This window comes from Loxodonta africana, chromosome 16 (assembly GCF_030014295.1).
Source record: "Loxodonta africana isolate mLoxAfr1 chromosome 16, mLoxAfr1.hap2, whole genome shotgun sequence".
Classification (NCBI taxonomy): Eukaryota; Metazoa; Chordata; class Mammalia; order Proboscidea; family Elephantidae; genus Loxodonta; species Loxodonta africana.
Window position 1 is genome coordinate 12,932,512 of NC_087357.1, and position 571,483 is coordinate 13,503,994.

The 571,483-nt window shown below is 46.1% G+C and overlaps 5 protein-coding genes and 1 long non-coding RNA gene across 9 annotated transcripts; 1 reads left to right on the forward strand and 5 right to left on the reverse strand.

Moving 5' to 3' along the window:
* Positions 1-20,028: 20,028 nt before the first annotated feature.
* On the reverse strand, positions 20,029-77,750 carry HTRA1 (HtrA serine peptidase 1). Its single transcript, XM_003419712.3, has 9 exons — positions 77,249-77,750; positions 52,116-52,215; positions 51,635-51,839; positions 28,581-28,775; positions 27,270-27,302; positions 25,600-25,714; positions 24,339-24,396; positions 22,291-22,386; positions 20,029-20,740 (listed from the first exon to the last, which is right to left on the reverse strand). The coding sequence occupies exons 1-9, from the start codon at positions 77,733-77,735 to the stop codon at positions 20,572-20,574; spliced, it is 1,458 nt and encodes a 485-aa protein (XP_003419760.1). The 5' UTR covers positions 77,736-77,750; the 3' UTR covers positions 20,029-20,571.
* A 21,574-nt stretch (positions 77,751-99,324) lies between these two features.
* Positions 99,325-156,831, reverse strand: PLEKHA1 (pleckstrin homology domain containing A1). Of its 3 annotated transcripts, none has more exons than XM_010599216.3 (13): positions 156,737-156,831; positions 145,777-145,937; positions 141,329-141,385; positions 139,003-139,048; positions 127,696-127,793; positions 121,213-121,344; positions 117,554-117,697; positions 116,577-116,645; positions 110,032-110,096; positions 109,396-109,459; positions 104,517-104,606; positions 103,037-103,077; positions 99,325-101,769 (listed from the first exon to the last, which is right to left on the reverse strand). In XM_010599216.3, the coding sequence occupies exons 2-13, from the start codon at positions 145,915-145,917 to the stop codon at positions 101,559-101,561; spliced, it is 1,158 nt and encodes a 385-aa protein (XP_010597518.1). In that variant the 5' UTR covers positions 145,918-145,937; positions 156,737-156,831; the 3' UTR covers positions 99,325-101,558. The 3 variants fall into 3 exon arrangements, with proteins under 3 accessions (XP_010597518.1, XP_010597519.1, XP_023415563.1); XM_023559795.2 differs by having other exon boundaries at positions 101,678-101,769; positions 102,928-103,077; positions 156,737-156,830; XM_010599217.3 differs by lacking the exon at positions 103,037-103,077.
* On the reverse strand, positions 132,500-138,995 carry LOC135227888 (uncharacterized). Its single transcript, XR_010318048.1, has 2 exons — positions 134,974-138,995; positions 132,500-134,409 (listed from the first exon to the last, which is right to left on the reverse strand). It is a non-coding gene; the product is annotated as an uncharacterized LOC135227888 (long non-coding RNA).
* A 34,287-nt stretch (positions 156,832-191,118) lies between the features above and the next one.
* Positions 191,119-262,406, reverse strand: BTBD16 (BTB domain containing 16). The gene is made up of 15 exons (XM_010599215.3): positions 261,012-262,406; positions 258,336-258,484; positions 249,294-249,367; positions 246,757-246,900; positions 234,931-235,020; positions 233,386-233,500; positions 230,152-230,221; positions 227,631-227,761; positions 218,481-218,600; positions 199,202-199,293; positions 197,485-197,567; positions 195,836-195,913; positions 193,801-193,899; positions 192,122-192,310; positions 191,119-191,231 (listed from the first exon to the last, which is right to left on the reverse strand). The coding sequence occupies exons 1-15, from the start codon at positions 261,027-261,029 to the stop codon at positions 191,163-191,165; spliced, it is 1,521 nt and encodes a 506-aa protein (XP_010597517.1). The 5' UTR covers positions 261,030-262,406; the 3' UTR covers positions 191,119-191,162.
* Positions 262,407-268,374: 5,968 nt separating this feature from the next.
* TACC2 (transforming acidic coiled-coil containing protein 2) lies at positions 268,375-455,248 on the reverse strand. Its single transcript, XM_064269900.1, has 17 exons — positions 446,110-455,248; positions 445,431-445,555; positions 389,478-389,601; positions 322,743-322,879; positions 315,707-317,018; positions 311,953-312,013; positions 310,547-310,748; positions 294,515-294,576; positions 293,452-293,567; positions 292,743-292,914; positions 281,040-281,183; positions 280,512-280,588; positions 279,495-279,538; positions 272,502-272,662; positions 272,146-272,252; positions 271,310-271,430; positions 268,375-268,976 (listed from the first exon to the last, which is right to left on the reverse strand). The coding sequence occupies exons 1-17, from the start codon at positions 455,115-455,117 to the stop codon at positions 268,911-268,913; spliced, it is 12,039 nt and encodes a 4,012-aa protein (XP_064125970.1). The 5' UTR covers positions 455,118-455,248; the 3' UTR covers positions 268,375-268,910.
* A 90,650-nt stretch (positions 455,249-545,898) lies between these two features.
* On the forward strand, positions 545,899-568,257 carry NSMCE4A (NSE4 homolog A, SMC5-SMC6 complex component). 2 transcript variants are annotated; one of them, XM_003421864.4, is made up of 11 exons: positions 545,899-546,217; positions 546,937-547,014; positions 547,353-547,483; positions 549,781-549,932; positions 553,470-553,569; positions 554,474-554,564; positions 555,648-555,742; positions 556,994-557,042; positions 558,290-558,384; positions 558,472-558,557; positions 563,189-568,257. In XM_003421864.4, exons 1-10 carry the CDS (start codon positions 545,914-545,916, stop codon positions 558,544-558,546), a joined length of 1,170 nt encoding a protein of 389 aa, XP_003421912.1. In that variant the 5' UTR covers positions 545,899-545,913; the 3' UTR covers positions 558,547-558,557; positions 563,189-568,257. The 2 variants fall into 2 exon arrangements, with proteins under 2 accessions (XP_003421912.1, XP_010599506.1); XM_010601204.3 differs by lacking the exon at positions 563,189-568,257 and adding an exon at positions 559,295-562,885.
* Positions 568,258-571,483: the final 3,226 nt, after the last annotated feature.

Here is a 571,483-nt window from a genome sequence, read left to right on the forward strand (position 1 = left end):
CACAGCGAATCTGTGTTCTGCAGAGTTGTGGTCATCCACAGGAGGACATCCAAACAGATCTGGGGAGAGCCAGGTGACAATGAAAGCAATAAGCTTGCTTGGGCTTCATGCATTGTGCTGAGTGCCTTAGCTGCATTGTCTCATTTATCTTCCCCATAGCTTATCAGGCAAGTACTAATGTTACAGAGTGCAGTTCTACTCTGAAACACAACAACCATTTGCCATTGAGTCAGAATCAACTCAGTGGCAAATGTTATTAATATTATCATGCCCACTTTACAGATGAGGAAACTGAGGTTTGGAAAAGTTAAGTAACTAGCCTATTATCATAAATAAGAAATGACGGAGCTTGAATTCAAACCCAGATCTAACAGTTGCACTGTTGCTCATTTCTCCTTGTATTTTTTTATGGCCATAAGCACTTGCCGCGTTCTATGGGAACAAAAGAGTGCCATTATTACAAGGAGCCCACAGCTATACCCTTTGCTGTTAAAATCAAGTTGAAACCCTGGAACCAGAAGGCTCTAAAGGGGTCTCTGGCAAAATCTGATTTTAACAAAAGAGGAAATCTAGGCAGGTCCCCAAGATCTTACTGTGCTGGGGTCTTGGAGTACTGGGTGTGATATTTCAAAGAACCACTGTGCACCTTAATTGCAAGTAAATACCAAAAACCTGTTGCCGTCGATTCCAACTCTTTGTGACCCTATAGGACAGGGTAGAACTGCCCTATAGGATTTCCAAGGATTGCCTGGAGGATTTCAACTGCTGACTTTTTGGTTAGCAGCCGACCACCTAACCACTGTGCCACCAGGGCTCCTTGCAGGTAGATAGATGGACATAATCTTCTCTGTTGACTCTTTTCAATCCAACTATCTAATTGTGTTCTCCTCAAAGGTGAAAAACTCAGGTTCCCCACTTCTTGTCCAGATTGCTTGTCCAAGGCTTATAATTCAATTCAATTCAACCCTACTACCTACTACCCTCAAGGCAACAGGCCCCAGGCAAATGTGGGAGGGAGGATGGTCACAAAGATGAAGGAATCATTTCCTATATCCCTTCTGATAAGAATGAAGATGCAGGAAACATTTTATGCAACTGTACATGCAAGCTAGATGTGAATCATTATTTTAAATGTTTCCAAAGGGTCTGAATGAAGAAAGACAACAACAGCAAAGACCACCACAGCCACCTCCATTTCATGAGGTTCAACTCCAGGTCTGGCGTCTTATATGCAATGTCTCGAGAACCTAGCAATTCTGTAAGGCAGGCTGTATAAGGTACCTTGACCCATTTGACAAATGAAATGAAGTCAAGAAAACTGTCCAATGGCACAGAGCTAATAAGTAAGTGGCTGAGTAAGAGTTTGGGCCCAGATCTGTTGACTTCGAGGACCCCTGGTGGTACAGTGGTTAAAGCACTTGGCTGCTAACGAAAATATTTTTATCACCCCAAAAGAAAATCTAATACTCATTAGCAACCATTCCCTATTTCCTTCTTCCCCTCTGCCCCTGGCAACCACTAGTCTACTTCCTGTCTCTATGGATTTGCCTCTTTGGGATATTTCATTTAAATGGAATCATGTAATATTTGTCCTTCTGTGTCTGGCTTCTTTCACTTAGCATAATGTTTACCAGATTCATCCATTTCGTAGCATGTATCGTTTCTTCATTACCTTTTTATGGCTGAATAACATTCCGTTGTATGGGTATGAGGAGCCCTAGTAGCACAGTGGTTAAGCACTCGGCTGCTAACCGAAGGGTCAGCAGTTCAAATCCACCAGTGCTGCATGGAAGAAAGAAGTGGCAGTCTGCTGTCATAAAGATTACAGCCTTGGAAACCCTATGGGGCAGGTCTACTCTGTCCGATAGGGTCACTAGTAGTTGGATTTGACTTGACGGCAACAGGTTAAAAAACAAACAAACCCATGCCATCAATTGGAATCGACTCAATGGCACACAACAACTGTTGACTTTAGAGATCTTCCTCCCTCCCACTGCTCCTGCCGTGAAGCCTCTGCCGTTTATGTAATGTGAATGTACCCCGAGTTTATCTCTTATAAGCTTGGTCTTCCAAGAACCCTACTCAAAATAGTAATTTTTTAAAATAATTTTTTTGTGGTATAATGTTCATGGTATTGGTCAACCATTACCATCAACTATATCCCAAATCAAAAAAAAAAATTTTTTTAATACAACTTAATTAGAGATTTGAAAACCACACAATTTGGACCCGTATATAGGGTTGCTATGAGTCGAAATTGACACGACGGCAATGGGTTTGGTTTTTGGTTTGTTTGTTTGTTGTTTTTCAACTTGGAGGGGTTCCAGCCTGCATACTGATCTTGCTTTTCAATGTCATTTTATAAAAACCTACCATACAAGAAATGAATCCTTGATACATTTCACAACATGGGCAATCCTTGAAAACATCACGCTGAGTGAAGTAAGTCGGTCGCAAGGGACAAATACTGTATGATCTCATTTATATAAAATAAGAAAATGTATAGAAACCAAAGATTGTTAGTGGTTATCAGGAGTGGGAGGCAGGGGCAGACGGGAGTTTTTGCTTAGAAGCCACTGACTTTATATTGATGGTGGTGGAATGACTAGGAAAAGAAGAGCAAGGATGGTTGCACAGTTGGAAGAATGTAATCAATGTCACCGAATTGTACATACAGAAATTGTCGAGATGGCATATGTTCTGTTATGTATATTTTCACCGTGATAAAAAAGATCTACTATATATCATTTTCATTCTACTCATAACAATGTCAGCTCACATCTTCAGCCACAACACAGGCCCAGGGCTGGAGAAACCAACTCTTTGGGAGTGTCTAACATTGCAGATTAAGCTGATTTCCCTTGCCGGAAAATGAGCATGAGAAATCGCACCAGCCTCCCATAACCTGGTGCAGGGTCGTAATGGAATATGTCCATCGTTACCCTGCAGTTAATCATTGACAACATTCCTTCACAGCTGAGACAATGCCAGGAATATGCAGCTCAAAACTAATCTGCCAGAAAGATTATGCTGTAAAACATTATGCTCCATTATGTTATAAAACAACCCAGTTACTCACATTTAGTCATCCAGCACTTGGATTGTGGGAAAACACCTTGTTCCAAGAGTTGCTTAATTACGGTGGATAACTGATTCCCGGAAGTTTTCTAGGCAAAGTTCACCATCCACCATTTTTCATATATCAAGCTTCTAAGAGGCACAAGCTATCAAGAAGTATACTGAGTACCACACGAGATGTGACATGATGCGTTGAACAGGTTATGTTTACATTGGCTTAATTTTTATATGAAGGAGATGCCATAAAATGTCTACCATTGTTACTCTTAGCAATTGTATATAGAGGGAAATTATGAGAGCCTTTCTATGCAGACTGTGGCATGTTGTTGTTGTTAGGTGCTGTCGAGTCAGTTCTGACTCACAGCGACAGAATGAAACACTGCCCCTCCTCAAAATTGTTGCTATTTTTGAGCCCATTGTTGTAGGCACTGAGAGTCTTCCTCTTTTTTTGCTGACGCATGATGTCCTTCTCCAGGGACCGGTCCCTCCTGATATCACGTCCAAAGTATGTGAGATGAAGTCTTGCCATCCTTGCTTCTAAGGAACATTCTGGCTTTACTTCTTCCAAGGCAGATTTGTTCATTCTTCTGGAAGTAGTCATGGTATATTCAATATTCTTCACCAACACCATAATTCAAAACACAATTCGCCAACACCATAATTCAAAAGCATCAATTCTTCTTCAGTTTTCCTTATTCATTGTCCATCTCTCACATCCACATGAGACAATTGAAAATACCATGGTTTGGGTCAAGCGCACCTTAGTCCTCAAAGTGACACCTTTACTTTTTAACACTTTAAAGAGGTCTTTTGCAGAAGATCTGCCCAATGCAATACATTGATTTCTTGACTGCTGCTTCCACAGGCATTGATTGTGGATCCAAGTAAAATGAAATCCCTGACAACTTCAATATTTTCTCCATTTATCATGATGTTGCTTATTGATTCAGTTGTGAGGATTTTTGTTTTCTTTGTATTGGGGTGCAATCCATACTGGAGGCGTAGCCTTTGATCTTTTGTCAATAGGTGCTTCAAGTTCTCTTTGCTTTCAGCAAGCAAGGTTGTGTCATCTGCATATCACAGGATGTTAATGAGTCTTCCACCAATCCTGATGCACATTCTTCTTCATATAGTCCAGCTTCTCGGAGTATTTGCTCAGTGTACAGATTGAATAAGTATGGTGTAAGGATGCCATACTGACGCACGCCTTTCCTAACTTTCAATCACTCAGTATCACCTTGTTCTGGTCAAACAATTGCCTCTTGGTCTATGTACAAGCTCCTCATGAACACAATTAAGTGTTCTGAAATTACCGTTCTTTGCAATGTTATCCATAATTTGCTATGACCCATGCAACTGAATGCCTTTACATAGTCAATAAAACACAGATAAACATCTTTCTGGCATTCTCTGCTTTCAGCCAAGATCCATCTGAAATCAGCAATGATTCCTCATTCCACGTCCTCTTCTGAATCTGGCTTGAATTTCTGGTAGCTCTCTAGAGATGTACTGCTAAAACCACTTCTGAATGATCTTCAGCAAAATTTTACTTGCATGTGATATTAATTATATTATTTGATAATTTCTGCATTCTGTTGGATCACCTTTCTTTGGAATGGGCACAAATATGGATCTCTTCCAGTTGATTGGCCAGGTAGCTGTCTTCCAAATTTCTTGGCATAGACAAGTGTGCACTTCTAGAGCTGTATCCATTTGTTGAAACATCTCAACTGGTATTCCATCAATTCATGGAGCCTTGTTTTATGCCAATGCCTTCAGTGCATCTTGGATTTCTTCCTTCAGTACCATTGGTTCTTGATCTTATACTACCTCCTGAAATTGTGGAACATTAGGCCAAATCTTTTTGGCACAGTGACTCTGTGTATTCCTCCCATCTTCTTTTTATTCTTCCTGGGTCATTCAATATTTTGCCTATAGAATCCTTCAAAATTGCAACTCAAACAATACTCAATACATGGAAGGTCAGCTCAACTGGACTGGACCAAAAGCAAAGAAGTTTCCAGGATAAACTGAATGCTTCAAAGGTCAGCGGAGCAAGGGCGGGGGCTTGGGGACCATGGTTTAAGGGGACTTCTAAGTCAATTGGCAAAATAATTCTATTATGAAAACATTCTGCATCCCACTTTGAAATGTGGCATCTGGGGTCTTAAATGCTAACAAGCGGCCATCTAAGATGCATCACTTGGTCTCAACCCACCTGGATCAAAGAAGAATGAAGAACACCAAGGTTGCACGATAACTATGAGCCCAAGAGACAGAAAGGGCCACATGAACTAGAGACTTACATCATCCTGAGACCAGAAGAACTAGTTGGTGCCCGGCCACCACCGATGACTGCCCTGACAGGGAGCACAACAGAGAACCCCTGAGGGAGCAGGAGATCAGTGGGATGCAGACCCCAAATTCTCATAAAAAGACCATACTTAATGGTCTGACTGAGACTAGAGGAATCCGGTGGTCATGGTCCCCAAACCTTCTGTTGGCCCAGGACAGGAACCATTCCCGAAGACAACTCATCAGACATGGAAGGGACTGAACAGTGGGTAGGACAGAGATGCTGATGAAAAGTGAGTTATTTGTATCAGGTGGACACTTGAGACTGTGTTGGCATCTCCTGTCTGGAGGGGGGATGGGAGGGTAGAGAGGGTTGGAAGCTGGCAAAATGGTCACAAAAGGAGAGACTGGAAGGGCTGACTCATTAGGGGGAGAGAAAGTGGGAGTATGGAGTAAGGTGTATATAAACTTATACGTGACAGACTGACTTGATTTGTAAACATTCACTTGAAGCTCAATAAAAATTTTAAAAAAAAAGAATAAAAAAAAATTACAACTTAAAACTTGAATTTTTTCTTCAGTTCTTCCAGCTTGAGGAATACCGAGTGCATTCTTCCCTTTTAGTTTTCTAACCTTCTATTTTACCAAGCATGATGTCCTTCTCTAGGAATTGGTCCCTCCTGATAACATGCTCAAACTATGTGAGGCAAAGTCTCACCATCCTCCCTTCTAAGGAGCATTCTGGCTGTACTTCTTCCAAGACAGATTTGTTCATTCTTCTAGCAGTCCATGGTATGTTCAGTATTCTTCACCAACGCCATAATTCAGCGGCATCAATTCTTCTTTGGTCTTCCTTATTCATCGTGCAGCTCTTGCATGCATATAAGGTGATTGAAAATACCACGGCTAGGGTCAGGTACACCTTAATCGTCAACGTGACATCTTTGCTTTTGAACACTTCAAAGAGGTCTTTTGTAGCAGACTGGCCCAATGCAATACGCCATTTGATTTCTTGACTGCTGCTTCCGTGGGCATTGGTTTTGGATCCAAGTAAAATGAAATCCTTGACAACTTAAATCTTTTCTTCATTTATCATGATGTTGCTTATTGGTCCAGTTGGGAGAACTTTTGTTTTCTTTATGTCGAGGTGTAATCCATACTGAAGGCTATAGTGTTTGATCTTCATCAGTAAGTGCTTCAAGTCCTCTTCACTGTCTTACTGGTGTACCAAAAAACCCCAAACCCATTGCTGTTGAGTCAATTCAAACTCACAGCGACAGAGTAGAACTGCCCCATAGAGCTTCCAAGGAGTGCCTGGTGGATTCGAACTGCTGACCTTTTGGTTTGCAGCCATAGCTCTTAACCACTACAACAATAATTCCAGTAGTTCCTGTCTTTGCTCTCCACTCTGTTTTTCAGAGTTGAATGATAAAGATTGAAGGAGAAAGACCATTTTAATTGTGTTGAAGGTGGCTAGCGTTAGCAGTTCAGTGGCAGAGATAAGAGATTATAACTCTCAGAGGCAGGTATAATAAGACCATTTACCAAGCCCCTCCTCATCCTAGAGACTCTCAGTCTTTTGGCCTCTTCAGTCTTTACCTTAGTGCCTCCCTCCAGCCTCTCCACTACTCTCCCCCTTCCTCTCCTCCATGTCTCCTGGTCCCACTGGCTCCCTTACCCCTTGTTCTTTGTAATTTGGAATTCAATTAAGTGTGAAGAAATGTTTATCTTCACTACTGTTCATTTAAAAATCAAGGGGCCTCTATTTTTAGTTACGTTTATGGAAGCTTACTAAATTTATTTATGTTTTGTTTTGTAGCATCATATATATTTTTTTCCTTATGTGATGGAGACCCTTAGTCACTAGCTAATTATTGATTATCTTCTTTTGTGTAAGGTTTTGAGCTGGGGCCTCTAAAAATAAAAAATAATTAGACATGGTCTTCTTGAGGGTATAGATATGTTTGACTCGTGTCTCCATTGCCTTCCATGGAGGTAGTCTGCTCTGAAACATATTAAGTGCTCAAAATATGGCTTCTGAACTGAAATGAGTGGTCCAGACTTCAAGTTCTTAGGCCCTGGCTCAGGAGATAGATACAGGCATGGGGCGAGGAGGCCACAGTCCCCACTGAATTAGCTTTCTATTGCTGCTGTAACAAATTACTACAAACTGAGTTGCTCAAAATAACACAAATTCATTATCGTATACTCCAGGAGATCAGAAGTCCAAAATGGGTTTTACAGGCTAAAATCAAGGTACTGACAGAGCTTCATTCCTTCCGGAGGCTCTGGGGGAGAATCCATTTCCTTGCTTCTTCCAATACCTAGAGGCCTGTGCTTCTTAGTGAAGGAGCCCTGGTGGTACAGTGGTTAAGCACTCAGCTACTAACTGAAAGGTCAGCTGATCAAGCCCACCAAATGCTCCACAGGAGAAAGATGTGGCAGTCTGCTTCTGTAAAGATAACAGCCTCGAAAACCCTATGGGGCAGTTCTATTCTGCCTTACAGAGTCACTATGAGTTGAAATCAACTCAACGGCAATGGATTTGGTTTTTTTGTTTGTTTCGTTTCAGTGTTTCTTGGTTTATGGCTCTTTCCACCTCTTCAGAGCTCATCACTCCCACCTCTGTGTCCATAGTCACCATCTCTTCTCTCTCCTGACCCTCCTGTCTGCCTCTTGTGAGGACCTTGAGATTACACTGGGCCCACTCACATAATCCTGTGTAATCTCCTCCTCTCTAGATCCCTAACTTAATCACATCTGCAAAGACCCTTATACCATATAATGTAACATATTTATAGGTTCCAGGGATTAGAATGTGGACATCTGGGGGGGGGGGTGGGCAGGACATTATTCAGCCCACCTCACAGACAAGCACAGATCTTGGAATGTGGAAAATGGGGTTGAGGGGAGGAGAAGCCCCTTAGGTGGGATTGGGAATGGTAAGCATTCAGTCGGCATTTCTCTTAAAGCCACTCATTTTTTGTTCATTCCTACCACGTGCCCTGTACAGTATAGGGGGCTGGAGATGCCAAAGACAAAGTTAAATGTGTCTTATGTTAATATAAACCAATAACCAAACCCTTTGCCACTGAGTCAATTCTGGCTCAGAGCAACCCTATAGGATGGAGTAGAACTGCCCCACAAGGTTTCCAAGGCTGTCATCTTTATGGAAGCAGACTGTCACATCTGTCTCCACAGGAGTGCCTGGTGGGTTCAAACCACAGACCTTTCAGTTAGCAGCCGAGTGCTTAACCATTGGTCCACCAGGACTCCTTTATGGTAACAAACAGGGCTTATATTTTAGCAGGAGAGACAGCAAATAAACAAACAAACAAATAAGACGGGTGTGCACAAGTAGCACAAGGAGGCTCGTGTGGCTGGGGCACAGAAGGAAATGGGAAGGGGTTGATGGGCTTTGGAACCGCCCACCCTGGACCTGACAGCGTAATCCACAGCCTAGCTGGAGGAAGCTGCCATGTTCCTCCTTTCTCAAGTGATTCCTCCAAGTAGCATTCGCGTTCAAATTGTCCTCATCAAAATAGAGCAGGTTGGGAGACACTCCCTGCCTCCAAGCCCTGGGATTTCATGAGATCAATTCGCCCCCTAGTGGACGCCATCATCACAACCACAACTTCCTGCTTCTCTCCAGCCCCCATGCAACCAAACCAAACCTGTTGCTGCAAAGTCGTTTCCTACTCCTGAAGACCCAACCCAATAGTATTTTAAATGCCCTGAAGCTCAGATAGGTCCCTGGGTGGCACAAACAGTTTGTGCTCTGCTACAAACTGAAAGGTAGATGGTTCAAACTCACCCATCAGTTCTGTGGAAGAAAGGCCTGGAGATCTACTTCTTTAAAGACTAAAACAAACAACCAAAAATAAAACTCATTACCACTGAGTCCACTCCAACTCATGGCAACCCCGTGGGTTACAGAGTAGAGCTGCTCCATAGGGTCTTCTTGGCTGTAATCTTAACAGAAGCAGATCGCCAGGCCTTTCTTCCATAGTGCAGTCAGCTGGGTTTGAACTGCCAACCTTTAGGTCAGCAGCCAGTGGAGCTCAGTTCTGCTCTGTGACAAATGAGGTTGCCGTGAGTTGGAATCGATTCAACAGCAACTGATTTGGTTTTTTTGGTCTGGGGCTCAGTGGCAATATGCCTACATCTCAGATAAAGAGGAGGTAGCCTGGTTATGATGTGAGTCAGCAAGAAGCCAGGGCGCCTGTGTGAGCAGAGACCAGGTGGCAGAGGGCGTCGCAGGTTGACAGAGGGGAGGGAAGACAGGACATTAGCCAGGCAGGTACACCTGGGGTGAGTGTATGAGGCAGTGGGCAAAAGGCACCCCGGAGCCCAGGCGGGAGATGAGGTTGCTTCATGGCGTGAAGGCACCTCTGGTCACTGACTAACCGGCGCTGCTCAGGCTCTGAGGGATTTTTGTCAGGAGGACAGGTCACAGCTGCCCCCACACCCACAGGAGAGCGGAGTCCGGGTGCAGGAGCCGGCAGCTAGGCAGCTGCCTGGGCGCCTCAGCTCCCCCAGCCCAGGCGCAGTCTCACCCCGGCCTTGTTAGTCAAGAACAGACATTCTGTCCCCAGAACACGTGTTTCTGTCATGGGAACAGGATGGGGTCGGGAAGGCCCGGCAGGCCGGTTACAGGAATTCGCCTTGGAGCCACGTGGGAGCCATCTGCCACACATCCAGCGATTGCTACTGGGGTTTCATCTTTATTTAACCAGTAACTCTGCAGGCTTGGAACCCGCTGGAGGAACTTCTTCCTTTGGGAGGGTCTTCTGCTCAGCCTTTGCCCTGAACGCCTGTCTTTGATTTGTAAACTGAGCCAAAGGAAACAGAAGAGCCAGAGCTGAGAGGCCCTTCCAGGAGCCTTTCTCAGTGTGAGACAGGCGCCTCCTCTGCCTTCGGGCTTGACTGTGAGCCTCATGTGGTTCAGATGCTTGCGGGTGTGTGTGTTTTGTGTGTATGGTAACAAAATAGTGGCCATTGCAATAGTCCTCACATGTATAGCTCAGTGACATCATATGTGCTCATCGTGTTGTTCAACCATCACCGCTATTCCAGTATTTTTCCATCACCGTAACAGGAGCTCAGCACTCCCCAAGCAATGACTCCCTCCCTCTCTCTCCCTCCACCTCCTGGAAACCACTAAACTTTGATCTCTGTCCACTTGCCTATTCTAGATGTTTCCTATATGTGGGATCATAGAGTATTTGTCCTTTTGTGTCTGACTTATTTCACTCAGCACCACGTCTTCAGGGTTCACCCACAGCATAGTGTGCCGTCAGGACTTTATTTAAGTGCTTCCATGCTAGGTGGATTTTTAGCTTAATGTTCACAAAGTCAGTTTTACTGATGAGAAAACTGTGGATGACAAATGTGAGCTCCCCGCCCTCCCTACCCCACCTCCCCCCATCCAGGATAGAGGTCCAGGCTCTGTGGTGCCAGACCTCAGCCAGCCAGGACAAGACTCAGCTGCTACAAGTTGATGGGGTGCTCTTGTGGGACCTGGAGGCAGGCAGCCTGGGGGCTGTGTGCCACTGAACAAAGCAAGTCACCTCAGCTCCCAGCATCAGTTTCTTCCTCTGAAGTGAAGAGGTAACAACATTGACTAAGTGCCATTAGAATTAAATGAGATGTTGAACCGAAACTAGCCCCTGGATCACTTTGTAGCTAAATAACAAATTGGCTCAAAAAATCATGAATATCACCCATAAGTACTGTGCTCCTTAAAAAATTTCCCTGTATGAGACCAAATGGTCAGCAATGACTTTAAAGCAAAAATGAGCTGGCAGGGAAACGAGACTAATGGAAACAGAACAACCAGAATGGAAATAATGAGAATGTTCACACATTGTGAAGAATGTAATCAGTGTCACTGAACAATTTGTGTAAAAATTATCGATGAGGAACCTAAACTGCTGTGTAAACCTTCACCAAAATCACGATAAACTATTACTAAAAGAAAGAATTAAATAAGAGGATGCTGGAAAGCCCTTAGCACAGTACCAGATTCAAAACTAGAATCCCTGAAAGGTGAGAACGGTTAAATTCTCTGCTACTCACCAAACGAGTGGGAGTGTGAACTCGCCCAGTGGTGCCTCAGAAGAAGGACTTGGAGACCTGATTCCAAAAGGTCACAGTCATTGAGGACACTGTGAAGCACTGTTCTACTCTGACACACATGGGTCACCACGAATCTGAGTCTACTCGACGACAAATGGTTTGGTTTTTGGTGTGGGCACGAAACCAGCACTCAGTGAAAGTTCACACAAAGGGGTGCATGACCAAGACGAGAATAGAAACTGAACCGCCAAGCCCCCAAGTCGGTTACCGCATCTTGAGACAAGATTCACTTGAAGGCTTTCTTCTCTTTGATCAGCCTTCGTCAGGGCAAGAAAGCTGCTCATATTCAGATTGATTCCACCTTTCTCTCCACAATTTTAGTCATTAAACCATCAATGCAATTAATATATGAAGAAAAGGGCAAAAATATCAAACCAGAAAATAATTAAAGGTTACAGACTCTTGATTGCTGAGGTGCTGGGAAAGCTTGCATCCCACACAAATGCTTGGTGGGCCTTCTCTTCCTGAGGCATCTAGAGCACGTTCACGACGCTCAGAACTTGAGCCTCAGTACCAATGCAAGGCCTTCGACGACAAAGCATATTTTTACCCAGAGTGTTGTCTCAGACTTCAGTTCTAGCCCTAATGACTCGTCAGAAGAGAACACAATGGCAAAGTCACAGACAGACAGGACACCTGGGGGTAACAGGCCTGGGCAGGCTGTGAAACGGGAGAGAGGTGTCCCCATGGGCTTCCCCCTGCTGTCCACAGCTTTCACGACTTTCACGTGAGGTGATACCCTTAATGCATGTTTAAACTTTCCCGTCTTGCAAAAGCATTCTCAGAACCCACCACAGAGGTTGTCAGGCCCAGTTTTCTTTACTGCTGTTGGAAAAATCATACCAAGGTAGACACGTGGATCTTTGGTTTCAGGGTCAGTGGGCATCAAAGGGCATCCAGTGGTTAAGAGAGAAGCTCTGGAGCCAGACACCCTGGGTTCCAAGGCGTCAGCTCCACCTCCTCGTCACTGTGGGACTCCAGGCTGGTTACTTAACCGCTCTGGGCCTCCAATGTCCTCATCTGTGAAATGGGGATTCTAACAACACCTGGCTTCTGAGGCGGCTAGGAAATATTCAGCACATTCCCTCAGTGGTTGGTGTTGACAGGGGCGAGGAGAAGGGGGTGGTGAGGAGAACGAGGACATGAACAAAAGCGTACCTGACCCAGCCAGACACATTTAACAGAAAACTCTTTCACAGAGCCTGAGTCACTGTAATTTTTTGAAACAACACACGCATTCATTAGTACTTATTTCCTTTGATCTCTGCTGATTCTTGGCAGGGGGCACACACTGAGGCAGTGGCTTTTCAATGTTCTGAATAAAACAACCGCCCCATGGCAGGAAGGCTCTGCACTGGGTGCTCCACCCACAGGCTGATGGAAGCACCAGAAGGCCAGCGGGCTCCCCAGGGGGGAGTGGGCTGGCACGGTGGTAAGTTCAGCCAGCTGGGCCCCGCTGGCTCCCCGCGCCCTCAAAGGGCCAGGACCATTCTGATGTGTTTCCAACATGTGGGCATTATTTGACTCCAAGCACTGGCATCCTGGTTGGCAGCTAGATCCCTTTACGTGAGCCCTGACTACATGATGTCTCACTCTCCTGCCTCTCCCAAAATGAGAATGGGTCCTGCCTACCTGGGGCCCATTTGCACGGCTGAGAAATGGGGCGCCTGGGGAAGACCACCCACATCCGGACACACCGGCATGATCTCAGGAGCTTTTCAGGGACATCCCCGCTGGGAAATTTGCCTTACTGAAGCAGAGGTTGCTGTTAGTTTCACTGTGTCGATTCTGACTCAGCAGCTGAACCGCTCCATAATGTTTTCGAAGCCGTGACTTTTCGGAAGCAGATCACCAGGCCTGTCTTCCGAGGCATCCCTGGGTGTGTTTGAACCACCAACCTTTCGGCTAGTAGTCTAGCACTTAACTATTTGCACCACGCAGGGAGCAGACAGCCCTGTGAAGGCCCCTGGAGAACTAGAGGGAGTCAGTGTCATCAGTGTAGCCCTGGGGGCGTCCTCACCTCACAAATGCCCACGTCACACTCGATGTGATGCCACTGCCTTCAGGGGGTCTCGATGTTCATCACAAACCAGTAACATTTTAACCTCAAATGGCCATTACCAATACCTTCATTGCCTGGTGGAGAACGGGAGCGTGATATGAATTATAGGGGCTGGGAGCAGGCGGGTGAGCATGGGCGCTGGGGCCGTTTCGTAGCAGTGTAGTCCACCATTACCCAGTGAAACCTGTGAGAGCTGGAACTTGACAGGACTGCCTTGTTTTTCGGGGTCTCGCAAGTTTCCACCCTTGACAGGGTGCAGTCTTACCACTTTTCTATTGCTCCTTTTGGTGGAAAAAATTTGGGTTTTCCTTCTCTGACAGGAGAAACTGGTGGTGTAATGGCTAAGTGCTCTGGCTGCTAACCAAAATGTCGGCAGTTCGAATCCACCAGGCGCTCCTCGGAAACTCTATGGGGCAGCTCTGCTCTGTCCTATAGGGTCGCTATGAGTCAGAATCAACTCGACAGCAGTGGCTTTGCTTTGGTCTTCTCTGACGGGTTTCTGCCTTACACAGGTTCCGGCTTTTGCAGGCTTTACTGTAGTACATCACTAGCATTAATACTGCGTTCCTCCCCTGGGCCCAGCTGTGCAGATGTGACCCCACTGTCCCACTGCCCCTCCTTCATAGGGCCCAGAAGCTGGGGCATCTGTACATAGGCAGCCCCTCGGTCTTGGTCAGTGAAAAGGCCTGTCCCATTTTGATCCAGGGCAACCGCTGGCAGCTCAGGGTGATCCTAGCAGTAGGCTGCTGACTCCTCATACCCAGGGGAATCTCTGTTCTTTTCAGTGTTTTAATGTCACAGTGCACTCTGGGAGGAGGGGAAACCTGACCCCTCCATGGTGCTGCTGCTGCAGCTGGACCCAAGCCCTCAGAGTCTCATCTACACGGCGGGCGGCCACAGGACCCACGGGGCCTCCCTACCTTCTCTCACTACCTCCAGGACCCCCTAGACACAGCCCCAAGCCAGTAGCACACAACATAAATCTGAGCACACCATGCACTTGGTTATGGTCTTTGCTGCCTCCACTGCCGAGGGGAGGGTCCGGACTCTTCATTCTCACAGCTGTTGTAACCCCGCCGTTATAACAAGCATCACCCTCTGCTACAAGTGTCCGGCCTCAGGCCAGTTTCCCCCGTCCCGGAAGGAGCTCCCAGCAGCAGATAACATCTTCCTTTTTCTTGTACCGTTAGTGCTAGCAGAGGGCTGGCCCAGCAGAGGAGGGAAAGAGATGGTGGTGGGTCAGCTGAGGGGCCCAGGCCATTTACAGCACCAGGTTTCTCCACAGAGGCCTCAGTGAAAGCATCCCAGCCAGGCCAGGTCAGATATTGTCTATCCCGCACTGACCTCTGCAGTCCTTCTCAGCACAGTGCTCCAGGCAAACCAAAAGACCAAACCGATTCTGACTCATGGCCACTCTATGTGTTGCAGAGTAGAACTGTGCTCCACAGGGTTTTCAATGGCTGATTTTTCGGAAGCAGATAGCCAGGCCTTTTTCCAAGGTGCCTCTGGGTGGGCTCAAACCAGCTACCAGCCGAGCACCACCCAGGGCCTCCACACTCCAGGCAGTTCCCTCTAGCATATCGGCATTGGCAGGACAGCCAGGAATTAAACCACTCTGGCGGTGTCCTATCTCTGGCCTCATCTATAACCACCTTTGGAAGACAAGCCAGCTTTCATAGTCACCTTGAACTTGGACTGGCCCATTAACCCAGACATATGTTCCCTTCTGCACATCCTCAGCGAGGCTCAGCCTGGACTTCAGTGGCATTTGCCAAACATGGCCAAGCACTGTGCTGGGCCTTCACAGCATCCAACTCCAAGCTTGGCCAGTCTAAAGTGTTAACCGGGTGGAGACCAGCACGGTGCAAGTTCATCAGTGTTGGAATAAAAACATGCTGTTCTGCACCACACCCACCAGATAGGAGCATTCTGCAAATTTTCAGATGGAGAAATGGGGCCAGAAAAGAGCAGGATCCAACACAGAGCTGCCCCGCACAGCAACCCTAAGCTGGGCCTGGCAGGCAGGACAAGGAGCCCTGCACATGGCCACCCTTCTCACCCAGTATCTAGAGAAGCGCCAGGCAGGGCTGGGCAGAAATGGGTCAAGCATCGCAGATGCACTAGAAAAGCCCCGCCATTGCAGCTGGCGTTGCTCGCAGTGTCACAAACTCTGGAAGAAGAGATGTGGAGCAGAGGGTGCAGAGACTGGAAGAAGCATCAGGGGAGTTTCCGAGGAGACAGAGTAGGGGGCAGCTGGGACCTGCCAGCCAGCGGGGCTGTTAAAGTGATCACTGAGGGGCCTGAGAGGGCCAGGAGGACCCAGACACCAAGCTGGGTGGCCATAAGTCCTTGGGTCCCATACCACCTGCAGAGAAGTGGAGGCGAACCCAGGTGGGGGCAAGGGATGGAGGAGAGTCAGGGGTCTTTGTCCCAAGGTCAAGAGGGGACCCATGCACCATGGAGAAGCCATGGGCTCAGACTTCCTGGGCTTGAGTCCTGGCTCCCCACTTGTTACTAAAAACTTGAGCAAGATGCTTCATTTCTGAGTATCAATGTCTTCATTCATCAAAGGGGATAAATATATCATCATCCACCTCAGGACTGATCCGAGAATTAAAGGAGCTAATAGATGTAAGATGCTCAAGCTGGTGTCTGACGTGTAAGCACCCAACAGGTGTGAGGTAGTGTGACTGTCACTAAAGGCCAAACAATGGCAGGGCAGTAACAATAAAAACACAGCAGCTGGATCTGTGAGTGCCATCACTGCTAACTCTCGCAACCCCAGTTCAAGGGAGACATTGTTATTCCCCATTTTACAGAGGAGGAAATTGAGGCTCAACAGCATTAACACATACGCTGTTAATATTTATTGAGGCCTTACCATTTGCCATGTACTAACTCACTTAATCCCTAGGAAGTGTTGCTGTCGTTAGTTGCCATCTAGTCAGTTCTGACTCATAGTACAACAGAATGAAACACTGCCCAGTCCTGAGCCATCCTTACAATCGTTGTTATGCTTGCGCTCATTGTTGCAGCCACTATGTCAATCCACCTTGTTGAGGGTCTTCCTCTTTTCCGCTGACCCTGTCCTCTGCCAAGAGTGATGTCCTTCTCCAGGGACTGATCCCTCCTGACAACACGTCCAAAGTATGTAAGATGCAGTCTCGCCATCCTTGCTTCTAAGGATCATTCTGGTTGTACTTCTTCCAAGACAGATTTGTTCATTCTTTTGGCAGTCCGTGGTATATTCAATATTCTTCGCCAACACCATAATTCAAAGATGTCAACTCTTCTTCAGTCTTCCTTATTCATTGTCCAGCTTTCACATGCACATGATGCGATTGAAAATACCATGGCTTGGGTCAGGCACACCTTAGTCTTCAGGGTGACACCTTTGCTCTTCAACACCTTAAAGAGGTCCTTTGCAGCAGATTTGCCCAATGCCATGCGTCTTTTGATTTCTTGACTGCTGCTTCCGTGGCTGTTGATTGTGGATCCAAGTAAAATGAAATCCTTGACAACTTCAATCTTTTCTCCATTTATCATGATGTTGCTCATTGGTCCAGTTGTGAGGATTTTTGTTTTATGTTGAGGTGCAATCCATAGTAAAGGCTGTGGTCTTTGATCTTCATTAGTAAGTGCTTCAAGTCCTCTTCACTTTCAGCAAGCAAGGTTGTGTCATCTGCATAATGCAGGTTGTTAAAGAGTCTTCCTCCAATCCTGATGCCCCATTTTTCTTCATACAGTCCAGCTTCTCAGATTATTTCCTCAGCATACAGATTGAATAGGTATGGTGAAAGAATAGTACCTAGGAAGTAGGTACTATTATTATTACCATTTTACAGGTGGGAAAGAGGCACAGAGAGGGTAGGTTAACTTGTTCAAGGTCACACGGCCAGTAAGATGCAGATACTGGACTTGAACCCAAGTCCATCTCTCTCCAAAAGCCATGCTCTTTCAACTCAGGGCTCTGTTCCCCAGGTTTTAAGGTTGATCTATGTTGCAAAAACCTGGCTCAACACCCAAAGCAAGCAGAAGAAACAAGTCCGGACAGGTCCCAAGAAAACCTACATGTTTGTACGGGGGTACAGGGAGAAGCAGCCCCCACAGATCACAGGGTTCCCAGGTCAGGGAAGCCAAGCAACCGAGCATGTCATGTGCTAACAACATGACACGCCGCCAGTCTGTTGCCCTGCATGTGACCACACCTGCAGGCCAATCTCTGACCCGCCCGAGTCCTCCAGGCCCACGGGGAGATGGTGCCGAGTGTTCAGAGCACTTGGCTGGGCGGTCAGCAGCCAGGTTCCCCCGAACCTCTGACAGGATGAAGACAGAGGGTGTCTCTGACCTCGCCGCCACCCAGCCCATCCTGCCCTCCTGTGGCAGCACCTGGGGCAGCAGGCCCAGATGGCAAATACGTGAGGGTAGAGCCCCAAGCCACCCACCATGCACTGCATGATCACCTTCCACAGGGAGGAAGGGAATGCAAAACACACTCCAAGATCAAAAGGACTTCTGGCTTCACCTTTACTCTGCGAAGTCACCAAAGCAGAGAGCAAAGGGGAGTCTCAGAAGGCCACAGGCACTCAGCTGTCGAGAGTCAATGTGGATGAAGGCTTAGCTTGATCACCCCAATGCTTAACCTGACATCGATGGTTAGGAGACTCACGTGCAACTCCTGGCCAGTGTACTCCATGCGAGCCACCACCTGTCAATGGAGGCTTGTGTATGAAGATGCTGAGCAGGTTTCAAGGGAGCTTCCAGGCTAAGGGCTAGAAAGAAAGGCCTGGCAATCTCCCCAAAATCAGCCAGTGAAAACCCTGTGGATCACAATGGTCTGATCTGTGACCGATCATGGCAATGGCACAGGAGCAGGCAGTCTTTCGTTCCGCTGTCCGTGGGGTCGCCATGGGTCAGGGACCAACTCAGCAGCAGGTAACAACGCATTTAGCCTGGGCCTTTGACGGCCCAGAGTCTCTCCACTTAGGAACTGGGCCTTGGAAATCTATTGACAGAGGAGGGGTTAAGCTCAGTCTTGAGAATTAAACCTCCATCTTTTCCAAGGCCCTCTTCTTGACTGCTGACAATAAGAAACCTTTGAGGGAAACTGATTTGCGCTGAAAACTTTCACCAAAAGCACAATTAAGAAAAAAAAAAGAGGAACCCTTTGACTCTCCGCTCTTGGCTTAAACAACCTCCTCTCTCCAGGCCTGCGCAAACTTCTAAGCTGAAGTTTTCCAACAGTCTTCTTGGGCCCCGCTCCCCAAACTCCTGGAAAATATTTGTGGAGACAGAGGTGCTTACAGCTGCTTAAGGCTGCACCCGTTTGAGGACAGATTGAGGGGAGCCCTGCTCTAAATCCCCAAGGCAGAAGGACTTGCCCGCTTTAGAGCCCAGGGCAATTGAGATCACTGTGGCCTGTGCATTCTGGGGAATTAGAACAGGACATTCCTTGGATTGCATCCTGGTTGCCTGAACCATCTCCCTTTCAGAAAGAGGGCTGGCGTGTTGACTGAAGCTTGGTGTCCGTCCAGCTCTGCCTGGATCCCCTGACATTCGGTGTGGTACCTGGCTCAGCACAGGGGCCCAGGAACTCTTCGTTGACTGACTTCACGATGTGTAGGGTCAACCAACTGTCTTTAGTCTAAAAAGCTCCAGATGCAAGTGCCAAACCAGTTGCTGTGGAGTGGATTTCAATTCACGGCGACCCCATCCATGGATGTCAGAGCAGAACTGAGCTCCACAGGGGTTTCAACGGTTGATTTTGCAGGAGATCATCTGGCCTTTCTTCCAAGCCACCTCTGGGTGAACTAACTACAGCCTCCAACGTTTGGTTAGCAGCTGAGTGTGTTAACCGTTTATAACACCCAGGGACAGACTCAAGTGCAGCTGTCCCCAAATCCTATCTTATGAAGCCAGGGTGGCCAAGCACAGTTGTCAACGTTACCCGTAGGGTCCATGGGATGATTTTGAAATAACTGGTAAGACCGAGAGCTCAACCCTGCATAGACAATGTGGTTTAATGAGGGGATCATGGACATTAGAATCATTTCAAAAAGAATGCAACCAACCAAAGTTATCCCCGGAAGTCATCTTTTAGCTAAATAACAGATCGGCTCATAAAATAAAGAATATTACCAGTGAATACCGTGCACCTTTAAAAAAATCTCCTATACGAGGCCAAATGGTCAACAGTTCCTCTAAAGTCAAGATGAAAGGGTAATGGGGCAGGGAAGCAAGATTACTAGAAATGAAACATCCAGAAAAGAATTAATGAGAATGTCAACACATTGTGAAAAATGTAACCAATGTCACTGAACAATTTGTGTGGGTCACTGTTAATGGAAACCTAATTTGCTGTGTAAACTTTCACGGAAAACACAATAAAATACGATTTACAAAACCCGAAACCAGGTGTTCACTGTAAAGGAAATGAGGCAGGCCAGGAGACGATGTATGAAGAAGTATTTTAATAGCTCAAACTCATAGGTCATCGTGCTCCTCAATTCTGAAGAGATTCCTAAAAGACGAAACACTTTGGCCTCGTTGGAAGCCAGGGTTCACCCACCCAGGGTCTCCATGCATCAATCTCCTCTCAGTGCCGACTCTGGAGAAAGCAGAAACACGCCCAGTACCATTCTGGCTCCCACGGGCCCTTCCCACGTCTCATATCATTGCATTAGTTGGACTAAGACGATGCCTGGGTTAAAGGAGGAGACGAAGGTTGACCGTCTAAGCAGGAGCAGACCAAGCTGGCAGGAAAAGCACACTGCATACATAGGCTACAGAAGGAGAGGGTTCTGCCCGCGGAGCTGCGGCTTTACATTTGTTTCGCCCGCAAACTACCAAGAGGGATTCTGTTGGCCAGAACGTCTCCGGTGAACAAGCAAAATGGCGGTCAAAAGTCTTGGGTGTCCTGTGCCACCAGCCCAGAGTCTTCATGTGTCGTTCACTGGAGAGTCTTTGAGGGAAACATGAAATCCAGCTCATGCCTCTGCCTATGGGTCGATTTCTTCGGGAATCACTGTAATCATAATGTCTTCATTGCCCCTGCGGACCACCATGTTCAGAGTGCTTTCCTTTTTAATGACGTCACTGACGTCATTGGCGGAGACTACCGACTGTCCGTTGATGCTGATTATGACGTCGTTCTCCTGGAGACCACCACTGCAACACAAGGAGAAACACGATTGTAATGTTTCAATTCCTCCTGCCCCACCTGCCAGGAAAGATGATCAACTTTTATCAACAGAGGCTGTTGAGAACCTGGCAAGCCCAGAGCAGACAGGGTTGGGTGGTGCTGAAGGTACATGAGAATGGTTTCAACCAGCTCACAGTTGGTTGTGTTTCCTTTTGAGATATTTAGGTAAAAATCATTTGTGTCCACTGCGAAAATGCCTAGAGCACCCATATGGGTTAATGACAGATTCAACTTCAAGGAGGGCAAGGATGCACCAGGGTGGCATGGGTACGGCCAACTTGCTTGTCATGAATAAGTACTCAGAAAGCAGTTCCTACAGGAACGGGTGGAATGAGTCTATCATGAGACACTTCCTCCCTGTGGCTGCACTGGAACTTTCGCTCTTGTGTATGGCACCATCGGCAATGCTGCCCTGATGTTAATGGTCTAGGACAGGGGTCAGCAGCCTTTCAGTAAGGGGCCAGACAGTAAATAGCTGAGGCTTCGCAGGCCGTAAGGTCTCTGCCGCAACTACTCAGCTCTGCCGCTGTAGCATAAAAGCAGCCAGAGATGACATGCAAATAAAGGGGCGTGGCTGTGTGCCAATAAATATTTATGGGCGCTGAAATTTGAACTTCATAGCATTTGCATGTATCACAAAAACTTTTTCTTCTTCTTTTTCAGCCATTTAAAAATGTGAAAACCATTCTTAGCTTGTGAGCTGTGCAAAAGCAGGTGGTGGGCCGGATCCAGGCCCCAGGGAGCAACGTGTGCATCTCTGGTCTAGCACTAACGCGTTGACTAGTTGCCATTGAGTCGATTTCGACCCAGCAACCCCATGCGTGTCAGAGTAGAACTGTGCTCTATGGGGTTTTCAATGGCTGATTTTTTGAAAGTAGATCACCAGGCCTTTCTTCTGAGGTGCCTCCGGGCAGACTCAAACCTCTAACATTTTGGTTAGCAGCCAAGTGTGTTAACTGTGCCACCCAGGGACTCCCCAGTCTAGCACTACTCTCTGCATATTACCTCAGTGTGGGTTACAAACACTGACTGTTGGCCGAGCTACTTCTTTTGGTGTTACTTTGATGTTACCTGGGTTATTTTTCTAGGCATAGTGACAAGTATGGCCCAATAGCCACATAGTTAGCGAAGGTTTCAGGAGGTGCATCCTAAAGCTGGATCCAAACTCTTTAATGGGACCAGTTCCCCAAGGCTGCAGGGACCCTACTCGTCAAACCCTCTTAAACCCCAGCCAGCATGTCCCACAGACTCACGGTCAGTCTGATATTGCTCTTTCCATCTGGGCGACCCCAGTGAAGAAAGGGCTTTTGAAGACAGGAAGCATCCCTTTGTTGACAGGGCCTGAGCTGAACCAGGACGGAAGGCCTGGCCAGCAGGACTTGACCAAGGATGTCCCACCACTTTCGGCAAGGATCAATACGATCCCCTAAGCAGATATAAAATTAACGCTGCTCCCCAGCATCTACCCCCAGGGACCATAATGGTATTAGGAAAAGGGAAAATCATTCCAACTCACACTTCTGCTGGGGTATCAGGAATTACTTCAATGATGTACGCTCCTGAAATCACATCTGGGAAGTCTCGGTGGCGATCCTTCAGCTCTTTGGCTTTGCTGTTCGGGACAAATGGTGCCCAGGTTAATGTAAATTAGCACCGTGCCTTCCTCAGCTTGCCCTCGGGGAACTCTCAACCAGCTTCCCCCGCTTGCCCTTAATTCTAACGTAAAATTCCTCTAGGAGTTTTGATTCTGCTTTAAAATTGCCTGACTACTAGAGTCAAAGACTGACAGAGTAGCAACAAGAGAAATGCTTCACCATTCTTCTTCTTAATTAATTTCTTAATTAATTAATAGTAGCTACCACTTATGGGCAGCCCTGGTGGTGTAGTGGTTAAGAGCTCAGCTGCTAACTCCTTCGAAACCTTATGGGGCAGTTCTACTCTGTACAGTACAGTGGCTGGTCTTGTTAGGAGTCCGAGCTCTGCCCATTTCTAGCTGTGTAACCTTAGGTAACTGCTTAACCTCTATGCCTTAGTTTCCTCACTTGCAAAATGGGGACGATAGCATTACCCTACAACATGGGGTACACGTGAGGATTAATGCGGTGATCTAGGTGAGATGTCTGGCCCAGTGCTTGCTGCAGAGTAACCACGTGACAATTGGTGGCCATCAATCACTGCCACCACTCACTGATCCAAGCCTTGATTCTCGCGAACTCACCCGGTCCTCCCCACACACCAAAACGCCTGCCTCGTTATCCCCATCCTGGGTGGGGGAGGAAACTGAAACACTCAGAATTCAAGGGGTTCCCAAGGTCACAAACCAGGAAGTGGCAGAGCTGGGACAAGAACCCACGAAGCTAGAGCCCAAGCCTCTCCCTACATCTCCGTCTCTGTTATTCCCAAACACAAATAACAACATACTTTTTAGGCTTGCAAACCATAACCCCTCAGAAGCTACCACCATTCATGTATTGTATCTAAAATACATCAATACACATATTATACGATGTCCTTCTCTTTCTCTACCTTACCCGCAAGTTTCCACTATGCCCTTAGTTACCGGGACTCATGAGGTTACACCAGGTTTTTTCATCAAGGGGAAAACACCAGTATTTTATGACCCTGCCAAACACATGTTGCAACTTCCACCAACTCGGGAAAACAAATCATCCCTCCTCAGATGGAGCTGACCAGGCATTCCTAGCGCCACAGCCCACTTGCCGCAGGGCCCTCTGGGGCTGGGGTGGTGCTTGGAGCACTTCCATAGAACATGTGCTGAAAGGCAGGTGTGAGCTGGGGAAAACCACCCTCTGCAGTTCAGACCTGCCTTCATAGAGAAGGGCAGAATCTTCTCAGAAGGATCTGCTGTAAAATGGAATTCCAGCTCAAAACAAAACCAGTAACAGGACAAGCCGTCCCTCAAAAAGCTAAATATAGAATTATCCTATGACTCAGCAAGACCACTCCTAGATAAATGCCCAAAAGAACTGAGAGCTGGGACTCAAACAGAGACTTGTACACCAATGTTCGTAGCAGCACTATTCACCATAGCCAAAAGGTAGAAACCACCCAAATGCTCATCAAAGGAAAAACAGATAAAACATGGCACAGCCATACAATAGGATATTATTCAGCCATAAAAAGGAATGAAGTACTGATACACGCTACGATATGGGTGGATCTGGTAAACACTATGTAAGTGAAAGAAACCAGACACAGAAGGACAAACATTATATGATTCCATTTAAATATCCAGAAGAGGTCAATCCGTAGAGACAGGAAGAAGATTCGGGTTTGCCAGGGGCAGAGGAGAGAGGGGAATGGAGCGTGACTGCTAACGGGTATTGGGTTTTCTTCTGGGGTGAGGAGAACGTTTTGGAATTGCATAGTGGTGATGGTTGCGCAGCATTGAGAATACACTAAAGTGTACACTTTCAAATGGTAAAAAATGGTGAATTTTACGACTTCTCTTTCAGGGGTGCCAGTGAGAGCCTTCTGAAGTTCAAGTTTATTTAAATTTAAAAGCAGAGACAGGGACACAGACCCGCGCATCCTGTTACTCACCTGGACGTGAGCGACATCATGCGGATGCCGATGTACTTCTTCTTGGTGATGGCTTTACCTGGTGTGACAACAAAGGAACAAATGATAGCAGAGTTGGCAGGGGCAACAGGGACCCCTAACAGCCACAGTGTCCGACCCCCTCTAGTGTACAGTCAGAGCCGTAGGGGAAAACACAGGTTATGGTTCAAATCTTAGTCCTGACCTCAGCCACCGTGGGACCTTCAGCAAAGTCCCGTCACCTCAGTTGATGGCTCACATCCTAGCGATAGTCATTGATTCTTCCACACCTCACCTGACTTCCGATCCATCCCCATGCTGGCTCCATCCCAATGTAGCTGGAACATGACCCCTTCGCTCCACCTCCACGGCCACCACCCAGGTCTGAGCCACAGCCATCTCTCGTCTGGATGACTGGTAGAACCTCTTAACTGGTGTTCCACCCACCCCTCTGGTACCCCCTCCACTCGGGCCCAGAGTGACCTTTCAAAGACATCCACCAGATCTCACTGCAGTTAAAACGCAGCCCACAGCCCAGTCCACGGTGGCCCTCACTCCTCCAGCCCCGGCCAGCCTTCCCACTTCCACCTACATAACTGCACGCTCGCTGCTCCTGGCAGTGCCTACTTGGAGACTCTGACTGTGTGTCCCTCTGCCTGGAAAGCTCTCCCCCAATCCCAGCCTGCTGGCTCCATCCTCTCCAGGTCTCAGCTGGGGGGGTCTTCCCTGGCCACACTGTCTCCACCAGCCACCCCTCCCATCACTCCCTAGCCCACATCCTGCTTCACGGTCACTATCTGAAATGATCTCATTTGCTCACTTGTTTACTGTCTGCCCCTCAGGGTGGAACATAAATATCACATGTCCAAGGGACCCCATTGTCCTGCCTACTGCTGAACCCCCACCCGGCCCGGTATGGATGAATGAACCCTGGGAATGAATGGTTTCTCTGAATCTATTTCCTCATTGGTAAAATGGGACCAATAATTCCCCTGATAGGACAGACATGGATAATTAAGTGAAATAATCACCCAGGAATGTGTCTGGCACATATTAGATAAAAACTTCTATGGCTGTAGGTCAAAAACGGCCAAATATTTACAACCTACCACCAGGGGTTTAATAAGGCATGTCCTTTTCCCTTCTTCACAGGAAGCGGCTTGGCTGGTCTTAGGGTTTGTCATTTTTCCCTTCCCCACGTCTCTGAGGTGTGGCTGAGGCGCAGGCCTGAAGCCCTAGCACAGCTGTCTGGCCCCCGTTTTACCTTTGGCCTGTCTGTCATGGGACTCGGTGAGGAACTTTTTGATTTTATCAGATGGGATTGCAAAGGAGATCCCAGCAGTCACTTTCAGAGTGTTAATCCCGATCACTTCACCATCCTGAAAGGCAAGAGGAGACATGGCTTACTGAATCCACAGAGCCCTCCGGAAGATACGCACCAAAGGAGAAGGAAGAATCGGAGGGAGGTCTTTGCGCTGTGTCAGCGCAGGAGCCAGGAGCTGCAGGCAGACAGGCCAGACAGGTGGGACGGGGCAGCACTGGGACACCTGGGCCAGGAAAGCCGTGCTCCACCCCCGAACTGACACACCTTGCTGTAAGCACAGCATCCAGCTGGTATTTTAAGGACATTGACTATCCGCTCCTTTCGCAGGGAATGTTGGTATTAGGGGCCATTGAGCCAATTTTTGACTCATAGAGACCCCACAAGACAGAACAGAACTGCCCCATAGGGTTTTCTAGGCTGTAACCTTAATGGGAGCAGACCGCCAGGTCTTTCTTCAGTGGAGCTGTTGGGTGGGTTTGAACTGCCAACCTGTTGGCCAAGTGCTTAAACATTGGGCCACCAGGGCTCTGTATGTTCCTGAAATCTCTGTGAGGCCCCCAAACACAGTCCTTTAGGTGGCTATCCACTCACGCTTCCTGCTTCTTACATCTTTAATGATCTTAAGATTGTTCTGCTGATATTGGGGAGCAACAAACAGCCTTGGGGCTCAGGGCCAACGTGCTTCCTTTGCCAGGAAATGCAATCCCCTCTCAGCAGCAACCCCTGTAGGTGCTATAGGGGTCCTGGCCAGAGGTCACCAAGCAGGGCACCCACCAGGCTTTCTCTGCTTGTCACAGACTAGCTTTGAAATGGGAGGAAACCCATCTGCAGGGCGTCCTTTGATTCCACCCAAGTTCACAGTTGAGAGGTGGCTGCACTATAGGACCCGGCCCTGCACAGCTCACACCCCCTCACACCACCAGTCTGCATTCTGTTGTCACACTGTTTGTTCAGCTCGGGCTCAGAGACGGGCCGGCTGCCAAGAGGGTGTAAATTGCTCCTCACAGTTCCCAAAGGCACTGATTCCATCCTGGAATACCAGGGACATTCAAACCGAGGCTAGCATGGGCCTTGCTAAAGATGCCTGTTTCAGCCTCTGCAAATGAGACGGCGGAATGGGGAGCCCTGCACAGCCCTCCAGCTTGACCAGCTTCACATTTTCTGCTTAAATATTTAAGTGCAGACTCAAGTCCATTCCAGCCAGGCCTGCAGGGAGGTTCCTGGGCAAGAGAAAGAGCATAGCTGAGCCAACACAGCTTCTCAGGCTGCCTTTCTGTGACGGCCGGCAGCACAAAACGAAGGCCGGTTCCCTCCGCTACTCCTGGCTCTACCTGAGTCCTACTGTGCTGACCTGGAACTCTGAAACTCAAGCATGTCCGACGGCAAACAGCCTTTCCAGGCCTCTAGTCTTGCCGGCCTCACTAGGTCCAGAAAAATCCAGAAGGGTAATTTGCAAGGATACAGTACATTCACCAAGCTCACTCTAAAAGAATTCGAGCGCTTTGGCAAGCTCATGTTTGAAAAGAAGAAGCCAAGAAAGACACAGCCCCGGCATGCACACAGATGCAAAGGAACACAAAATCACGTGGGTGTTAAAAGGAAGGCCTTACCAGGTTTACCAATGGGCCTCCCGAGTTTCCATACTGAAACGAAGCAGAAATTAAAAGGTTATAGGGTTACATGCTTAACTTGGTCAAACGATCTATTCCCTGGCCCGGTGGTTTCCTGAGCACAATGCCTGGAGTATGGGGTAGATTCTTTCCCACCAACCTAACATTTTGCTGGAAAAAAAGGATCTTAACAATTTGCAGTAAGTTTTGAATATGCCATACGTGGGATTTTTTTTTTTTTTTTTGGCTACGAAACCCAGAGGCTGACTGTAGACTCTACAGAACCCATCACAGCTTCTTCCCTCTTGTTAAAAGGATGTTGGGAATAGGGATGGCTGCCCACTTACTCTGTTGTGGTTGTTAGCTACCATTGGGTTGACCCCAGACTCATGGTGACCCCATGCACAATGGGATTGTACCACTGTGATCCATAGGGTTTTCACTGGGTGACTTTCTAAAGTAGAACACCAGGCCTTTCTTCCTAGTCTGTCTTAATCTGGAAGCTCCACCGAAAGCTGTCCAGCATCATCAGGCAAGCCTTCACTGACAGATGGGTTGTGGCTATACATGAGATGCAATGACTGGGAACTGAACCTAGACCTCCCACTTGGAAGGCAAAAATCCTACGACTAAGCCACCCATGCCCCTCCCCCGACCCACACTTGCTCTAGTATCACAGTATTTCAAATCGGCTCCTATCTGTGTGAACCTGGCTTTGCTGCTGCGTTTGAATCCACGTGGTCAGTTCCATGTCCATTACTTCAGGGACCACCGGTGCAGCTCGCATGGAAGCACAAAACACACTGCATACCTTTTGTATTGAATAGATGTGGGGGGAAAACACTGCTATTTAAAAAGCATCTATTCTATAGGGAAACAGCTAAAGTGGAAAAATGTAATTCTGAATAGATTCTGTTTATGAAATTGCATGGAGCAATCCCTGGCTCATTAGACAGGTCGGATGGCTGAGGCCGACGCTGTGACTGTGTCTCTGGGGGCGGCTGGTCATTTGTTGGAAGGAAAAGCAGACAGGAGAAGGCTGGGCTCACACCTTCACAGGTCTGCTGAGCCCGTGCCAAGGTGAGCTTCCTTCTTCCAGAAAGCTGCAGAAGCAGCTCGGCAGGTGGCTCCAAAAGTCCTCAAACGTGCCCCAGGGGCTGTGGGCAGAGGGGCCGCTGACCCCCCTCAGGGTGGGGTAGGACTACCCTCAGTCTCATCTGCTTTGGAGGGTTCCCCTTGATGCCCTCTGACCGCACCATGGGGACTCTGCCTCCACCCCAGTTCCCAGCCGGCTGGGCGGCGGATGCTCACGTTGATGATGGCATCTGTCTGGATGTAGTCCATGTCTGAGTTCCGAAGTCCCAGCTCCTTGCCGCCTCGCTGGGTTGTGCTGACAATCCCAGTGGTGACCGTGTTTTGAAGGGAAAATGGGCTTCCAATGGCGACCACAAACTCTCCTGGTCGCAGCTCCGAGGAGCGGCCCAGCAGCAGGACCGGCAGCTTGCCCTGGGAAAAACAACGGTACCATTGCTGACTTTGGTTAACTTAACATGGATAAATACACAAAAATCATGGGACACCAAGCAGGTGACAGGCCACTCATAACACCAGGCCTCGTGCGAAACCGAGCTCAGGACTAACAGCCCCTCCCTGGGGACAAGGACCGCACTTCCTTTCCCACCCACGGTAATTAAAAAGGAGTCCTGGGTGGTGCCAAAGCATTTGGCTGCTAACCAAAGGATGGGGGTTTGAGTCCACCCAGAGGTGCCTCGGAAGAAAGGCCTGGCGAGCTACTTCAGAAAAGTCAGCCATTGAAAACCCTTTGGAGCACAGCTCTACTCTGACACACACGGGAACACCATGAGTTGGAGTCCGCCCATGGCAGCTGGTTTTCCTTGCTAATCAATACATCATAAGCTAAAACACCAAATCCAAACCCATCACTGTCTCATTGATTCCAACTCATAACGACCCTCTAAGACAGAGTAGAATTGCCCCAGAGGGTTTCCAAGGCTGTAATCTTTATGGAAGCCAACGGCCACATCTTTCTCCCGCGGAGCGGCTGGTGGGTTTGAACTGTCGACATTTTGGTTAGCAGCCCAGGGCTTACCCACTTCACCACCAGGGGCTCCTTCATAGGGAGTAAATTAACACTGATGCCCAGCATGCCAAAGAAAACCAGTGGCTGGAGGCCACCCCAGGGCCTGAGCACATCTCAAAGGCAGCAGCACACACTAGCTGTGAAACCTTCGGAACAGGAAACTGAGCGAGAGCAAGAGATGAATTTAGTGGGTTTTGGTAAGATGGCCTGGAGCAGTCTTGGAGCAGGTGCCTCAGAGAAGGAATCCTGAGCCTGCACCTTGGGGCAAGCAGTGGAAACTGCACCCACTTATCATACACCCCTGCATCCCGAGTCTGGGCTGTGCGTGGCGCTCTGCGGGAGTGGACTGCAGTGACTCAGTGTGGTGTACACTTGTGCCAAGTGCTTGGCAAATGTGCTAGGTACACAGCAAATCCATGGGGGCACACCTGTGCTAGGTGCATGACCGATCTGTGGGGCACACGCTTGCGCTAGCTGTGTGACAGATCTGTCGGGGACACACCTGTGCTAAGTACCTGAGAGATCCATGGGCAGCACACCTGTGCTAAGTGCATGACAGATCCATGAGGGGCACAGCTAGGGACACGGCAAACCTGTGGGGGGCACACTTGTGCTATATGCATGACAGCTTCTTGAGCAGCAGGAATGGGGGGTGGGAGCAAGGCATCCCAGGACCCCAAGACACAAGACCCAGCTGCCTCTCTTCCTGAAGAAGTCCTCAATCAACCAGCTCGGTCCCAGCCTGGGCAGCTGACTAACCAGGAAGCCCTGGCTTCTCGGTGCCCTGCAAAAGCCCCAGAGAGCAAGGAGCTGCAAACTACTCTTCAAAACAAAATGGGGCAAAATAAAGCCAGCTCCAGAACAACTCGGGCTGAGGAGAGCTGGGTGGCAACCAAGGGGCCTCCCTCATTCCACAAGGGACGGCTTTAGGCCCTCCTCCCTCTCCCCGCTAGCACTCTCCCGCCCTCCTGAGTTCCTTCGGCTGGCCGTTGTTCACTGGCTCAAAAGGAGCAGCTGCCCTGAACAATGCTGACAAGATCCAGAAACCCAAGTCTTAGCCCAGCCCTCTTGTAACTGCAACTCAAGAGTCCTATGTTTGCCCACCTCCAAAGAGAAAGACAAGAGGGGCCAGGAGTGTGGAATTTGGGTGGGTGGGAGCCAGTGGTTCCGTTAGCATCTCCTCTGCCGAGGATGGAGCCAAACACCAGTCCAATAATGTGTGGGGATCACTACACCCATTTAACAGGTGAGAAAACTGAGGCTGAAGGCAGAGGGTGACCCAAGACAGAGCCTGGATTTACACCTGGGACTGCTGGCCCTGAACTCAGACTCTTGTCTGCTGCACTGTGCCATGCTGCAAATTACCAGCCCACCTCTCCTCTCCCCCCACTCCCCCCAAAAAGTAAAAGCCAGGAAGATGCTAAGAAAACTCATGGAGGAAAAAAGGAATGCTAAAAAGGGGCTCAAGAACTAAAACCGACTTTCACAGGCTGTGTGCAGAAGATCACAGATAGGGAGAAGCCCCATAGGTACCATGGCCGAGAGCACAGACCCAGGGCCTGGCTGCTGGTTTCGAATATTGGCCTGAGATGGCAACCACTCTGAACCTCAGTTTCCTCATCCGTAAAATAGGAATAACACAGTACACTTATGTCATTGGCTTCTTGTGAGATTAAATGACTTAACATGTGATAAACCTATGACACACTCTATAAAAAGACACGAATAGAGTCTCGTTCATGTTGCATTTTATCAGTGTCGGATGTTAACATTAGTATTTTTTTAAAACCCAGTAACTGTTGAGTGGACTTTGACCTGTGGTAACCCCACGTGTGTAAGGAGTAGAACTCTGCTCCATAGGATTTCAATGGGTGATTTTTTGGAAGTTGATCACCAGGCCTTTCTTCTGAGGTGTCCCTGGGTAGACTCGAACCTCCAACCTTTTGCTTAGGATCGGAGGGCATTAACCTTTGCACCATCCAGGGACTCCAGTAATAGTATCTAAGCTTATGCAAACCCAAGGAGAAACCCACTAATTAATCCCCCACAAGGTAGTCCATGCCACCCAGCCCTGTACCCAGGAGAAGGCTGGGTGGAGCAGGTCTCCCTGGGTGATCCTTTTCCCTTGGGGCCACCTGAGGTCAGGGCGCAGTGCTGCTCCAGCCCACAGAACTCCCTGCATCCCCACCCCCCTACTCCCCAAGGTCACCCACATAGGTCATCCACATCCCTGGCACCAGCGGGCTCTTCACGTGGTGTGTTTACCCTGGACCCAAGCCAGCAGCCGCGCCAGGAATGACTTCATCCATCGAAGCTTACGGGAGGGGTGGAAGGCAGGGCTGGTATGCACCTCAGGCCACTCAGGGAGGAGCCCACCAAAAACACGACTGTCTTTCAGGGCCAGGACTGGCTAGAGGGCCGGGGATCGGCTGGAGCACCGTTCCACTGAGGGCTGCAGGGCTGGGCCTCAGAGTGGATGAGGGGACTGGTGGGGAAGGCTCCTGGGTTGGGCCAGCCTGGCTGCCCAAGCCAATAGGCTTGTTCTTCACCACCTTCAAGGCAAGAGATCAAGATCACACAGAGAGGTGGGTCCAGCCAACAACAGCTGCAGTCCCAACTGGCAACCACATCAGAAAATTACAGGCAGGACTCCCTCATTCCCCACTCCTTCCTCTACCACGCCATCACCCAGAAAGCAGCAGAGTCAGGCTCTAAGGCCTCAGGGTGTTCAGAAGGCAGAGGGGCCTGAAGACCACTCTCCCCCAGCCCTTCCCTCCAAAGCCAGCACAGGCCCAGATGTTGCTGGGAAGGGGGTAAATGCCATGGGGGCAGGAACTGTGAGGACAGAGCGGGGAGATCCCCTGCAAGGAGAAGAGAATATCGAGGGCCTGCCTGCTGCCCGTCCACACTCACTGGGGAGGCAGAACTCCCAGGGGATGCTGGGCCCAAAGAACCAGGAGACAAGCCTGTCATGAGGACAGCAGTGTCGCCCACACGCAGGTGACCACGCAGGCTTGGACAAGACGAACCAGCGACACGAACCCAGGGGTCTCCCCAAGACGCAAGCGGAAGAAATGTGGAGACTTCCGTGGGTGGCGCAAACAGCTAACACCTTGGCTGTTAACCAAAACGTTAGCAGTGCCAGTCTGCCAAAAAGCACCTCTGGACAAAGGCCTGGTGATCACTCCCCCCCAAAAAGTCAGCCATTGAAAATCCTATGGAACACAGTTCTACACTGACATGCGCAGGGTCCCCATGACACAAAAGCAACTGGTCTCCTGGTTTACATGGCCATTTAGTAAAACTGGCACCAATGGGCAGCGCCATTGATCAGGAGCATCTTGCTGAAGTTTTTATTCACTCAAACACATCAAAGATTCTGAAGAGCAATCCTAAGACAGAGCAAAGCAAGTGGACACATATCCTGGGAGCTCTTATCATGTGAAAAGTCCTCTACCTCTATGGGAAAGGGGTGGGCCTTTTACCTCCCAGATGACAAAGCACCTGCATGACAATCTGGTGAGTTTGGGCAAATGTTCCCATTTCACTGATGTGGAAACTGAGGCTCAGAGTAACTTCTCATAGCCAATGAGCAGCTGGCTAATGAGAGAACAGGCCTCCCAACTCTCAGACTTGCACTGCCAGTAGGAGTTAACCCGGAATTCTAACTACTGGTAGAAGCTCTGTGCAGGGCATGAGGTGGTGCAGAGATGTCGGTGGGGCCAGACTCATTGCTCACCTGAGGCTAAACTGCCTTTAATGGTGTGTGGCCTTGGCTCCCCCAAGGTGCCAGCTGGCCACGAAAGCCTCGAAAGCCTCAGGACCTTCAGCTTCGGTCTAGATCTGAGTAGGGCTGGAGTGTCCCCTCAGGCTGTCTGCTCTATGCTGTACCTCAGTGGCCACATTCCTGCTTGGTCATTGAGCATCTTATTCCATAGCTGTCTAGCTGCTGTCCCAGCGGCCTGGAGGGATGAAATGCTGCTGTGGCTGGAAATGAAAAGCCTTGCTCCAGCCTTGACCTGCAGATGGTGGGGGCCTTTTGGCTGCTCATTCCTCTAATGACTCCGATCCACTGTCCACCAGCCGGTCCCCTCACTCCCACATCAACCTGGCTCAGGCTTCCAGACTACGGACATGCTGAGCCAGCACCCGACACAGGCTGTCTTGAGGAGCTCACCAATGCCGACCCCCCCCCCCCAAACAGCCACTTCATACCTCTCTCCATCTTGCTGGAAGGCTGAGAGGCAAACAAGCAGGCCTCTACCCTCTACTTGACCTGGAAGAAAATCCAGGGGATGAGAGGGAGAAAGGGAGCCCATAGGTTCCATTCCTCATGGTCAGAGCCACAGACAGCTGGTGGGGAAGAAAAATGCTAGTCACATCGTGAGCACAAAATAGTGAAATAGGAGAATTTCCAAGTGACAAAAGCAAAGACTCAGACTCCACATCACAGAGCCAAGGAGAAGACCCCAGGCCCCACCAAGAGAGACTATAGCTCATATTTGGTCAAAGGCTTTCTGGGATGAGGGGAGTTCCCAAGGGATTTCATCAGGTTCCCAGTCAAGCTCATGCCAGAAAGGGGGGGGGGGTGGGCAGTAGAGAAGAGGGGACACCCAGGATGTAATGCACAAATGGTGTCTTTACAACACGGGGAGACACTCTAAAAAAATACCAACTCCCTGCAACATCTGGGTTATCACCCCTGCTACCCAGGACAATGGAGAAACAGCCCAGCTGAGGTGTCAGAAGCACTGGGTGTGACTCCAGGCTACCCCTCCAGGTTAAATTACTAAATACTAGCTGACCAGAACTCAGTCTTAAGGTTACCCGAAACCATTCTTTGGCGAGAGGAATCTGGCCCTCAGATCCTTCAGGATTTGCCTGAGTCATGACTGGGTGGGGGACAGCGGCGGACCTAAAACAGAAGCAGGGCTCTCTGCCAGCAAGGAAGAAGGGGGGTGGCTGCTGGGGCAACAACCTTTAGAGTCCACCACAGCATGGGAAATGGATTGGTTTCAAAATGGTGGCCCTCGTACAAGTACCTAACAAGGTTTAGAAAGGACTCTGATAAAGACATGCTTCTTCATACAAAGCTTTTGCTTGCTTGTTTGTTTGGTGGGGGGGTGGAGGGGAGCAAGAGGACATGTCTGCTTAAAAGGAAAGCAATGGTCACAGAACACCCTTGGCAGTCAAAGCGGGATGCAGGTGGTCCCAGCAGAGCCTGGCCAGTGTGGCCACCCCACTCCTCGGCCACGAGCTCCAGGCTCCCCAGCCCTTCCACCACCCTGCCTTCAGTCCGCTTTTACAGTCGACGGCTCCAAGGAACAGAGGGGACAGGCCTCATACCAGGTGAGGTGGTGGCAGATTGGAGACTAGAGCCCCCACCTCCTGACCCCCATTCCACAGGCTCTTCTCCCAGCCCACTCAGCCCACTGTTCCCAGACAAGCCCAGACACTCAATGCACATGGCTGGCCAGCGAGGAAAGAGCTGGGAGAGCCCAGATCTTTCCACAGAGCAGGTGACCAGGGCAGACAGAACACAGAACAGGGCAACTGGGGAGTTTTAGAAAGCTCAGAAGAGGCTGGACGATGGGAGCAGTGTCAGCATATTCTCATGTGAGGGTGTGGGCCATGTGTTTACTTGATGGTGTCTTTGTGGGGGATTGTTGGCTCCCTGGGCAAGCCCGGGCAAGGGGTGGCAGCAGGCCAGTGCAGAAGGTGGCCTCCCACCGGGACTGAATTGTAACTACTGAAATCCCCCAGAAAGAAAACTCTGGCCTGTGCTGAGGAAGTACCTGCTCGGCCGATGGCTGGCCTTGGCCTTAAGCTCCAGCAGCAACCAAGGTGGTGCACTAGTGAAGACACCAGCGAGTGCACGCGTGTGGGCACACACACCCACACGACCTCGGGCTCCACGTATGCCAGGGAACGCTGGACCAGGCGGCAAGACATCTGGCTTAGGTCTTGATCCTGTAGTGACTCACTGTGACTTCGGATCAGCTGACTGAGCTTTCTGGGCCTCATTTTGTTGTTGTTAGGTGCCATCCAGTCGAGTTGATTTAGACTCATAGCGACCTCATGTGACAGAGTGGAACCGCTGTATACAGTTTCCTAGGCTGTAATTGCAGTGGTTAAGAGCTCAGCAGCTAATCAAAAGGTCGGCAGTTCGAACTCACCATTCACAACTTGAAAACTCTCTAGGGCAGCTCTACTCTGTCCTATAGGGTTGCTATGAGTCCGAATTGACTGGACAGCAATGGATTTTTTAAAATCTTTACAGGAGTTGATTGCCAGGTGTCTCCCATGTTGCCACTGAGTAGGTTTGAACCGACAATCTTTCGGTTAGCAGCTGAGTGCTTACCAGTTGGGCCATCAGGGCTAAAGTGCCCCATAGGGTTTCCAAGGCTATAAATCCTTATGGAAGCAGGCTGCCACATCTTTCTCTCGAGGAGCGGCTGACGGAGTCGAATGGCCAACCTTTTGGTTAGCAGCTGAGCCCCTTAACCACTGAGGCACCAGGGCTCCTCCTGATCTCATATTAAAAAAAAAAAATCTCATATTACCACCCCTAAAATAAGGGAGTTGAGCCTGATGATATCCAAGATTATCCCAGCTCTGACTGGTTGACTGATTTTTTAAAAATCTATTAGCAGATGTGATGGTTAATTTTATGTGCCAACTTGACTAGGCTGTGGTGCCTAGTTGTTTGGTCAAACAAACACTATTCTAGATGTTGCTATGAAGGTTTTTACACGTGATTAACATTTCAATCAGCTGACCTTAAGTAAAGCAAATTACCCTCCAAAATGTCAGTGGGCCTCATGCAATCAGTTGAAGACCTTAAAAGCAAGAACGAAGGTTTTCCAGGTTAGAATTTGCCTCAAGATTACAAGTAGATATCTTGCCAGAGTTTCCAACCTACTGCCTGACCTATGGAATTTGGGCTTGCCAGCACCCACCATGGTGTGAGTCAATTCCTTTAAAAAAAGGATCTCTCTAGGTAGACAGATACAGATATATAGATTTTATTGATTGTGTCTCTGCAGAACCCTGGCTAAGAAAGCAGACAATGGTTAAATCAGTAAGACTAAAACAGGCACCAGAGTCCTTAATAAATTTCTTTTCCTACAACTCCCCAGTTGGGGTTAGCTGATCCCTGCAAACTCCCACAGCTTGGAATTCTCTGGCCGCTGACTCAGGCAAGTCATCCTCCGAGGGGATCACAAAAGGCAATGACCCATCAACATTTCAGCTCCTGGTCAGCCTGGGGGCTCACTTCATTACAATCTTCTTCCCCCAAAGTTTAAGGAATACAGAGCAATAAAACCAACCAATAAAACCAAAGCTGAACGAAAAACCAGCAACTTATTTCTCTTTTAACCTAATGAGGCAAGTTAATTACTTCTCTGCCTTGCAAAGTATAAAGTGTTCTTGAGTTTCAAAAATATTTTGGTTGCTGAGTCTGCAGGCGACACTCCATCCGCCAGCTGCCCAGCACACTCGTCTTCAAGGGGCTGGGGTTTCCAGTCTGGTCCTGTGTTGGTTGAAGTTTGCTTCAAAAGCTAATGCTGCGGCAACTGGCTGGGACTCAACAAGTGAGTCAACGTGCCTGCTGGAAGCAGTTATGCTAACCTTTCATTTTCTTTAAAAGCTATGCAATGGAGAAAATAGCATGTCCCCCACACCAAGCAAGAAGCAGTGCCACAGAACATGCATGCCGCCTACAGAAAAACAAATTGGGCTGCAGGAGGATCACTTAGGGGATATTCGTATCTAAAGACTTGCTTGAGAGACGAATGTCCCTGCAGGCCTGTGATGGTCACCATGGACCAGGGATGGACCAGGGATGGACCAGGGGGTGTAGGGAGCTGAGTACAGGAGGAAGGGGAGGGACAGTGGAGGGTAGGAAGGGTCAAGGATGGTGAACCTGGATGAACTGAAGATTTGTTGAAGCTGGGCTACTAGAGGACAAGACTGGCTACACTTGAGCCACAGCCCCCAGTGTCTACTACACTGACTGAAGACTAATGGGCTCCTCATTACCCAGGGCCACCTAGAGGTGGTACCAGGAAGTTGCCCACGATGAATCATTCTTTTCAAATTTATTGTTCAAATTTTTAAAAGATGTAACATCCTCTTTTATATAAATAAAAAAGCCTTGACATGGCCAATGATAAGGAGCGTATTATAATAAATATATACTCATGAACATAAAATGGAGGTACAGGAAATTTTCTAACCACAGGGCCAGTGGTTTCTGTGAGCTGCCTGGAAGACAAAGCAAAGAGGGAAATACTGAGCCACATGTTTTTATTTCCAGATTCTGTTCCCTTATTTAACAAAATTGACTTGTTAATTAGCACTTTAATAATAATAATCAGTTCTCAATTACCAGAATATCTGATTTTCCCTTGCCAAAGAAAATAATCTAGACAGTTTTAGAAAAGCTGTTTTGGGAAATGCCTTGATTGTGCCGTGAATGCAAGGGTGATCAAGCCATAGTGAGCCTTTTGCACTTTCAGACTCTCAGAAAATAAGGTACTGCCGCTTCCTCGAATATGAGCAGGAACCCCAAGGAACCAAGGCTAATAAGAAATGTAGACAGTGCACGGAGGAACCAGCTAAGCAGAAACCTGGCTTGTGCTCTGGAAGCCCTGATGAACTCCCTGGGAAGTAGCAGTGGTACCGGGTCCAAGGTACCGGTTATCCAGGATGGGGCCAAACAGGGGAACTAAGCAATTCAGCCTCCAACTCTGGCCTCCTCCCCGACCTGGTTCCCTTCCTGGCTCTGTCTGCCCTTCTCATCTCAGCCAGAGGCCATCTCCTTAGAAAAGTGTCCCTGCCTACTCTAAGAGGTCTCTTCTGCATCTTGTCCTGCTCGTGTCCTCATTGTACCAATCACCATGTTTATTCCAGTTTTCCTGGTTCCCACACTGGATCTTAAGCTCCACGTGGAGGAAGGCATTAACTGCTGCCAAATCCTCTGCACCTACTGCGGTGTTGGGCCAAGGGAAAAGAAACGGTTCCCATCAAGTCGATTCCGACTCATGGCAACCTTGTGCGTGTCAGGGTAGAACTGTGCTCCATAGGGTTTTCAACGGCTGATTTTTCAGAAGTACATCACCAAGCCTTTCTTCTGAGGCACCTCGGGGTGGTCTCTGGGTGGCCGACGAGCACGTTACAGGTTTGTACCACCCAGCTACTTCTCTGGCCAAGGTAGAGTCTCAATCAGCACTTAAACAATCGGTGAGTGAACACATAAATAACTGAAAGAATGAACAAATCCCATCTTAACAGAGCCCCTCAGCATCTTAAAATTGAATAACAATTTGCAAACATCTTGGAATTCATTGATACTACAGAGTAATGGATAGCAAAAAGGACTCTCTCTGATTAATCTTGCTCAAGTCCAAAGCTTCATCTTCAGCAAAAAGCACAGTCCCCCCCAAGAGAAAGGGCAAATTCAAACAGCCTCTTTGTTCGCTGTCCCCTTTGACCAGACAGTGTTTCGTCTCGCTTGATCGCTTGATTCTTACAAACGTATCTATCTCCCAGTGTGTTCAGCTACTCCATGATAAGGTGTTAATCATTTAACACTGCAGTTGGCAAACTTCCTCTGTAAAGAGCCAGAGTAAATATTTTCAGCTTTGTGGGCCAACTACTCAACTCTGCCGTTGTAGGAGTAAAGCAGCTATGGACACTTCGTAAAGAATGGGCATGGCTGTGTTCTCATAAAACTTTATTTGCAAAATAAAACAGACAGAGGGCTGGATTTGGCTGATTTGCCCATGGGCCATAATTTGCCAACCCTGGATGCTAGCATACTGCCGCATACTCCCTAAGCCGTCAAATGGAAGAAATTTGTGCTCCTCTCTCAGTGAAGGGGGACAGGAGAATTTGCTGATGGGGCTCTTACAAATTCAGTCCTAGCAACCCGGGAACTGATTTGTCAGAACCATAAATAATAGTCTTAACCCAATTCCCTAAAGAGAAACTGCCGAAGTGAAAAAAGGCATTACCATATTAAGAGAAAAAGATAGCCAAAGAATTTCCTTAACAATAATCTAAGTTCTTGACACCAGGCCAGTGAACACAAAAGGGCCCAGTTTTCATAGTTTGGGTAGCTGAGCATTTTCACATTCCAAAACAAAAACCAAACCCATTGCCATTGAGTCAATTCGGACTCATAGCGACCCCATAGGACAGAGAAGAACTGCCCCATAGGGTTTCCAAGGCTGGCATCTTTACGGAAGCTGACTGCTGCAACTTTCTCCTGCTTCACATCCCAAAAGGAACTGCAATCAGGACAGCGGGAGGCCACATCCCATGAGCCTCTGGACAAAGGCTTACGCAGAGAAATAAATGCCAGCACCACTCTGCTGCCTGGATCTACATCCTGAAATATTCATTCCCATCCCCTAAAAATGGTAAAAATCAATACAGTCATAGAATCCTTGCTCCATCAACAGGGCCTGTGGTATCTTTAGCAAATACAAGGGCAGCCCTCTGAGTCCTGGGAAAGAAAGAAGAGAGCCCACAAAAAGACCCGTACCGAGGGAGTGGGAACGAAGAACCCAAAATAGAAAAACACAAAAACAAAATAAAGAAGTAACTATGGCACTGTGAGCCGCACTCCAGGTTCCCAGTTGCTTTAGGGGAATGAGTGACAGACTCCAGAGCCAGGAAGCGATTGTACAGCTTGGTGTTATCTGATTCACTTTGGACAAGTTCATGTGGCCCAGTCAGCACCTTCCCACAATCAGGTTGCCTGAGGAGAGCTGGCTGAGGGCTGCGCCCGGCATGAGTCACACACAGGCACACCACACCCCTCCCTTCACGTGGTCCCTGGGGTGCTGTCTAGTCCCTCCTCCCTCAGATGACTCCGAGCAGATTCCCCAAGCCGGGCCAGATTCCAAGGGCAGGCCTGCAGAAAGGCAGAGGCTGCTCAGCGGCTCCAGAGACTTCCACACCAAAGTCCAGGCCCACTGGCCACAAGTGACCTAATTCTGAACTTCTCAAAGATCAGTGGTGTCGGCCTTTCCTGCCCCATCAGCAAGCTCAGCAGTAAAAGGACCCTACGAGCACAAACCATCCCCGCCACCCAGGTTTCACTCTTCAGCCACTTCAAACAGCAGGCCTGTTATGGCATCTGGCCCGAAGGTGGCATGGGACCGCAGAGGCACCAAGGTGAAGGAAGAAAACCACCTCATAAGCCTCAACCCAGCTGTTTGAAAATATTTACCTGGCTGTTGGCGTCAAGGAAAACCACTGGTGAGCCTGCTTGGGACTTTGAGTTTCCCAAGACCTCAGAGCTGCTACAGCCATGTCTCCATCCAAACTCCAGGCAGTTTATGGAAGGAGACAGGCACTGGGCGAGGGGTCTGGGGTTAGGAGGAGCCTGAAACCAGTCAACCCTCAACCTCATCATTTGAAAATGGGGGAGTAGCTCAGGTGCCTTAAGGCGCCTCGAGGTGCCTCCTGCCTCCCATGAAGCAGTTAGCCTTGCTGCCTTCTGAGCAGAGCAACTCTGAAATCCAACACATTTTTATTGAGCACCTTCTTATTTTTTGTTGTTGTTGTTAGTTGCCATTGACTCAGCTCCGACTCATGATGACCTTACATCGAGCACCCAAACAAAAAAATGTGTTGGCATGGAGTTGACCCCGACTCATGGTGAGCTCACGTGTGCAGAGCAAAACTGCTCCACAGGGTTTTCAGTGCCTGTGACCTTTCAGAAATAGATCACCAGGCCTTTCCTCTGAGACAATTCCAACCTCCAACCTTTCAGTAAGTAACAGAGCATTTAACTGTTTGCACGACACAGGAATTCATGTTGAGCACCTATTACCTGAAATATGGACAAGATGGATGTATCCGTCAAACTAACAGCAGAGGCAAGCTTAAATTGACAAATAAATAAGACCACTCCACATTATGTAAAAGAATGAGGAAAAACTGAACAGTGAAATGAGATTGTTGTTAGATACCGTCAAGTCAGTTCTGACTCACAGCGACACTGCGTACAACAGCAGGAAACTGCTCAGTCCTCCTCCATCCTCACAATCATTGCTATGTTTGAGCCCACTGTTGCAGCCACTGTGTCACTCCATCTCGTTGAGGGTCGTTCTCTTTTTCACTGACCTTCTGCTTTACCAAGCATGATATCCTACTCCAGGGACTGATCCCTCCTGATAACATGTCCAAAGTACATGAGTCTCGCCATCCTCGATTCTAAGGAGCGTTTTGGCTGTACTGCTTCCAAGACAGGTTCGTTCCTTCTTCCAGCAGTCCTCAGTATATTCAATATTTTTCGCCGACAACGTAATTCAAACGTAATTCAATTTTTCTTTGGTCTTCCTTATTCATTGTCCAGCTTTTGAATGCCTACGAGATGAATGAAAATATCATGGCTTGGGTGTGCACCTTAGTCCTCAGGGTGACATCTCTGCTTTTGAACACTTTAAAGAGGTCTTTTGCAGCAGATTTGCCCGTTGCAATACTATGTCACTCGATTTCTTGACTGCTGCTTCCGTGGGCATTGATTGTGGATACAAGTAAAACGAAATCCTTTACAACTTCAATATTTTTTCCATTTATCATGATGTTGCTTATTGGTCCAGTTGTGAGGATTTTTATTTTCTTTATGTTGAGGTGTAATCCATACTGAAGGCTGTAGACTTTGATCTTCATCAGTAAGTGCTTCAAGTCCTCTTCACTTTCAGCAAGCAAGGTTGTGTCATCTGCATCACACAGATTGTTAATGAGTCTTGCTTTCTTCATGTATGATGCCTGATGTCATCCTACAACTCATCTGGTCTTCAGTCATTAGATAGACTGGGGTTATGAGTCCCCAGAGTATTGGAGGTGGGGGTGGCGGTGGGGAGTACTTAGAACAGTGGGTCAGGGAAGGGCTGGCTGAGGGGGGCTTTATCAGGGGCCTGAGCATGGAGTCAGCCATCTAAAAAGCTGGAGGGAAGACACTCCAGGGGAGGGAATGGCCAAGGCCCCATGGAAGAGCGCTGGCATGTTTGAGGCAACGGAGGAAGGGTGTTTAAGCTGAATGAGTGAAGGTGGAGGGAGAGAAAGAGGTTGGGAGGAGGGAGGGGGCACTCCATCCAGCCAGCCTTCAAAGCCCTGGTCAGGAGTTACGATTTCTTTTGAAGAACAGCACAGAGTCTGTAAGGGTTTACACACGATGGGCCGTGATCTGAAAGAGGCCACCATCTGGGGCATATGCTTTTCTCCTTATGTTTGGAATCAGCACAGCTGAGAAAATATTTGTAATGAAAGTCACTGCGCCTTCGTCCCTCCTTCAGTCATCTCCAGTATTTCTACCCCCTACTCTGGGCTCCTTTGGGTGGACTCCGGCCTCCAGAAACCCAACTGCTCTCCTTTACATTTATCCCCCTGAACTGCTCAGGACAAAAACTGCAGGGACGCAACGCTGCTGTTGGATGAAAGTGAAAATGTTCTGCAAACATGGCGAGCGGCTCATGTCCAGCACATTTGGGAACAGTTTGCCTCAAGCTGATGGAGTTTGCCCTCAAAGCTGCTTTCTATTAAAAAGTTTACACGTACCCCGTTCCTACTCCCTGCAGCTGGCGGGCCTCTCCAGGCTGATGCTGGCCCGTCACAGGTCCCAGGAAAGAGGGGCTCGAATCCTGGGCCTGATCACAGAACGGGCCTTGAGGCCAGGGTCAGAGGGGATGGGCCTGCTGAGAGGCAGACTAGGCCAGAGGGCTCGCTCAGGGAGCCATCTCCCCAAATTCTCCCATGTCCAAGGCCAGCAGGGAAAGAGCACACGGGTCTACAGGCAGTGGGGCGGGTCCTTTGGTCACAAGCCCAGAAACATCTCTGGCAACTATGAGATAAGTTGGGGCGGGGGAACTTACTGGAGATGAGGGATAAGCTCCAAGAATACAAGGAGAAGCCCCAGAATGGGGCTCAGACAGGGCAGTAGGGCAGAGGCTTGGCAGCTGGGCCCAACGAGGCCAACCAGCATCACCCACGTTAGCCGCGGTGGTAGTAACATCCTGTTTCAAATCCCAGGGGAGCATCTGCTTGGTCTCATTGGACCACGTGACCAGCCTTGGCCACCGAGGGCTGGACTCTGTGGCGAAGAGTCCCATCAAGATTTCAATGGGCGAGAAGCAGATCCCCGGAGCCAATGTTGGCTGCTGTTCCCACAAGGGGGTAGGATATCCAACGGGCAATAACACCAGATGTCCTCAAGAATTCCCATTTAATTAAAAGTGTCAAGGATACCATGCTCAGGAAGCAAAATGGGTATGAGTAATGGTGAACCCTCTAAATGAAACCATGAGGCTGGGGAGGAACCTGGCCCAATGATGAGCCCCCAAGTTCGTCATGGACTCATCTACATGGTGGGGTCACACCAGCTTCAGAGGGTGAGTCGTGAACAGCCCTGGGCAGGCTGGGTGTGACCTCACAGCAAAGGCACCAATGGGAATAAGTTCTCCCCCTCATGCCCAATTTTTTTGGTGCTCTTCTGCCTTTTTTGAGTTTTCCTGATCTGTTTCTTTTCTCTCTCGCTCTCTTTTTTTTTTTTTTTTCTTGTTCCTAATATGACATAACGCAGCACAAGCTCATACCCTCTTCACTCCCTACAAACATTCATTATATCTCGGGCTAGGGCGGATGTGTGCACCTATTCACCTAAGTGGGAGGTTCCCTCCCAATAGGATGAGTCTCATTACAAGCCAACCTCTCCCCTCTGCCCAACAAATAATCTACCGTCAAAGCAAAGGAACAAAAGGGAAAGAGCTGGAAGAGACACCTTCACTCTCTCCCCTTCCAACTATTATCAGCAAAAAAAAAAGGATTTTAGTCAATGGAAACCCGTCCTTTGTGTGGGTGCCTGCAATTTAATATCCTTTCATTTCCAACTCCATTTTGAAAAGCTGCGTTATTTCAACCTGAAATTTGCAGGCTGGAGACACGTCAGATGGCTTGCTGCTACTGGGGCAGCCAGGCTCCATGGGCAGCGAGGGGCAGGGTAGAACCTTCTGCAAAGCTTGTCTCGGCATCCCTCCACATCCTGCCTGGACACGCCAATGATGGCACCAGGGTAGGCTCCACCTTGGCTCAAAATTGGAAAAGAGTAAGCCCCTGGCCAGAGGCAGCTGCGTGGATTGTGCCCGCGTGTTCCAAATGCAACATGACTGGGGCAGTGCGGGGGGTGGGGAGCGGCGCGTGTGCCCAGGCCAGCGTCCTGTCCCTGTGGAGTCCACAGCCCCTGACTGCTGGCCGCCCTCCCAGGGCTGAGTGGAGCCGAATGGCCCCGTGTGTGGCCACAGGATGTGCTATTCCGGCCAGCCTCCTTCCGGGAGGCTACCACATCCTGGACAGCTTTTCTAGCAGCATGTTCCCAGATGGGGATAAGCCGCCTTCCTGCATGCTATTTAAAGTCAAGCTGTCCCATCACACCAGCTTCACTCCTACAGGGTAATGGCATGGTCTTAGGCACTAGAAACAGTGCCTGGCTTAGGAGGCTGGGTCGTGAGGGGTAGCTCCTGGTCACGGCCCAGGGACTTGCATTCAGTCACCTGTGTCTGCCACCCACATCACTGAGGTGCTGTAAAATACCAACTCCTATCAAAGACCTAAACATAAAGACTAAAACGATAAAGATCATGGAAGAAAAAATAGGATCAACCCTAGGAGCCCTAATACAGGGCATAAACAGAATACAAAACATTACCAAAAATGATGAAGAGAAACCAGATAACTGGGAGCTCCTAAAAATCAAACACCTATGCTCATCTAAAGACTTCTCCAAAAGAGTAAAAAGACCACCTACAGACTGGGAAAGAATATTCAGCTATGACATCTCAGACGAGCGCCTGATCTCTAAAATCTACATGATTCTGTCAAAACTCAACCACAAAAAGACAAACAACCCAATCAAGAAGTGGGCAAAGGATATGAACACACATTTCACTAAAGAAGATATTCAGGCAGCCAACAGATACATGAGAAAATGCTCCCGATCATTAGCCATTAGAGAAATGCAAATTAAAACTGCGATGAGATTCCATCTCACACCAACTAGGCTGCAATTAATCCAAAAAACACAAAATAATAAATGTTGGAGAGGCTGCGGAGAGATTGGAACTCTCATACACTGCTGGTGGGATTGTAAAATGGTACAACCACTTTGGAAATCCATTTGGCATTATCTTAAACAGTTAGAAATAGAACTACCATACAACCCAGAAATCCCACTCCTCGGAATATACCCTAGAGAAATAAGAGCCTTCACACAAACAGATATATGCACACCCATGTTTATTGCAGCTCTGTTTACAATAGCAAAAAGCTGGAAGCAACCAAGATGTCCGTCAACGGATGAATAGGTAAATAAATTGTGGTATATTCACACAATGGAATACTACGCATCGATAAAGAACAGTGACGAATCTCTGAAACATTTCATAACGTGGAGGAACCTGGAAGGCATTATGCTGAGCGAAATGAGTCAGTTGCAAAAGGACAAATATTGTATAAGACCACTATTATAAGATCTTGAGAAATAGAAAAAAATGGAGAAGAACACATACTTTTGTGGTTACAAAGGGGGGAGGGAGGGAGGGAGGGAGAGGGCTTTTTATCGATCAATCTGTAGATAAGAACTGCTTTGGGTGAAGGGAAAGACAACACTCAATACAAGGAAGGTCAGCCTAATTGGACTGGACTAAAAGCAAAGAGGTTTCCGGGATAAAATGAAAGCTTCAAAGGTCAGCGGAGCAGGGGCTGGGGTCTGGGGAACTTGGTTTGAGGGGACTTCTAAGTCAATGGGCAAAATAATTCTATTATGAAAACATTCTGCATCCCACTTTGAAATGTGGCGTCTGGGGTCCTAAATGCCAACAAGCGGCCATCTAAGATACATCAATTGGTCTCAACCCACCTGGAGCAAAGGCAAAGGAAGAACACCAAGGTCACACGACAACTAAGAACCCAAGAGACAGAAAGGGCCACATGAACCAGAGACCTACATTATCCTGAGACCAGAAGAACTAGTTGGTGCCCGGCCACAATTGATGTCTGCCCTGACAGGGAGCACAACAGACAACTCCTGAGGGAGCAGGAGACCAATGGGTTACAGTCCCCAAATTCTCTTGAAAAGACCATACCTAATGGTATGACTGCGACTAGAGGAATCCCAGAGACAATGCTCCCCAGAACTTCTGATGGCACAGGACAGGAACCATCCCCGAAGACAAATCATCAGGCATGAAAAGGACTGGTCAGCGGGGTGGGGGGAGAGAGATGCTGATGAAGAGTGAGCTAATTAAATCAGGTGGACACTGGAGAGTGTGTTGGCAACTCTTGACTGGAGGGGGGATGGGAAGATAGAGAGAGAGGGAAGATGGCAAAATTGGCACAAAACGAGAGACTGAAAGGGCTGACTCAATAGGGGGAGAGCAAGTGGGAGAAGGGAGTGGGATGTCTGTAAACCTACATGTGACAGACTGATTGGAATGGTAAATGTTCACTTGAAGCTTAATAAAAATTAATTAAAAAAAAAAAATACCAACTCCTGACCCTGTGCCAAAGCCCATATTAACTTTCCCTGGCGGCTAGACATTGTGCTAACGCGGTCCGATGGTACTCAATCTTGATTTGATCCAACTAAGACACAAAGACACCACCTGTCAGCTCATCATAATTGGTGGCTTATGCGTTGCTGTGATACTGGAAGCTATGGCACCGGTATTTCAAATACCAGCAGGGTCACCCATGGTGGACAGGTTTCAGCAGAGCTTCCAGACTAAGACAGAAAGGCTTGGCAATCTAGTTCTGAAAGTTAGCCAATGAAAACATCATGGAGCACAACTAAATACTATTATCTGATACAGTGCTTTTAAAAGATAAGCCCAAACATACCAATGATCATGAAGATGGCACAGGACAGGCCAATGTTTCATTGTTATACACAGGGTCACCATGACTCCGAGCTAGCTGGACAGCAGCTAATAACAACGACAAGACAAAAAGGACCAAGCAAGTGGGCGAGCCTGTCTCAACCTACTCTCACGGGCCACAGAAACATGAGATGAAAACATCCATGAGACCAGCAATTCCACTCCTAAGTACGGACCCGAGAGTACAAGGCTGCCCAGAGGCTTTATTGTCAATAGCCAAGAGCTGGAAACAACCCTAAAATCCATTAACAGATAGATTAAAAAAAAGAAAAGAAAAGAAAAACCATGGCACATCCATCCAGTGGAATGCTACTCAGCAGTAAAAAGGAAGAGATTGCTGATGTACTGGAAAACAGGGATTAATCTGACATTTTGCTGAGCAAAAGAAGCCGGACACAAAAGGGTGCATACTCTAAGGTACCATTTATATGAACTTCTAGAACAGGCAAAACTAGCTTATGGTGACAGGTCACGGCAGTGGTTACCTCTGGAGAGAACATTCTGGGCTCTGTAAGTGTTCTACAACTTGAAACAGTGGTGGTTACTTAGGTGTACGTGTATTTCAAAACCCATGCAGATAGACACTTAAGATCACTGCGTTTTACTGTGTGTAAGATACACCTCACAAAAAAGTGGGAGAATAAAGGAAAGAAGGCAGGTTCGAAGAGAGAGAAGATAAACAAATCAAATGGGAAGGGAAAAGGGCGGGCTTTTTCTGCTGGAACCACCCCCACCTTGTCCCCAGGCCCCTCCCGAGGTATACTGCCACAGGTATTTAATACCTGTCAGAACTGAGGTCTCAAACATTCTAGAGGCATCTCTCAACCATGGGATAGTTTTACTATGTGTCCTCATACCAACCCATAACAAAAATGTTCCTTCTCAAGTGCCCAGAATAGTCTTAGCTGGAGGCTGCCATTCCCTTCCAGGGGCAGAGAGGCAGTCACGAGGACGAGCTGCCATTTCACAGATACAGCCTCATCTAGTCAGGACAACGCTTTCAGAGACCACAGCATGCCCACTTGTTGTTGTTGTTAGGTGCCATCAAGTCGGTTCCGACTCATAGCAACTCTATGCACGACAGAATGAAACACTGCCCAGTCCTGCGCCATCCCTGCAATCATTGTTATGCTTGAGCCCATTGCTACAGCCGCTGTGTCAATCCACCTCCAAGCTCAGAGGTTGAACAATTTATCATTTGTTCCTTTAACCACAGCACTCTGCTCAACAGCTTGGTACATACCACAAAAAGAAAACTCAATGAAGAGTCCAGAATAAATAAAATAAATACCACCCCACTAAAGACTAGATTTGATTCCCAGGTTGGCACAAACGCTCACTTGCTCGACTACTAGCTGAAAGGTTGGTGGGTTTGAACCCAACCGGAGGTGTCTTGGAAGAAAGGCCTGGTGATCTGTTTTTGAAAGGGCACAGCCTTGAAAACCCTAGAGAGCAGTTCTGCTCTGCATACATGGAAGCCTGCGTGAGCCAGAATCAGCTCGACGGCAACTAACATCAAAGATTAGTTTTAGGTCCCTAGGCAGCGCAAAAGGTTTGTGTTCAACCATAAACCTAAAGGTTGGTGGTTCGAACCTACCCAGTAATGCTGAAGAAATGCCTGGATATCAGCGTCTGGAAATATTCCAGTCAAGAACACCCTGGGGAGCAGCTCTACTCCATAACACACGGGCTTGACATGAGTCGGAATCAACTTAAGAACAACAGGCTTTTTTTTTTTTATTGTTGTTTTAAAAACTAGCTATAATAACCCAACAGAAAGAAAAAGGTTATCCATGCCTTTACTAGTCTTAGATGTTGGACGAGCCCTGGTTTATCACGTTCTGCTGTGGGGCCTCTGGCAGGTTACTTAAGCTCTCTGAGCCAGTTTCTTCCCCTATGTTGTCGTGGCCGTCGAGTCAATTTCGACTGATAGTGACCCTACAAGACAGAGTGGAAGTGCCCTATCCTAGGGTTTCTGAACGGGGGTAGTACAGCTATCTTGCACATCAGGCTAGCATTAGAGAGAAGGGCAGAGCCTGGCCCAGAGTGGAGCTTATCAAGTAGAAGTTATTATGATTATGTTCTGACTAATAAGGCAGAGCCCTGGTGGCGCAGTGGTTGAGAGCTCAGCTGCTAACCAAAAGGTCAGCAGTTCAAATCCACCAGCCACTCCTTGGAAACCCTATGGTGCAATTCTACTCTGTCCTATAGGGTCGCTATGAGTTGGAATTGACCCGACGGCAACGGGTTTGGGTTTTTTTTTTGGTGACTAATAAACACATTTTGGAAGACCGAGGGTGGTTGCTAGAAATTCCACAGTGGCCTAACAGAAATAACATACAACTGTGACCTCGCTCAAGGCCAGTTACCCACAGGAGGACCAAAGCCCGTCTAAGCGTGTGTGCGTCACCGGGCAGCCACCTAGAGGGTGTGTGGGCTGGTGAGCGGGGGGTGGGCGGGTAGCGTGTTGGCTGGTGGCTTTCTGAAAGGCTGGCTGTGAAGGGCCCAGGCTGGGGCAGCAACCTTGGAGCAGTGAAGATAAAAAAAAAAAAAAGATCCAATATCCAGAACCCTACGACCCAAATACACAGAGATGTTTCTAGAAGGATGTGTTTCCAGCAAACCAGTACTGAACATCACAGAGGCAAACAGCCTGTGCGACGCCACACTTTGTCTGACTCACAGCCAATATCCAGGTAAAGTTTACAGAGGCAGAGAGCTAGAAAAGAAGACACACACACACACACACGCACACACACACACACTGTCCTCAGTCTCTGATCTTTTTCTTGGCAGCCACAGGATTCTAAGCTACCCTGAGTCTTCATTTCATACGAGGGCTGGAAAATTACAAAGACGTAAAGAAACCAGAAAGTGCAATCTCTTTGCACAAACCACACAGCAACTAAAGTAAATCTCCTTCCATGAAGCGCTAAAATGGGGAATTTCTGATAATCCAGTAAGAGCTGGATTTAATTTCAGATACAACGTCTTTGCTAAGCAAATCAACAGAGGTAAATTGATCATAAAGAGAATATTTAAATAGAAAGCAAACCATTTTCAAATACATTTCCCAAACTGAGTTCACTTTTGCCCACCCCCCCAACACACACATACACAAAAGTCCTATACTCAGGTAATTTGGGTAAATATTGCATATTACACACCTCCTTTGTGGAGGAATCATGGCAAATTACCATATTAAAGACTCTGAGAAGTCCTGCGAGAAAGAAATTTGTTAGCTTTGTTTCAACACAAGCCTTCCAAAACTTTTAAAGTACAGGCCATTGTTTTAAAACATATCCAGTAATCCTGTAAAACATGTAATTTGTGAAATCTTTGTTTCAAAACAGCTGTTTCTGTGTTAATGATGGCTCTGCTTGTTATAAATCATCTCAGTCTAAAACCTGGTCAATTCTACACGCGTTGTGAATGTACAACATATCTCTGAAGGATGCACAAGACATCTGTAACAACAATTTTTTCTGGGATCAGAAATGGGAGGGAAAGTCAATTTTCACTACTTACCTACAAATTTCTTTCCAAGCCTATAGGGTCACTATGAGTTGAAATCAATTCCATGGCAACGGGGATTTTACCTTCTTTTATAAGAAATTTAAAATGCTATTTTAAAAACTCTATGACCGTATGGGCAGAGCCCTGGTGGCGCAGTGGTTAAGAGCTCAGCTGCCAACCAAAAGGCCAACAGTGCAAATCCAGCAGGTGCTCTTTGGAAACGCTATGGGGCAGTTCTACTTTGTCGTATAGGGTTGTTATGAGTCAGAATCAACTCGATGGCAGTGGGTTTGGTTTATGATCTTATAACCAGAAAAAATCAAACGAGTTGCCATCAGTTGACCCCGGCTCATGGCAACCCCGTGAGTGTCAGAGTAGAACTGTGCCTCCATAAGGTTTTCAGTGGCTGATGTCTTGGCAGTAGCTTGCCAGGCCTCTCTTTGGAGGCACCTCTGTGTGGACTTGAACCTCCAGCTTTTCGTTAGCAGTGGAATGCATTAACCATTTTCACCACCCGGGAACTGGTTTTGATCTTACAGCCTGTTAGTAAAGAAGCTTCCACGAGGCCCTTCCCCAGCCCCACCCTCAGGTCTCAGGAAGTACCTCCTCCATGTTCTCCTTTATCCGGGCTGGACTGGTTCACACCAGTTTCAGTGCCTTCTCTGAGACTATCCTAAATCAGAGCACACAGGTCCCTTTTGACAGCTCCAGATTTTGCCAGGTTTTAGCCAGGGTATCTGAGAACTCAGTGCTGCAGGCAGGGCAACCGCTTCTGTCGGCACAGTGAGAAGGCTGCTTACCTGGTAGTCTATTTTAATCAGTGCAATGTCCGCCTTCTCATCCACATCCTTAATTTTGGCTTCGTAGGTGGCGCCGTTCTTGAGCTCCACTTTGACCCGGTGCTTGTTGGTCACCACGTGGGCATTGGTCACTATCAGCCCATCTTCCGACACGATGAACCCAGACCCACTAGCCACAGGCACCTCCCTCTTAGAAAAAGGAAGCCTAAAATCCAAAGGAACACACAGGTAAGCCTGAAACACCTCTGCAACACACTGGCTCGTTGGCTCTGCAGCAGCAGCACACACCTTGCAATTACTACGCTATCCACATAAAATTTACATATTGGGTGTACTTAACATTTAAAAACTAAGCTTTACATCAATTTTCCACACTCATCAAAAATTTCCACTTGTTGTGTGCTGTCGTTTTGCTAAGGGCTGCATATACTTAGCAAAAACTTCAGAGGTTATTAAAATAAAAAAGGAAAGCCGTCTTTACTTGCGAAACAATTCAATGTGAACCACGGCCGGTGCTATCTTCTCCACCACGTCGGCGATGAAGTTGTATTTGTGGCGTAAGCTGTTGGGATCTTCCTGCCCTGGGAACAAAAGCAAAGAGAAGACACTTAAGACCTCTGCACTTTGTGCTGTGGTTGCGTGGAGAGAGAGATGGGTTAGAGGGAGCTGAAAAGACCTGCCTTGAAGCCTTTGGAATCCTAACGGAGGTGTGGGCCCTATCCCCCAGATCTGAGCTGAGTTGCAAAGGTCCTCCCAAGCTCTCAAGAAACAGCCCCTTTAGCTCAGGCAGCAAAATCTATTAAAGGTATCATCTTTATTCAGCTTCTTTCCTCACAATTGTTTCCCCACAAAAATGCTGGGCAAAAGCACCAGCAAGTACCACCTCCTTGACCTCCTACCAGCTGTTCCCCAAAGCACGCTGCCCAAGGGTCACTTGTCAGCACGCCGACAGCGTCCCTTCCCCAACTCCCCGGCACTGCAAAAAGCAACCTTCCTCAGCAAACGCCTGAACCCAAGGGAGGGCTGACGCTGCTTTGACCAGATGCCTATTGGATGTAAAGATTTAAAAGGCCATTAGGAAAACGCATTAAGGCAAAGTCATCTTTGTCCTGCCCTCCCCACTGATGCCACCAGGCAAGCCGAGGCCGCCATCTGTACCCAGAACTGTTTCTACCACCCCTGACCATTCATGCCAACCTTGATTGTCATATCCCAAGCCAAACAACACCAGAGGTGTCTTGCTACTCGTGAAAAAAATAGAAAGATTAAATGACCATAACTGACCAGAATTTTGTGTAGAGAGATACACACTGTTGAATAGGAAAATTAATAACAGACATCTTACTTTGACTTAAAGGTTTTACTTATACAGCAAACCGGTTGCTGTCGAATCGATTCTGACTCATAGCGACCCTATAGGACAGAGCAGAACTGTCCCCATAGTTTCCAAGGCTGTAAATCCTTGTGGAAGGAGACTGCCATTATCTTTCTCCTGAGAAACAGCTGGTGGGTTTGAACCATGGACCTTTCAGTTAGCAGCCAAGCTCTTTAGCCACTGGGCCAGCAGGGCTCCTCTTTGAAACCAAATATTAACCATAAAAAGCCTGACTCAAACTGCAAAAACCTGCCAAAAACTCCTCTGTAAAAAAAAAAAAAAGAATGATGTAAATTTGTCTTATCCTGCTAGGAAAGGATAGTTGTCAAACCAGGACCTCCTAATTTACACCTCAGCAAGTCTCCTGATTGCATGCAGGTGGCTGGAGGGCCGAATCATTAGCACCCAGGCCAGAAGTGACCAGGTATCAGTTGATCTCAGTAAAAAGGGGAACTAAAAACCAAACCCATTGCCTTCAAGTTGATTCCGACTCATAAGAGACCCTGTAGGCACAGTAGAACTGTCCCACAGGGTTTCCAAGGAGCGGCTGGTGGATTCAAGCTGCCAACCTTTGGGTTAACAGCCGAGCTCCTAACCAGTGCGCCATCAGGGCTTCAAAGGGGGAAAGGCAGGGTTCAGTCAATCAGGTTAAGATTAGTGGAAGACTGATCTATATTTCTCCCTCCTCTTCTCTTTATAAGCCTCACTGTATGTACCTAGCCACTTGATTTCCCTGTAATCAAATGGCCTCGCTATATGCATACACTTTGGACATGTTGTCAGGAGGGATCAGTCCCTGGAGAAGGACATCATGCTTGGTAAAGTAGAAGGTCAGCGAAAAAGAGGAAGACCCTCAACGAGATGGACTGACACAGTGGCTGCAACAATGGGCTCAAGGATAGCCACGATTGTGAGGATGGTGCAGGACTGGGCAGTGTTTCTTTCTGTCGCACACGGGGTCGCTATGAGTTGGAACCGACTCGATGACACCTAACAACAACAAGATGTATATAGAATAACTGCTCAGAATAAACCTTACGTTCAAACTTCGGTGAGTTCTGATTATTTTTAACAACACACTCGCTATAATCCAAGGACCCCGTGTAGTGGGCGTATTCAAAGCTACTTCAGACAAAGCTGTCCCACATCCTGGTATGGCACTCTCACCCACCGATCCCATGCACACACCCAAGGCATTCGAGTCAGAAATCAGCTACTAGAGACGCAGGGTCCTGGGGCATCCTTCTGACATTCTGTCACGAGTCTCCTTCTGTTGAAACAGGCTGCGGATATGGCAGCCTGGCCTGCAGCTGAGACCCACAGGCCCTTTCCTCTCCCTCTGCTCAGCTCCGCTGTGGCCCCAGCCTGTCTCAGAGCGACCCAGAGCATGGGCCACAGCCGAGCACTGCTCCAGGAGCTGCTTCCCGCCACGCAGGGATGAGATCTGAGCGCAGAAACTTGACAGAGGAATCTTGTGCCTGTTGCATCTAAAAATTAAAAAGTGGGATTTGTATCTTGCGTCATTTTTATTTCATTTTGGTAGTAACTCATTTTTATCATAGTTTATAAAAGTATGGATTCAAGATGGACAGGAAATAAAAGGTAAGAAAACCTATTCCTTCCCCATAGATGGTCTATCCCAACCTCGCCTTTCGCTCCCCTTACAGCCTACTCAGCCGGAATCCGCAACAAAAGCCTGCAATTTAAAAGGAAACCACTGACCTGGAAAATTGTTCTTCGTTTTCCATAAGGCCTAGGCACTGACCTCCAGCGGCTCCCAAACACACCCACGCACGCACACACACGAGTATACACACATGCACACATACACGCATGCACACACAGACACACGCACGCACGCACGCCTCCCTCCCTTTAGGGTAGGGGCAGTCCCATCTCCCAGACCCTCAGGCTGTGACCGAAAGCTGTCTGGAGCCTCTGCCTGCAGGGTCTGGGCTCTCTGGGGGCTAATCTAGACTCCCACACAGCAGCAAGGGTTCAGAGCAGCGGTGGAATTACAGTGAAGGGCCACAAAACTGAGCTTCAGGGCCTTCCACCTGGCCAGGGAGGGGCCCCAGCAAGGCTTTCAAAGGTCACAAGCTTTTGGATAATTTGCTGATGTGAGATAATTAAACTGCAATTGATCAAGGCCACTGTCTCTCTCCCTGTCACACTGAGTGGCTGCAGGCATTTTGGGATGTGGCTAATGGGATGGTAAACTGGGGAATCACTTCTTTTGGATCTAATGGGACGTATTTATGTGCTTTGAAATCACTTTCATGTCTGGTTAGGTTAATTTATCTACAGGGGTGTCCCAGGGCATCCAGGGACACTCCTACTGTCCACTGTGCCATGCCCACCGGTACAGGGCCATCTATACCAAACCAGACCCATTGCCATCGAGTCGATCCAACTCATAGCAACCGTATAGGACAGAGTAGAACCGCCCCACAGGGTTTCCAAGGCTGTGATCTTTACAGGAGCAGGCTGCCACATCTTTCTCCTGCAGAGCCACTGGTGGGTTCGAATGGCTGGCCCTTCAGTTAGCAGCCAACCACTTAACCACTGTGCAACCAGGGCTCTTACACAGCAGGGACAGGTGACTCAATAAGCAAGGTAAGCAAGAGCTTACTTGTGCTTACTTACTAATCTGTAGTGCACAATTTCACCTGTTTTTCACATCAAAAATGTAGTAAAACCCATGTGAAACTGTGCACTACAGATTGTTGTTGTTGTTGTTAGGTGCCATCAAGTTGGTTCTGACTCATAGCAACCCTATGTACAACAGAAGGAAACACTGCCCAGTCCTGCACCATCCTCACCATCGTTGTTATGCTTAAACCCACTGTTGCAGCCACTGTGTCAATCCATCTCACAGGGGGTCTTTCTCTTCTTCCCTGACCCTTTACTTTACCAAGCTTGATGTCCTTCTCCAGGGAACGATCCCTCCTGACAACATGTCCAAAGTATGGGAGACATAGTCTCACCATCCTTGCTTCTAAGGAGCATTCTGGTTGTACTTCCTCCAAGACAGATTTGTTAGTTCATTTATCAGTCCATGGTATATTCAATACTCTTCTCCAACACCACAATTCAAAGGCACCAATTCTTCGTCAGTCTTCTTTATTCCTTGTCCAGCTTTCACATGCATACGAGGCAACTGAAAACACCATGGCTTGGGTCAGGCACACCCTAGTTTGTAAGATTAGTAAGCACAATTAAGCCCGTGCGTACCTCGCTTACTGTAAACCTGTGTGTATCTTGCCTACTGGTTAATCTGCCCCTGGTACACAGTGATGTGGAATTACATGGGTAGTGGAGAAAAATGTCAGAGAAAAACTGAATTAATAATAATAAATAATTCTATTCTCTCTACAGGAAATATTACAAAATCATTGTCACGTGAAAAGGTGATCAAATATTACAAAATCATTGTCATGTCAAAAGTCTACAGCCAAATAAACTATAGGAAGGGAAAGAACTATAAAGGTGAAGGTGTAACCAGCAGTTAACAAAAATGCCCTGTTTCTGCATTTTTTTTAATGTTTATGGTATTTGTCAGCTTTTTTAAAGTTGCCGTTTGTGCCTGTTTCATTTTGCAATCTAAGTAATCATTTTTATACCAAATGTTGAATTTATAAATTAAATTCAAAGGTCCCTTGAATTATACAGTTTCAGGCCCCATAAAAGCTGGACCTGCAGCGAGTCCGGGGAAGCTGCCCAGGTAGCAGCCCCAGCTGTTGCTCCCTCTCTGTTCCAGGCCTCCAGCACACCTGGCCGGCTCAGTGTGGGGAGGGCCCCTGAGCCACACCTGTGGACACGCTGCCTCATCTGGCCAGCTTCGCAGACACGCCATGGCCAACACACAGGGGTCTGCTTTACAAGGGCTAAGGGAGTTGGCCAGACCCTCCCTGGCAGTGCTAGGAGACCCTGAGTGTCATCACCTCCCAGCTTTCAGCCCAGCTAAGACCCCCAAGTGCAGAACACCCCCAAGTAGCTCCTGCCACACCTCAAAAACATCTAAAAATGCCAACTTTCTATGACGATTCAGACAGGTCCGGCTGTTTTCAGTGTCTCCCCCTAACTGACATGGGGTGGACAAGCTTACTGCAGGACCCCATAGCCTCTGTGTCCGCCTGGTCCCTCAGGCCCTGGGTCACATGCTCTGACTCCTCGACTCCGTATCTAGGACTCTTTGGTGTATACTCTCCACCTCTGCCTGCAAACCTCCCCACTGGCCCCCAAAATACCACACTCCATACCACAGCCGGGCATCACATCTACTGTGTTCATAGCAACCGACAAAGGCAGAGATAACGCTTATACTCCGCACTTTCCCACTTCACCACCCTGACACCAGCCACCCACAGGGCACTTTCTCTCTCTGACCCTAACCACCCGTAGCTGGGCCTCCACAAGCTAGGACTCTGTCCTGCCAGCTCCTGCCAAGTAGGCAAACGCCAGCCTCTCTGTTGGTTCTCGCTGCCCCCAGTGGGTTCAATAAGTGGTTGGGATGACTCACAGAATTCACGGAGACCTGTACTTACAATTACCCATTTATTATAACCACACAGGCATCAGGCAAGGTCTAGGGGAGGTCAAGGTAAGAGATCTGCATTGTCCTCAGGGATGTGCTATGCTCTCCGGTGCCTGGGTGTTTTTGCCACTCCAGGAAGCCCACAAAAAAGAAGTTACGAGGTCCACGGTCCCTTAGTCAATGGGATCTCAATGAATACGCATAATTGGGGCCTTAATGCATAGTTATGAAAGATCCAATCAATGAATATCTGTGACTGCATCTTGACCCCTCCCTTTCTGAGGCCAGGTGATCAGTTGGGGGCTCCCAACCAGTTTGCACATGCTTAAGTGATTCCCGGCTATTTTAAAAAACAAAGACGTCTTGATTGCTGGGGAATTCCAATTATTTTCACAAACCAGGAATAAAAGGCCAACTCTAGTTCTTTGCTCTGTACCCACTTTCTTCCCGATTACTTCCTTCTCTCCGTCAGTCAGTCAAATTTCACCCTGCTTTCAAGATTGGGAATAAAATAGTAACACCAATAAGAATAAATGATGGTAGCTATCATTTATTGGGAACGATGGTGGCACAGTGGTTATGTGCTCAGCTGCTAGCCAAAAGGTCAGTGGTTGGAATCCACCAGTCTTTTCATAGAAAAGACTAGGCAGTCTGCTTCTCTAAAGATTACAACCTTGGAAACCTTATGGGGCAGTTCTACTCTGTCCTATAGGGAGGGTCGCTATGAGTGGAATCAGCTCAACAGTAACAAGTTGGTTTTTATTATTATCATTTATTGAACATCTATCATGCACGGAGCACAATGCCAGGCACTCAATAAATGTTTTCTGTAATTCAAGCCTGCAAGGTAGATATTATGCCCAGGCTATAGACGGATAAAAAGAGCTCTGGTGACCACAGTGGTTCAAGTGCTGGGTTGCTGACTGAAAGGACAGAGGTTCCAATCCACCAGCCACTCTGCGGGAGAAAGATGTGGCAGTCTGCGTACATGAAAATTTACAGCCTTGGAAACCCTATGGGGCAGTTCTACTCTGCCATATAGGATCACTATGAGTCGGAATTGACTCAATAGCAATGGATTTGGTTTGGTATAGATGGAAAAATTAAGGCTCAGAATAAAGGAAGTTCTTCAAATCCTCAGAGCTGTTGAGTGGCAGAGGTGAGAAGTTAACCCAGCTGTCCGGTCCCCAAGTGGAGGTTCTCTGCCCCTTCACCCAGCTTCCAGCCCAGTAGCCCATGCAGTGTGGGAACATGCTTCACACTTCCGGCCTGAGAGACCAGAGCCAGGACCCAGGATTAACCACACGACCTTCCTTCCAGCAAGAACAATCATGCCTTCCAATTTCTCCAGCATTGATAAGCTGAGCTAATTTGGAAAACAGAACGCAGTGTATTCTAGGGAGAAGAAATGAATCCTCCTTTATTCGCAGGGAACAACATGTTCCCAAATTCAGGCCCGCTGCAAGAGCTGAGTGATCAAATCATAGGCGTTTTACTGCCCTGTCCTACATTCAGGACCAGCTACATCGTTTGCAGCGCCTGGTGTGAAACAAAAATGCAGGGCCCATGTTTAAAGATGAGTAGAATTTCTAGAGGGCGGCAGCTGAGCTTTAAACCAAATGCGGGTCCTTCTAGGCACAGAGTGTGGGGGTACTGCACAGGTTGCTGGCCCATGAGGCCAGCTCTCCCTACATTTCCAATACCTTTGCTTCAAAGTACAAGTCTAGATCAAGTAATGAAAGGCATCGCACACTCAGGAAGTAACTGAAGTGCTGTCATAAACGTGATGGGAGCAGGACCCTAGGGTAGTCTGCAGGGGTTGATACAGCGTCCCTTGTGCTGAGAGGCAAGACCCCCGTCCTCAGCGACAGCTCACAACCCTGGGACGATGTAAGGACAAATGCAAATTGAAACATTGGATGGGGGTGAATCGATTTCATCTGATAGGGACCTCATGTGACAGAGGAGAACTGCTCCACAGGATTTTCCTGGCTATAATCTTTATGGCTGCTAACTATAAAGGCTGGCAGTTCAACCCACCAGGTGCTCCTTGGAAACTATAGGGCAGTTCCACTCTGTCCTATTGGGTCACTATGAGTCAGAATTGACTTGACAGCAACGGTTTTTTTCTTTTCTTTTAATCTTTACTGGAGCAGATTGCAAGGTTGTCTTCCTCAGAGCTGCTAGGTAGGTTCATACCGCCAACCTTTCAATGAGCAGCCAAGCACTTAACCATTGTGCCACCAGGGCTCCTTACAAATTGAAATAAAATGGTTTAAATCTCCCTGGTGAAACCAAGGGAAAAGGCTCCCACGTTTTCTGAGAACTCACTTTAGGTAATTGTCATTGTAAATGCTTTGTCTCTTTGAAAAATACGTAAATCTCAGATGTCTCCCTGAGAATCTGCCAGCCACCTCTTTGAAATGTAACTTCAGGTGAACCTCCTCCACCTTCCCATTGCCTGGAAAGAGATTAGCATAAACTCAGGTGCCCCAGCCCAGAACGATTAGAAAAATAACACTATTATCTTGAAAACATGAATGTAATGTGTAGTATCCGCTTAGCTAATAACTGTTAAGATTCCTTTCTCTCTTTGCAGTCTCTCTGATGGATTGCCTATGATACATCATGTTCTGGCTTAATGCTGTGAAGGGGTCCAAAAAAAAAAAAAAAAAAACCTAGGTGCTTGGCATGAGGAGAGGTTTCTGCCAAAGATGTGGGCTGGACTCCATTTTTGCTGTTTACTGCTCATTCTTAGCTGACTTTCAAAAGTCTGCTAGCCAGAATACCTCAGGAAGCTTGCAAGCTCCCCTCCCCTCCCTTCTTCTCACAGCATGCTCCCAGGAAGTGTACTCACTCAGGCTGTCCCCCAAAATATCTACAGATTAACAAGAAGTTAACTGACACAAACCCTATGATTAACTAAACAATGCTTAGGGAAGCCTGAAACTGTCTCCTGCCAGTTAAATCGTAATTTTGTAAAGGCCAACCAATCAGAATTTTTTCCCTGTAAATTCCTGGATTTTCTGTACTTAAACTCTGAAAAATTCTTTTGATGGAGCACTTCGGTGAGTCCTCATGAAGTGCTGCCCCATCCGGATCTTTTGTTCCTTCAATCAATATCTTTGCTTTAGTTTTAACAGAAGCTCCAGTTCGCTCTTTGACAATGCTTACTCAATAAAACCTTTCTCTCTCTTCTATTTTTGTGGAGAGGTTTTCTGGGTTGGGAGTTGAATTTGTTTGTCATAACTTCCCCAAGCAAAGTCCACCTCAGGCAAGCCCCCGCACTGAAGACTCCTCCACTTGAAAGAAAGGAGGCTCGACAAGATGGTTTCCAGGTTCCCTCCCAGCTTCCAGGGAGAAAAAGAAGACATCATGTGTGATTCACCTTATGGCTAAACTTCAAATGCCAGCAAAAGTAGTTATATTTTAAAGACTACCAATAATACCCATTAAAAAATCAAACCCTTGGTTTATTGGGTCAAAAGGCTTGGGACCATAGTTTCAGGGCACAACTTTGTCAAAAGACATAACATAGTTCACAAAGATAATTTTCTACTTCCCAGTTTGGTTAGTAGCATCTGGGGTGTTAAAAGTTGCGAGCGGCCATCTAAGATACAACAATTGTTCTCTACTCATATACAGGAAAAGAGAATGAAGAAAATCAAAGGCTCAAAGAAGAAACTAGTCCACAGCACTAACAGCCCACTGTGGTGTGATGGATTGCTTCTGTGTGGTCTTTCCCACCATGGTCTTGTAACTCCCACGCAAGTGACTGGGCAGGATTGTGTGATAGGGCAATTGTTGCCCACCAAAGGGATTGATCAGTTTTGCCATCCTGCTAGGCTTAAAATGAGCCATCCCAAAGGCGGAAAGAGAGGATTTTACTGCCACTAAGGAGAAGAGCCAGGAGCAGAGCATGTCCTTTGGACCCAGGATCCCCACACTTAGAAGCTCCTGGATCAGGAGACAAAGAGAAAGAGCTGTAACACTGAAGACAGCAAGAAGCGGTGGCAGAAAAACAGCAGCAGAACCAGGAGAGCAGCAGGAGACAATGCAGTGGGCTTCCTGGAGCAGTGGGGTGCCTCAGGGCAGAGTTGGAAGAGCTCTGACACACCTGTCTGAATAGGGCAGAGGCCTAGGGCCAAAGAGAGGCATGCCTGCAGGCACGGCTAAGAGGCTCTCCTCAACAAAGAACTGTATCTTGAGTGTTCCTGAACCTGAACTGCAACTTGTTACTTCCCTAATAAACCCCATAATTGTGAGTATTGTTTGTGAGTTCTGTGTGGCCATTGCAATGAATTATCCAACTCAACAGAGAGGTACAGAGTGTCACGGAAGAGAACGGTTTGTGTCAGAATTGGTAAAGATGACAGACAGGAAGCATGTCTGACTTCCACCTCATAGAAATCAGTCTTGGTCTATGGATCTTGATTCTCCTTCCCCCTTGTGAAGTTAGTGGAGGTCAGACGATGGCCCTGCTGCCATGCAATTTTTATACCCACACAAACCACAACCTCTTCTAATCTGAAACTAGAAGAATTAGATGGTGCCCACCTACCAGTACCAATCTTTCTGACCAGGTAGGTACACAATAGAAGGTTCCAGATAGAATGGGAGAAAAATGTAGAACAAAACTCAAATTCTTAAAAAAGGCCAGATCTACAGTAGGGTCACAATGAGTCAGAATCAACTTGAGGGCAATGGGTTTAGTTTTGTTTTGGTTTTTGGTTTTACTGGACCAATAGAGATTAGCAGAATCCCGGAGACTACTGCCCTAAGATACCCTTTGAACTTGGAATTGAAGCTGTTTCTGCAGGTCACCTTTCAGCCAAATAGATTGGCTTATAAAATAAACAGTACCACCCATAAGCAATGTGCTCCCTTAAACAATTAGCTATAGGAGACCAAACAGTCAACATTTACCCAAAGGCAAAGGTGAGAAGACAAGGAGGGAAAGGGAAGCTAAAAATCAATGGAAACAGAACAAACAGAATGGAAATAATGAGAATGCTGACACTATGTAAAAATTGTAACCAATGGCCTGGAACAATCCATATAAAAATCGTTAAAGGGGAACCTAATTTGCTATGTAAACTTTGACCTAAAACATTAAAAAAAACTAAACCCGTTGCTGTCAATTCAGACTCACAGCAACCCTAAAGGACAGAGTAGAACTGCCCCAGAGGGTTTCCAAATCTGTAACTCTTTACGGAAGCAGATTGCCACATCTTTCTCCCTTGGAGCAGCAGGTGGATTTGAACCGCTGACCTTTCGGTTAGTGACCAGAGCACCTTCTACAAATAAAATTACAGTCCAATTCCAAGAATGGGCAAGGCTTAGGAGAAAGGACAACTGTAAGGAAAGAAACTCTGATCTGCCAAAATGGGGCAGGCCTGTCAGGAACCACTTGGTCACCTCATGTTCCAGTCTCTGTAGTGCTTTTATTCACCCTCTCTTCCTCCACAGTCATGTGGGCCTGGGTTACAGAACAAAAGAAATACATGTTCTTTCAAAAGCAAGAGCATTCAGACGCATCCTGCAGAGGCTGGAAATGAAGGCCAACAGAAAACAAGTCCCCATTCTCACCAGAAGGGACAGGAGACCATCCTCTGACAGTCAGCCCTTGGCTGCTACAAGCTCAAGGCCCCGCCCAACAGCCTGGGGAGACGTCCCCTGGCCGCCAGCAGACACAGCCACTCTCCCACTGGCAAACCTGCAGGAAACTGTCAGAAACTGTGACTGAGAAAAGGCAAACACAGCAGGTCCCCCACGGGGTGTCAGGAAAATTGAGAAGCCCTTGGGAACGGTTTGGTTTATTAAGGAGTCTGTGACATGCCCCTCAGCTGCTGTCAGCCACCCTCCCAGCGCCCGAAGGAGAAGCACACCCGGATGGAGGTCCAGTCTTGGGAGCCCCACCTTCCAAGGGTCAGCAGCCTTCTTCAGGCCTAGAACACAGTGACACCCCAGAATTCACTGCCATGGTAGGGGCAGGGTATGCTGGAGGCTTCTCTCTTCATCTTTTGATGGTCCAAGGACCACAACTTACATTTCTCGGATATTCCTTTCGGTCCCTAGGATAGCTAGACTAAAAGTGGCTACAAAGGGGCAGGTTGCTGGATAAATAAATCCAGGGGGTCTCCAGGAGGAAATGAGACTCTAGGGACATCATCTGCCCGTGCCCAGTGCCTGATCTCATACATTCCGTCCACCTGCTCTGCAAAGAGGCTGAGTGGGGCCTGGCGAGGCCACGGGGAGCTTCAGTGCTGTCAGGCCTGGGTCCCAGGCTTCCCCTCTAGCACTGGTCCTATTCACTCAGCACCACACACTTCTGTGAGCCAAAAGGCCCCTCCCCCCGCTTCTGATGGGGTACATGGACAGTATCAGAGAGAAAAAGCAGAGATCATATAAAGAGCTTCAACCCAGGTCAGCTGGTCAGCCACGGGGATGGGAGGAAGAGGGGGCCTGGTGAATGGGCTGGATGCTGTCCGCTGGATCCCCACCACGCTGAATCCTGACGTCAGTGTTGGAATTCAGGCACCACCACTCCGGCAGAAAACCGGCACTTGAGGCCAAGTAGGACACCTGTCCCAGGGAGAAAGATATGATAGTCTGCTTCCATAAAGATTTACAGCCTTGGAAATCCTATGGAGCAGTTCTACTCTGTTCTACAGTTGCTATGAAGACTCAATGGCAATGGGTTTGGTTTGGCTTTAGGCCACATGCCCCAGGTGTGGGTGGGCAGTTGAGACAGGCCCAGGAGGCAGGTGGTTAACTAACTGATACTGTGCACCTGAGGAGAGCTGCTGGTCCACGTGGGGCGTGGGTGTGGCTTTTGCCTAAGGGGTTCCCTTTGTGGGGTTTCATGCTGAAACATGGCCAGGGCAGCTCAGTGGGTGGAACGGAGGCAGGCAAGCTGCACTTAAAATCAGTCATGAACTGCACAATTGCTGTTAGCGATCCCTGACTCATGGCGACCCCATGCACACAGAATGAAATGCTGCCTGGTCCTGCGCCACCCCCATGATTGGTCTGTTGTGATCCATAAGGTTTTCACTGGCTGATTTTCAGAGGCAGATCTCTTAGGCCTTTCCTCCTAGTCTGTCTCAGTCTGGAGGCTCTGCTGAAACGTGTTCAGCATCATGGCAACGTACACGCCTCCACTGACGGATGGGTGGTGGCTGTGCATGAGGCGCGTGGCTGGGAATCGAACCTGGTTCTCCCACATGGAAGGCAAGAATTTTACCACTGAACCACCACTACCATGGCATAGAAACATACACAAAACATATTTCTGGCCCAGAATGGCTCATCCCTTTCCAGTGGTCTTTGATTCCTATCCCCTGAGGGGCCAAAAGCCCTCTTGAGGGCCAAGACAGAAATCAATTTAACAGGCTCTTGACAGGTATGTATACCCTTTGCCGTGGTGTCAATTCCGATTCACAAGACCCTATAGGACAGAGTAGAACTGCCCCATAGGATTTGTGTGTGTGTGTGTGTGCTTTAGGTCAAAGTTTACAGCTCAAGTTCATTTCTCATTCAAAAATTTATGCACATATAGTTTTGTGACATTGGTTGCAATCCCCACAATGTGACCCTTTCAACCCTGGGTTCCTGTAGCCATTCATCCAGTTCTTGTCCCTTCCCACCTTCTCACCTTGCTTTTGGCCAGTAGTTGCCCATTTGGTCTCGTACATTTGATGGAACTAAGAAGCACGTTCCTCGTGTGTGTTATTTTTTGTTTTATAGGCCTGTCTAATCGTCTGAAAAGCGGACTTCGGGAGTGGTGGCAGCTCTGAGTTAGCAGAGTGTCCAGAGACCACAGTCTCGGGGGTTCTTCCAGTCTCTGTCAGACGAGTAAGTCTATCTTTTTTCATGAATTTGAATTTTGTTCTACATTTTCTCCTGTTCTGTCCTGGACTCTCTGTTGTGATCCTTGTCAGAGTAGTGGGTGGTGGTAGCCAGGCACCATCTAGTTCTTCTGGGCTGAGGGTGGTGGAGTCTCTGAGTCATGTGATCCTTTAGTCCTTCGCGCTAGTATTTTCCTCGTGTCTTTGGTTTTCTTCATTCTCCTTTCCTCTGCATGGGATGGAACCATTAGATGTATCATAGATGGCCCCATAGGGTTTCCAAGGTTGTAAATCTTTATGGAAGCAGGTTGCCACATTCCATCATAAAGCACAAAGGACGGGCCCCTGTTTGCAAGAGTGGCTGCCTTTGGCGGGGGGGGGTGGGGGTGGGGGGGTATAACCTAGTGAAGGCAACAAAGACACCCAGGACTTGTTTTCCCCATGTTTTCAGTTTGAGCGCTGTATTCCGTCTGCCACAGTGTTATAAATTCCAAGGAAACTTGTTAGCAACGGCTCCAACCCCAGAGTCTGGCCTAGCGCTGGTCTGGGGAAGGGAGGCCGCAGAAACAGAAGCCAGTTCTTGCACATTCCACAAAGCCAGACCCCCATTCTAATCAGTGCTGCTGCGGCAAATTCCAGGGCATGGGGGGCGCCAGCCACCGAGGGGCCATGCAGCTAGGCTGCTCTGAACCCTGCAGAGAAAACGCAAGGAATTGGCTGGGGGCGGGGGCAGCCACCTCCCCGAGGGAGCCTGGAAACCCTGGGCCAGGGGTATCAGCTGCAAATCTAAGGAAGAACAAAATAGAAAAGGCACGGTCTTTGGTCTCAAGATTCCCTCCACCTGGGGCCCTCAGATCAGCTTTGTTAAGATAAACAGAACCCACAGGATTATTTTTTTAAGGTTAGAAACTGAATGAAGATGACTATACTCTACTTAGCTTTTGCGCAGCCAGAAAAGAAATAAAATTCAGGAGAGTTTCGGGAGACCCCTTTCTTGCTTGTAATGAAAAAAGGAGGCGGAGCAGGAGGTGGAGGCTGGAATCTGGCCCCCATTCCAGCCACATTTGCACTTCCAAGCCCTGGCAGCCCATTCTTTCCGGTACAGTCTCCCAGACGGCTCAGAGTGGGAAAAGCTTGGAGGCCGCCAGACCACAGCCTCACTGCAAATCCTCCCCCCTCCACCCCCATCCTTGGTGCCCAGAGCAAGGAGCTGTCTGTAGTGCTGGCCCGGAGCCACAGCAAATGCTGCCTGAAGAAGACTCAGGCAGGTGAAGCCAAGGAAGAGGAAAACAGACCCAAACAAGTCTAAGACAGCCTCTCTCAAAATAGAGCAGATTAGGACCCAGCTTTCGGGGGCACCCCGCCAGCTGGCTAGAACCCCCATCTGTGCCACCGGTCAGAAGCACAGCCCAGTTCTGTAGCTTTGGCTCTCCTGGTAAAAGCCGCCTTTTCCAGGACAATGTGCCTATGTGTGAAGGTACCTGTCGTTGAAAATCCTTCCCAGTCTCGAGCACACCCGTAGTGAATGATGGGATTTGGTCAATCTTGCTGCATCTGCGTCTTTTCTGACCTATTTCATGTATCAGGGAAAAAAAGTTTCCAACCAATTTCACCACACAGCGCACTGAGTTTTTTTCAGAAATCTCCTGGGTGCCAAGCATGATGTGACTATTATTATCCTCAGGGAAACAGCAGACTGCTCAGTTCACAAAAACACTATTAACTTTCGTCTTGATAAGCATCTGGCTCCGGTCCTGGCCTTCCCAGATTTCTCAGCAGGGCCGGCTTCCTGCTCTGAGTCCTCCTTGTTGTTATGTCTGGAGGGCCAGAGACACGTGCAGCCTCCGGGGCCCCTCCACCTCGAGCAGAGCAGTCGCTGGGAGGTACCAACGTCGGGATTAACTCAACAGTGGGTTTGCTGGAGGAGGAAGAGCTTAGGGCTTGGGGAAAGAGAACACGATGGCAAAGGAAAACCCGAGAGAAGAAAGTGAAAGCAAACCATGTTCGTCCTGTGCAAGAATGGCAAATTACTAATGAACTACTATGCTCCAGCTTAAAAAAAAAAAAAATAGATACAAGAAAAAGGAGAATAAAGGGAACTAAACGCTAGAAGGAATCTAGCTCAAGTAAGGAGCTCCCAGGTGGTTCAAACAGTTGACCACGTTCCCTGCTAACCGAAAGATTAGAGGCTCCAGTTCACCCAGAGGTGCCTTGGAAGAAAGGCCTGGCGATACTTCTGAAAACTCAGCTATCAAAAACCCCATGAGAAGCGCAGTTCTACTCTGACATACATGGGGTGGCATGATTCTCAGCTGACTCGATGGCAACCGGTTGGTTTTAAGAAGGGAAAAGTAGGCAGTAGGCAAACTCAATTTCCTCATTTATAAAATAAGGGTGTAGGCTAGACCATTTCTGACATCCTTTCCAGCTCAAAAAAATACATATATGATGTAATAAGTCTGAAAAGTGCATTTGTGGAACTTTTCCTTCAATGCATAACTCCCATCTGTAAAGAGTATTCTTAAGGAGCCCTGGCAGCACAGTGGTTAAGTGCTTGGCTGCTAAACGAAAAGTCGGCAGTTTGAACCCACCAGCTGCTCCTCGGCACAAAGAGGTGGCAGTCTGCTTCTGGAAAGATCACAACCTTAGAAACCCTATGGGGCAGTTCAGTTCTGCCCTACAGGGTCTCTATGAGTTAGAATTGCCCCAACAGCAACAGGTGTGGGTTTACAGAATATCCTTATTTTTAACGTCAACTTCCTGCATCAATTGCTCTGATTCTTCTAATAGAACAAGTCAGTGCCACCGGGCAAGTGAGACTTTCAGAGCAGGGCTTCCAACTGGTTTGTCCTGGTTTGAACCCCTGCTGAGAACTTGCATTTCTAATAAGTTCCCAGGCGAAGCTAATGCTGCTGGTTAGGGACCAGTTCTGAGAACCACTGGTAGAGCAGAGGTTCTCAAAATTTATTATACAGAAGAATCGCCTGGGTGTCTTGTTAAAATCTAGATTCTGATTCAGTATATTTGGGGGAGGGGTGGAAATGCAAATTCTCAGCAGGGGTTCGAACTGGAATGAACGGATTTGAAGCCCTGTTTCAAAGTGACTTTCAGGGCTGGGATTGGGTTCCTCATCAAGGAGAGAAGGTAAAAGCCTGGCCTTCATCCATGCACACAACGAAATACGGAATCCCTGGCAATAAAAGGGAATGAAACAGTGGTGCACGCTACGCTGTGCTGAGTGAAAGAACCCAGTGACGAAGGATAACACATTCTATGATTCCACTCACAGGAAATGTCCCAAATAGGCAAATCTGCAGAGACAAAGTAAAGTAGCGGTTGCCTAGATCTGGGTGGAGCGGGGGTGGGCTGTGACTGCTAACAGATACAGAGTTTGTTTCTGAGGTGATGACACGTCCTAAAATTAGAGTGGCCAGGGTTGTTCAGCTCTGCGAATACACTAAAAAGCGCCAAACTGTACACTGTAAAAGGGTGAGTTTTATGACATACGAGTTCTCTCTCAATAAAGCTGTTACTTAAAAAAGGAAAAATTAATGTCACCTGTTTCTTTTTATTTTAACATGGTTACTAGAAAATTATAGGAGCCCTGGTGGCTCGGTGGCTCAGTGGGAAAAAGACCTGGCGATCTGCTCTCGTAAAGCTTACAGTCTAGGAAACCCTATGGGGCAGTTCTGCGCTGTCACATGGGGTCGCTAGGAGTCAAAAATTGACTCAATGGCACGTAACCACCAACAACTGGAAAACTGAAGTTTATACATGTGGCTTATGTTATACTCGAGTCTCTGCGTATAAAACATTTGAATAAACATATTCTTCACTTTTCAAAACAATTAAAAAACAGTCTGGCTCCTCCGGCATGCTACATCTGGGAGGCTTCAGCCCTGGGCTGGGCACCGAGGAACTCAGGTTCTCTCTCTGTCACAGACAGGCTGGGGCCTCCACGTCCCGCAGGCTCTTCATCCAAAGCTTGAGTGCTGGCCCTGAGGGCCCAACAACTACAAGATCCCTTCTGGCTCAGAAGGTCTGTGAGCTCACCCCAGCCCCAGGTAAAACTTAATGTTTTAGTCCTCACCCTACCCCAAAGCACTGGGATCTCTTCAAAAACAATCAACCTGAAAAAAAAGGTAACTTAGAAGACAGGCATCATGATTTACCAGCCAAGCAGAATTAGTGGTTTGCTACTGTCTTCTTCCACTTATCCTGAAGGATTTCTTTAGGGGAAATTTCATTTTGGCTGCCCCAGCTTTCAGTGACCTGAAAAGTCAATAATTCTATAGCTGACGGCAATGAATAATACATACATCCCTTCTGGAAAGTAATCTGGCAATATACACCAAGGGCCATAAAAAATTCAAATCCTTCAATCCAGTCATTGGATTGCTCAGTATCTATCCTGAGGAAATAACCCTAGATGAAGAAAGTACTATGAACATGAGAATGTTCATTTCAGCATTGATGACAATAGCCAACATGGCCCAAATGGACACAAACGGGAACAGTTCACAAAACTGTGCAATATCCTAGACAGAAATTATGAAGCTGTTTGATATGACGGAACTGTGGATTTTTTTTTTTATGTGATTATAAACTTTACAAACTGGTATCATTCAAATGCGTCATCAAATGAATGAGTGCATTTTTTCCACGATACCTAAACAATATGGAAAAAAGAAATTACAGAGTCTTTCTGCTAAGAGAGGAAAAACTTGGTATATTCATCCCAAAGAAAGTCTAACCACAACTCAAAGACTTCTGAATATCTTAGCCCTGATTCATCCGGCGTGTCCACCACGATATTTATACTGATTTTTTTTCCCTTCAGCAAAAGCTCTCTAATTACTTTTCAAGGGCATTTCTATGCGCTTATAACTCTTTAGTCATCATATGGATAGGTTTTGGGTCACCTTCCAACCCAAGATTATTTTGAGGGGGAAAAAGTGTTTTCTTCAGTATCGTTCTGAAAAGGGAGACTTAGTGAAAGCACCCAGTTTCTCAGTCTCATGGAAAAGCGAATGTGTGGACCCTGTTCTCTCCCCAACGCCTGTTCCATTAGGAAGGCAGGGAGGGGCTAAGGTGTCCCTCAAAAGATACGTTGAAGCATTGAAGTCCTAACCCCTGGTACCTGTGAATGTCACAATGTCACCTTGTTTGGAAACTGAGGCTTTGAAGATGTTCTCAGGTTAATATGAGGTCATACTGCAGTAGGAAAAACAAAAAAAAACCAAGTCCATTGCTGTCGAGTTGATTCCAACTCACTGCGATCCTAGAGGACAGAGCAGAACTGCCCCATGGGGTTTCCAAGCAGCAGCTGGTGGATTCAAACTGCCGACCTTTTGGTTAGCAGCCAAGCTCTCAACCACTGTGCCACCAGGGCTCCTACTGGAGTAGGGTGGGTCCTAATCCTGTATGACTACTGTCCTTATAAAAAAGGAGAAGAGAGACAGGGAGACAAAGGAAAGACACCATGTCACACTGCTGCTGCAAGCCAAGGAATGCTTGCAGATACACCAGAAGCTTGGTGAAAGGCATGGAACACATTATCCTGCAAAGCCTTAGAAGGAATCAACACGGCCAACACCTTGATCTACTGACACAGATTTACTGACACTGTGAGACAATAAATTTCTGTTCTTAGAAGCCACTTTGTGGCATTTTATCTAGGAAGCCGGTACAGAGGATTATATGGTTGGCCAGTAATGGCTATTCCAAAAGACTGAAACAGAGGGCCAGTGCTCAAGGGCAATGCAGTCACCGTGCCCAACAGCTACCATGTTTCAGTGGACAAAAACATACCCGGAGGAGACCCATGCCTCGACAGCAGTAAGCATTTCACTTGTCCCATCCTTCTAGTCCCACTGTCCTTGTGCAGGTTCTACCAGGACTCCAGCAGATTGTGGATTGTCAACTGGAGGCTCTAACCTCTTACAACTACAATGCTCCAGCACTTCCCAGTTTAACCAAAGCACCTTCACACCTACTATCTTACCCGACCCCCACAGTATCCTGAGGTCTCCTGGGCACCATCATTATCCCCCTGTTGTGGATTAGGAAATAGGCTAAAGGGTTAATAACTCATCCAAAGAGTCCAAGTGGGGCTAGAACCCAGGTTTCACAACACCGATAGTACATACAGGAGACAGTAGTTTAGGGCTTCAGAACAGACCCGAGAGACTTCAACACTCTCTTTCAGGAACTGATAGATCCAGCAGGCAGAAAATCAGTGTCTTAGTTTTCTACTGCTGCTTTAACAGAAATACCCCCAGTGGATGGCTTTAACAAAGAGAAATTTATTCTCTCACAGTCTAGAAGGCTGGAAGTTGAATTCAAGGTGCCAGCTCCAGAGGAAGGCTTTTTCTCTGTCTGCTCTGGGGGAAGGTCCTTGTCATCAATCTTCCCCTGGGTCTCGAAGCATCTCAGCGCAGAGACTCCAGGTCCAAAAGACACGCTCTGTTCCTGGCTCTACTTCTTGGTGGGAGGAGGGCCCCCTGTCTCTCTGCTGGCTTCTCTCTTTCATATCTCAAAAGAGATTCACTCAAGACATAACCTAATCTTGTAGTTTGAGTCCTGCTTCATTAGCATAACTGCCTCTAGTTCTGCCTCATTAACATCCTAGAGGTAGGATTTGCAACACGTAGGAAAATCATATCAGATGACTACATGGTAGACAATCACATAACACTGGGAATCATAGCCTAGCTCAGCTGACACACATTTTTGAGGGAAACAATTCAATGCATAACAATCAGTAAAGATACAGTTGACTGAACAGCACTATCAATCAACTTGACCTAATGGACATTTCTAGAACATTCCACCCTACAACAGCAGAATACACCGTTGTCTCAAGTTAGCATGGAACATTCTGCAAGATAGACCCCATTCTGTGCCATAAAACACACCTTTTAAATTTAAAAGGATAGAAACCATACAAAGTATGTTTTCGGACCACAATGAAATTAAACTAGAAATCAGTACCAGGGAAGTAGCTGGAAAATCCCCAAACATATGGAGATTAATAAATATGCTTCTAAACAATAATGAGTCAAAGAAGTCTCAAGGTCTCAAGTGTAGACTCAGAAGTGACGCAGATTTGAGTTCAAATCCAGGCTCCACCTCCTCCTACTGGGTGGTGTGTGAGCCTTAACTATTTTCTCAGCTATATAATGGAGATTATGCCCCCACTTTCCTGGGTGGGTACGAGGGAGAAATGAGGAAAGAGTTAAGACCCATACCAGTAGCACAGTGCCTAGCTCCCAGAAAGCAGTCAGTCATGCTAGCTCTTCAGGCCATTGTTATGCTTCAAGCTGTTTTCACCACCCTGGCTGTCCTGAAGAACTCATTCCCTGGGGAAGAACTCATTCCCTGGGGAAGAACTCATTCCCTGGGGAAGAACTCATTCCCTGGGGAAGAACTCATTCCCCGGGGCTAGCTCACTGCCTGAGAAAAGCAGATGTGATGGCTGAGTGCTGACTCTTCCCTCCTCTGTATCCAGTTGGCAGCTATCTCCCTGTGCAACCTCAACGGGCAGAGCTCTCCATATCCATCCATCCCACCAAGCGGTGCCCGCCACTTGGAACATTGGCACCCAACAGAGGGTTCTCCTAGTCAAAGGGAGCGAGATGACTCAAGTGTTGGATGATGGACTAACATCTTGCCCGAGACTACTTGAAAGGGAACTCTACTACAAACCTCACCTAACTTGGAGAAAAACCAGTTTCTCACACACGGGCCTCCCAGCACCGTCTTCTCTAGATTTGATTGCACAACTCACGAAAAAGATGTTGCTGAGGTTTGAAAAAACATTGCACAAGGCTCTGACTCATTAAGACAGTGTCTGCTCAAATTTGGAAATTATCAGGAATTCCATCCACAACAACGTGCCCCCAGAGACCCTTGTGTGTACCAGGAGACACGACTACCCTCTGCTAAGGTACAGCTGTTGCCACTCGAGGCTGTGGAAGAATGTTTTCGTAAAATGCGCTCACCCGACAACTTGTTCTAGGAATCAAACTAACAGGGTGTCTCTGTACTCCCAAACCATTTCCCCCCCACCTCAAGACATGGCCATCTTTCCTTGTAAAGAATTCCCAGATCATGCAAATTTAGCCAGGCATAGCTCAAGAAAGCCCAAATGCTTCTGAAAACAGCCATCTCCTGGGCCTTGAAAACCCCAGGGAGGGGTAAGGCGATAACATCTGTCAAATCCCAAGTGTTCAATACCGGAAGCTCTTAATTCGGGAAAAGTCATAACCTTCTCAGATGACACAGGCAACAGCTGGAGGTTTCAATGACAGGGTGACAGGCAAGGCTGGTTCTGAGAACCTTTTCTAACAAATTTACTGGGAAATTCCTCGTTAGCTTCCAGGACACCCATCTGCATCCCCTTCCTTCTCCGTGATGTCCTCCTAACTCACCCACCCGCTGTCTCCAGGGAGACAGGTTCGTCACAGTACTTCCCCACCGAGCTGATTCCTTGTTCAGACGCCTGGATGATAATGAGGATAATAATTATTATTGCTGATATTGACTGAACTCGAGTCATCCATCAGGCAGAGTGCTAAGCACTTCATATAATTAAATCCTTCCATCCCTCCAACAACCTTATGTGGGATGTATGTACAATTATGTTTATTGTTATTTTACTGATGAAGAAACTGAGGCTTAGAGAGATTAAGTAACATATGAGAAGTTACACACCTAGAAAGTGGCACTCTGTCATCAGAACCCCAGCCCTAACCAGTGGGCCGTAGGGTTTGCCATGAACTCCTTGAGATCATGAACGACCAAGCCTCAGTCGCCTAAGCCTCTATATCTGGCACACTTCCGAGTATACAGTAGGTGTTCAACAGTTGCTCTGAATGAATTTAGAGATAGACCTCATGTCACTCATTCCAAAAGCTGACCTCTGATGTCTCTAGCAGCAATATACGTGGATCTTCATTGCCACTCACTTCTGTCCTGAGGCCCACTGTCCTGGCTAGTGGTTCCCTGTGGTTCTAGACACACTGACCAACTTCCAGCGACTTCTGGAGCCTCTGGAAAAACATTCAGAAAGGCTACGTACACTTCTTTTCCTCTGTTGAGATCATTTTTCTTTCTTCTTTTTTTTTAATGGCATGGAAGGTGGTAAAGGAAAAGATGGACCAGCTCAGAAGGAATCTCAATCCAGAGGACCTGGAGGCAGGCCCAGCCTCGGGGCACCTGGGGAAGAGCAAGGTATGCCAAGTTCACCTGGGCTCAACTCCTGGAACCAAGCACGTTACTACCATGGTCATCTGGGAGCCTTCGGCAGCAGCATACATAAAGCTGAAGTACAAGGCAACCGGGCCCAGGATAGCTCGCATCCAGTCAGTGCTAAACCTGGCTGTGACTATAAGAAAAAGGAGTAACTCTTAAAGAAGCAAACCCAGCCTTTCAAACAAGGGCAAGGTGACCACGACCTCTTCAGACAGTGTTTTCTTTTAAGAATCAAACTGTTGCGTCTAGAAGGGACCTCAGAGACCCTTTGGTCAAATCCCCTCAGGTCTGAGACTCCCAGAGGTGAACAGGCCACAGTCACCTGGTCAGGTAACACCCCAGGAAGGGCCAGAGCCAGGTCTCCATCCCAGCTGGCCTCCCAAGAAACCCTCACCCGCTGCCAAGCTTGATTTCTTCTTAATATGAAGCCTGACCAGAGCTATTTGTTCACTTGAAGCATAAGCTCATGGAAAGTCTGATTTCTGAATCCAAGGCACAGAACCACATCCAGGAGACTGGAGCTCCAAACAGATGCCAGATCCAGTCCACTGTGTCGAGGTGTCCAGCACTATGACCACGGTGAGCTCATGGTCCCGCCATAATGCCTCACCGAATGCAGCTATTTTAGGCCCTAATCAACCTACTTACAGGTCTTCTGGAGGTTTCTGGGATGGCCAGTGACCCTCCCCAGCCAAAAATGAAAGACTCTGCCAGCTCTTAAGCTCCTTAAGTGACTGCCTCACTGGCAATAAATTAGGCGGCTCGCGTGGTGCCAGGAACCCTGTGCAGTGGGGGGCATACACGGAACAGCTGCTTTCGTTTTGACAAAATACGCAGGACGCTTTCTCAAAGCCTTCACCTCGTGCCCATATCGCAGCAGCCTTAACTCCCCACCGTGAATTATGTCCCCCCCCAAATACGTTGGCATCCTAACCCCTATACCTGTGGATATAATCCTATCCGGAAATAGGGTTTTCTTTGCTGTGTTAATGAGGGCATGTCAGGGTAGGGTGTGTCTTAAGCCTAATCACATTTGAGTGATGTGAGAAGGACAGACAAAGAGACAAGGAAGCACAAACAGGAAAAGAAAGGTGCCACGTGGAGATGCGGAGATGCTGGGGAACCAAGGATTGCTACCAGCCGCTGAAATAGACAGAGAAACTCCCCCTAGAACGACACTGAATTTGGACGTTTAGCCTCCTAAGCTGTGAGAAAATGAATTTCTGTTCTTCAAAGCCATCCGCTTGTGGTATGACTCGACTCCACGGCAAGGTATCGGGTACTTGTGGTATTTGTTACAGCGGTGCTAGGAAATGCAGACTCTCCTCACCAGGACGGTCTGTCTTCTCCTGCTGGGTTAGTCCCACCACCAGGCTTTCTTTGAGCCGCTGGAACCTAACACAGCACCTTCATTGCTCCCCAGGTTAACCCTCCTCCGCCCCTAAACTAGGCTGAGGCTGGTTCCTTGCTCCCGCGCTGTGACAGAATACACAATCTCCAATTTTTCCCCCGATGGCTCTGGCACCTTGCTCTCCTTGTGAGCGAAAATGCCGCGGGCCTTAGCTGGCCGTGCTGGACCACATTCCTGTAAAGAAACTCTGGGCCAGCCCCTCGGCACCGGGCTTCCCTTCCCCCTCCCCGCCCGCCCCGCCCCGCTGCGCCTGCGCTGGGGAGGCCGTGCTGGGCCCGGCGACAGCCCCTGGTTGCCGCCAAGCGCACGGCCAAGCACGGCTGGCCGGTGCCTGTGGACACAGCTGGCCTGGCCGCAGCTGAACTCTGGTTTTTCCACATGGTCTCTCCGCCTGAAGAGAAGAAGTATCTCTCCGGAAGGCCGTGAAAGAATTGGAAGATTTCTCCACGAACCTTCCTCACCCCATCCCCAGCACCTCGCCCGCGAGCCGAGTCCCGTAGATGCAGCGGGACAGAGAAGAACTGCCCCTCTCTCCTCCCAGCTCCCTGCTCTGCGGCGGCAGATTTCCTGATCCAAAGCCCCGTTCAGCTTATCCAAAAACAGCCACTTTCATTTCTGTCGGGTTGGGTCTCAACAAGCCAAGAAAGACAGGCGGCCAGCAACCGAGATGCCTGGCAGCTACCAAACCAGTCCCCAACATCTAGGAGGACTGGGACGTGGTTCGGGTAACGGAATCTGTTTCTTTAAAAAAAAAAAAAAAAAAGTAGTAGTAAATAAAGTTTTCACCGAGAGGGTCCATCATAAAATTAAAGCATGGTCATTAAAGGATATAGGGCCAGGGAGACAGTTAGAAGGAAGCGGAGCAACAGAAACGCGTCCTTGTGGTCCTAATGCCTCCGACTTGGTCTTTGCAGGCGCCGTCCCCAGTCGCGAACTTCTCTCCTCCCTTCATGCCCACATTCCTCCGTCTTATTTGTCCCGGGTCCCCGGCGCTATGTGCCTTCTGCGCGCCGGGCACCGGGCCGCGGAACCGGCCCAGGGCTGAGCACAAAGCTCGGTCCGAGGGAGCCCGCGCACCGCTGCCACAAGGGAGCCGCTGCGCGTCTGTCCCGGCAAGTAGGTGCTCAAAGCCCCCGCCAACCCTCGTCGCCCCTTAGCTGGCCCGCCTGTCCCGGCGAAGCGGTACCTTGGCCGCAGGCGCCGCGCTGCAGGACGATGACCGGCGGCTGGCGCTGCCTCTCGGCGCGGTGGCTGGCGGCACGCAGCTGGCACAGGTTGGCATAAGTGCTGCCGTCGCTGCCGCACACCGGGTCGCTGCTGGCGCACACGCAGAGGCCGGCCTGCGCGCGCCGTCGCACGGTGGCCGAGACGGGTACCCCGAAGGGCACCACGCACTGCAGCCCCTCGCCGCACGGACCCTCCTGCGGGCCGCACCCCTCGCCCTCGGCCGCGCCGCACACCTCGCAGCAGCCGCACGCGTCGCGGACACGGCCAGCCTCACAGTACACGGGTGGCGGGGCGCACCGCGCCGACTCGCAGCGCGCGGGGCAGCCGGTGGCCGGGCCCGCGGGTACGGGTGCAGAGCGGCCAAACCGGGGCAGCTGCGCCCGGGCGCACACGGCGAGCAGCAGCAGCAGCAGCGGCGGGAGCAGCGTGGCGCGTGGGGGCTGCATGGCGGCTCCGACGGCGGCGGTAGCTGGGCCGGGCCGGGAGCGGCGCCGGGGAGAACGCAGGAGGCGGTGCCGGGGGCCGGGCCGGGACTGGGGGAGCGGCGCGAGGGTGCTTTGCCGGCAGCCCAGCCTATTGGCCTCGTAGCAGTGACGAGCCGCCTTGGGGATGGGCACGGCGCCCGGGAGGGGGCCGGCCGGATGGCTGGAGCGGGGCCGCCCGCGGCGGGGGCAGGGCGGGCGCGCCCAAGCACCGCCAGTTGGTGGGCGGATCCGTCCCCCCTCCGGCCTCAGTTTCCCAGGTGTTCCCCCTCCCCCCAACATAGTCTCCCTTCTTTGGTACTGACGCTTCAACTCCGGACCAGAACTCTAAAAAGCAGATTGCAAAGGGGAAGCCGAGGTAACGTTCCGCAAATTGTGGAGCTGCGGACCACTGGCCTGGGGTCACGCGCTCCAGAGGAGGAGGGCAAGCGCCTCGCTGGAAGTGACCCTGGTGCCCAGCACGCGGAACCGTGGCCGTGGACCCCGTGCCCCTTTAACAAAAAAGACGGCCCTCGCAGGGCTGGCAGAAGGCCAGCACCGAGATGCAAGGTTAAGTGACAAAGTAAAGAGAAACATTTAGAATACTATCATTTGTGTCCGAGGAGTCTTTAAAAAGTTGTTCTGGGTGGGATGCGTGTTTTTACCTGCCCAGAATCTCTCCCGATGGAGACCTGGGAGGCTAGTGGTAACGGGGGTAGGGAGGGATCACAAGGGGCTGCTGGGGAGAAGAGCTTTGTCCTGTTACCGTTTTTCACCATGTGCTGGTATTATCGCAAAATCTTTTTGCTATTAAATAAGAGATCGCCTTTGAGCTCCCCTTACAGGCTTTGGTGCAACCTTTAAAAAAAAAAATTTTTTTTTTTTTTTTGGAAACAGATGCCAGTCCTCAAGAGGGGCAGGGGCCAGTCCAGAGGCAGGTCCTTCTGCCCAGGTGGCATCGGGCCCACGACCGGCAGTCTCCTCTTGGCCGGCCCCTAGGAGATGGGCAAAGCCTTTACCCAAGGCCAGGTGGGAGGTGGGTTCACTGCGTGCTGGGCCTTGCAGAGGCGCCCAAAGGCAGTGGGCAGACTGCCGATCCTGGGGCGGGGGCGCCTTAGGGATTTTCCACTTCTCTGTTTTTGGATTGTTTCCTTCTGCATTACTTTCCCAATAGTTTAAAAGATAGAACTCAAATATTTATAGCCCTCCTCAAAGCAACTCCAGAAAGTAAGCCTCGTTAGCCTCCAGGATCCAGAGGGACGCCTGGGACCATGGGGCAGAGACAGCAGGTCACGTGGCCTGGGGCAAGGGAAAGACTATGGGGTACCTAGCTGGCTCCGCAGACTGTGCCTCCTAAAGCTGGGACCTGATCCTTGTGGGAAGTGGGGCCTTGACCCAAAATTCACTCAGCCCCATCCTGAGAGAGCAGACACCTCCCGCTGATCAGAAGTTCTGAGTGTAGTGAGGAGGTAGCTGTGATTAACAAAAAAAAAACTTAAAAAAAGGAGGGGATAAGATAATTACTTAACAAAGTAGATCTGCAAACAAAAAGCTTCTCAAACTGTGTAGTCCAGTGGGGAGAGGAAATAAAAGGGGCCTGTAGTGAAACACAGAGGTCCTGGGTGGTGTAACCGAAATTCACCCAGAAGCACCTCAGAAGAAAGGCCTGGCAATCCACTTCTGAAAGATTGTAGCCCCTGAAATTCCTGTGGGTGGAAGTTCTACTCTGAAACACACGGGGCCGCAGGATTCTTCAGTGGGAAATGACTAGACTTGGCAACTGGTTCAGTTAGTTTTTGATAGTGGCGAAAACTTGCTTTTAATTCCCTCATTTTACAGATGAGAAAACTGAGGACCCAAGAGTAGAAGCGACTCCCCAGCAACACATCACAAATTAAGGGCGATGGAGCCAGAACACCTTCTAAAGCTGTCTGCAAGTCTGCCTCGTCTGCTCTGCAGCCACCCGGCCAGACGAGAGTCCGACCCACGTGGGACCACAGCTCACTGTTGCCTCCGGATGGGCCTCCAAGCACCTTCGTGTCAGAGAACAAGTCCCTGAGAGTCCCCACTCCGTCCTCATCACCCCCTGACCCCATTGTCTACCCCATCCCCCATCCCCCCCACCCCACACACACACACTTTCACACTTCGCCCCCCTCAGTACGTAGGAAACAACTTGCATTTTCTGGAGCATACCTTCCTGTGTAAATTCTCTGCCTGCGGGAACACTAGTCCCTAGAACACACTTTCTCCCCTCCAGGGCTAGGATGGCCTAGTGTAGTAGGCAGGAGCTGTGCTGTCTGGTGGGCTTGGGTTCGAATCCCGCTTCTGGCCCCTAACTCTCTGACTCTGGGCAGATTGTTTAGGAACCTCCAGACCCCACATCCACCACGGCCTCCACCAGACTGAATCCAGCACAACTAGCTGGTGCCCAGCTCCAACCACTGACTCCTCTGACAGGGTCGACAATACAGGGTCCTGGACAGAGCTGGAGAAAAATACACAACAAAATTCTGACTGAAAAAGGAAGACCAGACGTGCTGGCCTGACAGAGGTTGGAGAAACCCCAAAAGCATGGCCCCCGGACACCCTTTAGCTCAGTAATGAAGTCACTCCTGAGGTTCACCCTTCAGCCAAAGATTGGACAGGCGCATAAAACAAAACAAGACTGAAGGGGCACACCAGCCCAGGGGCAAGGACTAGAAGGGAGGAGGGGACAGGAAAGCTGGTGACAGGGAACCCGAGGTTGAGAAGGGAGAGTGTTGACATGTTGTGGGGTAGTTAACTAGTGTCACAAAACAGTATGTGTACTAACTGCTTAATGAAAAACTAGTTTGTTCTGTAAACCTTCATCTAAAATACAATTTAAAAAAAAGAACCTCCGGACCTTCACCAGGAGTACAGTGGCGACTGCACCTCCCAGGTTATAGGAAGACGGGTCTTCAATATGCTCACATCACAGACCATCTCACAGTTGTGAGCGGCTTCACCCGTCTGCTCTGCTGAGAACACGGATCACCAAGACGACAAGCCGCTCAGTGGAGGGCTCCCAGCAAGCTCCTTGAAGCTGCATTAGAAAAATCAACGTCCTCCTGGAAGGATTATAGGAGCCCTGAACCGCCCTGTGAGAGGGTGCTGTGTGTGTGCTCGCGTGTATACATGCATGTGTGCATATGGGAGGAAACAGCAAACCCGTAGACACCTGGAATCGTGGCCCTTTTTGATTTTCCCTTAGTTCTAAAGCCCCTGCATCCAGAAGCAATGCTTTTGATCTGAAAGTTTTGTTCTTCCTCTCGTTTAGATCCCTCCCTCTCTGATGCCATTTATAAAGACGGTTTCTGAAAAGACGTACTTTTTTGATGTTGTTGTGTGCCGTCGAGTCAATTTCGACTCATGGCGACCCTATAGGACAGGGTCCCATAGGATTTTCTGTATGGCTGTCATCTTTAGGGAGCAGATTGCCAGGTCTTTCCCCTGAGGAGCCACTGGGTGGATTCGAACCAGCCACCGTTCAGTCAGCAGCCCAGTGTTTAACTATTGAGCCACCAGTGCTCTTTATTAATTTTTTTTTTTTTTATTATAAAAACTAATTTTCCACTGACCAGGGTTTGGCATGAATTCTTCAGGAAGACTTTTCCAGAAAAGGGGCAGGTCTGAAGCCACACAGGCCAATTCCCAGACATCCTTTCAGTGGCCCTAATTTGTAGCGGTTAAGCTTTAATTCTGAACACAGTCAAGCCTATTCATGAACGATGAACAATGAAACACCGTGACTGCCAAAGCCTTACTCAGGAAATGAGGCTTCTAAATTGGAACAGAGCAGCCATGTTTGTGCAACTCAGTAGGGCAAAGACCTCCCATTTGGAGCTGGGCTGCCATTGTTCTCCAAAATGTACAAAAGACTCAACTTGCCCTTCTAGACAGGTGTCCTCCAGGGATAAGAAAACACATGCGGGGCGAAAGAAGGGACTAAAGTGGGGGAGAGGAATCAGGGAAGTTAAGCCCTGTACCTGTTGCTGCCCAATGGATTCTGACTCATAGCAACCCTACAGGACAGAGTAGAACTGCCCCATAGGGCTTCCAAGGCTGTAATCTACAGGAGCAGACTGCCACATCTTTCTCCCATGGAGCAGCTGGTGGGCTTAACCACTGTATCACCTGGGCTCCTTAGAGAAGTTAAGAGGAGGCGACAAGGATCATCATCCCCAGGGAGGGGAGGATTTCATCAGACGTACAGGAACAGGGGAAGCACACAGTTGGGGTATGTACTGCAAGCCCATACATTTGGCTTCAGCAGGAAAGTGGTCCTAAGGGCCGGAGAGACAGTTGGAGGGGAAGAAGCCTGGGCCAGATTGCTAGGGCTCTAACCCACCACCCTCGACTTGATTCTGACTCATAGCAACCCTATAGATGCCTCCTAAAATATTCAGACTCTGCACTGCTGCTGCTGAGAAAGTTCCCTCTGGCTTTTAAGGAGATCCGTTTTGGCAGAATGGCCTTGCTGCAGTATGGATTGAGAAAAATGGACTCAGCAACATGGATTTTTAAATAGACACACTATTATATTTTAGGTTAAGGAGCATTTTGAATTAAATCAAAGATGCAGTTAACGTAGCCTAATAGGATAAGAAGTAAAGAGAAGCCAGCAGCTTTGTAACAACTGATGTATTTCAGTATGACCCCTTCATACAAATCCCTTCTTGAAAAGTAGTCCACATGGGAACAAGTTTAGAATATTTTTGAGAACTCCTGAAGTGCCGTAGAAGTACTAGCATTTCTTTTTTTTTTTTTTTCCAATAACATTTGTGTTTTTGGTGAAAGTTTGCATAGCAAATTAGGTTACCATTCAACGATTTCTACACAATTTGTTCAGTGACATTGTTTACATTCTTTACAATGTGTCAACATTCTCATTATTTTCCTTCTGATTGTTCCATTTCCTGTAGTCTAGTTTCCCTGCCCCCTTACCTTCACATCTTTGCTTTACAGTAATTGCTGACATTTGGTCTCATATAGATAGTATTTCAAAGGGGCACTGTACTCACAGGTCATTTTCTTTACATTGTGAGCCAATCTGTTATTTAGCTAAATGGTGACCTCAGGGGATAGTTTCAGTTCAAGGTAGAAGTACTAGCATTACTAATAGCAAATCAGAAAATGTTTACGTTTATTAATTAAAGAAGGACCCTAAACACGAACTCAAGGCCTGACTGCTGCCCTGTTTCCCTTCACGCCCTCAAATCCTGTTTATTTGTCAGATCTGTTATTCAGAGCTTTCATTAATTTAGACCACATTTCCCCTAAATCAATGACATAAGGCAAACAGTCTGTGTTTACATTAATGGATTCCTTCCGAGAAATTTTGCTTTAGAAATTTAAAAGTGCATGACATGGAACCAAGTTTCTCCACTCTCGAAGACCAAACACCAGACAAGCACAAGTTCAATAGAACCACAGGCAACTACCGAAGGGTAATGAATGACAACTGGTCAATTTTCCGGGCCTCAGGAACAGCATGAAAAGCTGAGTACGGTCACACAGAAAACATGCTGCTATTTAGGCAAGATTCTTTCACTTTGATACAAAGAAATTATGCACCAGAATTTAAAATGTGCTGTTCAAAAAGAAAGGCAAAAAAGAGAGAAGGGTTTTAATCTTTGAGTTACTTTATTGTCTAATTAGGCAAGCACCAAAAAACCAACCCCCTTGCTGTCGAGTTGATTCGGACTCATGGCAACTATATAGGGCAGAGTAGAACCGTCCCACAGGGTTTTCAAGGCGGTAATCTTTACCAAAGCAGAGTGCCACATCTTTCTCCTGGGGAGCCACTGCGGGGCCCAAACCACTGACCATTTGGCTAGCAGCTGAGTGCTTAACCACTGTGCCGCCACGGCTCTTTTCTAGCTCTATTAGTCCCCCTTTTTTGTGCAAATTAGGGTGCTCGGCTTGGGGAGCAGAGTGTGGGTTGGTATTCTAACCCAGGCCCAGGTGCCATTGTGCAGGGCACAATTTGTACTACAGAGTAGAACTGCCCCGTAGGGTTTTCTAGTCTGTAATCTTTACAGGAGATGATTGCCAGGCCTTTCTCCCTCAGAGCTGCTTGGTAGGTTTGAACTGCCGAACTTGTGGTTAGCAACTGAGCTCAGCATCCACCTCCAGCCCCTCTTCTGCTCACAGGCACACACACTTTGTGTAGCATTCTGGCTGGTTTCGTGGGGGAAGGGGGAAGCAAGCCTTTGTTTTGGGGAGCAGATAACCAGCCCCAGAGGGGGCTTCCTGGAGGCTACTGATCCCAGAGCTAATTCTTAAAGGGTGAGTAAAAAAAAAAAAAGGAGTTGGGGGTGAATAGGGAGGGAGTGGGCAGAGCAGAGAAAGTGATCGCTCCCATTGACTGGGGAACAGCTTGGGCTTCACCTAGGTTCTGGGATGTAAAGCAAGAGAGGGCTGTAGTTAGATTCCTGTGTTGGAGAGGCCACCTGGGCCCAGGGATGAGGGATGGGGTGAGCAAGTAGAGGGACTCTAGAGGCAGATTCTAGCTGTCGATTTCGACTCATGGTGACCCTATAGGACAGAGTAGAACTGCCCCATAGGGATTCCAAGGAGCTGCTGGTGGATGTGAACTGTTGACCTTGTTGTTAGCAGCTGAGCACTTAACCACGATGCCACCCGGGCTCTAGCAAGAGAGAAGAAAACAAACCCATTGCCTCCAGTGGGTTCTGCCTCAGAGTGACCCTATAGGACATAGTAGAACTGCCCCACAAGGTTTCCAAGACTGTAATTGTTACAGAAGCGACTGCCACAGCTTTCTCCCGCAGAGCGGCTGGTGGGTTTGAACCGCTGACCTTTCGGTTCACAGCTGAGTGCTTAACCAGTGTATCACCAGGACTCCTTCAAGAAAGAGGGCCCTGTAAATATAGTCCAGCGCAGATTTTAGCAGCTGGGATCATGAAGTCAACAAATCAGTGGTTTACACTGACCAGGTCCTTCCCTTCCCCTGGGGACAACATTCTCTCTGGCTTTCACTCTCATCTGCCAAAGGAGGTGACAGGGGTCCCTGTGTCCATTAGAATCACCGCGGAGCTTTTCAAGAAGGCCGACACCAAAGACAATTGGGAAGCTTGATTAAATTCAGATTACGTTATAGTACTGAATCAATGTGAGTTTTCCCATTTGGATCCTTGAACTGTGGTTGCACTTGTTTTTAGGACATACACGCTTAAGTATTTAGCGATAAAAGGTCGTGGTGCCGACAACTAGTCTTCAACGTTTCGGCGGACAGGTGAGCGATGCAGTCCGCATGGTGGTAGTTCCATGTGGGGAGTCCGAGTTCAGGCTGAACGGCAGTTTTGGGCTGTTTGTGCAACCTTCTCTAAGCTAAAACTAATACGAACAAAACAAAAAGAAAAACTTTTATGGTTGAATCAAAAATCCTAGGGGCGAGATTGAATGCCTCTAATGTACCTAGTTTTAAGAGCTCCCCAGGGACTCCAGTGGGCGCAGGGCTGAGGCCCCCAGACAGGTCATCTTTATGTATTGATCCAAAAACCAAAACCAAACCCGTCGACGCGGAGTCGATTTCAACTCATAGCGACCCTCTAGGACAGTAAAACTGCCCCGTAGCGTTTTCAATGAGAAGCTGGTGGGTTCAAACTGCCCATCTTTGGGTTAAGCAGCCGAACCCTTAACACTGAGCAACGGCTGCCAACCAGAACGTTCTAATCCACCAGCCTCTCGTTGGAAACCCTATGCGGCAGTTCTACTCTGTCCTGTAGGGTCACTGTGAGTCGGAATGGACTCCAGGGCAGGGGGTATGTATTGGTACCATGTGAATATACATTTAAATCATCAGGGGATTCTACAGCCTGGTATGGGACAAAGCACTAGGATTGGCCTTTTGTCTCTGGCTTCTGAAAATAGTCTGAGCCATTAAGGTGCTTTTGTTTTCCAAAACAGCCAGACAAGTAGGGGCTGCACAGACCCCACAGAGCTAACTTCAGGAAGGGAGGGGCGCTGATGCAACCACGCGTGTTCATTGACCGGATCGATCATAACTATGCATTAAGGCTCCAAAGGCATATTCGTTGAGGTTCTAATGACTAAGGGATCCTGGACCTTGGAGCTCTTACTCTGGGGCTTCCTGGGTTGGTGAGACTGTCCATGCACGGCAGAGAGTGGTGGCATGTCCCTGGGAACACTCCCAGATCTTGCCTGGTGTGTCTTTCTGCTTGTATCCTTTCTGGTTATAATAAACAAGTAACTGTAAGTATAGGTAATAATCTCCATGAATTTTGTGAGCCATTACAGAGAATTAACGAACCTACAAAGAGAGATAGGATTCCGACTTGGCTTAAGGTGGCTAATTTAGAGGAGGGTTGTGCAGGCACTGTAAGGACAGGGTCCTAACTCAGGAGCAACCAGCTTTATAGAGAAAGGCTGCACAGGCAGCAGGTGAGTGACAGAGTCCTTCTAACAAGTGACCTTCCTCCGTGGACTAGAGAGTGAAGAGGGTCTGACTGGTCTAAAGTGCAGAGAGTTGTGCAGACTCCTGAGCCAATGGCTGGTGCCTGGTGACCTGGCCCTGGGTGGCCAGCATGCTTTGACCTAACTCTGGGTGGTTAGGGTGTGAGAGAAAGTGCCATAGAAGTTGCTGGCAATGAGGAGTGGAGGTGTGCGAAAGAGTAGCCTGGGTGCACTTCCAAGTGAATTGGATTTACGCTGATCCTTGCCACGTGGTTAGTGATATGTGGGGTTTGCGCACTTTGGCCCTTGTAGTGCTGTTGGTGACAGCTGCACACCAGGGTGATGTCTCTGTAGGGTTAAAATTCTGTGGCACTGGCAAACTTATTTGTCTAGTTCACAATCCTTACTTAACCAGTCAAGTTGTGTCCAAAGGGGTCACCAGATTGTCCTCCCCCAGCAGGCTGGGAGCTGCTTGGAAGTGAAGCCTGACTTGGCCACCACGCCTAGAGGGTGCCAGCCACAGAGTAGGGACAAGTTTCATGCTGGTCAAAGAGACAGATGCTTCCAGCAGAAACCAGGTATAACACTTATGTCGTATAGTCTGGTCTCCATTTTCATTTACTCCCCTCAAACTGGGTTCCCTTTTAGATGTGACCTTCAGCAGTCAGCCCTCTTGGACCACTGGCCATGGTGTGACACCAGCAGTACATTATCCCCGATGAATCACGGCCAAGGTACTTTTCCGCTAGGCCAGCGTCACAGCCCTGTCTCCATCCTTCTGCCACAGCCCTTGTCACTGTCTATTGTAGAGATTTGAGTGTGTGTCCCTCCCTGCACTGGACTCCAATTCATGGCCAGCCCAGGCCTGGCATTCATTTAACTCTATCCCTTCATAAAAGAATAAATCCCCACTTTCGGAAACCAGCCTGAAGGCTAGTCTCTGGCGTTTGCACCAACCTTGGAAGGAAGAAATAACCTGACGCTCTAAAAATCACGAAGACCAAGCCCAACTCTTGTGATAATTCAAAGGAAATTCAGGAAATCCTCACTCATGGCAGAACGTCCCTGGTTTGGGAGTAGAAAGGAAATGAAATAACAGCCCAGGGCAATGCTTACACATACGCAAGAAAAGCAGGATATAAAACCGCATGCTGTTTGCTCCTGATTGTTTAAGAAAATAATACTAAGACTCCAACCTGGAAGGAAGGAAGCCCGAGTGATTAATTCGTGTGGAAGAGTTATGGGTCACATTTTCTGCTTCTTTTAATTTTTTTTTTTTTTTTGTACTAGCATTAATACTGGGGTGGCAGGGAAATGGAAGGAAGAGAAGGTAAGAAAGCTAAAGGTTTTCTCCATCTGTGGACTTGCCAAAATCCCCACGTGGGCATGTTCTTGAAGCAGAGCTTCCCTTGCTGACGGCCCTCCCACCATCGGCCTTGCTCCTACCTGTGGTCACTCCTTGTCACTTGGGGACCTCAACCTGCCCAAGCCCTGAGCTCAGCGTCTGCCCCCTTGGCTTTTAAGTTCCATCCCTGAGGCCTGTGATTCAGGCAAATCTTTGAGCATCTACCAAGTGCTTAGCACTAACAATTATAAACAAACTTGTTCCAAACCTATTTCCTGACATTAAAAAATGAGAATAAACTATGTTTTCCCATGTGTTTTAATCCCCTAGTACATCTATACATATTTTAAAAAAGCTCTCTTGGTGTGTGGACATGGGTTATTCTCCCCCTTTGTTTTCCCATTCGCATCTGCCCACACCTAGTGGCCAGTGCTGCTTCTGTTTCCTCGCACAAGATAATGGCCTTGAGACCCCTCTGTGGATTGCTGGCAACTCCCAGTATATCTGTTCGAATGGTGTTTGGATATCGCATAATTTGAAAATAATCAAGACCATTTGGTACTGGCACATGGATAAACCAAAATATCAGTGGAATAGAAGGGAGTCCAGACTAGGCCTATATATGCGTAAAGTCACCCAGCTGTCACAAAAGATCTATAAAAACGTCTTTGGCCCACGGCCAGAAAGCTCGGAGTTCTTGGTTTATGTGCAGTAAGCGCCTTTCCTAGATTCCTGATAAAACTCTGTCGACTGAGGATCCCTGGTGGTGCAGATGGTTAAGCACTCCTCTGCTAACCAAAAGGTTGGCAGTTCGAACCCACCCATTGACTTCTAGGGAGAGACTTGCCGATGGGTTTCCATCAAGATTATAGCTAAGAAAACACTTTGGGGCAGTTCCACCCTGCCACATAATGTTGCTGAGTCAAAATTGACTGCACCTAACAACACATACACATAGATGACTATCAGATAAATTTTTTTATTCCAGCCTCGAGTTTAATCAGAGTCAGAGCAGATTTTCGCATGTGGCCTTTCTCACTGAGTTCCTCATCTGAACCACAGAACACACTGATATTGAGGGACTCTTCTCAGTTCTCCCAAGAATGGAATATAACTAGGCGCATAGGAAAAAAAAAAAAAACCCAATAGGAAAGAACTCATTAAATGCAACGGAGGCCTTAGCGTGTCCCCCCAAAAAATTTAGGGCAGAGGATCTCAAATTTTAATGGGCACTAGCTGGCCACCCAGAGGGCTTATTAAAATACAGCTTGCTGGCCCACCCTCAGAGATTCCGGTTCAGTACGACTGGGGTGGGGCCCGATAATTTGCATTTGAGCCCGAACCTACTCCAGGGCTACAGGTTTATTTTTTTTTTTTAGCCAATCCCCAGGATTGTTGCTGGCCACTGCCTTAGGGGACTAGGGCCTGATTTTGTCACTGCGGTTTACAGGAGCCAAGTGAACTCCCTGAAATTAACTGTAAAACTGAATGTTCATGAGTATGAAAGTGACTCCGGACTCTTCAACAGCTGTGAACACCTGCTGATCGTTCCTTCGTGTAGCACTGTTAGAGGGGCCATTACCTCCAGGATCTGTTTGAATTTTGCTTCAGATCTTATTTACTTCTCTTTTAAGCCAATCTAATCAACAAAAAGCTAAATTTGGGCTGTTTCCATTCTCTAATCTCTTCCAAATTTTAAAGTCATTGGCTTTTAAAAGGGACTGCAGTTGAAAGAAAAGCAATTTAATCAGCCCAGAGTTTAAGGACAAAAGGTTAAATGATTCAAGTTCCCATTTACTAAACTGAGTTCTGGCATTGGAAGGGAGAAGGGAATAGGGTATTTTGGGGTCATCACGACTTGTGCTGTGGCAAAGATGAGAAAGTGATTCCAACACCTCAAGGAGAAAGTTGCATGTTGATGAGAATTGAAGGATGGGTGGAACTAACAGGCAAAGATTATTAGGGAAGTGGAATTCCAGGCAGAAGGAACAGCAGGAATAATGGCAGGTAGGTGGGAAAATCAGGAAACAAAGAATGGTTTAGCTTAACTGGAGTGCATACATATAAGAACAGTGTGAGAAGGCTGGAGATGGGAGAGTCTTGGAGATAAGCCGAGACACTCGAAATCCATTTTTTCAAACTATTTCTCAAACAGGGAACTTAGCCATGGTCTCCAGGAATCATGGGTTCTTCATGAGGAAGTCTACATTTTACATTTGAATTTTTAAAGACTCATAAGATTATTATAAAATTGGTTATTAGATGGTCTCCTTATATCTGAATACTACCACTCTTCTGGTGGCCACGTTTGTGTTTGTAATCGCATTGATGCCAAGTAAAAATCAGCTATTACATCCTGCCGTATAAATAGTCTTCACAGTAGCTCATATATTTTGAGTTGAAGAGAAAGTGGGGTCTGCAAGAATGTGTTTCTCTTAAAAAGAAAAGAATTGCCATGAGTCAGCTCTGACTCATGGTGACCTCATGTATGGCAGAGTAGAAATGTGCTCCATGGGGTTTTCGGCAGCTGATTTTTTGGAAGTAGATTGCCAGGCCTGTCACCTGAAGTGCCTGGTGGATTTGAACTTCCAACCCTTTGGTTAGCAGCCAAGCACGTTATCTGTGCACCTCCCAAGAACACTTCTCTTTAAATAGGGTCTGTATATTTTGCTCAGCTACACGAAAATACGTTTGAAAACTTGGATAAAAATGTATAATTTTCTAGGAATATAACTGATTAAAACTGACCCCAGAAAAGATAGAAAATCTAAGCATACCATTTCACAGAGGAAATGAGAAAATTATCAGAGGCATCCCCTCAAAAGAGCACCAAGTCCTGAGGATTTGTCTTATAGGTAAAGCCCACCAACTCTTTAAAGAGTAGATAATTCCAATTCTTTTCAAGCTCTCCCAGAACAGTTTAAAAGGAGAAACATTCCAAGCTTTTTCTATGAAGTGAGTATAACACTGATAACAAAACCTACAAAAACTATATCTATACAAAGAAAAATACAGACTAATATCACCAGTGTCTATGTAAAAATCATTAAAAAAATTACTAGTAAAAAGAATCAAGCAGCATACTAAAAATAATACAAGCATACCAAATAGGGTTTATCCCAGAAATGTAAGGATAGTTAAATATTAGGAAATAGATTAATACTATTAACCAGATTAATTGATCTAAGGAGAAAAAAAAGGTTGTTTCTACAGATACTGAAGATATCTGGCAAAATTCAGACTCTGTTCTTTATTAAAAACAAAAACTCAATAAAGTAGGAATAGATCCTTTAACCTGATAAAATATTTCTATCTCAGCCAAAAACCCAGTGTAATACTTAATGGAGAACCACTAGACGCTTTTCAGCTGAATTCAGGAGCATGACAAAAGCAGCCAGGATGACCACTGTTACCTAACAATGCAATATATGACCACAGAGCTCAAGTGGGCCCTCAGTGCTGCCCAACAATATCCTGCATTTTCCATTGTAAAAACTGCATGGCAGGGGAGGCGGCTAACCTTCTCTAACTTCACAAGGGGGTAGGAGAATCAAGATCAGCATCAACAGCCCAAGGCTGATTCCTAGGACGACGAAGTCAGATATACTTCCTCTCTCTAAACTTTTTACCAATTCTGACACCAACTATCCCTCCCATGGCACTCTCTCCTCCTCTGCTGGGTTCAGTAATTTGTTGCAGTAAGCCACACAGAACTCACAGACCACACTGACCTGTGGGGTTTACTAGGGAAGTAACAGGCTACAATTTAGGTTCAGGAATGCTGAGGGTATAGTTCTTTGATCAGGAAAGCGTCTTCTCACCCTCTGCCACTGGCCCTGCTGGGGCCTTCTCGTACGTACAAGTGTTACAACTCTTAGCTTCGTGGGTTGGCAAGTCCCATCACGGCAGATTCACCCCGATCCCCCAGTTCCTGCCATCGTGCGCTGCTATCACTCTTGCTACTGCTGCACCGCCATCTCCTGCTGTCTTCCATGTTACAACATCTCCCTCTCCTGGTGTCTCCCTTTACGTCTAGCGGTCGCAAAACTGACCAATCCCCTCATTAGGGTTCCATACACCTAATTTGCCTGGTCCCATACCCACACGGGTGCCATACACCTTATTTACATCATCAGCGAACTATCCAATCTCCTTGGTGAGCCACAAGCACCTCATTTGCATAGTCCCACTCAGTCATTTGGTGGGAGTTACAAAGACTGTGGCTAGAAGGGCCATACTAATTCACCGTACCGCACCACACTCAGCCCTTTCCTTCTCCATTCTCTACACAATTTCATACTTCTACTGCCTCCTCAAACCTTTAACACCTCCTTCCCACCCTCACTCACAGTTGAGGATTGTTTCCTAATCCATTGAGATTAAGATAATCAGATTTTCAGATTTACTCCCTCCACATCTACCCTGTTAATCAGCAGCTACACCCATTATGAGCCTTCCTACCACAGGTGAACATCAGTGTTCCCGTAAGCCAAGCTCTCTTCTTGATCAGCAGATTCCACCTCATCACCTACTCAACGACGTGGTTCCAGTAAGTCTCCCCATCTCCTACATCATCAATCCTTCTTTTGCTACTGAGTCATTCCATAAATAAATGAGCATGTTGCTATTTCTTCCATTAAAAAAAAAACCCAACTCCACTTCTGCTACCAGTAACCCCCCCCCCATTTCTCTGCTCTTCTTGAAGTAAAATCCCTCAAAATAGTTGTATTTGTCTTCACCTCTCCACCAAAACTGTTCCTGTCAAGATCGCCAGTGGTCTTCCTGTTGCTAAACCCAATGGTTCTCAGTAGGCTTCTTACTTGATCTACTTGCAGCATTTGACACAGCTGATCACCCCCTCCTCCTTGATTCATTTTCTTCACCTAGCTTTCAAGGCATGGCACTCTCAATATTCCTTTTACTTTGGTAGCCACGTCTTCTCATTCTCCATTGTCTTCTCTGCCAGTTCCTCCTCTTTCAGAGCTCTTGAAGATGGAGTGCCCTACAGCTCATTCCTTGGTCCTCTTTTCATCTTCCCTCTCTCTAATGGTGGTCTCACCTAGCTCATGGCTTTCATTACCATTTCTATGTTGAAGACTCCCAGATTTCTATCTCCAATAAAGATTTCTCTCATTTCCAAAACTGCATATCCAACTGCCTGACATTTTACTTGGATGTCTGATAGACATCTCGAACCTAACACATTCAGTACTGCAATCCTCATCTTTTCCCTCAAAACCTGCTCCGCATGCAGTCTTTACCTTCTCCGTTGATGGCCTCTATCCTTTCAGATGTTGACACAGTGGCTGAATACACCACATACTGCCAAAAGAATGAACAAATCTGTCTCCGAAGAAATACAGCCAGAACGCTCTTTAGAAGCAAGGATGGTGAGACTACGTATCACATACTTTGAATATGTAATCAGGAGCAATCAGTCCCTGGAGAAGGACATCATGCTTGGTAGATGGTCAGTGAAAATGAGGAAGACCCTCAACGAGTTGGATTGACACAGTGGCTGCAACAACGGGCTCACACGTAACAATTCTAAGGACAGTGCAGGACCAGGCAGTGTTTCATTCTGTCGTACACAGGGTTGCTGTAAGTCAGAAACGACTCGATGGCACCTAATAACAATTCTTCTAGTTGTTCAGACCAAAAAACTTGCCATTACCTTTACTTAACATCTTTCTTGCGCTTGCCATATCTAATCCATCACAAAATCTTTCACCTTCAAAATATACAGACAAAAATGGTAAGGATAACCAAACCCACTGCTGTCGAGTGGATTCCAACTCAGAGCGACCCTATAGGACAGGGTAAAACTGCCCTATAGAGTTGGCAAGGAGTGCCTGGTGGATTCGAACTGCTGACCTTTTGGTTAGCAGCCATAGCTCTTAACCATTACACCACCAGGGTTTCTGGGAAGGATAACAGGAGTGGTAATATGAACTGATGACATACATGAGTCATCAAAATACAAATGTCATTGGGGCCCCTATTTGGAATTAGTAATAAATAAGGTTCCACAGGGAATAGGTTGAGTTTGTATTATGAAGGTACCATGGCCAGGCAGAAAAAAGTTAGGCTTTGATGTGGTAAGTTCCTGAATCATGGAAAGTTCCCAGCACCTTCCCTGTACCTCCTCAAAGGGTGCTTGCTACAAGTATCATAGTTTGGAAGAAACAAAGAGGCAATGAACCATTAAGAAAACAACTTAAATTTTATATATCAATTTGGACAGGCCCTTAAAATTCCAAATCAACATTTACAAACTTATCATCGCATAGTTTTTACTCAGAGGTACCTTTTTCTCTTCTAGGACCTTTTAAAGGCCCCTTCCACTGCTGTGCTTCTCTTGCCCTCTCCATGGCCTGCTGACCCCCTGTCCCTGATGGCGTTCTCTATGCCACCGTAGTGTTCCATGTTAGAGTATATCACATGGCATCTTATATTGCTTTGGGCAAATTCCTTGTGGGCTAAGAACATGTTTTCATGGTCTTCTGTAAGCTTCCTGTGCACTGCACGTATGTACACCAAGGCGAGTGATTGGACCCAGACTCCATAAGGTCAAAAGCTTCCTCCAACATGAAAAACACCTCACTCTAGCCTACTCCACGTGATTTTCTTTATAACCAGTCTCTACAGCTATTTTCACTGTAAGAACTTGGCTATTTTATGTATTTTGCAATCCTTAGTCTGGTAACCTTATTTATTTATGTAATGTCAAATGTCAGGACAGTTATCTATTATTTGTTCTCAAATGTGAAATGTAAATGTCCATGTAATCTGTTATTTGAAATACTGTGGATCTGGAAGACACTGAAAATAGATTGAGTGAAAATTCAACTCATTTAGTTGGGTATAACTAAATATAAGCAAAGAACAGTTTTCAAGAATTCTACTGAAGCAGTAACACTTTAGCGGTTGAGTCCAAACGCTGGTATTAGAAAGACCAGGTTTTAAACCTAATGTGACTTTAGGCAAGTGACAAGGTCTCTGTCTATACCTGTAAAATAGAAAGCGGATGTGACTATAAAAGGACAACCAACGAGGGAGCCTTGTGATGATGGAATGTTCGTATCTTGACTGCATAAACGTTGATATCTTGGTTGTGATACTGTAGTTGACTTTTCCAAGACGTTTCCATTGGGGGAAACTGGCTAAAGGGCACAAAAGATCTCTCTGTATTATTTCCTACAAACACACGTGAACCCACAATTATCTTCAAATAAAAACCTTAAAAGCCATTTGTAAATACTGACTTAAGTCTGCTATTAATTTTGAAACTATCCTAGACAATTGCTTATCTTCGCTAATTTTTTATGAGAAGTGAAATAGACTCCAAATTATTTTAAATTTAGCAATGACAGATATCCAGAAGGTGGCGCTATTACCACATGAAAATACCATAAACCAAAACCAAAACCACGGCCGTGGAGTCAACTCAGACTCACTGCAACCCTCCAAGGACAGAGCAGAGCTGCCCCCCAGTTCCCAAGGAGAGTCTGGTAGATTCAAACTGCTGCCCTTTTTGTGAGCAGCCACAGCACTTACCCACTGCACCACCAAGGTTCCCATAGTAAGGCACTACTCCTTTCAAAGCCATAAAAGTGGAATATCAAGATGTATTCAACAAAACTGTAAATTTTGTTTTTGTTGTTGTTAGGTGTCCCTGAGTTGGCTCCAACTCAGATCGGCCCTGTACAACAGGACGAAACACGGCCCCATCCCGTGCCATCCTCACGATGACCATGGTTGACATCGTGCAGCCACTGTGTCAATCCACCTCGTCGTGAGTCTTCTTCCTCTTTTTCACTTACCCTCTACTTTACCAAGCTGATGTTGTTCTCCAGGGACTGGTCCTTCCTGACAACATGTCCAAAGCAGACGAGACAAACTGTTGGCCACCCTTGTTTCCAAGGAGCACTCTGGCAGTCCAAGGAATAGTCAGTATTCTTCACCAACGCCATAACTCAAAGACATCAATTCTTCTTCAGTTTTCCTTATTCGTTGTTCAGTTTTTGCATGTATATGAGGCGGCTAAAAATATCAGAGCTTGGGCCCAGGGCACCCTGGTACTTAAAAGGGACATCTTTGCTTTTCAACACTTTAATGGGATCTTTTGCAGCAAATGTGCCCAACGCAATGCATATTTTGATTTCTTGATTGCTGCTTCTGTGCGTGTTGTGGATCCATGTACATTGAAATCCTTGACAACCTTCAATATTTTCTCCATTTATTGTGATGTTGTTATTGGCTCAGTTGTGAGGATTTTTGTTTTATGTTGAGGTGCGATCCATACTGAAGTCTTTGATCTTCATCAGTAAGTACTCCCAGTCCTCTTCACTTTCAGCAAGCAAGGCTGTGTCATCTGCACGTTGCAGGTTGTTAATGAGTCTTCCTCCAGTCCTGATTCTGTGTTCTTCATCACACAGTCCAGCTTCTTGGACCATCTGCTCAGCATACAGAGTAAGTATGGTGTAAGGATACAACCCTGACACACATCTTTCCTGATTTTAAACCACACAGTTACGCCTTTGTTCTGTTCAAACGACTGCCTCTTGGCCTAAGTACAGGCTACACATGAGCACAATTAAGTATTCTGGAACTCCCATTCTTTGCAATGTTATCCATAATTTGCTACGATCAACACAATCAAATGCTTTTGCATAATCAATAACACACAGGTAAACATCTTTCTGGTATTCTCTGCTTTTAGCCAAGATCCATCTGACACCAGCAATGATATCCCTTGATCCATGCCCTCTTTTGAATTTGGCTTAAATTTCTGGCTATCGAATATAAAGGTAGTTCTATAAAAAGTCCCAAAATAGAGCTAACACTCTGCTGCTTTGAAATATATCAAATTGCCAATACCAAAATATGCTAAAATGAACATGCAATAAGAAAACTGCAAATGCTAACCTCAATTCAGCAATGCTTTTACTAAGTATCTTACTTCAGGTTTGAAAAAAATTTTTCAATCATTTAAAAAACAAACAATGGAAGATACGCTGAAATTAAAAAATCATCGAAATGTACTTTTTATCATGTCTTGTATGGACTTTTAAACCCTCCCAAAGGCAAGGGAGAGTCTTACCAAGTCTGATATTAATCAGTTATGTCATTGTATTTTTTTTATTCAATTATTTCCTACCCTGCCAACTGTTAAGTTTCTGATAAAGGAACTAGTATCACTTAAAAAAAAAATTCCTAACCTGCATCTAGAAGTACAGGGAAAGGTGAAAAGGGGATCTTTCTGTTTGTTAAAGCAACGAAGTTTACAACTTTCTCATTTTGAGTTTCTTACTTTAACAAAAAAGTTTAAAATACTTCCAGGGGTAGAAGTTGTATCAGCTCACAATAAAAACTACCAAGACGACCATAACATTTTAGAGGCATCCTTTACCCAATTTCTTCATTTTACAGCATGTGCATAGTGAAGTCCTAAAACATTAAAAAAAATCTGCCTACAGTCAGGGATGGCAGAGACGGTTGACTACAGGCCCCAGCACTCTTAGTTTAACCTAGTCTAATATATATATGTATACACACACACACACAAATGAGAGGAATGAAGGCAGAAATTTAATGCAAAAGGCAGTGTTTTTGCTTTGACTATATTAGTCTAGTTTTAAGTCAAATTAGCCTTTTTTAAGTAGCACTTTTAAAAAATGGATCAAAATACACCCACTAACAAGCTTTAAATTATGACTACATATCCATAAGATACTGGTTAAGAACTCAGCTGCTAACCAAATGGTCGCGGTTTGAATCTACCAGGCGCTCCTTGGAAACGCTATGGGGCAATTCTATTCTGTCCTATAGAGTCGCTAGGAGTTGGAATCAACCCGACAGCAACAGGTTTTTTCGGTATGTAGACGAACATGAGAAGAACAAGTCCATCACAGTGTAGACAAACACAATGATAATAACAAGGCGTCCAAGACCCAATGGGAAAGAGAAGACTGGGAGGCTGGATTGTGGGTCAGTTCCAGCCAGGGAGGTTCCTGGCCTAATGTGATAGAAACTGTTACTCATAGCTGGTGTGAGTAAGGAAACATAGGTCACATATGCAATGCTATGTTTGATAAGAAAATCTTAGGATCTTTTTGACAAGTTGATAGGCAGGACCTGATAAGAAATTAAAATCTCATTTGCTAAACCTGGATGGATCTGGGTAATAATTAACTCCCTCACCAAAGAGTACTAACATTAAGCATTTCCCTTTTTGAAAATGTTGAACACACTACAGTACGCAGTGTCACACCGAAAATATTCATGGTGTGATAGAAACCATAGAAAACCTAGTAAGTGAAACACCCTGACCTAAAACCTCGAGGTATTCTAGGACAAATGTATTAGTGTGAGAGTGCTAAATTAGAAACACACACATACTTAGCAGTTAAGCTGCGTTTCATTGGGGGGACTTCCAGAAGTCTTCTGAATGAAGAAAGCATTTCAGAGAACAAGCAGACTAATGAGAGTGAACTGGGAGAGAAGAGCAGGACCCTAAGTGGGCATGTCTGGGATGGGAAGGGAAGACCTCCTGATGGAGATTAGGATGCTATCTGGTTAATGCGGCTGGGTTACACTACCCAAGGCCAGGATAACGATCTCCATCTCCAGTACAGTGAGAAACCAATGGCCCAGCTTTGCTGTTAACTTGCCCCATGGTCCTATTGAAGGCCCCTTCCTTACCGGGGTCTCAATTTCTTTTCGCTAGGACTGATGACAAGGGCTTGGACTGGCTGATCTTTAAGATGTCAATCAGCTTTTGTAAAACAAAAAAAAAGGGCAACAGATCATGAAGTCCACTTTGACGCCAGTCCTAAGCAATGGCAGAAATAAAGGGGTACCAGTGGATCCCCAACACGAAATGGTCTAGATGAGAGGCGACACTGGATCGATCAATCTTGGCTGTGTTTCAGAGCACAGGATGAAGATGCAAGTGGGAACACAGCAGGATCTCACAATGGGATAGACTTAAGGTGCAAAAGAAGACATCTAAAATCATCTGAGGTTTCTTTGCAGAGAAAACATTCCAGAATTTCAAAAGAATGATTTCAAGTAAACAGAGATATGCTTTTCTCCGAAGTGTAAAGTTCACACATCATGTATTGATGCCCTGTCCTCCCTCATTCAGGAAGTACTTCAGCTTTAACCGGGTACCAGGCACCGCGCTAGGCTCTGGTACACAGTGTTCACCAGCAGACAGGAAACATGGGTTACTAATAACAGGTTTGTAAGAAGCCTCTAACACTTGATGGGGAGTTTGTATGCGTGTATCTCAAGGGTCCACCTGGCCCCAAATGCCTTCTCCATCCAGCTTGACTTCCACCATGTCGCCAGTCTAACCAATAACCAAGCACACATTTTTTTAATTAAGCAAAATAAGAGGAAAAATCTAAATGTAACTTTAAAAGATACTGGCTTATGAATAAGAAAGTTGGGGAGTACACACTTCATGCATTTGAATTTCTCAACAGCTTCTAGGTAATTCTGGTATGACAGATTTTAAAACCTCTGGACCTCACCACTGTAGCAGGAAATTTCTCTCTTCCCCCAACAAGAAGTCAACTTAGAATTCACCTTTCCTTGTATACTTTTACATAATGCTGTGCCTAAGAATCCACACACGTGAAGCTTCTTATTCTAAGATCACCAAATAACTCGTCTCTCCTTATACCTGTAAATTCAAGTCAATTAACTAAACACATTCTGCACTAGTTCTATTTACTTGTTCCAAACCAAATGAGAAATATGTGAGATGAATTCTGACCAGTTTATTCTCCAGTCATTACAGTGTTCAACCAGTCTGACATATAAAGATCACAGATACAAAAGTAAACACTGGGAGGACACTTGGGATTCCCATCCTGAAAGAAGACATGTTATGTACAGACAAACAAATGCAGCAATTATTAAGGTATTCAAAGTAATTTTTTGGACAACTGAGATGTGACATATTTACAAGAATGTATAAGTTTTAAAATAATTAAATAATTTTCATAGAATGATAAAAGTATTGAGATAAATATTAGGAGACCCTGACAATCACAAGGATATTTTCCTATGCTGCTGACTATAAGGGTATTTCTATAAAAAGTCTCAAAATAGAGCTAATATTCTGCTGCCATGAAATATATCAAATTACCAATACCAAAATATGCCAAATGAACATGCAGTGGGAAAGCTGTACCAGAGAGAATGGCATTTGACTCTTGAATATTGCGAAGTGTCTACACAAGATTGCTTAGATGTGTTCCTGAAAGGTCTTTCAAAAGAGCATTACAGAGGTGTCGGCAAAAGTGATAACTATTTAGAATCTTTGGATTCTATTTATTTCAGGTGTAGCTGCAAAAGGGGAAAAATCTAAATATAACTTTGAAAGATATCAGCTTATGAATAAGAAAGTTGGGCGGTGCACACTTCATGCATTTGAATTTCTCAACGGCTGCTAGGTAATTCTGGTATGACAGATATTAAAACCTCTGGACCCCACCACTGTAGTAGGAAATTTCTCTCTCCCCCCAACAAGAAGTCAACTTAGAAAAAGGAGAAATGGTGATATGGACAAATCCAAAACAGAACAGTATTATAAAAATGGCAAAATATCATAAAAATAGCAGCACATGAAATTCAAGACAGTCTTCTTAAAGCAAATGTTTACGACTGAGCCGCAAAAACGGTACTTGCTCAAACTGCTCTATTACTCAACACCTGAAACCGAGGATCCTTTAGAGAGGTGTTTGTATTTATGACATCGCCACCATTAAATGTGCACGCAGATTTGTTTTTTTTAAAACATACATATTGCACAGGTAGAAGAATGCCAGCATCTGCTATCTCTAACATAAAATGCTATCTGATGTAACACACTAAACCGTTACTAAAAGTTAATTTTACCCCAATGTTCAAAACCCATCGTGTAGGACTTATGAGCACAGCAGTGTCAAAACATTCCTAAATGAGATGAGAACACGGGCACTTGAATATAGGTTATTAGTAACAAAACTCAGCCCATGATTACATGACTCAGGGTGGTTATCAGTTAGGTCTTTCAGTATCAACTTGAGGTCTTTCACTGATCCAAATACAGAAACAAGCACTAGTTACAAAACTTTGCTAAGAAAATCAGATCTCCCAACCATTTCAGACCAAGTGACAGTTTTCGTTACATAAAGCACTGACTGCCGCAATCCTGATTACGGGTCTTCAAATAAATGTCCCAGACATACTTGTTTGAATTCTAGCTTTCCCCTTTTGACCCACTATGGGTCCCCAATATGACCCACAGCCCCAACCGATGGTCCAATAACATCCTCTGTGCAAAACTGACCACTCACCTTGACATCCATCCAGGGCATCAACAATGGTTGCAATTTTCAAAACAGTCCACATTGTAGCATAAACCTTACAGCACCACAGACACTGTGACTCTGGATATCTTTGTCTGGCAATATTCCACTCAATACCATTCATCAGTAAGAATGTGTAAATATCGAACATTTAAAAGGAAGTCAGCGTAGCATTTTTAAAACGACCAAAATAATTAATAAGCATTTTTAATGTTTTAAGTTGTTAAACATTTAAACTGTCAAATTCACTAGGAAAAAATACCACGCACACACATTTTTATCACCCAAATGAGAATACACAAAGCTTTGGACAGCTGGTACTGAGTCACTTCGGTTTTTTTCTTTTTCTTAAATTACACTCAGTTTGGCCACTCCCTAGATTCTTCGCTTACCAGCTTATAAAGAGTGCTCTCAGAGGCAGTATAACATATACATTAAAAACCATTTCGCCCTTTATCATCTTTGGCGAGAAGCCTCATGAAAGGAAACAAAGGGACGGACGGAGGAGGCAGTCGGGCTCCGTAAGCTTCCATCTTCACACATCGCTGACAGGAAGGCTTGCGTCATCCAAGTCCACCGGGCCGCCATCTTTTTCCTGAGGGCCACTTTTACTTTGAGGTTTCAGGACAGCTTGCTCAGTCACTTTGGAAGCTGGTTCTCTTGGAGAGAGAGTCTGGATCTTGAAGCTCCCTGGCTTGACCTTGGCAAAAGATTCGTAAAATCCTCGCTTCTCCATGGTAAAGCTTGAGACCAGAGAGCTGCTGCGAGTGGCTGTGGAATGTGAGGGGGCTGCTGAGGCACCGGTGGGCCGGAGAGCATGCTGGGGTTCTGCAGGGCAGGTGGAGTGCTCCTGTAAAAAGGAGTGGTGGTCAGACACAGTCAACCATTAACGACAAGGTTAGTAATTCAGTGTGAGACTTTATTCTCTGAAAAACAAACAACAAGACACACGCACACAAAGCGAAAGCATGAGCTGTGGTAGCAGAAAGAAGCAAGTTCTTTCCCAAAGCAATGCAGTTTTAGGGGTGAGTTTAAAGCAATGACAGCCAACAACCATTTCCAGTAAGAAAGCAGTTCTGTCACCAAAGCCGAATTTGACAGTTTGTGACACTTTGAAGACTCAACCAACCTAAACTGGAACAGTGTTCCAATGGCAACTGAACTGCGTTGAAGAGGAAGCCTACCAGTTTGGTTATTTTATGTAAGCATATATTCTCAATCGATACTAGGCATTATCTCACATATTTTAGTATTTTTAGAAAAAAAATGTAGAATGTAAAAATGATGTTGTTGCCTTACTATGTAGGAATCGACATTTTTCAAAAATATTCTTTTGTCTGGTAGCCTGACAAACTTAGAAGTTCTTGCTTCCCTGAATTTCACTGTAACCAATAACAGCATAATCTTTTTACTTTTTGATTTATTTAATTTTGAATATGTCATGCACTCATATGGTACAAGATTTTAAAGGTACATAGTTAATCATTTTTAAAAACTGTGGTAAAGGCTTATTAGTTGAGAGTATCAATTTCAATATGCTTCTAACTAGAACAAATCTGAAGGTATCCTTAAATATGACCATTCTAAATGCACTGTCATAGAGTTCTAGTACATGGTGTTCATTTACGATACCAGGCGCTTTGGATACTAAATGCTGCAATTTACCAAAACTTTGTTGGTTCCCATTAGACGTCTGGATTTCACCTGAGATTTAAAACGCCACGCCAACCACAGCAATGCACCGCTTATCCTATGCACGTGCACGCGTGAGTTTGCATGTATTACTAGGACGAAAGTGCATTTCAAGGTTGTATATAAAAAACTTCAAAACACCTAAAACACAGAAATTGAAACTGTGGCTTAATGACTTTCAATTTGTAAAGTTTTAGTTTTCCTTATTTATTTTTTTTAATACACATATCCAACCTGATGACCGTAGCGAAAAAGACTGAGTTAGTGTTGACAAAGTCAGTTATGATAACTGCAAAAGGCAGTCTGGTTAACTCAACTTGGCGTGGTCAGTTGTGAGCAGTGAGTAAGTCCGGGCCCTCTAGTAAGAAGGCGCGTTTGCGTGCGCGCCCACACCCGTGCTGCAGTCACCAGCTCTGGAGGTATACCTCTGAATACAAGGGTTCGACAGCCTTCTGGCCTGCCGCATCTGGAACACAGTGCAAAGCTAAGATTAGAGTTTACCTATACTGGGGAGAGGGAGGAAAAGAGAAAGTTTGCTGACAGTCAGAGCTCGGTAGCCCAATCTGCCCCCACCACAAAGCACAAAACGCCAACGCCCTTCTCCAGCTTTTCCTCTTCCCAACAGACATTGTTTTTGCAGAGAGTCTCATACTTGACTGCTGAAAAGGTCACAAGAAACACAGGCAGTTACAAAATTAACACCTAGGAAAGAGACTTAGATATTCTGAAAAGAATAGGAGAATGACTGAAACAATTAAGAAATGAGAAAAATGGATTTCTATTTACTGATCGGTGGGTATCATTATCAGAAAACGATTAAAAGCTAGTATTTATACAACATTACTACCAGGAAAAATGTCAAAAGTACAGAATATCTAGCATTTATAATAAATTTAGATAATAACATCATGCTACATACTAGTCAGCATTCTGCAGACAAAAGTGCTGTATTTTAAGCAACCTCAAAAGTCTTCATTCCCCACTAGAACTCATATTTTCAGATCAGAGACCAGTGACCAAAGTACTCCAAAACTGAAAACCAAACCCATTGCCACTGAGTTGATTCCAACTCATAGCGACCCTATAGGACAGAGTAGAACTGCCCCACAGAGTTTCCAGGGAGCACCTGGTGGGTTCAAACTGCCAACCTTTTAGTTAGCAGCCGTAGCACTTAACCACTACGCCACGAGGGTTTCCAAGTACTCCAAGGCAAAACCTTATTCCTATGATGTACTTGAACACCGTAAATAAAAAATATTTTTCTTACCATTTCTGAGTAGAATGGTTGTTTCAATTTTATTATCATGCTAGCACAAAAATAACTGCGGCAGTGAAAAGAGGCCGACTTTTAAATTACCCTACTAAAAACCTGATATTTAAAACCTGAAATGGAAAATACTGACTCAGAGCACTAAAGTACACTTAAGAATCCAGCTGTTCAATGGGCTGACCCCACTATTAAGCCCTCTACCCGCCCCCCCGCCCCAAAACAAACTTCCTTGAAATGCGAAGAAGGGAAGAGGAAGTCAAGGTATTCACAACCTGTGTAATGCTTTAGGTACAGGTGCTTGACACAATCAGGCCACATACCACACTAAGAGTCTGTCGAGTTATATTAAACCTAAACCTACTGACTGGTAAGAGTCCCTAAAACAAAGCAAGGAAACATTCATTCTTTAGTTGCCTTGCTTGTGCATTTAAGACAATACAATGCACAGAAAGTTATGGATACAGAACACTAAAAGGAAGCATTAAATTAGAAATGCATTATTTTTGGCAAGTCCAATTGGTATGAAAAGTCAACATGCAAATACATCTCAACAGGATTAGGGGGGCAGGAAGGAAAATAACTCGACAGGATGAGGGGGCCCAAGGGAGTATCACCCCAGAGAGCAGGACACATACAGAAGACGTTGACCGGCCGGGTCCCCGCTGTGCGACAATGGCGCCAGAGACGGCTTTAATCCAGCTGTGCATCTCCTCAGGGCTATCAGCCTAAAGGAAAAAAAAGGGCTCAGCTGGTCAGTTTTTCCTCAAAGTCAGTGTCTACATTTATAAACCCAATGTAATTATTTTGGTAACTCACAGTGTTACCAATACAACCATTCTAAGGCAATGGTTTCCAAAATTTTTAGAAATCACTTCTGAAAACCAGGTCCTGCTAGGTAAGTTATCACACAGAGATATAGGCTGGCCACTTAATGTTTTAGTATCAGACACATCAGAAAGTGTCAATAATGAATACTCTGAGAGAGAAAACAAGGAAGGAGAAGTCCAAGGAAGGTCTCCTCATTTCACCCCACTGCTCTACTGTCTAAATCTGCTAAAGAATATTTATGTAATGGTGTAATTACAAAAACATTTTGACATCATTTTCCATCTTATTTTTCTAGAAATAATTTCTAGTAGCACCCTGAATCCTAAAAGGATTGGTATTCATATTCTGAAATATTATATTCCTTTGACAGGACCTGGCTTCCAAGGTGAATTTAAAACCTCACTTTAACATTAATCCAATTAGACAAGGCCCTAAGACAGGTGCAGGCATATTGCCACTTCTAAATTCTTGACTCCAGATGTTCAAAAATTTTAAAGACACAAGTTCATATCTTTTCACCAATGATATTAACAAAGGCTTTTTAACAAGAAAAACAATGCAGGCAAAGGCAGAGCATACTTTCATTCATTGTTAATAGGAGCACAATTCTAGAAAGCAATTTGGTGAAACAGAGAAATTTAAAAAGGTTCCTCTCTATCCAGAAATTTGTCCTAAAGAAATAAGAAATTCAGACAAATTTATGTACAAAGACAAATTTATCACCACATTATTTATCGTAGTAAATATCTGAAAACAGTGTACGTGAATGTTCAGTAACAGAGTAATGGAGAAACAGTTTAACTGTGGAACGTGCATACAATGAACTATGATGCAGTCCTAAAAGGTATTCAGAGAACTTTTAATGACATGGGAAAAATGACCAGAGTATATGAAACATATAACAGTATGCTTAGCATGACCCCACCTGTTATAATCAGATATGCTTTAACAAAAGCAGTAAAAAAAAGTAAGAGCGGTTGCCTGCATGTGTGATTATGTTGTTGTTGTTAGGCGCTATCGAGTTGGTTCCGACTCATAGCAACCCTATGCACAACAGACCGAAACACTGCCCAGTCCTGCGCCATCCTTACAATTGTTGTTATGCTTGAGCTCACTGTTGCAGCCACTGTGTCACTCCACCTCATTGAGGGTCTTCCTCTTTTCTGCTGACCCTGTACTCTGCCAAGCATGATGTCCTTCTCCAGGGACTGATCCCGCCTGACAACATGTCCAAAGTATGTAAGATGCAGTCTCGCCATCCTTGCTTCTAAGGAGCATTCTGGTTGTACTTCTTCCAAGACAGATTTGTTTGTTCTTTTGGCAGTCCATGGTATATTCGATATTCTTCACCAACACCACAATTCAAAGGCGTCAATTCTTCTTCGGTCTTCCTTATTCATTGTCCAGCTTTCACATGCATATGATGCAATTGAAAATACCATGGCTTGGGTCAGGCGCACCTTAGTCTTCAAGGTGACATCTTTGCTCTTCAACACTTTGAAGAGGTCCTTTGCAGCAGATTTACCCAATGCAATGTGTCTTTTGATTTCTTGACTGCTGCTTCCATGGCTGTTGATTGTGGATCCAAGTAAAATGAAATCCTTGACAACTTCAGTCTTTTCTCCACTTATCATGATGTTGCTCATTGGTCCAGTTGTGAGGATTTTTGTTTTCTTTATGCTGAGGTGCAGTCCATACTGAAGGCTGTGTGTGGTCTTTGACCTTCATTAGTAAGTGCTTCAAGCCCTCTTCACTTTCAGCAAGCAAGGTTGTGTCATCTGCATAACGCAGGTTGTTAATGAGTCTTCCTCCAATCCTGATGCCCCGTTCTTCTTCATATAGTCCAGGTACTCGGATTATTTGCTCAGCATACAGATTAAATAGGTATGGTGAAAGGATACAACCCTGACACACACCTTTCCTGACGTTAAACCAATAAGTATCCCCTTGTTCTGTCCCAACAACTTCCTCTTGGTCTACGTACAGGTTCCTCATGTGCATAATTAAGCATTCTGGGATTCCCATTCTTCTCAATGTTATCTATAATTTGTTACGATCCACACAGTCAAATGCCTTTGCATAGTCAACAGAACACAGGTAAACATCCTTCTGTTATTCTCTGCTTTCAGCCAGGATCCATCTGACATCAGCAATGATATCCCTGGTTCCATGTCCTCTTCCGAAACCAGCCTGAATTTCTAAGTTTCCTGTCGATATACTGCTGCAGCTGTTTTTGAATGATCTTCAGCAAAATTTTGCTTCTGTGTGATATTAACGATATTGTTCTATAATTTCCACATTTGGTTGGATCACCTTTCTTGGGAATAGGCAGAAATATGGATTTCTTCCAGTCAGTTGGCCAGGAAGCTGGCTTCCATATTTCTTGGCATAGACCAGCAAGCACCTCTAGCACTCCATCAGTTTGTTGAAACATCTCAATTGATAGTCCATCAATTCCTGGAGCCTTGTTTACCGCCAATGCCTTCAGAGCAGCTTGGACTTCTTCTTTCAGTACCATCGGTTCCTGATCATATAAAAAAAAAATGCCACCTCTTAAAATGGTCAAACCTCAACCAATTCTTTTTAGTATAATGACTCTGAGTATCCCTTCCATCTTCTTTTGATGGTTCCTGCGTCATTTGATATTTTCCCCATAGAATCCTTCACTATTGCAACTCAAGTCCTGAATTCTTTCTTCAGTTCTTTCAGCTTGAGAAACGCCAAGTGTGTTCCTCCTTTTTGGTTTTCTGTCTCCAGCTCTTTGCACATGTCATTATAATACTTTACCTTGTCTTCTTGAGTTAGCCTTTGAAATCTCCTGTTCAGTCCTTTTACTTTATCATTTCTTCCTTTTGCTTTAGCTGCTCGACGTTAGAGAGCAAGTTTGGGTCTCCTCTGACATCCATTTTGGTCTTTTCTTTCTTTCTTGTCTTTTCAATGGCCTCTTGCTTTCTTCATGTATGGTGTCCCTGATGTCATTCCACAACTCATCTGGTCCTCGGTCACTAGTATTCAATGCGTCAAATCTATTCTTGAAATGGCCTCTAAATTCAGGTGGGATATACTCAAGGTCATAATTTGGCTCTTGTGGACTTGCTCTGATTTTCTTCAGTTTCAGCTGGAACTTGCATATGAGCAACTGATGGTCTGTTCCACAGGCGACCCCTGGCCTCGTTCTGACTGATGATATTGAGCTTTTCAATCATCTCTTTCCACAGATATAGTCAATTTGATTCCTGTGTGTTCCATCTGGCGCGGTCCATGTGTGGAGTCGCCGCTTATGTTGGCAGGTTGTCTTGCAAAATTCTATCATTCGATCTCCAGCATTGTTTCTATCACCAAGGCCATATTTTCCAACTACCAATCCTTCTTCGTTTCCAACTTTTGCATTCCAATCACCAGTAATTATCAATGCATCCTGATTTTTGCATGTTCAATCAATTTCAGACTGCAGCAGCTGATAAAATTCTTCTATTTCTTCATCTTTAGCCTTAGTGGTTGATGCATAAATTTGAAGAATAGTTGTATTAACTGGTCTTCCTCGCAGGCGTATGGATATTATCCTATCACTGACAGCACTGTACTTCAGGATAGATCTTGAAATGTTCTTTTTGATGAACATTCCTCTTCAAGTTGTCATTCCCAGCATAGTAGACTATATGATTGTCCGATTCAAAATGGCCAATACCAATCCGTTTCAGCTCACTAATGCCTAGGATATCGATGTTTATGTGTTCCATTTCATTTTTAATGATTTCCAATTTTCCTAGATTCATACTTCATACATTCCAGGTTTTGATTATTAATGAATGTCTGCAGCTGTTTTTTCTCATTTTGAGTCATGCCACATCAGCAAATGAAGGTCCTGAAAGCTCTACTACATCCATGTCATTAAGGTCAACTCTACTTTGAGGAGGCAGCTCTTCCCCAGTCGTCTTTTGAGTGCCTTCCAACCTGGGGGGTTCATCTTCCAGCACTATATCGAACAATGTTCCGCTGCTATTTATAAGGTTTTCACTGGTTACTGCCTTTCAGAAGTAGACTGCCAGGTCCTTCTTCCTAGTCTGTCTTAGTCTGGAAGCTCAGCTGAAACCTGTCTTCTAGGGGTGACCCTGCTGGTATCTGAATACCGGGGGCATAGCTTCCAGCATCACACAAGACCCCACAGTAAGACAAACTGACAAACTGTGATTATAGGTGCTTTATAAATCATCTTTTTCTGTATTTTCCAAATGTTCTGTAACAGGCATATATAGCATTTAAAAACAAAAATAAACACTTAAAAAAAAAAAAAAAACTTTCAATCTAATTAGTTCAATGTGGTAACCAAAAAGTACATTTTAAACTTAAAATACAGGATGCTACTATTAGTGAAAGTGTAAGAGCTACTGCCTCTTCTACTATGGGTACCTGTGCCCGTTTCTTATAAAATCACAAAAAAAAATTATATATAAAAAGTAAAAATTGTAAAATATGTGCAAAAATAATCCAACTTGAAGGTACATACTTAGCATCTAACTGAAAAAGTATTTCCTTCTTCCAAATACTACTTAGTTCTATTTCACTAATTCACAGCAAAGAATAGCCTCATTTCCTAAACATCTGACCTGCCAATAACCCTACATGTAACAACTTCTTATTGATTTCTTGTTAGGAGGATCTATAATCTCCAAATAAGTACTTTACCTGCACATAGAAAGTTCGAGATGTAGTTACAATTTCAAAGAGGTTGTCCCTCATCATTATGTCACTGTAACAAAAAATTATCAAATGGTACTTGATTAGCAGTTGATTAAAAGTTTTACTTGTTTACCCAGTACACAATAAGAAAATAAATATCAAAGGTAAAATAGCAATTTAACAAAGCCAAATTTATATATGTTTCAATTTTGAATTTTTACATTAAATAGTTTTTAGAAAACGTTTATAAAGCAACTTTAAAATTCAAAGTTTTCAACCATGAAGAAATCAGTTTGTTCAAAGAAACACTGGCACAGCTAATGTTACAGCAACCTTGAAATACTAAAATTAATAACAGAATTTTGTATCTGATGGTACAATTATAAGCTATTTATATTAGATTTCTTCCTTTGCATTAGACTAAGCTAACTGCTCTGTTCCCTAATTTTTAGTTTTCAAATAAACAAAAAGTTTCAATTCTTTTAACTAAGGGTTTTGAAAAAATTCTAGCATATATAAGTATAAAAAGATAAAAATAAAAACAGAACTAATACTGAAAATATAATTTGTAAGCACATTAACCAAACTGAGGCCTATCAGATACTAACAGGCGGTGCCAGACACTGAGACGTCGCTCCTTACCTCTGCTTACACTCCTGAACTTTATGAACCTCTTTAAGTGGTATTACACGGAGAGGTTCCTTTTCCTGCCAAAAAAGCAAACAAACCAATACATGACATTTTGGGGCTGCCAGTCTCTTTAAGAGTTAGCTATGCTTTTAAGGATTAGCTGTCTTACGTGGAGATCTATGGGAAATAACGCTTCTTTCTTGCAGCACACCCTACATATAAATCTACCTTTTCAAACCACTCCACATCAGAAAAGCTCAAATACTATAAACCATAGATATACTTTCGTCTGAAACAAGGAAGGTGACATTTAACCTGTATCCCCATTACTTTTGGCCTTCATGACACTGTTGATCAAGTCGATTTTTGACTCGTAGTGACCCCATGCGACAGAGCAGAACTGCCTCGTAGGGTTTTCTAGGCTGTAATCTTTTTTTTTGTTTGTACTTTAGAGGAAGGTTTACAGAATGAACTAGTTTCTCATTAAACAGTTAGTACACATATTGTTTTATGACATTGGTTAACAACCCCACGACATGTCAACGCTCTCCCGTCTCGACTTTTGAGTTCCTATTACCAGCTTTCCTGTCCCCCCTGCCTTCTAGTCCTTGCCCCTGGGCTGGTGTGCCCCTTTAGTCTTGTTTTGGTTTATGGACCTGCCTAATCTTTGGCTGAAAGGTGAACCTCAGAAGTAACTTCATTACTGAGCTAATAGGGTGTCCAGGGGCCATTCTCTCAGGGTTTCTCAAGTCTCTGACAGACCAGTAAGTCTGGTCTTTTTTTGTGAGTTAGAATTTTGTTCTACGCTTTTCTCCAGCTCTGTCCGGGACCCTGTATTGTGATCCCTGTCAGAGCAGCCAGTGGTGGTAGCCGGGCACCATCTAGATGTACTGGACTCAGACTCGTGAGGCCATGGTAGTTGTGGTCCATTAGTCCTTTGGGCTAGTCTTTCCCTTGTATCTATTTTTTTGTTTTCTTCATTCTCCCTTGCTTCCGAAGGCGTGAAACCAGTGGAGTATCTTAGATGGCCACTGCACAGGCTTTTAAGACCCCATATGCTACTCACCAAAGTAGAATGTAGAATATTTTCTTTATAAACTATATTATGCCAATTGATCTAGGTGTTCCCCAAGACCATGGTCACCACACAGGCTGTAATTCTTATGAGAGCAGATTGCCAGGTCTTTCTCCCATGGAGCTGCTGGGTGAGTTCAAACCGCCAACCTTTCAGTTAGCAGTACAGGGCTTAACCATTGCACCACAAGGGCTCCTGTTCATGATACTACAGCTTATTAAAAACCATTAACCATCAAGATTTTTCTCTAGTAGGCTTCTGGGGGTGCAGTAAGTGCTGTACTTCGTCTTAGAATGGTACTTTGATATACAAGGCACCTGACTAGTGTACAGTCAGTCTCTTTCACTTAAATTTGTCCTTTTCAGAATATCGCTTTTATGTGACTTCAGTAATTATTTTAACAAACACCATTTATTGAACATTTATTTAGTGCTGGAACATCTGCCAGGTTTTAAATATCTCACTCAAACTTTCCACAATTCTACAGTACTTGTACTATTCTTCATCTAAGGAACAACTATAGACATAACCAGTTCCTGATAATACGTTTATATGGCATATTCCATGAAAATACTACATACGGTATTTCACTGAATATATGACACCACCAATTAGAACATACATTATTTTATGTGGCATGAAGAAGTAAACCATGTCAGCGCTTTTATTTTATTCATGTAAACCTTTTTTTAAAGTTTCTTAAAATTTTATTTTAGAATAATTTCAGACTATCGAAGAGTTACAGAAATAGTACAAAGAATTTCTATATACTTTGCAGCCTGTTTTCCAAAATGGTATTTTTATTAGCTGGAATTTTCCTCTAAGGAAAAGCTTTTCCTTCTCCATTTATACACTCATGACTCTTGCTTTATTCCATGGGCTATGATCTATTGCTATCATTACTTTTTTTTTTTTTGCTCAAATTGTCCCAGTTTTGGAGCCCCTTGAAGTTGGCGTCTGTCCTTCTGACATGTCCCCATCATTCTCTGAGCCATTTCCTTATTTCTGGCACAACTGGATGTCCCAGGCACAGTTTGTACTTTCCCTGCCCTGGCTCCCTTTGTTAGAGGACGGCATTTATAGTCGCTTTCAGGCAGAGAGTATCTGCCCAGCTCTTCACTCAACCAAAGCTGGAAGCTCTGCCCCCCTTCCTTCTTTCCTTCCTTCCTTCTTTACAGCTGCATAGAACTCCACTGTGAAGATAAACCTGAATTTAACCTCTCTTCTATATATGGACATTTTTGTTATTTCCAATTTTGCAACTGCAAATGATGCTGCAATGAATAACTTTATGCATAGATTATTTTCTTACTGGAAATGTATCTCAGAGTAAATTCCCAGATATGGATTGCTGAGTTGAAAAATAAGTGTGTACATAGCTTTGTTAGATATCAAATTCCCCTCCAAAAAGGTTCTATCAGTTTGTATTCCCACCAGCAAAATTTAGCCAATATGAGAGATGAGAATAATTCAGTGAACTTCTCATTTAATTTCTCTAAATATGAACTATGTTGAGCATATTTTTATATGTTTAGAAAAATGTTTAGGGGCCCTATTTATTTGTTTTAAAATAAACTGTCTATTCTTACCTGCTGCAAGTTTTTCTAACAGATATATTGCCCCTCAATGTTCTCTCTTTCAACTTTGAAACAATCATAAACTTACATGAAGGCTGAAAATACTGCTCAAAGAACTGATTTTTCTAAACCATTTCAGAGTGAGTTGCTGACCTAGGTCCCATTAGTCCTGAATGCTTTTGTATGTATTTTCTATAAAGATATTCTCTTATATAATCACAATATAACCATCAAAATCAGGAAATTGTCCCCAAAACGTCTCTTATCGAAGCAAAAGGATTCAGTTCAGAACCACAAACAGCATTTACTTGTCGTTATGTCTTTTCTTTCCTTCAGTAGGGAACAGGTCCTCATTCTTTCCTTGACTCTCATAATCTTGATACTTTTGGAGATTACAGGCCAGTTATTCTGCAGAATGTCTCTCAGTTTGGATATGGCCCAAGCGTCCTCAGGATTAGAGTCAGCTTGTGCAGCTTCAGCAGGAGCGTCACAGAAGCGATGCAACATTCTTTTCCTTCTATCCTGTCAGGTGGTACATGACTTCAATTTATCTCATCACCAATGATGTTCACTTTAATCACCTGATCACCTGATTAAAGTGAATCTGCCAGACTTCTTCACTGTGAAGTTACTCTTTTCCCCTTTGTAATTTGGGGGGAGGTACTTTGAAACTATACAAATATCTCATTCCTCATCAAACATTCATACATACATACATGTTGTTGTTGTTGTTAGGTGCCACTGAGTTGGTTCCGATTCATACCGACCTCATGTGCATCAGAACAGAACACTGCCTGGTCCTGCACCATCCTCACAATCATTGCTATGTTTGATCTCATTTTTGCAGCCACTGTGTCAATCCATCTCATGGACGGTCATCCTCTTTTTTTGCTGGCCCTCTACCTTACCAAGCATGGTGTTCTTCTCCAGGAACTGGTCCCTCCTGATAACATGTCCAAAGCACATGAGACGAAGTCTTGCCATCCTCACTTCTAAGGAGCATTCTGGCTATACTTCTTCTTCCAAGACAGGCTTGTTTGTTCTTCTGGCAGTCCACGGTATACTCAATATTCTTCGCCAACGCCATAATTCAAAGACATCAACTCTTTTTTGGTCTTCCTTATTCATTGTCCAGCCTTCACATGCATATGAGGCAACTGAAAATATCATGGCTATTTACGTATATCTGTAGAGGCTCATAGGAAACCCTGGTGACATAATGGTTAAGAGCTACAGCTGCTAACCAAAAACGTCAGCAGTTCAAATCCACCAGGCACTCCCTGGAAACCTTATGGGGGAAAGTTCTACTCTGTTCCATAGGGTTGCTACGAGTAGGAATCAATTCGACAGCAGTGGGTTTGGTTTTGTTTTCCGGTAGGGGCTCGTGGATTCCTATTTTATTAAACGGGTTACCCGTTACCACCACTATTCACTTTGATGCTCAAATTGTCCCAGATCTGGTCAGGAGGAATGTTTTCAAGTTGGCTTCTTTTGTGCCATCAGGGACTCCTAGTCTGTCTACTTTCTGTATGTTTAAATTTTTCCATAATAAAAGGGTTTTGCAATAGAGCGCTTTTCTACTGTAGACATCAATATTTATCACATCTCTCTCCTTAGCATATACAAAAAGGAAAAACATAAGCACAATCAATTGGTTAAGGCTTTTAAAAACTTCACATCCAGAATCGAACTTTTCCCAATCACTTTTTGATTCAGAGCCACTGACGCCAATGTTTTCCAGTCCACACCACACCATTCTCTGGGACGAGATCACTGGGGGTGCAGCATTTCGTAAGAGTATTCCACTGTGCCACCGAGATTTTCTTCCCAGCTGCCAGCACCCTATTCTGTAGGTCTTGATTGGTGCTGCTGTTTTCATCTCACCCAAAGATGCTGTGCATGTGTAAGCAAGGACAGGTAAGCCCAGCCTGTGGGCCACCACCCTGCGGTGACTCTGAGACACGCCCCCAAGATTCCAGAAATGTTGAAATGTGTGTGCGTGGGGGTGTGCACCTTAGTAATGATAAAGGGTTAACAATTACATTATCTGTGTTTTCTAAACACTGAACGTATTCCTAAATTTAGGTGGCATAGTTTACCTACCTCCCCTCTGATAGTTATTCTTTCCTCTCAGGTTTCATAGCATAATGTCTAGCATGCAGTAGGTTTTCAAAATTCTAAAAATATTTCTGTTAATAGTTCTTATCTCATTATACTAGAATTACTATGAAGAGCTCTGGTGGTGCAGTGGTTAAAACTCTCGGCTACTAACCGGAAGGTCAGTGGTTTGAACCCACCAGGTGCTGCATGGGAGAAAGATGTAGCAGTCTGCCTCTGTAAAGATTACAGCCTTGGAAACCCTATGGGCGCAGTTCTACTCTCCACCAGGTCGCTATGAGTCAGAATTGACTCAACAGCAATGGGTTTGGTTTTGGTTTGGGGTACGAGGAGCGGGGCACATGTCAGTGTGTCTGCAAAGCTAAACGCCTGAAGGCCAGCTCTGACTGCTCTCTTTATTTCCAGTTCCCAGAACTGCATCAGGGCTAGAGAGAGCTCGGCAAATGTCTGTTGCAAGAATGACTCTTGCCAAGAGCACTGGCATTAAGATCAATGAATCAACCTCCAACCAAGCACAAGCGTAGCCTTCTGAGACACCGAGGCTGGCACTTCTTGTCCAAGTAACTACTGTTTCCAGTTGAGGTTCTCAGAGTTTGAAGCCTGAGGAAGACCCTGTACCAAAATGGCTATTCTTGCTATGCTAGGTCATTTTTCATTCATTCAAAAGTTTTTACTGATTACTAGCAACTGCCAAGCCCTCATAAAAGGTACAAGAGAGTCTTTGCCTCAAGAAGCTCATTTAGTTTAGTGGCAAAGACAGGACTCAAACAACTACAAAACATAACCGGGACTATTATGATAGACATGTGAACAGGGTACCGTGGGCACACAGAAACAAGGTACTTAATCCAGAGTCCAAAAGCTTCCCAGAAGAGGTCACCCCTGAGGTGAATCTGAAGACATTCCCTTCTATTCTCTAGTGCTCTGCTGTTCAACATAGCAGCCATCAGCTATGGGTAGCTATTTAAATTGAAGTTAATTAAATAAATGGAATTAGCTGTAGTTTTAAAATTAAGTAAACTGAACTCCTCAGTCACAGGAGTCACATTTCCGGCGCTCAACAACCACATTTAGCCAGTAGCTATTGGACAGTGCAAGTACAGAACATTTCCATCAAACAGAAAGTTCTACGGGACAGGGTGTTCTGGAGCCTTCATTCAAATAAAGCATACAGTTTCCCTCTCAAAGGTCCCATAAAACAAGAAGAGATAGAACAAACACCTAAAGTACAGAATTGCAGTCAATTTATCCAACAACCTAGTGTAAGATTCAGGTCCCCTGACAACCATATTTTAAATAAGGGTATTACTCAAACAAGCGAAAAAAGGAATTTCTATCTTTGATTCCACCTTTGATAAAACATTTTATATGAAAAAAAAACTTGAGTCAGTCTCAAGTCGGAAAAGAAAATGTGAAGAGAAGGCAGAAATACAGACGGTTAAATGCTGACTCTGGGAGAGTTGGCTCTTTCCACCAGCTTCTCCATTGCTTCTGTAGGGCAATCTGCAGACTGGGAGGTTCTGATTTTTTTAAGTCTTTCAAGGTGGAATGTCTCTTTAAAGACATGAACTTTTTATTAAAGATGCAGTTCACAAAAATACCACTGACCAAAAGCATCACAGCAAAATAAACAGAACTGTCTCTACCTCTCAGTACCAGTACCAAATTCTCAAAGCCAGAATTTCATTATTCTAAAAATGAAGAAGAGAACAAGATATTACACAAGCAATCGCAACGTAAAACTTTTCAAACATTTTTAAACCAACGTTGATGACACAGCAACATACCAGTTCAGATTTGAAGTAGCCTATTGTGTTTTCATCCAACTGAAAATATCTTCTCTTCCAGTTTTTCATCTACCAGAGATGAACACATACAGAATGCCCCATGTTAATCACCACTCAATTATTCTGAAATGAACCCACAATCAGCAATGCCAAGCACTGAAAAACCTACGGGAATTAGAGTTGCCAGAGTTTGAAGAGTTTCATGTATCGTTTTGCTCAGAGGAATTTTTTTCTTTAAAATTTATTTTTCCATGAAACTCTAAAGATTTAGTTCACACAAGCAAGAATGGCTTTAATTTTAGAAAGGTACTTTGGAATCCTAGAAATATTGATAAATTTACTTGTTCTTCCTGGCAAGTCCCCATCATGCATCCAGCTGTGTGAGGGATCTGGGCCAACTGAGAGCTGCTCTTGTCAAGCGCCAGCCACTATGCTGGTACGCTTATTTATGCCTTTAACAAACTCTGGACACTAAGTCTTATGACTTTTCCTAAAAGAGAGCCTGAGAGGTTAAAGAAGCAAGGTCACAGAGCTCTCAATCAAGGGCAGTTCAACACCAAATCAAGTTTTTAGGTTTCCATACCTGCTACTCTCTGAGTGTTCCTTCCACGAGCCACTCCCCCCACCAACTGGACTGCCATCTCCCTAGTTGAGCTCTCTTTTCCTGGCCCACTCCCATGGGGCAGAAATCAAAGGAAAAACTTTCTGGAATAAACTGAAACTGCTAGGAAAGCTCATTTCCATTGAAGGTCACTGTGACAGGCATCGAGGACCCAGTTGCCCCCAGCCCGAGGAAATACCAGCAATGAATTATGACATGAAGAACCCTATCCTCTCTCCCGACTCCCCTTCTCTGCACGCCAGTCTCTCGCTTTGGGTCTTTCATAAAACAAAGCCAATAATTTCTTTGCTAGTTTGAGAGTTGGCTAATAACATGCTCATTTTTCATATTTCACATATTTGGTTAAGCTACTCACCACTGCTCCCTGTTTCACACAATAACCAGCTTTGATAACTGTACTATCTGCAGGTGGTTTAGGAGTAAAGTAAGGAAGATGGCTTTGGGACCGTTTCAAATTGTTTCTGTCGATGCTTTCGCCACATTCGTTGACTTCTTCTTTCTAAAATGAAACAAAATAATTAATAATTAATCCTGTTTCCTGCTTTCGTTTTTGGCTTACTTAGCTCCAAAGCTTACTTTTATTTCATGTTGTTATTCTAGCATAAATTCTTAAAATCTATTTTAGTTCAGTTAGGAACACAGATTTTCAAGTGAAGAGTAATTAATCTGAGACACTTAATTATAATTTTCATATCATTGATTAAACCATGAAAATCAATTTCTCTTGTTCTACAAATGTCCTGCCACCAGTGTTTTTTTTGGGGGGGGGAGGGGAGGGAAGGGGTGCTAACCTTTTATTTTGAAATAATTACATAGATCCACAGGAAGTTGTTAAAAAAAACTGTACAGGGAGGTCCCATATACCCTTCAACCAGTTTCCACCAACAGGGAAAACGCATAACTGTAGGACAATATCAAAACCAGGAAACAGACATTGGTACGATACATAAACCTTCCCAGAGTTCACTAGTTTCACACGCACTCATTGGTGTGTGTATACAGTTCTACACGATTTTATCAAGTGTGCACATCTGTCCCACCATCGAAAGGCTCCTATCCCTTTGTACCTCCAGCCCTAAGCCCTGGCAACCACTAATCTCTTTTCCATCTCCATAATTCTGACGTTTTGAGAATGTAATACAGATGGAATCATCCAGTAGGAAACCTTTTGAGACTGGCTTTTTTTCCCCACTCAGCATAATTCTCTAGAGCTGCATCCAGGTTGTTGCTCAGATCAGTAATTCATTCCTTTTTTACTGCTGCATAGTATTCCACAGCATGGAATGTTTACCCATTCACCCTCCAAGGAGCACATGAGTTGTTTCCAGTTTCGGGCTATTAGGAGTAAAGCTGCTACGATCACTCATGCACAGATTTTTGCGGGAACCTAAGTCTTCATTTCTCAGGAATAAGTGCCCAGGAATGCAAATTCTGAAAGAGCCTTGGTGGTACAGTCAGTAAGTGTTCAACTGCTAACTGAAAAGTCGGTGGTTTTAACCCACCAGCTGCTCCACGGGAGAAAGATGTGGCAGTCTGCTTCTACAAAGATTAGAGCCATGGAAACGCCACGGCACAGTCCTACCCTGCTCTGTAGGGCCACTACGAGTCGGATTTGACTTGACGGCAACCAGGTTTTAGTGCAAGCTCTTGGTTGCATGGTAACTGCACGTTTAGCTTTACAAGAAACTGCCACTGCTTTTCAAAGCGGCTGTATGCCATACCAGCAATGCATGAGTGATCCAATTTCTCCCTGTTCCTGCCAGAACTTATGTTATCACTCATTTTTATTCCAGCCGTTCTGATAGGTATGATACATAGTGATATCTCATTGGTTTTAATTTGCACTTCCCTGACTGGTTGCAAGTTTGAACCCACCAGCCGCTCTGCAGGAAAAAGATGTGGCAGTCTGCTTCTGTAAAGACTACAGCCTTGGAAACCCTATGGGACAGTTCTACTCTGTCCTACAGGGTCGCTATGAGTCAGAACTGAATTAACAGCACACAACAACAACAGTGGCTAATGATGGTGAACATCTTTTCATAAGCCTATTTGCCATCTTTAGTGAAATGCCTGTTCATGTCTTTTGCTCATTTTCTAACTGGATTCTTTGGTTTTTGACTGTTGAATTTTCAGAGTTCTTTATTGCTGGATATGTGGTTGCAAATAATTTCTCTCAGTCTTTAGCTTTTCTTTTTACCTTATTAACAGGGTCTTTCACAGGGCAAACATTTTAATTCTGATGCGGTCCAATTTATTATTTTCATCCTTTTATGAATTATGCTTTTATGTCAAGCCTAAAAACTCTTCACCTAGTCCTAGGCTCTTTTTTTCTAAAAGTTTTATAGTTTTACATGTATAGCTACAGCTTTTAAAATCCCATCTAAATATATACCCAGGCCTTCATGTTTGCCCAAGCGGTGGCTTCCTGTTTATTTATAACATACAACACATCTGATAATCTAGAATCCCACAAATAAGCCAAAGGTGTATTTTCAAGAACTCCTAAATTTCAAAAGAAGAACTAAGTACTCAAGTCATGTTTTGAGGAATATACAACCTGTTCTATATTTATAAAGGTCAACAGCGCTTTGTACTTGACTTTGTAACCCTAGTACTTACTTTACTGCTCACTCAACACTTACTCAATTCATTTATCATGCAGATGAGATTTACTTGACATTTGCTTCATAATATATAGTCTATATAGTCTAAGTACTTTTATAATGACTAAATATTAATTTATAATAAAAAACAACACTGCTAAGTGATAAAGCAATAAAATTCTGTTTTTTTTTAATGGCACCTGTCATAAATCCTAGAATCTACTGAAAAATCTGTACCAAAGTTAAAATGCAACATATGCAAACTATTACAATATCTTAATAAAACTACAAACAGTTTCGTTCCTTATGTAAAAGCAAGACACAACATTGGTGTAAAAAGCTTACTGTAGCTACACAGTAACCACAACTTTAAGGTGTTGGTCGCTCTTTGTAAAGACAATGCACACATACACGCATAATCCTGACTTATTTTTATCAACTTTGGTGAAAAACGTAAGCTCACACTAGAGCTGGGATTTTTGTTGACTCAATAAACACTTATTGAATTACTGAATGGTGTAAGTTGTCTTTCTACTAATCACCCTCTTCTGGCAAAAGACCTGAAAATACGGTATGTAATACAATTTGCTTTAAAAGGTTTATTAAGTGACAAGTCTTTTAAGTACAAAAGGCACCCAAGTAATGAAAATACCTATCAATGACAATACCAATTAATTATTTTAAAATTCTTGGTCTCTGAATTGTTAATAATTTAATTTGCACTACAAACCCATCCCCTCAACGGTGATACAAGAGTGTTAAGCTTAAACAAAAAAAAAAATTTTTTTTTAATCAAAAATTGTTTCTAAATTTATATTGCTTGTAAGAGCATATCAGTACGTTCTAGATAGGATTAAGTCAGAATCCTAGTTAACCTAGGCCACGTGTGGAAAAGGGTTAAAAACTTACATGCAAACTCTAGGAACTTATCCTTAAAAAAATTATAATCGATGTTCCTAAAGTTTTAACTATAAAAATGTTCATTGTAACACTGTTTATAAAAGGAAAAAGAACACCATTTGTCCAACAACAGAGATTTGTAAATTATGATAAATCCATGGTAGAACTACTATGCGGCCATTAAAAATGATATAATTTTTTATGACTTGGGAAATGTTTGCAACAAGTGAAAAAAGCTGTTTCCAAAGTCTAACATACAATTCTTATCTGTGTTTCTGGGGGGAAACAAAAAAAAGGGCTCAGAGTAGACATGAAAAGTGTTAAGTGCTGTTTATCGGATTTCAAAATTTTACACAATAAACACGTATTTTCGAAATAAGAAACAAAAGTATGGATTTTTGGTATTTAGTACTGTATTCATTCAGAAAAGGCGTACTGTTTTGGTTTTATTAACAAGATAAAAATCAAAATAGAGTAATGAAACTGTCACAGAATAGCATTAATTTATCACCTGAGTTGGAGTAATAATGGGGACACCGCCAACGATGTCCGTTCTATAAGACACTTGCTTCTTTGCACATGGATATTCCCCCTGGCGACTTAGGTTATCAGAGTGAGGCTGTGAGTCGGACTGCTTTGGTACCTGAAATAGTAAATCAAAAGAATCACCTTGCAATTATACATGCAACTCACTTTTATCACAGAATTTCCAACTAATCGCCATTAGATACAATTAACGACTCTCTATGCAATTATTTAAAAGGTAGGCATGTGTGCGTCACTCCTGTATATTCCCGTGCTACTTCTTCTACTTGACAGTCACACTTTATAAAGCCACCATCCTTTAGCTGAGTGCTCATTCAGGCAGGTACCATTTCAGACATTTTCTCACTTCATCCTCTTAACAACCCTATGTCACAGGAGTGGGACCCCCATTTTAGACGTAAGGAAACAGAGGCTCAGGGACGTTAGGGAATGGGGGTTTTGATCTTGGTTCTACCACTTTCTAGCTAAGTTTGTGTAGTTCTCTTCCAAACTCAGTCTATTTCCAGTTTATTAGAGCACTTAACATTGTATGCTTGGCCTTAGTTGCTCCCTTGCCCTTTCTTCCACTCCTATCCAGGATTCTGCAAGTTCCCAAGGGCAGGGATCATGGCCCCCAGACAGCCTACTACCAAGCACACAGTAAGTATTCAAGAAACGTTGAAAGACTGACTCAATGGATGAATGCAAAGAGCATTAGGAAAAAAGAATAACAACATACTTGATGGAAATCTGAAGTCAGAATGTTCGAAATACCTTAAAACTTATTAGGAATTTAAAAAAGGAATGCTAACACTTAAATCATCTTAACTAACTTGTATAAACAGACAATGATAGTGACAGCAGTAGACTCTCCTGTATTAATTCCTCTTTAAAGTGAAATCAAAGAATCAGAGGTATCGCAAACGTGTAACAGGTTTTAGCTTTCTCACAGAGTCTAATTAGAGGATAAGGTACATGGTTAATCAACTTTTTTTTGGTCTACAGACTGTGAACCATATAGTCTGTATTTTGATTATTTTTTAAGGCTCTGGATAATACATGCTTAGTGTCAATTATGATGCTGAACATGACTTAATCTCTCTGGTAATTTAAAGGGCATCTGAGGATCTTACAGTCTCTCAAAAACATTATGACAAACATTACTGACAAGCACAGAAATACTGGTGTACAAATATTTAATTTTAAATTAAATAATCTGCCTGATAACAGGGTACCGACAAAATGACAGGTGACACCTTTTATGGCGCATTCAAAGACCCGATCCGTATGTGTGGTAAATGCCAAAGCAGTGGTTTCTCAGTGTACATACGCCACCACCCAGGGACACTGGTAGAAACTTGGTATGACGCTGCCTGCACCAGGTCTGCAGAAAAGCCGGCACACAATGGTGTTTGCAGGCAAGGCTTTACAAAGAAGCTTTGCAAAATATCGGCAAATGACAGTGTGTAAACCCAGGCCTCTGCCTTTCTCATCACAGTCACACTGTAATGCCAGTCAACGGCAGAAAACAGAAGAGACAGAAACAGGGAGAGGAAGAGAAGAGAAAGGAAACCTGAGGTGAACTCTTGAGTTCTGAGAGTTTTTTCTAGGAGGCTGCACACTGCAGAGTGCTTTTAAGAGAAAAGACAATAATGAACAGAATTTACTTGACGAGATTCTTACAAATACACAAGACTGAAAGGATTTCAAAGGATATCATATCCTGAAACAACTTACTGAGGAAGACCATGGTATTTTCTAACGAATATTGTTGTCGGGTGCTGTGCAGTCGGTCCAACTCATAGTGACCCTAGAGTAGAACTGCCCCATAGGGTGTCTGAAGCGGTAAATCTTCACAGGAGCAGATCACTAGGTCTTTTCTCCCATGGAGCTGCTGGTGGGTTTGAACTGCCAACCTTTCGGTTAGCAGCCAAACACTTAACTGACGCACCACTGGGGCTCCTATTCTAATGAACAGCATCATGTATTTTAATTATTTCTTCCAGAAATGACAGTATATTAAAAATCTTTGCCAATACTATTAAGCTCATTGCTTCTAATTCGTCCTCATTATAAAACCAATGCTCAGTATAGCATAATTCCAACGTTCAAGTCCAATAATTAACTTAGAATTATATTTTATAATAAAAACTATCTAAATTGTAATCATCTTCTTCCCCAAGGACAAGAAAAACATAAGCAAAATACCCATGAAAGTACACAGCTCCCTTAGAAAGTCTGAATGAAAAGTTGGTGCAAATTCATCCATTAAAATATTTTAGGATGAAAAAGAAATCAGCCAACAGCTTAACGGGAATCAGAGAAGTGATGTGACTAGACAGACAGCAAGGGCCAAAGATACTACACTCTGGTTCTGCTGCCTAGTTTTTTTTCCGCTTTCCCTTCCTTTCTAACTTTTTTGGTGACTCTTGTTTTCTGAGAGCTGAATTAGCATTTTTGGCAGGTATGTGCAGATGATCCCTCGGGGTGTCACCTGCCTAACAGCAGGAAAACAAAAGGTAAAAATGGCCAGGGAGTGAAGAGATGGACAAAATGGATGCAAGGACTTAGGAGTGAAATGAACGAAAATGCTACAGGTTTCTCAAAAGTTAAAGGGAAGGCTGATGTTTGATTCACTGAGAACGACGACAGGGCCTTAGAACTGAAACCTCAAGTGTGCGAACGCTAACTCCTGGGTCTTATGACCTTTCGGAGGGCTCTATGCACAGCCAGCCGGATGAAAACCACTGGTCTAAGGTCAAAAAAGGCCTAACAATTTTTGTACATAGACCATTTGGTGAGGGATCAAGATCTTATATCCAGCTTACTCTAAGTGCTCCCACTTGCCAATTAAAAAAATAAATAAATAAACTTGTGGAGTTTTTGCCACAACTTCAAAAAGACTAATTCTTAGGTTAAAACTAATATTAACTTTTAAATTATAACCTATGGTTAAAAAAAAAGGCACTTATTATTAAATAAATAAATTAGTGCTTCCATTTAGAAAGAAACCATATACATCTTACATTCCTTCACAATCAATAAGGGACCAGAAACCACCATTTTTATATTGTTATTAATGTAAATGGCTAATTAGTTGAAGGCATACTTTACAATTTGATTTTTCAAACTCTAGTCATTGATATTGGTTCCTCTACTATTGCTCTCTTTCTTTTTTTAAATAATGGGAAAAGAATTTAAATGGTAGCTATCAACTCACGTCCACACAGACCTAAGGGAAGTGACTAAAGCCACAGACCACTGTGTTGAAGGACAGTGCATTAAGATGGCGAGTAGTTAAATAATCACCATTTCCTCGCCCACTACTCTGTAACCACCTCTATCCTTTAGCCACACACTTGGACCATCTAGTTTGGGATCTGTAAAAATTCCAGCTTTATGTACCATGTAGTACTCAGATCATCACTACATTACAGAGTTGACCAAAATGCCATTTGGAGCGATTCGATAGGAAGATAAAGTGTACCTATATTAAGAAAAGAAACCACATGTGAATTATCAACAACTTCTATGGGAAAGTATGAAATATTAGAAATTCCATATTCTACCACATTTAAATACTTGAAATGCATACAAAATTAAAATGGCTAAGACTGTCTCAAAGAATAAAATTAGCATAAAATACATCTTATGAAAGCATGGGAAATCCATTGCTATTCTAAGAATTAAATATGTGTCTCTACAAAGCTGATCTTTAGTTGTCAGCAGCTGCCGTGGAGCCGTCTCTGACTCCCGGTGACTATCGATTCTACATTCACTTTCACGTAGTTATTATTGCTTTGTGGACAAAGTGATTTCTATCTTATATGTGTTTATATTTTCTAAACATGAATTATAAAAATACAAAAATCATTTACCAACAAATTTATCTTTAAAAACTTTAAAAAAGCTGGAAGACCACAAAAGCTATTTAAAAGTCTCTACTTTTTTCTTTTTACTTTTACCCAGTCCCTCATCCGCTTCTCTGTCACGTTAGCAAGTTTAACAGAAGCAATTCGTTTGCGGATGTATCATTCCCTTAAGAAACCAGACATGGCAATTTAAGAACCCCCCCAAATGGTAAAAAGCCTCAGATCACTACTTTTTCTCTGAATGCACTAAGAAACCAGTCCTCTCTATTGCTGCAATTGGACACACACACAAAAAAAATCAGCGAAGTTACTAGAATCTGTATTTCTAAAGAAATTTTCCAAGTAGGGAGTGTTTGTTATAAGAGTTAAAAGTGATCAGTTAAAATCTTTTAAGAACACATACTTCTGAATCAGCTCAAAAATTGCCTTCCTGAAACTGCATAAACCTAAAATAACTTCTGCTTCATGCACAGATCAGAGACGTGCGTGGGAGTTTGCTGTCACGTGGTGACAAGCTGCTCTGGAGCAAGACAAGAAACTGCATTTAACTCTGAGAACAGCTTTACATCTGTGAGCTCTGTATTGTGTTGCGACCTAACTATGGAATCAGCCATTTCAAAGGAGAACTAACAAGACGGTAACGTGTACCAGCCTCCAGGGTACATGTCTCATGAGAATAAGGCACTTAGGGTCAGCACACAACTGCGTTTCAGTAAAAACCCATTTCAGTTTACACACAATTTATACTCTCTCAATGCAGGCCTACTGTGTGTCTCCCTGTAAGAGCATAAGGAGTAAAACGTGAGGTGGGTGTGATCAGGAAAGAGGGCCTATCTGCTGGTTCATCAGCATCAGTAGTAAAATCTCAGGAAGTTTGTTTTTGGCCTTAGGAACAGGAGAATAAGGAAAGGACTCCTTTTTCTGGAAGCCGTAAGGCACAGCGATTCTGCGTTCAGCCTCCAGAGTCAAGCAGACTGGGTTTGGATCACTACCCCCGAGCTTAGCAGCGATGAATCTGTACAAGTTGCTCAATCTTCCTAAGCCTCACTTTTCCAGATAATTTAGGTAAAAACCTTTAATACAAAGCTTGGCACATTGTAAATAATCAATAAATAACAACGTTCATCAAAAAGCCAAAAAGAAGAGAAGCCCAGGTTGGAGGTAAGAAGCTGTAGCGCTAGAAAGGAGTGCACGGCACCAAGGCCTGGAACTCCAGGAACAGAAGAGGTGAGAGAAGCAGGGTAAAGCCTAAGACAAACTCCCCAAGGTGACATGGGCAGGACGCTGCCAGGGCGGGATTAAGACATGTGAGGGCCCTAAGCACTGACGATCTGCGGTGCCCCCTCCTCTGTTCCCTCACGCATTACAGTGGGATACTCGGGTTAGACATGTACGTGTGTGTGTCTTAGCTATCCGTGATGTAACTTCCTTTTTAATTAAACTATAATATTAGCAATTGAATGCAAAAGTGGCACATGCCATTTTAGTGGAATGAGATGAACTGGATTATAAAATTTTTAGTGGACATGGGGTACTAAGATTTTTACTATATTCACGTTTTCTACAAAAAGAATATTCCCCACATTCTACAACAAAGAAAATGAGTCAGTGAACTTAGTTGTTTCAACAGTCGATGTAAAATTGACTTTCACCAATTTTGCTTTGAACGGCTCATACTTCAAGTCTGATGCTTTGTTTTGTAATAAATGCTATAATTATAAATGAAAAGATATCATAAAAACTTAATGATCAGAAAACAAACATTACAGTGAATTTCTATATTTTATTTTAGATAAAATATACTTTAAACATTTCTTTCATTTGCTCTTAGAAATTCTTCAGTGATTTCATCACAATTAAGCTGCTGAACACTATCTATTTCCATACACAATAAGGATAATGAATGAAGTCTTTCCTGAATCACTGCTGTGTGCTCACTTCTCCTTGTGTCCTGCTGCTTAGCATCTATGGGTCTTTGCTTTGGACAACTAGTGCCCTTGTTTTATTGATGCCCCAAGCACAAGCTTACCTTGCTTATTGGGTAATCCGTCCCTGACCTCTGCTGCCACAGCTTCTCAGATTCAATCCCTACCCCAGTACCTCATTTCTAAGCCCTTCACCTCTCCTTGTGCTGCTCTTGCCTTCAACTCCTGCCTTCTCTGACACCAGTCCTAGGCATGGCTTAGAAGACGGGACTGCCCACTCCTACTGCCTGGGGAGGTGGCAGGAAGCCTTTCATCCTACGCTGGAAGAAAACACATCCTCGAAGTAGAACTCTAAAACTGCGCTTTCCCCTAGAAACATTACTGTTAACAGTGGTTAGAATCTGTAGTTCTACATGTCATTACTAAGGTGCATAACAGGTTAAATGGGCATTCATGGGCTCATTTCAGGGCCAAGCGTCCTCATGACAAGAAAATCGATTCATATTCTAAGCACCCAACTTTTAAACAACTTTGTATATACAACCCATCCTGAGGTGGCCACATTTGCACATACAACCCATCCTAAGGTGGGCACATTCCCTCGGTGGTTTTCAAAATGTTAACGATTACTTCCAAGTATTAAAAACTTTTCAAAAAAATAAAAACACTTACTGTAATTTTTATAGCTTTGTTCAACACGTTTACCCATTCTACTAGGTCCTGCTGATCATTGGCTTGTAGGAAGTATTTCCTCATCCCTGCATTCATAACTGTTGAGAGAAAAAAATAAACTACAACACACGAAATTTTGTACTCGTTACATCTAAACTGATGTTCACAACAGCTAAAAAACCATGCTAGGTTTGAAAATTGTGGCTCTCTTGGATTTGAGGAAATGTTAAGATCAAACCATAATACTGCTTTTATCACCTGATAAATTGGTATACCTCTTATTTTTAACAGTCACATGATTTTTCACTAAATGGATATACTGCTATATATTTAAAGGCTATTTCCAATTTTTGAAATTACATAAAATGTCATAATGCAACATTATATATATATATACTTTTCCACACTTGGTATAGTATTTCTCTAAGATGAACTTCTTGACAGAGACTTAAACTAGGTCAAATGGAATTCACATTTGAAGTTTTTAGAGATATTAGCAATGTGCCTTTCCAAAAGGTTGAATCCATTTACATTCCTACCAACAGTGTATAAGAAGGCCTGTTTCATCTAGCATCGCTCACTAGTTCTGGTTATCAGCACTCGTGCTAGTTATGAATCTATCATATTCATCCCCAAGCCTCCGTGGCACTGGGGTTAGGAATCTGCAAAATCTATTTTTTAGACTTGTCAGCTCTAGACCTGCTTTGCCAGTGGGAGGTACTGATGGGAGACTGGAAGGTGGGAGGTGGGGAGAAGGAGACAGGAGCTCTCTTCGTGATTCCTGCTCTTGTTGGCCTCCCTCCAGCAGCAGCACACGCTAAGCTATTGCTCCAGGATCTTTTTATTTTTTAACATTTTATTGTGCTTTTTTTTTTTTTTTTTTATTGTGCTTTAGGTGAAAGTTTACACAGCAAACTGGCTTCCCATTCAACAATTCATTTACAAACTGTTTCATGACATCGGCTACAAACCTCCACGCTCCTCCCCCTCCCACCAATGTGTCAGCACTCTCCCCAATTCCACCCTGCCTTCCCCGTGTTTTTATCCCTCCAGTTTCCCTGCCCCTCCTTGCCTTCTCATCTTTGCTTTTGGGCAAATGTTGCCTGTTTGGTCCCATTTAGTGGATTGTTCCAAGGAGCACACTCCTCACAGGCATTATTATTTTACACGCCAATCTATTATCTGGTTGAAACGTGACCTCCAGGAGTGGCTTCAGTTCCAGGTTGAAAGAGTGTCTTTGGGGGTTCCTCCAGTCTCCATCATTTTATGAATCTGAGTTTTGTTCTAATTTTTCTTCTCTTCTAACTGGGATCTTCTATTGTGACCCTGGTCAGAGTAGTTGATAGTGGTAGCCAGGTACCATCTAGTTCTTCTGGTCTCAGGCTAGAGAAGGCTGTGGTTTGGGTAGGCTGTAAGTCTTTTGGACTAATTTCTTCCTTGACTTTTGGTTTCCTTCATTCTCCTTTGCTCTGAACAGGAAGAGACCAATTGTTTTATCTTAGATGGCCACTCGCAAGCTTTTAAGACCTCCGGTGCTACTCACCAAGCAGGTGGAACGTTGTCTTTATGAACTATGTTATGCCAACTGAGCTAGACGTTCCTACAGACTATGGTCCTCAGACTTCAAGCCCAGTCACTCAGTCCCACGAGGTGCTTGGATATGCCTAAGAAGTTCCCATTACTGTGCACCCTACGTGCTCTATTATAACATATGAATATACCTGCAGAACCTATGCTGTCATTAGGTGCCGTCAAGTCAGTTCTGACTCATACCAACTCTATGTACAACAGAACGAAACACTGCCAAGTCCTGCGCCATCCTCAAAATCACTATGTTTAAGCCCATCATTATAGCCTCTGTGTCAATCCATCTCACTGAGGGTCTTCCTCTTTTCCACTGACCCTGTTCTTTACCAAGCATGATATCATTTTCTACGGACTGGTCCCTCCTGATAACATGTCCAAAGTACATGAGATCAAGTCTCGCTATCCTTGCTTTTAAGGAGCATTCTGGCTATACTTCTTCCAAGACAGACTGGTTTGTTTTTCTGGTAGTCCATGGTATAGTCAATATTCTTCGCCAACTGAAAGAGATCAATTCTTCTTCGGTCTCCCTTATTCACTGTCCAGCTTTCACATGCTTGAGGCAAATGAAAATACCATGGCTTGGGTCAGATGCACTTCAGTCCTCAAAGTGACATCTTTGCTTTTTAAAAGATGTCTTTTGCAGATTTGCTCAATGCAATATGCCATTTGATTTCTTGACTGCTGCTTCCATAGGCATTGACTGCGGATCCAAGTAAAATGAAATCCTTGACAAGTTCAGTATATCTCTGCTTATCATGATATTGCTTATTGATCCAGCTTTAAGGATTTCTGTTTTATGTTGAGCTGTAATTCATACTGAAGGCTCTAGTCTTTGATCTTCATCAGTAAGTGCTTTAAGTCCTCTTCATTTTCAGCAAGGAAGGTTGTGTTAATGCATATCGCATTAACTCCTTCATGTATACTGGTATATGTAACTATCGCTCACATCTTCTGCCCCTGAAAGTTTATCAGCAGACATCTGAGCAGCTTTAGGACATTCTGGCATCTTGGCGGGTACTGGCGCAACTGAACATTTGAGTGTTGAGGGCCATTCCTATGAGGGGATGCTTCCCAGAGAAGTAACTGTGTGAAACTTTTGTGTCTTTTGGCTTCTATACAGCGAGATAAGGCTTGCAAGTATGTTTACTATTTCCTTTCTGTTACTGGTTATTGGGAAGTACAGTTTGTGATGCATGCTCTAAGCCATGAAACTGATATAAAGTGCTTGCCTCCCTGAAAACAGTCTGTGATGCACCTCCTGGGCCACCTCCTGGGCCACGGATATGTACTGCAATTGTGGTGTACTTCATGGAACATGGGACTGACATGGCCTGCTTGCAATTGGCATCTCCTTTTTTTCAAATAATAAACTATCAGCAAACAATGGTTTGGCATCCATTCCATTAGTGTAAAAATGTGGCTTTTGTCAAAATGAAAAAAAAAAAAAAATTTCCCTTTAAAGGATGATTGTAGTCCTCCTCCAATCCTGATGCTGTGTTCCTCTTCATCTAGTCCAGCTTCTCGGATTATTTGCTCAGCATAAAGACTGACTAAGTAAGGTGAAAGGATACAGCCCTGACGCATACCTTACCTGATTTTAAACCACGCAGTATATCCCCTAGCCTGCTTCAACAACTTCCTCTTGGCCTATGTACAGTTTCCTCATGAGCACAATAAAAAAAAAAAAAAAAAAAATTAAGCATTCTGGAATTCCCATTCTTCTCAATGTTATCCGTAATTTGTTATGATCCACACAGTCGAATGCCTTTGCATAGTCAAAACAACACAGGTAAACATCTTTCTGGTATTCTCTGCTTTCAGCCAAGATTTATCTGACATCAGCAATGATATCCCTCATTCCACGTCCTCTTCTGAATCCGGCCTGAATTTCTGACAGTTCCCTGTCCATATACTGCTGCTACCATTTTTATGTTATGCAGCATATACAAATATGTATACACAATTACCCATAACTATATCCATACAGGAGCCCTGGTGGTGCAGTGGTTAAGAGCTTGGCTGCAAACCAAAAGGTCGGCAGTTCAAATCCACCAGCTGCTCCTTGGAAACCCTATGGGGCAGTTCTACTCTGTCCTATAGGGCTGCTGTAAGTTGGAATTGACTTGACAGCATTTTTTTTTTTTTTTTTTTAAAACCCCTACAAGCGCGTGCATGCTCTCCCATATGCCCTTCCACCTGTATATAGCATACTTACCTACCTATGTAACCACTCACGGATTTTAAGGCTGTTATTACCTATTGTTGCTGAATTGCATATGGTAAAGTCATTATCATAAAAAAAAAATTGTCCTTTATCCTAGGGTACCTCTCAGTGTCTTCATTCGCCTTGGTCACGTTGTGCTGACTTCCCCCAGATTGTGTGCTGTCTCTCCCTTTGCCAGAAGTAACACGTGTCTACTATCTATTAAGTGATTCCTCCTTTTCTTCCTCCCTTGTCCCTGGAAACCATCAAAGAATGCTGCTTTCTGTGAGTAAACCTTTTCTCATTATATAATAAGTGGTATCATACAGTATTTGTCCTTTTGTGATTGGCTTATTTTACTCAGCATAATGTCCTGCAGATTCATCCATTTTATAGGATATTTTACAGGTTCACCATTATTCTTTATCATGGCGTAGTATTCCATTGTATGTATGTACCACATTTCGTTTATCCATTCATCTGTTGATGGACACTTGTTTCTTTTTACTACTATGAATAAGGTGCAATGAACATGGCAGTGCGTATGTCTTTTCGTGTCACTGCTTATTTCTCTAGGATAAATGGCTAGTAGTGGGGTTGCTGGATCATATGGTTATTTTTATTTCTAGCTTTTTGAGGAACCATCATACTGTTTTCCATAGTGGTTATACCATTTTACAGTCTCACAAGCAGTGTATAAGAATTCCAATCTTCCCAAGACCCTGCTAGCATTTGTTTTCTGTTTTTTTGATCAATGCCGTTTTTGTTGGGGTGAAGTGGTATCGCACTGTATTTCTGATTTGCATTTTAATGGCTAATGATCGCGAGCATCTCCTCATGTGTTTGTTGGCTGCCTGAATGTCTTCTTTGGTGAAGAGTCTATTCATGTTCTTTACCCATTTTTTGACTAGATTGTTTGTTTTTTTGTTGTTGAGGTGTTGAAGTTTTATATGTTTTAGAGATTAGACTCTTGTCATATGTGTCATTGCCAAAAATTTTTTCCCAGTCTGTAGGTTCCTTTTTTTTTTACTCTCTTAGTGAATTCTTTTGATGAATTAAGTATTTAATTTTTAGGAGGTCCCAGCTATCTAGCTTATCTTCTGTTGTTTGTACATTTTTAGTTACGTCGATAGTCAATTTATGCCATAAATTAGGAACCTTAGCTTTGTCATTATATCTTTTAGGAACTTTATTGTTTTAGGTTTGACATTCAAGTCTTTGATCCATTTTGGGTTAGTTTTTGTGACGTATGGATCCTATTTCATTTTTCTGCAAATAGATATCCAGTTTTGCCAGCACCATTTGTTAAACAAACCGTCTCTTCCCCACTGAATGGACTTCGACCCTTTGTCAAAGATCAGCTGTCCGTTGCTGGATGGACTGACTTCCGGGTTCTCAATTCTATTCCATTGGTCTATGTGTCTGTCATTGTACCAGTACCAGACTGTTTTGACTACCGTGGCTATATAGTAAGTTTTGAGATCGGGGAGTGTGAGGCCTCCTACTTTGCTCTTCTTCATGCTCCAGGGTTTTGATGCTCCAGACTCTCGCCCTGCAGAGTCCCCTTAGACACTTATCAGTAGTTCCATGATGGCTTCTCATTCAAAGTCCTGGGTTTTGGTAAACACCACCTCTTCCCTTTTGTCTCTCTAACCCTAGAGGTGGTAGCTGCTTCATGTAGTTTCTAATTTCTGGGTTACTTCAGCATTCCCTTTGTGCACTCCAGCCTTCCCACATGTAGGTAAACGATTCCCTATAACAAGTCCTGCGTCTGATGCCCCTAGAGAAATGTGATTTCCTGACTAGACCCTGACTGACACAGCATTCTTGGACAACCTAACCAATAAATTATTAGACCTTGTTTAAACTTCAGTTTTATTGAGACGATTTAGTTTTGTTATGTTTGTTGGCCACCTGTACTTCTTTTACCAACTTTATTTTCTTTACCCAAATTTCTTCTGAATTGTTTATTTTTTATTTACAGCTTTTATATTAACCCTTCCTGACTCGTTACAAGCATTTTTCCCAGTCTGTCATTTGTCTTTCTACTTTGTTAATGGTATCTTTGATCAAAAAGAAATATTCTATTGATCTTTTCCTTTAGCACCTCTAAATTTCATATTACTCAAGATTATAAAAATAAACACCTGTATCTAACTCTTATGAATTTTCTTTGTATTTAAATTTTTAATACAGTTAGGACTTTTATATAATTTAAACACATTCCTTTAAAGACTATTTACTTGTATAAAACAAAACAAACTTGCATATAGTTATCTACAAACTATTGGCATCAACTCTTGAACTAAAACTTATTATGTAACATCTGCGTTTTTTAAAAAAAATTATCCTAGGAGCTGAAGCATCTTAAAAGCTACAGTGTTGCAATTGTTGAAATATAAAAACAACTTCCAAAAATCTACATCGAAGTTTTCAATGATATACTAGCACCCAGTTGAACATTACTTAAGGGAAAGGGGAAACGAAAACCCTCAAGAGAAAATAAAGTTATTTCCCAAACACACAAAATTTTGTAATTCTGATTGAGACCAAAACTCTATAAACCAGAGCTTCCCTTGAATTGAGAGGAGGGTCTGAGAAAGGAAACCAACGCGTATCTTGTCAAGTGCCACAAAATAACTTGTCTGGAAACTATAAAAATTTAACACATAGTAATTTGGTTCTTTTATATCTTTCTAGAGACTAGGAGAGATTATAGATGCCATAACATACAAATTAACATAAATTAATAAGTCACTAAGACATTAAGCACGTCAACAAATAACTTTTGTTTTTAATTTCTAGCAATCGGTAAAGTATCCCTTTATAAGCCGCCTCCAGCTGAGACCGAAACTTAGCGCTTCTCACGATGGCCTCTTCCTTCTTTGTTTTTTGGATACCTGCTTAGAACATCTGAGGAGTTTCTGAAAAAATAAGCAGTTCTTAATACACAATACCTGGTGCAAAGTAAGTGCTCAATACACATACGGTTGAATGAATAGTATTTATATAAAGACCTCTTTTAAGGAAGGGAACAGAGAATATCTACCTCTAAAAAGACTTTTAGCACACCCTGCAGTCTGAATAAAATCTATCTGCTTTAGGCACTATTTCATGGTAAGAGGAGGCACTGTGATATGACGTGGAAAAAAGACGAGAGCGTGGCATCTGCCAGGCCTAACTAGCTCACACACTCACTAGCAACACTGTCTTGTAAAAATTATTTAATCTCTCTAAAAACCAACGATACCCACTGCTGTCGAGTCAATTCTGACTCACAGCAAGCACCCAGCTGCTACCGAAAGGTCAGTGGTTCAAGCCCCACCAGTCATTCCACGGGAGAAGGAAAGAGCAGTCTGTTTCTGAAAAGATTTACAGACTTGGAAGCTCTGTGGGCAGTTCTACTCTATCATACAGGGTCGCTATGGATATAAATTAATCTCTCTAGGCCCAGTTTTCTTCACCTATCACATGGGACAGCTACCCACCCTTTCCTTGAGGGATGGAGACGATGAAACTAGTACAGTACTTGGGACAGAATAAATGTAGTTCTTCTTCATCATCATCTCACCTGGAGGTTTCTGAGAAGTAAGAAAGTATTGTGAAAAACGTAAACCAAATTACTGAAAAGACATGTATTAGCAATAATTCAGGTTCTCAATGACCCTCTAATCTCCCACCTAAACCTGCTGCCCAATGCTCTGGGACTGAGGCAGGAAAAGGGTTGCTTTCATTGTGCAGGTTTCTTCCAGTCCTCCTATTTTCAGTTTCAAGCCTCATCCCTTCCTTGGGGACTATTGTCCCCAAGTAAAAAGCATCGCTGATTCTATTTCTGGAGCTACTCCACCTCCCATTTCCTGCTGGGGTGGGGGAAGGGTGGTTGCCTGACCGGAGCCAGATGGAGGTGGGGACCAGAGGTTGTTTCTGACGTAGACATTAAAACAAATTTCCTGTTTTCCGTCCCTCCTCACTGTTGCTTCTCAAGAAACTGTATTTCCAGTTGCTAACACTTCCTAGAGTTGGGGTGAGGGCAGCTTTTCATTGGTCTCTTCCTCTGCTAAGTTATTTACCATTCCTCCATCCACTTTCCATCTTCATACACTGCGGATCTGGGTTATAGGTATCTCCCACTTTCAACAAAGGCAGTCTGAATGTTTTTCTTTCTCGATGTTTTTAGGCAATATAAAATAGATAGTAAGTCTTTATGTTGCCATCTTTAATGGAAGTTGCGGTGCCATTTTAGAAGCCAATGCCTCTTTCTATGGAGGCAAGAATTTTAGGAATCTTTTCTCTACCACCACTAGCACTAAGGGACTAATAAACTATTGGCAGACCAATAAATGACTAATCTTAGATTCCTACTAAATTCACTCATTCTGAACAACTCAATCATTCTGAATGTTGAATCTATGACTGTATATTACTATTCCTTGAACTGGGAGATTTGAGATTTTACATTAAAAAGATTTGTTAAAAGTGTGAGCATTACTTGGTTTGGGTGGACACCTGAGACAATGTTGGCATCTCCTGCTTAGAGGGGAGATGTGAGGGTAGAGGGGCTTAGAAGCTGGCAAAATGGTCATGAAAAGAGAGAGTGGAAGGAGGTAGCGGACTGTCTCATGGAGAGGGGAAGTAATTGGGAGTATGTAGCAAGTTGTGTATGGGTTTTGGTGTGAGAGACTGACTTGATTTGTAAACTTTCACTTAAAGCACAATAAAAATTATTAAAAAAAAAAAAAAAGTATGAGCATTATACATCCTAAGATACAAAGCTGTTACCTGCCTTGCCCCCAAGGGCCTTCCATTCACAAGGCTCTGAGGCATTTTCCTATTTAATAAACAAAAACATAATTTATAATAAATATGTAACTGTTTCTTAGTGATAGTCAAAAAATTATAACGGTTTCCCTGAATAGCTATGTTTTATTCTATCCATTTTTTTTTTTTTTTTAAACTGGATACATGACTGTTATCAGATGCTGTCCTTACACCTACTGAAAAAACCTGCCTTTTCATGCAAAAGAGAACAAAGAACTTTATTATCAATTCCACTCCATGAAGCATCTTTTTATGTGAAATAATCCCTCGTGATGTCAGCTGGCCACCCCTCCTGATTTTTGTCCCTTCCATCACTAATGTCCACTACCACACTCTCTAAAAGCACAGCAATTCTACCAGCTTCGAGTATCACCAACAGATTCCAAATTTCCCCGTTCTTGATCTTTGAGGTCCATCCAGTCTTCAATTCCTGTCAGTTCACCAGAACATTTCCATTTGGAAGTTTCGTCATCATTTCAAAATCCTTACTTTTAAAATTAAGCATTTTATCCTACCTAATTGGTTCTCTTCATTTCCTTACATCTTTTGTTGAGCAAAACCCTGGTGGCACAGTAGTTAAAGCATTCGGCTGCCGACTGAAAGCTCGGTGGTTCAAACCCACCAGCAGCTCCACCATTGATATTAAGATGATCTTCCTTTCATACCTTTCTCCATGTTGGGACACAAGTCCCAGCAGTTGCCTGGCATTTCCACTCTTTTGGGAAGGGATGTCCCCCAGTCTGAATTCCATGCCTTTTCCCCACTCTCCCACCTGGCTAGTATCCTAATATGGAGCTTACCCTACTGCACTGTAATCTCCCGTTTACTGATCAAACTACACTGTAAGCTCCCTAAAGACGGAGACTACCTCCTCTGTAGTCACAGAATAACTACATTGCCTGCTACACAGAGGTTACTCAGTAAATGTCTGATGAATTAATAAATAAATGTAAGGTCTTTCAAAATCTGGCTCTAGCCTACATTTCTCCATTGTATTAGTCCATACATCACTTCTATTTCCCAATTTGAAAATTCTGATTCTGCCATTCAGTACAACACAGGCTCATGAATATCTAGAACCAGCCATGAAAACTAAGTTAAATCACATCAAGGTACCATCTAAACTCTTCAACTTCTCTAATCAATGTTTACAAGAAATTATTTACAAATACCCAACAGAATACTTAAATGTCTAAACCCACTATCTTAATGACATACTTCAATAATTATGAACCAAAATTATATATAATCTCAAGGGAAAAGAAAATCTCTTCTAAAATAACCTAAGCAGTAGACTTTCACTTCTAAAACCCTCGCTGAAAACTGAAAATATGAGATTTAGCTGGTAATATATGAAGATAATCATAGTTGGAAGGGACTTTAAGGCTTATCTACTGTAACCACTCACCGTAAGCTTGAGCCCCTTCCATGATACTCAAGTGGCAGGTCAATACATGTTTGAGTATCTCGAGTGACAAGGGACTCAGGAAGAATAATCATGCAGAGGAGAAAAGCAGTTCAAGTGATATCCTTGACCTTCAATTTTCCAGCACAAAGAGCCTTTTAAAATTGGCCATTATGTGAATCACACAATTATTCTTCATTTATACCTCTCTTCTGATAGAAATTTGACTAATAAGTAGTTGGGGTAAAGCATGGGAAGACTGATTGTTAGCTTGGGGCACTACTTTCTTGTACTCAGGGTTTTAATAGATTCACACATATACAATGCTTATTTGTAAAAATCCGTTTAAAAGATACCCAAGGTCTTGTGATACTCACTACACATAATATTATGGTGAATGCATACTGAACATTACAGAGAATATTTTCTAGCATTTGATGCTGTTCTTGATTCTTTTCCTTTTTTCTCATGTTATCAAAAGTTGGTCACCAAAGGCACTCAGGGCATGGCAGCTTAAAGTGCTTACTTCCAGAAGACACCCACTCTGTAAGTGCTAATAAACTACCATTTCTATACCATTGTTGTACCTAATACGTGGCAAATCAGCTAAGCCCTCATTTGTGGAGTTATCAAGTTTCCTCAACAAATAAAAGGAAAAATAACATGAGGGAGAAATGTAAAAATACTGTATTTAACTGTCTTAGGAAAATAAACTCTTAGTCATCAGAGCCGGGGTACGAGGAGGAATAAGGAGACCATTTGACACATTTACAGAAACTATCAGAAACATCAGATTATACAAATCTATACCAAAAAAAAAAGAAATATTTTTCTTATCAGCAGGTGTACTGTCTTTTATCATAGTGCGTTAACCCCAAGGAAAATATTTCTAACAGAATTTATTCATTAGTTATCAGTTGCTTTAAAATCAAATCTTAAAACAATGCAAGAAAATTTCTACACAGGAATCCCAATGTCTCCAACGGTAGATAGAGCTCCACCTATTTAGGGTCAGAAACAAGGAGTGAGGCTCCATGGAAACAGCCGGCATATTTGTTAGTTTTAAGTTTTTAGACTTCAAAACTGCCAAGGGGATTGCCACGTACCAGTTCTCTCTATGCATATATATAGCGGGAGCTATAAAGTGAGCAAAACACAGGGCCCAGTACAGTGAAACACACATCAAATACAAATAAAATTCATAGACATAAAGAAGAGCTGTAACAGCTAACAGTATTATGTAAGAATACTAACTTAAAATAACGAAACATACGTATACAACGTGGTTACTTACCAAAACAAAACTCTGCCTTTGGCCTTAGCTTAGTTGCATCGCTAACCTGACAGGAACAAGAGGGATGAGTCACTTCCTTATTCATATGCGAACTACAACAGACCTTCAGTATCAGCTAAGCTTCCACATGTATGATTTCCCAACAATCATTCACAGATAGCACATACATCTAAAGTTAAACTTTAAAGGCAACTGAAAAAGGGCTATGAATTAAATACAGGATCCAAGTGCCAATGGTAAGATGTTTAAATCAAATGATATCTCCACATCTTCTCTACACAAACTTGATTTTTCTTCAAATAAGAAGAAATTGAGAGCATACCATTAGGCTTTATGTCACACATACGAAGATTTTATGTTTAACATAAATGTCCTCAATAAACACAGACACTGCAAATTCTTCCCAAGTTGCGTATTTCTAAATTAATTGCGAGCTATAAAACTGGTGGTGGGAGACAGGGAGATCATGTATTTAAAGCCCCCAAATCTAAAAGACACTCATCTGCTTTGAGGAAATCACATGGCACTCAATTCCCTCTTGTAACGGAATACCCAGGATGATGGGGTCACTTCCTTAAACGCAGTGCATGCTTCATTCTGGAAGGTGAAGCACCTTGCCATCCCTGTTTGCTGCTACTCACTCCTTTAAGCGAGCTAGCTCTCTTGGAAGCCCACTCATGACCGCTGCCCTGCTGCTGCCTAGTGATAAAATTCCTAATTGTAGCACCCGTTTTGTACCTTGAGAAGGGATTCTAAGTCTGGGGTTCCTGACTGTTCCTAACGACAAATTCACAGGTCTGAGTCACAATGAAGTTTGTTCCAGGAATAAACTCTGGAAAAAAAGTGGCATGTCTAGAGTAGAGTACAAACTGTACAACCACTCAAACTTCAGACAACTGCAGGACAGAAAGAGAAATGAACGGACCTTCACAGAGAAGAGGCTGCATCTTAAAAGGGGAGCAATAGAGGAGGGAAAGCAGTGGCCTGTAAACCTGCCTGCTTTACTCGGCTAATTCTTCATGAAAGAGCTCCCATTTTAAAGACCACGCAACAGGCAGCTGCTATAGGCAGATGGGCAATCTCTCCCTCACCACCTATCCCATTAAAATGGACCTTTTCGCATCACTTCATTGAGTCAGAAACACTTGCCAGTATATGTGCTTAACAATATACATACACCAGTAATATAATCAAGTAAATTGGGGGTCTAAAACTTATCTCACCATGGAATCCTATGGTTCCTAATAGCAGTCCCTATAGAGTGAAAGCTGCACGCTACTTGGAAGCATTTTTAACTGTCTGGATTTATGGGAACAATTCAGGTATATTTAAACAGTACTTGTCTTTTGTAAATTTACACAATACGGCTTTAACAGAAAATGTGTTTCCCTTTAATTATGTAATCTCTGTTGTCTGAGGGCTGATTTTTTTTTTCTTTTGACCAGGGAGAATCAATAGCTCTACTGAGATACCGATAAATTTTATTTATAAAAATATCTGTCTTATAAACAGAGGCACATCTATAAATTGGTCTTCTGTTGAAGTGGTCTATCAACGTTTAAGATTTCTCCCAATACATACAAATCCTAATTTATGCACGACACTATGCACATGCATATTATTTAATCTTATTGTGTTGCTATTTTTCACATCTTACATTTTAAGCCATCAACAAACTTCTATTGTTTTTATATAAAACACAACCCCACAGGACTAGCTCCTCAGCGTATCTGTCTCAGTTCCCAAAATAATAAAAATGGGAAAAAAGCTACCTGATCAATATCAAATCTAAGTTTTTGAAAAGAAAAACAGCATTGCAAAAATGCCAGAAAAACAAACAAACAAGAAAACAAAAATTAGCAAAGACAAAATGAAAAGAGAGAAAAACCATCCTTTTCAATATGAAGATGGTCCTCAGTTTCTCCAGATAAAAAAGGGAAACAAAATGTCAAAGGTAATAGGATCTAAACCCTAGAAACAGTTTAAATAAATATAATACAGACTTAGAAAAATCTTCTCCAGACTTTCCCAAGACAGAGCCTAATTGGTAGCTGATTTTTTTCTTGTGTTCGTGCACCTGGTCACAAAAGTTAATGTTGCCTTTTGCATTTGCCACATCCTGCGAATTAACTTCATATTCCTCCTAACTTCATCAGCTTAAAGAACTTCCTGAAAATAATCAATCAGGTACTGCTGTCAACACGATACAAACCTAAGTGTCATCACTGGTGGACAGGTACACAAAGGAAGCTGCTCCTTCTATTCACACTCGCACCCTGAGGGGTTTTAATTCACGCACGAATATAAGACCAAGTATAAAGACTACCTTTGAAATGTAGGTAAGTTTAATGGCTCCAACACGTGATGATCCAGAAGGTAGGTTCTAGAAACAAATTAGTAATGTGTAGTTAATATGCAGCATTATGAATTTATTTTATATTACAATGTTCCATACATACAAAGAGAAGTTAAGAAATTAGATTTTGTAATAATACACTTTACAAAGCAACTTTCCAGTGCTAGTATTTACGAGGTCTGCAATCAGGATGACAACTCGGATAACAGAAACTGAATCCTATTCTGTTGCACCTCAATGGACTCTACAGCTAAAAGGCTATTTTTTACCACTGTAGCTAAGGTAGTTTTCTTTTTCATTACTTTAAATAGCCATAAACAGTATCAGAGTTTGTTCCCGAAAGCAACAGGAAAAAACACCAGAGACACATAGACACAATCGTAAGAAATCTCAAAAAACTATGCATATTATTTGGCCGTATTAAAACCGCATTTCATCATATATATCTCTTGAAAGAAATGTATTGGATTTCCCCCATTTAAATGGTTTAGTATTTATTATTTCATATTTAATCTGCATTGATACTTCCCCCTCCCCCCCAAAAATCATTCATACATTTTAAATCATAGGCAGGGAATTATATAATGGCACTTTTATACAAAATGGTTTTCTTCCTCCCCCCTTAGCAAGTTTGGAATGTGGTTTGGTCACCAAAAAAAAAAAAGCTAAGGGTAAAGAATTCAGACGAGGGAGAATCATTTCTGGTTGATGCTACTAAAAAAGATACAGGTTCCTCTGCGGGTGAAAGGCATTTAAGCTGGACCTTGAAGGATGGGCAGAATTTTGGAACATGAAGACTGGGAGAGAAAACACTCCAGGCAGAGAAGACAGGTGAGCCAAGGCAGGAGATGAGCAGACCCAGAAGCTCTGTGCTGGGAGGAGAAAGCCAACGTGTTGGGCTGTGAGAAAGGGTGCGTACAGGGTTGTATAGAAAACGATAGTTTTGGAAATTAAACTGAAAACCTAATCACAGGGGACCTAAGTAAAAAACAAACTAGCAAAAGTTTACACTATTGAGAATCTGAAACCACTGAAAAAGGCTTTTGAGCAGATCTGTAATCAAAATTTTGCTTTAATTAATAATTCTGGCAATATAATGATGCAAGTAGAAAAACCAGATAAAAGAACCTTGGAAAATGTAATGAAGAACAAAAATGAAAAGACCAGTAGCAGGTTTCAAAAGTAAAACTGTACAACCTTTTTTCTCAAAGTTACCTTAGATGGAGATTAAGCAGGATCAACTTTTTAATTGTCTTTATAATAATGTACATTAAAAAAGACCTATGGGCTTCTGATGAACGGTTAGGAGATCCCTCCTCAGCTGTGTATTAGCTATGGAAGCCCAGACACTTCAACGAGTTAAGATTCCTAAACATGAACTGACTACTCCTCACAGGAATAGGGCTTTAAAAACTTTCACTCCTATGTATGATAAAACTGTATTATGTTCTGCTTTAAACTATGTACAATCTTCCAAATATAAATCATAAATATTAAGTAATATAATTTTTAATGTGTAACTTTAAAAGGTTAGTTGTGTTCTTAAGCATAATGTTTTGTTTAGAGGTTTAGGTTTTTTTTTTTTAATTTCAGGTTCTTTTCCTGATAAGGAAACGAAATGTGAAAATGTCTCCAAGACAAGATCCCCTAACCACAATCAAAGTGATTTTTCCCAATACTGCTAACTTTCTATTAGAGCTCTTTTTTTTTCTTTTAAGTCTTCCATAAGTCTATTAACAAGCTGAGCAGAACACTAAGCCTTTGGGTGGGGAAGAGGAAAGAGAAACCAAAGCATGACACAGAAGGTCACAGATTAAACAGTGGCACCGTGGAGGGAAATGTAGGCAGCTGGCAAATAAAGGAAGTTCAAAAGATCTAGTTTCTACAGACTAGCATGACTGTTCCAAGTTCAACTGGAAAAATTCGAGATTCAAATTTTGTTATTTAACAATGAACAATTAATAATCAACTAATATGACATTTAATATAAAAAGGGAAATAAGCCATTTGTAACTTACGAGATCCTAAGCTCATTTTGCCAAAATAGTTTTTCCAGTCTTTCCAAAGTCATTTCCTATTATATCTACTTAATTATTTAATTCTCCACCATTACTCACCCAACTACCTAGGCAAAACCTGGAAAGCCTGAAACTGAAAGCAGTGATCAGAGGAAGAAGTGGCTCCCCAAGGATCCCATAAAAACCCACTGCTGTCAAAACCAGCGGACTCACAGCAATCCTACAGCACAGAGTAGAACTGCCCCTCACGGCTCCCAAGGAGCACCTGGTGGATTCAAACTGCTGACCTTCTGATCAGTAGCCAAAAGCTTAACCACTGCATCACCAGGGCTCCAATTATGACACAGAGATCTGGCTAAAAAACCATTCATGTGAAAAAGAACTAGTTGAATGTAAATCTTAACCTGTACCCCCCTGCCAAAGTGAAGTAACTCTTCTCCAAATATGCCCCAGGCCTTCTTGCCTTCCTGTCTTTGCTCATGCTGCTCTTTGAGCACTGGAATACTTACTTCACCTCTTGCTCAAAATCCTACCCATCCTTCTAAGTCAATTTCAAATGCTACCACCTTCATGAAGACTTCAACTCCTTCCGCTAGTTATAATCACACCCTTCCCTTTGAATGCCAAGTGTATTTCATTCTGGGTACCGAACATTTTCTATTTTGTACTTATTTTCTGTTAGGTCTGGTAAGTTGGAAGAACTGATAAGAAGAGAAACTCTGTATCTTATATATGAAGACAGAAAAACATGTTAAGTAAAATTCAGAAGAAACCATACATAAGTCAACCAGACCTTATAAAGACAGAGGCAAATCAGGGAGAGAAAATGAGCAGAATTATGGAATGGCTTAAATTCTTATCACCCCAAGGGTGAGCAGAACCAGGAACCAGAGTCTAGTAAATAGAAACAAGAGGCGGTCAAGGGTGCCTACGTTAGCTTCTACCTTGGGAAATGGAGTTTGGGAGAGAACTGCGCCACAGATATCGGGTCATGAAAGGGAGAACTCTGACTTGCATAAAAAAACGATACACATGAGCTTTTGATTTCTCGGACCTGCTGCTGTTCCCACTGATTGGTCAAATCGACAAAGGCAATAATCATACAGTGGCATGGCCAGGTGACTACCACCTCAGAAAGGTGGCTATACCCAGAGATAAGGAAGCAGAACAGGGAGCCAACAAGCTGTTTAAGAAGAGATAAGGAGCAGACAGTTCCTAGTAAAAGCAGTCTCATACAAAGTTGGCATTCAAGTAATAAAAGCTGAATTAAAATATTAACTATCCTCAAAATTTTGAAAGGCTGCATGTGGAAAAAGGGCTGAACTTACTTTATAGAGAACCAAGATTAATGAGGCAAAGCTACGATTAATGGGTAGAAGATATAAGGAACTAGATTTTGGCTCACAGAAAAAATTACTAAACCTGCCCTGAACATGATCAATACATTTTAGTAATGCGTAGTTCACACAACAGCTAAAATGCAGATCAGGGGTAGATGCGTTTCTTGCAAGGAAGAGGAGGCTGAGTTAACACCAAGGTCCCTTCCAACTCAAATTCTGTTAAAAAAGAAAAGAAAAAAAAGGATGGATATATGTACATATGGCCCTGGTGGTGCAGTGGTTAAAGGGCTCAACTGCTAACCAAAAGGTCAGCAGTTCAACTCCACCAGCTGCTCCTCGGAAATCCTATGGGGTAGTTCAACATAGGGTCACTATGAGTCGGAACTGACTCTACGGCAACAAGTTTGGTTTTTTGGGTTTTATACGTCCACTCCTCACTTATCGACGTGGTTAGATTCCAAAGATGAGGTTGTTATGTGAAAACTGGCATTATGTGAAAATGGAGGATGACCACATCAGATCACAAAATGAAGGATGACTACACATTACATAATTGCCAATCCACTGAGAATCATGGCCCTGCTAAGTTGACAAATAACCTGAAACCACCACAGCCACCGTTACTCTCGCCTCACATCTCAGCGGTTGTCACCGCCAAACGTACATCGTTCATGTGCAGAGTAGTCAGACGGTAGATGTTTTCCTACTGTCATCAGTGAGAAGTGTCGGATAATGAGGAGCGGGTGTATGTGGTTTTGGTCTGAACATTCTCCCTAAGAGTTGGTGTGACAGTCTGGACCATCAGGATTCCCTGATACTTTCATTCACTAGTTCTGCTAAATTTACTTTTATGCCTGTTTTATTACTGGCCTTTCTCTGACTTCAAACAAGATAGTAGGGGCTGAGGGGTGCACAGTAGTGAGTGTATAGCCAGTGGACAAAAAACCAAATATATACTCTTAAGGAAGACAAATCCTAAGGCCTGTATAGCATACCAAGTACTTTACTAAACAAAACTTCTGCATGCTTTTAAAAGGTTAACACTTCGGATTTCACAAACCTGTGGATTATCCATGTACCATACAAAACTATCTTCTCTGGTATCCAGTATGAAGTACCTTCGAAGAAACTTCCCACTGTTTTCATTTTCTTCAATGTCTAGAAAGCCACAGATGCGATTCTGACGATCCACATACGGCATCTCTGAGCCTGAACATCACACTGCAACATGAAAACATTAACAGTGAGCTTCCTGTGAGAGGAGCGCTTCCCAGGGGGCTTCACGCACAGAAGGGGCTGTGACTCTGCTTGTTCAATAAAGAGCCTACTTTCCACCACTAGGTGGGGGCTGCTAGGTGTGAATATACAGAACCATCTGAAGCACGGGCAAACGTTGCTTTCAAAATTAAGCTTATTATGAGCTGTGACTAAATTCAACAGTTCACACTGATGTGGGCAAGGGACAGAGCCTCCCCTCTGTTGAATAATTTACTTAACTTTTTTTCTAAAACCAACATGAGCCAAAAGTTTAGCTCTCTAAACTTTTATTTCCTCATTTATAAATCTAGAAAATGGACCTTTCAGATTCTTTTAGAATATTTTTTAAGTTCACAAAATAACAACAATAGTTAACGTTTACTGACCACTTAGTATACGCCAGGCTGTGCTAGGTTTTGTCCCATGCACAGCCTCATTTAATCCTAAAAACAACCCTATGAAGTAGCATCATCATCCCCATTTCACAGATAAAAAATACAACCCTAGAGATGAAGGCACTTTCCAAGGTTACAGAACTAATAGGTAATGAATCAAAACTCGAACCCAGATTCTTGGACTCTAATGCTCGTATCATAAACACTATACCGTCATCTCTCTCAAAAACCCTTTGAATTTTTACAACTACAATGAATCAAAATAAAATGAGCTAACGTTACAAAAAGAGCTAAGCAGGTATTATGTAACTTCCGTCGAAGACACAAACATCATCTATGAAGTCGTTATACAATCAAAGAAAACTTTTTTAAATCTGTCTAGATTGAGTCTCTAGATCCCCTATGCCCAACTACCAATTCACAGGAAATACAGAACACAGGGGAACACATTAAACTGTACCACAAGGATTCAGTCAACAAAACCCAGTCTGTGGACAACAACAGGATAAACAACCCAGTTTCTTCAGCAAATAAATTACTACAGGAGAGAAAGAGAAGTCAGAGATTTAAAAGACTTAAAAGGCATGAGCTTATTCTGGTTTTAAAGTACTGAAACCTCTGTAGTACTAATTAAAGTTAAAAACCATGACCTGTGGTAAAAAGCCGCATTTCTAATCACTGTTTCTCTAGAAGCCATACATACGGGATTCCTGCCGGACGGACGTTTACTCCCCAGCTGCATAGATGTTCCTATTCTGGTACTTCCATGGCCAGCGCCACCACATCTTTTGGCAGGCTGAATTTATGTAACCAATTCTTCATGTAAAGGTTCAAGACAAGTTTGACTCACAGTGAAAATTCAACTATCATACATCCTGTACACTGGGTATTTATATCACTATTCTGTGTGCAGGCACAGACGAGATGAAACGTGTCAAAAAGTTTTAAACAAAGCTACCCACTAAGTTTTTTGTGCATGTTGTAACCAATCTGGCACTTGGAGATTAAAAAAAAAATTCTTTAAATGAATTTATCTAAAGTTTTAAAAAATTCCTGAGATGTAACCAAAATCTGAAAAATGAGTACACTTTTTTTTTTTATATATATAACATGCACTACAGGTAAAAAATACCATCTTACAGGATGTTTTAACAGCACTATCTGTAATACCTGCCCTGATGCACTTATCTGACTTCTGATTTTGAAAAAACAGACCAGATAAAGTACCTACTACTTGAAAAGGCTCAGATGTCTTGGAATGTTCACTCTGGAAGAAGCCAACTGCCATACAAGAAATCTGACTGCCATGTTCTGTGAAAGCCCGGCCAGTTACACAAAGAAGCCACATGGAGAGAGAGGTGGCCAGCCCGTCTGCCATTCAAGCAGAGTTAGTGAAAAGGCTGTGTTGGACAGCCAGTTCAGTCAAGCCTTCAGATGACTCCAGCCTCAGCCGCCATCTCACTGCAACTACATGACAGACCCCAAGAAAGAAGCACCCAGTGAGCCCAGTCAACCCGGAGAATAGGGAGAGAGAATAAATTGTTGCTTTAAGCTATATTAAAAAAAATAAAAATAAAAACCCTCAAGTATATACCATATTAATATAATACACGAAGCATTTAAGGAATTTTATGAATAAATATATTCTTCTGGATTTTTGTTGATGGTTTTTGATGCTATAGATAAAATTATCACCTGAAAGCTATTTGGAAATTAAGACACACTTTTAAATCATCTAAAGGTCAAAGGGAAACCCTGGTGGCATAAAGGTTGGCAGTTTGAATCCACAGGTGCTCCTCAGAAACTCCATAAGGCAGTTCTACTCTGTCCCATAGGGTCGCAACAAGTCGGAATCCACTCAATGGCAATGGGTTTGGTTTTTTTTTGGGGGGTGGGGGTGGGTCAAAGAACAAATAGAAGTTAAATTAGAAGACATTTTGAACTGACTTTATGGGCTTCTTGATGGAAGAACAGGTGGTAAAAAGACTGAAGAACTGATGCCTTTGAATTAAGGCGTTAGTGAAGAACACTGAATATACCATGGACTGCCAGGAGAATGAACAAATCTATCTTGGAAGGAGCACAGCCAGAATGCTCCTTAGATGAGAAGATGGCAAGACTCTGTCTCATGTACTTTGAACATATTATCAGGAGGGACTAGTCCCTGGAGAAGAGGATCATGCTTGGTAAAGCAGAGGGTCAGCAAAAAAAGGAAGACCCGCAATCACATGGACTGACATAGTGGCTCCAACAATGGGCTCAAACATAGCAACAACTATAAGAGAAAGGACAAACATGTTAAATTGTATCACAGGAATGCAATTAGCAAAATCCAGACTCTGAGAAATTTCTCAGGACAAACAACATGGCTCCTTCAAATATAAATTTCAAGTGAGCGGAGGTAAGGAGCTGGAGGAGAAATCTAAAGATGAAGACTTAAATGGGCACATGAACCAATCACAATGTGTAGCCTCATTTAAATATTATTAAAAAAAAAAACTATTTGACATATTTAAGAAAATCAGAAATTTGAACACTGTGTTTTTGATATTAGGGAAATACACATATTTTTTTCGGCGTGATAATGGCATTGTGATTATGTTTCCAATGAAAAGGAGTCCTTATCATTTAGAGGTATTTACTGATGTATTTAGAGCTAAAATGTTATCTGGGATTTGCTTCAAAATAATTCGGGAGGACAGAATGGACAGGGCAGGCATGGCCTAGGTTAACAGCACTTGGTGCTAAACGACGGGTACATGGGGTTATTCTATTCTATTCCCTCTGCTTTTATGGATATTCACAATTCTCCATAATAGGGGGAAAAACAACTCTATTGCACAGAAATGTATACGGCATTTCTCACCTATCAGATTGGTAACAATGTAAAAGCTTGACAACACGCTATCCTGGGGAGGCTATAAGAAATTAGGAACTATCTTATGTTGCCAGTAAAGATGCAAAATCGTACAACCCTGTGGGAGTGAACTTCGCGCTAATAAAATGACATGTGCATTTACCCTAAGACCTGGCAATCCTGCTCGGGGTTGTAATTCTGAAACTATTTTATGTAATGATAGGATTTCATGTATATTATGGGATAAACATATTGATGCTACTGATTACATTTAAAGTAAGTTAATAAAACTTTTTTTTCTGTTATTAGGAATCAAGATTTTGACAGTAAGACAAAAGAGGTACAAATTAAAAAAGGGGGGATCTCTGTGCAATTTTAAATCTGAATTAGGAATACTATGAAATCATGATCTTTGAAAATATGGGTTAAAAAAAACACACACAAGTTAATTCCGACTCACAGTGTGACCCTACAGAACTGAGCAGAGCTGCCTCATAGACTTGCCCAGGCTGTACTCTTTACTGAAGCAGACTGCCACATCTTTCTTCTGTCAACCAGCTGGTGGGTTTGAATCACCAACCTTTCGGTTTGCAGATGAGCACTTAACCACTGTGCCACCAGGCCTCCGAAAACATGGTAGGAATAATAAATCACCACTCTACAACCCCAGTGTATTCATTAACTTAAGCAAGGATCACCAAGGAACACTAAAACCGCTGGGTGAAGTTGTTAGGGAACAGAATATTTTATAATCTCAAAATATCACCCCATACTCAGTCTTTCTCCTTGGAGCACTTTCTTCACCTGGCTTCACTGCTCTCTCAGTTCTCCTCCTACCTCTCCAGCCACTGGGTCTCCTTTGCCGATTCCTCAGGCTCTAAGTGTTGGAGGGTCCCAGGGATCAGTCCATGCACCTCTTCAATCCCTTGGTGATCTCACTCCACATCCAATTTATCAGCAAATCCTGCTGGCTATCTCAAAAAGTACCCAGAAGCCAACCACTTCCACCATTTGCACCGCAACCACTCTGGTCCAAGCCACCATCATCTCTCACCTGAATCACTCCAAGTTCCGCCCTTGCCCCACTTCGATCTATTCTCAACAGAGCAGTGAGAACGATCCTATTAAAACACATAGTTATTATTCAACCAGCACTTACACAGTATTGCTACTTGCCAACCACTGTTCTAAGTATTTAAATATACAGGGTCACTAAGGTTCGGAATCTGCTCCATGGCAATGGGTTTATTTAAAAATTAACTGATTTAATCATCACAGCATTGTTTTACAGATGAGAAAACTAAGGCACAGAAGATTTTAAAAAATAACTTGCCCAAGGTCACATGGCCACGCAGTGGCAGAGCCAGGATTCAAACCAGGGGAGCCTGGCTTCTTCAATACTATGTACACACTGCTCAAAACTCTTCAGTGCAGTGGACTCAACCCTGGCTGCTCATTAGAATGTCCTGGGAGTTTCTGAAAATCTTGATGCCTAGGCTGGACTCCCAGACCAGTTAAATTAGAAACTCCAGGAGTTCTAACGTTTGGCCAAAGTTGAGAACCACGGCTTCAATGGCATCCCATCTCAAAGTAAAAACCAGAGTCCTTCCATGGTCCCGCGGGCCCTGATTTCTCTCCATTCCCCTCTTGCTCACTAGCTGGCGTCCCAGTGGACTTTCACTCTAGCAATGGCACTTTCTCAGCAAAGCCTACTAAAACTTCAAGTCCTAAACTGTCCTGTCACTTCCTATCTCCCTTCCCTGCTTCATTCTTCTCTTTAGCACTTATGACTATCTAGCAAATGGTATCTGTCCTTTCCTTGTTCACCTTGTTTCTTGTTTACTTCCCCACACCCAAATGTAGGCTCCATGAAACAGGAAGCTTTTCTCTGTCCTTCACTATGTCTCCAGCGCCTAAAACAGTGCTTGGCACACAGAAGGTACTCAGTGACTATTTGCTGAATGGATGAATTATGAAGTAACTCATAAATACTGTATCAAATGGTTAAGTTTCAGACTGAAAGTTACTTTTTCTTCACCAAGCAAGAAATCATTGAGGTTTTTTTCTTTTTAGATGCTAGAAGGAAAAAGGTTCAAATACTGTATGTTTGAATTCCTATTTTCAGTAAACCTAGTATGAGGCAGGAAACCCTGGTGGCATGGTGGTTAAGTGCTACAGCTGCTAACCAAAAGGCTGGCAGTTTGAATCCACCAGGCACTCCTTGGAAACTCTATGGGGCAGTTCTACTCTGCTCTATAGGGTCGCTATGAGTCAGAATTGACTCGACAGCAACGGGTTTGGTTTGGTTTTTTTGTTTAGTATGAGGCAAGAATGGGTAAAATTACATTATTAAAAAAAAAAATGTATCCTTCAGCTTTATTTATGCTCAGACCTTATAATCAGTCATAAATTAATATACTCACAGTTGACACATCCTCAGTCAGGAACCAGGAAATCAGAAAACAAAAAAACAAGCAGGCAAAAATAGGAGAGAGAGAGAGAGAGAGCGTGCGTGCGTGTGAGAGAAGAGACAGTGACAGCAAGAGAGAGAAAGGTAGGAAGGAAGGAAAACGGATATAAAGCAAAGAAATTAAATTCTGTATAGTCAGACCTCACAAGACCTCGAGGACTTCACTATTATGTGTTAATCAGATGTTGAGTGTTAAGTCTTGTTGGCCCAGAATTGCTGACAAACACAAAACTGAAGATATAGAGATATCAAGGATTAAATATTTGTGGAGTCAGGCATCTTCCCCTTCCCTCACCCTGGATACACCTCAGGGTGCTGATACCCTAACCATCACTTTAACATCCCTTCACTCTATATAAACAGTTGACAGTAGGCAGGGAAAGAATTCGAAGTCTTCCAAGTCCCCGGGGAGAAGACAGGGAGAGGAAGCGGGTGTTCATCCCCAAACAGTAGGTGAAGGCCTCCAGAAGAATCCTGTACCAAGCTCAGGAGTGCCTACAGGAAGGGGAGATTGGCATCTCATTTTCCAGTTCGATGTCTGCTTATGCAGTGGACTGAGTGACTGACCCTGTGCCTACCTGAGCAGGCAACAAAGAGATGATAATAACTGGCAAGGTAGAGGAAGGGGGCCAAGTTAAGCAATCTGCATGCCACCTTTTGGCATCACAAGGAAGTGAGTTTCCAGTGGGCTTAGTGGCCAGTGCAGAAGGCAGCTGGATCTGAGCTGCTTTGTTATTATTAAAAAAAATCAGGCTATAGAAAGAAACCCTGGTGGGTGGTGGTGAAGGGCTATGGCTGCTAACCAAAAGGTCGGCAGTATGAATCCACCAGGTGCTCCTTGGAAACTCTATAGGTCACTATGAGTTGGAATTGACTCGACGGCAACAAGGATGGGGGACAGAGAGAAAAGACCTCACACATAAACTCTCTCTCTCTCCCCCTCTTCTTTCTCTCTCAAGAGGGGTCAATGTATTGGCAGGGCAAGAGTGAATGGGTAGGGGGCTGAGAATGTAGGCTGGAAAGGGTTTAGCCACAGCACATCTCACATCTAAGAAATGTGCAGTGGAAAACCTTCCTGTAAGACTCCACCAAAAAGGTCAGTCTGGATACCTACTACAGTAGACATCAATGGCTTGCCACTGTTAATCAGTTGGGGGCTAAAATAGCACCACATAATAGTTGTCCCTTTCCATTTCTCTTCTGCCGAATCCCTGTCCAGGCAGATCCCAGAAGAGGCAAGGGAAGGAGGTACCCCAGGACCATACCTAATCCCATCCCAACTAGGTGCATCAGGCAGTGAGTGGCTGATGCTGGGGTCAGGGAGGGCAGGAGCTTTACACTGAAAACGAGATTGAAGGTCTACACTGGAAGAGATTCAACCGCAGCTTTTAATAGCTGTAAATGATAGAAAGCTATCATTTGCCCATGATGTCATGGGGCCGGGGGAGGGGAAGAGAGGAAGATCCTACAAAGCATAGGTGAAGGTGCTGAGTGATGAAACCATCTTAAGTTTGGTCTCGCCACCCTCAGACTGTCAATAACCTGCTGGCTGTGCTGCTCTTAGCAATGGGTGGGACACCTGACACAGAAATTCGCACGGGGGATTTACTGTACTGGCTGAGATGCTAGACTAGAAGCCCTCTGAGGTCACTTCCAATTCTAAGTGCCTATGATTGTCCTTTCTAGAAGGTTTCATTGAATCCGGAGTTAAATGGTTAAACCGTAAGAGGTTAGGAAGCTTTAAGAGATGAAACTACAACTTTCTGGAAAATAAAGGCATTAGACTGACAAGTACAGTAAGGGTTACTGTATAAAAAACCCAAACAAACCCACTGCCATTGAATCCATTCCAACTCATAGGAAGATATTTTACTCTAAAACTTATTTAAATTAAAAAACACTATTCTAATGACTCTGAGTTTCTTTTACGTTTTAGTTCAGAGAAGCTCATGATATAAAATAGAACCCCCCAAAAAACCGCATCATCTTGAATCAAAGTAACTCAACTAATCAAAAGGCTTACTAAAATAAATGGCAAACATATGTCTGCTTAAATATTTTCTAGGAGGTATAAACTCACACGTTCTTTATCACACAGCAGCTATAGGGAAAAATCATTACTTAGGGCTAAAATGGTTTAATGTTATTCATAAAAAGATTCCTATTGCTGTAACAGATATCAACAGTTTTATTTTTAATTAAAAATATTCCATGTTTTTATGCTTCTAAAAATAATTAAGCATTATAGGCCAAAATCAAAAACCAAACCTGTTGCCAACTCATAGCAACCCTATAGGACAAAGTAGAGCTGTCTCACAGAGTTTCGAAGGAGCAGCTGGTGGATTTGAACTGCTGACCTTTTGGTTAGCAGCCGAGCTCTCAACCAAGCATAACAGACAGGCTTCTAAAGCTACCAAACCTTTCTTCTCCAAGAACCCATTTCCATACCACGCCAATGAACTTACAAATGCTCTGCATTTACAACTGGTCAGAAGACCTCGAGCTCAATTTTTACATCTGGTTCCTACTGTGTCAGTGCTTACACTAACCGAGAGGAGGGGAAACACCTTGAACTCTGAAGTTAAATTTTAATATTACCAAAAGTAAAACGCTCACACGTCTGAAAAAGCAGTGTTTGCAGATTACCTCTGCTCACAGCTGAAATCAAACGGCAAGTTACTGTTGAAGTACCTGAAATTGTCTAATAAAAGCACAGTGTAACTATTGCCACATTTGAATAATTACTACACTCTATTCAGAAAATTATCCTCCCCATTCTTAAATGACAATTGTTTGAACAAGAACACGAATAACTATTTATTTAACACCAAGCAATGTTTCAATGTCAAGATCTGACTTAAATTATGCTAATAAACTACTTCTTGCAATTTTATTCTGGGGGACAAATTATCATACAGCCAAAATAACTGGGATTTGCAGTGTGACTATAAGGGTTACAAGGAACTTTCAGGCTTAAGTGAAAAAGCCCCTTAAGGGAAAAAAAAAAAAAAAGTCCACGAACTGTTTTCAGAGAAAAGCCCCCACAAGGATGTAAAATGTCCCAGCCTTTCCCTGATATTGTCCCAGGAGTCTTCAATGCCCTCACATCCAAAGTGTTCACAACCAGCTCTTGCGTTTATTATCCACAGCAATTTCCCAAAGAAAATGACCCAATGCTATTCTTAATGTCCTTCCACACTTTTAGAAAGGTCCTTCCGGCTTATGAACTCATGGGAGTTTCCTAGCAATTGTGTACTTATCCTGTTTTACTGTCTCTCCTAGTCTATGACAAAAGCAAATTTACACACCACCTCTCTTTTCTATTTTGTTACATTGCTAAAACTGGAAAGAAAAAAAAGATACAATCTGCTACGCCCCCCTCCAAGGCAACAATAAAAACATTAATTAATTAGCAAGATAAAGAGAAATAGGAAGCACTTTCAATATTCATAAATCACATCTTCTTAATGTCACAAAAGTTATCCATCATTTAGCCCAAAGGACAAATTCAAAGCCACATACCTTGATAAAAGTATACCTTCAACAAAAACCTGTCAAAGGACACGCTGCAAGGGTATAGCATTATAAAATAAATTAACTATTAACTCGAATTCTGCTAGACTTAAATATTCATGTATGTAATTTCCCTTGGGAATATCTGGCCAAGATAAGGAAGGTTTAAACAGGCTTTTTAGGGGAATGCTTTCTGCCTCAAGTGTGTCAAAATGAAAATTCCTACAAAAAAATTAGGAAAAATAATAGGTACCCTAGAATAAATCTTACTATTGCTGAAATTAAAGTTCTTCAAATTGCAATGAAAACACATTGTTTTAAAAATAATTTTTTGAAGTTTCTCTCTGAATCATGTAACATGCAAAGTTTGCTGTAGCGTGTTCCAGTGGCATTAAACTAACATAGAAAGTGTGCAAGCTGAGAACTTTGGGGAAAGTGATCAGTAGTTCTAAGATAAAGGACAACGGTATAAACCTCAGAGCATGTTATTTGTTTCAGTCATTAAACACACAGGAAATAAGATTTTCTAGTTAGAAAACGAATTCACAATGGGTCACGACTTCATTACAGCAGAGAAAATCTTATTAGAACAGACAACCATCAATTGTAAAATAATGAAGCAAGTCTTTATAGGGCTGGAAGGCAAACCAAAGGCAAAAACTGGCAGAAATTGCCTGGATATTTCTTCCTGAAACCTTTCCCTGAACTTGGTCCCAGAACAATCCGGTTTCATGATTTATGCGCACAGCCCACGGTGGACGCGCTGCTTTGGGGTAGAGCAGAAGGAGAACCCGACCACAGGCAGCAGGCGCTCTAACTAACAGGACCGCGTTCATCGTGACCACACTCGCCCTTCTCCGGCTCCCTCCAGGACGGTCAAGGGGGAGCATCGGACACCACCCACAAACCTCTGAGAACTGCCCCAAAGGACACTGCTGCTCTGGAAGCCTAACGACCAGGGATCCTTCTGGTCGCCTCCCTGGTCTTACCTGCATGAGTCACGTGCCCCTCGCCCCCCTCCCCCCCACCCCCGGCACCTGCACGGCTTAGGTGCGAGGGGACATCCCTAATGCTGCCTGATCCCATGGAGCAGGGCGGAGTCGCCTCCTGATTCGGCGCGTCCGAAAGGAAAAGCGCGCTAAAGGCCAGAAAACGATGCCCAAGGCAGCTCAGAGCCGCCCTGGACGCCGAGCCACCCGACCCGAGTCGCCGGGAATGCCCGGACAGCTGGCCGGCGCGAGCGGGCCGGAGGCGCACTGTCCCGGCGCCAGGCGGACACGACCGTACTTCGGCAGAGCCAGACGAGCGGCTCCCGGCTGCCTCGCCCGCCCGGCCGCGCCGAGGGCCGAGGTCAGAGAAACAATGAAATGATCCGCGGGGCCGGGACGCCGCCCCCTCCGCCGCCCGAAGCCCGCGCGCAGGTGAGCCGGCCCAGCGGCCTCGCCCAGGTGCATCGCGGGAGCGGACGGGCGGGGAACGGCGCTGCCGGGACGGGCCGGGCCCCGCGACCCCCGCGACCCTCGCTCACCAGCGCCCGCCGGCCCCTCGGTGGACGCGCGGCCGCCTCCCCGCTCGCCTCAGCCGGCACGGCGCTCCCGGAGCCCGGCCGCCGCCGCCGCCGTCGCCGCCGCAGCCTCGCGCCGGCCCCGCCCACTCCGCCCCAGCGCAGCCTTGCTCCTCGCGCAAACTTTCTCGTGGCCCCGGGCCCGGAGCCCCGCGCCGCAGCGGCCCCGGCTCCCACAGCCACCGAGCTGGCCGGAGCGGCGCCCACGACGGCCGCCGGTGCACTGCGCACGCGTGCCCACGCCGCTTCGGCCACCGGACGGCGGCTGAGATTCCGGAGCGGGCACTCCCAGCCCGCAGAGACTACAAACCCCGGCAGGCCCCGCGCGGCCCCGGCGGCGTGGCGGGCCGGGCCTAGGGCGTCTTCCTGGTTCCAGGGCGGTGGCCTCCGGGGCCTCGGGGAGGGCCGCGCACGGAGCTGTGGGTCGCTGTGCCGCGGGGCATGCTGGGTTCTGTAGTTTTCGGGCTTGGCTGCAGAATGGAACGCCAAGTTCTCTGATGTCATCGCCTGGGGCTGCGAGGCACAAGGCTCTTTAAAAATAGGCTTAGTTAGTTTGCGGATAGTTTGTTTGCAAGCTTTCCCATAATCGGTCCAGGAAACAAATGCACAGGCTGCGGTGTAACCTGGAGAAAAACGCTTTACAGCTCTGCGCGGCGCGCCAATTCGTCCCTTCTGATCCCATCTCCCTAGAACCGGAGCGCCACTTCCTACTTAAAAAAAAAAAAAAAAATTACTTCAAGGATGTTAGTAATACAGGAGACGAAAAGAAACTTAAAGAAGGGTTAGTGGAGACTCTTTCAGGAAGGATGGAACATAAATACGTATTCTTTCAGCCACTCAAAAATTTAACATATTTATCGAGCACCTACTACGTGCCAAGTGCCACGATAGGCACTAGGCGTACCATCTAAGCACAGTCCCTGCCCTCACGGAGCCTGCAGTCCATAAGGGGAGATAGTCCGTAAATAAGCAAGATAATTACAGGTTTTAATATGTATGGCGAGTTAGAGAGTAGCAGGGGAGGCTTCGTTAGAGAGGGTAGTCGGGAAGGCTCTCTGAGGACGTGATATTTGAGCTGAAACCTGAAGAATGACAATTATTCAGACATGCAAAGAGCTTTTCCCAGTGCGTGGCACACACGATGCTCTCAGTAAATATTTGTTCCTTTTGTGTCCTTTCTTCCGCCCCAGCCTTAGATCACATCCTTCCCCCTTAAGAATCTTTATCAGCACCTTTCAGGACATCCTTCCTATGTGAAGATGTACAGAAAACAAGTCAATGTCCAGGGGTAGGACAAGCTATACAGCTGCTAGGACAGAAAACGCGAAGTAAACGCCACTGAGCCTGGTGACATTGCTGAGATCCTGACGACCTGAGCCCTTCTTTATTCGTGAACTGGACTAGAAGTCTCCATACTCAGCTGGTCTTCTGCCTTGCTTCTGAGCCTGGTGTTCATGAAGCACACAAATTTTGAGTTTGTCTCTACTGGAATTTTAAAGGAAGCTTAGATATTATCTGAACCGAATTAGGGATGTAGTGGAAAACAGTCCTAGATTTACTTGTGTAAGGGTGGCATTTTGCCATTCTGAGCCCCAGTGTCCACAACAGTTAAAAAAAAAAAAACAAAAAAAAACTTTGTGGAGTCGACCCCGACTCATAGTGACCACATGTGTGCCAGAGTAGAACTCTGGTCCATATGGTTTTTAATGGCTGATTTTTCAGAAGTAGATTGCCAGGCCTTTCTTCTGAGGCACCTCTGGGTGGGTTCAAATCTCCAACCATTCGATTAGTAGCCAAGGGCATTAACCATTTGCACCACGCAGGAACCCTTCCAAAACCATAAGTGGGCATAATCCACCCCGTCCACCTTACAAAATGTTCTGTGAGTAAGATAAGCAAGTGGAGGTGAAAACATCTTGCAAACTACATGTTATGCTCCCGTCCTGGCTCTTCAGAGTGTTCTTTAATTGCCTTTCATTTCCAAGATGGTCATTCTGTTATCTTTTGAGAAATGTCAGCTGTGTAGTTTTGGCTGACACCTGCCACTTCTCTGGGCTTTATTTCCTCCTCTGTATAATGGGGAAGGAGCCCTGGTAGCACAGTGGTTAAGAGCTGGGCTGCTAACCAAGAGGCTGGCAGTTCAAATCCTTGGAAACCTGGGGGGCAGTTCACTCTCCTTACAGGGTTGCTATGAGTCAGAATCGACTCGATGGCAATGAGTTTTGTTTTGGTTATAATGAGGAAAAGGGTTGAGTCTCTTTATATACTGGTCAGAACAGACCATTTCCTTTGGTCCACACAGTGGGCTTTGTTTTGTTGGTTTTTTTTTTAATGGAATGTGTAGCTAACATTTAAAAATAGGAAGATTTCTACAGCCTCTTGTAGCCTAGGAAACCCTGGTGGCATAGTGGTTAAGTGATAAACTGGCTAAGCAAAAAATCAGCGGTTAGAATCTGCAGGTGTTACTTGGAAACTCTGTGGGGCAGTTGTACTCTGTCCTATAGGGTCACTATGAGTCGGAATCGACTCAACGGCAATGGGTTTGGTTCTTTTTTTTTTTTTTTTGTAGCCTAAGACCAGACCCAGATGGTGCCCAGCTACCATTACCAACCTGCTCTGACCAGGGACGAAATTAGAAGGTCCTGGTTAGAAAGAGAGAAAAATGTAGAACAAAACTCAAATTCATTAAAAAAAAAAAAAAAAGACCAGACTTAAACAGGACTGATAGAGATTAGAAGAACTCCCAAGACTATCACCCTAAAGTACGCTTTTAACCTGGAACTGAAGCCGCTCCTGGAGGTCATTTTTCAGCCAAATAATAGATTGGCCTATAAAATAAACAGTATCACCCATGAGGAATGGGCTCCTTTAAACAATCAACTGTATGAGACCAAACGGTCAACATTTACCCAAAAGCAAAGATGAGAAGCAAAGGAGGGACAGGGAAGCTGGATGGATGGGGCAGGCAGGCTGGAAATGGTGAGTGCTGACAAGTTGCAGGGATTGTAACCAATGTCACGGAACAATGTGTGTATGAATTGTTGAACGGGAATCTAATTTGTTGTGTAAATGTTCACCGAAAATACAATAAAATATTAAAAAAAAAAAAAAAAAGGAGAAGATTTCAGTTAAAATTCAGGTGGCGCCTGGCTGCAACCTGTAGGCATTTGAGTTTGCCTTCCCTGTCTAGAAGGTCTCCAAGGGAGGTTTCCAGCTTTTCCGTTCTGGGATCCTAGAAGGCCAGCTTCTGGGCTTCCCAGCCAAGTCCTACAATCACTGCAAAGAAAAACAGATGGGCGGCTCAAAGCCACCATGCTCTGAGGTTGGGCTGCTTCTCTGTCACTGATCTGAATGGGGTTGCCAGATTTAGCAAATAAAAATACCAACACCCAGTTAAAAGTTGAATTCCAGATAAACAATGGATAGTTTTTTAGTATAAGTATATCCCACGGAATATTCAAGACATACTTAACTAAAATGGGCCTCTTGTGTTTTATCTGAAAACCCTACACTTGAGATCAGAAGCACTGAGAAACGCAGAGCCTCTCACTCCCTCCGGAAGAATCTAGAGGGACTTTTTCTCCTGATCATTATTTCGAATTAACACCATTGACTGAGTGCTTTTGAATTATTCCTTTACTCTTTTTTACATAATAAGCCTAGAAGGTTGTTTGACTGAGAGCTATATTTACATACAATGGGGGAAGCTAGAACTGTGACCGATTTGCCCCAATATACACAGTAAGGTAATTCCAGGGCCACTTTGAATTTGCAGCTTAACTGGAACTTAACACCCTCTGTCTGTATTGAACATTCAGGATCAGCCAATAAATGCAGTGATCAAAAAAAAAAAAAAAAAAAAAGAATCCTCCGTGCTTTTCCTCGGTCTTCTTTTTTTGGATGGAGAGGTTTATTACATAACAATGCTTTCAGTGTTTAAAAAAAAAAAGTATGTGGAATATTCGCCTGTTGAAATTACAGCCTGGGAGCAAACCAAGAACATTCAGGACCCACAGAGGGCACTGAGGAATGCTGGAATATTCCATCAATACCTATCATCTGAAGAAAAAAGAGGAACCTGAATTCAAGGATCTGCAATTTACCCTTAAAAACGTCATTGTCGTCATCATCGTCACGCCTTGATTGTGTAAAGTACTTTGATGTTTTATTCAAAAATATGTACTGAGCCCCTACTACATGCTTACATGTTGGGCCTTGGATCTTCCAGGGATTCATTACAAGAAGTCCCCAGATTCAAACTAGTTCCGTTCCTAAATCTGTCTTTAAGTCGGTTTGTACGTAAATCGGAACAGTTATGTTCACATCTATTATCAATCGACTGTTTCCTTAGTATATAATACATAGTGCACCTTTCTGTGCACGAAAAACATTAACGAAACACTTCCAGATACACTAAAACATCTTTAACATAATATACAGTAATAAAAATAAGGTTTCGTTGCACTCGCAAAGTAGCACCCGTTTGTTATTACGAGCCATTGTGTGTACCTCAAATTTTTAATATAATAGGCTTTCGGAGTTGGTTCATAAATACGGTTGTGCAGGTGTTCATAACCCAGGGACTGCCTGTATTAGGCACTTTAACAGCATCAAGGAGAACAGTATAGAGAAGACATGAACTTAGCCAAAGTCACATAGAAAGTTACTGAGCATTTGTCACCCCTCCAACATTTGACATCCTCTCCCCTCCTGGAGGCCCCTGAATGGCACACTTTGCACTCAACTATGAACCTAAAGATCGGCAGTTCAAAGCCACCTGGAAGAAAGGCCTGGCGATCTGCATCCATAAAAAGTAAACCAAAAAAAAAAACCAAACCCATTGCCATCCAGTTGATCCCGACTCATAGCAGCCCTACAGGGCAGAAGAGACCTGCTCCGTAGGGTTCCCAAGGCTGTAAATCTTTACAGAAGCAGACTTCCACATCTTTCTCCCATGGAGAAATTAGCAGCGAAGTGCTTAACCCCTTGCTACTAGGGCTCTTCTGTAAAGATTACAGCCAAGAAGATCCTGCAGAGCAGTTCTGCTGTGTAGCACATGGGGTCGCCATGAGTCGACTCCATGGTAACGGGCTTGATTTTTGGTTTTTCTCCCCTCGTGGTATCTCCTATGTCTTGTCTATTTTTTTTCTCTTTAGCCGTTATCACTTTCTCACATATTGTATTTTTACTTATTTATCTTATTTATTTTCTAAATGTCCGGCTAGAATGTAACCTCCATGTGGACAGGAATTGTATCTGTTCATCGCGTTATCCCTAGGGCTGAGAACGAATCTTTGATGAATGATGGATGAATGCCACAGGCCCCCTTTATGGCCTGAGTCAGAATCAGAAATCAAACAGAGGGAGCCCACGCCATAAGTAACTCCCTACTGTAACTAGCATTCAGAGCCAAGATAGGAGAAAAACTAGACATCAACCGGAAACTCTCTGAACCCCGCTTTGTTCCTTTCGTGTCCCATGTAGAAATTGGGTAGCAGAGATTTAAAAACAGGTCTTCCCTATTTTCCATATAAAAATGGAACTCGAACCCAGGCAGTTGGTGGGGCTGCCCTTGCGGGTGAGGAGTCAGGAGGCAGGGCCACCTGCCCTCTCCATACCCCTGGTAGCCACCTCCAGCTGGGAAGGATGAGTGTTAGTAATTACCCAGAGTGGGGCAGGACTAAGTGACCTGCCCAGATTACAAATCAGGTGACCAACTTCTGGAGCTAATTCCTGCATCCCAGGGCTGGGGTACAATCCGCCATCAGGAAGGAGCTGGGAGGGACTGCCTGCATTGTGTACTTATCCAGGTATAAGGAGAGGAATTCCCATCAGGTCAGCAGCCAGCCTGAATCCCAGGCCCACAGGGAACAAAAGCAAAGATAGGGGTCAGGTGATTGTCTCCAAGACTTTTAGAGAGCAGAACCAGGTCTTGCCTGCCTCAGGATCTGTCAGGCAGCAAGGAAGGCAGCCTCTGGATTAGACGTGATTTAAAAAAAAAAAAAAATCACCTAATGCTGTAAAAAAAAAAAAAAAAATGGGACTCCCAAAATTCCCCAGCACCCCTATGATCTCTGGGGTCTGGTGAGATCCTGGCTGCATCAGACACTCTGGTTAGGTCAGGCTTTAATTATCCCGACCACATGTGGCAGGTCTGGGCTGCTCCTAAGCCTAAAATTGCTGTGCACAGAATGCCTGCTGTCATTCAACGTGTGGACTCTTGCTGAAAACTTGAGAAGCAAGATTTTCTGAAGCCCAGGTGTTTGTCCAGGGCCACAGTTGGGTTGCTAAATGCCGCACTAGAGTGAGGAACATTCCAGAAGGTGGAGGGCTCTTTCTGGACAAGCTGAGAGAGGATCTGGGGGCTGGGGGGAGGGGGGGCCAGGGGCAATTCCATCTTGGGCATCACGAGCTCCTCCGCCTTGTGGGAATTTCCCCTCAGACATCTGCTACACCCAGACCAACTCCAGCCCAGCTTCTGCTTTACTTCACAGTCTCTGGGCTTCTCTCTCATCTATCTGCCGTTTGCCGTAAGAGTTTATTTAGTTTACTAACAAAACCTGTGCCTCCAGTGTTCCTGAGGGCTGACAGCACCACTTCTGACCACCAGAGGAGGAGAAGCAGAAGTCACAGTCTCTACCACCAGTCCCTGCGACATCACACCCTCTACCCAGAAAAGGTGGCCCAGGAGCTGGGGCTCTGGAAATTGTCTGCCACTGACTAGCCGGGGGACTTTGGGCACGTTACCTTATGCCTCTGAGTTTCACCATTTCCTTGCCGTAAAATGGGGATGCTGTTAGTTCCTGCTTCACAGGCTCGTAATGAATCTTAAATGAAATAATACATGCCAAGCTGTTAGCCTGGCGCCTGGCATGCATTATACCATACCATGGTGATCCCATGTGTGTCAGGGTAGAACTGTGCTCCATAGGGCTTTCAGTGGCTGATTTTCAAAAGTAGATTGCCAGGCCTTTCTTCTGAGGTACCTCTGGGTAGACTCAAACTTCCAACCTTTTGGTTAGCAACTGAGTCTGTTAACCATTTGCACCACCCAGGGACTCAGACGTGTATTAAGCACTCTGTAAATGTTGTTGCTAGTTGTTATTAGTTCTGACTCACAGTGACCCATGAGAACTGCTCCAGGGGATTTTCAAGGCTGTCACCTCTCAGAAGCAGATTGCCAACCCTATCTTTTGAGGCACCTCCAGTTCTTTTTTTCTGGGTAGTTTGGAACTGCCAAACTTTCAGCTAGTAGTCAAGTATTTAAACATTTTCACCACCCAGGGACTCCCTGTAAATGTTAGAATTTGTATTATCTAGTTTAGCTCAAGTCCTGAGCCAGCCTGACCACAGCAGATGACCCATTCAGAGTGTCACGTGGGCAGTGGATGAAGTCTGGAATTGCCCCCCAGATCCTCTCACAGCAGTTATGCTGTGGACTTCCCACGTGAGTGGCTGGGATGGAAGTACTCACTGTGGGGGAATTCGAGCTGGCTGGAGAGCAGGGGCCTGAGGACATGGTGCCAGGGAAGCCATGGGGCCTGAATTGGAAGGACCCAGGTTGCTAATCTAAGGACGGGCTTGGATTTGCTTTCTCAAGTGTGCCCCCTACCCCTTCCCCTGGCCAGTCGATTAAAAAACTGACTTACGTAGACTAGGGCAGGGCTAGTCCCTGGGTGCTGCTAACGGTTAATGTGCTCTGAAGCTAACCGAAAGGTTAGAGGTTACAATTTACCCAACGGTGCCTCGGAAGAAAGGACTGGCGATCTACGCCTGAAAAATCAGCCATTGAAAACTCCATGGGGCACAGTTCCATTTACATCTGCTCTGAAACACGTGGGGCTGCCGTGAGTAGCAGTCGACTCAGCAGCAGCTGGTTTTAGTGACCACTTTGCTAAAAAAAAAAAAAAAATTTTTTTTTTTTTTGCTCATCATTTTCAGTCACCATCAGCTCCTCCGCCTTCAGAAGCGCTTCACTTTCGACTAACGGCTCACAGATTGCCCTTCCCAGTCCCACCGCCCACCCCCACCCTTGCAGCAGCAGCTCTAAAAATAGCGTGCCTTCTCCGACCCCCTCGTGTGTAAATACATCTTTGTTCCTGGCTGGCATTTAATAACTGTACTTTATGGAGAAACAAAAGCTGTAATCAGAGCCCAACAATGGAAGCGGCAGTCAGCTGGGAACAATACTCAGCATTCCCATGGCGATTCCCCCCCACGCACAGCTGTGAGAACCAGAAGTCTCAAGCATGAAGTCCATTCACAATTATTCGCCCAGGCCCAGTGCGGCTGATTCGAATCATGGCTTTTCTGCCTCCTTGGCAGGCTTTTGAGGGGCTGGAGGGGCATGCCAGGCCTGGGTCCCCTCCCAGGGCAGCCCGTGCAGGTGTACCGGGGGGCTGGCCTGAGAAGCCTGCAGAGTGCCACGGTGACAGGATCAGACTGCTCCACAGCTGGAGACGCCAGCAGCCATCTCCAACCAGCACTGCATGCAAGACTTCCTTCAGATAAAAGAGATGTTTGCCCTGATGTCCTTATCCGACATTCAGTCTGTACATTCCAGAATAAGCCCTGCTGACTTCTCCCGTGCCAAGTCTTAAGGATCTGGGAGAGGGCAGGGCCTATAATAGGGACTAGCCCAGAGGTCTCGATTCCGTCCTCAGGTCAGAATCATTGAGTGCGTTCTAAAAATACTCCTGGGACAGCTCCCCCTACTCCCAACTGCGTCAGAATCTCTGGCCATGAGGAACTGGCATTCGTATTATTTTTTCTTCTTTCTTTGGAGGTACTACTTAAGTATAATAAAGTCTGTAGCTCTTAAGTATAAAGCTCAATAAATTATGTAACCACCACCCAGATCAAGACACATTTCTAACCCACCAAAAGCCTTCCTGTGCTTCTTGCCAACAAGACCAGTTGCCGTAAACTTTGACTCAAGGTCACCCCATGTGTGTCACAGTAGGGCTGTGCTCCGTAGGGGTTTCAGCAGCTGATATTTCAGAAGTAGATGATCAGACCTTTCTTCCCAAGGCACCTCTTGGTGGACTCAAACTTCCCACCTTCTGGTTAGCAGCCAACTGCCTTAACAGTTCATACTACCCAGCTGCTCCTTGTCAGCCAGAGGTAGCTACTATTCTGATTTCTATCACCATAGGTTAGCTTTGCCTGTTCTTAAACTCCATATAATTGTCATTACACTCCATGTACTCTTTTGAGTTTAGTTTCTTTTGCTCAACATTATGTCTGAGAGATTTATCAATGTCATTGTATGTTATAATAGCTTGTTCTTTTTTATTGCTGTGTAATGTTCCATTTTATGACTAAAGCACAATTCTCTTCTCCTATTGGTGGACATTTGGATTTCCAGTTTTTGGCTATTATGAATAAAGCTGATATGAGTATTCTTATGCAAGTCTTTTGGTGGACATTTGTACCCATTCTCCTTGGGTACAGAGTAGAATTGCTGGGTCATATAGTAAGAGTACCAACCCCCCCCCCCAAAAAACCAAACCCAGTGCAGTCGAGTCGATTCCAACTCATAGCGACCCTATAGGACAGAGTAGAACTGCCCCATAGAGTTTCCAAGGAGTGCCTTGTGGATTCAAACTGCTGACCTTTTGGTTAGCAGCCATAGCACTTAACTACTACGCCACCAGGGTTTCCAGTAAGAGCACACGTAACTTTATAAGAAAGAGCAGAACTGTTTTCCAAAGTGATGGTAGCAATTTGCATTCCCACCATCAGTGCTTGAGAGTTCCAGTTCCTCTGCATTTTCAGCAGCACTTGATATTGTTAACCTTTTTAATTTTAGCCATTCTGGTGGATGTGTAACAGAATCTCATTGTGGCATTGGTATTTAAAAAAGATCTTCAGGCATTCTAATGTGTAGCCAAAGCTGAGACCAAGGGTCTTAATATGACTTGGTTTGTAGATGTAAAAACTGAGGCTAGAGGAGGAATGCTCCTCAGTCCTGGTCCAGGAGTCTTCTCAAGATACCTCTCACTGGGCGCTTGGTATTTGTCTCCCTTCCTGTAAGAATAAGTATAGACCATCCACATAGGAGCAGCTGATATTCAACAAAGGCCCAGTGTCAGTTCATTGGGGAAAAGATAGTCTTTTTAACAAATGGTGCTGGCATAACTGGATATCCATTTGCAAAAAAATGAAACAGGACCCATACCTCACACCATGCACAAAAACTAACTCCAAGTGGATCAAAGACCTAAACATAAAGACTAAAACGATAAAGATCATGGAAGAAAAAATAGGGACAACGTTAGGAGCCCTAATACAAGGCATAAACAGAATACAAAACATTACCAAAAATGACAAAGAGAAACCAGATAACTGGAAGCTCCTAAAAATCAAACACCTATGCTCATCTATAGACTTCACCAAAAGAGTAAAAAGACCACCTACAGATTGGGAAAAAATCTTCAGCTATGACATCTCCGACCAGTGCCTGATCTCTAAAATCTATATGATTCTTTAAAACTCAACCACAAAAAGACAAACAACCCAATCAAAAAGTGGGCAAAGGATATGAACATGCACTTCACTAAAGAAGATATTTGGGCAGCTAACAGATACATGAGAAAATGCTCTCGATCATTAGCCATTAGAGAAATGCAAATTAAAACTACGATGAGATTCCATCACACTCCAACAAGGCTGGCATTAATCCAAAAAACACAAAATAATAAACGTTGGAGAGGCTGCGGAGAGATTGGAACTCCTATACACTGCTGGTGGGAAGGTAAAATGGTACAACCACTTTGGAAATCTATCTGGCATTTTCTTAAAAAGTTAGAAATAGAACTACCATACAATGCAGAAATCCCACTCCTCGGAATATACCCTAGAGAAATAAGAGCCTTTACATGAACAGATATATGCACACCCATGTTTACTGCAGCACTGTTTACAATAGCAAAAAGCTGGAAGCAACCAAGGTGTCCATCAACGGATGAATGGGTAAATAAATTATGGTATATTCACACAACGGAATACTACGCATCGATAAAGAACAGTGACGAATCTGTGAAACATTTCATAACATGGAGGAACCTGGGAGGCATTATGCTAAGTGAAATTAGTCCGTTGCAAAAGGACAAATATTTTATAAGGCTACTATTATAAGTACTTGAGAAATAGTTTAAACTGAGAAGAAAACATTCTTGAGTTGTTATGAGAGGGGGGAGGGAGGAAGGGTGGGAGAGGGTTATTTACTGATTAGTTAGTAGATAAGAACTACTTTAGGTAAAGGGAAGGACAATACTCCATACATGGAAGGTCAGCTCAACTGGACTGGACCAAAAGCAAAGAAGTTTCCAGAATAAACTGAATGCTTCGAAGGTCAGCGGAGCAAGGGCAGGGGTTTGGGGACTACGGCTTAAGGGGACTTCTAAGTCAATTGGCAAAATAATTCTATTATGAAAACATTCTGCATCCCACTTTGAAATGTGGCGTCTGGGGTCTTAAAGGCTAACAAGCGGCCATCTAAGATGCATCACTTGGTCTCAACCCACCTGGATCAAAGAAGAATGAAGAACACCAAGGTCACACGATAACTATGAGCCCAAGAGACAGAAAGGGCAACATGAACCAGAGTCTTACATCATCCTGAGACCAGAAGAACTAGATGGTGCCCGGCCACAACCGATGACTCCCCTGGCAGGGAGCACAACAGGGAACCCCTGAGGGAGCAGGAGAACAGTGGGATGCAGACCCCAAATTCTCATAAAAAGACCAGACTTAATGGTCTGACTGAGACTAGAAGAATCCTGGTGGTCATGGTCCCCAAACCTTCTGTTGGCCCAGGACAGGAACCATTCCTGAAGACAACTCATCAGACATGGAAAGGACTGGACAATGGGTTGGAGAGAGATGCTGATGAAGAGTGAGGTACTTATATCAAGTGGACACTTGAGACTGTGTTGGCATCTCCTGTCTGGAGGGGAGATATGAGGGGAGAGAGGGTTAGAAACTGGCAAAATTGTCACGAAAGGAGAGACTGGAAGGAGGGAGCAGGCTGACTCATTAGGGGGAGAGTAAGTGGGAGTATGGAGTAAGGTGTATATAAGCTTATATGTGACAGACTGATTTGATTTGTAAACTTTCACTTAAAGCACAATAATATTATAAAAAAAAAAAAAAGAATAAGGATAAGGATAGAGCTGACCCAGCTACTGGGCAGGATGTCACTTAAGTCAATTAAATAAGCTCATCAACATATATCTCAGTCCAATAGGTATATGGCAGCCCAATGGCACCACTCAGGAAGCCAAGGCTCTGATTGACAGGTGTCTGTTAATTCACGCTTTTTGTCATAAAGAGATGATCAGCATTGTTTAGGAAAGCTGCTTTAAAACATATGAAAATAACTAGTCTTTTACAGAGAACTAAATGACCACATCTCTGTGGTCTAAGTTTCTTGACCCAGAATTCTGTTGCAAAGGCATACTGTTGGTGTCAGGCAGACCTGAGTTCACACATACCACCTGTCGGCTATGCAACTTGGAGCCATTCACTCAAGTGCTCTCAGTCTTGGTTTCCTCACCACCCAAATGATCCCTCTGCTGCAGGGAAGCTGTGAGAATTAGACATACGGGGGGTAAAATCCCTCCCACAGGAACAGTGCTTAGCACTTGTAGGTGTTCAGTAAGTGACTATTACGATGGGCATCTACTGGGCCATCAGAACAGGCAACCCCCTCCCCCCAACCTCATCCTGTCCCTGGGTTCATCCTCTACTTCCTAACAACAAACAGGCTTCTTTCTGGAAGCTCTCCTCGTTATCCTGAAATGCCCTGCCCCACCCCATTCTCCTGCCACATGCCACCTACCAGACTGTTTGTTTTGGACCAAGGAGCCAGCCAGGGAGTGGCAGGCTTGCCCATGCAGTTCTTTGACACAAAAGTTGCTCCCTGAGTCATTGCTGAGAGAAGTCAGCACAGCCAAGCACCTGCGTGGGCATATGAGCGGTAGGACGCTCCATGGGCAGGGCTGCCAGTGTGTGTGTGGGGTGGGGAGGTGGATGCACAGGCCGAGTAATGGGGACACAGTGACAGGGGAGACAGAGGGCCTGTAGGGTGGGCAAATGCTGTGGGCTTTATCCCAGGGGAAACGCAGGGGGACACTGAAGGGCTTTAAGTAAGAGAAGGACACAATCATACATGTGTGTCCTCTGGACTCTCAAGAGTCTTTCTGGAAGGGAAGGGCCCGCCTCCAGTCTAGCCTCATCGCCTTCCTTTGTCCATCACAGGTGTTCCGCTTTAGTCAGATCTCAAAACGAACTGGCTGCACCGCTGCCCTGTTAGGATGCTCCCCGCCTGGCAATGCTCTCCTTTCAAGGCCTGATGTGGCTCTGCCTCCTCCTGAAAGCCTTCCCTGGCTCCCAGCCCCCAGCACACACTCATCACTCCCTCTTGGGACCCAGGGCTCTTCCCATACACCCAGAGGCCAAAGCCACTCAGAACTTGCTGCGTCTACAGCTAACTCTGGGCACACACAACACTGTGAAAAGAATGAAACCCGAGTTCAAGTTCAGATTTTGTCCTTAGTAACTGTGTTGCCTTCAGCACCTCACTCAGCCTCTTTGAACCACACTTTCCATTTGCACAATGAGGCTATCTGACGCAGCTCCCAGGACTGTGATATCAAGGAAATGTTAAAAAAAAAAAAAAAAAAAAACCCACCGCTGTCGAGTGGATTCTGGCTCATAGCAATCCTATAGGACAGAGTAGAACTGCCCCATAGAGTTTCCAAGGAGCACCTGGTGGATTTGAACTGCTCACCTTTTGGTTAGCAGCCGTAGCACTTAACCATTAAGCCACCAGGGTTTCCGGGAATGTAAAAGCACTCCATAAATTGTGACGTTAGACACAAACTAGAAAACACATGGGCTACAGAGGCAAGAAGACCTGGAGTGGGCTCCTGGCTGTGTCTCCTACTGGTTGACTGCTCTAGACAGGTCATACAGTTTCCCTGGGCTTACTCTCTTCCTCTCTAAGTGGGGAACTTAGGAGCCCTGGTTGACTCAACAGTTAAGTACTTGGCTGCTAACTGAAAGGTAGGTGGTTCCAGCCCACACAGCTGTTCCATGGGAGAAAGACCTGGCTATCTGCACCTGTAAAGATTGCAGCCTAGAAAATGTATGGGGCAGTTCTACTTGGTCACATGGGGTTGCAGTGAGTCAAAATTGACTCGACGGCACCCAACAGCAACAAGTGGGAGCTTAGTATCTGTCTTTGGGTTGGTTGTGGACATCAAGTATGTTAAGAGGTCAGCACAGTGCCCGGCAGGTAGTAGCCTGGCAGTGTTAGTGCTCTTCGCTCCTCATGGCTTTGGACCTTGAAGTACGTATGTGCTTGTTGACTTTCTGGTTAATTTAACTACTAATTGACCAAAAAAAGGATAGATGGATGGGTGGGTGGATGGGTGGGTGGGTGGGTGGGTGGGTGGATGGATGGCTGGCTGGCTGGCTGGATGGATGGATGGTTGGATGGATGGATGGATGGTTGGTTGGAACGATGGATGGAGGGACAGACGGACGGACAGACGGTTGGATGGGTGGATGGATGGATGGATGAATGGACGATGGGTGGGTGGATTGGTGGACAAATGAATGTAACTGAATTAATGAATGAATCAATGAGTAGGTGACTAAGCTGATGGCTGAACAGATATCAAGGAACAAATGAATGGCTGAATGAAGGAACAGTGAACCAAGCAGTGAATCACTAAATGAATGACAGGATAGCTGTGGTGGTAAATGATTGTTCTCCCTTGGCTCAGAGGCTCACCTCCTCCCACTGGCCTGCGCCGTGTGAATACAGCACTAGTTAACTTGAAGGTTCCCCACCCCCCACCTTAGCAGGAAAGTGATGTCCCTGCCAGGTAACCAGGGCAACAAGATTCCCGAAGAGAAGCACTACTTGGCCTTCTGTAACCACACACCGGTGGGGAGATTGGGCACCTCGTGGACAGCTTGTTGATAGTGGAGGTCTAGCCTTTCCATTCAGTTTTTGCTGGCTGGTGTGGAGGTGGGGCCAAGTTTTGTCTGTGGTATTTTACTCTGCTGACCGGAGCAGAGTGGTTATTGTCTGAATTTTCTGTGTTCCCCAGCTGTCCCTTTCCTGATCCTTTGGCTCCAGAGAGCGGGCTTTTCTCAGGGCTTTTTTTTTCTGCGCCCCTTGGTGTTTCTAGGTTGTTAGCTTCTCCAGCATCCAGTCTGGAATATACGAGGCAAAAAGAAAGCTGAGGGCGACTCACCTTTTTGTCATTGCTTGGGTCCTGAGGTCTCTAAATAGTCTGCCTTCTCTCCGTCTTTTGAGGCCTTCTTATTTTGTTTTATAGATAATATCTAAAACAAGTGTACTAAGTGGGAGGAACAGGGATAAGTATGTCTACTCCATCTGTCTGGAGTCAGAAGTTCCTCTTTGTAATTTTTGTCCCCCCTGATATTTTACTCAGCAACATCGCCTGTATCTCTTTTTTCCATACCAATAAATACTGACCACTTCATCATGTTCTGTTGAATGAATGCCCCATAATTTGCTTGATGAGTCCCCTCTTAATGGACAATTAGGTTATTGCCAACTTTTTCCTAATAAATAATGCTGTGCTGAAAAGCCACATTTATATATCTTTGAGCACTTTTTCTTAATAAATTGCATATTGTGGAATTCCTGCCAAAGGGTGAGCAAATTTTGAAGGCTTTTGATTTTCCAGAAAGGTAATGAATTTGACGTCCACCTCAAGTCCCCATGTCTCTTAAGTTCATTCACCAGCACTGGGTCTTACTCCCTCACTGCTCTGAAGATTATGCTAAACCTGTAGTGACCTCGGCCTCTCTCTCACTTTTCTCCTTCAAAGCTCCATTGTTCCAGTTTAGGTATATAGGCATGCTGGGCAGGGGTGTGAATCACCTAGGAGGACCTTGAATCTGAACTGCGTAGGAATGGCTGCCTCCACAGCTGCTTTGTTGGGGATAAGGACATTCGAGGGAAGGCACAAGAGGGCCTTGGAGGATACTAGAGGTCCAGAGACTTTCCATGCTTGGAGCTCTTGCTTGTCGGCTCCCATGTATTCTCAGGAGACGCAGTGAGAGAGGCCTGCAGTTACTTTTCCTTAGAACCTGAATCCCAAACTGGAAATTTCCCAACTTCTTGGAATCCTAGAACAGGCAGTAACTTCTGAGTCTTTTAATTCTTCTAAGGACTTACTGAAGAGAACTTAGTCTAATTTTTAAAATGAGACACTTTTCAAATACATAATTCTATGCACCTCTAGGGGACTAAGCTACCCATACAAAAAAAAAAAAACCTCACTGCCATGGAGTTGATTCTGACTCACAGCAACCCTACAGGACAGAGTAGAACTGCTCCACAGGGTTTCCGAGTCTGTAATATCTACAGAAGCAGACTGCCACGTCTTTCTCCTACAGAGTGGCTCGTGGGTTCAAACGACCAACCTTTTGGTTAGCATTGGACCGTTTAACCACTGTACCACCAGGGCTACTCATAACTCATAGTTATTTTTAAATCCTCCTTTTCATATGACTTCCAGTGTTTACCAGCATTCTATGATGATAAACACTGGAAGGAAGTTTCTCCCTGTATCTAATTCAAAGTCCTCCCCCTGCTTTTTAAACTCAGTGAAGTCTGTTGGATCCTGAATAGAAATGGAAGGATAGTTGATTCTCAAGGCTAACATCTTTCAGGTGCTGAAAAAAAATCTAGTATCAACAAGCCTCCAAGAATAAGAAACCCCTGCCCCTTTCACCTGAATTTATGGATTGAGTTTTCAAACCTTTAATCCGTTTTGCATATCCCGTTGGGATCCTTGAGCAGCGATATCCAGAACACAACACAAAGCTCTAATCTTGTGATCATTAAGGTTGTTTTTCAACTTGGCTGGGCCATGATTCTCAGTGGTTTGACAGTTATGATATAGTTTGGCCATTGCATGATGATGTGATCACTTCCATGACAAGGTCTGATACAATGTGGTCACCTCCATGATGGGATCTGCTGTGAGTAGCCCATCAGTTGAAAGGGGGTTTCCTTGGGGGTGTGGCCTACACTCAATGTAGGTGGACTCTCTGGAAAGGCTCTCGGGCTTTTGCTCACCCTAGATCCTGCAGCTGGCTCCCGTTCGTCTGACCTCTGGTTCTTGGGACTTGAGCTAGCAACTTACCTGCCATCTCACCTGCTGATTTTGGAATTAGTCAATCTTCCCAGCCTGTAAGCAAGAGCCCTGCTGCCTGAGCTGCCGATCTTGAGTTTGCCAGCCCCTGTGGCTACAGGAATCAGGAGGAGCCTCCAGCCTAACCCACAGACTTGTAACATTCTGGCCTCCAGAACAGCATGAGCTATTTCCTTAATGTATATCTCTCTATAAACAAAACCAAACTCATTGCCGTTGAGTCAATTCCAACTCATAGTGACCCTATAGGACAGAGTAGAACTGCTCCATAGGGTTTCCAAGGAGTGGCTGGTGGATTTGAACTTTCGACCTTTTGGTTAGCAGCCGTCACACGCCATAGCTTTTAACCACTGCACCACCAGGGCCCCTGTATTTATATGCTTTACTGGTTTTGCTTCTCTAGAGAACCCAGCCCAAGACAGGTGTATAATCTCTGATGGGACTAGGGAAACCAGCCTGACATCCTGTCCCAACAGGCTCTTGTTAGGGCAGCAGTACCCCGCTGGACTGCATTAGCTTTGTTCTGGTTTTATCCCTAAGCTTCAGGACCCTTTTGAATTCTAGCCTTGTCTTCCAAAGTCCTGTGTCTTGGGTCCCCTGCACTCCCCCACTTTCCATCACAACTTAGATGGTTTCATTGCAAGTCAAGGGTACCTTCACTCCTTCCTCAGCCAATCACCAATATAAAGGCCAATTGGTCTGGTCTGGTCTGTCTCTGGGGGGTGGGAGGAGAATGAAGTGCCCTTTTTAGCAAGGTTATAAGGATTTCTTCTTATTGCAGACCCACCTAAAGGTGATGCAAATCAAGCCACTGTCTAATCAAGCACTCAAACCACGAGGGTTACCAGCTGTCCTTGGAATCTCTAGCTTCCTGCTGTCTGCAAGCCAGCCCGACGCTGTGCAGATGCAGTGGGGATTGCAGCTAGGGTCTGGGCCATGGCTGATGGTAATGGACACCAACCTAGCTGCTGAGATGAGACCTTTGCCAGGGCAGTGAGAGAGGACCAGGGCCTGTTACCTGGACAGGGGTTTGGTTATAAAATGGGAGGACAACATCACATACACCTCTTTCCTGAAAAGCATTCACCCTTTGACTGCCCTGAAGACTTTGTTGCTGCTGCTCAAAACTTGTTCTTAATCCTTTGCTTAGGTCATAGCCTCAACTAGTCGAGTGTAATGTGCTTCTGAAGCCCCACATCACTTTTAAAATTTTTTTAGCATTTGTCTTTTTATTGTCTACTTTCATTTTTTAATCAAAGCTTTTTTAAAATTTTATTTTGTTGTCATTCACAGAGAATATACACAGCAAAACATGCCAATTCAAGTGTTTCTACATGTACAGTTCAGTGACGTTGATTACATTCTTTGAGTTGTGCAACCATTCTCACCCTCCTTTTCTGAGTTGTTCCTTCCCCAATAACATAAACTCACTGCACCCTGAGGTTCCTATCTCATCTTTTGAGTTGCTGTTTTCACTTTGATTCTATGCAGATAGTTCTTAAAAGAACATAATGCTCAAGGCAGACTTTTTTTTTTTTTTACTAGTTAAGCTAAACTGATGTTTGGTTTTAAGAAGACTTTAGGGAATATTTTTGGTTTAAGGCTTAAAGATTATCTCAGGGCAGCAGTTTCAGGGGTTCATCCAGCCCCTGGGGCTCCAGAAAGTCTGGAGTTCATCCGAATTTGAAATTCTGTTCTGCATCCCCCTCCTCCGCAATCAGGAATCTTCCATAGAATCTTTGATCAAAATGTTCAGTAATGGTAGATGAGCACCATCTAGTTCTGGTTTCATGATAAAGGAGCCAGTTGTTCATGAAGGCAATTAGCCACACATTCCATATCCTCCTATTCCTGACTCTCCTTCTTCCTCTGATGCTGCAGGCAAATAGAGACCAATTGCTATGCCTTGGATGGCTGATGGCAAGCTTTTAAGACCCCAGGCACTATGCAACAAACTAGGAAATAGAACAGAAGCACTGAACACATTATTAGGCCAATTAACTGGGATGTCCCATGAAACCATGACCCTAAACTTCCAAACCAAGTAACCAAATCCCATGAGGTTTTTGGTTATATGTAAGCAGCCCCAGCAGCTACTTTTTTTTTTCATTGTTGTAAATGCATCTAGCACACAACTTTTGCCAATTGACTTTTTACAGGTGTACCACTTACTGACGGCTATTATAATAATCAGCTCTGCAACCCTGGTAGCCTCACATCACTTTGCTCTGGTGCCTCTCTTCACTGGCTTGAGTTGCAGTTATTTATGTCCATGTCTTAGCTTCTCTGCTAGGTTAGGAGCAACTCAGGGGAGAGAACCAAGCCTCTGTCATCTCCTCTCTCTACCCCGACAGCCCTACTGGGCCAGAGTCTCTAGGGCTTGGAGCCCTGCACTCTGTTTTCTGCAACCCTCCAGGAGTTTGATGCATGATCAGGTCAAGGACCACTGCTCTAAATGATGTTATTCATGGGACTCAATTCCTGCTCTAACGTTAGAGTTTCAATGCACAGAAGTTGCCTTGATTCAGGGGCGCCCTGTGCTAGGGAATCTTTTTCCAAAGAATCATAAATAGCCCTTTAAAGGATCTGGGAGGTGGCAGGACACAGGGCCAAGGGGGTTCTGAAGGCAGACAGTCCACGTTCTGATTCCAGCTCTGCCACTTACCCACTACATGTCCTCAGCACGGAGCTCCTGGGTGGCACAAATGGTTTGAATCTACCCAGGGGCTTCTGAGAAGAAAGCCTGGCAATCTACATCTGAAAGGTCACGGCCATTAAAAACCCTGTGGAGTGCAGTTCTAGTCTGAAACACATGGGGTTGCCATGAGTTGGAATCAACTTGACTGCAGCTGGTTTTGATTCGGTCCTCAGCAGATGGCTGCACTTGCTTTATCCGTAAAGTGACGATGATGACAATGGCGACGACCTCATAGGTAGACAGGGATAATCCCTTTAGAGTCTTAGCACTGTGCCTGCCATACAGTCAACACTCAAACCGTGCTAATTCCCATAACCATTTTGTAAATTAAGGTTTACGCACATTTATATATTTTCTTCTAAGAGCAGTCATGAGTTTGAAATCTCAGTACCAGAGCCTCTGAGCAAATGAGGCAGCAAAGACTCCTCTTACGTGGGCCAGCTGCCCTGCCAGCGTAGGTTGAGTGGACAGGGCCTACGCCACAGTCCAAATCAAACCACTTCCTGTGTCCCCTTGAAGCATGAGTGGTGGCTTCTTTCCTTTCTTGGTAGTTCTGGGCAACCAAATGAGGCCACCTCTGTCTCCTGCAAGGGGACTGGTGACCTTAGTTTCCATTTGATAGCTGGAGGGATTATCCTTTTCCCTTACAGCAAGGCCAGGAGAACTAAACCATCCAGTTGCTGTTCTTTCCCCTTCCTCAATGAGAAAGTCTTTGGCTGTTGATTTATATGCTAAAGAATCAAGAACCCTTTCAGAACTCTAGCCTTTAACTAACTACTAACCAACCAACAAATAAACTATCTGTTTGTTTATCCAGCAGGATGTATTCAAAGTATATCCTGTGCTCCATGGCCTGGTACTGGTCCACAAACATTTACTACCGGTCCTCAAAGGGACATGCACAGGGAGGGAGAGCAAGCATTTGGGAGCTTTTTTAGCATTAGGATATTGTTGAGACAGCCAAATGCATGCTCAGCAAAGCTGTATTTTGTAAGTCTTTGCCTAGTCACTCATTTTTCATTGTATTTTATGAGTGTCAGTCTGTGATGGATTGGGGGAAAAAAATTCAACTGGCCCCTGCCACAGACAGGCACTGACTCTGAAGGCCAATGAGGGGCTCAGAAATCAAGAACATTTGGGGGCTTGAGGACTGGGTGCTGAGTTCCTAAAGGAGACACCTTTGCATAGAGGGGATCTCTGTCTCTCCCTCCATCTCTCTGTCTCTGTTTGTCCCTTCCTTATTCTCTCTGTGTATTGGGGTGCATGTGTGTTGGTGCCGCGAATTTCAAAATTGTGAAATGACTCAGAACATCGCATTCTGAGAAATGTGTTCAGAGGAAAACTTACTTAAGACCATTTTGTGAGATTTTCCTAAGCACTGGCTGACCAGGAGGAACTTTCCAAAGTGTCCTTAGCACTTGGCAAGAAACATGTTGACTAGTGGTGTCAAGCTTGAGAAGGGAGAACAGGCTGGGCAATGGAGGGTGGAAAGATGGTGTTGGTAACAATGCTACAGACTAAGGCCAAGGAGGAGGAGAAGGTATGAGAAAGACCCCAGAAGAGAAACGTCCCTTGCTTCCTCTTCTGTTTCCCACCTCCAACCTCTCCAGCACCTTCAGAGAAGAGTAGGCAGTAATGCGGCAGGAGAGCCAGGTCCATTCTTCCAGAACTTTCCACTAACCTTCCCTCAGGAGGAAAAAAAAAAAGAAAATCATCTCCAGGTTTTTCGTCCCTTTTCCACTTGGCTAATTTTGGAGATTTTCCAGCACCTGAGCAGTGGACTTAGAGATGTGTAGCGTTAGTCTTTCAGCCCCAAACATCTGCCCGCTATTCGCAGTCATTACGCCTGGGGCAGCATGGCCACACAGGTAAGTGAACACTTATAATAAGTGAGGCTGGACGTATACCAACTGAGGTGTCTGTTGACTGAGTAGCCGAGAAGAGTCCCCATCCATGGTCCAGCACCCAGGCTGCAGGGCACAGTGGAGGGCCCTGCCATCAGATGTAGTGCTGCTGGGTTATTTTTCCACAAATGCTATGCCTTGAGGATGAGAAGCCTGTGACATCCAGCATGTCATCTTGCCACCATGTCTGATGACTCTCCAGGTGAGCCCTGAGCCAATGTTGCAGAGGTGGAGGGGTAACTGGAATTGGAAAGCCTTCTTCCTGAAGGACCACACATGAGTTTCACTGACTAAGTGATGCTTCACACAACGTGTGGTGTGGTCACACCTGTGCAGGGAGCAGAGTGGCAGCTGTGAACCCAGGCAGGGGTCCTCTAGGGAACAAGGGCCAGAGACGTTGCTAGCTGCCAGCGAGCCATGCTGTGGGCTACGGGTCCCATAGCCTCATCAGCATGGGCACTAAGGCATTTCAGTCTAATGCCCGTGGCTTGTGCTGACCCCCTGCCACATCTCACCCCATTATTTCTTTGCGGCAGTATCACCGGAACTTTGTGTCTTTGGCTTGAACTCTTTGGTGATGCTGGGGGCCCGCAAGGCCCCGAGGGTGGCATCTCTTCACCTCTCCACTGCTCCTGGCACCAGGGAGTGACTTCTGTGAGGTCTGTCAGCAATCCAGAGATATAGCCTGCGGTGTGCTAGAATATGCCAAGTGGTCTCTACTAGTGCCCCTGCCCCTTCTGCACCCTGCCTGGTCCCCTGGGCCTCAAGGCAGCAGAGCTTGTACCCTTGAGGCTGTCAGAGTCCCTTGGAAAACAGTTGCTTCAGCTTCTGCCCATGTGGTCTCTCCCATTGTGCTGGGGCTCCAGTCTGGGTGACCAGGTAAGGCCAGGAGAGAAGCAGACAGCCCTCTAGACACACAGCCACTCACACACCTCCTTGTAGGCACCTTCCCTTCCTGCAGGTAAGCTCACCCAAATAGCCACCTGCAGGCTGACACCTTGCCAGCTGATCAGGCGTGCCCACCCATTTGGCCTCACCTGGCCCTGGCGACATGACAGCAAATCCTTCCATTCGTGTAGGGGTTTATGTTCACTAATCGCCCTGTATGAGTTTCTTATGGCTGCTGTAACAGATTACAAGCTTGATGCCTTAAAACAGCACACATTTACTCTCTTACAGTTCTGGCGGCCAGACGTCTGAAGTCAGTTTGAGTGGGTTACAGTCAAGGCGTAAGCCGGGCAGGTTCTTTCTGAGTTTCTAGGGGAGAATCCGTTTCTTACCTCTTCTAGCTCCTAGAGGCTACTGGCATTCCTTGGCTTGTGGCCACATCATGCTAGTGTCTGCTTCCGTGGTCATGTTGCCTTCTCCCACTCTGATCTCCCGCCTTCCTCTTACAACGACCCCTGTGATTGTATTGAGACCCCCAGATAATCTCCCCACCTCAAAACCCTTAATCTCACCTGCAGTGTCCCTTCTGCCATATAAGTTAGTGTTCAGAGGTTCCAGGGGGCTGGGATGTGGACATCTTTGGGGACCATGATTCAGCCTGTCCCATGCCTGTATCATGCCCTCATTTAGTCTTCACAAGGCTCTGTGAGGATGCAAACTAAGGCTCAGAGAGGCTAGGCAATTTGCCAAAAGTCACACAGCTAGAAAGTAGTAGGGAAGGGGGTGGTAGGATCCAGGTCTGTGAGATTAGAACTAAGTTAACAGATTGTAACATGAGCAAGAGGAGGGTAAGGCCTCTGCAATTTGAAATATGCCTGTTGCTTCTCCCTCAGTGGTTTCTGTGACTTCAACATGCCTGAGCAGGCCTTTGCTTCTTTCTCTCAAGGGTTAAGAGCTGAGTGTTCGTCTGCAGCGCAGAGGGAACGCCTACAGACTGTCCTAGTTCAAAGAGTGACCCACATTCGAAGAAAAGCGATGAGCAGGCCACAGACCAAGTCCGACTCTCTCTCCCCATCCCGGCTTTATGGCGGTCCAAGGTTTGTTCACGCAGCGGGGTCAGAGGTGCTTTGGTAAATGATTCTCCCAGTTAGCCCCTGACTCAGTAAGCCTCCTGTGACTTTAGGAGATGCCTCATATCCCAGGGACCCTCAGTCTTGATTCAACGGCCAGGAAAATTGGAAAGAAATGGGGATTTGTCTCTTTGGTAGTGAACCAGCAGGAAAAAAGATCCCAGGGCACTATTCATTTGTTTTAAACAAGGCTTTGATTCAATATTTAGTCTGTGTTGGAGGGGGACAGCCACATTATTCACCTCCTGGGGTTCTTGAGGGCACAGATATGAACAGTCCCACCACTGGGGCTAAAATACACTCAGGGTACACAGTAAGACAAGGAGTGAGTCACAGAGCTTGCTGAAGAAGCCAAGCCATTGGCTGGGTTGCTCAGTGATGCATAGATTAAAGGGGACTTAATCACTGGGTTTGAGAGTCATGGCAGACAAATGACAACTCCCTGCTCCCAGCTGCAGGCTCATCTGACCTCGTGTGACACCTGCCTGCCTGCTGGCCTTTCACGATGCTGCACCCCAAGGGTCCCTCTCTGTAAGGGAGTCCAGGGGCACGTTGGGCCCCTTTGTTTGGGTGAGAAAAGGGTCAGAGGAAGGTGTCTCTGAGTGGACAAGACAACTGAACTCGATACTCTTTTAACCAAGCAAATCTACTCTAGGAGCTCCCCCAACCAGGAGTTCCTATTAAATGAAATACGAGTTGAAGCTACCTTTGCTTTAACAGACATCGACTCTGCCCGCCTCCCAAATGTGTCAGGCAAGGGGTCCTTTATCGGTTGGTAGCTCTCGGGAAATGACTGGGATGCAGATAAGTATGAAGGCTTATCTCTGCTGGTGGGAAGATAATTGGAATGTCCACTTGGGAGAGCAATCTGACAATAACAAATCAGAGCTGCATGTATCTTTGGACTCATATATGTCATATTAAAATACATTTAAACTCTGTGTGTTTTAATGGGATCGTGTTACCTACTTTTAATAATCGTTTTTGTTTTTCCAATCAACAGCATAGTCTGAAAATCTTTCCACACCATGAGAATGCTTCAACAATAACTTCTTAACCATTGCAGTGTACGGTTATAGCATATTTTATCTAATCCCTCCTGTCGGACAGCTAAGATTGCTCTGATGTTTTGTATTATAAACAATGCTGCAAGGAATACCTCTGTAGCGATATCACTGGCTATTTTCAGGATTGTGTTTTTATTAGGATAAATTCCTAAGGTGGATTTGCTTTGTTAAAAAGGGTCTTATTTCAGTTATCTATAGCGGGGAAATGAGACAGTGGTGGTTCAGTGGTAGAATTCCTGCCTTCTACATAAGACCTGGGTTCGATTCCCAGCCAATGCCCCTCATGCGCAGCCACCGCCCATCTGCCAGTGAAGGCTCGCATGTTGCTATGATGCTGAACAGGTTTCAGTGGAGCTTCCAGACTAAGACAGACTAGGAAGAAAGGTCTGGAGATCTCCTTCTGAAAACCAGGCAATGAAAACCATATGGATCACAATGGTCCAATCTGCAACTGATCATGGGGATGGTGCAAGAGCAGGCAGCATTTCTCGCCATTGTGCATGGGGTCACCATGAGTTGGGGCTGATTCTATGGCAGCTAACAACAACATTGCTGTGTAACAAACTGCCCCCAAATTTAGTAGCTTAAACAACAATTAATTCTTCCTCACGATTCTGAGGGTTGGCTGGAGAAGTCCTTGTGATTTTCGTTGCGTTCAGAGGGAGGGTGGCTGGGCTGGGAGATTCAAGATGGCCTCACTCATGTGTCTGCCAGTGGGTGCTGGCAGTTGGCTCAGGCCCCTGGGTTCTCCTCCACATGGTCATAACCTTCAGCAGGCTGCACCATGTGCTGCCCTGGGCAGCTGCACCATGTGGCCTCAGAGTTCCAAGAGAGAAGGAAACCACAAGGCCTTTGAGGCCCAGGCTCTCCAACTCACCCAATGTTACCTCTGCCACATTCTATTCGCCCAGGCAAGCTGTAGGCCATCCCATGTTCACGAGAGTGGAGAAAAAGGCTTCACCTCTTGGTGGGTGGAGCAGCAATTTCATATAGCAAAGGGACGTGGACATGGGGAGGTGCTATTCCTTGAGGCCATTATTACAATGTAGTCCCTGTGTGGCACAAAGGGTTAAGAGCTTGACTACCTCAGAATAGACCTTCCAGAAAATCACAGCCTTGAAAGCCCTATGGAGTAGACTCTGTAACACATGGAGTCGCCGTGAGTCAGAATGGACTCAACAGCAACTGTTTGTTTTTTTTTTAATTGTTATAATGATCTACCAGGTAGTTAGCATCTCAAGGTCTCTTCTAATATGCTGTCAAATTGTTTTCAGAAAGGTGGTATCAATTTATATGACCATTAGCCATGTAAAGAATGTCCTTTGGGAACGTTTTCTTTTAAACAGAAATTGGTGCACCCACTGCTGGAAGGCAGCACATAATATATGATAGCAGGGCTTTCTGTCCCCAAGGAGCCACCGTTAGAACCACTGGTGACAGCACTTGGCCTGGCAGCACATCTGACATTTATGTAGGGGCTTAGGGGATCACCGCTCCCTTTGAAAAGAACAGCGCAGGGCAGGTGTCTTAGGCCAGGTTCTCTGGAGAAGCAAAACCAGTAAAGTATATAAATATATATATAAAGCCAAAAACAAACAAACAAACAAAACCCCAAACCTGTTGCTGTCGAGTTGATTCTGGCTCATAGTGACCCTATAGGACAGAGTAGAACTGCCTCATAGGGTTTTCAAGGAGCTTCTGGTAGATTCAAACTGCTGACCTTTTGGTTAACAGCCGTAGCTCTTAACCACTACTCCACCAGGGTTTCCATAAATATATACATAGAGAGATTTATATCAAGGAAATGGCTCACATGGTTGTAGAGGCTGGAACATCCCAAGTCTATCGGTCAGGGTATAGGTTTCTCCTGATTCACATAGCTGCAGGGGCTGGCAAACCCAAGATTGGCAGGTCAGACAGCAGGGCCCTTGCTTACAGGCTGCGGAAGGTCAATGAATCCCAAGATCGGTAGGCAAGACAGCAGGTAAGCTGCTAGCTCAAGTCCCAAGAACCGGAGGTCAGATGAACAGGAGCCAGCTGCAGGATCTAGAGCGAGCAAAAGCCTGAGCCTTGCCAGAAAATCCACTTATATTGGATGCAGGCCACACACCCAAGGAAACTTCCCTTCAAACAATGGGCTACTTACAGCAGATCCCATCACGGAGGCGATCACATCATATCAAATCTCATCATGGAAGTGATCACATCATCACATGACTGCCAAACCACTGAGAATCACGGCCCAGCCAAGTTGACACACGGCGTTAACGATCACTGCAGAGTTCTGAGTCTTGCCCCGGTCTGCTTTTTCTCACCATCTCCGTGGCCGTTACTCTTGCCCAAGCCACCTCACCTCTGTCCAGATCACCACAAAAGCGTCCTAACTGGCCTCCTTACTTTCGCCCTGGCCTCTTCCACTTCTTTTGCCATATTTCATCCAGAATGACCTTTTAAGAAGGCAAATGTCATGGAGTGAACCCTCTGCTTAAAACTCTTCAATACTCCTTGCTCTTCTTGGGAAAGAGACCAGAATCCCTGACATGGCCTCCAGGGCCTGGTGAGGTCCAGGCTGCCACACTGCCCCTCTGGCTCGCTGTGTTGGCCTTGGCCACTCAGGCCTCCTTTCATGTTTCTTCCTTTTTTTTTTTTTTTAAGATTTCAGGCTCCTCTACACATGTTGTTGTCTGGACTTGAATCTTTTCCTGAACTCCCAAAACCAAACTTGTTGTCATCGAGTCGATTCCAACTCATAGCGACCCTATAGAACAGAGTAGAACTGCCCCACAGAGTTTCCAAGGAGCAGCTCGTGGATTCAAACTGCAGACTTTTGGTTAGCAGTCGCAGCTCTTAACCACTGTGCCACGAGGGCTCCCCTGGATCCCCCATATGCCTTTAATTCTTATTTCCACTGCAGTTCTCAGCTTAAGCATCACTTCCCCGGGGAGGGCCTTCCATGGGCCTCCTATCCCTCTGGGGTCAAGGTCAGGTTCCTTTGCACTATGTGCTCACAGAATTTGGCTCCCTCTCTCGCAGCACACAGGACAGGCCTCCACTAACGCAATTTTTCCATTGACACCTGTATCTGACCGGACACTGCGAGCTCTAGGAGGGTGACACGTCTGTTTTGTTCACCATTGACACCTGTATCTGACCGGACACTGCGAGCTCTAGGAGGGTGACACGTCTGTTTTGTTCACCATTGACACCTGTATCTGACCGGACACTGCGAGCTCTAGGAGGGTGACACGTCTGTTTTGTTCACCATTGACACCTGTATCTGACCGGACACTGCGAGCTCTAGGAGGGTGACACGTCTGTTTTGTTCACCATTGACACCTGTATCTGACCGGACACTGCGAGCTCTAGGAGGGTGACACGTCTGTTTTGTTCACCATTGACACCTGTATCTGACCGGACACTGCGAGCTCTAGGAGGGTGACACGTCTGTTTTGTTCACCATTGACACCTGTATCTGACCGGACACTGCGAGCTCTAGGAGGGTGACACGTCTGTTTTGTTCACCATTGACACCTGTATCTGACCGGACGCTGCGAGCTCTAGCAGGGTGACACGTCTGTTTTGTTCACCATTGCAACCCTAACCTAGGGCCTGTTCCATAGTAGTGAGGTGTTGTTGGTTGTCATCAAGTCAGTTCCAACTCCTGACGACCCCATGTGTGCAGAGTAAGAACTGCGCGCCATAGGATTTTCAAGGCTGTGATCTTTTGGAATCAGATTGCCAGGCCATATTTCCGAAGCTCCTGTGGGTGGGTTTGAACCATCAACCTTTCAGTTAGTAGTCCAGTGCTTAACTATCTGTGCCACTTAGGGACTTGTGGTCCATAGTAGTAGCTCACTATAAATCTGTGGAATAAATGAAAGAGTCAAGGAATGACAGCTCAAAGACCACATGATTCATTCAAAGTAGCAAAAGGGAGCACAGAGTTGCCTTCCAGGCATTTCTGCACAGCCTTTTGTCTTGGAAAAAATAGAGCTTACAGCTGCTCCCCTGGTCTTATGACCTTTCCTCCCCCAGCTAGCCTTCTCCCTGTCCCTAGGAGGTGGCCTTCACCCAGCAGGCCACGGGCTGCCTCTGGTTGGCCACTGATATTCTCCTCATCCTGGTCCTGGTGAGAGGCCAAGAAGCTCAGAACCGCAGAAGGTCTCAAGAATGAGGGGGCCCAGTCCTTGTCCAAGGTGGGTAGTTTTTACCTCGCCCTTCTGTTTGCACTGATGGCTATTTAAATTTAAATAAGTTAAAATGACGTAAAATAAAAAATTTAACTCCTCATTCGCACTAGCCACATTTCAAGTGACCAGTGGCTACCATACTGGATGGGGCAGATATAGGACATTCCTAAAAGGTCAGCAGTTCAAATCCACCAGGCGCTGCTTGGAAACTCTATGAGGCAGTTCTACTCTGTCTTATACGGCCGCTATGAGTCGGAATCGACTTGAATGCAGCAGGTTTGGTTTTTTTGGTTTTTATCACTGCAGAAAGTTCTATTGGACAATACTGCCCCTGAGATTTCCCTCACAGAGTTTTCTCTGGTCTCGTCCCCTGCAGGAAAATTCTCCCCTGCCCCCGGCTCTGAAGCTTGCAGGGGCTGTGGGCCAGCCTCCATCACACCCTACACCCTGTGGGCAAGAGAGGATGAGACTCCCCCAGTCAGCAGTCCTTGGGGAGCCCACCCCGACAACTCAGAGAGCCCCAGCTTTCTCACTTCTGAGCCCAGGCTTACAAGAGGAGGAAAGCAGCTCTTCCTCTAATTCGTTCTCATTCTGAGGAGCCCATGGAAAATGGGACACAGTCCACTTCTCCTGGTCATCCTTCTCCTCCTTCATAGGCTCAACCATTCACTTCTGCCATTCTTCTCCACTCACAAAATCAGAGAATCACCAATTGCAGCTGGAAAGGGCTACAAAGAACAGCTAGTCCAACCTTTTCATTTATACAAGGCAAAACAGGCAGGCCCAGAGAACGAGAAGGACTTGCCCAAGATCACACAGCATCCATTTTGACCTTCAGCAGGTACTAAATGACTCCAAGCAATGATGGAGGAACAGGAATAAATGATATGGGGCCCTCTTATGCATTAGATGCTTTATAAATCAAACATCAACTTGTTAAATACTCAGCACAGGCTGCATTGCGAATTTCAAACCAGGCTTCGAGGCTCAGAGAGGTTAGGGGACTCTTCCAAGGCCACACAGCTAGTTAACAGCAGAGCTAGGATTAAAACCCAGGTCTGCCTGCCTCTAGCACACAAGAGCGTTGCTGTGCCCAGGGTAAATCCTGGGCCATTTTGTTTTGGGGGGATGGTTCTGGGGAGGTGAGCCAGATCTGGGGGTGAGAGGAGAAGCGAGTGGCTCATGGTCAGCACTTTGGACATTGTGACTGTGGGTGTTAAAATTCCAGTCTAGGAGTGAAACCCCCGCCGTGGCTCCCCCTCCCCCTCTTCATTTGCCACTCACCAAACCAGCCGAGGTCGTAACTGTGGTTTGGTCTGAGCCTGCCATGGTCTCTAACCGCTGTTTGCTCCAAGCCCCACAGGCCTGGGCTTCCCACTGTGGTTTGTCTCCAGCCCACCGCCCTCGCAGACCACAGCCTCTAACTGCATTTTGAATATGGCGCCAGATCTTTGCGGCATTCGTAGGCCAGGATCTTACCTCATGTGCAGATATGAAAAATCTGTCCTTACCTGACCTGGACCCGAGCATCCCCGGAGGGGAAGATATTCTCTGGCACACAGCACCACCCTAGCCCTTTTGCAAAGTGAGAGGTCCTACAATGCTGACTGCCTATGCAGCATGACTCAGCACCTGGATCTCAAATCTGGGCATAAGAGGGCTCTGAGGTGTAGGGTTTCAGGCACCAATTCCTGCCCCCTGGGAACTCGAGGACATAAAAGGTCCCTGGTCCCCTTGGGCTGTGAGTGTGTGATCTTTCGGCTGCTAGACCCCATGTTGCTCCTTGTCTGCAGACAATAAATTGCCACTTTCTGTTCCCTTGCAATTGGCATCTATATTGTTTCTTTTGGCTAATAGGACAAGAACCCGATGAATTTGGTTATAGGACGACTAGACTAGCCGGAGCCCTGGTGGCACAGTGGTTAACAGCTTGGCTGCTAACCAAAAGGTCAGCAGCTCAAATACACCAGCTGCTTGCTCCTTGGAAACCCTATAGGGCAGTTCTACTACTCTGTCCTATAGGGTTGCTGTAAGTCAGAACCGCCTTGATGGCACCTAACAACAATAAGAACAAGTCTAGGGGGAAATGAGAACTCAGTGTCTAGGGGACCCTGAGCTTCTCTTAAGAGAGATGGTACAATTTGGGAAAGGCTAAGGGCGATGGTTGAACAACAGGATGGACCTAAATAATCTCACTGAACTGTACAGGTGGAAACTGTTGAAATGTGAAGTGTTTTGTTACATGTGGTTATATTTAAAAAACACATGTATATTTACCACAATTAAAAAAACTTCTAGTCTGAGAAGTTCTCACTTGTAAAGAGACTGGAAAATCTCAAGAATTTTCGTTTTAGGACTTTTACTTCACAAATTCAGAGATTTTGTGAGGTGAACACTGTGAAAGTTTGGATGGACACAGCCTCACCCAGGATCTACCAAAGTTCACTGTCAACCACTAAGTGAGGAGGACCTGGTGAAGCAAGAGGAGTTTTTAGGTTGCAAATCCTGCCACTGAAATTCTGGCTCGCATTTTTGAGGCAGACCCTGCCCCCTAGTGGAAAGGGATGGACTTTCTGGATTATGCAGACATATTTCCTCCTTATGAAGGCACCTTACTATTAATTAAGGTTCTGTTTATTGAATATTCTAGGAAATACGGTTTAAAAAATAAGCCAGTGTGGTGAAACAGATTAGCAGGTTTTCTGTTTCCTTTTTTTTCCATTGGGTAAGGAAGACAATTGGATGTGTGGGGCCTGGTGGGGAAGCCTGGTGTGGAATCGGTACTTTGAGGTCGGAGTTGTTTCTGTGTGTGATCCATAGACTGCCTGCATCAGGACCCTCCAGGGAAGCTTGATGAAGTGCAGAATCCTGGAGCCTCCCAGACCGTAAAACCCACCCCTCTCCGCTGGGCCCAGAGATCTGCATTGGACAAGCTCCTGGGGCACCTGATGCACGTTTAGAGGGAGAGCCCTGGGGCTGGAGACGAGCCCGCTCTCTCCAGCTGTGTGAACACCGCCTGTGATATTTCCCACTGATCCACCTCCTGAAAGGGTGTTCTCCACCCACCAAGGCCCCACCACGTGCACCCCTGCAGTGAGGCCACCCTCACCCCTTGCCACGCTTCTGTCATGATCAAATGAGAGTTCATGTGTGACAGCGTCCTGTGCAGTACAGCCTGGTGCGCACAGATTGATGCTCAGCTCTCGGTTCTGCCCAGTGCTTTGAACCTGTTCCTTCTGGTTCGAACCCCCGCTGAGAATTTGTATTTAAACCCAGATATACTGAATCGGAATCTACATTTTAACAAGATCCTCAGGTTATTCTTATGTATAATAAAGTTTGAGAACCACCGTTCTACTAGTGGTTCTCAGAACTGGTCCATAACCAGCAGTATTAGCATCGCCTGGGAACTTGTTTGCGGAGCGCTGGTGGCACAATGGTTAAGAACTCTGCTGCCAGCCAAAAGGTTGGCAGTTCGAATCCACCAGGTGCTTCTTGGAAACTCTATGGGACAGTTCTACTCTGTTCTATAGGGTCACTATGAGTAGGCACTGACTGGAAGGCAACGGGTTTGGTTTTGGAACTTGTTAGAAATGCAAATGAAAGAACAGGTTGGAAGCCCCGTCAATAAGTACTTGCATTAACCCACTGCCATCGAGTTGATTTTGACTCATAGTGTCCCTGTAGGACAGAATAGAACCTCCGCATAGGGTTTCCAACTCTCTGGGGCAGCCCTACTCTGTCCTATAGGGTTGCTATTAGTCGGAATTGACTCGACGGCAACGGGGTTTTTTTTTTTTTTAATAGGGTTTCCAAGGAATGGCTGGTGGATTCAAACTGCTGACCTTTTGGTTAGCAGCCGAACTCTTAGCCATTGTGTCACCAGGGCTCCAAGTACTTGAATTAGCCACCAGAAAACATCTCACCTCTTTTCAGCGGGCCATGGAGGGAAGTGGAAACACATGAGCTTTATGTCCAGGCCTGAGTTGGCCTCCCAGCTGCCACTCCGAGGAACCTTGGATAGGGTAAATGCCTTACTCTGACTGGACTCTTAACCAAAGTGGAAAATTCAGCTGCCTCATAGGGGCCTCAGAAGAACTCTGGGATGGTGTGCGTGTTTCGAGTGCCTAACGGATCAAAAATGCTTTGTCACTCCAACTCATTGGGCCTCAGTTTCCCCTCTCTGCAATGAGGAGCCGGAGACGATGTCAAAGGCCCCTTTTTCTGACACCCCAGGTCCTACTACCCAAGTGGCTTCCCACGGCTGGGAGGCAGCAGACGCAGCCCAATTCTTCAGGCCTGTACCCCACCCTTTCTGGAGTTGCCTTCAGATTTTGGACACTGTATTAAGTTTCTTATAAGAAGCTCCGGTGGTGCAGTGGTTAAGCACTTGGCTGCTAACCCAAAGGTCAGCAGTTCGAGCCCACCAGCCGCTCTGTGGGAGAAAGATGTGGCAATCTGCTTCCATAAAGATTTCAGCCTTGGAAACCCTATGGGGCTGTTCTACTCTGTCCTGTACGGTTGCTATGAGTCAGAGTCAGCTCAACGGCAAAGGGTTTGGTTTGGTTTATTGTTTCCTAACCAGTTGCCATTGAGTTGACTGGACTTGCCATTGAGTTGACTCGACTCATGGCAACCCCACATGTGTTAGAAGAGAGTTAGTCCCTGGGTGGTGTAAATGGTTAAAGCGCTTGGTCGCTAACGGAAAAGTTGGAGGTTTGGTCTACCCATGCCTGAGCTCCTGAACGATGACAACTGTGAGATCATAAACAGCACTTTGTTGTGCAGCAACAGAAAACTAACACACAAGTGGGAAGAAAGGCTCTCCACCTCATTTTTCCCAAACTAGAAAGTTGCATTCAAAGAGGCAGGATGGCAAATAAGATAAGCCACTCTGTACCTTAACTGCCTCCTTCCTTTCCTACTTTAATTCTAGTTCAGGCTGAGCCCAAACTGCCAGGGACAATTGTAAGGTATGACGTGCAATGCAGCAGGCAGAAATGCATCACAAAAAGGGGATCCTAGTTGGGGTATGTTGCCGCGGATGGCTCCCCCCACTGGTACCCTGATAGTGCAAGAAATTAGGGCTGGACTCAGGGTGCCCTCGGGTCAATAATGGTAAAAAGACTCATGGTTATGGTACTTCTGATCCCCAAATGACACCAGTGTGGAACAAAGTTATAATGAGACCATTGCTAACCGGGAAACTCAGCTGAACACTTGAGGGTTCCCTTTAATGTCATTTTATTTTCTTTAATGGAGACCAGTAGAAGAAAAAAAATTTTCATAGATCATTCTGGAAATTCTCAAGACACTGGGAAAATGAATGCAAAGCTTGCATAGATTGGGATGCCCACAGTTTGGATTTTCAGGGCCTGAGAGAAGAACAAAGCAAAGCAAATGAGATCCTTAGGATGAACATGATTGCCCTCTAGAAAGGGGAGGGGAAGACCTAAGGATTGTGTAAGGTGGGGTTCTCAGCTCTGGTTGTACATTGGAATCATCCAGGGGGCTTCTTGAAAAACAAACTTTAAAAATAATTTAAGTATAACTTAATTCAATAAACAGTACACCTTGATGAATTTTCACAAAGCAAGTGTACCTGTGTGGCCACCACTCTGATCAAAGTAAAGGACACTTCAACACCTTCAAAAATCTCCTTCATGTTCCCTCCCAGCCAATACCCCAGCCTCCCCAAAGCCCCCAAGAAAGTAAGTGCTAGTCTGATCTCTAACACTATAGAAAATAACCTGGGAAGCTTTTAAAACTCCTGATACCTGGGCCCCACCCACAGAGTGTCTGGTCACATGACCTGGATGGGCTCAGGCCCGGGGAATTCTTCAAGGCCCCAGGTGATTCTGACATGCAGCCAGGGCTGATAGTTACTCACTGGTTTAAAGCAAGTCTCATTCCTTCCAGGGCCCCTGGACCTGCTGGAATTCACAGCTCAAACTTTCTTCCTAAAACTACCAACTTAGGCTCTTTGGCACGTTCTGGATTCCTTTGACATTTCTAAAATGGACCTGGAGTGACCCAAGTCAGGGAGTCGGATTTGGGTTATAATATTAGTAGCCCTAGCTTTTCATTCTAGAAGGTTCTCTTTATCATTATTTGGGGGTGTGATAATCCTCAAGGAACTGAGCAAGCTCCGCATGTACCTTACTGGAGATTTAAACCCAGTGACCCCAAAAAAGTGGGAGAGGAAGAGAAAGGGTGAAAAGGAAATAAGAGAGAAAAGAAGATAAAAGAGAAAGACAACACTTACATGGCTTTTGCAGGATGGCTTGACGAACCCAAACTTCTGCATGATCCGGTTGGTCCTGAACTCCTGCCACTTGCCGTCCACCAGGACGTGGGCTCTGATTTCGTACTTAATCAAGCGTTCCGCTCTCAGGCTCACCGGGCTGTGTTCACAAACCATGGAGGGGAATGCCAAGTCTTTGTGCTTTATCCTCTGCAAAGAGAGTGATCCCCTCAGGTGGAACTGTGACCCGGGTGACCCAAAGGAGGTAAAACCTGGTCCCTGGCATGGAGACCCTCACATGGAATGTGTGCAGAGAGCAAGAAAGCATTTCCCAAATGGTGCCATTTCCTGGGGTCACAGCTGCCAGTAGGCACTTGAGCCCTGCCCATATGCAAACCACTGGCCGACAGGCTAGGGTTTGGACCATCCAGAAAAATGCCATTAAGTCAAGCTGTCTTGAATTGGAAGGTCTTCATTATTGCTTTACCTGAATTTAAAAATCAATAGTATTCATATGAGCATTTTGATACATGTTATTAGATAATTCCTCTCTTCCATCCAGTAAAATCTATTGTGTAGGGACATTTATAGAATGCCCGAGTCACTGAAGACCAAGAACTAGGGCCCGAGGAAGCAAGGTGACTTGCTCAAGGGCACATAGTGAGGTGGTGGCAAAGTTGGGACTCAAGCTCCAGTTTCTTTATTCATGCACCCATTCATTCATCCAGCTGCCAGTCAGTCAAGCCATTTAAAGCTCCCCTGTGTTCCAGGAACGGTGCTTTGCAGTGGTAATACCAAGGTGGCTTAATAAAATGTGGTTTCTCAAGGAGCATACCATCTTAGAGAAGAGAGAGACTTCTAAGCAAATCCTAAGCGGAACGTAGAAGTCCATTGTCATTACCATCCTTATCGCTATCATCATCGTCATCACTAACACATACAATGTTTTATGTGTCAGGCCCTGATTCAAGCCTTTTGCATAAATTAACACTTTGATACTTATAACAACCCAGTGAGGTAGGTTCTATTACTTTCTCCATCTTAAAGGTGAGGAAACAGATACAGGGAAGCCCATGGGATTTACCAAGGTCAGACAGCTCTGCAGGTACTTGGACTGCAGACTCTCTACTCTTTGACAGGACACATTCCCTCCCTTCCTGAAGTCCAGCAGGAGCATCGAGGTAAAGTCCCCCACCCTCCTGACTCCTGCTCTGGCATCCTGTCCACTGGGTGATTTGATACTCTGAGAAAAAGCATTCTGTCTGCCACCTGTCTGGCACTACCCACCACCCCCATGGAAGAATGACCTTCTGTACAGCGTCACCCAGCAGATATATATTGAAGTGGAATTGAGCCCCAGATGTAAAGTCAGAAGACTAGGATTTCACCCCAGTTTTCCCAGTTAGAGGCCATATGAACGTGAAGACTCAACCTTGAGACCCTCATCTGTTAAATAAGTTAACAATACCTACCTCCCAAGGTTGTTGCAAGAATTCAATGACATTAAATGACGTTACCTGGCTTACAACATAGTCCATATTAATGGTTAATTAATGATTAATCAGTTACTATTTTTTTTATTAATTCAACGTTAATTGACTCTGGATCTGATTAATCAGTTACTATTAATTCAATGTTAATTGACTCTGGATCTAAGAGTCTTTTAGAGACATACCTTTCTTGTGTTCTGTCCCTCTTACCTGCATGTAAAAACTGTAAGAGGTGACATCATGTTTGATTCCCTTTATCTCAAAGAAGAACCCATACACAGCTATCGTTTTTGAATAAGTGGTATACCCCTAAATTTTGAAAGATAAACAACAAAGGGAAGAGAACAAATATTCAATATTTAGAGGCATGAGACATACCAAGACAGATTCTAGCCACAACTACAAAAATGACTAATTTGACCACTGATCTAAAAATGAAAATACAACAGCAATTTTGGTCTAGGAAGCCAAACTGCAAGGACTCCACAAATCCTTGGCGGTGAGTACTCAGCGACAACATTGTTTACTCTGCATGAGTTCCTGTGAGGAAAAGAAGGAGTAAGGCACGTTTTCAGATGACCCGTGGTCTGCAGACCTTTGAAACAAAGCATTTTTTTTCCCAGTTTGACAAGCTTAGAGGCACACAGGAGCTCTGGGGATACAATGGTTAAGTGCTTGACTGCTAATTGAAAGGTTGGAGGTTTGAACCTACCTGCTGCTCCACAGGAGAAAAGCCCTGGTGATCTGCTTCCGTAAAGATTACAGCCTAGGAAACCCTATGGGGCACTTCTACTCTGTCCTATAGGGTTGCTATGAGTCAGAATCAGCTTGATGGCACACAACAAGAGATTCTCCAAACTCATGGCACTTTTAAGAGGTCCTGGCCACTGCAGTCTACAGTCTGTCCACTTAGGCAGGTCTCTACAGCCCAGGGCAGGACCCAGCCCATTCAGGCTTGGCCCAGAGGGCAGTCTATGATGATAGATTCAGGCTCCCAAGTCCCTAAAACATGAATTCTTTTGAGATCACTACTAGGGGGGCTTTAAGAAAACCAAAGGAAAGCAGCAATTTCTCAGAGAACCGTGCCTGTCACAGAGAACCCAGGATGAAGCCACTAGCCCGACCCTGGAGACTGAGTCCCGAGATGCCTTCAGTCGAGCTCCCTGACTGACTGACCGTTACTCTGATTCTGGGCTCCATCCAAAATAGCTGACCAGAATAGGTTCATCCCTGCGACCTTAAACGTGGACTCATAGTGGAGCTTCTTGCTGAGCTAGTTGGCAGCCCATGGGGTGACGTGTGCAGGCCATGGGGTGACCAACTCATCCCGGTTTGCCCGGGCCTTTCCTGGCTTTAGGACTAGAAGTTCCAATCCCAGAGAAACCCCTCAGTTTTGGGAAAACCAGGACAGTTGGTCACTGTGTAATAAAGGATTAACCTTGCCCAAAGAAAGGTTCTGTAGGTAACCTCTAAGCCCTTGGAATGTCCTGCCTGATAAAAGAGTCTTTGTTTACCTGGGCATCTTGGGCCACATCAGATAGTCTATGCTAACAATGTAATTAATGGCTGGGGTCTTAACAATGTAATTAATGGCTGGGGTCTTGGGCCACACAGTAGCAGCTTGATCTCTGGAGGAGCTGGAGACTAAGGTCAGCCAAGTGGGTGGTCAGCCATGTCCACGTGACCACCCCTGATACAAATCCTAGCCACTAGGGCTTAGGCAAGCTTCCCTGGTTGGGTCTACTGCTTGCGTGCTATCACACATGGTTCCTGGGGGAAGTAAGCGCTACCCACATGACTCCACTGGGACAGGACAACTGGAAGCTGGCGCCTGATCTCTCCTGGACCCTGCCCTGTGCATCTCTTCCTTTCGCTGATTTTAATCTGTATCCTTTCACCGCAATAGACCGTAACCACAAGTATATATAACAGTTTTGCTGAGTTCTGAGAGTCCTTCTAGTGAATACTCTGAACTTAAGGGTGGTCTTGGGGACCTCCTGAACTGCAGTCATCCTAGCAGGGAAATTGGGAACAAGCACATCAGATTACCGAATGCCCTGCCCCAGGCCCCACCTTGTGAATTCCATTTCTGGGAGCTGGTGGGCATGCAGAGGAGACACCTAAGGTTGCCTCTTCTCCCCTGACCTTCCTCCTAGAGATAAGAAGTGATTGCCCGCCCTACAAAGGTCCTTAACCAGCACGGGAGGGACAGTTCTTCCCATTGTCTAGGTCCAGTTCTCAGTACCTGGGTAAAGAGCAGCCCGAATCGCAAGGCCTGGGTGGTGAAATCTTTCAGGTGGGCCATGTCGCCCCCATTTTCAAGCTGAAAGGGAAACACACACAGCTTACCAGTAGCCTGGTCATATCTTCACGTCCTCATTGGCCCATTGACCTACCACCACACCGTGCTCAGGAGGTGGTTCTCTCACTGGATTCTATATTCGGTCACTCACCTGGCCACACGTATTGACTGAAAGCCAACTGCGTGCCAGGTAGTGCTTCCAGGGGATGCGAAGATGAAAAAACCATGCCCCCAAGCAGGCCCACTGGGGAAATAAAGTGAGAGTGACTGCAGTCAAAGTCAAGAGCAAGTACAGTGGCACATGGCAGGCTCCATAGTGTGGCGTGGGGAGGGCAAGGAGCCAGGGGATGACATGGCAGCAAGGGGCAAAGCAGAGAGGTGGGCAGGGCAGAGACAGAAGAGCACTGAGAGGCAGGCGGCTATATCTCTGAGGTGTCCAGGCCAGAGACTGTCCTCTCCTGGTCACCCCTCCTCTGCTCTGGCCCTCGTCATTCCCTAGAGAAACCCCAGTCCATGGATCCATTATCTGCTCTGCAACAGAGCTGGGTACTGTGGTTGGCATATAACAATAGGTGTTTGTTGAGCCGAACTGAATTTTAACCTGTGACTCATAAATCTCCAGGACACAAACACTGCCGTACTTCATCTCTAAGAAGGCAAGATTGGGCACACACAAGGAGTGTGGCCATTTTCACAGACAATTCACAAACGGGAGGATGCCGTGTGGAAAAATATCCATCTTTACTAGGAATCAAGGAAATGCATCTCAAAAAAGGAGGCGCCATTGTTCACTTCTAAATGAACAAAAGTGATTTGAGATGAAAATGTTCCGCGCTGGTGCAGACGTACAAAGTGAGCCACTTGCACTGATGGCCGGAGAAGAGTGAATGGGGCCCAGAGTTGTTACAGTGTATTAAGAATAAAAATGCACATTCCCTTTTGTGCCAATGTTTCTACTTGTGAGAATCCACTATAAGAAAATGATTCTAAATATAGTTAAATAAACCATCATGTGCAAATTGGTTCACCGTCCTGCCATCTGTAAGAGTGAGCGGTTAGAAATACCCTAAATTTTCTACAGCAAGGGAGTGCCAGGGAAGCACGGCTTATGGGGCATTCTTTGGTGGACTAGTTCGCAGTCATTAAAAACGGTGTTAGGAAGGGCCTTCAACTAAGTGCATTAAAGAAAAAAAGGAAGGCAATAAATACAGCCAGATGTTAGCAGTGGTTGTCTTTGGGTGATGCGTCTGAGGGTGTTCCCCCCCTCTTTTCAATTTCTCTGCGTTTGTAAAATGCAGAATTTAAATTTAAAAGCAGATGTTACATCTGTGTTTGTCAGAGGACTCAAAGGCCTTGTGATGGGCGTTCTCCCAGATGGACCTGGCAGGAGCCCTAAGCAGCTGGATGCCAAGGTGGGGTCTCCTTCCTCCTCCCCTGCGTGGTCCTCCCCATGCCCCCCAAAGGAGGATTTGGGTATGTCCTGACCTCGAGGGCCCAGATGCTTCAAATGAAAGACACATCCAGAGAAAAAAAACCCAGAAAGAAAGGCGATACATTGTTAGAGCGGTTTCCTCTCTGCGCAGGCGACTCACCGCGTGGTAGTGGTTGGCTGTGATCCGGGTCAACCAGGCCTCTGGGAAGAAGTTAACGTGCCTTATCTCCTCTAGATCCTTGCCTGGAAGACACGCAGGGAGAATGCTTTGAAGGTTTTATTCACAACAGAACTTCAAAAATCACATTTTACAGAAAGAAAAGGAGGAAGCGAGGAGAGGAGGGTTGAAAGGAAAACTGTTAACATCTCACTGTATTTATTGCCTTCCTTTTTTTTTTTTAATGCACTTAGTTGAAGGCACTTCCTAACACCATTTTTAATGACTGCAAACTATTCCACCAAAAGGATGTCCCATAACCGGTGCTACTTTGGCGTTCCTTTGCTGTAGATAAGTGGGATTTGATTGATAAAACAAAAAGAAAACATCAGAGAACCACGGCGGTGGTGTTCAGAGTCGATCACTTTTGTACCCCAAATTATTCTCTTTAAAAAATGTGTACACACGATTTGGCAATGGATGGGGTGATGGTGGAACAACACCGTGCACATAATTAATCTCGCTGAATCGTACGTGTAAAAATTGCTAAAACGGCAAATATTTTGTTAAATATATTTGACCACAATTAAAAACATTCACACATGAACTCCCCATGGAATGAATGAATGAATCCACTTCAAATTGGGACTTTTCTATGCTAGATATTAATATTTTTTAGTATAATATTGCATTTTGAAAGACACATATTCCCAACAGCCCTACAAGAAGATACCACGACCACCCAGCAACCCCTGGAGGGTACTTGTCAACTGTTGTTCAAGAAGAAGCCCTCGATAGCCTGCAAAGGTCAGCTTCGACTCATCAACCGCACTGCCCAAAGAGACTTCAGTTGTAACAATATTATGGGGGAAAAATTATTAGTAAGAAAAAAACGAGGTGTGCATTGGTCCCCTTGCCAATTTTTTTTTTAATGTGACAAAAAGGAATTGTTTTTGTTTTTCTTTTTCTTCCCACTGTTTCCTCCAGGAAGCCCCCAAGCCACAGGAATCGCTAAGGTGCCTGGAATCCAAGCAGAACATGACAGGGCACTTTCCTCCAAAGCACCCACGACTTCCCGGCTGCAAGTCCTGCCTGGAAAGGGAAGTGTGAGACTGGAGATTCGGAATGTCTAGAAGCAACTTGGAAAAAAACTACCTGGCTCCATTGACCATCCCTGGGTTTCAGACCTATTCCTTATATTTGGTTAGGTGCAATGGCTTTAAAGAAGGTCTCACATATCCAATAGACACAAAGATGTCACTGGGGGTCTCCTGGGCTGCCCCAAACACACTCCCCCAATATTCCCCCCTCTTTTCAGGTCACAGTTGCCTTTTCCAGTGCCCAGAGTGAACACAGCCTGTATCTGCAGCACAGGCCCTAAATTCTCAGGTTCTCTCACAAACCGCTAAGCGGGTGAGCTGCTGGATGGCAATCAACAATCCTTGGCAGCTCTGTTCTGCGTCTCATCACATCAGCCCCTTCCATCCATCATCTCATTTCATGGAAACCCTGACTGTTCCCACTTTACAGACAAAGAAACTGAGTTTGAGAGGCTATATGGCTTTCCCAAAGTCCCACAGCTGGGAAGTGACAGCGCCAATCTCAGCTTAGTACTCACGCCCTTTGGAAACATCCGGTGGGGTTCCCCCTGGAGTGGCTGCGGGGTGGGGAAAGTCCCAGCCAGCTTCCCGTGGACAGGCTGGCACAGGCTGGGACTTACCTCTGGTGATGCCGTGTAGACGCAGGCTGACGAAGAGTGGCATCAAGCATTGTCCTGTGTCCCGGTCCAAAAAGGCGCACTTCCTGGGAAAGCTTAGCAGAGGCACAGAGAAGAAGGAAAGGTCTTCAGAAAGCTCCTTTCTGGAATTAGCCAAGGTGTCCCTTGGGTGATGCAAAAGAACATGCTTGGCTGCTAACCGAAAGGTTGGGGGTTCAAGTCCACCCAGAGGCGCCTCCGAAGAAAGGCTTGGTGATCTAGCTCTGAAAAATCAGCCATTAAAAACCCTATGGAGCACAGTTCTACTATGACACATACGGGGTCGCCAGGAATTGGAATAGACTCAATGGCAACTGGTAAGAAAGTAATGAAAGCCAAGGAGACTAGTGGCTTCACCAGCCGGAGGTGTGGAAACAGGGGGTGGCTTAGATAACTTCGTGGAGTCTGACCCTGGAAGAATAAGACAAATGGTTAATTCTTCTGTGCACACAGTAGGTGCCAAGCAAATACTTTTTAAACGATTGATGGGGAACACATGCCACTTTATAGAGGATTTCATCATACGTGATCTCTTTTAAGTCTTGAAAACTTCCTGTGGGGCAAACTGGGCAAGTATCCTCAGCTCTGTTTTTCAGATGGAGAAACAAAGCTTCAGCCAGGGCTTGAACCCAGGACTTCTGAGGAAAGCAGGCACTTCAAAAGTGCTTGCTGGCGGGATTAAAAAAGAATAAGCTCGGATGAGCGGGTAACTGGCTTTGGCGGCTGGTTTTGCCATCAGCTTGGCTACAGTCAGTGTTTGTATTGAACTCTAGTTAATTTCCATGTGGGGCTGGAGGGCAGGGCTGGGGGGAGAAGACCCCAGACCCCAGAAGACACTCGTGCATGTGTAGATGCACACATGTGGACACCCACCGTCCTTGTTTTGAGACAACTTGTGTCATAAAATGGGTGCTTCTTACAAATGAGAACAACAGGGGTGGGGGTTGGGGAGCCATTCTGGAATGAGACACGAGGTGAACAATGCTCAAACAATGAGTGCTGGAGTGAGAGAGGACCTATGAAATGGTGGGAGGCTACAGCAGGGTATGCCTACACATCACTTCATTGATGTGGATTCAGCGTAGTGTTCAGCGTGCAGCAAAGTCAAGTCTTGCTTTCTTCAAGTCCCTCAGAAATGCAGAGTCACTCCTTCAAGGCAGAGCCTGTGGAGAGCAGCCAGGGGCCCTGTTAGATGATTTTTCTGTGAATCAAGTATGATGTCCGAGTCACAGCCTGCCATGCTCACTGGACAGGGACTGGCTCGGTGCCCACCGACCTGCCCGGAGCCACTTTGTCTCCACAAGACCTGGGAATTCCCGGGGCCCCAGCGACGCCTCCCCGTCTCAGTAGTCCCAGGAGACGGGTCTGGTCCTGCAGAGGAGTCGGGGGAGAGTATGGGAAAGGTACAAAGATGAATGAGCTCTGACTCAATTATATTATCATTGATTAGAATCCAGGGGTGGACAGATCAAACATGTATAAAGTAAAGTTGACACCTTCAGGGGTTGGCAGCTGTTGATCCTGGAATCAACCCTCCGTTGCCCAGGGCAAGTGGAACTGGGGACTGTGGCCCTGCGGTGCTCTGAGAACACAGATCTGAGCTGTACAAAGATGTCCTCACACCCGAGGGCCTCATTCCACAGCCTGGTCTGGGGATCTCCTTCCACAGCCCCGCTTGGGGGTCCCCTCCCACAGCCCAGTCTGGGGGTCTCCTTCCACAACTTGGTCTGGGGGCCTGCTTCCACAGCCTGACCTGGGGACTACCTTCTTTCCTCTCTCTCACCAATTATGGCCTCATGACTGGGCAGGCAGGTGCCAGAAGGGAAGAATGGGCCGAGTTGGGGAAATCCCCCAGCCTAGTAAGTCCACCAAGGTTCAATCAGGGAAGCAGAACCACTGGAGTATCATGGAATAAGGAATTTATTGTAGGAATTAGAATTTATACAATTGTGGGAGGAGCTAGGAAAGTAGAGGTAACAAAGGGGAGTTGGAGGATCATGAAAAAGTTACCACCCAGCCCTCTGGAAACACTGGCTCCAGAGCTTATAGGGAAATCAGGAACCAAGGTGCATCTTGCTTCCAGGAGTTGGAGTGAGAAGTGGGGCTGCTGTGAAGTCTATGAAAAGCTGTTGACTCTTCATAGACACTACTTTCGAGTTCTCACCAATTATCTATTGGTGGAGTCTCTGCTGGTCACCGGATCTGGCAGTGAGGAAGAAGACCTGGGTACAGAGTAGGAGAGTAAAGACAAACTGGAATGTTCTGGCACTCTGCCTCTGTCTCTAACTGCCTCTAACCACAGAGCATAATTGTTGCTGCTTTACTTTCACCTTTCAAATCTTGGGCAAATTTCTCCGCAGGCCAGTTCCATTCAGAACCATACAGGGAAGAGCCTTCTGGGAAATAACATTCCACCTTAATCAAGATGATGCAGTACAAAACGACCACAGGGATCCAGACTTGTCGTAGCTCGCCACTAGGCGTTATCTCCTTTTGCTACCCACTCCACGTTGAATCTCCAGAGGGAGGTTTTCTGAAGGGTAGGTCCACCTTGGGAAGTGGGATCTGGGGATCAGCAGAACCCGGATTGAAAAACAGTAGACTCAACTGGAGGCACACCCCCCCTTGCCTAAGATCATAGGGTTGGGAAGGATGAGAGTGGAGGTAAAGGCACAAGTAAGAGCCCAGTTAGTAGCTTCATCCTCAGGTACATACCACCAGCCAAGCGAATGATATCCCTAGGGGAATATGAGCTCATAAAGAAAAATAAGAAGCCATCTTAGTACTGCGATCCCCATAAAAGAAAGACCAAAAAGTAAACAACCTACATGAGATGAAGTAGAATTAATGGACTAGAGAACAAGAATTTAAAATAATCATGATAAAAATCCTTAAAGAGCTAATAGAGAATATTATAGATTTGAAATAGGAAGGAGAATGTATAAAGAAACTATCAAGTATAAAAAGATATAAAAGCTGAAATAAAGAACTCAATATGTAAGTTGAATGGCAGAATAGATTCAGACTAAGAATGAATCCATGAAGTGGAAGATAAGGTTGATGAAGAAGCTATTAGGAAGGAATAAAGAGATGGAAAATATAAGGGTAAAGTTAATAGGTATGGAAGTTCTGAAAAAGAGCCAGTGCTCCTGGTAAGGACTTCCACAGCCTGGAGTGAGCGAGCTGGCTTGGCGGGTCAAACATAATCAGGTCATCTCCTCAGGGAGGGGACAGGCCAGGGGAAAGCATTTCCCCTGCAGCCCAGAAGCCATAAGGCCCTGACTTTGTTGCTTTGCTTGGAGTGAGAGGCTGCTAGGATGCCGGGGTAGCAGGAAGGAGCGAAGACCTTGATTTCTCCCTTTGAGGGGCTCTGGGTCCCAAAGACCACAAGCCAGGATTTCTCCAGACAGACCTTCCTCTCTCGGGGGATTCAGGAAGAGCTTTGCTAAGACAGGTGATTAGACTTTTATGACCCCAGTGGGCCACAGGGAAGTGGTGTTGATAGTCACCATCATGGCTGCCTTGGAGGGGTCATGCACGGGGCAGCTGGTCATCCAACTGTGCTTCAGGCCCCCAAGCTTAGGCCCTGGAGTCAGACAGACCTGGTTCCAGTCTTGTGACTACACCTCCCTGAGCCTCAATCTACTTCTCTGTCCATTGGAGGCAATAGCCACAGTTGCACCCCTGGGTAGCTAGGAGGAGGAAAGGTTACCGTGCTTAAGAAGTACTTGGCACACAGAACAGTGGGTTCTTGATGCTTGCTAACTACTGTTACCACAGTTCTTATGATTACTACCATTGTTCTTCAGTACAGGGAAAGAGAACTGGACTCCAGCATGGAATTGTTCTCTGGGGCATTCATTATCAACTGACACATGGGCTCCCTTGAGGGAAGAAAACTGGGGCCTCAGATGCCAATTTTCCAAAAGTTCAAAAGATTGTCAGGGTGTGGGCCAACCCCAAGGCACCCTGGTGGCACAGTGGCTAAGCATTTGTTTGCTAACTGAAAAGTCAGCTGTTCAAATCTACCAGCTGCTCTGCATGAGAAAGATGTGGCAGTCTACTTCTGTAAAGATTATAGCCTTGGAAACCCTATGGGGTGGTTCTACTCTGTCCTACAGGGTCACTATGGGTCGAAATCGACTCAACAGCAATAGGTTTGGTTTTAGTTCGAGCCCCACCAGTCAGTCAATGTACCCGCTGCCCCTAGAGCCTGGTGAGTTCAATTGTTGTGGGGAGAGCCAGGATTCTGACTCAGGCCTCTGAGTCCAGCCTAGCATGTTTTCCACCTTAACTGGTGGCTCTAACTTGCTGGGTGCAGAGGCTTCTGCTGCTCTTTGGTCTAATGATAAGCACATTTGCCTGCTGTCATATAAAATGGGAGGAAGCTGCTAAGTCCAGGGAATTATTTGCAAGGCTATGTTAATGGAATCATGGATGGCAAGATGGTTTACCCTGGGGCTGAGTTCTGAATGTGCAAAAACCTCTTGTTTTGGCTAAACGCTTCTCTGGGACAAACTTCAGGCCATGGTCACTGCCTCCCAAAGTTTGTCAAAAAACCTTTGCGGCTATTGGTTTCTATTCCTCCAGAGCAAAAGAGAAAGAAAGAAACCAAAGACTCAAAGAAGAAACTAGTCTACAGGAAAACAGTCTACACAAACCATGGCCTCATCTACCCTGAGACCAGAAGAACTAGATGGTGCCCAGCTACCACTACTGACCATTCTAATCAGGGCCATAATAGACAAACCCTGATGGAATGGGAGAAAAATGTGGAACAGAACCTCAAATTCCTAAAAAAGAAAAAAAGACCTACTGTACTTGTTGAGACTGGAGACTCCCTGAGACTATTGCCCTGAGATAGTTTTCAAACCTTGAACCAAAACTAACCCCTCAGGTCACCCTGCAGCTAAATAACAAATTGGCTCACAAAATAATATCGCCCTTAAGTACTGGCACCTTTAAAAAATCGCCTATACGAGACCAAATGGTCAATATTTACTTAAAAACAAAGATGAGAATGTAAGTGGGCAGGAAAACTAGATTCATGGAAATGGAACAACCAGAAGGGAAATAATGAGAATGTTCACCCATTGTGAAGAATGTAACCAATGTCACTGAACAACTTGTGTAGAAATTGTTGTGTAGGAACCTAAACTGCTGTGTAAACCTTCACCAAAAACACAATAAAATAATATTTAAAAGAAAGAAACCCTTGGGCATGACTCTCTGGGGAGGGCAGTCCACAGTTCCTTGATACTGAAAGGCATGCCCTGGGTTGGCCCTGGGTCCTATTCACAGGCCCTGGAACAGATCCCCTGCAGACTGCCTGAGTTTCCTCTGACTGGGACAGGCTTGTGACTCAAGATGCTTGCAGCCACAACCTTCTCACTCCTTCCATCCCGTCATCTGCTGGAGCCATTTACCTTTCCCGCCGAGTCTCAGACCCATGGCTCATAAGCTCCAGCACCTGAAATTTCAGCCTTAAAAAACACACTTTGTGAATATTATTCAGTACTGATGAGAAAGGAAGTTCTGGTACATGTTATGACACGGCTGAGCCTTGAAAACATGATGCTGAATGGAATAAGCCAGACAAAACAAGCAGATATTATACGATCTCACTTCTGTGAAATACCTGGACTAGGCAGATGCATAGAGACAGGAAGTAGACGAGAGGTTACCAGGGGCTGAATGGGGGAGGGGCAGGAGTAGGAGCTTCTGCTAAACAGGTATGAAGCTTCTGTTTGGGGTGATGAAAAAGTTTCCAAAATGAATAGTGATGATGGTTGCACAACATCGTAAATATAATTAACACCACTGAATTGTACACTTAAAATGACATCTTAATCAAAATTTATATTTAACAGCATTTTTTTGTTTTAAAGTAGGTATCCTCAAAAAAAAAAAAAAGCACACTCTGTGGGCAATAACTCACAGTGAGAAGGGAACAGTGCTTTTTTCAAAACGTAACTCATTGTAGAAGTCCTGGGCACCTTCTCAAAGAACCAGGAGATTTTCCTCTTGCCTCCTAACACCAACGACAATTCCTACCACTGCCATCATTACTCGCCTGATGCCTCTATCTTTCAGCACCTCCTGCCAGCGGCTGGACTGGGCCTTTTCCTTGCATCAGCGTGAACCCGTACATCAGTCCTGGCCCTGGCATCTCCAGTCTAGGGATGGCCCAGAACGGTTGGGTTACTTGCCCAAAGTCATATAGCCGTGCATGGCAGAACTGGAATTCAGACTCAGGTGTGTCACCTTCTACCAGACACCTTATTTATTTAATGTCTCTGCCCCTAGACTGTCAGCCCCATGACGATGGGGATTTGTGTCTGTTTGGTTTCTCTTGTATCCTCAGCGCCTCTTAGAGTGCACTTAGCTTGAAAAATGTCGAATGAATGAATTGGATGAACGATTTGGGGCCTGCCAACTGTCTAGCCCCAACTCCCACCAGTCTATTCCTCTAAACCAAAAAACCAAACTCCCTGACATCGAGTTGATTCTGACTCATAGCAACCCTATAGACAGAGCAGAACTTCCCTACAGGGTTTCCAAGGCTGTAAATCTCTACAGAAGCAGACTGCCACCTCTTTCTCCCGCTGACCTTTTGCTTAGCAGCCAACTGCTTAACCACTGCACAACCAGGGCTCCTTATTTAGGGACCTGGAAACCAAGGGAGATTCAGGATCCAGAAAGCCAGTTTAAAGGGCAGTGAGGGCAGTGCTGGTCAGAGCAAAAGAAGAAATGGAAAGGTAAGAAATGCAAAAGGCAGGTAGTGAGACAGCCTCTTGTCTGAAATTTATATCAACTTCTCCACAGAGGGCTTGGTGGAACAATTCTGAAAAAGAACAATTTAACGGCCTCGTTGTCCATGACTCATGGGACATTTAAAAACGAATGTTCTGGTAAAGAAATCAGTTGTCACATCAAGAGAGTCCAGTTTCATGATGACTCTGTGGCTCCATCTGCAAATGCCATTAATCACAAGAGGCACATGGGCTCTGTCCAACCTGGGGACAGGACCCCATGGAGCATTTCACTGGGGACAGGAGCAGGGTCAGGGCACTGCAGGGGCAGGGCATGGCTGGGCCGCTCTCCTCCAGGGTTCCCCTCGCTTGGTGTGTGTGTGGGAGGAGGTGGGGGAAGCGTGACGGGCTTGTCAGGGGAGTGCACACTCATGCAGCCTGCACATGCTCTCTCTGCAAAGAGATGCTGGGAGGAGGGATCTACCCCATGTGTAGGTGAGATCAGGGAAGGCTTCCCAGAGGAGTGCCTGGCCACCTTCTCCAGTCAGATGTGGGAAGGGTTCAGGAGGAGGAGACGCAGCTGCGGAGGTCAGAAAAATCCAGAGGTCGGGATGCTGCAGGAATTGCCTTCAGTAGCCGCTTTCAGGAGCCCATCTGAGGATGTAAGCCCAATACCAGAACCCACCCTTGCAGCATCTAAGAGGGAGACTTTCAGTGGTGAATAAATCAGTTAAAAACCAGCATGACAGGTCTGTAATGATTTGTTCACACCCTTCAGATGTCCAAGTAAAATATCTCAGAAGACCTGGGAGACCAAGCTCAATCCAACTCCACCACCAGTTGGCTAAAGGAGCAGCAAGCCCCTTAGCTTCCCTGGGCCTCAGTTTACTCAGCTGCAAAATAGAAGGGTTGGACCAGTTGATCTCTAAGGGATCTGCCAGCATCCAAGTTCTTCAGTTTTATGAAATGAACAGTTGAAGAACTGACATGAACTGAACACATTTTGTCATGCTGTAGCCCCCATCCTGAGGCCTGTACACACCCATATTGTATTAAAACATGTGAATGCAGCTACAGGAAATGTATAGCTATAAACTAGAAAAGAGAAAGTACAGAATGTCAATTATCTAGTATCCATCTCAAGAAGTTAGAAAGAAAACATCAGATAATACTCGAAGTAGAAGGAAATAACGAAGATAAACAAATAATAAAATAGAAAAAAAATACAATTGAAAAAAAAATCAACAAAACCAAAAAGTAGTCCTTTAAAAAGACTAATAAAATAAATCCCTAGCAAGGCTGATTAAGGAAAAGAAAACACCAATGCACAAATTAACAATGTCTGATATGATAAAGTCCAGACATTAAAAAGATAACATTTACTAAGACAGATTATATTCTGGGCCATAAAACAAGTCTCAGTAGTTTTTTTAAAAAAATACAAAGCATTTTTTCTGATAATAATGGAATTGAATGGGAAGCCAATAACGGAGAGGTATCTGGAAAATTCTCAAATATTGGGAGAATAAAGACCATAGTTTAAAGAATCCATGGGTCAAAGCAGAACTCAAAAGGGAAATTAGAAAATATTTTGAGCAGAATGAAATTAAACACACAACATGTCCAAAGTTGTGGGATGCAGCTAAGACAGGGCTTAGAGAGAAATTTATAGCACGAAACACATTATGAAAGAAAAAAGGTCTTAAATCAACGGTAACCTAAGCTTCTGCCTTATGAAACTAGAAAAAGAACAGCAAGTTAAATATTTGACAAAACACAACATTTATTTCTGGTAGAAACTCTCTTCAAACTAGGAACAAAGGGAACTTCCTCAACCTGATTTAAAAAAAAAAGGCAAAAAACAGAAAAACAAAAAACCCAAACCCACTGCTGTTGGGTCGATTCCGACTGATAGAGATCCTATAGGACAGAGTGGAACTGCCCCATAGGGTTTCCAAGGAGTGCTGGTGGACTCAAACTGCTGACCTTTTGGTTAGCACCTGAGCTCTTAACCACTGCACCACCAGGCTCCAACTGATAAAAACCAAATCCATTGCTGTCGAGTCAATTCCAACTCCTAGCAACCCTGGTAGATTCAAACTGCCGACCTTTTGGTTAGCAGCCGTAGCTCTTAACCACTATGTCACCAGGGTCTCCTAAACCTGATAAAGGGCACCTACAAAAAAACAAAACAAAACCTACAGTTAAAATCTTATTTGATGGTGAAAGATTGAATATTTTCTCTCCATAATCTGGAACCACCACCTGTCTGTCAGTTTGTGGTGTAGGCAAAGATTTCTTAAATAGCCCTCACAATAAAAGAAAAGCTTGATAAATTGGGCTTCCTTAAAGTTAAAAACTTTTGTTTATAAAAAATACCATTAAGAGTTGAGTAGCATCTGAGGTCTTAAAAGCTTGTGAGTGGCCATCTAAGATACTCCACTGGTCTCACCCCATTTGGAGCAAGAGAGAATGAAGAAAACCAAAGACACAAAGGAAAGATTAGTCCAAAGGACTAATGGACCACAAGAACCACAGCCTCCACCAGACTGAGTCCAGCACGTCTAGATGGTGCCGGGCTACCAACACTGACTGCTCTGACAGGAATCACAGTAGAGGTTCCCAGACAGAGCTGGAAAAAGACATAGAACAAAATTCCAACACAAAAAGGAAGACCAGACTTGCTGGCCTGACAGAGATTGGAGAAACCCTGAGTGTATGGCCCCTGGACACCCTTTTAGCTCAGTACTAAAGTCACTTGTGAGGTTCACCCTTCAGCCAAAGATTGGACAGGGCCATAAAACAAAACGAGACTAAATGTAAATGGGTACACCAGCCCGGGGACAGGGATGAGAGGGCAGGAGGTGTCAGGAAAGGTGGTAATGGGGAGCCCAAGGTCGAGAAGCGGAAAGTGCTAACGTGTCGTGGGGTTGGCAACCAATGTCACAAAACAATGTGTATTGCCCTGACAGGGAACACAACAGAGAACCCCTGAAGGATCAGGAGAGCAGTGGGATGCAGAAAAATGTTATAAAGGATCATATTGAGTCGATGATTTTTAAGTATTACATCAGTGTTCAATTTCCCAAAGTTGATAACTGAATGGTACTTATATAAGAGAATATCCTTTTCCTTAGGAAATAAGTACTGAAGCATTTAGAGGTAAAGAAGCATGATGTTCTGCACCCCACTTTGAAGAGTGGCGTCTGGGGTCTTAAATGCCAGCAAGCAGCCATCTAAGATGCATCAGTTTGTCTCAACCCACCTGGATCAAAGGAGAATGAAGAACACCAAGGACACGAGGCGATTACGAGCCCAAGAGACAGAAAAGGCCACATGAACCAGTGACTACATCATCCTGAGACCAGAAGAACTAGATGGTGCCCGGCTACTACCGATGACCGACAGGGGACACAACAGAGAACCCCTGAGGGAGCAGGAGAGCAGTGGGATGCGGACCCCAAATTCTCATAAGATCAGACTTAATGGTCTGACTGAGACTAGAAGGACCCCGGAAGTCATGGTCCCCAGACCTTCTGCTAGCCCAAGACAAGGAACCACTCCCAAAGCCAACTCTTCAGACAGGGATTGGACGAGACAATGGGATAGAAAAAGATGCAGGTGAAGAGTGAGCTTCTTGGATCAAGTAGACACTTGAGACTATGTCGGCATCTCCTATCTGGAGGGGAGATGAGAGGGCAGAGGGGGTCAGAAGCTGGCAGAATGGACACGAAAAGAGAGAGTGGAGGGAGGGAGCAGGCTGTCTCATCGGGGGAGAGCAGTTAGGGGTATATAGCAAGGTGTATATAAATTTTTGTATGAGAGACTGACTTGATTTGTAAACTTTCACTTAAAGCACAATACAAATAAAAATAAATCAATGTGTATTAATTGTTTAGTGAGAAACTAATTTGCTTTGTAAACCATCTGAAGTACAAATGAAAAAAAAAACCATTAAGAGAGTGTGAACGCCAGTCACAGATGAAGGAATTTGCAATTTATATATCTGATGAAGACTTGTACCAGAATATAAAAAAAAAATTTTTTTTTTTTTTTTAAATTACAAATTATTAAGAGAAAAACCTGACCACCCAATAGGAAAAAATAGTCAAAGGAGTTGAACGGGCACCTCACTAAAGAAGATAATTAAACAGTTAATAAACATATGAAGACCTGCTCAATCTCATTAGTAGGGAATTGTAACTTAAAGCAACAAGGGCGAATTAGTAAAAGTAAAAGATTGAAAATACCAGGGGTTGGCATGGATACAGAAAACCTCTAAGTCTCATACATGGCTGGTCAGAGAGTAAATTAGGACAACCGCTTTGGAAAACTACCTGGCAGTATTTGAGGAGGCCCTGGGTGGTACAACAGTTTCTAGGCTGTTAAATGAAGTCCACCCAGAGGCACCTTGGAAGAAAGGCGTGGTGATCTACTTCTGAAAAACCAGTCCCTGAAAACCCTATGGAGAGCAGTTCTACTTGGACACACACTGTGTCGCCATGAGTTGGAACTGACTTGAAGGCAATGAAAACTAAAGCTGAACTTACTCATATCCTATAACACAGTAATTCGATTCCTAGGTGTATATCCAATAGAAATCCATCATGACGTATATCAAAAAACGTGCACAAAATTGTATATAGGACTATTCCTGACTAGTCCAACATCAGAATGAACAAAGAAATTGTGGTATAATTGTATATGAAATATTCTGAGAACGTACAAAGTAATGCTACACTCAATCACGTGGATGCTGAGTGAAAGAAGCCAGACATTACAAAGTGTATACTATATCATTCTAGTGATATAAAGTTCAAAAACAGGTGATACGAAATGATAGTAAACATCAGGGTGTTGTTTACCCTGGGTGGAGGAGATAGTGACTGAGAGAAGGCACTTTAGAAAGGCTGGTTGTGTTGTTTCTTGGGCTGGATGCTGGTTACACAAGTGTGTGTTCACCTTGAGGAAATTCATTGAATTGTTCACTTAAGATATGTGCAGTTTACACACACACATATATTTTCAAATGTTCTTTTAAAATTATAGATGAATGGAAATGGGGAATTGGGGTGTGGAAGGGGAGAATGTTGACCCATAGTGAGGATTGCAACTTATGTTGCAAAATGGTTTGTATATAAATTGTTGAATGAGAAACTAATTTGCTCTGTGAAGCTTCACCTAAAGCACAAATAAATTAATAAATAAATATGTATATTACTTTTTATTTTAATTTAATTTTTATTGTGCTTTAAGTGAAAGTTTACAAATCAAGTCAGTCTCTCATACAAAAATTTATATACACCTTGCTATACTCCTACTTGCTCTCCCCCTAATGAGACAGCACACTCCTTCCCTCCACTCTCTCTTTTTGTGTCCAGTCGGCCAGCCTCTGACCCCCCTCTGCCCCCTCATCTCCCCTCCAGACAGGAGATGCCTACATAGTCTCATGTGTCTCCTTGATTCAAGAAGCTCATTCTTCACCAGCATCGTTTTCTATCCCATTGTCCAGTCCAATTCCTGTCTGAAGAGTTGGCTTTGGGAGTGGTTCCTTGTCTTGGGCTAGCAGAAGGTCTGGGGACCATGACCTCCGGGGCCCTTCTACTCTCAGTCAGACCATTAAGTCTGGTCTTTTTGCGAGAATTTGGGGTCTGCATCCCATAGCTCTCCTGCTCCCTCAAGGGTTCTCTGTTGTGTTCCCTGTCAGGGCAGTCATCAGTTATAGCTGGGTACCATCTAGTTCTTCTGGTCTCAGGCTGATGTAGTCTATGGTTTATGTGGCCCTTTCTGTCTCTTGGGCTCGTAATCACCTTGTGTCCTTGGTGTTCTTCATTCTCCTTTGCTCCAGGTGGGTTGAGACCAATTGATGCATCTTAGATGGCCACTTGCTAGCTTTTAAGACCCCTGATGCCGCTGTCCAAAGTGGGATGCAGAACGTTTCGTTAATAGATTTTATTATGCCAATTGACTTAGATGACCCCTGAAACCATGGTCCCCAGACCCCTGCCCCTGCTACTGGCCATCGAAGTGGTCAGTTTATTCAGGGAACTTCTTTCCTTTTGGTTTAGTCCAATTGTGCTGAGCTCTCCTGTATTGTGTGTTGTATATGTTACTTTTTAAATGTATGTGTATTAAAAAAGGTACTTTTTACAAATTTAAGATGTAACTGCTTTTCTCCAATGGATGAGGTTTTCCAGGTCCTGAGCTTCCTTGGCTGAAACAAAGTGATGGCTCTTCTTTCATGGATAAAGGCAACAGCTTCGTTTGTGTTCCTTTTTTTTTTTTTGCTTTTCCTACAAGATGATGCAGAATTTAATTCTGGACTGCATATTTGTTTTTCTAAAATAACCATTGCCAGGAAAATAGTCTGTGGGGTGTGAAGGTGTGTGTGTGTGTTCCCTTCCCACACTGATGTACATGCACAGCAATGAAAAGAAGCTTAGAGAGGTCCCTGGACACCTGGCTAGATAGAGAAACTGCTCTGTCAGACTTCCGTCCATGTCCCTGGCACACAGTACGTGCTCAGTAAATATTTGCTGACTGAATGAAAGATTGGAAAAAATCAACAAATGAAAGCAAATGGGGAGGGCAGAGAAAGCTTGGGCCCATGGAAGTGCAAGTATGGTAGGCATCGGAGGAGTGATGGGTACAAATAAGCCTTCTCACAAGTCTTACGGGCGCTGCCATGATGCGTGAGCCAAGAGGGACGAATTCGTTTTACTCAGTTAATGCCCTAAATCCTCCTCCTCCGATGCTGGGTTCGCCAGCGCCACACACAACTGCCTCCATACTATGAAAGCAGGTTGCCATTGTGCAGCTCCTCATAAGACGATGGCCTCAAATGTCCACTATGACCACTGCTCCCCGACTCCAGGAGCCAGCTTATAAATCACTCTGCCTTTAAAGTCATATTGTCAATATATGCCACTTTACAAATTGGGCCAGATACTCCACTTCCTGTTCACTACCTCCCAGGGGGTCTGCCCCTCTGCTCCCTCTTTAACGGCTCTGGACAAGTCACTGACAGTGGTCACTAAAACTGCCCTGATTAGCTGTTTCCTTTGGTCTGGCTGAGCTTTGTAGCTCAACCCTGCTGGTGACCCAATTCTGTCCGAACTGACTGTGACTTCCCCCCCGGCTTCCTCCTCCCACACTGGGAGCAAGCTGTCCTTCCCACAGCCAGAGCCTTTGGCCACCAGCACCCTAAGCCAGCAGCCCCGAGGCCCTGCACACCTGCTGGTCAGCTTTAGGGAAGGGATGGGGACAAGGGAGCACGGCACCCCCACTGTCCACCCCATGTCCAGGGTGGACACCACCGACCAACCAAGACATTCTTTCTCACCAGGCCTAGAGAAAGCCATAGACTCCTCCTCAGCCTGGTGCACTGAACAAGTTCTCTTAATAAAAATGGAAATCCATCTGCCATCCCCATTATTTCAAGTTGTTGCAGGCATGGTGTTCTCTAAATTCTGCATCAGTATGCTAAGATCTACTTCTCTGAGGAGAACTGAAATACCATAGAAATGTTTGATGGACTCTCATCATTCAACATAAGTTTAGCAATGTGCCAGGAAAGTTGGTGGTAAGACAAAGGATCATAAACCCTTCCCATAAGCTGCTTATGACGTATCCGCAACAGTACATATACGTGAGGCAGGACGTATATACAAGTCAAAACCAAACCAGTTGCCATCGAGTCAATTCTGACTCGTGGCGACCCTGTGTGTGTCAGAGTAGAGCTGTGCTCCATAGGGTTCTCAATGGCTGATTTCTCCAAAGTAAATCGCCAGCCCTTTCTTCCAAGGCACCTTGGGGTAGATTTGAACCTCCAACCTTTTGGTTAGCAGCCAAGCGCTTAACCATTTGTACTACCCAGGGACTCCATGTGACTCAAGAGGCTCATAAAAATGTGTTTTAAAAGCATGTGCATTTATCTATCAGGCCTAATTTGGTAGCAAGCCAGTCAGTCCTCTACCCCACAAAAAGAGGATAGCTTATGGCCATTGTAAGGATGGTTCTATAATAATGGCAGTCTAAGGCAAGGGTTTCTGGGACAGTTTGGCCAAGAGGACTCCAAGGTCCCTCTGACAACCCGCTGCAGAGAGCACATCTAGGGGGCATGGCAAAGGTAGGCATTCTTTTAAAAACAGAGAGACCTGCTTTGAAGCCATTTTAAAGGTATGTCAACAAGCTCAGCCAAGAAATTGCTCTAAAGCAAAAGTCAAGTCATTCCCTACAGCCAAATACATTGACCAAAGTGAACCGCTTAGGAGAACCAGGTGAAATAGTCTTGGTTTCATGAAAAGGCACTCAGCTGGGGCCCTGCACAGAGCAGGGTATAGCCTATCTCCTGTCTGGACAAGAATTCCTTGGGCTGTGTTCCTTCTGCTCACCCCAGTTAAGTGTGACTGGCCGTGGTGGCATTACTTGTGCTGGGTGGTCTCTGAGCCCCTGATGGACTGGAGCACCATCCCTCAGACAGGCAGGTTTCTTCCTTTGGTTGGCTGTGACTTGCCTGAAGTGGCATGGGGTGAGAACAAATTCAGAGTGAGGACATTAGTCAGGGAGGCCATCTCTGAGAAGGGCTGCTCAGAGAAGCTCTTATGGAGCCCCTGCCCAGGAGGGGCCAGAAGAGGGGGCACAGCAGACTGGGGTGGAGTGAGCATGGGTAGCGAGTGCTGACCCACAAGGTTAAGGAGCCTGGAGAGTCAGGAGATGTGTGTTTGGGAGTGGAGGGCCATTGACAGGGTGCAGTCTCAGAGGCGCCACTGTTGTGGGGCCATGGAGTGGGCTAGGACTGGAGACGAAGCATTCACGATCCTAAACATGGCCTGCTGCGTCTTCACAGCTGGGAGGCCACGGGGAGAGCCAGCCTTAGGCCTGGAGGGGAAAGAGCTTCTCCTTGCTTTCTCGCCTTTTCTTCCAGTCTGACAGCAGGTTGCTGGAGTTGGTGGTAGGCAAAGGGAGGGCAGAGGGCGTGAGGGAGGGAGGGGACACAGGTCAGGCCCACAGGCAGTCAAGGGTCATCTCTGTTAGAAGGCATGACTTTGAGTTGGGCAGTGAGATGATTTGGAAACAAGCAAATGGTTTCCAACAAGAAAAACCGTGCAGGATCAGGCAGCTTGGAGAAGTGTCATGCGGAGGGTGAGGTTTGAGGGTCAGAATCGGATCCATGCAGATTCAAGAGGAATGGCAAAGCTATGATGGCGAGGGGGCCCACATTCCCTCTGCTCTCTGGGAGGAGCTTGGGGGTGCTAGGAAAGGTCACTGAACCCCACTTCCAATGCAGGGGCCTAGCACCTTAACTCTCTCATTCCTACTTGTTTGGCTCACATTAAGACCACATCCTAGCTCATTTCCCATCTTCTGTGCTGAGCTGTTTGCAGCAAGACAGAGAATCTGGGGCCAAGGAGCAGTTTCTCCGGGTGTGCATGACTCATCGGAAGAAGTGTCTTGTGGGCTATTGGGGGGGGGCGCTTAAAACATTTGGGTTCCCAGCAAATTATACAGAAACCAAGCAAAGTGCATAGAATTCCGGGACTGAATACTGCCTTCCCCAAATAACCAGACAGAAAAAAATGGGCTGTTTTGTTAACATGGTGCACAGCTGTTTCAGAAACAGATTAAATGCTTCAAAACAGAGCAGTTGAAACTTGCCTTCAACAGAGATCAAGCTGCCGGTTAGTAATACGTAGAAGATGTGTTTATCTGCTAAACTCGCGTGTGCAAAAGAAACGGAGTTATTGACTTCTCTGAATGTCTCTTCTCATGCGTGGAAGCCCCCAATTCCTGCTGATGTGGGGTGCAGAAACAAACCCAACAGCTGCCTGCCAGCGTTCACTGCAGCACTGTTCATGGTAGCCAAAAGGTGGAAACAACGCAAGATCCATCAACGAATGAATGGACAAACACAATGTGGTGTATACATGCAATGGAATATCACTCAGCCATACAAAGAAACGAAGTCCTGATGCGTGCCACCAACACAGGTGAAGCTTGAAAACAATATACTGAGTGAAATCAGTCACGGAAGGACAAATACTGTCTGATCTCACTTATATATGCGATAGGCAAATATACAGAAACCAGAGCCTATTAGTGGTCACCGGGGTGGGAAGGAGCCCTGGTGGCACAATGGTTAAATACTTGGCTACTAATTTTTTTTAACTGAAAGGTCAGTGGTTTGAACCCACCAGCCGCTCGCCAGGAGAAAAGACCTGAGGATCTGCTCCCTTAAAGACTTCAGGCTAGGAAACTCTGGCCTACAGGGTCACTATGATTGGAATCAACACACGGCAGCAACACTAGGGTGGAGGGTGGGGGGAGGGGCGTTATTTCGTGGCAGGTGCTGAGTTTCTGTTAATAGTGGTGGAATAACTCAGAAAAGGACAAGGCTGCACTGACATGAAGAATGTAATCAACATCCCTGAATTATACGCATAAAAATTGTTGAATTGGCAAGTGTTACGTATATTTTTGCCAAAATCGAAAAAAAAAAAAATACAGCAAAGGTAATGTGGCCAGTTGTTTCCCTTCTAGAGCGGCTCCCTGGTGGGCCCAGGATCCCGTGGGCTACAGGGTTACCATGTTCAGCAGCCAGCTTGGGCAGTGTTAATAGAGGCCAAGGAGACAGAAAACTGAGCCCATGGACTACCACGCCCACCCTCCCCTCCTCCCATGTCACAGCAGACATTGTTAATCAGGACATGCTAGACTGAACAGATAGAAAACACTTGTGGTAAGGGGCAGACACGGGGAGGAGAAAAAAATGTATACTGCAAGGCCATTTTAGAGGCCCTTGGCCAATAACAACAACGCTGATTGTCTTAGGTGGGGTTCTCTAGAGAAGCAGAACCAATAAATCATATAAATGTATACACAGAGAGATTTATATTAAGGAAATGGCTCATGCGGTTGTAGAGGCTGGCCCATCCCAAGTCCATGGATCAGGATAGAGGCTTCTCCTTATTCACATAGCCGCAGGAGCTGGCAAACCCAAGATGGGCAGGTCAGACAGCAGGGCTCTTGCTCACAGGCTGTGAAGACTGACGAATCCCAAGATAGGCAGGCAAGATGGCAGGTAAGCCGCTAGCTCAAGTCCCAAGAACCGGAGGTCATGAACAGGCGCCAGCTGCAGGATCCATTGCATTCAAAAGCCTGAGAGCCTTGCCAGAAAGTCCACTTAAATTGGATGTAGGCTACATACCCAAGGAAACTCCCTTTCAACTGATGGGCTACTCACAGTAGATCCCATCATGCAAGTGATCACATTACATCAAATCTCAACACGGAAGTGATCACATCATTACATGACTGCCAAACTACATCATAACTGCCAAACCACTGAGAATCATGGCCCAGCCACAATGACACACAACTTTAACGACCACACCGACAATAATGACAACCCTGAACCTAGAGGCAACCTCAGGATCTTTCTTAACACAGTGCTGAGGGAACCATTACCAAACCAACCGGAGTGGGCACAGGAGAGGAATCCTATCTGTCATTCTAGGAATGGGCAGTGATGCATCTTGGGCTTTGGCAGATCTGGGTTGAAATCAGACCCCAGCCCTTACCACTTGTGTGATCTCTGATAAGATATTTCATCTCGACCTCAGTTTCCTCATCTGTAAAATGGGAACAATGAAACTAGCCTCTTAGTACGCAGATTAAGTGACAGAATGCACCAAAGTGCTTATCAGGGTAACTATACTTAGTAAGCGGGTTTCAAGGGTGTCATTGTTATTTTTCACTTAAATATTGAGATACATAACTTCTGGAATTTATATGTCTACCCACCAAAAACTCAGTGCCCTCGAGTCGAAAAAACTGGATTAATCCTACAAAACGTTAGTACATTCAAATCCTTTTTTATTTGTCCAGAAAACCCAGAATTTCCTATTCTATCTCGTAAAATACAAAGGAGAATGGTCTGGCCTGCTTCAAGTACATTTAAATACGAAGTCTTTTGAGGTCAGTGCAGCGCAGTAATTTTCCTGGATAAAAAGAGTGCCCTTTGCAGCATGCCTATTACTGGACTCAGGACAAGTTCTCAGAAGCACGTTATTATCTCATGTTACAACACTTACGTGTTACTTTTCCAGGTAATCTAGTTGTTCAAAGTCACCCATTATCTTAGGCCCCATAAAAAAAGTTGCATTCCCTCTACTCTGGATGATGCTATGAAAAATTATATCATGGGTCCTTTCCCCCTTCGTTGTTGTTGCAGTTGTGTGCTGTTGAGTCAGTTCTGACTCATAGTAAAACTGCCCCATAGGCTTTCCTAGGCTGTAATCTTTACGGGAGAAGATTGCCAGGTCTTTTCTCCCAAGGAGCAGCTGGTGGGTTGGAACCACAGACCTTTCGGTTAGCAGCCGAGTGCTTAACTTTTACGTCACCAAGACTCTTCTCCACTCACCCACCCCCATCACGGTATGAGCGAAAAAAGCACTGTCTCCATTTTGCCAATCAATGCTAAGTCATGTTACCTGTTAAAAAATGCCAGCACGGTCTCATAGATCGGAACTGTCTGAATTTTTTGGTTTAGTTGCAAGTAGACCCAAAAAAGCATTGTTTTCAGAAGATGAAACTCACTGAAGGTAAACAAGCTGGGCAAAAAAAAAAAAAAAGAGAGAGAGAGACAAAATTGTTAGGAATAGCAAATGCTTAAACCATTCATTTATGGGACAATTGAAAGAATCGAGTTTAGGAATGAGGTGGCATCATCTCAGAGCCTGTCAGCAGCCTCAGACACAAAGAAGTTAAATGGCCTGCTCAGAGTCACGTGGGCTGTAATGACAGCACAGCTGGGATTTGAGCCCTGGAAGTTTCACGCGCACCTGCAGGAGCCTGAGTGTCCCACCACCGCCACCATACCACACTGCCTGCAAGAACAATGGCCCTTATTTAATGAACTCTTAACACGTGTACTGTGCTCCCAAGGTGTTTTCCATACTTTCCTTATTGAACCCCACACAACAGCCCTGCAAAATTGGAATCTATTCCTTATTCTTAAAAATGTGGATATTGAGGTGGATCCTACCTTTATTCAAAATGCTGATATTTTGAGCATTGTGGGTTCCTTGCATTAGTTTTGATTTTTTTAAAATACTGTATAAAAGTATAATTTATCTTGATGGTTGAGTTTTTTGGTGCCCCCTTAAATTTTGCAACCATGCTGAGTGCCTCCCTTGCTTCATCCTGGTCCCAACCTATTGAGGACCTAGAACATAAGCAACTTATCCAAGGTCATGTGGACCTGGAATCGGGATTGGGCATGGGCAGGGTTAGAATCTCAGTTCCTCCTCAAACTGTCTGGGGAAACTGCAAGTTGCTTCATGGCCCTTTGGTTGCAATTTCCTCATCTGTAAAATAACAACGGAGTCCCTGGGTGGTGCAAATAGTTAACACGTTCAGCTGCTAACAGAAAGGTTGGAGGTTCAAGCCCACACAGGGGCACCTCAGAAGAAAGGCCTGGTAGCCTACTTCTGAAAAAATCAGCAATTGGAAACCCTATGGAGCACAGTTCTACTCTGACACACAGTGGGGTTGCCACGAGGTGGAGTTAACTCAACAACTTTTTTTTTTTTTGGCTAAACTAGGAGCCGCTCAGAGGATAGCGTGAAGACTGGAAGAGATGACACAGTGTATGAGTTTCCCATGGCTGCTGTAACAAATTAGCACAAACTGAGCGGCTTAAAACAGCCCAAGTTTATTGTCTCACAGTTCTAGAGGTCAGAAGTCTGAATGAGTCTCACTGGACTAAAACCAAGGTGTGGGCACGGCAGCATTCCTTCTGGAGGTTCTAGGGGAATATCCATTTCCTTGCCTTTTCTAGCTTCTAGAATGTGGAAGAGGGAGGTAGAAGGGCAGAACGAGAGAGTGATGTGAAGATGCTACACTGCTGGTTTGAAGATGGAGGAGGGGCTGCTGGGAAAATCGAGGCTTTTACTCTCTATTTTAAGGTCAGCTGGTTAGCAAACTTATTTCCGCCGGCTACCTTCCATGTGCCCTAACATAATCACAGGTTCCTCAGGCTGGGACATGAGCATCTTTGGGGGCCGTTACTGTGCTGACCACACACATGCAAAGTGCGCAGCACAGTGCCTGGCACATAGTAATGAGCTCAGTGAATACCTGGCAGGGCTGGTCCTGGCCTCAGAGCCCATGCTCTGCCTGTTGCCACATGAGCCTCTCATCAGGAACGATGAGAAAGAACAGCTGGTGCCCTCCAGGGTGTTCGCTCCGTAAAGTAAGGGTGCTTCACAAACCGCTCCTCTAACAGCCTCTGATGACTTCATTATCTAAGAAGTCGTTTTACCATTTCCTAAACCCATTGAACAGTGGCGTCACTAGGGTTGGTGTCACCCAGTGTGATAACTCATGGTGTCATCCCTTATGGACCTCCTCCTGTACCAGACCATACAGAATCCTTAGTAATGTGTTTTGTACTAACGTTACTTATAAATCGTAATTCCCATGTATCGCTCCTTCTTTTCCTTTAATTACTACTTCATTCTCAAAAAAGTTATTGATAAAGGTTCACAAATACTAATTAAATCCGCAATATTACAGCTAAAACACCAGGAAATTTGACAAAATCAGTGACTATAACAACTGGCATTAACGAAAGCAACAGCGTGTGCTTGTGGCACGTGCAGACAAAACCACATCATCGTGACCAGGTCATAATGACAGCTCTGACCGGGGGGCATTAGAAGTTCCGAAAGTAAATTAGCATAGAGTTCTAGTCTCGTGGGTATATTGATACACATAAGCTGGGCTTATGAAAAATGTTTTTGTTGTTATACTAACTACAGGGATATTTTTATAAAAAATAATAAATTTCTGCTGAAACACTGCACGGAAATTTCGTAGACAGTCATTTTGGTGTCACCCCTCTGACAATGTCACTCATGTAGTTCACACCCCCACATCCCCCTAGTGAGGCCACTGTACTTAAGTCTCTAGGGGACCATGATGATGACACCTGGGTTCAAAATGTGTCACCATTTTACAGTGCTCATTGCAGCCTCTGCATCCACCAATTTAAGTGGTCTTGGTAGGTGGAACCCAAACTAAACGGTGACTCTAAAGGGCAAGGGAAATGTCACCTACCCACGTCTCACTCTATTTTTGGACACAGTAGACTGTCTCTTTCCTATTATCTGGTTTTTAGGCCACCCACAGATGCACGGTGACCCCAGCCAGACAGAGCCAACTTCTGCACTGTCTGGGCAATCACGGTGAGGCAGGCGACTCCATGCAGGGCCCCTTGGGGTGACGTCCCAAGGAGAACTCAGTCAAATCTCAACCACTGCTGAGCTGGGGACAGACGCTGTGTGACTTCTAGTGCAGACTCCATATTCAAGGTTGTCAAGCACAGAAGGTTCTTGGAGATTTGTACCAATGAGGGTTTGGTTGCAGCAACTTGGGAGAGTGACTGGGAGAGTGACTGGGAGCTCCGTGAATCAGAATCCTGGTTTACTGTTATTATGAAGGGCAATTTTTAAGCAAGCCCCTCTGTCTTGAGGCCAAGTATCAGCACCCCCAAGTATTAGTTCCTGCAGCAAATAACCACAGCGAGGAGATATAAGCACATTTTCATTTGCCTTAGAGCTCTGACGGCCTCAACCAAGACAGAGCTGACAGAAATCCCACATCTGCCTCCCATGGACACCAACACCTGGGCTGTCCTCTGGTGTTCACTGTCCTCGCTGGCAGCCATTGGGATTGAGCTGGTGTTCGTTCTTTAGGACGAAAAAAATGCTTTCAGCAAAACATTGTTTGTGCTCTATCTTTTTTTTTTTTTTTGAGAAAATTGTTTATAAATAACAAAACCCCTTTTTGAATATAAACCATAGAGAAAGCCATGCCCATGTGGACAAGAAGATCTGAACAAAGATGACCATTGCAGGATTGTCTGTCATAGCAAGAAATGAAACAAATAAAAGGAGACCTTTAGGAGGGGAATGAAAAAATAGCTGTCCGTTCACCCAGTCGAGCCCTGTACAAGTAAAACAAAAGATGTAAGTAACGCCATGGAGAGAACACGAAGCATGAAGTCGGGTGAATAAAACAAATTGCAAAAATCACAGTCGCTACAGGAACATCTATTTGAAGTTTAAACTTCCACAGAACAATATTAAGCATTATTTCTGAACACTCATATGTAGTAAGAGTATAATCCATGGATTAGATCCAACAAGCTCCCAACGGGGGTTGGTTGTCTTTAGGGAAGGAGGTGGGGTGGTAGGAGAGTGGGGAGGAGGGCATAGGCAACTTCTCCTTTATCAGTAATATTTTATTTAATTCTTAAATTCAAAGCGTTTATGACAAAATGTTACCATTTGCTCATTTAGAGAGGTGGGTACCATAATGTTTTGTATTATCCTTCTACCCTTGTAATTTTTTAACTAAAGATCTCAATATCCTTACTGCTTCTTATTGATCCTAACCATCAATAAGGAAAAAGGAACACAAGAGGAGCACATCAGTGCCCTTGAGGCTGCTCACACCTGGGTTCAAACCCTGCTCTCACGCTGCGTGGAGGGACCATGGCAGGACCCTTCGTTTCCTGTAATCACCACTCCACAAGCGGAAAACACAGGTGACAATACCTACCTCATTGGGTCGCTGTAGGAATTAGACTGGATAACTCATTCAGAGTGTTAATTGGCAAATGGTTAAGCCCTGGACTACGCTATCTGAATGGTTGGTGGTTCAAATCCCACCTACAGATGCCTCGGAAGTCTGGCCTGGCTATCTGCTTCCAAAAGGTCACAGTCTTGAAAACCCTATGGAGCAGTTCTACTCGCACACATGGGGTCGCCGTGAGTCAGAGCTGACTTGATGGCAACCACCACCGTCACCAACTACGTTGTTATTATTGTTACTAGCCAGAAAAGCATCAGCTTCAGGGATTACTATGTTTGAGATGGATACCCAGTGGTGTTCCAGAAGCTAGTGAGAAGTGGCTTCCAGCATTGGAAACAATGCTGTGGGACAGCCCTGTATATGGAAGACACACGACGGGCATGGGAAGGGGGTGCTTGTCTTTAGGGACCTCTTGAAACCTCAGGCTCCTCGTCTCCTAGACAGGGAAATTGGGCAGAAATGGACACAAAGAGGGATGCATTTCCCTCTGAGCTGGTTGGAAGGTAGCCTTTCACACAGATGGGAACTAGATGACTCTGAGTTCTCTATCCTCCTAGGTCTATAAGGAGCTTCTCTTCCAGAGGGTTCCATCATGTCCGGGAGTTAGTAGAACAGGATAACCTAATGGTGACCTCTGAAAAGAAAATTAACTGAAAACCAAAGGTCCAGGAAAATAAATTAAAACCAGAGGCCCAGGAGGTCAGGAAAATGGTGTGTATTTTACTCTAGGTTGTTTACAAAATGGAAAGCAAAACCCAAAGGACAGTGATGTCAAAGAGACTTCAGAAGGGGAAGGCTGGACAGCCCAGAAGGCAGGGGCCTAACTACAGAAAATAGTGCCTGTGGCAATTAGCGTTAAATTGCTGAATGGTCCCTCACAGCTGGCGATAGCAGCTGCGGTGGCTAATAGAAACTGCTCGTTAGCACTCCCCTCAAGAGGCGCCCAGGTCATGCCCCCACCTGCCATAAGATAAAGCATCTGCTAAGAAACGAATGTTGTTCCAATAAGACCCACAAACTTGGGGATGGCTGCAGTCCACAGCCAGAGGGACAGCCAAGTGGGACCTTGGATGCCCCACCCTACCTTCGGGTTTAGCATTTCCACACAAACCTCTCTGAGGTCATGTGGCTTCTTAAAAAAAAAAAAACCCAAACCCGTTGCCGCTGAGTCGATTCCGACTCATGATGACCCTACAGGACAAAGTAGAACTGCCCCATTGAGTTTCCGAGGAGTGCCTGGTGGATTCAAACTGCCGCCTTCCAGTTAGCAGCTATAGCTCTTAACCACTATGCCGCCAGGGTTTCCTGTGGCTTCTTAGGAACGCCCAATTCTCGTTGTTTTCTTCTAGTTGCTGGGAAGCCCCAGCCTCCATAACAAATGAGGAGGTTCAAGGTCAAGGGCGTGGACTGGAGTCACAGGAGACCTGGGCACAAGCCCTGCCCTGTATATTTTTAGGCTAGGAATATCCCCTCAACGCTCTGCCCTTCAGTGACTTCACCTGTGGAAGAGGGATAATAACTGTGCCCACTGCATGGGGTTATGGGGACTCATGGGACCGTGTACATAGCACAGCATGCCCCAAAAGGCCCACCTTCTTGAGGGCTGGTCCATGGTGCCAGATCTACCAGCTGGCAGCCTGACACTAGCAAAGGCCTCAAATGAGGGGCTCTGGGCTGCTTACAGTTCTAACAATCTCACTGTGCTTGGGGCACAGCTCCAGCCCTCTCCTGGGCTCTCTGTTACTCCCCACACTTCAAGCTTTAAGGCAGGGGTCGCTGGAGACCACCTGGTCAAGGAGGGTCCACCCGGGATGGTGTGAGTGCCGAAAGCTGTCAGCCCTGGTCATGCTCACCTCGCCCACCCAGTGTGCTCAGGCTGCTGACACCCCCGAGGCCATGCAGAGCCCTTCCCCGCTCAGTCAGGATGGCCCTGGACTGTCTCTGCAGACTGCTTCTGGGGAGGCGCCAGAGGACCAGGACCCAGTGTCCACATCAGTCATGTCTCCCCAAACCTGTGCGTCTAGACACTGGACGCGTCATGTTCTTGAGCTCTTTTCCTGCCCAGCGTACGTTTTGCAAGGCCAATCCCATCATTAACGTACTGGTTATGGTCAGACTTTTTTTTTCCCCCTTTCTTGGTTAAATGCTGCCAGGGTGGGACAGCTCAGTCTTTCCAAGGGAGGGACAGTGTTATGAAAAGCCTAAGGGCTGACATGTTTATCTTTCTTCAATGATTGCATAAGCTGTGCTCCTGTGGAGGGCGGGAGAGAGCACACGTGGGGAAAAGCAGAGGGCAGAAATGCAGAAATACTCAGAGAACACATGGAGCACGCTGGGGCTGCTCTTGGGCCTGGGTTCCTGAGGTCTTGTTAGATAATAAGGTCTCCTCAATATCGTAAGTCTCTTCTACCACTCTTGAGATTGCAGGCTGCTTAGTAGAGTCAATCTTTTTACATCTAATTTATAATATCAGAATGCTTTCTACCACAAAAACATGAGCAAACATTTTTTTAGAACCTACCTATAAAATATTTAGTAGAATTTAGTTCTCATTTTTGAAATTCACCCTAAGGGAATATAACTTTGGTAATGTAACAATTCATAAGGTTTTCACTGGCTAATTCTTTTCAGAAGCAGACTACCAGGTCCTTCTTCCTCGTTTGTCTTAGTCTGGAAGCTCAGCTGAAACCTGTCAGCCATGGGTGACCCTGCCAGTATTTGAATACCAGTGGCATAGCTTCCAGCATCACAGCAACACACAAGACTGCACAGTATGACAAACTGACAGACACGTGGGGAGATGTCACCTTGAGGAATAATGTGCTCCTGACCTCGTATGCATGCAAAAGCTGTACAATGAGTAAGGAAGAACAAAGAAGAACTGATGCCTCCGAATTGTGGTATTGTCAAAGAATATTGAATGTACCATGGATTGCCAAAAGAATGAACAAATCTGTCTTAGAAGGACAACCAGAATGCTCCTTAGAAGCAAGAATGGGGAGACTACGTCTCACATACTTTGGACATGTTATCAGGAAGGATCAGTCCCCGGAAAAGAACATTATGCTTGGTAAAGTAGAGGGTCAGCGAAAAAGAGGAAGACCTTCAATGAGATGGACTGACACAGTGGCTGACAATGGGCTCAAGCACAGCAACGACTGTGAAGATGGCGCAGGACCGGGCAGTGTTTTGCTCTGTTGCACATACGGTCGCTATGAGTTGGAGCCAACTCAACGGCACCTAACAACAACAACCACCACCTAGCAATGGGTAGCAACAAGTTTTTAAAAAGAGGCCCAAAGAGACATGACAAATAAATGCAATGTGATTTTAGACTGGATTCTGTATTGAAGGCAGAAAGATGCTATAAAGAACAGTACTGAGTCAATGATTTTAAAGTATTATAGCAATGCTCAATTTCCCGAAGTTGATAACTGCGTGGTAGTTATATAAGAGGATATCTTTTTCCTCAGGAAATAAGTACTGAAGCATTTAGAGGGAAAGAAGCATGATGTATGAAACTTACCCTCCAATAGTTCAGAAACAAGAATATGCGTTTCTGTGGGTGCACACGGAGAGGGAAATGGTAAAGCAAACAGGACAAAAATTGAACAATAGGGTGAATCACGGGAAAGGGTGTTTTTAAAAAGACTAATAAAAGCAAACTGAAAGTCTTTTTGATTTAGTAATCTCACTTCTAGGAATTTAGTCTAGGGAAATAACCTGAAGGATGTTCACCAAGGTGTATTTATGTCAGTTAACCATTGGGAATCATCTAAAAGGCCTACCACTGGGGGATCGCCCCATGAACTGCTCCAAGCATGAGAAGAGGCCAGCCAGGGATCGGCATCTCAGGTAGAAAGGGCAGCGTACAGGGCAGCTGGAGGGGAAGGCGGGCAGGGAGTGGTGGCTGCGGGATGCATGCGGGCCAGATCACAGAGAGGCTGTCGGCCACAGGAGGAGACTGTATCTCATCCCAAGTGTGAAGGGAAGGAACCACAGGCCCTTTGGTGAGTGACATGATTGAAAGCGGTCAAGACCCTCAGTTAGGGACCACTTTGTCGGTCCAGGTGGGAGATGATGGGGGCTAAGTCTCGAGCAATGCCTGGTGCAGAGAGGCCCATGGAGACAGGTCGCTTTGGAAATAGAATTGACTGGGTGTGGGCAGTAAGGGTGAAGCAGTGTCCGAGTGTGTCTTGAGGTTCTAGCTCGAGCAGCTGGTTGAGTGGTTCTGGAACACTGGGGGAAAAGGGGAGTTCAAAAAGGAGGCATCAAGAGTAGAGTTTTAGCCTGAAGTGTGGGAGGGGCCGAGGAGGCAGCTGAATATTTGGGTCTAGAGTTGCTGAGGAGAGAAATCTGGGCTAGAGATATAAACTGGTTGAGGAGGAGGATGTCTGTCTGCCCTTTTCTGTTTTTCTCTATTTTCCAAATTGTCCACAATGAATATATATCGATGTTGTCGTGTTTTTTAAAAATAATTATTTAGGCTATGAGGTTTCTAGTTTTCTAGCCCAGGTGGGTAATGAGCCAACACGTACCTGCAGGGGGTGCACTCAGAAAAAGGGGGGTGAAGGGAGCCTCCTCTCCCAGCCCCATGCACTCCCACTGCCATCGAGTCAATTCTGACTCGTAACGACCCTACAGGACAGAGCAGAACTGCCCCATAGGGTTTCCAAGGCTGTAATCTTTGCAGAAGCAGACTGCCACATATTTCTCCTGCAGAGTGGCTGGTGGGTTCAAATGACTGACCTTTCAGTTAGCAGCTAAGCGATTAACCACTGGACTACAAGAGCTCCTTAGCACCATGTACGGTGCTGGCATTTTTGGTCAGTTGAGGCAGGAAGTTTGGGATCCAGGAAGCTCCATCCGCTGGGCCTGTCAGCATGGGTGTGGGTGCAGGCCCCACTGAACACATACCTTCGCCCTGACCCCTAGCAGCAGCCCCCTGGTCTGCCCCCACCACCCCGGAAATCAGCTCTGACCTGGGGGACTTCAGCACTTTGTGGAGTAGGTCCTGTGGGATACTCCGAAGGTGGACCTGCTTCCCCAGCACAGGGACCAGGTTCATTTCTAGCCACTTCTCGCAGGCCATGGTGAGCTGCTTTTCCCTGTACTGAGGAGAGAAAACCCATCCAACAAAGGCATTTATGAACTCTCGGCACCCTCTGCTGGCCAGAGGGGGTGCTACATGCATACGCTCATGGGGTCTCAGGCTGCAGAGGTGCTCACAGTTTTTCTCTAAAATAATAAAAAATGAATGAGCACATTAACTACAACAGATCACACTGAGTGTTTACTGTGCTCAGGGACCTGGGCTAGCTGATTTAGACCAATCCTCCCAGCAACTTGATGAGGTCACTACTATCCCTATTTTACTGATGAAGAAACTGAGGCCCCAAACTTTCTGGGACTTGCCTACAGTCGCTCGAGTGGTAAGTGGCAGAGCTGGACTAAAGCCCAGATGGCCAGGCCACAGGGCTCGCATGTTGACACCTGTGGGCTAAAACCAGTGACTGGTCACGGACAGGGCCCACGGGGTGTTACCCACGTGGACTCAGTGGTTCTTTTTTTTTTTTAATTATTCTTTAGGTGAAAGTTTACAGCTCAAGTTAGTTTCTCATACAAAAATTTATGCACGTATTGTTATGTGACACCAGTTGCATTCCTATAATGTAACAGCACACTCCCCCTTTCTACCCAGGTTTCTGTGTCCATCCAACAAGCTCCTGTCCCTTTCTGCCTTCTCATCCTGCTTCCAGATAGGAGCTGCCCACTTGGTGATGTGTATCTGCTTGAACTAAGAAGCACACTCTTCACGAGTATTATTTTATGTTTTATGGTCCAGTCTAATCTTTGTCTGAAGAGTTGGCTTTGGGAATGGTTTTAGTTCTGGGTTAACAGAGTCCGGGGGCCATGTCTTCTGGGGCTCTTCTAGTCTCCGTCAGACCATTAAGTCTGGTCTTTTTATGTGAGTTTGAGTTCTGCACCACACTTTTCTCCTGCTCCATCCGGGACTCTCTGTTGTGTTCCCTGTCAGGGCGGTCATTGGTAGTGGCTGGGTGCCATCTAGTTCTTCTGGTCTCAGGCTGATGGAGTCTCTGGTTTATGTGGCCCTTTTGTCTCTTGGGCTAATATTTTCCTTGTGTCTTTGGTGTTCTTCGTTCTGGTGGGTTGGGACTAATTGATGCAACTTAGATGGCTGCTCACAAGCTTTCAAGATCCCAGATGCCACTCACCAAAGTGGGATGCAGAACATTTTCTTAAACTTTGTTGTGCCAATTGACCTAGATGTCCCCTGAAACCATGGTCCCCGGACTCCAGCCCCTGCTACTCTGTCCCTCGAAGTGTTTGATTGCATTCAGGAAGAGTTGTGGTTTTTATGGGCACACATTCTAAAAGGAAGAAGGAGTAAAGGGCAAGGGTCTTAATACATCTCCCATGTCCTCAGGGCCTAGGGTTCTTCCCGGGCCAAAAAGGCACTGAGAAATGCCAATCTGAACAGAAAGAAGCCACCAAGAGCGACATTCTAATGACCAGTGGAGTAAAAACGAGGACACATAGCTGTCTTTGACAAAACAGGAGTTTAAGCCATTCTTGTCATTCGCTGCCATTGAGTCAGTCCCTGATTCATGGTGACCCCATACGTACTGGAATGAAATGTTGCCTGATCCTGCACCATCCCCATGATTGGTTGTGATTGGACCATTGGGATCCATGGGATTTTTATTAGCTGATTTTTGGAAGTAGATTGCCACACCTTTCTTCCTAGTCTGTCTTAGTCTGACAGTTGAAACCTGTTCAGCATAATAGCAAAAAACAAATCGCCACTGACAGATGGATGGTGGCTACGCATGAGGTGCGTTGGCTGGGAGTCAAATCTGGGCCTCCCGCATGGAAGGTGAGAATTCTACCACTGAGCCACCTAGATGTGAGGATAACAGCAGTGACACACTGTGTGGGAACCAAGTTACAGTGAAGCATTTTGTTTTGAGACATGAATGCTTGTCACTCAGAGGTAGTCAGGGAGTCGGGGAGCCTGGGGTTCAGACCCAGCACTTCCACTCACAAATGTGTGACCTTGGCAGATGCCTCCCTCCGTGGCCTCGGTTTCTCCTCTGCATAATGGGACGGCTGGATCACATCATTTATTCCCATCGTAGCACTGACATGTGGACCAGGACCCAGGTGGGACAACGTTTCACCAGCCTCCAGTAAAAATGTCCTGGAGGGTTTTCTGCTCTTTTGATGAGAAAGGCTGTGCTTTTTTTCCCCCTGAAGATTAAGGCCTTTCTACTCTTTTACTATTAAAATATTCCTTTAGAAATAAAATGACTTTTTAAAAAATGTGTTCACTTGGCAAAATTAAACATTGGCATCCCTGAAGTTGGTACCTTCAGACTGTTTTTTGGGTCTGGGCGTGGTGGGTGAAATTGCAGAGTCTGGAGTACTCTTGAAGCCCCCCTCCCCAGGTGCCATGTGCCCACCTATCCATGTTGTGCCTACCTTGCAGCTGGCCAGGTAGAAGCTCTTGAAGGTGCTTGGCGTGAGTCCATTCATCATTATGGTCACACACCTGCAGAGAGAGGGAACTGATGTTCCTGGGGGGCCCCAGGCTGCTTTCAGAGAAGCGGGTCCAGAACTGGGGCAGAGCCCTTTCACGTGGAAGGAGTTTCACTTTAGGGATATGGACATTTGGCCAGAGGACAAGCCCACAAGGCCTGTTGCAAGGAACTCTGGGCTGAGGGAGGCAAGGCCTGAGCTCAAATCCTTCACAAGGAAACACAGGGAGCAGGGCCATTGCTCAAAGCTAAAGCACCTGAAGGTGCCTTGTTGAGATTAATTTTAGTCCCAGTGCCACCTGGTCACCTTGCTGCCTGAGGCATCTTTGACTTCTGCAGAGACCATCGCAGTGCTGCTAGGTGGCGCCTGGCTCCTCTGCCTCTCAGGGCTCAAGTGGGTTCAAAACACAACTTTCTTATTGTTCCGCCATAAGAGGAATAAAGCACTAAGTCATGCCACAGCGTGCATAAACCTTCACAGCATCATGGGGAGTGGAAGGAGCCAGACTCCAAAGGCCACGTCCAGAATAGACAGAGCCCTGGTGGTGCAGTGGTTAAGAGCTTGGCTGCTAACCAAACGATCAGCAGTTTGAATCCACTATCTGCTCCTTGGAAACCCTATGGGGCAGTTCTACTCTGTCCTATAGGGTCTCTATGAGTCAGAATCGACTCGATGGCAACAGGTTTGTTTGCTTTTTGGGGTTTTTCAGTCCAGAATAGACAGAGGGCAGATTAGTGCTTGGCCAGGGCTGGGGGGACAGAGGGTGGAAAGTGACTGCTTAATAGACACAGGGTCTCCTTTGGGAAGACGGAACTGTTCTGGAACTAGATAGAGGCTCTGACTCAGCCTGGAGGAACCCGAGTGCCCAGCAGGGAAATTCTCCGTGTGTGTATGTGTTTACATGTATGTACGTGAATGTGCGCATACGCACACGTGACAAACGTGACTCCAACATACTGATGCAGATGTTGACACGTGAGTGGAAGCAACATCACCGGGTAGAACCTGTGGCACGCTTCACTCCCCTAAAGATGGTTGCCTCGGGTGCGTGTGATTCAGACTTACGCAGCCTGCTGGGCGGTTTTCCACAGGCCAGCAGCTCAGCTGAGATGACCTTTGGAGTCTTGCCAACACTTGAATGCTGTGATGCTATCAGAGTGGCCTGGGGGCATTTTTGCTCCACTCCACACACAGGCTGACACTTTGGCTGCCACACCCCTGCCAATGGCTGCCACCAGCCTCTCAAAGCCAGGCAAGACCCAGCCCAGCTGCATGCCAGGGCCTACCCCGGCCTCTAACCTAGTGGATCAGTCCCCTACAACTATCTGTGGAATCTGGGACAGGTCCCAGGGGCCCCAGGCAGCCTGGTTTGCTCATCAGAGAAATGAGAGCTTTGGGCCATCATCTGCAAAACCCTCATGCTCTGGCAGTGAAAGCAAGGAATGGGGAGGAGGAAGGAAAATGAGGAACCCGCCGTTCTCATTCCTCCCCAGAGAAGCCAGGGCTATGGTTCCCAAGGTGAGATTGGGCTCGGATCTGAGACCAAGGCAGAAGGTGGCTGGAAGCAGCCCTGCCAGCATGTGGGTCAGAGGGGTCTTCCTGGATAGCACCAGGAAACAGCTGCTCTGAAATGGCCTGAGGACAAAGCTGTGATTCTGGGAATTTTGTGAGTCACAGGCATGCTGAGCTGAAGATGGGGACACGTGGAATGTAAGGGTGGTGAGGACCTCAGGAAATCCCAGACCTTTGTCCCCCCGTAACCTGCAGAGTCAAGGTCAGATTCCTTAGTTGGCCCCAACCCTACCCTGCCGATGATTCTGGCTTTTCTCCCCTCCCTCACAGCGACCTTAGCACCACCACCCCCCACCCGGGTCTGACCAGGCTGAGCCTCTTGGGCCTCTCTGCCTCTGCTCCTGGCTCCCCAGTACCCAGAGAAACTTTTCAGGACCGTGGTCTCCTCCTTGTGTGCTCTCTGCTGACATATCCAGTCCAAAGCAAGCCCCTGCCTCTGAGCTCCTGCACTCCTCGGTCACAGGGTGGCTGTGTCCCTGACAAGGCTTTGAGGTTCTCCAGGAGGGCCTGGCCTGAGACATCTCAGTGCCCCCAGGTGGAATGAGGCTCAAAGCATCTGTTGGGTGAAGCTGGCTGTGTGGACTCTACACAGTGGGCTGAAACCTGCAAGGTCCCCAGGAGAGACCCTGCACCTGCCCTCCGCACTAATAAACTTTGGTCTATAAGCATTTGCCTATTCTAGATTTTTCACATACATGGGATCCTACAATATTTGTCCCTTCGTGACTGACTGATTTCACTCAGCAGAGTGTTTTCAAGGTTCGTTCAGGTCATAGCATGCATCAGAACTTCACTTCTCTGGATGGCTGAATAATATTCCACTGTATGTATGGATCACATTTCACGTTTATCCATGCATCTTGGATAATGGGCGACTTTGACTTTGTTCTTGGTGTTTTTTCTTACTTCCACATGATCAGCAATAACCGTGTATAACTTTGTAGAACTAAAAATATTATTTAGGAGAAAAAAGCAAGATTTTATCGGAATGAGCAGGGAAACGAGTACTGGCAGTGATGGGAAAAGTTGGGTTGGTTGTCTTCAAATGGCTGGTTTGTGTGCACGTGAACTGAATGGAAAAGAGAGACTTTTTAAGTCAAAAACGAAAATAGGTGAAATTGATAAGCAAGCAACATTTGAGCACTACTAGAAAATCACTGGAAACCTTGTTGGGGGGAGTGTAGTAGTTAAGAGCTACGGCTGCTAAACCAGGCTGTCCTCGGAAACTCTATGGGGCAGTTCTACTCTGTCCTATAGGGTCTCTATGACGCAGAATCGACTCCACAGCAATGGGCTTGGTTTGTTTTATCACTTTGCACTCTTGCAAAATCTCTCCCAGTGGTAGAAATGCCACTATTTGCATTTCATTCCAAGAATCAAGAATCATTTGGTTAAAAGGAGCATGCTGCAGGAGAGGCTCACTCATGAGCTCGTAACATGCTAGTGTGGGCTAGTGTCTTAGTTCCTTTCCAGGCGCAAAGCCCTGCTCAGTGCAAAGAAACCCTCGGTGTCCCAGCTCAGGGAAGAGAGGGTCTAGGAAAGGGCTGAGTCCCCATCTTGATCTTGCCTGGGACTGGCCCTGGCCCTGTCTTGTGCACTCCCTACCTTTGAAACAGGGCAGCGAACTGGAGAATGTGTGCAGAAGCCAGCACCCCCAGCACGTCGTCCACGTTGATCTCTGCCTCGCTCATGTAGAGGTTCTTCAGGGCCGAGGCAAAAGCTGGGGAGGAGGCAGCATCAGAGAAGACAGTCAGGGGGGACCTCTGCACCCGGGAAGTGGTGCTGCCTCATCCTTGGGAACTGTCTGCACACCTCTCTCTTACTGGAGTCCCTGATGGTCACCTCAAGCATGTGGAAGCTGGGTGGGCAGAGATGTGCTTGGAAAAAATGGACCCTCTTTGACCTGGATGCAGACCTGGCCCAGAACTTGATGCTGTGCGCTCTCAGCCTCCTGCTAGGAGTTGAGGATGAAGCTAAAGAAAGCCAGGCTCCTATAGAAAGGATGCTCGCATATGCCTTGGGGTCATCTCAGGCGTGAGACCATTTCAGAGGTTCTTTCCTAACCTGAAAGCCGCCTGGGTGGTATAAATGGTTAATAAGTGCTTGCCTCCTAACTGAAAGGTTGGAGGTTCAAGTCGGTCATTGAAAACCTTATGGAGCACAGTGCTACTCTGACACATGTGGGGTTGTCATGAGTCAGGGATGACTCCGTGGTGATTGGCTTTTGCTAACCTGGAGAGCACGGCCTCCTGAGGGATGTGACTACCTACCCCAAATATGTGCAGTTTGTATGCAGGTAGGGGTGTTTTTTTTTAACTTTAGAAATGACACACAGCTGACGGCAGATTTCCCTCAGAGTCTGGGGACTTCAGAAGGGTTAAACCCATTGCCACTGAGCCGATTCCAACTCATAGCGACCCTGTAGGATAGAGTAGAGCTGCCCCATATGGGGCTTCCAAGGAGTGGCTGGTGGATTTCAACTGCTGACCTCTTGGTTAGCAGCTGAGCTCTTAACCACTGTGCCACCAGGGCTCCCTTGGAAAAAGCTGGGATCATTTGGTAGCCCAGGAACTAAACCATGTTGGCAAGGGACCAGGATGGACTTGGCTCACCCCAAATTCTCCGCAAGCCCAAATAGTGCTGGAGTGTGCTTTGAATGTGCTCTGAAGACAGCTGGTTTACCCAGTGCTCAGCTGGATTATTTCCTGACCTATCAGTTCATGAGCCCGTGACTTCACATGGATAGCACCTGGTGCACTAACACAAAAGGCTGTTTCTTGGTGGCTGGGAAGGGATGGGGAAGAGTGAGCCCAGAGGTGTACCCTGGGGGAGGCCTCTGCTACGAGAAGCCAGCCAGTGAGTGTGGGGAAGGGCAGTAGGTTTTTGCGGGTCTGTCTTGAGAAGCTTGCCATTCCCTTCCCTCTGCAGGCTTCATGCCTCTTTCCCAACGACAAGCACCTCTGCAGCATTCTGCCTTCTTTCGTGTTTTCTAAGTTGTCCCAGCTTTCTTTCCCCTTCTTTCTTTTTACTGTCCAAGAATTTTTAAGAAGGAAGCACTGAACACTGTGCGCCACTTGTTTGCTGTGTTTTAATTGAGGAAGACTCCTTGTTCAATAGCATTCCTAAAACGTGAAGACAAGTCTACGTTACCAACTCTGGTGACCAGTGGGTCGTTGATCTTCAAAGAAATGGTCATCTTCTTTATGTGGGATGGTTCTTTGCTCTTCCCAGGTGTTTGAGCTAGTAAAGGAAATTGGATAATGATGTATATAGTTGCCACAGTGAGTTCTGCAAGATACAGTGTGAAGTTCCCACCACCCTTTGCATCTTGCTCTTGACATGCATCACGCTACATTTCTTTGTTTTGTTTTAGCAGATAAATTTTTACCAAAGGTTTATTTATTATAATTTATTTTGTTTTGTTGTTGTTGTTGAGAAGAAATAATTATTTATTTTGAAAGAGATTAAGACTCACAAAAATTGGCAAAATAGTTCAGAGAGTTTCTATGTACCCTTTATCCAGCTTCCCCCAGTGATAATATCCTACATGGCCATTGTGCATTGCGAAAACTAGGAACTACACTCAAGCTACACTTTAAATGTTTATTGATAGCTCTCTCTCTCTCTTTAGATAGGCTGTGAGCAGTTTGAGGGCAAGGAGTGGGCTTCACCCATTTCTGCACCCCTCCCTAGCATCTAGCTCAGGTCTGGCACAAGATAGGAGCACAGTGAACAGTGAATGCCTGTTGAAGGGTGCACGTGGGACAGAGGCCTCCACTTAGGGGCTCTAGAAACTCTGCCCAACGGATCTCCAAACAGAGTTCCACTGCCACTGAGGACTTTCAGCTGAAAGTGGTGGGAGCCTGATTCATGGCCAGCCTCCTTGATCTGCTTACGTTATTCCAAAACGTAAGTTACAGCATGCACTGCTGGCATGTCTCCACAGGTGCCCACAGTGTTGGCGTACAAGTCCAAGCCCCTCCAATGGCCCCGAGACCCTCATGGTCTCCACCGCCTCTCACCATTCTCCTGTTCTCTGAATGCTTAACAACTGCCTCTGACAAGCTTGCTTCCCCAGGGGTCTGCAGGGCTCACTCTGCCCTCAACAGGGCATGTTCACATGCTGCCCCTGAGAGAGGCCTTCCCTGGTGCCATTTTGAAGGTAATGGCCCACTCACCAACACGTTCTCTCTGCCACTGTCTTTATTTCTCTTATCTATGACATCAGGTACTATCTCTACTCCCCGACGGCAGGCACATTGGAGGATTTCCTTGCCACCTTACCCCCAGGACCTAGCACAGGCACTTGCATATGTGAACACTCAGTAAATATCAGTTGAACTAATGGAATGAATGGATTCCATCACCCAAATTCCAAGTCTAGTAAGCTCAAGTTTCCGGATAGTAAAAATGGCATGAATCAGGGGCCAAGAATGTCACACTTGGCAACTACAAAGTCTGCAGGAAAAAAAGATCAAAGATCCATTTTCTTCAGGCAAGCAATGCTGATGAGCCTTTTCCTGTCATCTCATGGCACCTGGCTTGGTTTAGGCTCTCATTCAACACATATTTACTGAGCATCTACTAAGTGCCCCACAACGTGTCTGTTGGTTTATGGCACTATAGTGGCTTGCAAGTTGCTATGATACTGGAAGCTTTGCCATCGATATTTCAAATACCAGCAGGGTCACCCTTGGTGGGTAGGTTTCAGTGGAGCTTTCAAATTAAGACAGGCTAGGAGGAAAGACAGGGCAGTCTACTTCAGAAAAAATTGGCCAGAGAAAACCTTATAAATAGCAGTGTAACATTGTCTGATATCCTTCCAGAAGATGAGCCCTTCAGGTTGCAAGGCACTTAAAATACGACTGGGGAAGAGCTGCCTCCTCAAAGTAGAGTTGACCTTAATGACATAGATGGAGTCAAACTTTGGGGACCTTCATTTGCTGATGTGACATGACTGAAAATGAGAAAAAACAGCTTCAAACATCCATTAATAATCCGAATGTGGAGTGTACGAAGTGAATCTAGGAAAATTGGAAGTCATCAAAAACAAAATGAAATGCATAAACATCAATATCTTAGGCATGAGTGAGCTGAAATGGACTGCTATCGATCACTTTGAATCAGATAGTCATATGGTCTACTATACTGGGAATGACAAAATGAAGAGGAATGGCATTGCATTAATTGTCGAAAAGAACATTTCAAGATATATCCTGAAGTACTACGTTGTCAGTGATAGGATAATACCCATATACCTACAAGGAAGACCAGTTAATAGCAATATTATTCAAATTGACACACGAACCACTAAGACCAAAGATGAAGAAATTGAAGATTTTTACCAACTTCTGCAGTCTGAAATTGTTCAAACAAGCAATTAAGATACATTGACAATTACTAGTGATTGGAATGCAGAAGTTGGAAACAAAGAAGGAACAGTAGTTAAAAAATATGGCTTGGTGTTAGAAATGACACCAGAGATCACATGGTAGAATTTCGCAAGACCAACGACTTTTTCATTGCAAATATCTTTTTTCACCAACATAAACAGCGACTATACACAAGGACCTTACCAAATGAAATACACAGGAATCAAATAAACTACATCTGTGGAAGGAAATGGTAGAAAAGCTCAATATCATCATTCAGAACAAGGCCAGGGGCTGACTATGAAACAGACCATCAATTGTTCATATACAAGTTCAGGCTGAAGTTGAGGAAAATTAGAGCAAGTCCACAAGAGCCAAAATATAACCTTGAGTATATCCCATCTGAATTTAGAGACCATCTCAAGAATAGATTTGACATATTGAACACGAATGACTGAAGAACAGACAAGTTGTGGAATAACATCAGGACATCATACATGAAGAAAGCAAGAGGTCATTAAAAAGACAGGAAAGAAAGAAAAGACCACAATGGATGTCAGAAGAGACTCTGAAAGTTGCTCTTGAATGTAGAGTAGCTAAGGGGAAAGGAAGAAATGATGAAGTAAAAAAGCTGAACAGAAGATTTCAGAGGGCAGCTTGAGGAGACAAAATAAAGTATTATAATGAAATGTGCAAAGACATGGAGATAGAAAAAAATAAAATGGAAGAATATGCTCAGCATTTCTCCAGCTGTAAGAACTGAAGAAAAACATTCAAGCCTCGAGTTGCAATATTGAAGAATTCTACAGGCAAATATTAAACAACACAGGAAGTATCAAAAGATGGAAGGAAAACACAGAGTCATTGTACCGAAAAGAACTGGTCAACATTCAACCATTTCAGGAGGTAGCATGTGATTAAGAACTGGTGGTACTGAAGGAAGACGTCCAAGCTGCACTGAAGGCATTGGTAAAAAACAAGGTTCCAGGAATTGATGGAATGCCAACTGAATTGTTTCAACAGGTGGATGCAATGCTGGAAGTGCTCGCTCGTCTATGCCAAGAAATTTGGAAAACAGCTGCCTGGCCAACCAACTGGAAGAGATCCATATTTGTACCCATTCCAAAGAAAGGTGATTCAAAGAGTGTGGAAATTATCAAACAATATCATTAATATCACACACAAGTGAAATTTTGCTGAAGACCATTCAAAAGCAGTTGCAGCAATACATTGATAGGGAACTGCCAGAAATTTAAGCCAGATTCAGAAGAGGACATGGAACCAGGGATATCATTGCTGATGTCAGACTGATCCTAGCTGAAAGCAGAGAATACCAGATAGAAGTGTACCTGTGATTTATTGACTATGCTAAGACTTTCAACTGTGTGGATCATAACAAATAATGGACAGCACTGTGAAAAATGGGAATTTCAGAACACTTGACTGTGCTCATGAAGAACCTGTACTTAGATCAAGAGGCAGCCTTTCAAACAGAACAAGGGGATACTGTATAGTTTAAAGTCAGGAAAGCTGTGCATCAGGAAAGTATCCTTTCACCATACTTATTCAATCAGAATGCTGAGAAAATAATCTGAGAAACTGGGCTATACAAAGAAGAACGGGGTATAAGGACTGCAGGAAGACTCATTAACAACCTGCAATATTCAGATAACACAACCTTGCTTGTTGAAAGTGAAGAGGACTTGAAGCACTTACTGATGAAGATCAAAGACCACAGCCTGCAGTACGGATTGCATCTCAACATAAAGAAAACAAAAATCCTCACAACTGGACTCTTTTAGTTATCTAGTGCTGCTATAGCAGAAATACCACAAGTGGATGGCTTTAACAAACAAATTTATTCTTTCACAGTCTAGGAAGCTAGAAGTCTGAGTTCAGGGTGCAGCTCCAGGGGAAGGCTTTCTCTCTCTGTCAGCTCTGGGAGCTTCTCAGCTCAGGGACCCCAGGTCCAAAGAACATACTATTCTCCTGGCTCTTGCTTCTTGGTGGTATAAGGTCCCATGTCTCTCTGCTCACTTCTCTCTTTCGTATCTCAAAAGAGATTGGGCAGGGCGAGGCCAAGACGGCGGACCAGTCAGGTGCTTTCTGTGGTTCCTCTTTCAACAAAGACCCAAAAAAACAAGTGAATCTATTATATATGATAATCTAGCAGCCCTGAACATCAAAGACAAAGTTGAGGAGTTGGACTGAGTGGCAGGAAGCACCCAGGAAGTACCAGACCTGTCCTGGCCAGCACCTCGCAGGCTGGATCATTTGGCACATGTGGGCTGAGACGAGCAGTAGTTTTCAGATGAGTTTTCCATGTTGGGAGGAACCCAGTGGCAGGGAGTCTGCACAAGCCTCCAGAGCTGGGGGAAGTGGCACTGGATCTGAGAGTTAAGTGCAAGCACCTAACCTACTACACAGGATCGAAATAACCCTTCCCCCTCTCTGGGAAGTGCCTCTCTTCCCCTCACCCTCCTTTTCCCCATTCTGCTCTAGTCCCGGTCTGGCAGTGTTCAGTGGTTGCTGCACCCCCTAGGCTGGAAGTGGGACGCATTGTGTACCTGAGCCAGTCTCCTGGTTTTGGGGAGGGAACAAATAAACAAATGAAAAGATAGGAAAAAAGAAACCACCAGTTCCCCTAAGCCAGGAACTCAGGGTATGCACTGCCCCTTTGCCTAGGCACAGGCATAAAGGGTCCATGGACTTTGAATGCCTTTCACCCTTGCCTGGAGCTGTGTGGGCCCATTCAACAGTGTAGGCCCTCTTTAGCATAGTGTATCAGGGTATATACCTGAAGCCTATTTTCAACTGCAACAGCTAATGGGGAGTGGCAGATTCATGACGTTTGGCACCACCCTGCCCATTAAGCAGGGTCTTCACCTACTCACATCTGGGACCTGAGGACTGGTGGCTCCACCCACTCCACCTAGCCACCCATGACAGGTTTCTGAGAATAAGTGGTGCCTCCCATTCCTTACAGCCAACAGCATTAGGCGTCCAAAGTCCACCTGCAAAACCCACCTACCTATGTGCTTTAGGGGACAGGGACATGCCTTCTACCTAGACAATCAGGGGCAGCTATCAGCTCCCCACCTTGCTCAGCACATAACTCCCTACTGCAGCCAGATACCTGTGCCTGCTCCAATTACCCCTATGTAGCCCTGCCCATCTAAGACTGTAGGTGAGAAGCTGCACCACACACTTGGTGGCCAACAACCTGGACACCTGAGCTGAATCCACACAAGAAAAGTAAATGGACTCCTGGGTTCACATGCCTAGTAGCAGCTCTAACCACCTGGTGACAGGATGTAAGAACTTTAAAGACAACAATAATCAAAGTAGCTCACACACCCAGCCTATTTGGGTATATCAAAACGAAACAAAACTAGAAGCTAGGACACAGTAAGCAAACATGCAATAAATAAATATAATAACTTATTGATGGCTGGGAGACAACAGTCAATATCAAATCACATAAATAGGCAGACTATGATGGCTCCAGCAAGCAACCAAAACAAAGAACAAGGAAACTTCCTGGAAGAAGAGAAAGTCTTGGAATTACTGGAAGTAGAATTCAAAAGATTAATATACAGAGCTCTTCAAGAGATCAGGAAGATCAGGCAAAACTCAGAGCAAGCCAAGGAACATACAAAGCAATAAAGGAATTTAGGAAAGCTATACAAGAGAAAAATGACAAATTTAACAGGCTGGTAGAATCCATAGAGAAACAGCAAATAGAAATCCAAAGATTAACAATAAAATATCAGAATTAGACAACTCTATAGGAAGTCTAGTTGCAGAATTGAGGCAATGGAAGTCAGAATTAGTGAGATTGAAGATAAAGCACTTGACACCAATTTAATTGAGGAAAAACCAGACAAAAGAATTTTTAAAAATGAAGAAACCCTAAGAATTGTGTGGGAATCTAACAAGAGGAATACCCTGTGAGTGATAAGAGTACCAGAACAAGGGAGATAACAGAAAATACAGAGAGAATTATTAAAGATTTGTTGGCAGAAAATTTCCTTGATATCATGAAAGATGAGAAGATATCTATCCAAGAAGCTCATTGAACCCACACAGAGTAGATCCCAAAAGAAAGACATCAAGACATATCATAGGCAAACTTACCAAAATCAAAGATAAAGAGAGAATTTTAAGAGTGGCTAGGGATAAACGAAAAGTCACCTACAAAGGACAGTCAATAAGAATAAGCTCGGGCTACTCAGCAGAAACCATACAGGCAAGAAGGCAATGGAATGACATATATAAAGCCAGGAAGGAAAAAACTGCCAGCCAAGAATTATATTTCCAGCAAAACTGTCTCTCAACTATGAAGGTGAAATTAGGGCGTTTCCAGATAAACAGAAGTTAAGGGGATTTGTAAAAACCAGACCAAAATTACAGGAAATATTAAAGAGAGTCCTTCGGCTAGAGAATCAATAATATCAGATAACAACCCAAGACTAGAACACAGGACAGAACAACCAGATGTCAACCCAGGTAGAGAAGTCACAAAAATAAGTCAAAGCTAAAACACTGAAAACAGGGAAACAGAGACATCAGCATGTAAAAGATGACAACGTTAAAAAAAAAAAAAAAAGGGACTAAATAGTACAGTCATAGAATTTTCATACGGAGAGGAAGTCAAGGCGATACCAAGAAGTAAAAGGTTGGTTTAAACTTAGAAAAACAGAGGTAAATTTTAAGGTAACCATAAAGGAAACTCACTAACCTACCCATCAAAAGAAAAACATAAAGACTCAGCAAATACAGAATCAACAACAATGAAAAAGATGGAAAGAAAATACATAAAGAAAAATGACTCAGCAAAGAAAATTAAGTGGAACAAAGAAACTGTCAATAACACACACACAGAAGACATTAAGATGATGGCACTAAACTCATACCTATCAACAATTATGCTGAATGTAAATGGACTAAATGCACCAATAAAGAGACAGAGAGTGGTGGAATGGATAAAAAAAACACGATCCGTCTATATGGTGCCTACAAGAGACACACCTTAGACTCAAAGTCACAAACAAACTAAAACTCAAAGGATGAAAAAAAATATATCAAGCAAACAACAAACAAAAAAGAGCAGGAGTGCAATATTAATTTCTGACAAAATAGAATTTAAAGTAAAATCCACCACAAAGAATAAGGAAGGACACTGTATAATGATTAAAGGGTCAATACACCAGGAGGACATAACCATAATAAATACTTATGCACCCAACAACAGGGCTCCAAAATACATAAAACAAACTCAAACAGCATCAAAAAGAGAAATAAGACAGCTCTACAATAGTAGTAGGAGACTTTAACACACCAGTTTCAGTGAAGGACAGAACATCTAGAAAGAAGCTCAATAAAGACATGAAAAATCTAAATGCCACAATCAACCAACTTGACCTCACAGACATATACAGAACATTCCACCCAACAGCATCCAAGTATACTTTCTTTTCCAACGCACATGAAACATTCTCCAGAATAGATCATATATTAGGCCACAAAGCAAGCCTTAACAGAATCCAGACCATTGAATATTACAAAGCATCTTTTCTGATCATAAAGCCATAAAAGTAGAAATCAATAACAGAAAAAGCAAGGAAAAAAAATCAAATACATGGAAACTGAACAACACCTACCTCAAAAACTACTGGGTTATAGAAGAAATCAAGGACAGAATAAAGAAATTTAAAGAATCAAATGAGAATGAAAACACATTCTACCAGAACCTTTGGCACACAGCAAAAGCACTGCTCAGAGGTCAATTTATAGCAATACATGCACACATTCAAAAAGAAGAGAAGGGCAAAATCAAAGCATTAACCCTACAACTTGAACAAACAGAAAAGGAGCAGCAAAAGAAGCCCTCATGCATCAGAAGAAAGAAAATAATAAAAATTAGAGCAGAAATAAGTGAAATAGAAAAACAATCAAAAGAGTCAACAAGTCCTAAAACTGGTTCTTTGAAAAGAGCCACAAAATCGGTAAACCATTGGCCAAACTGACAAAAGAAAAACAAGAGAAGATGCAAATAACCAGAATAAGAATCGAGATGGGTGATATCACAACAGAGCCAAATGAAATTAAAAGAATCACGACAGAATACTATGAAAAATTGTATTCCAACAAATTTGAAAACCTGGAGGAAATGGACAAATTTCAAAAGAGATTTGCCAGAGGCACAATCTAATCTTATAGATTGAGTCCTGCCTTATTAACATAACTGCTACTAATCCCAACATCACAAAGATAGGATTTACAACACACAGGAAAATCACATCAGATGAAAAAATGGTGGACAATCACACAATACTGGAAATCATGGCCTAGCCAAGTTGACAGGTATTTTGGGGGGACACAATTCAATTTATGACATGGACTGATAAGCAACATCATGATAAACGGAGAAAAGATTGAAGCTGTCGAGGTTTTCATTTTACTTGGATTCACAATCAAAGCCCATGGAAGCAGCAGTCAAGAAGTCAAACGATGCATTACATTGGGCAAATCTGCTGCAAAAGACCTCTTTAAAGTGTTAAAGAGCAAAGATGTCACTTTAGGACTAAGGTGCGCCTTACCAAGCCATGGTGAACAGATGGACAAATCTGTCTTGGAAGAAGTACAGCCAGAATGCTCATTAGAAGCAAGAATGGCAAGACTTTGTCTCACATACTTTGGACATATTATCAGGAGGGACCAGTCCCTGGAAAAGAATGTCATGCTTGGTAAAGTAGAGGGTCAGAGAAAAAAAAGAAGACCCTTGACAAGATGGATTGACACAGTGGCTGCAACTACAGGCCCGAGCATAACAATGGTTGTGAGGACGGCACAGGACCCAGGCAGTGTTCCCTTCTGTTGGACATAGGGTCACTATGAATTGGAACCGATTCGATGGCATCCGTCTTAGTCATCTAGTGGTGCTATAACAGAAATACCACAACTGGATGGCTTTAACAAACAGAAATTTATTCTCTCACAGCTTAGGAGGCTAGAAGTCCGAATTCAGGGCACCAGCTCCAGGGGAAGGCTTTCTGTCAGCTCTGGGGGAAGATCTTTGTCATCAATCTTCCCCTGGACTTGAGCTTCATCGCACGGGAGCCCTGAGTCCCAAAGGATGTGCTCTGCTTCTGGCACTGCTTTCTTAATGGTATGAGGTCCCCTGTCTCTTTGCTCGCTTCTCTCTTTTATATCTCAAAAGAGATTGGCTCAAAACACAATCCAATCTTGTAGATTGAGTCTTGCCTCATTAGCGCAACCGCCGCCTATCCTACCTCATTAAAATCCTAGAGGTAGGATTTACAACACATGGGAAAATCACATCAGATGACAAAATGGTGGACAATCACACAATACTGGGAATCATGGCCTAGCCAAATTGATACACATATTTTTTGGGGACACAAATCAATTCGTGACAGCACCTAACAACACTAGGTGCCAGGCCTGTCGTGGACTCAGGGCCGTGCTCCTCTCCTGGGTTACTGCATGGCCTTCTATTTACATATTCCAGTCAATCATTTACCCCCTTGGGGGCAGTCAATGAAGTAACCACATGGGTGCCCAGCACACAGTCAGCACTTAGGATTGGTAGCTAGTACCACCATGCTTTTGATCTTGCCTTATCGCCATTTTCTGCTTGTTGTCTCTCCTCCAACCCCCACCTTCAGATGGTGCCTGGCATAAACTAAGCACTCAGTGGACGTTTGTGGAAGGAAGGACTGAATGTTGCCTGCTAGGTGAGAGTAAATCCCTCACTTTAAGTAAAGCCTCAAATTCAGGTATTCAAATAGGAATTTGATCATGTGCTTCTAAGATTCCCCGAAACTGAGGTGGTTAGCTGTGTTTTGGTAAAACGGTGCCTTTTCCTTCGTGGATCTCGTCCTGGAGAAGGAACATGTTCTGCTAAAGTGCAGGGGACCCTCAGCTGCTTGTGGAACAGAAACGAGCAGCTGGGAGAGCCTGAGCAGCAGCATCTGGATGGGCTGTGCCTCTGCTGAGCCCCTCATACCAGTGCTGGACCAGAAAGTTCTCAGCTGCTGAAGCCAGGCCAGTAAAACAGATGTTCCCGAGAGAAAGACACAAACATTGTGAGATGCAGCCTGCTTTTAAAGGCACCCAAAAGACCGTGACTGTGCCCCCTGAAAGTCTTGGTGACAGAGTCCCCGTGCCTGATTGAGTTCGTGAGGCTTGGAGGAAACCCTGGAAAGTTGCCACAGTCAGGGTACTGGGGTGACAGAGCACTGAGGTGACAGGGGCACTCAGGTGACTATCAGGACACTGGGGTGACAGGGCACTGGGGTGACAGTCAGAGCACCCGGGTGACAGTCGGGGCACCAGGGTGACAGTCAGGGCACCGGGGTGACAGTCGGGGCACCAGAGTGACACTCAGGGCACCGGGGTGACAGTCAGGACACTGGGTGACAGTCAGGGCAGTGGGATGACAGTCAGGGAACTGTGGTTTCATCTTTGCACGGGACCTGGATCCCCTGGTCAGCTCCAGCCTTTAGCAGGGAGGTGTGGCTCAGAGGGGCTGTCTTCACAGAACCAAATCTTTTCTTTTTAGCAAAAACTTTCTAGACATCTAAAGACCATAACACCAACGTGATAATTCCATTTCCCCCTCCCAAATTCTCTCACTTCTCATCATATTCACTGCCTGAACCCATCATCAACCTTCTAGTGAGTACTGTCGCCTGTGCACAGGGGCGATGGATGCCGTGAAAGGCCCTGTCCGCTCTTGAAGACACTGGGGCAGGTGCTGAGGAAGAGCCGGGACGACCGTGAGTGAGCCTGGAGGTTGTCAGGGTTCTGTGGGAACCCCCGCTCACCCTTAGCTCTCGGCTCAGCAGGGGAGGGCAGAGCCAGGAGCTCGTGGCCAGGCCCATTTCACAATCAGCTGAGTTCTCTCTCCAGGCCCAGGAGGGGCGGTGCCTGGGGGCTCTGGCAGCCTGCCTGGCTCAGAATAACAAGGCTTTGCTGCCCCATCCCGTAAATGCAACCCCATCCTATCTGCTTGCTGGCGGGCTCTGAGGGCCTTGATTTTTTTCGTGCAAATACTCTTTGGAATGAGACTGATTTAGAGAAAAGACAATAAAATAGATGAACAGGTGAAAACTCCTAACCAGCATAGCTTGGACCAAACAAGTCGCAGATGTCAGACTATGCCTTCCGGAAAGCCCTTGGAAGGCAACACGCCACATTTCCCCCAGTGAAGAAGGTGGTAGACTCTCCACGAATGAGTGGGTAAGTCTATGATGAGGCAAGACTTGGGCTATCATGAGATTAATAATCAACACTAAGTGTCCACTATGTGCCAGGCATTGTTCTAGAATTCCACACCTACGTACACCTCCTCTAACCTTCCAAGCGACACAGTAGAACTATTATCCCCATTTTATAGCTGAGAAAACAGGTTAAGTCAGTTGCTGAGGTCACACTACTGAACTCCACAGACCATGACCACTGAGTCTTGCTCCTAACAGTCAAAGTGACCATGGCTCTCAGAACAGATAACCAAGTACCCAGTCTCTCACACTGGTAGGCTTTTGGGGCTCCAGGCTGGGTACAAGTAAGAAGATACCTCTCAGAAGCTTGTCCAGTTCCCTCAGGGGGTCCATGGTACCCCTTGACAGGGCCACCAGGTACAGCCTGGTCAGGGTCTCAGACTGAAAAAGCTGGGGCTGATGGAGTTCCCACTTGAAGCCCAGGCATTCGAGAATCACGTCTGAGGAGAGAAAACATTACTGAGCAAATGATGTAGTAACGTCCCTACCCAAAGTTGGATTCACTTCTCCCGTCTTCCCTCATTCAGTCACTGCTGCGAAGCAGACATTCAGGGCAGGAGGCTTTGCTAGCCTTTCAGGAACAAAACGATGAGCAGGACAGTACTTACTGATGTCTACAGGGATTTGACAACAGTCTTACAAGGTGGCATAGAAATCGACAATCATCCAAGAGAGCTCTCAGCCAACAGCTGCAAGATTTTGGAGGCACACAAGCTCCCTTCCAGTTTGGGGCATTGGGAAAGGCTTCTCAGAGCAGGGACGCTGGCTGGGCCTCTTGGGGTGGGGGTGGGGGCTTGTCTTGCCTTCCCCTCTGATGGGGATTCTCAGCGTCAGCACTATTGGCACTTAGGGTCAGATACTTTTTTGTGGTAGGGGGCTGTCCTGTGCATTGTAGGATGCTTAGCATCCCTGATCTCAATCCACTCAGTGCTAGTAGCACCCCACGCCCAGTGTGACAACCAAAAATGTCTCCAGCCATTGTCAAATTATCCCCTGTAGAGCAAAATGGCCCTCTCCCCACCACTGAGAACTGCTGCACTGAAGCTGTTGCATGCCATCGCGTGGATCCTGACTTACAGCCACCCTACGGGACAGAGCAGAGCTGCCCCGCAGGGTTTCCAAGGCTGTAATCTTTACAGAAGCAGATTGCTACATCTCTCTCCTGATGAACGACTGGTGGGATCAAACCACTGACTTTTGGGATAGCAGCCATGCACTTTAACCACTGTGCAACCAGCCTACTCTTTGTTGGGCCGTTAGCATCTAATTATGACCCATCTGAAAGGCAGCAACAAAGCGCAATACAGTGAAATGCATGGCACCCATCAAAAGGGAGGGGGGTGCTTGCGAGCCTTGCTTTCCTTGAGGGAATGGGATCATCAAAGAGCCCACCTCATGGGTATGACATGAGACCACAGGTGAAGAAGGCTCTTTGCAGATTGTAATGGGCTTGATGAGTGGGGGTCTAGCCTGTGGGGAGCACAGGAGATTATAAAAAGAGGAGGAGGCTTTGGTAGGTGGGCAGATGAGGGATCCAGGACTCCAGGCCAGGCGTGGCACAAGAGGGCTGTGCAGGCTCCACTTGTGCGTTAGCGCAGAGCTGGGGTAACAGCGGTGCACCTGCAGGTCCCCCACAACCCGAAACCTCAGCTCCAGACAGGTCCTTAGAGGTCACTAACTCCAGCTACTTATTTCTCAGCGTGGACCCTATTTGACTGTGTGACCTTCAGCACCTGCTCCCTCTTCCTCTTGTTATTATTGTTATTCACCATCTCTATGATATTGTTAGGAACACTGGTGGTGTGTGCAAACAGTTAAGTGCTCAGCTGCTAACCAAGAAGTCATTGGTTCGAACCCACCCAGTGGCTCAGCGGAAGCAAAGACCTAGCGATCTGCTTCCTTAAAGATTACAGCCTAGGAAACTCTATGGGGCAATTCTACTGTGTCACATGGAGTCGCTATGAGTCCATTTGACTTGATGGCACCTAACAACAACATGATATTGTTTCATGCTGGTGTTGGAACCTGGGTTTGCATCTCAAACCTTGGACTGCCTTGGGACCTCTCAGGTGGTCTGGTTGTGATGGGTTAGAGAGAATTCCACCCATTAGGCTAATTACGTGCAGGAGCAGAATTGTAGATAAGGCCTGGTCTCTCGCTGCACGTCCATTTCTGCTTTCAAGTTGGCAACTGGGGGCAGATGTCACTAATCAATGCTAACATTCTTTCTTGCAAGCTAGGAGGTGGCCTCAGAATAGTTCTCAGGGCCACCTGGCCAATTGGAGTTGACAGGAGAGAAGAAATCTATTAGCCTCCCCTTGGAAAGGAGACTGGCTCTGATCTCAGGTAGCCACACTGGGGGTGAGGTTTATCCAAGAAATGTTTCTTAAAGGCGTTCACCTGTCCAGAATCCTCAGGCGGCTCAATGGGACTCTCCTAGCTGGCGGGATCTGTTTTGATTCCCAATCCTGCCTCTTGGACAAACACAGGTGTGGACTCTGACTGGTTAGAGCCCGACAGGATGAAGAACGTCTACTCTGTGGCTGATGGTACTTCCAATCCAATCCACACGCTATGTATTTGCATCAGCACATTTTTCTTTATCGTGGCCGTTAGCATGCTGAAGTGTGTTTGCCACGCTTGGTTTCATTCATCACGCGTTTGACAAGTATTTACGGGGCACCCGTTAGGTTAGACACTGTGCAGTGGACACAAATTATAACTTAAAAATTACAAGTTACAGACCAGTGGCCTGGCCTTCCTTCCACGGAGACCAGGAGACTCCCTGGGGACAGCAACTTTCTGATTTCACACACTGGCGATAAGAACTCACCTGCTTCCCCACTTTGGACGGCCTTGTTCTTGAGATTTTCCGTAAAAAGCTTCTGAATCTGTGTAATGCATATTCTTAAGGAAAAATACAAACAAAAAACCCAGGATTTATCACTGATATTTTTCTCCAAATGCAACATGTATCATTCACGTGTGAAGCTTCCCTAAAGCACCCAGTAATCAATCTTGTTAGATCTTGCCCTTTGGAAGAGTTTACTCAGGTCACCATTTGTTTGCCAATTTTGTAAACTGTAGGCTCTGTCAGATGGCTGACTCAAAGTGCTTATTCCTGTTTTCACTTTGTGGGTAGGCCTTACCGGGGAGTTATTTGAAGGTGCCTAAATGGTACCTCGGAGCCCTGGTGGCTCAGTGGTTAAGAGCTCAGGCTGCCAACCAAAAGGTTCTTAGTTTGAAGCCACCATCTGCTCCTTGGAAATCCTGTGGGGCAGTTCTACTCTCTCCTGTAGGGGCACTATGAGTCAGAATCGACTTGATGGCAACGGGTTTGGTTTGGGATTTTAAATGGTACCTGTTTCGGTGAGTGTCTAAGATAAGGTCTGGTATGCAGGTGCTCAAGAGATACACTGGACGAAGGAATAATCCTGCTACTTTCTGGGACATTAACCCACAATCACTTCTGTTTAAAGGTCATTCAGGACCCAGTCTCAAATCGTCCAAAAACTGAACTCAAAGCTACCCCTACCCCCACCCTGCCCCTCTGCCTGGCCTCCCTGTCAGGAAATGCCACCACCGGCCTCCAGCTGCCCCAGCCAGGATCCTAAATGTTAGCCCGTCTGACCGCTCACCTAGATTCACCAAGTATCTTTTGAATTCATTCATCTCTCTTCACCCTTATTGCTACAACCTTTGTCCAAGCCACCATCCAAAACCAAAACAACAAAACCCATTGCTTTCCAGAAGATTCTGACTTACAGCAACCCTACAGGACAGAGTAGTACTGCCCCACAGAGTTTACAAGGCTGTAATCTTTATGGAAGCAGACTGCCACACTTCCTCCTGCAGAGCGGCTGGTAAGTTTGAACCGCCAACCTTCCAGTTAGCAGCTGAGAGCTTTAACCTCTGTACTACCACAGCTCCTTAAGCCACCATCACCTTCCGCTTCATCACTGCCACAGCCCCCAGCGTCCAGCCCTGCTCCCCTCTGACCTACTCCTCACAAGAGACCATCTGAAATGCAAGTCACTTCATGCCTCTCTCCAGCTGAAAATCCTTCAGTGTCTCCCCAGTGCTCATTGGGTAGAGTTCCACCTCCTTGGAAAAAGCCACATGACCTCCTGGTGTCTGTTCTGCTTCTCTCTGCACCCTCAACTCTTCAACACTCTCTGCTACCTCCTTCTCGACTGCCTGAACTCACTGTCTCCTGCTTCCATTCTTTCCTATATGCCTGGAGGGCTCTCCTCCTCTCCTCTTCACTTGACAAGTTCCTTCTCGCTCATCCTTCAGGAGAGGTGCAGTGTTGATTTCTCTGGAGACTGTGCTAAGTGGCCCTCCTCTCTGCCCACCTTGGGTTATGCCCATTAAACTCTTTTTGTCGGGTCTTGTTGTTGCCTGTTTACTTGTGTGTACTCTGCACCAGGCTCAATGTTCCAGAAAGACAGACACTGTGTTTGTTTAGCACAGTACAAGCCACCCTGGCACGAGCCACCCCAGCACAAGCCACCATGCAGGTGCACCATCAATACCTATGGAAGGAATGAAGGACGACATAGATAAGATGCTTTTCCATAAACACCATGTACTCATCATGCTGAACAAGGAAATAAAACAGTATCTGAGTCACGTATTCACGGTCTAAGGAAGGTCATCCCAAGAAAGCCAACCAACCAAGGAACACTTGATGATCACATCTGTCTGGGTAATGCACTGTCAACCTTGCCAGGCTGTTTCCCAATGATCCCAGGAGACCTCACTGGCCAGGGGGCATGGAGGTAGGTGTGGGTGGAGGCCTGTGTCCAGAATAATATCAACTACGTGTTGCCCTTCCCAAGGGGAGAGGATGGCTACAAGTGACTCAGTTTCAGGAAGGAGGTGGGAGCTTGAGTTGTTTATCCAACAGGAGGAGTGGACCTGACTCAAAGCCACCCTTAATCCCTCTGGTGGCTTGGGTCACACGTCTGGGGACAGCTGGCTAGGGTCAAGAGTTCAGACCGTGATCTCAAAATGGGGCAATGGACTTTGGAAAATACGGGGCACTGCTATGAGCTCAACTGCCCTTACAAACATCACTGTCATCAGCTGAGCAGGAGATCCCAGACAGCAAAGTAACCACACTGACCTCTCCTGGGTGTGATGGCTGGTTGGCAAGATGTATCATTTATCATGAGGCTCTGCAGACCCCAAGGGCTGGCTTTCATTTTAGGAACACAGAAAAGGCTAATAAACTGAATAGCATCTGTGAGCTGTCTCTTCACTGGGACTAGAGACTGTTATTGTGTGTTGTCAAGTCGATTCCAACTCATGTTGACCCTATATGACAGAGTAGAAGTGCTCCATAGGGTTTCCTGGGCTATAATCTTTATGGGAGCAGATCACCAGGCTTTTCTCCTGGGGAAAGGCTGGTGGGTTCAAGCCACCAACCTTTTGCTTAGCAGTTGAGTGCTTAACCATTGCACCACCAAGGCTTCTTCAGGACCAGAGACTAGTTGGAACTAAATGGCTTGTGATGAAGTGGCATGAGGGGATGTTGGCATGTCCTTTTAGGCTGGGAGCTTGCTGCCCCCCAATTGTGGCCTATGGCAGAGAAAGAAAGAGAAAACCCAAAACCAAACCCACTGCTGTCAAGTTGATTCCGACTCACAGCAACCCTATAGGACAAAGTAGAACTGCCCCATAGAGTTTCCAAGGAGCACCTGGTGGATTCGAACTGCAACCTTTTGGTTAACAGCCACAGCTCTTAACCACTATGCCACCAGGGTTTCCAAAAGGAAGAGGGGAAAGGGAAAATTCTTTATGTTTCTCACGGACATATGGACTTCCTGCAGCAAACCGTCTGAAGTGCTGTTGGCTTGGTACTTTGAACGTGCAAAACTCCAGATTGATTTGTTTATTGGATAGAGTCACGCAGACATGGGCTTGGATCCCAGTTCTTCCGTTTCCTAGCCCTGCAACGCTGGACCAGCCTCTTGGCTTCTGTGCTTTCCTCCATAAAATGGAGATAATGACCCCGCTCTGCTCACTTTGCTTGGGAGGAGTAAGAGGGCAAATGCTTGTGAAATGCCTGGCACTCAGCACACACTCAGTTACATCTGGTCTTTATCTACCTTCCCCACTGATATCTTCATTTTAGATAATAGTCCTAAAGAAGCCTGACTTAGCTTCGGCTTTCCCCAAAGCAGACCCTGAGACAAGGATTTGGGAGCAAGTAAGGTTATGTAGGTGGTGACCCTAAGAAGCACAGATCAAGAAGTGAAGGAGTGAGTCAGGGATTAAAAAAAAAAAACAAGTCACCAAGTCAATTCCAACTCATGATAACCACATATGATATAGAGTAAAATTGCACTCCATATGGTTTTCAAGGCTATGTATGACCTTTTGGAAGCAGATCACCAGACCTATCTTTCAAAGCACCTCTGGGTGGGTTCAAACCCCCAGCGTTTTGGTTAGTAGCCATGTGCTTAACCCTTTGCACCACCCAGGGACTCCATGAGTCAGGGAGAAACCAAACCAAACCCAACCCGTTGCTGTTGAGCCAATTCCAATTCATGGTAACCCTATGCATTACAGAGTAGACCTGCTTCATAGTGTTTTCTTGGCTGTAATTTTTATGGAAGCAGATCTCCAGGCCTTTCTTCTGTGGTACTGCTGGGTGGGTTTGAACCATCAACTTTTAGGTTTGTAGCAAACTGTTTGTGCCACTCAAGGACTGAGAGTCAGGGATAAAAGAAAAACCCAGTGCCGTCGAGTCGGATAGGAGGATGCTAATCAAGAACATGTTCATGGCTGAGGGCAACTGGGGCTCAACCCCACTGTGTGGGAACCCTTGGAGAGGCTGTGTAGGCCACACCTCAAAAGTGTTCCAATGAGGGGTGAGGGGTGGTTAGCCAGCAAACCTGCTTCTCATTGGTTGAAGGTCGCCCCTGCATAGGAGAGGTTAACTCTCGGCATTCCCCAGGCCTGTCCTCTGCTCAGAGCCAGAGAACACCATCAAGCAGAGCTAAGGGTAGGTTGAGCGGATAGGTATCGGGAAGCAACAGCATCAGCTGAGGGACCCAATTTCTGGGTGCCGTATTTAGCCACGTAAGAACCACTGGAGGCTTTTGCTTTCACCTCGCCAGCTTCTATTCCCTCCTCTCTTAGCAACAGACCCTCTTGCATTTGGACATCCATCCCCTCCCCCACTCTCAGACCATCAGGTTCAGGTTCAACATCTCCCTCTGGTTTTAAGACTGAGCATGTCACCCAGGCTTAAGCTAATTAGTATAGCTCATCTTATTGGCCCCAGTAATTGGTTTAGGGACAGACCTGTGACTACTTGGAGCCAGTAAAATGCAGTAAGATTTCTCTCCCCCTAAACTTAAACTTTTTTTTTTTTGTTTTTAGACGTAAACCAGGAGCCCTTGTGGCACAGTGGTTAAGCTCTTGGTCGCCAACCAAAAGGTCAGCAGTTCGAACCCACCAGCTGCTCCACAGGATGCAGACGTGGCAGTCTGCTTCTGTAAAGATTACAGCCTTGGAAACCCTATGGGGCAGTTCTACTCTGTCTTATAGGGTCGCTATGAGTTGGAATTGATTCTATGGCCATGGGTTAGATTTAACCCTGAGGGCCAATAAAACCGCAACAGTCATCCAGCCTGACGTAGAGGCTGAAAAGGGAGGCAACACAGGGAAGACAGAGCCAAGCGATGGCGAGAGATGGGATCTCAGGGCATCACTTGATCCCTGAGGTCAGCTGAGCTGAAGCTTACCACCCCACTAGCCTTATTAATTATGTGAGCTAATAATTCCCTTTTTTATGCTTAAGCTAGTTTGGTTTGGGTTTTCTGACCTCTCACCAGAACTCCTGTCTGATGCAGGGATGGATACCATAGGTCATCATCTCTAGCCCCAGCTTGCATGAAGCTGGTAAAAATCTAGGGGTCCCTTCTTTATACCCCTGCCCTTAGCCTGACCTCCTCCCACTCCTGGGGTGAACTTGGTGTTGCAGGCCGAACGGGAGAGAAAATTAGGCAAGTCACCTGTCGGAGAGTGGCGGGGGGCGGGGGGGGGGTCTCTGGTCACTTCTTTTCCAGGCACCACAATCCTCTGGGAGAGTGGTCCACCCCTCAGCCCCTGCCTGAGACAGACCACTTCCCCTCTCTGTCTTAACAAGCAAGAGAACCCAGTGACACTGCTTGACAAGTGTCTATATGTGCCAGACACTGTCCTAAGCTCTTTACAAGAATTTTATCACGTAAGCCTCATAGCAACCTAATAAGGTGGTGTCCCCAATTTATAGAGAAAGAAGCTAAGGCACAAAAAGATCAGGCTGCTAGAGGAAATTGGCATTTTCTCACGCTCCCGCTCCCTCTCTCACCCTCTGCAGGAGTCCCTGTGAAGAAAAGCGTGACAAGGAGGGTCTAGATGGTCCCTGCCCAGATCTCTCAGTGACCACGCCACTGAGAGCTCGCCCATCATGGCAGCCCACAGACACGACAACCAGAAGGGGGTTGCCAGCTGGGCAGGACCTAGGCGTGAACCCCTCAGAGGCACAATCATCTCCCTGAAATAAGCTTCCACTGTGAGAGACTTCAGGTAGGTAGTAAGATATAGACTGGTCCAGCTCTTCTCAAAGCAGATAGTGCCCCCTAGTGGAAGAAGCAACCACAACCGCATCAATGACCATAACAGCTTGCTGACTGAGGCAGGCTTAGAGAGCTGGGACGCGTTTTAGGGGCATGTGTAGAGTCGGAATGGGCTCTAAGGCACTGGGTTTTTTTTTTTTTTTTTTGGTATGTTGCATGGGAGCCCTGGTGGCACAGTTGTTATGCCCTCGGCTGCTAACTGAAAGATCGGTGGTTCGAACCCACCAGGCACTCCACAGGAGAAAGATGTGGCAGTCAGCTTTCATGAAGATTTACAGCCTTGCATTCTCTGTCCTTGAGTATAAAGAATGTGACCTAGCTAAAGCTCGACTCACAAGGACTCACAAGGACACTTCAACGGGGCCCTGAGGTAAAAAGACAGCTAGGAAATCTTGGAAAATAGCTTTTAGGGCAGCTTTCACATAAACAAATCATAAACAGAGCACAAAAGACCCGCTATTTTCCACTCTTTCTCTATTAGCATTTAGTGAATAGTCAGATTTGTTGGACCAATGACTGTTGTTACTGAAACCTATATATATATAAAAAAATTATACCAATGATTTATTAAGAAAGACAATTCCAAATGTAGAATCATGGTTATTTGGCAGTTTTTAATATATACTGATCATTCTGTAACACTCAGATTCAGTCAGGCATGGCTCTGGCAGCACGCTTGTCTGTTTTTCCACTTATGCTTATTCTGATATTCCTTGGACACAGACAGACATGGCTCTGGCAGCATGCTTGTCCATTTCCTACTTTTGCCTCTTTGGACATATGACGAATAAAACCTATTTGCTTTACAAAAAAAAAAGATTTACAGCCTTGGAAACCCTATGGGGCAGTTCTACTGTGTTCTACAGAGCTGGAATTGACTCGATGGCAATGGGTTTGGTTTTTCTTTTTTTTTGGTTTTCATTGATCTGGAGGCTGTTATCTGACAGTCACCTGGAATCTGGAGGTTCAGTAGAGTTAAAGGAATAAGTCCTTTATTTTACTATCTAAATCACGTAAAACCTTTATTATGCTTTTCAAGCATATGCGCATGAAATAAACCCCTTATTCTGCAGATAAAACATAACTTTGTGTTTACTAAAGAAAACCAGTTTCTTCCCCACTGCGAGAGACTGCACCAATGGCCTCAATTCCTCACCCCTGCCTGTGCCCACACCTTTTTCTTAGGATCGCAAAGCTTCTCTCAACAAATAGATAGATGGACCATATTCCCTGCCCCTTGCCTTGAGTTTGGCTGTGTGACTTGCCTTGGCTGATGGGATGTTAGTGGATGTGACGTGGCCGAAGGTTTGCAAAGCACAGGAGCAGCTGGGCTTGGCTCTTGCGCCTCTGCCGTCACCACGGGCAAAACATGCCCAGGCTAGCCCACCAGCCCGGGTGGGGGGGGGAGGGGAAGACAGGCATATGGCACAGACTGCCGGTCAGAGTCGAGCCTGGAGCAGCTGAGCCTCAGGTGCTGAGTCAGCAGCCTGCTCAGGGGCTCACTTGCCTAGGTCTGTCTCTAGACTCACAGTTCCCCAGCATCACAGAGGAGAGGGGCCAATGTGTAAAGCTTCTCCCTGGAAAACTGTGCCTGGACCAGTTCCCCTGCACCGTTTGTGTTGGAGCCAAGGTGAAAGATGGGGTTGTTGGCTGGCAGAGCACAAGGCTGGGGTGCCCCAATGACAAAATCACCAGGATTGATAACTAAAAGTGCTGCTTGGGCTACGAAGGTAATAGTTCCATTTATTGAGCACCTACTGTTTGCCAGGAACAGTGCTAAGCATTTCCAGTATAGTGTCTGACTTAATTTTCAAGATAACTCTTCAAGGGAGGTGCTATTATGACCATTTCATAGATTAGAAAACTGAGGCTCAGAGAGGTTCAGCCACTTATCTAAAGGTCACAGAGCCAGTGAGTGGAGGAGCAAGGATTCCAATTCCTTCTAATAGACTGCTATTAATAGTCTTAATGCTCGGGACCAACTGCCCTTGTTCTCAAGTTTCTGTGCCCTGCTCTCGTGTCCCCTGTCTCCCTCCTCCCCCGGCTACCAGCCCCAGCTTAGCTCAGTGATTCCACAAACCAACGTCTGGAGACCCTGGTGCCAAGGAGCACAATGAGCTGTGGTAGGAACTCTAAGACTTCTTTGGGACTCTAACCAAACAAAATACAAAAATAAATTTAAGACTGCTTAATGCCATCAACAGCCAATGCCAATAGTGGCAACTCATGGCAGGCAATGTTTCTAAGATGGGATCACCAGAGAGCTTGGGCATCAAATAAGATGGATTTTGGTTCATTCAAGAATGTGTGTTGGAGTGGGGGTGGAAGGACTGATGCAGGGCTGGCCCATTGGTCTAGGGAGAAAAATTTGATTATTTGCTCAGCAACCATGGACCAGGCAGCACTCTTGTGCCAGATGCTGCCCTGGGATACAGCCCACGCTCTGTGGATTGGACTGATTTCTCAAGGCAGGTGCTGCCAGCCTAGGGAGGACAGGGGCATCAGGGCAGGTCCAAGAAACCAGGGAAATGAAGTGTTCCTTCTACAATGGGGTCCACCTCTGTGTCCCCAGGAGAGGCAAGAGAGAACTCAGTGTGTAGAGAAGTGATACCCAGAGCATCATGGGTTTGAGGGAGGATCCAGCTTCTCATGAACGGGAAACCAATTGATTAAATGGAAATGGACATTGGTAAGAAGTGTCCAGAGTCCCTGGGGAGTACAAACAGTTAGCACACTTGGCTGCTAACTGAAAGGTTGGTGGTTCAAATCCACCCAGAGGTGCCTCAGAAGAAAGGCTTCGTAATCTAATTTTGAACAATCAGCCACTGAAAACACTATAGAGCACAGTTCTACTCTGACACACATGGGGTCATCATGAGTGGGAACCAACTTCGTGGAAACCAGGTTTAAGAGGTACCCAAACACTGAGTTGAATACCTAGGTTTTGTTTGTCAGCAAACTGATTGGTCCCCGGACGATGTACTTATAACAGATTCTTATAAGGGTCCACAGTTCCCAATGCAAAGAAAAATCTAGAGAAAAAAATGCCAGTTTCTCTCTGCACTTTTATCACCACAACAGACATTCTCAGAGGAAGTAGTACTTCTGACCTCCACCATCTCTTAGGAAGGAGCCAGAGGGGACCTTCTCTGACCTCCACTCAGTAAGAGTGGCCTGGCCACTGGGCACCCTCCCGGGAATGTGGTTCACCCTTTTGAGCCACCCTCATGAATTCTCCCTACCTATCTGGGTTCCTCAGAGCTTCTTCAAAGTCTATGCTCAAAGACTTGCACAACTGGGAAAGTGCCAGCAGGTCACCGGAGAAAGACTCTCTGGGAAAACGCCACCGGTTGGTTGAGCCAACAATCCGGCGCTCCAGCTGAGGTTTCTGCTGCTTGGTAAACAAAGAAAGAGAGAACACCTTCTTTTTAACCTCATATAAATGCCAGATTTTCCAAATTGTGCAGCAGAGAGAAAAGAAAGACAGATTTAAAAATGCTGGTTAATTTTCAAATATAACCAATGTTTTTCGTGGGGCATCTTTTCAAGGCAAATAATTTATATTCGGTAGGCTGTGAATTTCAAGCTACAAAGTAATTTGGAATTTAGGATCTAGGACAGAAGGGGTCAGAGGCAAAAGGTCAGGGAGACAGATGGTTTCTTTGCAGGTAGCTGTGAAGAAGCCACAAGCAGAGATGGGATCACACTTCAAGAAGCTATTCTTCAGGTATTCGTCCTAATACATGAGGAGATCTTGGGCAGGAACTTGTTTTTTAATTGTGGTAAAATACACATAACATAAAATTCACTGTTTCGATAATTTAAAAAAGTGTGATCCAGTAGCATTTAGTACATTCACAATGTTGTACAACCATCACCACTATCTGGTGTCAGAATATTTTCATCACCCCAGAAGGAAAACCCAGGCCCCCTCCCCACCCTTCCACGCCCGGTCACTGGTAATCATCAACCTGCTTTCTGTCTTTATGGATTTGCCTATCCTGGATATTTCATATAAACAGAACCATACAGTACATGACCTTTGGGGTCTGCTTGATTCACTCAGCATAATGTCTTCTAGATTGAACTTTGTAGCATGAATCAGTATGTCATAGTATTTTATGGTTGAATAACATTCCGTTGTATGGAGACACTGCATTTTGTTTCTTCATCTGTTGCTGCACATTTGGGTTGTTTCCACCGCTTGGCTAGTGTGAATGGTGCTGCTATGAACATCCATTTTTTATTTCTGTTTGAACGATTTTTGTTTGAATTCTTTAGGTACGTACTTAAAAGTGGAATTGCTGGGTCACTGGGCAGGGACTTTTACTTAGAAATTTTCTTCAGACACTGAGGCTTCAACAATTTTCTTAAGGGATCAGGAGAATATCCAGCATGGATGTAAGCCTTGGACTTGAACCTAGCCAGAAAAGCTAACAAGGGAAAGGAATGCCCATGAGGCACCCATAGGAATGGATGCAGCTGGTGCTCAGCTGCACCAGGCGCCAGTGGAGTGGTGGGGAGACCACGGGCCACGGAACGGAGGATCTGAGTTCATCTTATTATTATAATTTACTAGTTGCGTGGTCTTTGCACATGTCATTATACTACTTTGTCTTCTCAAGCAGCTGTTTGAAACCTTCTGTTCAGCTCTTTTACTTCATCATTTCTTCATTTTGCTGTAGCTACTTGACGATCAAGAGCAAGTTTCAGAGTCTCTTCTGACATCAATTTTGGTCTTTTCTTTCTTTCCTGTCTTTTTAATGACAGGAAACATGTACAACGTCCTTGATGTCATTCCACAACTCCTCTGGTCTCAACATAAAGAAAACAAAAATCCTCACAACTGGACCAATAAGCAACATCATGATAAATGGAGAAAAATATTGAAATTGTCAAGGATTTCACTTTACTTGGATCCACAGTCAATACCCATGGAAGCAGCAGCCAAGAAATCAAAAGACGCATTGCATTAGGCAAATCTGCTGCAAAAGACCTCTTTAAAGTGTTGAAAGGTGTGCCTGACCCAAACCATGGTATTTTCAATAGCCTCATATGCGTTCAAAAGCTCGATGATGAATAAGGAAGACAGAAGAAGAATTGATGCTTTTGAATTGTGGTGTTGGCAAAGAACATTAAATATACCATGGACTGCCAAAAGAAAGAACGATTCTGTCTTGGAAAAAGTGCAACCAGAATGTTCCTTAGAAGCAAGGATGGCGAGGCTGTGTCTCATACTTTGGACATGTTATCAGGAGGGATCAGTCCCTGGAGAAGGACATCATGCTTGGTAAAGTAGAGGGTCATTGAAAAAGAGGAAGACCCTTAACAAGATGGATTGACACAGTGGCTGCAACAATGGGCTCAAGGATAACAATGATTATGAGGATGGCACAGGACTGGGCAGTTTTTCATTCTGTTGTACTTTGAGTCACCATGAGTTGGAACCAACTCAATGGCAGCTAACCACAACAAGAATTTGTGTGACCGGGGGCAAGTCATGTAACCTTTTGAGCCTTCTAGTTTTCATATGTAAAATGGGAATGATGACAATGAGGATGAGGATGGCGATGATGGTGGTGATGATAACACTTTGCTTCCAGGGTTATTAAAAGGATAAAATAAATAATATTTGGGAAATGCACCTTAGTATAGTGCCTAGAATATGGTAGGTGATTGAAAACTGTTTGTGGAATCTGAATCTAGATGTAGTCCTGCTATGGCATGAGACGTGAATCATGTCAGCTCGGACAGTGGCTTCATTCTCTTTTCTGGATGGTGCTGCCTGGACATACAATTTCAAGGAGAGGTTGCCAAGAAAGCCTGCGGTCCTCTGTGGTGCAGGATGGGTCCCCTTGTGGAAACTCAGCAATACAACTCTAACCAAGTACCCCTTCTACTGAAACTGATCTACTTACCCGATTCAACATTTTCATGAATGATAATAGAGATGACAAAGGAGGAAAGAGAAACACCTGGAGGACAAAAGAGGTAAAGTTTTAATTTTAAGAACATTTTCAAAGGATCCCTTCAAAATATTATAGAGGAAGTTGGCTTAATGCATCTCTTTTTTGCCACAAAAGTCATAATGAAGAAGCCTAAAGTGTAGGTTATTTATCAAACCAAGAGAATAGGTTTTTTTAAGTGCATGAGGTTTGGAAAAGTAGTTCAGGTGAAGAAAATAGGAAGTGGCCCATTCATTCATTTAGCTAGTATTTTCTGTGCAGCTTGATGTGCAAGGAAAACACTAGTTGTTTCTGGGATAAGGCAGTAAGTAAAACATGATCCCCTTGTCAGGGAGTTTCCATCCCACCTGGGGAGACAGGCTTTGTTTTCCTTTTTACCTTATTTAGATTTTTACATGGCAAATTAATATATGCTCATTGTAACAAGTGAACCAGTATAATGGTGGGTAAAGAAAAATTTAACAACAGCTGCATAATATTTCATACCGTGGATATATCATCATTTATTAAAATATTTACCTGTCATTGAGGTTGTTTCCCATGTTTTACTCCCACAAACAATGCTGCCATACATACATACGTACACACACACACACACACTTATGTGTATCTATATTTGCCATCTATAGCTGTTAGATATATATGTATGTATCTATATATGTATGCTTGTGTGTTACTGCTTTCACTTCTATGAAATAGATTTTTCAAAGTGGGATTGTTACTCCGAAGACATGTATCTTTAATTGAAATAGACAATGCTGACTCACTTTCACAAAAGTTGTAGCAATTCAGAGTAAATCATCAATTTACTAGTGCTTTCCACCACATCATCTTCCGTACTAGATATTATCATTACATTTATTTTTGCCAGTCTGGTGAGTACAAATCAGATTGTTATTTTAATTTGAATGTCCCTGACCTCCAATATGGTTGAGCATTCTTTCATAGAATGCTGCAAATTGCCTCTTCATGAGCTCTCCCCCTTTTTTCTGTTGGATTGCTGTAGTCCCCTTAGTATTTCTTAGGAGCTCTTTGTATAGTGAGGACCCTAACCTTTTGTCTGCCATAAGTGCTGCAGATATTTTCTCCAATGTATCTCTTTTGGCTTTGCTTATATTGTACAGATTATTAAATTTGATATGGAAAACACATCAAATATACACATTTTTCCTTTGACCATCCCTAATTTAAAAACTTGCATATTGCATAGATCTATTTCTCTTTTTGGCTGGGTTTCCATCTTGCTAAGAAGGTTTCTCCCACTCCCAGGTAGTACACATATGCTCCTCTGATCTGTTTTGCACACTGGACAGAGTCAGAATCATCTTTCAACTCTCTAGCTTAACACCCTTCATCAGCTTCCCACTGCTTTAGAGTCAATTCCAAATGCTCAACATGGCCTAAAGGAACCTGAGAAGAACGTGACATTTTAAAACAGAACTTCCCACACATGGGCGGCACACTGCTATCAGTCTAGAGAGGGAGGGAGGCTGGGGGTTTGGTACCCAAGCTCCTGCTTTCTTTGATCCAATACCCATTGCCATTAAGTCGATTTGACTCATAGTGACCCTACAGGACAGGGTAGAGCTGCCTCATAAGAATTCCAAGGAACAGCTGGTGGATTTGAACTGCCAACCTTTTGGTTAGCAGCTGGGCTGTGAACCACTGCACCACCAGGGCTCCAGGGATGTCCCAGAGGTCTGGAAATGTCTTTGTTCTGTTTTCATTATACCAGGCAGAATGCTACCTAATGGATTTGAGAGCCAGTTCTTAAGTCACTTTGAGTGGGCAGGAGCCACACGCGATGGTCCTGTGGATTCCTGCTTCCCATTGTCAAGGGCACTCTGGAAGCCCGGAGGCCTCTCTACCAGGTTGACCAGGAGGAGCCAAAAGTCCATGGAGTACTTCTTACTCCAGAGCCCCTTCTTCGTCTCTAAAGGTGTTAAAAGTACCAGCCACGTACTGTTCCAAAGCGCTGGTGTCCACCAGGGAGTGATTACAGGGCCAGCTTGCCGGATGTGGGAGCTGCCATTGAAGGGGTCTCGGCACTGTGCTTGGATGGCCTCTGGGTTACAGGGGAGCTGGCGGTGTTCACCTTCTGAGCCTGAGGCCTGAAAGCTCTCATGACACCTGGGGCTCACCCTTTTCTTCCTATCGCCCAAGCTGCTTTGCAGGGAGCTTGTCTTTGGTTTCCAAGGAGACTGTGTGGGCACCATGGCAACTTCAGGAAGGGTTCCAGGCACTTCCTGTTCCAGGGCCTGCCCTCAGGGGAAGAAGCTGGGGCCTGTGTTCCAGTGTCTTCTTGAGGGAAAGTGAAGCTCTCACAGGCCTGGGGTGCCTGAGGGCTGCACTGGGGGAGGGACTGTCTCAGAGACCAACAGGGTGCCAAGCACTGTCTCTTTGGCCTCCTCCTGACGGGGGCAGAGCTGTGCCTGTCCCCTTGCAGTGTCACCACACAGGAGTTAACCCGGAGATTCTCTGAGAGAGCCCCGGAGAGATTGCCTCAGGCCTCCTCTGTAACACGAGGAGTATTACAGATTGAATTGTGTCCCCCACAAATATGTGTTGTAAACCCTACCCCCTATATCTGTGGTTATAATCCCATTTGGGAATGGGTTTTGTTTGTTGTGTTAATGAGAGGATTAGTGTAGGGTGTGTTTTAAGTCAATATCTTTTGAGATATAAAAAAGATTAAACAAGCAAGGGAGAGAAGCAGAGATGGAATAAGATAGATGCCAAGACACATGTAGATCTCCAAGGAACCAGGAAACAGAAGCTGAAGAGAGAAGGACCTTCCTCCAGGGCCGAAAGAGAAAGCCTTTTCCTAGAGTGGGCACCCCGAATTTGGACTTCTAGCCTTCTAAACTGTGAGAAAATAAAATTCTGTTTGTTAAAGCCATCTACTTGTGGTATTTCTGTTATAGCAGCCCTAGATAACTAAGACAAGGAGATTGGACTAGAAGGTTCTCAAACCTTTCCTGGCTCTGGCATTCTGTGTGTTATAATTCTAGCTTTTTGCATCCATACATGTTTGGACAAAAATATTAAAACAAAAATTGGAGGGTTTTACATTATTCAAAGCCATGCCTCATCACTTGCTTTGCTGATGATTTTTAATCTGCCTTGTCTGGGAACTAAGAACAGCTTTAAAGTTGGGGACAAGGCCAAGAACCTTCCTTCCAGGGGCCAGGGTGGAATCTTGCAGGGACTTCATCTACAAAGCCCATGCCCCCAACTACCGGGTGGAGAGGAGCAGGCCGCATCAGTCTCACCATTGGAAACCTTGGTTGGTGGAAGCCCTGCCCCAGGGCTCACAGAAAGCCCGGGACTGCAGTTGGAACCTGGGGTCCTGTTGCAGTGGCTATCCTCTGTGGCCGCCTCAAGAAAGAACATTTTGAAGAGATAAGAAAGGACCAGAGAGGAGAATTTGCTGACCTTAGAGGCAGGCCCTTCCCCAAACTGTGGGCTGCTTCTAAGTCCTGACGTTTGCAGCATCTCCTGAGTCATGGAAATTATCAAAGGAAACAGGAAGAGCACCTGCTCAGCCTACCTGTAATCATGTTGTAGAAACTACAAAACTCCCTCTAAATGGGAGGCACCTCTGATTCACCTCCCTGCTCAACCCTGAGATCCCATGGTTCTCTCTCTCTCTACAGCCATATTCTGCTTTGCAGAGAAGCTGGGTATTGTGGAGTGTTCTTTGAGTGCTCCTCTCTGAGTCCGATCACACTTGGTCTTTAGAAAGTGCTCAGCAAATGTCTCTTGAGTTGGATGCACCAGCCCCTAACCAATCAGTTTTGTGGATAGTTGTGTACTACTACAGTTGTGTGCATATATGTGTATATCTACATGTATATGCATGTTATGTCTCCTTCTGTGTGCATCATGGTCCTGGTGTTTGCACCCAGCTGCCTTCTTCTTTTGCGATTGAATCCATGTATGTGTGTACATGTTAGGAGCTGTTATGGATTGAATTGTGTCCCCCAAAAACATGTGTCAACTTGGCTAGGCCATGATTCTTAGTATTGTGTGGTTGGCCACCATTTTGTGATCTGATGTGATTAGCCTATGTTTTGTAAATCCTAACCTCTATTTTAATGAGGCAGAATTAAAGGAAATTATGTTAATGAGGCAGGACATAATCTACAGAATTAGATTGTATGTTGAGTCAAACTCTTTGAGATATAAAAGAAAGAATTGAGCAGAGAGGAGAGGGACCTCGTGCCACCAAGAAAGAAGTGCCGGGAGCAGAGTATCCCTGAGAATCTCCTAGACCAGGAGAATATTGATGACAAGGACCTTCCGACAGAACCGAAAGAAAAAGAAAGCTTCTCCGGGAGCTGGCACCCTGGATTCAGACTTGTAGCCCCCTAGACTGTGAGGGAATAAATTTCTGTTTGTTAAAGCCACCCACTTGTGGTATTTCTGTTATGGCAGCACTAGAGAATCAAGACAAGAATTATCCTGGGCTGTGCAAGTTCTGCAGGAAGTAGCCTCCAACAGTGTACTCAGAGCACTGTCTCTGGGTTTGTGCATTTGGATTTGGACTTCGGGAGTGAAATGGAAGGTGGTTTCACGGTGGCTCATGACTGACCCAAGCAGCTGGAGAAGCAGTGGGTGCTCAGGGTTCTGGTGCTTAGTAGAAGCGGCAGCATCTGTTGGTAAAGGCAGGCTCTGAAGCTGGGTCAAAAGGAGCTTGCCGTTGGTCACCTCTAGACCTCGCTGCTCGTGAGGGACATGCACAGTGACAGGACCTGGTGGGGACACGGCAGGCGGCAAAGAGCAGCGACGCTGCCTTCATTACAAGGAGAGGGGATCGGGAGACCCACGTCAGGGCTGCCCTCCCCAGGCCCGGGGCTGGAAGTGGGTCCTAATGGACTTCAGGGCACCAGTGTCCCCAGGGAGGGCCCACACTCCTGGGTGGGGCCTGGGAGCCCCCCTCAAGCTTAAAAATCATGTATTATTTTTACAAATATAACACATGTCCATAGGCACAAATTCAGAGGCAGAAATTTTAACAATAAAAATCATTTGAATTCCACAGCCAGTTAGCCATCATTAACAGTACATTCTTTCAACATTTTGTGATCAGTAAATACATTTTTTAAAATAAGCTAGAATTGACTCAACGGTAAATACCAACAACTAACTTTTTTAACCTGATTTTTTTCACTTACTATGTCACAGGTGTTTTCTCCGGCGTTCTTCTGCATGACTGTGCATGGTGACATAGCGTTCCTCCGTGTGGAGGCAAATCATGACTAGTGTAACCAGGCCTTCTGGTTGGACATCAGGTGGGGTCCACGTCCTCAGATGGATGGCATGTCCCTAGCCGTCTTCCCTCGGCCCTGCCTTCCTGCTCCCACAGTCCAAGGTGCCAGGCCATCCTTCAGACCAGACCACTCTCTTCTCTAGAAGTGGGATACCACCTGGGCAAACACCCCTCCTCCTGTTCCTTTCCAACCATCAGGTGGTTCTTGGCCCTCCTCTCTTTGCGTTTGGGTCCACTGCATCCTTCCTGGCCCAGTGCCAAGAGCACGGTGTGTGTGTTGGTAGGAGGGTCTCAGGGATGTCTGTGTACAGATGGACATATTCTCTCCCTTTGCCAGCTCCCTGGGAGAAAGATCTGGTGATCTGCTCCTGTCAAGACTACAGCCTAAGAATCCCCATGGGGTAGCTCTACTCTGTCACATGGGGTGGCTGAGGCAGAATTAACTCGACAAGCACTCAGGAACCATAACATGCCGCTCCTCTACCCCGCCTCCCATTCTGCCCAAACCTTTCCCAGCCAGCTGACCTGGAAAGTAGGGTCCCACGCGAGATTTCAGTTAAAAATTCTGACATACAGGACCATGCAGGCATCCTGCCCCTCCATCATGGCCTACTCAGGGATGCCCTCTGGGTACCATGGCTGGGGCACTGCTCAGATTAGGCCCTGGACTCCCTCTAGCGGTCACTCAAGGCAGGACCCCTGGCCCTGGAGACTGGGCCTGGGTGTGGGGGATGGCACCCACCACTCTCTTATGGGGCTGATAGGGATCCAGGGCTCTCAGCATGGGTTTGAGGCAGCCCTGCCCAGCCAATGGCCTCCAGCCTGGGAAGGTGCCACTGGGCCATGGACAGCCGATGGGAAACATGTATTCGGATGAGACAGAGAGAAGCCGAGCGCACCAGCCATACAACGACCTCCCTGGTGGCCCGCTGCTGTTCCCACCCTGCAAACAAGGAGCACTGTTTTTATAGTCCATGAGAACAACAGGGGAGCTGAGCCCAGACTTGACAACAGGGCTCCACATCAAGCTGAAGAGTACACGTGAGGACACTCCTCTAGGCCCTCTCTCCATCTCCTTCAGCTCCAGCCTCCACACAAAGGAACCCATGAGCCTGGGGACCTAGGAGCCCTGGTGACGCAAACAGGTAAACCCTCGGCCACTAAATGAGAGCTTGGCAGTTAGAACCCGCCCGGCAACTCTGTGGGATAAAGACTTGGCATGCGCTCCTGTGAAGATGACAGCCTAGAAAACCCTATGGGGCAGTTCTACTCTGTTGCACGGGGTCAACTCTGAGTTGGAATCAACTCAGTGGCACCTAACAACAACAGGCCCTGCAGTCTTGGAGACCAGGGATCACATCCTAAGGGCAGACTCAGAATGCTTCCCAAGTATTCCCCTACAATAGGAAGACCTGGGCCCATAGAGGGCGTGTGACCTGTCTTCTGGGGCACCTGTGGGTAGGTTCGAACCACCAAACTTTTGGTTAGTAGCCCAGTGCTTAACTGTTAGTTCAACTCAGGAACTCCTTGGGAAGCTAATACGCCTTCCCAATTTCTCTGGCCTCCACCAGCTGTCTTTTAACTTGGGGTCCCTGAGCAAGTCAGGAGCAATTAAAGAATCTAACAGCAGACACTTGGTTAGTTTAATCTAAAAGTGGCTTAATTACCTGTCTCCCACTGGTAATTACTTGCTCTTTCCTAACCCTTTAGAGGGGAATGGATGTTTCAGGGTTCATCTTTGCACATGGAGGGATCGAACAGGGAGAATGACAGCCTGATGCTTCCTTGAGCCAATGCAGGAAACAGATTTTCCCCCTTAAAGTCAAAGAGGCTTTGTAAAAAAAAAAAAAACAACTAAGCTAACAATACATTCGCTTAATTATTTAAGTAGCAAGTCAATATTTCTCACTAGCTTCATCTTACAAGCCCAGCGTCCCCAGCAATGAAAGAAATGTTATTTAAATCCACGGACAAAGAAATGAGCCCAGGCAGAGAAGAGCTAAAGGCCAAATCTCCTATTATGTAACCAAGGCGAGAAAAGACTCAGCCCTTCCCAGAAAATAAACCATAGCCACACTTATTGCCAAGATCCAAAGGAAAAAAAATTTATTTACAATAGAGAATTTTATTTGAAACATGCATTTTCTTTTCTTTTTTTTTTTTTTTTAACAAATCAGCAAATGCAGATCAAGTTTACACTCCTTAAGGCAAGAGTCCCTGTGCAAGCTGTACACGTTTATAATATTAAATCCAAAAGCTGCTCACCCTGGGAACTCGGGTACAAAGGGCAAAGCCAAAGTCAGCAATATGTCTTTTATTAGAGAATCAGACAATCTCCCTGATACAGGAACTCTGAGGTCAACTTGCTATGAATTTATACTAGGGAAATGCAAACCAATAGCAAGAAATTCTGATAGTCTCCTTAGTACTGCATACAATCGAATCAACGTCATTTAGAGAGCAAATACAGTAGTGCATACGAAAAAGTCAAAACAGGTCTGTCCATGTATCCGGGAGGACAGCAGTGTGCCGACGGTCATATTGCACGCAACGGTCAAGTCCAGACATTTGGTTCAAAGTTAGCTTTTCCCCATTTTGGCAATCAGCTCGTCACAAATCTTGGTGAGTTCTTCTATCTCTTTATTCTGAAAGTGAAGATGAGAAAGAGGTTGTTGTTAGAAATCAATCTAATCAGAAGGTCGCCACGCTCTTTTGGGGAGGTGGGGTCCACCAGGCCTCTTGGCTCCCCCCAAGTTATTGAAAGCAGCAAGAGAGATGACTTGGAGTCAAACTACCTGAGTATATACATCATCCCAGCTCTACCTGTGTGGCCTCAGGCAAATTACACAACCCCTCTGACCCTCGGGTTCCTGATCTCCAAAATGTGGATAACATCTGTCTTTCTGGTAACTAAAGGAGAGAAGGAATGTAAAGTTCCCCACACAGTGACAAGCACTCAGGGTGCTTAACTAGCATTGGTTCCCTTCTGTTTGTCCTGAAGGAAGTGGACTAAAAAGGAGGGTCTGGGTGGGTTTTTAAAGAAATGCCACAGGGAGGGATTGGGCAGTCTCCTTGGATGGGGGCCAGTAGCGTTACCCCTAGACACCCTGCAGGAGGGCGGCCGGAGGATAGACACTTGGGGGCAGACACATGAAGTTTCCCACGCCCCCGGAAGCACGCTTCATTTGTCCTCTGGGCCCACTCCAGGGGATCGACCCAGTGCTTGTTTAACACAGCTCACCCTACAACATTTCCCTCTCGAAGAAATGGGATCCAGCAGGCTGATCCCTCCAGCGTGGCTGGCCCAGCTCTATTCCTGGTCAGGCTGGGTGACGAGCCCTAAGCTGCCATGACAGCGGCTCAGGCCATGGCTCACCTGGCCTCCACAGACTGACCTGGTTTAATAGCACAATCAACCTTGAACTGCCCTCTCCAAGGGGCAAGATCTTTCTGGAAGGCTGGGTTACACTGTACAGCCAGTTACTCCCCAAGGTCCCATGGGACCTGTGTCTCAACCAGAGCCTCTCCCTGGGGCTGTAGAGTCCCTTCCTGGGAAGGTGAAGCCTCCTGAGATAGGTTCCAGCCTACAGCACCTTCTCCTGAGTTCCCAGGTCAGGGCCCCTGGTACCATCACCCCATGCCAGTGCTTGAGAAGAATCGGCCCTTGGTGGCGGGGGAGAAATGACAGTCCCCGCCTGCTGGGGGAGCCTTGCCTGGGATGTTACCTCAGTCCCCTCAGGTCTAGAATTCACAGCTGAGGTCAACAGCTCCAAGGTGCGCTGCATGGGGCAGGGCAGGGTCTGAAGGTGATGCGGCACACACGCCACCCCTATAATCTCGACCACTGCTGTGGCTGCTGCTCACAGTGAACCACGCATCTTTGCAGTTAGGGTGCTAAACACACCCCAGGCGCTACAATCTCAGTCTCTTAAAGGAGACCATTACGATCCCCATTTGTCAGTGAGGAAATGAGGCTCAGAGGGGTTAAGCATCATGCCTCAGGTCACACAGCCAGTCAGACGTGGCAAGCCTGGCACGCAAATTCAGGCTGACCCAGCTTCCGTATGGCTTTGCCATTATACTTATTAGAAACAACATGTGCCTTCTGATAGCTGACAGGCACCAGCATACCCATTAGCTATGGACTCCTGGAGGTTCGCCAAGCTCTAGCCTGGCACCGTCGGCCTGTTGCCAAGAAAACTGCTCCATGGTAGAGCTTAGCCCACTGTGCAAAAGTCTTTACAAAGCCCTGAGTCGGTGAAGAGCCCACTGCTTCATACAAGGCCTGCCTGGGTGGGTCACGGTTCTGAGTCTCATTAAAACAGGAGCTGTCCTCTACAACCAGGAGGGACTCCACTCCTCACCCACTCACCAGTAAGTATACTGGATGCAGGCCTGAAAGCGCTATGTCTGGTATTAAAAAAAAAAAAAAAAAAAACGCTGCTGCCATTGAGTCAATTCCAACTCATAGTGACCCTTTAGGACAGGGCAGAACTGCCCCATAGGGTTTCTGAGGCTGTAACCTTTACGGAAGCAGACTGCTACATCTTTCTCCTGAGGGGCAGCTGGTGGGTTCAAAACATCAACCTTTTGGTTAGCAGCTGAGCGCTTAACCACTGCACTACCAGGGCTTCTTGCTTGGCACATGGTAGGTGCTTAATAAATATTTGACAAATGAATCAATGAATGAATGAATGCTAAAAAGGAATGTAACACGCCAATAAACACCCACGAAGGCAGCAATTCCAGGAAAGGCAGACGGGAGGCATTAAACTGGATCTTTGAGCTGGAGAACAAGGACATGCCCTCGTCATGCAAGGACATGACTTTGTCATGGGAGCGTCGCCCTGGCTCTGTCCTGGGAGCAGCAGTGGGCACTGCCAGGCCCAGACTCTCACCGCCTATTTATCAGATGGACTGGCCGGCCGGCCCCAAGAGCACCGCCGCCTGTCTAGAGACACCCACTGCTGCCTGTTACCTTCTGCTCCAGCGTCCTCTCCAGCGCATCCACGCGTAGCTGCTCCTTCCGCAGGCTGGCCTGGTAGGCAGCCTGCTCCTGTTGCGCCTTGCCTCGGACCTGGGCGATCTCAGCATTGGCCCTGTGGGGATGAGGATTCAGGGAATGTCACCATTCACCCTGGACACCTCCTGCCTCCCAACCCCGGACACGAGCACAGTGTGGATCCACCCCACCCGACGGTGCTCCATGCACAGGACACCATGAGAACTACCCTGCCTCCTGTTCCCATGATGCCCAGGTGCTCTGAGCAGGTCCCCTAGAAATGACAACATGCATCCTTTGCTTGTCAAAATAATGCTAACTGACAGCGTAAGGGCCCTGACTCATGGCAGCACCCTACACATCAGAACAAAACGCTGCCTGGTCCTATGCAAGTCCCACGATTGGTTTCGGATCAGACTGCTGTGACACATAGGATTTTCACTGGCTGATTTTCAGAATTAGATTGCCAGGTCCTTCTTCCTAGTCTTAGTCTAGCAGCTCCGCTGAAATTTATTCGGCATCATAGCAACATGTAACACACCGCTGAGGGATGCTGGTAGCTGCACTTCAGGTACATTAGTTGGGAATTGAACCCGGTCTCCAGCATGGAGGGTGAGAATTCTACCACTGAACCCCCAATGAGTACGGGGCAGACTTGATGGCAGCTAACAACAACCCTTATCATGAATCTCTTGGAAAAACACACAGGCATAATCTGCTTCCTCCGGGCCAAGGCAGGGTGCTGGAACTGGCCGGCCTAGCAGAAGGGTCTGATGGGCGCCTCCCCAGGAGCAGAGTGAGTGCTGTATTACCTGTCCAGTTTCTCCTCTGCGTGTACCTTCAGGGCCTGGTACCTCTGCTCCTCTTTCTTCACTCGGGACAGGTACTCCTGGGCGCACTTCTTCAGCACCTCTTCATTCTGACACGACAGAGGACGGGGGGCAGCCCACAATAAGAGATGCACAGCGGCACCGGGAGCCCCAGGAACCCTCTAATGCAGGTATAACTGCAGACAGCCCAGCCTGCGAGAACTCCCTCCTCACAGGCTGTTGGAAACTGCCGTCTAGAGCCCCCCACCCCAGGGTTCCTCGTGAGCTTTCCCAGCCTGTCCTACCTTCTCCGCCCCCTCCCCACCCACCTGCATGCCAGCCCGCCAACACTAACACACCTTTCTAAAGCCCTCCAGGACCTCTTTCATCTTCTCGTATCTCCTGAAAAGGTCGGCCAGCGATTTCTCCACGGAGTTCAGGTCGGCCAGGGCCTGCTCCTTCTCCATGACCAGCTGCTGGACGGTGTGGTGGGAGACAGACTTCTCCCGCTGCTCGTCCTCTGGTGGGAGAGACAGGAGCAAGGCGATCGAGACCGTGGACACAAGCCGGGTCCCCAGGCCAGCAGAGACCTCCAGGCAACTCAGGCTAACTAGCGGGGGGCACCTGGGGCCCCAGCTTTTCTTTGGGACAAGCCCCCTCCCCCAGAGGCCACCTAGGGTCTATCTCTAAAGGAAGAAGCATCCAGACCCTGGGCAGCATCGGATGGGGTGGGAATTTACCACTATTCTTTCAACCTGATCAATGTAGCCCCTTAAAAATATACAAAAGTCACTCGTGAATTTTGTGTTAGGGAAAATGAAAAGGTGCTGCCGCCTGGGCTGTGAGGGTGACCCTCCTCAGTTGTACCAGAAAAAGAAAAAGAGGCTTTCTCATCCTTAAAAGACCCCAGGAACCCAAGGCCAACATAACCGTCTCCCTTGAAATCCCGTCTCGCGTAGATGGGCAGCATTCTCGGCTAGAGTGAGTGTCTTAAGGCCAGGAAAACTGGGGCTATTTATGTCCAAGTAGGATGTGAGCTTCTCAGTTATGCACCAAACAGATGGGGTTTTGCCTCAGGGCACAGGAGCTGATCGGGGGAGCACCTGCCCTGTTGCAGCCCCACCTCTCGGCCCTTGGCCATCACCGGCAGACAGTCCACCCCAAGCGTCTTGACAGGCATTTCTTCTGTCAGAGGCTTTCTCTGATGGCCACATCACAGTCCCTCGCCCGCACAGCTTACGCCCCCCTGGTTGAAGCTCTCTCCTCAGTGCTGGCCCCTCACCGACCCAGGTGGGTGAGGAACTGTTTGTTCTAACTGCCTGGAGCCTCGATGACAGCAGAGAGCTGGGCAGGAGAAGCCCCCTCTCAGAGCTCCCGGGGGAGGGCTCAGGAGAGCCAGAGCTGCCTTGTGTTAGGCCCAGGCCACCTGGGGAGCTGCCTCTGCAGGACGGCATGGCATGCATTCAGGGATGATGACAGCAGCCACAACCCTAGCAGCAGCCAGCACCTACCAGGCACTTCCATGGGCTGGTGCCATGCTGACTGCTCTCCTTGGTCAATGCCTCCTAGCCAGCACCCAGCACCCACACTGAGCTTCCTAAGACACAAACCATCCTGTCTCCTGCTCAGAGCCCCCCAGTGGCCCCCCTGCACTTGGGACAGAATCCAACTCTGCCGCTCTGCTCTCGCCGGCCTCATGGCCCGTGTGCCCCTCCTGGCTCCGGCCACATGGCCTCCAGCGCACCGGGTGGGTTCCTGCCCCTGGCTCCACACTGCCTCCCCCTCCTGCAGGAACATCAGCCCCACGCCTTCCCACGCTCCCTCAGCTTCCACACAGGTCCCTGCTCCTGTCACCTCCCCACGGGCGCCTTCCTGAGTCCACAGTCTTCTTTTTAATTTGCTCTTCACAGCAGTCATCACTCCCTATCACTGTATTATACACATCTGTGTGTGCACGTGTGTACGTGTGCTTGTGCATGTCTGCTGCAAGCGTACACACATGTGCATGCATTCCTGTGTGCTGTGTGTGCACACACGTGTGCACACCTGTGTGCATGTGTTCAAGTGCATGTGCACTGTGTGTACGTGTGCTGTGTTGCGCCCATACACGTGTGCATGTCTGTACGTGCATGTACGCATGTCTGTGTGTGCACATGTGTATGGGTTGCTCATCTCCCCCGGAATGTGTACTTCACGAGGGCTGGGACCTGAGTCTGTTTAGTCCACTGCTCTGTCCCCAGGGCCTGGCACACAGAGGGACTCAATACATGCATGTGGAATGAATGAACTTGTGAAGCCTCACAGCAACTGAGGGGTGGGTTTTCTTAGCCCCATTTTACGGATGGCAAAACAGAGGGCTTGAGAAGCTAAGCCCTTGGTTCAAGGCCTCACAACCAGAAGCAGAGAGCCAGACGCAAAGTCAGAGCCCATGCTCACGTCTCCCAGTGGTCTTGGAATGACGGGGTCCCTGAACAGTGGGTAGGCTTTGTGTGGTGTTTCCCCTTCAGCTCCTGACGGCAGCCCTTGCTGCATTCCTGAGTGAGGCACATTCTCGCAATGTGGTGGGGAGGGCGGGAACTGGGCCACCATCTGGGTTTTACCTCCAGCTCTGCTCAAGCTGTTCTAAAGTCCTGAGCTCCCTGAGTCCCAGGGCCTTGTTTCCCGAAGGAAGGGACTGACCGTGAGCAGTGGTTCTCACATCCACCTGGAGGGCTGGTTAAAATACAGGTTCTGATTCCGGGGCCTGGGGTGGGCCCAAGAAGGTGCCTTTCTAACCAGCTCTCCAGGGGCGCTGATGCTTCTGGTCCAGGGACCACACTTTGAGAGCTCCTGGCCAGAAGATGCCTGATGTCCTTCAGCCTCTGCAGTCACATGACTCTCAGCATTCTTGGTACTGGCAGCCTGGAGCTGCACAGGACAGTGGGTAAGAGCCAGGTTCTGAAATCCGACTGCTGAGTTTGGTTCCTGTCTCTGACACATCCCAGCTGTGTGACCCTGGGCAGACTATTTAACCTGTGTAAGCTTCAGCTTCATCACCTTTTTTTCTTTTGGTGGGTTTTTAAGCTTCAGCTTCGTCACCTGAGATAAGGGAAACTATCTCAGGGCACTGGTGGGAAGATTAAATGAGAGGATGCAGATAAAGCCCGGTACACAGAGTAAGAACCCAGTTAACAGGGGCTGATCATCAACACTGGTTAAAACCTTGTCTGCCAACCAAAAGGTCAGCAGTTCAAATCCACTAGCTGCTCACTGGGAATCCTATGGGGCAGTTCTACGCTGCCTATAGGGTCGCTGTGAGTCAGAATCAACTCAATGACAAAGGGTTATTTGTTGGGTTATCATGAAGAGAAGGAACCCTAGTGGCCCAATGGTTAAGCCCTTGGCTGCTAACCAAAAAGGATGGTGGTTTGATACCACCAGCGGCTCTGTGGGAGAAAGATGTGGCAGTCTGCTGCCATAAAAATTTACAGCTTTGGAAACCCTATGGGGCAGTTTTACCCTGTCCTATAGGGTTGCCATGAGTTGGAATCGACTCAATGGCAATGAGTTTGGGTTTTTTTTTTGTTATTGACAGCATCGTTGTCTGTGATGCAACCTCCTAACAGTCACCCGTAACTGCTGAGATGGTGGGTTGCAGTGATTCATTAAGAAGCTTTTTAACACAGAGAACAATTGTTAGCTGCCACTGAGTCAATTCTGACTCATGGTGACCCCATGTGTGCAGAGTACAACTGCTCCATGGGGTTTCCAACGGCTGTGACCTTTCTGACGCAGATCGCCAGGCCTGTCTTCCGAAACTGCCTCTGGGTGGGTTTGAACTGTCAACCTTTCTGCTAGTAGGTGAGTGCTTATTAACTATTTGTGCGACCCAGGGACTCCAGTGAGAACAGAACCTCTGGCAATCTGCTTGCTACCTCTAGACTCCTAACAGAAACGGCATTTCAAAGTTCCACTAGTCACCAAATGCTTCTTTTTAGTCTTTGAATTTTAGTTGCTTCCTCAATGCTGTATGATGAATATTCGGGGCTTATTTGAGGTCACATCTGCATGTCACTCCACTTGGAAATGGAGCTATTTATCAAAGGACAGTCTATCTGGTTTCCTGAAGCAGAGATTTTGCCTGCCTCAAGTTTCCTTCCCGCCCGACATAACCTTTTTCAAAATAGAATTCCCCAGTTCCCAGGAGACAGAGGCGGCAAGAATTCTTCACCAATCTTTCTGTAAATTACAAATGCAGCCAGGGTCTGCAAATCAGGAAATCAGCCTTAAACCAAAGGTGCTCTAGACTCAACCAGAAAACAATGCCCCCGAAGATGGCCCTGGCTTTTTTCTGACTAAGCATCACTAAACTGTGTGGGGACTGCAGCAAATACACAAAAGCAAAAAAAAAAAAAAAAAAAGAAAGAAAGAAAGCAAAAAAATAAGGAGAAATTAAACCAAACAAGGGTTACAATGGGCAGGTATCAAATTAGGTGAAAAGCGTTTACTTACCAGGCTTGCCTGTTTGTTTTGCAAGCAAAGGACAAGAAGCAACAGAAAATGGAAGCAAAACAGATAATCAGGACAGTTGTTAGGAAAGCAGAAAAAAATCATTTGCAACAACCTGGAAGGCAGAAAGCACAGAAGTCTCTCTTTGTTCTGAATTCTGAATATTCGATACTTGAGCTTAATAAAACACAGTCTCTTTTAAAGTGACATTTGATGAGAATGCACCATGATGGCAGAACAGGATGTCACGTTGGCATGGGGCATTGGTGAAAGCCTTATGGAAGCCAGAGAGCCAGGCTGGAGCCAGGAGGAGCTAGCATTGGGGGGTGGGGGGACTGGTTTTAACTTCAAAATGCAGCTGAAGTCACTCTGGTCCTGAGTGTCAAGCTCTCTGGTCTGAGTGTTGCCTTTCCCCAAGGCTGCTGGATAGGTGAGTGAGAACATGAAAAGAAAGATGGAACCCAGGTGAGACGTGTGACTGTGTTTCCATGTAACCCTGGCCAGAAAGAAGGCATATCCTGCCCACAGTGACAGCGAGTCTCAGCCATGTCTTTGTCCCTTACTATCCTCTATAAGGACATGAGGACCTCGAAATCTATGGTGGCCCTAATCAATGACCACCACAGATGTGCCACCTTTCCAATGAGAAAAACTCTGGAAAGGTGGAGAAGGAAGAGGATGGTGGGTGAGGATGGGGATCGGACACACAGTGAGACACCTCCCTGAGTGACAATGTTGCTCCCGGCTAGGGATGCTGGAGGCGGTCTCATGGAACCATCCCAGAGAGTACTCAAAACTCCCAGGGCAGGAAATGCTCAAAAGGGGGTGTGTTCACAGCTCTTCAGGAGCCAGACGGACCCTCAGACCAAACACACCAATTTTCTTTTGCGGCCAGAGAGTGGTATGGGAGCAGAAGAAAGGGTGAGGGGTGGGGGATGGGGTGGGCATGTGTGGCCACAATCCCCGACTCAGGGTGGGAGGGATGAATGTAGATGGCCTTCTTGGGAAGGGGGGCTTAGTTACATTCACATTCTATGTCCCCTCCATACTGACTGGGACTGAGAATGTTGTTGGAAGCCTTCTCCCTGTACAAACTCTGTGAAGGAAGGCTCAGCACTGAATAACCTGTCACCATAGGGCAGGACACTTATGCCAACTAGACAGACTCTCACTCTCAGTTTTCAAGAGGGACCGTCGGCTACAAATCTGCCAACTGAGCAAGAGAAGATGGCACCGGGCAGTCTTCTCTCAGGAGCAAAGCCCACACCCTCCCACTCTGCTTCCAACATTTGTCTAAACGTCACCACTAACAACAAAAATAAAAACGTATGACTCTGAGACGTAGATGGATGTTTCCAGACGAGTGCTGGCAGGTCTAATTGATGGTCTCACATCCCGAGACTCCAGGAGACCAAAAGGTTTTGCTCAATTTGCCAGACAATAGTGGATGTAAATCCTTCATCCTGAGCACTTTGATCAGCATTTTCAATTCCAAGAGATTTTAAAAAAACCTCATTCATATGTATCCATAAATTCTTATACCAATGGAATAAAGACATTTCTTTTTGACAGGAAGCATGTGCCATGAGGCTGAGCCTCAGAAACATCCAAATGGCCGCCTCTGTGAGTCCTGGGGTGAAATCGCCTTTATTACAATAAATCCAAATGAAAGCCCCTTCGGTGAATGGAAAGCATTTGACTGTTGGCCTCTTCACAGTCCACAGGCTGCTTTTATCTCTGTCTGGGGACAAGCTAGAGGTGTGATGTGACTCACAGATCCAAATGTCTGCGAGAGAGAGAGGGTATCTGCCAGCAAGTGTCGAGCATGGACACATAACTGCACTCAGAGTGTGCTGGGATTCTACTCCACATTTTCTTAAGAGAGAAAGATTTTCTAAAAATGGGGGATATTGTGGACCTAAGCAAATAAGTAAGTAAATAGATAAAAAAAAAATTTAAAAAGGCAACAACTTTCCCCTGAGAGTCATAGCAGCATCTTCTCAATAGCAATCGTTAGTATAAAAACGTGGGCTTGAAATTTGTGCAAAGTCCTTTCTTATAATCTGTAGTAAAAAGAGAGCTCAAGGAGACCCAGGTGTGTGTAGCTTATAAATTAAGGCTGTCTTTGGGGCCCTGCTGGCAGCACAGTGGTTAAGAGCTCGGCTGCTAACCAAAACATCGGCAGTTCAAATCCACCAACCGCTTTCCTTGGAAACCCTGTGGGGCAGTTCTGCTCTGTCCTGCAGGGTTGCTATGAACCAGAACTGACTTGATGGGAACGGGTTTGGTCTTGGTTGCCTCAGCACGGTCAGTACCGGCTGCCAGGGATGCTATGTTAAGGATTCTGAGGCACTGTCCAATCTCAGCGAGAAAGAGTGCTGCGATCAGTGAACAGTGTCTGCCACGGTGGTCACAGGAGGAAGGCGAGGGGGCAGCTGGACTGCCCCAAGCTCTGCTGTCCTTGCCCTTGACCCTTGTGGAAAGGCTGAGCAGGGCGTTTTGTCACTTGAGTCTAAACTAAGGTTGGGATTTAGGGATTTGATTCCTATTCCATGAGCACTCAATCAATTCCCCAAATCTCTTTCCTGGTGAACTGGACAGTCCTCAGCTGGGCCAGATGGTAGCCTTCAGGTGACTGTGATGGCTTCCCCAGGCATAAGTAGTGCTAAGGGACATCCTAGTGGGTGTTTCTAGATTTCAGTGCCCAGGCTCTCTGTTCTGGACAGAGCCACGATCTGTGGTGCTTTGAAGGACCTTAGGCTTTGAGGAGTTCCTGAAGGGAACGCGCTCAGTCACATCCTTCCCACACGCACACAGTCTAGAAGCCTCAGGCAGGCCTGAGCCGCCGCGGGTCAGACACCTACCTATCATCTGAGCGATGGTCTTCTCATACTCAGCCACTATTTTCCTGTAAGAGAAGTGAACGCATGTTGGAACCATGACAACAGAGCCATTTTAATCTCACTCAAGGGCCCATGAGCTAGACGGCAACAGCAAGTGTACACAGGACAGACCCACGCTTCTAGGGCCACCTCCAGCCTCAGCCCTCTCCTTGCACAAAAAGATGCATTTTCCCAGTGCACGACTAATACGCCACTCCCTGTGCAAAACCTCCAATGCCTCCTACTGCCCGCTAACGGGAAAAAAAAAAAAAGGCGAAAGCTTCACCTGATAATGAAGCCTCCTGCAGTCTGGGTGCGATCTCCCTCATCAACCTTACCTCCTTCTACACCATCCTGTGAACACAGTGGCTCAGTGAGAACTAACTGTTTCTTATTTGGTCTGGGCTGTCTCACCTCCACGCCTTTCTTTGTTCATGCTGTTTACGTCCCCTCTTTATTTCTACCTGTCATAGTCTACTTGTTTCTCAAGGTCCAACTCAAATGCTGCCTCCTCCAGGAAGCCTTCCATGGCTCCTCTTTGGAAATCCATAGCACTTTATCTGCATCTCCTTTTTCTAAAGCATCTCATACACCTGGCGCCACCGTACATGAGTCTTACCTTCTCTATGACAGTGGAAGCTCCTCAAGGCCCAGAGACCACTTCTCACTCACCTGTGTGTGTGAGGGTGGGAGGGACAGGCCTGGAGAAGCAGCTCTTGGGTACCCTCAATAAACAGTAACTGCACAAAAGCACTAAGATTACCTGCTGGGAAGACTGTCTCATGCTGCCCCCCATGAAAGGACTGAGAGGGGTGACAAAGCCCTTCCTTCAAAGTCAACCTTCTAGAAGCAACCTCTCAAAAAGACTCAGGGGTGTCACCTACATTATCCAATAATCACTCCCCACAAGGGAACCAAGAGCTGTCAGCCACCAGCAAATCCATGACCCTGATTCCAGAAGACTCCAAAGATCCAGGAAGCCTGGGCTGAACAACCCACCTCATTTCCATCACTTCCCTCCGGCTTTCTTCATATTTATCTTTCCACTCTGCGACCTCTCTCTCCTTGGTTATGATCTAGTATCAGGGAGAAGAAAAGAATGGTTAGCGCTAAAGGGGTGAATTCAGATTGGAGCCATTCACAGACCAAGACAAGGAGAAACGGAATGCATATGGAATTTAGACCCCTTACACCAACGTGTAGTTATATTCAGACAACTTCCCGAGCATGAGGAAGAAACAGGCCAGATACCAGACTTCCACAATGCCTACTGGGGAACAACCAAAATGCATATGTCTTTTGTTATAAGTCAAAGCCGGAAAGGCCAGTTAAACAATGGTATCTAGGAATAACAAAGCCCATGGTTTGCCACCATCTCTGCCTGTAGTGTTCTGAGGAGAAAATTCATCTCCAGAGGCCCTTGCTTCGTGGGCTGTAGGTATACACATTTCTTATTTACACATGGCAGAAATGATCTTTCCCCACTGGTACTGGTGCTGGCCTTCTCCAAGCCACACACCCCCGTACCTCTGCCCTGGCGATCTGCAATGCAGAGTCCAAGCTGGGCTGCTGGTACAGAAGGCCTGGGGCTTTCTCCACCTCAGAGGTCCCGATGCGGGAGTACAAGGCTGTTTTGGAGATGGAGACATCTGTTGGGTGAGCAGCCTCTCTCTGTGGAATGGTTTCCCATTTAAAAAAAAAAAAGTTAACATTAATCATATGACAAAAGAAGATTGTATTCATCGTCTGGTGAATGGGTCATTTGTATGGACTGGAAACAAAGACCACCAATAGCATGAGAAAATGCAACAACTAATGGAAGGGGAGATGCTGGGTACAATCTATGGAAATCTATCATTTTGCACCTGTGCGAGCAGACAAAGAGGCTAATGGTGGAGGCCCCTGAACTCCACGCCCTTGGACTCAAGCATGTCTGGTGCCTGCTTATCGCCGCCATTTATCAGACTCCAACGCACTTAGGCACAACACGTAAGAACCAAGGTAATCATTCAGCAGGCTCCGCTTCCCAAAGAAAAGCTTGATGGTGAATGATGTTGAATTCTACTCTACGTCTGCCTAGTTTTGAATAACAGCAGATTTGATCATTTTTGTAAGACTACCCACATTTCTATTTGGGGGGCATTTGTTCAGCTCCATTTGATAGCATGTGATTCACACAAAGTTTAAGGCCTACCATAGTTGTCAGTCAATCACCGTCACCTTCAAAAAGCTAGAGTTTCTGGATTCCTTAAAGGTAACATAACATGGAGTTATGCTGTCACAAAGGCCATTAGGTCAACGGGAAAACTAAAAACCAGATCAATGAGAATATCCACATTTGCTGGTAGGACCCTCAACAAGTGGTATGATCCCCTCCACCCAAGTGGCATTGGTTTGACTGTTGTATCCTTCTGTAGAGGACAAACATGACCCTCCTGGGAGCAGAGGAGCGGCCTCTGGTCTCCCTGCCCCCACCTGCCCCTTCCCTTTGAACAAATGTTCAGCAGTTTCCAACACAGTTGAGATGCGGTGTTAGGAGTCTCCTCTACCAGCACAGCCAGGTTGTCAGTCTACTTCTACTGCAAAAGACACATCAAACCAACCAAACTCACAGTCCTATTCATTAACCTCATGGAGCTGTTGTGGTTGCCAAGGCAAGGCTCCACCTTGGTTACCGAAGTCCAATGCTCATTAAGTAACGGTGGTCTAACAGGCAGAGTATGGCTGCTTCTTCCTCAGGAAATGGACGAGAGTAAATTGAGCAGTGAACAGAACACTACTCTCCAGTGCAAAGAGGGATATTTGGGAAAAAAATGAGGATGCATCTTTAAAAGGGCAGCAGATAAGACAAAAGAACCAACAACTCAAGGTACCTGAGCAGAATTTTTCTCTTCAATCACAAGAACAGGCAAGCTCGCCCTACTGAAGCATCAGGGGAAATGAACTTGGGAGACAGCTTAGAAAACTCAAACAGAAGTTTAATGGATAGGACTGGAGGTTATGCAGTTAGGTCCAGTTAGTTGTACACATGCAAGGTGAACTAAATGGTTTTGGTTGTCCTGGAAGTGAGCTGCTATTGCTTTGATTTTACTACTCCTGCCTGGACTAACCCTGAAGCGGGACTTGGGTGACCACCGTTGTTCAGAGAGGGGAGTACACAGCCCTGTCCATTCATCCAGATCCTTGAGACATACAGTCACGTGGTAAATGGGGCACTCGGACCTTCTCAGGCTTGGGTCCCAAAGAAGCCTCGTTTTACAGGACATGTGACCACAAGACAACCTCAGGAGCCAGCAGGTTGACCTCTCAGAAGAAACAGTGCCACCTAACCACCAGGCACAGCCTCACGTGTGTATGAGCCACCCTCTGCTGTTTGACATGGTTTTCAAGGCTCTTCTTGTTGGAGGGGAAACTTCTTAAGAAGTAACTGGAAAACTATATACCTAGAGACCAAAACTCAACATTTGCATTTAAGGAGAAAGTTTATAAAAGCTCTGAAGAGGATTAAAAAACAAACAAACCATTCCTATCGCTCTTAATAAAACATTTTGCTTTAAGAAAAATAGAGTAGAATTTCAAAAGGAAAAGGACATTAGATGCCATCTAACTCAGTCTAGTCCTTCTGCAGATGAAAAACGTGAGGATCTGAGAGAGTTAGCCAAAAGGTTTCTCAAAACGAGATTCAGTTCTGACCCAAAACAAACCAGCTCCCTGAAATGCAAGAGAAAATGCATTTAATTAAAACTGCCTTTATCAGACTAGGGAGAAACTAAACATGGTCAACCCAGGCATTAACGATCTCCAAGCTGCCCGGAAGTCCTTTGTAAAGTGAGGAAGAAAATTAAAAAGTCAGTTAAATAACGAGCTTTCTATGTAAATGCAAATGGATACTACCATGTACGGTCATTCACTAGCACCTTTCATCTTAGCCACCTGGTGTTTTCAATAAAGGAACAGATGACTTCAGAATCCATTTGAATTACTGCCTGCGTATATGCGTGTTAATGAAATTCACCATGCGCACCCTGGTTTTTCCTTACAACTAAGACTTGTTTTTCACTGAAATTAATAGGTTTGTCTCTCGCTGATATTTTAAGATTAGATTTAGATTAAGCTTTGTTTCTCTTACATAATCTCCCACTTGCTACTTTAGAGGGACCACACAGCCACTAGAATCACAAATTAAAATGTGAAATGGCCATGACCTAGACGAGCATAGGCCTTTGGAACCAACTTCCACCCCCTCCATTTAAAAAAAAAAAAAAATTTTTTTTTTTAAGCTCCCTTAAATCCCCAATCCCTGCAAGAACCCAAGTGGCCACTGTCACTACTTTCAGACTTGCAGGGCTCATGCCTGGTATCCCTCCCACCTTGCAGCCCTGGGCTGGGGGTCCTGTCACTCAACCAGGCTCATGGTCCTCCCATGGCCAGTCCTCAAAAGGCACTACCACAAGCTACAGCAGGATCTTTGAACCCCAGAGCAATCAGATGCCGACTCGGGGGGTGAGCAGAGCCCGGGAGAGCTGCCCCAGGAGAGCCATGCTGGGTTGAGGATTGGAGGAGTTGCAATTAGGCAGGGAGACTGCAGCAAAGTGGGCTGAGGCCATGAGTGTGGACCTAGGTGGGGGGTCCATGGGGTATCTGGGTCCCATGTTGCCATGTTAGACAGGAGAGTGGCCTTAACTCGGTGCTTGCCCTGTCCAAGTCTAACAACCGAGCAATTCCCAAGCACAGGGGTGGCAAAAACAAGAAAGGTACCTACTACCACTCCCTTATTCTTCACCTACAGAAAGCACAGCTGACGGATCCCTCTTTCTCACTTTCCCAAGACACCGCCTCACAAACCTTCCCAACACGGTCCTGGGCAATCACCACGGATTCTAGAAACTGGCAGATAAGCTGAAACCCATGGGCCAGCCCACTGTCAACCCCTTTTCAGACCGTTCTCTTGGCTTCATGTCTCCCTACTTTCGAGACACTGTTAAATGTTGGGAGATAGTGGTTTTGGGAGAGCCCTGGTGGCACAGTAGTTAAGAGCGTAGCTGCTAACCAAAAGGTTGGTAGTTTGAATCCACCAGCTGCTGCTCTGGAAACTCTATGGGGCAGCTTTACTCTGTTCTATTGGATTGCTATGAGTCGGAATCGACTCGACATTAACAGGATTGCATTTTTTTTTTTTTTTTTGTTTTGGTGGTTTCGAGACAGAGGGTGAGAGAAGAAGGTTGCCCAACTTAACTTCCTCCCTGTCCACCCAATATCCACGCATCTGTCTCTAACAAATCAGGACTCCAGCAGGAATCAGACCCTGGAGGTTGACAACATCTTTCCTCCCCATGGCACCAGAATTTACCACTCCCATGATTCTTCTTTCCAAGATCCCCACATACATCCTACAGTCTGTAAACTGGGTTCCTCTAATCCAGAAAGGCCAACAACTTTAAGGATCATAACCAGTATCTGTTATAGACACAAGGGAAATCAATCCCCTCGTGCACTGTACCCCCTTGGAAGGCTGTAGAGACAGGACATTGCAGTTCTGCCTCTCCTAGTTGAGTTCACTGTTCAATCCAGGGCTGCTGCACCACTCGGCCAGGGGCTCTTGTCACATTTAGCCCCAGGAGGGCCCGACAAAATTCAGTTGAACCAGAAGTGTATGGAAGGAAAGTAATAACGAGGCTGCAGCCAGACACCCCAACTCCTCTGGGCTGTCCCTCCTGTGATGTTTTCTTACTAACGAGCTAGAGAAAACCAGCTGCAGTTCCTCAAAGGCTTCCCCACTCCCCATCAGTCTAAAGGGAAATGTAAGTTGAACTGCTCTCAGGAATGGCCAGACAACCCACCATATTTCATGCAGATTCCATCCCTCAATCTGATTTTTTGTTCCAAGTGATTTCATTTTTGCATTAGCAACAGTTTCAGACCACACTGCCAAAAAGACTGCGCTATATCACCTGCAGCTGATATATATGGGTAGAAAAAAGAGCAAACTGAAGGCCCAGCTGCTGTCTTCGCTTTCTACACATTAGCAGTTCCCAATGCTGTGAGGTGTATTTAAGCGTCTGTAGGAATCAGGAACTCACAGGAACCTAACTGAGGCTGATGAGCTGCCGGAAAGATCATCTACTTTTCACAGGCCACAGTCAGCAATATACTTTTTATAAAAAGCGGTACAAGTTTCTACTGTAGAGAAAAACGTGGCTATACTCCAGGACATCCCTACCCTCTGCCCCTAGAGAACATTCTTTTAGCGTGCACTCCTGAAATACACTAGGCTTAGTGGGTTTCTGTGGCAATATTTTCTAAATCACAATCGGGACACAGTCTGAGAACAGAATGTTACTGACAGGAATCAGCTCACAATCCACATTTGCCGACTGCCATCTCTGACAGACTGCCATCTCTGACATGTTCTCAGAGGAAGGACAGGGACATCCAGGCACTCCAGAACACTCCCTACTCAGAAGTCTGAATGCTTATCGGAACATGCTCAACCCTGCCCTGAGCTTCTCCTGGCCAGGAAGGCACCATATTTCTAACAGCCAAACTTTAGCCATTTCATTCTGTCTCTAAGCTGCTCCCCAAAGATACCAAGAAATAAATCTAGTGGGGAAATCCTTATTGCTCAATGGTTTCTAAAAAATCGTTCATGGCCATTACACCCGCGGAGAGAGCCAGGCGATGGAGGCAAGTCTATGGCTTCGCAGCAAGGACTTCACTGATATGTATTTATATTCTTATTCCAGCCTGGGCCCTACTGTCCCCAGTCTGGACACCCACCAGTCACTGGGAGGGGTCTCCCCTGCAGTCCCACAGGCTCCCTCCCAAGGAAAGCACATATAGGGGCCCTCAGCACAACCAGCAGCCAGCTGAGCCCTGGCTCCTATGCCAAGGAGAGAGATGGAGAGAGCACAGCCCATGGACCAACAGGAGATGAGCAGGGCAAGAGGCCCCTCATCCAGAGACCTGGATTCTTGTCCTCCAAAAGCCTGTGAATCACTGTCAGGCCTTGGGCTGGTTACATGGCTCAGTTTTTCCATCTGTAAAATGGGAATCAGATCCACCTACTGTGAAGAGATGCTGGGGGCATCAGATCAGGTAACAGAGCAAAAGTGAAGTGTTAGCTGACAACAGCTGCTTTCTTTTACTAAACACCTACTCTGGGCTAGGCACCGTGCCGCCCTTCATACACCATCTGACACGCCATCTGTAGACCTCACAAACTAAACCAAACCCACTGCCATTGAGTCAATTCCCATTCATAGTGACCGTACAGGACAGAGGAGAACTGCCCCATAGGGCTTCCAAGGCTGTGATCTTTACAGAGATAGGCTGCCATATCTTTCTCCCACAGAGCGGCTGTTGGGTTCGAACCGCCAAACTTTCCGTTAGCAGCAAGGCGCTTTAACCACTGCACCACCAGTGCTCCTAAACTAGTCCCAAATTGTTTACTTCTCTCCAGCTTCCCTTACTGTGCCCTAGTCTAAGCCACCATCATCTGTCACCTGGATTATGGCAGAGCCTCCTAGCTGATCTCTCAACTTCTAGTCCACCATCCTTACATGGGAGCCAGGTGATTTTTCTCAAACGTAAATCAGATCATGACACTCACGACCAAAACCCCATTGCATGGAGTCGATTTGGACTCATGGCGATCCTACAGGACAGAGTAGACCTGCCCCGTAGGGTTTTCAAGGCTGTAAGTCTTCACAGAAGCAGACTGCCACACTGTTCTACTTCAGAAGAAGCACCCTTCTCCAGTGGGTTGGAACCACTGACCTTTCAATCAGCCAAGTGCTTCACCACTGCGTCACCAGGGCTCCGTGTGGTTCTCACAGCAACCTGAAAACTCACTATTATTGACCTCATCTAAAGAGGGGAAAACTGAGGCTCACAGAGGTTCAATGACTGTTTCAACGTCACAAAGCATAACTAGAATGCAAGCCCTGGTCTGGCTCCAGAGCCCACCTTCTTGCTTTCCATTGTACCATGCTACCTCCAAAAAGTGTCACAAATATTGCCATTACCACCAGGGTCTTCATCCTCCATAGGTGGGATACAGGCTCTGCACACCTTCAATTGGGGTCTCAGCTGAGTGGGCATAGGGCATGGACTGTGAGGTCAGAGCGGCTTTGGCTGAATACTGGAGTTGCTACTTGCTAAATGACCTCATGAAAGGTACTTAACCCCCTGGAGCCCCTATTTCTTCATCTGTAAAATGGGGACTCACTTCATACAGTTGTGGTGGAATTAAATGAGATAACATATGGGAAATACAGGCTAAAGTGCCTCAGGGCTTTCAGGGCCTCAGAAAGCCTACCTCCTGTAGTTTTTAAGTGTGGATCCAAGGATAGATTTCAGCTGGCCTGTGGAGTCCTGGTGGAGCAGTGGTTAAGAGCTCACCTGCTAACCAAAAGGTTGGCAGCTCAAATCCACCAGCCGCTCCTTGGAAACCCTATGGGGCAGTTCTACTCTGTCCTGTAGGGTCACTATGAATTGGAATCTACTCAATGGCAGTGGGTTTGGTTGGTTGTTTTTGGTGAACTCCGTGAGGCGAAATACCGCATTTTCTTAATATGTACATTATTCTAGCAAGGTGGTCTCCACCTTTTATCAGAATCACAAAGAGTCAGAGGGCTGAGGTGAAGAGGTGCTGGTCTCATCCAGTCTCTTCGTTTTACAGATAGGGAAACTGAGGCCCCATTATCATGAGGGGAAGTGGCCCAGACTCCCAGTGAGAAGACTTCTGACCAAAACCCCTGATATTTGAACCACTAAATCTTCTCATCAGAATGACTAGCTCTCGGCCAAGAGGAAAGCTTCCCAGAACTGAGCTGTGACTTCTGAAAGCCTGTCCCCTTCCCAGAAGTTGTGTGGAGGGGTGGGCTCAGCCTCACAGGTCCACATGCTCTGTCTGCAGCAACTCATTCAGCTTGTTAAGGACAATCACCTCACACCTGGAAGCCCCCAGGGTGCCCTCTCAGTATCAAATGCACTCTAAGCAGGGTTTGTAAACTACAGCCTGAGGGCCAAATGTTTTACTGGACCGTGGCCACGCCCATTCACTTGTGTATTACCTCTGGCTACCCTCCCACTGGAGACCCTGGTGGCATAGTGGTTAAGTGCTATGGCTGCTAACTAAAGGGCTGGCAGTTCGAATCTGCCAGGCGCTCCTTGGAAACTCTATGGGGCAGTTCTACCCTGTCCTATAGGGTCGCTATGAGTTGGAAGTTGGAATCGACTTGACGGTACCTTCCCACTACAACACAGAGCTGAGTAGCTGTGAGGGAGATGGTCTGGCCCACAAGGCCTAAAATGTTTTCTATCTGGCCCTTTACAGAAAAAAAGTTTGCTGACCTTTGCACTAGAGCACCATCTAACAAGCTCATCAAAGGGCCAACTGATGCTCTCAGGGAAGGTCTGTCTCACTTACTGTTCAGGATTGATTAGGGCCCAGCCTCAGTAAAGCTAGATGTTAACTCACAGAAAATAGAATAGGTGCAAATTATTTTTGTTCCGTAGAGGATAAATTTCTGTAGAAAAAAAAATTTTTAAACCCAAATGTTATGATTTTTTATTCTGTTTAACCAGTATTAACCCATTTCCTGTCTAAGCTTGCAATCTTATTTTAGCTTACTTTACTCCACTGGTCAGATACATTAATCTCTCGTATTATCCATTCAATCAGCATTATCGTTCTGCCAAACCAAAACCAAACTTGCTGTCAAGTCGATTCCGACTCATGGTGACCCCACGTGTGTCAGAGGAGAACTGGGCTCCCTAGAGTTTTCAATGGATGTGATCTTACAGATGGCAGGTCTCCAGGCCTTTCTTCCGAGGGGCCTCTGGATGGTTTGAACCACCCATCTTTCAGTTAGTAGCTGGGTGCTTAATGGTTTGCCCCATCCAGGGACTCCATTTAACCAGTCCCCAGTTCCCTACCTAACACTGCAATCATATTCTAGGCTTCTTTACCCCATAACCTCCATTCAAGAAGCTTTACCATCCTGCTAGTCCCCTCACTAATGAGTTAAATAACTCTCAGCCATGAGCTCACTATGTGTTTTTTGCAAGAGTTACTCTTTTAGCCTTTTGAAAATTCCACTCAGTCAGAGCCCGGAGTCACGTGCCTGACCGACGGTTAGCAAAGCAGCGCTGGGACCACGCGACACACACAGCATTCTGAGAGCGGGCTGGGCAGCACACCGGTACCTTGGCGTCCTGGCGACTGCGCGAAGCCAGGGTGATCTGCCTGGCCAGCTTCAGGGCTTCTATCCTCATGATGGCAAACTCTAACTCCTCCTGCCCGCGGTGGGGTATGAGCGAACCGTGGGGAAATGCAGCAAGACAGGACGTAAATGTCTCCCACATCCAGGAATGAGAGGCCACTTAAATGTGTCATGACAGTTGCTCGGGAAACACACACGCGCCAGGGTTCTTTCACAATTAACACCTCAGCAGATCATGAAATAAGTGTTTAATTTCCTTTTTTTTTTAAATCACTCTTTCGAATGTCTGTCAGGATGCATTAGTGGCTGACAGGAGGTGAGTTTTAAGGTGGGATCAAGACGTTTGCAGCACTGTTTGATTTGATTTCCTTTGTTCCCTTAATGTAAATTTGGCCAACAGTCTCTGTGGATGGATCCGCAACTCAAACGACTGTTAACAATCTCTCTAGGTCTGCTCTGAATGTTCCAGTCTAGAGGATATTAAATTAAATTGTCAAATTTGAAGCACAGCGTAGATAATTGTTTTGGTGCCAGATGTGAAACCAAGTCCAGATGTTATCTCAATGGGAGTCTGAGATAGCCTCTCATATAGAAATAGTTTGGCTCCATGGTGATCTAATACCTTTAGTTTGGAGAATAAATCGCTGAAACTGCTGTTAGGGCTATCAAGACTTCTGAAAAATGACCATTTGGGGCCAATTTCCAAACTGAGGTAGAAATGGTTTGTTCAATAGGTAATCACACGATTTATGTAATTTTGGCATCGTGGATAAACAGCACCGTGTACGGGTCCTGAGGGAAAGATATTTCATTTAGAGCTAAAAGTTCCTCGTTAAATAATGCTGCCTCCTTCCTTTGGGGCTGGGGGGCGGGGGGGTGGGGAGGTTGGTGGTTCATTCTCTACTGAGGTTTTGACAAACTCCCGAAAAGTCACATGTGGGCTACAAACCTGAAGTTTCTGAGCAAATACTGGGGGATTCTTTTCTGCTAAGTCGGGCTCCAGGTAGTCAAGCGCACCACAGAGAGAGGCTGGATGAGCCAGCCTGCTGAGGAGGGCGTCAGCAGAGACAAAGGAGCCCTCTGGAGCTGTCTGAGGCCGGCAGAGAGGAGCACACAGAGGAAAATAGAGGAGAGCAGATAGTGATATTGATTCCAGGCAAGGACCATGCATCTCTTTGCTCGACATTTCTTTCTTAAGGCTAAAGAGAGGATCAATGAGATGTCAACGCTTTCGTCCTCCCCTGGACTAATTACCACGGACACACAATGGTTGAGATTGGCAGGCCCAACCCCCCTCCGCAAAAGCACAGCCCTAAGTGCCCTCCCACCCCCACACCACCCACACTCTCTGAAACCATAGCCAGTCAGCGGGAGGAAATGGACCATTTGCTTATTTATTTGAAAAATCTCAGGGGAAAGGGGAAGGCAAGCTAGTTGATGGATTTTCCAAACACAACTCATCAAGAAAAGACCTCCAAGTATATATTTCAAAGTAAGCGAGATTTTGTTTTCACAAAGGTCATTTAAAACAAAAAATGCAAAGATGATTTCAAATGAAAAGTGTCTCCTGGTAGATCTGAAAGACTTCAAAATCAGAAGTCAGCTCTGCAGCAGTTGAACCATGTACGAGTCCTTCACAATGTTTATTTGAGAAATGGTTTGCTTCACTTCTAGATCCTCTTTTTGCTCACTACTGTTTTTCCAGCATCCAACCCATGCCAGACACACAGTAGGTGTTCAATAAATATTTGATACATGAGGTAAATGAATGGTCTACTAATAAGGAGGAACAAAAGCAATACACCTACTCCTCACTTATCGATGTCTCGTTATCTGACATTTTGCATTTACAATAGTAAAAAATCTATTTGACTACTTAGTGCATTAATGATGTATGTCTGGCAGTAACAAACAAGATGTGAGGCGAGAGTTAACACTGGCTGTGATGGTTAAGGTCATGTGTCAACCTGGCTGGGCCATGATTCTCAATGGTTTGGCAGTTATATAACGATGTAATTTGGCAGTTATGTAATGATGTAATTAGGTAGTTACATAATGATGTAGTCATGCTCCATTTTGTGATCTGATGTGGTATTCCTCCATTTTTGCATAACAACCTGGTCTTTGGAACTCAACCATGTTGATAAAGTGAAGAACAGGTGTATACTAAATCAACAGCTTCAAACCCTCTTAGGAATTGCTAACAGGAAGATAAAAGAAATAAAAATAAAATTCACCTAGAAGGCTGGTCCGTTTTCAAAATGAGGAAGAACTTTACAAGTGTATCATATGCTATAGGGAGACCAGAAGTTTAAGCCCTCCTTTAACACAAAGGCCTGCGGATAGACACACGTAATGGTCTGTGAAGGTGAGGTGGCTGAGGCCTTCAGCTCTGTCTATTTGTTCTGCAGGACCTCATTGGGGATGGGAAGGGAGAGGTATAAATCCTAGTCCATACACATAAGAGCCCAACGAGGGCAAGGGAGACCCTCAGTGAGATGGATTGGCATGATAGCTGCAAGGATGGACTTGAACAGGTGGTAACTGTTGAGGATGATGCAGGACTGGGCAGCATTTCCTCCTCTTGTACATAAGGTCACTATGAGTAGGAATCAATTCAACAGCAGCTATCTATATCTATCTCTCTGTCTGTGTGTCTCTGCCAAGAGTCAGCCCTCTGCCACCACCGAAGCAGAGGCAGGGTACAGACTGACGACTGCTCCAGAGCAGCAATCCAGCTAAGGGGCTGAAAGTGGAAAGTAAATAACCTTGAAGGCAAAGAAAGCACCAAGAAGACTGGTGAGAACTGCAAACGCACAGGGGTGAGAGTGGAGGGCCTTTTATTTGTCATTGTGGATTGGGGGCTCCTAGGCTGGTTTCTGTGGTGTGGGGGATGCGGTGCAGCCAAGACAGTGCTGCTCTGAAGGCTGGGCCCTCTTGGTGATGGGATCCCGCTGGCCCAGCCTCATCCTCAGTGATCTCAGCCCCCTGGGCCCCCACTTACAATTTCAATTGGATCTGAAGCAGTCCCCAAGGCCATGGCCTCCAGCTCTTTCTGCGTGGACTTCTCTGGCACCTGCAAATGTGGCTCTTGGTTGGGGGCCAACCCTCGTGGGATGGGATGCTGGATTTTGGCCCCAGCATTCATAAGGGCCTCGGTCTCCTCAAAACTTGACCTGGGGGAACAAAGGGCACCTTCAGAATCTTTGCGTTGGAAATCCCTTTGAAATGAGCCACAACACCCTGGCTGCACAACATCCCAAGACTCTGGACATCCAGGGCTGCACTCCCAAAGGGCAATGGAGCAGGTCTTTGGTGGCTAAGGGGCCTCTAGACATCACTGTGTGAGGGAGAAGCAGTCCAGTTCCAGCCTAGGGCTTGCTGACAAGGGAAGGTGGGAAGCACAGATGAAGCTGGCTAGGGGGCCAGACACCATGGGCTAAGGGGCACAGATCCCACTGGCTAAGGGGCACAGGCTCTGCAGCTAAGCAGAACATTGCAGGTGAGGGGCAGGGGGATTCTGCCTTAGTCCAAAGGGCAGCCATGAACAAAATCACTGTGTCTATACCTTCGGCACGTGTGGACAGTCCGAGGGAAAGGCAGGCTGCCTTAATACTCGCAAAGCAAACTAAGTCAGAACAACGATGTGAAGGTGACCAAAGGCTCCGGGGCCTCCGACCTGGCTCATGATCCTCCCACTACGTAAGCCGTACCCTGAACACGGTGTTGGGGAGTCTGACATCCGGACGGGAGGAGACTTGACGGGGCTCTCCTGAGAAGTGTCAAACATCAGGTACAAAGCCTGCTTCTTCGGGGTGTCGTCATCATGCTGTGGAGACCCAAATCACATGTTATGGGTTGAACTGTGCCCCCCAAAAGACATATTGAGGTCCTAACCCCTGTACCTGTGAACGTGGCTCTGTCTGGAAATAGAGTTTTTCTTTCGTTATGTAAATGAGGTCATATTGTCAGATGGGTGCTAAACTCAGAGGTAAGTGAACATGGCCTCTGAGCATGGCCCCAAGAGGGCAAGGACAAGGGCCACACACTGTGCTTGGGCAGCTCTGATATGACTGACGTGGTACCTGAGTCAGGTGCGTCTATGGGTAGGTTTACGTGCCCCACCTTTGGGCCCGACTGACAGCAAGCTGTGGTGTAGAAGCCACGGACCCGACATCTACAAATGATGTAAGGAAAGATAAAGACCAGAGCAACGTGTCCTCACAAGCGCTCCCAGACACCTCAGGCCTCTGAGGGCAGCACTGAACGGCAGCAGGCAAAGCGGTCACGATCGGGAAGAAGCTCCCGGTGGCAGCAGACAGGATGTCAGCGAAGACTGCTGCCATCATAACCATTTACAATGGAAAAGGGGAGAATGAGACTCACTGCCCAAAGAGATAAGCTTCAGCTATATACAGAAAAAATTAATTTGTAGAAAACACCTAATATTATATCTTAGAAACCACCGAAAACTCTTGTTTCTTAAAACCCTTACAAGTTTTGCTTTCTCGGTCTAAGGAAGTAATGCTGCCAGGAAGCCTAACTGTATTCCATTCTTGTCTCCCTGAAAATGCTACAGGAAGTGGAACGAGTACAAGCTCCAAGCCCACCCTTTACCCTCCCATACACTCAGGATGCTGTGGCACAGCCGGCCCTCGAGTTGGAGTCTGAGCTCCCAAAGATGCTTTGCACAGTGGAGGTGGCCACTGCATTGTCATAACAAAGGCAAGGCCGGGGGAGCGAGTGTCCTGACTGGTTTGAGGCAGAAGAACTCACAGGTAAAGAGGTGCCGATTTTCTCCATATACTCAATTTCATAGGAGTTTCTGTAATCCAACTCTGCAAAGAAACAAACAGCGAGGTCAGCGCCAGAGGAAATCACAGGGAGATTTGGACCGGGAAGGGTGGGTCCTGGAACAAGGCTCAAGCTTCTTGAGAATGGACTACTGATAAAGCCAGATGGGGAGGCCCAGCTCAGCTCTTTTCCCAGGATCAGTAAACCTCTTGCTATGAACAGCCTTTGGCAGAGTCCTGAAGAAGTCAAAGGGCGTGAGCAGGCACAAGTTGGTGGACAAATATGTAAGTGTTTTGCACAGAGTTCTCAGAGTGCAGTATGTACATTTTAGGTGCTGGTTTTCTCTGCAACTCTCAGTGTGCAACACATGGAATCCACCTACATCCCTGATGACATTTGGGAACTAGACCCATGGTGGTCTCTCGCTGAGAATTTAGTCCATACTCTGAAGCAAGGGAAGACCAAGAGACATTGTCCCTTCAGTGTGGCTTGTAAGGAGAAGCTTCACAAGCTGCCTGGAACATTGTCCAAAATCCTAGCAGGCCCACATGGCTGGTCACAATCGAATTTTCAGATGCAAAGACCATTAAAAGGCTCATAGGTGGAGAAATGACATATCGCAAATGGACTGGAGACTTTAAGCTGACAAGAAAATTCCAGATCCTCTCACTGGAGAGTAGAAACCCCACAGCCTACCTAGGTTACCCAAATGGTTCCATGTGGAAACCCAGGCTGGCCACACTACTGAACTCCCCCTTCCAGTAAATGGTTTCTGAGCATCCTCTATGTGTCTAGCACTGCACTGGGCACAGAGGACATGGTAGTAAACAAGACCAAAGTGGACTCTGTCCTCTCCAGGGCCACCATCTGTAGCTACTTTAAGATGGTTCTTAAAAAGAGAACCAAGATGTGATATGTGACCTGCTAAGAAGCCAGCTGTGCAAGGGTATCTGCGGCAATCCATGAAGCCTGATGCGTTTATTTTCTATACAAAAATAAGTATAAATAGCAGTTCTATTAAAACCCCTCTCCTTGTGCATATTGTTGAAAGCATCATTTAAAACATGATTCTTTAATACGAGCTTTAAAATGAACTATTTTCTGGAAGACTTTCCCAAAACCTGCTAGGGGTGTGTGGTTATGGCCAAATAAACTCAAGCACTGGAACACGTGGACACATTTTCAGGGGTCTCCAAATCTCTGCTGTGAAGCAAGCGCATGCTTCTTGTAGGCATGGCCTGCTCATAGGAACAAAGATGGGTTTGGGCACTAACAGCCGAGAAGACTTCATGCTTCCTGAATGCCAACACCGTGATCGTGTGTCACTGGGAGAGAGCAAAGACCACCGGATCACAAACCACCCCACCGGGATGGAGTTCAGAAAGGGGGTCTGTAACTGTCACATAAACTGCGCCCAGGGTTTGCCTCAACTTAAGACACAGAAGTATTCGTTTATGAAGACTTAATATCCTCCTCCTCTTAAAAATGAGAAGTAGGCAGGGGACGGTGATGGCCAAGGTGATTTCCAGGTGATTTCCTTCTGTCTTATAGGGTTGCTATGTTTCAGAATTGATGGCATCCAACAACAGCAACATCATCAGGATAACTTCTACTCTGAAGAAACATCTTATAGAACATGGTTTTCAAATCTTGCTCGTCTGCTTTATGTTCTAAGCCTCAATGGCAGTGAAGCCCCATTCACGTTCAGCCCATTCTCAGAATTAGCAGAGGATAAGGCCAATTGTGCCAAGCAGCCTGCTGTCTTCACATCCAAACGGGAAGGCTGCTCGAGAAAGGATGAGGGTGCTTCCAGCTCAAGAGGGTCAAAGATATTTGTCATGAGTCCTGTCACTTCCAAGGGCGGGCTGCTTTTTGGTAATTATTTCATACCAGGGCATTGCACAGCGAGACGGTGCGACTGCTGTTTCCACTGAACTCTAGTTGCTAGCGCTGTGCTGGTGGTCCAGAAAGACCCCTGGGCAGAAGGCTGGGGAAGCAGGAGGTCAGACAGACTGCAGTCCCAGGATCAGGGGGGCCAGCTCACGCAAATTCTCCGCACCTATTTGCTGATCTAGAAAACGAACCTAAAAGTGCCTGCATTTGCAGGATAAAATAACGGGCTGGGAGGATGGGAGGGAGTAAGTTATTGTTTGAGGGGTACTGAGTTTCTGTTTCAGGGTGAAGAAAAGTTTTGGAAACGGACAACGATGATGGTTGTACAACCTGGTGAAGGTAATTAATGTCACTAAGTGTACACTTAAAAAGGGTCAAATGGCAAATTTTATGTTATATATATTCTAGCACAATAAACCCCCACGTGTCTGTCAGTTTGTCGTACTGTGGGGGCTTGTGTGTTGCTGTGATGCTGGAAGCTATGCCACCGGTATTCAGATACCAGCAGGGTCACCCATGGAGGACAGGTTTCAGCTGAGCTTCCAGACTAAGACAGACTACGAAGAAGGACCCATCAGTCTACTTCTGAAAAGCATTAGCCAGTGAAAACCTTATGAATAGCAGCAGAACATTGTCTGATATAGTGCTGGAAGGTGAGCCCCCCAGGTTGGAAGGCACTCAAAAGATGACTGGGGAAGAGCTGCCTCCTCAAAGTAGAGTCGACCTTAATGACGTGGCTGGAGTAAAGTTTTCGGGACCTTCATTTGCTGATGTGGCACGACTCAAAATGAGAAGAAACAGCTGCAAACATCCATTAATAATCAGAATGTAGAATGTACGAAGTATGAATCTAGGAAAATTGGAAATCGTCAAAAATGAAATGGAATGCATAAACATCAATATCCTAGGCATTAGTGAGCTGAAATGGACTGGTATTGGCCATTTTGAATCGGACAATCATACAGTCTACTATGCTGGGAATGACAACTTGAAGAGGAATGGTGTTGCATTCATTGTCAAAAAGAACATTTCAAGATCTATCCTGAAGTACAACGGTGTCAGTGATAGGATAATATCCATACGCCTACAAGGAAGACCAGTTAATACGACTAATATTCAAATTTAAGCACCAACTACTAGGGCCAAAGATGAAGAAACAGAAGATTTTTATCAGCTGCTGCAGTCTGAAATTGATCGAACATGTAATCAAGATGCATTGATAATTACTGGTGATTGGAATGCAAAACTTGGAAACAAAGAAGAAGGGTCGGTAGTTGGAAAATATGGCCTTGGTGATAGAAACAATGCTGGAGATCGAATGATAGAATTTTGCAAGACCAACTATTTCTTCTTTGCAAATACCTTCTTTCACCAACATAAACAGCGACTATACACATGGACCTCGCCAGATGGAACACACAGAAATCAAATTGACTATATCTGTGGAAAGAGACGATGGAGAAGCTTGATATCATCAGTCAGAACAAGGCCAGGGGCCGACTGTGGAACAGACCATCAATTGTTCATATGCAAGTTTAAGCTGAAACTGAAGAAAATCAGAGCAAGTCCACAAGAGCCAAAATATGACCTTGAGTACATCCCACCTGAATTTAGAGACCATCTGAAGAACATATTTGGTGCAATGAACACTAGTGACAGAAGACCAGACGAGTTGTGGAATGACATCAAGGACATCATCCATGAAGAAAGCAAGAGGTCATTGAAAAAACAGGAAAGAAAGAAAAGACCAAGATGGATGTCAGAGGAGACTCTGAAACTTGCTCTCTAACATGGAGCAGCTAAAGCAAAAGGAAGAATTGATGAAGTAAAAGAACTGAACAGAAGATTTCAAAGGGCATCTTGGGAAGACAAAGTATTATAACGACATGTGCAAAGAGCTGGAGATGGAAAACCAAAAGGGAAGAACATGCTTGGCGTTTCTCAAGCTGAAAGAACTGAAGAAAAAATTCAAACCTGGAGTTGGAGTAGTGAAGGATTCTATGGGGAAAATATTAAATGATGCAGGAAGCATCAAAAGAAGGTGGAAGGAATACACGGAGTCATTATACCAAAAAGAATTAGTCGATGTTCAACTATTTCAAGAGGTGGCATATGATCAGGAACCGATGGTACTGAAGGAAGAAGTCTAAGCTGCTCTGAAGGCACTGGCGAAAAACAAGCCTCCAGGAATTGATGGAATATCAACTGAGATGTTTCAACAAACTGATGGCACGCTGGAGGTGCTCACTGGTCTATGCCAAGAAATATGGAAGCCAGCTTCCTGGCCAACTGACTAGAAGAGATCCATATTTATGCCTATTCCCAAGAAAGGTGATCCAACCAAATGTGGAAATTATAGAACAATATCATTAATATCACACACAAGCAAAATTTTGCTGAAGATCATTCAAAAACGGCTGTAGCAGTATATCGACAGGGAACTGCCAGAAATTCAGGCTGGATTCAGAAGAGGACGTGGAACCAAGAATATCATTGCTGATGTCAGATGGATCCTGGCTGAAAGCAGAGAATACCAGAAGGATGTTTACCTGTGTTTTATTGACTATGCAAAGGCATCCGACTGTGTGGATCATAACAAATTATGGATAACATTGCGAAGAATGGGAATTCCAGAACATTTAATTGTGCTCACGGGGAACCTTTACATAGATCAAGAGGCAGTTGTTCGGACAGAAAAGGGGATATTGATTGGTTTAAAGTCAGGAAAGGTGTGAGTCAGGGTTGTATTCTTTCACCATAGCTATTCAATCTGTATGCTGAGCAAATAATACGAGAAGCTGGACTATATGAAGAACGGGGCATTGGGACTGGAGGAAGACTCATTAACCACTTCCGTTATGCAGATGACACAACCTTGCTTGCTGAAAGTGAAGAGGGTTTGAAGCACTCACTAATGAACATCAAAGATCACAGCCTTCAGTATGGATTGTACCTCAACATAAAGAAAACAAAAATCCTCACAACTGGACCAATGAGCAACATCATGATAAGTGGAGAAAAGACTGAAGTTGTCAAGGATTTCATTTTACTTGGATCCACAATCAACAGCCATGGAAGCAGCAGTCAAGAAATCAAAAGACGCATCGCATTGGGCAAATCTGCTGCAAAGGACCTCTTTAAAGTGTTGAAGAGCGAAGATGTCACCTTCAAGACTAAGGTGCGCCTGACCCAAGCCATGGTATTTTCAATCCCACCATACGCATGTGAAAGCTGGACAATGAATAAGGAAGACTGAAGAAGAACTGACGCCTTTGAATGGTGGTGTTGGCAAAGAATATTGAATATACCATGGACTGCCAAAAGAATCAACAAATCTGTCTTAGAAGAAGTACAACCAGAACGCTCCTTAGAAGTAAGTATGGCGAGACTGCATCTTACATACTTGGGACGTGTTGTCAGGAGGGATCAGTCCCTGGAGAAGGACATCATGCTTGGCAGAGCACAGGGTCAGAGGAAAAGAGGAAGACCCTCAACGAGGTGTCCTGACACAGTGGCTGCAACAATGAGCTCAAGCATAGCAAGGATTTTAAGGATGGCTCAGGACTAGGCCGTGTTTTGTTCTGTTGTGCATAGGGTCGCTATGAGTTGGAACTGACTCGACAGCACCTAACAACAACAAGAACATCACAATAAAAAATCAACTGAAATAATGTATAATAAAAGCCCTGCAGTGTATAATACAAAAGTAAGGGATTGTGATGAGATATATTATTGCTCATTGCTAGTATTTCCGTAACTCCTAACATATGTGATGAGGGAGAGAAGAGTGGGGAGCACAGCCCTCTGGTAGGAGATGAGGCAGCTCCCAACTTCCTCACCATCTTCCCTCTCAAGGGCTGAAGTGTGACAGCGATGGAGTCCATCATCAAAGAGCCAATGAGTTCGAGAAGGACACCACCCCTCTGTCCGACGCAGGAAGAAGGGTCTGGTGTAGCTGTGTGTTAAGTAAAACAGGAACCCTGGCTGACCATCAAGGGACAATCCAGACGTGCAAACTAAAAACTCTTCTCTCCCTGAGTCTCTTGGAGCAGAGCTGGGAGGGCTCAGAGGCTGGGGAGCCCAGTGGTTCCTAATCTGTTCATCCCTAGGGGCCTCATGGATTACATGTTCTCCCACGGCAGGGTGTTTCAAAAGACTGTGCCACAAAGGGCATTTACTAAGCCATCATTCAAAGAAAAATATTTACAATCATCCATCAGAGTTCTTAATCAGTGGGAGGTGATCCATGCTACCACAGTAAGTTGATATAATTACAGCCCAAACGTGGTATTTTAATTACCCGGGCATCTTCCTCTGTAGTTCTACTTAGGCTTTTGGAAATATTAAAGACAACTTGAGGCTCTTCATCACTGTTCTTGAGGGCCCAGGGAGGGAAGCGCTGAGTGGATTCAACAGTCTCATTTTACAGATGAGGAAAGGAAGCCTGTCTGATGTCCATGTGTGGGCAGAAGGATGGCTGTTAGAGTTAGGCCAACCAGATTTTCATGGATTAGCCATGCGACACTGTGCAAGTCACTTAACCACTCAAAGCCTGCTTCTTCCATCTTAACATGGGGAATTGGAGGGATCCTTCTCTGCAGAGCTGGGAGGATGGAATGAAATAATGTATGGAAGACACTGTGCACAGCACCTAGCTCAAACTCAGTGTCCCACGAATGACAGCTCCTGCCTTACTGTTATCTACAGAGTGAACATCATAGTAAATAAGTGTCCATATGGTAATTGTTATTTCCAGCCCAATGTTTCATTTTTCTGTGGTTTGTGACTTCAGTGTAAGAAAATCTCCGATCACAGCTTTGGCCCTGGCCAGTTCCACTCCAATGATGACATCAACGCACCCGCGTATCTGCCTGGGGCTGCTGGACTTGACCTCACCAAGGTTAACAGGAAGGATGATCTGCTAAGAGGGCTCTGCATCCAGCTTCCCCCGGGGGGCTGGAGGGAACCAGAGCATATCAGGGGGGTGGAGGAGCACCTTGTAAAACTGCAACTCTTCTGTATCCACATGGATAATGACCTGCCAGCTGTAATTATGGTAGTGACTTCCTAAATTGTCACAACCACTTTCTAAGGAGGCAGGCTTAAAAGAGCTTTATTCCAAACGTATATATTTACCAGTTGGTTGGATTTTGCAGAAAACGAACAACTGCCACATATGACAGAGAACTAGTGAATCACTTGTTTTAGTACCTTGTTGTTGTTGGGTGCCATTTGGTGGATTCCAACTCATAGTGAACTCATGTGACAGAGCAGAACTGCCCCACAGGAGTTTTTATTGTTGTTGTTCTTAAATCTTATTTATTTTATTGTTGTTGTTGAGAAGATACACAGTAAAACATACCCCAATTTCTACATGTACGATTCAGTGACACTGATTACATTCTTCAGGTTCTCCCCCTCCTTTTCTGAGTTGTTCCTCTCTCATTAACATAAACTCACTGTCCCCTGAGGTTCCTATCTAGTCTTTTGAGTTGCTGTTGTCACTTTGATCCCATACAGATAGTTCTTAAAAGAGCATAATGCTCAAGGCAGACATTTTTTACTAATTAAGCTAAACTATTGTTTCATTTTAAGATTTCAGGGGATACTTTCGGTTTAAGGTTTAAAGATTATCTCAGAAGAGCAGTTTCAGGGGTTTGTTCAGCCTCTGTGGCTCCAGACAGCCTGGAGTCTGCGAGAATTTGAAATTCTGTTCTGCCTTTTTCCCATTTTGATCAGACTTCTTCCGTAGAATCTTTGATCCAAATGTTCAATAATGGTAGCCAAATACCATCCATTTCTTCTGGTCTCATGGTAAAGGAGGCAGTTGTTCATGGAGGCAATTAGCCACACATTCCATATCCTCCTTCTATTCCTGACTCTTCCTTTCTCTGTTGCTCCAGACAAACAGAGACCAACTGTTGTGCCTTGGATGGCTACTTGCAAGCTTTTGAGACCCCAGGCGCTACATGGCGAACTAGGAGGCAGAGCAGAAGCACTAAACACATTATTAGGCCAATTAACTGCGATGTCCCTTGAAACCATGACCCTAAACCTCCAAACCAGGAGCCAAATTCCATGAGGTATTTGGCTGTACATAAACAGCCTCAACAGGTACTCTTTTTTTTTTGTTATTGTTGTTGTTGTAAATATGTCTATCGCACTTTTGCCAATTTAACTTTTTACAGGTGTACAACTTATTGACAGCACTTAAAATAACCGGCTGTTTAACCCTACCCTTAATCAATGTGATTTTCATCACCATAAACCAAAACTCAGTGCTCCATAAGAAATAAAATCCCCTTCCTGCCTCCCTCCACCTCTGTCTGGTAACTGCTAATAACCTTTTGTCTCTATACATCTGTCTTTTCTTGTCTTTTTATATAAGTGAGGGCATATAGTATTTGTCCTTTTGTGATTAGCTTATTTGGTTCAGCATAATGTCTTCAAGCTCCATCCGTACTGTAGCATGTACCGAGACTTCATGGCCACTACTGGATCAACACTCTTCCGTTGTATGTATGTACCGCGTTTTGTTTATCTGTTCACCTGCTCACGGGCATTTAGGTTGTGTCCACCTTCTGGCTGTGGTGTGTAGGGCTCCAGTCCCATAGGTTTTCTTGGCTGTAATCTTTATAGAAGTGGACTGCCACGTCTTTCTCCTATGGAGCTGCTGGGTGTGTTTGAACCTCTAACCTGTTTGCTTTTTTTTATTGTGCTTTAGATAAAGGTTTACAGGACAAATTAGTTTCTCATTAAACAATTAATACACACATTGTTTTGTGGCATTGGTTGCCTACCCCGCGACATACCAATACCTCCCCTTCTCAACCTCGGGTTCCCCATTTCCATTTGTCCAGCTTTCCTGTCCTCTCCTACCTTCTCGTCTTTGCCCCTGGGCTGGTGTGCCCATTTGGTCTCCTATACTTGGTTGACCCACGTTTTTATTGTTTATTTTATGGGTCTGTCTAATCTGCGGGTGAAGGTGAACCTCAGGAGTGACTTCAGTACTAAGCTAAAACACTGTGTGGGGGCCACACGGGCAGGGTCTCTCCAGTCTCTGTCAGACGTCGGTCTGGCCTTTAACCTCTAACCTTTCGGTTAGCAGCTGAGCATTTAACTGTTGCACCACCAGGGCTCCTTAGTAAAACGTTAAAGATGAATAAATAGATGCTACCGCTGAATGAGGCAACTATCAGCTCGAAAAGGACCATTAGGGTTTTAATATTCTCTAAGATAAAAAAAAAAAAATCCCTTTGGTTCCCGATGATAAAACCATACACACGCACCCCCTAAAACCCTTGGATTCTTACGACAATGGTAAGCCCAGGTTGGTTTCTACGTGCGTTCCGGACGTTTAGAAGTTCCTTATCAATCCTCAAGGGGCATGAACCAGGAGGAGACCACAGATGCCATCTAACGGGCCGTGGCCACAGCTTGTGCTCAGTGTCCCCTGCTGTCTCTGGGATACAAAGGACATAAAACATCTCCCTGGACGTCACACGCAGGCGAGGCCCAGGAAACGCCTGGATGTTGCAAAAGTGAACCTGACTGAGTTCACACTAGGCTATTCGCGCGCCTGACCTTGTATTTCATTCATCTCACAAATCTTTCTTTCCCCTGCTATGCTCAGGGTAAGGAGACCGGATGGCACAATAGTTAAGTGCTCAGCTCCTAACTGAAAGGTGGGCAGTTCAAACCACCAGCCGTTCTGCGGGAGAAAAGATCTGGTGATCTGCTCCCATAAAGATTACAGCCTAGGAAACCCTGTGGGGCAGTTCTACTCTGTCACATGGGGTCACTGTAAGTCGAAATCAACTTGACGGCACTTAGCAACAACAACAACAATATTCAGGCTGCTGAGGAGAAAACATGATGAAGCAGACAGTCCTAGTAGGAGAGCAGAAAGTGCACACAGTCTGGTAGGGAATCCAGAAGTGCACACAGTCCAGAGGGAATCCAGAAGTGCACACAGTCCAGAGGGAATCTAGAAGTGCACACAGTCCAGAGGGAATCTAGAAGTGCGCACAGTCCAGAGGCAGTCTAGACGTGCACACAGTCCAGTAGGGAAGCAGGAAGTACACAGTCTAGTAGGGGATCTGGAAGTGCACAGAGTCCAGTAGGAAATCTAGAAGTGCACACAGCCCAGAGGGAATCTAGAAGTACACACAGTCCAGAGGGAATCTAGAAGTGCACACAGTCCAGAGGGAATCTAGAGGTGCACACAGTCCACAGGGAATCTAGAAGTGCATACAGTCCAGAGGGACTCTAGAAGCGCACACAGTCCAGAGGGACTCTAGAAGTGCACACAGTCCAGAGGGACTCTAGAAGTGCACACAGTCCAGCAGGGAAGTAGGAAGTGTGTAGAGTCTAGTAGGGAATCTAGAAGTGCACACAGTCCAGCAGGGAAGTAGGAAGTGTGTAGAGTCTAGTAGGGAATCTAGAAGTGCACACAGTCCAGCAGGGAAGTAGGAAGTGTGTAGAGTCTAGTAGGGAACCTAGAAGTGCACACAGTCCAGCAAGGAAGCAGGAAGTGCACACACATCATCCCGGTGGTGGTAAGTGCCCCCAGGGCAGCCCATATCAAGCACTAAGGGCAGGCGGAACAGCGCCATGACATCCAAGGAAAGGCTAGGAGGGGGCAGGACTTAAACAGGCAAGACGGAGGTGACAGATGGCAAAGAGGAGGCCGTCCCAGTGGGGCCAGCAGCAGCCACTGCAGAGGCAGCCAGGTGAGGGGCAGTCCTGGGGACAAGGATGTGTTTCTGTCTGGTTGAAGCATGTGGCTCAGGTGTGGATGCAGAGGAAAGTGGGGATTGAAGGGAGGCTGAGGCCAGGTTTCAGGGCCCCTGGTGTCAGGTCTCAGTGAGGTGGCACTGTTAAACCTCCCCAGTCCCAAGGCAGAGGGCCAGTGTGACAGCCAACCAAAAGGCTCCACTTAGCAGAAAACAAGTCCATGTATACATAACTTGGATGGTCTTTTCATGGCCAAGTGCTAAGAAGACAGCTTTGTGTCGTGGAAGATAAGTGTCAAAATCCCAAAACCATGAACTAGGTCTCCCCATAAAGATCCCTGGTGCTCTTCAGAGATTGCATGGAGCACAAAACAAACTGCCAAGAGGCCTGACCGCGGGTCAGACTGGAGTGGAAGCCTCTGGGTTACAACTAAAGTTCCCTGCACCCCAGTTACACCAGCACTTGTGTCAGAGGGGACAGTGAAGCTGATTACTGGAGACCTTGGTCCTTATTAGGAGCGCGGAAGTGGAGATAAGACTTACATGGATGCTCTTCCGCATACTGATTTCTACTGAAGTTTAAAAATTCATATAAATCAAGATCTTGGGAAGGCAAATTTAAAATCATCATAAAAGCCCAGAGTGTTGGGACCAATGGCTGTGAAATGGCGTGGCGGGGCATCTGAACCTCCTCTAACTTCACAAAGGGGAAGAGTCATTATCAGCATCAGTAGCCCACAGCTGACTCCCGTGAGGCTGAGATCAGACATGCCTCCACCCTCCAACCTTTTTACCAATTCTGACACCATCTTCTCTGCTGGGTTCGATCATTTGTTGCAATGGCCATAGGACTCACAGACCACGCTCACAGTTATGGGGCTTGTTAGGGAAGTAACAGGTTACAATTCAGGATCGGGAACAACTCAGGATACAGTTGTTTGATCAGGACAGCCTCTTCTCAGCAGTGCTCACAGGCAGGCCTCTCTCTAGCCCTCAGCCTCTCGGCCCAGCCTCTGTCCTGCTGGGGCAAGTGTTACAAAGCTCTTTAGCATCGTAATAAGTGCCTGGAGGCACCCCACTCCACCAGGATGCCGCCTGCCCGAAGGCACTCAGCTCTCTCGCTGTACAGATCTGTTGAGTGCCCAGAGGCACCTCACTCTGCCAGCCAGCCTCCCGCCTGAAGGAGCTCAGCTTTCACACTCTGTAAGCCCACCACACCGTCTCCTGCTGGTCTCCTGGTTCCACTGCCACTGCTTCTCTGCTGCTGGTTCTCACAGTCTTGCTGTCTTTGGTGTTCCAGCTCTCTCTCTCTCTGTCCTGAATCTAGGAGGGTCTCAGTGCAAGGATCCTGGGTCCAAAGGACGTGCTCCACTCCCGTCTCTTCTTCGTGGTAGTCAGGTTCCTCTCTGCTCTGGGATTGGCTTCTCTTTTAAGCCTAGCGGGATGGCAAAACTGATAAAGCCCCTTGTTTGGGTTCCATACACCTTATTTGCATGGTCCCACCCCTACATGGTGCCACACACCTTATTTACATTATTAGCAAGCTATCCAATCTCCTTGGTGGGCTATAAGCACCTCATTTGCTTAGTCCCACCAACTCATTTGGTGGGGTTTACAAAAACTATGGCTAGAAGGGCCATATTAAGTTAATTCACTGCATCACAGGCCACCCCCTGGCTCTCTAGCCATTGGACCATTCATACTTGAAGGATTAGCTTCCCCTTCCCAATCATTTTATGAGTCCAAAACAGTCGTTGACAACTAGTCCTTCAGTAGGGCAGAGTCCTCAGGGTGAGGTTACTCAGGTACCAGCGATTCAGGTCTACTGCAGGTGTCCATCTGATCTGGTCAGGTTCTCCAAAAGTTGTCTGGGCTTCACCCTCTCTGGCCTCTGATGAAGTTTATCTGAGAGAAGATTATTTCCTTGCTCAGAGCCTCACGAGGTATCACATAGCAAAACCTTTACAGCACTTTACGTTTGGCCACTGTACTTGAGTCCAGCAGTGCCTCCCCCTTAGCCCACTCTCTCACAGTTACAGGCTCTACAGTCACAGTTTACAATCACAATTAACCCTGTTAACAATCAACACTCACAACTAAATCATAATCCCATCAGCTTCTTCCCCCACCATCTCTTCCCCACACCCATCAGGAAAAGAAGAAACTATTCAGTGGGGGTCCTCCCTTGCCCCCGCATTTTGAGTGTAAGCACACTCACGAAAGCTTGTAAGCCAGCCACTTCATGCCTTTATCTCCTTCCATCTTAGACAGTCAATGTTTGAGTTACCCGTCCCTATCACACCAGTACTCTGAGGAGACAAGTGTGTTCCTTGATTTGAAGAATCTTCTGTTTCAGTCAGAGCTTTTAGCATCTGTATCCATAAGCAAGGTCCACTCCAGAGCAAGCCATCAAATTGCAGCAATCTACACCAGTTCACAGTGTCAAACATCTTTTTCTTCATTCAATCAGGTTTTGGTCAGCTCAACCCTAGCCATCCATGCTAGGTCAATGGGTACCAACTGTAGGCTCGGGAGTTCATACACTTTCCTGCACTTCAGACCAGCCAGCCATTTCTCTCTTTCATCCCTAGCCTCTGTGGGCTAGCCAGTGGGTACCAATGGAAAATTTCCAAACTCAGCCCGTTTCTTCATTGCTGCATCTCTCCCACTTCCACACATGGAGTGGACGCAGGTGGTCACCACAAGCAAGTATACCAGGCTGTCTGCTTGCCAGCTGCCTTTAACTTCCAGTCCTGGAAGGGGCATCTTCTGATGGGCACTGACTTTCCTGCCTGGATGCATCCAAAGGCAATCCACTTGCTCAAAATTCAAAAAGCAAAACAGTAATTTTTTTTTTCTACAGGTCCTTTCTTCAAATGCAAATTCCTTCCCCTCCCAGTAGTGCTGGGTAGGTCTGTATGTCTTTTCAAATGCAAATTTCCTGACTCAGGAGGTTTTGGGTAGAGCAAAGGTTTTCTACCTAAACCCACAATATTCTACACACAGGGCTACTGGATTCAAACCAACAGCCTGTGTTTCCTTCTGGCACATCCTAGTTCCCCTGTTAGCATATTCAATCAAGTATTGGCTGAAGGCTAAGCTATACACTTTATGATATCCAATCTTCACGTCCATCATCATGGAGGTCTGTTTTACAAGACTAGGTAGGAGAAACATTCGATATCCACAGTACACTCAGATAAACACATGACCTTTTTAAAACATTCCAGTTCCATCTTCTCTTCTCCACACATTGACTATCTTGCCATTCACGTTCACATGGCCTTAGGCCTCTGGCAAGTGGAACCAGAAGACCCTGGCCCCTCTATCGATCAACTTGTTTAACTGGCCTGGGGCAAAAGGCCAGGTGTGGCTTTTCTCCCCTCAGCTACAGCAGAACATCTCTTACTTTCCTTTCAGCCACTACAGGAAACAACCAAAGTAACCATCCAAGAACCAAAAGTTTCACTTTCCACGCCCCTTCATTCTTCCTCTTACAAAGTTCCATGCTTCCCTGAGTCTGGAGTCATTGCCACGATCCTAACACCAACGGTAAAATTGGCCTGGTGGGGGTGGCTGACCTCCTCTAACTTCTAAAGCGAAGGCCATTATCAATGTCAACAGCCCAAGGCTGACTGCTATGAGGCAGACATCAGACATGCCCCCACACTCCAATCTTCATAGGAATTCTGACATCCTGTCTCTCCCACTCACTCTCTACTTCTCTGCTGGGTTTGATACATTGTTGCAAGGGCCACACAGAACTCACCGACCATATTCACAGTTACCCAGTTTATTAGGGAAGTAATAGGTTACAGTTCTGGATCAGGAAGGACTCAGGATTCAGTTTTTTTGTCAGGATGGCCTCTTTTCAGCTGTGCTGGCAGGTAGGCCTCTCTCTGGCCCTCAGCTCCTTGGCCCGGCCTCTGCCCTGCTGGGGCAAGAGTTACAAAGCTCTTTAGCTCCACTAATAAGTGCCCAGAGGCAATCCACTCTGCCAGGAAGCCTCCTACCTGAAGGCACTCAGCTCTCTCACTCTGCTCTGTGGGTCAGCTCCATCAAGTGCCCTGAGGCACCCTACTCTGCAGCAAGCCTCCTGCCCAAAGGTGCTCAGCTTTCTCACTCCATGGGCAGGAAGCCCACTGCACCGTCTCCTGCCATTCTCCAGGTTCTCCACCTCTGCTGCCACTTCTTACCGTCTTGCCATCTCCAGTGTTACAGCTCTCTCTCTCTCTGGCTGCTGGGTCTAGGAGGGTCTCAGCACAGGAATCCCGAGTCCAAACGATGCACTCTGCTCCTGTCTCTTCTTCTTGGTGGTACCTCTGGGATTGGCTCTTTTAAGCTTAGCAGGATGGAAAACTGACCAATCCCCTCATTAGGGTTCTATACACCTTCTTTGCGTGGGCCCACCCCCCACAACGGTGCCATGTACCTTATTTACATTATTAGGAAGATATCCAATCCCCTTGGTGGACTACAAAGCACCTCATTTGCATACCCCACCCAGTCATTTGGTGGGAATTATAAACACTATGGCTAGAAGGACCATATTAAGTATTTCGCTGCACCGCACTGGCTCAATATAGGACCCACAAGCTTCACAGAGGAGGTCAGTGGAGGAAGGTGTTTCATGGATGGGAACACAGAGCACCATCAAATGAGGGAAAAAGCATTAACCTGTCATAAGAAAGGCTCTAGCTGCTCTCCTAATAGCTTCCTAAACAAGAAAGGAAGTATGGAAGGCAATATACAAATTCAAAAAATCTAGTGGAATAATTTCTTTAAAATCTTAACTCACCTACTCATGCTGAGCTGACTTAAAATATGTAAAATTTCCAAACCAGACAGAAAGCTGAAACTGAATAAGTATAAGAGGAAGGAAGAGATTAATGAAATAACCAAGGTGCCGGGAGCCCATGACTAAGGAATCAGGCCCTCATTTCCAAGTCTAGGGTGAGCCTCTGGTTTGGGGCTGGACAGGATGTCTAATCACATTGTCTGATTGTTCTCTTAGGCCTATGGACAATGGGACCACCAAGAGACCCCCTGGTAGCTTGACCTAGGGGTGAGAAAGTCTGACTTGAATGATGTTCCCTTGGAGTTGTGTTTTTCAAAACTACAAAGGGACATAAGCCATACAGACAAGAACAAGCAAAGCTCAAGTGAGTCACCAAGACCTGCCATTAGCGGGTGCTGTGCTGGGCTGTTAGCAGGGTCTTGGGTTCAAGTCTCAGGTTGTTCTAAAAGGCAACCTTAGTTAGTTTCCAGTCTATCTGGAAACTAGCACAGTTACCTGGTTTAGGAGTTTCTCTCCTGGCCTTTTGCTTCCTAGGGACAGTGTTCTCCAGGGCAGGCTGGGGTCCCAGCTGGCCACCGAGTTGCTTACCCTCTGTGGGTGAACTGAACTTGGACTCATTGACGAAAGTGGACAGGTCCGAGGGCTGTGGGTAGTCCTGCTTGTCGGCTTCCAGGTCCACAGTCATGCATGCCCACTTCTGGCTGGTGACCGCCAGCTTTTCTTCATCGGTTGCATGGACCACCGCTGAGATCACCGGTGGGCTTTCTGGGGTCACTGCTGGAGTGGGTTCCTGCAAGGAAAAGGGAAGCGGTCTCTCCTTTCATTCGTCTCCCCATCAGAAACCCACCCACCCCAGAGTTCAGGGACCATTAGCCTGGAGAAGTCCCAGTCAACATTTGTTCATCTTCTTCTCGGCCTCTGCTCCCAAGGGTCCCTCAAGGAAACAGTCTTACCTCTATGGGTTCCCATTTCTGATGGTTTGTTTTGAGGTGATCGTGGGTATAAGAGAAAATCAGGATTTTGCATCTTGAATATTTGAGATATTCCTGCTCATTCACTTTGAGAAAGATATGGAAGCGGTCCTTTTACTGCTACCACTGCTACGTTCTGCTTACACTGTGCTTCAGGGCCTGCATGTCAATACCTTCAGTATCACCTGATGTCTTCCACCCGCCCTTGGAGGTGAAGAAAGGTGGTTTTACCTCCATTTCCCCAGGAGGGTGTGGAGCTGAGGAAGAGTGGGAGCCCGGAAGTGATTGGGACTCAAGCCCCCTACTCCTAGCACGTGGCTCCTCTTTCCGCAGCCCCTGCTCTGGCCAGGCTATGCTGGGTGGGCTTTGTGGCTGGACTGCGTTGGAGTGGGGGAAGGGGGTTTGCTTGTTTTATGACCCACAAATAGCCCTGAATGGCCGGCATACATGCTTGTGGATGCCCTTCCTTGGTCTGTAAACAGGGCAGAATAAATGGCATACATTTGGTAGGGAAACTAGCAAGAGGGAGACAGGGGCCATATATTAAAAAAGAGCCCCAGCTCCTACTTCTTTACGGGATGGGTTGTCCCACCTTGCCACTTGGATTTTGGTTGCACACATTCAGCCCTAGCTCTGGGCATGCATTTTTTTTCTTTCATTTTCTCCCTATGCATTTATTTGTGTCAATACACTTTCTCAACTTGATAGTCATATAAATTCACAGCAGATTAATTGGCCAGAATGGATGAGAACAGTTCCTGTAACATCTAACTAGCATTTTTTCTGACCTTCTTCCTACTCTTGGGACACGCTCTGCTCTTCCCCAAACTGAAGGGACCAGAACAATGTCCTGCAAAAGCAGAGGGAAACCCCTTGGGGGAGCCAAGAAGAGGGTGTCTGAAATGTGCCTGTGTTTAGGAGAAGGGAAAGCTTGGCTTGCTGGTGGGGATCAAGGCACAGTGTTAACCTCAGATTTCTCCCCCAACACACAATAAAATCATAAAGATCAAAGGAACATGGTACCTGAGAGGGCGGATCAGAGAGAGGAGATCGTTTTGGCGACTTTTTCACCCTAAATGTGTCACTGGAAACAAAATTGAAAATGTAAACACAACAAACAGAGGTACAGAAAACTCCACAGCAATACAGCGCTGACTGCAGCCACGGCTGCCGCTGGCCCATCTGGCTCAGGCCACCCCCTGGTCACCGCCATCTCAGCACCAACAGAAAGACATCCGCGCCCACGAGGAAGTCTGACTTGCTAACAGATATTATTTTGGCCCCCAAGGGAAAGATGAATCAAGCTGGAAACCTTTAAAGAGATGCCATTTTGGAGTACTGACCCAGAAAATGAAGCTAAATTTAACCAGATGTTCTTACTTTAAAAAGCAAATTTTGGTGAGTGGATTAATTTATCTGGATTCGTCCAAGGAATGTCTGAACCAATTCAAGTTAAGGGTGGTGAGAGTTGGGGGAGGTTCATGACACCAATTTGCAGTATCCAGTTTACAGATGGGAAACAGACACAGCAGTTAACGAACTGCACTGAGGGAGCCATTGTGGAAATGGAAAGTTCTAAGTCCTTAGGGGAATTCACAGAATCCGTCTTACTTGTAGGAACTTTGAGCTTCATAGATCCCTGTACCTCTAAGCTTCTAGGTGGGACTCTGACCAAAGGCAAGGCCAGCGACAAGGTCATTTTTTAATGTCTTTTCCTAACCAGGGTCAACAGACAAGTTTCAGGACTCCTCTCTCCCTTTCTTTCTCTTTCATATAAATAATTGGGGGAGGAGGCAGACACAGGAGATGTGGGATCAGCCGCCTAAAGGGGTCACGGGGGAAGGGGTGTCAGATCCCAGGAGGAAGGGACAACTTTCAGCATACACAGTTACATCCACTGGCGAGTCAGGGAGTCATTTCCACAGTCAGAATGGAAGCCTCTTCCACTGTGTAGACTGGCCTCTGCCCCCGACTCTGTCCCTCTGCAGTGCGGTCCTACCCCCAGCAAGCAAGGGCTTTGTGGGTGGGGAGTCCCTTACCTTAGACCTTACTCCCTCCTCCCTGCTTTACACATTAACTGGACGGCAGAGCAATTTGACCCTCAAATCTTTCCTTGTGGTCTTTCCAATAAGCTGCTCCAACAATGGCATTTAATCATGAAAAAAAATACTAGAAATGGTGGTTTACAGCATTTATGGTATTGGCCATAAAAGCAGTGAAATGACAGCTTGAAGTATATATTTATTCATGCATATAAATATATAACTGTACATTTATAGTTGCTAAATGTCTCCAAAATGCTAAAAAAAAAAAAAAATTCCTTAGGCAGAAGCAAGCCAGAGAGACTCAACTCTACCCGGGGCTTGCTGGATGCCTGGGACCTGGCCAGCTTCCTGGGTAAGGATGGGGGGGCAGAGAAGGTGAGACCCCTCTTGGCCAGGGAAGGCAAAGAGCTCTGTCTCCACCGACGCCCTCGAGCAACATACAGGTGGCAATGAGGCATGCTGACACACAGCCTGGCTCTGGGGACAAGGATGCAGGCTTAGGACAGACTGGTGATGGCTCTAACAGCGGTGGGCTCCACTTCCAGCAGCGTGCTCCATGCGGAAAGGACTGCATTCCAAGGTCACCCTTTGGAACGGCCCAACCATTCCTGCTTCACATGTTAGCAACAACAAGCCACAGTGGTTGCTGTGGTTGGACTGGATGGTTCTTTTAATGTGAAGCCATGGTGCTATTGAAAGCAATCGCCTGGTAGTCTAATTTACAATAAAAGAATGGAATGAGCAGTTTAAAAAAAAAATATATATATATATGTATACACATATATGGGAAACCCTGGTGGGGTAGTGGTTAAGTGCTACGGCTGCTAACCAAAGGGTCGGCAGTTCGAATCTGCCAGGTGCTCTTTGGAAACTCTGTGGGGCAGTTCTACTCTGTCCTATAGGGTCGCTATGAGTCGGAATCGACTCGACAGCACTGGGTATACATATACATATATATATACACGGGTTTCAGATAAAGACATCCAAGATGCAAGGAAAAAACGTTGCATTCCTGACAAGCAGACAGATGTTGGATAGTCATGTTTTCACAGCCAAGCAGTTTCACTTAAGCTAATCACCATGGAATGGAAAAGTCATCTCTGCTACCACGAAGCTCATGCCCCTTAACTCCCAGCCCTGCCATGGAAACATGGAAGGAGCAGCCATGAAGAGTAAATAAAAAGCTGGTGAGTGAAAACAAAAGGCAGGAAAAAGCACATTTGGCATAAGAGGCAGATTCCATTAAATATTTACTTACAACAGAGAACACACAGACATCACATCTTCAACCATCCTAAGACAAGAAGACAAAGAAAAAGAGAGACAGACAGAAGGAACTGACAAAAAAGGTAAATCTGCAGACAACTGGTTACTAACGGGTCAGGATACAACAGCTGTCCACTGTGGATTCTGTAGGGCAGTGTGGCCAACAGCCCAGGTTGGGGAAAGGAGCTGTCTGAGAAGGCCTTCCTCTCTCTGCTCCAATTACCCCACAAAGCACCAGTGCCCAAGGAGCTTTGTCACCCAGTGTAGGATCTTCCCAACCACAATCTTGCCTGCACTTGAGGTGGGACCACAAGGTGGATTCGCCTCCCTGACCTTTGTTAGCTCAATGGTCCAATGCAAACGTGGTTGGGGACAGGATACAACCACGGTGTCTGTGGACAGGAGGAACCACATTTTTTGCCAGGACTGCCTCCCTGTCAGCACCAGCCAGCGGTGAAAGTCTGCCATCCTTCTAAGGAAGAGCCCATCCATCTTAAATGTTAAATGCTTCGGGCAGCCGGGGTCTGCCCTGTCAGCTCACTATCAGGAAACTGGTCTCCACGGCCTCGTGAACTTACTGAGGATCTTTTGCTTGACAGCAAGGAGGGGGTCCCTAAGCTTGGTCCGGAGTCCTAAGAATGGACCTGCAGCCCTCTAAGCTCAAGCGGGGTCTTGGAATGGGCTCTGGAAGCATGGACACATGTATCGTTTAAGGGCAGCTACCTGGCCAGCAAGTGATTGTGGGCAACAGGGCATTTATGACTACGATTCTTCCTGGGGACTGTGGCATTGCTTCCTCCTTCAGGTTCTGTTGATCCCTTCTAAACCTGCAGGGGTTTGGACTCTGGTCTCCAAAAGATGACTAGGAAGGGGGAGGAGCCAAAGAGTGGTGTTTCTTATGGGTTGGTTGGGGTGCAGGAAGGGGTCTGGGCCAGGCCCCTCACTCATGGGTCCCCTGGAACCTAGTGTCTTTGACTCCTGGGCTAACATCTCCTTAATAGGGAGAGGCAAATAACATTAAATTTAACAATATTTTAAAGGGACTATCTCAGGGTTCTGGGCCACCCCCAAAAGCAATTCATGTGTCACAGAGGGAAAGGAGTAAGTCACCAACAGGGAGGCTGACCGGGTCTTAAATGGACTGTTCTCTTTCTACGGAATCTCCCAGACTTCTCCGGAGTTGAACGTCAGGTCTTTGGCCAAAAGTAAAGCTTTGAACCACTGACTCACTAAGGCCAAAGATCAAGGACTCTAGACTACAAAGGGGCATGTTGATGGAAAATGTCACCACTGTCACAGAGAGAGGAAGACAGCTACTCTGGCTGCCTAGTGAAATGGCCACATACAGAGCATGACAGCAAATGGGGACAGGTGAGGGCAGCCGAAGCTTATCCAGGCACATGACCAAGAATCACAGCCAACACATACCCGCCTCCGATCCTTACCAACTCCACCCCTGAACTTACGTCTTGAGGGGCGTCTTCTTCTTCTTGGCGGGCTTGTTGAGCCCATCCCCGTCCACTCCATTGGCATCCATGGCACTGGCTGGGATCTCAAAGGAGGCTGGGGATTTAGAAGGTGAGCTAGGGGTCTTGGAGGATGTCTTAAAGGGGTCAATGGACTCGTCACAGGTGTCTGGGTCAAAGTTGTATGATTGCTGGGGCAGTTTGGGAGACTCCTGCATTTTTGAGGTGGAAGAAAAAGGGTTAAAATTGGGGTCATCCCACTTGTCAATATCAAAGGTGTAGGTGCCTTTAGCAATGGGGATGTCGTTGGGCTCAGCAGGGGACCTGGTAGGTGAGGCGGGAGTATTGTCCAGTTTTTCAGGTGTTTTTTTCATCTTTGGCCTCCTTAGGGGCATTTTGGCAACTGGCTTTTTGCCTGTCTTTTTGGTAGGAGGAGGGGTTTCCTGCTCGTTGTCCCAACTACCCTTGTCCTCAGAATAGTCAAACTCCAGCCTCACTGAGAGCCCTCTGGCTGGGGAGTCCTCTTGTCCCCCACTGGCTGATGGGGTCACCTCCACAGCCTCCGGGACCGTGGCAGGAGGCAACGTTTTCCTTCCAACGGGGGGTGAGTTCTGTACTCTCCCGCCTCCAGACACTTGGGGGATGGCCCCCTCTGCACGTTCTGAGTCCAAGGGGCAGGCAGCTTCGGGCAAAGCAGTAGGTTCTAGGGGTGTCTCCTCCAATAAGGCCGTTCCAGAACCTTCTGCCTCAGCTGGCTCTGTGTTTGTCTCGGATGCTGAATTCTCCTCCCGGAGGGCAGGACTCTCTTCAGCTGGCTCCTGTTGTGTCTCTTTCACTGGGGGGGTTTCTGTGGGTTTCTTAGAGGTCTGTTTCTTTTTTAAGGAAGGCGGCCTGGTTTTTTTAGTTCGTTTAAGGGTACTGGAAGCACTGCTCGAGCCCGTGCTGTGTGCATCTGGGGCCAGGGCCACCGCCTCGGGACTGCCTGAGCAGGAAGCACCATCAAAGTCACCAGCTTGCAGGCTGAGTGAGCGGGACAACGTCGACTTGGAGACAGGGACAGAGTCTGTGGACTTCCTCCGCGCACTCACTCTGCATTCCTGATCCTTAGAGTCTGAGCAGCGAGGCTCTAGGGTCTGGAAACTGTCCACCAGCTCGATGTTGTCAAAGTCTAAGTTGTACGTGCCGCTGCTGGCGATTGGCTTGTCTTCATCAAAGACAGCGGAGAAGGAGTGTGATGGGGGACGGAAAGGGTGGCCTTCCACTGGGTCGCTGCGAGGGCCATCGGAGATGGGGACTGTCTCAGAGCCACATCCTGAGGAAAAGCAGACAACGCAGTCACTAAGGACCCCGGGTACTTTGCAGCATTTCTTATCTTCTGCCAGACTGCCACCCTCTAGGGCAGAAGGTGACAAACTAGACCCCCAGGCCAACCCACTCACCAATGGACACTCAACTTTGGTACCAAGCCTGGTCCCTCTCACTATTAGCTCTAGACCCTGGACAGGTTTACCCTCAGTTCCGTCATCTGCAAAATGGGAGCGATAAGGCTGTGTAAAGACTAGCTCAGATCATTCAGTCATTCAACAAATATTTACCAGGTCCATAACCAGGGCCAAGCACTGTCCTAGGTGCTGGGGACTCAGCAATGAACAAAACTCACAGAGTCCTTGCCCTCTTGGAAGTTACATTCTTGAGGGGGAAGACAGTCAAGAAGTAAATAAGTACAACGTACAGACTGTCAGATGGTGAGAAGTGCTACGGAGGGAAAAAAGCTGGGGCAGGAGAGTAGAGATTTTAAAATAAGGTAGTTGGGCAAGGCCTCAAGGAGATGTTTGAGCAAAGCCCAGAAGGGGGGATGATGGTGTGAGCCCGGAGGCTATCCAGGGAGAAACATCATCCTAGAACCAGCAAGTGCAAAGGTCCTGGGGCAGGAGCACGCCTGTTGTGTCCCAAGAGCAGCAAAGAGGCCAGTGCAAGGGAGAAGAGCAGGATAAGAAGACAAAGTAATAACACAAGGAGGTGCCTGACCCACAGTAAGCCCTCAGTAAATTTTAGGTACCATCACCAAGGTCCCTAGGTGGTGCCAGTGGTTTGCAATCAGCTGCTAATCAAAGGGCTGGCAGTTCAAACCCACCCAGTGGCTCTGCAGAAGAAAGGCCTGGCGAATTGCTCCGAGATTACAGCCAACAAAACCCTATGGAGCACCCTGTAACACATGGGGTCACCATCAGTCAAAATCCACTCAGTGGCAAGGGAGTTGGGTTTTTTGGTTTACCGTTATCATCAGGGAGCCCTGATGGCGCAGTGGTTTAGAGCTCAGGCTGCTAACCAAAAGGACGGCATTTCGAATCCAACAAGTACTCCTTGGAAACTCCATGGGGCAGTTGTACACTGTCCTATAGGGTCGCTGTGAGTTGGAATCAACTTGACAGCAATGAGTCATCATCCAACTTGTTCTTGAGGACTCAGACATCGAGGAACAAAGGGAAGTCTTAATGTGAAGGCCCCCAGTGCCGCTGCGGCAGGAGGGCTGAATGCCCCCAGATGGCTACCTCCATGTGTCTCGTCCCCACCTCTGCTCCAGTCATCACCTGTAATCGCTCCCTCCCATCCTGCCTGCCATGGTTCTGCTCTTGGCCATTCCTCTCTGTCTGTTCTTGTTGCTCTTTCTGCCTCCTCATCCCAGCCTCCCTACCTCCTCAGCTACGGTCAGCCAAGAAGGTTGCTCCTTATTTTCCAATATGCTGCTCCAAATGTTGGCCAAATGATGCCCCATGACCTCCTTACCTCACTGCTCCATGAGGAGCCTTCCCCCCAGCTTTGGCTTGGTTACTTGGGGCTCTTTCTGCCTCCTCCTCCCAGCCTCCCTACCTCCTCAGCCATGGTCAGCCAAGAAGGTTGCTCCTTATTTTCCAATATGCTGCTCCAAATGTTGGCCAAATGATGCCCAATAATCTCCTGACCCCACTGCTCCACAAGGAACCTTCCCCCGCCAGCTTTGGCTTGGTTACTCGGGGCTCTACGTACACCAGGTGGTTCCTCTCATGCATTTCTGGGTTCACAGCTGCTCTGGGCAGCCAAGGATGCCAGCGAAGTAATTCTCCAGAAAACTGAAGACACGTCCCTAGACAAAGAAGCCAACTGCTGTAAACTGGCTTGTAGGGCTAGAAACTGGAAGAGGGCAGAACATGGGATAAAAGAAGCTGGAACACATACGACTTGGGACAGCTCTCCCCAAGTATGTGTCACTGACAGGTGTTATACCCTGCCCCACCCAGCACGGCTGCCAGGTAAATACAGGGAGCCTAGTTAAATTTGAATTTCAGATCAGTGAATGGTCTAAGTGTGTCCCATGTCACAATTAGGAACCCTGGTGGCACAGTGGTTAAGCACTCGGCTGTTAACCAAAAGGTTGGTGGTTTGAACCAACCAGCTGCTCTGCAGGAGAAAGATGTGGCAGTCTGCTTCTGTAAAGATTACAGCCTTGGAAACCTTATGGGGCAGCTCTACTCTGTCCCATAGGGTCGCTATGAGTTGGAATCGACTCGATGGCAACGGGTTGGGTATTTTATGTTGCGAACATTCACTGTTTATCTGAAATTCACATTTAACTGGGTGCCTGTGTTTTTGTTTTTAATTGTGGTTAGTATATATATATATATGTGTATGTATGTATATATATATATATGTATATATATATGTATATATATGTATATATATATATATATATAAAACAAGACATTTGCCTTTTCAATGTTTTTTGCATGTACAATTCAGTGACATTACCTATGTTTGTCACGCTGTGCAACGACCACCACTGTCTGTATTTTATTGGCCAAACCTGGCACCCCATGCCCTGTCTCAGCAAATAAGAAGGGTTTGGGAAATACTTAAATCTAAGCTGGTTTCATATTGCAAAATTTCCCAGAGCAACTGACACTAGTGTGAACCTAGGAGCCCTGGTGGCACAGTGGTTAAACACTCAGCTGCTGACCAAAAGGTCGGCAGTTCAAGCCTACCAGCCGCCCCATGGGAGAAAGATGTGGCAGTCTGCTTCCACAAAGATTTACAGCCTTGGAAGCCCTATGGAGCAGTTCTACTCTGTCCTCCAGTGTCGCTGTGAGTTGGGATTGCCTCGACGGCAATGGGAGCATGAACCTCTTGGTGGTCAGTATCCTTTGCCACGCTTACGAAACACTGCTCACCAAGCAAACCGGTCTCGTGGCATGTTTTGTGGAGTGCCTCAGCTGAAGAACTGCTGATCTGGGAGATGATAACACAAGGAGACTTCAAGCCACTTGAGTTCAGGCACGCGTCGTATTTATCTTTGCTTCCCCCTCAGCCTGTTACACTTTCTCGTGCGGGCTCAATAAATGCCTCGAGTTGAGAGCATGATCTGGAAATACTTCCATTAGCCAGTCATGGTTTCAAACATTTGCCTCTATTCCCACCCAATGCCACGCAGCCCCAACTTGGATCAGACACCCTACAAGACGGAGCATCTGTCCAAAGCCTCTCGGCTCTGCTTCCTTCCCCAGTGACTTCTCCACTGTCTCCCAAACACTCCTGCTTCCTTCCCATCTCAAAAGAAGAGCTGCACCCACCCCCACTTCTTTCTAAAATCACCTCCTCCTGGTTCCTCCCGGACCTGGCACCATTAGACACCCCCTTCTTCTAGAAGCAGGGACCTTGTCTTCCTGCCTTGTAATTATCCCTGGACACAGGGTACAAAGGGCACAAGGGACCAAGGACACTGATGAGGACCAGGGACTTTCCAAGGGGCCCTGGAGGAAGAAGATTGAGCCTCCAGCTCACTGACTCCTTCATTTCTGAAACAAGGACCCCAACTAATTTCACGCTTTTCTCTCAAGCCGCCACATGCATCTCAACATCCTGAGGAAAGAAGCCGTCAGAAGCCCTTCAAATATCAGTGGTTCTCCCTGAATCACGCAACAATCAGCAGATATGCAGCTTGACCATCTGCTGCTTGTTGTCCCTAGAAGAGAAAGCTCCCTGCCTGCTTAACTCAGCTTTCCTGTTTAGAACTGACACTCCCTAATTAAATCATTATGGACCAGGAAACCCAATCTTACGGCAGGGTTTCTTAACCTCAGCACTGTGGACATTTTGGGATAGTGGGTTCTTTGTTGTAGGGGGCTGTCCTGTCCACTGAAGGATGTTTAGTGGCATACCTTGTCTCTACCTGCTAGATTCCAGCGGTAACTCCAACTTCCCAGTTGTGACAACCACACATATGTCCAGGCTTTGCCAAGTGTCTCCTGCCCAGAGGGGAATACCTGGGGGAGTAGCCATAAGCCCAGCAGCTATCCTTCTCCAGCTTCAGGCCCTGGGCAGTTACGATGCAGCTAGCCCTGGCCAGTGTGCATACAAGCAGCAGCCCTAATTCAACAGAAAGGCTTGGCTCATCTCTGGGCAGACAGCGAGGGCAGCACGGGGCAGAGGAAGGGCCGTGGGAAGTGTAGTTGTGATGGAATGCATTGAAGCCACACACCGATAGATCCCAGGTCATCCAACGCTGGGTGCTACTTCCTGGCAATATGGCCTGGCCTCTCCCTTGACCTGTGGCTCATGTGACATTCACAGTTGATAGAGGGGGCAGCCCAGCCAAGGAGAGCCCAGGCATTTGTGGTGGCCTCAACCCTCAATGTGCTTTGCAATCCCGGGCTGATAATTTGTCCTTCTGAGCCTTGGGGGCTCACCTGTACCACGGACATTCTTGCAGGGCTGAAGTGAGGTGCCATGTGAAAGCATGTACCCCAGGGCACAGCAGGGCCTGGAGATGGAAGCCGTGGCCCCTCAAGTCCTGCACGTGCCCTCAGGACACCATGCCGCCTCTATCCCCGCCCGGGCTATGAAGAGCCCTTGGCTCGCGGCTTGGAGGTGCCCCAGCCCATCCAGGAGTTCTAATAACATGACCACTATAAGGACAGCCAAGGATTCCATTCACACTGCCATGGAAGGCCGGGGCACAAGAGACTTCAGAGATTCGTAGGCCAGCCTCTTAGTTTTAAGGGTCAGAGAACTGGGCTCAGATAAGCTGAATCTCCTTCCCTCCCGCACGCCCCACCCAGGAACAAGGGGCAGATCCAAGGTGAAGACCCGGCATCTCACAATCCTCCCATCCCACGGAGCACAAACATGCTGGGAGGGCCCACGGCATGGTGACAAACGGTTATGCAAAAGTAGATTTCCAGAAGGAAAAACCAGTCTGTATTCACAGCCAAAGGTCTTGCTGATTACCCATGAAGTTCTTTCAGCACCTTTAGCAACGTAGGGTACTTTACAATGGCGCTTCCTCTCTTGCCCTTCCTCCCCGAGGTTCTCAGCATGGACCGTCCCTATCTCTCTAAAAACAAAAACAAAAAAATCCTCTAGCCATCTACAAAAACACCACCTCCTTCCTCCTCATGCTGCTGCGATGCCCCAAGCTAGTCTGTAGCTGGACCAGAAAAGGCTGCTTCGAGAAGGCAGTCTGCTAACAATGACAACACACAGATCTTTGTACAGCCCAGGGGCTTTAAGCAGACACAGCTCCAAGCTTATTGTATAAGCCTCATAAATTTATGCTCACTGTAGTTTTTAAAGGAGGAGAAGTGTAAAGTCCTTTTTCAATGACTCCAACCCATGTAATCGAAGGTTCCCAGGGACTGTGACGCAGTGGTAATTAACGTCTCCAGCCCCTCCCTGGGTCCTCTAGATACAGTCATGGTTTAGAAATCCCCACCCAGAAAGAGGTGGGTGCTGTGTGTGTTTGCATGTGTGTGTGTGTGCGCGTGCAACAGTAGAGACTCTGCTTTGCTTTGTTGAAGAGGAAGTCAGGCAGAAGGAAGAAAGCAAGACCAAAGAAAAGAACAGAAATGGCAAGCATTCCCTAGAAATGGGCAGGGAATTTATTTGGCTGGGTAGCTGTCCTCCTCCAGGCACGCCCCAGGAGGACTCTCTGGAACTCCCCCTGGGCTCACACCACATGGCTGCGCCCAGGGCCTCCCCCAGGGAACTCCCAACACTTGGTTACCTGGTTCTTCTGGGAGTGGCTGGGTGCTGACCCCTGATTCCGGGATGACTTCAGGGGGAGGTGGAGGTGGGGCCGGGGGAGCTTTGACAGGGGTCGTCGACTCCGGGGTCTCGAATGCTTCTTCAGAGTCAGAACTCCTGACAGAGAGAGAAGGAGAGAGCCAAGGTTAGAAAGGGCCCAGAGCCTGTTTGCTCAGAGGGGCCACGGGGCCCATCCTGCTGAGTATCACGCAGCTTCTGACCCCTGGGACTGGGGAATCCAGCTCACTGCTCAGGCAAACAGTTCCAGGACAGATATGGGGAGAGTCATTTGGTAGCATGATTCCCAGGACTGAGCCTCAGTAACACCAGTTTTGACTGTGCCCAAATGATACCTACTTTGAACTCAGCTCTGCTCGAAAGACATGTGTCTCACCTTAGCAGCCAAAACAAGCCCAGTGGAATCTTTTGGTGAACTCTGGCACAGGCTATTGGGTGCCGACATAGTCAAGCAGACAGAGAGCCATTTAGCGAGTTCCAGGGACCACTTCAATGCCGGGGACCCAATACACCAACAGGACTGATCCCCTCACAGTCCATGACACGAGCTCTCCTTTGGGCCTTCCCCTCCCACCCCATCATTTTCCCCGCTGCCCTTCCCACACAGCCTTCCATAACTTGTTATTATGGACGCTTCACTTTTCACTGTGTTCACTATCCTTCTCCTCTACTGAACTCAAAGTGCCAGGAGATCAGCCAGCCTTGCTCACCCCAGCATCCCAGAGCCTAAAATGCGTGCAGTGAATCAATACCTGTTGAATGAACAACTGCTAATGAATGGATAAACACAAAAGCCAGCCAGTCACCCAGTCCGCCAGCCCCAGAATGGGCCAGACCACAGACACAAGCAGCCTGCCAAGCCCAGCAGTGTGGAGATGGCCTTACTGGTTTGCAGGGAAGCCTGCTTTCAAGGAACCGGGCCAAAAACCCACCTGAGGCAGCTCCACTCAGCCCCACGGGAGGCTACTTGATCAAACTCAAGCCGAGGGGCTAAAGAACCCCAGAGCTGATGGCAAGCAGCCCTCCCCATCGCCTGCTTCTATCGGAGACTCGACTTTAAGCCAGAAGGAATCAGGCAGCTAAGCAAGTCCTGCTTCCATCCAGCTGCTGAGCTCCTCACCAGTGCCCCCCAAGTTTGCTCATATTCCCAGGGGTCTGAGGATGGCCAGAGGAGGCACAGCAGCCTGGGCTGATTCCCATCTCAATAGTTCAAAGAGCCCATTAATGATCAAGAGGGTGGATACTTGTGAGTACTGATCACATGAAGGGTTCCAGCAGGGAAATGAACGTGATGGACAGAGGCCCCAGTGTCACTGAGCCCCACAGCCCCCACAAGGCTCAAAGGAGTGGGAACCTCCGCCGAGGTCACCATCTTCTAAAGCCCCATCAGCAGAGACCACAGGAACCAGACCAATCCCTCACAGTCAGCCAGAACCCGAAATAAAGAGCCATCTAATGACTTCCCCTTCCAGAAAATCTATACCGATGCTCCTACAATTTCATCTGTTGGCAACTCGCTTCATCAGTACCCAAGACCATCCCCCCGACAAGGACGCTGGTCCCTCTGAACAGATACAAAGCCCGCCAAGAGATGAGGAGAAACACCGGAGCTGCTTCTAAAGCCCGGGCAGTATTACACTTCTTGAGTACATTCCTAATTCCTGCCAAAACAACACGGGACATACTGACTTTTTACAAACACACATCAATATTAAAGGACTAAGCTTTTGTCTATGGGGAGAATTTAAGATCCACACTTTGACAACAACAGATGTAGGGACCAGAAGTTTTGCAGAATCTGTTTACCGGCATGAAAAACACAAGGAGGTTACACACTGAACATCAAAGAAGGAGGGTTTTGATCAGTGGGTGGGCCCTGGGTCCTGCCCTGAGAATGCAGTCCCCTCACCCCCTGAGCCCTGCACACATCAGCAATAATGTTCAAGGGACTCGCAGAGCCAACTTGCCTCTTTCCAGAGCTTTCTTGAAGGACTAGGAGAGTGGAGTCACCACTGCTGGTCACGGCTGTCCACACCCACCGGGCCCACTCCACAGGGGACCACATCTGCCAGGAGCCAAAAGCCATCTCCACTAAAGTGCAGCCTCTGTCCCCTGAATTCCACCCAGATTCGCTTGCTGGTATCTCCGGGATCCAGGTCTCTTTAGAAGTCACAAAAAAGTTTGCCGCATCACCGGGCCACGGTGCTGTGAGCCTCTCCGGTGTCCCGAGTCCCTGAGGCCGCCCCACAGCTCCTCAGCCGTCTTCTGCTTCCCTGGGCCCTGGTGATGCATGGCTTTGGAGCACAAAGGGCCTCTGCTTTGTCCCAACAGCACAAGCAAGCGACAGGGAGGGCCGGATGCGCTTGGATTCAACTGCTGAATTCCAATGAGGTCTCTGCAGCCACAGCTGCCCAGCCTGGACACCTGCTCAGAAGAGGCCACCATTCACCGTCGCCCGTGTGTTGAGAGGAAGTGGATGGGTAGAGGAGGCACAGCAAGCCTCTCTGGGATTTCTCCCCTGTTTACTATCAACTATTTCTAGGTCAAAACACCAGGGGCCACATGAACCGTCAGAATGGCATCTGCTTCCGGCCCTGCCTGCCTTGTTTTCATAGTCCCGCACCCTCTCCCAGGAGCAGAGAGCAGGTTAATTAGAGGAGGTGGATGGCAGCTTTTTTAATTAGCTCTTTTTTCCCTATTCAGTTTCCCAGGGGCTCAAAAGCATTTCCAAGAGCTGGAATTTCTGCAGTCCACCCACAAAGAGTCTGTGCATAAAAATAAAGCAGTATTTGAGAGTTCCAGTGCATAAAAACCGTTCCCATTGGCTGTTCGGTCTTTTTTCCTACTAAAGGAAACTAAAATACAAGAAATTATTCCGTTGAGGCTTCTTTCAAAATGAAAGAAAATGAAATCAATTTCATTTGATACATACACGCATCAGAAAGATAACGTGCTGCTATAGTTTGCTAAAATGTCTCTAAATTACAGAAATATATTTGCCAGGATATGCTATGCTCAGCATATAATAATAAATAAATAATAAAATAGGTGTACTTCCATAGCTTAAAGAGATTGCCGTTAATGACCGGGCACTAGATACTGACTTTTTTTAACTCCCAGCATGAAAAGCAAGGCTAGATACCACGCTGTTTTGTTGTTGTTAGTTGCCATTGAGTCAGCTCCTCCTCACTGCCACCCCACGTATAACAGCTTGAAACATTGCCCAGTCCGGTGCCATCTTCATGGTCATTGGTATGAGCGAGTCCATTGTTGTGGCCACTGTGTGTTCTGAGTGTCTTCCACACTAGGGGGCTCAACTTCCAGCACTCTATTGGACAATATTCTGTTGTGATCCATAGGGTGTTCACTGGCTAATTTTTGGAAGCAGATCGCCAGGCTTTTCGTCCCAGTCTGTCTTAGTCTGGAAGCTCTCCTGAAACCTGTCTACCCCGGGTGACCCTGCTTGTATTTGAACTACTGGTGGCAAGCCTTCCAGCATCACAGCAACACACAAGCCACCAGAGTACGACAAACTGACAGATGGTGGAAATACCAAACTACCTGCATGATAACAGCTACCATGTGTGGAACATTTAATTATATGTCAGGCACTGTGTGAGGCCCACTTGTACATTGATCTATAATCTTAAAAAAGAATCCTGCCTGTGGAGGGCAGGCTCATTTTACAGATGAGAAAACCATGGCTTAGAGAGGCCAATCACTCTGCCCAGGGCCACATGGCTAGTAACGGATGGAAACCAGGACTCAAACCTAGTACTATTTCTAAAGTCTGTGCCCTTTTCAGTACACCAGTGACTCCCAAACGTTTTTAACAAGAGCTTTTTTCCAAATAAAATCTCACATGGAATTCCTATGCACAGAAAAGATACAAGTAGTATTTCATTTATATCATAAGCTCAATTTATAATATATTCTAATTAGAAAGTCTATCATTCAGAATAATCAAGCTGTTTGAATGAACTTAAAGATTTGACTTTGGGATGGGGGATGCCAGCTGTAGCTTGATACCTGTACATTATCAAGAAAAGTCCTGGCACATATAAATGAGGAGTTACATACAGCGACTGTTTTTTAACAGCTTGTCACGTGGTTGTGGGACAGTCTTTAACTAGCTAGGCAGACAGGGCAAGAGGGCTACGTAATTGCACAAAATCGAAGGTTAACTGTCAGCACATGGCAATAAGCTGGTGGTATCCAATACCATACAGTGTAGTATATACAGAAAGACAGATGGAAACTTGCAACCCCAAGTGTCAACAGACTGTGTGAGCCACTGGAACCCGAACCCACCAAGTGCCCCAAGTGTGTGGAGAATCTTTAAAGCGCTTTCAAGTCCCACAGAGCAGTTTGAAAACCTCTGCCCCACACAATGCTGAATTCAGCCCCTCCGCAGATGAAATCCTGTGTCAAACAGGACACAGAAACTTCATCATACCAAAGCCTTTGGGACACAGCAGAGGCAGTGGTCAGAGGTCAACTTATAGCAATGGGTGCACACATCAAAAAAGCAGAAAGGGACAAAATCAAAACATTAGCTACACAGCTTGAACAAACAGAAAGAGGGCAGAAGAAGCAGCCCAGAGCCACCAGAAGAAAGGATATAATAAAGATCAGAGCAGAAATAAATGAAATAGAGAATAGAAAAACAATTACAAAGAATCAACAAAACCAAAAGTTGGTTCTTTGAAAGGATCAACAAAATCGACAAACCACTGGCCAAACTGACAAAAGAAAAACAAGAGAGGACCCAAATAACCCAAACAAGAAATGAAATGGGGGACATTTCAACAGACCCAACTGAAATAAAAAGGATCATAACAGAGTATTATGAAAAACTACACTCCAACAAATTTGAAAACCTAGAGGAAATGGACAAATTTCTAGAAACACACTCCCTACTCAAACTAACACAAAACAATGTTGAAAATCTGAATAGACCCATAACAAGAGAATAGATTGAAAAGGTAATTTAAAAAAACTCCCAACGACAAAAAAAAAAAAAAAGAACACAGAAACTGTCCCCAAAGCAAGAGCCAGATGACTGACAAAATGTTGACCCTAAGGACCTATTTCCCTATATTTTTGGCTTGGTTTAAATATCTTCATGTTTTACTTCTTTGAACTGTAACAACAAAATAGTATAATATCAATACCCACATACAAATATGTATGTGTCTGTGAATATAATATAATACAACGTACTATAATACAAACACACATACATACATGTGTGGATTGTGCATATATGTATGTGTATATAAATAAAACACAGGTTATCTCTTAATAAAAATGTCCTATACCTGTAGCTTTCCAGTATATATTAGATGGCTACATTTTGCTCAAGTTTCACTAGAGATAATTCAAGGGTTTGGAATAATAATTCACTACGGTAGCCAATAAATTTCCAAGTGAAATTCTGAGACCATAGAATCTTCCAACTTGGAAGCTGGAAGAAAATTTTAGAGATCATATCATATTTCAACACATTTACCTCCTGTTATGGATTGAATTATGTCCCCCCAAAACGCGGGTCAACTTGGCTAGGCCATGATTTCCAGTATTATGTGGTTATCCTCCATTTTGTGATCTGATGTAATTTTCCTATGTGTTGTAAATCCTACCCTCTAGGAGCCCTGGTGGTTCAGTGGTTAAGAGTTTGGCTGCCAACCAAAAGTTTGGCAGTTCAAATCCACCAGCCACTCCTTGGAAACCCTATGGGGTAGTTCTACTCTGTCCTATAGGGTCGCTATGAGTCCGAATCAACTGGATGGCAACAGGTTTGGGGTTTTTTTTTTTTAATGATGTTAATGAGGCAGCATTAGAGGCAGTTATGTTGGTGAGGCAGGACACAATCTACAGGATTAGGTTGTATCTTGAGTCAATCTCTTTTGAGATATAAAAGAGACAGGCGAGCAAAGAAGAAAGGGACCTTATCACCACCAAAAAAGAGCAGCCAGGAGCGAAGTGCATCATTTGGTTTCAGGGTCCCTGTGCTGAGACAATCCTAGACCCGGGAAAGATAAATGACAAGACCTTCGCCCAGAGCCAACAGAGAGAGAATGTCTTCCGCTGGCGCTGGCACCATGAATTTGGACTTCTAGCCTCCTAAACTGTGACAGAAGAAAACTTCGGTTTGGTAAAGCCATTCACTCGTGGTATTTCTGTTATAGCAGCACTAGATAACTAAGACATTTTGTTTTTTAATCAAGTGAGGAAATTGAGGCAGGAGAGCTGAAGTGACTTGCCCATGATCACTGACCCACTGTTGGCAGAGCCACAGCTAGAACTCTGCTCTTCTGTTCCCAGCCCCGTGTTCCACAGAACCAGGTCTGCCTTCGTCAATCAGTCTCCAAAATAAGAGCCTTTTTTCTAAATACAATGGCTGCCCCCCAAGGCAACCCCCTTTTCCACCAAAAAATAATACCATCTTGGAATGCTTCCGAAAATCTAAAGTTACTATATTTAATGTTACCTGATTATCAAGACAGTTCGTTCTTAAGCACTGCCAGAGGGAAAGGGGATACTTCCCATAAGCCTACGTATTTCTAGATCTATTTCTTGAATTTCCAACATGAAAGTGATCCTTGGGATGCAGGTTCTTGGACCACCCACCCAGAGTGCAGGGACACTGTGCAGGACCCTCTGGGATGGAGGCCAGTCCCAGGACTTAAGTCCCACCCTCTGGGCTCCTGCGGAGGGGACAACCTGAGCAAGAAGGGCGCTGTCTGAGCACCTCTCTCTGGCCTCCCTCCTCCCTTGAAGGCCAAGCCCAAGTAAAGGCCACAGTTCTGGCCAAAAGCCCTGCATCACAAAAGATCAGCTGGCAGCGTCCAGGCCAAAAGGCCATCTGCCATCCCTGAAGAGAGAGGAAGACCTTCCAGAAACAAAACTGAGCTCTCAGCAGATGAAGCCATCTCATTCATCTCTGCATCTCAGAGTGTGATGGATTTATGAATGTGTTTGAAACTGCTGTGTACTAGATCCCGTTCTCAATAAAAGCCGTCCCTGCCTCAACATACACAAGCACACAGACACACCACAGATGTCCACACCACACACACACCACACACACAGCCCACTCCATATACATATCACATGCGCACATACACACATACATATATACCATACACACCACACCACACACACAGCCCACACCATACATACACCACACACACATACACACACACCACACCACACACAGAGCCCACACCACACACACAGCCCATACCACACACACAGCCCACACCATACATACACCACACACACATACACACCACACACACATAGACACCACACCACACACACAGCCCACACCACACACACAGCCCACACCACACACACAGCCCACAACACACACACAGCTCACACCATACATACATCACACACACGCACACCATACGCACATACACACCACACCACACACACAGCCCACACCACACACAACAGCCCACACCACACACACAGCTCACACCATAGATACACCACACACACATACACACACACCATACACACACACCACACCCACAGCCCATACCACACACACAGCCCACACCACACACAACAGCCCACACCACACACAGAGCTCACACCATACATACACCACACACATGCACACCATACACATATACACACCATACCATGCACACTGCCCACACCGCACACACAGCCCACACCGTACACACAGCCCACACCGTACACACAGCCCACACCATACATATACCACACACACATACACACACACCATACACACACACCACACCACACACACAGCCCACACACAGCTCACACCATACATACACCACACACACACCATACACATACACGCCATACCACGCACACTGCCCACACTGCACACACAGCCCACAACGCACACATACCGCATACCACACACACAGCCCACATCGTGCACACGGCCCACACCATACATACACCACACACACACACCATACACACAACACATACACAGCCCACATCATACATACACCACACACACACTCCATACCACATACACAACCCACACCATAGAGCCCACACACCATACATCACACACACACCATACACACATACACACCACACTACACACATAGCCCCCACCATACACACAGCCCCCACCACACACACAACCCATACCACACACAGAGCCCATTCCATACATACATCTCACACACACAACCCATACCACACACAGAGCCCATTCCATACATACATCTCACACACACATATACCAGACACACACAGCCCACACTGCACACACAGTTCACACCGCACACACAACCCACACTGCACACACAGTTCACACCGCACACACAACCCACACTGCAACACAGTTCACACCGCACACACAGCCCACACCACACACACACACATACACTTCCCTCCTGCCTACAATGGCTTGCCCAGACTGGTGATATTTTAACTTTTTAGGGGCTGACAGGAAAGGTTCTTTCACTTCAGTTTGCCCACCCAGATGTAGAAACGGAATTTGCTCTACAATATCGCTCCTCGATCCTGAAGCAAAGGGAGCGCGTGATCGTAACACAACAAACATTGAGCCATCTAGGCGGTCAGGTGACTGGGAGCAGCGGGCAGGCGCTGTCGCCCGTGAAGGCAGGCTAGCTGTGGCAAGCCAGGCTGCTAGACTTCAGGCTGACACCCTATTCATTTGAGCGAGGCCGCCTAGGGAAAATCAAAGCAGACGACAGCCAGGTTCCCGGCACCTGAAGTTGGCTTGCTGAGGCAGGTCGTATTTTCAGATTCACTCCGACTGCATAGAGGGACATTAGCAGGGCTCACAGGGGCAGTGGCTACCATCATCTGGGTGGGCCACCTCTGGGTTCGGCTACATGCCCGGCACAGAACCCTGGGGTGAAGAGGGAAGCACAGACTGAGGAATCCCACAGACCCGGCTACAGCTGGTTGTAAACAGAACACGGTTATGAGAAGCAGGAACCAGCTCTGCACAGCTAGAACAAAATGGAATTTATTGAAAATCTACTGGAGGAATCGGGTTTGAGGAGATAGGAATCCGGTTATTTGGCCTCTATTTTTGGACATCTCAGCACTCAGCTCATGGTTTAAATTTCAGGGAGGGGGTGTCTAATTGGCCCATCCAATTGCATGCCCATTTCTTAGCTAGAAAGAGGGTTGTTGTTGCCATTGAGTCGGCTCTGACTCAGGGCAGCCTTATGTCTGACAGAATGAAACACTGCACAGTCCTGTGCCATCTTCATGATTGTCGCTGTGCTCATGTCCACTGTTGTAACCACTGCGGATTTATTTCGAGTGCCTTCCAACCTAGGGGGCTCATCTTCCAGCACTATACTGGACAATATTCTGTTGCGTTCCACAGGATTTTCATTGGCTAAGTTTTGGAAGTAGATTACCAGGCCTTTCTTACTAGTCTGTCTTATCTGGAAGCTTTGCTAAATCTTGTCCACCATGGGTGACCCTGCTGGTATTTGAAATACCAGTGGCATGGTTTCCAGCATCATATCAACATGCAAGCCATCACAGCACAACAAACTGACAGACAGGTGGTGGAGAAGGGGTTAGGGAAATCTAATAAACAATGTTTCCACACCAAATGGACTAAGAGAGACAGAATTCCCAAAAAGGGAATCCAAGTGGAAACGGCGCTAGGTGGCCCACAATGTGCGCCGTGGAATCCCTCCCAGCTGTGCCCCCTGCTCTCCGGCTGTGTGACCTTAGGCCAGTCACTTGACCTCCTGTGGCCACTTGTCTATTAAATGGGAATAATCACCCTCACGATAAGGTCTTCCCCTTGTTACTGCAGCTCCAATTCTGCCCTGGGCCTCCAGGCACTGCAGACTGGGGAAATGTCGGCCACCAAGCTGACCAAGTTTACTACTTTATTTGGTCGAAGCAACTGAGCTGGGTATGAGGGAGAACCTGGAGGCTTTCCACCAAGTGGAAGGACCACTGTCTTCCCAGGCTTTCAGTTGACAGATGTGTGTCCTGGAAAATGCAGGGACTCTCAGAGTCGTACTGAGCCCAACCTCAACCTTCTTGCAAGGTGCACCCAACCCATGGGCTACAGGGACAGAGGAGTTTTCAGAATGCTTGGCGTGACATTGTACACATGGGTGTACATGTGTGTCCCCTCCTACTGAGTTCTGAAAACAGCTTATTTGCGATAACACGAGGCACCAAGCAAAAGAGAAGCAGTGCTCTGAGGGTGAGGCTTCATTGCAGGCAGTGCAGGCTGGACACTGAATTGACTCGAGTCCACAGCTTTGTGGCTGGTTCATGCTACGCTCTCCTGGCTAAAGGCCAGACCATGAATCAAGTCTCCAGAGAAAGAAAGAAGCAGTTCGGGCTGCACTTTTATTTTCTGTCCTTCATCACTAATGTCTCCGAAATCTCATTCTTCGCAGCTGAACTCCTAGTGTGAGTAAATGATATTGGAATCTTTACTTTAAACTCAAATTCTTAAAAATCTAAAAAGAAGATGTTTATTGATGGCACGTAAAAAAAAAGTAACACACTGAATTCACGAAGACAAGGGAGGAACTTCTGACTGGCTATCATTCAAAATCCTTTTCTTTGTTCTAGGGAATGGCAGTCACACCCTATTAGGCAGAAGCCCCTTAACATGCAAACAGGTACCCTTGTCCACCTGAGACACAGCCAGCACCCAGGAAAACACCAAAATTTCTCTGTTCAACCAAGTCACACGACACAGAGCTTGCACTAAAGCTCCTCCCACACGTTACTCAAAGAAAAGGCCTTCTGGTCTTCTCCAAAAGCTGACCTATCCTTCTCTTATACACTATTCTAGAATATGTTTGGTATCTGGTTTCTGAACCCAAAGCAAATGAGAAGGGGCAGGGTGATGTTAGAATGAGCGGAGAGACAGCAACTCTAAAGACCAAGTGTTGGACGAGACAGAGAAACCATAAATCAGGAGATAAGAACTCAAAAGCTCAGTGATGTTTGGTCAACCATTAGGGCTTCCTCACAACGTCTGGCAAGTGACTGGTCCCCCTACCACCCGGCTGTGAGAGTGGATGGGTTTATATGCACAATCAGGAGACCTCCAAGTTAAGTGGTAAGTAAGAAAACAGTAAATTAAGGAACGTACAAATAGCATGAGCTTATTTTGGTTAAAATAATTACACATATATGTAAACACATATGCATATTTGTATACATACATACACTTATGTAGAAACAGAAATACATACACATATAGGTAAACAGATGTGTTGTTTTTGTAATCAGAAGAAGGTATTTTAAAATGGGTACCAGGAGAAACAAGGCTGCCCTGGTACCAGAGAATGCGACCCAAACAGGGTGCGGCTCAACCACGCAGCTGGGAACTCAGCAAGTTCTCCCTAATCCTACAGGATACAGCAATGGGACAAGCTTGCATGATAGCTGGATTAGGTTCAGGGAGATCTGGTATAATGAGAGGAGCCATCAAGGAATCTGGACAAAGCAGAGTAGGGTAGTCAGAATGTAGCCGCCCCTCTGCACAGTCCAGAGGCAGACCCCTGGAGCCACCACCCCTCAGGCTGCACGCACAGGATGCAGCAGGGCCACCCCCCAGGAGCGCCCCCAGCCAGCAAGAAGCACGCACCCTGGTCCACGGCTTACGTTCCACACACCCGAGCTTCCTTCTGATTTCAAGTGTGGTTTCCCAGGTGGGTACCAGTACCAGGGTGAGGGTGCCCCAGCCAGGGGACATGAATATGCCAGGAATGGGAATAACTCCAAACTTCCTCATCTCAACTGGCACGTTCTAGCTAGTTCCTCAGAGTTTCCTCATCCATCCTCTCATCTGATCCCTACAACAGCTGAGGCATGTGGATATCATTCCACCACTATTTCGGCAGGTCCTTTCAACCATCATGTGCTGGGCACCTGGGCAGATGAGCCAGACAGGTAAGGTTTCTGCTGTCCAGAGACTTGTGCCCTCTGGCTTCTTAGGATGGCAGCCCAGAGCTGAGCAGTTCAGTGACTTGCCCAGAGCTCAGAGCCATCTAGGGGTGGAGCCAAGCCCAGGACATACCTGTTCTGCCCTCACCCTACCTACCCCGATTGGCTTCCTTTGCGTCAGACAGGTTCCCGTTCGTTGACAAGCCAGAGACCTGGTTTCCCATGTTTTGGTGCCATCTGCTTCCCCGAGCATCCTCATCTCCAGGAGAATGGACCCAATGCAGTCTGTGCACCTGCAACCATGACTGCCCACAGAGGGCAGCCGGCCAGCCCAGCATGGGTCTCCCCACCTCTCCTCCCTTTCTTTCGGCCAGGGCTTAACTGGTTCCCTCCCTCAACCAACAAGGACCACGTGTCTAACAGGCATGACTGCAGCAGTCTGAAGTTCTTGAAAAGTGCAGAGAGTGATGTGGGAGATTGTGGACCACCTAGGTCTCTGAGGTGGCCCAAGTGACCTCAGCAGGGCTTAGCCCCTGAATCGCTACCCTCGCCAGTTCACATCCTGCATAGAGGGCACTATGGTCTTGTAGGATCAGGAGGAGGCAAGGGCATGGCTGATCTCAGAGTGGACACTTGGGAAGAACAGACAGAGGATTAACGCTCCGCAGAAAACAGGAGCTCCGGCCTTAGTATCCCAGCTTCCACACTCTCAACATCAAATATGGCTTCACCTAACTGCCCTCGTTGCCTCTGCGTCTGTCTCTGTGTGTCTCTGACTCTCCCCCACCTCTGCCTCTCTCTCACTCTCTGCTGCCTTCGCCTCTCTCTCAGTTTCTCTAGCCCTCTCTCTGTCCCCTCTGTCTATGCAAAATGAGGAAAGGCACATTGAGAGGCTACCCTGCTAACCAGAATCCTACACGTTCCATCAAGCTCTCAGCTACCGACCAAAAGACTAAAGGTTCAAGTCCACCCCTAGATACCTCAGAAGAAAAGCCTGGTGACCTACTTCCAAAAAACCAGCCATTGAAAACCCTATGGATTACAGCTGTACTCTGACACACATGGGGTTGCCATGAGTCCACATGGGAATTGACTTGACGCAACTGGTTTGCTTTCCATCAACAATTAAAGCTCATGTGTTTTGACTTTGTAATTCATCATTTATAATTGTGCCTTTAAAATAGCCCTTTGAAGCCTTACACATTATTATTGATGAAGATAATGGGGAAGGGATTTGTGAGCTCTCACTATACTGGACAGTTGTTGATGGGGCATTAACGTCCCTATCTCAGGTCTTAGTAATCCTCTGCCCACTGTAAATGCATCACTGAGTCACACTGATTTAAGTCACGGTTACCACAAATACACACACATCTTACATGTACATTTCAGTCATGCAGAGAAAACCTGAGCAGCTCAGAAAGCACTGTGGGCTCTGTGAGGCTCCATGGAGCAGGATTTTAATCCAGCGTCACGGAATCCCCGTGGAGGAAATCTGGACCTTGACCGATGCCTTCAGGGACCCAGAAGCGTCTCCCAGCTCACAGAGAACAGGCCAGGGTGCGTTTAGTTTTTATTATGTCTCACTTATCTGAAAATGGGTAATTCTCAGTGCCTTGCCCAGAGGAGATGCTCAACAAACATCTCCCACAGCCACACTCACTAATCAGGAAGACAAATGTTCCAGAGAGTCTATGCTCAAGAAATGGCAGCCTATGGTCTCCTGGGTACCTCAGAGAGTCTCAATCAAGGCTCTGCACATAAAAATAAAAGTTAAGAATCTGGACTAGGGAGGGGTGGCTAGTGTACTTTAGTAAAAACTCTGAAACGTATAAAGTTTTAAAAGCTTATTTTCTACCACAGTCTGCAGACAGGGTCTTTGGGCAACGGACAAGAATGAGGACTTAAGCCTTTTGTCCCCTTCCTTTCAGCATCTTATGTGACAGAAAGGAAGACACGGCTTGTCAACAGTATACTAACTGTAGGGAAGGGAACTTGCTGGCGCAACAGTTGAGCGCTCGGAGGCTAACCAAAACGTTGGTGGTTCAAACTTCCCCAGCACCTCTGTGGGAGAAAGACCTGGCAATCTACTTCCTAAAGATTACAGCTAAGGAAACGCTACAGGGCAGGTCCACTCTGTCACTTGGGGTCATTATGAGTCAAAAATCAACTTAAAGCCAACCTGGAGCAAAGGAGAATGAAGAACACCAAAGACACAAGGTAATTATGAGCCCAAGAGACAGAAAGGGCCACATAAATCAGAGACTACATCAGCCTGAGACCAGAAGAACTAGATGGTGCCCGGCTACAACCTATGACTGCCCTGACAGGGAACACAACAGAGAATCCCTGATGGAGCAGGAGAAGAGTGGGATGCAGACCTCAAATTCTCGTAGAAAGACCAGACTTAATGGTTTGACTGAAACTAGAAGGACTCCGGAGGTCCTGGTCCCCAGACCTTCTGTTAGCCCAAGGCCGGAACCATTCCCAAAGTCAACTTTTCAGACAGGGATTAGACTGGACTATAAGATAGAAAATGAAACTGGTGAGGGGTGAACCTCTTGGCTCAAGCGGACACGTGAGACTATGTGGGCGGCTCCTGTCTGGAGGGGAAATGGGAAGGCAGAGGGGGACAGAGGCTGGCTGAATGGACACAGGGAATACAGGGTGGAGAGAAGGAGTATGCTGTCTCATCGTTGGGAGAGCGACTAGGAGTACCTAGCAAGGTATGTATAGATTTTTGTACAAGGGACTGACTTGATTTGTGAATTTTCACTTAAAGCACAATTAAAAAAAAAAAAAAACCCGACTTGACAGCACCTGACAAACAAACAACTTGTAGGGAAGGAGGGGCTACTCAACCCCTTGAAAATGTGCTTTTCTCCTCAGGCACTGCCTGGTTCAGTACACTTTCACACCAGCCTCTCATACATAATGCAGCAGCGTCAACTCAGTCTTTGACCCACTTATTAAAATTCTGAGCTGACAAAGCCCAAGTTAAATTGCTCTCCTTGCACACCAGGTGAATTAAATGACCCTGACGTGTCGCAGACAAGAACAGCACGGTGCTCATCAAACATAAGCTGGGTATCAGACAGATCTGGAGCCAAATTCCTGCTCTGCCACTTGTCAAGGGCACACCTTAGGCCACGTTCCTCAGCATCCTTAGCCTTGGTTTCCTCATCTGTGTAGTGGGGCTAATACCACCTGCCACACGGGGTTGCTCTGAGGACTGAGATTGTATCTGTAAAGCTGCCTTGCACAAGGCCAGGGACACAGAAGGCATTTGCTTTCCCCCATCCTTAAAGTGTTAAAATTCTATAACCAAAATGATTGTATCGGTCACCTGAACACATTAGAGAAATGTAAAGCAGGGCCGTGCCCTTACTGTCTTAAAAATCCCTTGTGGTCGGAGGATAGCTGTACCAATGATTTACTGTTTACAGGGTGGCCAGAAAACAATGTGATTTTCTTGCTCTTCCCACACACCCAACACCTCCCCTCCACACACACACACACACACACACACACACACACACAGCTAAAATGGCTGTGGGCGATGAATTGTAAAATTAAGCAATACATATCACTGGGATAGTTACTGAATTAATTCACAGCCACTCAGAGAGAAATCGTCATCAGCAACAGAAGAAGTGCTGACACCACCGTTTCCAGGCTCCAGGATGCACGTGGGGCGTCTCGCGCGTGCACTCCCTGGAAAGGAAGGCTTCTCTGAGGTAGCAGTTGAGGCGAGACAAGAAGAATGAAGGAGCCAACCATCTTGGAGTCGGGGAAGAAGGTTCCAGGTAGAGAGAACCACGAGATCAGCAGTGCTGAGATGGGGAAAAGCTTGACCCATGCAAGGAATGGGCTAAGGCCACTTGGGTAAGAAAAGCAAACAAGGAAGAGAGAGTCCACCTGAGGCTCAGAGGCGGGCAATGCCAGATCATGCTGGCCTGTGTGGACCCTGTGAGGAGCTTGGAAGCCACTGGGGGGTTCTACAAGCAGGAAGGACGCAACCTGATCTATGTTTTCACAAGATCATTCTGACTACACGAGGAGAAGAGCAGCAGGGGCAGGAGGGGGAGCAGGAGATCAGCAGATTATCAAGTGGGCTACTGATCCACTCCAGAAGAGAAAGGATGGAGCCTGGGGCTTGAATAGTAGTGACTGGGAAGGTTAAGAAGTTCCCAGATTCCAGAATGACCTCTCATCTTGTCGGTTTGTCACAGTAGACCTCTTGTCTGTCAGTCTGTCATACTTTGGCAGCTTGTATGTCACTATGATGCTGGAAGTTCTCAGCAAAGCTTCCAGTCTAACACAGACTAGGAAAAAAGGCCAGGTGGCCTACTTCTGAAAATTAGCCAATGAAAAATCCTATGGATAACTACAGAGTATCGTCCAATATAGTGCTGTACGATAAGCCCCCTAGGTTGGATGGCACTCAAAATACACAGTGGCTGCAATGATGAACTCAAGCATACCAATAATTCTGAAGGTGGCACAGGACTGGGCAATGTTTTGGTCTATTGTACATGGGGTAGCCATGAGTTGGAGCCAACTCGATGGCAAATAACAACATGTTCTATAAAGTCACCACCCCCTAAAAAAAACCCATTGCCATTGAGTTGATTCCGACTCATACCAACCCTACAGGACAGAGTAGAACTTCCCCATAGGGTTTGCAAGGCTGTAGTCTTCACAGAAGCAGGCTGCCACATCTTTCCTGTGTGGAGCCGCTGGTGCATTTGAACTACCAACCTTTCAGTTAGCAGCTGAGCATTTAACCACTGTGCCACCAGGGCTCCTTCATAAAGTCACTACAAACACTGAATAAGCAAATACCAAATCACTGCTCTTAGGGGAAATACAGGGCTAGGTTCCTGTAAGCCTCTGGTCACAACAGCTTTGCTAATCAATAAACACATTATCTTGTTTTATGTGTGTTTCTGCTTAAAGACACCTTCTTTAACACATACCCTTATTTCATTAACATGGAACACACGGACAACAGCACTGCAAGTCATGACCAAATTAGGCTTACCTAACATACATTTGGAAACCCTGGTGGCATAGTGGTTAAGTTCTATGGCTGCTATTAACATACATTTGGAAACCCTGGTGGCATAGTGGTTAAGTTCTATGGCTGCTAACCAAGCGGTCGGCAGTTCGAATCAGCCAGGTGCTCCTTGGAAACTCCATCGGGCAGTTCTACTCTGTCCTAGAGGGTCGCTATGAGTCGGAATCAACTCAACAGCAGTGGGTTTGGTTTAACACACATTTCGTGATAAACAGAGAAAATACTGAAGTTGTCAAGGATTTCATTTTACTTGGATCCACAATCAACGCCCATGGAAGCAGCAGTCAAGAAATCAAATGACATACTGCATTGGGAAAATCTGCTGCAAAAGGCCTATTTAAAGTGTTAAAAAGCAAAGATGTCACTTTGAGGACTAATGTGCACCTGACCCAAACCATGGTGTTTTCGATCACCTCATATGCACGGGAAAACTGGACAATGAATAAAGAAGACTGAGGAAGAATTGATGCCTTTGAATTACGGTGCTGACCAACAATATTGAATACACCACAGACTGTCAGAGGAATGAATAAAAATGCCTTGGAAGAAATATAATCAGAACGCTCCTTGGAAGTGAGAATGGTGAGACTTCATCTCATATACTTTGGATATGTTATCAGAAGGGACCAGTCCCTGGAGAAAGACATCATGCTTGGTAACGTAGAGGGTCAGTGAAAAAAGGGGGAGACCCTCGACGAGATGGATTGACACAGCGGTTGCAACAATGGCCTCAAGAATAACAATGATTGTGGGGATGTTACAGGACCACACAGTGGTCTGTTGCACACGGGGTTGCTATGAGTCTGAATCGACTTGACAGCACCTGACAACAGCAACACACGTATTTTCTCCATATGGCACATCACAGCTTTTTTTGCGTTTAGGAACACCAGACAGCACTTCAGCACCACAGTCGGGAGTCAACCAAAAACAGCAAAATCATCAACAAAAAGCGCAAAATGTGAAGAACAAAGCACTAAATAGACAGTGAGAAACACACTTGCGCACAGTATGAAAGCTCAGCCTTGAAGGCAGAGTGTTGGGCGACTCACATTTTTCTCTGTTCTGAACATGTCTGCGAGCAACCGTGAAAGTGCCCTAAACCAAACCAAACCCGTTGCTGTCGAGTCGATTCCGACTCATAGCGACCCTAAAGGACAGAGTAGAGCTGCCCCATAGGGTTTCCAAGGAGCACCTGATGGATTCGAACTGCCGACCTCTTGGTTAGCAGCTATAACTCTTAACCACTGCACCACCAGGGTTTCCGTGAAAGTGCCCTAAGTACCAATTTTCGGATTACAAATAAATTGAGTAGGTCAGCTTGTAAATACAGGTCCCATGAATAATGGGAATCAACTGTACCTGTCAAAGATTAATTTGAAGGGTGTCAAGGAAAGCGCCAAGATTCCAGGTTGTGCCTTGTGAAAATTCCAGCTAAAATCAGCATTTATTCCTACATGTACTGTAGTTGATACAAGAAAAAAACTGTTTTTCTTAACTCCAGGAGAATCTGAATCACCTTTTATCCTGGTTGGTTTAATTATAACAAAAACATCGAAGCCATGATCAGTGGTTTAAGTACAACAAAGCCTCTAAATAACCTCAGATTTCCATCACGTATAACAAAGCTCTAATGACTAAATAAAATTTCCCGCAACAAACAAGTAAACAAGCACCATTGTTTCAAGGTTAAGGGTTTTGTGACAATAACCCAGTTGAGTTAAAACAGACCCTCAGAGGTGACCTTCTGGCCAACAAACTACTCAATTTTATGATAAAAGAAACAGACTAGATCTATAACCAACAATAGTCAGCCTGGCTATTATTTCTATTCTTCATGCATTTAAGCTCCCTGACCTGCAAACCGGCTCCAGCCTTCTCTCTTATTTTTATGACTAGATGTCAAAGGCCAACTTGGTGCTTTGTTTTCTCAAATCTCTTGTGTTCGATCTCTCAACATTTTCCGTTATCTCCAGGTCCCTGCTACTTAAGCTTGTGCTTCAGGTTTCAGCTTGAATTTTCACGTAAACTGAATTAAACAATTGTGGTGCAAACAGTTAACGTGCTCGCTGCTAACTGAAAGGTTGGAAGTGCAAGCCTATCCAGACGCTCCTCAGAAGAAAGGCCTGACAATCTACTTTCAAAAAATCAGCCACTGAAAACCCTAAGGAGCACAGCCTACTCTGACACACGTGGGATCGCCCTGAGTTGGAACTGACTCAAAGGCAGCTGGTTATTTTTTTCTTTATTCATCACAGAACGTGCTGATGGGTGGAGCGTAAGGAACAAGAATGGGCAAGAACTGAGGATTTCACCTACGTTTTGGCTTACGCAGCCGGATGAAGGGTAGCGTTGGTGAGCACTCGAGCCCTAGCACAAATCGAGAACCCAATAAATTACACCCAAGATGAAGCTGGAAAAGCTCTGACTCTTGACATTTCCACATCCTACTTCCTTCAAAAGCCAACCCCAGAGGGGCCTCATTTGCTGCCTCACGTGGTCACAATTAACAGAACCAATGAGAGCAACAGCTCAGTGTCAGAATCCTAGACCAGATCAGCCTTCCGCAGCCTCTAAACTCAAGTAAACTGAAATCTTAAAACAAATCTTACACTATAATCTTTCTCCATCTGCTTCCGTAAAGATTACAGCCAAGAAAACCGTATGGGACAGTTCTATTCTGTCACATGGGGTCACTATGAGTCCAAATCGACCCAACAGCACCTAACAAAAACAACATGCTATAATCTATGCAACGAAAAATAGAAACTGGTGACGGAAAAATAGCATTTCTACCAAAGAATGCAAAAGTACCCAGATACAGAAAAATAATCAGAAATTTACTAAGTACCATTTGTAGACCGAAGCCCCACAAGCCCTCAACTTTCCCCTTGGAAACAATGCCTCTGAATGAGACAGAGAAGAGGAGAGGGGACAAGAGATGACTGGAGGGCAGGTGTCATTTAGAGCAAGAGACTTCAGGGGGACGAATACTTGACTCCTAACCATTCATGATGCCTGTCTGAGGTGATGTCCATAGGTGAGCTCACCCACCCTATGAGCGAAAAAACCAAACCCGTTGCCGTCCAGTCGATTCCAACTCAGCGACCCTATGGGACAGAGTAGAGCTGCCCCACAGGGTTTCCAAAGCGAAATCTTTATAGGAGCAGCCTGCCACATCTTTCTCCAGCAGAATAGCTTGTGGGTTCGAACTGCCCACCCTTCAGTTAGCAGCTGAGTGCTTTAACCGCTGCGCCACCAGGGCTCCTTCCCAGCCTACGACTATGTATCAAATGCTCTTGTCTTGGAGACCTGCTTCCTTACACCTGGCCCCACCAGGGCTTAGTGGCTGTTCTTTAATTTCCTTGGAAATTTGAGTCCCCTTCTCTTCCCCTCAGGCCTGGCACTTCCAGTAGGGGCCCTGGTGGCTTTGGAGGGGCCATGCCTGACTCTGGCACCTGGACACCCCCAACTCCACACTGCTCCCCGACTCCTTTCCTCCTGCAGTGGCCTGGGCCTGTCTCCTGGGGCTCTCCTCCTAAGCTTAGAAAGCTTTCATGGGCGGGGGGAGCACGCCTCCCTGGGCCACCTTTATGATTTTTTAAAGGCCCAGTGCACAGCCACTGTGGTGTCCCGCCAACGGCATCTCCCAAATGCAGTTCCCTTTCTCTCTGTCCCGGCCTCCTTCCTCTGCTCCTTCCAAATCGAGAATGAATGCTTTGTCTGAAATTCTTAAATTCCTACTGCCCTCCTTGTGGGCTACGTGGTGTTGTAGCTAATCTCAGACAAATTCGGCTTTCTAGGGTCTGGTCAGCCCTTCCAACAGTTCCAATCTGCCTGACTACAGAGCCGCATTTTTCAGAAAAAATCAATCTATTCTTGTCTACACATACAATGGGATATTAAACAAAACCATACAGCATTTCCCCTTAGCTACAATGACAGGGGACGTGGCTCCCCACTGAGCCCTGGACACATGGCCCTGGGCAGATGTCCCCTCGTCCCCTCTGGAACAACAGCCCAGCCTCTTCCAAAGGACTCCCCTTTTACACACAAAACCATTATCTGTGTGGGAGCATCAGAGCTGAAGTTCTTCATCAGCCAGGGAGGACCTCAAGGGAGAATTCCAGAATTCCAGGAATGCCAATTTCCAAACAATCCTAAAAGGCAAAGGTGGCCTCTTGATTCCTAAAATCAGGATCCACATATTAGAAGCGCAAGGCCACCCCTTCTCTTAGGTTACAAATCGGGAAACGCAGAATGAAAGTCAACTTGTGTGAGACGGAACAGGATAAAGGAACAAAGGAGGCTGTTTTCTGCCTTTTCTCCCTTGAACACAAACCCACATCTGATCACGGGTCTCCCCTTTCAAGCCCATCCAAGTCTCCCCAAGCTCAAGACAGAGTCCAGACTCCTTGGCATGATGCCTCAACTCTTCCAAGCTTCAGCCACTGACCCTTCCTTCTGGTTCCCTGTCCCAGCCCCTCACCATGTGACCAAAGGTCAGCCAAACCAAACACCCATCCTCCAACGCCCTTGGTCCCTTCATGTCCCTCTGCCCTTGCTGCCCAGCAGACACCTGCTCATCTTTCTGGGCCCTGTGAACACATTACTTCCTCCATGCAGTCCTCCAGTCCTGCTCTCTCCATCCCTTGGACCACCACTGAACACTGAAACCCCATCCCTGGGCCTACAATGCCCATGTGCATGTTCTGGGTGTACTCCCCCCTAGACTGTGAGCTTCCTGTGGGCCGGGGTTGTGAGTACCAGAGCTCACTCAGCGCCCCAAGAAACACAGGGCCTGGTCCCCAATTCTTCATCTGTAGCCATCATTCTGCCACTTAGGACTTTTTTATCTTACATCTTGGCTGCTCCTGGAGCCCTGGTGGTACAGTGGTGAAGAGCTTGGCTGCTAACCAAAAGGTTGGCAGTTCAAATCTACCAGCCTCTCCTTAGAAACCCTAGGGGGCAGTTCTACCGTGTCCTGTAGGGTCGCTATGAGTCAGAAGTGACTCGACGGCAATGGGTTTGGTTTTTGGCTGCTCCTAGTTCATCTTCTAATAGTTTTGACCAATAAAACATTACGCCTGGGAATGGGGGAAAGATTTCAAGGACCCCCGAGATTTGGGCAGTGCAGACCCTCTCCGGGAAAGCTGGTGCCAGGCACTCCCTGCCCGCATCCACATTCCATGCCAGGCACCTTACAGCCTGAATTTTAGAAGAGTGGCCACATTTGGAAAGGTGGGAAAAAAAACCGTTGCCAGGAAATCACAAATTCATAATATTCTGAGCATAGATTGGGAAATGTAACGTGTACACCCTGGTGAGCGAACACAAAGAACAGAAACTACATTTGTCATTAGACCCCATGAGCGGGTTGGCTCTGAGGTTTTGCACATTTCCACTTAACAGCCACTAAGGGGCTTCCTTGTTGTTATCAACAGTTCTATAATGTGACTTCTGCACAATTTATCAGCGTTTCAATGCTTTGCTTCACCAGCAATTATGCTATAAGATAAAGAAGGAACACACACACACACACAGTATTTCATGAACATTTTAGGTATCGCTGCTCCAGAGTCCCCAAAGCCAATCACACGTTCTCTTATCTGCAGAATTCTGCGGCACAGAAGTGCATGGGGGGTTTGGCCCCATTTCACAAATGTCTTAGCCGAGGCTCTGAAAAGCGGATGGTCCTGAGTCCACAGAGTGAACCCTGCCATACGCTCAGGAACCTAGGGCAGGTGAGCACTGCACGAATGGCACTGCCCACTGTTTAGAAGGCAGTGCTGGTCACAGGTGGGCTGGCTGGCACCGATCTGTGCACTCCGACCCCTCTTCACATTGTGAACAGCGGGTCAATCTCCCACAGCCTCAGTCTCAATACTACCTGCCTGCCGGTCAAGGTAAAATCTGCAGGTATGGGCTGACAGATGTACCAGTTGGAAAGACCAAGAGGAAACAAAGAGAGAACACTCACAGCACAGAAGCCAGTGAGCTGACGGGCACTGAGGCCTGCGAGTATGACCAGGACAACAAAGAGGCCAGGCATGAGGGAGAGAGACATGGAAGCTGAGAGCCACCCTACTGGTCAAAGCCTCAGCTGCAGGAGCACGTGGCTGGTGACCAAAGGCCCCAGCTCGATCCCACAGTGGCCTTGGAGTCTGCAGCAGTCTTTGTGGAGTCCCAGGGTTGTATGATCTGGATGGATGATGAGAGCTACGCCCTTGCGAGTGTGTCAGGGTTTACGGTGTGTGGTCCACAGAGCTGGCTGACATGTTCCTCCTTCATCTGTCACTGTGGCGGCTGGACAAGATGGACACTGAGGACAAACACCTCTTCACTTCTGAAGCCCTGCTGTCCCTGACCCTCGTTAACAGCATGTCGAGGCACCACCTTCAACACTTCTCAGCTGACTCCCTTGCCCACTGACTCCAACTTTGTCTAGGGTCCAGAACCATCAACAGCAAGGCTCTGGGAGGACATGCCAGCAGCTCTCAGCCATGTTGCTGACCACACTGTTCCTGCCCTTTCCTGGAGCCTCAAACCTCATTTTCTCTTCAGCTTTGTCCCTGGTACCTATAGGCACTTAAGACAGGTGCAAACACACCTGGGGGCTGTCCCAGGAACAGGCCTGCCTCCCATGACTCCCCACTAAAGGCACGAGGCACAGCTGGGATGCTGAAGTGCAGTTCATGGACCAAAGCAAGGCCCAGGGCCCAGGGCCCCAGCTCTTCTCTCGTCTTCTCACCCCCTGCTTGGCTCTCTGTCCACGCAGACAGCAGAGGGCTGAAGCGCAAACCTCCCCCAGCATCTGAAAGCTTGTTAGCGGTGTCAGGAGGTTCCAGACGCCTCAGGAGTAAGTTAGCCGTTGCAGATCAAAGGTGATTCTAAAATCCACCAACCCTGTTGTTTCAGATTTGGGGGGGCGGGGGGGCGGGCGGGGGTGTGTGGAGAGCTTTTTCTAAAACTGTCCTGGCACATACCGCGGAAGGAATCCCAGTCACAGGAGCTAAAAATATCCCCTTTAAGTCCATCTGAATTGGTTTTCCTTGTTTTCACCTGTAACAGAGGTGCCTAGCTGAGGCCACAGGCAAAGCCAGTCTGTGGGGAAGGGACATTAGGAAGCAGCTCTGCCCAGAATGACCCCTGTGGGCCGGGGTCTCCTTGTCACAAGACTTCCCCTGCTTTGCAGTTAGCTGCCATCGAGTTGGCCCGTGACTCATCGTGATCCCATGCACAGCAGAATGAAATGCTGCCCGATCCTGGGCAGTATCACTGGTGGATTGTACCGTCGTGATCCACAGGGTTTTCACTGGCTGACTTTCTGACGTAGGTCACCAGGCCTTTCTTCCTAGTCTGTCTTAGTCTGGAAGCTCTGCTGAAGCCTGTTCAGCATCATGGCAGTACACAAGCCCCCACCAACAGATGGGCGGTGGGTGCACATGAGGTGCACTGGTCGGAAGTTAGGGACCGAACCCAGGTCTTCCGCACGGAAAGCGAGAATTCCACCACTGCCACCACTGTCCCATTCCTCTGCTTAGCACATACACACTTCCCCAGTCACGAGTCCAGGAGTCAAAACTCAGTGTTCAACGGCCCACACGAACCACAGCCTCTTCTCACCTGAGACCAGAAGAACGAGATGGTGCCCAGCTACCACGACCAACCATTCTGACCAGGGACACAACAGGAGTTTCTGGATAGAATGGGAGAAAACTGTGGAACAAAACTCAAATCCCTAAAAAAGGCCAGATCCACTGGACCAATAGAGACTAGAGGAACCCCTGAGACTGCCACCCTAAGATACTCTTTGAACTTACACTGAAGCCAGTCCTGGAGGTCACCCTTCTACCAAATAGTAGATTGGCTTATAAAATAAACGTATGTCACCTGTAAGTAATGTGCTCCCTTAAACAATCAACTATATGAAACCAAACGGTCAACATTTGCCCAAAAACAAAGGGGAGAAGGGAGGGAGGGGAAGGGAAGCTAGATCAATGCAAACAGAACAAACAGAATAGAAATAATGAGAATGCTGACACGTTGTGAAAATGGTAACCAATGTCACAGAACAACTGATATAAAAATTGTTAAATGGGAACCTAATTTGCTGTGTAAGCTTTCACCTAAAACACAATAAAATATTTAAAAAAAACTCAACAGTCACCACGCACATGCTGGAATGCCCTAGAGCCTGGCCTGACTCTTGCCCTCGCCCCAGCCACCCTGCACACACCCCTGTGCACACACCTCTGTGCACACACCTCCCCAGGAGAGCGAGCGCAGGCTCCTTCCTGGAGATGACGTCTCAGTGAGGATCACCCTCAGCAGGCCAGCTCTCAGGAGCCATTCCTTCTCCCCTCCATGCATTCAAGGCAACGAGGAGTCACCACAGCTCTCTTCTGAGAGAGGTTCTGCCTGGAAATCCCACGCCTGACCTACATGTGTGCAGATGTTTTCCCTAAAGTGAGGCCGGTCTCCCCGCCTTCTTCCTGGAGGGGAAATACCATCCTTCTAGCCCACTTGATGTGTGCCTCTTTAAGGCAGAACAATGCACAATTAGCAACTTTAGCTGGGCCCTCGATGAACCACAAACAGGAGTAACGGTTCAGTGGCTGGAGCCTTCTTTGATCCAGATTGCTTCTGAAGTTCCGGGGAAACACAGACCGGATCCACATCAAAGGTGGTGCACTACAGACGGTGCGTGCACTGAAGGTGGTGCCCTAGAGGGGGTGGTGCACTGAAGGCAGTGCCCGCACTAGAGGCAACGCGTGCCCTAGAGGTGGACCGTGCCCTAGAGGCAGCCCATGCTTGCACAGGAGAGCTGCAGGAATGATAGCTCCTGACGTGTGGTCTGCAAACAGGCCGGCAACTCTCATTGTCAAGCCCCCCGATGGATTTTCTCCCCCAGCCATGGAGAAAGAGCAGACAAGGGCTTTTCTAGATGTCAAGCTTCAACCCAAACAGCATACTGTCACCATGGAGTCACTGGTCACGTCCCTGTAGGCTTGATTACCTTCCACTTCATCTCTGGGCCTCTCCAAGAGCCTGGGTTGCTTTTAACTTGGGCAAGTCTCAAAAGGTGGAAGGCCAGGAGTATGTCTAACCACCTCTGCCTTTGCCAGACCTCAGGAGAAATGAACTTTCTCTCGTGACGGCTACAGCCATTTCCCTCTCAGGGGTTAAGCAGGGTAAACACCCACCTCTCGTGGAAACTTACCTCTAGAACATCCCTGAGATGGAACGAGACAGGGAAGAAAAAACACATTAGGGCAAAAACCCACGCTAAGACTGGAGAGCGGGCCTGGACCAAGGGCCCACTGTTGGTCATTTTTTTTCCCAAATAAATTACCCATCAGATTTCCTCTGGGGAAAGACAATTTGCAATCTAGGCTATTTCAGCGCCCTGGGAGGGGCCTTCTGATTTAAACTTAATATGTAATACAGTACATCTAAAATATATATATATTTTCAGCAAATCGAAAGTTAAAGAGAGAAGATTAAAACAACTACTTTGAATAATGACTAGCAGGAAAGGCCTGAGTGAGACTTCACAAAAGTTGTGCTTTGGGGGTTTAAAACAACCTTCTGTTCTGGAAAAGTCATCTGTGATTTCTAAGATCCTGACATTTTCAGCTCTGAAACTCTCAGGCTCTGGAACTTCACCAACACCTAGGATTAAATGAGAATGGGATGTTGATGGCTAACTGGGCCCAAGCTGGACTTAGTTTTCAGGCCCCTAAGGACACAGACCTATTAGCTGGAGAAAAACCCTGGGCAGAGGGGCTGCACCCAGCCCTGCCTCCACCCTCCACCCAATCCCCACCGCCCAGAGCCAGCAGCTCCAAGTCTTCAGGCAAGAAGGGCTGGATCTGCTTCCATTTAAGGAGAAAGCAGAGGAAACAGTGAAACCAGCCCTTCTAAATAAGGAGGGTTGGTGGGTACGAAACCTGTTGGGAGTCCACCGCCCAACGGAGATTTATTGCCCTGCCGCTGGGCTGCACCCAGGAGAAAAGCGGCCTCCTGGTCCCAGGAGCTGCCTTCCTTTGCACAGGCTCAGGCTGCAGAGCAGAGCTAATCCACCGCCCACAGCCCACACCTGCCACTGAAGCCTCGGCAGTGCTTGCAGGCGAAGCACTGACAGCAGGGAAAAGACGAGCCAAGAGCGGGAACAGAAGATGCCCACCAAGGGGAGCAGAGCACAGAGGTTGGGAAGAAAACAGACTTCCAAGAAGAGCAAGTCATCCAGGAGGGGAGAGAAAAGAGAGCAGAGGAGGGGGCATGAGATGTGGGGGGCAAGAGCGGACAGGCCCCAGCTGTCACCAGAGCAACGTGCTGATCAGTTGCAGCCCACCTGCATTCTCTTAGGGGTGGGCCAGGCAAGAACATTTGGGCAGACACTCGGTTCCACTAACCAGCGGCACCAGAGGAAGCTGGGACCCTCGTGGTGGTGACCAGAAAGTAGGGTACTGAACCTGCTGGCTTTGGGTGATGGGTAAGGTCCTTGTGTCAGGCTCACAGGACCTCAGTGCCCTCTCCTCTCCTGGGTGTCCAGCCCAGCCTGTCACTGTCCCTCTGAGTCCGGGCCCGCAGGGACCCTTCACCTGCGGGTCTGATGGGGCAATGATTCTTTATGCCAGGAAGTCATTCATTCACTTGTTCACGCACTCATTCAACAATATTTATCGAGCACCGACCGTGTGCAAGGCACGGTGCTGCATGCTGGGGATATCGGCACGCACAAGAATGTCCTCATGTGGCCTTCATTCTGGTGACAGCAGCTAAAAACAACAGATCAAGTCTCAACAACCTGTGCTGAGTATTATGAAAAACCCAAACGAGAGGACAAGAGGAAGCTGCAATGTCCAATACTCCAGCCAACAGCCACGTGTGGCTATTTAATTAAAAGGAAATAAAATTTAAAAATAGCCACATTTCAAGTGCTCAATAGCCACGTGTAGCTAGTGGCTCCCATATTGAACAGCACAGACAGAAAATATTTCCGTCACTGCAGAAAGTTCTAGACAATGCCGGTGTTGGAAATAATGGTGGAAAGGAGTGGGGTGAAGGGGTGAAGGGGTGAAGGTCTTCTTGAGATAGGGTGGTTCCAGAAGGAAAAAATACAAAAAACCAAACCTGTTGCTGTTGAGTTGATTCTGACTCATAGCGACCAAACTGCTGATGTTTTGGTTAGCAGCCTGACCTCTTAACCACTGCACCACTAAGGCTGCTCTAGAAGGCAAAGCTGTTGAAAATTAGGGCTGGAGAAGGAGCTGGCAATGCCAGCACGGGCAGGATGCCATGTGGCACGTGCAAAGGCACTGAGACAGTGAGTACTGACTCAAAGAGCCAGTGCCCGTGCAGCTGGATGGCAGTAGGCAAGGTGAGGAGACGCCCTGGCAGTGGGTTTTTCTTTTAGACTAAAAGCAATGGGAACCAGAGACAGGGTTTAACCAGGAAAAGACCATAGGCTGGGCTGTTTTAAGAAGAGAGTGAGGGAAATGGAGAAGACAAGTTCTGCCTGGAAGGTTTCTGGTTTGAGCAGCTGAGTGGGTGAGGTTCCAGGTGCTGAGATTGGGAGACTAGAGGGGTGGGGGGACTGGAGAGCAGGTTGGTTTAAGGTCATGGTTTTTCTTGTTTTTTGTGTTTTCTTGAGGAGGGAAGGTAATCAGAGTTCTATTTTGGACATGTTAAGTTGGAGCTATGCAGGAGAAATCCTGGATAGCAAGTAAGCAGTGGGATAAGGATGCTCAGATGGGAGCAAAAAAAAAAAACCAAACCCATTGCCATTGAGTCAATTCCGGCTCATAGAGACCCTATAGGACCCTACAGGATAGAGTAGAAGTGCCCCATAGGGTTTCCAAGGAGCGCCTGGTGGGTTCAAAACCGCCAACCTTTTGGTTAGCCGCCATAGTTCTTAACCACTATGCCACCAGGGTTTCAGGATATAAATTGGAGCGTTACTGGCAGATAATAGTACTTAAACCCATGAGCATGGGTGGGACGTCTTAGAAAGAGAATAAAGTAAGCATGTGGCCCAGGCAGGAGGCAGGAGGCAGGAGGAACCCCTGCACTGATAGTCACTGGGTGATGGGGGCGGAAGAGGTGGGTCAGAGCACCAGGGGTTGGTAAATCTGTCTGTGTAAATAAAGTTTTATTGGAACATTGTTTTACATATTATCTGTGGCTGCTTTCATACCGTAACAGCAGAGTTGAGTTGCTGTGACAAAGACCATATAGCCTGCAAAGGTTAAAATATTAAATATTTGGCTCTTTACAGAAGAAGTTTTCTGGTCCCTTGATTTAAACCCTCCAGGCCTCAGCCTCCTTATCTATAAAATGGGGAGGGGGGTGATTGGATATAATATTTATATAACGGAAAACACCCAGCCCACAGAGCCAACCCACAAAGTTTCTGCTGAATCTGAGTCTGCTCGGCAATGCTAAGTGGAAGAGCTTTTCACTCTTGGCATTGACACGGCTGCATCCAGCTCTGTTTCCACATTTCGTGGGCGGCAGCAAACAGCACACAACCCACTCTCCAGAAAGCACTGCTAACGTGAACGTGTAAATATAAACGGAAGCAACGTCATCCCAGGCTACTGCTTTCGACACAGGATGGATGGATGTGAGCAGCTCTCACCATGTCAGTTCTTTGTGGCAGAGAACTGGGACCAGAGTCCCCAGACCCCTGCCTAACTGAAAACAAAAGCATTAGGCCGTGAACAACTGATGTCCACCGAGCAATGATTCACAATGCCTAAGTCTCCTCACCATTCATCTTAAGGGGAAAAAAGGATGGAATTGTTTGACATCTTTCGTTACCCCCAGATTGCTGCCCCAGCTCTGGCAATCCATCTGGCAAGATCAGCCAATCACATTGCAAGCTAAAGTGGTTTCCTAGGCAACCAAAAATATAGCCACAGAAACAGGCTGTAGACAGTGGAAAGAAACGTGGGGTTGGGGGTGGGGTCGATGGGGAGTAAGTGACCCAGCATCTATTGACCTTGAAGTCATGCTGGCCTGCAAAGTCACACTCAATCAATATCAGAGTGCCGGCTGCTTGTCCTGTCTTCAGGGGGGTACCCTGTCCCAGTGTCCCCAGTGGAAAGAGATAGCCTGACTCTGTGGACAGTTGGCAGCTAGTTTCCTGGAGGACTCAGAATATACTTGCATTCGGCCCATCTCAGAGAAAACATGCAAATAAGTCTCAAAGAGAAGGGAGCTGGTGAGCAGGGGCCGAGCAGCTGGAGGAGGCAGCAGGCTGCTCTAGAAGAGTGAAGGGCCAGGGTGGACGTGGGCACTGAGCTCCGGGTCCATGCTGGAGACACCTAGGAATGACATCCCAGAAAAAACACACCCAAGTGGTCCTTCGGGATTTGGGCAACTCCCAATCCCCAGAAGCCTCTGCAGCTCACTTAGTTTTTGGGGAAAAACTCTACTTGTTCTGTCCAACAATGATATCCAAAGTGAAATCTGCTTTCAAGAACTAAGAAACTGTCTGCAACCCATGTTAGAAATGCTATCATTTAAGCTAAGAGACTTTAGCAAGGGTCGCCTCAGGAAATGAGACTTTGAAAAAGATCTAATGATTCTTGCCTGGCGCCCCAGCTGCCCTTTCTGACCTTCTGAGCAACTGAAACGCGGGCAATTTCCAGGCACAGATTGTCCCGGCATTGGCGATTGCCTGGTGCTTCCATCTGCTCAGAGTCTTCACAGACAGAGCACCTTACCTCTGAGAAACCCTGATGGGCAGGTGGGGCAAGTTCAGGGTCATCAGCCTCTCTCCTCAGCTCAAAGGTTGAAGCAAAAGGGTCAGAAACCACATGGAAGATGGAAAAGACCAGAACCCTTGCCTTCTCACCTGTTACTACAGGTGCCTGAAGAATTCCACCCCCCTGGCAAGAGTTGGTCAGCCTATCGAGGCAGTGTCCAAGGTTTCTCTCTTGTCCTGTCTGCTCTCCCCAAATACACTTTTAATTTCATCTGCTTCTCAAATCCCTACCCAAATTCATCAACTTCTCCCTAGGCTAGCTAGACACCCAGTTTCCTTGCCGTGGCTAATGCCCCATCTTTCTCTTAGTCATTCAACCACAGAACCTTCACTTGTGTTTGCCACTGTTTTTAACCTTCCCTCTCACATCCAGTCAGTCACCAGAGCCTGTTGCTACACCCATAACCACTTCTCTCCCACCCATCCTGGCCCTTCCATTTTGACTACAAACACCCTACTCACAATGGTTCCCATGGTCTACAGAGGTATGGGTTTCCAAATTTGTGATTTGTTTTTTAGAGCTCAAGATGTGTTCAATGTAAGAGTGGTGCAATGACTGGGCAGAATTACCACTTTTGCCCTCAGATGACCATGGCCCCCTGGCTTGCCCCCATTGACCAGGTCGTGCAGATATGGAGGGACCTGAGGGAGTCCCTGGAATGGGGTCTCCAACTAAATGAAGAACAAAGTACTTACTGCCGCTTTACTTAGCAGACACTGAGCCACAAGGGACTATCGTGGAAGGGCTGAGCAGTAGGCGTAATCGATACACAGACCATGTTTGCTCCAAGAGTTCCTTCCCTCTCCTGTGTGTCTGCCACCTGGCCGTGCTGAGAAGCCAGTGTTTTGGGTGGCAGAATTCTCCCTCTCCCTGTCACTTTTCTATTTGGAAACAATGGCTACTGTTGTATGGGAACTTCTTCCCCAACAGGAAAGGAGCAGTTAGAGAAGTGACCAGCTGTTTCTCTTGGACCAGGATGGAGAGAGGCTCCCAACTAGCTGCGAGCTTCTCAACTTTAACACGCCTACAGATCACCTGGGCCATCTGTAGGGCATCTGGTTAAAATGGAGATTCTGACTCAGGGTCTAGGGTGGGGCCTGGGCTTCTGCATTTCTAACAAACGTCCAGGTGGAGCTGATCCTGCTATCTGTGGACCACTCCTTAAACAGCAAGGAATTGGTTGCTGCTTTGGAGTCCCTGGGCGGTGCAAACGTTATGGCGCTGAGCTGCTAACTGAAAAGTTGGCAGTTCAGGTTCACCCAGAGGCAGATTGTTAGAAAGGCCTGGCAATCTAAGAAACCAACCATTGAAAACCCTGTGGAGCACAGTTCTACTCTGACACACATGGGGTCGCCAAGTTGGAATCAATTCCACAGCAACTGGCAGGTCACCTCTTGATCCTCCACCCCCTTCCACCCGGAATGCCATATGCATTCCGGCTCCTCCAGTCTTTCTGCTTCTACTCCTAAAGCCAGCAGAGATACAGGACCATGGGATCTTGCTCCCTCCCTCCTCACCCCACTGCACTCCTGTACAGAATGAAGCTGTTAGGTGCGGCTGCAAACGCTGCCTGAAGGCACCCCAAACTAGAAATCTGCAGGAAAGAAATCCCAAAATTAAAAATAAATAAATAAATCCTTCAGTGACTTCCAAATCAACCTCTGGCTTCCTCTATCTTTTGGTTTCACTCTTACACGGCCCTCCTAAAGCTGATGTTTCCCAGAAGCCACCAAAGAAAAAGAGAAGAGCTCCCCGTAGACACCAGGCCTCACCAGTCATAGCTGGTGGCAGGTGTGCACCTCCATCCTGCAGCCCTGACGGCATCGCCACAGTGGGAGGCCCTTTCATGCCATGGACCACGCACCACGCTGCCTTGTGTATTATTTATGTGTGTGTATTTTTATGTGCGTGGAAATACACACTATCGTGAAAGACCTGGCCAATCCCGAAAAGAGGAGATCTCTCAATACATTTTTTAAAACCTCTAGACTGGAAAAGAGCAAACTTGTCATAGAAAAATCAGCCCCAGTTATCCAGACACTGGAGATGTGCTCTCAAAGGAAAGTTGCTAGGAATGGCACCAGCCCCAAACCCAAATGTTTCCTCTTTCTCCATTTTTTCAGAAGGAAAATGTTAGGGGATGGAGGGCGGAATTTTGTGAATGAATAAACATGCCATCTTAAAGATCTATATTTAGACACATTTCAGAAGTAGCGCTTCCAGAGAGAGAAGCCTCCGGTGGGCACATATGGACCAACTCAACCATGAAAACATTTCATAATAAGCTTCTATCACAATGAGGCCGATCAGCCCACAGTTTTATTGAAATACCACTATTCTCAAAGGGCAGAGACCTTAGGGGGCGTCATCCCAAAAGGCAGCATCGACTTAACAGAACTCCAGAATCAGTCCTCAGCTAGCTAGTCATTCATGAACTCATCTGGGAAAGGGCGGGACACTGGGAGAGATGAGTTTCCAATGGCTGAGGAGCCTATTTTCCCAAACACGCGGTCACATTATCCTTTCCGTGGCCCTTGGGCTCTGTGGCAGGTCAGAGCTGTGACAATGAGCTAGAGAGAGAGCAGTCACCTCTGCCTAGCCCTGAGTAACAGATTTCCAGTTTAGAAACTTTTAAAAAATGGGTTGGAAATGTTCTTCTTCTCTGCTTAGGCTCAAGGGATTCACGATACTACGTGTGTTCATGCACCAAACAATACCACGCACGAATGAAAGACAGGACAGGCAGAGCACCAGGTTCATGGCAGCACCACGTGCCTCCATTGTAAGATGATGCTTTCGCAAGCTACAGGGATGATGACAAATGATCGGTGCACACCTGCTCCTAAGGAGGGTTTGCTGTTAAAGAGCCTGATCCTGAGGAAGCACCCGATTCAGCCTGGCATGACATCACCGCCCTGAGCAGGCTCCTCACCGAAGCCCAAGAGGGACCAGCGAGAAGCCCCCCACTACAACACACAGACCCATCTCAGAAACACAGGCTTCACTGGAAAAGGAGAGCAGGCGGCTGGGACATGGGGCCCACCCTGGATACAAGCCTGCCTTGCAGAAATATGACCCGGCCGCCAGACCAATTCAATAAGCCCCATTCTCCCAACATGCCTGGGTATGTAATAGAGACGACTGTAACAGGAATGGCAATTTTCATAAACACCCATCCAGGGTAAAGGCCACTTGGAGTACATTAGCTCCGTGGCTTGGAGAAAAGGTCGGATTCCTGGATCGATGCACGGCCTGAGTCCTGCCTCCACCAATGGCAAAACTGTACAGCCGGCTCTGCTACTGAGAGCACACGGCCTTGTCCTCCACCGCTTGCCCATCAGTGGGTAAGGACGGGCATGCTTGGGCTAACCAGCTGAACGTCCACCAGAGACGCTCTGAGCAATCTGCCCAGCCGTGTGAGCAGCTGCCCAGAAACCCGGGCACCGAGCTGCCCCACTCAGGGTTCTTCCCAGGAGAAGGGTCACGATGCCCGGCTGTTCTCAGGCAAGAAATACCACTGTGCCAGGGATGCAGAGGGAAGATGCTGATGGCATGAGAAGCCCCCAACCACACACCCTGCTGCTGATCAGCCAAACCCGGATGCCAGGGGGTCAGTTCTCTGCCCTGGGCAGCGTCCTGGGGCCGCCAGATGCTCATTCCAGAGGGACACGAGATGCTAGAAAGAGCAGCCACCAGGTAAAGACATGCAAAGCTGTAGAGACACCCAGGCCAGCCCCGGTTCCACGGGAAGCGACACTAACAAAGCGGTGCAGCCTCTCCTCCCCGGGGGCTCCGGACGGAGCACTTACATTGCCTCGGAAGCCTCCAGGTTTGGGTCGCTGGCTGGGAGTGGCTGCAGGGACTGCGAGCCTCCCATCCTCGCTGCGCCCTGGCGTGCAGGCTAGCTGCGAGCAGGGCCAGCGTTCTGGCGCGATTCCTCCAGCCGGGAGCCCGGGGCGGGCCGGCCGGCGGCCGGGGCTGCTGCACTGCAGATGGCAGCAGCCGCTGGCATCCGTGGTGGCGGCGGCGGGGAGCTGCAGCTCGCGGCCGGGGCCAGAGCCCGGGGAGCGCGCGCCTAGAGAGTGCGTGCGGGTGGCCGGGCGCGCGGAGGTGTGCGTGCGAGTGTGGCCTGCGCCGCGGCTCGGCCGGGCGCGCGAGGGGGAGCGCGAGCGCGGTGTGGTCCGAAAGAACCTTCCTCTCCTCTTAACCCTCCGGCGGCCCGGCTCCTGTGTGACACGATGATGTCATCACCGCCGACCGGCCCCGCCGCCTGCCTCTCCACAAAGCTCCATCACTGGCTCCGGAAACGGGGCCGGGGTGGGCGAAGACCCTCCCTCTGCACGCACGTCAACCCCCAGCCCCCTCCTGCCTGCCGGGATCGCCCGCATTGTGTGACTTTAAAATGCAAATACACTGTGAGCTGGAGAGCCTGGGCCCCAGCGGGGTGGGTGCTCAGTGGTTGTGGTTGACCGCAGAGAGGGCACTAGTCCCATGCGGGCTGGCTCATCTTTCCAGGAAGACGGAAATGGGCTCTCCTGCCCCAGGTCCAGGGGGATGGCTGGACGAGCAGGTAAACAGGCCGCGGAGCGCTGGGAGGGATGGAATATGGGTGCTGCCGCTAACGCCTTCCTCGGGCCAGATGCCGTGGAGCCCGCTGAGGCCTGGCTCCCCCTCACCTCCAGCCAGGCCCAGCCTCCCAGGACACCTTTGCTCTGCATAGTCAGCCAGGACTTGAGGCAAGCTGGGGAGAAGGAAGCGCAGTGCCCAGGCTGGGTCTGCAACATGTCTTTGGCCACCAGCTGAGTTCTCCACAAGGAGAAGCCCCTATGCAAGCCCTCACCCTAGACAAACAGAGGCCAGGCCAGCTTGAGAGGCCTGATAAGTCCCTTACAGAGTGTACAGGAGAAAGCTGAATAGCACTGACCGCCATCAAGGAATGTCTGTGACACGTCATCACAGTGCCCCCAGTGTGCATCCCCACTCTCCTGCTGCAACAGCCATGCCAGCTGTCAGGGGAAATGCAGCCAGGTCCCCACGAGCTGGCTTCTGGTTGGCTCAGAAACCTTAAGGCTTTGGCTCCTGGGCCGTCTCACGGAGGGCAACTAGAGGTGGATTTACAGGTCAGTCCCTGGGTGGTGCAAACAGTTAAGTGCTCGGCTATTAACCAAAAGGTTGGCAGTTTGAGTCCACCCAGAGGTGCCTGGAAAGAAAGGCCTAGCAATCTACTAATGAAAAATCCGGCATTGAAAACCCTATGGAGCATCATTCCACCCTGACACACACAGGGTCACCATGAGCCGGAAGTGACTCCAGAGCAACTAGTCAGCAGGCTCAGGAGGTGTCCAGGCACACTTTCAATGGAGCAGAACACCAGGCAATGGATTCACAGCAAACTAAAATGGAACCTCTGATGACAGGCTGAAGACTCTGCTACATTTCCCCCAGCATGTTTCTAGCTATAAACAAACAAACAAAAACAACCAAACCCGTTGCCATAGAGTCGATTCCGACTCACAGTGATCCTATAGACAGAGTAAAACTGCTCCATAGCGTTTCCAAGGAGCGGCTGGGGGATCCAAACTGTCGACCTCTTGGTTAGCAGCCTGAGCTCTTAACCACTGTGCCACCAGGGCCCTCTCTACCTATAATAAGCCTAAAATGTTTTTAAATTGTGGCCAAAAGAAAAAAAAAATATTGCTCAAAACATTTTTAAATTTCCTACAGTACACTGAATGTTTTCTAAAAATGTGGCCAAAGACATTTGGATGGGCATTTTGGGGGTTGCCTGTCTCCAGATGTCAGGTAGTTCTAGAGCTTAATGGTGAGCTGACTTTCATCTGCATGTATTTCATATCGGTGTCAAACAAAAAGCCAGAAAATCAAAATTGTTTCCCAGGACACAACAACATGAAATTTCCAGGAAACGTTGAGAAGATTACTTTTGCACTGCTATGAAAATAGCTAATGATCATGTCAATCCTGGGGGGAAGGTAATTGTCGGGGATGGGGCGATGAGGCTTGTTCTGGAAAGCACCATGTGGGGAAGCTGTCACTCACTGTCAGCTCTGGGTGTCATTTTGTGGCAAGAACCTATAACCTATTCAACCCGTCGCCATTCACCATACCCCAAACATTTATTTGACAGAAACGAGACCTCTCAGACCCCAAAAGAGGTGGGGGGTCCAAAGAACTTTGCCACATGGAGCTGAAAAATTTGTGAGCACTAACATGCTCGGCTGCTAACCAAAAGGTTAGCAGTTCAAATCCACCCAGGGTTCTGCAGGAAGAAGACCTGGCGATCTGCTTCAATAAAGATTACAGCCTAGAAGACCTGACTGGGTAACCCTACTCTATCACTTGGGTTGCTACAAGTTCGAATGGGCTCTGTGGCATCTAACAACAACAACACAACAACCTAGCTTGTTACATTTTTTTCAGGAAAGTGATCCCTTCCTTGGGCATCTAGAGCATGGCCGTTGGCGAAACTTGGCACTAGGAAAAGACATGGGAGAAAAAAATGAGTAATCACAATTAAAACTCAATCTGTTAACTTTTTTTTTTGGTACAACACACAAAAGCACGAAGCATCCAAAGTGTCTTTACCTTTAGTAGGTAGAAGTTTTGCTTCACGATCAAGCAAGAGCTGTGAAAAGAGGCTGGAGTTCAAATCCTGACTTTTCCCTTGTTAGTTGTGTGGCCTTAAGCCAACTGCATAACCACACTAGCCCCCGCCCCCTCAGCTGGCTTCTATTTTGCAAGAGTGTTGAGAGGATTAACTTAAGTAAGAGACCTCAAATGATGCTACTTTGCTTTCTTTCTTTTATAATATAAACAACTTTGTCCCCTAAGTATAGGGGAAATGAGAAGGCCTTCAAGTAAGTGCTTTTACTTAGAAACCCAGCAACCAAAAAGACATGACACAGTGACACTTCACTTCATGGGATGGCACCATCTCACCGCTGTAAAAACCACAGCCAAGAACTAGGGGACAAAAATAATTTGGGGGCCACTGAAGTCAAGGCAACTAAAATCCACGCATTGTGTAACGTGCTTACGGAAGACCTCCTCAGACTCCTAATTAAGGCCTCCCGACATGTACTTTACACAAACAATTTAAAACAAACTTGGTTATCTAGTAATTCAGGCTATAGAAATTTCCTTTCCAAGAGAGGAAAATGATTAGAGGAAAAGGGCCTGCTTAGAGTAAATACAGTCCCTGGGTGGCGCGAATGTTTAAATGCTCCACCACCAGCCAAAAGGTTGGCGGTTCAAACCCCCTGAGGCAGCACAGAAGACAGGCCTGGCAGTCTGCTTCCGAAAGGTCACAGCCTTGAAAACCCTATGGAGCAGTTCTACTCTGCACACTTGGAATCAACTCAACGACAGCTAACAACAACTATGAGGCAAATACTTTGACAGTTCCAAGAAAACAGCTAATAAAAAGGGGAAAAAAACAGAAAAACTATTAAAATCAGACCAAGGAGTCTCAAAACAAGAGCAGTCTGGGGCCCTTTAACACAGCATATGGGTTCCATGTTGTTACTGTTGTTAGGTGCCACGGCGTTGACTCCAATTCACAGCAACTCCATTTGTTACAGAGTAGAACTGCCCCAAAGGGATTCTGTGGCTGTAATCATTACAGAAGCAGATCACCAGGTCTTTCTCCCTCTAGGTGGGTTTGAACTCCAACCTTTCAGTTGGCAGCCGAGCACTTAATCAATGTACCACCATCCATCTGTCCATCTGCCCCATTGCCATCTAGTTGATTCCGACTCATAGCGACCCTGTAGGGCAGGGTAGAACTGCCCCATAGAGTTTCCAAGGAGCACCTGGTGGAGTCGAACTGCTGACCTTTTGGTTAGCAGCCGTAGCACTTAACCACTAGACCACCAGGGTTTCCTGCACCACCACAGACCCTGAAACCCAAAGCCTCCTCCAGGGATATGATGAACCACAATAATTGCTGTTAACACAGATACCTGCCCCACCGTCCCACCTGCCCCACTCCTGCCCATTTCACTGCCTCCCTTTACTCCCCCCCCCCACTCACCCACCCCAAATCATTCAGTAAAGGTTAAATTTTAAAGGTATACTGTGCTTAAGAAAGCATGGATATAGACAAGGGTGCTAAGTCCATTTGATGGGGAAAGAAGAATCCCTTGAATAAATGGTGCTGGTCCACAGGCAGAAAAATGAAACAGGATCCATGCCTCACACCATACACAAAAACGAATTCAAAATGGATTAAGGACCTAAATGTGCAAACTAAAACCATAAAATTCTTGGAAGAACCAACAGAGGCAAAGCTGTCAGGCCTAGCTTTCCACAAAGGATTAGTTAATATAATAACAAAAGCACAAAGAGCAAAAGAAAAAAATAATAATAAATGGGATCTCATAAAAATTAAAAGCATCTGCTCATCAAAAGATTTTACCAAAAAAGTGAAAAGGCAAGCTACTGACTGGGAGAATATCTTCAGAAACCATATATCCGACAAGAATCTAATAACCAAAATATATATAAAATTCTGACAACTTAACAATAGAAGGACAACCCAATGATAAAATGGGCAAAGGACTTGAATAGACATTTCACCAAAGAGGACATTCAAATGGTCACCAAACACATGAAAAGATGCTCAGGGTCATTAGCCATCAGAGAGATGCAAATCAAAAGCCACGATGAGACACAATTTCACTCCCAATAGGATAGGGTCATGGTCGCTATGGGTTGGAATCGACTCAATGGCGCTGGGTTTGGTTTGGTTTTGGTTTAGGAGTGCTAAGATAAAAAGAAAAATAACAAACGTTGGCGAGATGTGGGGAAGTCGGAACCCTTAGCCACTGCTGGTGGGAATGCAAAATGGTACAGCCATTGTGGAAAACAGTGTGGTGCTTCCTCAAAAAACTAAAAATAGACCTACCATATAACCCAGCAATTCCACTCCTAGGTAAATACCCAAAGACTTGAAAGCAGAGGCTCACAGACTTACACGAGTGTTCACTGTAGCACTATTCACAACAGCCAAATGGTAGAAGCAACCTTAGTGCCCATTAGCAGATGAATAGATAAGCAAAATGTGGCACATATATACAATGGAATACTACTCAGGCAGTAGGAGAAAGGAAGTCTTGATACGTGCTACAGTATGCATGGAGCTTGAAGACATTATGCTGAGCAAAATAAGCCAATCACAAAAGGACAAATATTGTATGACCTCATTTATATAAAGAGAAGAAAAGGCAAATGTATAGAAACCAAAGTTTATTAGTGGTTACCAGGGGTGAAAGGGAGGGGGAAAGGAGGGGTAATGGTGATGGAAAAATCACATTAAGGGTGGGGCTGCACAGCTGATTATTGTAATTGCTATCAGTAAGTTGTACACCTGTAAAAAATTGAATTAACCAAAGTTCTGTGATAGATATATTTACAACAGTGACAAAAAGAGTAGCTGCTGATGCTACAACCAAACACCTCATGGGATTTGGTTCCTTGGTTTGGAGGTTTCGGGTCATGGTTTCATGGGACATCCCAGTTAATTGGCCTAATAATGTATACATTGTTTCTGTTCTACTTCCTAGTTTGCTGTGTAATGCCTGGGGTCTTAAAAGCTTGCAAGCGGCCACCCAAGACATAACAATTGGTCTCTATTCACCCGAAGCAACAGAGGAAGGAGGAGAGTCAGGAAAAAGAGAAGGATATAGCATGTGTGGCTAATTGCATCCATGAACAACTGCCTCCTTTACCATGAGACCAGAAGAACTGGATGGTGCCTGGCTACCATTACTGGACATTTGGATCAAAGATTCTGATCAAAAGAATCCTGATCAAAAGGAGGAAGACGCAAATAGAATTTAAAATTCTCACGTACTTTAGACTTTCTAAAGCCATGAACCCATGGTGAAGCCCCAGAACTATTGCCCTGAGATACTCTTTAAACTTAAACCAAAAATATCCCCTGAAGTCTTCTTAAAACCAAACAATAGTTTAGCTTAAAAATGTCTGCCTTTAGCATTACGTTCTTTCAAGAACTATATGTTGTTGTCGATAGGTGCCATCGAGTCAGTTCCTACTCACTGTGACCCTATGTACAACAGGACAAAACAGTGCCCAGTCCTGTGCCATCCTCACAATTGCAGCTATGCTTGAGCCCACCGTTGATAACATGTCCAAATTACATGAGACAAAGTCTTGCCATCATCACTTCTAAGAAGCATTCTGGCTGTATTTCTTCCAAGACATATGTTTGTTCTTCTGGCAGTCCATGGTATGTTCAATAATCTTCGCCAACACTGTAATTCAAAGGCATCAGTTCTTCCTCGGTCTTCCTTATTCATTGTCCAGCTTTCCCATGCATATGAGACGATTGAAAATACCATGGCTTGGGTCAGGCACACGTTAGTTCTCAAAGCGACGTCTTTGCTTTGTAACACTTTAAAGAAGTCTTTTACAGCAGATTTGCCCAATGCAGTACATCGTTTGATTTCTAGACTGTTGCTTACCTGGGCGTTGATTGTGGTTTTAAGTAAAAGGAAATGCATGACAACTTCAACATTTTCTCCCTTTATCATGATGCTGCTTATTGGTCCAGTTGTGAATATTTTTGTTTTCTTTATGTTGAGGTGTAATCCGTACTGGAAGCTATAGCCTTTGATCTTCATCAGTCAGTGCTTCAAGTACTCCTCTTCACTTCCAGCAAGCAAAGTTGTGTCATCTGCATATCGCATGTTGTTAATGAGTCCTCCAATCCTGATGCCCCATTCTTCTTCATATAGTCCAGCATCTCAGATTATTTGCTCAGCATACAGATTGAATAAATATGGCAAAAAGATACAACCCTGATGCATACCTTTCCTGATTTTAAACTATGTGGTACCCCGATGTTCTGTATCAAAGACTGCCTCTTGGTCTATGTACAGGTTCCTCATGAGCACAATTAAGTGTTTAAGAATTCCCATTCATTGTAAGGTTATCCATAATTTGTTATGATCCACACAGTTGAATGCCTTTGAATAGACAATAAAACACAAGTAAGCATCTTTCTAATATTCTCTGCTTTCAGCCACGATCCATCTGACATCAGCAATGATATCCCTGGTTCCACATCCTCTTCTGAATCCGGCTTGAATTTCTGACACTTCCCTGTTGATGTACTGCTGCAACCATTTTTTAATTATTGTCAGCAAAATTTTACTTGCATGTGACATTAATTATATTGTTAGGTAATTTCTACATTCTGTTGGATCACTTTTCTTTGGAATGGGCACAAATATGGATCTCTTCCAGTTGGTTGGCCAGGCAGCTGTCTTCCAAATTTCTTGGCATGGATGAATGCTTCCAGTGCTGCATCCGTTTGTTGAAACATCTCAACTGGTAGTCCGTCAATTCCTGGGGCTTTGTTTTCGCCAATGCCTTCAGTGCAACTTGGACTTCTTCCTTCAATACCATTGGTTCTTGATCATATACTACCTTCTGAAATGGTTGAATGTCAACCAGTTCTTTTTGGTACCATGACTGTGTATTCCCCCCATCTTCTTTTGATGTTTCCTGCGTTGTTCAATATTTTCCCCATAGAATCCTTCAATATTGCAACTCAGGGCTTGAATCTTCTCTTCAGTTCTTTCAGCCTTAGGAATGCTGAGCATGTCCTACCCTTTTGGTTTTCTAACTTCAGGTCTTTGCACATGTCATTATAATACTTACTTTTTCTCCTTGAGCCACCCTTTGAAATCTTCTGTTCAGCTGTTTTACTTCATCATTTCTTCCATTTGCTTTAACTACTCTACATTCAAGAGCAAGTTTCCGAGTCTCTTCTGACATCCATTTTGGTCTTTTCTTTCTTTCCTGTCTTTTTAATGACCTTTTGCTTTCTTCATGTATGACGTCCTTGATGTCATCTCACAACTCATCTGGTCTTTGGTCACTGGTGTGCAATGCGTCAAATCTATTCTTCAGATGGTCTCTAAATTCAGGTGGGATATACTCAAGGTTGTATTTTGGCCCTCATGGATGTGTTTTAATTTTTTTCAGCTTCAACTTGAACTTGCATATGAGCATTTGATGGTCTGTTCCACAGTCAGCCCTTGACCTTGTTCTGACTAATGATGTCGAGCTTCTCCATTGTCTGTTTCCACAGATGTAGTCAATTTCATTCCCATGTATTCCATCTGATGAGGTCCACAGGTATAGTTGCCATTTATGTTGTTGAAAAAAGGTATTTGCAGTGATGAAGTCGTTGGTCTTGAAAAAGTCTATCATGCAATCTCCAGTGTCATTTCTGTCACCAAGGCTGTATTTTCCAACTACTGATCCTTCTTCATTTCCAACTTTGACATTCCAATAACCAATAATTATCAATGCATCTTGACTGCATGTTTGATCAATTTCAGGCTGTAGAAGTTAGTAAAAATCTTTAATTTCTTCATCTTTGGACTTAGTGGTTGGTGTGTAAATTTGAATAATAGTCATATTAACTGGTACTTTAGGACAGATCTTGAAATGTTCTTTTTGACGATGAATGCAATGCCATTCCCCTTCATTTTGTCATTCCTGGCATAGTAGACCATATGCTTGTCTGATTCAGAATGGAATGGCCAATGCCAGTCCATTTCAGTTCACTTTTGCCTAGGATATCGATCTTTATATGTTCCATTTCATTTTTGATGACTTCCAGTTTTCCTAGATTCATACTTTGTACATTTCACATTCCTGTTATTAATGGATGCTTGCTGCTGTTTCTCCTCATTTTGAGTTGTGCCACATCAGCAAATGAAGGCCACAAAAGCTTGACTCAATCCATGTCATTATGGTCAACTCTACTTTGAAGAGGCAGGTCTTCTCCATTCATATTTTGAGTGCCTTCCAACCTGAGGGGCTCTTCTTCTGGAACTATATCAGACAATGCTATTCATAAACTTTTCACTGGCTACTCTTTTAGAACTAGACGTCCAGTTCCTTCTTCCTAGTCTTTCTTAGTCTGGAAGCTCTGCTGAAACCTGTCCCCCATGTGTGATCCTGATGGTATTTGAAATACTGGTGGCATAGCTTCTAGCATCACAGCAACATGCAAGCCACCAAAGTTCCACAAACTGACAGACGAGTGGTGAGAGAACTATCTATATGGGGTCAAAGTGACAACAGCAACTTCAAAGATTAGGTAGGAATCTAAGGTAACAGTGAGTTTATGTTAATGAAGGAGGAAGAACTCAGAAAAGGAGGGTGAGAATGGTTGTACAACTCAAAGAATGTAATCAATGTCACTAAAGTATACATGTAGAAACTTGAATTCTTGTATGTTCTCAACAACAAAATAAAATTTAGAAAAAAAAAAAGCATGAGTATATATTTGAAAAATTTTCATCTAAAATTATTAAATGCCAGCAGTTAGCACTGTAATCACTCATTCCCTCATTTATTCAAACATCCTTTCAACACCTCTTGGGCCAGGCCCTTGGCTAGAGCTGAGGGTAGAAACATGGTCCCAGCCCCCAAGGAGCCCAGCTAACACCAGCTACCTGAAAAGTCAGCTAAGGCAGCCCTTTCCCCTTTGCGTATCCCCAACCTTCTGGAAGGAGCTGGTTTCACAAGCCCCTGCTGTTCCTCCCTTCCTCACGGCCTTCTCACTCCCACCTCACTCCCACCCATACTGGGGACTCCACCGTGGTCACCCCGTGAGGGGCAGAGGCCACTGCACTCAGAGCCCTTCCTCTCTAGAGTGAATCCTCATCACTCTCAGGTCCTGAACTCAAACAGCCCATCTGCTGGCCTTTAGGCCCACAGGGAATTCTGGGGACTATGATGGTTCAGTGGTATTCTCGCCTTCCTGCGGGAGACCTGCTTTGATTCCTGGCCAATGTACCTCATGCTGAACAGCTTTCAGCGGAGCTTCTAGACTAAGACAGACTATCTACCACTGAAAATCAGCGAATGAAAACCCTGTGGATCACAATGGTCCTATCCACAACCAATCATGGGGATGGTGCAGGACCAGGCAGTGTCTCGTTCTGTTGTGCGAGGGGTCACCATAAGTCGGGGGCTGACTTGATGGCAGCTAACAACATAAATTCTAGGATTCTGAAGGTAGGCCAAGACTCCACTGGAAAGCTTCCTTACTCATGTCCCCAGGATACCCTAGATCTGGGTAAGGAATGCAGCTATCATTTCTAAAAGAATTAGCAATTCAGCATATAATAATTTATCTACTACGTGTCTAGCCTATAACCGCAGAATAAGATGACCCTATTCTGGTTTTTTTTTTTTATTATTCTCAAGTTAAGGAAGCCCTGATGACACAGTGGTTAAAGCGCTTGGCTGCTAACCAAAAGGTTGGTGGTTCAAACCCACCAGCCACTCCACGGGAGAAAGATGTGGGAGTCTGCTTCTGTAAAGATTTACAGCCTCAGAAACCCTATGGGGCAGTTCTTCTCCGTCCTGTGGGGTTGCTATGAGTCAGAATCGACTCCACAGCAGTGGCTTTGGTTTAGTTTTTTGGTTTGTTCCCAAATTACTTAACAGACATGCACCAGAAGGATCACCAATCCTGACCAGTCCCTGTACGCAACTGAGTGATAAACTCTGTCATGCAGACTCTGAAGTCCTGCAGAGGCCCAAGGGACTGAGCCACAGTCAAGAAGGCAGGTAATATGAAGCACCTCTGAGACCCAGAGCAAAACAAACTCAGGCAGTTCCGTTTGACTCCAGCCTCAGAAAAGTCTCCAGTTGCTAAAGCAGCCACTCTCTCCAAACACAACCAACAGACCCCTGAACTGCTAACTGGCCCAGAAAGTAGGTCAGACCGCAGAAAGCTGTATTTGGAGAGTGCTGAGAAAGTAAATACAGATGGACAATGGGACCTGGGCAGAGGCCTGCTTCCTCCAGTCACTGACCTGCACCACCACCCAACGCGCCACTGTGGGTAGGCGGAGAAAACCACGTGGGCCTTCTCTTTAGGGAGCCAGACTGAGGCAGGCCCCAGGGCTCTGCCTGTTATCGCTGCCCACATGAAATGTATTTCCCCAGCAGAGGCCCCATCTCCAGCCCAAGTCAGCACGATTCTATGCCAAGCTCCTTCTGAAGATCCAAGGAACTGTCCAGGCATGCCCACTGCCCTTCCTAAAATCCTAAGCTCCAGGAAGCGGTCTGTTTCAGGCATCTCTGTGGCCCAAGGTGGCACCCATAGGTCAGTATGAAGCATGCTGTGCGACCCAAGAGCAGCAGGCTTCGGTCAAGGATGGCATGCTGCTACCATTCTCTCCGCCCCAGGCCTTGTAGACCTGGGATGCTCTTCCCTGGGCTTTTGGAGACACGGCACATATGTTGCTCTACCTCATTCCAGAAAAGCTCCAGAAGTCATCCACTGCCTTCAGGACAAAGTACCACTTCTACATCCTGGCCTTGAGCCTGTCCCTCGCCCCGTCCTACATGCCAGCAGGCCCAGGCTCCTTGCTGGCACCCCAGTGCCGAGAAGGCACTGCGTTTTCCCTCCCCAGCTTCTCCCCACACTCAACTCCTCCTGTGCACCCAGCTCCCAAGCACATCCAGGCCACAGAGTTCTTGCCATTCTCTCAACTGCCAGTGGATTGAATGTCTCGGCACCTTCTCACTTCCTTGGGGTCTCACTTTATCTGCGTGTCTATACCTGGAGTCTCCTTTCTCCAGCCTTCCCATGTGCCCTACGAACGGCCAGAGCCCCACAAACACATAATGACTGGCTAAGCGCATGAAGCCCCCCGAGGACATGGGAAAGGTACTGGCAAGTCTTCAGTCTTCTGGTGAAGAGAGAAAAGATAGGTGGTCGGGCTCCTTCTTTTCCAGGAGCACAGGCATGGTTACTTTCCTACGCGCTGTGTTAAATCTCACACGCTCGCCCTTGGGAGTCTGGGTGGTTTCCTTGGGCTGAACCACAAGCTCAGATAAAGCCCCATCTTTTCCAGAAGTTTCCCTTGGTCTCTTCTGGAGAAGGGCTGCCCACATCCAGAAATCTGATGTAATGTGTGTTTTCCTCACCACCGTCACCATATTTATACACAGGACCTCTCGACATCCCCATATATCAGCCCTTATACATTTACAGAAAAGTGGCTGTGATTGAGCTGGTGAGGGAAAGAATATGCAACCCTGAAATGCCGGCAGAAAAATGTACTCCAGATTCTTTGTCCATTTTAAGCATGATCATGATAATTTATGGCTAAGGAATGGTTATCATTAATGTCTACATTTTGCTACGTATACAATTATTTTTTTGTTTTTTTAATTTTATTTTGTTGTTGTTGAGAATATACACAGCAAAGCACACACCAATCCAACTGCTTCTACATGTACGATTCAGTGACATGGTTTACATTCTTCAAGTTGTACAACCATTCTACCCTCCTTTTTTGAGTTCTTTCTCCTCTATCAACATACACTCACTGCACCTATCTGATCTTTTGAGTTGCTCTTGTCACTTTAATCCCATATAGATAGTTCTTAAAAGAGCACATTGCTCAAGGCAGACATTTTTTACTGATTAAGCAAAACCATTGTTTGGTTTTAAGACTTCAGGGGACATTTTTGGTTTAAGGTTTCCAGATTATCTCGGGATAATAGTTTCAGGGTTCATCCAGCCCCCATGACTCCAGAAAGTCTGGAGTCTATGAATATTTGAAATTCTGTTCTGCATTCTCCCTTTTAACCAAGATTCTCCTATGGCATCTTTGATCAAAATATTCAGTAATGGTAGCAAGGCACCATCCACTTCTTCTGGTCTCATGGCAAAAACAAAATAATTTTCATAATTTTTTTCAAGATAACATACCTATTAAACCTTTTCCCCATTATTAACCATCAAATTTGGATTCATTAAGTGGATTCATTTTACATGGCCTTAGGTGGTTATGTTCTTCGTATCACCCAGATCTTCTTCCTGTAACTACTTTTAAAAATGGGTTTAAGATCATAGGCAAAAACAAAGAGGGTGGCCCAAGGTAAACACTGGCCAATAAAGTCCCAACCTAGCCCAAGGTTCAAGCTCTTACTTGGAAATAAAGTCAGGTTTCATTCAAACCTGGGAAGAGGGAACCGATGGACCCACTTGGGACAGGTAACTGCTTCTGTCTAGGGTCAAGAACACAACCCGTGTTACCCATTTTACTTCTCGGGGAACTACTTCCCAGAAGAACACTAATAAAAAGGTTTGGCTTTTATTGAAAGAGCTTTGATATTGTATGTGGTTTGTATTTGTATTGTATTTGTGTATTTTTGTTGTATCAATCCACTGAGTTTCTCTAGAATTGAAGTGTACTGGTCTCTGAGGCTCCTTTGTACCAGGCATAAAAGGCCTTTTAAGGAAAACATTCGATTGTAAACAGAGATGGGATCTCCCAGAGGCCAAAATCAACAGCAAAGCTGGTTCGGGAAGACGGACTTGAGAAGCAGGTTGAGACCGCAGAACCTGTTGTTTGCAGTGGGAGAGGGCTCCCCCTCACCCTATCGTCCCCCAAGAGGCCGTTCAGGGTGGAAGCCCTTCTAAGGAGAAGATGCCAAGAAGCAAACTCAGAAACTCCAAGCCTCTTGGCCACCCCTCGTATTAAGCAGAGAGAGGGGGTTCTTGCAACCGCCTTCTGCTCCGGGAGGGGCCTGTTCATTTAGGAAGGCCAGTGGTTTGTACACACGGAGATTTCCCAGGCTGGAGAAGTCGGCACAGAGCCTGATTCGGGGCTGCCCTATTTGTGAGTGGGGTGGAGGAGCCAGGCGCTGCGGCCCCAGAACTGCTGACTCAAGGCTCAGGAAAGGAGAAATCCACAACTCTTGGTCGGAAATAGCATCCACGAGCAGCTATTGATAGCTTAACGTCTGCAAGCAGAGTGTGCGTGTGTGAGTGTCAGTGTGTATATGTGTGTGTGCGTGCGCAAGCAGACATGCACACACTACCAAGACCTAAAAATACTTCCCTCTTTTCACAACCACCCCAGAGTCTCTGTCTGTAATTCCCTCTGTAGCCTCCTAACCATCGCTCAGTGTGATTAGCTTAAAACTGTGTCTGCGGATTCGGGGTTATTTTCCTAAATACCCAGATCTTTGGAATTGATTTGTACATGTGAAGAAAATCTTTCCATGACACAGACTGACCCAAGTCCTGCCTGCATCCCCCGGGCCCAGGGAAATGAGTGAGCAACCGTTAGACACAGACAGTGCCAGGGGCCCCAACAGCTTTTGGGAGGCTGGGGACTTACTGTAAAAAGTTTGAAACACAATAAATGCATTATTTACCTTGCATTTTTTCGTATCTCTGTGACCTGTTAATCCAGAGAGATATGAAAGGGCCCCTACTTTGTGTGAGTATTACAGAACCTGCCTGCAGTCGCTGGTAGTCACATACCGAACGACACCCCAGCGTGGTAAAAACCAGTTGCCGTTGAGTCAAATCTAACTCACGGTGGCCCCACTTGTGCCAGAGTAGAACTGTGATGCATAAGGTTTTCAATGGCTGGTTTCGCAGAAATAGATCACCAGGCCTTTCTTCCGAGGCACCTCTGGGTGGACTCAAACATCTAACCTTTTGGTTAATAGCCAAGCTTGTTAACTGTTCATACCACCCACAGATTCCTTTTTCCAAGAAGCCGCGTTTGTTTTAGGAGGTTGGCAGCTCTTCTCTGAAACGGCCTTCTCTGATCCCTCCAAACTCGAGTAGATCTCCCCTCCCAACCCTCAGAGAGCTCAGTTTCTCCTTACACAGCACACCCCCTCCTTGTAACCACCTGGGCAAGGTCAGCCTTCCGTATGCCCATGAGTCCCCAATGCTCAGCCCAGCGTCAGGCATGTGGCAGGCCCTCCGTAAATATGGGGACACACGGAAAGACAGATGGATGAACAGACCTGTACTTATAAACACAGAGGCAGAGATCAAAATTGTTGCAACTGAGGCCAGAGCTTTGTTGTTAGGTGCTGTCAGGTCGAGTGTGACAGTAGAACTGCCCCCTAGGGTTTCCTAGGCTGTAATCTTTATGGCAGCAGATTGCCAGGTCTTTCTCCCTTGAAGATGCTGGGTGGGTTCAAACTGCCAAGCTTTCCGTTAGCAATTCAGCGATCAACAGTTTGCACCACCGGGGCTCCAAGAGACCCAGTGAAGAAATCCCTGGGACGAAGCCTGGCCCTTCTTCTGAAGCCAGCTGTCCAGCCTCTCTGTCCTCAGCACCTCACATGGCAGGCAGGCCTGGGTTTTGCTTTTGTGATTTTTTTTATTTTTTAGGGGGAGTCTGGTGGGATGCTCAGAAGTAAGGTTTGAACAATATTTTCTTCCTCAGGCACTTAAGTCAAAAAGACTAATGGATACAGAGGAAGGCTGTTCCCTCAGTTGGCCTTTAAGTGACCTTGAGAAGTTACTTAACCCTCTGTGCCTCCTTTCTCATCTGCACAACAGAAGGAATAACAGGGTCTCCCCTCCAGCATCCACCGTACAAGGTTTCCATGAGGAAAAGGAAAGCTCTCAGCCCGGCAGCACCAGGCCAACAGCACGCAGCACACAGGAGCTACAGCTGCTGCTAGGGCTGTTTGTGGAAAAAGCAAGACATCGCTTCAACTGGGGGAGGACTGAGGGGGCCCCGCTTTGCTGGCTCTCTCAGCATCTCCACAGACGCCAAGCCCAGAGGCCCTCGTTCAGGCGAAGAAGCGAGGCTGGCAGGCTTCCCAGAGGAGTCCCTCAAGCTACCTGACCCAAAGGGTTCCAACCACAGCTTTGCCCGACTAGCTTATGACCCTTGGCAAGTGCCTAACCTCGTGGGGCCTCAGTGTTCCCACCCATAAAATGGAGACAATAACAATATCTGCCTGACAGGGCTGTTGTGGGGATTAAAAGAGATGAAGGCCTTCCGCTCAGCGCCTAGCACAGAAAAAGGACTCAGTGAAGGTCAGCTGTCATCATGATCTTGGAGGAAGAAAGCTGTAGCCATTTGGTGAGGCTCCAGGGAGAACCTGACACCCCATCCCAGGCAGTCTATAAACAGCTCCTGTCCCTCGCCTCATCACGCTTTGCTCCAGCAGGGTCAGTGGTGCCCACCTTGAGTCCTGCCAGGCTTCATGCAACAACCAGCCTTCTTCTGATCGCAGGGAATGAGGACGAGGTTGCCTGCCCCCCACACCCAACCACGGCTGTCCCCACACATCTCCCTGCCTCTGAGGGTAGGCGGGTACCACGTGCCTCCCTAGGGCCAAGCCCCCTTCTCCTTCAGGAAATGGTCCAGAGGATGCATCATACAATCATGTCATCAATAGCAGGTATCAATCAACATTTTTTTAAAAAAAGAATAGAACAGGCTACAAATAAACCAGAATAGGAATGTTGTCATTTGTTGTTGTGTGCCATTAAGAAGATTCCAACTCATAGAGACCCTATAGTACAGAGTAGAACTGCCCCAGAGTTTTCTAGGCTGTAATCTTTACAGGGTGCCCTAGTGGCCCAGTGGTTAAGAGCTCAGCTGCTAACCAAAAGGTTGGCAGCTCGAATCCACCAGCCCATCCTTGGAAACCCTATGGGGCAGTTCTACTCTGTCCTATAGGATCACTATGAGTTGGAATTGACTCGACAGCGACAGGTTTTTTTTGTGTTTTTAAAATCTTTACAGAGGAGCCCTGGTGGTACAGTGGTTATGCAGCAGGGCTGCTAACCAAAAGGTCGGTGGTTTGAACCCACCAGCTGCTCTGTGGGAGAAGACGTGGCAGTCGGCTTCCAAAGAGATTACAGCCTTGGAAACCCTATGGGGCAGTTCTACTCTGTCCTATAGGGTCATTATGAGTTGGAATGGACCCGACAGCAACAGGTTTTGGTTGGTTTACAGGAGCAGATCACCAGGTCTTTTCTCCTGAGGAGCCAAACACCTGACCTTTCAGTTAGCCGCCATGCACTTAATCATCATACCACCAGGGCTCAGGGTTACTAGTGGGAATAGGAACAGCACAGAACAGAAAACTAATGCATCCTGCTTAGTGAGGGACGTTTTGTGCCAGTTGTGTGTGCGTGTGTCTGTCTGTGTGTGTGTTAGTATGTGCACACTGGTAGCAACATAAAATTTCTCACTGTGGGTCTGAGTCAGAGACATTTATACAAAGCTTCTCTGGGCAATGCTCTGTCCTTCACCTTGGGAGACTTTCTCCATTAATATTCTGTCTGCTTGTTTGTTTTAATGTCTCAAGGTAAAAGCTGGGATATTCCGTCCCTCTTCAAGAAATCCCAGCGCTGCTGCCAGCTGGCTCTTTGAGGATGACTTGCCCCACCCTGCATCCCCCTCAGGGCCCCTGGACATCTCTCTGTCTAAATACCAATCTCACTGAGCATTATTGCCTGTGGCTTCCAGTACCACAGGGTCCAGCCTAGGTGTCTCAGGTTAAGATAACAGGGCTGAAAGCCAATGAACAGAAGTATGGCACAGAAAAAGCACCCAAGACGGGTTTGTTGAGGAGATGGATGGATGGGTGGATGGGTCAAAAACTGTGCCAGCAAAGCAGGAACGTCCCAAAGGCACCAGAAAGCGCTAAGTGATTCCACTTAGACTCCAATCGCTTCTCACTTTCTGCTCCTGACAGTGAGACCTGTGACTTCATACCGGACTGCACAGGGATTATGGAAAGGACTCACCAGCAGCAGACAGTGGAGTCCCAGGCAGGGGGTGGCCCTGAACCGGCTGTGCCCTTGTGAGAAACCTTCTCTTTCCTACCCGTTCCTGAATAGTGAATGTTTCTCCTACCTAGTGTTGTAAAAAAAAAATGTTGTAAGGCAGACCTAAATGCATGACAGAAATTAACATTGGGTATTATAGGTTATAAGGAGTTTGGTGGCGCAGTGGTTAAAGTGATCAACTGCTGAGAGGTCAGCAGTTCAAAACCGCCTGCGGCTCTGTGGGAGAATGATGTGGCAGTCCCCTTCTGCAGAGATTTATAGCCTTGAAAACCCTATAGGATCACTATGAGAATTTACTCGACAGCAGTGGGTATACAGTGGGTAACCCCTCCCTGGGCCCTGCCTCTGTTCAGGCTTCTACCTTGGTTTGGGGGTTATCTGTCACCCTCTTTTGGGGCAGTCTGTGACCAAGCCTGCTCCTAGCAACCTCCCTTCCTGACCTCCACCTGGCTCTGCAGACTAGAAGGTACTTGCTTGGCCTAGAAGAAAAGCAGCCTCTTCAGGTGTAAAAACCTACAGTTACATAGTGGCAGCGGTATAACATGGGGTCAAGGACTCCTCAGTGGGGATGGAGGGGTGGCTCCTGGCCTCAGCTGCCCAAATTTGGAGAGCAAGGGGCCTTACAAACCCTGGAACCTCCACCCACCCGGGGCTATCCTGGGCATTCTCAGCTGTGCTCTCAGGGACTCGTTGCATGATCATCACACCATCTGCCTCTCACAGGCCCCACTTCAGGGTCGATTCCTTTCCCACGATGCCCTAGGGGCATTGGGACTTCAGCCCAGATGGGGTCAAAACGCTAAAACCCACAGCTCAGCTCCTCCCCGCTGTGCTCCAGCCTGGAGCCCAAAGAAGCCCCGAGGGCTGCTGCTGCCTCCCCATCTTCCTCCCAGCTGGACGACAGAGCAGAGTGGGGCTGGGATCCTCACCCGCCCTCTCCCACGCCTGTGCCCCCAGACTGGAGGGGGCCACCTTCCATGGGGCTCTCTCTGGAGAGTGGAGCACCAGCTACCCCGATTGCTGCTTGGCTGTGGTCCAGCAAGGTGGAGCCCCGGACATGCCGCCCACCAATGCCAGGGCTCCCCACAGCTGCCCTGGCTGGTTCACATTCACAGGAAGAGACACGGAGCAGGAGACCCCGCTGGTCTCGCTGACACGGCGAGATGGCGCAGCATGTTACTCCCCAGTCTGCCCTGACACGACTAGATCTGAGGCAGGAGAATGACTGAGGCGTGGCACACATGGTGGGGGGGGGCTGCGTCCCATTGGGACCCCCCCCAGTGTCACTGATGCAGGTCTTGTCGACAGAGACCACAGCCTCAACAACCCAACACCTTTCACCGTAAAACTCAGAGGACCAGCCAGGCCCCACCCAGGTGGCAGGCATGCAGCCGAACTGGCTCCAGGTGTAAGGATGCAGCATTTTCCGGGCTCGGGCTCGCTTCTCTGACATGGGGGTACCACCCTAGGTGGGGCCCGAAGAAGGTCTCTGCACTCCCTCTAAGTACTGGAGAAGTGCAGATGGAGGGAGAGCAACTCGGGCAGGCTGCCAGTGGGTGCAAACCCTGGGCCACTTCCCCTCAACAGGCCACCGTGAGGGCAGCATTTCTCCAGGTGTCCTTCCTGGGGGGGCGTGCTCCCTGGAGGGTGCCCTCCCTGGGGGATGTGCTCTCTGGGATGCGTGCATCTGAGCCGGGGAACCACCTTCCTCCCTGCCAGAAGCCCAGCTGCACCTCCTATCTCATTTCTTCCCAACCTCTCCAGGCTTCCAAGTTACCAATTCATAAAGGCCAGCCGTTCCCAGCAGGGAGAGTGGGAGGTCAGCTCTAAACAGGGACATTTACTCAGGCTGACACCCCACTCGGCCCAGGGACCAACACCCCAGGCTCTGTGCCACAAGCCCCCAGAGGGCCCCAAACACGCGGTCAGCGGTGGCTGCCTTGGAGTGGGGTTTTTCCACTGCCATCCCTGGACGTTCTTACTCTCAGCCCCCCGGCCTGGCTCCAGCCCCTTTCAGCTCAATTACCCAGAACCGTCGAGTTGGCTCTGACTCACGGCAACCCCGTGTATGTCAGAAAAGACCTGTGCTCCACGGTGTTTTCAAGGGCTGATCCTTTGGAAGCAGATTACTAGGACTTCCTTCTGAGGCACCTCTCGGTGAACTTGAACTTTCAACCTTTTGGTTAATTGTTCGCACCACCCAGAGACTCCACAGCTCAGTTACCTGCTGCCTAATGATCTGCCAATCTCTCTGGTTGGTCAGGATAACCTGCTGACTAGGCAAGGCCTCGGAAGGGCCAAACTGAAGGAGGACCAGTGCTGGACCAGCTCTCTGCTCCGGGCAGGGCTGGGAAGCAGAGGAGGTAAGCTTCCCTCCTTCCACGGTCTCCTTCCTCCCTCTCAAGTCACATCTGTTCTCCCCACGGCTTGTGGCCTAGTGATTATCAATGGGCGTGGGGAAGGCGGGAGACCGTGTGAGGACTCCTGGAGAAAAGCCATTTGCACTGGGATGATGTCATCGTTTGCACAGCAGCCATTAGAAGACGTAGGAGGAGACAGCAGGAAGTCACCAGCATGTTCCCAAAGCAGAACATCTGTCAGAGCTGAGCCTTCTTTGTCAAGACACCAGGTCTCCCTGCCTGCTGCTCCCCTGGAGCCCGAAGAGGGCAAGACAAAGCAGGGATGGGGGTGGGGGGCGTGGCAGCCTTTGCAGGGTCAACACGTAGAGGACTGCTGACCAGTACCGTGGGGCTGGAAAGGAGGCCTGATGGAGGATGGACCTCCAAGCCATAGAGACCAGCGAGGCCCTCAGACCCCAGCCAGGCCTGGTGAATAATGATCATCTGCACATTTTTTTTTTTTTAAACTTGTTTTGAAAACCTCCAGGGACCCACCAAAGGGGAAAAGACTAAGATTTGCTTGGGTCCCTGGATCCAGGCTAAGACCGGGCGGCGAGAAGCAGCCACAGAGAGTATTGCTGGCCGTATCATGACGGTCAGTGGGGGTGCACTCACGGCAATGGACCCACAGCCGTCCCTGGTCGGTCCAGCTGAGCCTGGGGCCCCCCCTCAATCCTGAAACCAGGCAGCTTGGGGAAGCTTTTACAAATGCAAATCTGATCATGTCCCAGTGCTGCCTCAGGGGCTCCTGGACACTCGTAAAATAAAGGTGCTGAGACCTAATGAATGGCATAACAGCCAAAGCTGAACAGTTCCAGCAACAGAGTAAAGTAGTGCTGGATTACAGCCCAAAGTAGGTGTAAATAAAGGATTCTATAAATTAATGTATGGAGAAGAGACACATCTCCTGAGCAGAAGAATTCCAAATAAATTATGTAGACGGTCTACCCTAAAGATAGGGAAGCATAACCCCTCCTTCTTAAGTGTGGGGTGGGCGTAATGGCTTCCCTCCAGGGAATACAGTATGGAAGGGAGGATAGCTTTACAGTGGGGAAACCTCACAAGCGCTCCTTCCGCCAGTGATCCCACTGCCTTTGAGTTGATTCCGACTCATAGGGACCCTATAGGTTAGAGTAGAACTGCCCCATTGGGTTTCCAAGCCTGTAATCTTTATGGAAGCAGAATGCCACATCTTTCTCCTTCGGGGCGGCTGGTAGGTTCCAACCGCCGAACTTTCGGTTAGCAGCTGAGCGCTTAACCGCTACGCCACCAAGGAAGAGCTTCATGGTCTGTGGAGCATGGTCCAGAGAAGATAGACTGGGGATCCAGCCCCACCGTCCTCCTCATTCTGTGCCTCCCCAACCACATCTGTTCTCGGCGACTTTCCATCCTGATTCCTCCGCTGCCTGTGGACACTCTGGTTCAGTAGTGGGTCACCCACTGCTCTGCTCACTGCCCACAGGGCTTAACTTCCCAGCCGGATGTGCCTCCCAGGTAGCGTCCATACTTCCCGAGGGCAAGGAGCACAGGCCTGACTTCTTGACACACCAGGTGGAGTCTGCTCCCCAGCATAAAATACTGCCCGAGAATGCCTTTTGGGGAACTTGAATGGATAAACAGGACGGCTTAGAATACCGAACCTGCTGTGTACCTAGAAACCCATTGCTGTCAAGTCTATTCCGACTCCTGGTGACCCTATGGGACAGAACAGAACTGCCCCATAGGGTTTCCAAGGCTGTAAATCTTTACAGAAGCAGACTGTCACCCCTTTCTCTTGTGAAGCAGCTGGTGGGTTTGAACCACTGACCTTCCAGTTGGCAGCAGAGTGCTTTAACCATTGCCCCACCAGGGCTCGCAGCCAAGAAACAGGAACTCCAAATACTTGCCCACACAGAGCATCCCACTGTCTGCATGAAGAGCTTACTAACAGGGTCAGTTTCAGATCAACCACAGCCCAGTGGCTGCAGAGGCGGGGAGCCCAGTGGCTATAGAGGCCGGGAGCCCAGTGGCTATAGAGGCCGGGAGCCCAGTGGCTGTAGGCGCTGGGCCTCTGCCCCACCCTCACCTGCTCTGCTCAGACCACCCCAGGCTCTCTCAGGTCCCTCTTTTCAGGGACTGGCTGTGATGGGTCCAAGTTGACAAAGCCTTGTTGGCACAGTCCCAAGTGCGGCTCACTCCAGGCCTGAGGGACTGTGACCACTAGGTCTTCCCCCCGGGAAGCTGCTGCAGAGATAGCCACGCATACTACCTGCTTAAGTCCCTGGAGGGTATGGAAGCTTCTACTCCATCAGCAGCAGGGCCGGAAGCCAAAGACCCATGTTCCAACTCTGGGGGAGTGAGGTCCACACAGGCAGCAACTGGGGAGGGGCTGGGGACACAATGGGATAATTATTCCAAGTGGAATTTGGTTCATCAAGGGAACATTCATCAGGCCCTACTCACCCACCCCCACCCCCACACATGGACTCTTTAAAGACACAGCATACTCCTTCCCCACGCTCCCCACCAGCTCCCCAGCCCAGGCCCATGGACCTCCTGTCTCCTCAGAGAACCTGGGGTTTCCTACACAGAGGCAGCTCAGGTGTTCAGGACACTGGAGGTGAGTTTTCTTGTTTGCTTTTTGTTTGGAGGGAGGGACTTTTATGTGATCATTTCTACTAATTTTTTATAGGCAATGGAACTCTGCATTGTGAACTAAAAACAAAAACTTTGCAAACACCTCAGGATTTGCCAAATAAAAAATAAAATCAAAGGCTGAAGGGTAACGGAAGGCCTTGACCAGGGACCTGTTGGGACCCTCCTTTCCTTGAGGGGGGAGCAGGGGGGGAAGTGCAGAGTGACAGCCTCCCTTCAATGTATGAGTGCCCCCTGCTGGACAAACAGGGAACCGCCCAGAGTCGAGGGAGGCCTAAAGAAGGGAAAACAGGACTGTCTCCTGTGAACACACAAAAGCCAAAAGATATAAGCCTTGCTTTGGTGCTCAAATCAGGCTTTGATTTCCCCCTTTGGCAAAAATCAAGATCATTAATGCTGTTCACAGGCTCAACTCTGTGATGGCAGGGTGAGTTGGCACTCCCAGCCTCTCTCCATGGGGGACGCTGGGGTGGAGTGGGGGAGCCTGTGGGGCCGAGGGCAGCTGAACTGGAATTACATGACTTGGCACTGAGAGCCCAGTGGGTCTGCGGTTTCCTAGCTCTGGTGGGGGATCACCTGTGCCCCCTGGGTTTCAGCACCTGCAGGCAGCTCCCAGTGGCAGAAATCCAGGGCTTGGGTTTCTGTTTCAATAACATTCTGCTAATTTCCATTTTCTCAAAATCCACCTAGGCAGTTGGTGTGTTGGCCTGGAGGGCAGCTGCCACAGCACCTGGCCCAATGCATCTGGCCCCAAATTCCTGACAGGGCGTAGCAGGCCTGCAGGCCCAGCCTCAGCCCATGCTCACTTGTCACTGCTCCCTCACCTGCTTGGCTCAGGCCATCCCCAGCCCCTTTCAGCGCCCCCCCAACACACACACACACACACGCACACACTACCTCCTCGCCTTGCAGCCTTTCCACTCTGAAGGCCAGCTAGTCCTTCCATCTAGGTCTCAGCCTGGGCATCAATAATCATCTGCCTCGCTGGTGCCATAAGCCCAGTGCTGCAATGCTGTGAGCCTGGCGCCATAAGCCCAGTGCTGAAATGCTGTGAGCCCAGTGCTGCAATGCTGTGAGCCCAATGCTATGAGCCCAGTGCTGCAATGCTGTGAGCCCAGTGCTGTGAGCCCAATGCTGCAATGCGTGAGCCCAGTACTACAATGCTGTGAGCTCAATGCTGCAATTCTGTGAGCCCAGTGCTGTGAGCCCAGTGCTGTGAGCCCAATGCTGCAATGCTGTGAGCCCAATGCTGTGAGCTCATTGCTGTGCTAAGTGCTTTGCATACATGACCTGGGGTAAGCCTCACAACAACGCTTTAAGGCCAATATCATTATCCCCAATTTACAGAAGACATGAAGGCCCCAAAAGGTGAGGTCACTTGCCCAAGGTCACATAGCTAGTAATTGGTGGAGCCAGGATATGAACCCAGGCAGCCTGAATCCTTACCCACCACCATGGCCACTTCCTAATGGACTCCCCTAGTGTATATCCCTGTAACCCTATTGTCCTCCTCCAAGATCTGCATCAGATTCGTAGATATTTATCTGATGTCTATCTTACCACGAGAGAGCCTGAACCATGAACTCCATGAGTGCAAGGACCGAATATGTCATAGTCACCCAAACCCCAATATCTAGCCCAGGCTGGCCCATCAGAAGCACTCAAAAAACAGCTAGGGAGGAGGACAGGTCCCTTGGGCACTGGGGTCAATTCCCTAGTACAGAACGTCTCAGTGGTCTTCCTGATGGCTGGATGGCATTCACGTGTAATACATCCCCCTTTGAGCAGACCCACATTTTGATCATCCCTCAGCACCCCCATCTCATAATGCAGAGGGTAGGTCACCACGTAGCTGTGAACTCATCCCTAACTGATGGGCTGCCGGGAACAACCTAGCCACGGGCTGGGAGGAGGGAGATGTGTCCACAGCCTCATTCTGTTCTTGCTGCTCCACAAAGCACATCTGAAAGCAGTTGGGAAGAAGAATAATATTCCGGGGCAACAGTAACTATTCTTTCAAAAACATACTTGCAACACACCTCCCACCTGAAGGACACACCTGGTGCTGTGGATCTCTAACCTGAGATACAGGTGAGAGCTGGATGCATCTGGTCTAGGGTGTTCATGCCCATTTTTAGCAGGGAAACCTCATGCCGATCCCCAAGGCTGAGACCAACACACGGAAACTAGTCTGGTTGAAGCCAGAGGGCCCAGAGCTTCCATCTCCAGCCCACCTTTGTGTCTCTGCAAACCAATGCCCAGCCCTCCCCGGGCAGAGGAGGAGCCCCATGGCGTCAACTGGCTACCACCAAGCCCAGTGTCATAAGCAAAGTCAAAGCTGGAATCCCGTTGCCTTCTCTCATTGGGTCCACAAGAAAACAAGGAGAAAAAGTGAGACCAGGGAGCAATGACCCTGGGTAGCCCCAGGGAAAGCCAATCCACAGGTGAACAAGAATTACAAGCAAATGCTGAGGCAGAACTGGGCAAAAGTGCAGAGTGGGTTTACAGATGAAGCCAAGACTTAGCTGTTCAAACTCTTATTTGTAACAACGTGGACAGTGCCTGGAGTAATTTATTTCTTCTAGGAATGACTCAAAACAAAGAATGCAAACTATTGGGGGCTGTTTAAGCTCTTTGGTGCCCCGGTGGTACAGTGGTTAAGACCTAGACTGCTACCCAAAAGGTCAGCAGTTTGAATCCACCAGCCAGCCACTCCTTCAAAACCCTATGGGGGCAGTTCTACTCTGTCCTATAGGTTTGCTATGAGTTGGGATCCACTGGACAGTAATGAGTTTTAAGCTACTTAAGAAGACCATGTTAGTACTTCAGATGACTAACCAGTTGCCACTGAGTGGATTCCAACTCATGGTGACCCCATGTGTGTCAGGGAAGAACTGTGCTCCACAGTGTTCTCAATGGTCTGGTTTTTCAGAAGTCTACATTTATGCATATTCATGACAGTGAGGTGACCATTTATAAACTCAAACAACTAATCAAAAATGTAGCTTTCTCAAGAAACTCCACCAGGTCGGGCTCCTTCCTCCACTGTGCACGCCCGGGAAGATCTGACTTCATCCCATGCAGATGGAGGAGAGGTGATAGTCTGTGGGTCTGTTGATTTAACGCAGTCTCAATCACACTGCAAGAAAAGACTTCTGTCTTTGGAAACACTGGCAGAGGGGCGGGGAGATCCAGCTGTGACCTCATTGCTAATCAGAGAAATGCAAACATGAGGGGGTGACATACCTCGACAATCAAGGTCAAGACAGCCCTCGGATGCAACGAGAATACCCCAACGTCCATGAGTCCATTCGTTGTCCCAGCCCGTAGACACCCTGGGGCATCAATGACCACACATCCTAGCCTCTTCCAGCCTGGGGACCCCACTGTCCTTAAAGCCAGTCCTGCTCCTTCCACACATCCCTCTGTTGGCCCCAGTTCTGGGCCACACCCTTCCTGTGCTGGCCTGGTCCCATCAGCCAAAGGCGGCTCCAAACAAATGACTCAACAGCTTATTGAAGAATGGCGCCTCCCTTCTTCCCTCCCTCCCAGGCCCCACTGCTGGTGGCTGGCCTCTCCCCAGGGATCCGGGAGGCCAGTGACTCATCGCTCACGACACCTCTGGCCCCTGCTGAACTCATTCCTTCGCTCTGGGCCCCCTCCGGGCCCCCTCCCCCCCCCAATTTCCCAGCACAATCAATGGTACCCCAGCCAAGCCCTGGCATCAGAAGTCCACAGGGCCCTCTCCTCTGGGTTCTCTCACCCCTGTGCCTGGTTGTCAGCCCTGGCTGCTGACTGGACCACCTTCTCCTTCCTGCATGTGTGCTCTCTGTCCAGCCGCCTCTGTTGGTCCAGGCCTTCAGCCTCTGTGAACGACATCCCCTTAGCTGCTCTGTCTGCCTGCTGCTTTGTTCCCTGAGAGAGTCAAGTCCATCTCCTCAAGCCACCAGAACCACCCAGCACAAGCACCCTCCTGAGCGGGTCTTTCACTTTCCTAAAACCCTCCCAACTGGCCCTCGCCTTTGGAATGCAGGTGAGACTCCTCAGCCTCTCATGCCAGGCCCCTATGACCCGGCTCTGTTCCCCCATCTCTCCCTCCTACTCCCACGCTCCAGGCGGCTTCTTGCCTTTGCCCAAGCAGCCCCTCCACCTGGAATGCCTGCCCCCTCCCCAGATCCCATCCTGGCCCCCCCACAACCATCCTGGACCGCTCACTTAGGCGCTGCCCAAGCAAAGAGGCCCTCCTGGGTTGCCCTCCCACACTTTTTGTGTTTTAGTTCTGCTGGCACCTCATTCTCTCCTACTGGACCACAAGCCCCCCGGGAGCAGATAGGTGTCAGCTGTCATGGTCCCTCCAGCCCAGCAGAGCTTGGCACATAAAAAGTGCCTGGCCCGGGGCAGCTCCTCTCCTTCCTCCCCTGTGCCCGGTTTCCCAAACATGCATCTGGCCCAGCAGGACCTGGAAAATGACTTTTAGGCAAAATGAAAATGCTGGGCCCTCATTCAAAACGTATTAAGAATTTCAAGAGGGCAAGGGCAGAGCATTAAACCAAGCGGGGGGTCCATCTGAGTGCAGGGCCCTGGGCAACGGCAGAGGTCATACCCATGGAGTCAGCCCAGGCACTAGATCCTCAAAAACTCCTGAGCTGCCGGGGGCGACGCTGTAATGGCAGAGCCGAGAAGGAGGTAAGGACAATTCCCTTCTCGCCAACAACCTTTGCCAGTTCGTGTCAACCAGCGGTGACTCATCTTAAAGACATCAGTCTCAGTAAGTTGGGTCCTTGATGGCGCCCAGTTTTACTCCAGACAACTGCCACACACAGCACGTGTGAGCCACATGGGGGCAGGGGCCCGCCTACTCTGCACTCATTTCATCTCCGCAGGGCATGGCTGTTCGCTCCCCTGCTGCCAAGCTCCTCCTCTGTAAAGGTACCTAGGGCAGGGCCAGTGGAGGCTCTCTAGTTGTAAAGGGCCAAATCCCTTTTCCCAGGTAAGGAGTTAAAGTTTTCCAAACTTCATTGGAATAACAAAGAAGCTTATGTCAAATTCATGCAGAACATAGCTATTTTTGGAAGGTGAGGGAATGCTTGATTTAAATTTAAGCCTGTTACATTATTCTTATTTAGGACAGAACTGACAAATGGAGGGCACACAGACCACCGTACTTTCAGCAGACAGATGTGACTCATCGATCAAGGCAATCCTTCCGGCCAAGTCCAGCTGGGGAGGTGTTTTGTATGTTTCTATAATGCACTCAAATCCCTTCAGATATAAGGCACTATTATGGTTTCAAAATACGTATGTATAATCACTGAGAATACGAATTTAGAAACAGAAATATGTCTGCCTTTGTGAGGCTAACATTAACTGTAAATTATTAGAAAGTTCTCTAGAAAACTCCTGAACTTAGACATAGAAACACAGAAGCATGTGAAGTATGCAAGGAATGTAAACAACCATTAAGTTCACTTTGACCCAGCATGCTGTGACACAAGGAAACGTGACATAAATCTAAACAACCTCCCTCATCTCTAATCTTGAAGAGAAGAAAGATGCATCATTCAGCTACTCTCTAATCCTGGAGAAAAGATAGAACATTCTAGCCTTTGACATCGCGCTGGCCCGCTGGCCCTTGTCGTGTGAAGCCAAGGTGACAAACTTGCACGTAAACCCTAAATTTCACCTCATTTACTGACAGAAGACAAAGATGGAACTGAGATTCTGTTCACTGCCACCGACCTTGAACCCTAGCTATGACTACGGACCTCCGCCCTGAGTTTAAGCCGTGGTTAAGCCTTCCTCCTGAGACCTCTCGTTAAAGGTAAAAGCCTGAAGGCTAACTATTTGGACCCTAACCATTGAACTAACACTGTAATTGTAGTTGTTAACTCTGATTCACAGGTTCTAAAGGAATATTGTGAGGTCTTACTTGTGCACCCTGCCATGACTACCTTGCAATAAACTAAGCGAGTTTATGCATGTCATACCTGAGGATCTTTCTGTTCATTTTCTAAGATAAAATCCTACACAGAGGGCCTCAGAATCCTTCTCAACACAGATTCCTAAGGAACCACTATCAATGGACTGGATTTGCCATCTCTGATTTCGTACCTTACCAAGGTCCTCACAAACAGCAGCTGGTCCCACCTACAGCCAGAGAAACAGTGTGGCTCCAGAGTTTGCATTTAGCTGGAGGGCCTTACAAATCCAGCTGGAGTGAGATGCTGTCAGCCACCGTCCTCCATTTATTCCCTGTTCAGGGCTTTCAAGTCCTTCTTGGCAGATCCCTGCTGGACTGTTAGCAAATTTTATTTCAGAGGTCGACTAGCATTGATGAGTTAAGCCCCTCTGTAGGGACAAACACCAGAGTGACCCAGGCTGTCATGGGAGGGTGATAACAGTCCCCAAGGAGCAGGCAGAAGATACCATGTCTTGTAGGGCCAGACGGAGTGACAGCATCTTATCTCCCATTTCATATCACCATCTGGAAGGTATTAGCACAATAGCCCTTCCCCGCAGGCTTCTCTATTTTTTCTTCTTGGGTCCCCATGTGCGCCTGATCATGTAACAGGGTGAGCGTTAAGGCCAAAGCCTCGGCTCAGATTGAAAGTGAGCCGCAAGCTGGAAAGAGGAAAGTCCTCTGAAAATTGCTGGTTCGGAGAACTCAGCTCAGTCAAAATGAGTGCTGGGCCATCAGTCCACGGAAGCCTGGGGTTTGCAGAACTCAGCTTGGTCAAAACAAGCCCTGGGCCATCAGTTCATGGAGGCCTGGGGTTTCATAAAATGAGTCAATGGAGACATGGCACACACCTCCTGAGATACTGCCACTGAGAAGTTGCAAAGGCAAACTCAGAAGGTGCTGAAAGAGGCTTGTAGTTGGGTAGAACGCCATATCAGGCACATCCAGATATTTCTAGTTGCCAGCGAGGTACATCAGCATGTGACCACCAGCCCTTATGAAAGTGTGAAAAGAATCTGCTGACCTTCAGATTCCTAACGGTGGGCGCTGTTTAACCCTGACCTGGCCAATCTGTCCCAAGCACGTTCGTATCCTCTTTCCCTATCACAGAGCAAGTCTGTGCTCAGAAGAAAGAAATTATATTTAAGCTTGGCCCAAGCAAAACTCCATCAGGAAGGAAAAATATCACCTAAGAAAGTGGTAAATACTGTCTGTGGTGATTGATTTCAAGGGTCAACTTGGCTAGGCTATGGTGCCCAGTTGTTTGGCCAGACACTTGAGTCTACTGATACTAGTGATGAATCATAACATGATTAAATCCATCAGTGGGCCTTAAACAAAGCAGATTACCATAAAGTGGTGGGCCATAATGTGGTGGGCCTCATCCCGTCAGTTGTAGGCCTTATGAGCCAACGGGGAGTTTTCCCCGGGCTATATTCTGCTGGAGGTGCCAAGAGTCAGAATCGACTCAGCAACAACTGGTTTCACTCTGCCTCCAAAAAAAAAAACACACAAAAAACCAAACCTGCTGCCACTGAGTTGATTCCAACTTCTAGTGACCCCGTAGGACAGAGTAGATCTGCCCCATAAGGTTTGCAAGGAGCGCCTGGGGAATTCAAACCGTCAACTTCTTGGTTAACAGCTGAACTCTTTACCACTGCGCCACCAGGGTTTCCGTCCTGCCTTCAGACTATAAACAGACATTCTACCAAAACTCCCATACGCTTCACTCTTCCCATCGCCTGACCTACAGATTTCGGACTTGCCAGCCCTCCACAACTGTGTGAGTCAATTCCTTAAAATAAATCTCTCTCTCAGTCTCTCTCTCTGTATGTAAGTATGTACATCTACAACTAGGTCGCTAGGAGCCGGAATCAACTCAACCGCTGTGGGTTTGGGTTACCTATACCTGGTTCTGTTTCTCTACAGAACCCTGAGACACCATCCCAAAACTGTAGAGAGGCTTTGCTGTGGTTGGCTCATCCAGGTCATTAATGTCCCCATCAGCACCTTGGGTTTTCCTCCCAGGTGCCAGGTAGCTTATGTACCCTGAGTACCCCAGGGATAGACCCTGGACAAAGCAAGGGTGGGGCTACAGAGGACAAAAGGAGACTAAAAAACCAACCAAACCCGCTGCCATCAATTCTGACTCATAGTCAATTCCTACTCATAGTGACCCTAAAGGACAGAGTAGAACTGCCCTGTAGGGTTTCCAAGGAGCACCTGGGAGATTCAAACTGCTGACCTTTTCGTTAGCAGCCATAGCTCTTAACCACTATGCCACCAGGTTTTCCAAAAGGATACTAGGACTTAACTATTAATTCAGAGTGCCAAAACCTACACAGATAAAGCTGCTTCAGAACCATGAGAAACCCAAGTGAGAACAAAACCACACATTCATTTGAACCACCTGAAATTGCCAATGTTTGACAACTGCCAATATGGCGATTTCACATGGTTCAATAGCGTGGCCAGGTAGACGCTGGAGACTCAGAGGTTCTAGATACAGAGATGCACCCCAATGTACTCAACTTGGGGGGTACTGCGATATAAATACAATTTGTGGACATCGAAGCACCTTTCACGTGCTACTAAGAAGTTCTGTTATTCAGAGAAGACTTTTGGGTAGCCCCTTTTCTAGATGAAAAAACAGCAATTCTTCCACCTCATCACTTACTTTTGAATAAGGTACTTGCTTTCCCGAGGCCAGAAGCCAGGTAGCTAGATCATTCCTTGATGAAGTATAAATGGCACATTATCTCTCTTGGAGGAACTATACTTTAAACAGGGCCCCTTAATACCACTGGAGCCCTGGTGGCATAGTGGTTAAGAGCTACAACTGCTAACCAAAAGGTCAGCAGTTTGAATCCATCAACCGCTCCTTGGAAACCCTACAGGGCAGTTCTACCCTGTCTTATAGGGTCAGGGGGCAGTTCTACCCTGTCTTATAGGGTCACTATGAGTCAGAATCAGCTCGACAGCAAGGGCTTGGTTTTGGTTTTTCCTGAAGATCGCCAGGGAAGCAATCTCTAAAATGGCTTTTGCGAGAGAAAAGCTGGAGTCTTCCTGGTGCCCCTCAGACCAGTCCTAACGCCCCAAGCAGGGGCCCCAATCCCTGGCATATACTTGTGCAGGTCAGGTGTACAGACCCTGTGTGTAGGCTGCAGCTGTGGATGAGAAGACTACAGACCAGCAGGGGGAGGGGAAGGGGAGTGGCAGCCTCAGGGATTGGGCCTGGGGTCCCACCACCAGCCCAAGCCCCAGCCCCAGCCCTACCTCTGGGCTGTCAGACTTGTAGAGACCTGGTCAACCTGGCCAAGGACTTCACTGTGGTGGGCAAAGGCAGCTAAGAGTAGGTTTCCCAGGTCTGCTGGGGCAGCCAGCTGGGTGACCTCATCTACTACAGGTAAACCGGAGAAGGGAGAAGAAAACAGTCCAGGCTCAGAAATGTTCCTAGAAGTTTTAAATGTGCTGTAACAACACATGTTATCTGGGTCCTGACCAGGGCCTCAGTGTCCCCTTCTCTGAATGAAGGGTCTGGACACGATCAGTGCTATCCACAGATGGCACCGGTCCATGAGCAGTTTGGTACAGGTCTGTGACGAGGTAAGTCCAAAACATTTTATAGCAATTTGACAGAGTAATTTTATGTCTGCTGAATTTAATCTAAAAAAAAAATCTGGGTTGTGTTCTATAGGTCTTGAACTGTGGTTCTTAACCCAGGGGCAATTTTTGCCCCCAGGAGATATTTGGAAATGTCTATAGAGTCTACCTAAAGGCGCCTTGGAAGAAAGGCCTGGTGATGTACCTCTGAAATATCAGCCATTAAAAACCCTATGGGGCACAGTTGTACTCTGACACACATGGGGTTGCCATGAGTTGGGGGCCGACTGGACAGCACTAACAATGACAACAGATATTTTTGGTTGTCACAACTTGGGGAGTGCTCTCAGCATCTATTGGGTAGAGGCCAGGGGTGCTGCCAAACATCCTACAATGCACAGGACAGCCCACAACGGAGTGATCCAATAGTGCGGTGGTTGAGGAAGCCTGGCCTTGAGTTTTGTTCCATTTTTCTAATAATTCATTTCATTATATTTTCCAAAGTTGTGATCTGCAATGAGTGATAAAATTAAAACAACACTGGCCCCTCCTGGATTGAGAGGGTTTGCACTTGCACAACCTCTACAAGCAGGTTGGCTTTCAAAGTCCCGGTGAGCACAGGTCCCTGGACACTATCCTGGGGGCACACACACATCAGGGTACTTTGCAGGCAGCCCCTCCCATGATCAGTTACTTCTTATTACTTCACCTGTAACTAACCCCTCCAGGGAAGTCCGTGAGTTACTTTCTTTCTGATGAACTCTCTCTGTAGCAATAAGTAACAGAGTGATTATTTTCATTCTACAAGCAGATATTTACTGAATACCAACTCTGTTAGGTCCCTGGGTGGCACAAAACATTTAGTGTCAACTAAAGGTTGGTGGTTCAAGCCCACCCAGTGGTTCTATGGAAGGAAGAAGGCCTGGTTATCTGCTTCCACAAGGATTACAGCTAAGAAAACCCTATGGGGTAGTTCTGTTCTGTAACACATGGGGTCACCAGGAGTTGGAATCCAATCCACGACAATGGGCTTAGAATTTTGGTTTGTCAAAAATACAGCGCTGAACAAGACAGCCGTGATCCCCATCCTCACAGGGCTTATATTCTTGGGCAAGATTCAGACATCAAAAAGAAAAAAAGGGGCGGGGGGTAGGGGAATTCTTTACTTAGTAACAATTGTAGTAAGCGCCAAGAAGGAACCCACCAGATGGCTAGGAGAGCGTAAAATAGGAGACCCTGGTGCAAGTGGAGATCAGGGACAGCTTCCCTGTGTGGTGGTGGTGTTGTTGTTAGGTGCCGTTGAGTTGGTTCCGACTCATAGCGACCCTATGCACAACAGAACGAAACACTGTCTGGTCCTGCGCCATCCTTACAATCTTTGTTATACTTGAGCTCACTGTTGCAGCCACTGTGTGAACCCACCTCGTTGAGGGTCTTCCTCTTTTCCACTGACCCTGTACTCTGCCAAGTATAATGTCCTTCTCCAGGGACTGATCCCTCCTGACAACATGTCCAAAGTATGTAAGATGCAGTCTCGCCATCCTTGCTTCTAGGGAGCATTCTGGCCGCACTTCTTCCAAGACAGATTTGTTCGTTCTTTTGGCAGTCCATGGTACATTCAATATTCTTCGCCAACACCACAATTCAAAGGCGTCAACTCTTCTTCTGACTTCCTTATTCATTGTCCAGCTTTCATGTGCATATGACGTGATTGAAATATCATGGCTTGGGTCAGGCGCACCTTAGTCTTGAGGGTGACATCTTTGCTCTTCAACACCTTGAAGAGGTCCTTTGCAGCAGATTTGCCCAATGCAATGCGTCTTTTGATTTCTTGACTGCTGCTTCCATGGCCGTTGATTGTGGATCCAAGTAAAATGAAACCCTTGACAACTTCAATCTTTTCTCCATTTATCATGACGTTGCTCACTGGTCCAGTTGTGAGGATTTTTGTTTTCTTTCTGTTGAGGTGTTTTGATCTTCATTAGCAAGTGCTTCAAGTTCCCTTCACTTTCAGCAAGCGAGGTTGTGTCATCTGCATAACGCAAGTTGTTAATGAGTCTTCCTCCAATCCTGATGCCCCGTTCTTCTTCATATGGTCCAGCTTCTTGTATTATTTGTTCAGCATGCAGATTAAAGAAGTATGGTGAAAGAATACAATCCTGGCACACACCTTTCCTGACTTTAAACCAATCAGTATCCCCTTGTTCTATCTGAACAACTGCCTCTTGATCTATGTACAGGTTCCTCATGAGCACAATTAAGTGTTCTGGAATTCCCATTCTTTGCAGTGTTATCCATGGTTTGTTATGATCCACACAATTAAATGCCTTTGCATAGTCAATAAAACACAGGTAAACATCCTTCTGGTATTCTCTGCTTTCAGCCAGGATCCATCTGATATCAGCAATGAAATCCCTGGTTCCACATCCTCTTCTGAAACTGGCCTGAATTTCTGCCAGTTCCCTGTTGATATACTGCTGTGGCTGTTTTTGAATGATCTTCAGCAAAATTTTGCTTGCGTGTGATATTAATGATATTGTTCTATAATTCCCACATCCGGTTGGATCACCTTTCTTGGGAATAGGCATAAATATGGATCTCTTCCAGTCAGTTGACAAGAAGCTGTCTTCCATATTTCTTGGCATAGACAAGTGAGCACCTCCAGCGCTGCATCCATTTGTCGAAACATTTCAATTGATATTCCATCAATTCCCAGAGCCTTGTTTTTCGCCAATGCCTTCAGAGCAGCTTGGACTTCTTCCTTCAGTACCATCAGTTCCTGATCATATCCCACATCTTGAAATGGCTGAATATTGACAAATTCTTTTTGGTATAATGACTCTGTGTATTCCTTCCATCTTCTTTTCATGCTTCCTGCATCATTTAATATTTTACCCATAGAATCCTTCACTATTGCAACTCGAGGCTTGAATTTTTTCTTCAGTTCTTTCAGCTTGAGAAATGCCGAGCGTGTTCTTCCCTTTTGGTTTTCCATCTCCAGCTCTTTGCACGTGTCATTATAATACTTTACTTTGTCTTCTCAAGAGGCCCTTTGAAATCTTCTGTTCAGTTCTTTTACTTCATCAATTCTTCCTTTTGCTTTAGCTGCTCGACACTCAAGACCAAGTTTCAGAGTCTCCTCTGACATCCATCTTGGTCTTTTCTTTCTTTCCTGTCTTTTCAGTGACCCCTTGCTTTCTTCATGGATGATGTCAAAATGACAAGAAACAGCTACAAACATCCATTAATAATTGGAACCTTGGAATGTACGAAGTATGAATCTAGGAAAATTGGAAATCATCAAAAATGAAATGGAATGCATAAACATCAATATCCTAGGGCATTAGTGAGCTGAAATGGACTGGTATTGGCCATTTTGAATCGGACAATCATATAGTCTACTATGCTGGGAATGACAACTTGAAGAGGAATGTTGCATTCATCCTCAAAAAGAACGTTTCAAGATCTATCCTGAAGTACAACGCTGTCAGTGATAGGATAATATCCATACGCCTACAAGGAAGACCAGTTAATACAACTATTATTCAAATTTACACACCAACCACTAGGGCCAAAGATGAAGAAATAGAAGATTTTTATCAGCTGCTGCAGTCTGAAATTGATCGAACATGCAATCAAGATGCATTGATAATTACTGGCAACTAGAATGCAAAAGTTGGAAACAAAGAAGAAGGATCAGTAGTTGGAAAATATGGCCTTGGTGATCAGTTCCCTGTGTAGCAGCAAGTAAACTGAGGCCTCTGGCTGGCCCTGCGATAGGGAATGCTTGCCCACACCTGTTCTGGCAGGTGCTGCTCTGAGCAATTATAGATGTCATATTTGGTCCTCAGAACAACCCTGTGAGGTTGGTACTATTTTTTCCTCCATTTTACAGATCTGAAAACCGAGGCTCAGAAAGGCTGAGCAACTCATCCAAGGTCATGCCACTGGTATGTGGTAGAACCAGGATACAAACCCAAGCCTTCCTCCACCACCACACTGGGCTATGTCCCAAAGGTGGGAGGGTAAGAGAAGGGAAGTGTTCCAGGCTCAGGAAACTGCATATGTGAAATCCCGGAGTCAAGAAGCCTTTGGACTTCTGGAGGAACTTTGGAAAGGTCTCTATAGCTACAGTGCAGAAAATGAACGGGGATTGGGGAGGGGAGGGGGGACAGTAGCCAGATCACAAGGCCAGGTCAAGGAGTTGGGACTCGATCCTAGGCTGAAGGGTCAGCCCGAAGCTTCTATCGAACTGTTCAGCCACAAAGCACTGCCTTTGGCATCCAGATGAATGAGGGCTGGGAGGCCCAGAGCCAACTTCCCGAAACTATATTCTGGATACAGTTGGACGAGTGCATGTATGTATGTCTACACTGTACTATGTTTTCTCATGGGTCTTCTGGTGTGTCCTTCTCCCTCCATGGTTCCCATCCTCCATTCTGCTATTTTAGTTGTGTCCAACTCATGGCAACCCTGTATGCTGAGCAGAACTGCTCTATAGAGTTTTTTTTTTTTAAATAATATTTTATTATTTTCTGTTGTTTAGAATATACACAGCAGAACATACACCAATTCAACCGTTCCTACATGTAGAATTCTGTGACATTGATTACATTCTTTGAGTTGTGCAACCATTTTCACCCTTCCCCCCTTTTCTGAGTTGTTCCTGCCCTATTAATATAAGCTCGCTGTTCCCTAAGGCTCCCATATAATTGTTGGAGCTGTTGTCAGCTCCATAGGGTTTTCACGGCTGTAACCTTTTAGAAGTAGATCACCAGACCTGTCTCCTGAGGTACCTCTGGGTGGGTCTAATTTTCCCAAAACGTGATACTGGATCTCAACAACCAATCAAATCCAAGGACTCAGGAGAAATCAGGACCAGGGAAAGGAAAGAAGCAGTGACCTTGAAGTAACAAGGTAGGCAGGGACTCTGGATGTCTTCGTTAGATCACAATTTGGAGAATCCCACACTACAGGCAATATTGACTTTTCAAAGCCTTAAAAACAGGGTGGAAAAACAGGGCCTGGGAATTTCGGCAATACACAGTGAAAGCCATAGAAGACTTTGTTTCCTTTAACACAGCCACTCTGCTTCCAAGAATTTATTCTAAGGAGGTGGTTAAGGACGTGAGCAAAGATGCTGACCACAGCTGCGATCACAACAGCCAAAGGAGACGGTTAATTAAATTAAGGCAGTGTCATAGAATGGACTAATTTGCAGCTGTTGTTTAAAAATACGGTAAATCTCCATGAATCTAGATGTAAATATATCCATTATTAACTGAAAATTAAAAAAAAAAACTACTAACTGCACGATGCAGATTTTATGTGTATTTGTGTATCAACATATATGTGTATGTATATATGCACACGTGTATAGGTATGCACACGCACATACACACACGGAGAGAGAGAGCAAGTAACAGAGTGAGCGAGCAAGCAAGCAATGGGGAAGGTTATATCCAACCAGTTGCTGTCCAGTCAACTCCCACTCGTGGCAACTCCAAGTGTGTCAGAGTAGAAGTATGCAACATAGGGTTTTCAATGGCGGCTCTTTCAGAAGTAGACGGCCAGGCCTTTCCTCCTAGCCTGTCTTAGTTTGGAAGCTCTGCTGAAACCTGTCTACCATGGGTGATCCTGCTGGTATTTGAAATAGAGGCGCCATAGCTTCTAGCATCACAGCAACACACAAGCCACACCACAGTACAACAAACTGACAGACGGGTGGTGGCTGACCAACTGGAAGAGGCTATAAATGGCTTCTAAGTTCTACCAGTAGTAGTAATGGGGCTGGAGTGACTAAAATATTTTTCAGAGGGAAAAAAAATTCATCAGCGATTTGAACCATCAGCTGCTGCCACCAGCTGCCAGGGCCAGCCCACTACAAGTTTAGTCAGGCCAGCAAAGGGTTGATTTGCCACTGAAATGTCAGGGACGAAACGTGTATCAACAAGTGCTTCTTCAAAGGGCCATGAGTCACCCGCCTTCGGATGCTGAGGCAGAGAAGGTTCTGCGCTGAAGAGGCTGATTTCCCACTGCCGTCTAAAGCCAGCACATTCAACTCTACAGATATGACCTGTGTCCAGGAAAAGCCCCACACCAGGCACCAGGATGAATGAAAGGTGGTTTGTACATCCCAGGGTTCACAGTGTAATCAAGTGAGTCAAGTGGAAGCGCTAAAAAAAGGGCAAACTGGGAAGAGCAGTAATAGAAGAAACTGCCACGGATAAACATCCTTGCAGGCTGGGCAGCCCAGGGAGGCCAGTGAGGGAGGTGGCTGGAGCATGCAAGCACTTCAACAGACAGATGCGTAGACGGCTTCCACAATAAAGCACGCTTCTGCCTCCTTCTCTCCCTGAGGGTTCCTTGGAAAGCCATTAGGCTTCCCTTCCATCCCCTTCCCTTGCCTTCTCTCTCCTTGCCATTTTTCTCCACCCTTGGAGGGGGCGGGAAGCAGGCAGAGATAGGAATGGCACCAAGGAGGAGACCAGTGTCGTAAGGAAATCAGCTACCTACAGGTAGACTGAGCAAATGAGCATATCAAGGATCATGGGAGCCAGGTTGTTGCCGGTCAGAGAAGCCATTTACATATATGAAAGGTGGTTAGGATTAAGAGACCCTGAAAGCTTGACTACAATCAGAGGCATCAGATAAATCAGAAATCGATCTTGTTCTATAAAGGACTATGTTATGGATTGAATTGTCTCCCAAAAAAAATGTGTTGTAAAATCCTAACCCCTACACCTGTGTTTATAATCCTATTTGGGAATGGGTTTTATTTGTTATGTTAAGAGTCCATATTAGTGCAGGGTGTGTTTTAAGCCAATCACCTTTGACATATAAAAAGAGCAAATTAGGACAGAGAACCAAGCAGAGGTGAGGGAGATGGACGCCATGCCACGTGAAGATCACCAAGGAACTGAGGCACGGAAGCTGAAAAGAGACAAGGGCCTTCCCTCAGAGCTGACGGAGAGAGAGAAAGCCTATCTGAGGGCCAGCTCCCTGAATTCAGACCTCTAGCCTCTTAACCTCTGGGAAAATAAACTTCTATTTATTAAAGCCATCCACTTGTTGTATTTGTTATAGCAGCACTAGATAACTGAGTGTGTGTGTGTGTGTGTGTACATGTACACACACACACCTATTTCCCAGCTCTGACCGCAGAGAAGGGTCAAGTCAAAAAGACATAGGAACCACTTCCAAGAGGCTGCCACGGGCCAAATGTAGAATATTTGGGTATCAAAATAAATAGGGATCATAATGGATTATGACCCACTGAATAAAATAAATAATCCATGAATCTGAATCAAACCAAAACCAAACTCGCTGCCATTGGTTTGATTCCAACTCATAGCGACCCTATAGGACAGAGTAGAACTGCCCCATAGAGTTTCCAAGGAGCACCTGGAGGATTTGAACTGCCGACCTCTTTGTTAGCAGCTGTAGCACTTAACCACTACTCCGCCAGGGTTTCCAACATGAATCTGAATAGGTATAAATAAAGGCATGAATACATGAATGAGTGGGGGAGAGGAAAGCTCCTCCCTGCAATTCAATCCCAATTAATAACTGTAGGAGGAATGATGAAAACAGAAAGCTCCATTTAAGAACCATCAGAGCTGCGGGTTATTCAGGCAGGAGCCATCAGCTGTCACTAGCCAGTCGGTAGAGGTTTAAGGATAGAAAGGGTATTGCTGCTGTCTCAGAGACTCTTCCCACAAAACACAGATTGATTTACAAAGGGGGAAGTGATGACTTAATGGCAGAGAAACCTGGCACCCCAACTTGGCCAGCGTGGACCACCCCCCTGGACCATCCCCAGGGGAGGGACGGTCTGCAGTGTGTGCCCCATGATGTGATCCACAGAGAAGAGCATAGCACCGCTTTTGGGGGTACCCCACCAAACCAGACAGCCCAAGTCTGGCCATGAGAAGCTGGACAGACACAGGCTGAGGGGACTTTCTATAGAAAGAAAGATCTGCACTTGGTAGAAACGAAAGGCGGCAGAGTTGGAGGAATTCTATAGAATGAAAGACCTGCACTCGGTAAAAACCAAAGGCGGGACAGTCGGAGGAACTGTTCCAGATTGAAGGAGGATGGGCAGATGTGACAACGGTCTTGGGCTAGACTCTGGATTGCGGGGAAGAGATGGGGTTGAGACAGCTGGTGAACTAGAATGGGTTCTGAGCTGGGTGGTGCGTGGCATGCCATGTTGGCTTCCTGAATGACGACTGCAGTGGGGACGGTGGTGTTGGTGCTGTGATGGACAGTGTCCTTGTCTGGGGAAAACACACACTGGAGGGTTTTTGTTTTCTTTTTTTTGGTGGGGGGGCGGTGGTGGGAAGAACCATATCTGCAACTTGCTCTTACATGATCCAGAAAAAGAACAGCAGTGATATATATGCATGTATGTATATATATGTGTGAGTGTGTGTTCACGTACTTTGGACATGTTATCAGGAGGGATCAATCCCTGGAGAAGGACATCATGCCTGGTAAAGTAGAGGATCAGCGAAAAAGAGGAAGACCCTCAATGAGATGGACTGACACAGTGGCTCCAACAGTGGGCTTAAGCATAACAACAACTGTGAGGATGGTGCAGGACCAGGCAATGTTTCATTCTGTTGTACACAGGGTCACTATGAGTCAGAGCTGACTCGATGGCACCTAACAACAACAACAAATAAATATGTGTGTATATATACATATATACATATATACATATATACATATATACATATATACATATATACATATATACATATATACATATATACATATATACATATATACATATATACATATATACATATATACATATATACATATATACATATATACATATATATAGTCTGGCTGCTGACCAAAAGTTTGGCAGTTTGAATCCACCAGTCACTCCTTGGAAACCCTATAGGGCAGTTCTGCTCTGTCCTATAGGGTCACTATGAGTTGTAGTCAACTCAACGGCAACGAGTTGGGTTTGGTTTTTTTAAATACATACATACATATAGATAGGTACATAAAGATCTCAAAGAATACTGAATGTATCATGGACTGTCAGAAGAACAAACAAATCTGTCCTGAAAAAAGTACAGCCAGAATGCTCCTTAGAAGCAAGGATGGCAAGACCTTGACTCACATACTTTGGACATGTTATCAGGTGGGGGCAGTCCCTGGAGAAGGACATCATGCTTGGTAGAGTATCAGTGAAAATAAAGAAGACCCTTAATAAGATTGATTGACAGAGTGGCTGCAACAATGTGCTCGAACAAAGCAACAATGGCAAGGATGGTGCAGAACCAGGCAGTGTTTTGTTCTGTTGTATGTAGGCCTACTATGAGTTGGGACTGACTGGAAGATGCCTAACAACAACAACAACAACAACATATATACAGTCATGTGTCACTTAACGTTCACAATATGTTCTGTGAAATAGGACATCATGTGATTTGGACATTGTGCGAGCACCATATTACATACAGATAGTGTCCAGGTTATGAATTTCTGACTTACATACAACCTGCAGTTGAAAACCAACCCCCGTAAAGCCTATTATAGGTATAACCTTATGGGACCATGGATGTATACCTGGTCAGACACTGTCTGAACAGATGTTATGTGGCACATGGCTGTATGTGTATGTGTGTATACATATATATATTTTTTACATATATACATAGTATCTATATACAGTAAAACCTACGAAAGGTGGAAACCTGTCAGAGAAGGAAAAATGCAAACACTTTCCACTAAAACTAGTGATAGAAAAGTGGTAAAACTGCACCCTGTCAAAGGCAGAAAACTTGGGCGACCCGGAAAAACAAGGCAGTCCCGTCAAGTTCTGGCTCTCACAGGGTTCACAGTATAGAGAGAAAGGATGACAGGGCACCTGTGATAAAACGTCCACAGCTGGGGAATCTGGGTGAGGGTCATATGGGAGTTCTTCCACTGTTCTTGCAACTTTTGAGTAAGCTGGAAAATCGTTCAGAAACAGAACAAAACAAAACTTCTCGGGCAAAGGCACGCAGGCAGCCCCTCCCCAGCTTCCCTGGAGCTGCAGCGTGGGCTGCGGAAGAGGGAGGGTGACCTGGGACTGGAGCAGCCTCGGGGGCAGCTGGGGACCTATATCTGGCCAGCTGGGGGAGGCCGGGTTGGAGAAGGCTGCAAATGCCAGGGCAAACCTGTTGTCCCGGGGCAATAGGAAGATTCAGAGCCGCAGGAGCAGGGAGCAGCAGAGTGTGTGGGAGGTAACGCAGTCTGATGGAGAGTAAGTGGAGAGGAGAGAAATGCAGGCAGGTGGCTGAGTAGGAGCTCTGGAGCAGCTTAGATGCAGGTAACAGGGGCCAGAATTCAGGCAATGGCTGAGGGGGTGGGGTTGGCCTCCCAAGAGGCTTCACAGATGCCCACCCAGCAGAGGGTTGGGAGGGAGGGGCAGAGGAACAAGCAAAGATGAGTTTGATTTTGAACATCTACCCGGTTGGAAAGCTGTCATTACCTGCATGCCTCATACACAGTAATACCTCAGGCTACCTGTACTATTCTTTATTTAATATTATTGTTAGTTGCTGTTAAGTCGACTCCAACTCATGGCTGCTCCACATACAACAAAACACAACATTGCCCAGTCCTATAGCACCGTCACAATCATTGGTATGCTCAGGCCCATTCCTGTGGCTACTGTATATCCCGAGTGCCTTCCAACTTAGGGGGTTCATCGTCGAGCACCATATGAGACAATATTCTAATGTGGTCTGTAGGGTTTTCGTTGGCTAGGGTCTCTATGAGTCAAAATCGAGGCAACGGCAACAGCACATATTATAGTACTAACTTCCGGAAGTAGGCCCCTAGGCCTTCCTTCCAACTTTTAGTCTGGAAGCTCCGCTGAAACTTATCCACCATGAGTCACCCTGCTGGTATTTGAAATACTGGTGGCATAGCTTCCAGCATCACAGCAACCCAAAAGTCACCATGGTAAAAAAAAAGACTTCACTTAATCCGTATCTTTAAGTGAAGTCAGTTGTTCAGTTTAAATAACCTTTAACATCATCCTAGGTAACACCAGCTAGAAAACCATGGTTTGGATGTGCTATTTTTGCTTAGTTTTGATGTGAACCCTTAGACTGACCCACAACACCAGGCTCGGGGGGCGGTGGCACGTTGGGAAACGGGAACAGCACCCACCCATACAGCTGAGAAGGGCTCTGCTGCTCACATCTGCTCCGCTTTTTTGAAAAGGGAAGCAAAGGCTGTCCTAAATCAGGAAAATGGAATCTTCTGGCATCTCCTATCTTTATAAGCTGTGAGCGGGGGGCAGGACCCAGTTGGCAGAGGTTATATTCGAGGAGGGCAAGACAGGGAGATGGCAGCCACTGTTCTTTTCAAAAGACAAGGAATCCCAGTGCTGGGTGAAACCCTGAGGTCCGGTGAGCCTTAACGTAGTCACTACCAAATGGGCCAGCACCTCAGGGGTCAAGAGTCCAGCCGACGGTGCCTAATTCTCCCTCAAGGCAGTGCACGGAACCCACCAGATCACTGGGCACAAAAATCAAGCTGAGGAGTCTGCGAGAGTGGATGCGCAGGGCGAACACGGTGTTGTACAAAGAGCTCAGGCTCTGTAGACAGAAGGCAGCTCTGCCATTTACTAGCCATTTTTAGTCCTAGGCAAGTTCATTACACTCTCTGAGCCTCAGAATCCATAAAATGGGGATAAATTACATAACTTGACTGTTAAAAGAAAAAAAAAATAAATAAATAAAAGAAATAAGAGCAAAAAAAAACATACTACATATATACACACAAACGCACATATAAAGCCCTGGTAGCGCAGTTGCTAACCAAAAGATGGACAGTCCAAATTCACCAGCCACCCCTTGGAAACCCTACCGGGTACTTCTACTCTGTCCTACAGGGTCGCTGTGAGTGGGAATCAACTCAACAGCAATGGGTATATACATACATACATACATATATATATATATATATATATATATATATATATATATATACACTTATACACATATATAGACACACACCTGGCAGTGTAGTGGTTAAGTGCTATGGCTGCTAACCAAAAGTCAGCAGTTTGAATCCACCAGGCACTCTTTGGAAACTCTATGGGGCAGTTCTACTCTGTCCTATAGGGTCTCTATGAGTCGGAACAGACTTGACGGCAACCATTTTGTTTTATATGCATATGACATAGTGTCCGCCTACAATGGATCCTCGATAAACAGCAGGTGTTCGTAAAAAATTCTGAATACTTGAATGACACGTAGCAATAACAGAAAGACAGTAATATCTGCTGCACCAGAGCTGCCACTTAATTCAAGCCAGAGCCAGCTTCCTCTAACTTTTCAAGCTGAGAGCTGGCAACTCAGCTCGCAAGCAACTGAAGCCTGAACAAACTCTCCAAGGGTTTTTACACAGACAAGTCAAAAGTTTAGTTGTTTGTTTTTTAACCTCACTGAGTCCTTAGTTTCTCATCACGGTCATAGATCCTCCTTGATTCCAATACCACGTGCTCATCAAAACCACCTCCACCCTCTCTTCTGTCCACACCAAACAATTAAAGAGAGGAAACGATGTGGACACTCACTGACCCAACCAGAAATCCTGAAAATATAATCTGCCAAGTACCGAACTAGGCGCTGAGGATACACGGAGAAAGGAGGCAGAGTCTTGTCAACCCTGGAGGAGAGAGTCCTGCACACAGCTGACCACAACATGGCCTTGGAGCTGTAAGCTGGGAGCTGAAGAATGAGGATTCCTCAGTAACTCGCTGGGGTGAACAAGCTTCAGTGTATGAAAGATAATCTCTGACTCTGTCCTGTTCAGTGTGAAGCACGGAGCTGGACAGCAGGAAGCCAGAGGAAGCCCAAGGGATGCAGGGAGGGGTGTCCTGGCAAAAGAGGAGGAAGGGAAGGGATGCTACTGATGCCACGTGACCCAGCTCTTCACACCCCAGCTTCTCAATCTGATGCGTGTCCCCAGTGTGGGGACGGTCATGACATGAATCCAATCCCCACACCCCCAAGGAGCTTAAACATGAGAATGCAGTCCAGGGAGCTGTCACTCTAAATGACACTGACATTGAGAGACTTCCTGGACCTCAGAGGACATGGCACGGACACAGCCTTACAGTGACAGGAACTGGGGGTACTACAAGTAGCTGAATCTATGCTGGAGCCAATGGAGCAACTTCTTTCTCTTCCATCCAGTCTTTCCCCAGGTGTGCTACCTGTGAGCAGAACTGACCAGAGTTTCATACTCTCTTTTCTTTTCTACAATAAGTATAAGCGAAAAACTTAAAGAGAAGGTGAATGGAAAGGGAACCTAGGTAACCAACTCCGAGGAAGTAGAGTGGATAACCCAGAACAAAACCCAGTGCCGTAAGCAGTCCCTAAATAAAAGAGAAGAAGCCTGGCGGTGCAGTGGTTAAAGTGTGGCTGCTAACCAAAAGGTCAGTAGTTCAAACCCACCAGCCACTCCTTGGGAGAAAGGCGTGGCTGTCTGCTTCTGTAAAAACTACAGCCTTGGAAACCCTATGGGGCAGTTCTACTCTGTCCTACAGGGTCGCTATGAGTTGGAATCAACTCGACAGCAATGAGTAAATAAGAGGAGTTAAGCACTCGACTAGAAACTGAAAGGTTGTCAGCTGGAACGCACCAAAACGCAGCTCAGAAGATAAGCCTGGTGATTTGCTTCCGAAAGGTCACAGCCTTGAAAACCCTGAACACAAGGGGTTGCCATGAGTCGGAATCAACCGGGTGGCAACTAACAACGACAACAACAAATAAATGAGAACTCCATGGACTAGTACACCTCCTTGTTTAAGCTGAAAAATAATAATAAAAATAAGCTGCAGAAAGTGTTAGGAAATCTACCTCTCCTAGATAAGTCCCTTTAAGTATAGGGAGGTGAGAACTATTAACACTGCCTGGTGCCACACTTTACAGTTTTCATGCACGTTTTCTCACTTGCCTCCACCAAGCTTGGGAGCTAGTTAGTGGGAAGGAAATCATGACTCAGAGATGGCTACTGACTTGCTAAAGGTCACACAGCTGGCAAGGGTGGGAAAGGCGCTCTAATACAGGATTTAGTCTCTAAATTTGGAGCTTTCTCTAGGCTGCCCCTCCCCCAGCCTGTGGAAATAAGTCTTGGGGACTTGGCTTCCTCTTAGTTAGGGGCACTGAGTATGTCTGCTAAATGACTGCAGTGGAAAGGAGGGGAAGACAAGCGGTGAAAGCGACCTCCATGACAGACAACTGCTCTACAAGCGCTTGAGAATCTGCTTGCCCTTGTGCCCTATTTTCAGACGCACTTCCCTGAAAACGTTTGTTTTTCCGGGTCTTCCTTTCCTACGCCTCTCCTTTATCCCAGATGATTTCATAATCCTCAGGATGTTTTGTCATCACAATGAATTGCTGTGGAAATGATTACCGATGTTATAAACAAAGGATTGTGACCTTCATGGGGAGAGGCGAAACCCAGCCACCGGACTCCGGACTCCTTTTTCTTAGGTTCACGCCTCCTGCCAGGACTAGTCCCTGACTCTAACACCAGCTTCTGAAGCCTTCTCCTGATTATCTGGACAGAAGGTGCAAGGGCCTGATAAACCTAAATCACAGTGAATCCAAGAATCTTTTGCTTTTGGCTGTGGAATGGAGTCCCAGGAGAAGACACACACATACACATACACACACGTGCACGCACGCACACACACACATGCCCGTATACACTCTCCACCCAGCCCTCATTCTCTCCCAGCCTCCTCCACGATGAGCACCTGCCTGGGGCCTGGCAACCCAAAGACCCTCTTCTCTTACCCTTCTAATTAGTACAGGTCTCTCTCAATTCCTCAAAGCCTGCAGTGTCCGCTACAGGGTTTGGTATTTGGGGGAGGCCATTCCTGGTTGGGCAGGACTGCCCCTTTATAGCACTCCCAGCCCCCACCCACGAGATGCCAGCAGTGCCCTCCCCAATCATTGGGACCATCAAAAACACCTTCCTACATTTCCAAACATCCCCTAAGGGGTGTTAGCTCTGGCACAAAGCCTGCCCAGTATGTGTAGGCTCAGGTATATCACATACAGGCAGACCTCCTTGAAGGCAGTGTCCGTCCTATTCAGCCATCGCGTACCCCCCAGGCCCCGTGTCACTCCTGTGGGGCGGAATTTTGAACCAGACAAGGTCCTCCCACGTGCAGTGTCTGACTCCATAGCAGCAAACATAAATAACCACAAAGCAGAATGAAACCGAAGAGGCAGCAGGACTTAGCTGAAGGAACACCAGGCCAGGGGTCTGGGGTCCTGGGCTTGAGGCCTGCCTAGTTGTGTGACCCTGGGCAAGACCCCGGACTTCTTTGAGTCTCACTTTTCACATCAGTAAGGTGAAGCCTCCATCTTTAAGTTTCCTTCCAGCTAAGATATTCTGAGGGCTCGAGCACAGAGACAGGCAAAGGGATGGGGGGGAGAGGGGAGACAGAGGGACAAAGGGCTACTTTCCTCTGGTTTCACAGAGAGGGTGGCATTTGACCTGTGGATTCTCATATGCATGTGACAAATTATAACACAAAGTGCACCTACTCCATTGGGCCTAGCCAAGCCTAAGGCCTGGGCAGTAACTGTTGACAAGAGAACAATGTCCACAGCCAGGAGAGGCCCCAGGTAGCTGGGAGGTGGCTGTGGCAGCAGCACAAGGAGAGCGGCTGCTGGCCTATTTCCTCTCTGCCTTTCCTTTGAGGAGACTGCCCAAGCCCTGTGAGGAAGAGCCCCGTGGGAATCCATGCCCTCCACTCACCGCGCGGCACAACTGGCCCCGTTCTCCGGAGGCCTCCCTCCTCACCAGAGGGCCAGTCTGTGAGGTAACTCACTCTGCAGTTCCCAACAAAACCCTTCCTCCATGTTCCAGGCCTGTCAGAAGGGCCCCCCGACACACCAGTGAAGACTCAACTTTGGAGCCTACAACTGAATCTGAATGAAACATAGCCTCAGGATAGGTCTGCAAACAAGTCATTTTGAGATATAAAAGAAACAGCTTTGTAAATGTGGCCTCTGTAGGGAATCACAGAGAAAGCAGAATGGAGAGAATTCTCAGCCTGGTAACAGAGCTGTACCTAACTCTGGCATAAAACAGATTGCTAAACTGTGCTACCAAAAAGAAAAAAAAAAAAAAAACAACCAAAGCCTGCTGCTGTCCAGTCGATTCCAACTCATAGTGACCCTACAGTACAGAGTAGAACTGTCCCACAGCGTTTCCAAAGAGCGGCTGGTGGATTCAAACTACTGACGTTTTGGTTAGCAGCCGTAGCTCTCAACCACTACACCCCCAGGGCTCCAAAACTGCACTAGGATTCTTGATTTTCCATGTGCTGTGATGGTAGGATGGAAACCCTGGTGCCACAGTGGTTAAGTGCTATGGCTGCTAACCAAGAGGTCAGCAGTTCGAATCCACTAGGCACTCCTTGGAAACTATCCGGCAGTTCTACTCTGTCCTATAGGGTCGCTATGAGCTGGGATTGACTCCACGGCAGTGGGTTTGGGTTTTTTTGGGTATGATGGTAGGGGATGGCACAGTCACAGGTGTGCAAGTGTGCACATGTATGAAAGACCTGCTGACACACACACCCCGGCACTAACCAAGAAGCCCCTTCTCGTCCATCCCCAGCTGCCCTTTACCAGGCTCCGTTTCTATGTCCACTCTCCCAGCCTGCCTATCCCCGGGAGACACATTTTTCTCACAGTGTCTATTTTAGTTATATTTCCGCCCGCTACCACATTTTTCTGTCTTAGCCTTTAAGACAGGAGCCCGGGGGTGGCCATGGACTGCAGGCAGTCCCCGGGTTATGAACATCCGACTTACCTACAACCCATAGTTATAAACCAACTCCCGTAAAGCCTGTTACATTAGAAATTTGAGGTGCTTATAATAACAAACAGGTGCTACTTTGCAACACACATCAAAACATTATTATTTTTTATTATTATTGTATTATTATGTCAAAGTATTGTAGTATATCTGGAAGTGTTTCTTTAATGTTTTTTATGTGAGGAAAGGTACACTATATACTAAAAAGAAATTTGACGTTAGATATGAGCTGTACCTAACTGTTCTGACTTTCACACAAATTTGACTTAAAGACAGACTTAAGAACAGAACTCTTTCGTAAACCGGGGAATGCCTGCACTAACTGAAATGCTGGGAGTTCAAACCCACCCAGAGGCACTGTAGAAGGCAGGCCTATCCATCTGCTTCAGAAAGGTCACAGCCTTGGAAACCCTACGAAGTAGTTCTACTCCTCACACATGGGGTTGCCATGTATCAAAATCGGCTTAATAGCAACGAACAATAACTACAACAAAACTCACATTTTCCTGCCTTATCATTTAAGACAGAGCCAGAAGCTAATAATAATAACCCAGTGCTTTTTAATGATCCATTCCAACTCATGGCAATCCGTTTGCGTCACTGTGCTCCATAAGGTTTTCAATGGCTGATTTTTCAGAAGTCACCAGGCCTTTCTTCTGGGGCACCTCGGGGTGGACTCCTACCTCCAACCTTTCCATTAGCAGCTTAGCACATTAACGGTTTGCATCACTCAGAGATTCCAATAATAATAATAATAATAACACCATCTTAAGAGAAGACAAGCACTGAGAACTGGAACATACAACAAACGTCGTAAAATCGCCAAGCAACAGGTTGGTGCAGAAAGTGCTCTGGACCTGTGCAGTGAATCAGGACACTTTTGAAGTTCTATTCCCCAGACGTCAGGTCGGAGGAACCCGGGCCAGGGGAGCCAACGGCGCCAAGAACCCGAGGGGAAGCTTGCGGGTCACGTGCCCCGCTGAGCCCTGAATTGCGCTCGGCCCGGTGACGTAACTATTGGAGAATTTAAAAGTCCCAAACTCGGAGGGAATCCAGTGCAGAGTTTTATGGCTAATCCACGCGCCGCTGTGCCCACCGGGTGCTCTGGGCGTCCTGGTGGGGCCACGCGAGCTCGGGAGGAGCCTGGCGGGGGGGCGCGGACCCGGCCACCGGCGCGGACAGCCCCAGGCAGGCGCTCCAGCCCCGCTGAACCTCGCAGACACACTCCTGTTCCCGGAGGGGACACAAATAAGTGTTCAGCCACTTTTCCTCCTCTCGCCAGTCCCCGTTGCGGAGATGAAATGCGATGCGGCCACCACTTCTAACACGCCTTTGTCTGGTGACCAAGGTCCCAGGGCCCGTCTCCTCTGACCCCGGGCCCCCCGCCCGCCCGGCACACTTACCAGCCCTGGCGACCCGGGATAGCCCGGAGCGGAGCCGCCTGCCTGCGGGACGCAGCTGCCCGGCAGCCAGCCCCCAGCGGCGCTGTCCGAGTCGGGACCCGGCGGCGCCCAGAACAGGGTCGGTACGGCCAGAGGACGCACACTTCTCCGGGGCAACGGCGCGGCTCCCGAAGCGCTCCGGGCAAGTCGCAGCACAAAGGGCCACCGAGTGGGAGCCGGCCCGGCGAGGCTCCTCCCCCGCCGGCGGCCCGAGCTGCCCGGCCTCCGCCAACTGCTCCGCCCGGGCCAGGAATGCACCGAGGGCTGGCCCCCGGGGTGCCCGCGCCGTAGCCACCCACGCGCCCCGCGGCCGGGAGAGCGAGCAGGGAACCGGTCAGATGGACAGACGGGCGGACAGATGGCCCGGCCGCTGCTTCAGCACGCACTGCAGACTCTTCCAGGAGGGTTTGAGTCATGACGACTTGTTACTGCTCTTAGTTTTTCCACGGCGCTTTCCACTACGCCTGGCAACGCGGGGACACCACCGGCGTGGAATGGACTGCGAAGGCAGAGGACGGGCGGGTTGCCCAGCTCTGCGATCCACGCACACTTCTCCCTCCCGCGGTGGAGGTGAGCGTGAAATGGAGCCTCGCTGATTCCTGGAGCCAAATTGTCGCCCTTCCTTCATCACCTGCTTACTCCAAACCCTTCGCTGCCATAGGGTGTTCGTATAGCCTTGTGAGTTTGTTTCTTACAGAGCCCAAAATTAACTCTTTCACTAGCTCACACCCCTGAAAGTGAGCTTACCTACCCCACCACTGCAACTTACCACCTTATATCTGCAAGTATCTGGAGCCAGACCCCAGTCAAGAAGATCCTGTGGCTCAATGTGGACACAGACTCCTATTTTAAGTTTACTGTCAGGAAAGCATTGCTATATTTTATATCCTCAGGCCAAAGGGCAAGACTCACAAATGATTCAACCCTTCGTTTCCTCCTCTTAAAGGTACAGATGCCCAAGGCTGGATGGCACCAAGCGAGGACTGTACCTGAGGATTCTGGTGGAATAAAGAAACAGACCTTAACTGCTTGCCACTAACATATTGTTTTCTAAAAACACCATGCTCCTAAGAGGCACTTTTCTGGTAGAAATTTAAGTAGATTCCTTTCCCACTGACTCCCTGGTATAGTAGTTAAACACACACACACACACCTGTTGCTATGGAGTTGATTCCAACCCTATAGAACACAGTAGAACTGCCCCATAGGGTTTCCAAGGAGCGGCTGGTGGATTCAAACCGCCGACATCTTGGTTAGGAGCTAAACTCTTAACCACTGCTCCACCAGGGCTTTGGTATAGTAGTAGTGTCCCATTTTACAAATGTGAAAACTGAGACCCAAATAGGCTAATTCATTTAGCTATATGCCCTCAGCTATTGGTGAAGTGAGAATCAGAATGCCCAGTGCCCTTGTCACAAGCCAATCCTCCAGATGGTAAAAAACACCCCCCACCCACCTTGTGAGCTCAACCACTCCACTTGGGCAAAGAGCTAGAGTGAATGTGGAGTGCCAATCCCTTCACATGAAATAGCCTCTGCCCAGTCACTGGGTAGCCAGGTGACATGGTGGCGCTTAGTAAAAGGTCAACAGCTCCAATCCACCAAGCCGCTCTATGGGAGAAGGATGTGGCAGTCTGCTTCCACAAAGATTTACAGCCTTGGAAACCCTATGAGGCAATTCTGCTCTGTCCTGTAGGGTCACTATGAGTCAGAATCGACTTGATAACAATGGGTTTATTTTTGTTCAGTCATAACACAGGAAGGTACCACCATACTCTGAAACCTAATGGTGGGGCGGTGTGGCAGATAGAATGATGCCCACCTTCCCAGAGATGACCATAATCCCCAGAGTCTGTGCATATGTTAGGTTACATGGCAAAAGGGCATGAAGGCTGCAGATGGAATTAAGGCGCTAATCAGCTGACCTTGAGATGGGGAGGAGATTATCCTAGGTTATCTGTATAGGCCCAGTGCCATCACAGGGTCCTTAAGTAGAAGAGGGAGGCAGAAGAAGAAAGTCAGAAAGGTTTGAGAACAGAATCAGGTTCGGAGAGATGCTACATTACTGGCTTTGAAGATGAAGGATGGGGCCACCAGCCAAGGAACACAGGCAGCTTCTAGAAGCTGGAAAAAGCAAGAGAACAAATTCTCCCCTAGAACCTCCAGGTGAGACAGGAAAGAAATTGGGCTGGCTAAATTAAATAAGGGCTACATTTCAAGGCCCTGTGTGCTTGACCAGCTATAATTAAATAGCCTCAGACTCAGTTATTTTTGGAATCTACACCAAAGTGCAGACCACCATATAACTTTTGCTGCTGGCACCCGAGAACTACTTGTGATTAACAAACTAGGTGCTTAGACAAGATAAGGGGCTCCATTTCAAGGCCCTGTGTGCTTGACCAGCTATAAATTACTGATAATCCTCCTGTGTTGTTTTTCAAGGCCTCACCAGGTGCAGAGCATACACAGTAAAGATCAACGTGACCTATGAACGACCTTCCATATGAGACAAACATGAACAGGGACCCCTCATCAGGACTTGAACCAAGATCCAGAGGCATCATGCATGCACAACATCCCAGAATATGTCCTGTTTGACATCCCGGCAGCCTTTGTGACAGACCCCATCTTGGTTCCAGCAACCTCTGCGAGGAAATCCATCTTGAATTCTAACTGCACAGGCATTTGATTTTCATAATCCCTCTGCTTCTCCTGGAAATCTCCACCCATCTAACTAATAAAGATAATGCCTTTTTCCCACCTAAAAACTTTTATAAGCCCTAGGAAATCCTTTGTTCAGTGAGAGACTGGAGGCTAGTGTAGGTGGACACCCCTCACCCTCTCTCCCTCGTGAGCCTTTTAATTTCTTTCTGTCTCTAATAAACCTCTGTTCCTGTGGCACCTCTGAGCCTCTCCTGGTCATTCCTGGTCAGAAAAAGGTAAGAACCTAGGCAGGACTTAGTCCCAAGTTGGGAAGCCTTGCCCTGCAGCAAAGGAAAAGAGCCCGTGGAAAACTTGGTTTAGCCCCATAAGACTCATTTCTGATTGCTGACCTCCGGAACTGTCAGATAATAACTGTGTGCTGTGTTAAGCCCTGGGGATGGCACAGGGCCAGGCAGCATTTTGTTCCGTTGAGCATGAGGTCTCTCTGAGTTGGGGGGCCAACTCAACAGCAGCTAACAACAACATATTAAATCCCAAATGAGAGGCCCAGGCGATGAGGGCTATTTGATTCTTTTAACGTCTATGTACTGTCTCTTGAAAACCCAGGCTTCCCCCAGGGCCCCACCTAGGCAGCTGAGTCCCAGCCCAGGGCTCATTCCCTCCATTCTTCCCTTTTCCTGAGGGGCGGGAAAGCTCTCTCCTCCTCCAGTAGCCCCACCACCCAGGACCTCACTGCTCCATGAGACCCCGCTTCTCCAGCAGGGTAGCCAGCATCTTGAAGCTTCCACCAACCACCCATAGCTCACACTGAGGGGACATCTTGGCCTAGATGACGATCATGTCCAGCTTTGAAGAGTGGTAAAACACCCTCCCCAGCTTGTGCTTTGCCTTCCCTGTCTAATAATCAGGTACAGAAAACGGAAAACGCGAGCGGAAAAATTTACACAGTAACCACTATAATGTTAGCTAAGCTGTGTGAGCATTTACTGCTAAGTGGCTCTTATCTCTCAGCACATTTAATTCTCATAACAACCTGGGTGATAGGTCCCCAAACCAGTTGCTGTCGAGTTGACTACAACTCACGGCAGCCCCGTGTGTGTCCGGGTAGAACTGTGCTCCATGGGGTTTTCAGTGGCTGGCTTTTCAGAAGCCAGTAGCCAGGCCTTTCTTCTTAGGTGCCTCTGGGTGGACTCGAACCTCCAACCTTTCGATTAGCACCCAGGTGCTTCACTGTTTGCACTACCTGGACACTCCATGTGGTAGGCAGGTATTTCTCTTAATCTTAAAGGGGGAAACAGACTTAGAGGGTGAAGGAACTTACCTATCGGTCCCACAGAGGACAGCGAGAACCCAGACTCCTCACCAGTCCACAGTGCCACCCCATATAAAGGCCTAAGCTTCTGGTTGTTCCATACACTCTGACCGTGTCAGCAGAGAAGCACGCCGCGAGGAAGCCCCAGTCTAGTGCCTGGCTCTATACTATGAGCTCAGTCTTCACACTAATAACATAGCATCCGTTTCCTTAGTGAACGCTAGGAATTTTCCCCACATTCCACGGAGGGCTGTCCAAGTAGCGAAGCACATCTTGGTTGTAGGGGCAGAGAGAAATATTTGTAGGCGGGATTCAGGCCTTCTAAAAATTCAGCTGTTACCTCTGTCCGGACTAAGACAAAATGTCAGCCCGAACTCAAAATACACACAGGAAATGTGTGGGGCAGCCTTCTCCTTGGCTGCTCAGCCTCACCCAGAATTTCCAGGGGTGGCCTTGGCGTTTTCCTTGAGTGCACACAAAGGTCACATTGCACACACACCAGGCCTGCCTCACTTGCACGTGGTTCAGCTGAGCCCACCCCCACCTCCAGGGCAAAGGTGCAGACTCCTGGCTTCATGGGTCAAGCGCACCTGACTGAACACCTCCAAGAGCCACTGTGCCCCTGCGCTTGAACTTGACCAGGCCCTAATTTTAAATCAACCTTTGACTAAATAGGAAGCACATCTCTGCCTGAGGTATAGCCCACTGTGCCGCACCACCTTCCTTGGCAGCAAAACCACCTTCTCCAGGAGGCAGCCGACGGTCTGCAGGGCGTCAGGGCAGACACGGAGAAGTAACAACATTCGATGAAACAGCTGAAGTGGCGGGAGGGCGTCGGCGCTGGGGGCTGGGGGCTGATTTGTAGGACTCAGTTCAGGCCACATGATGACAATGACATAGAAGTCTCATCCTCACCAGACAATAAGCTTCTAAAGGCTGAACCCTGGTTTGATTTGTTCCCGCATCCCTAACCCGTTGCCACTGTGTTGATTCCGACTCATAGCGACCCTACGGGACGGAGGAGAACTGCCCAACAGAGTTTCCAAGGAGCGCCTGGTGGATTCAAACTGCCGACCTTTTGGTTAGCAGCGGTAGCATTTAACCACTACGCCACCAGGGGTTCCCCTCATCCTAGACCAGTGGTTTTCAAACTTTGCTACACAATTGAATCACCTACACCCAGGCCGCACCCAAGACAAGTAAACCAGAAACCCTGGCATCAGTATTTTTTAACGCTCCCTAAAAGATTTCAGTATACAGCCAAGCTTGAGAACAGTGCCCTGGGTCCCTGCTAATCAAAGTGTGGCCCGTGAACCTAGCAGTGCTTCTCAAACCCTAACGTGTACATGTTTCACTGCTCTAGGGCCGTACTCCCTTATGAAACGTGGATTCTTGTTAAAATGCCGATTCTGCCTCAGCAGGCTGGGGAGGACCTGAAATTCTGCATTTCTAACAAGCTCCCAGCTGCTGCAGCTGCTGCAGCTGCTGCTGAGGGACAGAACCACACTTTGAGTAATAAGGGCCTAGAGCTGGCTCTCAACTGGGGGTGATTCCCTCTCCCGGAGCATTTTTGATTGTCATGGCTGGGAGATGGTACTGATATCCAGTGCTGCTAAACACCCCCTATGCACAGGACAACCCCACTCCCATCCACGAGTTGTCTGGTCCAAGATGGCAACAGTGCCGAGGATGGGTAACCCTGCCTACAGAGGACCTCGGTTTGTGTGAATGAATGAATGACTTATAACTATAAGGACTTTGTTATTGCGTTGTTGAACTAACCTGGACAACTAGTTCTTCTTATCCTTTTGAGGGAAGTATGGGATAGACACACCCTCTATGAGTCGGACAAGATACACTCATGCTACAAACATGTGTTGAGGGTCTACCGTGTGACACCCACTGTCCCAAGGACTAGGACCAGGCTCAGTGCCTGTCACTCTCAAACAAGGTGACATTCACTGTGGACTTGTCTCTGTCAGCCCTGAGCAACCACTTCCCATGCACTGTTACACTGAACCCTCAGGAGGGAGACCCACTTTACAGATGAGGAAACGGACGACTAGAGAGATTAAGTAATGTGACGAAGGTCCTACAGTGGACGAGTAACAGAGCTGGGATTTGAACCCAGATCTGTCCAGCTCAAAATGCCAAAGCTCTTCTGCCAAGGATGAAATCCCATAAGGCCAATATTGCAATGGGGTCTCTGTCTTAAAATTATGGAGGGGCTCTAGAAAGGACTCTCTGTTGGAGGGCTGACAAGTAGGGCAGGGGGTGAGAGAGACGGGGGCACCCAGACACAAGGGCACGTGAGTCCACCCGGCAGCACCTCAGCCTCTAATGCCTTTAAGGGGCTGGACCGTGTTCTGCATTTACACCTTTCTTCGCATTTTTGTGTCAAAGGAAAAGGGATTTAGAAGAGAGGACATAAAATGTCCTTCATCTGCTTTTCAAGACTGCTGGGAAGAAGCAGGAAAACTTACTTTCCTATTCGTGCCAGGTATCGTTCCCAAATGCAAAACGCAAAGGGAGTTTCTGAAAAGCAAAGAATGCCCACCCTTTGGGACCACTTCTACTTTCCATTTTTACGGAAAAATCACTTTCCACCAAAGAGAAAATATGAACCAAATACCAGGTACAGAGAGCCAGGCGGGTGTCTACATATATGCTTCTCATTTTCAGGTACAGACAAAACTAAACCCTGCTGTGATCACTGAGAACTTTCTCTCTCCTGAGGATTCCTGGCCCAACTGTTGGTGAGGAACCTTGAGACGGACTGCTGTCTCCTCCTTAAGTGGCTCACACAGACACAGGGGCCGACTACCCAGTAAGCAAGGTAAGCACCGGCTTACTCGTGCTTACTTACTTATCTGTACCGAACAATTTCACATGGGTTTTCTGCCCTGTCACAGACTGCAAATTTGAAAAGAGGCTTTGATTCTGTGGGAAGGTGATCCAGGGCAGATGCAATACCTAGACGCCAGCCATACCTAGAAGCAGAGTCTTTGACATGGTGAAAAAATGTGCAGTTGATCACTACAGATGATCTGGCAAGAATTGGATAATCCGCCCCTGCACAGACGCACTCAGCTCGAAGGAAATGAAACTCAAGTTTCTCCAGTACTTTCCGCGTTCAGTCCGAGGCCGCCTCCCCACCTGGGCATTCATACACTCTTCAACAAGTGGTGAAGGGAAGAATCTGGGAGCGCTTGCCCAACTAGCTTTTCCTCATGGTTTTCCTGAAACCATGACGCCAACAGCCACAAGCAAAGGAGAGTCAGGGCTAGCACGGCTCAGAGGCTGCCACTTAACCCATTTTGTAAGAAGACTGAGAAAACCCGCATATGCGGCTTTCTCAGACACAGGCCAAGGACAAGATTAATTGTAACTCCCCCCAACTACCTCCAGAAAACAATCTATAATGACATTAGTTTACACGAGGCTTGCTGGGGGTGTTTTCTGGGAAAGACAAGGTGATACCCACTAGAGTGTCAGTGGTTTGTTCAAGGAGTATGAGTTGGGCTAACGGTCGCCTGGCAAGCTGTGTGCCCTTAGGCAAGTCACATAGCCTCTCTGGTCTCAGGTTCCTCATCTGTAAAATAAATAGGCTAAAGGTCCCAAAAGGAGCCCTGGTGCTGTGGTTAAGCGCTCACCTGCTAACAGAAAGGTTATGGATCCAGCGGCTCCATGGCACAAAGATGTGGCAATCTGCTTCTAGAAAGATTACAGCCTTGGAAACCCTATGGGGCAGTTCTACCCTGCCCTATAGGGTTCCTATGAGTAGGAATCAACTCAACAGCAATAGGTTTGGTTTTGGTTTGGAAGGTACCAAATTTCCTTCTGGTTCTGACATTCTGACTCAATGCTTCAGTGAGCCCCGAGATGGTGCCCACCTCAAAGGCAAGCCTCCCTACTCCCAGGCCCAGGAGCTGGAGAAGCATCTACCCCTTCAGAGGTGGCCCAGAAAGGATTGAGATCTCAAGTCCAGGCTTGGCACCACCCACCCCCCTAACTGTGGCCAGGCATCTTCACACCCCAGCTGCTCGGTCACTTGCCAGGAAGGGTCTCCTTCAGCTGTTGTGCTGTGGCGTCTGTCTGGCTCTCTGGCTGCCCAGCAGGGCCAGACAACTCTCAGCCTCCGCCCTGCCTCTGGGAGGGTTGGGATAGACTGGGAGCTCAAAACATCAACGAAGGTAGCGGGGCAGCTTGTCCCATATGCCTCCCACTAGTGTGGCCTCGGCTGAGCTCACCCACACGAGTGCTCACTCATACCCACAAATGTTAGGCTTTCGCCTCTTTGCAGCCACTCTTGGCGAGAGGTTAACCCCAAAGCTCTACTTTCCTCGAAGAAGAGAATTCATTTCCTATGTGTGCCAGAAGGCGTGCCCTTGAATCAAATGGCACGTTCCATCACTGAGGGCCACCCCGTGGGAGGCTGGTAGCTCCAGGGAAGTAGGGCGTAGGAGAGCATAGTGACGCATCCAAAGAATTCAGGGCAGATGCAATAAACTTCAGCAAGTCTAATTACCCTAGTCTGCGTGTAATATTCATAGCACCATTACCATCGTCCAGAGGGTAAGATGCATAATAACGCTAGTAATCATAATAAACATAACCCCTGATATTTAAGTGCTTCCTGTATGCCCGGCAGGCACGCTGCTAAAACTTATACACACATTGTTTTTCTATTATCCCCATAATAACTCTATGAGGTGAACCCTAGCATTATACACGTTTTGCAGGTGAAAAAACAGACTTAAAGTAGCCAAAGAGCTTGCTCAAGATCAAAGAGTCTCATAGCAGAGCCAGAAGTTAAAGCTGGCAGTCTGCTTCCAAAGCCCTGTCCCACCCCGTTCTCCAGGACAGGCAATCCTCAAACTCACCTGATAGCTGGTCGTGTTCAATTGTTTAGCAAACACTTATGATGCTGGTTGTGCATCACAGGGTATCAGGTGCTGGGCCAGCCCAGGGTATGTCCAGGAAGTCACACCTAACATCCCCAAAGGAACAAGAGCGGGGTGTATTCTCTTGGCCAGAGGCCAAGACCCACTGTGTATAGAAATGGCCATAAACATGTACCCACTAGAAATGGCCATAAACATGTACCCACCCAGCCACGTCTAGACAGAGAGCTTAGGATCATGATGGCCAACCTCCTGGTCCTACTTCCGAGGACCATGAGTCCCAGGAGTGAAGTGACTACAGTCCCTTGAAGAAGGCGTGTGGCAAGTTCATAGAGACCTCCCAGGAGTGCAAGGAGTGCTGGGCTGGGAGTCAGCAGATCTGAGTCCTGTCTGGGTTACTCAGCATGTCAACCTACCTACCTAATAGTCAATCCCAAACTTTTTCCAATGGAGGCGCCTGTGCACAGCACGTCCTGGAAGCCCCCAGGAGAGATGGTGGCTTCCCCTTCTAAGCACTGGCCTGGGTGATGCCCCGCAGCTCTGGGTCCTTGTCTGTGGAGAGTCTAAGAGCTAATAGGGCCCTACTCTCAGAGTCACAGCTACCCTGGATTGAAAGCTTTGTGCAGAGCGCTCTGTCTTGCCTTACTCAGTCCTCATTTAAAACCAACCAGTTGCCGTTGAGTCGATTCCGACTCATGGAGACCCCATGTGTGTCAAAGTAGACCTGTGCTCCACAGGGTTTTTAATGGCTGATTTTTCCAGAAGTAGATGGCCAGGTCTTTCTTCCAAGGCACCTCTGGGTGGATTTGAACCTTCAACCTTTCAGTTAGCAGCTGGGCGTGTTAACCATCTGTACCACCCTGTGACTCCTAATTTAAACCCTCCTTTAAATCCAGGAGACATCATCAGTCCCGTTTACCTGCCAAGAAGTCAAGGCTTGGTGATGTCACATGACTGCCCAAAGTGACCCTGAAAGTGGGAGCTGGGATGTGAACTCCGGCCCACACTTTAAGCCCATGCTCTCTCTTCACCATGCACTTCCCCCCATCTCTGGTCTGATATCATCCTGGGCCCCATATCTGTGGTCCCTCCTTCTCCAGCCCTCCCCACTCACCTGAGGCAGTTTTGGGCCCCTGCTGTCCTCCTGCCTAGGGTGCTCCTGGCCTGAAACCGCAGCGCTGAACCGAGTCCACTGCTGCATTTGTGGGTCCTCTCTAGGCCCACTCCCAGGGCACAGATACACCCCTCCCCTGAGGCTTGTATTCCCCAGCACCCTCAGCCTGCCTTGCAAAAGGAAAGGGAACTCACAGAGTGAGGGTAATCAGACCCGTCCAGCACCTTCCCTGGAAGAAGGGAACACAGTTGCGGTCTACACTTGCATCTGCAGGCTGCTGAAATATTTAATACCGGGCAACTTTTAACAGGCCTGGAGAGAAAGCTGCTGTGAGACGCTGGTGGCGGGGCCTGTGGACACCGTGCACCCCACCCTTTCAGCTTCTCAGGACAAGAGCGGTACAAAGAAATGCTGATAAGCCACCTGTCCACCATGGATGTGTAGTTCAGTCCCTGCCAGGCCAGGAAGGGGCATTTCATGGGCAGACCATTCGCCTTTAGTGCTGCTGTTGGGAGCCTGCTGCCTGGACTGTCTAGCCCCCTTACAGGCCAGCTCAGGGACCGGTCGCAGGCTTGGGTTTGAGGAACGTGAGGTTAAGCCAAGGGCTCTGTTTGACCAGGTGATAAGCCCCCTTGGCTCATTCTGATCTTCATTGCTGGGTAGATGTGCCAAGACACAACCCCCTGGGTCGCTGACGTGCAGCCAGACAGCAGAGATAAGGGGAGGTCAGGAGGAACCTAACGCTGGCTGAGCACACCAGGTGCCTGGGATGCCTCCACAACCCCACACAGAAGCTCATGAATCCACGCTGGCTCTGATGGTGAGGAGTGGTCCCTTATTTACAGACAAAGAAACTGGGTCTTAGACTGTGTTCCCCCATGCCATAGCCACTAGCCTCATGTGGCTATTTCAATTTTAATTAATTACAATTTAAAAAATTAATAATTCAGTCCCTCAGTTCACTAGCCTCATTTCAAAAGACACAAGGCTAAACCAAAAAACAAAAAACAAACTCATTGCTGTCAAGTCGATTCCGACTCACAGTGACCCTACCGGACAGAGTAGAACTGCTCCATTGGGTTTCCAAGGAGCAGCTGATGGATTCGAACTGCCGACCTTTTGGTTAGCAGCCTAGCTCTTAATCACTATGCCACCAGGGTTCCAACACGTGGCTAGTAGTTACCATATTAGACAGCATAGATACAGAACATGTCCATCATTACAGAAAGTTCTAGTGGACAGTGCTCTCTTACGGAGGAAACCTCCCTAAGATTCCAGCTGGCTAACAAGTCAGTGATCAGGGATCTACACGTCATGCTTTTGATGTCTGAGGTAACTTTCTAGGGAGACGCTGTAGTCCCAGCTCTAACTCATATTAACTCTCTGACCTTGAGCAAGTCACGTCAACTGTACAAGCCGCCATTTCCTCATCTGTGAAAAGTGTGCACACACAGTGCCTACAGAAGGGTTCAGGTGAGGATGAGATCAGACGCTGGAAGTGAAGGTACTTTGGAAACTGAAAAGCACGGCCCTGAGGCAGGAATAAGTGAAAGGGGACTTGCATGGAATACTTACTTTGTGTCAGGTGTTCTCAATGAAGAAGCTCATGTAATCCTAATGGCCCCGTAAGGAGGTACTACGTACCCCACGTCACAGGATAGAAACAGGCTCAGAGGGTGATGCCCCATGGTCACAGAGCTAGAACCTGGGTTGCAACCTCAGGTCTGCTGATTTCAAAGGCAGGCTTGTCCTGTCGGGAGCTCAGAATTGTCTCTTCTCTTCTAGAAGTGGGTGTTGCTGGGAATGAAATACCCCTCTCCTGAGAGAGGGAGCAGGGCTTCAGAACAGGCCGTGGAGGAAACGGGCATCAGTTAGGCCGTCGGGGGCCAGACTCTTGTCTAGCTCTGCCGCTCCTTAGCTTGCTGGTCTGGTCCCACTCTGAGCCTCAGTTTCCTCCTCGGTAAAGTGAGGGGTCAACAAGAATGCGCCCAAGCTTCCTTCCAGCTCTAGGCAGCTAGAGTCCAACATAACCTTTTCTCCAGCATTGTTGCTGCCGGCAAACCCTCCTCCAGGCCTAATGCAGCAGCTTCCGCCCAGCGGCAGTAATGAGGGGCTCCAGAGGAAGAGAAGCCGGCTCAGGCCAGACACATTCAATTTGGAAAATCACCACCTTGCCCCAAGAGTGGCCCTGGATTTTCAAGGGGCAGAGAGTGGCTCCTCCCCACCAGGTCCAGGTACAGCAAGAACAGAGGCCACAGGCCAAGTGTCTCACGGACCCAGGGGCGTGGAAGACAGGCAGGGCACCAGCCACAGGCACCTGGAGGCAGGAATCCAGCTCCCCCTTCACCTTTTTTGTGAAGACCTCGTAAACCAGCTTTCTAAAGCGACTTGGCATCTTTCCAAATGACAGATACACCTCTGAGGGAATTTGTTTTTACTCTGGAACACAAAAGTTTCAGCAGATAAAGGCTCCATTTAAAAAGGCCCTTTGATTGCTCAAAATGATTGACGCTGGTGCATGCGTCCTCCCCGGTTGTAGAGGGCCTTCGTCTCCTAGCTGCGTTTGGGTCTGTGACCTCACTGCGTGTAACCAGCCCCTCGTGGAAACGCAGGGTTCGTGGAATCCCCATTTGACAGACACAGAAATCAAGGCACAGCGAAATCAAGCAGCTGGAGACAGACTCTCACCCAGTTCCTTGTCTGTAATCCTACAGGGTCTGTAACTATGTCACTTAGCGATCTTGGGCATTTTGTCCTTTAGCTTCATTCCCAGAATGTTTTTGAAGAAATACAGTTCAAATTGTAACAGCAGTTACTGTTTTTACTATACACTTAGCATAACCAACCAGCTGCTCCTTGGAAACCCTATGGGACCGTTCAACTCGGTCCTGTAGTGTCACTATGAGTCAGAATCAACTCAACAGCAATGGGTTTGTTTTTTTGTTTTTTTTAGCATAACCAAAAACAAACAAACAAATAAACAAACCAAACCTGTTGCCATCGAGTTGATTCCAACTCATAGTGACCCTATCGGACAGAGCAGAACTCCCCCACAGAATTTCCAAGGACCAGCTGGTATAGATTTGAACTGCCTTCCATTTCCTTACCAGCCAAACTCTTAACCACGGCGTCCACCAGGGCTCCACACTCAGTATATACCAGGCATTTCACTAGATATTCTGGACACATTCCAGTTTTATCCCAATACCAGCTCTAACAGGGAGGTATCATGTATTCCATTTTATAGACATGGAAACTGAGGGTTGAGAAGTTAAGCCGTTTACCCCAGGCAGCACAGCTAGTAAGAGGCCACTGGGATATAACAGGCCTGTCTCACTCTACGACCTCCCATGGGGGAAGAAAATTGCTGCAGCTGAAAGGAGTGTCAGAGTCCTAGCTCTATAATCGCCAACTACTTCTCAAAAGGGAAGCTGAAATAAGGAAACTGATGTCATGTGAAATCAAACCCAGAAGGATTGCAGAGAGCTCTGGAAAGTCTGTGGTCCTGTCTTTTATCTGCAAGGAGAACTATGCGCAAATGCTCTTTTCTCTTCCTTTATGCAGCTGTAGCCATCCCCTAAAACCTTATTCTTAAACTTGAAAACAGGGTGTCACAGCTGGTAATTTTTAGAAGGGGGAGGAGAGAGAAGGAAGAACAGAGACGGAGTAGAAAGAAAGCGTGGGAGGAAGAGAGCCTGGCTCCACCGCAGCTCTCAGGTCCGGCCCAGGACTTCCTCGGCAAGAGGCCAGCTGTCCCTCTGTGTTTTCCTTCCTGAGCTTTCAACCCGACCGCCCTCCATGATGTAGCCTAGGTCTGCACACAGACCCGAAGCATCTGGGAACAATTTAATTCCCTCAAAATACACTAATAATTGAAAATGACACATTCCCAACCATTTCCCAAGATGAAAAAAAGAAAAAATGACTCCTTAAATAAATATTCCACAAAAACAAACAAACTTGGTGATGTCCCAGCTCGGTGATGGATCCAGAATGACATCTGTGAACATCAGTGGTGTGTAATCAAAATGCAAAACTCTAGGCTCTTCCACCCACATGGAGGACAGTTGTACATGGACCAAAGCGTGATATATTCCAGGACCTTCTGCAGAGCAACGTAAAACCACGGTGAGGCTATCTATGGATTCCAAAACCTTCCACAGGAGGGACGACACGATGCGCGGAGGTCAACAGCTGAGCTATCTGGCCACGCTTACTTCTCAGAGTGGGGTGGAAGGCAGAGGTGGAAGTTTGCAAAGCATCAGAAAAACCAGTTCGACTTTAAAAGTTGGGAAATAAAGCAGTAAACCCGTTTATTGCTATCTGCATCTACATACGGATAAGACTGGGTTATCAAACCATCCTGTCACCAAGCTAGAAAAGAGGCTTTTCTCAGACATTAAATCTGATAGGTACTATCAGCTCTACTCAAGTCAGCAGAATTTTCAAAATTCAGTAAACTCAGTGGTGGCATGCCACCCATTAACCAACAAGAGAGGAGGAAGTTAGGATTTGCTTTGCTTTGCTCTCCTGGTGACAACTTAAAACATGATTTTTATGTTAAAATGCAATACAATATGGCACACCATGAAAGATACACGCAAGGTTTTATAATAAAACACAATCTCAAAAATTTTTTTTCTTGCAGATCACTTTGGTCTACATGGTGCTGTTGTTAGGGGCCATCAAGTCAATCCCAACTCATAGCGACCCCATGTGACAGAGAAGAACTGCCCCACAAGGTTTTCTAGGCTGTAATTTTTATGGGAGCAGATCACTAGGTCTTTCTCCTGCAGGGCTGTTAGCTGGGTTTGAACCGCCAGCCCTTCGGTTAGCAGTGGAGCACTTAACCATTGAGCCACCAAGGCTCCTTTGGCAACCTACTCTCAGGTAAGAAAGAATTCACTCTCCTCAGCCATTAAACTATTTAGGAAGACAAAGGATATAGTACTGGAAAGGAAAAACGCCTGGGCTGGAACATCAACCTCAGAACACACTGAGACCCCAGGAACAGCTTCTTCATCGGACACAGGTTGTGGTCATTCACTCACTGCGGGAGAAAAGCCCATTCCACAAAACGGGGAACCCAACGTGGAGTCCCTGAGTGGTGCCAGTGGTTAAGTGCATAGTTACTAACTGAAAGATTGGTGGTTTGAGTCTACTCAGAGGTGCCTCGAAGAAAGGCTCGGTGATCTACTTCAGAAATATCAGCCATTGAAAACCCTGTGGAGCACATGTCTACCCTGACATGACTGCCACGAGTTGGGATGTACTCCGCAGCAGCTGGTTTGGTTTGGGGTTTTTTAACACTCACTGAGCACCAGAGTGCTAGTACTGCACTTTAAATTATCTCATTTAACTGGCTTGGCAACTCAAGGAGGCAGTACCGTTATCTTTATCCCCATTCTACAGATGAGCAAACTGAAGTTATATATGTAACCAGGAAGGGCCAGAGCTGGCGTCTGAGTCCAGATCCCCTGCTCTGAACTCTTCACCACCCCTGCTCCAGGCAGGTCCTGCTAAAGTCTGGCCACCCACCTTCCCCAGACTGCTACTGAGTTTCTCCTTCATGTGTAACGACTGCTGCTCCCAGCATGTGTCACATGCACAGACTGGCCTTGACCAGAGGCTCTCGGCCCCTTAGACCCACCCAGGTCCACGTGCGGAGATCACTCGTGGTGAACAGGTTCACCAGGAGGACGATCCTCCCCATGACATCTGTACCGAACCAGTAGGTATGAGGTTGCCTGAAAAAGAGATGTGGGCCTTTGGGGTCCCTGTAGAGAGGCTTGGCCTTTCAGGTCAACTGCCCATAGCCATTAGAACTCTCTGAGAGCCTGGATGTCCCATACGGCAGCTACCAGTCACACGTTGAGCACTTGGAATGGGACAAGTCCAAAGTGAGATGCGCTGCAAGTATAAAATACACACCAGGCGGAGCCAAGATGGCGGACTAGGCAGACGCTACCTCGGATCCCTCTTACAACAAAGACACGGAAAAACAAGTGAATCGATCACATACATAACAATCTACGAACCCTGAACAACAAACACAGATTTAGAGACGAAGAACGAACTACTACAGGGAAGCAGCGATTGTTTCCAGAGCCTGGAGCCAGCGTACCAGTCAGGTACGGCACAAGCACAGAGAGCGGCTCCACCCCCCTGAACTAACCCCGGGAGGGGGACCAGCCGGTTCCGCGGGCGGCGTGGGACGCAGCCGGTAGGAGAAGTCCCCGGGAGGCAGTGACTGGTCTTGGAGCAGAAAGAGCAGCGTCCGCGACGGGGAACCATCCCGCAGGGATTTGGACTGGACGCAGGTACGGCATAAACACGGAGAGTTGCTCCACCCCCCTGAACTAACCCCGGGAAGGGGACCAGCCGGGTCGCGCGGGCGGCGTGGGACGCAACCGGTAGGAAAAGTCCCTGGGAGGCAGTGACTGGTATTGGAGTGGGGAGAACAGCGTCCCAGCCGGGACACTCGGTCACGGCACAAGCATGGGGACCTGCTCCACCCATCTGAACTAACCCCGGGAGGAGGCCCAACTGGTTCTCGGGGGCGGCAAGGCCACGCGGCTGGAGGGACGAGAAGTCCCCGGGAGGCAGCGACTGATTTTGGAGTCGAGAGTGCACCGTCCCAGTAGGGGAGTCTCGACGCTGGGCGTGGGGCTGGAAGCGGAGGATCTGACCGTGACTCCAGCGGGCCAGACCCCCCGGGGGCAATCTCCACACAGCCAGCACACATAGGCGACGCGCCCCGCGGGAGTCTCAGATATAATAGTCATTCCAAGCAAGACAAGCAACTCTGGCTATACTCTGAGGTGCTACTCTCCTATCTCTCTGTTCCCTCCCCCACCCTCCCCAGGCGGCTTCATTAACATCTGAATAGCCTGAGCCAGAGGGAGAACTCTGATAGGGATCTGACTGCATTTTTTTTTTTAGCGGATTTTCTGGAAAAACTAGTTTCCCAGTGATGGCTCGGAGACAACAATCCATATCAAACCACTTAAAGAAGTAGACCATGACAGCTTCTACAACCCCCCAAACAAAAGAATCAAAATCTTTCCCAAATGAAGATACAATCTTGGAATTATCAGATACAGAATATAAAAAACTAATTTACAGAATGCTTAATGATATCACAAATGAAATTAGGATAACTGCAGAAAAAGCCAAGGAACACACTGATAAAACTGTTGAAGAACTCAAAAAGCTTATTCAAGAACATACTGGAAAAATTAATAAGTTGCAAGAATCCATAGAGAGACAACATGTAGAAATCCAAAAGATTAACAATAAAATAACAGAATTAGACAACGCACTAGGAAGTCAGAGGAGCAGACTCGAGCAATTAGAATGCAGACTGGGACATCTGGAGGACGAGGGAATCAACACCAACATAGCTGAAAAAAAATCAGATAAAAGAATTAAAAAAAAAGAAGAAACCCTAAGAATTATGTGGGACTCTATCAAGAAGGATAACCTGCGGGTGATTGGAGTCCCAGAACAGGGAGGGGGGACAGAAAACACAGAGAAAATAGTTGAAGAACTCCTGACAGAAAACTTCCCTGACATCATGAAAGACGAAAGGATATCTATCCAAGATGCTCATCGAACCCCATTTAAGATTGATCCAAAAAGAAAAACACCAAGACATATTATCATCAAACTCACCAAAACCAAAGATAAACAGAAAATTTTAAAAGCAGCCAGGGAGAAAAGAAAGGTTTCCTTCAAGGGAGAATCAGTAAGAATATGTTCTGACTACTCAGCAGAAACCATGCAGGCAAGAAGGGAATGGGACGACATATACAGAACACTGAAGGAGAAAAACTGCCAGCCAAGGATCATATATCCAGCAAAACTCTCTCTGAAATATGAAGGCGAAATTAAGATATTTACAGACAAACACAAGTTTAGAGAATTTGCAAAAACCAAACCAAAGCTACAAGAAATACTAAAGGATATTGTTTGGTCAGAGAACCAATAATATCAGATATCAGCACAACACAAGGTCACAAAACAGAACGTCCTGATATCAACTCAAATAGGGAAATCACAAAAACAAATTAAGATTAATTAAAAAAAAAATACACATAACAGGGAATCATGGAAGTCAATAGGTAAAAGATCACAATAATCAAAAAGAGGGACTAAATACAGGAGGCATTGAACTGCCATATGGAGAGTGATACAAGGCGATATAGAACAATACAAGTTAGGTTTTTACTTAGAAAAATAGGGGTAAATAATAAGGTAACCACAAAAAGATATAACAACTCTATAACTCAAGATAAAAACCAAGAAAAACGTAATGACTCAACTAACATAAAGTCAAGCACTATGAAAATGAGGATCTCACAATTTACTAAGAAAAACGCCTCAGCACAAAAAAGTATATGGAAAAATGAAATTGTCAACAACACACATAAAAAGGCATCAAAATGACAGCACTAAAAACTTATTTATCTATAATTACCCTGAATGTAAATGGACTAAATGCACCAATAAAGAGACAGAGAGTCACGGACTGGATAAAGAAACACGATCCATCTATATGCTGCCTACAAGAGACACACCTTAGACTTAGAGACACAAACAAACTAAAACTCAAAGGATGGAAAAAAGTATATCAAGCAAACAATAAGCAAAAAAGAAGAGGAGTAGCAATATTAATTTCTGACAAAATAGATTTTAGACTTAAATCCACCACAAAGGATAAAGAAGGACACTATATAATGATAAAAGGGACAATTGATCAGGAAGACATAACCATATTAAATATTTATGCACCCAATGACAGGGCTGCAAGATACATAAATCAAATTTTAACAGAATTGAAAAGCGAGATAGATACCTCCACAATTATAGTAGGAGACTTCAACACACCACTTTCGGAGAAGGACAGGACATCCAGTAAGAAGCTCAACAGAGACACGGAAGATCTAATTACAACAATCAACCAACTTGACCTCATTAACTTATACAGAACTCTCCACCCAACTGCTGCAAAGTATACTTTTTTTTCTAGTACACATGGAACATTCTCTAGAATAGACCACATATTAGGTCATAAAACAAACCTTTGCAGAATCCAAAACATCGAAATATTACAAAGCATCTTCTCAGACCACAAGGCAATAAAACTAGAGATCAATAACAGAAAAACTAGGGAAAAGAAATCAAATACTTGGAAAATGAACAATACCCTCCTGAAAAAAGACTGGGTTATAGAAGACATCAAGGAGGGAATAAGGAAATTCATAGAAAGCAAACGAGAATGAAAATACTTCCTATCAAAACCTCTGGGACACAGCAAAAGCAGTGCTCAGAGGCCAATTTATATCAATAAATGCACATATATAAAAGAAGAAAGAGCCAAAAGCAGAGAACTGTCCCTACAACTTGAACAAATAGAAACTGAGCAACAAAAGAATCCATTAGGCACCAGAAGAAAACAAATAATAAAAATTAGAGCTGAACTAAATGAATTAGAGAACAGAAAAACAATTGAAAGAATTAACAAAACCAAAAGCTGGTTCTTTGAAAAAATTAACAAAATTGATAAACCATTGGCTAGACTGACTAAAGAAATACAGGAAAGGAAACAAATAACCCGAATAAGAAATGAGAAGGACCACATCACAACAGAACCAAATGAAATTAAAAGAATCATTTCAGATTATTATGAAAAATTGTACTCTAACAAATTTGAAAACCTAGAAGAAATGGATGAATTCCTGGAAAAACACTACCTACCTAAACTAACACATTCAGAAGTAGAACAACTAAATAGACCCATAACAAAAAAAGAGATTGAAACGGTAATCAAAAAACTCCCAACAAAAAAAAGCCCTGGCCCGGACGGCTTCACTGCAGAGTTCTACCAAACTTTCAGAGAAGAGTTAACACCACTACTACTAAAGGTATTTCAAAGCATAGAAAATGACAGAATACTACCCAACTCATTCTATGAAGCCACCATCTCCCTGATACCAAAACCAGGTAAAGACATTACAAAAAAAGAAAATTATAGACCTATATCCCTCATGAACATTGATGCAAAAATCCTCAACAAAATTCTAGCCAATAGAATCCAACAACACATCAAAAAAATAATTCACCCTGATCAAGTGGGATTTATACCAGGTATGCAAGGCTGGTTTAATATCAGAAAAACCATTAATGTAATCCATCACATAAATAAAACAAAAGACAAAAACCACATGATTTTATCAATTGATGCAGAAAAGGCATTTGACAAAGTCCAACACCCATTTATGATAAAAACTCTTACCAAAATAGGAATTGAAGGAAAATTCCTCAACATAATAAAGGGCATCTATGCAAAGCCAACAGCCAATATCACTCTAAATGGAGAGAACCTGAAAGCATTTCCCTTGAGAACGGGAACCAGACAAGGATGCCGTTTATCACCGCTCTTATTCAACATCGTGTTGGAAGTCTTAGCCAGGGCAATTAGGCTAGACAAAGAAATAAAAGGTATCCGGATTGGCAAGGAAGAAGTAAAGTTATCACTATTTGCAGATGACATGATTATATACACAGAAAACCCTAAGGAATCCTGCAGAAAACTACTGAAACTAATAGAAGAGTTTGGCAGAGTCTCAGGTTATAAAATAAACATACAAAAATCACTTGGATTCCTCTACATCAACAAAAAGAACATCGAAGAGGAAATCACCAAATCAATACCATTCACAGTAGCCCCCAAGAAGATAAAATACTTAAGAATAAATCTTACCAAAGATGTAAAAGACCTATACAAAGAAAACTACAAAGTACTGCTGCAAGAAACTGAAAAGGACCTACTTAAGTGGAAAAACATACTTTGCTCATGGATAGGAAGACTTAACATAGTAAAAATGTCTATTCTACCAAAAGCCATCTATACATACAATGCACTTCCGATCCAAATTCCAATGACATTTTTTAATGTGATGGAGAAACAAATCACCAACTTCATATGGAAGGGAAAGAAGCCCGGATAAGTAAAGCATTACTGAAAAAGAAGAAGAAAGTGGGAGGCCTCACCTTACCCGACTTCAGAACCTATTATACAGCCACAGTAGTTAAAACAGCCTGGTATTGGTACAACAGACACATAGACCAATGGAACAGAATCGAGAACCCAGACATAGATCCATCCACGTATGAGCAGCTGATATTTGACAAAGGACCAGTGTCAATTAACTGGGGAAAAGATAGCCTTTTTAACAAATGGTGCTGGCATAACTGGATATCCATTTGCAAAAAAATGAAACAGGACCCATACCTCATACCATGCACAAAAACTAACTCCAAGTGGATCAAAGACCTAAACATAAAGACTAAAACGATAAAGATCATGGAAGAAAAAATTGGGACAACCCTAGGAGCCCTAATACAAGGTATAAACAGAATACAAAACATTACCAAAAATGATGAAGAGAAACCCGATAACTGGGAGCTCCTAAAAATTAAACACCTATGCTCATCTAAAGACTTCTCCAAAAGAGTAAAAAGACCACCTACAGACTGGGAAAGAATTTTCAGCTATGACATCTCCGACCAGCGCCTGATCTCTAAAATCTACATGATTCTGTCAAAACTCAACCACAAAAAGACAAACAACCCAATCAAGAAGTGGGCAAAGGATATGAACACACATTTCACTAAAGAAGATATTCAGGCAGCCAACAGATACATGAGAAAATGCTCTCGATCATTAGCCATTAGAGAAATGCAAATTAAAACTACGATGAGATTCCATCTCACACCAGCAAGGCTGGCATTAATCCAAAAAACACAAAATAATAAATGTTGGAGAGGCTGCGGAGAGATTGGAACTCTCATACACTGCTGGTGGGAATGTAAAATGGTACAACCACTTTGGAAATCTATCTGGCGTTATCTTAAACAGTTAGAAATAGAACTACCATACAACCCAGAAATCCCACTCCTGGGAATATACCCTAGAGATACAAGAGCCTTCATACAAACAGATACATGCACACCCATGTTTATTGCAGCTCTGTTTACAATAGCAAAAAGTTGGAAGCAACCAAGATGTCCATCAACGGATGAATGGGTAAATAAATTGTGGTATATTCACACAATGGAATACTACGCATCGATAAAGAACAGTGACGAATCTCTGAAACATTTCATAACATGGAGGAACCTGGAAGGCATTATGCTGAGCGAAATGAGTCAGAGGCAAAAGGACAAATATTGTATAAGACCACTATTATAAGATCTTGAGAAATAGTAAACCTGAGAAGAACACATACTTTTGTGGTTACGAGGAGGGGAGGGAGGGAGGGTGGGAGAGGGTTTTTTATTGATTAATCAGTAGATAAGAACTGCTTTAGGTGAAGGGAAAGACAATACTCAATACATGAAAGGTCAGCTCAATTGGACTGGACCAAAAGCAAAGAAGTTTCCGGGATAAAATGAATGCTTCAAAGGTCAGCGGAGCAAGGGCGGGGGTCTGGGGAACATGGTTTGCGGGGACTTCTTAGTCAATTGGCAAAATAATTCTATTATGAAATCATTCTGCATCCCACTTTGAAATGTGGCGTCTGGGGTCTTAAATGCTAACAAGCAGCCATCTAAGATGCAGCAATTGGTCTCAACCCACCTGGAGCAAAGGGAAATGAAGAACACCAAGGCCACACGACAACTAAGAGCCCAAGAGACAGAAAGGGCCACATGAACCAGAGACCTACATCATCCTGAGACCAGAAGAACTAGTTGGTGCCCGGCCACAATCGATGACTGCCCTGACAGGGAGCACAGCAGAGGACCCCTGAGGGAGCAGGAGATCAGTGGGATACAGACCCCAAATTCTCATAAAAAGACCAAACTTAATGGTCTGACTGAGACTGGAGGAATCCCGGCGGCCATGCTCCCCAGACCTTCAGTTGACACAGGATGGGAACCATCCCCAAAGACAACTCATCAGAAATGAAAGGGACTGGTCAGCAGGTGGGAGAGAGATGCTGATGAAGAGTGAGCTAATTATATCAGGTGGACACTTGAGATTGTGTTGGCAACTCTTGTCTGGAGGGGGGATGGGAGGATAGAGAGAGAGGGAAGCCGGCAAAATTGTCAAGAAAGGAGAGACTGAAAGGGCTGACTCAAGAGGGGGAGAGCAAGTGGGAGTAGGGAGTGAGATGTAGGTAAACTTATATGTGACAGACTGATTGGATTTGTAAACGTTCACTTGAAGCTTAATAAAAGTTATTAAAAAAAAAAAAAAACACAGGCAAAAAAAAAAAATACACACCAAATTCACTTGGTGTGAAAACAAGAATGTAGAATATCACATTCACAATTTTATATTGACTATACATTGAAAAAAGAAGAACTGGTGGCACACTGGTTAAGTGCTCAGCTGCTAACTGAAAGGTCGGTGGTTCAAACCCACCAGGTGTTCCATGGGAGGAAGATGTGGCAGTCTGCTTCCATAAAGATTTCAGCCTTGGAAACTCCCAGTTACACCCTATCCTATAGGGTCACTATGGGAAACCATGGTGGCATAGTGGTTGAGTGCTACGGCTGCTAACCAAAAGGTCAGCAGTTTGAATCTGCCAGGTGCTCCTTGGAAACTCTATGGGGCAGTTCTACTCTGCCCTGTAGGGTCGCTATGAGTCGGAATCGACTCGATGGCAGTGGGTTTGGTTTTTTTTATTTATAGGGTCACTATGGGTTGGAATTGACTCAGTGGCAATGGGTTTAACGGGATACATTGAAATGGTAATATGTTTTATGTATTGGGTTAAATATAGTATTAAAATTCTTTTTAATTGTTTCTTTTTAGCTTTTTAATGTGGGCACTAGAAAATTTAAGATGACATATGGTTTGTGCTATGTTCCTGTTGACAGAGCTGATCTATACACTTCTGGAGACTTTTGTCCTAAAAGTACAATGGTGTCCATAGTAATCTATCTTAAGTCATCAAATCCAAAAAGGGAACCGGTTTTAACTCAAATTATTAAATGTTTGCTGGTGCCAAAATGGAAAGCCATGCTGTCTCTGTACCTCAGTGGATGGAAAGACAGAGACTCTGGGACACGCTGTGAGGGGCAGACCTCCCCTCCACGCTCTGTGTAGGAAGCCGACCTGAAGACCCATCCTTACCACCTGAGAGCAATGCCCAATGCAGGCTCAGGTGCTACTGCCCCTGTAGTTTCCTGGTGGGGAGGCAGGGTGGGAGTTAGGGTTCACCCCACCTGGAAGGCTGGAGGGGACAGCCTAATCAGAATTCTTTCTGGAAAGCCTCACCCATATTGTTGTTGTTAGGTGCCACTGAGTTGCTTCTGACTCTTAGCAACCCTACTTACAACAGAGCGCAACACTGCTCAGACCTGCATCATCTTCAAGATTGTTGTTATGCTTGAGCCCATTGTTGCAGCCACTGTGTCAATCCATCTCACTGAGGGTCTTCCTCTTTTGCACTGACTCTCTACTTTACCAAGCATAATGTCCTTCTCAAGAGACTGATCCTCCCTGACAACACGTCCAAAGTATGTGAGACGAAGTCTCGCCATCCTCACTTCTAAGAAGCATTCTGGCTGTACTTCCAAGATGGATTTGTTCATTCTTTCGGCAGTCCATGGTATATTCAATATTCTTCACCATCACCAGAATTCAAAGGTATCAATTCTTCCTCGGTCTTCCTTATTCGTCGTCCAGCTTTTACAAGTATGTGAGGCGATTGAAAATGCCATGGCTTGGGTCAGGCACACTTTAGTCCTTAAAGTGACATCTTTGCTTTTTAACACTTGAAAGAGGTCTTTTGCAGCAGATTTGCCCAATGCAATGCATCATCTGATTTCTTGACTGCTACTTTCATGGCCGTTGATGGTAGATCCAAGTAAAATGAAATCCTTGACAACTTCAAGCTGTTCTCCATTTATCATGATCTTGCTTATTGGTTCAGTTGTGAGGATTTTTGTTTTCTTTAAATTGAGGCATAATCCATACTGAAGGCTACAGTCTTTAATCTTTATCAATAAGCACTTCAAGTTCTCTTGACTTCCAGCAAGCAAGGTTGTGTCATCTGCATAACACAGGTTGATAATGCATCTTTCTCTAATCCTGATGCCCTGTTCTTCTTCATATAGTCCAGCCTCTCAGATAATTTGCTCAGCATACAGATTGAATAAGTATGGTGATAGGATACAACCCTGGTGCACACCTTTCCTGACTTTAAACCACGCAGTATCTCCTTGTTCGAACAACTGCCTCTTGATCTATGTACAGGTTCCTCATGAGCACAAGTGTTTTGAATTTCTCATTCTTCATAATGTTACCCATAATTTGTTTTGATATGTTATGAGATGAAACAGCTGCAAACATCCATTAATAATAGGAACGTGGAATGAATGAAGTATGAATCTAGGAAAACTGGATATCATCAAAAATGAAAAGGAACACATAAACATCAATATCCTAGGCATTAGTGAGCTGAAATGTACTGGTATAGGCCATTTTGAATCAGACAATCATGTAGTCCACTGTGCCGGGAATGACAAATTGAAGAGGAATGGTGTTACTTTCATTGTCAAAAAGAACATTTCAAGATCTGTCCTGAAGTACAACACTGTCAGTGATAGGAAAATAACCATATGCCTACAAAGAAGACCAGTTAATACGACTATTATTCAAATTTATGCACCAACCACTAATGCCAAAGATGAAGAAATAGAAGATTTTTACCAACTTCTGCAGTCTGAAATTAATGAAACATGCAATAAAGATGCATTGATAATTGCTGCTGATTGGAATTTGAAAGTTGGAAACAAAGAAGAAGGACCAATAGTTGGAAAATATGGCCTTGGTGACAGTAATGACGCTGGAAATCACATGATAGATTTTTGCAAGACTTCATTGTAAATTTTTCTTTTCAACAACGAACAGCAACTGCATACATGGACCTCGCTGGATGGAATACAAAGGGATCAAATTGACTACATCTGTGGAAAGAGACAATGGAAAAGCTCAATATCATCGGTCAGAACAAGGCCAAGGGCCAACTGTGAAACAGACCATCAATTGCTCATATGCAAGTTCAAGTTGAAACGGAAGAAAATTAAAACAAGTCCATGAGAGCCAAAGTACAACCTTGAGTATATCCCTCCTGAATTTAGAGACCATCTCAAGAGTAGATTTGACGAGTTGAACACTAATGACCGAAGACCAGATAAGTTGTGAATGTCAATGACATCGCAGACATCATACATGAAGAAAGCAAGAGGTCATTGAAAAGACAGGAAAGAAAGAAAAGACCAAGATGGATGTCAGCCCATGGGAAGAAGGGAAACTAGTTGCTGTTGAGTAGACTCCAACTCACAGTGACCCCATGTGTGTCAGAGTGGAACTGTGTTCCATAGTGCTTTCAATGGCTGATGTTTAAGAAATAGATTACCAGGCCTTTCTTCCAAGGAACTTCTGGGTGGACTCAAATCTCCAAGCTTTCAGTTAGCAGTTGAGCTTGGTAACCACCTTCATCACCCAGGTACTCTGGGAAGGAGAGAGGAAGGCCCTTTTCCCAAGAGCCCAGAGCAGAGGGAAGACCTGTCAGCCAACCCCCTTCCATGCTCATTTCCTTCAAGGAGCAGTGCAAATGCAGGGTCGCAGCCAGATGGTCTGCCACAGGGGATCCAATAGAAATAGAAGGCGGGCCACATATACTAGCCAAATATGTAATTTAGACAGTTCTGGCATCCACATTTAAAACAGGAAAAAGGATTAAGTGAAAATAATTTTAATAATGTATTTTAGCCCAAAACATCCGAAATATTGTAATTTTAACATGTAACCAACATAAAATCATTAATGATGTGTTTTGCATTCTTTTTTTCATACTGAATCTTCAAAGTCCAGTGTGTATTTCACCCTTACAGCACAGCTCCATTCAGGCTCCCTGCATCTTTCGATGACTCGGTAGCCATGTAGTGAGCAGTCACCCTACGGGACAGCGCAGCTCTCGGCGGTTTGAAAGGCTACCACTCAACAGACCCCCAATAAGGGCAAAGGAAATAAAAAGATTAATCAAAACCAAAATGTCGGAGGCGGGGCCAAGATGGCTGACTAGGTAGAAGCTACCTCGGATCCCTCTTGCAACAAAGACTCAGAAAAACAAGTGAATCAATCACATACATGACAAACTACAAACCCTGACCATCAAACACAGACCTAAAGAGTTGACCTGAGTGACAGGGGAGCAAAAAGGTGCATCCTGAAGCAGCGACCGCTTCTGGACCCAGCGACCCACCTCACAGCCTTGAGCCCTCATGGTTCCCGGGTGCCGAGTGGCGAGGCTGATTGTGGCTTGCTGAGGTGGGGCAGGCACGGGACACAGCCCTAACCCCTAGCCCCCTGGGGTAAACTCCGTAGAGACTGAGCCAGCACAAGCAGGCTGCACACTGATGGGGCTAACGAGAGAACAAGCAACCACGGGGAAGCAGCTACTGCTTTTGGAGCCTGGAGCCAGCGTCCCAGTCAGAAAACCTTGGCACTGGGCTTTGGACTGGGCTCAGGGGAGCTGAGCACAGCATCCTGAGATGGCGCAAACACGGGATGCAGCCCTAGCCCCCTGAAGTGACCTCGGGAGAAGCCCAGCCAGTGCACGCAGGCAGCTCAGCGATGCAGTTGACAGGAGGAGAAGTCACCAGGAGGCAGCGACTAGTTTTGGAGCCTGGAGTGCAGCGTTCCAGCCAGGGAACCTTGGTGCTGGGCCTTGGACTGGGAGTGGAGGAACTCACCACGGCTTCTGAGACAGCGCAAGCACAGGACATGGGCCTGACCCTCGGGGGCAATCTCGACCCAGCCAACACACACAGACTACACACCCCTCACACATAGGCTACACACCCCTCGGGAATCTCAGATAAAACAGTCATCACCAAGCAAGATAAGTAACTTTGTCTATATTCCGGGGTGCTTACTCTCTCCTATCTATCTGATCCCTCCCCTCCCCTCCCCTTCCCAGGCGGCTTCATTAACATTGGAATTTCCTGGGCCAGAGAGTGAAGAGCTCTGCGGGGGTTTTTTTTGTTGTTGTTTTTTTTGTCTTTTCCTAACCCATTCTCCTGGCCTGGAGAAGCAGCTACAAAAAAAAAAAAAAACGAGGGACCAAAAATCCTTAGCTGACTTTCCAAAATTGGACTAAAAATACAGAACCAGCTCCAGCCAAACATATGAGATCCACAGTCTTGGGCTTTCATCCCTACAGGCAACAAGGTGGCTATTATAATGTAAAGGCAATTCTGATAGTGATCTGACTGTAATTGTTTTAGCAGATTACTGGAAAGACAAGTTTCCCAGGTCTGATATCTCTACCTATTAAACAGAGCCCTCACTGACCCACAACGGGGAACTGAGGGCTGAAGTTCCACCCAAACCACCTAGCCTCCTGCCATAGGGCCTGAGGATAGTGACACCTACCAATCTGTAGAGGTACACGCATTGGATACCTAAGGTATAGCTGCAGAGCCCACCCACCAAAGTGCTTTAGGAATAGAGACACACCTACCTCACTGGCACTTGGGGGAAGCCTGTCAGCATCCTGCCCCCCCGGAGTATGACCCCCTGCTGCTACTAGAATCTGGTGCACACAACTATCACCACTACTCCTCTAAGTGAACAGGTGACAGTCTACACCACACACTTGGTGACCAAAAATCAGATTTTACTCAAGAATAGTGAATAGACTCTTAGGCTTATATATCTGGTAACAGCCCAAACCAGCTGGTAATAGGACATAAGTGATTCAAAGGCTACAACAATCAAGACAGCGCGATCTAGTAGCTCATCTACATATATTGAAAGAACACAAAACAAGATAAGATTCAGTGAGCAAATATAAAATAAATCATTACAATATCTTATAGATGGCTCGGAGACATCAGTCGATATCAAACCACATAAAGAAGCAGACCATGATTGCTTCTACAACTCCCCAAATTAAAGAATCAAAATCTTTCCCAAATGAAGATACAATCCTGGAATTGCCAGATGCAGAATATAAAAAACTAATTTACAGAGCACTTCAAGACATCAGGGATGACTTCAGAAATGAAATAAGGCAATCTACAGAAAAAGCCAAGGAACACACTGATAAAGCAGTTGAAGAACTCAAAAAGATTATCCAAGAACACAGTGGAAAAATTAATAAGCTGAAAGAATCCATAGAGAGACAGCATTCAGAAATCCAAAAGATTAACAGTAAAATTACAGAATTAGACAACTCAGTAGGAAGTCAGAGGAGCAGGATCGAGCAATTGGAATGAAGAGTAGGGGAGGTGGAGGATAAAGCAATTGACACCAATATAGTTGAAGAAAAATCAGATAAAAGAATTAAAAAAAATGAAACCCTAAGAATCATGTGGGACTCTATCAAGAAAAATAACTTGCATGTGATTGGAGTCCCAGAACAGGGAGGGATAACAGAAAATACAGAGAAAATAGTTGAAGATCTGTTGGCAGAAAACTTCCCTGACATCATGAAGGACAAAAGGATATCTATCCAAGATGCTCATCGAACCCTATATAAGATTGATCCAAAAAGAAAATCACCAAGACATATTATCATCAAACTTGCCAAAACCAAAGATAAAGAGAAAATTTTAAAAGCAGCCATGGATAAAAGAAAGGTCTCCTAAAAAGGAGAATCAATAAGAATAAGTTCAGACTATTCAGCAGAAACCATGCAGTCAAGAAGGCAATGGGATGACATATATAGAGCACTGAAGGAGAAAAACTGCCAGCCAAGGATCATATATCCAGCAAAACTGTCTCTCAAAAATGAAGGTGAAATTAAAACATTTACAGATAAACACAAGCTTAGAGAATTTGCAAAAACCAAACCAAAGCTACAAGAAATATTAAAGGAAATTGTTTGCTCAGAAAATCAATAATATCAGATACCAGCACAACACAAGGTCACAGAACAGAACATCCTGATATCAACTCAAATAGAGAAATGAAAAAAAACAAATTAAGATTAATTTCAAAAAGAAAAAAAATGCTCAAAATAGGGAATCATTGAAGTCACTATGTAAAAGATCACAATAATGAAAAACAGGGACTAAATACAGAAAGCATAGAACTGCCATATGGAGAGGAAAACAAGGCAATATATGACGATACAAGTAAGGTTTTTACTTAGAAAAATAGGGGTCAAAATTAAGGTAACCACAAAGAGGTCAAACAATTCCATAACTCAAAATAAAAATCAAGAAAAACATAATGACTCAGCAAACATAAATTCAACTACTATGAAAATGAGGAACACACAATTTACAATGAAAAACATCTCAGCATAAAAAAGTAAGTGGAAAAATGAAATTGTCAACAACACACACAAAAAGGCATCAAAATGACCGCACTAAACACATACTTATCTATAATTACGCTGAATGTAAATGGACTAAATGCACCAATAAAGAGACAGAGAGTCTCAAACTGGATAAAGAAACACGATCCGTCTATACGCTGCCTACAAGAGACACACCTTAGACTTAGAGACACAAACAAACTAAAACTTAAAGGATGGAAAAAAAATACATCAAGCAAACAACAATCAAAAAAGAGCAGGAGTAGCAATATTAATTTCTGACAAAATAGACTTTAAAGTTAAATCCACCACAAAGGACACTACATAATGATTAAAGGGAAAATTGACCAGGAAGATATAACCATATTAAATATTTATACACCCAATGACAGGGCTGCAAGATACATAAAACAAACTTTAACAGAACTGAAAAGTGAGATAGACACCTCCACAATTATAGTAGGAGACTTCAACACACCACTTTCGGAGAAGGATAGGACTTCCGGTAAGAAGCTCAATAGAGACACGGAAGACCTAATTGCTACAATCAAACAACTTGACCTCACAGACTTATACAGAACAATCTACCCAACAGCTGCAAAGTATACTTTTTTTTCCTAGTGCACAGGGAACATTCTCTAGAATAGATCACATATTAGGTCATAAAACAAACCTTTGCAGAATCCAAAACATCGAAATATTACAAAGCATCTTCTCAGACCGCAAGGCCATAAAAGTGGAAATCAGTAACAGAAAAATCAGGGAAAAGAAATCAAATACTTGGAAACTGAACAATACCCTGCTCAAAAAAGACTGGGTTATAGAACACATTAAGGAGGGAATAAAGAAATTCATAGAATGCAATGAGAATAAAAACACTTCCTATCAAAACCTCTGGGACACAGCAAAAGCAGTGCTCAGAGGTCAATTTATATCAATAAATGCACACATACATAAAGAAGAAAGAGCCAAAAGCAGAGAACTGTCCCTACAACTTGAACAAATAGAAAAGTGAGCAACAAAAGAATCCATCAGGCACCAGAAGAAAACAAATAATAAAAATTAGAGCTGAACAAAATGAACTAGAGAACAGAAAAACAATTGAAAGAAATAACAAAGCCAAAAGCTGGTTCTTTGAAAAAATTAACAAAATTGATAAACCATTGGCCAGACTGACTAAAAAAATACAGGAAAGGAAACAAATTACCTGAATAAGAAACGAGATGGGCCATATCACAACAGACCCAACTGAAATTAAAAGAATCATATCAGATTATTACGAAAAATTGTATTCTAACAAATTTGCAAACCTAGAAGAAATGGATGAATTCCTAGAAAAACACTACCTACCTAAACTAACATAATCAGAAGTAGAACAACTAAATAGACCCATAACAAAAAAAGAGATTGAAACGGTAATCAAAAAACTCCCAACAAAGAAAAGCCGTGGCCCGGATGGCTTCACTGCAGAGTTCTACCAAACTTTCAGAGAAGAGTTAAGACCGCTACTACTAAAGGTATTTCAAAGCATAGAAAATGATGGAATACTACCTAACTCATTCTATGAAGCCACCATATCCCTGATACCAAAACCAGGTAAAGACATCACAAAAAAAGAAAATTACAGACCTATATCCCTCATGAACATAGATGCAAAAATCCTCAACAAAATTCTAGCCAGTAGAATTCAACAACGTATCAAAAAAATAATCCACCACGATCAAGTGGGATTTATACCAGGTATTTTTTTTTATGCAAGGTTGGTTTAATATTAGAAAAACCATTAATGTAATCCACCATATAAATAAAACAAAAGACAAAAACCACATGATCTTATCAATTGATGCAGAAAAGGCATTTGACAAAGTTCAACACCCATTTATGATAAAAACTCTTACCAAAATAGGAATTGAAGGAAAATTCCTCAACATAATAAAGGACATCTATACAAAGCCAACAACCAACATCATTCTAAATGGAGAGAGCCTGAAAGCATTTCCCTTGAGAACGGGAACCAGACAAGCATGCCTTTTATCACTGCTCTTATTCAACATTGTGCTAGAGGTCCTAGCCAGAGCAATTAGGCTAGACAAAGAAATAAAGGGCATCCGGATTGGCAAGGAAGAAGTAAAATTACCTCTATTTGCAGATGACATGATCTTATACACAGAAAACCCCAAGGAATCCTCCAGAAAACTACTGAAACTAATAGAAGAGTTTGGCAGAGTCTCAGGTTACAAGATAAACATACAAAAATCACTTGGATTCCTCTACATCAACAAAAAGAACATCGAAGAGGAAATCACCAAATCAATACCATTCACAGTAGCCCCCAAGAAGATAAAATACTTAGGAATAAATCTTACCAAAGATGTAAAAGACCTATACAAAGAAAACTACAAAGTACTAAAGAAGCAAGAAACTAAAAGGGACCTACATAAGTGGAAAAACGTACCTTGCTCATGGATAGGAAGACTTAACATAGTAAAAATGTCTATTCTACCAAAAGCCATCTATACATACAATGCACTTCCGATCCAAATTCCAATGACATTTTTTAATGTGTTGGCGAAACAAATCACCAACTTCATATGGAAGGGAAAGAAGCACAGATAAATAAGCAAAGCATTACTGAAGAAGAAGAAGAAAGCGGGAGGCCTCACTCTACCTAATTTTAGAACCTATTATACAGCCACAGTAGTCAAAACAGCCTGATACTGGTACAACAACAGATACATAAACCAATGGAACAGAATTGAGAACCCAGATATAAATCCATCCACATATGAGCAGCTGATATTTGACAAAGGCCCAGTGTCAGTTAATTGGGGAAAATATAGTCTTTTTAACAAATGGTGCTGGCATACTGGATAACCATTTGCAAAAAAATGAAACAGGACCCATACCTCACACCAAGCACAAAAACTAACTCCAAGTGGATCAAAGACCTAAACATAAAGATTAAAACGATAAAGATCATGGAAGAAAAAATAGGGACAACGTTAGGAGCCCTAATATAAGGCATAAACAGAATACAAAGCATTACTAAAAATGATGAAGAGAAACCAGATAACTGGGAGCTCCTAAAAATTAAACACCTATGCTCACCTAAAGACTTCGCCAAAAGAGTAAAAAGACCACCTACAGACTGGGAAAAAATTTTCAGCTATGGCATCTCCAACCAGCGCCTGATCTCTAAAATGTATATGATTCTGTTAAAACTCAACCACAAAAAGACAAACAACCCAATCAAAAAGTGGGCAAAGGATATGAACACGCACTTCATTAAAGAAGATATTCAGGCAGCTAAAAAGATACATGGGAAAATACTCTCGATCATCAGCCATTAGAGAAATGCAAATTAAAACTATGATGAGATTCCATCTCACTCCAACAAGGCTGGCATTAATCCAAAAAACACAAAATAATAAATGTTGGAGAGGCTGCGGAGAGGCTGGAACTCTTATACACTGGTGGTGGGAATGTAAAATGGTACAACCACTTTGAAAATCTATCTGGTGTTTTCTTAAAAAGTTAGAAATAGAACTACCATACAATTCAGAAATCCCACTCCTTGGAATATACCTTAGAGAAATAAGAGCCTTTACACGAACAGATATATGCACACCCATGTTTATTGCAGCACTGTTTACAATACCAAAAAGCTGGACGCAACCAAGGTGTCCATCAACGGATGAATGGTTAAATAAATTATGGTATATTCACACAATGGAATACTACACATCAATAAAGAACAGTGAGGAATCTGTGAAACACTTCATAACATGGAGGAACCTGGAAGGCATTATGCTGAGTGAAATTAGTCAGATGCAAAAGGACAAATATTGTATAAGACCACTGTTATAAGATCTTGAGAAATAGTATAAACTGAGAAGAACACATTCTTTTGTGGTTACAAGGGGAGGAGGGAGGGAAGGTGGGAGAGGGTTATTCACCGATTAGTTAGCAGATAAGAACTACTTTAGGTGAAGGTAAAGACAATACTCCATACACGGAAGGTCAGCTCAACTGGACTGGACCAAAAGCAAAGAAGTTTCCGGGATAAAATGAATGCTTTGAAGGTCAGCGGAGGAAGGGTGGGGGTTTGGGGACTATGACTTAAGGGGACTTCTAAGTCAATTGGCAAAATAATTCTATTATGAAAACATTCTGCATCCCACTTTGAAGTGTGGCGTCTGGGGTCTTAAATGCTAACAAGCAGCCATCTAAGATGCATCAATTGGTCTCAACCCACCTGGATCAAAGGAGAATGAAGAACACCAAAGTCACACGATAACTATGAGCCCAAGAGACAGAAAGGGCCACATGAACTAGAAACTTACATCATCCTGAGACCAGAAGAACTAGATGGTGCCCGGCCACAACCGATGACTGCCCTGACAGGGAGCACAACAGAGAACTCCTGAGGGAGCAGGAGATCAGTGGGATGCAGACCCCAAATTCTCATAAAAAGACCAGACTTAATGGTCTGACTAAGACTAGAGGAATCCCGGCGGTCATGGTCCCCAAACCTTCTGTTGGCCCAGTACAAGAACCATTCCCGAAGACAACTCATCAGACATGGATGGGACTGGACAATGGGTTGGACAGAGATGCTGATGAAGAGTGAGCTACTTGTATCAGGTGGACACTTGAGACTGTGTTGGCGTCTCCTGTCTAGAGGGGAGATGGGAGGGTAGAGAGGGTTAGAAACTGGCAAAACAGTTAGGAAAGAGATACTGGAGGGAGGGAGCGGGCTGACTCATTAGGGGGAGAGTAAATGGGAGTGTGTAGTAAGGTGTATATAGGCTTATGTGTGACAGACTTGATTTGTAAACTTTCACTTAAAGCACAATAAAAATTATTTTAAAAAAATAGGGAAGAAACAATTAACTGAAAAATCATAATTTTTTAGTGACAAAAGTCTTGTCTGATATGGCTTCAATTCACTGATTCCATTAAGTTGAATCAAATGTGCTTTTCTTTCTTTCTTTTCTTGTGTTTTAGATGAAGGTTTACAGAGGAAAAAAAAAAAAAAACCCAAAATGTCCACTGCTAGGTAAACCGAGATAAATCATGACTTCAGCCATTAAAATTCGTGTTTGCCAACAGTTTTGACAGCAGGGGTAAAAAAATGACTTTGTAAAACTTTACACAGGAAAAGAAAAAAAATGTAGCTGAAAATAACACTGAAACATTTAAAAAAAAAAATTAAGTAACAGTAATCTCTTTGTGGTGGGATTGTGGGTTTTCCTCTTTTCATTCGTATTTTCTGTACCTTCCAAATTTTCTAGAAAAATTCTAATTTCTAATAGAAATGTCTACATTATAATTTAAAAAGTGATTAAAACAATAAATCAGGAGGTATTTATGGAATGACCTGTCCTGCCCTGAGTTTTCCAAGAAGATGATAAAACCTTAAGGGGTGTTGGAAGAAGATACTAACAGAGCAATTTGGGTGAGAGGGGGCTTTTCTCAGATATTTTTCCCACGCCTTAACTGGGAATGTAAGAAATACATACCAACAGGGAACTGCCTGCTAAATCAGGAGCAGAGACAAGTGTCAAGTGCAGATTAGGCTTTCATCTGTTTAGGAACAACATGCCTGCATCCCCCCAGGCCCTCCAAGCTGGCCCAGTTATGACAGTCGCTATTGTAGGGTGGCAGAGGCAGCTGGGTCTCGACGTAAGTGTCCAGACTCGAAGAACAGGTGATCATGCATTCTTTCAGCATGTGTAAAATATGAATCAAATCATTTATAAAACGCCTGCAGCTGCTTGGTAGGGTCCATTGGTTGCCACAAGTCCAGGTCCTCCCCGCTTGCAAACACGCACTGATGCTCAGCCACATACCTATACGCATACGCGTACCTACACCAACATAGCGCCGCAACAGCCAAGGCTTCGGGGCGCCACGAAGCTTGTTCACAACATCCCTGTGTCCACCAAAGCTGCCTCTCCCCAAAGCCGGAACTTGGGAGCAGCAGCTTTTGCACACGTATTTCACCTCTAGAGAACAGGCAGGCACACATGGCAGGTGTGAAGGGCTGGGGTTAACAGTCACACTGGTTATTTCTCCTCTCATCTCAAGATCTCAATGGAATGTGGCTGCAGTTGGTGACTAGACAGTCCTGCTTCAGAGATTAAATCAACGTTTAACCCTTTGTCTTAAAAGGTAATAAACTAAATCAGTGGTTGCCTGGGTCTGAAGAGGAAACCCTGGGGTGTAATGGTTATGGCTGCTAACCAAAAGGTCAGCAGTTCGACTCTACCAGGTGCTCCCTGGAAACCCTGTTGAGCAGTTCTCCTCTGTCCTATAGGGTCGCTATGAGTCGGAATTGACTTGACGGCAATGGATTTGGTTTGGTCTTTTTTTGGGTCTACGGAGGATGGGGAAATCAGGGTTGATGACTAGGGGGTGGGGTTTCTTTGGGGGGTGATGAAAATATTCTAAAATGGGTGGTGGTGCTGGTTGCACAGCTCTGTGAATACAGCAGGTCGTTGACTTGTACACTTTAAAGGAATGAATTGTCTAGTATATGAATTACATCTCAATAAAGTCTTTTTTTAAGTAATAAGTTCAGAGATGAAAGCAACTCAATTCCTTTTTCAACAGTGGAGTTTGCAGTTATATCAGGCTCTGCTTTATGGGTATAAGGCGTGGGAGTGCCTATTTGCTTCTTTCTTAAAAATCCCTCATGTAGGGAGAAAAGGGGAGTCTGGGGCGGGGGCTGAGTTTACGTGAACGGTGCTGGAATATTTTGGAAAAGGACGGTGATAATGTTGGCACAACACAAAAAATATAACCAATGTCACTGAATTGTACATGCGGAAGTTGTGGTATTGGCAAACATTTTGGTGTGTATGTTTTCACCATACACACACACACACACACACATCCCTCACATGTAAGGGCTACTTTTCTTTGTAAAACATCTGGCGAGTCTGTCTCTAAGGAAGGCATCAGAGACCGATAACTTTTCACTGACCTTTCTGCTCCTCCCGCACCTCTGGCCTCAGCTGAAGTGGCTTCACCAATGACACTTGGAGCATCCTTCTCAGGACAAGAATGTGAAAGGGATGGGCCAGGCCCAGGGCTCTTTCTGGGATAAAGAAAGAAAGCAATAGATACAATGAAGTAGATGGTAAGAGGCATTTCTCTCTCTATTCTATCGAAAAAGCACATTTCCCAGTTAAACCTTAAGTGGCCTCTCCCCAAAATGCTTAGAAAAAAGGAACTCTCACTCAGCAACTCTGAGATGCTTTTGAGTTATCTGGGCCCCCGGCTGCAAAACTAAATGCAGACTAAAAGCAGATGTCTCTGGGCTCCAGGAAAAACACTGGACTATTCCCTGTGGCCCCCACTCCACAGCCAGCCCCAAACAGTTCACGCTTACGCTTTCAGTTGGAGGAATTAAAGAACACAGGAAGAGGATTAGGGCATGTTAATAGAACAACTTCTGAGGCTCCTCCTGTTTCCCTCACATTTTTCAGGATCTCAGCACATCCAGAGAGGACAAGCAGGTAAATTTAAGCAATTAGGTGTGGAAACTTAGCTTATGAAAAGCCATCCATCTATGGGATGGATTTTTAAAAATAGGGTGGGAATGCAGCTGACTGACCCCACATTGCCATGGCGGTTCTTTCTGTTAAGTACCTGTCAGCGCAGCACTCTTCAGGAGTCAGGTTTGGCAGCTTCTGGTCCTGAATTCCGTCAGATTCCGGAGGTGAGACACACACCTTCCCATCTGTGGCAGGAGGAGGTGGGGGTGCAGGCACGGGATGCTGCTCAGCCTGCTGGGACCCAGCCAGGCTGTCTGCGAGCAGGGCGGCTGCATCCTCCATCCCCGGACCCCTCTCTGGGGGAGCCCTCTCCGGGGAATCTGGATCCAGGCAGCTCCCTGGCAGCCCCACAGAGTCCCCAGCCTCGCCCAAGAACACTCTTGTAGTACCTGTTCCGGGCAGGTCACCAGATGCACGTGCCCCTGTCTCAGCTGTGCTCAAAGTGACGTCACCCTCTGCTTCCTGAGCAGCTCCTGCCGCCGTGCTGGGCTCCAGGGGAGTGTCCGCCACTTCCCGAGCCGGTTCAGGGGCGCTCCTGGAGCCCAGGGCCTCCTGGGTTCCTGAGGCCCCTACAGCACCTCCCTGCCTCCTCACACCCCCATATATGTCAGAGGCACAGGGCTCACTGCCGGCCTCGGGCACAACCAGAACTTCCCCGTGTGGAGAAGATGCTTCCAGGGCACCGGCAGCTTCTGGGGCGTCACCGGGGCCCCCTGTGCCAGCGGAGGCCCAGGCACCATCCTCTCGGTGTAGGCTGTTGCAGACAGATGCCTCCTGGTGTTGTGCTCCAGAAGGAACTCTGTCATCATGAAATGAGGCCCCTTCTCCGTAGTCCTGGGGAGCCCCCTGGACGGCAGCAGCTCTTTCCCCAGGAATCTCCTGAGAAGCCAGTCTCTGCCCGCCCCCTCCCTGCTTCGCGTGGGACTTGCCTCCAGGCCTAGGACCCACTTCCCTAGCTGCCTCTGACATCTCAGTTTCACACGCTGTCTGTGGGGCACCACTCATTTCCTTTTCTGCACTGGCATTTGGAAGGTTCTGCTCTGTGGCGGGCCTCTCCAGACCCAGCAGCTTTCCTGGGGTGGTGTCCTGGAAAACCAGATGGGAAGTTACGGCCTTGGAAGCCAACTCTTGCTTCTGCTCCTTTGAGTCCACTTGGAGTGAGGCCTGAGGTACGGGGAGAGGGGTGACAGCCATGCCTTGAGTCCAATGTAGAAGCTTCTCTGGGCTCAGTGGTGGGGCGAGGTCCTTGCCCACCACACTGCCCCCAGCACCTGCCTTTGCCCCTGGTGCAGTCAGGGGCCGGTTGGCGGCCAGGATCCCCAGCACAGACTTCCCAAAGATCTTGGTGATGTGTTCCCTGAAATCCGGGAGCCCAGCAATCAGGGCCGTCTGCTTGGTGTTGGTGTCCGAGCTCCCTGATGCTCCCCACCTTGGCCTCTCGGGGGGTCCTGGCACCCCCTCACTGCTACTTTTCTTCTCCCTTGCTGGCTCACCTGCCCTGCCCTCCTCATGGACAGGGCTCTCTGGAACCTCCCCAGGCTCAGCAGCTGCTCCAGGGGCTGTGGCTGCTGTCTCCTCCCCTGTCCTCAGCATCCTGTCCAGGTAGGGCACGGAGTCCACAGGTCCCTCCCCGGGCCTGGCTTCGGGGCTTCCATGGCTGTGTACCCTGTTGGCTGGCTCTGCCAAGAGTTCCCCAGCTTCAGCTCCCAGCTGCAAGGGGGAGGCCAGGCAGCCAGCAGACGGCTTGGTGGAGGCAGCATTTTCCAAGGCGAACAGGGGCTCTCCCATGGGACAAGGGCTTTCCCCAGGAGCCTGGGGGCATGGTGGCGAAGCAGCATTTCCCCCACCGCTCTCTGCACTTTTCCTGGCCACCCCCTCAATGTACAGGTAAGGACTGTCAGATGCAGCCTCTGGTGGTGGCCCGGCCAGCAGCAGCCCCTCTGGGTCAGGGATGGCCTGGTGTGTAGAAACGCCCAAAGTGCTCCTGGGGGTTCCACCCAGCTCTCCTGAAGGCATTGAGGCCCCCCAGCAGCCAGCAGAGAGTTGCTCAGCTTGATGGGGCTCACCTGGAGTGGAGGTGGATGCTTCCTGCCCCTGGGCAGAGCAGCACTCAGGCTGCAGAAGGCCACAGTTTAGAGCAGCTTCTCCTGGCTCCTCCAGAGTCCCAGGCATCTCCGGGTTCCCTTCCTCAACCTGCCCACCTGTTATAACAGCCACACCTTCACAGCCTTGCTCCTCGGTCGATGGGACACTTCCGAGAAGTTTAGGGGGCTCTGCATCTGAGATGGTGGGCTGCTCCATCTCCCCTGGCAGGACTGGCACTGCTTGCTGCTTCCCTGCTGCGGTGTCACCACACACCTCCCTCTCAGGAGCATCCTGGGCAGATGTGACTCTGGTGCTGCCTGGTGCAGGGGCTGGCGGGCTGTGCACTGCACCCAGGAGAGGGACTGAGTGTGCACTGCAGGGCGGGGCCCCCGCTGCACTCCCACGTGCCATCTGACCTGAGCCCTGGGGCGGGGGCTGTGCATCTGCGTCAGAAACACCGTCCCCTGGACAAGCTTCTTCATGCTGCCTGCCTGCTCTCCGAGCGCCAGCCAGCACCTGTTGGGGCTTGCTAAGGCCCTGCTCAGCACAGCAACTTTCCTCTCTGCTCAAGGTACCTGCAAGAGAGGAGACTTGGAAGGCTTCTGCCGCCTGAGGTGAGACCCCCGAGGGCTGACCACCACCGCACGCACCCGCTAGCTCATTCTCCCTCAGTGGAGGCAGCTCTGGTCTTCTGGGGGCTGACAACTCCAGGCCCTCTGTCAGAGAGCTTTCCGGAACAGTGCCCCTAGGAGATGGTCTTGGAGGATCAACCAGATTGTCTTTGGGGAGCTCACTTTGAATTTCTGATCTGGAAGCCGGCCCCTGTTCTCTCTGAGGGGGTGAGCGCTCATCCCTGCTGGGTTCCACAGGTCCATGCACTTGGAGAGAACCTGTGTCCTGGTTCTTGAATCCTGCACCAACTAGCTGAGTCTCGTTCCCACCTTCAGCTGGTAGGGTCTTCACCCTGAGCATGTCAAAGGTGGATGTTTCTGAGTCAGACTGGGATGGTTGGAGACTGGTCTCAGATGACAGTGAGGGCCTTGTGGATGGAGCTACTGCTACCCAGCCATCACCTGGGCAGGGCAGGTTTCCCTGCTGGTCGGGCTTCAGGCTGAGGGTCGTGGGCCCACTGTCTGCTGTCAAGGTCTCCCCTTCCTCCGGGTGGTGGGGCACATCAGCGTGGCCTTCCTGCTCAGCTGGATCACGCTCCAGTCCAGGGGCCTGGCTCAGGGATATCAGCAGGCCTTCACCATCACAGCCACCTGGACACACTATGGATGGGGAGCTGGGCATCTTTATTTCAGATGGACTCTCCATTTCTTGGGCTCTGGGTCCCACCTCAGCCGCAGGAGTTGACAGGAGATCTGATCTCTCAGATGCCAAAGCAGGAAGAGGCTCCATTACACCCAGCCCGCCCCTTACCTGGAGGGGGTCAGGACATTTGGTCTGCAGGCCGGGCCCCTTCCAGACAGCTCCTTCAGGAACAGCATGGTCACCAGCCCCATCTGGCTGAGGGGGCAGGACGGGCTCCTGCTCACGGAGCCTGTGCAGGGAGCTGGAGGCACCAGCCAGGCTGATGTCCCCCGCCACCCCACAGGCCTCCAAGCCCAGAGCTGGGTCTTCTGGCTGAGAGCTAGGGCTGTCTAGGCACCCAGGCCCCTCCTTCTGGCGTGGCGGTGAGGGCTGCATGCTGGGAAGGACTTTGCTGTCTGCATCCACCGTTATCTCAGAGGCCTTCTCTTTGTCCACCTCTGGGCCAGGCTTACAGCCAAAGGCCTGGGACTCCTTTCGCTGATGGGTCCTGGTAGTGGCACTGTTGGGGTGCTGTGGGGCTTCTCCCTGTCCTCCAGGGTCACCTCCAGGTAGTCTGCACTCCTGTTTGGCCATAGCTGGGCTTGCGGCACCCTCAGGGGCCTCGGCCCTGTCCTGCAGCACGGGTATGTCGCTTTGATCTGAGGCATTGGGAGAGGGAGGGCGTAGCACTTCCTGTTGGACTTGGTGTGTTTGCTCCCCACTTGAGAGCTGCCCACTCTCCTCCACAAGGGAAGGGGCAGGGACCACCCTGGGGCCCCCTTCAGGTCCCTCTCCCCTACTTCTGAGGTCTGGCACACACTTCTCCAGGCCCATCAACCCTCCCTCTGCCAGCTCTTGGACAAAATCTAGGGGAGCTGCCGTTTCAGCGCCGAATCCTGCCTCCTGGGCTGGCCAGCCTTGCTCCTCCGCTGCTGCAGGGGCCTGAGTGGACCCTGCCTCCTGGGCCAGCCACCCTGGCTCCTCCACAGCTGCAGGGGCCTGAGTGGACCCTGCCTCCTGGGCCGGCCACCCTGGCTCCTCTGCAGCTGCAGGGGCCTGAGCGGACCCTGCCTCCTGGGCCGGCCAGCCTTGTTCCTCCGCTGCTGCAGGGGCCTGAGCAGACCCTGCCTCCTGGATGGTCCACCCTGGCTCCTCCACTGCTGCAGGGGCCTGAGCAGACCCTGCCTCCTGGGCTGGCCACCCTGGCTCCTCCGCAGCTCCAGGGGCCTGAGCGGACCCTGCCTCCTGGGCCAACCTTCCTGGCTCCTCCACAGCTGCAGGGGCCTGAATAGACCCTGCCTCCTGGGCCGGCCACCCTGGCTCCTCCGCTGCTGCAGTGGCCTGAGCGGACCCTGCCTCCTGGGCTGGCCAGCCTTGCTCCTCCGCTGCTGCAGGGGCCTGAGCGGACCCTGCCTCCTGGGCCGGCCACCCTGGCTCCTCCGCAGCATCAGGGGCCTGAGCGGACCCTGCCTCCTGGGCCAACCACCCTGGCTCCTCCACAGCTGCAGGGGCCTGAGTGGACCCGGCCTCCTGGGCCGGCCACCCTGGCTCCTCTGCAGCTGCAGGGGCCTGAGCGGACCCTGCCTCCTGGGCTGGCCAGCCTTGTTCCTCCGCTGCTGCAGGGGCCTGAGCGGACCCTGCCTCCTGGGCCAACCACCCTGGCTCCTCCGCTGCTGCAGGGGCCTGAGCGGACCCTGCCTCCTGGGCCAACCACCCTGGCTCCTCCGCTGCTGCAGGGGCCTGAGCGGACTCTGCCTCCTGGGCCAACCACCCTGGCTCCTCCACAGCTGCAGGGGCCTGAGTGGACCTGGCCTCCTGGGCCGGCCACCCTGGCTCCTCTGCAGCTGCAGGGGCCTGAGCGGACCCTGCCTCCTGGGCTGGCCAGCCTTGTTCCTCCGCTGCTGCAGGGGCCTGAGCGGACCCTGCCTCCTGGGCCAACCACCCTGGCTCCTCCGCTGCTGCAGTGGCCTGAGCGGACCCTGCCTCCTGGGCTGGCCAGCCTTGCTCCTCCGCTGCTGCAGTGGCCTGAGCGGACCCTGCCTCCTGGGCCGGCCACCCTGGCTCCTCCGCTGCTGCAGGGGCCTGAGCGGACCCTGCCTCCTGGGCCAACCACCCTGGCTCCTCCGCAGCTGCAGGGGCCTGAGTGGACCCGGCCTCCTGGGCCGGCCACCCTGGCTCCTCTGCAGCTGCAGGGGCCTGAGCGGACCCTGCCTCCTGGGCTGGCCAGCCTTGTTCCTCCGCTGCTGCAGGGGCCTGAGCGGACCCTACCTCCTGGGCCGGCCACCCTGGCTCCTCCGCAGCTCCAGGGGCCTGAGCGGACCCTGCCTCCTGGGCCAACCTCCCTGGCTCCTCCACAGCTGCAGGGGCCTGAATAGACCCTGCCTCCTGGGCCAGCCACCCTGGCTCCTCCGCTGCTGCAGGGGCCTGAGCAGACCCTGCGTCCTGGGCCGGCCACCTTGGCTCCTCCGCTGCTGCAGTGGCCTGAGCGGACCCTGCCTCCTGGGCAGGCCAGCCTTGCTCCTCCACTGCTGCAGGGGCCTGAGCGGACCCTGCCTCCTGGGCTGGCCAGCCTGGCTCCTCCGCTGCTGCAGGGGCCTGAGTGGACCCTGCCTCCTGGGCCAACCACCCTGGCTCCTCCACAGCTGCAGGGGACTGAGGAGACCCTGCCTCCTGGGCCGGCCACCTTGGCTCCTTGGCTGCTACAGGAGCCTGAGTGGACCCTGCCTCCTGGGCCGGCCACCCTGGCTCCTCTGCAGCTGCAGGGGCCTGAGCGGACCCTGCCTCCTGGGCTGGCCAGCCTTGCTCCTCTGCTGCTGCAGGGGCCTGAGCGGACCCTGCGTCCTGGGCCGGCCACTCTGGCTCCTCCGCTGCTGCAGGGGCCTGAGTGGACCCTGCCTCCTGGGCCGGCCATCCTGGCTCCTCCACAGCTGCAGGGGCCTGAGTGGACCCGGCCTCCTGGGCCAGCCACCCTGGCTCCTCTGCAGCTGCAGGGGCCTGAGCGGACCCTGCCTCCTGGGCTGGCCAGCCTTGTTCCTCCGCTGCTGCAGGGGCCTGAGCGGACCCTACCTCCTGGGCCGGCCACCCTGGCTCCTCCGCAGCTCCAGGGGCCTGAGCGGACCCTGCCTCCTGGGCCAACCTCCCTGGCTCCTCCACAGCTGCAGGGGCCTGAATAGACCCTGCCTCCTGGGCCAGCCACCCTGGCTCCTCCGCAGCGGCAGGGGCCTGAGCGGACCCTGTCTCCTGGGCCAACCACCCTGGCTCCTCCGCTGCTGCAGGGGCCTGAGCAGACCCTGCGTCCTGGGCCGGCCACCTTGGCTCCTCCGCTGCTGCAGTGGCCTGAGCGGACCCTGCCTCCTGGGCAGGCCAGCCTTGCTCCTCCACTGCTGCAGGGGCCTGAGCGGACCCTGCCTCCTGGGCTGGCCAGCCTGGCTCCTCCGCTGCTGCAGGGGCCTGAGTGGACCCTGCCTCCTGGGCCAACCACCCTGGCTCCTCCACAGCTGCAGGGGACTGAGGAGACCCTGCCTCCTGGGCCGGCCACCTTGGCTCCTTGGCTGCTACAGGGGCCTGAGTGGACCCTGCCTCCTGGGCCGGCCAGCCTTGCTCCTCCGCTGCTGCAGGGGCCTGAGCGGACCCTGCGTCCTGGGCCGGCCACCCTGGCTCCTCCGCTGCTGCAGGGGCCTGAGTGGACCCTGCCTCCTGGGCCGGCCACCCTCGCTCCTCCGCTGCTGCAGGGGCCTGAGCGGACCCTGCCTCCTGGGCCAGCCAGCTTGGCTCCTCCACAGCGGCAGGGGCCTGAGTGGACCCTGCCTCCTGGGCTGGCCAGCCTTGCTCCTCTGCTGCTGCAGGGGCCTGAGCGGACCATGCCTCCTGGGCCGGCCACCCTGGCTCCTCCGCTGCTGCAGGGGCCTGAGCGGACCCTGCCTCCTGGGCCAACCACCTTGGCTCCTCCACAGCCGCAGGGGCCTGAGCAGACCCTGCCTCCTGGGCTGGCCAGCCTGGCTCCTCCGTTGCTGCAGGGGCCTGAGTAGACCCTACCTCCTGGGCCGGCCACCCTGGCTCCTCCGCTGCTGCAGGGGCCTGAGCGGACCCTGCCTCCTGGGCCAGCCAGCTTGGCTCCTCCACAGCGGCAGGGGCCTGAGTGGACCCTGCCTCCTGGGCTGGCCAGCCTTGCTCCTCTGCTGCTGCAGGGGCCTGAGCGGACCATGCCTCCTGGGCCGGCCACCCTGGCTCCTCCGCTGCTGCAGGGGCCTGAGCGGACCCTGCCTCCTGGGCCAACCACCTTGGCTCCTCCACAGCCGCAGGGGCCTGAGCAGACCCTGCCTCCTGGGCTGGCCAGCCTGGCTCCTCCGTTGCTGCAGGGGCCTGAGTAGACCCTACCTCCTGGGCCGGCCACCCTGGCTCCTCCGCTGCTGCAGGGGCCTGAGCGGACCCTGCGTCCTGGGCTGGCCACCCTGGCTTCTCCGCAGCTGCAGGGGCCTGAGCGGACCCTGCGTCCTGGGCCGGCCACCCTGGCTCCTCCGCTGCTGCAGGGGCCTGAGCGGACCCTGCCTCCTGGGCCGGCCAGCCTGGCTCCTCCACAGCTGCAGGGGCCTGAGCGCCGGGAGGAGAAGAGTGGCTCAAGGAGGGAAGAGTGGCCCCAGTTGGAGCACCTGGAGAAGGCTCAGGGCTCACAAGCAAGCCCCCTTCGGGCTGGCGACCTGCTGCCACACAGATGCTGTCACCAGGTTGCATCCCTGGTGCTCCTGTCTTCGCAGGACTCTGAGCATAGCTGGTATCCACAGTCTCCTTCCAAGAGGCCCCAGCCCCTGTCGCCAGGGTAGCCCCTTCCGCGGGTGGCAGGGGCACCCTCATTTCCTGCTGGCAGCCTTCCTGGCAAGCAGCATTCGCCTCAGCTCCCTGGGGGGCCTCAGAGTCCCTGGGAGCAGAACTGCAGGCCCTGAGGAAATCTGAGTCATTGACTGAAGCCTGAGGCAGCATCTCTACTTGGCATTTTTCTCTGTCTACAGCTCTCGGGGCGAGGTCCGGTGGGATTGGGGTCTCCTGTTTGAAGGGGAGGTTCTCCGTGCCCACTGAATTCTCTTTGCCTGGCTGGGCTGCAGTGGGGGCCTGGGGGGCTCCTTGTACAGAATCTACCCCCAACCTGGACTCTGGGGAGGAAATGCCACCTGCAGCCTCTTTCCCTGAGGACCCTAAGCCACTAGGCTGGTCTCCCTCTCCACACAGCAGTCCCTTCATGGGCTCCTTGGGATGCACTGGTGAGATTCCTGGCTTCTGGTCAATGCAACCCGAGGAGGGAGAACCCTGTTCCTCTTCCTTCAGCTCTTTCTCTCTTCCATCACTGGAGGTGGTAGCAGCCACACTGTGCCAAGTAGGGCTGCCCCCCACGGGGGAAAACACTGTCACGGTGTCCTCTGGGGCATCTGGGGAAGATTCCCTTCTCGGGCCTTGGAGGAGGGGCCCATCTTCACCGGCTGCTGCTGGGCTGGCCAGGTGGGCTGCTGGGGGGTCCTCAGCAAAGGGCATGGAGGCCAAGGGGCGCTGCTGCTCCCAGGGTGGTGGCGAGCAGGGCCATTGGGAACCTCCTAGCTCCTGGACATCCTGCGAATGCCTCCTTGGTTCAGTCACCTCTGGGTCCAGGCTGGCTGCAGGCTCGGAAGAGGAGTGGGAGCCTCCATCCCCAATGCTGCCAACAATGAAAACATTGAACGCCTCATTGGTTCTCATGGACACCAAAGACAGAGCAACACCACAGGCCAAAGCACCCCAGCACCTCCCAAAAGGCCACCAGGTGCCTCAACTATTAAACATGCTATCCCCCATGCAGCTCCTTCCTCCCCACGAAGAGCCCCCTACACCCTCACCTCCATAACCATTACATATGCCCTTACTTCCTCCCAAAACTCCACATAGGAATCTCAAACACTCAGCTCAGGGCTTCTCATGCTGGTCAGTAGGGAAAAGGGAAACATGGAAACAGATTAATAAAATATGGGAAACATTAAGTTTTTAAGAGTAAACCAGAACAGGGGGTTGAATCAGTTCTATGGTGTTTACAAGGAGGTCCTGAATACGCCTTGTGATCCTTAGATGTCAGGGGGCAAGGCACAGTGCGCAAAGCCATGCTTTGAAGTAAAGACCACTCACAATCATCATTGACTTGACCCTTCACATTTAACAGGTGGTACAGTGAGAAGAAGGAGCCCTGGTGGCACAGTGGTTAAGTGCCCAGCTGCTAACTGAAAGGTTGGCGGTTCAAACCCACCAGCTATTCTGCAGGAGAAGGATGCAGCAGTCTGCTTCCTTAAAGATTACAGCCTTGGAGACCCTATGGGGCAGTTCTACTCTGTCCTACAGGGTCACTATGAGTCGGAATTGACTTGATGGCAGTGGGTTTCATTTGGTTTGGTTTACAGTGAGAAGTATAATCCAAAATTTATTTCTATTTAGCTTTGGAATTTCTGCATGTGACCAACATATAACTCTTGGGAACTAAATTACCTTCCACTGTGTTTGTCTTACCTCGATCACACCAGCTGGGCAATGTGTAAAGGAAAACTATGAAACATGCTAGGGACTCAGAGGAACGTGGATCGGAATTATGGACTTGTTGTAGATAGCCAACTATCCAGTTATTGCAAAATAGTTATCCCAGGCTACATCTGGGCTCTGTTACTCACTTCTATATATTTAAATTAAGTTCATTCTTTTATTTAAAAATGATACACGGCCAATGTGCAACATTTGGAAAATGAAGGAAAAATATAAGAATTATCCCCCACATACTCATTGCTTTCAGTGTTGAAGTATCTTTTTCTTTCTACACCATTTTTAGGGGTACCATTTTTGTTATCTTTACATAACTGTGATTCTATACAATTTTTAGGCTCATACGCTTCCTAGTATCAAGAGAAATTGTCCCAGGCAACGTTCACAGAAGTGTGACTTTCCTAAGGCTTCTTACCAGTTTCTTTAAAGATGGTTATAGGGAAAGTGTCTAGGAAAATAGCAAAGGAAACGTTATGGGATCTTCTTGTAACTGTTTGTTATACATCCACTTACATTCACAAGTACACAGGCCCACAGTGTTCTAGATGGAGGCAAGAAGGTGAGAGAAGGTTCTGCTGTACGCATCCACTACCAAGATTCTAGCTTTCTGAGATGGTGATTGCATACATTTATAAATGCAGGGTGTGTACAGTAGGAAGGTGAAGTGCACCCCTGGTAAAATTATAACAGGCACTTGGATACTCATTATACTACACTTCCAACTTTTTGAGTTTTAAAAATTTCCAAAATGAAAAGTTGGGAAAATAATAATGGATGAGATTCTTTGGACATCACTGTTTTGCATGCAATATCTCATTTAACCCTGCCGGTAACCCTGGGAGATGGGTATTATTACTGCCGCTTTGCAGATGAGAACACTGAAGCACAGAGAGGTTAAGCTTGGATCTGAACTTGAACATCTGACTCCACGGGCCGTCATCTTCTTATTCACTCTGCTATGCTGCCTCCCAGAAGAAAAGCTTTCAAGGAGGGCAAGAGGCTCTTAGCCCAGCTCCATCTAGCCTCTCTGCCAAGCTCCTTACCTACGAAATATGTGTGAGATCACGTGACATCCCTGAAGGAGTGTACACGTCAACACTATATAACCCTTCCCTGTGTGGTACAAAGGGTTAATGTGCTCGCTGCTGACCAAAAGGTTGATGACTTGAGTCCATCCAGAGAAGCCTCAGAAAAGGCCTGGCCATCTACTTCTGAAAAATCAGCCACTGAAAACCCAATGGAGCACAACTCTACTCTGACACATAGGGGGTCACCATGAGTTTTTTTGTTTTGTTTACTGGACATGTAATACAGGAATGATTTCCCCAAAGCTCTGAAAAGATTTAAGATGGCCCTGAGAGACAGCTGGCCATTTCTTCAACCAGCTTAGCATTTTCTGGTCCAAAGTCAAAGTTGACAACGGAATGAAAAGAAAACTCAGAGGGCAAATTGAATTATATCAAATCCCTCCAGTCTCCAACTGGTCGGAGGACAGACAGACACCGGGAACGTCCTGGCCCAGGACTGGCTGACACGTGTGAAACCACCAAGGTGTGGGTCCAAAAGAACCAAACCAGTTGCCATCTATGAAAATGGTGGCATGGGGGTATCTGGCCTCATTTAACTTCACAAGGGGGAGGAAAGAGAATCAAGATCGATAGCAGCAGCCCAAAGCTGCCTAAAGCTGATTCCTCGGAGGTGGAGGTCAGACATGCCTCCTCCCTCCAGTCTTTTCTTTTTTTAATTTTGTATTGTACTTTAGATGAAGGTTTAAGAACAAACTAGTTTCTCATTAAAAAGTCAGTACACACATTGCTCTATGACATTGGTTAACAACCCCACAACATGTCAACACTCTCCCTTCTCAACCTTGGGTTCCCTATTACCAGTTTTCCTGTCCCCTCCTGCCTTCTAGTCTTTGCCCCTGGGCTGGAGTGCCCATTTAGTCTCCTTCTATTTCATGGGCCTGTCCAGTCTTTGGCTGAAGGGTGAACCTCAGAAGTGACCTCATTACTGAGCTGAAAGGGTGTCCGGAGGCCATACTCTCAGGGTTTCTCCAGTCTCTGTTAGGCCAGCAAGTCTGGTCTTTCTTTTTGAGTTAGAACTTTGTTCTACATTTTCCTCCAGCTCTGTCTAGGACCCTCTATTGTGATCCCTGTCAGAGTAGTCAGTGGTGGTAGCCAGGCACCATCTAGTTGTACTGGACTCAGTCTGGTGGAGGCCATGGTAGATGTGGTCCATTAGTCCTTCGGACTAATCTTACCCTTGTATCTTTAGTTTTCTTCATTCTTCCTTGCTCCCAAAGGGGTGAGACCAGTGGAGTATCCTAGATGGCCGCTCACAGGACCTCTCTCCAATCTTTTCACCAGTTTTGACACCAACTATCCCTCCCTCGGCACTCTACTCCTCTGCTAGGTTCAATAATTTGTTGCGATGGTCACACAGAACTCCCAGGTCATTCTCACAGTTGTGGGGTTTATTAAGGAAGTAACAGGCTACAATTCAGGATCAGGGACGACTCAGATACAGTTCTTCAATCAGGCAGCCTCTTCTCAGCCATGCCCACAGGCAGGCCTCTCGCTGGCCCTTGGCCTCTTGGCCCCTCAGCCCCTTGGCCTGGCCTCTACCCTACTTGGGCATTTGTTACAAAGCTCTTCAGCTCTGCCAATAAATGTCAGGAAGCCCACCGTGCCATCTCCTGGTTCTGCTGCTGCCGGTTTTCTGCCAAATTTGCTGCTGCTTCTCACTGTACTGTGCCGTCTCTGGTGTAATAGCTCTCTATCTCTTGGGTCTAGGAGGTTCTCAGTGCAGGGTCCCCGGGTCCAAAGGACACACTCTGCTCTCATCTCTTCTTCTTGATGGTAGTGAGGTCCCCCCTTTCTGCCCCGGGATGGCTCATTTTAGGCCTACTGGGATGGCAAAACTGACCAATTCTCTCATTAAGGTTCTATATACCTTATTTACATGGTCCCACCCCAACAAAGGGTGCCATGCACCTTATCTGCATTATTAGCAAGCTGTCCAGTCCCCTTGGTGGGCCAAAAGCACCTTATTTGCATAGTACCACCCAATCATTTTGTAGGAGTCACAAGAACACGGCAAGAAAGGCCATATAAAAGTAATCCGTTGCACTATACCATGGAGTCGGTTCTGACTCCTGGCAATCCACGTGTGTCAGGGTGGAACCATATACGCTCCATGAGGTTTTCAATGGCTGTTTTTGGGAGTAGATAGCCAGCCCGTTTTTCTGAGGTACTTCTGGGTGGACCTTTAGGTTGGCAGCTGTTAACTGTTTGTACCACATAGGGGCTCTGAGCTGTGGACAGCAGGTAGGAAAAGGAACTTCTTCTTCTAGAAGCCAAGCTGTGAGGCTGCCAGCTCAATGGCCAGCTCCTGAACCCATCTGGCAATTTTCCTTTTAACAGGCACTTTACATTTAATTATGTCCCACCCACTAACCAGGTGGTCAAACAGTTCAGTAGTTAGTAAGATTAGCCAAAAAAAAAAACCAAGCCCACTGCCATCAAGTTGATTCTGACTCGTAGTGACCCTATAGGACAGAGTAGAACTGCCCTATAGGGTTCCCAAGGCTGTAAGTCTCTACAGAAGCTGACTGCCACATCTTTCTCCCGGGGAGTGGCTGGTGGGTTGGAACCGCTGACTTTTCCATTATTGGCAGAGTGCTTTAACCACTGCACCACCAGGGCTCCTTTTAATAAGATTAAAAAAGAAAAAACTCTCTGATTAATGGTGTGTAATTCAGAAATGAAGTGCTCTTATTTTTGTCAGCTTCCTCTAAAAGCGCAGAACACAGCCCCCTCCAACCAAAACCAAACCCACTGCCGTCAAGTCGATTTCAACTCATAGCGACCCTATAGGACAGAGTAGAATGGCCCCATAGAGTTTCCAAGGAGCACCTGGCGGATTCGAACTGCCGGCCTTTTGGTTAGCAGCCGTAGCACTTAAACACTATGCCACTAGGTTTTCCCAGCCCCCTCCACGCGCCTTTTCCCGCCAGTACTAAAATAAAGCTGCTTCCTGTCCCCACCTGGACAGAAATTGCCAATTTAGGAGAGTCTGTGGCTCCCCGTCAAGCTGATTAGGGAACAAAATGATAAACTCATTCTATTCTGGCACCTTGAACATGAGTGCTTTATCAAAAGGCAACTGGACACAAATTTTCCACCAAGTACGAAGCATATAACAGCCCTCCCCACGCCCAAAGGGCCAGGCCTTGTTTCTATTTAGCTGAAGCCAAGCATCAGCCACCTCTTTGGTCACACCCATCGGAAGCAACTTTGAAAGCCAGATTAAAGCCAGTCACCAGGAGCAGGCTTGCCTGGGGCAGGAAAACTCTAAGAACTGAGCAGTTTCGGGCTCTGCATTAATTAACACTTGCATAACGTCCTTTTATACTTTGAGTCGAAATGTACGTGGTGGAGGTTCCACTCATAATCCAGAGGCGCTGCTCTGGTGCCTCAGTGGGTTCTCAGTGGAAAGCTTTCAGACATGGGGCGCTGCCTCTGGGCTCCAGTCGGGGGACACAAGAACAGCGGCCTCCTTGATGGAGTCCAGATGCCCACAGCACAGCAAGAGGAAAGCCTGGGGCATGGTGACCCAGGCGGAGGGGTGGACTGGCTGTGGCAGGTACCTGAGCAGATGAGGGGATACAGAAAAGGCTCCCCCCACGACCCTAACTCCCCCATCCGTCTGTGGTGGCTCAAGTGTTGCTGCGATGCTGTAAGCCATGCCACTGGTATTTCAAATACAAGCAGGGTCAGCCATGGTGGACACGATTCAGTAGAGCTTCCAGACTAGTTAAGAAAGGTCTGGTGACTCTACTTCTGAAAATAAGTCAATGAAAACCCTATGGATCACAACAGAATATTGTCTGATATAGTGCTGGAAGGTGAGCCCCCCAGGTTGGAAGCCACTCAAAATACACAGTGGCCTCAACAATGGACTCAAGCAAACCAGCAATCGTGAAGATGGTACAGGACCAGGCAAGGTTTTGTTCTGTTATACACAGAGTCACCAACTAAACAGCAGCTAACAAAAACCAACAACTTTTCCTTTAATGCTTCTGTGAAAATACATGGGGTTAAGGCAGCACTTCTCAGCCACAAGGTCCCGGGACACACTGGGACACCTAATCAGTTAGCGGCACACCGCATGTAATTTGCTGCTAAATATAAAGGACAGAAGTCTGATCTATTTTCATAAATGACTCTAATTTGAAAGATTAGAAAATTTCCCCACATAACATCATCACTGCTACTCATTGTACTCCAATGCACTTTCTGAAGGAGACAAGAGGCAGTGTGGAAGCCAAGCAGTTAGACCCTCAGAGACGTTTGATGCACCTGCCATCTCCTCTGCCTGCTGGGATCTCCCTCCCAGCAGGGGTGAGACTTCTCTGTTGGTGAGACAGGGAGAAGCAGCCCCCATGGGCCGAGTTTCCCATGGTGGGAGTTAAGGTGTTGAAGGTCACTGGTCATGCCTGTGGGCCTCCTGGTGCTGGCCTGGCGTCTCAGATGAGGCTGCCCACAGCATAGCCCCTTCTCCTGGCCATGGTGCTGGCAGTCCCCGACTTTCAGGGCACCTCTTTTGAACTTACGCTCCAGCCTGGCCTTTTCATTAATAAAGCTGACCTTCATCTGACTCCGGAGTCTATTTTACAACTGACTCTGAACTTGGTGGGAAGGGATGTGGTTAATCAGCCCCCAATCCCCCGCAGCAGTTCAGGATTACAGAACTGCTTCATCTCCCCACATGCTGAAGGCTCGGTAAATCTGCATTCGTCCACGGGCCATACTATACGGGAGACTTCCCTTCAGCAGACTGCAGGCCGAGACCCCTGTCCAGAGGAAATGAACTAACCTCCAGGATGGTTTCAGTTCTTCCTGACATGAAATCAGAATAAACCTGGATAACCCGGGGACCCTGCAAAGCTTTACAACGACACAGCTGTCTGCTAACCACCTAATCGATTCACTGTGTTTGCCCTTTGCTTCATAATTTTTCTCTCTATGAATCATAAGACTGACGACAAGTTGCCTTAGAGTTATAATCATGATTCAGTGAGGTACTCTAGTCCCTATAGTATTCCCCTCTGCCATTTTTCACCCCCTTCTCCATCCCAACCTCGGAAAACTGCCTAGTCCTCTCAAGAACTTGACAAGCGATTGGGTCAGCTATGATAGATGATTCTGAACCAGTCATTGATGACTAGAAAGGGTTGCACAGGGTACTCCCTCGACTGGTACATTTCTAGCAGTGTTTCTCGTAATAGGATTGTTTGGTAGATGAGAAAGTAGCCCCCTGCACTCAGCTAGGTCTAAAACTAAAAAAAAAAAAAACCCATTGCCGTCCAGTCAATTCCAACTCCCAGTGACCCTATAGGACAGAATAGAATTGCCCCATATAGTTTCCAAGGAGTGCCTGGTGGATTTGAACTGCCAACCTTCTAGCTAGCAGCCGTAGCTCTTAACCACTGTACCACCAGGGTTAAAAAAAGGGAGCATTAAATGAAGCTTGGTGAAACAAGTTTCCTCACTGCAGGGCTTCTCAGAACCTTTGCTGCACTTCGTGAATTGTGAGTCAAGAAGATGTGTGTACGGTGTCTCCCGAAGTACTGCCCTTCTGAACCTTCCCCTCTTAGTTTTTTGCAGATCACATAGGGCACTAATGTGCCGCAGACACACTGTGGGATGCGCAGCCTTAAATCAAGATCAATTGCCCGGACATTTCAGATGTTCTTTGGACACTAGAAGGATAGTTTCCAAAACACAGCATACACACGCCCCCTGCATTTGCCTCTCCCCTCGGCTAGAACGGAAGCTGCGTGGATATGAGAGCTCCTCATATGTGTCCCAGGGCAGGGCCACTGCAGGGCTCTGTACACACGAGTCCTCCAACTTTCCCTCTGCGGCAGGGCACCCATAATCCCTCCACAGTGTGCTCCCCTTACTCCCTTCTGGGGTGGGTCCCCCTTATCCCTTCCACTGTGGGGTCCCCTTATACCCCTCCACAACGGGCTCCCCTTACCCTCTCCGGGGTGGACCCCCCACACACCAAGGCTACAGGCATGTTCTCTCCTTTCTTGGCCCAAAGCCCTGTGCACAGACACTCTCTCAACACCTGCCATGGCCTCTTATGTGTTTTTTCCTTCGTTTGTTTCCCTATGGGTGTGATCTTTCCAAGGTTAGAGGAAAGTCATCTCATTATCTTTATATGTCAGTATAGCACTGGTATGTACTCTGCTGAAGGAAGGAATGAATGAATGAAGTGAGGGAGGGAGGAAGGAAGGACAGGAAGACAGGTAGGCAGGCAGGAAAGAAGGAAGGAAAGGAGGAAAAGAGGGAGGGAGGAAGGAAGGAAGAAAGGAAGGGAGGGAGGGAGGCAGGAAGGATTGGCAGGAGTGCAGGAAAGAAGGAAGGGAGGGAGGAATGGAGGGAGGAAGGAAGGAAGGGCAGGCTGGCAAGAAGGAAGGAAGGGAGAGGGGAGGAAGGAAGGAAGGATGGGCAGGCAGGCAAGCAGAAAAGAAGGAAGGAAGGGCAGGCAGGCAGGAAGGAAGGAAAGAAAAAATGAATTTATCTTTAACTGGCAGTTCCTCTGCACTGTGACCCTTCACTTTAGGTGAGGAGTCAAGAGACTTAGGGAAAGGAATCTACAGTCGGAACAATCCATGCAGAGGAAAGAACTTCCATGTCAGCAGGAGAGGAAAGTTCCCGCACCTTAACAACTATGACATGACCTTGACCGAGAAAGGCACCTCCTCAGAAAGTCTTTTGCGAACCTAGCGGATCAGGTCCCTCGCACACACAGACTGCCTCGTGGCACAGTGCTGCCTGCCCAGCTGCCGGGAGCTGCCGGGAGCACACGAACCTTGGCAGCCCTGCCAGACTTGCCTTTAGCTTTTCATCCACTTTAACTCTCTCCTGTGTTCTCTCTGAGACAGAAGAAATCAAGTACCCTCTGCTGAGCAACTCATGCTGTAGGTGTAAGTATCTGTACGTTCTAAAGATTTACTGGGGAGAAAGGCGTGGGGTGGATAAAACCTCAAAACATTCTCTTTTTATTCATTCAGCACTTTCCCACATGGACTTCAATATGACTTCAAGGTCAAGGTGCTAGTCCTCTTTTTGAGAGTCCGTTATTCAGCACAGTAGTGGGGAGAAAGAAATTGATTGCCTAAAAGAATGTACAAACTGTCCTTTAACCAATATTTTCAGGATTCCTCCCGTGGGGTCCTTAGAGGTAGTGTTGTTAGTTGTCATTGAGTCAGCTCCAACTCATGGTGACCCTATGTACAACAGAATAAAATGCTGCCCAATCCTGGGTCATCTGCACGATCGCTGATGCGCTCGTGCCCATTGCTGAGTGTCTTCCGACCTGGGGGCTCTTCTTCCAGAACTCCATGGGAGGATGTCTGTTGTGATCCACAGGGTTTTCACTGGCTCCTTTTCAGAAGTGGATTACCAGGCCTTTCTTCCTAGTCTAAGTCTGTTGAAACTTGTCCTCCATGGGTGACCCTGTTGGTATTTGAGATACGGGTGGTATAGCTTCCAGCATCATAGCTACATACAAGCCACCATAGAATCACAGACTGACAGTAATGGTTGAAGAGACTAGAGCCTTTTTAAAAAGCTGAATATGCATACAAATACCAATACATAAGGACTAACATTCAGGCTCTGTTTAAGGACTCTTAGCAGCCCAGAGAAAACCCTGGTGGTGTAATGGTTAGAGCTAAGGCTGCTAACCAAAAGGTCAGCACTCCTCGGAAACCGTATGGGCAGTTCTACTCTGTCCTATTTGGATTCGACTCAACAGCAATTTTTTTTTTTAGCAGCCGAGGGGACCTCCCTATGTGCCAGCAAGCCCTGTTTTAAGGAACCCTAAATACACAAACGTCTGATCAATAGGTTCATATGAGACTATTCACATGCCAAAGATTCAAGTATTGCAGCAGTCAACAACCTTCTCTCAATAATTGATGGAATAAGCAGACAAAGTCAGTATAGGTACAGAAGACCAGACAATACTGTCAGCCAACCTGACCTAGGTGACATTTATTAAACATGTTCCAACATCAGCAGAATAACATTCTTATTTAAGTACATATGGAATATTTATAAGACAGACTAGATTCTGGGCATTAAAAAAAAAAGCCTCAATAAATTTAAAAGGATTTAAGTTATACAAAGTATGATATCAGGCCGCAATGGCATTAAAATAGGAATCAATAACAGCAAGATATCTTAGAAAGTTCTTAAATATTTAGAAACCAAATAACACACTTCCAAAGAGCACATGGGTCAAAAAAAAAAATCAAAAGGGAAATAAGAAAGTATTTGAACTGAATGAAAATGAAAATACTACGTATCAAAATTTGTGGAGGACAGCTAAAGCAGGGCTTCAACATTCATATCATGAAACATCTGCATTAAAAAAGAAGAAAGTCTCAAACCAATGACCTCAGCTTCTACCTTAATAAACTACATACGAAGAACTAATACAACCCAAAATAAGCAAAAGAAAAAATAAGTATCAGAGTAGAAATCTACGAACTAAAAAGACAAAATAAAAATTGAGAACATGATAAAAGCAACAGCTGGTTCTTTGAGAAGATAAATAAAATGCCCAGCCTGAGCAGAAAAAAGGAGAAGACAGAAAACCAATATCAGAATGTGACAAGTCACCACTACAGATTCTACTGAGATTAGAAAGAATAACAACAAAATGCAATAAACAACTTTATGCCAATCGATTCAATACTTAGATGAAAATTAAAATTCCTTAAAACACACAAACTATCAAAGTTCATATATGTATGTAGTATGTATGCATTTATATTTGAATCTGTAAAACTTTCCCACCAAGGACATACTCCTAGGCCTTCTGTTTCCATCTAGACGTGGATGACCCCCAAATCTGTAGTTCCTGTCTAAATCTCTCTCAGGGCTTCTGATTTGTGTAGCCACTGCCTCCTGGACACCTCAATAGACATCGAATAGGTGCCTCAGCCTCAATCTGAAGCCTCTTCTAGGCTCCATGTCTCAGTGACTGGGGCTGCCCATGCCAGCAACTGAAATGTCTTCCTTGCTGCTTTCTTTCCCTTCATCCTGTTCTAATCAATTACCATCTGTGATAGTTAAGCCTATGTGTCAACTTGGCTGGGCCATGATTCTCAGTAGTTTGGCAGTTAGGATGTAATTTAGCAGTTATGTAATGATGTAGTTATCCTCCATTTCGTGATAAACCCCCTGATGTGATCTAATGTGATCAACCAGTTATAAGAGGAGTTTCCCTGGGGGTATGGCCTGCATCCAACATGTATGGACATTCTGGCAAAGCTCGATAGCTTTTGCTCTTTCTGGGTCCTGCATCCAGCTCATTATCATCTGACCTCCGGTTCTTGGGACTTGAGCCAGTGGCCCACCATATTGCCCACCGATCTTGGAATTTGTCAGCCTCTGCAACCCGTGAGACAGCACCCTGCTGTCTGACTTGCCAGTTCCTTTGCTCCAATCCATCTCTGTAGTATCAACCATTCATTTGAAAAGGCTAACTCAGGAAATGTCACTATCAAGCAAATGTTATGTCCTCAGGGTCCAAAAGATGGGTACTGGGTGAAAGCTTTTATAAGTTAATCGGAAAAGCATGAATGAACAACCAACATCAAAACGGGACAAGTATAATAATGGTGGTCTTGGACAGTGCTCCATTATGTTGTTAGTTAGTTGCCATCGAGCTGATTCCAACTCACAGCGCCCCCACGTGTTACATAGTAGAACTTCTCCATAGTGTTTTCTTGGATGTAATCTTAACGGGCTTTTCTTCCATGGGTTCAAACTGCCAACTTTAGGTTAGCAGTTGAGTGCAAACCATTTGCTCCCTGTATTTTGGCTTACTTAGTATAGATTTTCTTAATGTGCAGTTGTTAATTCCACATTTCTAAATACGTAAAGATCTTTACACATCGTAATTTTCACTACAGCATTGTTTTTAAGAGTAAAAATCTTCAAACAAATAAATACACAATTGAGAAATAGATAAGTCGGTCCTGGGAAGTTGGAATATTATACAGCTGCCCACAAATGATATTTACAAAGAATTCATAAGAACACATGCTTTTGTACTAACGCTATATGAAAAAAAAATGAGGTCGCTTGAGTTTTCAAAATGATTACAGCTATCTGAAAATGAATGATGAAAAAAATAGATGGTGATGATGAATAGGTTGAGCACAGGGGATCTGTAGGACAGTGAAACTATTCTGCATGAGACTGTAATGGTGCATACGTGACATTATGCATTTGTCAAAACCCACAGAACTGCACAACACAAAGAGTGACCCTAACGTACACTAGGACTTCAGGTAATAATAATATATCAAGACTGGTTCGTCCCTGGTAACAAACGTACTACACGAATGCAGGATGTTAATAATGTGGAAACTGTAGAGATGGGACATATGGGGATATTGAACTTCCTGCACGATTTTTCTGTAAATTTAAAACTGTTCTAAAAACAAATTATATTAAATAAAAAAAAATACAAGCTTCAAAAAACAGAACTATCTCACAATCGAAAAAGAAAAGAACTAGAAAAAAATAGAGACATGGCGAAGGGAAACACACCAGAATTTTAGGAGCAATGGTCACGGTCCATTGGCCATTGTTTTCCTCCACTTTCCACTCTTCTCTATTTTCTAAGTTTGTAAAATAAGCATATATTTTCTCATAGTGGAAAAATACTCCTCTCCCGCCCCTTTGTCCCTTTTTAAAGTTTGAAAGGCTGTGGTGAGACCAGATGAGCACAAAGCAGATGCACACTAATTCAACACATGGCCTTTTTCAGCCAGTGGCCGAGTCAGGGAACTCGCTCCTCCCTCTGCCCTCCTCTCTGGGTTTACTTTCTGCCGGGGATAAATAATGAGTCAGAAGCCGGACAAGGAGGGCGGAGGATGCACTCACTCTAGGCAGACCCACCCTGGCTCCCAGGAGCCTTGAGTGGATCCAGGCCATGAGAAAAGAAAGCTTGGAAGGAACAGAGAAGGGCAGGCCTCGCTATGTGGGAAACTTGGATTTGGGTGATGAGAGCTGGCCCCAGCTGCTGCTTGCAACACAGATCAGAGTCGTTTGAGTTTTCACTTTTCTGGGAACTGACCTTGCTTCCAGGGAAATGAAATTTTAAGGATAGACTGAGGTTAACCTTCTCATCACAGAGACCACCACACAATGTTTTCAGATACCTGCGAGAGTTCAGCATCATCATTATGAGTCTAGGCTTTGGTTGGCCTTAGACAAAGCTGGCTTCCAGACCCCATCCCATGCTGATTTCTGTCTGTGTGACCTTGGGCAAATTCCTTACCTCTCTGAGCCTCGTATGGCCCGTCAGGTCATCTACCTCTGTCCATGCTGAGCTGCTAGGTGAGAAGTTGTGCTTAGGCCCAGGATTCAACGCCCAGTCCACAAAAGACAGTGGGAGGCAAGAGCTAAGAAACATCCTTCCCTTTAATTTAAAGCCCGTTCTTATTTTTTTAATTATTATTGTTATTTATTATTATTATTATTATTATTTCATTTTTTTCAAGCTATCTTTATACCCTTCCTCTAAGTGGCTGCTACCCAAACACCAAGGGCATTTTGTCCCAGAAAGAGTTTGTTTTCTGAGAAAAGCCAAAAGGTTGAGCTTAATGAATATGCTACATCTCTTATTTCTCAGATTTAAAGGGGCTCTGGAATTTTCTATTTAAGAGGTCAGTGAGTCCAGTCCTGCCAAATTTCTGTTTCCTGTGGCTCCACAATGATTACAGCTGTTTCCTCTGCTTGGAGCCCTCTTTTCCCCACTATTCTGTACTGTTGTTGTTAGGTCCCCTTGAGTGGGTTCTGACTCCTAGCAACCCCCATGTGACAGAGTAGAACTGCCCACAGGGTTTCCTAGGCTGTAATCTTCACTGGAGCAGACTGCCAGATCTTTCTCCCACATGGATTCTGAAAGTTTCAGGAGCCTAAGGCAGGAGATTGGATTATTGGCAGGACTATAGAGAGCAACACACATTCAAAATGGCTCAGTTGGCCACCATCTTGTAGCGGGGGTACCACTGTTTGTTTCCTACTCAGGTCACAATCCTATGGACGAGAGATTTGGTTGCTATGCAACAGGTACGCTGCCCTCGTTTACATCACTATTCCTGAACCATTCTGAACCAGTTCGAAGCCCTGGTTCCAACCATCGACCTTTCAATTAGCAGCCAAGCACTTAACCATTGCGTCATCAGGGCTCCTTCACTAACTCCTCCTTCTACTCAAGGCTCCAAGGCTGCCTCCCCTGGACAACACGCCCAGCTCCCCAACAAAAGCCAGCCCCTCACTCCTACCCCTGTGCTCCCACAGACCCTCCCTATCGATTTCGCTTTTCTAGGGTTATTTCCCTAGCACAGCATCATGACCAGAACGGAAGCCAAATAGATACCTGTTGAAAGACAATAACAGAGGAGAGAGGGGAGGAGGAGCAGGAAGTCTCATTTATGCTAATTATCCCCAAATTCTGAGCCTTAATTCTAAACTTCGCAGAAGAGCGAACAAAAGTTAACTATGTTATTGGCCTGAGGGCAACCCCAAATCAACATTTCCCGAACAACGTTATCATAAGGATCACGTGGCATTCTTAAGAAAAACAAATCTTGGGGACTCACCCCAAGTCTACTGGATCAGACACTTCAAGGGAGAAAATAGCATTTCAACTACTGTCCCAGGCATATCAAGTTTCAGGTCACTAGTTCACAATTTCCCTGCTCATAAGAATTGCATGAGGTGCCTGTTAAAAACACAGTTTCCTCAGCTCCTTCGCTGATTCAGAAGGACCAAGGTGTGGCCTAGGAATTTATATATTTACCAAATGCTCCAGACAAATCCTGTGATAGGAACACTGGGAAACACTGCCTTTTGGTTTCATTTATTATCCTTCACCCCAGCTCTGACTGTTCCTATGCTCCCAAATGTAGTTGTCACAGCTATAATAGAACCGGAAGGAGCCAACCTATCAGGGAATAACTCACACAAATCATTGAAACCACCTCAAAGATATAATAGGATTTGGGGCCATACAAAACCCAGTGCATAGCCCACCATAATCACCCCAATAAGCTGTCATTCCTCCCTCATTGCCAGGGGCCTGCCTAAATAAAGGCCAGACCAGCACAGTTTGCAAGTGGAAAGTCAGTCGGTACATATGGTCTTTCCTTCAAAACGTGTCCAAAAGTCATCACAGTTTCCCCATGGCAGGTCCCATGTTGGATGCCCCATTTTTTAATGTTGGGGTCTTTTTTTTTGGCTTCTTGGTCCAGAATCATAGCATCTTCTTGGACTCCACTTCCTGTGCCCACATCCAGGCAGTCACCAGATTCTGGGGGTTCTACTTTGGTTGGCTTCAAGGCCACCATCCCTAGACTACAAGGGTATCCCTCACTGCTCTTCCTGCCTCCACTCTTCCAGTGCACCAAACCCCTGCTCCTAATCCCATCAGCTGAGCTCTTTCCTGGCCAGAGCTTCACACCCACTCAGTATATCTGAGGTGGAATCAATAGCATCTGCTAGAAACTTGTTAGAAATGCACATTTCTCAGCAGGGGTTAAAACCAGAACGAGGTATTTCAAAGTCCTGTTGCCGGCATGCAGGAGCCCTTGTTAAAAAACAATCAAACAACCAAAAAGCACTTCACTAGCTTCTGTTTCCACCACTCTTACGGTGGCTTGTGTGTTGCCTTATCGCTAGCAGCTATGCCACCAATATTTCAAATACCAGCTGGGTCACCCACGGTGGACAGGTTTCAGCAGAGCCTCCAGACTAAGACAGACTTGGAAAAAAGATCCAAAGATCTACTGCTAAAAAAACCGGCCAGTGTAAACGTTATAGATAGCAGCGGAAGACTGTATGATACAGTGCTGGAAGATGAGCCCCTTAGGTTGGAAGGTGCTCAAAATATAACTGGGGAAGAGCTGTCTCCTCAAGGAGAACAAAACAAAAACAAACCCACTGCTGTCGAGTCGATTCCAACTCACAGTGACCCTACAGGGCAGAGCAGAACTGCCCCATAGCATTTCTAAGGAGCAACTGGTAGATTCGAACTGCCGACCTTTCAGTTAGCAGTCAAGCTCTTAACCACTGTGCCACCAGGACTTCCCTCAAGGGAGAATTGACCTTAAAGATGTCAATGGAGTAAAGCTTTCAAAACTTTCATTTGCTGCTGTGGCACAACTCAAAATGAGAAGAAACAGCTGTAAACATCCACTGATAATCAGAATGTTGAATGTATGAATCAAGGGAAATTGGAAGTTATAAAAAATGAAATGCAACACTTGAAGATCAATATCCTAGGCATTAGTGAGCTGAAATGGACTGGTATTGGCCATTTTGAAACAGACAATCATATGGTTTATGATGCCAGGAATGATAAATTGAAGAGGAATGGCATCACATTCATCATCAAAAAGAACATTTCAAAATCTATCCTGAAATACGACGCTGCCAGTGGTAGGATAATATCCATATGCCTACAAGGAAGACCAGTTAATAGGACTATTTACACACCAACCAATAATGCCAAAAATGACAAAACTGAAAATTTTTACCAACTTCTGCAGTCTGAAATTGATCAAACATGCAATCAAGATGTGTCGATAATTACTGGTGATTGGAATGCAAAAGTTGGAATCAAAGAAGGATAAGTAGTTGGAAAATATGGTCTTAGTGATAGAAACGACTCAGATCAAATGATAGGATTTTGCAAGACCAACAACTTACTCACTGCAAATACCTTTTTTCAACAACATAAATGGTGACTATACGTGTGGGCCTCGCCAGACAGAACACACGGAAATCAAACTGACAACATCTGTGAAAAGAGACAAAGGAGAAGTTCAATAGCATCAGTCAGAATAAGGCCAGGAGCCAACTGCAGAACAGACCATTAATTGCTCCTATGCAAGTTCAAGCTGAAGGTGAAAAAATTTAAAACAAGTCCACAAAAACCAAAGTACAACCTTGAGCATATTCCACCTGAATTTAGAGACCTTCCCAAGAATAGATTGATGCATTGAACACTAATGTCCAAACCAGACAAGCTGTGCGATGATATCAAGGACATCATACGTGAAGAAACCAAAAGGTCATTAAAACGACAGAAAAGAATAAAGAAGACCAGATGGATGTCAAAAGAGACTCTGAAACTTGCTTCTGAACATAAAATAGCTAAAGAGAAAGAAGAAATAATGAAGTAAAAGAGATGAACAGAAGATTTCAAAGGGTGGCTTGAGAAAACAAAGTATTATAATGAAATGTGAAAAGACCTGGAGTTAAAAACCCAGAAGAGAAGAACACACTTGGCATTTCTCAAGCTGAAAGAACTGAAGAGAAAATCCAAGCATCTAGTTGCAATATTGAAGGATTCTATGGGCAAGATACTGAACAATGTAAGAAGCATCAAAAGGAGAGGAAAGGAATACACCGAGAAACTCTACCAAAAAGAACTGGTTGAATTAACCATGTTAGGAGGTAGCATATGATCAAGAACCGATGGCAGTGAAGGAAGAAGTCCAGGCTGCATTGAAGGCACTGGTGAAAAACAAGGCTCTAAGAACTGACGAAATACCAGTTAAGGTGTTTGAACAAATGGATGAAATGCTGGAAGCGCTCACTCATCTGTGTCAAGAAATTTGTAGGACAGCCACCGGGCCAGCCAACTGGAAGAGATCTCTATTCATGCCCATTCCAAAGAAAGGTGATCCAATGGAATGCAGAAATTATCAAACAACATCTTTAGTATTACATGCAAAGTGAAATTATACTGAAGATAATTTAAAAATGGCTGCAGCAGTACATCAACAGGGAACTCCCAGAAATTCAAACTGGATTCAGAAGAGGATGTGGAACGAGGGATATCATTGCTGACATCAGATGGATCTTGGCTGAAAGCACAGAATACCAGAAAGATGTTTACCCTTGTTTTACGGACTATGCAAAGAGTGACTGGACAATGGCCTAACACACTGTGTGGAGTATAACGAATAATGAATGACATTTCGAAGAATGGGAATTCCAGAACACTTCATTGTGCTCATACGAAATCTGTACACAGGCCAAGAGGCGTTCGTTCGAACAGAACAAAGGGATACTGCCTGGTTTAAAATCAAGAAAGGTGTGCATCAGGTGGTTTTCTTTCACCATAGTTATTCAATCTGTATGTTAAGAAAACTATCTGAGAAGCTGGACTATACAAAGAAGAATGTGGCATCAGGATTGGAGGAAGACTCATTAACACCCTGCGTTATGCAGATGACACAACCTTGCTTGCTGAAAGTCAAGAGGACTTGAAGCACTTACTGATGAAGATCAAAGACTACAGCCTTCAGTATGGATTACATCTCAATATAAAGAAAACAAAAATCCTCACAACTGGACCAATAAGCAACATCGTGATAAATGGAGAAAATATTGAAGTTGTCCAGGATTTCATTTTACTTGGATCCACAATCAACTTCTTGACAGCCATGGAAGCAGCAGTCAAGAAATCAAATGATGTATTCCATTGGGCAAATCTGCTGCAGAAGACCTCTTTAAAGTTTTAAAAGTCAAAGAAGTCACCTTGAGGATATCAAGGTCCTTGGCCTACGCTGGGCAAAGCTGCAACAGCGACTCCATGTGGCAATCGGAAGCAAGGCAGTTAAATTAATGGGACCACGTGCCCTCCCTGTGTATTTAGGTGAAAAAGCTTACTCCCTTTGGGGCTGTGTAAGCCCCCAAAGGGGTGTGATTCCATAGACTTTGTCATGTAATTCTGTAGACTTTCTACCAACAAGGCAAGGCAGTGGAGGCTTGAGTGGAAAAACATGTTTTTCACAGTTTATGTCTCAATTCATCCTGGTTAATTACATGGTATCTGTAAACTTTTGTGTAGAATAATCTTCGGAAATATGAATGTATGCCTTCTTTCCTACATCCTACCCTGTGTCCAGAAGGTAGCTTCTGCCAGGTCCTTTTGTGTTTTCTGCCTCCTGAGTTTTTACAAGTAGAAAACAGAAGCAGTTTGAGGTCAGTACCTCTTTTCATCTTTGTAAAAACCTGTGTCCTTTCTGGTGGCATAGTGGTTAAGTGCTACGGCTGCTAACCAAAGGATTGGCAGTTTGAATCCGCCAGGCGCTCCTTGGAAACTCTATGGGGCAGTTCTACTCCGTCCTAAAGGGTCGCTATGAGTCGGAATCAAATCGACGGCACTGAGTTTTGGGTGGGTTTGAAGAGAAAACGCAGGCTGTCCGGTAAGGCAAGGGGAGAAGGCAAATTCAACTGGAGACAATGAGAGAGCAGAGAAGGAGTTCTTTCTTAGGAAGTGGGGGATGTCTGAGAGCCCCTCCCGCTTCCTAATAGTGTCCTCAGGCTCAGAAGGGGATGGCCACAGGGGTCCAAAGGGACTGGCCGTGGGCCTCCCAGTTGCCCCAAAGATTGCCATGTGCTGGCACAGCACAGTCATAGGGCCTGGTGGACAGTGAGGCCTGGACCAATGGGCATCTTGGTGGTGGTAGTGAGGAAGGGGAGGGTGACTGGACAATGGCCTAAGGCACCAGGCCCCAGGGGTGGGGGTTCCAAGGATGACTGATATGGGCACCCCCACAGCCTGGCAGAGCAAAAACTCAGAATCAGAACTGAGCTGATTTAAAGAAAATACCATTTTATTTTGCACACATAGAGCTTCTGGCATTGTGTCTCGTACTCTTAGGCCAAATGAATGTTAAATGCTACTGTTACCATGACCACAGGTTCCTAAGGTAGTGTGGCTGTGGCCGAATTAGCACAAAGAGGCCAGCACTCTCCCTCTCTCTCTTCCTATGACTCCCTCACCGAGGAATCACAAACCCCTGGGGAGCAGGGAGCCCAGCCACACCTCCTGACAGCCTCAGAGTTAGTCAACAGCAGCCCTGCACAACAGACACTCCCAGGTGACATCCATTGAGGAGGATTGTGTTTTTAATTACGAGCAGGAAGTTGCTTCTTTGGCCTTGTTCTTGGAAGGAACCTCTTTTACTTTACGCTCAATTTGCATGCCAATGAGAGGCAATTCTTCAAGGGAAAAACAATAATTGACTAAAGCTGAGGAGCAAGAAACAAAAGACCGCTGAGCTGCTGTTTGTTCCCCTTCCATCCAGCTGTGAAGCAGCCCCCAACAATTTCCAAGCCTCTTAGGAGATGCCAGAATGTAGGGAAGACGGGAGGTGTCTTAGTCATCTAGCGCTGCTGTAACAGAAATACCACCAGTGGATGGCTTTAACAAAGAGAAGTTAATTCTCTCACAGTCTAAAAAACCTGTTGTAAAGCAGAGTGCATCCTTTGGACCTGAGGTCCCTGCACTGAGAAGTTCCTAGGCCAGGGGAAGATTGGTGACAAGGACCTTCCCCCAGAGCCAACATAGAGAAAAAACCTTCACCTAGAGCTGATGCCCTGAATTTAGATTTCTAGTCAACTAGATTGTGAGAGCTTGGGGTCTAACCAAAAGGTCAGCAGTTCAAATCCACCAGCGGCCCTTTGGAAACCCTATTGGGCAGTTGTGCTCTGTCCTACAAGGTTGCTATGAGCTGAAATTGACTCGATGGCAACAGATCTGGTCCCCAGTTTAAAGCTAAAGCAAAAAAATGTCGTTTAGGCTCTTAAGGTAAAAAGCTATTACAAAGCACATTATGACCCCAAGTTTTACATCTATTTTCTATGACACGGGCCTATACTTGAATTTTGCATTTTTATTCCTTGAAGCTCCTATTTGTTTGCTCCTCCAAAGCCTTCGATAGACTCTGGAAAGGTGGGCCTCAGTTGTTGGTGGGGGGGTGGTCTGATCAGGTCCAAGGCCTATTTATTTGTTGAATCCATGGCAGTTATTGATTGCTTCTGGGGTACCTGTGCAGAGGACCGGGTGCTCAATCTGCTGGCCTCTGCCTGTGAAAGCCACCCAAACTCCATGGGAAAACACTGTACAGGAAGAGGCCCAATGTAGTGCCATAGCGGGGAATCAGAACTGACTGGGGATCATGACGAGGAGCCACCAAAGGACCTCGGTTCTTCTCTGGCATTCATCCTCCCTGGGACTGAAGGCTTGGGGTGCTTAGTAGTTGTTCTCTGTATCACCTTGTGTTATGGACTGAATTGTGTCCCCTGCAGCCCCTATAGCTGTGGATGTAACCCTATTTGTGAATAGGGCATTCTTCGCTATGTTAAGGAAGCCATGTCAGTGTAGAGTGTGTCTAAACCTAACTCCTGATTTATAAAAACAGCAGATTTGACACAGAAGTAGGCACAAACTGGGAAGACAGATGTCACGTGAGGGTCCTCTGCAAGCTGAGGAACTGAGGAACACACAGGGCTTCCAATAAGGAAGGAATTGTTATGGCTGAGACCCTGGATTAGACTTTTTGCCTCCAGAACTGTGAGAAAATAAAATTCTATTCTTTAAAGACACCCACTTGTAGTATTTCTGTTATAGCAGCACTAGATAACTAGACATGTTGTGTCATCATTTGCTGCCCACAGTGGCTACCACGCTGGATACAGACGCCAATGTAGCTACAGGTGGGACACTCCCGATAGGGTTCTTGACAATCCTGATTTTTCTCATTTTAAGTTCTGCAAACGAAGTTAAATAACTTGGAGCTTGGCTGGAATGGAAATCTATAATAACTCATTTAACCTTTAAGCAGAAAAATAGGATTACTTTTCTAATCATGCAAGTCCAACCAATTACAAAGAGGTCTATGAACTATTGCTTCGACGGTCTTCCCGCAGAGGACTAGATCATGTTGTCTTAGGGTAAATTTTCCCAAGCAAACGGAGCAAAGTAAATGCTGGAGCAGGCAGTGAGCTCGCCACGCTTCGGCTGTGTCATCCCTCCAAACGCTGCATCCTACCTGGAAGAGTCTCTGGGGTCACTGCTTCTAGTCTTCTCCCCCTGCGTTCTTGTCGTAGTCTGACTGTTCCCAGGTGGCCCCACGGATCTTGGACCCTGAGCTGATGAAGTCCTCTGAGCCAGAAGAAAAGAGAAGGAGGAAAAGAAATCAAATAAGAGTCTCTGAAAACACAAAAATGTCTATCAATAGGCCATTGATCACAACATTCAGCGGTATGGTTGTTTATCCTTTTAATCACTCCACTGAGCAGGCACTAGGCATGAGTAAATACAAGCATGAGTAAAGCAAACATGGCCCCGTTCTCTAATAGAGAAGAAACACAGTTAAGCCCCTATCAATTGAATATGACTGCTTTAGTATGAAACCAAGACTGGGGGTACCTTCTATAGTTTGGGGGTCATTTGCTCTCTGGAGAAAGTGGGGACATTGAAGCTAAGATCTGAAAGTGGCAAATTTGTTTGAGGTACTCCCTTTTTTTTTTACTCCCTAGGTGAAAACACATTTTCCTTTTTTTCCCTTAGATGGTTTTGCATACCAGAGGTCAGCTGGAAACCTGAGGAAAAAAAAAAAAAACAATAGACTGGAGGAAATGATGAGCCTTCAGGAACTGGACCCACCCACTTGAGATCCTGACCACTTGGAGAACTGGTCACCGTTTCTTTAACTTACACGATAAGCTTGTCTGCTGTTTAGCTAATTTTTAAAATCAAGATGCAGAAATGTAAGGCTCAGTGAAAACTTCAAATCAGAGAGTAGAAAGAGAGGAGATGCTTTAAAACACTAATTTAAATGATGTTCACTTAAGTATAAGATAAAAATTGGAAAAGGGGAGAGGGCTTTCCTAAGCCTGAAGCCATATTTCTAGAAGCAGTAGATAACTTTGTCTTCCAAGCACCGCCCCGACCACCCCTCCCTCAAACAACACACACACCTTCCTCTGGAACCTGGTCTGCCTTCTTTTAAAGAACTGTTCCCCCACGCACTCTGTCCCTGCAAACTTTGTTGTCGTTAGCTGCCACTGAATTGGCTCTGACTCATGGTGACCTTATGTATAACAGAATGAAACATTGCCCAGCTCTGCCTCCTGGTCCTTCACAATCTTTGATATATTTGAGCCCGTTGTTGTGATATTATGTCAATCCATCTCATGGAGTGTTTCCCTTGTTTCCAACAATTCTTTTCCAAACAGGAAGTCCTTTTCTAGCAATTGGTTTTTCCCGATGACATATCCAAAGTAAGCAAGTTGAACGCTCACCACCGTTGCTTCTAAGGAGCCATCTGGTTGTACTTCTTCTAAGACTGATCTGCTCATTCTTTAAAGTCATCCAGGCTCTTCTGAGAAAGGTTCTACATCTTTGTAATATTAACTACCTTCAGATGTAGGATTTAAAATTTTTACTATTATAATTCAAGAATCAAAAAACAGAGTAGCACGAAGAGAAACCAGATAACTGGGAGCTCCTAAAAAACAAACACCTATGCTCATCTAAAGACTTCACCAAAAGAGTAAAAAGACCACCTACAGATTGGGAAAAAATTTTCAGCTATGACATCTCCGACCAGCGCCTGATCTCTAAAATCTACATGATTCTGTTAAAACTCAACCACAAAAAGACAAACAACCCAATCAAGAAGTGGGCAAAGGATATGAACACACATTTCACTAAAGAAGATATTCAGGCAGCTAACAGACAAATGAGAAAATGCTCTCGATCATTAGCCATTAGAGAAATGTGAATTAAAACTATGATGAGATTCCATCTCACTCCAACAAGGCTGGCATTAATCCAAAAAACACAAAATAATAAATGTTGGAGAGGCTGCAGAGAGATTGGAACTCTTATACACTGCTGGTGGGAATGTAAAATGGTACAACCACTTTGGAAATCTATCTGGCATTTTCTTAAAAAGTTAGAAATAGAACTACCGTACAACCCAGAAATCCCACTCCTCGGAATATACCCTAGAGAAATAAGAGCCTTTACATGAACAGATATATGCACACCCATGTTTATTGCAGCACTTTTACAATAGCAAAAAGCTGGAAGCAACCAAGGTGTCCATCAACGGATGAATGGGTAAATAAATTATGGTATAGTCACACAATGGAATACTACGCGTCGATAAAGAACAGTGACGAATCTGTGAAACATTTCATAACATGGAGGAACATGGAAGGTATTATGCTGAGTGAAATTAGTCAGAGGCAAAAGGACAAATATTGTATAAGACCACTATTATAAGATCTTGAGAAATAGTATAAAACTGAGAAGAACACAATCTTTTGTGGTTACAAGATGGGGGAGGGAGGGAGGGAGGGAGAGGGTTATTTACTGATTAGTTAGTAGATAAGAACTACTTAGGTGAAGGGAAGGACAATACTCAACATACGGAAGGTCAGCTCAACTGGACTGGACCAAAAGCAAAGAAGTTTCCAGGATAAACTGAATGCTTCAAAGGTCAGCGGAGGAACGGTGGGGGTTTGGGGACTATGGCTTAAGGGGACTTCTAAGTCAATTGGCAAAATAATTCTATTATGAAAACATTCTGCATCCCACTTTGAAGTGTGGCGTCTGGGGTCTTAAATGCTAACAAGCGGCCATCTAAGATGCATCAATTGGTCTCAACCCACCTGGGTCAAAGGAGAATGAAGAACACCAAGGTCACATGATAACTATGAGCCCAAGAGACAGAAAGGGCCACATGAACCAGAGACTTACATCATCCTGAGACCAGAAGAACTAGATGGTGCCTGGCCACAACCGATGACTGCCCTGACAGGGAGCACAACAGAGAACCCCTGAGGGAGCAGGAAAACAGTGGGATGCAGACACCAAATTCTCATAAAAAGACCAGACTTGATGGTCTGACTGAGACTAGAAGAATCCCGGCGGTCATGGTCCCCAAACCTTCTGTTGGCCCAGGACAGGTACCATTCCCGAAGACAACTCATCAGACATGGAAGGGACTGGACAATGGGTTGGAGAGAGATGCTGACGAAGAGTGAGCTACTTGTATCACGTGGACAATTGAGACTGTGTTGGCATCTCCTGTCTGGAGGGGAGATAGGAGGGTAGAGAGGGCTAGAAACTGGCAAAATCGTCACAAAAGGAGAGACTGGAAGGAGGGAGCAGGATGACCCATTAGGGGGAGAGTAAGTGGGAGTATGGAGTAAGGTGTATATAAGCTTACATGTGACAGACTGACTTGATTTGTAAACTTTCACTTAAAGCACAATAAAAATTATTAAAAACAAAAACAGAGTAGCCTTTTATATTGGGGTCCTGAATTTTTTAAATCATAACCCAGCTCACTAATTGTCCAGCTATCATGCAGATCTCAGCCGCAAACACCTTCTGCAGCCAGGCTTCGCTTTTCAATCACAGCGTTCTCTGCAGTGAATTATTCTGCAAATAATTTAATAGCTAAATCTCCTGCCCTGTATTCCATGATTGAGGTTTTGTTAAAGTAATTCTGGAAAGACAGTGACATGTCTAACAGCCCAGACAGATGCAAACAACACATAGAACAAGGAGACACATCTTTACCCTAACTAAAAGGGGAAAAAATGGGTACCAGGTGCTAAATTTCCTCAGGCCAAGGAAATAAAACAAGGGTTCAGATTGTTCTTTGAAGAACGAACGCAGGCCTTCTCCATTTTCGGCCCCACTTTTCCTAATAGAAAGCTAATCTACAAGAACAATGCCAGTTTTCTCTTCCACAAAAACGTACCTGGATGGAGATAAAAGCAACAGTACTATCCACGTGAACAGCAAGTTGGATTTTTCAAAATGCTTTGACAACCATCTAATTCTTATAAAATCCCTGTGAGCCACGGCAAGCAGGTCAAACAGGTTTAAGAGGCTCGCCCACCCGGGTCCTCTGCCTTAACTTCAATGCTCTTCACACAGTAACACCCAACGCTTATATAACGCTGCCTCCATCTGCTGCAGGAGCCCTGGGAGCGCAGTGGTTAAGCACTCGGCTGCTAAGCAAAAAGTCATCGGCTTGAACCTACCAGCCGCTCTGTGGGGTAAAGGCGTGGCAGTCAGCTTTGCAAAGGTTGTTGTTGTTTGTTAGGTCCCATCGAGTTGCTTCCTACTCATAGTGACCTATACACAATAGAATAAAACACTGCCCAGTCCTGCACCATCCTCACAATCATTGTGATGTTTAAGCCCATTGTTGCAGCCACTGTGTCAATCCATCTTGTTGAGGGTCTTCCTCTTTTTCTTTGACCCTCTACCAAGCATAATGTCCCTTCTCCAGAGACTGGTCCCTCCTTATAACATGTTCACACTACATGAGACGAAGTTTCACCATCCTCCCTCCTAAGGAGCATTCTGGCTGTCCTTCTTCCAAGACAGATTTGTTTGTTCTTCTGGCAGTCCGTGGTATATTCAATATTCTTCACAAATACCATAATTCAAAGGCATCAATTCTTCGGTCTTCCTTATTCACGGTCCAGCTTTCAAATACATATGAGGCGACTGAAAACACCATGGCTTGGGTCAAGCGCATCTTAGTCTTCAAGTTGACATCTTTGCTTTTTAACACTTTAAAGGAGTCTTTTGCAGGAGATTTGCCCAATGTAATACATCATTAATTTTTTTTAATTGTGTTTTGGATGAAAATTTACAGTGCAAATTAGTTTCTCATTCAAAAATGCATACACAAATTGTTTTGTGACATTGGTTGCAATCCTCGCAATATGTCAGCACTCTCCCCCTTTCCCTTTACACCTGCGTTCTCCATGTGCATTCATCCAGGTGTCCTGTCCTTTCTTGACTTCTTGTCTTTGCTTTCGGGCAAGTGTCGCCCATTAGGTCTCTCATACTTGACTGAACTAAGAAGCAAGTTTCTCATGTGTTATTGTTTGTTTTATAGGCCTGTCTAATCTTTGGCTGAAAGGTGGACTTCTGGAGTGGCTTCAGTTCTGAGTTAGCTGGGTATCCTGGGGCCATAGTTTCAAGGGTCGCCATTTGATTTCTTGACTGCTGCTTCCATGGTCATTGACTGTGGATCTAAGTAAAATGAAATCCTTGACAACTTCAATCTTTTCTCCATTTATCATGATGTTGCTTACTGGTCCAATTGTGAGATTTTTTGTTTTATGTTGAGGTGTGATCCATACTGAAGGCTGTGGTCTTTGATCTTCATCAGTAAGTGCTTCAAGTCCTCTTTCAGCAAGCAAGGTTTTGTTATTTGTATAAGGCAGGTTGTTAATGAGTCTTCCTCCAATCTTGATGCCCCATTCTTCTTCATATAGTCCAGCTTCAGATTTGCTCAGCAAACAGATTGAATAAGTGTGGTGAAAGGATACAACACTGGACACACCTTTCCTGACTTTAAACCGTGCAGTATCCCCTTGTTCTGTTCAAACAACTGCCTCTTTGTCTATGTACAGGTTCCTCATGAACACAATTAAGTGTTCTGGAATTCCCATTCTTCGCAGTGTTATCCATTATTTGTTATGATCCACACAGTTGAACGCCTTTGCATAGTCAATAAAACACAGGTAAACAACTTTCTGGTATTCTGTGCTTTCAGCCAAGATCCATCTGACATCAGGAATGATATCCCTGGTCCCATGTCCTCTTCTGAATCTGGCTTGAATTTCTGGCAGTTCCCTGTCAAAGCACTGCTACAACTATTTTTGGTGAATTATCTTCAGCATAATTTTACTTGAGGGTGATATTAACGATATTGGTTGATAATTTCTGTGTTCTATTGGATCACTTTCTTTGGAATGGGCACAAATATAGATCTCTTCCAGCTGGTTGGCCTGGTGGCTGTCTTCCAAACTTCTTGGAATAGATGAATGAGTGCTTCCAACATGGCATCTGTGTGTTGAAACATCTCAACTGGTATTCGGTCAATTCCTGGAGCCTTGTTTTTCACCAATGCCTTCAGTGAAGCTCGGACTTCTTCCTTCAGTACCATTGGTTCTTGATCATATGCTACCTCCTGAAATGGTTGAATGTCAGTCAGTTATTTTTGGTACAATGATTCTGTGTATTCCTTCCATCTTCTTTTGATGTTTCTTGCACTGTTCAGTATTTTGCCCGTAGAATCCTTTGATATTGCAACTTGAGGCTTGAGTTTTTTTTCTTCAGGTCTTTCAGCTTGAGAAATGCCAAGCGTGCTCTTCCCTTTTGGTTTTCTAATTCTAGGTCTTTGCACATTTCATTATAATACTTTATCTTCTTGAGCCACCCTTTGAAATCTTCCGTTCAGATCTTTTACTTCATCATTTCTTCCCTTCACTTTAGCTACTCTATGTTCAAGAGCAAGTTTCAGAGTCTCTTCTGACATCCATTTTGGTCTTTTTTTTTTTTTTCCTGTCTTTTTAATAATCTTCTGCTTTCTTCACGTATGATGTCCTCCCACAACTCATCTGGTCTTTGGTCATTAGCATTCAATGCATCAAATTTATTCTTGAGGTGGTCTCGAAATTGAGGTGGGATATACTCGAGATCTAACTTCGACTCTTGTGGGCTTGTTTTAATTTTCTCCAGTTTCAACTTGAACTTGCATAGGAGCAATTGATGGTCTGTTCCACAGTCAGCCCCTGGCCTTTTTCTGACTGATGATACTGAGCTTCTCATCGTCTCTTTCTACAGATTCCAAAGATTACAGCCTTGGAAACCCTATGGGGTAGTTATAGTCTGTCCTATAGGGCCACTGTGAATTGGAATTGACTGGACAGCAGTGAATGTCCAGTCAACCTGGGTCTACCTGCTGTAACAATAATAGCAAACATATTACTATGAACACTTCTATATGCCAGGTACTGTTCTTTTAAGTGCTTTACATATTTAAGCTCATTCAATCCTTATTACAACCCTGTTTTACAGATGGGGTCCCTGCGTGGTTTAAACAATTAACACACTCAGCTGCTATCCAAAAGGTTGGCGGTTCAAGTCCACTCAGAGGCAGCTCAGAAAAAAGGCCTGGTAATATACTTCTGAAAAATCAGCCATTGAAGAGCCTATGGAGCACAATCCTACTGTGACATACATGGGGTCGCCATGACTCAGGGTTGATTGAAGGGCAACTGGTGTTTTTTTATTTTACAGATAAGAACGCCAAGCACAGAGAGCTTAAGCCACTTGCCCAAGGTAACAAAGCTTGGGGGTGATGGAGCCAGGATTTGAACCCAGAGGATTTAGGTCCAGGGCCTTCGCTCTTAACCACTACCTTATACTGCCTCACCATACCCTGGAGATCATCACCTATGCTCCCTGCCGTCTTGCTGCCACGCTCCAACTCACTGAAACAACCGGACATTAATAATGTGATATGGGAGGCCAGATTCAATGCCCAGAGCAGCGCCTGGCCCAAAGAAGGCACTCCATAAATATTTGTTGGATGTATGAAGAACAAATTATTTGTATTTGATCTGTCTTCATTTCTGCAAAGGGTCGGGGAGGGAGGGAAGCACACTCAGCCCCTGGGGTGCTTGCTTTTATCATATTTCCTACGGCATCCGTCTCTCTCATTCTAGTTTTCCCATCCTAGCAACAGTACAGGATTCCAAGGGCTCTGATGTGTCAACAGACGTCAATGCAAAACAGTGTGTATTTCTAAAGTTACTCCTCACACTTCCAAATAGGGGGCTGGAAAAAAAAAATGGCAACCCTCCATATAACAAACTGATTTGTCAAGTTGCTTCTTCACATCTCTCCTTTGCTGCCACTGCCAGAGTAAACAAACACCCTTTCTTTTTTTTTGGCTCTGGAATATTCCAAAGCCCTGGTTCTATTTTAAAGTAGTCTTCAAATGGTTATAGCAACTTTCCAGCCTTGAAAAACACGCTTTATCAAGAACTTAGGTGGTTTGCCATTACAGAAACATCCACTGACCTCACCCCTTAAATGGGCTCCGTCTCTGTGGACCACCACTTACTGGTTATGGCAATAAAGAGGCATAATAAACACAGATCATGGCAAGAGCATCCAGCCAGAGTTGCCCCTCTTTCAAGGAGGTTCTTGCGAGCAGAGTGACTGCAGGTTAATGCTGGGAAGTAGACAAAAGGTCATCCCCATGGCATCAGAAATCGGTTTTCCAAAACAACTATCAGGAGGGCCAAATATGGAGGATGAACACATGTTCCGTGCTTGGGCTAGCCTGTCTTCCCTGTCACTGCAAGGCAAATGCTCAGGCCAGCTCTGCTGGATCACCACAAACGTTTCTTCACCTCTGAGGCGAACTGTGCTCCACAGGGTGTTCAATGACTGATTTTTTGAAAGCCAGATTGCCAGGCCCTTTCTTCTGAGGTGCCTCTGGGTGGATGCAAGTCTCCAATCCATAAACCGGATCATCTCGGCCCCATAGCCAATAGGAAGTCCAGAAGGTGGTAAGGGTGGGTGGGTTCAGGTGTTGCCCTTCCCCTCTGGAATCCACGTGTTGACTCACAACTCAAACTCATGTCTCAGGACCTTCCTGGAATGGACTCTTGACCCTGCTGCTTTACCTGACACCTTGCTGATCCCTGAGAACCCACTGACTGGACTAATCCACAACCATCTCAAGAAGAGGCTGTTTTTTCTTAATCTGTCTTCTCTTCCCTCTCTACCAGCTTTGATTCTAGCATCCATGGTTATAATTATTTCCTTACAAATATCCTCCATCCTTTCCCCCTTGCTCCCTCTGGCACTCTCTCCTGGTACATCTAGCCTTGACTGAACCCAACCAAACACCCAAACGTTGCTGGAGAAAGACTCACAGCTCAAACTCACAAGACGACAGGCTTAGAGCCGACAACCCCCCCTCCCCGTGAGATCATGTTCGCCCTCTCCGGGGTCACTGCCTCAACCCTTCTCTCTCCGCAGACTTCCCCCAGCCCCTCCTCCACTCAGTCTTAGCTGATGGCCTTACCCCATATGTCATTAAGAAAATGGAAGCCATCAGAAAAGACACAGGACTTTCTGAGAGGTCTTGAGCTCGCTTTGCTCCCAAGCGCTGTGGAAAGCTCTGAGCCAGACCACGGTGCTTCTCCCCACAGCAGGGAAAGCCTTAGAAGCCCGGGACTAGGAGCTTCAATAGGTGCTTTTGTCTGACCCTGCCACAACTGGTGGCAGTGGGCAAGTCCCTTACCCTCTCTGATCCTACACACAAATCTGCAAAACAATGGGGTGGGCCTGCTCAGGGTTATTCCAACTATGATTCCGAAACATTTTCATCAAAAGCTATCTCCTGCTATCATGCAGTATGAGGCAAGCTGCTCTGGTGGGAGGTGGGAGGGTGGTGTTCCAAGTTCTCCCCCTCCCAACTTTCCCCTTGGCCCTGGTCAGCCCTTGGAGTATTCCTGCTGGCCCTGGGATTCCCCGGAACCCAGCCGGAAAACCACTGGACCAGCCATTTTCTGTGAAGACTTTGTGGGGACCAGGGTTCTAATTCTCACTCCTCCACTCACCCAAGTGGCCCGGGACGAATAACCTTCTGAGCCTGTTTCTTTTCTATTAAACGAGAGTGATTAGCCTGGGCCCACCCACCTTGTGGAATAATGATGAGAATCAAGTGAAATCACACATGTGAAAGGCTTCACGAAGCATGCTTTATGCAAATAGCGAAGTTATTTCACAACCACATCATCCTTGCTGGGGTATGCAGAGAAACAAGCCACCAAGTCCACCTACCTGGCAGCTGCCCGTGGAGGTGGAGCAGCTCTTAAAGCAAAGCACACATCACCTGGATGACTAATGCACCTGGCTAGGCGTGACCGAGTTTCACAGCAAGCCAGTGAGGGGCCGTGCATTTTATAGCCTTACCCTGAGCACACCCACAAACACAGGCCAACCTCGACATTCTCTCCAGGAAAAACTACTTTGAAGTGGACACAAGGCCCTCTACTTGTCCCCCCTCCTGGGCAAGTGGTAATCATTTTGGATAGAGCTGAAACTATGAGATTCGCTAGCTGCATTACTGCATAATGACATTGACAGCAGATTGAGAATTCAATCTTTTTTTACAACAAATCAGTTTAGCCCATTGACAGCAAAAGTGGAGTCACCACCCTATACCCTGGATCATGCCAGGGCAGAGCGACTTGCTAACGAAATCAAAGTAGAACAGCTTGGAAGGTGTACGTTGGCTCCCAGCTTCTGCTTTACATCCAGAAAACAAAAAAAAACCACTGCCATCCAGTTGATTCTGACTCATGGTGACTCCATGTGTTAGAGAGTAGAACTGTACTCCACAGGGTTTTCCTGGCTGTTATCTTTACAGAAGAAGATCGCCAGGCCTTTCTTCCACGATGCCACTTGGTGGGCTTAAACCACCAACTTTTTAATTGGTAGCCAAGTGCAAATTGTTTGCACCACCCAGGGACCCTAAACATAAGCCTTATTCGGCATCTCACAACGTATCAGCCAGGTCAGTTCTTGGATGTTGTTGTTGTGCGCCATCGAGTCAATTTCAACTCTGCTGTTATCAACCCTATACAACAGAGTAGAACAGCCCAATAAGGTTTCCTAGGCTGTAATCTTTACAGGAGCAGATCTCCAGGTCTTTTCTCTCTAAGAGCCTCTGGTGGGTTCGAACTAACGACCTTTCGGTTAGGAACCAAGCACTTAACCATTGTTTTACCAGGGCTCCAGTTCTTCAATTAAAAAAAAAAAAAAAAAAAACACACCTGTTGCCATTGAGTCAATTCTGACTCACGGCAACCCTATAGGAGAGAGTAGAACTGCCCCACAAGGTTTTCAAGGAGCGGCTGGTGGATTTAAACTGCTGACTTTTGGTTAGCAGGTGAGCTCTTAACAACTGCACCACCAGGGCTCCAGTTCTTGGATGTTGTTGTTAGGTGGTGTCAAGTCGGTTGACTCATAGAGACCCTATGCACAACAGAATGAAACACTGCTCTATCCTCACAATTGTTGCTATGCTTGAGTATAGTGTTGCAGCCACGGTGTCAATCCATCTTGTTGAGAGTCTTCCTCTTTTTCCCTGACCCTCTACTTTAGCAAACATGATGTCCTACTCCAGGGACTGACCCCTCCTGACAACATGTCCAAAGTATGTGAGATGCACTCTTGCCATCCTTGCTTCCAAGGAGCATTCTGGTTGCATTTCTTCCGAGACAGATTTGTTTATTCTTTTGGCAGTCCACGGTATATTCAATATTCTTCGCCAACACCACAATTCAAAGGTGTTAATTCTTCTTCGGTCTTCCTTATTCATGGAGAATACGATGGCTTGGGTCAGGTGACATCTTTGCTTTTTTTTTTTTAACACTTTTAAGAGATTTCTTGCAGCAGACCTGCCCAACGCAACACATCTTTTGATTTCTTGACTGCTGCTTCAGTGGGTGTTGATTGTGGATCCAAGTGAAATGAAATCCTTGACAACTTCAATCTTTTCTTCATTTATCATGATGTTGCTTCTTGGTCCAGTTGTGAGGATTTTTGTTTTCTTTATGTTGAGGTGTAATCCATACTGAAGGCTGTGGTCTTTGATCTTCATTAGTAAGTGCTTCAAGTCCTCTTCACTTTCAGCAAGCAAGGTTGTGTCATCTGCATAACGCAGGTTGATAATGCATCTTCCTGTAATCCTGATGCCCTGTTCTTCTTCATATAGTCCAGGTTCTTGGATTATTTGCTCAGCATACAGATTGAATAGGTATGGTGAAAGGATACAACCCTGATGCACACCTTTCCTGATTTTAAACCATGCAGTATCCCCTGGTTCTATTTGAACAACTTCCTCTTGATCCATGTACAGACTCCTCATGAGCACAATTAAGTGTTCGAGAATTCCCATTCTCTGCAAAGTTATCCATAATTTGTTATGATCCACACAGTTGAATGTCTTTGCATAGTCAATAAAACACAGGTAAACATCTTTCTGGTTATTCTCTGATTTCAGCCAGGATCCATCCGACATCAGCAATGATATCCCTGGTTCCACGTCCTCTTCTAAATCCATCTTGAATTTCTGGAAGTACCCTGTCTATATACTGCTACAACCGATTTTGAATGATCTTCAGCAAAATTTTGTTTGCATGTGATATTAAAGACATTGTTCGATAATTTCTGCATTTGATTGAATCACCTTTCTTGGGAATAGGTAGAAACATGGATCTCTTCCAGTCAATTGGCCAGGTAGCTGTCTTCCAAATTTCTTGGCATAGATAAATACCCATTCCAGTGCTGCATCCATTTGTTGAAACATCTCAATTGGTATTCTATCAATTCGTGGAGCCTTGTTTTTTGCCAATACATTCAGTGAAGCCTGGACTTCTTCCTTCAATACCGTCGGTTCCTGATCACGTTACCTCTTGAAATGGTTTAACGTCCACCAAATCTTTTTGGTATAATGACTGTGTATTCCTTCCATCTTCTTTTGATGCTTCCTGTGTCATTTAATATTTTCCCCATAGAATCCTTCAGTATTGCAACTCGAAGCTTGAATTTTTTCTTCAGTTTTTTCAGCTTGAGAAACGCTGAGCATATTCTTCCCTTTTGGTTTTCTATCTCCAGGTCTTTGCACATGTCATCATAATACTTTACTTTGTCTTCTTGAGCCGCCCTTTGAAATCTTCCATTCAGCTCTTTTACTTCATCATTATTTCTTTTTGCTTTAGCTACTAGACGTTCAAAAGCAAGTTTCAGAGTCTCTTTTGACATGCATTTAGGTCTTTTCTTTCTCTCCTGTCTTTTTAACGACCTCTTGCTTTTTTCATTTATGATGTCCTTGGTGTCATTCCACAACTCGTCTGGCCTTCAGTCATTAGTGTTCAACACATTAAAGCTGTTCTTGAAATGGTCTCTAAATTCAGGTGAGATATGCTCAAGGTCATACTTTGGCTCTCATTGACTTTTTCTAATTTTTTTCCCTTTCAACTTGAATATGAGTAATTGATGGTCTGATCAGGAGTCGGCCCCTGCCCTTATGCTGACTGATGATATTGAGCTTTTCCATTGTCTCTTTCCACAGACGTAGTTGATTGATTCCTATGTATTCCATCTGGCAAAGTCCATGTGTATAGTTGCCGTTTATGTTGCTGAAAAAAGGTATTTGCAATGAAGAAGTTGTTGGTCTTGCAAAATTTAATCATGTGATCCTTGGCATCATTTCTATTACCAAGGCCATATTTCCCAACTACTGATCCTTCTTCTTTGTTTCCAACTTTTGCTTTCCAATCACCAGTAATTATCAGTGCATCCTGGTTGCATGTTCAATCAATTTCAGACTGCAAAAGTTGGTAAAAATCTTCAATTTCTTCATCTTTGGCTTTAGTGGCTGGCATTTAAATTTGAATAATAGTCATATTAACTGGTTTTCCTTGTACGTATATGGATATTACCCTATCACTGACAGCGTTGTACTTTAGGGTAGATCTTGAAATGTTCTTTTTGACAATGAATGCAATGCCATTCCTCTTTAAGTTGTCGTTCCTGGCATAGTAGACGATATGATTGTCTGGCTCAAAATGACCAATACTAGTCCATTTCAGCTCACTAATGCCCAGGATATTGGTCTTTATGCCTTACATTTCATTTTTGACGACTTCCAATTTTCCTAGATTCATACTTCATACATTCCAGGTTCCAATTATTAATGGATGTCTGCAGCTGTTTTTTCTCATTTTGAGTCGTGCCACATCAGCAAACGGTGGTCCCAAAAGCTTGACTTCATCCATGTCATTAAGGTCAACTTGACTTTGAGGAGGCAGTTCTTCCCCAACGCATCTGTTAGTGTGTCATACTGTGGGGGCTTGTGTGTTGCTGTGATGCTGAAAGCTATGCCACTGGTATTCAAATAGCCGCAGGGTCACCCATAGTGGACGTGTTTCAGCTGAGCTTCTAGACTTAAGACAGACTAGGAAGAAGAACCCAGCGGTCTACTTCTGAAAAGAATTAGCCAGTGAAAACCTTATGAATAGCAGCAGTTCTTGGATAGGCACACCAAAATGTTATTTTTAAAAATCTAAACATGTGTTGCAGATTTCTATTGTGTTTTACAACTTTTTTAGGTTGCATGGGAGGAGGCAATAGAAGTGAGAGGAAGCGAAATTCAAAAGTACAAGGGAACGTGCCACACCAAACGTCTACCATCATCTAGATGTTAGGAGGGGGCTGGAAATCAAACCATGCAGAGCAACACTCTTTCCAGTACCTGTGGAAGGTCAGGGTTTGGAGTCCACAGGATGATATTATTCAAGGTGAGGTCCTGTTGCTGAAAACAAAGGGGGTCCCATCGTTAACAACTACAGTGAACAGGACCCCATAACACCAGGGGGACAGTATTGGCTGGGTTTCTCTTCCCGGGCCAAACCTACTAAATGTGATTGATCCCATCTTCTCTACTGCTCAGAGTGAGATCAAGCCACAGGGGGAAAGGAGCCCACAGCCCGAGCGAGGGTGCCCAAAGAGGACATGGCCGGGGGGCAAGCTGACCCTCATCCTGTGTCTTGGCGGCATAACCGGTTCCTTTAGACCCTCACCATTGCCTTTAAGAGCTCACTTGCCAGCAGGATGCAGGGCCCTCGGGATGTGTCTTCACAGAGAAAGGGTGTCCTGGGAGTAGGGTTCGGCGGGGAGAGAGTGGAGGTAGAGAAGCTACTTTGGGGTGTTTGCAGGATCCAGGTGTGAGATGGTACACTTGTGACAGTGGGGACGGGGAAGAAAAAGCTGTTTAAAAAGATAACGTATTGCATATATGCTATGTACGTTCACGTCTCTCGAAGACCTGCTCTCTGTGTTTTCCAAGTCATGCTGGTGAGATTGGCATTCACCTGGCCCCTTGTGACTCGGGTTGGCCAATCAAAGTATCCCATACCCAAGGAATAGTGATTGGTCTCAAGAGGGCACGTGACCCAATCAGGCCAATCAGATTCCTTGTAGGGAGCTGACCGGGAGGCTGGACTATTAGTTGTAAGAAGCGTGGGAGCCTGGAGCCACCCCGGGCATTTTTTCTACCAGGTTATGAGCGCGTCCCTGATCACTAAGGTATTATGGGGGAAAACAGAGCAAAATATGGAGAGAAGTGGTTTCCGGCGCCATCTGCTGGACTTCAGACTTAGCCACTCCTGCAACTAGACCTTCTCTGTGGACATCCCGATCCTGTAAGCCAAGCAGTCCCCTTCTCTGCTGATGCTACTTAAGATAGGCTCTGCCTCTTGCAACCACAAAATCCTTATTTTTAAGCAGAAATCCGGGAGACTAAATGGCCATTCCTCCCCCTTCATCTAATAATGGTGATTTATTAAATTGGAGGGGTGGGAGTAGGCAGAGTCAAGGGGAACTCCCAGGTTTCTGTCTTGGGTGACTGTGGGTCACCCAGGTATGGATATCCAGGGGACAGTGAGAGAGATGGGTCTGGAGCCCCAGCTCTTGAGTCCCACGGCCACGCATACTTCCCTCACCCTCCACCATTTGCCTTTCCCTGGAAGGCAAACCTGTTCCAGTCCTGGCATCTGAAAGGCAATCCCACAATGCAGCACTAGCTCATATCAGCTGAGGCTGGAGATGTGACAGATGCCAGGAAAACATCTTCTGTCTGCTCCAGTAGGGTGAGGGGTGGGGATGGAAGTTGGGGTGGGAGGGTAGGAGGAAATGAGAAGTGAGGGGATCAGTAGAGTGGGGTGTGAGTTTTGTACTCCACCCCCGCCCCCGGTACTTTTACCTTTCTAATTATTAAAGACCTAAAACATTAAAATATTCACAGCTTGCAAGGAATTGGCCCTCAGTGGAATTGGCCCTCAGATCCTTACGAGAGGAGTGAAAATTGACATTACCTTTCAGGAAAGCATTTTAGCAAGACCCTTTTGAAATTCCTCACCCTTTTTTGGATAGAGCAATTCCATCTCTATGACTTTATCCTAAAGAAACAATCAGCATTCAGCTGAGCAGTGTGGTTTAATGAAGGGCATGGGGAGACAAAGTAAGCCATTTTAAAGTCTGCCCACATTTAGGTAGAAATTCATCTCAGACTACAGCAGTTCACCCGCTGCTCCAAGGAGTTCTCTTAAAGCAGTTGAGGCAAAGGCTCCTCTCTCTTCTGGAGTTTGTCAGCCTTGGTGCTACTGACATCTTGGGCCAGGTAAGTCTTTGAGGAGGGGGAGGGGCTCACTGTAAGTTGTTTAGCACCATCTCCGATCTCTACTATTTGATGATGCCAGTAGTACCCACCTCAAGTTATGACAACCAAAAAATGTCTCCAGATTTTGCCAAATGTCCACTGTTGTTTTTGTTGTTAGGTGCCGTCGAGTAGGCACGACACGCAACAGAACGAAACACTGCCCGGTCCTTCGCCACCCTTATAATCGTTGTTATGCTTGAGCTCATTGTTGCAGCCACTGTGTCAATCCACCTTGTTGAGGGTCTTCCTCTTTCCCACTGACCCTGTACTCTGCCAAGCATGATGTCCTTCTCCAGGGACTGATTCCTCCTGACAACACGTCCAAAGTATGTAAGACGGAGTCTCGCCATCCTTGCCTCTAAGGAGCATTCTGGTCGCACCTCTTCCAAGACAGATTTGTTCGTTCTTTTGGCAGTCCATGGTATATTCAATATTCTTCACCAACACCACAATTCAAAGGTGTCAATTCTTCAGTTTTCCTTATTCATTGTCCAGCTTTCACATGCATATGATGCAATTGAAAATACCATGGCTTGGGTCAGGCGCACCTTAGCCTTCAAGGTGACATCTTTGCTCTTCAGTACTTTGAAGAGGTCCTTTGCAGCAGATTTACCCAATGCAATGTGTCTTTTGATTTCTTGACTGCTGCTTCCGTGGCTGTTGATTGTGGATCCAAGTAAAATGAAACCCTTGACAACTTCAGTCTTTTCTCCGTGTATCACGATGTTGCTCATTGGTCCAGTTGTGAGGATTTTTGTTTTCTTTATGTTGAAGTGCAATCCATACTGAAGGCTGTGGTCTTTGACCTTCATTAGCAAGTGCTTCAAGTCATCTGCATAACGCAGGTTGTTAATGAGTCTTCCTCCAATCCTTCATATAGTGCAGCTTCTTGGATTATTTGCTCAGCATACAGATTGAATAGGTATGGTGAAAGGAAACAACCCTGATGTACACCTTTCCTGATTTTAAGCCACTCAGTATCCCCTTGTTCTATCTGAACAACTGCCTCTTCATCTATGTAAATGTTCCTCATGAGCACAATTAAATGTTCTGGAATTCCCATTCTTTGCAATGTTATCCATAGTTTGTTATGATCCACACAGCCGAATGCCTTTGCATGCCAATAAAACACAGGTAAACATCCTTCTGGTATTCTCTGCTTTCAGCCAGGATCCATCTGACATCAGCAATGATATCCCTGGTTCTACATCCTCTTCTGAAACCAGTCTGAATTTCTGGCAGTTCCCTGTTGATATACTGCTGCAGCCATTTTTGAATGATCTTCAGCAAAATTTTGCTTGCGTGTGATATTAATGATATCGTTCTATAATTTCCACATTTGGTTGGATCACCTTTCTTGAAAAGAGATCCATATTTATGCCTTCTTGAAGATAGGCATAAATATGGATCTCTTCAAGTCAGTTGGCCAGGAAGCTGGCTTCCGTATTTCTCGGCATAGACTAGTGAGCACCTCCAGCCCTGCATCCATTTGTTGAAACATCTCAATTGATATTCCATCAATTCCTGGAGCCTTGTTTTTCTCTAATGCCTTCAGAGCAGCTTGGACTTCTTCCTTCAGTACCATCGGTTCCTGATCATATGCCACCTCTTGAAATGGTTGAACATTGACTAATTCTTTTTGGTATAATGACTCTGTGTATTCCTTCCATCTTCTTTTGATGCTTCCTGTGTCATTTAATATTTTCCCCATAGAATCCTTCAGTGTTGCAACTCGAGGCTTGAATTTTTTCTTCAGTACTTTCAGCTTGAGAAGCACCGAGCGTGTTCTTCCCTTTTGGTTTTCCATCTCCAGCTCTTTGCACATGTCACTATAATACTTTACTTGGTCTTCTCAAGATGCCCTTTGAAATCTTCTGTTCAGTTCTTTAACTTCATCAATTCTTCCTTTTGCTGTAGCTGCTCAGTGTTAGAGAGCAAGTTTCAGAGTCTACTCTGACATCCATCTTGGTCTTTTCTTTCTTTCCTGTCTTTCTTGCTTTCCTCTTTTCTTTCCTCTTGCTTTCTTCATGTATGATGTCCTTGATGTCATTCCACAGCTTATGCGGTCTTTGGTCACTAGCATTCAATGCATCAAATCTATTCTTCATAAGGTCTCTAAATTTAGGTGGGATATACTCAAGGTCATATTTTGGCTCTCATGGACTTGCTCTGATTTTCTTCAGTTTCGTCTTGAACTTGCATATGAGCAATTGATGGTATGTTCCACAGTCGGCCCCTGGTGTTGTTCTGACTGATGATATTGAGCTTTTCCATCATCTCTTTCCACAGATGTAGTCAATTTGATTCCTGTGTGTTCCATCTGGCGAGGTCCATGTGTATAGTCGCCGTTTATGTTGGCAAAAGAAGGCATTTGCAATGAAGAAGTCGTTGGTCTGCCAAAATTCTATCATTTGATCTCTGGCGTTGTTTCTATCACCAAGGCCATATTTTCCAACTACTGATCCTTCTTCTTTGTTTCCAACTTTTGCGTTCCAATCGCCAGTAATTATCAATGCATCTTGATTGCATGTTTGATCAATTTCAGACTGCAGCAGCTGATAAAAATCTTCTGTTTCTTCATCTTTGGCCCTAGTGGTTCAAGCTTAAATTTGAATAATAGTCATATTAACTGGTCTTCTTCCTTGTAGGCGTATGGATATTATCCTATCACTGACACCATTGTACTTCAGGATAGATCTTGAAATGTTCTTTTTGACAATGAATGCAACACTATTCCTCTTCAAGTTGTCATTCCCAGCATAGTAGACTGTATGATTGTCTGATTCAAAATAGCCAATCCCAGTCCATTTCAGCTCACTAATGCCTAGGATATTGATGTTTATGCAGTCCATTTCATTTTTGACGATTTCCAATTTTCCTAGATTCATACTTCGTACATTCCAGGTTCCGATTATTAATGGATGTTTGCAGCTGTTTCTTCTAATTTTGAGTCGTGCCACATCAGCAAATGAAGGTCCTGAAAACTTTACTCCAGCCACGTCATTAAGGTCGACTCTACTTTGAGGAGGCAGCTCTTCCCCAGTTGTCTTTTCAGTGCCTTCCAACCTGGGGGGTTCATCCTCCAGCACTGTATCAGACAATGCTCCACTGCTATTCATAAGGTTTTCACTGGCTAATGCTTTTCAGAAGTAGACTGCCGTGTCCTTCTTCCTAGTGTGTCTGAGTCTGGAAGCTCAGCTGAAACCTGTCCTCTGTGGGTAACCCTGCTGGTATCTGAATACCAGTGGGATAGCTTCCAGCATCACGGCAACACGCAAGCCCCCACAGTATGACCAACTGACAGACACGTGGGGGAAATGTCCCCCAGGGGTGGAAATCACACCCAGTTGAGAACCATTGGCCTATCCTGTTTGCAGCAGGCAGTGGGACCTATAGAGGATTTGGGTCCCAAACAGATCTGTAAGACTCTAGGGAAGGTGTTGAACTTGAGGCACGTGGTTTGTGAATTAACAGGACAAAATGCCAGAATCTATGCCCAGTGGCCTGTACTGTGCCTACACGTGGAAGGCACTCGACTAATGGCCATGCCCTTCACACTGAAAACACGAGATGGAACCAGACAGAGCCCACATTCCTCTGGTAGATTACACAGGGGGAGGCCATGAGCGAAACCCAACCAGCAGACACATTTTGTTTGGCCCACAGAATGTTTAAAAATAATTGAAATTAGTTGCCAACATCTAAAAAATTATAAGGTTTCTTTATACAAGAGCTTCCGGGAAATAGAAGAGAAGGGAATGCTTCACAACTCATTTTAGGAGGCAAATATTACATTGATACCAAAACCAGATAAAGATGATACAAAAAGGAGGCTACAGAGCAATATTTCTCCCGAAATTAGAAGCAGAAATCCTCAACAGAATATTAGTAAGTCAAATCCAACAATGTATAAAAATAATTATACAATCACAGGGTTGGCAACCAATGTCACAAAACAATTTGTGTATTAATTATTTAGTGAGAAGCTAATTTGCTTTTTCAACTTTCACCTAAGGCGCAATAAATAATAATTATTATTATCATACACCATGACCTTCCAGGTACGCAAGGCTCGTTCAACATTCAAAGATTAATCAATGTAATCCATCATATCAAAAAACTAAAGAAAGTATGATTATATTAATTGATGCAGAAAAGCGTTTGACAAAATCCAGTCCCCATTCATGATAAAAACTCTCAGCCAACTAGGAACAGAGGGGAACGTTACCTATAGCTAACATCATACTTAAGTGTGAGAAAGGCTGAATGCGTTTCCCCTAAGATCAGGCACAAGGGAAGAATGTCTGCTCTCACTACTTTAAATTAACATAGTAGTGGAAGTCCTAGTCACTTTAATAAGGTAAGGAAAAGAAATAAAAGACCTAAAAAGATTGGAAAAGAAGAAATAAAATGGCCCTTATTTGCAGATAACATGATTGTTTATGTAGAAAATCCCGAAGAATTAAAGAAACCTAGAATTAATAAGCTCATTTAGCAAGGTCACAGGATACAAGATCAACACACAAAAATCAATATTCTAAGAATGAACATGTAGAAACTGAAATTAAAAATTCAATACCAAGGCGGGACCAAGATGGCGGACTAGGTAAACGTTACCTCGGATCCCTCTTGCAACAAAGACTCGGAAAAACAAGTGAATTGATCACATACATAACAATCTACGAACCCTGAACAACAAACACAGACTTAGAGACGGAAAACGAACAAATACGGGGAAGCAGCGACTGTTTTTGGAGCCTGGAGCCAGTGTCCCAGTCACGTAACCTTGGCGCCGGGCTTAGGTCTGGGCCCAGGGGAGCTGAACTCAAAGTCTTGTGACGGCACAAACAAGGGGCACAGCCCTACCCCCCTGAACTGACCCCGGGAGGAGGCCCAGACAGTCCGCGCGGGCGGCGTGGCGACGCGGCTGGTGGGAGAAGTCCCCGGGAGGCAGTGACTGGTTTTGGAGCCGGGAGTGCAGCGTCCCAGCCGGGGAACCTTGGCGCTGGGCTTTTGACTGGGCGATGTCATGGCGCAAGCACGGGGCACAGCCCTACTCCCCTGAACTAACCCCGGGAGGGGGCCCAGCCAGTCTGCTGGGACGGCGCAGCGACGCGGCTGGCGGGACGAGAAGTCCCCGGGAGGCAGCGACTGATTTTGGAGCCGGGAGTGCAGCGTCCCAGCAGGGGAACCTTGGCGCTGGGCTTTGGACTGGCAGCGGAGGATCTGACCATGGCTTCAGCGGGACAGACCCTCGGGGGCAATCTCCACACAGCCAGCACACATAGGCAACACGCCTCTCGGGAATCTCAGATAAAATAGTCATTCCAAGCAAGATAAGCAACTTTGGCTATATTCCGAGGTGCTACTCTCCTATTTCTCTGAACCCTCCCCCGCTCTTCCCAGGCGGCTTCATTAACATTGGAATTTCCTGAGCCAGAGGGAGAACGGCTCCGGCTCCGCGGCGGCTTTGCTTTCCCCCTTTTTTTTTTTTGGTCTTTTCCTAACCCATTCTTCCAGCCTGACAGAAGGAACCACAAAAAACCCAGGGACCAAAAATCCATCCCTAATTAGACTAAAAACACAGAACCAGCTACAGCCAAAAATATATGATCCAAATCTCGGACTTTCATCCTTACAGGGAACAACGTGGCTGTTATAATGCAAAGGCAGTTCTGATAGGGATCTGACTGCATTTTTTTTAGCGGATTTACTGGAAAAACAAGTTTCCCAGGTCTGATATCTCTGCTTATTTAACAGAGCCCTAACTGACCCACAACAGGGAACTGAGGGCTGAAGCTCCCCACAGACCACCTAGCCTCCTGCCTTAGGGGTCTAAGGAGGGTGACACCTACCAATCAGTAGAGGTACTTGCATTGGGGGCCTAAGGTACAGCTGCAGAGCCCTCCCACTAAGGTGCTTTAGGAATAGAGACACACCTACCTCACTGGCACTTGGGGGAAGACTGTCAGCATCCTGCCCCCCCTGGAGTGTGAACCCCAGCTGCCAACAGAATCTGGTGCACACAACTATCACCACTACTTCTCGAGGTGGATAGGTGTTAGGGTGCAGCACACACTTGATGACCCAAACTCAGATTCTACTCAAAAATAGTGAATATACTCAGGCATATATATCTGGCAACAGCCCACACCAGCTGGTAATAGGTCATAAGTAAGTCAAGGGCTACAACAAACAAGACAGCACAATCTAGTAGCCCATCCACGTATACTGAAAGAAAACAAAACAAGATAAGACTCAATGAGCAATTATAGAATAAACCACTACTATATCTTTTTTTTTTTTTTTATCTTAGTGATGGCTCGGAGACAGCAGTTGATACCAAACCACATAAAGAAGCAGACCATGACAGCTTCTACAACCCCCCAAACAAAAGAATCAAAATCTTTCCCAAATGAAGATACAATCCTGGAATTATCAGACACAAAATATAAGAAACTAATTTACAGAATGCTTCAAGACATCGGGGATGACCTCAGAAACGAAATAAGGCAAACTGCAGAAAAAGCCAAGGAACACACTGATAAAGCAGTTGAAGAACTCAAAAAGATTATTCAACAACATAGTGGAAAAATTGATAAGTTGCAAGAATCCATAGACAGACAGCATGTACAAATCCAAAAGATTAACAATAAAATTAGAGAATTAGACAATGCAATAGGAAGTCAGAGGAGCAGACTCAAGCAATTAGAATGCAGGCTGGGAAATCTGGAGGACCAGGGAATTAACACCAAAATAGCTGAAAAAAAAAATCAGATAAAAGAATTAAAAAAAATGAAGAAACCCTAAGAATCATGTGGGACTCTATCAAGAAGGATAACTTGCGTGTGATTGGAGTCCCAGAACAGGGAGGGAGGACAGAAAACACAGAGAAAATAGTTGAAGATCTGCTGACAGAAAACTTCCCTGACGTCATGAAAGATGAAAGGATATCTATCCAAGATGCTCATTGAACCCCATTTAAGATTGATCCAAAAAGAAAAACACCAAGACATAGTATCATCAAACTTGCCAAAACCAAAGATAAAGAGAAAATTTTAAAAGCAGCCAGGGAGAAAAGAAAGGTCTCCTTCAAGGGAGAATCAATAAGAATAAGTTCAGACTACTCAGCAGAAACCATGCAGGCAAGAAGGCAATGGGATGACATATACAGAGCACTGAAGGAGAAAAACTGCCACCCAAGGATCATATATCCAGCAAAACTCTCTCTGAAATATGAAGGCAAAATTAAGATATTTACAGATAAACACAAGCTTAGAGAATTTGCAAAAACCAAACCAAAGCTACAAGAAATACTAAAGGAAATTGTTTGGTCAGAAAACCAATAATATCAGATAGCAGCACAACACAAGGTCACAAAACAGAACATCCTATATCAACTCAAATAGGGAAATCACAAAAACAAATTAAGATTAATTAAAAAAAAAATGCTCATAGCAGGGAATCACTGAAGTCAAAACGTAAAAGATCACAATAATCAAAAAGAGGGACTAAATACAGGTGGCATAGAACTGCCATATGGAGAGTGATACAAGGCAATATAGGACAATACAAGTTAGGTTTTTACTTAGAAAAATAGGGGTAAATATTAAGGTAACCACAAAGAGGTATAACAACTCCATAACTCAAGATAAAAGCCAAGAAAAACATAACGACTCAACAAACATAAAGTCAAACACTACGAGAATGAGGATCTCACAATTTACTAAGAAAAACGTCTCAGCACAAAAAAGTAAGTGGAAAAATGAAATTGTCAACAACACACATAAAAAGGCATCAAAATGACAACACTAAACATTTATCTATAATTACGCTGAATGTAAATGGACTAAATGCACCAATAAAGAGACAGAGAGTCTCGGACTGGATAAAGAAACACGATCCGTCTATATGCTGCCTACAAGAGACACACCTTAGACTTAGAGACACAAACAAACTAAAACTCAAAGGATGGAAAAAAAATATATCAAGCAAACAATAAGCAAAAAAGAAGAGGAGTAGCAATATTAATTTCTGACAAAATAGACTTTAGACTTAAATCCACCACAAAGGATAAAGGACACTCCATAATGATAAAAGGGACAATTGATCAGGAAGACATAACCATATTAAATATTGATGCACCCAATGACAGGGCTGCAAGATACATAAATCAAATTTTAACAGAACTGAAAAGTGAGATAGACACCTCCACAATTATAGTAGGAGACTTCAACACACCACTTTCGGAGAAGGACAGGACTTCCAGTAAGAAGCTCAATAGAGACACGGAAGACCTAATTACAACAATCAACCAACTTGACCTCATTGACTTATATAGAACTCTCCACCCAACTGCTGCAAAGTATACTTTTTTTTCTAGCGCACATGGAACATTCTCTAGAATAGACCACATGTTAGGTCATAAAACAAACCTTTGCAGAATCCAAAACATCGAAATATTACAAAGCATCTTCTCAGACCACAAGGCAATAAAACTAGAAATCAATAACAGAAAAACTAGGGAAAAGAAATCAAATACTTGGAAACTGAACAATACTCTCCTGAAAAAAGACTGGGTTATAGAAGACATCAAGGAGGGAATAAGGAAATTCATAGAATGCAACGAGAATGAAAATACTTCCTATCAAAATTCTGGGACACAGCAAAAGCAGTGCTCAGAGGCCAATTTATATCGATAAATGCACACATACAAAAAGAAGAAAGAGCCAAAATCAGAGAACTGTCCCTACAACTTGAACAAATAGAAAGTGAGCAACAAAAGAATCCATCAGGCACCAGAAGAAAACAAATAATAAAAATTAGAGCTGACCTAAATGAATTAGAGAACAGAAAAACAATTGAAAGAATTAACAAAGCCAAAAGCTGGTTCTTTGAAAAAATTAACAAAATTGATAAACCATTGGCTAGACTCACTAAAGAAACACAGGAAAGGAAACAAATAACCCGAATAAGAAACGAGAAGGGCCACATCACAACAGACCCAACTGAAATTAAAAGAATCATCAGATTATTACGAAAAATTGTACTCTAACAAATTTGCAAACCTAGAAGAAATGGATGAATCCCTGGAAAAACACTACCTACCTAAATTAACACATTCAGAAGTAGAACAACTAAATAGACCCATAACAAAAAAAGAGATTGAAATGGTAATCAAAAAACTCCCAACAAAAAAAGCCCTGGCCCGGACGGCTTCACTGCAGAGTTCTACCAAACTTTCAGAGAAGAGTTAACACCACTACTACTAAAGGTATTTCAAAGCATAGAAAATGACAGAATACTACCCAACTCATTCTATGAAGCCACCATCTCCCTGATACCAAAACCAGGTAAAGACATTACAAAAAAAGAAAATTATAGACCTATATCCCTCATGAACATAGATGCAAAAATCCTCAACAAAATTCTAGCCAATAGAATTCAACAACATATCAAAAAAATAATTCACCACGACCAAGTGGGATTTATACCAGGTATGCAAGGCTGGTTTAATATTAGAAAAACCATTAATGTAATCCACCACATAAATAAAAGACAAAAACCACATGATCTTATCAATTGATGCAGAAAAGGCATTTGACAAAGTCCAACACCCATTTATGATAAAAATTCTCACCAAAATAGGAATTGAAGGAAAATTCCTCAACATAATAAAGGGCATCTATGCAAAGCCAACAGCCAACATCACTCTAAATGGAGAGAACCTGAAAGCATTTCCCTTGAGAACGGGAACTAGACAAGGATGCCCTTTATCACCGCTCTTATTCAACATTGTGCTAGAAGTCCTAGCCAGAGCAATTAGGCTAACCAAAGAAATAAAGGGCATCAGGATTGGCAAAGAGGAAGTAAAATTATCTCTATTTGCAGATGACATGATCTTATACACAGAAAACCCCAAGGAATCCTCCAGAAAACTACGGAAACTAATAGAAGAGTCTGGCAGAGTCTCAGGTTATAAAATAAACATACAAAAATCACTTGGATTCCTCTACATCAACAAAAAGAACATCGAAGAGGAAATCACCAAATCAATACCATTCACAGTAGCCCCCAAGAAGATAAAATACTTAGGAATAAATCTTACCAAGGATGTAAAAGACCTATACAAAGAAAACTTCAAAGCTCTACTACAAGAAATTAAAAAGGACATATAAGTGGAAAAACATACCCTGCTCATGGATAGGAAGACTTAACATAGTAAAATTATCTATTCTACCAAAAGCCGTCTGTACGTACAATGCACTTCCGATCCAAATTCCAATGTCATTTTTTAAGGTGATAGAGAAACAAATCACCAACTTCATATGGAAGGGAAAAAAGCCTCGGATAAGGAAAGCATTACTGAAAAAGAAGAAGAAAGTGGGAGGCCTCACTCTACCTGATTTCAGAACCTATTATACAGCCACAGTAGTTAAAACAGCCTGGTATTGGTACAACAACAGGCACATAGACCAGTGGAACAGAATTGAGAACCCAGATATAAATCCATCCACATATGAGCAGCTGATATTTGACAAAGGCCCAGTGTCAGTTAATTGGGGAAAACATAGTCTTTTTAACAAATGGTGCTGGCATAACTGGATATCCATTTGCAAAAAAATGAAACAGGACCCACACCTCACACCAAGCACAAAAACTAACTCCAAGTGGATCAAAGACCTAAACATAGACTAAAACGATAAAGATCATGGAAGAAAAAATAGGGACAACCTTAGGAGCCCTAATACGAGGCATAAACAGAATACAAAACATTACCAAAAATGACGAAGAGAAACCAGATAACTGGGAGCTCCTAAAAATCAAACACCTATGCTCATCTAAAGACTTCACCAAAAGAGTAAAAAGACCACCTACAGACTGGGAAAGAATTTTCAGCTATGACATCTCCGACCAGTGCCTGATCTCTGAAATCTATATGATTCTGTTAAAACTCAACCACAAAAAGACAAACAACCCAATCAAGAAGTGGGCAAAGGATATGAACACACATTTCACTAAAGAAGATATTCAGGCAGCTAACAGACACATGAGAAAATGCTCTCGATCATTAGCCATTAGAGAAATGCGAATTAAAACCACGATGAGATTCCATCTCACTCCAACGAGGCTGGCATTAATCCAAAAAACACAAAATAATAAATGTTGGAGAGGCTGCGGAGAGATTGGAACTCTTATGCAGTGCTGGTGGGAATGTAAAATGGTACAACCACTTTGGAAATCTATCTGGTGTTATCTTAAACAGTTAGAAATAGAACTACCATACAACCCAGAAATCCCACTCCTCAGAATATACCCTAGAGAAATAAGAGCCTTCACACAAACAGATATATGCACACCCATGTTTATTGCAGCTCTGTTTACAATAGCAAAAAGCTGGAAGCAACCAAGGTGTCCATCAAAGGATGAATGGGTAAATAAATTGTGGTATATTCACACAATGGAATACTACGCATCGATAAAGAACAGTGACGAATCTCTGAAACATTTCATAACATGGAGGTACCTGGAAGGCATTATGCTGAGCGAAATGAGTCAGAGGCAAAAGGACAAATATTGTATAAAAAAAAAAGACCACTATTATAAGCTCTTGAGAAATAGTATAAACTGAGAAGAACACATACTTTTGTGTTACAAGGGGGGGAGGGAGGGAGGGTGGGAGAGGGTTTTTTACTGATTAATTAGTAGATAAGAACTGCTTTAGGTGAAGGGAAGGACAACACTCAATACATGGAAGGTCAGCTCAATTGGACTGGACCAAAAGCAAAGGAAGTTTCCGGGATAAAATGAATGCTTCAAAGGTCAGCGGAGCAAGGGCGGGGGCTTGGGGACCATGGTTTAAGGGAACTTCTAAGTCAATTGGCAAAATAATTCTATTATGAAAACATTCTGCATCCCACTTTGAAATGTGGCGTCTGGGGTCTTAAATGCTAACAAGCGGCCATCTAAGATGCATCAATTGGTCTCAACCCACCTGGATCAAAGGAGAATGAAGAACACCAAGGTCACACGACAACTAAGAGCCCAAGAGACAGAAAGGGCCACATGAACCAGAGACCTACATCATCCTGAGACCAGAAGAACTAGATGGTACCTGGCCAGAACTGATGACTGCCCTGACAGGGAGCACAACAGAGAACCCCTGAGGGAGCAGGAGATCAGTGGGATGCAGACCCCAAATTCTCACACAAAAAAAACACAAAAAGACCATACTTAATGGTCTGACTGTGACTAGAGGAATCCCGGCGGTCATGGTCCCCAAACCTTCTGTTGGCACAGGACAGAAACTATTCCCGAAGACAACTCATCAGACATGAAAGGGAATGGTCAGTGGGTGGGAGAGAGATGCTGATGAAGAGTGAGCTAATTATATCAGGTGGACACTTGAGACTGTGTTGGCATCTCCTGTCTAGAGGGGGGATGGGAGGATAGAGAGAGTTGGAAGCTGGCAAAATTGTCACGAAAGGAGAGACTGGAAGGGCTGACTCATTAGGGGGAGAGCAAGTGGGAGTACGGAGTAAGATGTATATAAACTTATATGTGACAGTCTGACTCGATTTGTAAACGTTCACTTGAAGCTCAATAAAAGTTAAAAAAAAAATACAATACCTTTTACGATCACTCAAAAGAAAAGGAAATACTTAGGCATACACTTAAGGAAACATATAGGATGTGTATGCTGAAAACAGGGCTTTGAACAGGTTCATTCTGATTTGAAACCCTGCTGAGAATTTGCATGTCTAACAAGTTTTTTATTGGGTTAACAAGTTCCGAGGTAGTGCTAATGCTTCTGGTTAGATGCTAATGCTGCTGGTTAGGGACCAATTCTGAGAACCACTAGTAGAGCAGTGGTTCTCAAATTTTATTATACATAAGAATCGCCTTGGGATTGTTAAAATGTAAGTCCTGATTCAGTATATCTGGGGTGGAAATGCAGATTCTCAGCAGAGGTTTGAACTGGTTCAAAGCCATGGCTGAAAATTACAGAATGTTGATGAAAGAAATCAAAGAAGACCTAAATATAAGGAGAGACATACCATGTGTTCATGGATTGGAAGACTCACCAGAGTAGATCTCAGTTCTTTCCAAGTTTATAGGTCTAGTGTTATTTCCAGCAAAATCCTAGCAAGATTTTTGTAAACATAGACAAGCTTATTCTAAAATTTATATGGAACGCCACAGGTCTTAAAATAGGTAAAACAATCTTCAAAAAGTATAAAGTGAGAGGGCTCACTGTCCCTGATATTAGGCCTATAGGCAGTCCCCGGGTTACAAACGAGATTTGGGCCTCAGTCTGTCTTTCAGTCAAAATTGTGGTAAGTCAGAACAGGTACATGCTTATTTAGCATCAGTTAGTCAAGTGTTTGTCTTAGTATATAGCATATATTTTACCTTTCTCTGCGCATAAAACACTTAAGAAACACTTCAGTGTTTTCATGAGTGTCACAAGTAGTGTGTGTTTGTTATTATGAACCATTGTATTTAACCCAAATTTTTAATATAATAGGCTTTATGGCAAACCGTTCTTAAGTACAAATTGTAAGTTGGATGTTCATAACCTGGGAATTGCCTGTACTGTATAGCTATAATAATCAAGAGTGTGTATGGGCAGAGGGATAGACACGTAGATCAATGAAACAGTAGAAAGCCCAGAAATAGATCCATATGAACGTGCCCAACTGATTTTTGACGAAGGTGCAAAAGCAATTCAAAGAAGGAAGAATAGCCTTCACCATAAATGGTGCTGGAGAGATGGACATTTATAGGCAAGAAAAGAAAAACTGAACAACTTGACTGAAACCTCACATCTAATACAAAAATTAACTCAAGGAATCACAAACTTAAAAATGTAAAACTAAAACTTTTAGGAAAAAAAAAAGACGTCTTTGGGACATAGCGGCTAGCTAAGAGTTCTTAGACTTAGCACTAAAAACACTATCCATTAAGGAAAAACTAATAAATTGGGCATCATCAAAATTAAAAACATTTGCTCTGCCAAAGAGCCCGTTAAGAGGATGAAAAGAAAAGTACAAAGGGGAGGAAAATATTTACAAGCCACAAAGGACTAGTATCTAAAATATATAAAGAACTCTTAAAACTCAACAATGAAACAAACCTAACGTAATCCAATTAGAAAACGGGCAGAAGATATGAACAGAAATTTCATCAAAGAGAATATACGGATGGCAAATAAGCACATGAAAAGATGTATACCATTATTAGCCAGCAGGGAAATGCAAATTAAAACCACAGTGAGATCTTGCAACACACCTATCAGAATGGCAACACCAAATGGTGGCAACACCAAATGCTGGCCTGCAGGTAGAGAGAGCAGATCACTCGTACGTTGCTGGTGGGAATATAACACAGGACAGTGACTCTTGTAAACAGTTTGGCGGTTTCTTATAAAACTAAACATACAACTGCCATAGGACCCAGCAATTTTACTCGTGAACATTTATCCCAGAAAGATGAAAACTTATATTGGCACAAAAACCTGTACACAAATGTTTATAGCAGCTTTATTCATAATACCCCAAAACTGAGAACAACCCAGATGTCCTTCAATGGGCGAGTGGTCATCCACACCGCAGTATATCTAGACTGTGAAGTGCCACTCGGCAATACAGAAGACCCAGCTGTCCAGCGCACACACAACTTGGATGCATCTTGAGGGAATTATGCTGGGTAAAAAAAGCCAACCCCCAAAGCTCACATACCGTATTTAGATAAAGTTTATATAAAATTCTTAAAATGACAAAATTATAGAAATGGAGACCAGATTAGTGTTGCCAGAGGTTAGGGGTGGGGGTGGGAGGGAGGCAGCTGTGGCTATAAAATTACTGTGATGAAGATGTTCTGTATCTTGACTATCTATTCTGGTTGTACAGGATGTTACCATTGAGGGAGGCTAGGTGAAGGGTACCCAGGATCTCTCTCTGTTATTTCGTACAACTGCATGCAAATGTACAATTTCTCAAAATAAAAAGTTTAATTTAAAACATTTAAGCTTTCATAGAAGAATCTGGGTTTCTGACATCTCTTGAAGAAATGAGAAGGGCTTGTAACACTAAGACGGCATTCCCAGCTGGAGCTGGTGTGGGTGCCTCCATTCCAAAAAGGGACGAGAACTCTGCTATTCGCCACAGTCCCCACCTCTCCCCATTGTGTCACAGCCAGTCATTTCACACGTGTACTGTTTCTCTCCTGCCACTACAGACACTGAGGTTTGCCACCTTTTGAGGACTTCTGTTTACCTGTCTGAGAAAAAAAGATTTCAGGGAAGAAAGAGGCAGAGGGAAAGCAAGCTGGAATATGCTGGCTTTTAGATTCAACTTTTTCATTCAAGAGACTCGGGGCCATTTACCCAGAATTTCCACCGTCTGTGACATAAATGAGAAAATGCCTGCCTGATTTTGGATACCAAGGCGTTAACACTCTCCAGACTTAAAACTTATGACTATAAAATGTAAACATTTTTAATACCCCAGCCATCTGCACAAAAAAAAAACCCAAACCCGCTGCCGTCAAGTCGATTCATATAGGACAGAGTAGAACTGCCCCGTAGAGTTTCCAAGGAGCGCCTGGCGGATTGGAACTGCCGACCTTTTGGTTAGCAGCCGTGGCACTTAACCACTAAGCCACCAGAGTTTCCATCTGTACAAACACTTAAAATCCATTTGCCAAGCATGAAAACCTTACCCAACATGAGAACAACAGTTCACATTTAATCTGCACAACTCTGATCAATTTTAAAATAACCTTTTAGTGGCCATAACTTTATTTTGGAGAGGAGTGCAGAAAAGGGTCTATTTTAACCTCATCTCGTGAATCCACTTAAGTGAGTTGATGGGTGGGCACGATCTAGAAAAAAAATGTGCTAAACTCTCAGTATGTTGATTTTAAAGCATGGAATAAAAAAAAAAACACTAGTTTTCATGGCCTATAAGGCCAAGGTTAGCCTAAATGGAAGAGAATCCAGAAAATGGAATGAAACCCTAATACCTGAATAGAGACCTACATACCCCGTGGACCTAGGCACAGGCTGTGTCTTAGCTTGGTCCTCCCTTGGCTGATGTAATGCTGGGGAGAAAAAGGTCTAGTCAAATCAATCAAGAGAGAGGTGCAAGTCGAGGGAGAAGCTTCCTGACACCCACCTGGTTGTCCGGGGTGCTGTTCTCGTTGCCCATTGTGACTCAGGGTGCCCAGCGTCCCTCAGAATTTTGTCAGAGGCAGCTGGAAGAAACAAAAGTGTATAAACATCTGTAAAAGTGACGAAGGGCTGAGGCTTTTGCTGTCTACTTATCTCCCCAAACTCAAAAGCCAGATGATGGGAACTGTTTATCCCTGCAGTACCATCATGGAAGATTGTTTTTGAAGGGTTTTCTTCTTCAATGTGCCACCCAGACTTCTTTCCCAGTACAGGCTGGTGTTTTTATTCCCCACCCTGCAGTTGGCAGACACTTCTGAAAAACGAGTTTGTTACCAAGTCTCTGAGTCCACGCCAGTGTATACACACACACATATAAACGCAGGGGCTTAAGGAGCCCATTTGCCAAAGACCTGGAGGAGGAGGCGTGTCAGGCTGCTTCTGTTTTTAATCGTGTTCCCTTTGGAAACTGAGAGCCCGGCCGGTCTCCCACTGTTGGTGACAGTTGAGTTCAGCATGGAACATTAGGAGGCGTGAAGCCCACTTCTCTTCAACAACATATGGTTTTTATATTTTTTACGGTAAACACTTGTTTCATTACATCAGCTTCACTTCTGCGCGTACTTTCATGAAGGCAGAATGGTTTTCTTGCCGAGGAAAATGGGTAGCTGGGGCCAGATGAGGAACAAATAATCGTGCAGAGCAGAGCGTTGCCAGTGCAGCTAGAATCATTTCATCGGGTTTGCTTAGTGACATCGTTTATTAATTTTTATCATACGGGGGACGCTTCTCAGCTCACAGAGAAGCTGGAACGCTTACTGATGTCATCTAACCAAGTTTCTTGAGACCGCATAATACAAGCAAGACTTTTTTTTTTTTTTTTTTAAAGATGGAGAAGCTGAGTTACAGAAAACTTTAAAAATTGTAGACATTTAGAGCTGGAAGGTGACCATCTAACCTAGTGGGGAAACTGAGGCTCAAGAAGGCAACAGGCTTGCCAAATACCCAGTTTTTCAGGGCAAATAGAACTCAGCATCCTGCCTTCTAGTTCAAGGTTTTGTCCATGGAAGTATGACTTTTATCATATTATTTCATCAGTAAACATCAACGGGAGCCCTGTTGGTGAAGTGGTTTTAAGCACTCAGCTGCTAACCAGAAAGTTGGCAGCTGAATCCTTGGAAGCTTTACAGGGCGGTTCTATTCTGTCCTGTAGGGACGCTATGAGTCAGACTCAACTCAACAGCAATGGGTTTGGGTTTTTGTTTTTTTTAAAACATCGACGATTGATTCACTTAAAATCTAATTCATTGATCTACTTGTTCACTCGTCCAACACTTATGGAGTAGCTACCAAATGCTATGTGTATTGAACAACTGCAGAAAATAAAATTTAAGTGTTTTGAATGGGCCTAGTTAAAATGCCTCCAAACCCAGAAAAATGTGAGTGCTGTCACTAGAATGCTCAATTATCTGACTTCTAACCCATTAATCTAAAAGACACAATTCCTTAACCCTTTCTTGTCATTTGCTATTTATAAGGTGAGCAAAAAAGAAAAAAAAATCACATGCTCACTTAATAGAATGTAAAGAAACTTCATTTATTAAAACTCGATCACTTTATTCTTTTACGTTTATTTGGAAAATGAGTCTTTCTTAGAAAGCACTGCCGGGTGTCACAAATATTATGTTCTCGTAAGTTATTGTAACTTCCTTGTATACATCAACCAGGTTGAAATATATGGAATCGGAAATTGATACAGTCCCATGTAATATTAATACTTGAAGCTCATTCACCAAATTAAATTAATTAGTTTTACTAAAAATCAGGGTACCTGAGTCAGTTTTTTAAAGACATAAATAGACAGAGTAGCAAATACCTCCGGTTAAGCCAGGGAGGCCTGGCTGCCTCTGGAATTCCTTTCCTGGTGAACTTTAGACCTACCACCCTGTGGCTTTCCCAAGACCAGGAAAGAAGGAAGGCACAACTCTGCTTTCTACTTACCTTCTGGAATGTTCTGTGACTTTGGAGGCTGTGGGGCCACAAAAAGTCTGTGCTTGCCAGTGATTGGACTTTCTCCTCCTCCATTCAGAGCAGGCAAGGTCTAAGCCAGGCACTGACTTGCCACAGCCAGCTGAGCCAAGGGCCGCCCCGCCCTCCGCACTGACAGAAACCAGCTACGCCTCATACCTGGGCCGCTGGCCGGGCCCTGGGCTTATGCAAGCACGTCTGTGGACTGGGAATCAGCATTTCTGAACCCATTATTTCCAGGGCCTTTTTTTTTAACACAGGCTCCTTTCAGAAAAGGCTAATCCTAATTAAAACTGCCCTGTGACCTGATTGGCCACACTTGTTGAAGCGGGACCTCCTACATGGGAGCATAGCGGGTGAACCATTTGTTTGCCCTTTGTGTATTAGAGAGTCAAACCTTCCTTTGCAGAAAGGAGTACATGCTCACAGGGCTTACTGTTTGCACCTGGGAAAATACCCCCTTAAATCATGTGGAAAGACAAAGAGAACTTGTGAGAACCTGATGACGCCAGCAGCCTGGCACCTGTTTATGGTGTGTGACTTTCGTTTCAACAGTGAGGTCATAAAAAGCAGCAGGCCTGCCCGCCTGGGTGGAGGAGGCCCAAGGCCATGGGTGGGGCTGAAGGGCGGGGTGGCCCCCGCTCCCCCGCCACCCTCGCAGGATTCCTCCAGGTTCTACCAGGCAGCTACACTCTTGCAGGAGCACAGCCAGTTTTTGTTTGTTTGTTTTTTTCTTTTTTTTAGTGGCAGAACCTTTCATTCAAATGAAACCTTCATCAGAAGCCCCCTTCCTATGGCAACAAGGTGCTACCACCCCGGAAAACAAATTCGCATTTCATCAAAGGCTTCCTGGAGGGCAGGTACCTTAAACCAGTGGTTTTCCCAATCATGTTCAGGGGAGTGATGGAGTACCTGGGTGGTGCAAACAGTTACTGTTCTTGACCCGGAGGTCCGAGTCCACCCAGAGGCACCTCGGAAGAAAAGCCTGGTGATCTATTTCCAAAAACATCAGCCATTGAAAATCCTGTGGAGCACAGCTCTAGTCTGATACACATGGGGTCACCGTCAGTCTGAGTCAACCCGACAGCATCCGGTTTTAGAAGACTGTTAGGAGCTCCTTGGAGGCTTTTCAGTGACCCTCCAGGGGAAAGATGGGTGAGGAGGGGGTGCTCCATACCCCACTTCTGCTTCAAGCAGAGAAGATGTGTGTATGTTTTACATCTTGGGGTTCTCCATGTGATATTGTTTGAAAAAAGAATTCCACTGCTAGTTAGGAAACCTTTGCTTTTGAGCTGTGTGACTCCAGGTTTCTGTCTAAATAAGGGCTGGAGAGATGAGAAACAAGAATTTTGCCTTCCTCTTCCCTCCCCTCCCCCAATCATTGGATAATTTTTCTAGGGAAGATGATATTATGAAAGCAAAACACCTTGGATGAGTCAAGTGAGAATGAAGAGAGGTCCTAGGCATTCTTTAATGAGGTGGGGGCGGGGAAACAACAAGACAAAGTGAGAGCCCTGCCAAGAAGATGGAGGGAATTGGGGGGTTGCTCTTGAGAAGAGTGGGGAGGAGGGAGAGAGGATGGCCAACCAAAATGAAGGAATTGCGTAAGGACTCTTAAGGTGTGGAATATTCAATATTCGAACTTTAAGTTGTGTACATTTCTGTGATGTGAATTCCCTCCGTGAAGTGAACTCTCAGCCAGCTCTGTGGCCGACACAAATGCCTCAAAGGAGTGGGGTTTATGTGTGAGCACAAGGCCAGGAAGAGGGTAGAGTCCGTCTGGGTCAGCTCTGAGCAGAGATGAGAGCTGGTAGAGAAAAGAGCCCCAAGCCAAATTGAGAATCCTGTGGAAGGTGAAACTAGGGGTTGGGAGAAGATAGGGGGAAATGTCAGCACTGAGGAATTTCAAGAAAGCTTTGGAAGGACAAGGATATCCCACAGAGCTCAGGACCAGTGGTGTAAACCCAGAGGTCAGAAACTGGCTTCAGGTGTGCAGGACTAACTAGTCACTTGGGGCTGCTGGAAGGTTAAGAGCAATACATTTAAGTCATGAGGGCACAGAGGGGATGGGCCTCAGAACAGAGAGGCTGTGACACAGAAAATGGAGAGGATGTTTGGGGGAGATGTGGGCTTGGACCAGCAGGTCACCCTGGTGCTGAAGGACTACCAGGGAAGAATGGGGGGTGGCGAGAACAGGGAGGCTGGGAAAGAAGGGAAGAGCACCCCTTGACTGCCATGCCCAGGACCACTCTGCCAATGGTGGTGCTGAGGTCAGTGTCACCCAGCGCAGTAACTCATGGCTTCACCCCCCAACGGACCTCTTCCCACACCAAACCATACAGAATCTTCAGTAATGTTATTTGTACTAATGTTACTTGCAATTCCTGTATATCACTCTTCCTTTTCCTTTAATTACTACTTAAGCCTCAAAAAAGCTATAATACGGGTTCACAAATACTAATTTCCACAATAATGTAGCTAAAACACCAGAAAATTTGACAAAATCAGTCCCTATAAAGACATCAGCTGCCACGAAAACAACAGTGTGTGCTTGTAGCACCCACAGACAAAACCACGTGATCTGAAGCATCACCGTAATTGGGTAATAATGACAGCTCTGACCAGAGCACATTAGAAGATTCAAGAAGTAAATTAGCATGGAGTTTTAGCCTTGTAGGTATATTGATACATGTGGGTTTAGATAAACTGGGCTTATGAAAAATGTTTCTGTTGTTACAACTAACTACAGGGATATTTTTATAGGCAGTCATTTTGGTGTCACCCCCTCTGACAGTGTCACCCAGTGTGGTCCCCAACCCCCATGCTCTCCTTGTGACACCACTGCACCCTGCAGACAGCTGCTCTTCAGAAACAAACATCGCGATCCATGCTGCAACGTGGATGAACCTTGGAAACCTTATGCTGAGTGCAACAAGCCTGACACAAAAGGACAAATATTGTATGATCCCACTTAGAAGACACATCTCGAACAGGCAAATGCATAGAGACCAAAGTTAACTAGTGATTACCAGGGGTGGGAGGGTGGAAGGGCGAGGATTGCTTAAAGGACACTGAGTTTCTGATAAACGTGATAAAACAATTTGGAAAAGGATCGTGGTGATGAATATAATTAATGCCACTAAATCGTACACATAACAAAACACTGAAATGGCAAATGTTTTGTTCTGTATTTTTACCATAAGAGGAAAAAAAAAAAAACACGTGCCCGTTCCAAAGCCAGATTTGCCAAACGCTCGCACACACGGGGCCCCGGGGCTTTGAGACAGCAGGTTCTGCTCATGTGGGGCCGCAGGTCTAACAGCCAGCATGCCAACAGGTCCCTTCTGAACAAAGCTGCAGAGCAGGCTCCTTTTGCCTTCCCTCCTACACTGGCTTCTAGAACCTCTCTGTTTCCACTCAGAGTTGTCTGCCGGTTACCAGCTGCTTTTGTAATTATTGATATTGTTGTTTTGAGGTCATTCTTGTTAGTTGCTAGCATTTCCTGAAGACTTACCCTGTGCCTGCCACTGTGCCTAATTTTACCCGTAATCCTTGCAGCAAACTCATGAGGTAAGCACTATCATCCCCATTTAGCGGGTAAGGAAACAGAGGCTCGGCAAGTTAGTACGTTGCCAAAGGACACATACCCCAAGTGTTGGGGCCGAGAGTCTAACCAGAACTTTCGGATACAAAAGACTCCCCCACTCCACCCCCCCTTTTTTTTTTCATGCATGAAGAGGGCGTTTTCTGGGTAAGTCTGGCTGGACTCGCAAGCTAGTTTCCCACAAGAGGGCATCTATCTCTCATTCAACTCAGGCAAGAGGCTATCCTCAAAACGTGATTTTATTGACATGCTGAGTGAATATCTGCCCTCAAGGAAAGACTCACATAAACCAAACTCATAAACTGTCCTACCCAAGGCTGTATGAAACCAGGATGCCAATTTATTGAACAAGAAGCCCACTTGTCAAGTAGACCAGGACAAGGGGAAGTTGACCTTGCCCTAAAACATGATACATGGTAGCTCACAGGATCAGAAAGAAGGAAGCTTGGTGAGTATGGAGTCAGATGTGGTGTCAACTGGTGGTATAAATCAGCTCTTAGCTAAGGTGCTGTAGTTACTACCCCACCAACTTGGTCATGGCTTTTGGGTGCAAACAACTAAAGTGACTCTGGCACTTTAGAATTTCTGGGGAGGAATTTACAGGTAGCTCACATCGCCAAGGGAAGCCTGGAGAGCCAGGCCCAGATTAGGCTGAAACCAAGGGAGGTCTGGCAACTGGAACCACCGCCAAGGTCATGCCAAGGAGGGGCCTGACCAGGCGGCCACCACTACCTCTGCTGGTGTCTGCTGCTATCACTGTTGCTGCCACCACTGGCCCCTAGACATTGCTCCTAGGACGTCACTGCTGTAGTTGCTGGACACTGGGCGTCTCTGCTGACACTTGTCCCGCTACTGCTGTCATGGCCACCACTGGGCACTAGATGCTGCCACTACCAGAGGGGAAGAGAGCAAATATATGGACTTTTCAGCTAATGATGGATTCCCCAAGCACAGAGGAGCAGTCCAGGTGCTGGACACTACAGAATCCTTAGTGCTCACATTCCTTAGCCAGGATCCCCTTCCCCTAGGCAGTACTTCGATGGGACCCCCTACAGCAGTCTCAATGACCTACCACTGTAGGCTTGTCTGTTACTATGATGCTGAACAGGTTTCACTGGAGGTTCCAGACTAAGACTAGGAAGAAAGGCCTGGTGATTTATGCCCAAAAATCAGCCAACGAGAGTCCTGAGGATCACAGTAGTTCTATCTGCAACCAGATCATGGGGATGGTGCAGGACCAGGCTGCGTTTCATTTCATTGTGCACGCGGTTGCCATGAGTCAGGCCAATTCAATAGCAGCTGACAACAACAACATGTATCCGGGGCTGACCTGCTGCCCTCTCTTCGTGCTGTCTGCCTCCAACCCGACACCATGCCACTGACTGGGTTTCCGTTTCTTCCCACAGGTGGCTAGACAGGCGTGTGTGCAGGCTTACTCGTTAGTGTCTGAGGACAACCTCACTGCGGAGGCAGTATATCCCAACTCCGCTACTCGCCGGATGTACAAACTCTGGCAAATTATTTAGCTTCTCTCTGCTAATTTTGTCAGTTCTAAAATGGGAATAATAATAATACCTGCCTTACCTAGCTGCAGTGAGTTAATTTCTGTAATGCTCTGGGAATAGCCGCTGACACATATTAAGCGCTAGATAAACTGTTGACTATTACTATTGACAGCAGTTTTCCCTGGCGCTTACAAAAGGCAAATCCCTGGATAAAACAAAGGCTACTGTATTCTACACAAATAATGCGCACTTCTGCATTTGAAAATACCCCGGGGGGGGGCACAGCGGGCAAACAAACCCAGGAGTGTGTTATTTACATAAAAATGCGGTATAGTGCTGTCTCTTTATGCCTGCAGTAAAACTGTGAATTCGGATGCTACTGATTAAAAAATATGTCTCAAACCAGTTGCTGTTGAGTCAGTTCTGGCTCATGACAACCCAACGTGTGAGAGTAGAACTGCGTTCCATAGAGTTTTTTCAATGGCTGATTTTTCAGAGGAAGATAGCCAGGCCTTTCTTCTGAGGCTCCTCTGGATGGACTCAAACCTCTGATCTTTCAGTTAGTAGCCAAGCACTTAACCACCCAGGGACTCCAGAAGTAAGTTACCTCTTCAATAAAGCTCAGCTAAACTGTGCTTAGCTTGTGCACAAGCAGAAGCCAACGTTTGACCAAGAAAATTTGTAACGTGGGCTCAGTTAGAAGAAAGTAAATGATTGCAAGAACGTTTGACCAAACCACTTTCAGGAAAATAGCTGATGAGCTAGTGACCCATCTTCCAGTCCAGTCACCCCCTGTGCCTGTGGCTGGATGTCAGATGTTAGCTCAGTCGAACAAAACGGCACTTCTTTAAAAACGATCTATGAGCCAGGAGAAAGCAGCCCATCTGAAACAGCCACACACTGTAAGGTTCCGACAACATGACATTCTGGACAAGGCAAAACTAAAGAGACTGAGAAGATCAGTGGTGGCCACGGGTTCAAGGTGATGGGGGGAGGCATGAATGGGTAGAGCACGGGGTGTCTGCAGGGCAGTGAGACTACTCCTCAAGGTACTCTAATGGCTGATGCATGGACACATGGCGTTATGCATTTGCCGAAACCCATAGAACTGTACAACACAGAGTGAATCCTAGTGTCAACTCTGGACCCTAGCTAGTAACAACGTATCAATATTGGCTCGTCAACTGTAACAAATGTGTCATGCCAGTGCAAGGTGTTAATAACGGAAACCAAGGGAAGTGAGGGAACTCTGTCCTTTCTGTGCTGTTTTTCTGTAAACCTAAAGCTGCTTTAAAAACGGTGTAATAAGAATAAGTAAATAAATGTTTATGATTTGGGATTTTAATGAATTCAAAGTGGCTTGCCACAAATAAGGTTGGATTCATACAGGTTTCTTCTACCCACTTGTTCTAAGTATAATGACCAAACAGCTGCTAAAATGGAGCTCTTCCCTCCACCTAGTCCCTTTAGAGTAAAATAGGAAATTCATTTGTTTCTTGTTTAAAAAAAAAAAGTCCTTTGAGAGAATGTTTATTTTCCAGGGGCTGTATTGGTGCCGCCTCATCACAGCCACAGCAAGACCCTGAACACAAACCAGGACGGTCTTCAGTCCTCTAGTCACTGGTTCACGCACTCTGTAAACATGGAGCTCTCTGTGTGCCCAGCACTGATAGATGCTTATGGTCACTTTAATACAGCAAAGCTATGAGGTGGGTATTCTGTGTTATTGTAGATGGACAGCCAAGGCTTGGAGCAGTTAAGTGGCCAGAGTCCGGCAGAGAGTAAGAGGAAGAAGGCAGTCAGGTAGGCCCTGCATTCAATGCACGGTGTTGCCGTCTTGGGAAGATATTTTTAAAGAATTCAGAGACAATTTACTGTCCTCGTTTCTAGTTCTCTAAGTTCTGTAGTAGAGCAGGATTTTCTACTATTGGCAACTGAAGCTGGCTGGGAACGTCCCAGCTTATGAATCCAACTCATTGAGCAAGGAAGAGGGGAGAAGGCCTCGCCTTGGGCCAGGTGATGCTTCCCCATGGCTGGAGCAGCCTGGCTGGGCTGGGTAACCAGCGTCATTGTTGAGAGGAGTCATGAACACAATTGGGGAAATGGCCCTAGAGCCATGTCTAGAAGAGGAAGGAAAATGGAAACATGTGAAGCCACATAGCAGCAAGACTGGGCAGGAGAAGCACGTGGGTGGGTTGGATGTGGCTGAGACCCAGGTTGTGCCAGCCAGGCTGGGCTGAGGGCCCCATTTTACACACTGCATGTGGGGTAGGATGGGCAGGGAGCTGGGGTGTTGGAGACAAGATCATGCAGGCTCTTTGCATCTGTGACAAAACGGAAGGCATAGACAGGTTTCAAGACTTGGTGAACATCTTTACTCCATGCTGGTCAGTGAGAAGGGCCTCATGATTATCTATCGAGACTTGTTGATGCATTAGATAATCACAGGAGTCTCTGGGTGGTACACACGGTTAACACAGCCACTGCTAACCAAAAGGTTGGTGGCTCGAGTCCACCAGAGGCACCTCAGAAGAAAGGCCTGGTAACCTATTGCCCAAAAAATCAGCCATTGAAAACCTCATGGAGCACAGTTCTACTTTGATGCACATGGGGCCACCATGAGTCAGAATCAACTTGGTGGCAACTAGTAACTGGTAAACTGATAGACAATCGCACCACGTTTTCTATTGAGGGGTTTTTGTTTTCTATTAAAAAATTTCTTTGTTGTATGTGATAGAAATGCATCTTTTAAAGGTTTCATGAATTCTGATTTTTCTCCTGCCAAGAATAATTCAGATTGCCAGTGCTGGAACAACCTGGGAGATCATCTTCTCTGACATGTCCGCTTACGGAAGTGGGAGCTTAGGCCCAGAGACAGGAAATGATTTCTCTAACATCTCACAGCAAGATAGGGCTGGAACCAGAACTAGGTCCAAACAGGCTTGTTTCCAACAACAGCTGCATCTTCCCCAGGTCCTGCAGGCTCCTGGATCGCCTCTCCAGACCAGCCGAGCCAGCTCGGACGAGCCAGCTCAGGTCAGACGCACATTCTCTGCCGTGGCCTGCCTGCCAGCCACAGAGGCCTCCAACCAGCGGGCCCCGCATCCCTCAGGCTCTGGAAGGCACCAGCCCCGGGAGTCCAGGGTGCATGTGCTCATTGACAGTGAGCTCAGGTTCACCTGACCGAGCAGCTCCTTTTGTGTTGACAAACCCAGAAGCCTGAGCCAGTGGCTATTCTCCCAGGTGGCCCCGGCCCTTCCCCCAGGAGGACAGGAAATCTCCGTTTCTCCCTCAAGTGACTGCGTTCAGTTGCTCTAATTTGCTGCCTTGCACAGCTGAGCATGGAGCTACTTATAGCTCTGTTACCATGTTTCTGTTTTAAAACAAACAAACAGCCATAGCCCAGGGGAGGTTTATTAAGAGACATCACTGCTTTCTCTGGTATGGAACCTCCACAAGCGCCAAGGACCTGCCTGCTCATGGGGTTTGTGGTGAATGCCAGCTTTTCCTTCACACCCTCCCCTTAGCCTCCTGTCTGCCTCCCTTCCCACTTCTCTGAGGCCACCTAGAAATTTGGATGTGAAAAGTCCAGTCTTGTGGAATCTTCCATCCCCCGTTTGACTACAGCCCTAGCTGCCTACCCCATCATACGGTGTCCTTCCTCACCTAGCCCTCTGCCTGCCCTCTAGCCAGAAGCCTTCTTAAAACCAAACAATACTTTTAGCTTAACTGGTGAAAAATGTCTACCTTGATCATTATGCCCTTTTAAGACCTTATCTCTATGGGATCAGAAAACCCTGGTGGCACAGTGGTTAAGTGCTACAGCTGCTAACCAAAAGGTCAGAAGTTCGAATCCACCAGGCACTCTTTGGAAACTCTATGGGGCAGTTCTACTCTATCCTATAGGGTTGCTGTGAATTGGAATCGGCTCAAAGGCAACAGGTTTCATATGGGATCAAAGTGACAACAGCAACTCATAAGATAGGAAACTTAGAGGGCATTGATTTTATGTTAATGGGGGAGGAACAACTTAGAAAAGGAGGGTGAGAATGGTTGCCCAACTTGAGGAATGCAGTCAATGTGACGGAATTGTACATGTAGAAGTGGCTGAATTGGTATACGTTTTGCTGTGTACATTCTCAACAACAACAACAAAAAGATATGTGTTGTTAAATGGCTACATGTTGCACTGCTTTTAAACAACTTAGCATCCCCTGTAGCCACTGAATATGATGTCATAGACATGGAGAAATGTTCTTGATATGTTACTGTGAAAAGAAAAATCATATTCGGTCAATAATATAAATTGATCTGAAGTTTATTTAATATTTAATATACAAGGGTAACACTTCTGGCTGGAGAGTCAAAGCTGTTCCAAGGAAAAAAGAACTTTCAAAGATTCTTGTACCCATCTGTCTTAGATTGGGTTCTCTAGAGAAGCAAAACTAGTGATGCATATATATGCATATCTGTATAAGTATATATGTGTATATAGAGAGAGGGAAGCCCTGATGGTGCAGTGGTTAAGAGCCACAGCGAGCTATGGAAGTTTGCCAAAGTTCAGCAGTTCGAATCCACCATCCACTCCTTGAAAACCCTATGGGGCAGTACTACTCTGTCCTATAGGGTCATTAGGAGTCAGAATTGACTCAGTGGCAACAAGTTTATAGAGAGAGAGAGAGAGGGATTTATCTCAAGGAAATGGCTCACATGGTTGTAGAGGCTGGCAAGTCCCAAGTCCGTGAGTCAGGAGTCAGGCTGGAGGCTCCTTCTGACTCACAGAGCTGCAGGGGCTGATGAATCCAAGATCAGTAGGTCAGACGTCAGGCTGCTGGCTCATGGGCCATGAAGGTGTGGAACCCAAGATCAGCAGGTAAGACAGCAAGCTGTTGGCTCATGTCCCAAGAACTGGAGGTCAGATGATGAAAAGTTGGATGCAGGATCCAGAGCAAGTAAAAACCAGAGAGTTTTGCCAGAACGTCCATATATACTGGATGCAGGCCACAACCCCAAGGAAACTCTGCTTGCAACTGATTGGCTGATTACATGAGATCACATCATGGAGGAGATTACATTATATCACAAAACGGAGGATAACTACATCACTACATAACGGCCAAACGACTGAGAATCATGGCCCAGCCAAGTTGACACATAACCTTAACCATCATACCATCTTATTGACGTTGCTATGGAAAAGGGTGGGGAAACAGTGTTCACATAACAATTTAACCTAAAATACAGCTTCCAGTCTGACTCTGGAGTCTGTTTTTTGAAACTGAGGGCACACAGATAATTCTTCAAAAGCACCCAATGCCCAAGGCAGAACGGTCTTACTAAGCTACTTACTAGGCTGTTGTTTGACTTAAAGATGACTTTAAGAAACTAGTTTTCTCAAGGCTCATGGTTCACAAGAAGATCTCAGGGCAATAGCCTGGGTGGGTCATCCCAACTCCATGGACCCCAGAAATCTGGATTCCAGGAGAATTAAAAACTGTTTCTCATTACTACTAAATTTAAACAGACATTTTCGAAAAGAATATATACAGTATGAATGAATTTTGCTTTTATTGGTTTTATGTTTATAAAATACATGTCAAATATGCTTTGCATTGGGCAAATCTGCTGCAAAAGACCTCTTTAAAGTGTTAAAAAGCAAAGATGTCACCTTGAAGACTAAGGTGTGCCTGACCCATGCCAAGGTATTTTCAATTGCCTCATATGCAAAAGCGGAACAATGAATAAGGAAGACCAAAGAAGAATTTATCCCTTTGAATTACAATGTTGGTGAAAAATATTGAATATACCATGAGCTGCCAAAAGAATGAACAAATCTGTCTTGGAAGATGTACAGCCAGAATGCTCCTTAGAAGCAAGGATGGCGAGACTTCGTCTCACATACTGTGGACATGTTATTAGGAGGGACCAGTCCCTGGAGAAGGACATGATGCTTGGTAAAGCAGAGGGTCAGTGAAAAAGAGGAAGACTTTCAGGGAGATGGATTGACATAGTTCCTGCAACAGTAGGCTCAAGCATAACAACGATTGTGAAGATGGTGCAGGACCAGGCGGTGTTTTGTTCTGCTGTGCATAGGGTCCTTATAAGTTGGAACTGACTCAACGGCATCTAAAACAACAACAGCATATGTGTTTACCCAGATGTCAGCTGGGATGTCCCTCATCCTTTGGACCCAAACTCTCAACTCTATGCCTAAAAGATACACAAAGTCTACCCCAAGATGTCTGTGACTTCCCAAGGGCTTATACTCTGGTCTCCTCTGCCTTTAGCTTCCTACTTCTTTATGCTGTCTGTCCATATTCTATGGACCCAGATGTGAATAAAGCTCAGCCCCTTCCTCATGTCTTACTCCCCAACTGCTGCCCAAAACAAAGTAAAGTGCTCACAGAGCGTTCACGATTGTACTACACTTTGCTCAAGATTTTGGGAGAGAGGAGGGCTTTGCACTACAATAAAAAGGAAAAAATACATAATGACATTAGGCAGGAGAATGGCACCAAGATCATGGCAAAATAAGTGGGTGAAATAAGTCAGATGCAAAAGGACAAATATTGTATCAGTTCTTGTCTTACTCGTCTAGTGCTGCCATAACAGAAAGACCACAAGTGGATGGCTTTAACAAACAAGTTTATTCTCTCACAGTCTAGTAGACTAGAAGTCCAAATTCAGGGTGCCAGCTCCAGGGGAAGACTTTCTCTCTCTGTCAGCTCTGAAGAAAGGTCTTTGTCATTGACCTTCCCCTAGTCTAGGAGCTTCTCAGTACAAGGAGCTCGGGCCCAAAGGATGCTCTCTGCCCCTGAGGCTATCTTGGTGGTGTGAGGTCCCCCATCTCTCTGCTTACTTTTTTCTTTTATAACACAAAAAAGATTGACTGAAGACACAACCTAATTTTGTAGATTGAGTTCTGTCTCATTAACATACTGTCTGTAATCCTGCTTCATTAAGATCATAAAAAAAAAAAAGAGATAGGATTTACAACACATAGGAAAATCACATCAAATGACAAAATGGTGGACAATTACACCATACTGGGAATCACAGCCTGCCCAAGTTGACATACATTTTGGGGAGGGACAAGGGTACAATTCAATCCAGAACAGTTCTCTTATATGAAGTGTCCAGAAAAGCATATGGGTGGTTACCATGGGCTGGAAAAGGGAGGAATGGGGGAAGTTATTGCTTGATAGACACTGAGTTTCTGTTTCAGGAGATAGGAAGGTTTTGGCGGTGGGTGATGGTGATGATTGTACAGTAGTGTGAATGTAATTAATGTCACTGAAGTATACACTTAAAAATGCTTAGAGTGGCTAGTTTTGTGTTATATATATTTTTCCACACACACACAAAATTTTTTTTTATTACATTAGGCATTCTTTCTCTTCGAATGTCCTCAGCCACCCCATTTCAGGGGAAGCTCCACTGGCCCTTCAACCCTATCGCTCTCTTTCTCACACTAGCTCCCACTTGTCTTCTTCTACTTCCTTTCTCTGCCCCTATGTCCTCTTCTATGACCTTCTACCTCAAGGGGGAAAAAAAAATCTCATGTACTCTCATTTTGTTATGGGAAATGATTTAACCGTCTCATTTTATAGAGCTTGAGCTCTCGCCAATATCTGACACCTACACAGATAGTATCAGGGTCTTTTTCCAAACAAGGTACTAGCCTTGTGAACAGGCTCAGGCTAGCCTCCTGGAGAGCTGAGATGTCCTACCAACAGCCAGCCAGCCCACAGCTGAGACCAAGAGAACCACTCTGATGAGCAGCTGACCTCAGCCCAAATTGCCAGCCCACAGAATGAAAAGCTAAATAAATGGTTATTGTTTTAAAATTTGGGGGTTGTTTGTTACATAGTTGGAAACCTTGGTGGCTTAGTGGTTAAGAGCTCACTGCTAACCAAAAGGTCAGCAGTTCTAATCTACCAGCCGCTCTTTTGAAACCCTATGGGACAGTTCTACTCTGTCCTATAGGGTTGCTATGAGTCGATGATAATGGGTTTGGTTTTTATGTTGTTGTTGTTACTTAGCAAGAGTTAACTGATAAGATTCTTCAAAGGGTCTATTTGACTTTCCTGCACACCAGTCTGCATGGCCATTTTGAGGATCTGTGCATTGAATCACAAAGGATATTGTGAGAGGGAGCACTGATGGATGGGGCAAGTCCCTCGCCACTGTTGAAATGGTAGTTTCTAACAAACATGGCCCCTGACTGGGGCCATGGGTGTCATTTTAGTCTATGGTAGGTTGTGTGTCATTGGCCTTATAGCTCTCTAAGCATGAGGCTCTGAGCTTCCGGTTCTGCAATAGCAAAATGTGTTATAAACCATTCATAACCCCTGAGTCCAAATGGAAACATAAAACTGCATATCAATTTCCGTTAAAGGGTCTATTTTTTTTTTTCTGCTGTAACGTATCTTTGATGACACATCCCAATATAGACTTCTCCGTACTCACAGTTTCTACAGAGCCCCTCTCTGAAGACTGGATATTAGCAAAAAACTTTTTTTTTTTTTTAATGAAAACAAGCTGTTGTAATCCTCAAAAATTCAGACATTAGTGCTGAATCCAAAAGCTGAACTGTGCTTTCAGTTTTGAAAATCAAATACAGTATTAACATAATTGGGAACTGCTGGCTAAGGGGAGGGCGAGGGAGGGCAGAGTGAGGACTGGGGAGGCTGTTTCAATGCAACAATACGGCAGAGATCTTGAGCGTAGAAGGGAAGATATCAGTGCCAATTACATCAGGGCCAAGGATATTAATACTGAAGAGACGTGTTAGAGCTGAGCCAAGAAGCTGAAGCTGTTTGCCTTCCATATGACATAACAGGATTTTAAAAATGCAATCATTAGGCTTTGGAGAGGGTTTGGGCTAACAGAGATAATTTCATTATGCAAAACAGCAAATAGCTTTTAAAACATCTGTTCCTCATGCAAGTATAGTGTGAATTTCTCCTTAAAGAACCAAACAGGCTTTATTAAGTATCCTTTGGTCACCTGTTCTCCTCTCTGGCAACAGCAAGGAGAACATCTGAATCCTATTTGCCTGTTTTTAAATCAGCTTTAGGAGTAGCTGGAAACAACAGCAGCGTCCTAGCTACCTGCATCCCAAAATGATGTAAAACAAGAAGGGAAAAGCAAATCTATGCAAGAACCAAGTCCTCAGTGTAACTTAAAGAGGGAAGGAAATAGGTAAGTGTAAGCCTTCTTCGAAAAAAGTGTGAATTAAAAAAGAAAACTCGGGAAATCCCAGAGCACAATTTTGCATGCTCCCAGCACCTTCATTCCCTACCACAAGGCTTTGCAGCAAGCATAAAAAAAAAAATAGACATTAAAAAAAAAAAAACAAACCTCGTTGCCGTCAAGCCCACCCTGACTCATAGTGACCCTATGGTACAGAGTAAAACTGCCCCATTGGGTTTCCAAGGAGCGGCTGGTGGATTCAAGCTGTCGACCTTTTGGTTAGCAGCTAAGCTCTTAACCACTGCTCCATCAGGGCTCCAGCAAAGACAGTTCCCTAGAGAAACTGTGGAGAAGTCAAGAGTGAAGCTGAAGAATAAAGCCTGTCAGAACAATTAAGTCCACCCTCAGTCAGAAAACACTACAAAGAATCTGTGTGTATCAGAGCAACGACCACAGGGAAGGGACTTCAAAGTACAGGCAATTTAAAGGGATAGTCTTCAAAACGTGGGGAGTGATGGAACAGTGGTAGAATTCTTGCTTTCCATGTAGGAGACCTGGGTTCGATTCCTGGACAATGCACCTCATGTGAAGCCACCGCCTGTTATGATGCTGAACAGGTTTCAGTGGAGCTTCTAGACTAAGAGGGACTAGGAAGAAAGGCCTGGTAATCTATGGCCAAAAATCAGCCTATCAATCACAATTGTTGAAACCCACTGTGAATGGGGTTGCTATGAGTCAGGGACTGACTGGATGGCAACTCACGACAATTTAAAAATACCTTGCTTTTAGGGGAGAAAAGCAGGCAAAAAGTACATGAAAAGCATCCTTGGCGACTGGGTGTTGAATGGGGAAAAGAAGTGAAAGTAAGGAATTTAGAGTCTTGCAAGAAAATAAAAAAAAAATTTTTTTTCTTTTTTTTTTAAGAGAGCCACAAAATCAGAGGGCTGACAAAACCCTACCCAACCACCAAAACAAACATGGACTCTGCTAGACAAAGCAGAGCACCGTTAAACTAGTAGTCCTATAAAGCATCTTATTGCTGTAAAAATTAACAAGGAGAAGGTCAACAAATTCATAAAAAGCTGCTGCTGCAAACAAACAAAAAGAAGATATAATTTCAGACATATCACCTGAGAAAAATCCCCACTCTCACCCCAAAACAACCATGAAGCATGACAAAATTGTAAGTCAGCACCACGACCGGAACAAAATATTCTCAAATAAGTGTCTGAGCAAATGCTTATTTGAAAACATCCTGGTTCAGAAATTCAAAAATTAAAATAGAAATGGACAAAAAGCAAGAAGAAATAGATAGGTAACTAAATTTGGAAACTAAATAGAAGAAAAAAGATAAAATTATCTCAGAAATAATGACTAAATCACAAGCCACCCAAAAAAGAATAGATCTAAATAAAAAATTAATAAAAGGAATTGAAGATAAGCAGGAAAAACAACTAACGGAATAAAGATGACATAAAGAAATAAAAAGCGTCAGAGAGAAAGTAGTGGAAATGGAAGACAGGCAGGGAAGAAATAATGTTCATACCATTGGAGCCTCTGAAGAAAAGCAAAACAAAACAATGGAATAGAGCTAATATTTAAAATTTATAAGGCCAAAAGAACTAGACTGGAATCATTTTTTTTTTAAACCAATAATACAAAAAGCAAGATAAGACTAGTGCAACATTTAAAAAAAAAAAAAGAATTAGGGTGTGAACCAAGGATTTTATACCCAGCCAAGCTGTCCTTAATATATCAAGGCTGGAGAAAAAAAGTTTTCAACATACAATAATTTACTGAATTCCACACGCATCAGTTCTCCTTAAGGAATCTACTAAATCTGTCGCTGTCAAGTCGACTCCGGCTCCTAGCGACCCTACAGGACGGTGTAGAACTGCTCCATAGGGTTTCCAAGGAGCGCCTGGTGGATTCCAACTGCTGACCTTTTGGTTAGCAGCTGTAGCACTTAACCACTGCCATGGATTGAATTCCGTCCCCCAAAATATCTGTCAACTTGGCTAGGTCATGATTCTTTTGCATGATTGTGTTATTGTCTACCACTTTATCTTCTGAGGTGATTTCTCTATGTGTGCTAAATTCTGTCACTATCATGTAATACGATGGATTAGCGGCAGTTATACCGATGTGGTCTACAAGATTATGTAGTGTCTTAAACCAATCTCTTTTGAGACATAAAAGAGAGAACCAAGCAGAGAGACATGGGGACCTCGTGCCACCAAGAAGCAATGCTGAGAGCAGAGAGCATCCTTTGGACCTGAGGTTCCTGCGTTGATATGCTCCCAGACCAAGGGAAGACTGATGACAAACATCTTCCTCCAGAGCGGACAGAGAGAGAAAGCCTTCCCTGGAGCTGGCACCCTGAATTCGGACCTCTAGCCTACCGCACTGTGGGAGAATAAACTTCTGTTTGTTAAAGCCATCCACTTGTGGTATTTCTGTTATAGCAGCACTGGATGACTAAGACAACCACTCTACCACCAGGGTTTCCTAAGATATCTGCTAGAGGATTTACTTCATCCAACCAAGAAAAAGAGGGAGGGAAGGAGGGAGGAAATGAGAAAAAGAAATCCTTCCTTCCTCCTCACGTTGTTGTTAGGTGCTGATTCCAAATCATGATGACCATAAAGGACAGAGGAGAACTGTCCCATAGGGTTTTCTTGGCTGTAATCTTTGCAGGAGATCTCTAGGTCTTTCTCCCACAAAGCCACTGAATGAGTTCAAAAGGCCAACCTTTTGGTTAGCAGCTGAGCGCTTAACCGTTTGTGCCACCAGCGCTCCTCATCAGTAACCTAGGTTAGTAAAGTAAGCTAGTTTTGATTTGCTTTTCCCAAACCAAATTTCTATGTTACGCTTCAGACCTGGGACCCAGTGTCTCCATCTGATCACTTCTAGGTCTCACTGTTGCTTCCCTAACCCTAGCTCAGTGCTTCTCTCCCATCCTTGCCGGCTTGGTCCATAATATTGTATGTCTGACCAGTATTCCTGGTGCCCAGAATTTGGCTCTGAGAACAAACCTTGCCACCTGTGAACACATCTCTCAAAGGATAACTTCTTAATTCCCCACTTGGGGGCTCTGCCATCTGACAAGAATCTCTGATACTAAAGCTGATTACCCATGGGTATTGTTCCTTCTCTATCGAGCTGCTTCTCCAAGGCTGGCATCTGTAGTTGGGTCAGTTCTCCCCATACCTGTTGACCAAGAGAAGTCAACCCGAATCTCTTTGTTTATGCTAAATGAGGAAGGAGACATTTGCAAAAACACTGACAGTTCTGGGAGCAGGAAGGCAGGCTGGTGTTGGGTCAAATGCCCAGTAGTGAACCTTCCAGCAGGCAATGCAAACAATAACATCACCGAATGCCCTTCAAAAAACTGGGACACATGAGCAGATGATCTTGTGACTGACCGGGATTCAGGGCTGGTTGTCTCAGCTGTTTGCTATGAAACGTGAGATGCAAAATAACTTTGTCAGATCCTAACTGGAGAATCATTATCCAGCTCAGCAGAAGCAGATTCACAGGAATGGTTTTCCAAATGACCATAAGGGAATAAAGAGCCATGCTTTTTAAATTCATGTGGTCACCTACAAAATTATGTCCCCTCAAAATGAGAAATTTGGCTCCACTTGGAAATGAGTACTCCAGTTTCACACACATCCGTACTCTTCAGAGTCCCTTCACATGTAAAGAGCAAAACCAGAAAGAAATCATATTTAATGGCCCGAGTTTTTCACCTTAGGATTTGACGAGTAGCAAGGCAACCACTCTGGGGAGCTCAAATCTTGATAAACAAACAAAACAAAAACCCATTGTCATCGAGTTGATTCTGACTCATGGCGACCCCATGTGTTACAGAGTAGAACTGCTCCATAGTGTTTTCTTGGCTGTAATCTTTATGGAAACAGATCTCCAGGCCTTTCTGCCACAGTACTGCTGGGTGGGTCAGAACTGCCAACCTTTAGGTCAGTAGCCAAGAGCCAACCGTTCGCACCACCCAGGGACCTAGCCCTTGATAGAGCCTGGATATTTCTTTGGAGCCACAAAATATTGAGACACAATCAGTTTCAGTGGTTCCTGGACTTTATACGGATGCATAAAGTTAGCTCTCTTGGCTTGAACCAGGGCAGCCTGTGTTGCTGGGTTTAATCTCTTCACAATTCTTTGGCACTAACACTGGCATAGAGCTCAGCTGAGGCTTTTCCCTGTCCTGAGCGTGGAGCAGATTTCCCCTTTTTAGGTCACAGACTCAGAGCACTGGCTCATCACAGTGTCTCTCTCCATGTCAATTTTAAAATATCCTTATTAATAACATTTATGAAACGTTGGCAATGTGGCAACTCTCTGGAGTCTGCCCCTGCTACACACGAGCCATATACAAGATTGAAACACACACAAAACCTTGCCTCTGCAGGCCAGGGTTATAAAAATACCTTCATACCCATCGCTTCTAAATAGGCAGAGCTGAATCGAGAACTTGTTTAGTTTAAAGAATCGGAGGACAAGGGTCTCAGTGGACAGTCCAGTAACATGCTGAGACCCAAATCAAACCCACTGCCATTGAGTTGATTCTGACTCATAGCAACCCTACAGGACAGAGTAGAACTGCCCCATAGTGTTTCCAAGGCTGTAAATCTTTATGGAAGCAGACTGCCACTTCTTTCTCTCGAGGAGTGGGTGGAGGGTTTAAACTACCGACCTTTCGGTTAGCAGCCAAGGGCTTAACCATTGCATCACCAGGGCTCCTCAGTAACCCACTAAAAAAGCCAAAAAGCCGAACCCTTTACCACTGAGTCAATTCCAACTCATAGTGACCCTACAGAACAGAGTAGAACTGCCCCATAGGGTTTCCAAGGAGCGCCTGGTGAATCCGAACTGCTGACATTTTGGTTAGCAGCCGAGCTCTCAACACACTGAGCCAGCAGGGCTCCAGTAACCTATTAGCAACCCACAAAAGACACAGACAAGCCCACAAAGAGTAATCTTCCTGTGTTAGGATTTCGGGCAGTGTTTGACTACCCTCTTGCCATTTGCCACCCAGAGTATTTGTGCCCAAGCTCTGTCTATGGGCTTGGGATGGGACCTCCCGTGCTGAGATCAGCCAATCTCACCTGGGCTTGTGGCCTCTGTGGGAGCCAGAGCATTCGACCAGGGACAGTACCACAGTGTGTTTGGCTTTCCGATCGGCCCATACTCCATAGCCTAGCTGATTGTATTTGTCCTGGCTCTATCCTGTGCTTATTAGCCACCCGGAGCTGTCCCCTACTCCCAGCATGCCCCCAGCTCATTAAATACACATCTTCCCACTAACAGGACCCATTCTTACAACCCAAGTTTCACTTCTCCACACTGGTGAAACCACACTCTTAAGCAAGCAAGTTTGGAGGGCCTGCCTTTGTCTTTTACTGTCAAAACTGCTCACCTGTCACCACCCTGCTGATTGAGGGGCCTGAGTCTCTGCTAACTAGACTGGGGATGGACTCCTGTTTGAGTTGGACCAATCAGATTTTCTCTCTTGATGTTTGACCAGTAGATAAAAAACCAAACTCCGTTGCCATCAAGTCAATTCCGGCTCATAGTGACCCTTATAGGACCGAGTAGAACTGCCCACAGGGTTTCCAAGAGGCAGCTGGTGGATTTGAACTGCCAACGTTTGGGCTAATAGCCAATCTCTTTAACCACTGCACCACAATGGCTCTGACTAGTAGACAGGGGCTCTGATATTTGAACCAGGCAAGGGGTGAGCAAAAGGGCTGCAAGGCAAAGAGGAGTGGGGGCCAGGAACAGAGACCCCCAGAGCCTGTGCACACTGAGCTTAGGGAGGAGCAGGAGGAGACCGGCGCACCCTCAGACCAGAATGAAGCAGGTGGTTGCTGAGAAGCAGGGGTGAAAAGGGCCACTGAAGCCCAGAGTTCCATCTTTCCAGCAAATTCTTCCTTTGTGCTTGGGCTGGTTTAAGCCAGTGTCTATTTTCTGCAACTAAATGTGCCCTGAGGGAAGCCACACTCCAAAGCTGCCGTGACCCCCCCCCCCCCGCCCCCCAGGCTCTGGCCTTTTCTCCGTCCTCATTCTCTTTCAGCATCTCAGCTGCATTGGATACTGTCACCCACACCTTCTTCCTCAGACTTCTTCCCACTTACGACCTTCCTAACAATCGGCTGCAAAACCCTCTTCTCCTTTGCTCTCTGGTTGGTCCTTCTCTAACGTGCTCTTCCCACCCTCTCGGGAAGCCATTTCCTGAGACCCAGGATTTGGTCTTTCTCCAAGCCTGATCTTCTTCTTGGGGGAGCCCACTGATTCTCAGAGCTTCCTCTAGTGACTGAGTGTGAGCAGAAGGCTCTGGACTCTAGACCACTAGCCCTAACTTCTGGCTCCTATGCCAAATGCAATTTTAACCCTTTGGACGAGTCACAGTTAACTCAACCTCTTGAAATATAAATTTGCCACCTTTTCCTACTCCTCTCTTGACTCTCCCATTTCCGTTTCAAGAATGTCATGTGGACTAGGACCATCGTGGTGATTGCCTGGGGATGGTCTATTCGTATCTGCCTACCCACTAGACGGAAACCCTGGGGGTGTAGTGGTTAAGTGCTACAGCTGCTAACCAAAAGGTCAGCAGTTCAAATGCACCAGGCGCTCCTCTCGGAAACTCTATGGGCAGTTCTACTCTGTCCTGTAGGGTCGCTATGAGTCTGAATCGACTCGACAGCAGTGGGTTTTTGGGTTTTTACCCACTAGAACAAGAGTTCCATGAGGGCTGGGATTATGTCAGTGTGGCGTGCAACTCTCCCCATCCCCAGCGTCCGATTCCCAGGGGTCACTTAATGTTTCCTGAATGAAATGAAGGAATGGTTACCTCTTACTTCTCCCTCTTCTTGGTTCCTCTTGTCTCACCAAGCCCTCCAGATTCTTCCTCCACAAAGTCTCTTTCATTTTTCCCCTCGCTTGCCATTCCCTTTGCCTCTAGGCTAGACCTTTGTCACTACCCCTTAGAGCCACTGCAGAAGCAAACTGATGTCCTGCTTCCAATAAGAGACCTGACCAGTGGGATTCTTGGAGGATGGTGACAACAGTTTTGGATCTTCTCAAGTCCCCTCATGTGGACAGAAGAACTAGATAGAAAAACCAAAAGCCTATGGACAGCGTTTACAACAAAAGTAGGTAATGAGATATTCCCTGAACCCCAAGTTGCAAGCAAGTGGGAACAAACCACCAGCAGCCACAAGACCCACCTGGTATTGGCGTCTACGCAGGAGAAAGAAGACGCAGGCACTAGGGTAGGGTGAGCCACCCCTGAGAGCAGGAAAATCCCCAAATAGCCAACAAGTATTCACTGGAAAGGATGGTGGGCCAATTTAGAAACAGCACCTAAAACCTGGGGAGGAGTGCAGCCCCCTATATGCACACGTGTACAGATATCACATCATAGGTTGTAAGTGGTTTCTGTGCAATGAAGAATTTCAGCATATGCATTTCTGCTGTATGGAACCTGTTATTAACCAGCACATAGGTGCACACCCCCACACCCCACCATATGCACGCCCCGCGATGTTGAACTGAGCTATAGGATCCCTCACGAAATTGGGGTTCTGCCTTATTTCAGCTTTGCTCTGATAATTCAGTAATAACTGACACCAAGTCAAACTCGGAGACACAGCCTTTGTTGAGATCACGTGGCAGCTAAAGTGAGCAGCCAGCAGCCAGAAACAGGTCTGAAAAGGTGCTTGTGAGAGTCTAGAGGAGCACAGTGCAAACATGGTAAAGCCAACCCGGTTAAGGGTTTTAAAATAACTTTTCCCATCAAGTCCTGGCGTATTAGGGCCTTCGAGGCCCTCTTCAATCTGCATTCCACAGAATCACAAACACTGGAAAACATGATTTTCGATTGGCAGAATGATAACAGAGGCCAGAAGAAATCTCAGGAATCATCTAGTTTTGCAAATAGAGACCCATAGGTTTAGATCCGTTGGGCTGTACCCCTCCCACAGTTAGAGGTAACTTATTAGGAAGAGAAAATGCAGCTCATTTGGCTTAGGAGACACCGGGACTGGGGTGGCGGGGTGGGGGGCGGGGGAGGTGGGGACAAGCACTGACGTGCTTTTAATTTCACTTTATAAGGAACCAAAAAGAAAGAAAGAAATGCATATTCCTCTAATCCCAGCAGCCAAACTGGGTTAAAGCCTACATCTATCTCAAAGGCATAAAGCCATCAAGCCGGGACTGACTTACCCAGTATCCTCTTAGCGTGAAGAGCAGAGAGAGGGGAAAGGCTGTCTTCCTGATGTTACAACTTTTCAGCACTGCCCTCTGGCCGGCTGCAGCCTGTCTTCCCCAGGATCACATGAAAGTGTTCTATAAATGTGCTTTGGCTTAAGGTTGGGAGCGCTGGCCTGGGCGCCAGCGCCTGTAAGGAATCCAACCCAGGCCAGAGGGCTTTGCAGCCCAGAGGGAGGATAAGGCTGAGGAGCAGGGAGAGCTCAGGTACTCAGACTTTCCCACTCTGAATTTATTCAGGATCCGAAGCTAATCTCAACTGCCTTCCGCAGCAGTTTTGTTTACTTGGAGTAGTTCTATATTTTGGCTAGGATGAGCCACTTTTCAAAACAAAGCAGCCTTTTAAAAAAAGCTAGAAAATTTGAAGTGCTTCTGGTCAACTGGGACAGGCCACGGCCAGATTCTGTGAACCGCATACGATCAAGTTATCCTTTCTGAGAGTGTCAGTATGACCCTTGAGAAAGAGGACAAAAGGGGTTATTGTTGGCACTCTTCTATGGCAAACCACCAGAAATTCCATCTGTATTTTATGAGTTAAATGTACAACCAAACAATGGAAAACTAAGCAGCTGTTAGCAAGGATGTGGAGTTCTTTATGCACCAATACGGAGGACTCTCCAAGATAGATCGTTAAGTGAATAAATTAAGGCACACAACAGTGTGTACAATATGCTCCCATTTGCATAAAAAAGGAGGGCATAAATTTATGTGGTGGCGTAGTGGTTAAGAGCTACGGCTGCTAACCAAGAGGTCGGCAGTTTGAATCCATCAGGCTCTCCTTGGAAACCTTTTGGGGCAATGCTACTCTGTCCTATAGGGTCACCATGAGTTGGAATTGACTTGATGGCAACGGGTTTGGCTTTTTTTTTTTTATATACTACATAATACATGTTGTTGTTGTTGCCATCCAGTCAGCTCCCAACTCCTGGTAACCCCATGCACAACAGGATCAGATCACTGTGATAGTAGGGTTTTCACTGGCTGATTTAGATCTTTCTTTCTAGTCTGTCTTAGTCTGGAAGCTCCGCTGAAACCTGTTCAGCATCACAGCAACACACAAGCCTCCGCTGACAGACAGACTGTTGGCTGGGAATCAAACCCTTGTCTTCTGCATGGAAGGTGAGAATTTTACCACTGAACCAACACTGCCCTCACATAATACATAGTACATAATGTCCATAATCTAAACATAAATATACTATATACTCTGTTTGTCTTCATCTAGTGCTGCCACAACAGAACTACCACAAGTGGAGGGATGACTTCAACAAAGAGAAATTTATTTTTTCACAGTCTAGTAGGTTACAGGTCCAAATTCAGGGAGTCGACTCCAGGGGAAAGCTTTCTACCTGCCGGCTCTGGAGGAAGGTCCTTGTTCTTAATCTTCCCATGGTCCAGGAGCTTCTCAGGCACAGGGACCCCATGTTCAAAGGACGTGCTGTGCTCCTGGTACTGCTGTCTTGGTGGTATGAGGTCTCCAACTCTCTGCTTGCTTCCCTTTGCTTTTATTCCTGGAGGGATAAAAGATGGTGCAGGACACACCCCAGAGAAACTCCTTTTACACCGGATCAGGGAAGTGACCTGGTAAGAGTGGTGTTACAATCCCACCCTAATCCTTTTTAACATAAAATTACAATCACAAAATGAAGGACAACCACTGAGTACTAGGAATCATGGCCTAACCAAGTTGATACACACATTTGTGGAGGGACAAAATTCAATCTATGACACTGTTATAATATAAATAAACGACTTTTTCTGGAAATTCATGCAAGAAACTAGCAACAGTGGCTGCCTATGGGGAAGGGAAGTGGGGGGAGAGGGCGCCAGGTGAGCAGAGAAGGAGGAAGACTGCAGACTCACGTATTTCCATTTTCAGTCTAGGAATTTTAGCTGATGTCTAAGAGGTAAATTTTCAAAGAAAATTTTAAAAGCAATCTAATTTTCATTTGAAATATTTAATTTTCGCAACTATTCTACTATTCAGAGCTTGGAATTAAATTGACCGTAACTCGTTTTTCAAGTGTATTTCAAAGTTTTGATTGAGTTGGGGAAGAGGATTCCTTAAGAAGGCAGAATTTTGCAATAACTAAAATTCTGTAATATGGAGGGAGCTACCACATAGTTTCGAATGAAGCGTCTAAAGGCCAGATCTTTAGTCCTGATTCAATTACTTTCTAGCAGGGGACTCGAATCAGCTGCCCAAACGCTATGAGCCTTGATTTCATCAGGTGCAAAATGGCTGTAATCCTGGACCCTACCTTCTTCAGAGGTGAGGTAGGACCTAAACAAGATGATGTGTTCAAAAACCCTCTGCAAATCAAAACCCTTTACTCAGGAATAAAATTGTCCAAGGTAAGCACACTTTTTGGGGGGAGATGTGTTTTCCGAAGTCACTGTGTAACTCAAAACTCCAATAATTCAAGTCAATTTTCCCCCTAGGAACACGTGTAAAAGTAAATACTCTCAGAGGGCCGTATCTGCGACCATTCTGGGATGTTTTCATCTTGACGCTGCATTTCATTTTCTGAACTTCACCTCTTAGATCTTACAAAGTGCCTTCTCCTAAACTGATTACCCAGCACATCATGGCCTTTTATCACATCTCACTTCTGTTCCAGCTTGTTAATCTAGGAGCAGGTTTTAGTCTTCACTAACATTAAAAAAAAAAAAAAATCCGTTGCCATTGATCTGATTCCGACTCATAGTGACCCTATAGGACAGAGTAGAACTGCCCCACAGGCTTTCCAAGGCTGTAATCGTTATGGAGGCAGACTGCCACGTCTCTCTGCCACTTCTGGTTCGCAGCCGAGCGCTGAACCGATGCACCACCAGTGCTCCTTCACACTAACACCACTCCATAATAAATACTTGGAAATTGTTTGAAATATCAAAAATGTTTTAATTACAATAAAATCACCAAAGTTCCAAAGGCCATAAATTAACTGTTTTTGGTGTTAGGGGCTGTCGAGTTGGTCCTGACTCATAGTCACACTATGAACGACAGAATGAAACACTGTCCGGTGCTGCACCGTCCTCACAATCGTTGCTATGTTTAAGCCCATTCTTGCAGGCACTGTGTCAATTCATCTTGTCGAGGGTCTCCCTCTTTTTCACTGACTCTCTACCTTACCAAGCACGATGTCCTTCTCCAGGGACTGATCCCTTCTAATATCGTCTCCCAAGTACGTGAGACGAAGTCTTGCCATCCTTGCTTACAAGGAACAAGGAGCAATCTGGCTGTACTTCTTCCAAGACAGACTTGTTCATTCTTCTAGAAGTCCACGGTATGTTCAGTATTCTTCGCTAACACGATAACCCACCGGTATCAATTCTTCAGTCTTCCGTATTTATCGCCCAGCTTTTGCATGCAGATGAGGCAACTGAAAATATCATGGCTTCGGTCAAGCCCATCTTAGTCCTCAAAGTGACATCTTTGCTTTTCAACACTGAGTGAGGTCCTGAAGAAGGCCTCCCTATTTACCAGATGACATTGCGCCCCCATGTGGCAGTAGTTTACGTGCATTTTTTCTCATTCATTTGGCCTGTTAGCTGTGAAAATATTCTTGACCAAAAGAAGGATCTTTTAATTAACACGTGTTTAAAAAAAAGGGCAAGTTTCCAATATTTCAAAATTTTCTCATAATGTGAGGTTTTATTAATCATTTTATTTCACTTACATCATATTTGCTCAATTCCAATTCACATAAATGCAGCCTTGCTGAAAATTACTAGCGTATGGCAAAGAACACAGAGAAATGAAACATTTCCCAGGCGATGCTTAGAACTGCTGATTATTTACAAGTTCTTGGAGGAAAATAAATTCAAAGTAATGTTTAGAATGACAGTAAACAGATTGTTGTTGGTTTCCATCATGTTGACCCCAACGCACGGTGACCTCATGTGTGTCAGAGCAGGGCTGTGCTCCATAGGGGTTTTTTTTTCTTTTAATTTTACTGACCTTTAGGTGAAAATTAGCAGCGCAAAGTAGTTTCTCATTCAAAAATCCATATACAATTTGTTTTGTGACATTGGTTGTAATCCACGCAATGCGTCAGCACTCTCCCCCTTTCCCGTTCCACACTGGGTTCCCCACGTCCATTTGCCCAGTTTTACTGTTCCTTTCTGCCTTCTTGTCTTTGTTTTTGAGTAGATGTTGCCCACTTGGTCTCATATACTTGATTGAACTAAGAAACACATTCCTCACGGGTGTTATTGTTTGTATTATAGGACTGCCTAATCTTTGGCTGAAAGGTGGACTTCGGGAGTGGCTTCAGCTTTGAGTTAGAAGGGTGTCCAGGGGCCATAGTCTCAGGGGTTCCTCCAGTCTGTCTGACTAGTAAGTCTGGTCTTTTTTTTTTATGAATTTAAATTTTATTCTTCATTTTTCTCCCCGTGTCTAAAAAAAAAGTGTCTAGGACCCTATATTATGATCCCCGTCAGAGCAGTCGGTAGTAGTAGCCAGGCACCATCTAGTTCTTCTGGGCTCAGGCTGGTGGATGCTGTAGTTCATGCGGTTTTCTTCATTCTTGTTTGCTCTGGACAGGATGGGGCCAATAGATGTATCTTAGATGGCCTCTTGCAAGCTTTTAAGACCCCAGACGATACTCTCCAGAGTAGGATGTAGGGCATTTTCTTTATGAACTATGTTATGCTAATTGACCTAGGTGTCCCCCGAGACCATGGTTCCACAGGGTTTCAGTTGCTGATTTTTTGGAAGCAGACTGCCAGGCCTTACTTCCAAGGCACCTTTTAGTTAGTAGTCCAGCGCTTCACCATTTGTACTACCCAGGGACTCCAGTAAACAGATTTATAAAAAATAAAAGGTAATGTTTCAGATTTGCTACCTGCACGCACAGTGAAGAAGAAACTCCAGATTGTGAAGCAGATGAAACACACATATGAGTCCTTTCATCCATGAGACTCCATGAAAGGACAACAAAGGATTTTTTTTTAAAATTTTTGGGGACTATAATGAAGCAAACAAGAGAGGGTGCGTCAGTCGGCAAGGGATTCCTCCTCGTTTGTGGTTAATGGAAAGTGGATGAAGATCTGGTGACGGGGGTGTCAGGCAGAGCGGCCTAGCCTAGACTGGCGTAAGCGGGGGCAGAGAGGGCTGTAGCCAAAACAAGACCCAGCCGTCCCTGCAGAGCCCAGGGAAGGCCCAGGACTCTGCACTCCAGGAACAATGGAGGAGGCTATCTGGGGCTAAAAATTAAAAATACGTGTAGGAGAAGCCTCTTCCTTTATACCTTCCCACACCGTCCCCTCCAAATGCCTAGCAATCAGGAAAAAAAAAAAAAAGAAAACAAAATCAAAACCTCCCATATATCTGGAAACCAAAAAAATGAATAGAAGACTGAAGGTAAACTTAATGAAAATCTCTCATAGAATAGAATTAAAATATATTTAAAAATATAAAGGCTTACAGAATCAATCAGTGAAGCCCCATATCTGATCAACAGGAGATGCAGACATAGAACAGAAAAGTTAAAGGAAGAAATTAGCAAAAAAGTAATGTAAGAATATTTTCCAAAGCTAAAGAAAGTGAATCCCCGATTGAAAAGACCCACTAAGTGCCTAAAAAAAAAAGCCTAGCGCAGTGAATAGACAAAGTACCCATAGGCACATCACCATGACACTTTAGGACACCAAAATTAAAGAAACCAGTTATCAATAACTGCAGAATGAACAATCCAAAACCCCGTGCGTGGCTTAATACAATGCACCCTTATTGCTCCCAGCTCTGTGGGTTGGCTGAGCTCAGCTAGGCAGTTCTTGCTTGGGTGTGTAGGTGTGTATGTGTGTGTGTGTGGGGGGGGGGTTTCTCATGTAACTGCAGCCAGACAACAGCTGGAGCTTGGTTGGACATCCAATCGCGTGGCTGGCAGTTGGCAAAGGCGTTGGCTGGGAACTCATCTGTGGCCTACGTGTGGTTTCTCCACGTGACTGGGCTTCTTAGAGCACGGCAGACGGGGTCTAAGCGCAAGTGTTCCGATAGATAGCAAGCAGGAGCTGCCAGCCCCCAAAGGTCTGGGCCCAGGAACTGGCTCAGTGTCACTTCCGCTGTATCCTGTTGATCAGGCCGTCTCAGAGCTCAGGTTAAAGGGGAGGACAACTATACCCCACCTACTGATGGAGCAGAGTTAAAGAATTCCGGGCCATCTGTAATTCACAAGGAATCCTAAGTGTTTTTTTTTTTTGGCGGGGGGGAGGGGGAGATCGCCTACAAAGTAATGAGAATCACAGCCAAACTCTTTTTCCAGTGTTCTTTTCCTTTCTAGCCACATGGGCCTTCCTGAAGTTTCTTGACTGTGCCAGATTCGTTTTAATTTCCAAGACTTCTCTCTGCTGTTGCCTCTACTGGAACACATTTTCCCATATCTTTACATGACTCCTTACTTCTCATAATCCAAGTCGCAGCTCAAATGTCCCCTCCTCAGAGAGGGCGTCCCTGCCCGTTATATCTAAAATAGCAGCCCTCAGGCAGCTTCTGGGTCCTTACTCCAAACTCTCCATAGCACTCAACATTGTCAACTCTTGTTTTTGTTTTCCTTTTATTATTTGTCTTCTCCATGAGAATAGGGACTGTGTCTCCTACACCGTTATGTCCCCTGGGTCTAGAGTAGTGCCGTATCTGGAATATGTAAAAACTGAACCGATTGCCGTTGAGTCGGTTCTGGCTCGTACAGCCCCACGCGTGTCAGAGCAGAACTGTGCTCCGTAAGGCTTTCAATGGCTGAGTTTTGGGAAGCAGATCACCAGGCCTGTCTTCTGAAATGCCTCTGAGTAGACTCGAACCTCTAACCTTTCCCTTAGCGGCCAAGCACATTAATCGTTCCTACCACCCAGAGATTCCGTAGGTGCCTAATGAAAGTTTGTTGAATGAATGTTGAATCCAATTTTTTCAAACAGACAATGGAACACCTTTAAATCCCTCATGAAGTTATTTTTGACTTAGGATTCTATATTCAGCCAAATATCAACCAAACATAGAATAAAAACATTTTTCAGATTCAAAAAATTGCCTCCTTTACATCTCTTAAGGCGGAAAATTAATAGCAGATATCTTACTTTGATTTTAAGGTTTTCCTTATGCATGAAACCAAAGATTAACCATAAAAACTCTGACCCAAACTGCAAAAGCCTGCCAGAAACTGCTCTATAGCAGTAAATTTGTCTTATCCTGCTAGAAAAGGATGGTCAAAAAACCATTACCTCCTAATTTACATCTCAAAAAAAGAAACTATAGGGGAAAGCAAAAGTATAAGAAAGGAAATGTAATCAGTAATCATACTGATCACCGTTTCTGCATCAAATAGTGTGTACAGAAACCCAGTAATACAGACGCTGCTCGTTGATTTTCAAATTTGAGAATTAACTTGTAGAGAAAGAGAGCCAGTTGCCAGTTGTTTACCCCTACTCCACAGGCATTTCCCTATTTTTATGGAAGAGTTGACAGTCATAGCAATACATAGCTCTTGCAACAAAGATAGCAGACTGCCGGGGAAAGTTCTGTGATTTCTAGCTGGCAAAAAAAAAAAAATACAGTCAATTCTCATTATTCTTGGTAGTTACATTCTAGAAAGTTGCCTCAAACACTGAATTAGCAAGGACTGAGCCATTGCTTCTGGGAGAAAGACAAAGTTAGGTTCCTGCAAGCCTCTGGTCATAACATTTTCATTAACCGATCAATACACAACCTTGTTTTATGTGTGCTTACATTTAAAGACACCTTACTTAATCAGGAAACCCTGGTGGTGTCATGGTTAAGTGCTATGGCTGCTAACCAAAGCGTCGGCAGTTTGAATCCGCCAGGTGCTCCTTGGAAACTCTATGGGGCAGGTCTGCTCTGTCCTATAGGGTCACTATGAGTCAGAATTGACTCAACAGCACTGGGTTTGGTTGGTTTTTGGTTAATTAGTCCCAGGAGAAGAACATCATGTTCAGTAAAGTAGAGGGTCATCAAAAAAGAGGAAGACCCACAGTGAGATGAATTGACACAGTGGCTGCAACAATACACTCAAACATAACAATGATTGTGAGGATGACGCAGGGCCAGAGAGTATATGAGTTGGAACCAACTCGACAGGCAGCACCTAACAACACTAACAACAACTTAATATGTATTTCTTATAAATAATTATATGTGGCATTTCTTTCTTTTTTTAAGGCTTCTAACCTTATTTTTCTTGCACTTTAGATGAAAGTTTACAGAACAAACTAGTTTCTCATCAAAGAGTTAGTACACACATTGTTCTTTGACATTGGTGAACAATGCCACGACATATCAACACTCTCCCTTCCCAACCTTGGGTTCCCTATTACCAGCTTTCCTGTTCCCTCCTGCCTTCCAGTCCCTGCCCCAGGGCTGGTGTGCCCCTTTGGTCTTGTTTTGTTCCAGGGGCCGTTTCAATCTTCGGCTGAAGGGTGAACCTCAGGAGTGACATCATTACTGAGCTGAAAGGGTGTCCCGGGGCCATACTCTCAGAGATTCTCCAGTCTCTGTCAGGCCAGCAAGTCTGGTCTTTCTTTCTGAGTTAGAATTTTGTTCTCCATTTTTCTCCAGCTCTGTCCGGGACCCTCTATTATGATCCCCGTCAGAGCAGTTGGTGGCGGTAGCTGTCTAGTTGTACTGGACTCAGTCTGGTGGAGGCTGTGGTAGATGTGGTCTGTTAGTCAGCATTTCTTTACACTAAAACACTAGCCAAGAAGGGTTTGACATTTTCCTGACCCTGGGTAAATGTGACCGTAAATTTCTTTGGCTTTTATTCTCACAACAATGCTGCCCACTACACTTTTTTTTCTTTTAAATCAGTCATCATTTAATAAATCCAAAATGTTAGCCACTTTTCCATCCTTTCCATAGCTTCATCACACACTATAGGTGCTATTTTAGCACTTTCCAGAGCAGCCTCTTCCTTTTTCTGGATGTATGATATTGTTGATTCATTGGCATTCAACATATAAAAAAAGCCAGCAGTATATGATTCATGCCTGAATGAAGCTTATCTAACGTATGTATTTTCTCTGTGAGGCACATCACAGTTGTCTTAAACTGTGGCCCAATGTCAAAACAAGGGAAAAGAAAACCTCCTGTCCTCCCTTGGGCATTATATTCTCCACTGCACTCCCACAGTCAGTGTAATTAACCTCTGTCTTAGTCATCCAGTGTTGCCATAACAGAAATACCACAAGTGGATGGCTTTAACAAAGAGAAATTTATTTTCTCACAGTCTAGTAGGTTACAAGTCCAAATTCAAGGCGTTGGCTCCAAGGGAAGGCTTTCTCTCTCTGTCGGCTCTGGAGGAAGGTCCTTGTCTTCAATCTTCCCCTGGTCGAGGAGCTTCTCAGGTGCAGGGACCCCGTGTCGAAAGGATGCACGCTGCTCCTGGTGCTGCTTTCTTGGTGGTATAAGGTCTCCAACTCTCTGCTTGCTTCCCTTTCATCTCTTGAGAGATAAAAGGTGGTGCAGGTCACACCCCAGGGAAACCCCCTTTACCTTGGATCAGGGAGGAGACCTGGGTAAGGGTGGTGTTACAATCCCACCCTAATCCTCTCAGCATAAAATTACAATCACAAAATGGAGGACAGCCACACAATACTGGGAAGCATGGTCTAACCAAGTTGATACACACATTTTGGGGGGGAGATAATTCAATCCGTGAAAACCCCTTTCCGTGTCTTTTTCCTATAAGGGAAAGGCAAGTATCTGAGCTATCTTTGTGATCTGCTGCTCTTTGTAGGGTGTTTGGCCCATTGGTATGCATCAGAAGCTTGTTGGATTGAATAAAATGTTCCAAGTGTTTCGGTCTGGAATTTTGAACAAATTTTCACCTAGATTTGTTTTGGTTACAACATATTGGGCTGCAAGTAACAACTACAAAACAAAACAAACAAAAAGCTTAAACCACAAAGATATTTATTGCTTACTTCCTAAGGAGTCTGAACATAGGCAGTTCTAGAGTTCTTTCAGCAACTCAGTCATGGCTATCTTTCCTCTCCACTGTCTCCAGTATTTTGTTCTTTCCTCATGCTTGCCACCTCATCTGGTCCTCCACGCCTACCCCGCTAGGCCTTCTTCATCTTCCTGAGGTCTCTGGGTCTCCAGGGCACAGCCACAGCCTGGCAACTCCATGGGCCCACAGCCCCAGTTTGCTGAGCTTAGTCCCTGTAGTTGAATGGGAAGATGGCTGCCATCATGCCAGGCACCAGGTCCTCACGCCAGCATGTGAAGGAAACAGCAAGGGTGGGGACAAGGGCTTTCTCTCCTAGAGGCTTTGTCTTCCATCCAAATGGGAAGCCTCCTTACACCTCACTGGCCACAACTGGATTACTTGCTATTCTCAGACTGGTTGCTGGAGAGAGGGAATGAGGTTGCCATGACTCTTCAGACCAATCACACTTCACCTAATGAAGCAGGCACAAGAGCCTATCTTCTGTGAAATCTGGGCAAGTAGAGGTTAGGTGTGAGGTATCAGCTGCTGAGCAAACCATGGATAGCGGCTGCCTCAAGCTTATTATATATGATACACAAAGTGGGATTTTTGTAACCCAACTGTCATGGACTGAATTGTGTCCCCCCTCCACCCCAAAATGCATGTATCAACTTGGTTAGGCCGTGATTCCCAGTATTCTGTGGTTGTCGTCCATTTTGTGATTGCAATTTTATGTTAAAGAGGATTAGGGTGGGATTGCAATACGCTTCCAGGTCACATCGCTGATCCAATGTGTGAAGGGAGTTTTTAGCAAGAGATAAAAGGAAAGGGAAGCAAGCAGTGATTTGGCGACCTCATACCACCAAGAAAGCAGCACCTGGAGCAGGGCACATCTTTTGCACCCAGGGCCTCTGTGCCTGAGAAGCTCCTGGACCATGGGAAGATTAAGGACAAGGACCTTCCTCCAGAGCTGACAGAGAAAGAAAGCCTTCGCCTGGAGCTGACACCCTGAATTTGGACTTGTAACCTACTAGACTGTGAGAGAATAAATTTCTCTTTGTTAAAGCCATCCGTGTGTGGTACTTCTGCTACAGCAGCACTAGATGACTAAGACAGCAACTTATAATATTTCTCTCTGAGAAAATAAAATGTGTTCTCAGCATCAAAGAGAACTTCTGGGAAACATTTGCAGTACAATCCAAAATATACGTACTGAAATCCATAATACACTTATCTTTGAAACTATATTGAACATAATCCCATCTTGCCTGAAACCTGTAGAAGGTACTTTAGAGTCTTTTCATTTGAGAGTCAATTATTGTCGATATGTAGAAATGATTAACCGAGAGCTCACTAGAAGGAAGGCAGGGAACCCTGCCGATTGTTTGGTTCCTTTGTTCTTCTGCCCTTAGCAACAGTGGTATTGCCAGCTGTCTATAAACTCCCTTTTATACCCTCACTGTGGCTCAGGGAAACTAAGCGACTAGTCCAAGGTCACAGATGGTGACTGGAAGAACTAGGCGTTCCCTCCCAAGTCCAGAGCTCTTCCCATTCAACTACAGGGACCAAGCTCAGCAAACCGAGACTGCAGGCCCATGGCATTACCAGACTGTCGCTGCGCCCTGGGGAGCCAGAGACCTTGGGAAGATGAAGAAGGCCTAGTGGGGTGGGCATGGAGGAGTAGGGCACCAAGATCCTAAAGATCCTAAGGACCTTAAAATGCTGGGTAAGTGTTGTAATAGCAGGCTCTGACGGCCCCTAATGTCATGGGAGAAAAAGGTCCCTCCGCAGGGGCCTAGGGGCACTCAGCCCATCCCTGGAGCTCAGCGGGATCTTACTGTCCCCGTTGTCACGGGCCTAAGAGACACTCAGCCCATGCCCAGCCCCCAGGGGGGTCTTACTGTCCGCGATGTTAGGGGCCTAGGGGCACTTAGCCCATTACCGCCCCCCAGCAGGATCTTATGTTCACAATGTCTGGGGCCCAGGGGCGCTCAGCCGGTGACCGGGTACAGCAGCCGGGAAGCACCCAGCCCCGTGCGCAACTCAGGCTCGGGACGCGCCTCCTCGTCGGCCTCCGGCCACAGGCGTCGCTGTGCGCTCGCGCCGCCTGGGCTGGTTCCGCAGGGAGCCCGTGCGCGCGGAGCAGGGGTTTCAGTTTCTGGAGCGAACTTCCGCTGTTGTTAAGTTGCACGGAGAATTGGCGTGATGTCTGGGGATAGCAGCAGCCGCCGGTCGGAGGGCCGGGGTCTGGGCCGGGGCCACGACCTCGACCAGGACGCGCAGCGGGACCACACCCGCTCCCGCTCGCGGTCGCCGTTGTCGGCGGGATCCCGCCGCGGCGCCGCGCCCGAGCGCAGGGAGGCCCCGGAGCGCCCGAGCCTGTACGAGGAGGAGCCATCGGATTCGGGGGACGAGGGCCTGGATCCGGCGAGCCTGGAGGCGGAGGCCGACCAAGGCCTGTGCCGCCAGATCCGCCACCAGTACCGGGCGCTCATCAACTCCGTCCAACGTAAGGGGCGCGGGCTAAGCTGTCCCCGTGCGCCCGGCGGGAAGGCCCGCGGCCCGTGCGGCGCGGCTAGTTATTTTTTTATTCTTTAATGCGCACTTGGTGACAGCCCTCACATTCGGGCCGCGCCTTCGTTTATTTACAGAGTGCGCTCGCATTTGTTTTGTCCTTGGGATCCCCATCACGACCTTGGGTAGAGACACGGCAGGTCTCGGATTTGCAGAATGGCAAGACTGGAGGCCAGACCCGTTCGGTGACTCGCCTGTGCCCAGGCAGCTAGTCCCACGGGGAGAGCAGGACTGTTCTTTCTATGGCGTCCCCGCGCCCCCTTAGAACTGTCAGAAATACAGACTCTCACCCCCACCCCGAACCAGCGAGGCTGAATCCCTGGGAGGCGCCCCTGGCGGTCTGTGGACTCGCCCACCGGGTGATTCAGGTGCTTGCCAAAATTTGAGAACCACTCTAGGGAGCAGGCCTCAGGCTGCACAACCCGGGCCCTTTGGGGTAAGATTAACCAGGGCTTCCTCTTAAAGCTTATGCTGTTTAAGGGCAGAGTCGCCTCTCTCTTTCCTGTGCCATTATTGGGTTAAAAAGTAAGGATGTCGGAAGTGCTTTCCCAGGGAGCAGGGTACCGGCTTGACTTCACGACTAGGGGTGATAACTCAGTGATTTTATTAACACCTGATGAGCAGATTTCCCAAAGCTTGTCTCTTTTGAAATAGAAAACCGGGAGGATATCCTGAATGCTGGTGACAGATTAACAGAGGTCCTTGAAGAGGCCAACACTCTGTTTAATGAAGGTAATTTATTATTTTATGTATGTACAGAAGCTTTTTGTTGTCATCCGATTCAGGATCATTTTGATTAGTTGTGCATTATTACAAGGTTGTGGTTCAGTTAACAGGAGAGGAAAACGAGAGAGAGGGGCTTTTACTGCTGGCCAATTTGTATTCAAGTTGAGACTTTGATGATTTGGGTAGGGGGCCAGCTTTCAGCGAGAGATGCATCTGTTTTCAGCATCTTGAGATTTTTTTTTTTTTGGTCCAGTGGGCAATGCCTGGTAAGTAGTTGGGAATTTAGGGAGCATAGCTGTGAAAATGTGTATTTTGTAATGTGTATATTTTCCTTTTTTAAATAGTGTCCCGAGCAAGAGAAGCAGTCCTAGATGCCCACTTCCTTGTTTTGGCTTCTGATTTGGGAAAAGAGAAAGCAAAGCAGCTGCGTTCTGACCTGAACTCGTTTGATACGTTAAGATATGTTGAGGCTCTAGTAAGTTCAAAGCTACAGAATCTTCATAAAAAATGTTTCCTTTATCTTATAGTATATAATTAAGTTATCTGCTTTACTTATATCCATATGCTAATGATTTTCGCATCATTTTTCAGTTTTCTTTTTTTTGGCCTCCTTAGATTCCTCCAGAGAGATCTTACCACAGTAAACAAACGAAAATAGTGCCACATGGTGGGATTTAGGGTGGTCCTCAGAGCACAGTTTGAAACCCTTTCAGCATTCTGTTTTAACCCTGGCTGCTATGGTTATTTACAAATGGCCGTTTTCTTCCCCCTCAGCTAGCTCAGTTAAGTATTCTGGGTCATTCTCAGCAACCTGGGACCTTCATCCTGGGCTGGGCAAAAGGCCAACACTGCAGGCGGTAGAACACAGCTGGAGATGAGTTAGGCCTGGTGGAGGCAGCCTGTTTTGGCCTGTCTTTGAGAATATTTCAGAACCATATGAATATGATCATTTTTTCTTTTTTTTGCCTCTTAATAAGCTTGACTGTCGTTATCTGAAATATTAAAACTTTTCCTTGATGGGTTTATAAGAAAAGCATATTGAGACTGATCTTATTTTATTGTCTTTTTTTTCTTTGATTCTGTGCTGAGCTTGGTATAAACATTTTATTTCTGGCTGGATGTTCATGTCAATTAAGTGCTTATTAAAACGATTTAGTATCATGAGGTCCAGCCTGATAAAGTAATTATTTTGCAGGAGGCAGAGGAGCATTTTAATTTATTGTTTTTAAATTATTAAAATTTTCTTTTTTTTCCTTTTTCATTGTTAAATATAATGCATTTAGAAAAATGCACGCTAATACACAGTTCCATACGTAAAGTGACCATATAGAGTTATTTTTTTGTAAATTTATTTTTATTTACCAGTTTAAGCTTTGTACTGTATATACGGAAATAAGTTCTAGAAGTCTTATACCATTAAGTATAAAACCCTAAATTAGTAGCTGACTCATCTCAGGTAAAGAGCCCTGGTGGTACAAATGTTAAGAGCTCGGCTGTAACCGAAAGGTCAGGGGTTCGAACCCACCCAGCGGCTCCTCGGGAGAAAGACCTGGGAATCTGCTCCTGTAAAGATTACATCCAAGAAAACCCTATGGGGCAGTTGTGCTCTGTCACTTGGGGTCTCTGTGAGTCAGAATAAACTTGATGACACCCAACAACACCAGCCTCATGGTGGTGAACGCCTTTCCAAGTCTAACACCAAATATAAACACTATAAAGAAAAGATGATAGATTTGACCAGATGCAAGTTCAAGTGTTCCTTCCACAGGCCATGGTGGTAGGACTGGATGGCAGAATGGAAGGGAATTGAGGGCTCCCCTCCAGTCAGGATCTTGTAGCATCTTTTCTTCAAAGTATGGTTGCCTGTAATAGGGTTAAGCTCTCTGAAGACTTTGTGATTATTGCTTACATATGATATGACCATTTTAATTTGATAACTTCTAAGTACTTCGTAGTATAGTATAGTCAAAGTGTACTTTCATAAAGGTATGTTCGATGTCAGGCTGAGATGAGAGAATTGTTAGACGCCCACCAACTCCTCCCAGGGAGCACTTTTAGGTGCTCTCAGGATAGACTGAGATACAAGCTGAATAGAGATCTCTAGAGTGCTCCAGAAGGTTGCTTAAAAATTAAAATCTGAAAGCCAGCTAAACTTCCCTGTTCTGTCCTAGAGCTTTTGATCTGGGCTGTGATCTTATCTTTTTATACTAGTACAGTTTTATTAATACTTTAAAAACCAACTATACTTGTGATCCAAAAATTTCCACTGGGCTTAGTTCTTTTTAAGGGCATACCAAAGCCCCAGCATGCAGTGGCTTCTCAACCTCAGCACCGTGGACCTTTTGGGCTGGGTTGAGTCTTTGTTGTGGGGGCTGTCCTGTACGTTGTAGGATGCTCAGCAGCATCTCTGGTCCCTACCCACTAGATGCCAGGAGTAACCCCCACCTCAGTTGTGACACCCAAAAATGTTTCCAGACATTGTCAAATGCCACCTGGGGAGCAGAACGGCCCCAGTTGAGACCCACCAGTCTGGATCATCTCATATTCTCACCAGACGTCCCCTAAGTGTGTTAAGGAATATTTTCATCTAAAAAGAAGACAGGACTTTCTATATAAAATTATCTTTATAAGAAGGAATGTAGCCAACATGCCGGAACACTGAAAACAGGCGTTGTCTCTGACCTCTTCAGGTTTTAGTGATAGAGATAATTGGATGTTGTGAGTGATTGCTTGTGGCTTAACTGAGTTTTTTGTTTTCCCTCGTTTTTGTAGCTGACACATATGGGTGTGAATCCGCTAGAGGCTGAAGAACTCATCCATGATGAAGGTGGTTCCGATTCGGAGTTGTTAGTCTATGACTCCTGGAAACGAGCAGGCAAAACAGCGGAGAACACCTTTAATAAAACCCATACATTCCATTTTCTGTAAGTATTTGAAAAATCCCACAGACCAGCCAGTTGTAAACCTTAAATTGTTTCTTATTTTAGAGATAAAGACGATGCTTGGTCTTGTAGAGGTGACGATCATAATGCCATTTAAAAGCCCCTAAACTCTTTATTGTGCTTTAAGTGGCAGTTTATGAGTCAAGTCAGTCTCTCATACAAAAATCTATATACACCTTGCTATATACTCCTAGTTGCTCTCCCCCTAAGGAGACAGCACACTCCTTCTCTCTGCCCTGTATTCCTGTGTCCATTTGCCAGCTTCTGTTCCCCTCGGGCTTCTCATCTCCTCTCCAGACAGGAGCTGGCCGCATACTCTCATGTGTCTACTTGATCCAAGAAGCTCATTCCTCACCAGTATCATTTTCCATCTTACAGTCCAGTCCAATCCCTGTCTGAAGAGTTGGCTTTGGGAATGGTTCCAGTCTTGGGCTAACAGAAGGTTTGGCGACCATGACCTCCAGGGTCCTTCTAGTCTCAGTCAGACCATTAAGTCTGGTCTTTTTATGAGAATTTGAGGTCTGCATCCCACTGCTCTCCTGCTCCCTCAGGGGTTCTCCATTGTAGTCCCTGTCAGGGCAGTCATCAGTTGTAGCCGGACACCATCTAGTTCTTCCGGTCTCAGGCTGATGTAGTCTCTGGTTTATGTGGCTCTTTCTGTCTTGGGCTCATAATTACCTTGTGTCTTTGGTGTTCTTCATTCTCCTTTGCTCCAGGTCTCCAGGTGGGTTGAGACCAATTGATGCATCTTAGATGGCCACTTGCGAGTGTTTAAGATCCCAGATGCCACTCACCAAAGTGGGATGCAGAATGTTTTCTTAATAGATTTTATTATGCCAGTTGACCTAGATGTCCCCTGAAACCATGGTCTCCAACCCCCTGCCCCTGGTACTCTGGCCTTCGAAGCATTCAGTTTATTCAGGAAACTTCTTTGCTAAAACCCCCTAAACTCTTGATGATGCACGGGGGTGTAGCTTAGTAGTAGAGCGCATGCTTTGCAGGTACGAGGCACCAGCTTCGATCCCCGGCACTTCCACGGCTGCTACACCTACGTGATAGGCGTGTCATCATATGGACACCCTGGTGATGTAGTGGTTAAGAGCTATGGCTGCTAACCAAAAGGTTGGCATTTCAAATCCACCAGGCGCTCCTTGGAAACCCTATGGGGCAGTTCTACCCTGACCTATAGGGCTGCTATGAGTTGGACTTGACTCGACGGCAATGGGTTTGGGTTTTATTTTTTTTACGCTCTTAATGGGGGTGAAACTTTAAAGGTCACCCTGGCCTGTGTTAGCAGGAAAGGCTGTGGGCTGGAGCCTCCTTACCAAGAGTGTCTGGGCTCCTTTACTACTTAGCTGTGTGGCTTTGGGTCTGTGGCATAATGTCTCTGGTTTTGTTTTGTCATCTTTAAAATCCTTACCACGTAGGACAAGGATACTTCCTATCAGGATATCCTAAGAGAGTGTACCCATATACGTAACACAGCAGTTATTATAATTCCCTAATGGATAACCACGGACCGTATTGAATATTAGTTGAGTCAATGTCACATAAACAACTCACTTCATTTTTTGGCTGCAACTCTAATTCTGAAAAGTTTTTCTTTGTTTTCAAATGAAATTGGCTGTCTAACTTCCTACCACAGCCTTATGGAGGAACAAAGAAGAGCTCTTACTGGTTTTTTTGTAAGACAACCTAGTCCATTCATTGGTTGTGTTCCTCAATAGATACTTCCTCTAGGGTAACCATCCCAGTTGTTTCCGTCATTTCATCCGTACGTAGTATAGGTCCCAGGCGTTTGTCTACCCTGAGTCATCCTCCTAAACATCCTAGGATTGGCAGCGTCTCAGTTAGAAGGCTTTGGGGATGTGAATATAGTAGGTCTGGGTATGGGACCGGGCATCTGTTTTTAACAAGCTTTCAGGTAACTCCAGAACCATTATATATAGATAAAGACCAAGCTTTTTTATTGTAGGATAAAGACCAAATCTTTTTTTTTAATTTTTTTTTGCATTTTAAGTGAAATTTTACAGTTCAAGTCAGTTTCTTACACAAAAACTTATGCACACATTGTTATGTGACCCTAATTGCTGTCCCTACAATGTGAAAGCACCCTCCTCCTCTCCACCCTGTATTTCCCATGTCCATTCAACCAGCTCCTGTCCCCCTCTGCCTTCTCATCTTGTCTCTGGTCAGGAGCTGCCTATTTGGTCTCATGTATCTACTTGAGTCAAGAAGCACACTCCTCACCAGTATCATTTTATGTCTTATAGTCCAGTCTAATCTTTGTTTGAAGAGTTGGCTTCGGGAATGGTTTCAGTCCTGGACTAACAGAGTCCAGGGGCCATGTCTTCTGGGGTCGCTCCAGTCTCAGACCATCAAGTCTGGTCTTTTTATTAGAATTTGAATCCTGCACCCTACTTTTCTCCTGCTCCATCAGGGACTGTCTGTTGTGGTCTCTGTCAGGACAATCACTAGTTCTTCCGGTAAAGGCCAAATCTTTGTATTTTGTTGTTGAGTGTTAGGCTCTGTCATAAATCCTAGGATCTAAAGATAAAGTCTTTTGTGGTGTGACTTAAACTTTCTTTATCCAGCCCAAATCCCAGCCATGATGAAGTATTACAACTCTGAGCCTCTGCATTCGTTGTTCCCTTGGCCTACAATGTCCTTTTTCATTTGATGAGGTTTATTTGTCCCCCATGCTCCTACTCAGAAGCCTCCAGTAACTTGTCCAGACAGAGGTACCAGTATAGGATCAGATTTCTCCACCAGATCACTGCCGTGTCCAAGTCGACAGCTCTGCCCAAATGCTGTCATACCTCTTGAGCGACGGTCCATTACGGCACTGTAGGGTCTACTATATTGTTGGAATGTGTCTGTGTATGACTGCATATCTGTCCATCCATAATGTGTACTTTGATCTCTTCAAGAATAGGGACATGAGTCTGTATTCTCAGGGCCTTGATCTCTACATCATATATCCGTTATTATAGCTTAAGTCTGCATTGGGGCTTTTTTGGTGGGGAGAGTCCCAAAGGGAAAGGAATCCCTCGGCCTTTGCCTGACCTGTTGTCCTAAGACAAGTGTGTTGGAGACCTATTGTCCCAGGCTCTGAGCCTTGGCCCTGGGACCCCACATCCCACTGGAACTATTCTGTTCCTCATCCCAACATGTCGTCCTCCCTTGGTCTCTGAAGTTGGTTTTCCAAGAGAGACATGAGACTAACTGGGAAGACTTCACAGGCACACACACTAGCTGACTGTGTCAGAGCAAAATGTGGGTGTCTGAGGCGGTATCTATGGTTGAATAAAGCTCCCAGAAGTTCTTTTAGGAACACAGAGGGATCAGAGAGGATGTTACAAACTAGGTACCAAGAGTCTTGTTCTGATGTCAGTTCCATATATCACTGATGCCTGGTCTGAATTCGACTCTACCTTGGGAACGGCTTTATTAGTGAAATCAGTTTGTTTTTAAAAAGAAAAAAACAAAACAAAGACATGAAAGCACTTTTTTCATTAGGTTGGGTTCAATACAAGGAGAGCCCCCTGAGCCAAAGCCACGAGCCGATCGTCCAAAAAAAACTCGTACGACAGAAGAGCAGAGGGTCATGCCCACCCAGGTTTGTTTCTTTAAATGTTGCTTCTTAAAGCACCCAAAGCTAAAATAGCCAATTATATAAAGTACACTCAATTTAGCCATCTTTTCTGAGCGTTTTCTAAGTCGTAGGGCCTGGGAGTCAGGTTTGTCACTGAAATAATCATTTTACGTAAGCCCTTAAACGTTTTGTTGAATTGAACATTTGTCTTTGTTTTAACTCATTTCTGTAATTTCCATTAGTTCTTCTAAACTAGGGTTTCTCAGCCTTGGCACTGTCAACATTTTGAGCTGGATAACTTTTTGTTGCAAGGGGCTGCCCTGTGCCTTGTAGGATATTTAGTAGCATTTCCTGGCCTCTGCTCCCCTAGATCCCAATAAGACCCTTTCCCCTCAGTATAACAGCCAAAAATGTCTATAGATATTGGCAAATGTCTCACGACGGGTAAAATCACCCCCGATTGAGAACCATTGTTCTAAACTGCCCTTGCTGTTTTGCTGCTTTATGTTCAACCGGAAAATGGTTGGTTTGGTAATGCTACTCTTCTATTAAACCCCAAAACCTGTTGCTGTCGAGTCGATTCCGACTCATAGTGACCCTATAAGACAGAGTAGAACTGCCCCATAGAGTTTCCAAGGAGCACCTGGTGGACTCGAACTGCCGACCTTTAGGTTAGCAGCTGTAGCACTTAACCATTATGCCACCAGCGTTTCTACTCTTCTATTAAGCAGTTGATGTAAAAATGTTACTGTAGTTAGAAAATCTTTTCTTTCTTTTTTTTATAAATTGTAAATTTTAAGGCAGGAATAGAAACTGCTAGCAATCTGCAACAAAAGATACTTAGAGGAGTTTGGGTATACAAGAGAGAAGAAAAGGCTGACAGGCAAGCAAGTAGGTCAGTTGGCTTGACAATGACTTTATTTTTCAGTTAAAAAGAATGGAAGAATCTCATCAAGAAGCAACAGAAAAAGAAGTAGAAAGAATCTTGGGCTTGTTGCAAACCTATTTTCAAGAAGATCGTAAGTCTGACACCAAGTTTGAAATGGAGCAAGTAGTATTTATCAAAATTAGACCTTTGTCGCTTTCATAAGGGATTATTTTTATTAAAAAGGCATTTTCAGCTGTATGTAACGTTGGAATCATTTTGATTCCTTCTTGACACGTGCATTTATGGAGCTTCTCTTCCTTTAGAAATCCCATATGAGAACGTAGGTAACTTTTCATTTGTATTTTTAAAATGGGTTACTTTTTCTGTTAAAAACTAAAACACACCACAGGAGTGGGAAAAGTTAAGAGTTACCTCATTCCACCCTCCCCCTTTCCCCGGAGACAGCCACTTTAAAAAGAATGTGTATCTTTTCAAATTATTTTCTATTTATGTCAGTCTTACAGACATACACATACATATAAATAGGTGGCTTTTTTTTTTTTTTTTTTTGCCTTTTTCAAAGCTGATTATAATGTATGCACTCTTTTGCAACATGATTTTTCAGTGAGGTCATCCTTCCATGCCAATACATATAAACCAGAAAAAACGAGCTGTGGTCGAGTCGGTTCTGACTCGTGGAGACCCCGTGTATGTCCGAGTGGAGCTGTGCTGAGCTTTTGACAGTTGATTGCCACGCCTTTCTTCCAAGGCACCTCAGGGTAGACTCAAACTGCCAACCTTTTCAGTTAGCAGCTGAGGGCGTTAACCGTTTGCACCATACCAGGGACGCTCTTATTCTTTTCAGTGATTCCCATTGTACGGCTGTATCATAAATGTGTTTAACTAATGCTGTCCTGATTGGCTAGTAAAGTTCTTTATAGCATTTTACTCTTGTGTACGTTGCTGAAGTGAACAATCTGTACGGATCTTTGTGCTAATATTTCTGCAGGACACCTATTTAAAGGCGATCACCAGGAAAGTGGGCATACGGGTTTTAATAGATACCACCAAGTCCCCCTCCAGAAGGGTTGATTAACACTCCCACAACAGGCCACTTCGTCTCTTTCTCTCTCTGGCTGACACTCGAGAGTACTGGGCCTAACATTTGTGCCACTCTGATAAGCAAAAATAATTTTTCCTGTTTTGATGACTCTTTTTCTCTTTTTCCCTATAGCTGACACGCCTATCTCCTTCTTTGACTTTGTGGTTGACCCACATTCTTTTCCCCGTACGGTAGAAAACATCTTTCATGTTTCCTTCATTATAAGGGTAAGATTTAAGACTGTTTCTCTAATTGCTTTTACATACTTTTAAAAGGGTAAGTAATAAAACCTACCAATGGGACTGGCAGAGGTATTTGTGCTAACCAGTATATACCTTCGACCCATTTGTTGCAAAACATTAACTGATATGTAGCCAGAAGAAACGAGCTAAAAATTTGTGTACCTGCATTTACATTTAGAAGTTATTTAGAGAAAGAATTGGGGGAATTTGAATATGGGAATATATATTAGATAACATTATGATTGTTGTTGTTGGGTGCCGCCAAGTCAATTTTCAACTCACAGCCATCCATGTGACAGAGTAGAACTACCCCGTAGGGTTTTCTGGGGTATAATCTGTATAGAAGCAGATCACGAGGTCTTTCTCCTGTGGAGCTGCCAAGTGGGTTTAAACTGCAAACCTTCGAGTTAGCAGTTGAGCTGCTTAACCGTTGTGCCACTGGGGCTTCGTAATAGTGTGGTGTAAATGCTAAATGTCCTGAATTTAATAGTTGTCATGTTAATTAAGAAAGCATCCTTTTTTCTCAAGAAATACGTGCAGAAGTATTAGAGAAAAGGGGCAGACCACCTATGACTTAGTCTCACACGGTTTACAGTGAATAATAACATAATACAGGGAAACAGTGATAAAACAAACGTATCAGAACTTTAACAATTGGTGAATTTGGGCAAAGGATATGTGAGGGATCTTTAACACCAGTCTTGCAACTCTTCTTTAACTTTGAAATAATTTCAAAAAATGCAGGCTTCAAAAAACCCCTATTCGGAAATGTACTATGGGAATTTGCTTAAGACTGTAGTTTAACGTCGGGTTACATTCCTGGGCATGTTCGATGACTTTGATATTAACCTCAGATAAAATCTTGTGTTGACCAAAGTATTCTTCAAGAAATGATAACAAAGGCATATTTTATCAGTGGCAAGTGATAGAATTATGTATAATAAAATGTGCGGTATCCCAAATCAAATATGTCTGAATCAATACAAGAGCCCAGACCATTAGTTTTATTTAAGAGGCTGTGTCTGGGTAGAAAAGAGGATTAGAAACCTGAGAGATTCCCGTTTGTAAAAAAAGTTGTTAGAGAAGTCTTGTCCATATCATCTCCCCATTTTTGCTATGGCATTTTTTTTGAGTGTCTGTGTTCGAGTTTTCTAAAGGAGTAATTTTTTTCATCTAATAGTTACAGGATTTGAATCTAAATTTTGGTTTTCACCTAAAATCATATTTGTGTTTTAGGATGGCTTTGCAAGAATAAGACTTGACGACGATCGACTGCCAGTAATAGGTAAGTGGCAATCTGTTTAAAAAAATTAATTGTAGAGAAATTATATTTGCCATATTTATGAAATCGATTTTTTACTAGATGTCAATGAGTTTTTAAAAACAATATTTCATTGTGTTTTGGTGAAAGTTTACATAGCAAATGAGGTTTCCATTTAATAATTTCTACACATTTTGTTCAGAGACATTGGTTATATTTTCCACAATGTGTCAGCATTCTTATTTTTCCTGTTCTGGTTGTTCCATTTCCATTAATCTAGCTTCCCTGCCTCTCCTGACCGTCTCATCTTGGCCGTTAGGTCTCACAAATGATTTTTTTTTTAAAGGAGCACAGTACTCACAGGTGAATGTAAATGAGTTTTCATTGTAGGGAGCAAACTTTTATTTTGTTGTATCTTGCACACCTAACTGAGAATACTGGAAACATGATCATGGTTTAAAACTTTGATGGGTTGATCTATATCACTGATTCAACATCTACTGCAGTAAATATCAATAAGAAGTAATAGGCTTTCTTTGAGATTTTAATTTAGAAAAGTTTGTAATTTGCAGCCATTTTTGTCATTTCCTTCTTTCTAACTACCTTTCCTTTGATGCTAGCTCCTCCTCCTCTCCCTAAGGGTCTGTGAATTTTTAATTCTTAACTTGAGTACTTTCACACTCTCCATTACAGCTCCTCTCCTAAAGTCTCCTATAGAGAAGGAAGTACTCTTATTGCACTTATTTGTTACTTTAAACACTCTTGATTTCATATTGGACTCACTAGGCCTTATCTCTGTGTCTGGCATATAGGCAGAGATTTTCAAATGACTGGAACATGTTATTCTATAGTTGTTTTTTTTTTTTAATGGAAAGAAGCAAAGGGGGTTACTCACTCTGTAAGAATACTATAATAGCTTACTAATGCACAGAACCCTAATACGTATGTACTATTATAAGGAGCCCTGGTGGTGCAGTGGTTAAGCACTCGGCTGCTAACCGAGAGGCTGGTGGTTCTAACCCACCAGCTGCAACATGGGAGAAAGATGTGGCAGTCTGCTCCTTTAAAGATTACAGCCATGGAAACCCTATGGGGCAGTTCCCCTCTGTCCTATAGGGTCTCTATGAGTCAGGATTGACTCAACGGCATGTAACAACAACAACAATTATAAGTGTTTTCTCAGGACAGGTTTCGGTCCCGTTATTTATCAGTTTCTGTTTGAATTACCTCTTCTGATGTGATAACCTTTGAAAACTTTCTCTTCCAAACAGAGCCTGTTAATACTAACGAAGAAAATGAGGGAGTTGACCATAACACCCAGACGAGGCATCAAGGCATCATAGCTCTGAGTTACCGGGACTGGGAGGTAAAGCTGTGCCTGCCGCCCTGCGTTGTTCTCACCTGTCCTCCTTCGCTTTACACCAGTGCCTAAACGTTCCGTATTCTCTGCCAGGAAATTGTCAAGACCTTCGAGATCTCAGAGCCTGTGATTGCCTCAAGTCAGAGCCAGCAGAGGCCGGGCAGCTGATGTAACCCGAGGTAACATTTCCCATGGGCAGCTGTACCATTTTGGCAAGGTTTATTTGGCATGCCAAGCCATCCTCCTTTTTCCCACGCCTGAGAAACCTGGGTTTTGCATCCCTTGGGTGCTCCATTCTTAGATTCTAGATCCCTTGGGTGCTCCATGCTTAGATTCTAGAACCGTGTGTCACTGGGGAGACAGGCGGATGCAGGGCATGGTGGTTGCAAGTTCCACTCGTGGGACTGATTACTTTGGTGTTCTTAAGATTTGCAGTTGAAAGAGGTCCAGTGAGTGTTTGTTCTTGGTCTGTCATTTTTTTCCCCCAATACAGTGGTAAATTAGATAAATTTTGTTCACAGTCCCATTAGGTTTGCTTATTTTTTATAGCAGAAAAGGGGGTTTAAGACAGAATTACCTTGGAATGATGTTAGTAAACGGGCATTTCTGAAATTTCAGTTATGCTATACCTGTCATTTCTATGAAGGGGAACATTTCTGAGAAGAAGTCTTAGCAATGATCTGACATTCTGTGCTGCGTAGAGCTGGGGATGGGGGTCAGGAGTCCTAGATTCTAGTGGCTCTGCCCCCTTATAGCTCTATGACCTTGGCAAGAATGGATGCTGTGTAATGTGGCTAACTGAGGCCCTCCTTACCGAGGAGTGGATACCTGTTAGCTTCCATTTGTGTATATTAAATGAACTTTGCCATTTATAAACTCTTAACCAGCTCTTTCCTGCTCTCCACCCTTTTTTTAGGACTCAAATGGATAGTGAAATGCAAACAGAAAAGCAGCATGTATTGTATATATTGTATGGTTAAACATTTTTAAAGACAGACTGTTTTTAGTAAAATGTAGCTTTTGATAGTTCATTTGTCATGGTTGTCTTTGATTAAAGGAAATTCACTGCCGTGTTCACAATGTAATGGTAGTTACTCTTTCTTTTCTGATCATGGAGTGGGCGAAAGGGGCTTCTCCTTCCTCCAATCCTGTCCCATTGAGAGCTATAATACTTAGATTGTTCATGGTTTAATGGGTAATGGCATAATGGCTCATTATGGTTCTTTTTACATCTCTTTAGCTGTAAAGCTAGCTAGTCTACAAATACTACATTGAACCATATGCAGTTTGTTTTGTAGGTGAAAAATGGTCAGATATCAGCAATTTCATATGATTCTGCCTGTGGTTTACACACCAGCAGTCTGCCTTCAGCGATGCTCATCTCTCCCCCTTCTTAACAGATTATTGTGCACCCTCCAAAAGCTTCTGTTCCATCTTTAAATCATTTGTAAGGCAGCTAGCTAGACACTTGGGGTACGGTGCCTACGGTTTAACTTTTTGTTTGGCCAATTTCATCCATTTAGAGACAAAATTAGGGGGTGTAGGATGTATGCTGGTGTGGAAAAGGAATACAATAATCACAAAAATAACTTAAACTTTATTTTTTTCTAGTTGACTTCTCAAAAATGGCGGTATGCTCAAGAACTCCCTTTGGAGTGGTTTTTCAATTTTATCCTCTTTTTTTGCCTTTTCCATCAGGATAGTCACTTCTATGAGCACTTTCTCGTTAGGCTGGACAATTGGATAGGCTGTGACCCATTCAAACTCTTTCTTCTCTTTCTCCACTAGAGGCTTTCGGTAAGGAGGGACTTGGTCAGAGAGCTTCTGAGCGTCTTTTCTCTCGTTCCTTTGCTCCGTGAGTTCTCGCCCTTGAATCATTCGCTCTTGGTGCCCTTTTATCTGTTTCTTCGCCCATAAGACCTTGTGCTTTTCAGTTTTAATTTTGGGTGTTTTCTGAATGTTTTCATTCTTTTTCTCCTTCTCCAGTGCTAAGATTTTAGGAGGAAGTATTTCACTGGGGATTCTTTGGGGGAGTAGGCGGTATCTGTGGTCCCTGAGGCGTCTGGCACACTCGGCTCGGTGTATATGCTTCTCTATCTGACTGAGCTCCCTATTGGGCACTAGATAGTTCCAGGTTTCCACATCTTCTGTCTTCTCACTTTGTGATCGCTTTTTTTCTTCCTTTATTTTGATGTCCCATTGGGGAACCATATTGTATTTCCATTCCTCCATGATCATTTCTTGATAGCGTTGATAGTAGTATGCCTCTGCTTTGGCAAACCGCAAGTCAAAAGACATGTCCTTAAGCTTATCAAGTGTTTTGTTTTCCTGTTGAAAGTTTTGGGCTAACAGTTTTCTTACTTCTGAAGACTGGACACCACCTAAACTCTTGTCAAAGGCAAATATTAGAGTTTTTTAAGCTGGATGTCCTTTATCATAGTTCCATGCATAGATCCCTAGGGGGCCTGTTGGCCTTACCTGGCACTCCCCAGTCACGCCCCAGCTAAGGCTCCTAACCATGTTTTAGGTCCTCCTCTCTGAGTTGGAATCAGCTCGATGGCAAGCCCCCTAATCTCCCCTCTCCCAGCATTCCCTTCTGGTTGAAGATTTTGCCTTTGACGTCCTTGAGGAAGCAGAAGCAGTTACTCAGGAACCCCATTCTCTTCCCACTGCCCAGACAATCATCTTCCATCTACACCCACACTTGGCCTTCCTGCCTTTACAATGGAAACGTTACCCCTTCGCCTACCAAAAGCCAACCCTTCTACCTGTGCTTTCTGAGCCTCGAAAACTTCAATTTCATACTTAATCAAATTCCCTTTCCTACACCATCAGAATCTGCCCTGTACTGGATCGTTCCATCAGCAGGCAAATATGCTTCAACGGACATCATCTGTAAACAAAAAAGGAAACTATTCCTTTATGGTACATTATTCTCTGGCTTCTTTCCCCTTTTTTGATTCTCTTTGTAGTAAACTTCCTTGAAGGTGTTAGCTATAATCACTTCACATTTTCTCCTCAATCCATCTCAGTTGGGTTTCCATCCGCCACAGCACTTCTCTTGGCTGCCAGTGTCTAGTTCATGAGTGATCTCCACGTTGCCACATTCAGTGGTCCCATCTCTGTTCCTATCACACTTGACCTTGCAGCAGCTTTCACTAGAGGTGACCACTCTCTCCTCCCTGAAACAGTTTCACTTTCTTCTCCTGGGTTCCAGGATACCGCCAAGGGCATGTAAGTAAAGCCACCTTGGGCCCTCCAGACTAGCCCAGCCATCAGCTGAGTACCGCCAGATTCTCTATCACTTGGCCACTTCTCCATCTGCTTTACTGGTTCTGTGTTTTCAATGTAATGCAGGACAATGTAGCAGAGAAAACCATCAGTTAAGGTAGAACACGGTCACGTCTCGGCTTTACTGGCAGCTCTGACTCTGGCACGTATGGATATATTTGTTAGGTTTCAGCTTAAACGTCACTTCCTTGAGCTTTCTACATACACTTTCATATAGCCCCATCCTTTCCTGACACTTAGCGCTGCTGATTTGTGGAGATTATTTGTTTAACATCTGTCTCCCTCACTGGACTGAGCACTGTGAAGGCCTGAGTGGTGGTAATCTTGTTCCTCACCGTCCAGGCGGCACCAGGAGGTCCTCAGTGAACCGAATGCTGCACTGAACATGACAGGCAAAGCCCTTTCCCTTGAAGCACTCAGACCCTCGCTACCTTGGTGATTCCTTTTCATGATCCTATTATTAGCTCCAAGTTTCCTGGTAAATGCATTTTCTCACCCGAATCTTCTTTTCTAATGGGGATTGGGGACCCACTGCAATCCGAGGGTCTTGAATATATTTGGCCCAGGCCAATCTGGAGAAGATGAGAAAAAGAAGTTATACTAGGAAAAAGGTTTCAGGAAACTTCTACCCTGGTATGAATTGTATTAGGGAGTCGATTTGGGATCCAGTTCCCATATGTAGCAGAAGGTATTTCTGTGACAATAGGCAGGGCTCTACTAGGTTTTACTTTCCTTTGTCCCAAAGCAGGAGCCCTGGTGGCACAGTGGTTAAGAGCTTTGGTGTTTGGTTGGTCCCAATGCAAGGAAAGAATACTTTCTGATAAAAGTATAAACAAAGAGCCATGTTGTGTTTTAGGTGGAGATTATCAGAAGGACCTCCGTTTCTTTTTAATTTTTTATTGTATTTTAGGTGAAGGTTTACAGAGCAAATTAGTTTCTCATTAAACAATTAATACACATTGTTTTGTGACATTGGTTGCCAACCCCACGACATGTCAACCCTCTCCCCTTCTCGACTTTGGGTTCCCTGTTACCAGCTTTCCTGTCCCCTCCTGCCTTCTTGTCCTTGTCCCTGAGCTGGTGTGCCCATTTAATCTTGCTTTGTTACCACCTTTATTTTAACACTGAGGAAGGAAGGCCAAGTTGCTGTTTCAAATACTAGAGGCCACTGTTTTTTATATTGCTGGTAGGACAGAGAATTTAGCTTTGCTGAGAAAGCTAGTTTTCAAAGTTCAGTTATATATAAAGCTATTAACAAGTATAATTTATAAGTTGTTATTTTCTGGCAATAGTTACCCAAATGTGTTTCATGGTTTTTTTTTTTTAATAATTTTTATTGTGCTTTAAGTGAAAGTTTACAAATCAAGTCAGTCTCTCACACAAAAACTTATATACACCTTGCTACACACTCCCAATTACTCTCCCCGCAATAAGACAGCCCGCTCTCTCCCTCTGCTCTCTCTTTTTGTGTCCATTTCGCCAGCTTCTAACCCCCTCTACCCTCTCATCTCCCTTCCAGGCAGAAGATGCCAACGTAGTCTCAAGTGTCCACCTGATCCAAGAAGCTCACACCTCACCAGCGTCCCTCTCCAACCCATTGTCCAGTCCAATCCCTGTCTGAAGAGTTGGCTTCGGAAATGGTTCCTGTCCTGGGCCAACAGAAGGTCTGGGAGCCATGAGCACCGGGGTCCTTCTAGTCTCAGTCAGACCATTAAGTCTGGTCATCTGAGAATTTGGGGTTTGCATCCTACTGCTCCTGCTCCCTCAGGGGTTCTCTGTTGTGTTCCCCGTCAGGGCAGTCATCAGCTATAGCCGGGTACCATCTAGTTCTTCTGGTCTCAGAATGATGTAGTCTCTGGTTCATGTGGCCCTTTCTGTCTCTTAAACTCTTAATTACCTTGTGTCCTTGGTGTTCTTCATTCTTCTTTGATCCAGGTGGGTTGAGACCAATTGATGCATCTTAGATGGCTGCTTGCTAGTGTTTAAGACCCCAGACGCCACTCTTCAAAGTGGGATGTGGAATGTTTTCTCAGTAGATTTTGTTAAGCCAGTTGACTTAGATGTCCCCTGAAACGATGGTCCCCAAACCCCTTCCCCTGCTACACTGCCCTTCGAAGCATTCAGTTTATTCATGAAACTTCTTTGCTTTTGGCTTAGTCCAGTTGTGCTGACCTCTCCTGTGTTGTGTGTTGTCTTTCCCTTCACCTAAAGTAGTTCTTATGTACTATCTAATTAGTGAATACCCCTCTCCCACCCTCCCTCCCTCCCCCTTCTCGTAACCACAAAAGCATGTTTTCTTAGTTTAAAGTATTTCTCGAGTTCTTATAATAATGGTCTTATTCAATATTTGTCCTTTTGCAACTAATTTCACTCAGCATGCTTTCCAGGTTCCTGCATGTTACGAAATGTTTCACAGATTCTTCACTATTCTTTATCGATGTGTAGTATTCCATTGTGTGAATATACCGTAATTTGTTTATCCATTCATCCATTGATGGGCACCTTGGTTGCGTCCCTCTTTTTGCTATTGTAAACAGTGCTGCAATAAACATGGGTGTGCATATATCTGTTTGTGTGAAGGCTCTTATTTCTCTAGGATATATTCCGAGGAGTGGGGTTGCTGGATCATATGGTAGTTCTATTTCTAGCATTTTAAGGAAGTGCCGAATCGATTTCCAAAGGGGTTGTACCATTTGACATTCCCACCAGCAGTGTAGAAGTGTTCCAATCTCTCCACAGCCTCTCCAACATTTATTCTTTTGTGTTTTTTGGATTAATGCCAGCCTTGTTGGAATGAGATGAAATCTCATTGTAATTTTGATCTGCATTTCTCTAATGGCTAATGATCGTGAACATTTCCTCATATATCTGTTAGCTACCTGAATGTCTTCTTTAGTGAAGTGTCTATTCATATCTTTTGCCCATTTTTTAATGTGGGTTATTTGTCTTTTTGCAGTTGAGTTTTTGCAGTATCATGTAGATTTTAGAGATCAGGTGCTGATCAGAAGCGTCATAGCTAAAAACTTTTTCCCAGTCTGTAGGTAGTCTTTTTGCTCTTTTGGTGAAGTCTTTGGATGAGCATAGGTGTTTGAATTTTAGGAGCTCCCAGTTATCTAGTTTTTCTTCTACATTCTTTATCATGTTTTGTATACTGTTTATGCCATGTATTAGGGCTCCTAACGTTGTCTGTATTTTTTCTTCCATGATCTTTATCGTTTTAGATTTTATATTTAGGTCTTTGATCCATTTTGAGCTTGTTTTTGTGCATGGCGTGAGGTATGGGTCTTGTTTCATTTTTTGCAGATGGATATCCAGTTATGCCAGCACTGTTTGTTAAAAAGACTGTCTTTTCCCCATTTAACTGTTTTGGGGCCTTTGTCAAATATCAACTGCTTATATGTGGATGGATTTATGTCTGGATTCTCAATTCTGTTCCATTGGTCCATGTATCTGTTGTTGTACCAGTACCAGGCTGTTTTGACTACTGTGGCAGTATAGTAGGTTCTAAAATCAGGTAAAGTAAGGCCTCCCACTTTGTTCTTCTTTTTCAGTAATACCTTGTTTATCCAGGGCCTCTTTCCCTTCCATATGAAGTTGGTGATTTGTCTCTCCATCTCATTAAAGAATGTCGTTGGGATTTGCATCGGAATTGCATTAAATGTATAGATCGCTTTTGGTAGAATAGACATTTTTATAATATTAAGTCTTCCTATCCATGAGCAGGGTATGTTTTTCCACTTATGTAAGTCTTTTGGTTTCTTGCAGAAGTGTACTGTAGTTTTCTTTGTATAAGTCTTTTACATCTCTGGTAAGATTTATTCCTAAGTATTTTATCTTTTTGAGGGCTACTGTGAATGACATTGATTTGGCGATTTCCTCTTTCATGTTCTTTTTGTTGGTGTAGAGGAATCCAACCGATTTTTGTGTTTATCTTGTATCCCGATAACTCTGCTGAACTCTTCTATTAGTTTCACTAGTTTTCTGGAGGATTCCTTAGGGTTTTCTGTGTATAAGATCATGTCATCTGCAAATAGAGATACTTTTACTTCTTCCTTGCCAATCTGGATGCCCTTTATTTCTTTATCTAGCCTAATTCCTCTGGCTAGGACCTCCAAGACAGTGTTGAATAAGAGTGATGATAAAGGGCATCCATGTCTGGTTCCCGATCTCAATGGGAATGTTTTCAGGCTCTCTCCATTTAGGGTGATGTTGGCCGTTGTTTCATGATTCTTGTCAGAGGTTTACACTTTAGGAAGATAAAACAACTAGACAGTAAAAAAACTTTGTTTTTTAGAATTTAATGCAGAAAAATATAGTAGAGAAATTTGTCACTTAAGATCGAGCACAGTCACATTTAGGCGTCCTTGAGACCTCTTTGAGCTCTGGTGGTGCAGTGGTTAAGAGCTCAGCTGCTTACCAAAAGGTCAGCAGTTCAAATCCACCAGCCGCTCCTTGGAAACCCTATGGGGCAGTTCTACTCTGTCCTATAGGGTCGCTATGAGTCAGAATCAACGCGACAGCAATGGGTTTGAGACCTATTGGTCTTAACCTGATTACTTAGCAAGTAGGTTCTATGTTTAACACCCTGGGTTATAAATATTTTCTCTGGCTTCTCTTAGCAGCAAAAGAATGATTTTATAATATAAATTTAGGAAAAAAAAGTATGTTTAGATCCAAGAGATCTGCTTCCTATTTGCCTTTTGAGTAAAACTAATTCCTTTAGTTTACTTTCAGTTTAGTTAACTGCCAACAGTTAACTTGCTAGGTGCTAGCGGAAAGATTAGAGGTTTGCATGCACCCAGAAGTGCTTTAGAAGAACAGCCTGGCGATCGACTTCTGAAAACGCAGCTACTGAAGACCCCACGGAGCACAGTTTACTCTGACACACATGGGGTCACCTTGAGTTGGAGCTGACTCTAGGGCAACTGGTTTAATTCCTTTCTTAGGGACACAGACCTGTATTTCTGCTTTCATGTTTTTCTTTTCTAAGAGGTTCTTATGGTATTGTTTCCATAGCAACATTTATTGAGTTTACTCAGCACTAGACACTGTGCTGTGAACTTCCATGGATTATTTTACTTAATCTTCAAAACAACTTGTTAGCCCCCATTTCATGGTAGAACTGTGGCCGGGAGAGGTTCAAGGGACTTGTGAGAGGTCCTGGGGTTGGTTTCAGGGGCAGGGTTTGTGTCCATGTGACTCCAGAATACACACCTCCCACCATGTAAGACACCTGTTCCCAAATAAATGAGCACTCTTGTCTTTAGTCCAAACAGAAGGGATGTAATACCTACTGTTCTTCTGTGCTTAGGGCCAGCCATTCTGAGTCTGTCACCCTCAGAGGCTGGCAGGATGAGGCCTGATCCTTTGAGGGCTCCCTCCCGGGTCCCCTCCTGGCAGCGCCGTTGGTCCTGTCCTTGCAACTTGCAGCCTCACGCCTTCTCTCTGCGGCATTTTGTGCTTCGGCCTTGGCCCTCTCAATCGCCAGCTTTACATACAGCATCTTTGCTTTTCAGTCCTCTCTGCGCCTGCCCCCTAAACTGCTCTGTAGCGCGCTGAGTTTCCTCTTCCTGAAAACACTCTCTCCCGTCCGTTTCAGCCTTTCAGCTGTCTACTGCTGACCTGTACAGCTCCTTGGGGTGATTTCTAGGGTAACCAGAAGTCACAAGTGTTTGTGTGTCATCGCTGTCCTGGACTGAGACTACTGTGAGGTGGGATATGAAGACATAGTCTGGTTGGCAGGGGATGAGCGCCCCCCAGTGTGAGCTGGGCTGCCTGCCGCCTTAGACACTAGGAGGGGCTGAGTTCACAGAGCCCCCCACCTCCGGGCACCTTTAAAGGCAGCATGCACACCTTTTTCACTTCTGTCTGTTAGGAACGTACATAGCGTCTTTTCCATAGAAGTAGAATTGGCGGAAGCCTTGGAGTGGATCCTGCAGGAACACACACAGTAGCTGGTGGAGGCAGACCAGTGCGTGTGGCCCAGCCGCCTGTCATCATCGCTGAGCGTGCTGCTCACTTAAATGCTCCTTTGCTGCCACAGAGTTTCTGAGCTTTTAAGAAAGTTTAATGTATTTTTACCCGCTGCTGTTGAGTCAATTCTGACTGCCTCATAGCCACCCTACAGGACAGAGTAGAGCTGCTCCATAGGGTTTCCAAGGAGCGGCTGGGTGGATTTGAGCTGCTGACAACTGGGGCTCCTTTTTAATCACACGTTATTTAATTGGGCTCCTAACAGTCATTAGTTAAAGGCAGGGAAGCAAAAAATACACCACGGTTGAAATACAAATCAATGACAATGACTCTGCGTATTTACTTCAAGATATTCTTTACCACAGAGGTAAGCTACATTCGTCTGGACAGAGTTATCATGTAGCCCATTCACAAGTGTCTAGTTCCTAAAAAAAAAAGTGAAAGGAGAAAATATTGTGATTAATTATAACCCAGCTTCTCATTTATTAGGAATAAAATCTCTCCCAAAACGTGCTGTTTTTAGAGATGTGCTTGAAAACTGTAGCCTAAAACTGGTATCATTCAGAATAAAACAGATTGATAAAAGTAAGTATGTGTATTTTATGCTTAAAAAATAAAATAATTTCAAACATGAGGTTGTGGAAAGTGGTTTCTATTTTTATGCCAAAATGATTTAAAATTCAATCTATATTTTAATATTTACTTGATCCTCAAGCCAAACATGAGCCATTTTTATTTACTTTTTTAAAGTACTTTTTATTGTGCTTTAAGTGAAAGTTTACACGTCAAGTCAGTCTGTCACATATAAGCTTGTATACACCTTACTCCATACTCCCACTTACTCTCCCCCTAATGAGTCAGCCCGCTCCCTCCTTCCAGTTTCTCCTTTCATGACGGTTTTGTCAGTTTCTAACCCTCTCTACCCTCCCATCCCCCCTACAGATAGGAGACGCCAACACAGTCTCAAGTGTCCACCTGACACAAGTAGCTCGCTCTTCATCAGCATCTCTGTCCAACCCATTGTCCAGTCCCATCCATGTCTGATGAGTTGTCTTCAGGAATGGTACCTGTCCTGGGCCAACAGAAGGTTTGGGGACCATGACCGCCGGGATTCTTCTAGTCTCAGTCAGACCATTGAGTCTGGTCTTTTTATGAGAATTTAGGGTCTGCATCCCACTGTTCTCCTGCTCCCTCAGGGGTTCTCTGTTGTGTTCCCTGTCAGGGCAGTCATCAGTTGTGGCCAGGCACCATCTAGTTCTTCTGGTCTCAGAATGATGTAAGTCTCTGGTTCATGTGGCCCTTTCTGTCTCTTGGGCTCGTAGTTATCGTGTGACCTTGGTGTTCTTCATTCTCCTTTGATCCAGGTGGGTTGAGACTGATTGATGCATCTTAGACGGCCGCTTGTTAGCATTTAAGACCCCAGACGCCACACTTCAAAGTGGGATGCAGAATGTTTTCATAATAGAATTATTTTGCCAATTGACTTAGAAGTCCCCTTAAGTCCCCAAACCCCGCCCTTGCTCCACTGACCTTCAAAGCGTTCAGTTTATCCCAGAAACTTCTTTGCTTTTGGTCCAGTCCAGTTGAGCTGACCTTCCATGTATTGAATATTGTCCTTCCCTTCACCTAAGTAGTTCTTGTCTACTAACTAATCAGTAAATAACCCTCTTCCACCCTCATGAGCCATTTTTAAGTTAAAAAAAGTCATGCCACTTAGATGGCAAACTTGGGATACTGACTGAGCTGCGACCTGACAGGCCCTAGCATCTACTCTGAGCCAGGCACAGTGTGAACTTGTAAAAGGCAGCGTCTTATTTATCCTGCTGTGGAAATAGAATAATAGAAGCCTCTTTTTTTTTATTTTTAATAAAGGAAAATACACTATCCTGAGTGTGAGCCTCCCTTTAAGCAAGGAATCTGTTTAATTTAAAAAAACAAACAAAAAACTTTTTATAAAGCAAATCATGTAGACCTAAAAGTACTTTTCAGCCAAGTACTATGCCTGCTAACCAAAAGGTTGGCAGTTTGAATCCACCAGCTGTTCCTTGGAAACCCTAGGGGGCAGTTCTACTCTGTCCTACTGAGTTGCTGTGAGTTGGAATTGACTCGACGGCAATAGGGTTTTTTTTGGTCTTTCCTAGTAAAAGAAACCACAGGGATAAAGAGTATTTATAAACCAGGGAGATAAACAAGGAACTTTCTGATAGCAAATTGGGTTGAGAAAAACTATGTGCAGTAATAGACTTTGCCCTTCCACGAGTGAAACATGGCCTGGGTTGTGTTTTTCTGCAATAAATATAAAAAGAAACAGACTCTTTGCTAACAGATACATTAACAGGTTCCTAAATGCTCATCCTTCATCAAAAATCATGAAACATGCTGAGATAGTTATGAGAAGTCCTAGTTGGGGAAGGATATGATGGCTGTTCCCGAATTGAACTTACCAATCACTTCATGTGTAGCTGAACTAAGAATGAACTTCAGAGTATACTCACTACCATTGCTGGTATTGGAAACACCACCTGTTGTCTCCATTTCACAGGAGTTTGAAAATAAACCTAAATAAAAAGCAAAAGTGGCTCTGGTAGTATCTGTACAAAACAGAGCTTTGACAATCCAACCACCTTCTGAGCTATTACCTTCATCTTACATAGGCAGAAACTGCGGCTAAGAGAGTTAACCCACGTGTTGAAGACCACACCGCCACTTAGTGGCAGACGGGGACTGGAACAGGGATGTCTGGAACCAAAGCTTGTGATCTTAAGCACATTCCATCCCAGCTAGCCCGAGAACACTAAAGGAGAACAAGGTCCTTCCATTTGTAGAGCTTAGAGTCCAGTTAGGGGGACAAGAAATGTATGCAAACATACACGTGATTCAGTGGTTCAAACGAGATGCTTAAGTATGGCGGGAAATGAGGGGGAAGAATCATTTCTGTGAAGTGGGACTGAGCAAGGAGGACTTCTTGGAAGTGGAAGTCCTGCTTGAAGTGGATTGGAGCAGGCCTGTCTGGGGAGCACACACTGAGTGGCAGAAATGTGTGACACTCCCAAGGGACAGCCAGAGTGGTGGTAAGCGGAGGAGGTTGCCTAGGCCACAGCACTCGATAGAGGGACACTGAAGGCCAGGATATGACACAGAATTTTTTTTTTTAATTGTGCTTTAAGTGAAAGTTTACAATTCAAGTCAGTTTCTCATACAAAAACTTATACACACATTGTTGTGACCATAGTTGCTTTCCCCCTAATGTGATGGCACACTCCTCTCCACCCTGTATTTCCCGTGTCCATTCAATCAACTCCTGTCCCCTTCTGCCTTCTCATTTCACTACCAGACAGAAGCTGCCCACAGTCTCACATGACACACAGAATTTTGGTGACTTCCCCAAAGAACTCTAAAATGCTGTTAATAAGTGATTAAAAAGGAGTGGTTTCTGAGAAGAGATAAACCAAAAAACCCAAATCCGTTGCAGTTGAGTTGATTCCAACTGATAGTGACCTCACAGGACCGAACAGAATTGCCCCATAGGGTTGCCTAGGAGCAGCCAGTGGATTCGAACTGCTGACCTTTTGGTTAGCAGCCTGAGCTCTTAACCAATGAAGCGCAGACAAGTGGGAATTTGGTTGGTCCAGTGCAGTTGCAGGAACCTGGTTCTAGACTGGCATGCTGAACAGAAATATAATGTGAGCCACAGGTGTACGTAGTTTAAATTTTTCTAGCAGCTATGTTTAAAGCAAAAATAGGTAAAGTTAATTTTAGTGATATATTTTAACCCAAACCAAAAAACTCAAACCCATTGCCATGAGGTTGATTCTGACTCATAGTGACCGTACAGGGCTTC

What these genes read in the sequence shown, in the direction of transcription:
- HTRA1 (XM_003419712.3), bottom strand. Translation starts at nt 77,735, where the DNA reads ATGCAGCCCCCACGCGCCACGCTGCTCCCGCCGCTGCTGCTGCTGCTG. An exon ending in CCATGACAGACAGGCCAAAG is followed by an intron (nt 24,397 to 25,599) that starts GTAAAACGGGGG and finishes TTGTCACACCAG; the next exon opens with GTAAAGCCATCACCAAGAAG. An exon ending in ATGATGTCGCTCACGTCCAG is followed by an intron (nt 22,387 to 24,338) that starts GTGAGTAACAGG and finishes TGTCCCGAACAG; the next exon opens with CAAAGCCAAAGAGCTGAAGG.
- PLEKHA1 (XM_010599217.3), bottom strand. Translation starts at nt 145,917, where the DNA reads ATGCCGTATGTGGATCGTCAGAATCGCATCTGTGGCTTTCTAGACATT. An exon ending in GCTACTTCAAATCTGAACTG is followed by an intron (nt 110,097 to 116,576) that starts GTATGTTGCTGT and finishes CTTTTTTGGCAG; the next exon opens with GAAAAGGAACCTCTCCGTGT. An exon ending in GTTCAGGAGTGTAAGCAGAG is followed by an intron (nt 109,460 to 110,031) that starts GTAAGGAGCGAC and finishes TTTTTGTTACAG; the next exon opens with TGACATAATGATGAGGGACA.
- BTBD16 (XM_010599215.3), bottom strand. An exon ending in CCCACTGGTCACCAGAGTTG is followed by an intron (nt 233,501 to 234,930) that starts GTAACGTAGACT and finishes CCTCCTCCCCAG; the next exon opens with CTTTTGCCTCGGCCCTGAAG. An exon ending in AAAGTGCTGAAGTCCCCCAG is followed by an intron (nt 218,601 to 227,630) that starts GTCAGAGCTGAT and finishes TTTTTTGCCCAG; the next exon opens with CTTGTTTACCTTCAGTGAGT.
- TACC2 (XM_064269900.1), bottom strand. Translation starts at nt 455,117, where the DNA reads ATGAGAACCAATGAGGCGTTCAATGTTTTCATTGTTGGCAGCATTGGG. An exon ending in TGCAGATCGCCAGGGCAGAG is followed by an intron (nt 280,589 to 281,039) that starts GTACGGGGGTGT and finishes CCCTGATACTAG; the next exon opens with ATCATAACCAAGGAGAGAGA. An exon ending in TCCTGGAGGGCTTTAGAAAG is followed by an intron (nt 272,253 to 272,501) that starts GTGTGTTAGTGT and finishes CTGTCGTGTCAG; the next exon opens with AATGAAGAGGTGCTGAAGAA.
- NSMCE4A (XM_003421864.4), top strand. Translation starts at nt 545,914, where the DNA reads ATGTCTGGGGATAGCAGCAGCCGCCGGTCGGAGGGCCGGGGTCTGGGC. An exon ending in ATGTTTCCTTCATTATAAGG is followed by an intron (nt 555,743 to 556,993) that starts GTAAGATTTAAG and finishes TTTGTGTTTTAG; the next exon opens with GATGGCTTTGCAAGAATAAG. An exon ending in CGATCGACTGCCAGTAATAG is followed by an intron (nt 557,043 to 558,289) that starts GTAAGTGGCAAT and finishes TCTTCCAAACAG; the next exon opens with AGCCTGTTAATACTAACGAA.